Genomic DNA, 563,270 nt, shown 5'->3' with positions numbered 1-563,270 from the left:
GCTGAAGGTTTTTCCCCTCCCTGCCACCCCCCCCCCCCGCCCGTCGTCCGCCCTTTCCTTCCTCGTTCCCCTTTCGGAGGCGTTCCCATTGGCTCCAGCCATGCGGAAGGATACGGTGTGGTCATTAAAGCACGGCCCTCTAGGTTGGAAGCCCCATTACCTCAGAGGCCTGGAATGCTCGGCAGGGGGAATGTCAGCAGTGGGACAGCTGCCGCCGCTGCCCTGGCTGGAAGGAGCGCGGAGGGGGAGGCGGGGGCGGGGGAGCTGGCAGGCAGGCAGGCAGGCAGGGCCGAGCGGGAGACGCCGAAGGCACACGTCGGTCCTTAACTTGCCGTTCCTCTTGGTCGTCTGCGCCCGCTTGCAGCGAGAACAAAGCCTTTTGGCCCGGGAAAACTCGTGCCCCAAGAATTCTCCCCTTTTTTTTACTGGACTCTTTACCATCCCTCTATCGCAGGGGTCTTCAAACTTGGCCCTTTTATGACTTGTGGACTTCAACTCCCAGAATTCCTCAGCCAGCAAAGCTGGCTGAGGAATTCTGGGAGTTGAAGTCCACAAGTCATAAAAGGGCCAAGTTTGAAGACCCCTGCTCTATCGTCAGAGGGTCGTTACGCGAGTTTAAAAAAAAGGACACTGGACGGATGAATAACAAACTACAGGCGTGATTGCAACCGCGTAACGTTTGGTTCTTTACTAGCTTATATTCAGGCAACCGACGATTTCATTGACAAGCGTTCCTGGTTGAAGGAAGCACATCATCCAGCCATGCCTGATCAGGACCCGTCTGATTTTCCAAACGATGATGCTCCAGAGGGCAAGTGCCATGACAGAATAGATTCTCCTGAGACCCACTAGTTGATACTTCTCTGCATATGGGATTTTTACTGCTAAGCTTGTAAGCCGCCCTGAGTCTTCGGAGAAGGGCGGGATATGAATGGAATTAAAATAAAAAATAAAATAAATTTGGTGTATGCCCTTTCTGCTTGACCAGATAGGATGGGTAAAGTACAGAGTGTCAGTCGGTCCCTGCCCCTCATTGCTATATTTCACACTACGTGCTTCTTTTCTTAGGGCTTTGTGGAGATGTGCATAGGAGTATAATAGCTCTGCTTATCATTTTAGACCAGCATTTGGCTAACTAGATGCTCGGAAGCCCTTGCAAGCAGGAGCTAGAAACCTATCCCTTATCCACCATTGTTCCCTTGAAAGTTGGCATTTGGAAGCATGCTGCTCCTAATTGAGACCTATCCTTCAATTCTCTTTTAAAGCCATGTCGCTACATTTTGTGGCAATGAATTCAAGTTAATTCTGCATTACGTGAGGAAGTGTTTTAATTATTCTACATCACCTTCCAATCAGCTTCACTCCATGGCCCTTAATCATAGCCTTTTAAGAAAAAGGAAAACTTTTTTTGTGGACATCCATTGTCACGCTAATTGTCAAAAGACTTCTAGCTGTGTCAGTCTGCACATGGGAGGATGCTGACAACTGTATGTTGGCTTGAAAAGCACTGTCTAAATTAGGGATTCTAGCATACAGGGTCAGCATGTATGAGGAAACAATAGACTTGGTTGTTCTTGTGATATACTCAAGATATAGCCAAACCAACTGGCATTATCCTAACAATTATCAGAGTAGACCAGATCTATAAATGGTATTCTGGATGTGACATACCATTAATTGATACAAGGACATTGAAAAATTGGTAATTATCAATTTTTTTGTGATCCCTAGCATAGAAATTGTCATTTTTATACATCTCCTATACTCTGAGTTGACATCTTCAGGGATTTCTCTTATAAGTCGTCTTGCTATGAGAGGAAAGGGGCAAAAGTACCAAGGTGACTGAAAGAGGAGAGGCTAACTGGAAGTCAAGAGACAAGAAAAGGAGGGAGGGAAGTTTTCATCAATAGGAACATTTTGATTATCTGCTTTCAAATCAATGTTGGCTCTTAATAATCACATAGACTTTGTCCAGATGACCTGTCCCTAACTGGATTTTCCAATACTTCATCCATCACTACTGTAACCAAGTCTATGCACTTTGCTGCTGGTGATTATCTTCCTTTTTTTTCCTGGCATCTTTCATAGTGTTAGAAACTTCTCCAGAGAACTAGGTCTTTGCATAATGTATCTGAAGCATGATAATTTCAGCTAGGTTATTTGTGCCTTGACTTAAGAATTCTGGACTGATTTGTTCAATGATCCATTTGTTGGTTTTCTGGTATTCTGACATCTTCTCCAATGCCAAATTTCAAAAATGCCAATACTCTTTCTAGCCTATTTCTCTAAAGTCCAATATTTGTTTCCATGGAGTATTACAGGGAATACTATTGCCTGCATTAATCTGATCTTTTTAAGTATAGCTATATCATGGCATCTGAATATATTTTCCAAGGACTTCATGTCTATTTGTGCTAGACTAGTGTTTTTCTTCACTGCCTATTCCTTTACTGTTGATAGTTGAGCCTAAAAGGCAAAAATTATCTACTATTTAGAATTCACAATATCTTTATTCTGAATTCTAAGACTACCTGTTGTCATTAAGTTTCCTTTCTTTATATTTAACAGAATATTTAATGTAGTCCCATTTTGTTCACAATTGTCCTTAACTTTTATTTTTACAGCTTGCACATCCTTTGATTTTTTTGCCTATCAAAATAGTGTCATCAGTATAGAACAGATTGTTGACGTTTCTTCCTCTAATTTTAAAACCACACTCATCTCATTCCAATCCAGTTTACCTTAATATATATCCAGCACATATGTTGAATAAATAAGGGAAGAATATTAAGCTTTATAACACTCCTTTGCCAGCTGGAGCCAGTCTGTTACACCATGTTCTGTACATATTGTGGCTTCCTGACCTGTATATAGGTATCACATGAAGACAATGAGATATACTGGTATTCCTGTTTTTCTGCAGTATTCACATTCCACAGCTTGATGTGATCAACACAATCAAAGGCCTTTCTATAATCGGTGAAACATACACTGACTTGTTTTTGGTATTCTTTGGTGCCTTTCATTCAATCCACAAATTCCAGAATCTGATTTTCAACTGCAGGCATCATAACTTAACAGCATTGGCCTAATTAATTCAGTAGGATTTTATCACTTCCTAGTGCCTGAGAAACGGGAAAGATGGCAAAGAACATATTTTGCATTTTTCATTGTCTCCAAGTTTCCTGATGTTTTAAAATCAGTAGCAAAGATAAGTTGCTCCAAAGGAGCAATACTATGGGAAGCAAATCTTGTTTCCCTTTTGGAAGAGGAAAATAAGAAGGAGATGAAGCCACTGTTAAATTGGAATAATGTATGCTTTTGATAGGGAAAATGTAATTATATTTAATGTGTATATAAGTGTGCAGATAGTGCGAAGTAATGTTCTTTCCATTTGTCTGTGATGAAATATAGGACTTCTCTGCGCAGTTTCCTCTCTACTACAACTCAACCATAGACTTTACTTTACTTTACTTTTATTAAATTTGTATACCGCCCTTCTCCCGAAGGACTCAGGGCGGTGAACAGGGCATATATAAATAGCAAATACAAAAATTAAAAAGGAATTAAACAAGTGCCCAGTTAAAAAATACAATAACAATAAAAAACCCATTAAAAAAACCCTAACGTCCCCCATCAGGCCAGACCAGCTAGTTCAAACAAGTGGGTCTTCAGACCGCGCCGGAAGGAGCGAAGGTCCGATGCCATCCGGAGCTCAACCGGCAGTTGGTTCCATAGAGCCGGAGCGCCCACAGAGAAGGCCCTCCCCCTGGGGGCCACCAGTCGGCATTCCCTGACCGGAGGCACCCTGAGGAGGCCCTCTCTGTGGGAACGCACAGGGCGGAGGGAAGTTGATGCCGGCAGCAGGTGGTCCTCGAGGTACCCCGGACCCATGCCATGTAAGGACTTGAAGATCATAACATATATCTATCCAACCAATTCAAATGTGAGAACCAATGTAAACACCATCATTAACTTAGAAAATAGTCAATCTTTCTTTTGTAATATTTTCAGTCCTGTGTTGCCTAACAGTCCAATCATTTCTCTGGCTTTTTCACTGTTTCTATTAATCTAAGATTTTTTAAAATATAAAAATGTAGTTTTTTTCCCCTCAGGCCATCACTCTGGTGAACACCTAATTCTTAGAGTACTATCTAATGCCTATGTGTATATATGGTTGTAGCATTATTATTTATCCTTATTATCCTTCTTACTCCCCGCACTTATTAGTATTATGATGATTATCATTATTCTGTTGCTTTGCATGTACACTTAAAGCTTCTGCACCAGAGACAAATTCCTTGTGTGTCTAATCACACTTGGTCAAATAAAGTATTCCATTCAATAATACTTCAATGCCAATTTATACTTGTTTGCTAATTTTTGTGCTACTTCTTGTTCTTCTTGCTTGGATAAGCTTTCTACATGTTATAATAAATATTTTTAGTTTTTAGTCTTTCTTGGCTGTCATGTAAATATCTCATTAAGCAAGCTACTATAACTGTTAATCTGTGGTACATGCTGTAGCCAAGCTTTTCTTTTTATTGTTTTAAATAATACCTCAGCATTTTAAAATAATTTAAACCCCAGTATTTCTTTCAGGGGCTACAACAGCATATTTATATTCTGTTATATGCAATTAAGTTAGAGATGATATCAAATATGAAAAACATTTACTGTGATCTGATACATTTCAACCTATTTTTCCTTCCATGATTATAAACAAAGTCTAAAGATTGGAGGAACCAGCACAGTGAACAAGTGTCTGACAAAAATGATCATACACACTGAACTTGTATATATTTACTCAGGACTAAGTCCAATTAGAACCAGTTTGGTGTAGTGATTATGGTCTCTTGATTTGTAGCCCAGCATCTTTAACTGATTCACCACCTGTTCTAACTGTACTTAGTCCAATGAGACCCATACATAAATCTAGTCCCAGTGTAGGCACAAAGCCAGCTGATTGGGATTGGGCCAGTTACACTCTTTCTTGGCCCTAGAAAGGAGGCAATGGCAAACTACTTCCAAAAATCTTGCCAAGAAAACTGCAGGGACTTGTCTAGGCAGTCACTGGGGATTTGAAGTAACAAAAAAGAAAATAAAAAGTCAATTCATTCAATAAGATTTACTTCCCAAAATGCTGGCAAATAGACAAATGGCTAAGTAAGTGATAGAATCTTATATTAACTGTATGAACCAGAGCAAAGAATTGATTAAAACAGATCCCTGTTCAGTTTCTAAAGCTCTGGTTTCATCTCCTTGTCCTTTACCATCTGTAACAGGAAAGACCTCAAATTTCTTCTTCCTGGCAATGGTGAATTAATTCAGTATTGTTGGAGTCAAGCTGCTATCACAAGAGTGAATAGGGTCAATAGTTCATAAAATAAGAGAGCCTTACTCTTTGTTTTTCTCTAAGTTAATATCTGATGGGAGCGCTAGACACTTGTGGCCAATTAAAAGCAAGAAACTGAAGAATGAAAAAGGACATATCCTTTTATCTTTATTCTTCATTCATCCCATTCACCTTCTGGAAGCATTTTTTTTTCCTCAAACAGGTTAACGAAGTAAACATTTATCTATAGAATCTACTTTGGTTCTCAGTCATTTGTGCTAAGTGAATAGTGAGACATATCATGGACTATTATGCAAACACAATGGCTTGGACCCAGAGTTACAAAATTGAATTTTCTGTCCTAGTGAAATGTAGTAATTAAAAAATAATTTTGAAAGGTACTTTATGTAAACTGAAGTGGCAGACATCATTTTCACTCATCACAGAGAAGACTATGCATTACCTTAGAAAGTTGAAACGTTTAGCAGCAAGAATGTCAGCAATGGAGCAGCTGCTGCTTCGGCTAAAAGGCCATTGCAGAAATATATATGGAGTTTACAATAAATAGCAGCTGATCAGTTTTTCATTATGCTAAGCTTTTTTGATTAAAGTCAAACTTTCCAAAGGCCTTGGTCTTATTTTTAACAGTTCCCAGAAATATTTTAATCTTCCCTTAAATTAGGTTTACTCTCAATATATTCTAAATGGATCAATTTTAAAATGTAATCTGAAGCAAAAATAATCGTAATTTGTCAGCTGATAACAGTGTAAAGACATCTAGCTGCCCTCTTGCAGATACTTGCAGAGAAAGAAATATGAAGAAAAAACACAAATGCAGTCACCTTAGGAAAAAAACATGTTTTTTATACAATAAGTACATGCAGAGTATGTAAACTTCTTGAAAGCACTGACTGGGACAGGTCATAAAGAAAGTCAACATTTCTTTATGATCTGTATCATTGCTACAAGATTATTATACTCAGAATGGATCTTTTGCTCTTTTTGCATTGTTCCTTCCTTAGAATAGTCTTAAGTATTTGAATGCTTTGTAACTTTTTAAGTCTCTGAAAATATATTTTAGTTTAAACTTCAACCCATTGTTTGCATAACAGAATCTAAGTAGAATAATAATTCCTGATGAAAATATGAATCATTACTCCACTACATAAATCTTCTGTGTGACTCCTCTTTTCACTGATAATTTACCATTTGGCCTTAATAGGCATAACATAAAACAATATATTTATAAACTACCCTTGTTTTGATTTCCCCCACCCCCATGAAGTGTATTACTTGGTCTGTCCCTTCATCTCCACTGCATCCTTTTCAGTGAGATAACCTAAGGAAGCAATTAGAAAGAAATACCACCTTAGATCACAATAAGATTAATCAAAAAAGTAAATTATTTGTAACTGTTTTCCATTCATTATAACCAGTGGTGGGATTCAGCCAGTTCGCACAACTTCGGCAGAACCAGTAGCTAATTTTTTGTTACCCAGGCCCAGAATGGACTTCCAGAAGCGGCATCCACACAGAGAACCGGTTGTTCACATATTTGAATCCCACCACTGCTTATAACCAGTCCTCATACTTACAACCATCGGAACATTCTCGCAGTCATATCAAAATTGGGCACTTGGCACCTGGCATGTATTTATGCTGAGGTCATGTGACCACCATTTGCGACCTTTCTAGTTGGCGTCTGATAAGCAAAGTCAATGGAGGGAGCTGTATTCAGTTAACAACCAAATGATTCACTTAAGAACTGCAGTGATTCACTCAACAACTGTGGCAAAAAGATTGTTAAACCGAACGTGACTTACCTTGCTGGTCCCAATTGGGATCGTTAAGTCAAGGACCTCCAATACATTTTTAAATACTCCATAATAAACTGTTAGGATTTTTAAGTTGCCTTGGGACTTTTTGCTTGTTTTAAAATTAGTATTAAATACACTAAAAACATAATAAAAGTGTATAAATATCGAGTTAAAAAGACTCAAACTGAGTTAAACTTTCTTTCAAACGCTCCTACAGAACCTTATGGAGTGACATGTACAATAAATGTAAGAACAAGGCAATATAGTTCTCAAAACTGGATAAATTGCATGTTATTAAAAAAGTGTATTCATAATGCCTTTCAGTGTAAAATATCAGAGGAGTCTCCTCTTTTCCTTTAGCAAATGGGCTTCGATGTACCTTCACTGACACACCCTTTGGTGGCGAAGGTTGCCATAACAACCCACCAAAGGTGAATAGCTGCTCGGCTGACAATTATGTTTTTAAGTCACCAGGAGACTTGAACAGGTTGCACAGTCAACCCACAAGACGACTGCCGCGCCAGAAAAAAGCACCAGCTCAGAGAAGCTTCTTGTGGTGAGCGCGCTAGTACCAGAATCGCCGCCGCCGCCGCCGCCGCCTTCCTCAAGTGGACGCTCCGCTTCGGCTAGAGCAGGGGTAGGCAACCTCGGCTCTTTTATGACTCATGGACTTCAACTCCCAGAATTCCTGAGCCAGCTTGGCTGGCTCAGGAATTCTGGGAGTTGAAGTCCATGAGTCATAAAAGAGCCGAGGTTGCCTACCCCTGGGCTAGAGTCCAGTAAGGCCCGCAAGGAGGAGCTTTCTTTCCTGACTACTTGCCACTACCGCCTCACTACCAAAAGGAGGCGCTGCCAGCGGAGGCCTGTTTGGGTTTCGTCCCGTCTTTTTTTTTTTTCCTGCCTCTCTTTCTCATTCTCTCTCTCTCTCTCTGTCTGCGTCTTCCAGCCTTTTAACCGGATTGGATTCGGGCCTAGCTGGCTTCGGGAAGAGTGGGGACTGAAGCCTTCGGCCAAGTCGGTGGGCATGGAAATCGGCACCGAGATCAGCCGGAAGATTCGGGTGAGAGACGCGAACCTCGGTGGGGTGGCGTATGGGGAGGGCTGCAGGAGACACCCCCTCCCCTCTCCAGAAGGAAAAGGCGGGCGAGGAAAATTTGGAGCGAGATGAAGCGTTTACCCCTCCCCCCTCCCCACATTCCTTTTTCGCGGGGACCCCGACTGGCTCCCCTTCGTTCTCCCCGCAACCAATGGCAGGGCCGAACGTTGCTTTGTCCAAAACGGTTGCCGCGCGTGGGCCTCTTTTCCGGGGTTGCTCCGAGGTTTTAAGTGTCACCTTCCCTCCTCCTCCTCCTCGCTTCATCCCTAGAAACTAATGGGCGCCGCAAGCTGCGTGTCGCTAAAGGACAATCCAAATGCAATTTTGTATCCAAAAGTAAAAATCTAGGAGGAGGAAGCCGTAGTTATTCGTGTTGATGCACGTTCATTAGATTTAAATCCTATAATCTCCTTTTCCTTTGTGGCTAGTTAGTGTCTTTCTCAATAAACGTATCTAGTGGAGCCTTGGTGGAGCCTTGGTGGAGCAGTGGGCTAATGCCTCCTCAAGTAACACCAGCTGCCTGCAATTAGTGCAGGTTCGAGTCCCACCAGGCTCAAGGTTGACTCAGCCTTCCATCCTTCCGAGGTAGGTAAAATGAGGACCCAGATTGTTGGGGGCAATTAAGCTGACTTTGTAATAATGCCGCTTGGGGGGAGGTGAAAGCCCTAATAAGCAGGCATATACATAGAATGAAGGCTACTGCTAAGCTTGTAAGCCGCCCTGAGTCTTCGGAGAAGGGCGGGATATAAATGGAATTAAAATAAAATAAAAAATAAAAAAATATTCTCTCTCCCAGCCCAAATCCCCGGTTGCTTCTGTGCCTAACTTGGGGCCAATCACTCTTTCTTAGTTTAACACATCTCATGGAGTGGTGGTGAGGAGAAAACACTGTATCGTTTCATTCTCCTGAATGAAAAGTGGTATACAATCTAATAAATCTAAGGAGACACCATTTTTGACTTGTCACTTCACTCAAAGGGAAGCAACTAAAGTAAGTAATCATAAAGTCTTAAAATCTGTTGGCTCAAATCTTGTTATAATGGGCACAGTTTTGATCCAAACTGCATGTCCTCAAATTGGGGAAAAAAACACCCTGCAGAAGAGGTGCTCCAGGTAATGAAAAGTATGGAACAACTGCACTATAAAGAAAATATTTGAGATCATTTAAAGAAATATTTTTAAAGATAAGATATACTAGTCTTTTTTTCCAGCAAAGGCATAAAAAGATTTCTGAGCAATATCATCACATTTCTGGAATTGTACTGGTTACAAAACTTCAGGACAGTTCCTCCTTTTTGTTGATATGCTTAATAATTTTGTGGTTGTATGGATACTGTCCAGTTTTATTTTTGTGTACTAAATTATATTTTATTGTTTTTTATAATATTTACTAAAAAAGAGATACACAGAATTATTTATGGTGCAAGGAGAGTAATCAAGGACAGTTTTCTCATAGTAGCCTATAGTATTATTCACAGCCTTAAATAATAAACAATTCTTTAGTAAATATTATGAAAAACAATGCATGAAAGTATTGCTTCACTTACCCTGTAATGGAAATACAAAGATAATCACCACAAGAAGCAGTGTTATCTATGAATTTGGAGAGTTTTGAAAGAGAATACTAAGGTCAAATTCATGGAGGGGAGATAAAGATAATCAGTGCCCATTAGTCATGATTGTGGTTATGTACTTTTAATATCAGGCTGAGGATTAATTTATTTTAATTGGGGTTTTATTTGTACAGGGATAAATTTAATCTTTTTTAAACTGGTTTTAACTTTTGTATTTTTGGTTTTTAATTCCCTGTAAACCGCCCTGAGTCCTCCGGGAAAGGGCGGTATATAAATGTAATAAAATAAATAAATAAATAAATAAATAAATAAATAAATAAATAAATAAATAAATAAATAAAATGTCAGAAGCAATACACCTAACTATCATTGGCTGGGGAGCACAAACAGGTGGGTGTTGTCTTGCTTGCTGGCTTTTTCAAGGCATATGATTGGCGATTTATTGTAAGAATAGAATGTTTGACTTGTGGTCTGATTCAGGACAGTTCTTAAATACATTAAATCTTTTGTTGCTCAATGATTTTGACTTCAGCTTAGGAAAGTGTTCCTTGCCATCAGCAGTCTTAATTAAGAATCTTCCATTTCTTCCTAAATAATTTGGAGCTTTCTTCATATATGATTCCACTGAACTCTGGTGTAAAAATGAAGGCCATCTGACAAATTCTTTCAAATATATAGACACATGGGATTAGGGTGCGTGTATTTGTTCTTTCCACTGCACAAGCTTTGCCTTTTTACTTTTAAACTTCCATGGATTGTGCAAGGAAGTCTGAAGAGGAGTTGTACTCATATTTACTTGAATGTGAATCTGGTTCTTCATTCTGTATACTGAGATGGCTGTGTGTTCAAGCACATGAAAGTGCAGATCTTCAGCTCTTGTGCTCGACAGGAAGTTAGAAAATGAAAAAGCAGGGAGAATGTAGGGTCTTGGTGCACTGCACAATCAACTGTGCTTACATGCTAGTGATTCTTGGTGCTTGGAAAAGTTTGTGAAGAGGCTTAAATGTTTATAGGACTAGCAGTTCCAGATAAAAGAGCAAATTATAAGTTATTAAATTATTTTGATTTTTTAATTATGGATTGAAATAGTCATTATTCATAAAAAATTTGAATGGATAACCAGTGTCTATAAAAGTAAATGTATAAAATCTGCTTTTTATTTAAAAATGTTTTGTAAATTGGAAATCCCCACATATTCAGTACTGATTTGGAAAATGCTTCTGTTGATACAAATGTAGCTATGTAGAAAAATAGTGAAGGGATACATTTCTAGTCAAAATAAAGCTTTTGATTTTGTCACAGGCCAGAATTTCTGTTATAATGCTGTTGTGACAAGAAAAGCTCTATTTCATTTTCTCAAATTACCTAGCATAATTTTCTCTTCTATGCAATTCCTAGAGGTACAGAAATCATCTCAGCATGGTTACTATAGTAACGTGGAGAGCAGAGATCTTTGGTTTTGATTAGCTTTATTGTTAAAGAACAAAGTAGTCCATTTAGTGAAACTAGGTTTACTTGGTAAGAAATGGCAAAGTTTTTCAATTTTTATTTCACGGTGAAATAAATGTGCCTTAACATCTTTTTCCTTTTGTTCAATTGAATTCCTACAAAGTTATTTTTTTCTCTTACTATTTTTCTCTAGGTAGTATGCAAGAATGGGCATTTAATTCTGTCTCATTTGCTCAGCAAATTTGTTGAGTATGAACAATCAAAAACTTATCTAACAAAAACTTTTCATGAACAGATAATTTAGGATATTTGGCTCAATCAAGAAAGTGATTAGTTAACTCTTTACTTGGTTCTGCAGAAGTAACAATAGCCCACCATTTCATCATGGTCCACAACCCCAAAAATGTGTACTTCAGTTCAGTCATACAGATCCTTCTAGTCAGCTTATAAAACATTATGAAAGCTGTTTGCTTGAAATTAACTTCATATCAAATAGCTAACTAAGTATTAGGATTGTGCAGTGCTTTGGACTTGATCTTCAAAAAGTGCTTCAGAGAATGTAGAAGCACAGCTGCAGCATCATTCTTTAGTACTGGGGTCTTCAAACTTGGCCCTTTTATGACTTGTGGACTTCAACTCCCAGATTGGAGTGATTGGAAATGACTAGCACACATGTGCGGGGGAATCTTTACCTTAACTTTATTGTTAATATAGTGAATAGCATACAAGTCAGAACACAGGTAGTCCTTGACTTACTTCTACAATTGAGCCCAAAATTTCTGTAGCTAAACAAGATAATTGTTAAGTGATTGGCACCCAATTTTATGACCTTTATTGGCACAGTTAAACGAATCATGTGGTTGTTAAATGGGCCTGGCTTCCTTCATTGATTTGCTTCTTGGAAGCCAGTTGGGAAGATTGCAAATGGTGATCACACCATCCTGGGACAGCACAACTGCCATAAATACATGCCAGTTGCCAAGTACCTGAAATTTGATCATGTGACCATGGGGATGCTACAATGGTCATGTGTGAAAACCACTTGTCACTTTTCTCAGTGCTCTTGTAACTTTAAAGAGTCACAAAATGAATGATTGGAAGTCAAGTACTGTACTGTATTGTATTGTAGTATCTGAAAAAGTAACCTTGGGTAATTTCTCAAGCATTTAATTTAAGTAGGTGTGTCGAATATCCTGTTTTAGGGGTGGAAATTTTTGTCAGGAAAAATATGTAACAGTGAGATTCCTTGCATGATTTATTTATTCAATTTCATAGCCACCCATCTCAATCCAATTGACACTGATTACTTGAAAGAAAGCCTACATGCAGTCAGTTGAGATTTACTTTTATGTAAGGTTTGCAAGGAGCACAACCCACTTCTCATTTTTTAAATCATATAATCCTATGCTGGAGTTGTGTTTTCAGAACAGTTTAAAATATATAATTAAATGGATGTTTTATTTCTCCTTGGAATATGACCTAAATATGTGGATTATATAATAATAATAATAATAATAATAATAATAATAATAATAATAATAATAATAATAATAATAATAATAATTTTATTTATATACTGCCCTTCTCCCGAAGGACTCAGGGCGGTGAACAGGGCAGAGATATAAAAAATAGATTATATGCTTTTAGTATTGCAGATTTATGTCTACATAAAGCAAATTTGCAGTTATCTTCTACATGACCAAAGATCCTAGGCAAGACCTACAGAATGGGTAATAATAATAAGCATTTGCGTGCACATTTACTTGCTGGTTAATCCTATTGGACGAAGACTGCTGTGTAAATATTCAGAATTTCTAGAAGGGCATATAATATTGCCCTTATTAACCTTGATTTTAGTAGTTGCTTTTGGCTCTGTATTAGAAGACGAGGAAATAACTATAGGTTAGCACCCTTTCTATTTACCATCATGACCCCAGCTGGGGCTTCAGTGATGGATGGTGTAAAGAAAGTAAATGAAAAGCAAACATACGTGCAGTTGTCATTAAGATGCTCTATCTTAGTTTAAACTATGGTCTGAGTTTGAAAACATAATGCTAAATCTAATTATGCTGTGTCTCAGTACAATAATAAGCAATTTCCCCTGCTTATTCCCCTGGGTTGAAAGTCATAACTCAATTTTCTAACCTGCTGACAGGCCACAAAAGGCTTTCTGAAGATATGATGATATCACTTGAAGGAGTAGAGCTGGAAAGTTATGCTTTTTTATGTGTGTGGTCAATTTTAGATTTAGGGATGGGTCTGAGAATCGTCTGCCTTGTAAAAAGCCTTGCATTTCCATTACTATTTCCCTCCCACAGAAATTCAGCATGTGAACTCAACATATTTTAAGGGTTGCAAATGCAATTCTAGGGAGTGGTAGTTGGGGATGCCTGCATTCTATGACCCACTGTGGGTAAGTTGTACACAGTTTCTGTGTATGTTGCATATAGAGTTGTTAGGCACCAAGTTAAGGCAGAAATATATTTAATCAAACTGAACAATCCTACACTGCAGAATCTGTGAGAGATATTGAGCAATTCAAGGATGAGATCTACACTTATTTATTATTTATTTATTTATTTATTTATTTATTTATTTATTTATTTATTTATTCGGTTTATATACTGCCCTACTCCCAAAGGACTCAGGGCGGTTTACAAGGCAAAATTTAAAAACAATACAATATAAAATAAAATTAAATTAAGTCTAGCCGCAAAAATTAAAATCACAATTTAAAAACATTAAACCCCTCAGCCCAGACCAGATAGCTCAAAGAGGCAGTTAGTCATCTGAGTTTTATTTAGGATATTATTATTTATTTATTTATTTATTTATGTTCCTTGTTGATTATTATATATAATCACTGATCAAGTAGGGTCTCACTCAGCCGGTGGAGTTCTTCAAAACTCAGACGTTTTGCAGTCTCTCTTGGTATTGGTCTGTTTACTCTGGGACTTGTCCATCAGCTGCTTATAACATAAGACATAAGCTTTATCTCACTTGCAAAACCTTTAGCTTGTAAATAACAATTGATTGTGTTATCTCTTTTGGTAGCTGAGAATCAATTCTGTTTTTAATTTTTCCTTCTTACCCCATTTCTATGTATTTCTTATAGTTCATGTTTTAAAGCCTAATTATGTAATTTGGCTATTTTATAATTGATTTTTCCTAACTTTAAGGATACTCAGATGAAATATACTATATCTCCAAAGTATTATATCTGGTTATCATATGCAATATAGCAGTCTATGAACCTACGACTCCGTTAAAGCTGTTTATCATTTAACTTTCTCTGCTTTTATAATTTATTATAGTTTAGATCATTATTTTCAGGGCATGTACAGTCCTATCACATGTAGTAATATACTTCATTACGTTTTTAAAAATGTTTATTCGTGTGTAATTCCTTGGAAAAAAAATTTAACATTTCATTTTTGAGATGTTTGAAACAACTTCAGAATATTTATGATTTGTAAGTAAGCATTCTTTGTTTCCCCCCCTTTTTGTCCTGTTCATATAGAGTGCTATAAAGGGAAAGTTACAGGAACTAGGAGCTTATGTTGGTAAGTTTGATAGAAATTTTACCTGTAAAAATAGAAAATATACAAAATATTGTATTGATATGTAGGCTGTTTAATTATTTGCCCAATTTGTATCATTTTCCTCTTCCATAAATGTGGCTTCTAGGACAGCTAGCAAATAATTATAAAAATAGAAAATAAAATCATATAAACTACGTTAACAGAATGCTAGACACTGAGATGCTAGCATTAGCAGTTTTAAAAAGTGTAGGAAAATAAAAAATGAAAAGCATTTCATAGTTGGAAAAACTCATTAAAAAGGAGTGACACTTGAGAAAGGCTTCAGATAATGATCTTGTTTGAGAGACAGATTGATGTGGAAAAAAATGGTCCAACTGTTATTTGAAGAGCAATTTTTTAAATAATAATTTTGTTGAAGTTTACAATACAATGGTAAAATACTAATAAAAACTAATAACAATATAAGAAATGAGAAAAGTACAGATAAGAAAAAGAAAATAAAAAGATATATAAAAACTGACTCCCCTCTCCCTCCAGATAAGTTTAAACAGCTCTTAATAGCTCCTCTACTATTTCAATAAAAAAGATAATCTCTTCCATCTCTTCCATCTCACCAATAATCAAATTATAAAAAAACCTCATTGCTCAGTCCTAATCAGCCACAGTCTATTAAGAGCTACCAAAATTAATGACACATATGTTTTGATCTTGATCAAATAAATCCATTTTGTTATTTGTGCTTATCACTTTCTCTAAGAAATTAAGCAAAAGAATTACCTTCCCCTTTATAAACAGATCTTTAATATCTCGTCATTTAGTCCTAATAAAAAAGCAATTCCATTAATAGCTAGCAGGAACCACAGCGTATTCATTTTAACTTTGGTCAGATAAATTCATTTTATATTCCCACAGTTTACGTTTATAAAGCTTGCTCTTTAATCCCATCAAATGTTTCACATTAATTTCTTATCATTTTCTTTTTGGCTGCTTTCAGGAACAACTTCAGTAGTTTAACGCATCTATTTTGTAAATCCAAAATAAGAAACTTTTCAAATTATTCTTCCGATTTATTATTTATATGTCTCCTTTAGTTATTAAGACATCAACTGTTCTCAAATCCTTTTCCATATCACTCTTGTAGTCTAACATTTTCAAATCCACATTCAAATCTATATTGGTCTCTGTTTTATTCAGTAAAATTTGTTCTTGTATATTCTCTCACATGCAATTCAGTTCAATTTTATTGCAGAATAGACCAATACAGATGCTAAACAAAATAAAGTTTAAGACAGAATTAAAATTCATTTGTAAAACAACCTAATTAACTTCTACTGTATAAGTGAGATTTAGGATACAGCCTAAATTAAATTATAATGTAAACATGAAAATTATATTAAATATGACAGCATCTAAAATTACATCAAAGTAATATCTAAAGCTGCTAGTATAAACCAAGTAATAATATATAAAATGTAAATGAATTATATTTACAAAGAATGCATTGTGAGAGATCAGTATCTCATGGATTTTCCATACTGCTGCACAATACTTAGCTGCCTCCTATATCTATTTTCATAGTATCAGACAAACTTCTAGGTATTTCTACATTGTTCCCAAGCAGCCTTAATTTCTGTAGTCAAATAATATCGTTCCGTTGTATTAATGGCTCTCCTTCATTGTAAACTTTAATTCTTTTTGGATCCCTCTAATCAACTTTCAAGATCCCCTCTTATTGTATATCTATTTTCCAATCAGCAAAACTTTCCCACTGGATGATTTCTTACAACTTATTTTACAATTTCACATATTCTTTTATAAAATTTTAAATATCCCATAAGAATATTCCTAGAAGTCCATATAGCCCCTTTCCAAAAATCAACATTCTAGTCCTCCTTTTGCTGTTTTCCAAAAGCTAAGGTTTTTGTTTTTAAACCTTAAACTTAACATAAAACATTTTTATCCAGTAAAATTCCAGGTAGAAGGAAATTCTCCCGGTGTAATGAAACTTGCCCTTCAGAAGGTTCTTACAAGCAGAAAATTGTTAATAAGCAACCTTTTAAAGTAGTAATGAGAGGAAGCTGGCGAATCCACTGTCCATTTGAAAGTGACAAACTGTGGCTTAGGCAGGGTGATTTTATCCAGAGACTCCGAGCTATAAAAACTGGAGACAGCCTGTGGGTAATCCTAGCTCTTTTGATCAGGACAGACTTCCAAGAAACTGATCCATTCATCAGCTCTTTGGCCATCAGCTCTGCTGTTACAGAGTCGTCTTCAATTCACCATTGTTTCCTGAAAGTTGAAGACCAAGTTTTTCTTCCTGATCTCTGTGCATCACATTCATAGACTAAGAATGAAGGCAGGAAAATAGTTTGATTAACCTATTGGGAGACTAAGCGTTGTAAAGTAGATAAACCTATAGTTGCTGCTTTAACATTTAATTTTTAGATTTATTCTTTATTCTTTAAATCAGATGAGGAACTGCCGGATTATATTATGGTCATGGTGGCCAATAAGAAGAGCCAGGAGCAGATGACAGAGGATCTTTCCCTTTTTCTAGGAAACAACACTGTGAGATTTACTGTATGGTATGTATCTTCCATCTGTTCCAGTATATGTCTTTATTATAAGGCACGCACATAATACAGCACTACAGCATTGTAAAAATAATCCTTAAAAATGAAAAGCCTTCTGGAGAAGGGAGGGAGACATTTTTCCTATTTTTTTTCCTCTGTAGGTCATTTTTTCCTATTCTGCTGTAAATTTTGGAAACATGTTGATTATAAAATGTTTTCTTCTAGAAAGAGAAAATCTTTAGGTTAAGAATTCTTACATTGAAATATTTTATTCTTCTCAGATTATCTTTGAAAAATGTGCACCATTTTTTTTCTGAATGGGGATGTTATAATTTGCATGCTCAAGAAAAAAATGATACTTGCAAAAACAAGATAAACATCTCCCCCAGGGGCCATACAATTTTCAGTAGAGAAGATACAGGTTTCTACTTTTTTAATATTTATAAATATTAAATAATAATATTTATTCCTGTGCAGTTATAAATATTTTCTATTTCCCACACCAGTCTGAAAAGGATGCAGTGCAGTGGACAGCAATCTACTTATTTTCATGGGTTAGAAAAATAAATGTTATCAAGGTAGGCAGAGGAAGTATAATGATTTTGGAGTTTAAAAATCAAAGCTTAAACAAACTTTCTTCCTGTAAATCTGTTTTAAGATGTACAGAACAACACAAGATTATTGAAAGGAAGTATTGGATACTAATTTAAACTTAAATTATCTTTAGAAAGCCCTTTTACACTGCCTTTCAAAACTTTAATTAAAACAAGAAGTGTGCATGTTTTGAGCAGCTGGGAACCATATTTCATCTTTGTGTGATATACTTGGATCCATATTCCAGAAAGTAGACAGGATTAGGATTAAAAAAGTAAGGTCTGAATAAATTTAGTTTTGATTTCATATCAATTTATAATACCTTCTTATGTAATTACAAATAATATGATGACCCATTTTCCCACTTTATGATAAAAAATACAGTTTGGTGACAGCTCGTCTGGGCTGCATTCAGGGCCTTCAGCAACTACATGTAACTCTGGGGTCTTGAATTGATTTGTTGTAATTTAAAATTTACTAAAATATTTTCTTATTTTTCAGGCTTCATGGTGTCTTAGATAAACTTCGGTCTGTAACTACAGGTAAGTAAGAGCTACATGACACCTTTGAGATAACTCTTGAGAAAAGAATCTGCGTGTACATACTTTCATATAAATTTTTGGCATTCCTTAAAAATATTCAATTATTTAGACAAGGTTATAATGGTCTAGACAAGAAGAACAATAAAAAGTGTTATATAAAGTTGAAAAATTGTTTCTTGTACAGTATGAATAAGAGGAGGTTTATTTTTACTGAATCCATAGTGGAAGGCAATTTGCGATTCTGTATAAATACCACCCTTAATTTTGAGATGAAACAAATTTTATTTCTTTTCCCAGAGCCCACAAACCTAAAATCTTCTGACTCTAACATTTTTGAGAGCAGTCTCCCTTCTGGCAAAAGTGCATCAGGTGGGGATGAGGAGAGGACTGGAGAAGAAATCCTACAGCCTCTTACAGTCTCGAGCTCTCGACCTGAAAGGATTGACTTCCGAGTTTCTACAAGTTCTCAGGAACAGAGAGCTGCTGCTCTTCGGTAAGATTCTCACTGAATTATTAGGAGCTAGTGATACATTGCTGAAGAACAGTATTGTACATCACACATTTGTGGTTGAGATCTCGGCTACATGATAAAATTACTGAATAGTCTTAAGGATAGCTGCTGTTGCCTGATTCCCTCAAGTATAATGTCCCAGGATAACTAAAGCTTTGTGCTGATGTTTTCTCTTCTCCTCTTGTGTATTTTTCTGTCTGTTCTTATTTAGTGATAAACATTATTTTTCATTGCGACCAATCCAGAAAACAAATGATTCATGTGTACAATCACTTGTATATGTTTCAGGACTGCAAACATGTTTTTAAATTCAATTTACAATCTTGAAAGCAGACAGATGGCTTTCTTTGAAATTGGAAATAAAAGGGAATCAAAAGACCTGAGATGCAAGAGAAGGAACATGGGACATAATAGCATATGAATAATCCATAAATCATTGTTGGGTGTTTAGCTTAAAATGAGGTGCACATCTGCATTATGGGGATATTAGTCTATGGTAAAGTACTGATGGAAGGATAACTGAAATAATGTAAGGTGCTGCAATTCAATGTAAACTTGTCTTTAAGGCTGAATTTCTTAAAAGGAGCAGTTGCCACATTTGACAGTTTGAGAATTCAAAAGGCTTGAGTGACAATTTGGGCACTCAAAAAAAAAAAAGGGAGATTCATTCTGATTGATGAAATTGCCCTTGAGCATCATCTCTGCTTTTTTAGATAGTAGTTCATTTTTATTCCCCAGCTTACCTGTATCTCTTTCTGGCTAAATGATAGCTCTTGGGGTTTCATTTGTTTTTTTACTATTGTTTAACTGTATTCTTACCTGCTCTGTACACCGCCCTGAGTCCCTCGGGTGAAGGGCGGTATATAAAAACAAACAAATAAATAAATAAAAACAAAAACAAATAAATAAATAAATTTATGAACAAAGCACTGCATTAAAGCCTCTCATGGCTTTTTTTAAAAGAAAGCCAATAAAATCCATTTGTGTGTGTGTGTGTGTGTGTGTGAGAGAGAGAGAGAGAGAGAGAGAGAGAGAGAGAGAGAGAAATTGTGTGTTGTATTTATGAATGTTTTCCCCTCCCCAAATAATTACCTGTATAGGAGTGTTAAATTCACTGAAAATAATGGAAGATACAAGGTAAATGGATAAAAATGCAGAAGGATAAATAAAAGCCTTTGAAAATAAGCTTGAAGATTACCTGTTATTTGGTAATGGATGTTATTGTAATGGGATGACATTTTTATTTAACACATTTCTTTTAATATTTTTAATTTCTTTCCTGTTCAATTAACTCTATTCCTCAACTTTATTAAGTTTTGTTCTCCCCCTTCTCTTTCCAGTTCAGCTATTACGTATTAAATGATTTGTTTTATTGGGAATTAATATTAACTAGTTGTTAGTCATTTAATATGATTTTTTTTCCTTTGGCCCCGTTCATAGGTATATATACACAAATGTACATTTTGGCATATACATATGTAAATACTTCACATAAACCTTCATTTGGGAATGGATTTCAGCTGAAAACCGTCATGTAACAAAGCAAAGAGCCTGATCATTACAATCCTGTAGTGACTGCCTCGGACAGTGACTGTTCACACTTACGACAATGATAAAAAATAGCTTTGTGACCTGCATACAGGATGGTTGCAGCATGGCTCTCAGTCATGTGTTTGCTATTACAGTCAGTATTCTGTGTAAATTTATAAGCACAGTCGTGGTCACATGATTTTTATGCTCCACTTAATCAAGTTGTCAATTGTCGTCACTAAACAATGAGTACCAGTATTTATTTCTATGCAGTCTTCCTTTTGGGTCAAGTGAAATTACCTTAAATTCGGGATCATCTGTCTTTCACTTTACACTAAATATAAAGCTAGGAAATCTAATGAACATTATATAGCTACTTAAAGCACAGAAGGTTATCTTGAAAGCCCTAAAAATCTGGTGGGATTTGATTCTTTTGACTGTGTGGGAATTTCTTTAAATTTCTTTTACCAGGTTATCAAAAATTCACTACAAAGATAATCCATATGTAGCAGTCTATTCTGCTAAAATTGTACCATATAGTAGAATTTCTAGATTATGCTGATGTGATTATAAAGAATTGGTATCGATTGCCTAAACTTTATGCTTAAGGCTATGCTTAATAGAAAATGTTGTAAGAAATTGAGAAAATCACTCAGTAATTTTTCATAATGAATTCTGTTACTGATTTATTATCCATATGTTCTAAGGCATATAAATTGATACAACATAAAATATCGATTTGCCAGATAATAGATGTGTTTCATTGGATCTGTCTGAAAGTTCAATCAAATGTTTTGAAAATCCTACAGTGAAGATTAAATATGCTTAACCCTGTTCAGCATTTATTAAGGATGCTATGAATGGTTCTCCTCGAAATTTATTTTCATGTTTACAAAAGTTTTTATGGATAGAAGATACAGTAGGACAGCTATCTTTCCTGTATTTCTCTTTAAAATTACATAAATATTCATATGTATGTATGTATACTCGAGTGTGAAATTTGTGTTTTGTTTGCCTAGTTTTTCTCCTCACCTACTTACCCCAGTTTATTTTCCTTTTTAACTCTGCTACTTGTTTAATTTTTGCTTTTACATTTTTTTTCAATTAAAAGAGACATAAAAAATATGTTTGGCCTGGCAAGTTCCAGGGAAGCACCAGAAAATATTATGTTAGTCATTGCATCTTTAGAATAAATTAAGCTCAGTAGAACCTGCCTCTGTAAATATCATAGTTGTGAGAGCAGTTGGAATTAATTGAAAAATGGAGAATCCCCCTAATGTCAAGTCAAATAAATGCCATTTGCAGATGAGATTGTTGCCCTTTTACTTCTTATCAATAGCTAAGATGAACAAATGATGTACAGAATTTGTAAATTATATTTGTGCATATTTTACTATTGGCTTTCTCATTATTCTTATTGCAAAGCTGTTTCTTAAAAGATGGGAGACAAAGTTAATCTCCCTCTTTCTCCACAGGCAAGCCAGTCATGATGGGTCACCATCCCTGTTAATGTCAACTGTAAAACCTTTACGGGAGCTATCCTCCTTGGAAGCTGTGATTGACATTAAGCCTGAGCCAGATGATCTCATTGATGAAGATCTGAATTTTATACAGGAGAATCGGTTACCTCGGAAGAAGCCTCTGGTTACAGTAACATATGGCTCTTCACGCCCAACGGCTGAAATCTACCGTCCACCCGCTAGTCGAAATACCGAAGGGAGTGTTCACTTGCAGAGGTTGCCGCAGTCAAGCAACCTGCAGACTGGCAAGCAGCTTAATATACAGGGTGATAGGTCACAGGAAACCATCCAGCTCTGTGATCCAGATGCACTTGACAGCTTGGCCGAGAGTTACCAGCCCCCTTCAAAAGGGAATGCTGATAAAATTAGCAGTGAGGTAAGTATGTGAGTCCAAGCTATGCCAGTATTTAACATGCACTCAACAAACAGAGATCTCCATGGATACCTGAGGTCTCCTGTTCTAAACATAGTGATGTTGGTCAAAAATATCTCATGACTGGCATGTAAACTTTGTGGCATTCAGGCTCTAGATGCTTTATGGATTAGAGGTGAAAAGTGTCTGTGGATACGTGTTTTGGGTCTAAAAGGGCAAATAGATGTCGTAATTTTATTCTTCTGGTCATTGGCTTGATTGGACCAATGCGTTTACAACTCCAGCATGACAAACTCCACTGATTGATTGACTAGGACTAAATCAAATAGTTTCATATATTCTGCCATTGGGAAATGCTTTCCATGAACTCTCCTATAAAATCTTGGAATACAGATAGTCAAGAGTGGACAATTCTTAGTCAGTGTGAGATATATAATTAGAGTTTTAGACACTTTTTTGGACATCTGAATTTAGTTCTCTCTCTCTCTCTCTCTCTCTCTCTCTCTCTCTCTCTCTCTCTCTCTCTCTCTCTCTCTTTTTGTGCACTGCTGCATTCCACTACTCCTATCAGTGGTTCAGTTGTCTACATAGCCAGGAAGCCTTATGAATCACACTTTCTCAGCCTACCTCACAGGGTTGTTGTGAGGACAAAATGGAATCATGCACATCATATTGATGCTTTAGATGGGAAGTATAATACATATAAAGATAGGCATAGCTGCCACTCCTACTTGAATGGAAATGTGCTACTGAACATAGCCAGCTAGGTATGTGAAAAATAGTCCAGAGAACTCAGGAAACCATTATTTCTTCAAGCCATGTTCATCTGACAGTTCCAGAAGTATCCCAGCAATTTTCTAAAGAGTTCTGATCCTAAATCAGATAGTTTGGGAGGGACAAAAGAAAAGGGGATGCTAGCTTAATTTCAGATGACAAGGGTTCAAAGCTTGAGGATGCCACCAAGAAGGCTTTTCTTTATAATCTCAGAAGATGCGTGGTAATAGTGGTAGGTAGATTTTCTCCTGATGGTTTTAATAATAACAAATGGCTAATAATAAATGGCTTTATCATAGCCTCAGAAACAGACTAAAAGTGAGCAAAACTGTAATTTAACTCCTATGACCAGTCCCAACATTCTGGGCTAGTTGAAGTGTCAAAACTATTACAGTAACACAAATTGGGATATAACTAAAGCATGCATCACCACCTCAAGAAAAGGTGTAGTTGGTATTCTAGTGTTGGCAGTCCACAAATTTCATTGCTTATTGATCTATTCCAGCTTAGGTTCAAGGCCTTAGCCTCTAAGTAGCATGGTCCTGACTTCTCTTAGAGGCTATTCCTCTACGTCAAAACTGAATTTGTCGATATATTTATTTATATTGTATATATATTTGTTTATATGTGCAATTGCTATTTAATTTCTAAGGTGCAATTGTTAAACTGGAATTAATACGAGGAAGGTGCATCGGCTTTGGTTTTGCTTCATTTCATGAGTATTTTTAGTTAGGATCTCCTAGTTGATACTTGTGTTTGCTACTGTCTACTGTGTATTTTCTGGTTGCTAATTGTTGTCGTTTACAGTCTGTACTTTGCCTTATTTTCCTGTCATATGTTTTCATCTTTGTACATCAGTTTGAAACACTGAGAAACAAATCTGATCATTAATAAACAATATTCATCTCTTGACCCCCTTGCCTCTCCCTTTCTAATGTTTCTTGCTCTATCAAATTTAGATTGTAAGCCTTTTGGGCCTTTTATAAAATTCATCCAGCACATAGTGTCATGTTCTCAAATGTTCCCATTTGGTTAGTCCGTGGTGGGATTGTAAGGAAATAGTACAAGTCCCCTCCCCACAAAATTTAAGTGACTAAATCATGTGAGAGTGATTCTTTTTATTTTTCTCATTTAAAATCCTGTCAGGTTTTGCCAATCTTTTAAAGTACTTTTAAGTGTGTGGGGTCTTTCAGAGGTTGTATGAAGGAAGGTCGTGGCCTACAGTATCCCCAAACACTGCATTGCTAACACCTGTCTTATATGGAGATCTTCAAAACATTTGATGACACTGTAGTCTTCACATAAAGGAAAAAATTGGTACTACTGATTTGTTTGGAAAGGAACTGCTTGTGAGTCTACTATGTGATCTGTCAGATTGTCAGGTTTCATCTGTTATAGATGGGGTAATATGTTTTTTAGGAATCAAATTTCATTGTTGGTGGAATGGAATTCTAGCACAAAATTCAGACAGCAGCACTTTGTTCATAAAATATATGATTCCTGTATTTTTTCAAAACAAATTCGCTTAACAGCTATTTACCAAAGGAAATTAACCTCAGATTGTTTCGTCTGTCAGGATGGTAATTGTTGCTGCCTTTCCTTTATTAAGAATATACTGTTATTGAAGACTTCTGTACCTGCTTGATGTATAACCAGATGTCATGTTCTCAAGTTTTTCATGGGGCATTGATAATGGACAAATAATTGGGATATCAATAGAGCTTTTTACGATAACACATTTCACATTTCTAATCCTTTGGTTATATATATATATATATATATATATATATATATATATATATATATATGAATGGAATATGCTCAAGGAAGATTTTCTGTATATTATATTTAGATTCTGATTTAAAAGCTTGCTAGCTAAGCTGCATTTTGTAATTTATACACAAAAATTTATACAAATACAATCTTTTGCTGGCTCTTGTCTTTCCTAATTTTTATCTTTCCTCCTCTCCATTATAACCTGTTCAGACAGATAATAAATCATCCACAAAGATTTCTGGGAAATCTATTCAATGTTATCTTATTGCCATTGTAGATATTTTGAGTATTTGCATTTTTAAAGATTTGCTGTGAGTTATTTTTACAATGGAATTTACTCTGTTATAAACAAAACAAAACTTTTGTGATTTGTGTTTCAGACTGCATACATGTATGTTACATCCTTCCCAGCATTGTGCACACATAATACAGTGCTTGAATTTAAAGTATACTGATTGTGATTAGTTTGATTGAGGAAGACTCATTCAAATTCTTGTTCAAATTCTGTTCTACAAAATATAGTGAGCAATCTTATCTTGGACATTATCTCACTCCTCAGTATACTGCATTGCTCTGCCTTGGAGATCAAATGCGACATTTATATATATGAATACATTAAAGAAAAAAGGAGCTACAAATGTACTGAATTTTGAAAGTCCAGCAAAGTAATGTTGTATGCCAAAAGATAACCTTGTCATTTTTTACTGTGAGCACATTGGCACACATTAAAAGTGAAATTCTATTGCCTGCTCTCAAAAGAAAGCATACCCAAACCCATACATAACACACATATACACAAGTTACATACATACATACAAATACCTACACCCGTACGCCCGTACACACACACACACACACACACACACACATAATTGTCCCTTATTACAGTGAAATCTAGTTATTACCTTAACATCTGGAAAGATAAAACAGAAAAGAAAGAGCAATGGAAATATAATTTGTCTTCTTGCCAATTATTTGGCATTGTTTTAAATATAAGCTGTGATATAAAGTATGGGGTAGAGAATTGAACTAATTGATCTGGGAATTATCCAGCTCGGAGATTCTAAATGTTTGAAACAAATATGCTGCCTTCCAGATGCATCAGATTAAAATATCCATAATTGCTGAATGTGTGCTCAGAATATAGTTGGAAAAGGCTACTTAATAAGTTGAATCCCAAAAATGCTTTTTTCAAAAGGCAACTGGACTTTCTTGGTTTTTCTTTGAAGATGTTTCGCTTCTGATCCAAGAAGCTTCTTCAGTTCTGATAGATCAGAACTGAACTAAAGAAGCTTCTTGGATGAGAAAGGAAATGTGTTCAAGGAAAAACAAAGAAAGTCCAGTTGCCTTTTGAAAAAGCATTTTTGGGACAATCATGACCTGGATGCCATAGATAAAGTTGAATCAAAAATATTTATGGAAAAATACCAGTAGCACTAGAATATTGAGGAATGCTTCTGTGAATCTGTTTATGTTCCTTCATTGTGATATTTTGTATGGAAACAGGAAGGGGTGCGGGTATAAAATAAATATGCAGAATCTGTCCTCCAAATGTGAACTGATATTCTCCTGAATAAGAAATTTTCATTCTATATGCTGCCTTGGGATAAAATACATGCCAGATGGGATAGAAATATTTAATTATCTAAACAAAATCAATAAACATTCCCCCCCCCGCCGCCGCCCAAAGTATAATCTAGTTTGTCATTTTTACTCTACTGTTACTGTATTGTTTATTATGCAAAACAGCTAGAATGTTTTTTCCTCTTCAAAAAGAAATGTAGCTTTGGACAAAGTTTTACTCTATCCAAATTTGATTTTATTGTTATTTTTATAATTGGATTAAAAATCTCCTCCTTCACATGTTTATAATTTAAAGTCCTGTCCTGACTTTTGTTACTTGATCAGGGCCAGCAACAGCCTTCAACAACAACAACAATAATAATGATGATGATGATGTTGGAAGGGGACCTTGGAGGTCTTCTAGTCCAATCCCCTGCTCAGGCAGGAAACCCTATACCATTTCAGACAAATGGCTGTCCAATCTCTTCTTAAAAACTTCCAGTGTTGGAGCATTCACACCTTCTGGAGGCAGGTTGTTCCACTGGTTAATTGTTCTAACTGTCAGGAAGTTTCTCCTTAGTTCTAGGTTGCTTCTCTCTTTGGTTAGTTTCCATCCATTGCTTCTTGTCCTGCCTTCTTGATGGCGATTACCACTGTTTCTTTAAAGGGAGCAAAAACTAAGCCAAGACTACATATAGCTCATTAGCATCCCTACCCTCACCCCAGAAAATCCTCACAATGAGGTGAGTGGAGTAAAAAAAATCAGCCATTTTTGTATTTTGGACTTCTCAAGGGGCAAAAACATTTTCAGGCTTGCAGATGTTAAAGGCAGATGTTTAAGATTCTTTAAAACTTCTGAAATCATTTTATGAAGAGCAGCTGTCAACATGCTAAACACAGTCTTATGGGGGAACCAATATCCCATTCCCATGCTGCATTTTTTGTTGTTTTAAGCCACTTTATTCTCTTGTCTCTCTCTCTCTCCCCCACCTCTTCCTCTCCCTCCACACACACATACCCACATGTGCACACATTAAAACATCCTAAATAGACAATGTTCTCTACTATGTATCTCCCCTAAAACCTGGTCTAGGAAAACAGGGCATCTAAATCAAATGGCACAAATCAATTCATATTAGCATCATCTAGTTTTAAAAAAGGATTCAACAGAGGAGTTTTAAACTTTTCTTGTTTTCAATATGCATGGGACGGCTCTCAGAACATATTGTTGTGTGATATTCTTTTATTTTGTCCTGCTGTGTGATCCCTTAGTAATTTGCAGGAAGGGAATACAAAAGGAAAGAAATAAAAAGTGCTGGTACTCCTGAAAAATCAGGAAATCTTTTACATAAATCTTCAAAGTAAAATGGACATGGAAGTTACCCTGGCCTGGAAATACATTGACTGGCAGATCAGATTTATCAAATAAAATATTATCCTATTATCTGCAGGAGGAAACTTTGAGGAAGAGAAAACTCCCAGTTGTAAGTTCAGTAGTCAAAGTGAAACGGTTCAGTAATGATGGAGAGGAAGAAGAAGAGGAAGATGACTATGGTCTGCGACTGGGAGGCATCTCCAGCAGTGTCTCTGTGCCTGCAAAACCTGAAAGAAGGTAGTGATCTCTCTCTTATTTTTTTAAGTATTTTCTAATTATACTACCATTTATAACCAGTAGCTTTATGTTAGACAGCAATAAGTCTAGATAGGCCTCTGGTATGATCCTGTAGGGCCCATTTAGATTCATATATTCTGGTTCAGGCAGGTTCTATACTTGATTTTGCTGATAATAGTTTTGAGGCCCAGTTTATAAAGTGGCTGTGAAATGTAGCATACTTTGCAAGGTTGAATGCAGAGATGAATAGAAGTATCTCCATGAGAAAGAGAAAAAGTGACCATTTAGCCACCATTGAGTTGAGTGACTGTTAATGTATCTCTATGGATTTCAATCCTTTTTTTGAAAATGATATGTGGCAAAAAAATAAATATGTAATTAAAAAGGGAGGTTATTAATTAAACATCCTTATATCTGTTTTATTTCAATCATTTAGGCCTTCACTGCCACCTTCCAAACAAGCTAATAAGAATTTAATATTGAAAGCTATATCTGAAGCTCAGGAATCGGTTACAAAGACAACTAATTATGCTACAGGTAGATCAATTTGTGAATGATTTCTATGGAAGTGTGAATGTAGAATGATACTGTACACATCTGGGGAAAAGAACTTAGAGCAAAATGAGTTAGTTTTGATTTAGAGTGATACAAGCTTTTTGCTGCAACACATTAATATGATCCTCCTTTTGAATTTTTTTAGCCCATATCCCTCATCCATAATAGCCCTTTTACAAGCAAAAATTTGCTTGTAAATTGGCACTTGTTAATTTTTTTATTTTTTTCTTTCCTATTACCTTTCTACCTTTTTTCACTAGCTGTGAGCCTGCTGAGGTGGTGGTGAATACTAAGGGGTCATTAAGGACCCTCTTTCCGTCTTACCAACTGACCTTGATAAGAAGTTCCCAAAACCAGACTTAAGTCTGTTTGGAACTTATCTAATCTCTCAGTAAACCAGATTATTTGTACAAAGCTTATCTCCTCTAACCATGAACTAAATAAGTATGCTGTGTGAACAGTGACATTTCCTAGTAATCCCTGCCTATTTAACCAATGTGGAATGCTGGAAGTCAAAATTGCAAATTACCTGAATAATCCCATAGCACAATGTGTATGTGCACATTGGATAGCCCAATGTTTTATAATGAAAATTCAAAATACCTTGAAATTAGTAGTTTTCCTAGTTAGGAACTGAATTGTTTGGGTTAAATTTAACAGAATTTTTAAAAGATCACAATTTGGGATAAAATACCTGTTATTCTTTGCTTCTTTGTATAACATATTGTTTTGGTTTATGGAAAGTCCCACCAAAGCAGACAGTTCCTGTGGCTCCCAGAACTCGAACTTCTCATGAAGAAGCCCTCCTTGAAGTGATTCATGGCCAGAATCAACCAAGCCGAGTAAACTCTCAGATACAGGAAGAAGAACCAAGAGAACAGACATTAGGAAGAATTCCAGGTAGTGCTGAATATTCCATCATAGTCTCAAGTGAACAGAAAGCTCAATTACACCTGACTGATAATGAGATATTGTAGTGGAGCCTTGTCAGATGCACTCTTTGAAGAATGATATTTCAACCTTTTTCTCATATCCGGAATAATTCACACATACTTAGATGAGCACAGAAACACAGAAGGTGCCAAATGAGTTTTATATGTATATTGGAGAATATAAAAGAAGCTTCTTTAGATCGCACGTTGTTTCTCATTGCGAGCATCACTGTTCTGAGATAGTTCAACACAATTTTAAGACAATCCCCTTCCCTTCTCCTAATAATATTTCTGAGCGAGGAAATGCGATGGGGAGGAAATGAATTTTTACCGTATTTCAGCAGTCCCCAACCTTTTTGGCTTTGAATTCTGGCAGTGTGGCAGGGGTAGGGGATGGTTTCATGGATGTAACCCTATCCTGTGAATATGCAAATAAAGCTTTGTGTACTTTCCTACTGCTTGTGTGGCTCGTTTTCAAATAGATGTGATGACTCCCCCAGACGATTCCACAGATACCTCCCTAGATGTCAGCTCAGGGGAGGATGAACCAGTTCTTGGCACATCAGGAACTGAATTAATTGATGGCTTCAAGCAGCTGTCTGGAAGGGATTTGGCTGATGCTCCAGCTGAGGAAAACATGCAGTTGCAGATTATCAGTGAGGAGGAGGAGGAGGAACTGCCTTCTGCACTTGATCCAAAAACATGCAGAGCAGAGAAAAGGCAGAAGCAGAGAAGGTCAGCCAGACTACTCGAGAGGAGAAAGCCTTGTCCTTCTTGATGGGCTGCCCTGGAAGCTAGCTACTTAGCACAGCAGACAGAGGGAGGAGTTGCTAGGAACAATGTGTTTGTTTCCTAGCTGTGTGTTTTCTGCCTTGATTTGAATTGTGTATTGGAAACTGGACTTTTCTTGACTCGTGAGCTCTCTTGTGTTATAGATTTAAATTTGCCTGGAGAATTTATTTTGTTTGAGAAACTTTCAGGTGCTTTGTGGACTCTTTGGCCATTGCTCTCTGGACTAACATTGGTCTGCTTGTGGCTGGACTTAATTGGGACAATTCTGGTTTTTTTGGTGAAGGGAACTGCTGGGAAATATTAATAAACTCACTAAACCACAGTTACATGTGTGTGTGAGTGAGCAGGGCAGCACAACAAGTCGCCAATTGGTCCTGGTCCTTGGCCTGGCAGTTGGGGAGCCTTGCCGTATGTTTAAAGGAACCAACCTGCTTCATAGGAATTGAGAGATGCAATTATTTCCATTTTGAATATTTCTCCGTTTCTGAAGTACAATTCTTGTCTTGAAAAATAAATGCAAAATATGTTTATTAGGGAATAGTGCCTGTGAAAATAAATATTTTTGTCAGATTTATTTAAAATTATAGCTTAATATATAAGATAGATAGAATTGTGTAAAGCTAATGTGGTCCAGAAATACACTGATTTGTGTGCTTTTACTGTAAATTTGAATGATTAGCTTCCTCCATGAATTTATCTAGTTTTTTTTAAAAACTTAATACAGTGTAATGTCCTGAATTTTGTGAGATGCAGTTATGAAAATAGAGATAGGGTGCAAGCCTAGTGGCTACATTCAGCTTCCTACCAAATAGAATTTGGGGGAGATTTCATTTGAACAGTCTCATAGAGATAGATGCAGAAAATGTTGAATTAAATAATTTGTCAAAAATGGGGCAAGTTATTACAGTGTTGTTCCCTAAGTTGAATTGACGAAGAAGGAAACTTCATCTGCATTCTTAATTTATTTTAGGAACCCAACAGAGGCAACTCTTTTCCCGTCTCCAGATTGAGCCAGGCACTGAAGACATATTACAAAAAACTGAAGGTTAGTTGTGGCTGGTATTTTTAAGCATTATCTTATATTTTTATACTCTTAGAAAAAAACTGCATTTCTTTTCTGAATTTTTTTAGTAGATAAAATTCCTGCTGCAGCAGGAATTATCAGTCCAACTTCTTATGAAACTTTTATTTATTTTATTTACTTATTTTACTTATAGCTTTGCAGAAAGAACACCATATTGTTACTGTTGGGCTTTGCTGTGTTATAACACTTATTATTTCTTTAGGGCTCCTGTGTTAAGAAGCTGCAGAATCCTTGGTTGTTTGAATAGCTTTGTCTGTTAAGCAGAGAGTAGTTTGCCACTTTTTTGATGATCGGTAGTCATGATTTATCTTTATTGAGTAGCTTTTTGCTTACTCTCCATTTACAGTATGTTGTTGATTTCAAGGCTCTATGAGACATCTGCCATTTTCTCTGATTTAGATTATTATGACTTGGAATCAGTGATCCACACAGATACAAGATCATTTATTTTGAAGAAGCCAAAGCTGTCTGAGGAGGTCACCATACCCAGAAATCTGGAAGTTGGGAACAAAACTACAGATGCCTTACAGGCACTTTCAGGACGGCTCATTCAGACACGGTAAAAAAAAAATCACTCCTTTTAGTTCAATAGAGAAATAAACTTGGAAACTGGGCAAATTCATACTGCATATCTAAATAGTGAATTTGGTCATTGCTTGCCTTAACTGTGAAGGTAGCACACTTTATAGAGAGACAAAGAGATTGTGGTAGACTTATTTCATATGTTTCCTTAAGTCCCTGATTAATCTATCTATGCCAGTAATTCACGTACTATAGTGTGTTGCACAAAATGAATATTAGGTTCCAGAACTAAGGACTGGTGGTTGTGGTTTTTGCTCTGTATGCAGTGAAATATTTTCAGTCTCTTCTAATTCTGTAGCTCAGAAGAATTTTCTGCCCTCAGAGATAGGTGGTTGGATGGATGATTCTACTAGTCATAACTTTTCTAGTCAAGAAGCATGCTCAGAACAGAATTATGAAGAGTGGATAGACTTCCTTCTTTGCCCAAACTGAGGATATGAGACGCAAGTGTCATTTCCCTTTTAAGGATGTTGTACATTTTGGAGGGAAGTAGTTTAATCCATGAAATCTTTTAGGGCCTTAAAAAGTATTTTATAAATAATTATGTTGTATTGATTGCACGAATTATGTTTGATTGATTATATGTCATCAAGTCATTTTCAACTTGAATTGTTGGTATCAATTACCATTCCTTTGATCTTGTTTCAGTAACTTAAACAATTCTTTATTGTTTTGTTATAGAGAGCAGCTTATGCTGTCAGAGAAGCCTGCTAGTCCCAAGTTCATAGTCACTTTGGATGGAGTCCCCAGCCCTCCTGGGTACTTATCCGATCAAGAGGAGGAAGAACTGAATCTTATGGAGGGAGTTAGGCCTATTCCATCCAAAACAACAGGCAGCAAGGGATTAAGAAACCTTCGCACACAACAGATGCACATTATATCCAGACAGCTGGACAGCACAGATGGTAACACTCTCATCCTCATTGATAAGGTCTTTATGGTAACTTGATTGCAAAATATCTTGGGGCAAGTGAAAATTAAACTACAGGCAGGAATGCAAAGACTAATATCTTAAGCCAAATTTCTTAGGATATATTATTTTTTTACACAACGTTTTAAGTTTAAAAGAACATAGATTTCATTTATCTCTTCTGCCTGATTGTAATTAGAACTCCACACACTATGGCACATGGGAAAAGAGACGATGACCTTCCCTTGCTGAAGGGAGATTGAAAGCCTAAGGCCAGACTCTGCTTCTATACTCCTTATCTCAAGAATTAAGTAGCAGGATCTTGTTATTGCCTAGGTTTTGGCTGTTTTTTGAGATCTAATACGTCTCTTCTCATCCTCAACCTCATTATGGATGAACACAAACCTGCTTGTATTAATGAGACCTTCGCCAGCAAGGAGGTTGATATATTCATCTTAGGGTTTTGCCCAGCCAGATTTCAGTGGTTGCATCAGCCATGAATCTATGTTAGAGGAGGAGAAATGGATTGTCATCAGGATTACTCTGCAGATGACAAGATACATTGTCCTGCAGATAACTGGATATGAGGTGCTTTTAGTGAGTTAAGCTTTCGCTGCTATGCATCTTCCCTATCTAAGTTGCTTAACTGCATCATCAGGATAATAACAGTGACTCCCTAGACTTCTGGCCTTGGGATATTTTAAATTGAGTTTATTAAGAAGCAGTGATGCAGTTCATGAGTTTCATGGCCACCATGACAATTATGGACTTGTTCTTGGAATTATGGGCCCAACATCCATATGTGTTAGATCTGATTTTTGTCTGAACAAATGAACCTGATCTGATGTGGGGGAATTCTCTGTCAATTCTTTTCATGGTCAGCTTACTTGAGGAAGACCATGAAGGAATTTGTTGGTGCTGTGGATCTGCAGGGAGGAGGGATGTATTTGATAAGGTTATTCCAGAAGCCTAATGGTCCCTATTGATTTCCAAAGGGCACTTAGGAAGTTTTCCAAAGTGCTGGTGGACAGTTCTACTGAGTGCCTTGCTGAGCTCTGGAATAAAGGGTTAATTGTGGTACCTGACAGGATTCTTCCTAAGTGGCCTCTCTATGACCATTGATCCAAGGAATTTCCTTGGTTTACTGAGGAACTCCAGGCAAGGGGTATGGGACATCATTGGTGGTTCTGGTTGATGTTCCTCGGTGGGAACAAGGGAGAGAGGAATATGAGTCTAGTGATCCTGCTTGATCCCTCAATAGTTTTTAGATCCTGCTTGATCTCTCTCAATAGTTTTTCATGTAATAGGCTATGGTATCCTCACAATCTATTCAAGAGATTGTGAGGGGCACTACTTTGCGGTGGTTTTTTTTCCTAAGCAGTTATTATCCTGCTTCAGGTTTCAATCATAAACAGACGTTTGCCCGAAGAGTTTGCTTTTAATAGGAACATGCAGAAGAATAGTCCAAATCCGAATCAGAGTTCCAAGAGTCAGGTCAATGTTGTCAGCCATCTAGAGGTCAGAGGTTCAAGGTTTCGTAAACAGGATTCATAGGAATCTTATAAAAGAGATCAGACATTGTTTCCAGCAAAGGGAGGGTAAATCAGAGCTGCTTCTTTAATCAGGTTGGAACCAGCTGTCACTAATCAAGAGATTTATTCCCTTGCTTGGCAAGCATCCTCATAGAAATCTCTGCTCTGCTTTGTTCTCCTCTCTACTAACTGGATATGGGGGCTATGAGGTATTACATCATCCTCATCTGACTGCTCCAGTTGTCCTGGTGGTGCATATATTTGATCAGACTCATGTGATTCCTTGGCTTGGTGTCTCCTGAGACATTTCAGAGGTTGAGCTAGAGCAGCTTCTTCAGATTCAGACTGGGTCATGACAGATAGTTTCACTCAGTCAGTGGTAAAGGGCAGAGAGAAGTCAAGTCTGCTGGAGTAGGTTAGCCATCAGCCTGAGATGAAATATTATCAGTGTACAGATGGTACCCAGTAATATATCTCTACCCGTCTGAGCAGGAAATGTGCCAGAACCCCTGGCCCTATGCCTAGAACTTGTAAGGAGGTAGATAAAATGAATCCTAGCAAGATACAATGTCTCTGTGGATTCTTAAAAGTCAGCTTTTTCCAGACATAGTCCATCAATGCCTCTTGATATAATTTTATTCCCACACACCAAGCTTGCTCACAATCTGGACATTCTCCTGAACTCATGGTCCCTGCTTGAACAGCTAGTTCAAGAGGTTATAGGTGTGGGGACGCAGAATTACATCTTGTATATGAGTAGCAGCCATTTCTGGAACACAAAGTTTTGTTTTTGATCACTTACTCCCTTGTTACCTCATGGCTAGGTTAGTGTAATTTGCATGGGGCTACTCCTGAAAATCATTCAGAAACTTTAGCTGTTTCAGCATGCAGCAACCTGAGTAATAATGTGAGTACATATCTAGCCTGTACCACAAAGCTATGCTGGTTAGTCAGCATCTGCATATAATTCAAGATACTGGTTATCTTTAAAGCCCTATGTAGCTCAGAGCTTAAATATCTCCAAGACTACCTTTTCTGAGGGGTCATTGATGCTCTCTGAGTTGGTTGTTTTCTTGCAGATGTTTCACTAGCCAAACTTTGCAAATATTTCATTACCCAATCAATGCTGATGTGCAGTGATGATGTTACCTGGTTTGGGTAATTAAATATCTGCAAGAAAACAACCAAGCTCAGAAAGCATCAAGGAACCCTCATTTCAAAGAGCCCTGGTGGCAGTGTTAGAATGTAGTATTGTAAACTAACCTCACACAGCCTGGAGTTTGATATTGATGGGCTCAAGGTTGACTCAGCCTTCCATCCTTCCGAGGTTAATAAAATGGAGGCAATATGCTGACATTGTAAACAGCTCAGAGAGTGCTGTAAAACACTATGGAGAGGTATATAAGTCTAAGTGCTAATACTATTGCTAATTCAACCCTGAGCTATATTTTCCTTTATTGGTACTACCTTATCTGAACTGAATCTGTTCATTTAATAAGATCTAAAAGGAGCCTAAACTTGAGTGAATGCCATCTATGGGGACCTTGGCCTCTGGAAGCCTTAGATATTCAAATCACCATCTCCTTATTGCATTTTTGAAGACTTCTGAAAACATAGTTGCTTGGAGAGACATTTGGGGTTTGTTGGCCTCCTGAGGCAAAGCAGATAGGAATCATAACTAGATGAGCTAATTCTACTTTATTCTGGAGCTACAATTTTGCCCAGTTTAGCAAGGGCAAACTTTCCCACATACAGTTACAAGGACACTTGAAGATACTGCTCCTCAAATCAGGGCCATGTCGTTTATTTTGTTATGTTACCAGTAGTCCTTGCTTAATGACCCCAACTGGTACCAGAATTTCCATTGCTAAGAGAGCTAGATGCTAGGCAAAACATCACTTGACAAAATTGCTTAACAACAGAAGCTTTGGTAGTCCAGGTTGCAGTCATTAGGCCAGGACCTCATGCTTCTCCTGCCTCTCTCTACCTCAATTCGCCCACATATCCCCCCCATCTCTGCCCTTTTGGCCATTCTATGTTCCACTGCCCTGCTGCCATCTTTGTTGCCCTGTGCCCTACTGCCTCTGCTACCCTGGTTTCCACTGCCCCTTTCATCTCTTGTTACCCTGCGCTCCACCATTCCCAACTGACTCTTGTCTTCTTCCTCCACTGCTAAAGAGGTGTGTCTGGTGTGGTCTGGTCTGGCAAAGCAGCTGCTAGTCATGTGAGGCTTTCTTTCAAAGGCATCAGAAGGCTTCATGGGGCCTTAGGAAGGCTTCATGGGGCTTTGGGAAGAAGGTCTTATGGGTGCAGCAGCTGCCTTATGAAGGGCTAGGCCAGACATGCCTGCTCAAGAAATGGAGGAAGAAGATGGAGAAGGTCTGCTGGGGATGATGGAGCTCCAGGCGGCAAGGGCTGCAGGAATGGTGGAAGGTAGGTCAGCAGGGGTGACAGACTGCAGGGCTGCCTAAAAGGACAGAAATGGGGAGGGGAAAGATAACTGGGGAGAAGTTGAAGCAGACCTGGCAGTTGTAAATTAAAGCTGACTATCAAAGCCCCCAAATTTTTGTCATGTAACTGCGGAGATGCTGCAACAGTCACATCTTCAAGGACTGGGGTGTAAGTACCATTTGTTCAGGGCCATCATAACTTTGAACAGGTCCTGAACAGATGGTTGTTCAGTGAGACTACTTTAAAAGTTTTAATATTATGTTGCTGCTACTTAGCTGCTCAAGGTCTTTGGAACTGAAAGATAAAGATTCTATTTGATGTGGCTTTCAGACAGTTCTAGAGAATGAAATTTATGAAATATTTGAGTATAACAGTAATAATTAAGGTTTAAACAATTACTGACATTCTTTATCCTCCATTCTACTGTTTCTACCACCAGTGCTATGAGAAAATGTAGGTAATAAAGAAACAACATTCCATTGTCTTTCATACTTATATTTTCATCATGAATTTCTGAAAAACAGACTAACATGTAATTGGCCATTTTGATGAAGTAGCATTTATCATATTCTGAATATAAAAGAATCTACAGCAACAAATATGAATCACAATATTGGCTCTGCACATAAAGCACACTTCATTAGTCATTCTTAGTAGTAGTTTAGGGATTCTGTAAAAAGGATGGGAAGGACCAGTTAATGAACAAACATGAAGATTTTATTTTGAAATTCTGTTTTAGTTGTTGAAATATCTTTCAGCCAGTTCTGAAATAAAATTTGATTGCTGTTTGGTGGTGAAGTAAGGATTTGTTGTGAAAATATGTCTGAATCCTGTGTAACCCTAGAATGACTGACTGATTGACTGACTGACTGACTGACTGAATTTACAGCATATATATAGCTGCCCATCTTTCAACCAATTGTGGATGTTCTTGGTTCAATTAATTTGGGAGTTATACAAATTGCTTAGTGGCAAACGTATTCTGTCTTTGTGGATATTTTCACTTTTATGAATTTCCTTCTAAATTCTGTATATCTATATAGTTGTTTTGATCAAAGCTCTCTTCTACAATCCAGATGTCTAACTTTGCTTCTTTGGCTATTCTTCACAGTAGAGATGGACGAAATAGGCATCTTACAGAAGATGGAGAAAGTACCCGAGCGCTGCAAATACTGGCCTGCCTGCAAAAATGGAGATGAATGTGCCTTCCATCATCCTACACTTCCATGCAAGTAAGTGGCACTGAATTTCTCAATGGAGTTTCACCAAACTTGCCTTCCTAGCTTTCAGGCACACGGATTCGTGCAAAAAAAGTTTTGTTGCATCACTAGCACCAATGAGGAGGAGATGTTTGTGTTAAAACTGAATTTCATTGCCATGGATCATGGCTGCAGCCAGTAGCTAAAAGGATAAACAGGGATTGGAGGATAATTGGTCATTATCTATATGTATCTTCCAAAGTTTTATCAAGATGTTACCGAATATTTCTCATTACTAGGCATAAACAATTTGACTTGAATTGACAGGTAGTCACTACTATGCTTGCTACATAAGGGAAAACAAACTGACAGGGGGATTTGCACTGTGTTAGTTCCCCAGCATTACATCAACGGACATCTTAAACAAGGCCAAAACAAGATTGGAAATTCTGAACCTAGAGTGTTAAATTCTTTTCCAGGAAAAGATGGATGTTTATCTATTTATGTTAGGCACGTTTTGTGGAAAGTTGTGGAAAGGAGCCTAGAGCTGTGCCAGGTTCTTGAAATTTAAAAGTGATAAAGATTTTCCACTGTGACTCTCCTGCATTGTGGGAAGAGTTCAGATGGAAGAGAGACCTGAGCACTATTTTGGCAATCAATGCTGAGTGACCCTAACCCATTTGATGGAACTCTGGATGTAAGGATAATTACCACATTTGATGATGATGGTGATGATGGTGATAATAATAATAATAATAATAATAATAATAATAATAATAATAATAATAATAATAATAATATAATTTGGAAGGAACCTTGGAGGCCATCGAAACTGTGCAATTATGGATGAAACATGTAATAGTGATACCCATTGTCATCGGGGCACTGGGAACTATGTCCAAAAACTTTGTAAAATACATCAAGAAATTGCAGCTTCCTACAACAACTCCAGCAAAGCTACAAAAAAAGGGCTACTCGGAACATCTTACATTTTAAGGAGATACCTGGTTGATACTTAGGATGCTGGCAGCAACCCGTGTCAACCATTAGTGCCAGTCAATTTGAGTGTTCAGTTGACTGAGTTTCATGTTTTGTGAGTAAACGTTTTATAATAATTATGAAGTTGGAAGGGACCTTGGAGGTCTTCTAGTCCAACCCCCTACTCAGGCAGGAAACCTTATACCATTTCAGACAAATGGCTGTCCAGTCTCTTCTTAAAAACTTCCAGTATAGGAGCATTCACCGCTTCTGGAGGACAGGTTGTTCCATCGATTAATTGTTCTAAATTTTTCCTTAGTTCTAGGTTGCTTTGTGGCAACTGCTGTCATGTCACTCCCTAGTCCTATTTTATGGAGCTTAGTGCTAATATAAGGAATAAAAGAAAGCTAATGCCCTAAGAGCTTATGGTCTAAATTTCAACAAAGGTTTATCAGAGAGAAGTGTGAGCAGCAAGATACCAGGTTGTGTGAGGGGAAAAGACTTGGCATGATTTTTATTTGAGTAAAAGATAGGAGTTCAGACAGATTTTTATTTTGTTAAAGCATTTATCTTTAAGTAATTTGAACAATCAGCGATCAATCATTAATTTCTCTCTATTTCTGTGTTGGAAGGATGGGGTGAAAATGCAGTTAATGCTGTCATTGTGTATGTGTATGTTTTTACCTGTGAACCTCGTTCTAGGGAATTGCTGAATATCCAAAGGCAGTGCAGCCTCTTTTTTACCATTCTTACACTGAAACTTTTGGAAATGTTTACAGTCTTCATTTTCTTTCATTTTTCATGGCTGTGCCTGATATGTTTCAGATTAGTGATAGGTTGCCTGCTCTCCATTGTTTAATCTGGGAAATCAAATTCATTTATCATAAATGTGAAGATTCTTTTCTTTTTTCCACACATTGGTGAGGGACTTTATGATATAATTGGGTACTTATTTATTTATCAAATATCGAAACTGCCCATCTTCCTCACAGAGGGACTCTGGGTGGTACACAAATAACTTCAACAAAATCCAAAGCCCTTGAGAACCCTTTGGGCCTTTGGTGGGGGTTTTTGGGTCATTTGGGACTTGGAGATTTTCTTTATGCATGCACACATAGAACAATCAAACTATACATTTTGGGTTAACCTCTATATATGGGAACGTTTTCTGCTGCTTTGATTTTTTTCTCTGACTTCTATCCAATTTTAATCAAAATATTTGGAGCTTGAGGCTTTTTTTTTAAATCCCCACTGATATCTTTTGTGGCTTGACTTGAACCTGAAAATCCTATTTTCATGTTTTCTCATGTAAAACTGTACATCAGTAAACATAAGCAATTTTGAAAGGGTGAATCTTGTCAAGCTCGTTCCGAAGGAATAATAAGTATTTTAATTCATATTTCAGAGTCTTTCCAAGCTGTAAGTTTGCTGACAAATGTTTATTCATCCATCCAAACTGTAAATATGATGCCAAATGTACCAAATCAGATTGTCCTTATACTCATGCCAGTCGACGGGCACCGCTACCACCTCCTAAACAAGGCAAGATTTTCTTAATATTTTTTAAAAAATGACCTTGCTTAGAATATGCCAGTGACAGCAAACTCAAATCCAAAGGTTCATTGATCTTTATAATAGCTAGTTGTATTGTTAAAATAATCTGCTGCCTAAGAACAGCCACTCAATTCCAGTTGGTTGTGAGCTGTCTGGTCATATCTAGTATGGCCAAAAGGAGCGATGGATGAGTCCAGTTTCAATGCCTTGCTCATCAAATACTGACCCTAACTTGGAATAGGGCATAATGGAAACCCCACTTTCTTCATTTGCTGCAGTGTGATGGGGCCAGCTTCAGTCCTCAGCAAGAATTGCTCTGTATGCATGGAATGCTAGGATTCCTCCCTTTCTAAAGCAATTTCGGGCACAGCATTATTCATGCTACCCTTTCTCATGACTTACTCATAAAACTGGCAGAAATTATTATTATTTACTTTGGGGATATCACAGCAGTTCTTACTGAATGCCATAATTACCTCCTACTCTGCCAGTGGCTAGGTCAAAATTCAGTACCTTCAGCTATATGATTTTCCCATAAGTATACATTGGGAATTGTAAGAGCCACCAATTAAAATTACACACATATATGACAATATTCACGATTCTTTAATTAAATATTTAACTAAATGTAAAGCTTTGGAATACCTTAGGAATAACTGTTTCTTTCTCATTAATAGTTTCAGCTCCAGCCCCACCACCAACTACTTCTACCAGCCAGCTTTGCCGCTTTTTCCCTGCATGTAAGAAAATGGAATGTCCTTTCTACCATCCCAAAGTAAGTGTCATAGATTGAGAGGTGTGTGTGTGTTTGTGTGTGTGTGTGTGTATGCTGCTCAAAAAAATTAAGGGAACACAATATAAGACATCCTACTATTAAATACAGTACATTGTGTTGTTTAAGTGGTCCCTTTATTTTTTTGAGCAGCATATATATATATATAAAGGTAAAGGTTCCCCCGCAAATGTGTGCTAGTCGTTTCCAACTCTAGGGGCTGGTGCTCATCTCCGTTTCAAAGCTGAAGAGCCAGCGCTTGTCCGAGGACGTCTCCGTGGTCATGTGGCCGGCAAGACTAGATGCCAAAGGCGCATGGAACGCTGTTCCCACCGTAGTAGTCCCTATTTTTCTACTTGCATTTTTACGTGCTTTCGAACTGCTAGGTTGGCAGAAGCTGGGACGAGTAACAGGCGCTCACTCTGTTACGCGGCACTTGGGATTCAACCCGCCAAACTGCTGACCTTCTGATCGACAAGCTCAGCGTCCTAACCCACTGAGCCACCACATCCATATGTGTGTGTGTGTGTGTGTGTGTGTGTGTTTGTGTGTGTGTGTGTGTGTGTGTGGAGAGAGAGAGAGACAGAGACAGAGAGAGACAGAGAGGGGGGGGGAGAGAATTGGAGATGTAGGCTAAAATATCTGCTGTTTTCTCTTAGAAATTTCATTTTGAACCCAGGGCATTTTATATAAAATAGCATATTTACTGAGTATATATACATGTTTGCATGTTTCTCTTGTCTGCACACTGAAAATCTGTAAGAAATAGATAGGACAGTAAAGGAAAATGGGCGATGAAACCCTGGAAGAATGATCCAAACAGAATACAAATGGACAATATGCACATAAGACATGAAATACACAAGACAGAGCAATCTGTGGGGAGAGGAAAGTTTTGCTGGTGGTGATGAAAGATATATTAAGTATGGGAAAGAGAAGAGATACATGAAACATTAGTCTGTGTATTAATACCTGAGTTTACAGTTTATATATAACATGCAGGATTTTGGTAACGAAGACTGGAATCTGGACCAGGAAACCAAGGTGGTATTCTGTGTTTAGAAAAACTGGCAAACATAATAAGCAATAGCAATTTATGTTAGCTTGTAACAACCTAGGCAAAATTCTATTGTTTGGTATTCTGTTATACAGAATTTTTCCTTTAGGACAACATATTTCCCATAAAATTTACATTTTTCAAATTCAGCATTCAAGTACTTCAAGTAATACAGTTTTATGTTAAACTGTAGGATTTGCATATTAGCATTTGTAGCTTCAGTGATGACTTTCGCATATGAATGCACAATCAGTGATACCACAAATAGAAGTTTGCATCAAACTTATTTGATCTGACCTAGGAGTTAACTTTAAAAAAAAAATCACAAAAATTTTCCAACTTTGGTTCAGTTGACTCAGTTTAGATACTACCACTACTACTACTACTACTACTACTACTACTACTACTAATAATAATAATAATAATAATAATAATAATAATAATAATAATAATAGAAGAGTTGGAAGGGACCTTGGAGGTCTTCTAGTCCAACTCCCTGCTCAGGTAGGAAACCAAATGGTTGTCCAGTCTCTTCTTAAAAACCTCCAGTGTTGGAGCATTCACAACTTCTGGAGGCAGGTTGTTCCACTGACTAATTGTTGTAACTGACAGGAAATTTCTCCTTAGTTCTAGGGTGCTTCTCTCTTTGGTTAGTTTCCATTCATTGCTTCTTGTCCTGCCTTCAGGTGGTTTGGAGAATAGCTTGCCTCCCTCTTCTTTATGGCAACCCTGAGATATTGAAACATTGCTATCATGTCACCCCTCGTTCTTCTCTTCATTAAACTAGACATACCCAATTCTAGCAACCATTTTTCATATGTTTTAGCCCTCAGTCCCCTAATCATTTTTGTTGCTCTTCTCTGTATTCTTTCTAGAGTCTGAACATTAACCATTGATTACTTGAATTACGTGAATGATCCCATTGGACAATTACATATTTTTAAAAGAAAAAGCATATACTAATAAATTAAAATGAGCCAAATTTAATTCTTGCAAGTTTTTAAGCCTTTCATTTATCTTGTTAGCACTGCAGGTTTAACACACATTGTACCAGAGTGGACTGCCCATTCTACCACCCTGCTGTTTCTGTACCACCACGTCATGCCTTGAAATGGACCCGAACACAAACTAGGTAACTGCTTCTTTTTACTAACTGTAATTACATCTCTTAATAGAACATGAAAATGTACAGTCAGGGATAAAACCTATGTAACTTCAGTTCTTTAATGTTTGCTGAACAATGTATACTTGAAACTTTCAATTTTGACACATTTGAAAGATGATTTTTAAGAATACCATTGAAATGAGAGAATGCTTGCTAATTTTCTCTATTTGTCTTTCAGTGAATAATCAGAGATCGTCATTCAATTTTCCTTATTGTACTATGATGGTGGCAGTATGCTGGCTGATGGTAAAAGAGGCTGTAAAAGTTTACCACCTACTCCAGACTTTGAATATGTTTTGTTTCATAAAATGAAATTGATTACACACTTGAAATATGTAATTTTCAACTGTTGTATATTTAATAACTGGTTTTACATATTTTTACTGTAAAATTGACTGTAGGAAAGAGGAAATTTGCTTTAATCCTTAATTAAAATACCAAGACAAGCTTTTTGTTCTACATATGTTGGCCTATTGTCGTTTTTACTACTGAAAAAGTAATTTTTTTCCCTTGAAAAATAGGTCGTAAGCTATATAGAATAGCTCATAGGTGCTCTTAGGAGAATGTCTTTTTTGGAAAGTTCTCTTTTCATAGGAAATGACAGGCAGCATTCTCTTCCCACAGACTCTTCTCTTGACTTTTCATTTCTTAACTTAGTGACTATATTCCGAACAGAAATCAGTATGAAGGCTAAAAGCAATCCTTTCTCATGGAACTGTATTTCAAATCATGAGTTAAAACTGGATAATTAAGACTGCAGTCCTTTGGGTCCTGGGCAGGTATTCCAGGGACTGTATGATGCATAGATTGTCACTGACTAATGGTATAGAAAAGGCTCCAACCTTGGAAATAGCGATTAGTATAACTCATTGCCTTTACTTGTTCCCCCAAAAAAGCTCTGTCCAGTATCCTAAAGGGTCCCCAAGTCCCAAACTGATGTTTTGTAACCTTTGATATGGTACAAATATATTCCCAATTAGCTATAGTCGTTAACAGAAGGAAATCCCTACACTTCGCCTTTTTGATTTATTGCCAGTAAGTTCTCACTGCTTCTTCAGTTAAAGCAGCTATGTGTAGTACTGATATTTTTCAGACCTAAGGTACAAATAGGTGATTTGTTCCAGAGGCTGTGGGAGTGCACAGTCCTCCAGGCTATTGTATTCCCTTAGTTGCAGTTTATCAAAAGCTCCATGTTGCATCCATACTCAGTTTTAGATATGGGTAAAATGAATGGTAATTCCCATGAGAGATGCAACATGAGGCCACTAAAAATGTATACATTCTATCAGGCTTATTATACAGCATTAGAAAGTACACCTATTGGAGGTTTTTGAAATCTCACTGACCAAAATTCTGTTGGGCTCTTTGATTATAGCATTAAAAAATTAAACAGTAACATTAATGCATTTTAAATTACGTTCATTGTAGTTTTTACTGGGCCAGGGCATTGTGTGACATTGGGTTGTGTACCTTGTATTCAACTGTTACTACCTAGGTGTGAGACAGGTTTTTTTTTAATTTGTTTCTATAAATAATTTGGGTTTTTAATGATTCTAAGCTGTCCAGTCAATTAGCTGATAATTAAATGAGTTTGAAGAGCTCTGCCCTATAAAAAGCATGTGTTGGTTACTACTATTGAGTACCATCACAAGTTTGTAGATGTAAATCATATCCCAATGAAGAGAGCTATCCATACACCTCAGAAAAAAGGTTGTCAACACTTGTGAGGCTGGAAAGGGTCACAAATTCATTGTCATGTATTTTGGCTCCATCAGGCCACTGTTAGGCAGATAATATATAAATGGAGAAAATGCTATGCCACTGTTACTCATTCCACTAGCTGTCCAATACAATCCACCCCAAGAGAAGGATGATACAATATTCTGGGAAAGTTGTAGAGTAATCCAGATCAGTGAGAGAAATTTGCAGGACACCATAAAAACAAACCCCCCAAAAGAATAATGTGTTTTGGAGGATACCAAGGAGGAAACTACCGCTTTTCACTGCTACTTGTTTTAAGACCACGTTGCTAATTGTGCAGGATCGTAGAACAATGGATGGCTTACTCAAATGTAGAATGTTTTGGCATCAATGAGGAATTTATGTTTGTAAAAAAATAAAAAACCCTACATTTTAACAAAAGAACCTCACCTGGCTCATGAAGCGTAGTGATGGCAATATCATGATTTGGGGCTTCTTTGCAGCTTCAGGAGCTGGACAGCTCATAATTGATGAGCAAATAATTTTGGGACCATAATGTATCAATAAAATGTACAGGTGAAGCATAAGCAAATGTGTATCGTGCAGCAGAACTATAGTCCCCCACACACAAATCTTTGAATGAACAGCTGAAGCTGAAGACATTCTCTTCGTTGGAATGGTTGTCAAAGCCCTGGCCTTAATCCAACTGCATTGTTATGGTAGTAGTGCTCAAAAATATCAACAACTTCTGCCAATGTGCAGAAGTTATTAAGAGATTCAAAAAAATGTTTGGTTGACCCACTCCTGCTAAAATATATGCCACCAATTGCTATAAAAAATTCCAGCAAAGGGAATAAATGTTAGTTGACTGTTCAATGAAACCATGCCAGAGTACTCTGGTTTGGGAGTGTGTGTGTGTTAATTTAACTAGAATCTTTTTTGCTATTAATGTCATTTGATGAAGTTCAAATGACATGGTAGATCACACTTCTACAGACCTATGGATAATTTTAAAGGGCTTCTTTCTCCATTATACATTGCCACATTATCACATTTATCTTGCTTCCTCTGGGAAAAAAAATCCAATTTCACATAAAAGTATTGCTCAACTTTGAACTGCATTTCCCACCGTTTCATATCTTGATCCAAAATACCAGTAAATGAATGTAAGGCTGCTCACCCTATTGCCTTTGTACAAGTTACTTTAAAGTTTTAAAGCAGAGCCACAAGTACTTGCTAGGAGCAGCAGATTAGAAAGAAAGCATCTCGCTTCATACCCTCAACAGCTAAGATTTTTCAAAAATACAAAGTAAGCATATTTTGTACCAGTTTAGTTATCAGCCATGTTTCATCTTGCCAGTTGTTTAACAATGTTTTCTTCTTTTTTGCAGTGTTTTGCATTGCTTGACGGTTTTATTTGGCTTACCCACTTTTACACCAATAGGGTGGGCAGCCATACATTCAGCCTTAAAACAGATGAGCAACTGTTAACTCTTGATTATCAAGGATTGTGCAAGATTGCTTGCTGTGTAGTTAATATTTATCAGGCTTATATCCTGCTGCAGTTGTAGAATTCTGCAGTTCACAAAATAAGAATGTACAACAAAGTATAAAACAAACATACATCAAATAAAATTGCAACAATGTTGAATTTTCTTCATTTTTCCATGAAAGCTAAATTAGTAATTTTGGACAAGTAGAAAATGCTATCAAATAATTTAGTGTAAGAAAACATTCAGTAAGTGATAGGTTTTACAACAGTGCCCCTCACAATCTATTAATTCCATACAGAGAACAATGGGTCAATTCAACCTTAAGTACCCATTAAACATATCTCCTTTGAGATATAATTCCAAGTTGAGATTCTGTATGGAAGATAGAAGCAGTAAGTAAATCAACTTTGCACTGAATCCACTGATAGTTCTGTTTAGATCACTACAATTGTTCCAGGACTCAGGGTGACAGCACAATGGAATATTTGCGGTAAAATGAAAACAATCTTGTAAGTATGGAGAGCGTTGATAGCATCAATGTACATGATTCCATGCAAATGGAGATTTAATTTTTAAAAACGGGTCACAAAATTCTTAGCATATTGAATAATATTCATGGCCAGTTTGAGTCCAGTTTGAAATTTTGGAACTAAAATGATGGTTCTCAAGAAAGCTAAATGCTGCATTTGATGCATTTCAATATTACAAAAAGCCATTTTGAAACATATATATTCGGTATAATACATATATTGGACTTTATACTGCTTTTGAGCAATTTTAATGAGAATTACGTATTTTTAAAACTTAAAAGGATGAGTTATTACTACTATATAAATTTTTAAAGACTGGTCTCCCTATTGCAACAGCTTTTCATTAGTATCAAAAATATATTATTTTCTTTGTGATTATAGAAGTTACAAATCTGTTAGAATGGGTAGGAAACCTTGGCTCTTTTATTATTTTATTTATTTATTTATGACTCATGGACTTCAGCTCCCAGAATTCCTGAGCCAGCATAGCATAGCTGGCTCAGGAATTCTGGGAGTTGAAGTCCACGAGTCATAAAAGAGCCAAGGTTGCCTACCCCTGTGTTAAAAGTAGAACACATTGTAGGGTTGGAAGGTGGTGTGTAGGCCCACCAAGTCCAACTTCCTTATTGAAGGCTTGAATCCAAACCGAAGCATCACTAACAGACGGCTAATAGTGATGTGAACTGGTAATTGTTTCTAGTTCAGATTGGCCTCATACTTAGGAAGTTTGTTTTAACATTCCATTGGAATTTGCCTGCCTGTAATTTGATTTTTTTTTAATTTCATCTCCGTTTTGGAATAATAAATAATAAGTCTTGGTATATTGTAAACAAGGTTTTTCAAGTGTCTGAAGACTGTTATATATTCTGCTTCAGTTTTGTTTTTTCAAAGCTAAACATTCCTGTAATCATTTCCTATTCCAATATATACTGCTCAAAAAAATAAAGGGAACACTTAAACAACACAATGTACTGTATTTAATAGTAGGATGTCTTATTTTGTGTTCCCTTTATTTTTTTGAGCAGTATATTTTCACAAGTACTGTTGCCAAACCAGGAATCCCCCAATCTAGTATACATTTTATTTTTATTTTATCTCTATTTGATTGTTATTTTCAGCTATCTAAATGATCAAGATCATGTTGAATTCTATTTCTCTAGATTTGTGTCATCAGTAAATTTGGTGAACATTCTTTCCATCTTTTCCTGCAAAGTATTTGTAAACACAGGATCATGGACTGAAATTTGTGACATCCCTCTTGAAATTTTACTCCAGTTTGATGAGGAAACATTGATCAACAGTCTGAGAGGAACTTCCAATCCACTTAGGTATACACCCAATTGTTATGTATCCATCTTACAGTAGCTTGTTAGTCAATATCTCATGGGGCACTTTGTCAAAAGGTTTAATGAGATAAAAACACATTACATCTGCAGTGTGCCAATGACATTTGAAGGAACTTACCCAGTCAAAAAAAATGGGACTTAAGTCTGGAAATAATTGCTAATGACAAAATCATGCTGATTATAAATCAGCCACATTAATGTCTGGCTGATTTTTAGTAACCTGCATCCCCGCCCCCAATACACCAGTTTTTGAAGAAAGGGATAAAAACTGGTCTCCAGTTGTCTGATACTCCTGTTCTCCAGGATACTGATTATTCTCCAAAATAATATGTAACATCAACAAGCTCCTTCAGTACCATGGGATCTAATTTATCTGGCTTAGAGCTTTATGTTCATTCACAATATATTCCCTGTACATATTTCTATCAGTTTCAAAGCTTCAGTTCTTCTCATTGTGCCCTTCATAATTGCCTGGTGAAACACATATCCTCTTGTTGGAGAAGACTGAACTTAGGTAGATTACCTTTCATCATCTCCATGAGCAGCTGGTACATTGATTGTTCTCCCTTAAACATAACTGAAGAAGACATTATTCTTGGCATATTTCACTAACCTAAGCTCAGATTAGGTTGAAACTCAAATACTTTGGCCACCTAATGAGAAGGAAGGACTCGCTGGAGAAGAGCCTAATGCTTTGAAAAGTTGAGGGCAAGAGAAGAAGGGGACGACAGAGAATGAGGTGGCTGGATGGTGTCACTAAAGCAGTAGGCATGAGCCTAAATGGACTCCAGAAGGTGGTAGCGGACAGGAAGGCCTGGAGGAAAGTTGTCCATGGGGTCGCGATGGGTCGGACACGACTTCGCAACTAACAACAAAAGCTCAGATACTGAGTAAAGTCCACATAATTGAAACTCTCCATCTTTACAACTTCAACTTCAACAATCTGAGGACCCAGATTGTTGGGGGCAATAAGCTGACTTTGTAATAATGCCGCTTGGTGTGTGTGTGAAAGCCCTAACAAGCAGGCATATACATAGAATGAAGGCTACTGCTAAGCTTGTAAGCCACCCTGAGTCTTCGGAGAAGGGCGGGATATAAATGTAATAAAAATAAAATAAATAAATAAAACTTGCAATTTGAAAGATGTGCCATTCTTTTTTTGAAAACATCTACCTCCTGGTTGGGTAGGCAGTAATAGATATCACCAATTCTTCCATTTAGCTTCAACCCTGATAATCTCTACAGAAATGCCAAATTCATTTACAGTACTAGGATTTGGGGGCATTTATAATATATTTCTTCTGCTTTAGAATATATTCCATCTTAATTATAAAGTTTATATACTTATAAAATCAGTATCCCCAAAAGGTACACAAATTGTCGCTAGGGAATTCATAAACTTTGGGCAGGGAGTTGGCCTCAAGGGATAAGTTGCTTATCTGCAAAACAAAAGGCTGTGATGAAATCAAACCTTTACTTTTTTCAAGATTGGAAATCTCTTTCTAGTAAAAGTTGTTTCAGTTGTTTTCCTGTGGCTTCTTCATTCCCTTTTTCCTCCATTCTTTAGACACATCTCTTCCTACAAGGATTTTTACTCCTGTTAAGAAAAACTTGAGGCTGCATCTTGAGTAGATAACTATGGGTCAGTGAACAGTTTAGTTACCACTACAAATGGGAGACTCTTAAGTTTTATTTTGGGGATGTTTGCATGGTATAAAATATAAAGGTTAAATGAAAATGAATATTATACTTATCTGGCAGTAAAATTTTATGATCTAGTCATTCATTTTATCAATAAAGGAGAATATTAATAGTTCAGGGTTGAAATGAGAGGTCCTGGGCACTCTCTGAGCTTGGTTTTTATTTCATTTTATATCAGTATAACATTTTTACCCATAATTATAGTCTGTAATTTGCTTAGCTTATACAGTGCTGACCATAGCCATAGCAATTGTCTCCACATTATGCAGTTTTTGTTAGCAAAAAGTAGTAGTCAACATTTACTATATTCAGGGTATACAGATACATCTGTAACGACTTGGATAGGAATTTTCAACTTGCTTTTTATATGCCATAGACCAGTGTAAGCATCAAAAAGTTTATTATAATCATTAAGAACTTTTCTCACTAGCAACAGATTTTCAACAATATAGGGAAATACCTCTCTTACTGTTTAAAAGAAAGGGTTTAAATAAACTGATAAAATCTTTCCATCTCACATCATATTAAATGCAACCACAATTGAATGTAAGTTTATTTAAAGCTGTTTATATGGGAACCCAGGATAAGAAATGTAGTTTCACAGTCAAGAAATATAGCTTAAAATAATCCATTGGCATAGTTTAACATATTAAATGGGACTATAATTTTTTACCTCTGGAATACTGTAACAGTCCTCTACGGCTCATATGAAGCTGGTTTTAAAACCAATTCATTTGTACTATGGCATAAGCCTAATGCCCCACCCGATCTCACCTAAAACATACACATCATTATCATCATCAGATCATCATTATATAGATTCCTTAGTGTTAAAACTATGCAATAATATATGCAGAAATTTGAAAAGTACATAATAAACATCACATTGCATTCTTCCTAAATGCAATATTCTCCTTTTACAACAGAGTAGTAACCACTTCCTCTTAGAGAAGAAGGAAATATTTAACTTATAGCACCTATTAAACATTTCAGGAAAACACTGGGAAGGTTATATAAGCATTAGCCAAGAAAACATGCAAATTAGTCCTAACTGAACCATTAAAGCATGCTTCTTGGTTTATCCTCTAGTATCTTTTATTATTAAAAATATACATTTCAAAACCAAGGTTTACATCTAGGACTCAAAAAAATAAGAACACTTAGATTTGGTTTGCTCATTTCACAGTGACTGGATAAACCAAGATAGGAGGAAGCAAAGCCTAGAATAAAAAACATTTATACAATGAATCCGCTATCATTTTCAGGATTATACATATAGGCTGAAGTTCATAGGTTCAGGTATTCATTACACTTTTTTAACTATTGCAGAACATTTTCAGGTCAAAATTTGCAAGCAAAAGAATCACTAGAAATTGAATTTCTTGCAATGATCCCACTGTTAAGATTGGAAGTCATATTTAGGCTTTTTATGGCTTCAGTGTACCTTATGTCATTAAAATTGCATGACTATGTTTGGGAAAGGTAAACCTTGTACGTGATTATACAATAATCAAAATAAAAATTGAAAAGATATTGTTGTAGGTACCTATGGCCGACGCTCTTCTCAATATTATTATATATGCTTTCAAGTATTCAAAGAGGGGAAGAGAATTCTTACTTAAGTAATCAGGTTAATTTAGATGCTACGTTATCTGGGATACTCTGTACTGAACACTCAACATAAAGGAAACTCTTTAGAATCCCAGATTAGCTAAATGTCTAAATATCCTGACATGTGTTAGGCATCTTTTCCTTTTTATGATGGCATTCCTAACTCACCTAATGTTTGTCTTTTCAATTGCCTGAAGGTGTATTTTGGTTCAGAATTCTTGGTAATATAATTTTCATTTATTTCTAAATGCCTTTGGGATGTTTAAAATGAGATATGGTATGCGGGTCTTTTTTATTTTAAAAAAATTAGAATTCTGAAGAGGGTATGTAGAAACTTTGTTTCCTGTTTTTTATATAAAACACTAACTGACCCAGGTATGTTTCCAGTTTTACTTCCTAAAATGAATGGTATTGTTTTTAAAGACACACAATAGTCTACTTTACAATGGCATCCATTTTTACAAAGGAGACTTCCCTGGTAGCAAGGAATTATAGTTACAGAAATATTTTGGTTCTCATTTGCCAATGTTTTCATTGATTATGCTGAAGTTACATTTTGATTCCAGAACAGAAGTTTTAAAAATCCCCTAGTTAACTAACCTGTAACTTTTCTATCCATAGGCACATTTTTATTCCAAAACAAATAATCACGAATGTTTTCTGAGGTTAAAAATGATGGGGACATGCATGTATGAACTGATTCTGACTTGAAGAACATGAAATTTAACTATTCTTATTTCTTCTGTTTAAAAAACACTATAAAATACAATTGAATTGCTGATTTCACTTTGAATTTAGAAAGTTTTCATCCAGAAATGCAAGGAATATGGAATAAATAATTCCTATTGCTATTGATTTTATTTTTGCAATTGTTGACAGTCTATTCCTTCTATATACCTGAACACTAAAATGAACTCAATCCTCTTTTCTTCAGCATTGTTTTACAAACAAGCACTTGCTCATTTACTGATAACACATTTATTCACAAGGCAAAAACCGAAGTTAGATCTTCTAGGTTTTGGGCAAGGCACTCAAAATGTGAGCAAATGTGATTCTGCTCACAGAATTTATTTAATGCTCAAATGATACAAAAACAGTAAGTCTGCCTTGAAGAATGGGCTCCTACAGGTCTACCCACAGTCACCCAACAGGATTACAATTCAGGCTTCAAAATCAATACAATTATGCAGGTCCTGGAAGCAAACAATTCTTAAGGGGGATGGGTTGATTAGTTAAAAGTTGGGTAAACTAAGCAAATCTTTTCGAGGTCCATTTTTTAAAAATTTTATTTTCACTTAAAAAAAAAGTTTTAAGACCAGCACAGTAGTTTGCTTTTCAGTAATAAAATAAGAATTCTTCTGTTGATTATAGAGTACCCAGTATTTAAACATCCATGATGAAAGTAAATGCATCAATATACCTTACAGATTTAGATCAGAAATAATATATCTTGAATATAAGCCACAATTTTATTGGGGCACTGTAGACTGAGCCCAAACTCCTTCTTTATCAAAGTATTTCAATATCTGGCAGTGAGTGGGAAAGAGATATAGGCTATCAGATATGCTAGAAATAGGATTAATTTCAAAATATTTGCAGTAGTTCATGCTTCTGATAGATTCTAGTCAGACAGACAGATCACTACCTGTCTTTATCAGCACCATTTCTTGAAGCATGAAGGGCACTGGAGAACACTCTTTGCAGCCGTAGTGTGCTTGTCACTTCATGTCCCATCTATCAGAGAAGGTCTCCATGTCTCTTAATGAGGCATGTGGACACATTTCCAGACAAATATACTGCATTTTTAAAAGAAGGGAAGGAAAAAGAATAAAACATGTTAAGGATTAATGGATTTTAAAAGAGAAAATATATATATATATATAGTATGTATGTATGTATGTGTGTGTGTGTATATACGGTATATATATATATATATATATATATATATATATATATATATATATATATATATATATATATATATATGGTAAAGGTTCCCCCGCACATGCGTGCTAGTCGTTTCCGACTCTAGGGGCCGGTGCTCATCTCCGTTTCAAAGCCGAAGAGCCAGCGCTTGTCCGAGGACGTCTCCGTGGTCATGTGGCCGGCATGACTAGACACCAAAGGCGCACGGAACGCTGTTACCTTCCCACTGGAGCGGTCCCTATTTTTCTACTTGCATTTTTACGTGCTTTCGAACTGCTAGGTTAGCAGAAGCTGGGACGAGTAACAGGCGCTCACTCTGTTACGCTATATATATATATATATATATATATATATATATATATATATATATATATATATATATATATATATATACACAATATGTATATATATATATATATACACACACAGTATGTATATCTTTAGTCATTCAGGTTTTTCCCCACGTAGAATTGGAGGTATCAGGGCAACCCACGGTATCTGTAGACCAGCAATTATTACATAAATTTCTGCTAATTCTATTAATTACTTGAGTGCAGTTTTACAAAGAGCTGAAGATGTGTTGGTGCAATTTTGTCTCTTTTTCACATTCAAATGAAGATTAACATACCTGCTATCATCTCCACCAGCACTGACAACATATCTGTCACCACTTGTAAAGCGAATATTAGTCACATGAGCTGAGTGACCTAAAAATCGTTTATGTTTTGCCTTCAAAAAACAGAAAATTTCCTGTTAGTTTAACACTTTTTAAAAATCACCTTGACTTTATTGAAATAATCATTAATCAGGGCTCATTACTGAATTCCTTCTCTTTATATTGCTCCCTCACTGCAAAACTATCCATAGTACGACTAAATATAGCATCTCCTTATGGAGGATACTTTTATGTCTAAAAAGATAATTTCAACACAGTTCTATAGCAGGTATACATGCATTTTTCCTTTGTCCTGTTTGACTGTTTTCTTGGGATGATTTGGCAGAAAGGGAAAGCAAAACTGGATTGTTGCTCAATTCTTTATGAAGGGACAATAACAACTAAATTTGCATTTATACCTTTTTGGGATCTCCACATGGTATAATATGATATACCCATAATGGTATAGTTAAAAAAGAGTTGGTAGCCATGACAGAACAATCAAATCTCTGTCTGCGACAGACATTTAAAAACAGGCAAAGTTCAAATTGCACCACTGTGCCCATCATCTTGATATTTCTGTGGATACTCTGGTAGCTTTCAAATTCAGCTATCAAAAGACCTGGTGACTGAATGAAAGAAAAGGGTCTTACAAACTTCTCTGGACAAGGGAAGTCAAACAACTTGACCATGCCAAAATCATCGCCTGTTACAAGGCTAATTCCCGAGTGAGAAACACAGGCACAATTTACATCCGCTTTCTCAGCATGCCTGGACCAGATTCCAACAACTTCATCTCCTAGAATGCTGAAATAGAGGGAAAAGAAAGGAACCAAGAGGATATGTTCTGATGTAGTGGAGGAAATACAGAACAAGGTATACTATATTGTCAGAACTGAATCATTATAACATTTAACTATTATCATTGTTTTATAACCTTATACTATTTACTGTAGTAAATACATATATTTACTGTATTTTGTCCATAAATTTCGTCCTCTCAGATAGAAGATTATGCCAAAGAGTAGGGTCACCTAAATAGAAGGCACCTCTCTGAAGTCATAATCATAATCATAATAGTAAAGTTGGAAGGGACCTTGGAGGTCATCTAATCCAACCCCCCGCTCAGGCAGGAAACCCTATACCAGGGGTGTCAAACTCAATTTCATTGAGGGCCACATCAGCATTGCGGTTGCCCTCAAGGGGCCGTGTGGATATGGCCTGGGTGGGCGTGGCCTACTGGGTGGGTGTGGCTAGAGTGCATATGGCCTACTGGGTGGGCATGGCCAGCTCTACATCGTTCACATCAAGGGTGCCTATGGGGGCCCGGGCAGGAGTGGGACAGATCTGAGGGTCTCTGGCAGAAGGAGGGTCTCTGGGCCAGGGCCAAGGCAGTGGGGGCCGTTCCCTCACTCTTTCCAGGATGGCTTCGCGGGCCGCATGAAACCACTTTGTGGGCCGCATCCGGCCCCCGGGCCTTGTGTTTGACATGTCTGCCCTATACCATTTCAGACAAATGGCTGTCCAGTCTCTTCTTAGAAACTTCCAGTGTGGGAGCATTCAAAGCTTCTGGAGGAAGGTTGTTACACTGGTTAATTGTTCTAACTGTCAGGAAGTTTCTCCTTAGTTCTAGGTTGCTTCTCTCCTTGATTAGTTTCCATCCTTTGCTTCTTGTCCTGCCTTCGGGAGCTTTGGAGAATAGCTTGCCTCCCTCTTCTTTGTGGCAGCCCCTGATATATTGGAACACTGCTATCATGTCACCCCTAGTCCTTCTCTTCATTAAACTAGACATACCCAATTCCAGCAGCCGTTCCTTATATGTTTTAGCCTCCAGTCCCCTAATCATCTTTGTTGCTCTTCTCTGGACTCTTTCCAGAGTCTCAACATCTTTTTTACATCGTGGTGACCAAAACTGGATGCAGTATTCCAGGTGTGGCCTTACCAAGGCATTGTAAAGTGGTATTAGTACTTCACGTGATCTTGATTCTATCCCTCTGTTAATGCAGCCTAGCACTGTGTTGGCTTTTTTGGCAGCTGCAGCACACTGCTGGCTTATATTTAAGTGATTGTCCACTAAGACTCTGAGATCCCTCTCACAATTACTACTATTGAGCGAGGTAGCCTCTATACTATACCTGTACATTTGTTTTTTCTTGCCTAAATGTAGAACCTTACTTTTTTCACCATTGAATTTCATTTTGTTAGATAGTGCCCAGTGTTCGAGTCTCTCCAGATCCTCCTGTGTCTTAAGCCTATCTTCTGGAGTGTTGGCTATTCCTGCCAGCTTGGTGTCGTCTGCAAATTTGATGAGTTCCCCATCTATCCCCTCATCCAAATCGTTGATGAAGATGTTGAAGAGCACATGGGGTGTAATCCATCTGGTCGTGATGATTTGAACTCATCTAGGCTGCACAGGTGCTCACTTACCATTTTCTTGCCTATCTTAACTTGTGTTTCTATTCTGTTTTTTATGGTACTATTTTTGATAGGTTGATCTGGTTTTTTCCCTTTGTATACAGATGCAAAAAATGAGTTAAATAGTTCTGCTTTCTCCCTGTTGCTTGTCACCTTCTTGCCACTTTCACCCACTAATGGACCAATCATTTCCTTCACTATTTCTTTGTTTTTTACATGTTGAAAGAAGCTTGTTATTTTTTACTTTGGTCGCAAGTCGTAGTTTATTTTGAGCCTTAGCTTTCCTCACTTCGTCTTTGCAGGCTTGGGCTATTTGCTGATATTCTGACTTAGTTATGATTAGTTGCAGCTTCCAAAGGTAATCTGCTAAGAGGTATGTTTTTATTGCCCTTATTTTATTTGGGGAAATTCAGTAAGACATAAAGCTGAACTGCAGAATTCCAAATTTTTCTAAACTTCCCCAGCCAGAATGACTAATGGTGCTGGGTGCTGTGGTTGTGCAACATGTGTACTCCTGTTGGAATATACCGAACCAGGTAAAGGTCTCAATTAGTGCAGTTAATGAATTCCAAAACAGTCACATTACAGTAATGGAATATTTCTTTGGAAAATAAAGTAATTGGTTCCAGCTTGACAGAAGTAAGCAATTAAAATTTCTAAATGTAATTATATGTTTCTTAATGAAATGCTTGATGATAGTAAATGAGGACAAACCCATATGCAAAGAGTGCCTGCTGTCTCCTGTTATCTCAAAATGAGCCTCTATTTTTTTCAGCTTTCCTTGAATATCACACTATTTGAACTTGCACTAATTGCAACCTACCTGTATGCAGAAGTATATAGGTTTATGTTCTTTTCAGTGGGAAATGATGTGTCATATTTTAAACAATAAAATATTGATCTACCTGGTCCAAGTGGCCCATGTTATTCTATCAATCACTGTTTGATCCAGAAGTTGTTTTCCTGAAGGCACTTCATAAACTTGCCTTTTGTAAGACCCAGTAGACACCTTTAAGAACACATAGAGGTAAATATAAACTTTATAAGTATCCTAATAAATTTGTGCAGTCTATAAGAAAGATTTTGCATTCTTAAGTTGCATTACCAACATGTTACAAAAACTGAAGGTCCAGAACTATATCCAGAGAAGGCTTATATAAACTACTACAGGCAGTCATCAGGTTACAACAGAAATTGGAACCAGGCTTGTCATCACTAAGTGATGAAGTTGTAAAGCGCGATGGCACATGACTGCAACATTTAGCAATGGCAGTCCCAGTTCTTCTTGTAACCTCAAGATACATAAGTTGTTAAGCGAGAAGTGACATGCGTTCCAGATAAGGAGCATAGCAATAGCAGTTTACAGAGTCAGCATATTGCCCCCAACAATCTGGGTCATCATTTTACTGACCTCAGAAGGATGGAAGGCTAAGTCAACCTTGAGCCAGTCAGGATCGAACTCCAGGCAGTGGGCAGAGTAGTCTGTGATACTGCACTTTAACCACTACACCAGGAGGTCTAGCTCAGGCAGTGGATGAATTGGGAAGGGGCAGCTAAGGTGCAGTGTGAGCACATGGGAGGCCAGGGAAGTAGACCACAGTCCAAGCACAAGGATGCTGCAGCTCAGGACAAACACAGGGAGGCCAGGTGAGGATATATCAGAGCAACCTGCAACTTTCCCTGAGGCTTCCCAACTGAATGCTCGTTCAGCATTTTCTAACAACTTGGAAAGGTCTCTGAACAAGAAGTCAGTAAGTGAGATGCTCTGAAATGCTACCGTCAAAAATATACAATAGCTGTGTAATGAAGTATTGTTATTACTGCTATCACTACCCCTCCTCTTAACCCACATAAGAAAGTTGATGGATAAACCCCAAAGAATTCTAAAATAAGAATTTTTTTTAAGGAGTAGCATTTATTAGTTTTGTATGACTTTGAAATCTCCAAATCTCCTAACTTTAACTTTTACAAATGTATTTAAGTTCTGCTATACTTCCTGCTTAGGCTGTTGACACTCTGTTTGAATACAACAGGAAATAGCCTGTCTCAAGACCAAACTCTTATAAATTCATACTGTCGTCAAAGATTACAAGATTTAACCTTAAAAAAATGTTCATGATGTAAATGAAAAAAAACGCATAACAAAAAATCCATATTATTTCATTACCTGAAGATAACAGCTATCTGCAGAAAAGTCCATTTGAATAACAAAGCTCGGGATGTCTTTGCAGTAGCTGGCTCGGTTAAGAGGAGGCCCCAGTGTCAGGTCATAAAAGTCAACTGCATTTTCACTTGAACCCACTGCTAAGTAATGGGAATCTGGGCTGAACCTATGTAGAAAAAAAGTTTTAAATTCATTCTAATTTACCAAATAACTCATTTAAAAAGCTCAAGATGTTAAACTGCTGTTTGAATCTTTTCTGCTGCATGCTGAAAATTATTCTATTTCCCCCTATCCAAGGCATTTTCATACTTCAAATTCTTTTATTTCCTTCTGCTTGCACATACAGCTTTATTACTGTTGCTGACTGTGACTCAAAGGGGATTCAGTTCAGTTTCTTCTCCTTGAAAATGGTGAATGGTGAATGGTGGTGCTAGAACATTCCATCTGCTAAACCATTAATAGATGAACGAAATGCAATAGCACCATATCTGGATAAGCATCATATTCAGTAATAAAACCCAAGTGCAGATGTCACATTTGTTCCTTGGAGCAAGTGAGCGATACTGTATATGATTTCTCACCTGATGTCTTGGATGGCAGATCGTCTGTCTCTTTTCTTCCCCCATATCTTCAGAGAGTTCACTAATAGGATAATAAATTCTCCATTTTTCATGCCAATTGCTACCATGTCACCTTCTGGGCTGTATGATACAGTACATGCCGCATGGCCCAAATTGACTTTGTTCACCATTTTCTGCAATAGTTCCAAAAAACGAAAATAAAAATTAGAATAGCATGTTATATGACACAATGCTTTCTTTTCCTATAAATATTAGCTTATCTCCTGGTAATACTTTACAAAATGGGTTGAAAAATTAATTACCAAGCCACCTAGAATCCCTTCGTCAAGATGAGTGGCACAGATGTTCAATAAATAAATAACTTACTGTAACTTCTTAAATGCCATTTTTACACCTACTTTGTCAGCAATATCCCAAAGTCTGACTGTTCCATCTTCTGCTGCAGAAAGGTGGGTTGCCAATCCCCAGATAGGTCCATCCATGTGCCCATTAATCAGAATGTTACAGGCAGCATTTTTCTCCCCAACTTCTATGATTTCAGCATTTCGTGTCCCAACAAGAATTTTTCCCTAGAACAATAGTGAATTAATAGTCATTGTATAATTTAATAATTTATAATTATACATATAATAATTATACATATAATAAAGAGAGAGCAAACTTAGAGTAACAGTTAAGGCATCAAGCTAGAAACTGAGCAATTGTAAGTTTGAATCCCACCTTCAATTAGAAATAGAGACAAGGAAGACACCTCCAATGGGATCAGTAATGGATGCCATCATGGCACATAGAAGCTAAAAAAAGTAAGAATAACAGAGAACTTCCAGTTTTGTGCCATAGCGCATGACCGAGGGATTGCGAAGCTCTGCATCCCACGGCTAGTTTCACCCTGCCAGGGGACCCTAACTGGGTCTAAAGTCGCCCTGGAGAGGCAACAAAGAAAGAGGGGCGCCCCGATGATTGTGAAATGATGGCAGTCATCCAGCTCGATCTGGGGAAGCCCTCTAACCTGACAGGAGAAAACCTGGCCACACCTCGGTGACCAGCCTAAGCTACTTGCAGCTGAAGTCCAAAGGCACTAACGGTGAACAGTGTGCTTGAAACTGGGTGAGGAATTCAATCTTCTCTCTCCTATTTTGTATCTGATTTCCTGGAAAAGATTCCTAAGAAGCAAAAATCTTCCCAAAGTGAGAAGGGAGGGTCTACACCCCCACCCTCCCATAGACGGAAGCGGCGAATTAAACTCTTAGATTAGAAGATTAGAATTAGATTTAAGAGATGTGATTCATCTTAGCAGATGGAATACTATATGACTAAACACCTGCTTGAATAGGGTTAAAAATACAACATTTGCATATAAAGAGGCCCGATAGTAAGATTGCTAGATGGTGTACTATATGATTAAATACTTGTTTGAACATGGTTAAAAGAATAGACAAAGCTTGGACATAAAGGGGCCTTATAGTAAGAAGGATAAGATATATAAGTAGTATAATACTTTTACAATATATGAAATGTAAAAATATTGAGATGGTGTATTTGAATGAAAAGTTTGGATATTCAAAGGTAATGAATTTTGAGAAAATTATGACTGATAAGAGTGGTTTCAATACTAAGGGGAAATTAAGCTTAAATAAGAATCTTGAAAACAGGACATATAATGACAAGAAGATGGCTTTTATAAATACAATTGAAACATAAGTTGATTAGAAAAGATCTTATATGTTGATGTTATTGTTATATGTTTATACCAACTCTGTATGTAATGAAAGTATTAAGAATTATATTTGTTTAATGTAGATAAAAGGAGATTACTGGAAGAAGTGAGGATCAAGGAAATATATTATCAACTAACATATTGATCAGTTATAGAAATTAATTATTATTGATTGTTTTTAAACATATGAACCCAGACAACACATTGTTCACTAAGCACTAAAGATTGTTATTGTAAAAAATTAATAAAAATATATATAAAAAAATAAAAAAGCATAACAATATCCTCAGCTACTGGTTCTCGTAACTACGTATATAGTCAAACTGGTGGACCATAGTCTGGATTCCCAGGAAGAAAGGGCTGCTTTCTGGGAGGCAAAGAGGCAGCGAAGCTTGGAAAATTTAACCCTCAGAAAGAGGTTTAAAACAGGTCTCCTTAGCTATTCCCAGATTATGTCTGTAGTTGTGAAAATAGTTGCTTTAATCTGGCAAGATTCTGTTTATAGATAAAGGAAACCACTCTTAAGGAACTCTACGTCATTCTTGGTACTTGGGACCTGGCACAAACTATAGATTTACACAACTATTTAAAAATAAAATCTATTACATAGTATTACCTTATCTTTAATACCATTCTTAGTAATTATTTTTGTTCTTTATGTGGTCAGCAGCAATATATCAAAGCAGGGGATACATATAACCATGGTAAAAAAACAAAATTTAAAATGGTGGCCACAACAACCTGATTGAAATTCTGACTGTTTTTCATGTGCAATGCATGATACTATGGCGGCTTCGATTGCACTGTTGTGGTCACCATTTTGACTTTACCATCTATCAAAGTTTAGGATTACAATAATAAGAATGTATTTATTTGATTTCTATAGCTGCCCACAACAACAAATGACTCTTATTACTATTGCTAGGCTCTTGGTATGGTTTAATCCTTACTCAAAAGTTTCTCCAAGATATTTTCTGATACTATAAGACAAAGAGAAACTCATTTAATCATTGAGAATATGTGACAGGGTTTATCCTAAGACTACTCTGTTTGGGTTGCAAACATGTGGATGCCTACTAGACAGCAAATACTGAAAACTCCAATTCTGTGCTGTCATCTTGTGGTTGTCATGAATGCTGCAGCCAGAGTATGGTATCTTAGGTGTATCCAAAAGTAGCTAGGACAAAAATAAAATATATTTGTGTTTTTTTAAGTTAAATTTAAATTTAATTTAAATAGATATGACAGAATAAATGCATTCAATTACATAACAATTTTCTACTTTTGACACATTAAAAATTAAAGCTGAATGGCATTTTCTGGAAGATTGTGCTACCACTGGGCAACAAATAGAGAAATCCAACAGGTGCAATTTCCCTCCAATGTTAAAAAAATAAGGAAAGAAAAAACTTCTATAAGGTTATAAATAAATTTCCTAGATTTGCAAAGATCTACTTGAAATTCACATTCACAGGAACACACGGACACACACACAAACACACACAATGCATAAAAATCCCCAATTGCCCCCTTATGTGACCAAATGGACATTGGCCCACCAAATCAGTTTGGAAAAAATGATGACCTAAACACTGTCTGTTCCTGGATTTAGAATCTTATTTTCCAATATGGCATACATAAGCACCATGTGCCCTCCAAATCTCCCACACCACCTGCCAGATTCCCTCCCCATATAATTATTTTTTTCATTAGAAAATAAATAAATGGGTAGTTGGAGGTCATCAAGTAAGCCACTTACCTTAACTCTAATTTGTATTTCTAACAATATACCCAACTCCTTCAAATACTCATTTATTTCTTAATAAATAAAATAATAGACGGCTACAGTCAATACCTTATTTGACAATGTAGTTGCTTCCTGTGAAAGGAAAGGTAAACTGAATTGGTAGAGAACATCCTTGGAAGCTAGGGAGATGGGAAGCTTTGGGGTGATTGCCATATGTTGTGGCTGCCTTGGAAACTGCAGCTGGTCCAGAACAGAGTGATATAGGCAGTGTTGGGTGTGCCTCATTATACCACTGTCTGCAAATTGCATTAATTGCTAGTAGGCTTCCAGGTGCAATTCAGGGTGCTGTTTATTATCTGTAATGCCCTTCATGGCATGGGGCTATATTATTTGAGGAATCACCTGTGTCCCATGGTTTTTGCTAATCTGGTAAGATGGGGCAGAACTGGTGTGCTTTGGATCCTCTTGATCAAACAATGCCCTCTGTCAGGATCCAGGAAGTGTCCCTTCTCTGTTGCAGTGGAATCATGCTCCCCCAGAGATCTGTGTGGTTGCCATCCTGATGACCTTCCAGAAGTTCCTTAAAAACCTGGCTGTTCTCCCAGGTCTTGGGATACAGTGGTTGCAGAGCCCTGTTGGTTGTGTTTCATGATATATAGATTGTGGTTTGTCTAGATGCATATAATCATTCTTTTTGTTTTCTATCTTTGCTTTCTATCTTTTTAAGTATAAGATGCCCAAAGTCATTTTAGAGGCAAGTGGCTCTAAATTTAATAAACAATCAAAGAAGGGTTTTTATTTTGTTAGCCACACCCACTCTGACCATCTGTTGCCATGACGCCCTATCAAAACATAGATACATATTTTATGACTGGAAACACAATGGCAGTCATTTGAGGGCAGTGCTTATAACATGGTTTCAAAATTCTGTGCCTACCATCCCAAACTGTTACGAAAGAACAGGAATTAATATAATTTGTTACTATTTTTTAAATGTATGTTTTAATTACTGTAACTTTTACTGATAAAACATGGAAACAAGACACAATACCAGTTATTTATATATCTACTTTTGGTCTGGGCCATATTGCATTATTGACTTACTTTGCCTCTGCACACTGAACGGACACAGTCAATTACTTGTCCTGTCTCTAATCTAAAGGCGCGACATCTTCTAAGTTCCTGATCCCATAGCTTAATTGCACCTCCTTCTTTTGATCTAGCCAAAATAAGACAGAGTCTTTTCAGAGAAAACATATGAAAGCCCCTAAAACCAAGTATTATTTATTAACTACTAAACAATTCAACAGAAATTCAGTATTTAAAAAATGATAATGCCTCAGTTTGTGCTCTTCAAAAGTCATTATGGTATTTAAACCAATTTTGTAATACCAAAAATGATTTTTCCATGGCTGATAAGTGATATCTGATTATGTATGTAGGAGTTTGCATTTAATGATCTCAGGATATCAGAATTAAGATTATTGTATGAGTCGCTGAGAATAAGATAATTTCCTTCACATGGTATAAAGACTCCCTAAAGTTTTCATGTAATCTAGAACAGTGTTTGTCAACCTTGGCACCTTGAAGATATGTAGACTCCAACTCTCAGAATTTTGGAAATTGAAGTCCACACATTTTCAAGCTGCCAAGATTGAAATACAGTGGTCTTGAATCATTAAACATACAATTAATTATTTCCTTTGCAAGAGAAAATTATTTACTATAGTCTATGTAAAACACTTAATTCCACTAAACACATAGGAAAATAGGAAAAGGGATGCAAGATAATTAAGTCACATGGCAATTACTACTTTTTCTACAAGTAGATATTTGTTTTACTTGACTAGAAGATTACAACTAGTCATGCAAAACCACTGAGGAGATGTAATCAGCAGCTCCAAATGCATCATCTTGGGTGGAAAAGAAAAACTGAAATCCTTCTCTTTGATTTACTCATAAGCATCATTTTCCCCCTGAAAGTAACTAGATAGAAACAGCCACGACTGACATCACTACTGATTAGCCGTATCTGTCAATGTAGACAAGATAGATGCATTATACATTGTAAATACTTTACAAATACAATTACAATAAAATTTATTATTACATTTGTGTATCCATTAATTATTTTGTAAAATTACTAAATTTGTAAAAATTACTACTAGAGCTTATAAAATTACTAACATAGCTGTCCTATGGTAAGATGGGCGGCCAACAAATAAAAGAAACAAAGAAACAAAAAATATTCACATAAGAAAGCAAGACTCACGGCCTCTCTTTGCCTCCAGTTACAATTAAGCCATCACGTAATGTTGTATACATTGCAAATATAGGACCATTATGAGCTTTGCCCACAATTCGATTCAATATGTGGTCCTTCCAAACACACACATCTCCACTGATGGTACCTGTAAATGTCAAATTATTCTGAAAAGGAGGAAAAATATGTCTATCATCTGATTTCAAAAAGGAATGAATGCCAGCATTTACTATAAAAGGACAATTTATGCAGAATATTGTGCCCAAATCCACAATCCCAATCTGACTTTAGTTCTGAGTTTGGGAGGGAAAAAAAACTTTAGTCATTTTGCAACCAATGATGAGGGCAAGATTCTAGTGTTGTCTACTTCTTATTGGCCTTTAATAGCACTGATCACAATTATTCTTCAGTAACTGATCTGAGACTTTACCTACATTTTTGCTTATAGGGATTCCTAAGCACTATGATCACTTCTTAATAAGTACTTTCTAGTACTTTCTTTTTTATTTTATATCCACAGAATTGTTTAAAAGAATCTTTGGGAGTTATGTGAGAAACCTAGCAATACTCTGCTTTTTGGAAGGGCACCTGTGTACTACACAGTAGCTAAAACTATAAGCTTTTCCCCATAAATGACGCACACTGTATTCATAGCATCATGCAGTCATCGCTCAAGCAATATACAGTACAGCCTCCCCTAGTCCTTTCTGGATTGGATGACTGTGAGTCATGAGTGAGAAAATATACTAAGCAGCAATTACAAAGAGTGCTTTTAAAGTTGATTAATATTTTAAAATATTCTTTTAAATTACGTACAGCTCCAAATGCCAAAGAGAGCATGGTTTGCATTCGTGCATCTTCTATTGAACTTGTTTGTCCTTTTTTACTAAGAAGGGCTTTTCCAGCAAGGGTCCAAAATCTCACATGTTTTACTCCTACTGAAACAAACTGAGTGTCGGAATCAGGCCTGAATTCTGCTACAAAAATACGCTGGTTATGACCGGCTCTACTGGCAATTTTGGCACCTAGTGGGAAGAGTTAATTATATTTTACATTCAGATATACATAATTGTATCAAGAAATAGTGAAAAAAAAATAGTGTCTTAAACAATATTCTTTCAGGTATAGTTGTTTTCTATCATTAAAGCCCTGTCTTCCTAAAACCAAGCCCAGGAAATAAAAGAAAAATAAATTACATATTTGGTCATTTTCTTTATTGATACGGATAATAACATTATTGCTAATAATAACATTTTTATCTTTGTTAATGAAAATTGTTATTCACTTATGAAATTTTAGTGGTTAAAACTTTAAAAACAATCCGGAAATTACATACAATTCTAAATTTCTTATATCTCACCTTGCTATTAATCCCTGTATTATTTCCCATTCCATAATTAGTATCATATTTTTTTAGTAACTGTATCAGTTTGAAGAGGGATCTGTGATAATGTATTATCCACACATTATGTTGCTCATGTAAGTAGTCTAATTAAATAAGTATTCCTATTTACGTGCAAGTCAATATGAGAAATATTGGCACTCACTAGTGATTAACTGGTGCTAATAAGTATAATCCAGGACCTAAAGCTTCATTCTGTACAAGAAAGCAATAGCACTTAGACTTATATATCGCTTCACAGTGCTTTACAGCCCTCTCTAAGCAGTTTACAAAGTCACCATATTGCCCCCAGTAATCTGGATCCTCATTTTACTGACCTTGGAAGGATGAAGGTTGAGTCAACCTTGAGCTGGTGAGACTCGAACTGCCAAACTGCCAAACTGCTGGCAGTCAGCAGAAGTAGCCTGCAGTACTGTATTCTAATCACTGCACCATCAAGGCTCTACAACAGGGGTGTCAAACTGGTGGCCCACGGTCCGGATGCGTCATGGCAAAACCGTGCCCACCCCATTGCCAGCAATGGAAAAAAAGTCATGATACGTCACATGTCATGTGCCGTTACGAGTTTGACACCCCTGCTCTACAAAGTATGGTTGAAACTATGTATGACATCATATTTAATAGCCATTGTACAGGCAGAAGATATCAGATGATATCTTTGCAAAGGCTTTTTAGGATAGTAAATTATTTCATATGCCTTAGCTTTCTGCTTCTAGAACAGAGCACTAGGCCTATGAGACCTAAGAGATAGTTATTTAATAGTCAAGTTGCCCTCTGTTAATTCATAACATGAGTTCTCAATAGCAATTTCTATCCAGAAGGTTCTGAACAAATTAAAGCTGGGTGTAGCTGATGTAAAAAAGACAAATGCAAAGTTCTTCTCTTAAGTAATAAAAGTCAAATGGTCCAGTTAAAGATTTATTTTTTTATTTATTTTTTTTAAAATTCCATTTATATCCCGCCCTTCTCCGAAGACTCAGGGCGGCTTACAAGCTTAGCAGTAGCCTTCATTCTATGTATATGCCTGCTTATTAGGGCTTTCACACACAGACCCCAAGCGGCATTATTACAAAGTCAGCTTATTGTCCCCAACAATCTGGGTCCTCATTTTACCTACCTCGGAAGGATGGAAGGCTGAGTCAACCTTGAGCCTGGTGGGATGCGAACCTGCACTAATTGCAGGCAGCTGGTGTTACTTAAGGAGGCATTAGCCCAGTGCTCCACCAAGGATCAATTGATAAAGATACTTGTGTAAATGATCTTGCAATAGTAGTTGATTGCAAACTGAGTATGAGCCAGCAGTGTGATAATGTGGCAAAAAAGGCAAAAGTAATAATTTGGGCTGTATCAAGAGAACTTCCAAACCAGGGAAACATTTGTGATAATGTGTTGACAAAATGTTGCAATTTCTCAATATTTTGCTGAATCTGTGATTATACCATAGGTTTGGATCACTATAGTATAATATTCATTTGTTTGACTTGAACTAAGCTGAGATAATTCTATCATTTTTTTCAGTGGTTATTCATGAACACTTTGGCACCATTAATAACAAAGGCTATTCCATTTCTTTTATTATCTTTCCATTCCTCAGTAAATTTGATGCTCCTTTGATGTAAAAGTGACCCATTCCAATGCATTTCAGCTCACTGATTTTCAGAATGTCAATATTCAGTCTTGATTTTTTTGCTCTGGCAACATCAAATTGGCCTCAGTTCATGGTTCTAATGTTCAACAGTATACATGTACTGTATATTCAGTACTGAACTTTTGCCTCTGGGCACATCAACACGGGATGTCCAGCTTTAATTCAGCCACATTAGAAACACTAGTGCTTCTTGTCCCTCTGCTCTTCCCAAGTAGTTCACTGGCTGCCTTCTGGCATGACTTGGAGGTGGGCAGGGGGAGAGATGTCATCTTCCAGAATCACACTGATGCCCTTACAGCACAGTACTTGAGCAAAATGGTTCGGATAAGATTGGCATATGTGGGACTCATTGGGGTAGATTGTAGGGGTGATACCAAAATATAATTTTATCTTATTTTACTTGTTTATGTATTAAATTATTGTATTTTACCCCAACTTCATTTTAAATTGATTTTATGGGATTTTATTAATATTATATGTTTGGAACTCTGTATTTTGATATGACCTATAGGCTAATCAATCAACTAATCTAACTTACACTGATGCCCTGGTTGATATTGCCATTGGATTTCCTTGTCAGAATACTGAAGTGATTTATCACTTCTTTCTCCAAAGATTCTGTTTAATATATCTATAATCTATCTACTTGTCATGGATGACCTTTCTATATATTCAGAAAGATATAAAATCATGGAGACATGCAAGTTCCTTCACTGTTACCAGGTAATGATCTATGAAGGAGAAACCTTTATCACTTGATGTCAAATACAGAGTTGGCTTCCTTAAAATAATTTATCAGTAAGAACTTTGTCCGGGGTGCCGTGTCTCACATCTTTTTAAGAAAGATGGGTGTCCGACTGCAATCTTTGATTACCAGAACCTGATAAATGAACCATTAGAGATCACCAACCTTTCCTGCTTATTGACTTCTGAAAAAAACTTCAAAAGGCATACAAGTTGGTTTTCAGAGAAACTTACCATTTGATTTGCAAGAAAGGCATACAAGTACTTTACAATTAACTGTCTGTAAATTTTGGTAGGGGAATTTTAAAAATATGATAATTCAGTTCAGACTGACAAGCAATCTCTCTTGGTTTTCATGCAACTTATAAATCATATTTCTCGTGAATTTTTAATGACTTTTTAAGAGTTGGATAATCTGCTTATTTATTCTTAGGATTGTTTTTCTCCACAGTGAAAAAGGTGCAGGTAGTTTTTTCAATGCCTTTGTAAATATTGCCTCTGCCTAAGCTAGACAATGTACATGATCTTCTTCAAAAGGATAATGCCTCCTTTCGCATTATCAAGTGACATTCAGCATTTTGGGCAGTTTGCCAATTTTTATTGTAGGTTATTCCTAATTTTGCTACACTAAGAACATCCCTGGTTTATCTTATTAAGAAAATAATTCCTTTCAACTAGTATTTTAATAGATGTTTTTTCTGCTTAAACAGACATTTACTTCTCTATGTATCCTTTCATCCTCCAAACTCCACCACCTCCTTTATTGTACCATACAGGCTGATACTCCCAATTTTATTTTGAGTGCAAATTGTGGTTTTACACCCTATTCCAGATATTAAAAGTGGCCTTCATTGGCTCTCTGCCCATCATGCATAATCAGGTGGAGAAACAGAAAAAAACACTTCATTCAGTCAAAAGGTTCATTGCTGTGTAAATTATGAGTGAGATTTCAGCAAGATTTCTTTAATCCTAGTTTGAAGTAAATACAGACTCTTGAAAACTCTCATAGAAATTTCCTAGTGTCAGACAGAGTGAATATTTGCCTACCTTCTTGCCATTTCCAAATGGTAATGGTATGTTCAGGATCCAAACCAACAGACAGAAGAAGCTTGCCAGTGGCACTAAATCCAACTGAACAAACTCCTTTTGAATGGTAACATCGCAGTACAGACAATGTCTGTTTGTTCATTGCATCCCACACATGAATACAAGGAGCTGTTGCTGAACAAATACAAGAACAGCAATAATTAATTTTGTTAAAGAAAGCATGTAGGGCATTTAATATTAAAAACATTCAAATTTGTTTTAAAACATCTTTCATTTTTTTAACATTTACATTTGTTCTTTTAAAAAGTTACATTTAGTAAGTATAACCTCATTCCTGCTAAGATTTCTCTTGCAGTCCTAAACTCTTTTTAGATCTGAAAAAAAGAATGCCTTAAAGCACGTATAGGAGCAAGTGTTTTAACCAATAATAAAGTAAAGGTAAAGGTTCCCCCGCACATGCATGCTAGTCGTTTCCAACTCTAGGGGCCGATGCTCATCTCTGTTTCAAAGCCGAAGAGCCAGTGCTTATCCGAGGACGTCTCCGTGGTCATGTGGCATGACTAGAAGCCAAAGGCGCACGGAACGCTGTTACCTTCCCACCGTAGTGGTCCCTATTTTTCTACTTGCATTTTTATGTGCTTTCGAACTGCTAGGTTGGCAGAAGCTGGGACGAGTAACAGGCACTCACTCTGTTACACAGCACTCGGGATTCGACCCGCCAAACTGCAGGCCTTCTGATTGACAAGCTCAGCGTCCTAACCCACTGAGCCACTGCATCCCTTTTAACCAATAATGCTTTATGCCAATTCATGAGTTTAAATTTAGTTTTCTAGAAATGTTTCACTGGATTTTAGTTGTGGGCCATAATGCCCTTAAATGAAGACAACATGGCCCTGGATAGGAAGGTAAAGAAACTGGAAAAACCAAACTGCATTTTCAACCACTTGCCAGCTGACTGTCACTGCATAGGAGAAAACAGGATCCTGGAAAGAAACTACTGCCTTTGCAGATGCTGCTGCTAAGAAGGGTTTGCATTTCTCGGTCATGGACTGCTCAACCCACATAAAGGAATCTTGGCAAGAGATGGATTGCATCGCCCACACACTGGGAAAGATGTGCTTGGCAGGTGCCTTGTGAATCTCCTATTAATCATGTAGTCAGTCCAAGACAACCCTCACCTACAGTTTTCTCCTCCTTTACAAAAGAGGCAAACATTTATGAACGAGAAGCAAATCCTTCTGCCCTGATTTGCCTAGACACAGATTTTTCATTGAAAGTAGAGTGCTGCCAGAAATGTTATGTTACTTTTATGTCTCTTAATAAATATTATTAATCAGAACTCAAAGACTTGTTCTGGTCTAACCCAGGTTGCTTGCAGAAGCCTGACAAGGACAAATATGTTGTCACAGGTGCCACTAAAACCTAACAGGATAACATACATATTTGGAACATAGACTTGAAAAATTACAGTTTATTGAAAAGGAATAGGCTCAACAGAAATGTAGTTCAGAAATTGTTTATTACTAACAATAACATCATCATTACAAAGAATGAATATTTTTATTTCAATTAAGGGAAATTTTGAACATTTAAAAATGGTTAAATTTTATGTTTTGAATTAAAAAACCAGTAATATGTTTTAATACCATGTAATCAGTTATTTACAACACACTAAATAACAGAAAATGCTTAGTTATAATTGAAGATATTAAAATTTAGCTTTTTTCTTACTTGACATGTCTGCTGAGTCTCCTGTAATGGAAAACCAGTAGAAAAATCATTACAAACAAAAAAGATGATTATATATGTGTGGTATAATTTTAATTTCTAATCAAAAATAAATCTAAACTTAAGCTATCTCTATGTAGTTAGATGCTGTTCCCAAGCACAAGATAAATTGATCAGAGCAAAAACAGACTTTTTTACATCAATCTTGTAAGATTATATATCTAAATTATATGAAGTTTTCCATTTGCAGAGAAATTTTATTTGGCTAAAGACAGATCACGTCATTGTGTTCTTTTTTAAGCAATCCACAGAAGTGCAGAACATTTATTATCTTAGCTACTACTTTTAGACAGTTTACAGGTTATCCAAACAATGAAACAGTATTATGTGAATGAAAAACTCCCCTTATACTAAAATTTCTCTTTTTCTAATTCATGCAATATCACAGGTGTAGTTTCCTCAAAATTAGGACTATGCATAATGTTTTTATTCTACCTGACTGAAGATGGGTTATAACTATGGGGGATAGGATTATTTATAGTAATTGCTTTTCAATTATTTCATCTTTTTAATGTTTTATGGGGTAAATTCTTTCTCTTCCTAACATAGACTAGGAGGAGACAGCTCCCTTTAATTATCTTCAGAGAATCATATTAGAATGAAAGAATAAATAGTACAATGATTTTTTTAAAAAACTAATTAGGAGAGGGCGCCTGTTATTCTCCAAAGTTCAGTAAACCGAAGAAACTTCCACTGCAGCAATACAAGTTATGCCATTTGAGCCGTTTAGGTTATGATGTCATATAATGCATTATGTAAATTAATATAAATGACAGAATATTTTGCATAACACATTATATCATTTGTATTATTGTGATTGTGATGTGTCACAACAATGACTATTTCGTATCAATTGTATCTTGACATCATTCACAAATGACATAAATCATAGCAGAATCTTGTGCAAAATCCGTTTACTGAAATTTGAGATCTAATTGTACTATTGTTTTTCAACCTTCACAAGATAGAGCATGTGGTTATATGTAATTTGTTTATCTACAAGCTATAGAAATCTTATCTTCAGCCAGTATTCTTTGAAATCTTTTCTTCATTTCATAGCCACGGCTATTTTATTATTTAAAATACTATAGTTGGCATATAGCAGGCTTCATAGTGTTATATAGAATAAAAAATGCTTAAGTGGGGCTCACCAAATTTAATAATCATTTTGATGAATGCTGGGATGAAAATATAATTGGCATTGTAAAAACAGGAATAGATTTGTGAATAATTTTTAATGATATAAGAATAAATTTAACTGACTCCAGTAACTGACCAATCAGAAGCAGTATAACTACTTTCTTCTCTTCATGAACTCATCTCAAGGTTGACTCAGCCTTCCATCCTTCCGAGGTAGGTAAAATGAGGACCCAGATTGTTGGGGGCAATTAAGCTGACTTTGTAATAATGCCGCTGGGGTGTGTGTGAAAGCCCTAATAAGCAGGCATATACATAGAATGAAGGCTACTGCTAAGCTTGTAAGCCGCCCTGAGTCTTCGGAGAAGGGTGGGATATAAATGCAATTAAAATAAAAAATAAATAAAATCTGAATATCTGCTCATAGTTATGGTATATATTGTTTTTTTCTTAAAAAATTGAAACATACCTACTTGGCCAGATGCCACAAGGTTGACAAATTTGGGATGCTGATTTATTGTGAGGCACAAAATGTCATCATTATGTTCCTGATAAAAAGATTGAGAACCTAAAGAGAAAAATGTATATGTATTATTTCAAGCTCAGTATTACATTTGGAGGGGGAAATATTATCATTACAGAAGGGAACATGAATAATGTTTCACACTACTTACTTTTAGATACGTAGTTTTCTTACCTGTTGCCACATTGTACAGAATCCCAACTGATGCTGTATGATAAATTATGTCAGCACCATCATTCAAATAGTGCACATTGTTTCTGCCATCTCTACCGCGGTATCCAAACACCAGTTCAAGCACTAAATCCTAAGAAAACATATTTAGAATCATCGGATTCTTATATGAAAAAGGCTTTAAACAGGTGTACTAAACAACTTTTAAGTTCCCCAAACATTGAGAAAAACTTAGATTACCGCATATAATTGACAAAAAACAAGAGACATGTCTTCTAAACCTCCTACTTCTGTTCTTCAATTTTAACCCTGAAGTACTAGTTGATTTCATTATTGGAAGATTTAAATAGAAACAGAATAAAATATCACAGTGTGGGTTACAATTTATTCCTTCTAATTGGCCAAATAGAGCTTCTACATTTCTTTAATATTTTTAACGAGATAGTTCCCTATAGTTCTTGAAATTATAGCTTAAATACTATGTTTTAAAAACTAGCAGTTTTTCTTACCTCTATAGGTCTCTTCTTTTTCCCAACATTATTTGTCTGGAGTTTTTCAGGCTGAGGCAGTGCCCTACTAACTGGTGGTCTGAAACAAAGAACTGAGAATAAGAAAAATTGTCTGTCACCTATTCAGTACAGAACAGTACCTTTTGAACTGTCACCTGGACAATGAAAAATGTTAGCCTACCTGGCTTATATATTAGGAATCAGTTTTATATAAAAATTTCTTATTTAATTGTGCACACATTATTAATTTTAATTGCCTTCCATATGTTTAAAAATTGTTTAAATGAATGAAATAAAAATTAAGTATATTTTATCATCACATGGACAGTATTAATTCATTCTTGAGATAAAGGAACTAAGTTAACCTAGATCTCTTTTCTTTGATTGTTAGTGTGTATATTGGTCATAACAAAATCAACTTTCTTGGCAGAATTTGCCTTCTCTCTTTCCAGATCTTATATTTATCCATTACCTAAACTTGTTTTTATCCTGCTCATATTTAGGTAATGTATTATAAATTCTTATTTGAATGAATAGAGCTGAATTAGCATAGTATTCTAGGGGTAGCAAAAATTATTATAGTATTTTGTAACATACCACACTCATACAAATCAAGAACCATCTAATTTAAAAATATCTCAAGACATTCCTATTAGTATACAAAGTAACATACATTGGCAAATACAGTAGGTAGTGCATCTGAGATAAAGAGCAAAGTTCCTCTGTCTTTACTATTCTGAGAATAATGGCAAGAATGAAATAGGATTGGCTGCTCACTATCAGATGACAAAGGAATAGACAATGAGTAAAAAAAATGAGGTCCTAAATGCTATCACCAGATGTACAGTGATGGAACAAATATCTCGCAGACTTCTCTGATCCCTCCGTACATTATTTTACAATGACATCACATAGCTTCAAAAGGATAAGTGGAGAGGAAGAAAGCATGATAACTAGGTAAGAATATAGCAGGTCAGAATCTGAATTTGTTAAAGATACTTAGTTAAAATATACAACAAATTAGTCAACTGGATGAATCTAGAGCACATATGAGCAAGCTAGTAAGCAGGTTTACAACTGGTCATTCTATCATGCCCTTATACTTTATGCCCTTATACTTCAACTTTTGGCTGAAAATTACACAATTAAAACAAACTTAGTATTACATGTTGCATGTATTGATTTTAGACCTGCATTCTATCTAGTTCTCAAAGCAGAGTGATGGACTAAGATTATAAACCACTTTATAGATAGACATCTACTGTACAATGTCTTTAAAAACTGCAGAATCAAAGTCTTTGCAAAGCCACCACATGAATGAGATTCCAACGTGCTATTTAATCTGTACATAAATCCATTTGTGGCCAAAATAAATAAATCAGAATCTCATTCCTCAAAAACTAGCCCAACAGGCACACTGCAACCTTGTAGTAAACTTATAGAAGGAGCTTTAACTGCATTTAAATGAGCTTTGAATGTCCTAATGTCTGCTTTGAGGAAGCACTCAAGATCAGCTACATCAAAACTAAGATTTTGATTTTTGCAAACACTGTAGATCTAAACTTCATGCCTAAATGTTAGATGGCCAAAATATTGAACAAGTAAAATCCTTTAAATATCTGGGCATGGTTTTCCATAGTTAAATCAAAATCAAAATGCTCAAAAAGCAGCAACTGTAATTCAATCCTTTTGTAGTGTATGCTCTTAAAGCATACACGGAATGTCAGCACAGCAGGGGGCTGGACAGCTCCAGGCTATAACCGCTTTTGGCAGGAAAGCCTGAATAGAGCAAGTCGTTGACAGCCCCAGGGCATGGTCAGCTCTGGCGGGAAGCCAGGGTTTAAATCCATTGACCACCTGCACTGGCGGGAAGCCCAGGTTTGAATCTATTGGTCGTGATTCACCTGGGCAGGTATAAAGAGACGCCAGGTAACCCCTTTGCCCCAGCTTCATTCCTGACCCAATAAAGAAGTACTACCCAGCTCAAGTGTCCGTCTCTCTGTGCAACCACGCGACATTGCACTGGCGACGAGGGTGGGATCCTGCACCGGACAACGCTAGCCGTGGACAGAATCCTATCGGTAGCCCCGGATCAAGACGCAGGACGACCGAGACGGCAGAATGGCACAACTGGGTCAGTATCCCTTTTTCAATAGCAACCGCCCAGAGGAGTGGGAAGCCTTCGTGGGGCAGCTCGAGTGCTACCCAAGGGCGAACGAGGTGAAAGATGACCGGCAGAGAGCGGCGGCGCTACTCTGCAGCTGCGGCACGGAAACGTACCAGCTGGCGGTCAGTCTCTGCTCACCCGACGACATCCACACCGTCAGGTACAATGAGCTGCTAGCAAAGTTGACTGAGCATTTCAAGCCCGAGATGTCCGAGATCACGTGGCGGTATCGCTTTGAGAAACGGGACCAGCGGCCGGGTGAGTCTGCCAAGCCAATACATGGCTGCCCTGAGGCAAACAGCTCGCCTCTGTAATTTAAAAAACTTAGAGATCCAGCTGCGGGATCGGATCGTCTGTGGGTTGAGGGATAGGAAGCTGCACCAGAAAATCTTCGCAAAGCAGAAGTTGACCCTGAGGGATGTCCAAGAGGAATTCCTAGCCTGGGACGCGGCCGAGGAGTCCGACGCGAGAGAGGGCCACCAGTTGAGCAGTTGCGGCGACGCGGAAGGGCCCGAATCCGAAGTGGATGCCATACACTGGCAGCAGCGACCCGCCACCTCCAACCGTGACCACGTGAGGGAGCCAAGACCAGCCGCAGCAGACCCGAGGTGCCAGGAGTGCAGGTGCGGAGCAAACGGTCCCCGGTCTACCCAGTCTCCCGGCTACAGCACAAATCGGTCCCGGTCTACCTAGCATTGCAGTTGCGGCCCCCGGTCTACCCAGCACGGCGGCTGCGGACAACCCCGGTCTACCCAGTGCTCTGGCTGCGGCACGAACAACTCCCAGTCTTCCCGTTGCGCCAGCTGCGGAGGTCAGCATCCCCGGTCCACCTGCCGTTTCAAGTCGGCCAACTGTCGGGCATGCGGGAAAACCGGGCACATCGCAGCGGTCTGCAGGAGCAAGCAGCGGGATAGCCTGCACGACGTGGAGGCAGAGTTCCAGTCCGCTACAGGTACCGGGGAGTGGTTGCTGAGTCTGACGGTCAGCCACACGGAGGGACGGCCGGACGTTTGTTTAACAGGGGCCCCTACGGCGCTAACCCCGAAAATAAAATTGAGGTTGAAGCTGCAAGGGGTCCCCTGCACGATGGAACTGGACTCAGGGTCAGCTGTGTCAATCATCTCTGCCGGAACGTTTAAAGACATTTGCAAGCGGAGCGGCCAACGGGTTCCCTTGAGGCCATCCAGGCTGACCCTCTCTGACTTCCAAAACTCACCCATTAACGTTCGGGGGCAGGCGTCGTTGTGGGTTCAGTACAAGGGGTTTGTGGGGAAATTAAACGTGCTGGTCATTGAAGGGCAGCGAACCAGCCTCGTGGGGCTAGGGTGGTTCAAGGCGCTGGGCATTGGAATCACAGGGATTCACCAGACGCGGAGTTGCCTTTCACTGGAAGGTATCTGCAAGGACTTTGCAGACGTGTTTGATGAGCAGCTACGGAGATACACCGGTTCCCCAATTTCATTTAAATTAGACCCCCAGGTTCAGCCCATCAGAATGAAGGCTAGGAGAGTCCCGTTTGCGCTAAAACACAAGATAGAGCGGGAATTGGATAAGCTGGTAGACCAGGGGGTGCTAACGCCAGTCGAGGGAGCAGAATGGGAAACCCCCATCGTGACGCTGCTCAAGGCGAACGGTGAAATTAGAATTTGCGCCGACTATAAGGGGACCATCAACCGAGCGTTGAGCGCCCATTCCTACCCGGTCCCCGCGGTAAGCAGCATCCTGGCGTCCCTGCAAGGCGGGGCAGTGTTCGCAAAACTGTATTTTGCCCAAGCTTACCAGCAGCTGCCGGTTGACCCGGAAGCTGCTAAAGCACAAACAATAATTACACACAAAGGGGCGTTCCGGGTAGACCGGTTGCAGTTCGGGGTTAGCGTAGCTCCTGGAATTTTCCAGGAGGTGATGGAAAGGACCCTCAAGGGAATACCAGGGGTCTGCCCCTATTTTGACGACGTCCTGATCGCAGCCAGCTCCGAGGACGTTTTGGCAACCCGATTGAAGGCAGTGCTAGAGAGGTTCAGGGATGCAGGGTTGAAACTCAAAAGGGAGAAATGCAAGATTGGGGTAACTGAGACAGAGTTCCTGGGGTTCAGGATTGATGCTCAAGGCATCCACCCATCTGCATCCAAAGTCAGGGCAATCAAAGAAGCCCCAACTCCCAAAAACAAGTCTGAGTTGCAGGCATTTCTGGGCCTCCTCAATTTTTATCACGCATTCCTGCCACACAAAGCAACAATTGCAGAACCCCTACACAGGTTGCTTGACAAGCAAGCATCCTGGGACTGGACTGACAAACACACTAACGCATTCAAAACACTGAAGAACCTGTTAGCAGGCAATGCTACAGTCACGCACTTCAGGGAAGACCAGCCAATCTGCCTGGCATGTGATGCATCCCCTTATGGGATTGGGGCAGTTCTCAGCCATTTAAGGGAGGATGGAACTCAGGCCCCCATCGCCTACTACTCCCGAACCCTGTCAGCTGCAGAGAGAAATTATGCGCAGATAGACAAGGAGGCACTGGCAGTGGTTGCAGGAGTAAAGAAATTTCATGACTACCTTTATGGTAGGGAATTTCTAATATATACTGACCATAAGCCATTGTTAGGGTTATTTACAACAGAGAAGCAGACACCACAAATCCTGTCACCCCGGATGTTACGCTGGTCCATTTTCCTGTCAGCATATTCATGCAAGCTGGTACACAGGCCAGGCAAAGAGATGGGGCACACAGATGACCTCAGCAGGAACCATCCAAGCATTGAGGGGGATGTTTGCAACGCATGGTCTGCCAGAAGTGATCATGTCGGATAATGGAACACAATTTACCTCCTCGGATTTCCAGGTGTTCCTGAGGACCTTGGGGATTAGGCACGCCACCTCGGCTCCTTTCCACCCAGCCAGTAATGGGTTGGCAGAGCGATTCGTGCGGACAACCAAGGATGCCCTCAAGCGCATAGTGCAGGGGAATTGGAAGCAAAGACTGGCCACCTTCCTCCTACACCAACATGCAACACCCTGCACCGCCACAGGCAAAAGCCCAGCGGAACTCAGATGAGGCAGACGCCTCATAACAACTCTGGACAGGCTGCACCCAGACAGAGTAGCAGCAGACACCGGGACCCCTAACATCAAAACAATTTTCAACACAGGGGACCCCATCTGGGCTAGGAACTATAGCACGTCACCCATGGGTGCCAGGGGAGATATTAGAGCAAACAGGACCCCTTTTCTACAAAGTAAAGGTAGAAGGCGGACTCCTTTGGAAGAGGCACCTGGACCAGCTGAGGAAAAGGGCTCCTGAAAGGGTTGTTGAGGACACACTGGGGGCTGAGGAGGAAGAGCCAACACAAACGCCAACACAAACACAAACACCCAGGAGGGTTACCAAAGGGGCACAGTGGCAACCCCACCTGAGACATGAGACGGACAGAGTAGCCAGGCAATCACCGGAACCCAGCAGAACACAAAAACCAGGCACCGCAACACACACAAACACACACCACAATCCACCACAACATTCACAGCAAGGGGGAGAGTTTAGAAACAGCACCACACCACCAGGAGAACCAGTCCCAAGAAGATCAAGCCGGCCGCACAAGGCTCCAAGCTACCTCGCGGACTATGTGCGGTCTTAGGGGGGTGGAGAAGCAACCAAGGGATAACCAATGTAAATTTTGTGTATAGTGTAAATAAGTGTACATAGTTATGGGAGACAGAATGACAGAGGGTAATTCCTCACTATGGGGGAAGGGGTGTAGTGTATGCTCTTAAAGCATACATGGAATGTCAGCACAGCAGGGGGCTGGACAGCTCCAGGCTATAACCGCTTTTGGCAGGAAAGCCTGAATAGAGCAAGTCATTGACAGCCTCAGGGCATGGTCAGCTCTGGCGGGAAGCCAGGGTTTAAATCCATTGGCCACCTGCACTGATGGGAAGCCCAGGTTTGAATCTATTGGTCGCAATTCACCTGGGCAGGTATAAAGAGATGCCAGGTAACCCCTTTGCCCCAGCTTCATTCCTGACCCAATAAAGAAGTACTACCCAGCTCAAGTGTCCGTCTCTCTGTGCGACCACACGACATTGCACCTTTCATTTTACCAGAGAAGTGCAGAATATCCCAGCACTGAAGTATATTCAGATAGGTGCAATTACTGTTCAATGCCCTGCTGGGCTTTTACACATCCTTTCTCCTCTTGGAAGGGTCTAATCTAAATTCCTAAAGGTAATTTCTAGTTAGCTCTTTATCTTCCAGTTAAGGAAAGAGATTGTTGTTGTTGTTGTTAGTTGCAAAGTCATGTCCAACCCATCGCGACCCCATGGACAATGTTCCTCCAGGCTTTCCTGTCCTCTACCATCTTCTGGAGTCCATTTAGGCTCACGCCTACTGCTTCAGTGACTCCATCCAGCCACCTCATTCTCTGTCGTCCCTTTCTTCTCTTGCCCTCAACCTTTCCCAGCATTAGGCTCTTCTCCAGTGAGTCCTTCCTTCTCATTAGGTGGCCAATGTATTTGAGTTTCAACTTCAGGATCTGGCCGTCTAAAGAGCAGTCAGGGTTGATCTCCTCTAGGACTGACCGGTTTGATCGCCTTGCAGTCCAAGGGACTCGCAGGAGTCTTCTCCAGCACCATAGTTCAAAGACTTCAATTCTTTGGCATTCAGCCTTTCTTATGGTCCAGCTTTCACTACCATACATTGCAACTGGGAAGACCATAGCCTTGACTATACGCACTTTTGTTGACAGGGTGATGTCTCTGCTTTTTAGTGTGCTGTCTAGATTTGCCATGGCTTTCCTCCCGAGGAGCAAGCGTCTCTTAATTTCTGGGCTACAGTCCCCATCTGCAGTGATCTTGGAGCCCAGGAAAATAAAATCTGTCACTACTTCCATTTCTTCCCCATCTATTTGCCAGGAATTGAGAGGGCCAGATGCCATGATCTTGGTTTTCTTAATGTTTAGTTTCAACCCAATTTTTGCACTCTCCTTCTTCACTCATAACAAGAGGCTCTTTAGTTCCTCTTCACTTTCTGCCATTAGAGTAGTATCATCTGCATATCTTAGGTTGTTGATATTTCCCCCGGCAATCTTAATTCCAACTTTTGATTCATCTAGCCCTGCCTTTCTCATGATGTGCTCTGAATATAAGTTAAACAGGCAGGGTGACAGTATACAGCCTTGCTGGACTCCTTTCCCAATTTTGAACCAATCAGTGGTTCCGTGTCCAGTTCTCACTGTTGCTTCTTGACCCGCATATAGGTTTCTCAAGAGACAAATAAGATGGTCTGGTACTCCCATCTCTTTAAGAACTTGCCACAGTTTGTTGTGATCCACACAATCAAAGGCTTTAGCACAGTCAATGAAGCAGAAGTAGATGTTTTTCTGGAACTCCCTAGCTTTCTCCATGGTCCAGCGTATATTGGCAATTTGATCTCTAGTTCCTCTGCCTCTTCAAAATCCTGCCTGTACTTCTGGTAGTTCTCAATCCACATACTGCTAGAGTCTAGCTTGTAGGATTTTAAGCATAACTTTACTAGCATGTTAAATGAGTGCAATGGTGCAATAGTTTGAACATTCTTTGGCACTGCCTTTCTTTGGAATTGGAATGTAAACTAATCTTGGCCACTGTTGAGTTTTCCAAATTTGCTGGCAGATTGAGTGTAGCACTTTTACTGCATCGTCTTTTAAGATTTTGAATAGGTCAGCTGGAATACTGTCACCTCCACTAGGTTTGTTTTTGCTCAGCTTTCCTAAGGCCCATTTCACTTCACATTCTAGGATGTCTGGCTCGAGGTCAGTGACCACCTCATCATGTTTATCAGGGACGTTAAGCTCATTCTTGTATAGTTCTGTGTAATTTCGCCACCTCTTCCTAATCTTTTCTGCCTCTGTTAGTGGCAGAATGGTCCTTTATCATGCCCATTTTTGCATAAAACGTTTCCTTCATCTCTCCAATTTTCTTAAAGAGATCTCTAGTCCTCCCTATTCTATTATTTTCTTCTATTTCTTTGCACTGTTCATTTAAGAAGGCATTTTTATCTCTTCTAGCTGTTCTCTGGAATTCTGCTTTCAGTTGGGTGTATCTTTCTTTTTCTCCCTTGCCTTTCGCTTCCCTCCTGTCCTCAGCTATTTGCTTCCTCAGACAGCCATTTTGCTTTCTTGCATTTCTTTTTCTTTGGGATGGTTTTAGTTGCTACCTCTTGTACAATGTTGTGAACCTCCGTCCATAGTTCTTCAGGCACTCTGTCTATCAGATCTAATTCCTTAAATCTATTTGTCATCTCTACTGTATATTCAACAGGGATATGATTTAGTTCATACCTTGAGTGGCCTAGTGCTTTTCCCTACTTTCTTCAGTTTAAGCCTAAACTTTGCAATGAGAAGCTCATGGTCTGAGCCACAGTCAGCTCCTAGTCTTGTTTTTACTGACTGTATAGAGTTTCTCCATCTTTGGCTGCACAGCACAGTCAATCTGACTTCTGTGTTAACCATCTGGTGATGTCCATGTGTAGAGCCGTCTCTTGGGTTGTTGGAAAAGAATGTTTGCTATGACCATTGTATTCTCTTGACAGAATTCTATCAGCCTGTGCCCTGCTTCATTTTTTACTCCAAGGCCAAACTTGCCTGTTATTCCGGTTATCTTTTGGCTTCCTACTTTAGCATTCCAATCCCCTATGATGATAAGGACATCATTTTTTGGTGTTAGTTCTATAAGGTGCTGTAGGGCTTCACAGAACTGGTCAATTTCATCCTCTTCAGCACCGGTGGTTGGTGCATAGACTTGGACTACTGTGATATTGAATGGTTTGCCTTGGATTCAAACTGAGATCATTCTGTCATTTTGGGGATTGTATCCCAGTATTTCTTTTCCTACTCTTTTATTGACTATGAAGGCTACTCCATTTCTTTTGAGTGATTCTTGCCCTCAATAGTATACCTGATGGTCATCTGAATTAAATTCATCCATTCCTGTCCATTTTAGTTCGCTGATTCCTAAGATGTCGATGTTTAGTCTTGTCATCTCTTGTTTGACCACGTCCAGCTTTCCTTGATTCATGGATCTTACATTCCAGGTTCCTATGGAGAAAAAATCTTTAGCATCGGACTTTCCTTTCACCACCAGACACATCCACAGCTGAGCGTCCTTTCGGCTTTGCCCCAGTCGCTTCATTCTTTCTGGCGCTACTAGTACTAGCCCTCTGCTCTTCCCCAGTAGCATATTGGACACCTTCCAACCTGAGGGGCTCATCTTCCAGCGTCATATCGTTTTGCCTTTTGGTACTGTCCATGGGGTTTTCATAGCAAAGATACTGGAGTGGGTTGCCATTTCCTTCTCCAGTGGATCACATTTTGTCAGAACTCTCTGCTATGACCTGTCTGTCTTGGGTGGCCCTGCACAGCATAGCTCATAGCTTCATTGAATTATGCAAGCCCCTTCGCCACGACAAGGCAGAAGGGGAAGGAAAGAGATAGGGCTGACTAAAGTGAAACAGGTGCCTAGACTTGCATTATACCACACTGGCTTGAAAATACTATTTCCCCCCCCCCCCACAGGTTTGCATTCTTTACTTATTGAGAACAGCTATGTATCAGTATGGACCAGGAGAATTTCCCAAAAATTCTAACATCTTAGCATTTCCAGAAGATTGTTCTTAATGATAGGTTATGTGTGTGAATCTGTGCATTTAAGCAATGTGTTATTTATATATTTTACCTTTATACAGTTGTTATCTTTTATGATTGTAAGCCACCCAGAGTGATTCTGGGTAAGATGGGTGGCCAATAAATTTTACAAATAAAATAAATGAAGATCTAGAAGCTCAGAAGCAATAGTCTGCTCAATACAAAATGTTTTTCTGAGCAGTTAAGACCCCTATTTCAAATTAACAAGATATATACATCATTTAATTTGTTCCAAAATTTTGAAGAGGACTAATGCAACATTCTCCTTATAGGAGTATTGGAGGGCCAGTGTAAAAAAGTTCCTTATGAGCTAACACTGAACCCTATAGATAGGAGCTATTAGGATTATATCTCATATCTTGCTATACTGTATCCTTTATAAGGATCCTAGTACCTCCCTTATAATATGTTATATGGTAAAACACATAGGAAATCCTGATCATTTTTATATACAACTGTTGTTATCAGATCAGTATTATTTGGTTTGCTTGAATGTAGCTAAAGTCTGTTAATATTGCCTGTAAAATTAGCCATACTATGACTGCCTAGCGGTGCACAAATCTTATCTTATTCTTATCCTATTTTGTTTTGTTTTATTTTTAATGTGTTTTATTTGCAGTTTGTTATAGTTCTATGTCAATAATACAATTCTATCCATCTATGAGGTAGAGACAATCTGCAAAATTGGCAGCATAAGAATCAGAGTGAAAGAATACACCGTCTTATATTTATAAAAACAATAATTGTAAAATGTTCTTTATCAGAGAAATAAATACTATTAAATAATTCTTTAACAAGTCTACAGAGAAGCAGTTTCTTGTATATTTTTTGATTTAGCTATTACCTTTTTTATCCCCAGGCAGAAGTTTCACTCACCTCTTGGAAATAAATGTGAAATAGGGACCTAAATTAACTAGTACCATATGGAACATTTCCAGTAAAACCTATGTCAACTTGTCTTCGACAACTGACGGAATTTCACACCTTAGTTTTATTTTATGTTTGTTTATATAATAGCAGTTACTTTACAAATATTTACTTATGTATGCAAATAACATAGCATGATAAATGTTGGCAAGTGCAGGTATAAATAAATAATGACACTACAGTGGCAGATAGCTTTGTAGGGCAATGAAAGATGATACAGAAATATGGAGTAGGTGGGTGAAAGAGAAAGTATTACCTGGAACCTCTTTTCAGCAGCAGATAGGAAAAAGAAGATGATTACTTATTCTAATCTGGCTTGAAACTGATACATTAAAATAGATGCTTTTGGAAAAATTTCAATATTTTTTCCTCATAATAGGTAAGATTTTACATAGAATTCTCTTAATTTTCTCTTCAGCACAATGCCTGAGTCTAAGATATTTTTTTGAGGATGTATTACTACCAAATGGTAAAAGGCTGAAGGAAAAATTTCAAACATTTTTCAAGGATCCACTTTTACATTGCCTAGAGTTGCTGAGAGTAGGTCTGCATATAAATTTAATATATTCTTATTCATATGATTTATTCAGATCCCCAATGATGAACAGACAAGTTCAAGCAACTCTGAGTAACGCTTGTTCCTTTATTGCCACTGGACACATCAAGAAAAGTATGGGGAGTGTGATATGTGGAGTTTCATGTCTCTTATCATCACTTAACAATATTCAGAACCTCTGAATTGAACTGCATTGTCAGTAAAACAGAGCCTTTATGCGGTCACCCTGCCTCATATACAGAATTTCATGAAGGATAGCCAGCTTCCACTGGTAAATTCCCCATGTTTTCCTCATCACTTCTTTAATGTTTTTCTTTGCACAAGAAAAATGGTATGAAAGAAAGTAAGAACAGCTACATAATCTCATTTGATAAACAGTACTAGCAGCAATTGTTTTGGAAGGAACTCTACAGATGAAGATTTTGATGCGCCTATTTACAATACGCTAACTTTTCCCACAATACTATCTAATGTTTATATCATCCAAATTATAATACACGACCTAGACTGTATAAACTTTGGATCGGTTCCACCTACTACTCAATCTCCTCATAGGAATACTTCTGATCAGTATCATTTTCATTTCATTTGTTAAGTGCTTTACTAAAATTCTCCTGCCAGCATAGGGACTAGTACAACAATAAATTGTATCAGGGGAGGGTAATTTGAAGGCAGGACTATACTTTCTGGATTCTAAAACTTGCATAATTTTATAAGATTGCTTGATATAGATTTTTAGTTATAGTAACAAAGATATACTAACTTTGTGATCTGATATAGTTTTGCTTCATTGAAACAGTCATTTGAAAATGAAAGATCTGCATCAGTAAGAGCACTAGAGCAAAGAATGAATCTGGCCAAACCCAAATAAGCCTATGATGGCAAATTGTTATTTCTCTACTCTTATTATTATATCCACCAATATCTTTATAATGGACCTGTTTACTGTGTCTTCTTCCTTCCTGGTGGAGTTCAGGGTTCATAGAGTTGCTTTGAAGACTATTTTAGCTACTTGATGGATAAAATCTTTCAAATGTACTCAAAGTTTCAAGTCCAACTAAGGTATTTGATGTCTTTTACCTGGGCTGTTTTTAAGTCTGTCACTCATGATGTAGACAGGTCAGCTCAGCCACCTGTTCAGGTTGTTCTAGGGCAGGGGCGTTAAACTCTCAACATAAAATGATGTGTCACGACGTAGCATGACTTTTTTTCCATTGCCGGCAATAGGGTGGGCATGGTTTTGCCATGATGCATCCAGCCTGTGGCTGGCAGTTTGACACCCCCGTTCCAGGGTTATTAAAGCAGCCAGGGAGATGACATATAGTTGCACCCATGCAATTACAGCTTGCTTTATGGAAAGGCTGATTCCTCCATCTTTAAATAAAGTAGTGATGTAACTCTTCCTCAAGAAACCAGCCCTAGATCCAACAATTCTGAATAATTTTCATCCAGTCTCTAAGACACGTGCCATCTGGAACATTATCAGCTCAGGTATTATATGGCTCCTAGCCTGATGATGTTCATGGCTTCCATGACGGCCATGGACCTGACGCAAGTAATTTCGGGACCGACTCATGAGGGAGGCCACACCCTTGACCTAGTTTTTTTATCTGGACGGTGGTTAGATGATCTTGGTGGGGGCTCTCCAATTATTATGCCCCTGTCATGGACCGATCATCATCTCCTGCAGCTGGTCTTCCGTTTTGCCACCCCCCGCCGTGGGTGTTTGGAACCAATTAAATGGTACCGCCCCAGACGCTTAATGGATCCCCAGAGGTTCCAGGCAGCGCTGGGGTCCCCACCTGCCTCCCTTGCTCACAGCTCGGCAGATGCCTTAGTGGAAGCCTGGGAAAGGACGGCCACTGAGGCTCTTGACCGAGTTGTACCCCTGCGGCCCCTGACCCGGTGCAGATCCCGTCGAGCTCCATGGTTCTCTGCGGAGCTTCGGGAGATGAAGCGTCGGAGACGGGGCCTAGAGAGCGGTTGGAGGTCCAGCCGATCCGAATCCGACCGATTGCGACTAAGAGCCTACATTAGGTCTTATCTCGCTGCGATAAGGGAGGCGAGGTCTAACCACTTCGCCACCCTTATCGCGTCCGCAGATAATCGCCCGGCCGCCCTGTTTAGGGTGACTCGCTCCCTCCTAAATCAGGAGGTGAGGGAGGATCCCTTGCAGGGTCGTGCCGAGGAGTTTAACCAACATCTGTCGGACAAAATCGCTCGGATTCGGACCGGTCTGGACTCTGACTGGGCAGAGTCTGACGATCAGGACACTGGCGGTCTTGTCGATATCATCTGGGAGGGGTTTGATTCTGTGACTCCGGAGGAAGTGGACAGGATCATGGGGAGGCTGAGCACCACCACGTGTTTATTGGACCCGTGCCCTTCCTGGCTGGTCTATGCAGCCCGGGAGAGGACACGCAGCTGGTTCCAGGCAGTTATATCGGCTTCTCTGAGTGAGGGTTGCTTCCCCGCCGTCTTGAAAGAGGCGGTGGTGAGGCCTCTCCTCAAGAAGCCTGCCTTGGACCCAGCTGTATTAAACAACTTTCGTCCTGTCTCCAACCTTCGCTTTCTTGCGAAGGTTGTTGAGAGTGTGGTGGCGCATCAGCTCCCTCTGGTCCTGGATGAAGCGGATTATCTAGACCCGTACCAATCGGGTTTCAGGCCCGGGCACAGCACGGAGACGGCATTGGTCGCGCTGGTGAATGATCTCTGGAGGGCTCGGGACAGGGGATATTCCTCTGTTCTAGTCCTATTAGACCTCTCGGCGGCTTTCGATACCATCGACCATGGTATCTTGCTGCGGCGTCTCAGGGGATTGGGAGTGGGAGGCACAGTTTTACAGTGGTTCTCCTCCTATCTCCGGGGACGTTCGCAGTCGGTGTTGGCAGGAGGACAGAGGTCGACCGCGAGGTCTCTCATTTGTGGAGTTCCTCAGGGGTCGGTCCTCTCGCCTCTCCTGTTCAACATCTATATGAAACCGCTGGGTGAGATCATTCGTGGCTTTGGAGTTGGGTATCATCAGTACGCTGATGATACCCAACTTTTCCTTTCGACCCCAAACCACCCCAGTGATGCCCTCAACGTGATGTCCCGGTGCCTGGAGGCGGTTCGGGTCTGGATGGGGAGGAACAGACTCCAACTCAACCCCGACAAGACTGAGTGGCTTTGCATACCTTCATCCCGGGTTTATTCGGATGTTCCACCTTTGGCTATGGGGGGTGAACTATTACCCCCCGTAGATAGGGCTCGCAACTTGGGAGTCCTCCTAGATTCACGGCTCACCCTGGAAGACCATATAGGAGCTGTGACTAGGGGGGCCTTCGCCCAGGTTCGCCTGGTGCGCCAGTTGCGGCCCTATCTTAGCCGGGATGATTTGTGCACGGTCACTCATGCGCTCGTGTCCTCTCGTCTAGACTACTGCAACGCTCTCTACATGGGGCTGCCCTTGAGGACCACCCAGAAGCTCCAACTGGTACAGAATGCAGCCGCGAGAGTTGTGTTGGGAGTCTCCCGATACTCCCACGTTACACCGCTGCTCCGTGAGCTGCATTGGTTGCCAGTTGTCTTCCGGGTGAGATTCAAGGTACTGGTAACAGTGTTTAAAGCCCTTCATGGCATGGGGCCGGAGTACCTTAGGGAACATCTGCTGCCGGCATCAAGCTCCCTGCGCCCTGTGCGTTCCCACAGAGAGGGCCTCCTCAGGGTGCCACCGATCAGAGAATGTCGATTGGTGGTCCCCAGGGGGAGATCCTTCTCTGTGGGCGCTCCGGAGCTGTGGAATCAGCTACCGGTAGAGCTCCGGATGGCGCCCGATCTTCGCTCCTTTCGTCGCGATCTCAAGACGTTTCTGTTTGTTCAAGCCGGCCTAGCCTGATGGGGATTGGTGGGGTTTTTATTTTTGTGTTTTAATTTTAATTTGGTGTTTTAGAACTTGATTCCAACTGTTTTAATATGGGCAATTATTTAATCTTGTTTTAACGTTTGTATTTAGTATTTTATTCTGCCCTGTGAACCGCCCTGAGTCCTCAGGGAGAAGGGCGGTATATAAATATTATTAAATTAAATTAAATTAAAAACATCACTGAAAAATTGGCTATTCCCCCTGTAAAATTTTATCTGATAAAGTGTTGGTTTCTCCAGACGCTTACATTTGTATTGTTTTTCTGCTTTTAATTCTGTATATTGCCCAGTGTTGGGAAGCCTCAGAATTGTATGTATGTATGTATGTATGTATGTATGTATGTATGTATGAATAAATAAATAAATAGTTTTTTATTTAAAAATGCTCTGTGTGGAAACTATTAGGAGAAGCTGGTTGATCACAGCAGCTTTCTTACCCTTTGTAATAATGTAATCAATATTCATAACCAAAGAAGAACATAATTAAAACACCGCTTTCTTGTACTTTCCTCACAGACAATTGTACTCAGGTGTGTTTTTTAACAAGTTTAAGAAGTAAAGATGTGCAAGGCAGTGATTTATTCAACATAACATCTGGTAGTTTTTCTCCTAAAACAAGCTTCTTTCCCAACTCTCCCTTGTAATATTCCACAACCAATTCAATTGACAACCTGAGGAGTGTGAGGAACAACTCTTGAGTTATAGAACAGCTGAATTATAACAAAACACAAACACACAGATTGTGCAAACTATTTTCCCAATCCATTCCTAAAAATAAAAAGAACCTCAGTGCTGCTCAAAGCATTGGGGCAACATATCCTCTTTAAAAAGCTTGGTCTACTTTCTCACACTATAGATGGATGGATAGAAGACAATAAAGATTTAAGTAAAGCAAAGTTGCCCGACCCTTATAACATATATGATAGATAGGTATGTGTCGGTATGTGTAACAGATCCAGTAATAATCCAGTAATAATCCAGCCTCAGTAATATGCCTTTTGAATTTTCTAAGATAGTGATTTCCTGATTGCAGAAACAACTATCCTATCCTATTTCCTGATTGCAGAAACAACTATCCTATTTTTGTATAAAATTTCTCCTAAGAATATCATACTCCCACTCTCATAGGGAAGAAATTCATTTATATCCAATAGCCTCCGCAATACATGATGGATATTGCCCCAGCAATCATAGGATTACTCTGCTGGAGATTAAAATATGGTAATTTCACATTCAAATAATTCTGTAAACACAGCTAAAAGAAATCATACCTTTCCAACACAGTGTTTCTTAGAATCCCACTTGACAAATAATATCATTTCTCTAAGTTCAAACCCATTCTTTTTCTAATGAGATTTGACCTGATAACATGATTTATAGTGATTTTATAAAGAGTAGCTCACCTTACAACTCCTTGCCTTCATAGCAAGCATAAAAAATAAACAAGAAAATTAAATTACAAACAATGCACAGTGTACAGTAAATGTACTGAAAAGAGAACTGAAATTACTTAAGGGGATTATTACTGTTTGATTCACTAATATTTAAAATGAATAATAATCTGTAGAGGATATATTTTATGACATATTAAAATGATTTTCATACTTTGCAATTAGTAAGCCTGTGTCTAGACTGATTCCCAAGGTAAATTTTGAACAAAGATACTGATACTAAATACAAATTGTACACGTAAAGCATAATGGACAAGATGTACAATATATTGTGAGTCTCTGTAAACTTAGAAATAAATACTTTTACCAGTGTTACGAGAAAGTGTTTAAATATATTAGATTTTTTCATCCATGCACTGTTCAAGGACATTGTGGTCTCTGAGTAAATCTATCTCTGCGGTGATCTTTCTTTACTAGAGTTAATTGTGTTCTCTTTCAGCCTTCCTATAAGAATCTCCTACAAATCTTAAATGTTTTGCTTCCAGCTGTGCTAGAACTGACACTTTCAAATGTCTGTCTGAATAATGCATGAAAAAAAGAATATATTATTAGGCTTGGTAGGAAAACTATTATCGCAACGTTCCCATCTTAAGGTTAGAGTTACTGTGGAGTTTCTCCTGGGCACTAGTCATCCTATCTAATGATGCCATGCAGGACTTTAAAACTAAGGTTCATGGCTAAAATCCAGAGTTGCATTCAGATGAATTCACAGGAGAACTGCAAATATGAAATATTCAGTTAAAGAATTTGAAGTATGTAATATAAATTATTTCTGAAGAAATGGGGATCTACTAGGCCCTTAACTAAACCACTGATCCTAAGTTCAAGCATCTTATTACTAATTAATTAATAATATGCATGTTAGTTACCCAGAGTTGCTGTAGCAAGATAGTGGTCATATAGTGTTTTTTCCCCCGCAAACTTAGAAGTACCTTTCATCAGCTGAAGGCTCTTTTTGCTGTAGATGAGGCTTGATTCCAAACATAGGTCTTATGTTGGTTGATAAGGCTTTAATGGTGTAATTAATTTCATTTTCTCTTGTGACATCACTATCATATCCTAATAAAATAATCACAATTGTAATAGTTATTGGAGTTAAGAAATAGGCTAGATATATTACATTATTTTTTATTTATTTATATAAGGGTCCTTTTTCCAGACTATCAAAAACAAATCAGTAGTCTGGTTCTAATATAGTCTTTCAAACAACAGGAAGAACCTTTCTTTTCCTAAAAGAGCCATTTCACTCTAAATAACACTCTGCAATAAAATGACAAGTTACACTTTATCCTATTTAAGCAAGCATTAGCAATACAAAGCAAGTAAATAGTCTAGGTACAAACAACAAATGAAGGAATTTCCCTAAAACATTTAATGTACATAAATCACATAATCATGTTAAAAGTTTATGAACTTGTGAGGCTGCATTACTATCTATCCAGGGCCGCATGCAGCTTGTAGGCAGCGGGTTGGACACACCTCATTTAGAGCATACTCCCCTCCTCAGGCATAAAAAGGGCAAAGGTTTCCCTATCAGTCATGTTCCACTCTAGGGCGCGGTGGTCCTTTCTATTTCTTGGCCGAGGGAACCAGCATTGTCCGAAGACAATTTCCATGATCATGTAGCCAGCATGACTATATGCCAAAGATGCACGGAACATTGTTATCTTCCCCTGGTAATGGTACCTTTTAATCTACTTGCATTTGCATGCTTTCGAACTGCTAGGTATATGATCTTATGATCTTATGGTTGGACTATACGTCCCCAGGTATAGTTGCTATTTCATACTGAAGATTTTATAAAAAGAAATCATTTTATTCTTTAAAATTTGAATAGTTACTTACCCCCATCTTCCTCAGAATCCAGATCAGATTCTTCGCTATCACACTGCCTACTTTCTCGATGACCCTCTATCTCATGGGTCCACAGCATTAGAGACATATCTCCTCCTCCAATACTGACTAATAGACTGTCATCGTGAGTCCAGCGAACATTTGTCACATGTGTACTATGAGCCACATACCGCTTAAATTTGCTGTACTTTCCCTAAATGTGAAATATATAAATGTTTAATTCACAATTAAATAAAAAGAATAATCTAAAAAACACATTAAAATGTCAGTGCTTTTGTTTCTTTCTGCTTTAACTGCAGACTCATCCATTTATGCAGTTAAAACCAGTGTTAGGATTCTTACTAGAACAGATATAAAGGAGAGGAGATATTAGATTAAAACCCAAATTTGCAGAACTCCAGCAAAATAATTTTGAAATAAGCACATACTTTAGGCTTTGAACATTCTATCATGAAATGCATAAGTGTATATTTATGCTCACATTTAACATAAGAACTCTTCCTAATCATTAACACAGCTATGAACTTTGATTGGTATCTTTATGAATATTTCAGAATTTGCATGGACTTTCATTTAAAATTATTATAGGGAAAAAAGAAAAAAATCACACACAAAAAGCATAATACAAACAACGGGTATGATTCAGCCTAATTTTTAAATAATTCATTAAATTGCTACCACAGAAAATAATTAATAATATGTTTCAACTGTGTTGACAGAAAGCCAGTTCATAAATGCAAAAGGAACATGTATTTACAATCCACAATTTTAACACTGGTATAATTTTATCTTTCCAATGGAGCTGCTCCTTCTTCATACACAATAAATCCACATCTTCATAGGATGAATTCACTTTTGTTATAAACCAGGAGTCTTTTAGTACCTTTTCAAACTAAAAAAAATTATTTAAACATTTTTTGAACTAAGGTTTGTATATTCTACTTTATAATTTGGCAAATGCAATTGATAAAATGAACATTTGCATTATGAAAGGGTCACTGGTTTGACAAAAAAAGTAAAATGAAAGTTATGAAAACTAGGAGTTTATCCATATATTTATATTAATATCATATATACTGGAGATAGAGAGGCAGACAGACAGACAGATAGATATAGAGATCTTGCACTCAAGAATAACATAAATACAGTAAATTCCTCCTAATTAGTGTGTTGCTAAATATAAAAAACTACAGGATTGCCTTATTTTATTATGTAACCATTAATTTTACTTACTTTGGCAGGGAAGTGGAAAAGTTTTACAAATCCAAAATCATCTCCTGTTGCCAAGACTGTACTGTCACTGCTGAGGCACGAAGCAGTTACATCTGTGACTTCTCCAATTATTGGCCATATTCCTTCACAGCTTGTACCTAAAACACTTGTCCAGGATGCCCAAGAAATCTTTTCTGCCTACAAAGATAGTAACCTGATCACAAAGATTACTCTGATTTAGAAGCATTCTTGTCATTCACTAACATTAAATATTCTTCCTTCTTTCTCCTGTTATCATATATGAAAAACACTTGTCTCTTTTATGGGCTACAGTTTCTATAATCCTTTTCTTTATGGTGCCCATGTTTCCAGAGAAATAGGTAAAACTGGCATTTCCTTAAGGCTCAACCAGAAACGTGGTTTAGGTCTTTTAATTCCACTTTGAGGAACATCTATTCTGAATTAATCCACTTTTTCCAGGGATTGGGATTTGGTCAAATCTGATGCATGTACCTAATTATTAGCCAATATACTAGTTTAAACTGAATTTTAGTTTAAAATGCAAAACTATTACAAATGAGATCGTACCTTTACATGCCTGACAATTATTTTGATCATTAATACTATTTTAATTTTAGCCAAAAAATATTTGAACGGATATTTCAGCTGTAATACTTAATAGAGGACTAATGCTTTATTTTAACTACTAGTTTTAACTATTTTTCTGACTGACTGAAGACTTATAGCTAACATGTAAACATAATGGTTTCAGAAATTGCTATTATAAGCTGTGCATTAAACTCCATTGCCACTGTGTCCCGCAATGGAAACTTGCTGCTTACATGATTCTCTTGAATGACATATGGTAAATTGCAGAGGAAATAAATCTGCAGTAGTTACAGCACAATCCAGGGAATGTTTTCTTGGAAATAAGCCCTACTTGGTTAACCAGAGCTTACTTTTATATAATGCACATATGATTGGAGCCGCCGTGATTTTTATGTTCTTGTTATTCATTTGTAAGAAAGTTTTGGGAAGGCCCTTTTTTATATGGAAATCATAAAGATTCCCTGGACATACCTTGACTTCCTGTGTCTTGCTGGTGATTAGTGTAAATCATACTTGTAGCATTTGAACTGAATTCATAGAGATGAGTTTCTTAGTCTCCCTGAAAGGGCAACACAGCAATACTCACTATGCTATTCTAGGCTGTTCTATTAAATTTCTTTAATTGCTTATTTGTAGCTTCTAATGGTTTGTTTCCATTGACTATTTCAATGATGTAAACCATAATATTAAGTAGGGCTGCTAGCTTTGTGGGAGAAAATAGTACTAATGCTTTTTACAATCAAAAGTTGTTAAATAAGCATGGAAAGAACAGTTATTTAATTGTAGAAAAACATTTCAGGATTTATAAAGAAAAAATAATCACACAGTAGATATGAATCAGTATTCTAGAAAATAGACGGACTTTTGGGGGAGGTTATGAGACTATAGTTTGGATATGCTCAAGAAATGGCTGCCAAGGAGAGAAAATACATTCTTAATTATGGCTGCCACTAAAGGGTAAGGCCATTCAAAACCACCCTTTTATTATATCTATAACTACACCCCACCTCCTTTCGTAGAGTCCCAGTAGCCTATAAGCTCAGATAACTTTTTCTTTTACAAGCGACTGAAGAGTATATTTCCAAACAAAAGACTGGGCTATATTCAGTCACCATTTTATTTCTTAAGAATTAAAAGGGAGTCACATAAAATCAGAGACATTCCTACAAATATAGTAGAAATGTATGTTTAGCTTTTCATTAACAAAAAATAAGCATATTTTTAAAGATAGGAAATCTGGAGGATATAAAGGAACTTTTCCAGGAGCACCACTGCTCCACATAGCCACTATTTTGCCAGTGTACCTCTTATAAACTCAGTGGCATGTAAGAGAGCTTTAATGTAGCACATTATCCAAAAGAAATTGAAGATCCAGTGAAACTTAACTAATAGGTTACATAAGCAATTTAAATTTTGTACAACTACCGGTATATATTTTTAGCATCTAAAAATATTACTCAAAAATATATTACTGGAAAAATATATTACTCAAAACTCCTCAATTTTGTTTTATACAATCCTTGCAGTGAGTTGCTTTCTTTATCATTTAGCATTATTTATATGAAGACATGACCTAATGGATTTTATTTTTATAAAAAGATATAACCTGATTCCATTTAAGGTGTGGCCTTTATACAAATTAAGAAAAGCAAGCAAGCATCATGTTCTACTTCATTTTAATACTGAGAGGTGCCATTCAAATAATAAAAGTTTGTGTTATCCCAAACGTTTGTGTTTAAAATCCCATTTTCTGCTATATTATAATTAAAAAGTCATTTTTGTTCTTTTTATTAGAAATTTAATGGTAGAAAAAAAAATCCCAAATAAATGATCAAATGTAAATGACCAAATAAAACATAATTAAACCAAATGATGGGTATCTTTTTACCTGTGCAGTAGAAATTATCTGCCTTTTCCCCCGTGGAGCTTCAAAAAATAAATGTTCTTTAGCACCAGTGTTGACTTGTAGAAGCTTGCCTGAAAAAAAATAAAAATAAAAATGCACAGTTCACTGATAATCTTACCAAATGCTTGATTGATCATAGAATATTAAATTATGACACTTATTCAGGACATTTGGGAGATATCTATCACTATTATTTGGAAATTACCTATTTAGGAATCCTTCAGAATTATCAGAAACTTACCCTGTACAGCTTTACATTTTCTAAAACTGTAGAACTGTAATCAGGGACAATTGCTTGGAATCAGGGTGAGTGGCAGAGATTTATTTCAACAGCTGTGACACCTGCAATTTTCCAGGCCATAGCAGTATCCAGCAGCATCGAGCAGACTGTACGAACACTGCTGCTGTTTTGTATCTGTCACACATTCGCCAAGCAAATTGGCTGCAGTGAGATCCGACGTCCATTTCACACACTTGACTCCCAAAGCCAAGAAGGAGGAAAGCAGATCCTTGACAAATCACAAAGGGTGCCCACAGAGTAATCAGCATCTGGGCAAACCACCCAGGTCACCAGGATTCTATGTACTTTGTGGACTAAGGAGCACAGAAGAGAATTGTTTCAACTTCCCAGGGAATGCTGATTTTGCTCCAAACACAGATTGCTTCCAATATCTTTCCTATCTATTTATTTGGCTAAATTCTCCAGCTAAAATTGGCTCCCCAAGAGATATAAAACCCCAGTGACAAAAGTCTCCATCCTAAGGCTGTCCCATCACACTGGAAAAATAATGGGAAGATAGGCTTTATCGGGAAGCCTCATTACAAAATATGTTTAGTGTAATTTATTGTACTTAAGTGTTAGCATTTTTAAAGAGAAGAAGATAGACTATTGTATTTAAATGGCTCCATCAATTGCATCACTTGGCTTTGCCATTTACCCCACCATCAGCCACTAAGAATAATCATTTTACAGTGATTATATTTCCTTACCTCTTATATCCCAATCCATATGGGTTATATAACTGGAAGCTCCCTTGCAGATTCCAACCCTTTTACTGCTCATTACATTGTAGATATCTACAAAACTATCGTATGATCCTACAGCTAAGTATTTTCCAGCACCTGTAATGCAATTATAAGGGGGTAAGTATTTTCATATCATTTTCAGTATTCTACTGGTAGTGCCCTCAGCATATACCAACATTTGGACCACCTTACCTAGAATCATTTCTGTTTTAACAATAGCAACATAACAGAGTTGTTGGAAAAGATGTTGGAGGTCTTGTAACTTAACCCACTGTTCAAGCAGGAGACCCTATAACATTTCAGACAAATGTCTGTCCAATCTCTTCTTAAAAACGTCCAGTGATAGAGCACCCATAACTTCTGGGGGCAAGCTGTTCCACTGATTAATTGTTCTCACTGTCAAGAAATTTCTCCTTAGTTCTAGGTTGCTTCTCTCTTTGATAAGTTTCCAACCATTACTTCTTGTCTGGCCCTCAGGTGCTTTGGAGAATAGATTGACCCTCTTCTTTCTGTGTCAGCCCTTCAAATATTAGAAGACTGCTAACAAGTCACATCAAAACAGAAAACTTCTGTTTTCCTTAATTTATTTCTATTACTTCCAAAATATCACAACTACTTCAAGTAAGAAAGATGTCTGTATAGATGATTTCCATTTCACAATCATTTCAGAAGCTAAAAATAGTGAGAATGTTACATTCAGTCTTGGGTAACTGATCAAAGGAAAAAATTAAAATTAATTAAAATGTCATCTCAATCATATTATGGGTAGAAAATTAATATGCCTGTTTTTTCAGTACAACTCTTCACATACTACATAAAAGTCAATGTAATTCTAGGTTGAGAAAAAAGAGCTCTTCATAACTGGTACAGACACAATACTCAGTTAAATAGACTTGTGATCTGTTTTAGCATGCTCCAGTGGGTATGCAACACTAACAGTATGGGCTCACCTCAGATGTTTCCTCCTAAAGGTTTGAACCTTGAGATTTCTAAGGTTTTTTACTAGGTTTTACGGTATGTACATCTTCATCCTTACAGAATGCAGTCTGCTACTGTAGTGAAACGCAGTCTTATAAACGTTCATTTCAATTCTTCTGAACAGAAAGCACTATTATTATCAGGTGTCATCTGATCTGAAACCAATGACTTACCAGGAGAAAACCGTATTTCTGAAATAGCATCTTTCCTGTGATGAAAAGAAACGAGATCTTCCAGAGTATCTGAATTTACCATTAAGAAACTGCCATCATTAAGACCTACTGCCAATGCCTTTCCATCAGGTGAGAAAGAGCAACATCTTCCCCCTGTGAAAAGAAAAAGACATGCTGCATACCTGCCGATTCTGATCTCCAGCCCCACACCATCCTGAATGGTGGTAACACTTTGACTTCTATCTCTGCTGTTATTCAGTCTTCATCCTCTTATCTTTTCCCAGCATCGCCTCACTTCAAATTCCATTCCCCCATTATTCCATTCCTGTAATAATTACACTCACCTAATCCTTCCCATCATCTGTCCCACAACCCTCCTCCATTCACCTCCAATATCGCTCCCCTCATTCATTTTTTCCCACTCACCATCAGAACTTTTACATGCTTCCATCTCCTTATGCTGCAAGGCCTCCAGCCCACTTTCTGACCATTATACCTCAAGAACTCAGCAAACTCAGATCTCCTCTCCTTTTCCCAGGGTATAGCAGTGATACAGATCTCCCTTACAAAACACATCAAAACTTTCCTCACTCCCTAGACCGAAGGATCAACATGTCATTCAAATGTCTTCCTGTCTAATTGTGTCTCTAATACCTAATACTCTAATACATGTTATCTTATCTAGTCGCTGTATGAGAAGTTTATCAATAAAAACATCCCACCAGTTATTCTGGAATTTGATTGCTTAATTTATTTCATTGTATTGCAAAAACATAGAAATATTTCTTCCAAAAATCTAAACATTGCAAGGGGAAAAATACCTAAAATTGACCTCTTCACAAATGGATTTTCATGCAACATTGAATGAAGCTCTCATTTGGTGACTCCTTCATTTAGCAAACATTCACTTATGATGATGCAAAAGTAAACTTCGTGAGAAGTCCTTGCATTCATGACCTTTTCATAATGTAAGTATGATCTAAAATAAGATCTAAAGTAAGATCATAAGCTCAGTCATATTTTCACTTAGCAATTGTTTCACTTAATGACCAAATTGCTGGTCCTAAATGTGGTTACCTGTATCCCAGCAAATCCCATCCTTATCTCTATGCCCAATATTTCTTACCCACAAAGACTCTAGGAGGACATAGTGTATAGTAAAATGAGTTAACATATTCCACAAGCAGTTAGTGAGTAAATTTGCTTTGTAAGTTACCCTGATAGCTCTAGTAAAATTATCAACATATCTTGGTGGTTCATTCACTCTAGCAATCTGATTCCATTTTTAAAATTCAAATTAATTTTTGTTTTTTAATACTTAACAAATTGTTATATTGTCACTTAATTGGAATCTTGGTAAAATTCAAAGATGTGGGTAAGACTGGAAAAGGAAACCACAGTAATCTTACCCTTCTTCAGTTTTCGAACAGCTAGCATGCAGTGGCTTGGTGAAAGATCCCATATTCTTAAGGTTTTGTCTTCGCTTACAGTGGCACAAATAGGTAAATGAGGATGAGAGGCTAAACCCCAAACATCTCCTTCCATATGACCCTGTAAAAACAAATTTTCCTCTGCAAGTTAACAGCTGATAGTGATGCACTTCAGCGGTGGGATTCAAATATGTGAACAACCGGTTCTCTTGTGTGGATGCCGCTTCCGGAAGTCTATTCTGGGCTTGGGCAACAAAAAATTAGCTAACGGTTCTGCCGAAGTGGTGCAAACTGGCTGAATCCACCACTGATACACTTATAACATGGACCTTTGGAAAAGGTCATTGAACATCTTGGGAATATTTCAGCATGTTATAGACATTCTGATAAAATAGCTACCCTAGTCAGTTTGGCCAATCACAAAACATCCACTTAGTAAAAGGAAAACTAATAAGATTCCTCCTTCTTATTCTCGCTATTTCCCAAATGTTTTTTAATTTTTTTTTGGGTAGAATTGCATTTGTCAAACAAGGCACTGGGCTGCAAGTATCTCTAATTTTATTTTCTAAGTACACCATTGGGATATTTCTTGGAGTGAGAAGTAGTTGAGATTGGAGCCTAGCTATGTAACACACCTATTTATTTTTTATTACATCAACATGAAAAAAAATCAAATGAAGCAAGTAGTTTGGCATCTGTGATCAGAAACATTGTGCCCAAATACCATATCTGGGGTAAAGGATCTTAAGACATCACAAACCCACTTCTTTCCCATCCTCAATATATAATTTTCTTTCTTTTGCTAAGATAATGCATGAAGGGAAAAGCAAGACATGGTTGATCCTGCCAATCCAATTTTCAATGGGACTCTTTAGTATTCAGTAGCTGATGTTATATGGATTTGGGTACCATTAGATTCTTATTGTATTACCTGGGGGTTCTTTGGGTGGGGTGTTTGTTTGACCTTATGCCTGCTGACCAGAGCCACAAATGGCAAAATGGATGGATGTATAAATTGATTAAAAACAGCATTTAACTGGAGACATAATAAGATAATGCTTATTTAGAAGACATGTTTTTACAATGTCCTGTATTTACCAAGTTTTGATAGTAATGGATTATATAAATAAGATTATGCAACAAAGGCTAAAATTTTCAAAGGATAATATTCTCTTACAGTACATGGAATTGGACAACTGGACAACATAAATGAATTTTCCATGTCCCCTTAATATTGCCAAAAGACTCATATTGTAGAATTAAAAAGATAAATTTATGTCCATTTTCACTCAATGGACTGACTGCCATCTATAGATTTGTCTATAAATGTAGATTTTATATGGACACATATAATGAAATATGAGACTCATTTATACAGAACACAGATAATACAGATTTAAAAAATTTATACAGATTTTAAAAAGAGCTCTGTAAATGTATCAGAAATATATTCAACTTGAGTAATATTTGCAGTAGACAACTACAGTATATATGGAATTATAACTGTTTATTGTTATAATGACATATGGGATTCTTTTTTGTCACAGCACTTTTTATGTGTTTTTATGTCTTTGACAATGTATGTATCACTATCACTATTATTTTTAAAAAATAATAGTAATAATAGTGAATTGCAGTGAATTATTTCTAATTCACTGCAATTTTACTTCACTATTTTAACATTCCAAAACTTACACTATTAAATAAGAGATGTTTTTAATATTTACCTGAACTAGTAAAGTTATTGGTCCACTTTTATCAACTTCCAATATTTCACCATTCTTTGTTCCAACTAAAATATGACCATGTCCTAATGATATGGCACGGATAGAAGGATTATCTTCTAAAAGAAGACCTAAATGGGTAAAAGAAAATAAAGAATTCTATTTGAACAATCATTATATAAATAAAACCAATTTATTATTGGAACATTGTATTATGTTTCCTAAAGTTTAACATAATCTTTGCTTAAAAATACATTTTTCTTATTTATCTTTGATAATCCAATGCTTATTTATTGTGAATTGATCTAATTGAACTCACTGGGACATATTTATGCAGACATGCATAGCACAATTGCATGATTGTTTCTACGTACCACAACAGATTTAACAAGAAGGACATGCTCTTGAGTCTCTTCCATCATCAAACAATGCCATCTTATTAGAGCTGGGAGTCATGGCTTCTCTGTGGCTGTGCCTAGCCTGAGCAACATCAATCCACCAGAGAGAGCTGAATGCTGACCTTATTATCCTTTCGTAAAGTTGTGAACTGAGCTTTTTTGTTTTAAGCCACAACTCAAAACTTGTACTGATTGTGTTGTAAGATTGTGTTTCCTCAGGCATTTGGATCAGGAAGTTAGGTGAGCTATGCTGGTGATGTTGCTTTTTGTTTGGGGGTGTTACTGTTTTAACCAGGGCATCATATGCTGGTCCATAATCCACAAAAGAAATATATCTATCTAGCCCACAAAGAACAGGAAGAAAGCAACCTTCTGTTTGGCTGCTTTTATGAGTGCTTGCCATCTCTTCGGGTAGCCATTTTGCCAATGAGTTCACCAGCCACCTTGGCATTGGTAGAGAAAGAAGTCCCCCCTCTGGTGCAGCTGAGTGCAAGCTGAGGTAAAGAAGGTGGAAGAAATGACAATGACAGCATGGCTTCTGCCCCCTATGTGGGAGAAGACTACTGTAGAGATAACTTATACAAGATATTCAGAGATAATTTTGAAGAACAAATGCAAGAACTGTTATTAAAAAGTAAATGATAATTTGATCCTGAGAATGAAGTGGGCTTGAGAAAGAGAATCAAAATAAACTCATCTTGCTTCTCCTTGGTATAAAAGTGGACTGAGGGATACTCCGGCAGGCTTTCAAGATTCTCTTATTAGGACTTTTGGTTTTGCATGGTAGCGACCACTCGTGGGCTTGCAGATTCTCCGCACCCCCACGGCTAATTTCACCCTGCCAGGGGACCCTAAATGGGTCTAGGTCATCCTGGAGAGGCAGTGAAGAAAGAAGGGTGTCCCAGCGACTCTGGAACGACAGCAGCCATTCCATTCGACAGGAGAAAGGCTGACGGTACTTTATCGACCAGCCCAAGCTACTTGCAACTGAAGTCCAAAAGTACTAATCAGCACAACTGTGAACAGCGTGTTTGAAACTGGGTGAGAAATTTGATCTTCTCTTTTCTATTCTATATTTAATTTCCTGGAAAAGATCCCCAAGAAGCAAAATATCTCCAAAACGGAAGGAGGGGGATTTCCACCCCACCCTTATACTAACGGAAGCGGGGAATTAATCTTTTTATGGAGGATCAAAATATATTAAAGTGAAATAAATATATAATCTGAAATTTAAAACTTAAATCTGGATAAATTTAATATTGTTGAATGATTAAGACTCATTCTAAAGAGAACTATTCATTTGGGAAATTGAAAAACAAATAGATGCTGACACCTAGTGGTGGATGAAGACTATGACAGCTATGACTTTCATATAAAAAGGTAAAGGTAAAGGTTCCCCTGCCCATGTGTGCTAGTTGTTTCCAACTCTAGCGGCCGGTGCTCATCTCCGTTTCAAAGCTGAAGAGCCAGCGTTTGTCCGAGGACGTCTCCGTGGTCATGTGGCCGGCAAGACTAGATGCCAAAGGCGCATGGAACACTGTTACCTTCCCACCATAGTGGTTCCTATTTTTCTACTTGCATTTTTACATGCTTTCGAACTGCTAGGTTGGCAGAAACTGGGACAAGTAACAGGCACTCACTCTGCTTCGTGGCACTCAGGATTCGACCCGCCAAACTGCCAATCTTCTGATCGACAAGCTCAGTGTCCTAACCCACTGAGCCACCACGTCCCTTGGCAAAACCTGGGAAAAGCTAACTGGTGTTTGTGACCTTCAAAGCTTTAACAACAAAGAACAGCTGTGACAAAAAAGGATAATAATCTGGGCTGTAGACAAAGAGAGAATTATAAATTTCAAAAAAAATCTTTTTTAAACTATTTGGAGTACAAATATCTTTTTAACCAGGACTCTAAAGCTATTTGCAGAGAAAAGGAAAGAAGAGAAAAATTCAAATTCTTGGCCATTATGGATCAGAGATATGTAGAAAGAACATATCAAGAAAACATAAATACTCCAAAGGAGCAGATATATAGTATACTGCAACTAATGCAAACAACAATGATTTTAAACCACAAAGAAATTCTAAATAATATAAATAATATAAATCAATCTATTCCCAAGTTAATTCTACAAAAAAAAAATTCCCAGGAAACAACAGAGAAGGAGCAGATAAAACAGATAAGTGGATACAAAATTGAGAATAGAGACTTAAAGATGGAACTTAACAAAACAAGGAAACATGATTTAATATTAGTGGGGAAAAAATCACAAGAATTGGAAAAAACAACTTATCCCTTAAGACTACAAAATAAATCTAAGGACAAGGAAACAGATTGGATAAAATGGACTGTAGAGATGTCAGGAACATTGGAGAGAAAGGAAATGATAAGACAAGCAGAAAGAAAGAAAAAGAAAAAGATTTTCAACAAACATGGAAAGGCAGAAGCCCCATACAAAGACATTTCACCTGGTTTACTTTTTATATCTATGGTAAAAATTCTGAACATATGGAAAGACCTTTCGACTCAGCAAAACACATTGATCAAGAAAGATACTGGGTAAAGGCAAAAGTCTAAAGTGGAAATCAAGAAAATAGATGATGGGACCTACTAGAGAGAATAATCAAAAAAGAAACATTTGTTTGAATATGGTTAAAGAAATAGAAAAGATTTGGAATATATATATATATATATATATATATATATATGTGTGTGTGTGTGTGTGTGTGTGTGTGTGTGTGTGTGTGTGTGTGTGTGTGTGTGTAGATCTTTGGTCATTCGGTTTTTTCCCCACGTAGAATTGAAGGTATAAGAGCAACATTTCGACGAAATCTCATCCGTCATCCTCAGGCTGGTGGCTTCAGCTTCGTTCTTCTGGGAGAAGTGTGTGGTAGTGGCTGTTTGTTCCTCTTTTTTAAACTGCCAGAGGGGGTGTGTTCTGTGGGTGGAGGTGTGCTCTGATTGGGTGGGGGGTTAGCTGTGTTCTGATTGGGTGGGGGTGTGTTTTGAATGGGGGCTGTGTTCTGATTGGGTGGGGGTGTGTTTTGAATGGGGGCTGTGTTCTGATTGGGTGGGGGTGTGTTTTGAGTGGATGGGCTGGTCTCAGCTGCCAGCCTTAGACCTGAACTGGTGAGTTGTGCTGCTTTTGTTCGGCTCTGTGTTTGTGGTGGTGCCATGTTTTTATAGTGGGTGTCAGTTTGTGTGGTTTGGAGGGATTTAAAGTGGCTGATGTTGCAGCTGTAGTTAGGTTTCTGTTTTGTGCTTGTGTGTCATTATCGTTGTGGGTTCGGATTAGCTTTTTGAATGCTTGTGTGGTGGTGATGTCATGTGATGTTATCATGAGTTTGGGTCTGGTATCATTCTTGGTGGTTGGGACTCGTCTGTCAATCAAGGCGGGTTTCCAAATGGCTGGTAGGCAAGAGGTATCATCTCGTTTGTTCATGCTGTGGGGGCGTTTTTCTATCTCAATGGCTTCTCTGATTATTCTGTTGTTAAAATTTATTTATTTTTATTTATTTTTATTACATTTATATCCCGCCCTTCTCCGAAGACTCAGGGCGGCTTACAAGCTTAGCAGTAGCCTTCATTCTATGTATATGCCTGCTTGTTAGGGCTTTCACACACACCCCAAGCGGCATTATTACAAAGTCAGCTTATTGCCCCCAACAATCTGGGTCCTCATTTTACCTACCTCGGAAGGATGGAAGGCTGAGTCAACCTTGAGCCTGGTGGGATGCGAACCTGCACTAATTGCAGGCAGCTGGTGTTACTTAAGGAGGCATCAGCCCACTGCTCCACCAAGGCTCCAAAATGTTCAATTTTGGCGATAGTTTTGGTCTTTTTAAAATCAATTTCATGTCCCATGGCTTTAAAGTGTTGGAACAGGGATGAAATTTGTTCTCCCTTTCTGAGGAACAAACAGCCACTACCACACACTTCTCCCAGAAGAACGAAGCTGAAGCCACCAGCCTGAGGATGACGGATGAGATTTCGTCGAAACGTTGCTCTTATACCTTCAATTCTACGTGGGAAAAAAACTGAATGACCAAAGATATACATACAAACACCCGCGAAAACCTCAGAAAACATATATATATATATATACACATATATCATTCTAAGAGGGACAAACCCCTTAAATAATATAGTATGCTTTCCCCCCTCTTTTTTATTCTATTTCTTGATATGAGTAATATAAAAAAGTTGAAATGGCTTAAAGGAAATGTTTTAGATATTTAAATGTGATTGAATTTTAAAAAATTATAATGGATTAAAATGTTTTGAATAAGAGTTAAAGGACTAGAGGACTAGATGTATTATATGGAATATTTAAAGATTAAACAAATTTTTAATTATGGTTAACAAGAATAAGAAATCTTGGAAACAAATATATATTAGCTTAGGAGATATATATATTTCAAGTAGTATGTTATTTTTTATGTTTCTTCACTCTTGCTCTCTTTTCTTTTTTTACTGTTTTATATATTCCTTAAGAAATGTAAAAGTGCTGAGATGATTCATATGGAAAAAATAAATTTTTGAGAAAATCTTAACCAGTAAGAATACTTTGAATCTTGTGGGAGAAACAAATTTAAATAACGACTGTCACAGGATCTATGATAAGGCAACCAGAATGATTGGATAGAAAAGAAATATTATATTGATGAGATTATTATTTTAGGAATATTAGGGAAAATATATATTTAATTGTTATCTATCAAAACAATAAGAATTGTATTAACTCAATGTTTGCAAAAGAGGACATTTTAGGGAAAAGTGGAAATCATCTAAAACCATCATGTGGATTACGGATTACAGAAATCAATTGTTAGTGATTATTTAACAAATGTAAACCCAGACAACACACTGTTCACCAATTATTAAGTGATTTATGTTTAAAAAATCAATAAAATATATTACAAAAAAATTCTCTTATTATACTCTATAACAATAGACTTCTGCTAATCTCTGAATTGTTTTATTCAGGACTTGCCTACCTAAAGTTACATAGTAAAATTCAGTTCTGATACAAACCCTTTTACTGCATGAAAGCAGATATAGCACATCATGGGAATTATATGAAAAACTCTCAACTACTCAGAAATCCCACCTGCTCCTCTTCTGTGCTTTCACAGTCTTCAAAAATTTTCAGCTAATCAGTTCACAAAAAGACCATTGTTTTAAAATAGTAGGAAATAAGTTTGCATTATAGTAATCTAAGGAAACATCAAATTACCTTTGGATCCTGGGGCTAATGCAGTTCGTTTGATGGCATATGTTTTCAGACACCGTTCAAAACTGTCATCCCAAAGAGCAACAATTCCATCTTTTGCTCCAGTTACAAATCCCTAAAGACCAAGAGAAATAGAATATAAAACATATTCCATATGTCTTGATTGTAAACCACATTGAGAAGTTATTTATATGTTATACTCATTCATATTTTATTTCACTGCCACAACCTTGAGTAATATTTCTAGAGCTGTTTATTAATGCTATATTCAAGTTCCTATATTTATGGCATCTATATTCACAAATTTGTGTTTCTATGGCACAGATTGCAAACTTTATCATATTAACATTTTGTTGCTTCGTGCTACATTAACCTTGAATGATGGTGACACAGTTTCACAGTGAGCATCATCTAAGCAGGATGGTTTGTGACCTTTGTTGCGTTTGTGTGTGCGAGGCTACTTGTGCTTAAAATATTATTGTGCTTATAGTGAATTCCCTTGCGTTCAAAGAAAAGTGCATCTAGTGATGGAGAAGACTAAAAGTACTAAGAAAGGGATGACTTTGAATGAGAAAGGGTGGATTCTAAAGAGATTGCTTGGTTTCTTTTCTCCCCCACCCACAGCATACAAATTATTTAAATGAGGGGGAGAAAAAAATGAAAAAAGGAGTCTCTTTATGCAATCTCTCCATTTTCCACCATCCCCCCCTCGCCGAGTGGAGAGATTGGAGAAAAAGAGATTACAAGAGACTAAGACTAAGGAAAAATACAACGAAGAATACCCTGGCTGCTTGTGTAGTGTAATATGTGCGCTGTTGGTTAGATTCATAACCATACTTTTTGAGATAAGGAGGAAAAAGATGAAAAATAGTGGGTTCGCCAAATCCTTTAGGCATATCTAATCCAACTTCTGGGTTTGAATGCAATAAAATCAATTTATATTCAATGATAAGTTACTCACTTTTTCTAATGCATGCATACTGAACAATGGGCCATCATGTGCTTTTACTGTTTTGACGAGGAAAATATCTCTCCATATACACACATCTCCAGTTGCAGTTCCAGAGAATGTCATTTCTTCTGTCCAGCCATAAACTGCACACATCATTGTATCAATTTTTCCCACTGGACCCACAAAACCTTTTTTCCCAATTAGTCCACCTCCTTAAATTCAAATAAAACCAAATTATATTTGACCTTGATCATGTGTTTCTAAACGAACACAGAAAGTTTTAAAGCTAAAACACAATGACTTCCATTTTTTTTTATTAATTACAATGAATAATTTGTACTTTCAATTACGAAACCTTAGACTACATACAGAATTTAATATTAAACCATAAAAAGCATACAATACAACATCAAAACAAGTTTGACTGTGTATATGTGTGTATGTATGTGTGTATATATATAAAATCTTCCAGTGAAACCGGTCTAATAGAACACCTTGGTCTACTGCTATAATATATCTATCTATCTATCTATCTATCTATCTATCTATCTATCTATCTATCTATCTATGAAACAAAACAAAAACAAAACAAAAATAGAGGGATGTATTGATACAATTATTTAAAAATGTTGTATCAGTATCTGTTTCAAGAGAGAAATGGGAGATTATATATTTCAGTTCTATAATTATCATCATTGAGTCAAGTGTCATGTTACCCTCACTTTCTCAAAAGCAAATTATATTAAAAAGCTAAACTTACAATTTATTATGCAGTTTAGCTTCATTTATTCTCACACCCCAGTAAACTAGTGTCATATAAAAGAGGAAAATAAAATATGATTGAAGTAACTTGATAATTATTCAAAGTAATTTTAAAAAATTTGCCTTACCCACTCTTCGCCAGAATTTTATATGTTTAATTCCAGCTGTAATTAGTTTATCAGGCATAAAGGGGTTAATTTTAACAACAAAGATCTTGTCTTTACTCCCCCTAAAAGAAATTTAAAAATATTTTCACTTTCATGTGGGACAATATTTTCTCTATACAATAAAGCTTTGACAAAACTATATCTTCAACAATTACTTATATTCAAATAGCAATTTTGTATTAAGATTAATAGATGACTTGTCTATTTATCTTTTAAAGTTAGAATTTGACAATTCTCATTCTGGAAAGACAAAATAAAAATATAGTTTTTTGCATAATTATCTCCAATATAAATTTTTTCTTGCTATGGTATAATATCTTCATATACCTTTTTTCACATCTCTTTATTATTTTGGTCCCTAATTCTTCAGGATATTTCCTAATATACTGTTAAAAAGATGAAGGTAATTATCTCATTTTGAAGTTTTGATCAGAATTCTGCAAGAGCCAAAATACGTTGTTGGTCTCTGTGACTTTATGTATGGACAAGGGACAGAAATGTCACTGGTTGTGCTTTTGGATGATCTTTGGCAAGGGCAGAAAGGGGGTTGGGCATCCCTCCTTTCCTGCTTGACCTCTTGGCAGCTCCCGATACCATCAGCTCACTCCAACAATACTCAATTAAATATTTGTCTAAGACTATGCCATCTTTGGTACTTGATGGATTGGCACCGCCCAAGAAAGATCCACTGTGCAATCTGGGGGCCTAACAGTTTGCAGGTCTGACAGGGCCCTTCTAAGAGCAGGTGACAGTCACAGCTAGGAGGACCTTTGCAAACCTTTGAGTTGTGCACCAGTTGTGCCTATTTCTAGATCGGGAGACTCTGCTCACAGTCACTCATGCCCTGATCATCTCCAGATTGGACTATTGAAATGCACTCTATATGGGGCTGCGTATATACAGTATCTGGAATTTTAAACTGGTGCAGAATGCTGAGGTGTGGGCAGTTTTGTATATTCCCAGAATAACACATATCACACCTCTGCTCTGCAAGCTGCAATGCCTGCAACTTTCCTTCTGTACTCAATTCAAGATGCTGATTTTATCTTTTAAAGTCCTCCCTGGCATAAGACTAGGTTATCTGAGGGATCATTTCTCTCCGACGGCATTATCTATCTCATGAGATCTGCCATTTGCAAGAGTCTTACATTTCATGGGTCCCAGGAAGGAGGCCTTCTTATAGAACATTCTCCCTACCACCACCACCCAAAATCACTTCCATATTAATTTGATAAATAAATAAAAATGATATAACCAACCCTAATTACTCAACTGTTCTCTCAAAAATAGCTTGCTTCCCCCTCCCCTTTTCCCCCTTCTCTTTCAGTATTTGAAGGATGGATATATATAATAAGACAGGAGTTCTTCCAAGCTTATTGAGAAAGTAAAAGAGTAGTTCCCTCCTCGTTAAAGAGCTATTAAAATATTAAACTTGACTACTTCTCTCAGTGTTGTCCCCATGTCTTTTAAATACAATTGATGAGATGCATGCATTCAATATATATGGAATTAAAAACACAGACCACAAATTTAATTAAGAAGCCGTTTTATCTGCAGGAGGCAGATTCTGAATCCAGACCTTAAAATTCATTGTTCACATTCTAGGCTTTGTTCACATCAACATGCATAACATATTTTTTAAAAGACTGAAAACATCTTCCATCTTTTTAAAATAATCCTAACTGCAGTAAACTGTGACTTATGCACCTTAATCAGCAAATTAAAATTACAGATCTTCAAAATCTCTGATCAACATACTAATGATTAATCATAATGGGCTGTATTACCTTCCTTTTATCTTATTGAATTTTTACAAGTGGATGTAATGTACATGTAACGCCTGGGAATATAAACACAATAAAGAAGATTGGAGCCTTGGTGGAGCAGTGGGCTAATGCCTCCTTAAGTAACACCAGCTGCCTGCAATTAGTGCAGGTTCGCATCCCACCAGGCTCAAGGTTGACTCAGCCTTCCATCCTTCCAAGGTAGGAAAAGTGAGGACCCAGATTGTTGGGGGCAATAAGCTGACTTTGTAATAATGCCGCTGGGGGGGGGGCGAAAGCCCTAATAAGCAGGCATATACATAGAATGAAGGCTACTGCTAAGCACATTGGTTTGTGCTTAAATTGTAAGCCGCCCTGAGTCTTCGGAGAAGGGCAGGATATAAATGGGATTAAAATAAAATAAATAAAATAAAATATACTTTGTACAATTCACCCACATCCATAGTAAGAGATTTACCAGTCCACTGCGCATTAGGTATCAATAAAAACAACACCAGAAATGTCCTGCTTTTTACTAAGATTTCAATATAACCATAACAAATGATTATAGTAAAACAGTTGGATGACTTTTTTACCTTACTGCTGAAAGCTTATCTCCTTTTCTCCAATCCCAAAGAATAACAGTGTGATTGTCGTCTATTCCAACTGAAGCTAAACGTTTGCCATCAGCTATAAAACAAAGCATAAATCATTGTTTTATAAACAGCAATACTTACAAATTATGGCAATAAATACGGGGGGGGGGCATTCTGAATAGCTAAACTCTATCACATATTTGTATATCAGCAGTAACTGTTTCCATTGCTATTCACTCCAAATATGCACTTTTATTTTGAAGAATGCATCACATAATAACTGATGAAATTTAAATGCAGGCACTTTGATGCCAAAATTTAGAAGCAATATCTGTGATTCTTACTTTAAAGAGACAGTTTAGAAATGTAATGATTTCTCTAATTCAGTCATATGCCCGTTTTCAAAAGATATACTTTTTCAAACTAATTAATTTTTAAAATGTTTTTTTTCAATAGTAGTAAAGTATATGATAGAAATGATGCTTTTGTTGCATTTCAATGTTTTTTCATAAATTTTGGGTCATTATCATTCTAAGCTATTATGCTAATTAGCTTATTTTCAAAATTTAATCAACTTAAGACCAATGCTATTATCTGCTCCAATTACTTTCTATGCAGGCAGCTGTCTCCACTTGATGGTCAGAGATTCCCCTCCTTTGGCCATCAAACATCCACATTTTAGGAAGAGATGGGCCTCATACGGATAGGCAATGAGAAACTGAATTAATTTAATTATATCATTGCTGAACAGAATCCAATCCCAATGACTACAGAGATTCAAAAGACAGCTTCCTAATAATATACCGTACCTCCTTCATCACCATCAAATACACATCTGCCCATAGTATTAACAAAATAAATCACATTTATGTAATCTACAGTTTCACAAAAATATGATAACCATACATACCTGAAAAGTCAACAGCACAAACACCATACTGGTGATAGCCCTTTAATACCGACAGTGGTTTGATTGTTTCTGTATCCCAAATATGGGTTGAGCAATCCCGGCCAACCTTATATAAGAGATTGAACGCATATACATACACATGCAATTATACAGTCAACTTTAAAAGCCCAAAGTATATAATAGAAACTGTACTAACTTCCTAGTTTTTCTATTATACCCAGTTCCTAACCATGCCATCCATTCATATTATAGTATTTTACTCCTATTTTCATGTCCTTCAGGAAACTTGCAAAACTTGGCTGCACAAAAAGGCCTTTTGAATCTGATTAATATGGAGCCATAACTCTGGCATTAATGTTTGCATTCTATATTCTTATGATTATTTTTACTTTATAATGTGTTTAATTTGTCAATACCTCTACATTCTCTAGAGTCCATTTGGAATAAGGAAATAGATAAATTCTGCAAATAAGTAAGTAAATGATAACTTAGCAAAAGCAGCATTGCTTTTTCTTGGGATGATTCTGTCTGTTATTGTAATGACTGTTGGAGAATTTAGAAAATAAACTTTGTAAGGTATATTACGTTACTTAAAACAACCACTAAATTAACAATTTCTAACAATTGTTTTAGAAAACAGAAATTACTTCATAGGCATCCAGACCAAGATATTATTAAAATTATGACACTTTCAGGATGTAATGATGCAAATGGCATTGTTATATAAGAACATCACAACATATGATGCCACAACATAAACTGCATCATTTACATCAGGATCAAGATGTACTGTAGATGTCATCTTTTACATCCTTTGATCCAGCCACTGCCATCTATGCAATGGATTCAACCCATTGGTTCTAATCAAACATGGGTGCATCAATGTATTTTATGAAGTTCTGTGTATCCGGCTGCTTTAGTATTTTTCATGCAATGGAGATGCTCCCACACATACACAGAACATTTCCCTTTGCAGGAAAAATATGTTTCTGATTTCCAGACACTCCTATTCTTATATAGCCCAAGAATCATCCAAGAAAGTCATATATATTATTTTTTCCTTATGTAGCATAACAAGCCCAAACACATTTTCTATAGTAGAAGAATATTGACAGGAATATTAAATATCTTTTATAGACTGACTAAACTGAAATAACAACTCTAGATCTCTAGTTCCTCTATACATCTTACCTGGCCTGTGGCCACATAGTCCTTTAGAGGGTGAATAGCAAGGCATAGGATATCATCATCATGACCCAAATAAAAGCGCTGTGTGTTTTGCTGCCGATTGTATACTATACCCACTGCTGCAACATGGTACACAATTTCTCCAGTCTGAGTGTAAAATAAATTACTCCGACAGTCATAACCTCTGTAACTAATAAAACAACATTAAATTAAAGTAACATGTATCTTAATACATTATAGACATGCATCATGCTATTCCTCTTCAACATCAGCCACATTGTATAAAATGCAGAAAAAAAACAATCTGAAGCAGGAGAGAAAAGAGAAAAAAAGGAAGTCTAACTAAATTTAGTTTGTGCCAATATTATTCCTTCTAATGAGAAGGAAGGATTCACTGTGAGGGCAAGTGAAAAAGGGGACAACAGAGAATGAGGTGGCTGGATGGAGTCACTGAAGCGGTAGGCGTGAGCCTAAATGGACTCCGGAGGATGGTGGAGGACAGGAAGGCCTGGAGGAACATTGTCCATAGGGTCGCGATGGGTCAGACACGACTTCGCAACTAACAACAACAAAATATTATTCATCATACCTTTCTATCCCTATTTTTGCTTTCACTAGGTTCATACCTTGTCTTTTTGTTCTCTAAGCTGTTCCCCTCTCTCTTTTTGAAGATCTCATCAAGTTCATCCAAAGAGTTTCCCAGTCTTCCTCTTCCCTTCAAACTGTCCTTTCTCTTTTTTAATAACACTCCATTTTTTGTATGCAGTCCATATTCATTTATCTTTCAAGTATCTACCATTCATTCTTGACCACATTTCTTTCTGTTTTACAATACATTTCTCCTGACTTATCCAATTCTCCATATAATAAACTGGGTGAAAGGACACTCCTATAAAAAAAAAGCTAAAGGTTTCCCTGTCAATTGTGTCTGACTCTAAGTTACGTTGCTAATCTCTGTTTCTTTGGAATGTTGTTCAAAGACAATTTCTATGGTCATGTAGCTTGTGTGGCTATATGACAAAGGTGCATGGAACACTATTACCTCCCCACCAAAGTGGTACCTATTAATCTACTCATATTTGAATGCTGTCGAAATGCTAGGTGTGCAGAACTGGGGCAAGTAAAGTGAGCTTACTCTTTTGTGCAGGTCTCTGGTCTCAAACTCGGGCTTGTCAGCTCTCCAGCTGACAATCTCAGCATCTTTAACTGCTGAATCATTATGCCCCTGCTCCTACATATCAAATTAGGTATGTCTCATAGAATAACAAATCAAACTAAGTTATATCAGTAATTTCCCTTTGAATTGTTTGCCCTGTTTAATAATAATAATAATAATAATAATAATAATAATAATAATAATAATAATAATAATAATAATAATAATTAATAATAATAATACATCAAGAAATTGCACCTTCCTGCAATAACTCCAGCAAAGCTACAAAAAACTGTGCTACTCGGAGCATCTTACATTTTAAGGAGATACCTGGTTGATACCTAGGATGGTGGCAGCAACCCGTGTCAACCATTAGAGCCACTCAATTTGAGTGTTCAGTTGACTGAGTTTCATGTTTTATGAATAAGTTTTATAATAATAAAAAAATTGAAGGGACCTTGGAGGTCATCTAGTCCAACCCCCTGCTCAGGCAGGAAATCCTAGACCATTTCAGACAAATGGCTGTCCAGTCTCTTCTTAAAAACTTCCAGTGTGGGAGCATTCACAGCTTAATCACTGATTAATTGTTCTAACTGTCAGGAAGTTTCTCCTTAGTTCTAGGATGCATCTCTCTTTGGTTAGTTTCCATCCATTGCTTCTTGTCCTGCCTTCAGGTACTTTGGAGAATAGCTTGACTCCCTCTTCTTTGTGGCAGCCCCTGAGATATTGGAACTCTGCTATCATGTCCCCACTAGTCCTTCTCTTCATTAAACTAGACATACCCAATTCCAGCAACCGTTCCTTATATGCTTTAGCCTCCAGTCCCCTAATTATCTTTGTGGCTCTTCTCTGTACTCTTTCTAGAGTCTCAATATCTTTTTTACATCGTGGTGACCAAAACTGCATGTGGTATTCCAAGTGTGGCCTTACCAAGGCATTGTAAAGTGGTTATTAACACTTCATGTGATATTGATTCTATCCCTCTATTAATGTAGCCTAGCACTGTGTTGGCTTTTTTGGCAGCTGCAGCACACTGCTGGCTCATTTTTAAGTGATTGTCCACTAGGACTTCAAGATCCCTCTCACACTTACTACTATTGAGCAAGGTACCTCCTACACTATACCTGTGCATTTGTTTTTTCTTGCCTAAATGTAGAACCTTACTTTTTTCACCATTGAATTTCATTTTGTTAGATAGTGCCCAATGTTCAAGTCTGTCCAGATCGTCCTGTATCTTAAGCCTGTCTTCTGGAGTGTTGGCTATTCCTGCCAGCTTGGTGTCGTCTGCAAATATGATGCATTCCCCATCTATTCCCTTATGCAAATCATTGATGAAGATGTTGAAGAGAACTGGGCCCAGAACAGAGCCCTGGGGCACCCCACTACTCACTTCACTCCATGTAGAAAAAAAAGATTAAGATAGTTACTGCTTTCAACTTAGGCCTACTTCCCATTAACTACTGGGACAATATTCACTATCTTGACCTGTTTTTAACAATAACTCATAAATTTAACACAGTAAAAGTATTGTTTTATAGAAGAAATATGCAAACATGGGTATGTATAGGAAGAAACTTAGAGATGAAATCTGAGAAATTATACTCAGGAAAAATAATATTTTTTCCAGTAGTATAATTCCATTTGAAATAAACCCACGAGGCTGCTTTTAATTAAAAACAAAATAGAACAGCCAGTTGTAGAATTCATCCTCGAGTGTCCAAATCTGGATAAATACATAATAAGTATTATTTGCTTTTAGGAAAGAAAGGAAATGAAAGGGGAAAAAATACAAAAGGGAAAAGGAAAACGAAAACATTTACATACCCGTGAACAAAATGCAATCTTATACTATTAAGTGGAGCCCTCTCTCTTCTTTTTGAGGCTGCAGTTTTTCGTTTTTCTTTGCATTGCTCTTTAAGCTGAGGTAGATCTTCTTTGTAAACCTTAGCAGAGAATATAAAGATTTTCTGTCATTGTGCATATTTGAAAAACCAATCACTATAAGGAATAGTTTTATTACCATCTATATGAGCATCATATATTGGACATGGTTACAACACTATTAAAAAGCTATTCCAATAAAATAAATTATTAGAATAAAGAATTATAAGTATTTACTGTGAAAGCTGAAAATGCAAATGGCTTGCAAGCCCTAGTAATGAAAGTCAATAACATAAAAACACTGAGACTAAGATTAAATATAATAGGAGGGTCAAACCACAACAATCTGTTCAAGAATTGAAAATGAAGATACTGAACTAGTGGAAAGTTTCTGCATATAAAGTTGACTACCAAAAACGAAGAAACCAGCAGTCAAGAAGTATGCCTCTGACTAATTCTTGGTGGATTACCAATGAAGATCTTGGAAAAGATATTTAGAAGCCATAACATGTCTGTATCTACAATATAAAAATTATGCAAACAATGGCTTTTCCTGTAACACTCTCTGGAAAAAAAAGTTGAATTTGAAGAAGCACGATAGAAACAATATTAACCATTATTAACTTTGGCATTGGAGAAGACTGATGAAAATACCACAAACAAATGAATTATAAAACAAATGAACCCAGAATTCTTACCTGAGCCACAATTAACATGTCTCAAGTTATCATACTTCTAACACATTGTGCAAAGATGCAACTCTCTAAAGAAAACTATTAATGCTGAGAAAGGAAAAGGGGGAAAAAAAGAAAACAACCAACAGCAAATTGCATAGACTTGATTACAAAGGTGATGAATACACTGTTGGGAAATCTTAATGGCCACATTGGGGATAGGTGGTCCTGGAAATAGTGTATCTATGTGGTAGCTAAGTTGACACTGACTTGATAGTACATAGTCAGTGAATCAGTAGTTTGAATAACATTTCCTCCTAATTTCAAATGTTTCCACTAAAGAGTTAAAATCCACTGATTTTACATAGTTAAGGAGCTGTACATCAATTCCCATTACTACTTGCAGCTTATTATACTTTTTTAAATAACTCAGTAATCACTTGATTCAGTATGGAGTCGTGGTGACTGAATGGAGCTGAGCGTTTACTGGTTGGCTGCCCTTCCTGACACTTATGTGGAGTTCATAGCAAATATTTTCTATTTCCACTCTGATAGAGAAACATCTGTCTCTGCCTAGGATTTAACTCTCAGCTTTTAGAGTTCTGGTTCCATCTTAGGCATGAAAACTGACCAGAATGACCTAGCTGTATGTAGCAAATGCATTTCTCCATTTTTAAAAATCCACTTGTGATGATAGCAAAAGGTTTATCCAGTGATACACTATTTCAGGGGACATAATTTCAGGGGTCTACCTTTAATTATCTTGAATTTGGAAGAAGCTCCATAGAAATTCAGTATGACATGGCTAGGTGAGAAATTTTATTGAACAAAACCACTTAAAGCAGTTGATTAACCTCTGCCAACATGACAACACTACCCCTTCTTATACTTTCTATAGTTTAAATTGGGCACTTCTTCCTTTTTCATGGCTTAGGAGAATCTTGCTTTGTATGTCTTATGCTGGTCATTAACATATGGTAGTAGGAAAGTCTAGTACCCAACATCTCCAAAATCAACTGTTTCCACATTCCATCCTTTCCCTCCTTTTGATTCTGAGCAACAGACTATACAGAATTAACAGGCAGACATTTGATTCTATGGCGGAAAAGCAACTCAAGCATAATTGCAGTATTAATATTTTAGATGCATCCAGGATTATTAGGACAAGCGGAAACAATCTAGGGGTTTTCTAGCCCACCGTCTAATGTATAGGATAATACCTGTCGTCGATAAGTGATCTGAGTCTCTTGCTCAATTTCAGAGTCCAGCTCTGGAACATCAGATTGATCAGAATCTGATTCTTCACTATTGGAGTCAACCATGCTTTCTGTAATACAAATAAAATGTAGAGAAAATAATGAAAAAGAAAAATCAAATTCAAGTCAAGAAATATACATATCCCCACTGAAGCAAATTCTATGGAGAATGGAATGGAGTGGAGTGGAGTGGAACAGAACGGAACAGAATAAAAAAATTAATTGTCACTTTAAAAGTACACTAAACAGCATACATTAAAGTGAAATTTCATTGCATTCAGCTCTCAAAAAATACCATATACACACATACACACACATATTATGACACAAAGAAACATCACAGTCTAGTTCGAATGTATACATATACATGGCAAAAAAAAGAATCCTACGAATTTACAAGATGGATGGCATAAAGAACAAAACTGTTATAGAATCAAGCAGTTCTGCTATAAAAACTTCAAAACCTCCTCCCAGATCATGAAGTGGGTGTGTGGGGTCTCTAACAATGCTTTATGCTCTAAGCACATAGCTCTTATAAGCAGTATCCAGAATAATGGGAAGCAAGCTTCCTATAAACTTCTCAGCTGTCCTTACCACTCTTTGTATGGACCTTCTATCTGAGGCACTGCTACCACCAAACCAAACAGTGATGCAGTTTGTTAAAATGCTCTCAATCATGCCTCTGTAAAAAGTGGCTAGGGCAGAAGGAGAAAGATGTGCTCTTCTCATCCAAGGCAAGAAATGCAAATGCTGGTTTGCATGCTTCACTAAAGATAACATATAAAGAGACCAAGTCATTGTTAGTTATCTGCACCCCCATGTTCTGTACCAGCCTGCTACCGGCCCTGCAGAAAAGGCAGGGACAACCCCTTTTACAAGTAGGCAAGAGGCTGGAATTACGCCTGCCAAATTTATTACCACAAAAACAAACGGAACAAGACAAACCAAGAAACAGGAGCTTTAAGAAACATGAACTATCCAAGCGGTTGCCTTCAGTAAACCAGCCCTCCCACACATTCCCCTTATATAGAGTTCAGGGCGTGGCTTCTCTGTGCCTCCTTCCGAGGAGCCCCATTGCCTTCCTCTGTTTACTCCTACTTGCGTCCTTGAACAGGGCCAGCTGTGGGTCATCTTCATCCACACTGTCAGGCTCACACAGCTGGGTCTCCGTGGTGACCAAGTAGGAGGGGCCTGGCTGAGGGCTCTCATCAACAAGATCTTCAACCCCCTCAGCAAGGTCTTCAACACCCCCCTCCTCCTCTGAGTCATCTGACCCAACTGCCGAACCCACAGGCTGACCCTGAATCACAACACCCCAAGTACTTAATACTACTGACCACCTCCACAGCTGCAGCCTTGATACAAAGTGGAGTATGACTATGCCATCTCTTTCTAAACTCAGCAATGATCTCCTTTGTTTTATTAACATTCAGAACCAGGTTACCTTTACTGAGGGCCTTCTAGCTATGAATGTAATGTTCCCACATGAGATAAAAGGTAAGATAACAGAAACCTGGAAGGTTGGGAAACAAGCAGCTACAAAGTACATGGGCTGTTAACTCAAAAATATAGAAGAAGATGGCTGGGATTCTGGGATACTGTTCTCTAGGGTGGAGAATTTCTTCAAAGGATAACACATACACCCTCTTATTTTACTGTAGTAAATTTATGTCTGCTTGAGAACATACAAGAGGGAGGAAGTTTAAATGTTATAAATGATACATAGCCCTCCAATCTAAGTTTCCTTTTCACTAGTACTCTCATCGCAGAAGGAGAGCCCATTCTTGACAGTGATCAATATCCATACATGCCTGGCAATAGTGCTGACCGTGGTTAAATCACCAATGTTTTCCATCAGTATCAGAACTAAGTTGTCACCCAGCTGCAACAATTACAAAAATCCTCAAGGTACAATAAGCAATTGGGGTCAGAATTTCCATCAGTAAATGATGAGATTGCAAAACTCAACATCACATGGTTGAATTGGTTAATGATGGCAATCCCGGCACTTCTTATTGTAGTTAACTAAATCCCTCTAATCATTAGATTCCCATTAGATCATTATTACTTTTCCTCATTTTAGACTATTAATCTGATGAGAATATTGCATTTTTTTGTGCTAAATAGATGGAAATGGACTGTTCCTGTGTTTTATAAAGTTAAGGTAAAGGTTCCCCCGCACATGCGTGCTAGTCGTTTCCAACTCTAGGGGCCAGTGCTCATCTCCGTTTCAAAGCCGAAGAGCCAGCACTTGTCCGAGGACATCTCCGTGGTCATGTGGCCAGCATGACTAGACGCCAAAGGTGCACGGAACGCTGTTACCTTCCCACCGTAGTGGTCCCTATTTTTCTACTTGCATTTTTACGTGCTTTCGAACTGCTAGGTTGGCAGAAGCTGGGACAAAAGGATAACATTTAAAACGTATTTCATTGTAATGGTGCCACTATGTAGCCAATCTTTTCCAGATAAGCTATATTTCCTAAAAGACAGGAATAAGAATCATCTAATCTGGTGGAAAATCAAAAGTAAGAGCAAATTACAGTCCAGAACACTTGCAGAAGATTTTAATTAATCTTAATCAAATCAAATTCCCTGGACTTAAAAAATAGAAGTCTGTATCTAGCATTGATGAGATATATTTTCAATCATTGTTCCATACTGTTCTGCAATATTTAATATTATACTCATTTTTGTAATCTATTCCTGGCATTTAGCATGACTTATTTATGTTATTAAACAGCTATAGAAGGGGGAGAAATGTCTACATAAATAAATACCAATGTTACATAAAAATAGAAAATAGCAAAGAAAAAAACTTAGGGGCAAAATCTGAAAAAATATTAATAACATCTCAAAACAAATTCATGTCAAAATCATTACTAGCAATATTATGTTATTGCTGAAATCATATTAATTTGTATATACTCACTCACCTTGCGGCGCTATGTGAACAGCATCTTTCAACTTTCTTTCAGGAATAAATTTCCACTGGAAAACAGAGTGGTCTGCTCCACCAATAGAAATAACCCATTGATAATCATGTGACCACCTGACATTTGTCACGTGTGCTGAATGACCAAGGTATTTCTTAAACTTTGCCCCTATTAAAAACATAGGTTATTACATTCTGAAGTATAGTTTACACAATTTATCTGATGCAGTATTTCTCAAATGGGGCTCTTAAGACCCTTGGAACCCCAGGCCTGGGCACATCACCAGGTTTTCATGGCCTTACGAAAGGCCAGCAGGATCCAGTTCATCCTGATCTCTGAAGGGAGATTGTAATATGTTTTTGAATTGTGAGCCACCCAGAGTCATTTGCTGAGACGGGCAGCTATAGAAATCAATCAATCAAACAAATAAATGGAGAATGTTCCATGTCTCCTAGTTTCCACCATTCCTGGAGTGATGGGACCTGCCCACCTGCTAGCTTGTATTAGATGTGTAGACACAACTGGGAAAAGATGTTGTCTCAGGTAACTTTGTACCAAGCCATGAAGGGCTTTAAAGGTGATAACCAGCACCGTGAATTGCACCTGGAAATACACTGGCAAGCAATGCAACACATGCAGTAATAGTGTTACATGTGTCAAATCTCCAACACCATTTAGTACCTGTGCAGCTACATTTTGCACCTGTTGAAGCTTGTGAATACTTTTCAAGGACATCTCCATGTACAGTGCATTGCAATAATCCAGATATTTATGACCACAAAACACAGTAAGGGTAGTGTTTACTTAACAACCACAGCTGAGTCTAGCAAATGAAACTCTGAAAGCTCATCACTGTGTAACAAGAGTTGTTTGTCTCTGCATCAGGGACATATTTTTCCCTCTTCATAAAGTTTTATTAATGTTACATAGCTATAACTGAATTAATTTTTTTGGATTGGCTTTTAATCTCTTTAAATGTGACTAAAAACTATCTTACAATCAGTCTCTTTTTCTTTCATGTACAGTATTTTAAGCATGCATAGTGTTAATATAGTCCACTGGACTATTAACCTGTTTGAATAAATACTATAAAATCCCAAGAAATACTGAAGTCTAAAATGATACAACCTATTATCAGAGAGATTTGCATATGTCCAATCAACCTATGGCTACTTTAATAATTAAATTCCATAATTATATTATATATTATATTATATTAATTTAATTTCTATACCGCCCTTCTCCTGAAGGACTCAGGGCGGTGAACAGGGCAATACATAAAAACAAGATACAAAAATTAAAAATTATTAAAAAGTAATTAAACAGTGCCCATAATAAATTAATACAGATTAACAGTTAAAATCCATTTATAAAATCCAACCCCATCCCATCAGGCCAGGCCAGCTTGTTCAAAGAGATGGGTTTTAAGATCGCGCCGGAAGGAGCGGAGATCGGGCGCCATCCGGAGCTCGACCGGAAGATGGTTCCAAAGATCCGGTGCCCCCACAGAGAACGCCCTCCCCCTGGGGGCCACCAGTCGGCATTCTTTGACCGGTGGCACCCTGAGGAGGCCCTCTCTGTGGGAGCGTACTGGGCGGAGGGAAGTTGACGCCGGCCGCAGGTGCTCCCCAAGGTATTCCGGACCCATGCCATGTAGGGCTTTGTAGGTCATTACTAACACCTTGAATCTCACCCGGAAGACAACTGGTAGCCAATGCAGCTCGCGGAGCAGAGGTGTGACATGGGAGCCACTAAGGTTACATTAGGTTGATTGAGTCTGTGTTGCATCCAAACCTTTCTGAGCCATGTAAGGGGATTTATTTTAAGCTCCAATTGGGTCCTGTGTGTTTGAAAATTGTTTAGGAGTATCGTCCTCATCTAACATGTTGTGAAACCTGTATCTTTTATAGATGTGTGTGTTTCAGCCGGCAGAAGTGACAATGCCTTATCCTACCTCCTTCCCACCAGCACATATTTCTTTTAATTAGAACTGATCTTTTGAAAAGACATTACTTTGGTTTACTACCTTATAAAACATATTTTCATTAAACGTACTTTACAAAAATTCTTACCTTTTCTGATACATGGATACCGAAAGAGTTTTACTGTTCCATAATCATCAGCTGTAACAAGAACCTGACCAACAAAATTTGCATCAACAGAATTTGTATCATTGCTCTCTGAATATTTAGGCCATATCCCGTTAACTTCAAGGCCTGAAACTGAAGTCCATGAAGCCCACTGGATACCCTTTAACTCTTCTCTATTTATCACCTCTTTTCCACCTAAAACAGAAAAAGATATCTACTTAATTATAAAAATTACTTTAACAATTAATTACTTTTAGTAAATTCTGAATTTCAGAATTGGCTTATTTCACATGAAGAGCCTTAATGAGGTTTCAACCAAGCTGAGAGAAGCTCTTCTTTCTCTTTATAAGAGAAAACTGAAAGGAACAACAGTAAATAGCACATTTATTAAAGATAATGAAAACATTGTTAAACAGGAAGAAAGAATAACTAAAACTAAGTTTAATATTACTTTAATTGGAAGTAGATGACAATACAGCTTACTCCCAAGAAATACTGATGCAATATTGTAGCCTAAGGTATTCCAAAGTTTATGCTACCTCTAGCTTATATAGGTTTTAGTTCAAGCACAGAAATTTTGTTAACACATTTAAAGTTTAGCATACATTTTGAATACAGCTATTCTGTTATGAATCATAAAGTTAGCCAACAAAGTGAGTGATTTATTATTATTATTATTATTATTATTATTATTTATTTGATTTATATACCGCCCTTCTCCTTGGTAGGACTCAGGGCGGTTCACAGGGCACATATAAAAAACAAAAACACTATACAAAAATTAAAAAGAATTAAACCCTTGCCCAATAAAACAGTAATACAGATTAAAAACAATTAAAAAACCCATAATCCCCATCAGGCCAGACCAGCTAATTCGAACAGATGGGTCTTCAGGCCCCGACGGAAAGTTCGAAGGTCTGGTGCCATCCGGAGCTCCACCGGCAACTGATTCCATAAAGCCGGGGCCCCCACAGAGAAGGCCCTCCCCCTGGGGGCCACCAGTCGACATTCCCTGACTGGCGGCACCCTGAGGAGGCCCTCTCTGTGGGAACGCACAGGGCGGAGGGGAGTCGATGCCGGCAGCAGGTGGTCCCTGAGGTAACCCGGACCCATGCCATGTAGGGCCTTAAAGATCGTAACCAACACCTTGAACCTCACCCGAAAGACAACTGGTAACCAATGCAGCTCGCGGAGCAAAGGTGTAACATGGGAGTACCGGGAAACTCCCAAGACAACTCTCGCGGCCGCATTCTGTACCAGTTGGAGCCTCCGGGTGGTCTTCAAGGGAAGCCCCATGTAGAGAGCATTACAGTAGTCAAGGCGAGAGGTCACGAGCGCATGAGTGACTGTACACAGGGCATCCCGGTTTAGATAGGGCCGCAACTGGCGCACCAGGCGAACCTGGGCGAAAGCCCCCCTAGTCACGGCCACTATATGCTCTTCCAAAGTAAGCCGCGAATCTAGAAGGACTCCCAAGTTGCGAGCCCTATCCACGGGGGGTAAGAGCTCACCCCCCATAGAAAGAGATGGAACATTTGGAATGTCCCGGGATGCCGGAATGCACAGCCACTCAGTCTTGTCAGGGTTGAGCTGAAGTCTGTTCCTCCCCATTTATGCTTTTATACTTGTTATTCTCAAATAGGGTTAAGCTTGATGAGAGTTGTTAGAGGACTAATCATTACAGTTCCTATGAACATTCCACTAAGAATATATTAGGCAGCCCAACACACAATTCACTTCTTTTTCTCTTGGGTTATATAACAGTAGTAAAATATCTCACCAGGCATCCTATAAAAAAGACGTTTTCCACTACCATCATTGGTTTGCAAATATTTACTGTCTAAAGACCAGTCCATATGGGTTATAAAACTTGAGGATCCAACACATTCTCCAACCTTTTTATATCGTTGAATAACACCATAAATGTCAACAGAGCTGTCATTGGAGCCAACTGCAAGGAAATTTCCATCTGGTGAATATTTTAATTCATGAATAGCTTCCTTCCTATCTTTAATGTGAACAACTTCTGTCATATCTCTGTAACACAGAAAATAGATAATATTAAATGATTAATGCTACATTTAAAAAGATTAATCTCTGTTGAAGCTAAACTCTTTGTTATTTTGTGGATATATCTATGTACTACAATCATATGGAAGTAGCTTGCCATTGCCTTCTGAGATATTTTTATAGCTTTTTGTTATTTCCTAAATTATAGGCAGGATGCCTTAAGTACTAGTTTTCATAAAGTGACAATGAAATTTAATCCACTTGTGAGCGTTCTTGCACTTCTAGTTGGCCTTTGTATAACATAGAAAGTTGGATTAAAAAGTTGTACATGATCCAGTAGAGCAGTTTTTATATTCCTTATTCTCTATATATACTCCCATTAAGTCTTCCACCCAAGCAGACAAATATTATTACTCCTAAAAGCCTGCCATGAAATTCTAACCAACTACACTTATTGATTGTTGAGATGCCCTCCCCAGAAAAGTTTGACTGGTGACAGGTGAAGACCTTTTTATTTTTCCAGGCATTTAATAGTACTTTCATCATATACTAATGGTGTATTAATTCATATTGACCAAAGATATTAATTACTTGCTCCTGCCTAGTTTGTACAGTCTCTTTGTTTTGTATTTTATTTGATTTTATTGCATATCTTTTGTTAAACTGGATTTATTTTATATTTTGATTTTATTGTATATCTTTTCAACTGGATTACTCTTTAAGAATGTGTGCATGTGTGTACACACATTTACTGTAAACGTAATAGTTTTGACTACTGGATAATTTAAAAATAAAATAAATGAAACAGATTAAAGCGTAAAAGTGATGATCTTGCACAAAAATAAGATTTTTTTTCTTACTAATCAAGGCAACAAAAAACAGCTTTCTGCAAAAAAAATACATTCTACATTCCACAGTGGCACATATAGGCATTTTAAGCAATTGCATTAAAAATGAGTACAAATGGAAAAAATGGATTTAGTATTTATGTCATACAGCTAGTCAACAGGGGGTAAAGAAAATTACTATTCATTGAGGAAAGCAAAGTTTATTTTATGTTAAAAGCTCCAAATGTATAACCTACCTAACACGAAGTACTGTAAAAGAACCATCTTTCATCCCAAGAGCAAGATGAATTCCATCAGTGCTAACAGCTGCACAACGAATGGGTTCTTCCATGTTACACCGTGCAATTAGTGCATGATCTATAAGGCTCCATATTCTATAAGAAATGTATTTCATACAAACAATATATTATTGCCTATGCAGCAGAAAATAGAACTGATTTGCCCTTTATAAGCAGATAATTTTTTCTTCTTTCTCTTCTAAATCAGACTGACATTAAAAGTTTATTCCCATCATCTCAAAAAATATTTCAGTACTGAAGTGCAGAAGTCCCAACCTTTGCAGCTTGGCAGACCAGCTTAGGGGGCAGCGGCAGCAAAGTGGAAGGGGTGAGACGGGATGGTTTTGCATGTGCACCGCTTTCACAAATGTAGCTTTGTGTATGTGTGTGTGTGTGCACTAGCCCACCACTTCTGCAGCCTGGTTTCAAATGGGCTGCAGCCTAGACTGGGGGGTTTGGGGACCCCTACTATAGCCCATAGTTCTCTGGCTGTATGGTTAAGTTATTATCCAATTGCTTTGTCTGATTGCAGATCAATTTCTACTCACTTCAAATTAGCTATATTATTAAAGTAAAGGTAAAGGTTCCCCCGCACATGCGTGCTAGTCATTTCCAACTCTAGGGGCCAGTGCTTATCTCCGTTTCAAAGCCGAAGAGCCAGCGCTTGTCCGAGAACATCTCTGTGGTCATGTGGCCGGCATGACTAGATGCCAAAGGCACACGGAATGCTGTTACTTTCCCACCGTAGTGGTCCCTATTTTTCTACTTGCATTTTTACATGCTTTCGAACTGCTAGGTTAGCAGAAGCTGGGACGAGCAACAGGCGCTCACTTTGTTACGCGGCACTTGGGATTCGAACTGCCAAACTGCCGACCTTCAGATCGACAAGCTCAGCGTCCTAACCCACTGAGCCACCGCGTCCTTCAGCTATATTATTATTACCACTCTAATAACATTAGTGCTTGCAATTGTTTACTGTTATACTCTATATTATTTTCTGTTGTGGTGGTTTTTTTGCTTATACTTGTTATATATATTTTTGATAGCTTATGTATCAATGTTTTGTTTTGTTTTTTCCATTTTCTATTATTTAAAAGCAATAAAAATTATATTAAAAGGTATGTGATTATTACCATATATTGAAAATCTATCTGCCATGTCACGTAGCAATTAGATAATTATTCCACTTACTAGTCAGCCAGCTGCATAATACATTTACAATAATGCAAAACTAGGTACAATTCATGTAAAGAATTAATCTAATAAGGAATGAATGTGAGTGAGGCATTGGAAAGAAAAGGAAGAAATAGGGCCCACATCTTTATCTGATTTAGTCTGTTAAACATGTACAACATAGGAACCTTTACATAAATTTCACATAATTTTATGAGCATTCTGTTCCAAAGGATTTAATTGTAATAGCCACGTTGTGGCATCAAAAGCTGATTTTATAATAAGGCAATAATTTTACTGGGCAGTAATGTGTATAATAACCGTATAACGTATAATGATTTATATAATTAGTTTGTATTTTAGAATTCAAATAACACTTTATAGAATCTTGTATCTTTTTATAAGTCCACGGAGCTAACCTAACTGATCGATCATCACTTCCAGTTACGGCTAATGGTTTTGTAGGATGAACTGCCAGGGCCCAAAGCTCTCCTTCACAGTGTCCTTGCATAATAAGGAAAGGCTTATTGCGTTCATGTACCACAATTTCAAAAATTTCACTGTCCTGTGTTCCAACTAGGATGTGATCTCCTCGCCAGCAAACACTCCTAACTGACAGACCTAGGAAGAAGTAGAACAATTGTTCAAGCATAGGTTTCATACTCAATTACTATTAGACCTCAAAATTGCTATTCCAGATAGCAGGAAACTAATTAAATTACACATAGTGATTAACCCCAAAGAGAGGTTTTATCTATAACAAATATAGCATACACAAATGTATTACAACTGTGCATGTGTCTCAAAACTTGCTTTTCATCCAAGTAGTTTGCCTTTTATCAGTCTGCCATACACCTGAAGAAAATATGGTGCTGCTTTAAAGAATGTACTCAGTAAGGTTAATGCAACTTTTTAAACCATGGCACTTTTTCCCCAAATTCAACCAAAGCCTTTAATGAAGAGCCAAAAGGATTCCTGTGCTGGTGCACACACACACACACACACACACACACACACACACACACACACACACAAATTAGAGGTCAGTCAACTCCTACGAAGTTCAACAGAAATAATTCCTAAGAATAGTACATATGTGAAGTCTTGTTTTAGCTAAACTGCTACATTTTTGGAAAAGAAATTTATTCATTTAACAATATGTCCAAAGTATTCCAGGTATTCCCATTTCCAAGGCTCTAATTTAGACACTAAAACCTGTCTGCAAAATCTTCCAATAGTTAACAGAAGAAAACTGAGAGAGGAAATTAAATATACAACAAAATATAGCAGGATCAATAGGTACAAAGAAGGAAATCTAAGTTGAGCTAAAGAATGTATACTGGCAGCCAGCTTGGGTTACTAAATGGCTTACTCTGCAGGAGAATATTTTTTTTTACTTGTGAGAAATGCTCAACATGATTGAGCAAAGTTACATTAATTTGTTTTTACCCCAAGTAGCTTTTTAAATGACAAAAGGATGCGTATTTGATATCTGTTTAAATCCCAATTTCATTACAATTGTGTACATTATCACAGCCTTCTGACAAAAGGCTAAACTTAGTAGAAATATTTTGGCAGACTTTTAATGAGAATCCTGTTGAGCATTTGCCTTATGTAATTAGCTTAATTGGACCAGTCATAATCCATCAAATAGAATGTTCCCTTCGTGACTTTCTTCATATTCCAATTATCATACCTCCACAGTTTCTCGGTGATTAAAAGCATTAGTAAGCATGTTTTGTTATGACTCAGTAACAGCAGTATTGCAGTATAATAATTTTAAAGAACATGAGAGGGGAGGATAAGAGGAGCAGATTGAAAATATAAGCAAAACTATAACTACATTGATTTAAACCCAAGTGGCAAAACCATTTCATGCATGAAATTTATCACAGTCTCATTACTACTCCAGATGCATTCCCAGCTTGGCAAAACAAAACTTAAATCTAAATTATATATGGGATCTCATTATTATATGTTCATACTCCATGCTTACTATAATAAGGCCTGGGAACCATTCTTCTATCACCAAGAAGATGGAGTCAAGCTATTCTCCAAAGCACCTGAAGGCAGGACAAGAAGCAATGGATGGAAACTAATCAAGGAGAGAAGCAACCTAGAAGACCTTCCAACTCTGTTATTCTATTCTATTCTATTCTATTCTATTCTATTCTATTCTATTCTATTCTATTCTATTCTATTCTATTCTATTCTATTCTAAACCAATAGAGTACAAAGAACAACCAGCAGAATTACTCATTGATGAAAAAGGGCCACTACTCTACTGCCCAACTCCAGCTCTGAACGTTACTCATTTGGAACACGATCTGCATTACTAGGTAGGAACATGTTTTTTGTTTGTTTTCTACATCATACTTTAGAAAAATTATCTCTTAGATAAACTGATTAAAGTAATCCATTTCTTTTTTACCTTTATACCCCTGGTCGGTTTCCCTGAGATCAATTGCAGTAATGGGTTTAAAATTTAAATCCCAAAGACGAATACAACCATCCCTGCCACCAGTGGCAAAGCCTTCTTCACATGCATTCATGCTGAAAATTCCTGCCTAGCAGAGAAAAAAAGAACATATTTAATTAGGGATTGCTTCTAAAACCTAGAGTCACTTTCATATCAAGGAACATGATTATTCAAATAAGATAAAATATTTTATTTATAATGTTTCATAATAACTACACTAATAAGAGATATTGTATTCTAAAATAGAAAATAACAATTATATGCATATCTGTATTTCTAGAGAACCCTTCCTTGAATGCAATTGCATTATATAATTGTAAAACATTTATAGCTTTCTGTAATTCTTGAGTAATCTGCTGAAATAAAAATACACAAATCTGTCTTTCTAATAGTAATTTCTATTATCATATCTATATCATTTAAATCAATATTAAGTCAATTGTTTTAGTGTCATATACAGTGGCTCAAATATTTTTGTAATTACAATATCTAGACAGAGAAAATAATCACAGATCAAGTAATTACAACTACATGAGTTCTTTACATGTGGATAATAGATTTTTTGTACTAGCAACGTGGGTAATCCTAAGTGAAAACTATTATAATCAAATTATTTCTCACACAGTATGTACAAATATTGATAGGACAGTCCTTTTCTGTACTATATCTAACACTACAACTTCAACAATACACTTCTTGAGAAGAGCTGTTCCTCTGGGCCAACTGCAAAATCCATTTAGAAGCAACGAAAAATGTCCTTATTGAAAACAGCATATCAAGGCTAATTTGATAATTAAGGAACTGTTCCAACATGTTCTATCTTATGCAAAAACAGCAATGCTGAGGGGAAAACAAACTGCAGATAATACGACTGTATCACATCCACAAGAAATTTAAAATGATTTCAAATCTAAACAATCTACATTTTAAGTAATGACAACCCATACATCCACAAAGGAACGTAAGGAGCATAATATACTAGCAAACTATCTCAGAGTACTAAAGCATATTAAATTATTAATTTAACCATTAATTAACTGATCAATTATTAGTTAAAAAGATGAATGTGACTGTTTGAAAGTTTATATCTTATTGAAAGGTTTTTGTTCTTGTATCACATTTAACATTCCAGCTTACAAAATTATAATACCTTAAATATATTTGCATATATTCTCAGTTTCCTTTGACAAACATAAATAGGGTTATATTTTGAACTGTCAAATCAGATCAAATAAAAGTCCATTTTTATAATGGTCATACCCCAGCATAAGGAAGATGGGTACAGTCATTAGGAAAAGCATGAAGGGTACCTTAAGGATCAAAATAAAAACATCTAAAACAAAATATGAAAAGCTGTTAGAAATAAAAGATATTAATTAAAAATTAACAATATATATATAAAGAGCAAGAATCTAAAGGAAGGGGTAGGAACATTATATGGATAGAGAAGAATAGAAAAAAAATAGTTGGTGGAAGATTATATCTATCAAGTTACAAAACACTCTAATATGACAAACTAGATGATCATTAAGTCTGGTTTATAACACAGAACATCATCCAACGTTAAGCACTGCTGCACAGAACCTGTGCAATGTGAGGACGTCTGTAAACATGACAGTAGGATAACATCAAGTTGTTGCTCTCCCTTCTCTGCCATCTGCTTGGCTATCAAGACCCTCTTTTCTCCAGGAAGGCTTGTAGTTCTGGCAAGAATCGGTGAAGAATCAATGCAGCATGGGCGGCAAAGCAGATATACTACTTCTTTAGCAAGGAGACATCCTTTGGCTTGCCCAATGAAATAAAAGGGGATAGCAGCTATTTCTCCTGTAAGTCAGGTAATGAACTTTGTCTGTAGTCATATTTCCCCTTTCCATGGATCATGTACTGTATTTTGTATGTATTTTCTTTGTATTTATTTATTTAATTCAATTTATATACCGCCCTTTTCCCGAAGGACTCAGGGCGGTTTACGGGGCAAAATTAAAACAATACAATATAAAAATTAAAATAAAATTAAATCAGTAGCCCCAAAATTAAAATTAGAATTTAAAAACCTTAAAACCCCTCAGTCCAGGCCAGCTAACTCAAAAAGCCAGGTTTTTAGGTCCCGGCGAAACGAACGAAGGTCGGGGGCGATCCAGAGTTTCACCGGCAATTGATTCCATAGGGCAGGCGTGCCCACAGAGAACGCCCTCCCCCTGGGGATTGCCCGCCGGCATTCCCTGACCGGCGGGACCCTGAGGAGGCCCTCCCTGTGGGAGTGCACAGGACAATGGGAAGTTGATGCTGGCAGCAGGTGCTCACTGAGATAATCTGGACCCATGCCATTTAGGGCTTTATAAGTCATCACCAGCATCTTGATTCTCACACAGAGGGCAACTGGAAGCCAATGCAGCTGGCGGAGAAGAGGTGTTACACGAGAGTATCGGGAGACTCCCATCACAACTCGCGCAGCTGCATTCTGCACCAGCTGAAGCCTCCGTGTGGTCCTCAAGGGCAGCCCCATGTAGACAGCATTGCAGTAGTCTATCCAGGAGGTCACGAGCACATGAGTGACTGTGCGTAGGGCATCTCGGTCCAGATAGGGCCGTAACTGGTGCACCAGGCGAACCTGGGCAAAAGCCCCCCTGGCCACGGCTCCTATATGATCTGTATTGTATGTTAAGTTTGCAGATGAATATTCATCAAGCTTTATTACAACTATGTGTGCAAGAGAGTTTACATAAGCAGTTAACAGAAGCAAAAATGCTGTTATTTAATTCTAAATTATTAAAAAAATCTAAATCATAAAATGCTTCAAGTCTATTTATATATGGCCACCCCCTTGCCAAGCAACTCTGGTTGTTAACAATTAAAAGCCAGTTTAGTCTAGTGGTTAAGGCAGGGGTCTCCAATACCCGGTCCGTGGTCCAGTACTCGGCCGCGGCATGATAGCGACCGGTCCACACAAACAAACAAAGCCCCATCCGTGGGTTGCAGGCAGCACACAAAACCACACATCCTCCGGTCCGCGGAAAAACCTCTCTCCATGGAACCGGTCCCTGGTGCCCAAAAGGTTGGGGACCTCTGGGTTAAGGTACCAGGCTAGACCAGGAAACTCGGAGTTCTAGTCCCACCTTAGGTATGAAAGCCAGTTGGGAGATTTTGGGGCCAGTCACTCTTTTTCAACCCAACTCACCTCACAGGGTTTTATAATGGGGAAGATAGGAGGAAGGAGTATTAGGTATGTTTACTGCCATGAGTTAGTTATGAAAACAATAAAGGCAGGATAAAACATCTTTTTAAAGTATTCAAAATACATATTCTACAAATCAGTGTTTGTCCTACCTGTTTTTTAAACTTATAAAAAAAAAAGATTGCCATATCAAAATTATACTTACGGCATGTGCTCCTTGTATGGTCCGTATAAGGTTGATTCCTTTCCATACATAAATATCTCCATTAAGTGCACCAGAATATGTTATTTCATCTCTTGCACAGGCGAGGCACAAAATAGTTTGGAGATCACCAGTCTTACCAAATACACCACGCTTTGGTGTCAAGGAATTTCCACACAGACTCCAGAACTGTAATATACAAATTATTTGCTTTAGTAACATTATTCATGGAGTATTTTAAGCCAGTAAAACACAAATGTTTGAGATGGATGGCTGCCAAGGCAAAGCTCCAAATTTTGACTTTTTTCTTTCACTGTCATATATTTAAGTAAACACAAGCTCACAATATGATGCCAATGCACTTCAATGTCATTTTTGTTCTATATAGACAGACAGGAAATATGGAATATGGAAGTATGCTGCGGAGAGATGAAATCAAGAAATATAGTTGTATCATTATAACTGTACATTTCTAGTAAAACAGCATTCACATTTTGTTTTCCTCCAACCACATAAAAGGCTATGCAGAACCTAATGTTATGCCTATTTCTCTGAGAGAGAATACTGCTGAATTCACTATTTTTTATTCTTAAGTCTACATAGTAAATCCAGACTTACACATACTTCAGGATGAGCCACTTAAATCAATGGGATTAGAAGTTCTACTGCTATCAGTGAATCTAATGAAATCCAAACTGATCTTGCAAGAAACATACCACGTATATCTGTGAACAATACAGAACAAATCCTCCTGACAGACAAAATATTTAGGCTTTAAGAACAAGCAATGCAAAATTAATATTAAAAAGTGGTGTCTGACTCTAGGAGGCAGTACTCATCTCCATTTCATAACTGAGGGAGTCAGTGTTTTCTGAACACCCTTCTGTGGTCATGTAGCCAGCATGACTATATGCCGAGGGCATACAGAATGCTGTTACCTTCCCATTGAAGTGGTACCTATTTACCTACTTGCATTTACATGCTTTCAAACTGCTAGATTGGAAGAGCTGGGGCAAGAATGGGAGCTCACCCCATCACATGTCACTTGGGTCTCAAACTGTCAACTTTCTGGTCAAAAAGCCAGTGTCTTAACTACTAGGCCACCACATCCTCTTCTATCTTAATAAATTAATATAAATAACATTAATAGATGCTTTACATATTCTCTAACTGCAGAGCTGCTTTGTTCCTTAAGAGGTAAGGTTGAGTAATTCTACATACTATAGGCATGTCTTCTCTCAAAAACAAACAGGGGGCTTGGCCAACATAAGCCTATGTTCAGTTCATATTTGGGAATTTGAAGTTTTCATAGACCATGACAAATAAAGGACTGGTGCTCTTCATGTAAGGGTTTTTTTTAAGCATTAACAACTAGCAACTGGATCACAAGTAAGCTCCAAGCCACTCTGAATTAATAAACCCTCAAATCTAAATGGCCCATACAGAAAATAATATTTCATGAACTTCTGCTTGAGCTATATTTTTTACTTAACCTAGTTTACTAATAACCCAGTCCTTGACTCAGTCTCTTTTTAACTCTGAAGCTGCTTGATGTCTCATCTCCTTGAACTACATATATGAATATTGTCCTGATTTTTTATTCAAATGTGAGTTACTAGCTTTTTCATTTAGAGTATTTGATTTATGTACAGTATTTGCACGCTGCTGCTGCTTTGATTGACAGCCTGCTTGCTCAACAGCTTGCCACGCAATATGTGAACAGTTAACACCAGCTATAAAATATCTGATTCATACAAAAATAGCCAAAGGACAGAGTAGAAATAGTTATAAGCATACACAAAACCACAACATCAAAAAGCCCAATGGGTCACAGAATGCCAGAACAACTGAAGAAAATGTTTTCCAATGAAAATGTTAAACATCTCCAAACCACATTAGAAGCAAGGTTGAAATACTTCATTTTTTTAAAAAGGACATCAATATAATGGAAACTTGATAAAATGAAGATAATTAATTAAATCTGGTGCTTTCTGGACATACATTTTATCCAAGGACAGAAAAGGATATAGTGTTGCTCTATATATCAAAGCCCCAGGGGTTTCAAACTGGAGGCTGTCAATATGCATCCTGGTCTATTTTTTTCTGTCATCAAAATTCAATGACCAGTTACAGGCTGCATGAAAGCCAATAAACTGATAATTCAGAGGTAATGTGGATTGGCATCTTATGGATTCAGAAATTGAGGGTATCTATGTGGATGGAATTGAATCTTTGAAGGAGCCGATGTGTAGTCTTGATATATTCTTTGGTTTAGCTTGGTGACTTGAGTCTTAGGTGTATTGAAGAGTTTCCATACAATCCTTTCTTTTCTCTCTTTCTTGTCTCATGATCTTCATCTGGAAAGGGAAAAGTTTAGTACAGATAGTCCTCGACTTACAACCATTTGTTTAGTGACCCTTCGAAGTTACAACAACACTGATAAAAGTGACTTATGATCATTTTTCACACTTGCGACTATTGCATCATCCCTATGGTCATGTGATCAAAAATTTATTGTTAGTATTGAATGTATGCTTTTGTTTTGCTTCATTTTGTTTGTTTTACTGTTTTGTAATTTATTTTCTATGATAAAACAATAAATGATATTTTTTTAAAAAAGTGGATGCTTGGCAACTGTAATATTTATGAGGGTTTCAGTGTCATGTCATTTGTGACTTTCTGACAAAGTCAATGGGTAAGCCAGATTTATTTAACATCCATGTTATTAACATAACATCTGAGTGGTTCATTTAACTGTGGCAAGAAAGGTCATAACTATGGAGCAAAACTCAGTTAACAACTATCCCATTTAGCAACAGAAATTTTCGTCTCAACTGTGGTTGTAAATGGAGGACTAACTGCACCAGCTGCTGGCTGGCTGGCTGTTAGCATTTCTGTAGGTCCTCAGGTTTTAGCAGCCAATGCATCTGAATTACATGCTCCCACTTTTCCCATATCACCAATTACCTGCACCAAACAACTTTGTCCTGATGCTTAATATAAGAGCATTTTGCAACATAAATACTGCCAAGAAAAGTAGAGATGTGCACAAGCAAAGACTAAACAACTCTCTCTCAGGAAGATTTTAATTTCTGCAGTGCGACAGTGGCCTTAACAGCCAATTTCAATCTTATGATTGGGTGCTGCCGTCTGTAATATACAGAGACATTTTTTAATAAATAACTTGAGATACTGTTTGGATCTGAGGAAGGCAGGCATCAATTTACAGCAACAGAAGATCAGGCATTTTAAGAATCAGGAAGGAGTCTAGGGAAGTAAGTATTTAGAAATAACCAGTGCTTTTTTTGTAAGCCGGAACTCACACATGTCATACAACCCGCCTTGCCTACCTACAAGGTTCCATCCAAAAAAGGTGCCGGAACTCCGTTCTGAGCATTCTATGAGAAAAAACACCCTGGAAATAACACTCCCATTGTAATCTAGGGTTTGCATTCAAAGTTGAACTGACAAATAATACATTTTGCAAGAGAAGAAAGGATTAACTCAGAAATTAATTCTGTGAAATTATGCAGGCCATGATGAAAGATTAATGGAGGATGGAATCCTGAGACTCAATGGAAGATTTTTGACTCAGATTGTCCATCTGCAGTACTATGCATTCCCAATAAAACTTAACCAGCACCTTGACCAACTTTGTTGAGGTATGATACCTAAGAGCAAAATAAATGATTGAATGGGAATTAAAGCAGAAAGCAAGGATGCTCAGACTTGAGAATTTATTAAGAGAATATTTTTTATGAAATAAAAATAAATAAAACCTAAAAGTATTGCCTATAATTAATACATTTTATAAAATGGATAGGCTTCGATAGAATTCTAACACAGAAATAGTATTTTATATTATATAAATGAGAGAGCAATAGCAACTAAACTAATTGTATACAATTAAACAAAATTATATGTTTACTATCTACATATTTAAATAATAAAATCAGATAGAAAACATGTATTTAGCCTTCTCAGTGTTGTGAGACACACCAAATTGTCCTGTTTTTTATTCTACTTTCAGAAACTCATTACAGCTAAAAAAGTTAAAAAAATTATTTAAAAATTGGTCATTCCTACAATAAAGTTTATCATAGACAAAGCGTTCTATAAAAGTTTGTTAGCAGAAAATTTGTATTGGAAGATTGACTCTGCAATTTTAGGCAAGAACAGTGAACCCACTGAAGCTAGTTAATATGCATTTAATGGGAAGAGAACAGCAGATTAAAGTGTAAGTACCTGTCTTAATAAAGAGGATTGAATCTGGCCTTTAAAATATTATATAGGTGTATTATGGAATGCGCTTTGGACTAAGCAAAGGTTGAGTGCTCCATTCACTTCTATGATCTGAAGGGATTAAAATTATTTTTTTTAAAAAAAACTGATATTAAGAAAGATTTAAAATTTAAAAAATCAGGCCTATTTAAAAATTGAGATACAAATTCCTATTTAAATTATTTAAATAAATTCTGCAATATGTTCTAAAATAAGTTAAAGTAAAACATAAAATACTACTTTTATATAATAGTGTCAATAATAATTAGATAATTCCAGTGGAGGCTGCTGAAAAGCTACTTGTTGCACCTTTGCCTATAGAAAGGAAAATTAATAGATATAAAATAAGTAGAAAAATAGTCTGTATAAGTATTGTCTGACAGTCAGCTCCCTGTCCTTTTTTTAATGATCTTCATGGAAATGGAGTAGCAGATCTCCAAGAAGGAGAAAAATATAATTAATATTCTCTCTGAAAGCTGTTTAAGATCTGACATGACAAATTCTTCCGTTTCTTCCCATACACAAGGAGATTTACCAAACAATGCAGTGGTCTGTTTCAGGAACAGAAAGGACCACAGCTTGTTTTTGGTATACAAGAATAGCTAAGACTACATTCTTATTAACTCTAGTCTGCAACATTAACCACACACTACTACTTGGTATCTTGATTCCCACCATTAGCAAGAACCAAAGAGAGTTAATGGTTGGAAATAACTAGCTAAGTGGAAAATATTTGTGGCTGACTACAATTCAGACCTAGTCAATGATCCTTTCAAACTTCAATTATAGTTTTAGTGCTCAGTTTTCAAGACAAATTATATAACTGAACTGTTGATTTTCTGTTTCTAGATAATTTGCTCACCTAACATGCTATGTTTGATGACACAGTCTGAAAAGAATTTTTGTCCATATCTGAAATATTCCAATATCTATAAACATAGCCCTTACATTTCTAGTAAGGTGAAGCATTTGAAAAAAATTTCAGGCCACCAGATAAAAATTCATTGCTTCTTCTTGATTAAATTCCTGCCTTTGCAACATTTTATTAGCTTTCATAGTACAAATGAAACCTGGAAAATATTTATGCAATACACATAGTCCTCCACTTACAATTGTAATGGAACCCCAAAATTCCACTGATGAGTCATGATGGCTGTAAGTCAAGGCACCCACATGACTGGGCCCATTTTTTTAAGTTGATAGACTATAAACAAATATGTAGCAGCAATTTGAAATAAAGCTCAAGTTAATAAATTACTATTATTTTATATATTATATGCTGTGATACTCTTGAATCAAGCATTCACCTTACTCTGAATGGAGTATAATGTATTTACAGTTTGGAAATATTTCTAGATACAGATTTGATAATAGCAATAACAGATTTTATTAATTCTTTCTGTCTGGTAACTGAATCCTTTCCTAAAGAATTCAAACCTTGTCTGAAAGTTCAAGCACTTATAATTTCCTTGTTAGATATTCTTTCTTTTCTTACAAGAATTATTCCTTGGTTCCCTCTCTCCAGATGGCATGCTGAGTGGCAGGCAATCTCTTTTCTTTTGTCACACAGTTGATTATACAGGATAATTCTGTTTTTTTTACAAGTTGTGGTATCCAAAATTTGAAATGGCTTCATAGGGAGCATTAATATTAGCAATAGCAATTAGACTTATATACTGTCCCATAGAGCTTTACAGCACTCTCTGGAAGGTTTATAGAGTCGGCATAATGCATCCTCATTTTACCGACCTCAGAAGGATGGAAGGCTGAATTAACCTTGAGCCCTGCCAGGATCGAACTCCAGGTTGTGGCCAGAGTTTGCTTGCAGTACTGCATTCTAACCACTGTACCACCTGGGCTCCTTAGAAACAATCATTGCCTGATTTTGGATGGACAGCAAACATGACTTCATTCAGAAAAGCTTTGATTCTGTTGTGATTTCTGCTCTATCAAGCTCTGTGTTGAAGCATTTTCTATATAATCTTATAGTTATGTATTTATATATTCAATCAGTAATCACTGTAATCTAGTAGCACTCCAGCTCGTTAACCCAAAATGTTCATAACAAAAAACATCCAGAATAAATATTAATAGTGTACCCATAAATTAATAATGATCATTCAATGAAAACCAAAGACCAACAACAATACAAAAAACCCTGATGACAGCTGCTCAGTTCATAAAAGCTCTTTGGAACAGCTCCATCTTCAGCATTTCCTGAAATGAACACACAGAGAGAACCTTTCTGGTCTTGGCTGGAAGGCTGTTCCAAACTGCAGGAATTGCCACAAAAAAGCATTACCTCCGTGCCCCTCTCACTTCTAGAAATGTGAAACTACCAACAGCTTGTTCTAGGACAATCCAGTTAGTTGAGTTGATTCCGACTTTTGGCAGTTGTGTCACTCAATTAAAGGACAGTTGCAAATAACTTAGCTTTTAAAATTTATTTTATTTTGTTTTGACAAGAGTGGAACTGCTTATGCTGACTAATACGATTTTGGTTTAAATAATTTTCTGCCAAATACTGTAGCCAAGGAGATGGAGTATCCAGTGACAGGGAAAGGACATTTCCACAACAGGGCCAACTGGAATTAAACTTATTATTGCATCACTGCATGATTAAAAACCATCCAGACTTACCTTGAGGTAAGATTGGTGGTGTATAAATTTTATAAATAAATGGCAGTTTATAAATTGTATAAATAAATAACAATAGCATTTAGATTTATATACTGCTTCATACTACTTTACAGTCCTCTCTAAGTGGTTTACAGAATCAGTATATTGCCCCCAACAATTTGGGTCATTATTTTACTGACCTTGGAAGGATAAAAGGCTGAGTCAACCATGAACCAGTAAAGATCGAACTGCTGGCAGTCAGCAGAATTAGCCTGCAATACTGCATTCTAACCACTGCACCATGGCTCTAAATAAAATCACTCAACTCCTAGAAGAGTAAGGGCTTACAGAACACCTCAAAATACCAAACAATTAAAAATAAAATACATTCACAAGGGTAGAAAAGGTCTGTTGTTATAAAATAGAAGCAGAACTGAAATATGTTTTCTTACCTTAATATGTTTTACACCACAGCTAACAAGTTTGTTTGGTTGGTACAAATCCCAAGAAATGTCAAATATCTGAACAGAGGACAGAGGAAAAATGTTGGTCTTGAAAATCATTAATTACAGAGAAAAGCAAACATATTTACAGAACTACATCCACATCCCCTAATCTGATCATTAATAAGATTTTCCTGGAGATATATTGTCCAATAGGTTTTCTTAAACTTCTTAAATATTTGTAGATTTATAATACAAGCAGATAAGCTTGTTAATTTAAATGAAAGCCAATCAAAGCTCTTTGCAAGAAATATAATACATAAAAATAATACTAATTATATTTAATTCATCATAATTTCCTCTTAAGCAAATATGTGTAAAAGCCTTATATAGAATCAGAAGTATAAACTATGCATTTTCACGTATTTGTGGTGCTCTAGAAATGGTTGCCAGACACAGAAAAAGGTTTTTACAATATACACAGAAATTAAATAAATTTATACCTACTCTATCAGTGTGACCAGGAGCCATGGACAACATTTTTCCTTTTCTCCAATCCCAGACACAGACTGTATTTTTTGAATCCAAACCAACTGAAAGCAAACGCTAACAATTCCCAAAATATTAAAGGAGAATAAAAGAAAACATTAATATTCAAATGATAATACGTTCTGAATGATTCAGTTGGGGGGGAGAATATTACGAATACAGTATTTTAAAAAGAAAATAATGTATCACAGAGTTCTGTAAAGACAGGGTAAAATCCAAAGAACTACATGGAGAAGCTTCAGTAGTGTTATATTGCTTCTGTCCCCTTCAGAAATCATTTCTCATGTTTTTAATGGGGAGATTGATGAATTATATTCAGCACCTTACAAAGAGGGGGAAAGGAAGTTCTATTATAAGGTTCAATGCAGTTATAAGGAAAAACTTACTAATAATGGTTAGTGATAAATCAGATTCTCTCTTCTGCAGTTTAGGAAAACATCATTTTACAAAGTTTTCAACTAGATGTATGCTTTGGATTTTTGACTAAATACTGACCCACATCTAGTTGATTTAAAATAGATTCAAGAGGTACCATTCAGCAGGTACCCAAATCATTCTTCTGAAATCCAATCTGATTTCAATCTTATAAAAGAGAGAGAGAGAGAGAGAGAGAGAGAGAGAGAGAGAGAGAGAGAGAGAGAGAGAGAGAGAGAGAGAGAGAGAGATTGAAAGATTTCCAGGAAGAAAATTAATCTGCAAAATTTGACATATTTTGCCTTAAAACTTTATCACATATAAAAAATATGCCAGGTTGAGAAAGCTGCAGTTTTGTATTGAGCCTTCCAGTTTGAATGGTTTAAACCCCAAATCTGCTACCACAAAGTTCAATGAGAGGGATACTGATGTAGGATTTTTCTAGAAGTCAGTGCCCTTTATTTCTTCTTTAGAAAGAAAAATATTAAAAGAGTTGTGTTAGATTATTTTGGGGGAAATAAAGGGTTGCAATATAGTATGCCAACTTGGAAAATGCAGAATCTTCAACTTTTGCTTCTCTGCTGTACATTCATCTTCATTATATATTCTATTAAATTGTATGACTTTGCTACCAATTTAGCATCTCATGGGAGACTCTTAAATATTTTTATTAATTATGCCTCCCAATAAATTTAATTATGAAATGAAATTATTTGGAGATATAATTAACTATAATTACATGTCTATGATGTATGTAATTTGAAGCAAATTACCATCTTCAAAATAAACAAACAACTATGAGAGAAGGAAGAAGTGAATCATTCACATTCTACTCATAAAGTTGAAGACTTTATATTTCTACTGGATTAACACTATTACTGTCTTAATGAACGTTCAGATATGTATTCACAAAGGGGATCTTTGTATGTCATTTTCATAAATGCTGCTGTCAAAATAAGCAAAACAGAAAGAAATGCCCTTTACTGGAAGCAAAGTCATGGGGGTGGGGTGGGGATTAAAAAGGCGTGACATAAATTTTTTAAAAAGAGAAAATTTGATAATGCGGGCACAATCACCACCTTGCCTTTTGAACTCCCAGCTTGTAATCAACCCTCAGAAGTTAAGTAATATTTTAGATTCTTGCACATTTCTCCTTTCAGCCTATTTGTAATTAACTGTGCCAAACTGAATCCTACAAGGAAAGATAATCTATATAACAGTTGTATAATTTCACCACGAAATAAAAATGCTAACTTTTTATATTAAATAGCAAAATTAATCAATATAGATACCTAGAACAAAAACTACTGCTTCCATAGGTTTAAAATTTGTCAGACTTCCTTCCCTAATTTTATTCATATTGGTATCATTCAATTTGTGTTGGACTGAAAAAAGGTGGAAGACTTTGAATGATTGCTACTAGTGATCAATGATAAATATACTTTCAAAATAAGTTTCTCTTCTGGGTTTACAGTCATATTAGGGACCTCTGACTCAGTTTAAGACCTTGACACTGAGGACTACCTTTAACTGTCTTTCTTCTAAAGCCTCAGGATAACTTTAGGAGCTTAGTTTTTCTACAGAATTATGAAGCTGATTGTGAAATTCAGAATTTCACTCTTATACAAAAGCTAAGCTGGGTGGTATGGTGGCTCAGCAATTAAGACGCTGGGCTTGTCAGCTGGAAAACCAGCAACCAAAGATCAAGACCTGAGCATCACGTGACAACGTGAGCACCCATCCTCACCCTAGCTTCTGCCAACCTAGCAGTTTGAAAGCATGCAAATGCAAGTAGATAAATAATCACCACTCCAGTGGGAAGATAACAGTGCTTCATGATGTCATGCTGGACACATGACCATAGAAATGGACAGCTCTGGCTCAATAGCCTTGAAATGGAGATGAGCACCACCCCTATAGTTGGCAATGATTAGCCAAGTAAAATCCGCAGGGACTCTTTTTAGCTGAATTTAGACAGTATTGTGCTATATTACTGAGCCGTAGTGACGCAGTGGTTAGAACTGCAGGCTACTTCTACTGACTTTCAACTGCTAGCAGTTTGGCAGTTCAAGTCTCACTGGCTCAAGGTTGACTCAGCCTTCTATCCTTCTGAGGTTGGTAAAATGAGGACCCAGAGGGCAATATGCTGACTCTGTAAACCACTTAGAGAGGGCTGCAAAGCACTGTGAAGCGGTATATAAGTCTAAGTGGTATTGCTATTGCTATATAATGCAATTTAATTATTAGAATGATAGACCATTTTTAATTATGTACATAAGCCTTAATTTTCTTTGCATGTTTACGAATGCTTCTATATATTTATTTTAAAAACTAAATATCGCAATGTATCATCCGAAGTTAGTCTATACAGTAGAATGTGCAGCAAATTATGCAGAAATTAAACAGAATATTTAATAAATATACATACCTGACCCTCTACATCAAATGCCAAGCAAGCTATACCATGTGTATGAACATCTTTCATTACTGATACAGTCTGTACAGTGTAGGTGTCCCAAACACAGATATATGGTTCTTTCCCAACTTGACCTGTTGCTACTAATACTCGATCAGGATGTAAAGCAAGGCTTGGAATAAAAGAAGAATAAACAAAAGTTAATAACTTTTGAAACAGGTCATCTGTAGTCTGAATTTCACTGCGTGTCTTAAACGTACCTGAAATTATTATTCTGAACTTCAGCATAACAAGCTCTATGAACTTTTCTGCAAGCAACTTTCTAGTTGAACAGAACTGCAGCACCTCAAAGGAATTGCTTTTATGAATACTTTTCAAATGGTAAATTGGCAAAGAACAGAAGCATGGAAAAAAGAAAACCATTACTTGTAAACTACATCCTGCCAATATATTTCATAATCCATATAATCCAAGGATAACAAATAAGTCACTTATGAATGCAAGGATTTATTCACACTTGAGCTTCTGGATATGTCACATGATGTGCTATTACTTATTCTTCTTCATCATCCAGAGACACAGTATATAGAAACAAATGTGGATTTACAATTTTATTATTTACTTTCAGAGCTAAAAATTTCACTCATTCACCATGGGAATAGGCACATTTGATTGATGGCATAAGTGTTCTAAATATGTTTTTTCACTCTAAAGTACTACATAGTATTTATGTGTGAGAACCAATTATATATGTTCAGTTCATAGTAACATAACAACCATAACAATATGGTTGCAAATCTACCAGATATCTAGAAGACCCATCCAAATAATCACGATAGATGCTAAAAGGCTGACATGTCACTGCTGACTCCTGGCAAAAGAAGAACGTTCTCAAGAATTCTCTGTTTCCTAGAATGGACTTTATACTTTCAAAGTTTACTGAACAGTCTTAAATGCAAAATGTGGCATGGCCTTCCTAGTTCCCATTCCACAATAATATGGGACTGCCCTTGAAGACCATCCTGAAGAAAGCTGGAAATAATCCACTTGCCTGATACAGAGAGGAACAGTCTTCTTTAAAAAAATGATTCCTTTCTTTAGAGAAAGGAAGCTACTCAAAGGCTTCCCCACTATATCCAAATCAGGCAAGCCATAACCTGCTCTCACATAGTAAAGGGGACTCTAGATGCTACACAATTACATTTTAAGCTAGTTATCTCAAAAGTTCATATATTCTTTAATTCATTTTCACATGCTACTAACAAAGATTTCAAGAGAGCTAGATATTACAGGACATGTTTCTACTAGAAACTAGCATCTTTCAACCACATTCCAGATTTAAATGACTATAAATCCATACATCATTACTCTTTTAATGCCCTTAATACTGTAAAAACAAAATATAGTGGCTAAAGATATTAATCTTTGGTTTTTTTCAAATCTAATATCTGAAAAGTTACATTTTCTAAGTACACAAAAATAATGTATAGCAATGTAATATTGTGATATTAGGGTAATGTAGAGGTAAGCTGATACTGTAATAATACAAAATAATTTAGTGGTCTACTGCTTTCTGTGTTCAGAATTTTTCTACTACAATATTGATATATTACTGATCTAAGATATTTCTTAGATTTTCATTCTAAACATCCTTTCTTACTGAATATAAACTGCCTTCTTTAAGCTTCTCTACATATTTAAGAGTTTTGGATAGCTATGCATGCTCTGCTGCTGTTTGCTGAAGAACCCTTTGCCATGGAACTCTCCGAATCCAGCAATATGTTAAAACTGTTGTACTTCTTCTCACATACCTCTCCACCCAATATCTAAAACGAAAGCTGGACAGCTCCCATTTTGACAAGAATCTTGGCTTGTTTTCCTTCTATATTGGATGGTATCCCTTTGTGCTGGACAGCTCCCCTGCTGTTCATGGAATTTGCTTCTGTTTCTGCAGTAAGATTGGTGACTGCCACGGCCATACAGCTGCAACAAGACTGAAATCTCAACTGCTGAACAGAATGCTTTGTTCAGTTTTCTTACGAAAAGGCTCAGATCCCACCACTGAACATCCTACTGAGTCCTTCACTGACTCGTGAGGTTTCCCTAGATAGATTGCTTTATCAAATTTATCTTTGTAGTTTTATGAGTTATAATGGTGTGTTTATTTTAAAATAAATTTGACATTTCCTAGCTGCTGGATTCTTTTCTTACTCTAGAGAAAATCACACAGACCCCCCCACAATCTCACTTACTAATTTCTGCACATGGTAGCAATATTGCATTTAAGAAACAGGGTAGAAATTCAAGTTAATACATATTAATGTTGGAACACATAAGAAACTAATTCCTCATGACATGCACAGTATAGAAAACAATAGTACAATTATGCTAATAGCAATAATTGTATAGTATACAATATACTATAAAGAGCAACTTTTTATTGAAAATACATCTATAATATCTATTTGACACTGATGCTTCAATTATTTATTTATTTATTTATTTATTTATTTGTTTTTATAAACCGCCCTTCTCCCGAGGGACTCAGGGCGGTGTACAGAATAAGATAGGCATACAGAATGAACCGTAGTGAAAACAAACAATAGTAAAATACAAACTGGGACCCCAATAAGAGCTATCAGGCCAGGCCGGACTGCTGGAACAGGTAAGTTTTTAATTCGCGCCGGAAGGTGCGGAGGTCGGGGGCCATCCGGATTTTGGTTGGCAAGCTGTTCCAGAGGGCTGGCGCACCCACTGAGAATGCCCTCCCCCTGGGGGCCACCAGCCGACATTCCTTGAGCGGTGGCACCCTGAGGAGGCCCTCTCTGTGGGAGCGCACAGGACGGTGGGGCGCTGACATTGGCAGAAGGTGCTCCCGCAGGTAGTCCGGACCCATGCCATGTAGGGCTTTGTATGTCATTGTCAGCACCTTGAACTTCACACGGAAGGCAACTGGAAGCCAGTGCAGCGCACGGAGGAGAGGTGTGATATGGGAGTATCGGGAGGCTCCCAAGAGTGTCCGCGCCGCTGCACTTTGCACCAGTTGAAGCTTCCGAGTGGATCTCAAGGGCAGCCCCAAGTAGAGAGCGTTACAGTAGTCTAGGCGAGAGGTCACAAGAGCATGGGTGACTGTACGTAAGGCATCCAGGTCCAGATAAGGCCGTAATTGGCGAACTAGTCGAACCCGGGAGAAGGCCCCCTTGGTCACAGCTCCTATGTGATCTTCCAGGGAGAGCTGCGAGTCAAGGAGGACACCCAGGTTGCGGGCCCTATCAACAGGGGGTAGTAACTCGTCCCCGATGTTAAGGGATGGGATGTTCTGAGTATCCTGGCTAGCCGGTACGTACAGCCATTCAGTCTTGTCCGGGTTCAGTTGAAGCCTGTTCCTCCCCATCCATTCCCGGACCGCTTTCAGGCAGCGGGACATCACGTCGAGGGCATCACTGATGTTGTTTGGAGTTGAGATGAAAAGCTGGGTGTCATCAGCATACTGATGGTACCCTACTCCAAAGCTGCGAATGATCTCGCCCAGCGGTTTCATGTAGATGTTGAACAGGAGAGGCGAGAGGACCGACCCCTGAGGTACTCCGCAAGCGAGAGGCCTCGGGGTTGACCTCTGTCCTCCTGCCAACACCGACTGCGAGCGACCCTGGAGAAAGGAGGAGAACCAGCGCAGAACCGTGCCTCCCACTCCCAGTCCCCTGAGGCGTCGCAGCAAGATACCATGGTCGATGGTATCGAAAGCCGCCGAGAGGTCTAATAAGACTAGGACAGAGGAATGGCCCCTGTCCCGGGCTCTCCAGAGATCATTTATCAGAGCGACCAATGCCGTCTCCGTGCTGTATCCCGGCCTGAAGCCCGATTGGTACGGGTCTAGATAAACCGCTTTAATGGTATACTCTAGTGAAAATATAGTTTTATTTATATGTAATTATGAACTAAAATATGAGTGATACAATAAAAATATTTGAAATCATATCTCAAAATTAACACCCTTAAAATATTCTCTATTTTTACTGATAGTTCTTAGAAAGTTAATGAAACATTTAAAAACATTTATTTTGAGCTTGGAAGATTAATGTTTAAGGGAAAATGTAAGACCATCAGAAATTCAGAATTCAGTTTAGTATTGTTTGATTTCTACTTGGGAAGTTGTATATATATATATATATATATATATATATATATATATATTCAAATGCAATACACAATTATTAAAACCTAAGTGAAAACCAATTCCAAAGCAATGTTTTTAATATTGTTTTCTAAGATTTTGCCAATGTTATACTACGATTGCCAACATTAGTTATATAAAAGTGTGATTCTATTTATTCATATAATACAGCACAACTAGCCCAAGACAATATTGAAAAGCTTGAAAAAAATGGGTCATGATTATATAACACATCAACAGTAAACTTCTGCAAGTTTACTGATTTGAATTAATGGGAGCAATCATGAAAATCCATTGCCCAGGATAGAGAAAAAATAGTTTTCTCTGGTGTAAATGTGTCAAATTTGTTTATTAATCAACGAAAGAGAATAATAGATAGATATTAAATGAAACAATAGATATTGTTTTAACTAAAAAAGCATACTTGGTAGTAATGGAAAAATACACTTGTTCCAAGTTAGCTACTCATAAAGATTACAATGATTTAAAACGTGCACTGCTCAAACTGCTCAACTGTAGACAATTTCATACGGCAGTGAAAGAAAAAGAAGCAGCACTATAAGAATATCTTTCCAGCTGCCTTTAACCATATTGAAAAACAGCACGTTGGAATATTAGACGTGCACCCTCAATTGATCTTAACAAGCATACATAAAGATCACTGATGACAGGTGATGTTTTTTTAAAGAGAGAAATTGAAGACCTTTCCTTATTTATACCTAGCTGCAAGACAATACTCTCTGATGTCTAGAAGTTGAATCATGGCAATTGGATTTCTCCTCTTTTTTGGGATTGAAATGTTTCATTGCTTATCCAAGTAGCTTCTTCACTCTTCCAATACTACTTGGATAAGCAGTGAAACACTTCAAACCAACAATAAAAGAAGTCCAATTGCCATGACTCCACTTTTGTGCAACTCTACCTGTATGACTGAGAATTTTCATTGACAATACACCCTATTAACTTTTTTTGTGCCATGTCCACATGACATAACCCTCATCTTATCCCACGTCAAGTTAGATGGCTTTAAGTCCATACCCATATCAAAGTAGTTCTTATTCCTATACCAACTGAGGCCAGATTCATGGTGTGTAAAATCTATTAGGCTTATGACCCTGTGCCTTAGAGGAAAGTTGATTATTGTTACTGACAGGGAACAGTGGCAATAGAAGCAGGCTAGCAATTGGCAAAGAAGACTGTGTAGTTCATGTAAGGATACTATAGTTGTCTCTTAATCAAAGACAGACGGACAGCAGTTCAACTCGACTATGGGAAAAGGCTAAAAAGGGGTGGAATACGAATCAAAATCAGAGCTACAGTATTCAGTATGTGAATTCCGCTTCTATACATTAGCCAAAAATAAAATGGATTCAAACCTCTACCTCATTCTCCAAGAAAAAGAGGTCACATTTGCTAAAAGTTTCGTTATAAACTCAGGGGCCGCCACAAAGAAGAGGGAGCCAAGCTATTCTCCAAAGCACCTGAAAGCAGGACAAGAAGCAATGGATGGAAACTAGTCAAGGAGAGAAGCAACCTAGAACTAAGGAGAAACTTCCTGACAGTTAGAACAACTAACCAGTGGAACAACCTGCCTCCAGAAGTGGTGAATGCTCCAACACTGGAAGTTTTTAAGAAGAGACTGGACAGCCATTTGCCTGAAATGGTCTAGGGTTTCCTGCCTGAGCAGGGGGTTGGACTAGATGACCTCCAAGGTCCCTTCCAACTCATTATTATTATTATTATTATTATTATTATTATTATTATTATTATTATTATTATTATTATTATTATTTATAACTGAAGGTTTTTGCCTGAGATTATTTCAGTCAATCTTGGAGAAAGAGAGGAACTGCAATGAACAGAAACCAAACCTTAACGTTTGGCACAAAACAGATAAGCAGAAGTCTCATAAAAGAAGGCGAAAGAGAGCTTGGAAGAATCCCAGCTACTGACAACGCTTCTAGGAAACCAAACCAAGCGGGGACTCGGTGCCCTACGGAGGGCGCCCGCTGGTTCTCCTATGATAATTCCTGCAAGGACGGGCTGCAAGGAAAGCTGGAAAGGCAACCAGGGAGGAGGGCTGGGGAGAAGAAGGCGGCATCCTACCTGATGATGTCGTCCTGGTGGCCCAGGTAAAATTTCTGCCGGTGGTCCCGGGGACTATAGACCACTCCAACCCCCGCCACGAAATAAACGATCTCTTTGGCGGCCGTGTAGTAAAGGTTGTTGCGGCACTGGTGACCTCTGTAGCCATAAACCCACTCCAGCCTCAAGTGGCACTTCGGGGCGCTTCGGTCAGCCATGCCTCTCCGTTCCCCGCTGGAGAACGGATCCTTCCACCCGGAGCCCCGAGGAACGGAGGGAGAGCGGAAGAATTCAGCCGGCTCTCTGCGCCCGGACCGGGGTCTTCTTCCTCCTTCGCTTAATCCCGAGCCGCCAACATGGAATCGTCTCATGCAGCCGCCGCCGCCGCCGCCGCCAATCCGCCCGCCTCACAGAAAGCGCCGCGCACCGCGCTGAGCTGCGCTCCTCCGGCCGGCGCTTCTGCCGCTAGCGCCGCTAGACATGGCTGCGCGGCGGCAGGGCGGCCCCCATGGTTCGACCTGCTGGGTTATCCACCTGCTGGGCCCGACAGCCGGCCCGGCGCCACGGAGGCCGAAACTGCAAAGAAGGCTAGGCGAAAAAAAAAAAACAACCGCCCGTCGTCGTCGTCGCCGCCGCGGTAGTACGCGCGGCTACTTCGCTGCGTCGTCGTCCTCCCGAAACCCGCGGGCGCTTCTCCCGCAATGTCAATCCTCCCCCGCCCCCCCGTCTCTCCACTGCGGCTGCGCGGTGCCTTCATCTTGGCGGCGGCCGGCGCTCCCCTTGTGGTTTCCCCCCCCCCCCCCCGAAGGCTGCTTGGACGTCTTGGTGATGGGTTTCGTCCCTTTCCTTGAGAGGACTTCGGTGAAGGGCTGCCCGGTCTTCATTTCTTTTAAAATGTTGAGCTGGAGCCCTTCAGGGCCACGTTTTCCCAGGGCAGTGCTATCCAGTCCTCGCGTCTCCTTCGAGCCACATGAAGAGGGGGAAAAGGCGAAGAGAGAGGCGAAGCTGCCCGCGAGAGTAAGCTGCTTTGCAAATGAGGAGGAGGAGGAACGCGGTTCTAGAGAAAAGATTTCCCGAAGTATATAAATTAAAAACAACAAGAAAACACCCTTCCAAGTAAAGAGCCAGATTGTTATTCCAAACCTGGCATAATTCCCCCCCCCCATAGTACAATTCCCCCCCCCATAGTACAATGTCCATAAGCACAGATGTCATTGTCCTGAGATGGCATTTGATTTTGAAAAGCTTCGCAAAGTTTCATCCTAAGTGTGGATAAACATTTAAACTGCAAAACTGAATGGCCTGTAGCTATATGTTATCTTAAAGTTGTCTACCTAAGTGCATTTTAAAACATAGCACTTAAGTGCAGCCCAAGCCTTTGTTCCTGAACCACCTAAAGGCAAACATGTCACAACCCTGCAGAAATTTGCTGAGAAAGGTACCTTTGTTGTTTTCCCTCCTTTCAGCCATCTAGAAACACTTTCCATTAATCATTCACTCTCAAAGTGCAGTATGGTGCAATATTTTATGCTCGCCTTGATACTTCTCAATTCATTTACAAATTGTTTTTAACCTGATAAAGAGCCAATTATGTTAAAATGCCAGAAAGATACCGTATGTGATTCAGTGAATAAACTCCAGATGCTAGACTTCAACATGCACACAAATGCACATTATTATTTATATCAAGACTTTAAGGATACACATCCTAGTCTATTTTTTTAAAAAATGGGATAAGTAATATTTTTAAAAAAGAAAGCTAAATTCCGGATTTCTCTTACAGGGTATTTAATAATGATGGTACAAATGTAAACCTAACTAGGTTAAAGTTCTAGATGGTCTTTGCCTGAGTCTGCACTCAGTTGTCAAGATCTTATATTATTTGTTCACTTACTTCATTTGATAACATTTGCAGTAGAAAAGGATGATACACAACATGTGAGAAATGTTTCTTTTTGACATGACCATCTATTTTTGGGATAATGTTAGAAAGCAAAAATAAAGAATAAATAAACATTACAACAACAAAATCTGATCAAGGCACTGATAAATAATTGGTAGAGAAAATTTCCATTGTTGAATGTCTTGGTACATATATATTTTTCGAGCCTTTCCTACAGGGATGCATTACTTTGGATCTAATACTTACCAACTGGAAGGGAAGCTTGAAGAAGTGAAGGTGACTGAAACCTTGAGAGAAAGTATTCATGATATCATGGCAGCATGAATGAGAGTCAGGGATATATACTGGAAGAAAAGTGGATGATGATTAACTCCAAAAGAAGCTAGATACAATCCAATGACCTGAAATCCTGAAAGAGGACAGTGTCTAGTAAAGAAGAAAAATCCTAGGAACTGAATATGCTGAACATGCAATTGTAAAGAATACTTACTAGTGGGGAAAAATGGGAGACCTGTTTACAGATCTGTGTCTTCACACACAACTTTCCAAAAAGAAAAACTATAGAAAGTGGGGAGGGACAATGGAGAAAGGTGCATACAACCAAAGACTGATACTGCCATTGCAAGAAACTACGGTAAGCATTGTGTCAGAAAGGATAAGGGTCAAGAGGAACTGAGGCTTGCAATAAATAGCCCAAATAAGAAGACAATATTTTCAGAAATAAGTGATATTTTTTTTAAAGCCAAAGTATAGAAATCTATTGCAAGAAAAAAAGGAATAATGATGAGAAAGCAGAATTTTAAAATAGTATTTTCTGCTAATCTTCACTCAGAATACAAAGCTCTAGCTGGCTATGGAATAAAGAGAAGAGAAGAGAAGAGAAGAGAAGAGAAGAGAAGAGAAGCAAAAACTAGCAAAGGTGAACACAAAACAATTAAATAATATCTGAGTATTCAGGTCCGCTTGTAAATGTAAATGTTCCTTTCTTCAAAAAAGGGAACAAGAATAATCTGGAAGATACAGACCTGAGCAAAATCCTGAAGCAGATTATTAAACAGCATGTTTATGAGCACTTGCAAAGCAACAGTGAACAAAAGCCAATTAATTTGACCTGCTTTTCTAATAGAGTTACTAACCTAACAAATCAAGGGAATGCTGTGGACATATTGTATTTGACTTCAGCAAAGCATTCAAGAAAGTCTCATGATATCCAAATTAATAAAATAATAAAATACAGAGTAGATGCCACGCTATTAGATGGATTCAGAACTGACTGAATGATGACATCCAGGAAATACTTTTAAATAGTTCCACATGAGCTTAAGAGAACAGCATGAAGTGGAGTTCAAGTTCCCATCTTGAACAAATATCAGTTGTTTGATATTTTTCTTGCTAATGAATAAAGGGATTAAGGTTTGATTATATTTGCAGATGACTCAAAGTAACAGTGACTATTATTTTAGAAAAGAAGAAAAAAAAATACAAGGTAAGAACAAGTTTGAACGACAGGCTAGAAAGAATGGGATGAATAGTTATTCATCCAGATGAGGCTCAGAGTCTCCTCGAACCATAATGGGTGTCATATAAATTAAATAAATGGAGAAAATATAAAAGCCACAAATATAAGATAGAATAGATCGGGCTTGGCCGTACTGTGTGGGGAATGGTTCTAGATGATATAGCATATCATAAATTGAATATGATGCAGCCGCTAAAAAGGCAAATGCAATTTTGAAATGTAGACTCCAGATCATGATAAAAAATTGTCCCCTCTATTTTCCCTTGTCCAGACTTTAGTTAGAAGTCTGTATCAAATTCCATGGGCTGCAGTTTAACATCAACAAATCAGAATTCTGGGGAGAACTACCAATATAGCGAGGGGCCAGGGAATCAAGTCCTGCAAGAAGTGATGAAAGGAACTGGGTACATGTTGTTTGATGGGGCATTGCCATACAGATACCAAATAAGAGTAGACACCAACCTACTAGTTAACTGTATAAATGGTTGCACTGAACCGTAGAATAGCAAACTAAAGTGGACCATCAGAATAATCATTTCCAGTGTTTCTGGCAACACTTTTTCCCAGTTTACAGAAAAACTGAAGTAGAGAGAATAGCTAGAGTACAGATAGAGTTAGTTTGCATTAAAATTAGCTGATTGAGATACATTGTACACCATGGAACTGCTCTAGGTGGTTAATGGTGCAATAGACCCAGGCTATCATCATATAAAATCTATCTTGCATTTTGCCTGACAGAATTAATTCACCATCTGCTTTGCAACTAAGAATCATGAAAAAGATTAACAAGCTTGTTACATATGCATACTTAGCATATGAATATATTAAGCTTCTATGTGAAAAGTCAGATCCTTGGACTATATAGCCAACTTATATTTTATTTACCAATAGCTGGCAAAATTCCTGACTTATTTATTTACTTGTATATTATATATTTCCAAAGAAGCGATCATCTAGCTACAGTATTTCTGATATAACTGCTTTCCATATTTTACATTATGTGTTATATTAATTATTAGTCTATCTGCTATTAGTTGAATAGCCATCTACAGAATGGTACTATCCCATCAAGTCCCCCCAGGCCAAGCAGAAGAATTATAATTTTTTAACAGTTATAATTTTATAGCATGCCATTCTGATATTTCATCTTTTTTAAGGTCATTGTGTAAAAAAATCCACATTCTATGGATGTGCTAATTATTATTACTTATGTTCCTTTGTTAATTTTGTTTTAACATGAATATACAAAGATGAGAATCAGGGTCAGTTTTAACTGAAACTGAAACAGTTTTTTATATTTATAAAATATAAACATAGGTAAATAGATATTTCAGGACTAACTTAGAAGGCCTGTAATTCCATTGGAACGTGGGGGATGGAGAACACTACCGTAGTAAGAGTTCTATATCTTATAACTATCAACCTAATTTGCTTGACAAGTAGATAAACAGGGAAGGACCTCCTATGTTGATCTCAGAAGTGTAGCTTTTGACTGTTGAGTAGGATACCTTACATCAGGGGTGTCAAACTTGCAATGTCATGTTGCAACATATCATGACTTTTTTTCCATTGCCGGCAATGGACTGGGCACGGTTTCAGCATGACGCATCCAGCCCGCGAGCCGGAGGTTTGACACCCCTGCCTTACATAGAGAGAGAGGAGGTCAGGTTGTCTCATTATGCTAAGCCATAATGTTATTTATAAACCATGACTAATATCTTAGTGTTCAGTTGAATCCAGCAATTACTGTTTATTCAACCATAATGAAAACAAATTATAGCTTAGCATAGTATGCAAAGTCAGATCCTATGGATATTTTTCCTTTAACTGGCTTGACATTTTTTAATACCACCTAATATTTGAGTGGACTGCTAGAACGACCTCAAGATTTCGGAGATGGGGTGAGAGGGGAAATGTATGCCTATGCTATCTGGCCTGTAAAAATCTGGAAATAATTATTCCACCAAATGGTCATCTGAAATTCTGCAGCTCAGGTAAGTGGACTGGTTAAAAGAGGAAGCATGGCTAAGTATTATGGTATGAAGTGGCCATTTAAATGCTGCGTATTCTCATACATTTGAAATAATTTTAAAATCTTTATTTTTACTTAAAATATTAAGGAACTTCAAAAATAGGATATATCCTTCCTTAACAATCTGCAATTAAGTAAAAATCAAGTGGTAATTATAAGAAGTAACACTGAACACAACACATACAGAAAAGAAAAATATAACAAATTAACACTTGGACATCACATTACAAATCTGCATAATTTAGTAAAGAATTTAGCAGCTGATAGAATCATTTTCTGTTGATATCAGCTGATGGGAATACAGTAAATTAGATACCTATCCAGAGTTCTTCCAGTGAATTAATTCAATTTCACTTAATTGTTCAAACCAAATTCAGTCTATAATTAATACAATAACTATTATTCAGTAGAACCAGTGATCATTAAAAATAACAGCTAGATACAAATATCACACTTTTTATTCACCCCAAAGAAAAATGGACTTGAATTTAAGAATCTTTCAATTCTAAAAGGGGTTGATATACTAAAGTATTATAAATATTAATAAAGTATTATAAATATTGATTCTCTGTGGGCGCGCCTGCCCTCTGGAATCAGCTTCCAGTTGAGCTTCGGATGGCTCCTGACCTTCGCTCGTTTCGCCGCGACCTGAAGACTTGGTTGTTTGAATAGGCCGGCCTGGACTGAGGGATTGGATTTTAGAGTTAAATTTTTTAAAAATTTAAATTTTAGAATGTATTTATTACTTAGGGCTATTTATTTAATCTTATTTTAATTTTTATATCTTGTGTGTTGTTAGTGTTTTTTGCCCTGTACACCGCCCCGAGTCCTTGGAGAGGGGCGGTATATAAATCTAATAAAATAAATAAATAAATAAATAAATATTGTCAATCTGAAACTGCAAACATCAGCTGAAAGAAATCCTGGATACTTTCTCCTTTTCAAAAAATACTTGTACATGCGCCTGTGTGTTTATTTATACATATGTCTATATATACCTGATGAAAGAAAGTGTAAGATTCCCCATTTATAACATCAATTGATCCCAATTATCTCACATATGGAAATATACACACCCATATGTATATTACCTTCAGAAAGAGATAAAAGCCCCGTTTTATCCATAATAATAACCGTGCGTAATAAGCAGCGAAAAATTGACCCAGATTCTCCAAAATTAACTCAATTTTCAGAATTTTGCATAACACACTGAACCACAGATGAACCACACAGTACATTTTCTAATCATACACCAAGCAGGAAATTAAGTTTCTCAAGTTTTGACTTATCATGCAATCGTGGAATACATTTATCTTCCTGCCACTAGACAAAGACAATTATTAACGGCTAAAATTATGTTAACTCTATTGCTCCAAGTAATTTCCTCTCCAATGTTTATGAAGTTCAAATCACGAACCATCAACACATGAAATTTCTTGGTTCTGCCCGCTACAAAAAAAATGCTACTTTAAGCATTTTTCATGCCACATAACGAGAGGAAACAAGTCAGAAACCCCTAATGTTCCCGAAAAAAAGAGGTGAATCAAGGACGAAGGCATGGAAATCAGACATAGCCCGCCACCTCTAAAAGTTTCAGCAGTCATTGCCGGCACTGAAATGTTTCAAGCTTCCTTGCCGGACCGTCTTTTCCGAGACAGAAAGGAAAAACCCTCTGGCCCTTCAGGCAGTTGCTTAGTCGCCTTTGCTTCGTCAAGGACCCCAGGTAGCGTTGCTGGGCAAAACGAAGCTGAGACGCTGGGCCTAAGTAGGACCGGGGGTGGGGTGGGGATGTTAGCGTGACTTTATTAGTGGTTTGCCTGGCTTATGGCGCTGGAAATGGACCCGTTGCTCCACGCCTTGAGTTATTTCAGGCGAAGGAAATTCCAACTCTGTTCGGATCTCTGTTCCCAGTTGCTGGAAAAGGAGCCTGGCGATCAGGTAATGAGAGACAGGGCAGGAGCTGGAAGCGTGGATGTGATGTTTCCGAGTTCAGGGAAAATGTAAAACCGGGCCTTGGGTGGATGCCTTGATTTAGTAATTACTCTTTTTTTATATCTGCAGATATTTGCTTTTCGGCACAAGCGTTTTGTAAAATCTGCGACGGTGCCTTTCCTGCATTTCATATTCTGGGTAGCGAATTAGCTGGAACAAGATAATCCAGAGGGTTTTAACTCCAGCAGTGCTCATAACTGGAAACGCTACCCACAAAATGTCAATAATGCAAGAAAAATTATAGTTTAATGAAAAAATATAGCTTATTATTTAGATAATTTTGAGACAGGTTACAATCCAATTAATAGCTGACATGATTTCAAATGCAGTTGGTTCTCTTTTAACAACCACTCATTCAGCCATCATTCTAACTTGTGATGGCGCTAAACAATTGGTACTTAATGTCAGCCCTTAAAATTCCAGCTGTTGTAACATCTTGAGGTCACATAATTGCCATTTGCATCTTCTTTTCCGGCTTTCTACAAGCAATCAGCCAGCAGCAGGAGATTGCAAATGATGATCATTTGATGTCCTCACTTAACAATGATGCAGGATTTGTTTAACGATGGCAACTGGAAATGCCAGATGTGCTATCACTAAGTAGCATGGTCTTGTGATGTGCTTTATGACTTGCTTAGTGACAGCAATGTCTGTTCCAAGTACCATCATTAACTGATGGTTAACAGAATTAATGGAATGTGCAGATGACTGGGGGACAAGGGAAAGAAATGCAGCCTATCTGATAAGAGCCTGCAGTCAATTAATGGTCAGACGAAGAAACTTAGGGGAAAAACCCCTAATTGATCAGACTCTTAAAAGTGACAGCAGGAAGTTTGTGCCTTTAGACTGCAAAACTGATATTGGCCATTCCAGGTAAAACATACAGGACACACAACTGGATGAGCGAAATTTACTTTATTATGAGACTAATTTAGCTGAACCTTGTACCTCTGTAGTTACAAACACCATTAAGGTGCTGGCCTAGAAACCAAGAGACCATGAGTTCTAGTCCTGCCTTAGGCATGAAAGCCAGCCAGGTAGCTTTGGGTCACTCTCAGCCCAACCCACCTCACAAGGTTGTTGTGGAGAAAATAGGACGGAATAGTATTAGTAGGTTTGCCACCTTTCGTTATTTATAAAGTAATAAAGGTAGGATGAAAATCTAATAAATAAGGATAGCATATAAGGCAGGTGCAGTTTTGCCCCACCTATTGTATCATAAGAAGTTTGTTTGGTCCAGAGGCCTTTATTAGGACTGTCAGATCTAGGCTGCAAAAATCCAGATGGTCATAGATAGGAACAGAACATTACAGGAAACTCTTACTTGGCCTCTATGCAATGATACTGACTGTGGTTTATTTAACCATAGTTTTAATAACTATACTAGTCTGATAAAAACAATGTTTTTAAAAACATACAAATTGCAGTTGCTTTATATCAGCCATGTCAAACTTGCGATGTTACGTGACGTCGCACAACGTATCGGAGCTTTTTCGCCATTGCCGGCAGTGGGGTGGGTGTGGTTTCCTGATGACGCTTCTGGCCCACAGGCCAGCAGTTTGACACACCTTGCTTTATATTATCTTACTCTGTGTCAAAACCAAACCAACCACATTGTACCTGAGCTTGATGTGTAAACTCTGCAAATATGTAACTATCTCTCATGATGTAATTAAAACTAAAATGTTATCTAGGATAAAAGCTTCAACTATTTGCACATCTACAACAAACATTGAAACTAATGAAGCCAAAATAACATCATGTTTATGATTATGTTGTCATTTTCCACCTAGGGATGCTCATAAGTTTACTTAACTGAAATTCAGAACCATATTAAGAAGATTTATAGAACCCCTAGCAGCATAACCAGGTCTTGATGGCCTTTCAAAAAAATTAAAAGAGATGTGGCCAATCTAATTTCAGGAGTAAGGATGTTCTGTAAGATGAGTGCAATAACTGAGAAGGTACTTCTCTGGGACTCACTAATGTAGGTCTCTAGCTGATGGGACCTGCAGGATACCTTCTCCGTGAGTATGAGGTAGGCACAACCGTCCCGACATGTTGCACGATGTCATGTGACGTTGCAAGTTTGACATGTCTGAGGTAGGGTGTTACAACCAGGGAGAGGCCGTTCCTCAGAACTCGATTTAAAAGTATTCTGCTGAAAAGACTAAAAGCTGTTTGCTGCAGAAACCAGCTCTGCACTATAATTCTTTTAGATATATAAGTGACTTATCCATACTACAGAATTGGAACGTATCTTACAAGATCTTCAGAACATTAAGGGTTGAAATATAAACATAAGCACAAGATATGTTTCTTACTATTGTTTATGGATGGGTAGTGCTTAGTGCCAAGCAATGTATTATGAATTTGGAAAGAAAGTGAGATCAAGCTTTCCTTCCTAGAGTAATCTTCCTTTTTTAAGCCAGCAAGCTATTCAAATCAAAGCTGTCCTCGCATATACAAAAACTCTGCCTTTAACATGCCTTAGTGTAGTTTCAGTGGCTATTCCTGTCCTATACACAATAAGATTTTGCACTTTTGATAAAGCAATATTAAATCTATGGTTCTCATTGTGTTATATCACCCTTTATATGTGCATAGACTGCATAGTTATGTTTCATCACTTCCTTTTTAGGAAATTGTTAAAAAAAAGGGCATCCTGATTTTTCTAAATGTATCATTTTAATGTAGAGTTGCCTTTGTCTTTCTAGTACAATTTTGTTTTTTGTTTGTATTTAGTATACATTCTGATTTTACATGTCTCTTGTTTTCAGTGAAAAGTCCATAAGGTGATTTCCAATCACTGATAAATATAGTTGTTGATCTTTTTCTAATTAATTTTGCCATCTCTGCTAAGTCCTCCCACTTTTACCAATCATTTCTGTTTTGTGGCTATTTAAGAATCTTTCCATTTTTCTCCACATATAATACTCTATTAGGCTTTTGGGGTTTCTTTCTTCATTCTTTTTCTTTATACCCTTAATCCATTTTGTCTTTCCATAACTTTAATAACATAGGCATATTACATTTATTTTGTAAATTCCATCCATTTTTCCCTTTGATATCAGATAATCAATGCAGGCCTGGTTTGTTTATTTTATTCCACATTTATTCCTAGTCAAAATTTTAATAAAGCTTTTTGCTGTTGTTGTTTTTTTAAAAAAAATTAAAGGTGTTACTTTCCTCTCTATTTTACGTTTTGTAAATTCAGAAAGAAGGCTGACTCACCAAGTAGTTATATGAATCCATTCTTAACCATGATAATGGTGAAATGTGCATTGTGACATCAATTAAATGTACTTCTGATACTTATTAGAGAGCAGGATTCAAGAAATTTAGTAGGATTTCCTTTTAAGTAAACATACGTACTTTATTTAAAATTAATTTTTGTGAAAGAATCTAAATCAGCTATTACTGCCAGAAATAAGCTTTCATGAACCTTATTAAACTCATTGTAGCTTCTTTGTTTATATCTATAGCATGACCTAAAAGGAACATGTTTCTGTCCTACTATCTTGGTTGATCATCCTGATTGCTTGCCTAATCTGATTACTGTTCTTTATGTTCCATATGTCAGTTTAAAGACCAGGAAACAGTACTGATTTATAGTACTGAAGTACACACAAAAAAGTAGATGAATATCTTATGTTGAATTGCATAATTTTATGGTTTTATTTGCAAATATACATAATATTTTGATTTCAGATTTTGATTTTAAAGAAATGAAAATTTCTTAACTCATCCTAATATTGTATTTCACTCCTGATTTTCCTTTCATGCCCTTTGAAGACATAATGAATACAATGAAAAGATGGAGAGACATCATCTTAAAATATTGTTAGAAATATTGTTAGAAAATATATGTGTAAATTCATACTAATTGATAAAAAAAATCTTCATTCTATCACTATGTATTCATTAAGTGACCTTGGGCAGGGTCTCTGCTGTCATATCCCTTTCTGATGCCAGGAAAGCATCTTTGAGCTTAACTTTACATACCCAAGTTTATTTTTGTTATATCAACTGCTATATAGTTTGAGAGCCACTTTGGTATGGTAGTTTAGACATCAGACTAGAAACTGGGAAATTGTGACTTCTAGTCCTTTGGCATGAAGCTAGCTGAGTGACTTTCGGCCAGTCACTTTCTCTCAATCCTAGGAAGGAGGCAGTGGTAAACCAAGAAGAAAACTACAGCAATGTGTTCAGACACTCTCTAAGAATCGGACATGATTGAACAGAAGAAAAAGGTTTACTGTAAACTTTACTGTAGTTTATTTTTTCTTTTTAACGTCAGCAGTTAAGTAGTTTCAAATCTTTGTATTTAAAACTAAGCATGTTGCATTGTGCCCTACAAGTTTGACTGAAAAGTTGATTGCAGTGTTCTTAGGGGGAAAATACCAATTCAAAATGAAACAATGCTGTTCTATCTCTTTCCCCAACGGTGTAAATATTGCCATAGCCTAAAAGACAGTGTTAAATGCTTTACAGGGTAAATGGTTAAATATTCATATTTTTCCAACTTTTATTCCCTTATCAAAACTGATAAAAATTCTTTAGATTACTGCAATGCTCTGTTGCATGGGTCTGCCCTTAAATTGCACCCAGAAACTTCAATTAGTCCAGAACATGGCAGCAGTTCTGGGTGTCCCTGGGTTTGCCCATGTAACACCTCTGATGTCTGAGCTGTATGGGCTTTTAGTTTCTTTTCAGGCGCAATTTAAGGTGTCAGTTATCATCTTTAAATATCACATATGGCCAGGTTATCTGCAGGACCACCTTTCCCTTAGGATATCTCTACCCATCGTACTAGGTCAGATAGGTGGGCATGCTTCTAGTCCCTTTCCTTAAATATTGCCCTCTTGTGGGAGCTAGGAAGTGAGCCTTTTCTATGGCTGCCCCTGCCCTGTGGAACACGTCCATCTGAAATTTGGCAGGCCTCCACCTTTCCAGCCTTCCGTAAAGCATTGAAGACCTGGCTTTTCCCACAAGCACTAGAATAACATGAGGTAACTGTATATTGGAAGCTTGGCTTTGGCACCACTTTTGTTTTTTTAACATGTTTGGTTTTTATAATTTTATATGGTTTTTACATTGTTTTAATTTTTGATTTGGAGCCCCATAGATGGACAGCTATATAAGTGTTTTAAATAATTAAATATATAAGCCAGTGAGAGATTTGAAGTGGAGATCACCATAGGTTACAGAGCACTTCACGCAAATGGAAAGATTCATTTTATACTTCCTCCTCACAAACTAGTATTTTAAGAGAAGCTACATACTAATTTATATGACATATATTCATTTTCTAATAAATTCTGGAAAAAATATACGAGATTAAGCACTTCGTTTACTGTATTTTATTGATTTAATCTAAATAGGTTTAAAAGTGTTTACTACTTTCAAAATATATGTATTTCAATCTGCATTACATCCGAGTTTATATTTTGTCAAAACATAAACTCAAGTGGTTTGTTTCATTTTTCATTACATGAATACAGCTTTTGTGGTCTGTAAGCTATGATTTATGACTTAGTATGTTGTGTTTTATTCAGTAAATCATTTTCTAGGAAACCTGGATTAATATGTACGAGCCCCGACTATATATAGAATTTCTAAATCAGTCATTGTTAGTTAGTGACTGAATTTATATATAAAACTAAATTAGGATATATGGTTGAACAAAAATTAGTGGCCAAGTTTGCGCATAATCAATAAATCACATTATGGCTTAGGACAGAGAAATAACAGTTATATCATCAAGCTGTCTCTTCGCCAAGAGAAAGGGAGGCCTCTTCATGTTTTTGTTTATATTAAGTATACTTTTGTTTTAAAAAGAAGCAAGATTCACTAGGATTCTATATGATTCCCATTTCACTATTTTAGTATTAGATTTGTTCGCTGCCTTGAGTTATTTATAAAAATAAAGGTGGGATAAAAATATAAAAAACATTATGTGGAAACAGGTTTTTCAGCTATCATTAATGTTATAATATTTATTGGGACTGTCTATTAAAATCCTCTCAACCTTTTTGACATATTTAAATGACTTCATACAGTTAGAATTGTGTTACAAAATAAATATCGTATAGGCTCTAATTCCAAAATTGTATTTTTTAAAAAAAGGAAAATGAATCAGAATAAAGCAGGCCTGTAACAAATGCTCTTCTCCAACCAAGTACTTTATTAAATTTGTTATTTGTGCTTAAAGCAAATAAACCTCCACCCTGCCATCAGGATAAATTAATGCACGAGATCAGCGTATTATTCCTAGATTGATGTGTTTCTGAAGATGTCTGGAAAGAATGAGGGAAGAGGCAATTTGGGATTTTAGTTGCCTTTATTGCTTCAGGATCTGGCTGCTGAGAGCGATCACATGATACAGCATGAGGCAGCAGCATGCAACGTAGAGTCAAATTAATTTGTATGGAGCTCTAAAACGCACAAATTTATTTATTTATTCAATTTCTATGTCCACCCATCTCAATGATTCCTGGCGGCTTATAATTAATATATATTACAGTTAGAAATCCCCTTCATGGATTACTGCCTTGTCGTGGCGAAGGGGCTTGCGTAATTCAATGAAGCTATGAGCTATGCCGTGCAGGGCCACCCAAGACGGACAGGTCATAGCAGAGAGTTCTGACAAAACGTGATCCACTGGAGAAGGAAATGGCAACCCACTCCAGTATCTTTGCCATGAAAACCCTATGGACAGTACCAAAAGGCAAAACGATATGACGCTGGAAGATGAGCCCCTCAGGTCGGAAGGCGTCCAATATGCTACTGGGGAAGAGCAGAGGGCTAGTACTAGTAGCGCCAGAAAGAATGAAGCGACTGGGCCAAAGCCGAAAGGACGCTCAGCTGTGGATGTGTCTGGTGGTGAAAGGAAAGTCCGATGCTGTAAAGATTTTTTCTCCATAGGAACCTGGAATGTAAGATCCATGAATCAAGGAAAACTGGACGTGGTCAAACAAGAGATGACAAGACTGAACATTGACATCTTAGGTATCAGCGAACTAAAATGGACAGGAATGGGTGAATTTAATTCAGATGACCATCAGGTATACTACTGTGGGCAAGAATCCTTCAGAAGAAATGGAGTAGCCTTCATAGTCAATAAAAGAGTAGGAAAAGCAATACTGGGATACAATCCTCAAAATGACAGAATGATCTCAGTTCGAATCCAAGGCAAACCATTCAATATCACAGTAGTCCAAGTCTATGCCCCAACCACCAGTGCTGAAGAGGATGAAATTGACCAGTTCTATGAAGCACTACAGCACCTTATAGAACTAACACCAAAAAATGATGTTCTTATCATCATGGGGGATTGGAATGCTAAAGTAGGAAGTCAAAAGATAACTGGAATAACAGGCAAGTTTGGCCTTGGAGTGCAAAATGAAGCAGGGCACAGGCTGATAGAATTCTGTCAAGAGAATACGATGGTCATAGCAAACACTCTTTTCCAACAACCCAAGAGACGGCTCTACACATGGACATCACCAGATGGTCAACACAGAAATCAGATTGACTATATGCTCTGCAGCCAAAGATGGAGAAGCTCTATACAGTCAGTAAAAACAAGACCAGGAGCTGACTGTGGCTCAGACCATGAGCTTCTCCTTGCAAAGTTTAGGCTTAAACTGAAGAAAGTAGGGAAAAGCACTAGGCCAGTCAGGTATGAATTAAATCATATCCCTGTTGAATATACAGTAGAGGTGACAAATAGATTTAAGGAATTAGATCTGATAGACAGAGTGCCTGAAGAACTATGGACAGAGGTTCGTGACATTGTACAACAGGTAGCAACCAAAACCATCCCAAAGAAAAAGAAATGCAAGAAAGCAAAATGGCTGTCTGAGGAAGCTTTGCAAATAGCTGAGGAAAGGAGGGAAGCGAAAGGCAAGGGAGAAAAAGAAAGATACACCCAATTGAATGCAGAATTCCAGAGAATAGCTAGAAGAGATAAGAATGCCTTCTTAAATGAACAGTGCAAAGAAATAGAAGAAAACAATAGAATAGGGAGGACCAGAGATCCTTTCAAGAAAATTGGAGAAATGAAGGGAACGTTTAATGCAAAAATGGGCATGATAAAGGACCAAAATGGCAGGGACCTAACAGAGGCAGAAGAGATTAAGAAGAGGTGGCAAAATTACACAGAAGAACTATACAAGAATGAGCTTAACGTCCCTGATAATCACAATGAGGTGGTCACTGACCTCGAGCCAGACATCCTAGAATGTGAAGTGAAGTGGGCCTTAGAAAAGCTGAGCAACAACAAAGCTAGTGGAGGTGACAGTATTCCAGCTGAGCTATTCAAAATCTTAAAAGACAATGCAGTAAAAGTGCTACACTCAATTTGCCAGCAAATTTGGAAAACTCAACAGTGGCCACAGGATTGGAAAAGATCAGTTTACATTCCAATTCCTAAGAAAGGCAGTGCCAAAGAATGTTCAAACTATCGCACCATTGCACTCATTTCTCATGCTAGTAAAGTCATGCTTAAAATCCTACAAGCTAGACTTCAGCAGTATGTGGATCGAGAACTACCAGAAGTGCAGGCAGGATTTCGAAGAGGCAGAGGAACTAGAGATCAAATTGCCAACATACGCTGGATCATGGAGAAAGCTAGGGAGTTCCAGAAAAACATCTACCTCTGCTTCATTGACTATGCTAAAGCCTTTGATTGTGTGGATCATAACAAACTGTGGCAAGTTCTTAAAGAGATGGGAGTACCAGACCATCTTATTTGTCTCTTGAGAAACCTATATGCGGGTCAAGAAGCAACAGTGAGAACTGGACACGGAACCACTGATTGGTTCAAAATTGGGAAAGGAGTCCGGCAAGGCTGTATACTGTCGCCCTGCCTATTTAACTTATATGCAGAGCACATCATGAGAAAGGCAGGGCTAGATGAATCAAAAGTTGGAATTAAGATTGCCGGAAGAAATATCAACAACCTAAGATACGCAGATGATACCACTCTAATGGCAGAAAGTGAAGAAGAACTAAAGAGCCTCTTGTTGCAGGTGAAGAAGGAGAGTGCAAAACTTGGGTTGAAACTTAACATTAAGAAAACCAAGATCATGGCATCTGGCCCTCTCAATTCCTGGCAAATAGATGGGGAAGAAATGGAGGTAGTGACAGATTTTATTTTCCTGGGCTCCAAGATCACTGCAGATGGGGACTGTAGCCAAGAAATTAAAAGACGCTTGCTCCTAGGGAGGAAAGCCATGGCAAATCTAGACAGCACACTAAAAAGCAGAGACATCACCCTGTCAACAAAAGTGCGTATAGTCAAGGCTATGGTCTTTCCAGTTGCAATGTATGGTAGTGAAAGTTGGACCATAAGAAAGGCTGAGCGCCAAAGAATTGAGGCCTTTGAACTGTGGTGCTGGAGAAGACTCCTGCGAGTCCCTTGGACTGCAAGGCGATCAAACCGGTCAGTCCTAGAGGAGATCAATCCTGACTGCTCTTTAGAAGGCCAGATCCTGAAGCTAAAACTCAAGTACTTTGGCCACCTAATGAGAAGGAAGGACTCCCTGGAGAAGAGCCTAATGCTGGGGAAGATCGAGGGCAATAGAAGAAGGGGACGACAGAGAATGAGGTGGCTGGATGGAGTCACTGAAGCAGTAGGCGTGAGCTTAAATGGACTCCAGAAGATGGTAGAGGACAGGAAGGCCTGGAGGAATGTTGTCCATAGGGTCGCGATGGGTCGGACACGACTTCGCAGCTAACAACAACAACAACACAGTTAGAAATATTAAAAACATTTTAAAACAATAAAACAGTAAGACCAATAACAACTCTAAAACAACTCTATACATACATACAGACAGACAGACAGACAGACATACAGACATACATGCGCAAGATATTTAGCCAGGAAATGGGGCATTCAGCACCCCAGGCTTGGGAATATAGCCAGGTTTTTAGGGCCTTACGAAAGGCCAACAGAGTTGGGCTGTACTGATCTCTGAAGGAGAATGTTCCATAGAATCAATAGGTGCTACTGCAGAAAAAGCTCACCACCTGATCCTCATCAGCCAACATTTTTGGCTAACAGGATCTGCAGCATGCCCATTCTGCTCAACTTGGTTGGATGGCTAGAGACTCTTGAAAAAAGGTGATCTCTCAGGTACCCTGGTGCTAAGCCATGGTGGGCTTTAAAGGTAACCACTGGGACCTAGAATTGCACCTGGAGACACACCGGTAAGCAATGCAGCCCACACAGGAATGGTGTTACCTGTGCCTTGTGCCTAGCATCCTTTACTATCTGCTCAGCTGCACAAATCCTTTTATTTCCCTATCAAAATGTAATTAAATATTCAATAGCATCACCTACAGATTCTGCCTAATTTGAAATGGAACACATTCTATTGCTTATGGGTGAGGGAGGCAGTAGACTACATGATAAAAACATCTCTCCCTTCTAATGTAATATTGGGAGTGACTGAGCATTTGTGAACATCTGTCAACTGGATGAATGTGTTCTCTGCATTCTTCTTGAGGTCTTCCTCACGTATTTCTCTAGTTCTTCTGACATGTTTTCTATGTTTAATGCTTGCATTGAAGACAGTAATGCAGCCAAGATCTCTGTATCCCAACGACCATTTTATTTTTTCCTTTCCCACAAGCGTCAGATAATCTACAGCTGGCCTATTGTGTTCTATTTGATTTTTAAAACATTGAATGTATTTTGTAGACATTTTAGTTTACTGGGCTTTGTTTCCTCTCCGTCTCTATTTTAGGCTGCTTGGTGTTTAAAAATGCGAGCATTAACTGAAATGGTTTATGTGGATGAAATTGAAGTGGATCAGGAAGGCATAGCTGAAATGATGCTGGATGAAAATGCAATTGCACAAGTTGCACGTAAGCTGCATTTATATGTGCTCCAAAATACATTGGAAGAAGCAGCTCATGATTCCCTCCCTAGGACACTAACATTCCTTTTCATTGGTTAATTTCTTTTCCCCCCCAAAGCTGCTCTATGGAATGAGTGACTGCTACTACTTAAACTATTATCTTGTATTTTATTTTCTTTAAAATTATTATCTTCAGTTTTGATAACATAGTACATTTTATGTCAATTAATATTACAGTTTAGAATTCAACCATGCATTTCCTATAAATAATAAGTTGTCTTTAGTAAGTAAATAATCTCCATGTACACTTTGTATTCGATCAATACCGCAACAAGCTTAGAAATTGATTTTCAAGCAAAATCCTCAGTACACTAATTAAAATCTCCAGTTTTAATTACTTTATTATGAATGTAATTCCAGTGCTTCACAGTTAGCATTTTGTTTGCATAAGGGAATTATCTTCTCTTTACAGTTTTGACTGATTCTGAGTCCACTTAACCATGCTGTGATTAAATGAAGCAGTGCATTTTTAAACAAATAATAGTGTTAAATTTTATTTGTGGCACTTCACTCCTCATCTGTGCTTTGAATCTTCTCTCTCTGGATTTTATTTTAAAAAACCTGGGAGATGGACCAAAAGATAAATGGTAAAAGAAACATGTATAGGAAAGTATCTATAAAATGTAAACATCATGATTTTATTTTGTTTTGTTTTGTTTTGTTTGTTTGATTGATAGGACCTGGTACTTCACTTAAAACACCTGGAACTGGTCATGGTGCTGGGCCTAGCAAGGCAATCAGGTATTATTGTACTAAGTTTCTTAGTGGAGCTAACTAATTTGTTATTTTTTCTTTGTATTTAAGTGATAATCATCACATAGAATTATAACAGAAATAAATAAATGTATTTTATTTCCTATGTTTTGAGACTAGCTGATTTGAGCTTTTTTTAATTGTCATCCAGGTGGCAGCTACTATGTACTTGAATTCTTTTCATTCGAACTGGTCAAGATAAGCTTTTAGAGCTGATGGGTTTTTTTTCTTTTTCCCTCCTCAGCCCTTTTCATTTTGCCCTATATTTTGTATATTGTAAGCCTGAGAACTAACAGGAGTTATCTGATTATTTATATTTTTAAGTTATTCTAGAAGTCTTCTTGCCAAAGAATGAAATTTTTTAAAAAATTGAGTCGCTGTAAATATATTTTATAGGAATCATAGCAGTTCTTCACAGCTCCTTTGTGGATCAGAAATGCCTGTTCTTAAGTTATAGTCATGGACTGAACTTTGGGTCAAGAAATTACTCAGCTGTGTTTTCTTAAATAGACATATAAAATACATTGTTAATTTTTTACCCCTCCCCCCAAAAAATTACCAGTGTGATATCTAGTTGAAATCAGTTTTCCAGACTACATTCTATGAAATACCAGCATTCCTCAGAGACTTAATAAAGTTCTGTGAAAAAAAAGTCATTGCTTGCTTTTTAAAATTATAAATAGACTAGCTGAAGGAGAGCTTCAGTCTATTTGTTAATTTTTCTTCTTTAATGTGTTTTGCTCTAAAGGATGCAAAGTTAAAATGATTTTTATTTCTCTATAGTTGGACAGAAAGTGCTGGGATATTTTTCTGTCAAATTGTGGATGACAAATCCACAATTTTCTTATACTCCTTAATGAGATAAGAAGCTAGTCAAGGACTAGTAGGTATGCATTTTGTCAATACATTCAAAGCCCAAAATGTTCTATAGACAAATAAATTTGGGAAACCATTACAAGCATTAAAAGTGTGAACAAAAATAGCAATACAAAAAGAGGTATCACATTGTAAAAGATAACATAGATGATCTTCCTCAAAATAATAAGAATTATGTAAGTGCCGTTTAATGGGGTAGTGAGTAAATCCTATAGGAGTGTGTACTTAATAATGATAAATGTAATTGAATAATAATGATAAATGTAATTGAGTTAATGTACATGTATCTATACTAAATAGTTCCATATGGCAATCTGTACACGTTTTGATTTTGCAAATAGCAATAAATGCTTCTGTTTATCATTTTATGATTCTCTTCCATCTTTGGATCATTTCAGGCCAGTGACACAAACAGGGCGACCCCTGACAGGTTTTGTACGTCCTGGCACACAGGCTGGGAGACCAGGTAGCATTGAACAAGCCTTAAAGACTCCAAGAACTGCTCACACTGCCCGTCCCATGACTAGTGCTTCTGGGAGATATGTCAGGCTTGGAACAGTAAGGATCCTATGTTTGTACTCTTGGAAATTGGAGCTACATGTATACAGGATAGGAGGACTATTGCTTCCCCCCCCCTTACTCTTTTTTCTCCCTGCTATCTTACTAACTTATTAAAACTAACAGCATTTTTATGTCTGTTTACATGATTGCACTTTTGAAAAATATGTTGTAATCTGTATAATACTAATAGACTTTGCTCATTATTGCTTAAACCGATGAAGATCAAATGTTCCGTGAAATACACAAACATCCATTTATGCATGGTAATGAGTTAAAAATACAGTTTGGTATTAAAGTCCTGTAAGCCCTACTGAATTTAACAATGCTTTATATCGTATACATTTGATTAATAAATGAATAAATATTATGCATTCACGGTTGCCTTGTGTGGAATTTTCAAGCAAGTAATAGTCTTTTTTACAGTTTCGTATCTGCCCTGCATGTTACAGATAACAAATGATATGTTCCATATTTTCCTTTATTATTTCCATTTTATTGTCCTCATTATTATGTTGATTACTAGTGTTCTTAATATTTGTAATAACTATTAAAAAAATTAGTAACGTTTCATTCCACCCAAGGACCTTTGTTATTGAGTAGTTTAGACATGTTAACAGTAGAAGAAAAATGTGAAGCGAATAAATATTTTTTTCAAAAAGGGAGATTCCTATTGATTACACTTTACTGGGGGCTGTCTGAGTTATATGACTCTGGACGGGCACTGGAGAATGAGTTTCCTGAAGCTCTATTGCCATTGTTGTTGCTGAGGAGTGGATGAGAGTCTAGTTGACTCAACTCTAGGAGCAATGACAAGAGCTGGGAATTGTGCAAGTGTCACAAATTATCCTCATGTATTATTTTTTATAGGCAGCATATTGATTTTTCAGAATTGTATATTGTATTGGCAATTATATTTCAAACGTGGTATGTCATTTAATTTGATGCTTTTTCCTACTGCAGGCCTCGATGCTCACTAATCCTGAGGGTCCTTTCGTAAATGTATCTAAACTGAACTTAAATAATTATGCCCAAAAACCAAAGTTGGCAAAGGTATGTGCTTGTTTAATATACCATTCTTGATTTGTTTATTTTAAATCCTTATCTGTTAATTAAAACATGTTAATAGCTTTTGTGTTTTTACTATTTTGTTTCAAGAGAGACACACAAATTCAGTATAGTGCAATTTCTCAGCCACAATAAAGCAATTTTCAGCCCCTGAGTAGAAAGACTCATGCAACCTGCACCAAGGCTCTCAGAGCCTCCCCTATATGCCTGAGACACCCTGTACTTCTTACCTTACCTTGCTGCCTCTCCACTCAGGAATGAAAATCCTCCCTGCCAAAATCCAAGCAATATTTTCAGCCCCTAAGTGAGGAAAGATATTGGCATACGGCCTGTACCAGGCCTCTCAGGGCCTCCCCTACACCCCTGAGACACCCTGTACTTCTTACTTTACTGCTTCTCCATTCAGGACTGAAAATCCTACTTTGATTTCAATTCCCTTTCATTTCCAGAGGCTGGGTGAAAGAGCTCCCCACTGAAGGATTTCAGCTCCATGCCTACTTAAAGGATTTCAGCTCTGTGCAAACAGGCATGAAAGATTTCAGTTCCATGAAAGCAAGCATGGAGCCAAAATCCTCCTTCAATCAGCTTTTTCAGGCAGTGTTGTGACTCAGGGCCAGCCTGTGGGTCCGACAGCCGGCTCCGACGTATCGGAGGACTCAGATGAGGGGGAGGAGGGAGACGAACCGGCTGATGATGGTTTGGAGGCTTTGCAGAGTCCTCAGCCGGGGACCTCTTCTCAGCTGCGTGAGCCCGAGAGTGCGGAGGATGATGACCCACAGCTGGCCCTGTTCAAGGACGCCCGACGCAGGAGGCAGTCGAGCAGGAACAAACAAAGAAAGGCTATGGGACTCCTCGGGAGGAGGCACAGGGAGACCACGCCCTGAGCTCTCTATAAAAGGAGTGTTTGGGGAGGGGCTGGTTGCTGAAAGCAACTTTTCCGCTTGAGAAGACAAGCTCTAGTGTTTTTGTTAACTGCGTAATTAAATCTTGGCAGAAGCCTTTTAGCCTTGGACGCTCTCCAGTCTCTTCTTTCTGATAAGGGGTTTGTTAGAAGAGGGCTGGTTCAGAACAGTTTGCTTTCAGCCTCCCACCCCTTACAACTACGATGGAGCAGCTTCTTGCCGAGAATGCTCAGCTCACCCAGCAACTCACTTTGCTGGCAGCTCAAGTGGGGCAACTACAAGCCCAGGTACATGCTGCACCCCCACCCAGGAGGAAATGTCAGATAGCTATGCCGGATAAATTTGCTGGCAATCCAGAACTGTTTCCTGCCTTCCTGGGACAATGCCAGCTTTTTATCAGCGTGAGAGCAGCTGATTTCCCCACTGACCGAGATAAGGTGGGTTTCGTGTTGAGCCTTCTGTCGGGAGATGCAGCTCGTTGGGGCACGCCTCTGTTGGCACAGCCTAGCCCTTTGTTGGATAACTTTGGGGGGTTTTGTGACCATATGCGCCTCATGTATGAGGACCCAATTAAGGCGCAGACGGCCACCCGACGCCTGAAAGCTTTGAAGCAGGGTCAGCGCCCCCTACAGGCCTACATCAGCGATTTCCGGCTGCTTAGCCAGGATTCCGCCTGGAATGAGGCTGCGCTCGTGGATGCCTTCCAGGATGGCTTGTCGGAGGAGATGTTGGATGAGCTGGCCCGCGTGGACATTCCCTCAGACCTGAATGGGCTGATCCATCTTTGTCTGCGGATCGATGCCCGGCTGCAGCAGCGAAAGAGTCGCCGTGCCACCCCACAGACCCCTGCCGCTCCTGTTGTGCGTGAGCCTCCAGTCCAGAGGGAGGAGCCAATGGAGCTGGGTGCCGCCAGGTCCCGTCTATCGGAGACGGAAATGGACAGACGACGATCGGGGGGGTTGTGTTTTTACTGTGGGGACCCTGGACATTTGGCTGCTTCTTGCCCGAAGAAGCGTCAGCGGGCGTCAGTGATCAAGCCTGCCCCGAGAAAGTCCCCTGCTTTGCTGTCGGGAAACGGCCCGAGCCCGATCTAGATGGTGTGAAAGATCGGGCGACCCACAACGACCACGCCGAGCGACGCCGTTCCGATGGTGCCTGTGAACCTCCACGGCATTTGATTCTGGAGGCACGTCTGATCCTTCCTGGCAAGCCAGAGGGGATTCCGGTCCATGCCTTAATTGACTCTGGGGCTACCACTAACTTTATGGATTCGGCCTTTGTGGCCAAATGGGCTGTTCCCCAGTGTCCAGTGGATCCGCCCATGCTTGTGGAGACCATCGATGGTCGAGTGCTCCTGTCCGGGCCTATTACGGCCGCCACGCAACCCGTGTGTATGGCCATCAGTACCCATGTGGAGGCCATTCAGTTCTACGTCACTTCGGATCTGCACTTCCCCGTGGTCTTGGGACTGGCGTGGCTCCGGGCGCATGATCCACAGATCTATTGGTCTCAGAACTTGGTCACCTTCCCAAGTTTGCAGTGCATGGACCACACCCGCCATATCTGTGCCGGCCAGGTGGAGGGTTCCCCAGGGGTTTCCTTGCCTCCCGAACTGTCCGACTTTGCTGACGTGTTCAGCGAGTCAGAGGCGGACCAATTACCCCCGCACAGGCCCTACGACTGCTCCATTGACCTAGTCCCTGATGCGCCTCTCCCAGTGGGGCGTTTGTACTCCATGTCGGAGCCCGAGTTGGCTGCATTGCGGGACTTCCTGACAAAGAATTTGGCTCGTGGTTTCATCCGGCCCTCGTCCTCGCCAGTGTCTGCGCCCGTGCTCTTCGTCAAAAAGAAGTCGGGCGAGTTACGGCTTTGCTGTGACTACCGGAAACTCAACGCCATCACGGTGCGTAACCGCTACCCGCTGCCCCTCATCCCCGAGCTCTTGGACCGACTCCGGGAGGCTAAGATCTTCACGAAACTGGACCTGCGTGGAGCTTACAACCTCGTCAGGGTTCGGCCGGGTGATGAGTGGAAGACGGCGTTTGGTACTCGCTATGGACATTTCGAGTACACGGTGATGCCGTTTGGCTTGACCAACGCCCCCGCTGTGTTTCAGCATTTTATGAACGATATCTTTCGGGATCTGTTGGACCAGTTTGTCGTGATTTACCTGGACGACATCCTGATTTACTCCCCGTCGCGTGAAGCGCATCATCAGCATCTCCGTCAGGTTCTGCAGCGCCTCCGGGAACATCGGCTGTTTGCCAAGTTGGAGAAGTGCCAGTTCTACCAGGTGACCATCGATTTCCTGGGTCACCGCATTTCTCCTGAGGGCATCGCCATGGAGCCGAGTAAAGTCGAGTCGTTGCAGAGTTGGCAACCCCCGCGTCGCGTGAAGGACGTTCAGCGACTCCTTGGATTTGCCAACTACTATCGGACATTCATCCCTGGCTTTGCTGCCTTGACAGCCCCCCTCACCCGGCTCCTGCAGAAGAAGACTCGGTTCCAGTGGAACGCCCCCGAACAACAGGCGTTCCAGGCTTTCAAGGACGCCTTCATGAAGGAGCCCATCTTGAAACATCCCGACCCGCAATGGCCGTTTGTCGTGGAGGCGGACGCCTCCGACATTGCCATTGGGGCCGTGTTACTCCAGGCGACGACGCCCAGCGGTACCCTTTTCCTTTGCGCGTATCACTCTTGGAAATTGAACCCCTCGGAGCGCAACTATACCATCTGGGAGAAGGAGCTGCTGGCCATCAAGGCGGCGTTCGAGGCTTGGAGGCATCATCTGGAGGGGGCGCGGCATCAGATCGAGGTCCGGACGGACCACAAGAATCTGGAAAGCCTGCAGACCGCTCGGAATTTGAATCAACGCCAGATCCGGTGGTCCCTCTTCTTTGCGAGGTTTGACTTCCGGGTGCGGTACATACCAAGCGGGCACAACCAGAGAGCGGATGCTCTGTCCAGAAAGCCCGAATACACCCGAGCGGAAGACAAGCTTCCGCCCAGGACAGTGATCCCCGTCGAGTCTTTTGCTGCGGTGCGGGAGCCGGTGGATATACGGGCTCGGATCCGGGAGGCGCAGCAGCAGGAGGCGTGGGTGGCTCAGCGGAAGGAAGAGGTGGGGCCAGATTCGCCTTGGTCGGTCACGGATGGACTCCTGTATTATCGTGACCAGCTCTATGTTCCAGGAGGGCCACTCAGGGGACTCGTCCTCAGCCAGTGTCATGATAACCCGGCTGCGGTCTTGGTCTCCCGTACTTGGTCTCCCGTACTTTCTGGTGGCCCCGAGTCCGACACGATGTCCAGTCTTATGTCACCTCCTGCATTCCTTGCAGGCAGGCCAAGTCAGCGACAGGGGCCCCGCCTGGTTTACTGCAGCCCTTGCCAACACCCAAGAGACCCTGGGGGGCTGTGTCCATGGACTTTCTGACGGATCTACCCCCATCCTCCGGCTTCACGACAGTGTTTGTGCTGGTGGACATGCTGACCAAGATGGCGCACTTCATCCCTTGTCGCGGCTTACCGTCAGCTCGCGCCACTAGTCGCATGTTCATCCAACAGGTGTTCCGGCTGCACGGCCTTCCCGATAGAGTCGTCTCCGATAGGGGGGCCCAGTTTACAGCCCGCTTCTGGCAGGAGTTGATGCGGGCGTTGGACATTAAGGTTTGCCTCTCGTCCGCGCATCATCCACAAACCGACGGGGGTACCGAGAAGGTCATCGGCATCTTAGAGCAGTATCTGCGCTGCTACGTTAACCTGCAGCAGGACAATTGGGTGGACTATTTGGCCATAGCCGAGTTTGCCTTTAACAACTCGCAGCACACCTCCACGCAGATGACACCGTTCTTGGCCAACGTGGGTTATCACCCCCGGTTTTTCCCCCTTTCTCCCGTGGACTCATCGGAGCCGGCAGCGAACGAATTTATGACGGAGTTACAGGCGATCCATCGGTTGGTGCGACGGCAGCTGGAGAAGGCCAAGGCCGACTACAAGAGGTTCGCCGATCGGACGAGAAGGGATACGCCTCCACTATCGGTGGGGGATCGGGTCTGGCTGTCCACCAGGAACCTACCATCCACTCGGCCGGCGAGGAAGCTGGACCACCGTTACCTTGGACCGTTCCCAGTCGAGGCCGTCATCAATCCGGTCGCCTATCGTTTAACTCTGCCACGTTCCCTGCGCGTGCACCCCGTCTTCCATCGGTCCTTGTTGGTCCCCGAACAACCGGCCTGTCCACTTCGCCAAGCGGAACCTGCCCCATCAGGAACTCGTGATGTAGGCAGCACCCCCGAGTACGAGGTCGCCAGCATCAGGGATTCCCGCTGGCTGAAAGGTCACTTCCAGTACCTGATCGAGTGGAAAGGGTACGGGCCGGAGGACTTCACATGGGAAGACGCGACCGCCGTTCATGCCCCTGCGTTGGTGACTGCTTTTCACGAACAGTTCCCATCCCGACCGCATCCGGATCGGCAGACCCGGGGGAAGGGCCCTGCGGTGCGGGATAGTGTTGTGACTCAGGGCCAGCCTGTGGGTCCGACAGCCGGCTCCGACGTATCGGAGGACTCAGATGAGGGGGAGGAGGGAGACGAACCGGCTGATGATGGTTTGGAGGCTTTGCAGAGTCCTCAGCCGGGGACCTCTTCTCAGCTGCGTGAGCCCGAGAGTGCGGAGGATGATGACCCACAGCTGGCCCTGTTCAAGGACGCCCGACGCAGGAGGCAGTCGAGCAGGAACAAACAAAGAAAGGCTATGGGACTCCTCGGGAGGAGGCACAGGGAGACCACGCCCTGAGCTCTCTATAAAAGGAGTGTTTGGGGAGGGGCTGGTTGCTGAAAGCAACTTTTCCGCTTGAGAAGACAAGCTCTAGTGTTTTTGTTAACTGCGTAATTAAATCTTGGCAGAAGCCTTTTAGCCTTGGACGCTCTCCAGTCTCTTCTTTCTGATAAGGGGTTTGTTAGAAGAGGGCTGGTTCAGAACAGGCAGCCTCCAAAGATGAGAGCGTATACTCTTGGCAGGTGGCAGCAGCTTGCAACCTTCTCTACCTGTTTCCCCATTGATTTTCTGGAAAAGCTGGCAGAGAAGATTGCGAATGATGATCAAATGATTATGGGCACTTGGCAAGTTATTATAAGTGCAACCGGGTTGCCAAGCACCAAGATTACATTCATGTGACTGCAAGATATGTTGTGAACTTTGACAATGACTGGATGTGTTTTACAGGGTGTAAAACAACCTTTCTTAGGCTGTTGTTAATTTGACCCATTGTACGTTGATGATTATCTGTATTTACAATGTGATCAGTTGTTCAAAGCAAAGGTTGATCCTCCAAGATAACTTTCAAAGCATCCAACTTTTCAGCAATGAAAAGTACAGTAACTGCAACACATAAAAGATACCCCGTTTCCCTGGCTTTCTCACGGACTTTAGAATAAAATGATGTGTCAGCCTCCGTCAACTAATTGGTTGCTTGGTTTTAGGTTTGTAAACTGTATTTTCCTTTGGGTTGCTTATATTTTAGTTTTTGTATTTGAATTTTTCTCCTTTTAATTGTAAACTGCCTCAAGTCATTGAGAATCACATGTTCTATAAATTGTAATTAATTACTTTCAAGTATAAGATTAAGAATTCTTGCCTAACAAGGCAGTAACATTACATAGATTTTTGAAATGTGAATTCTTTATTGCATTCAATATTTTTACTAAATCTGCTTTTACTTTTAAATGAGCTAATAAAATACTTATTTCTAATTAATTGTAAGTAGATCTTATTTGCCTCCAATTTGATGACATATTTTAAATTTGTTTTTAATAGGCTTTGTTTGAATACATTTTTCATCATGAGAGTGATGTTAAGAATGTAAGTACATTTATTTTTAAAAGGTTAATATTCTTTCCATTTTTATTTTGAGCGTGAGATAAATATTTAACAGTTGAAGGAAACTACCAGTAATTCCATCTAGGGCAGGCTTATTTCTTTCATCCAGGATAATGGTGTTGCATTTTCTTACTTCAGAAAAATAGACATTTTTTTGCTTTTGGTTGAATTCAGTTATTTCATGTTAAATAATTTAAACTTAATAATTTATTTTTCAAATAATTTTGGTTTCCCCCAAAAAACATAGTGGTCAGTTGAAATCAGCAGATAGTTTCTGAAATCAAATGTTTTCTGAAAATACTTGCCATTTCTTAAAGAAATACTGATTGATTGATTGATTGATTGCCATCAGATCAGTGTCAGTTCTTAACAAACATGTGGATAGATTTTCTCCATGATAATATGTATTTAATTTTCAGCTTCAAGAAATATATTGATGTTTAAAAGACGTTTTAAGGAAAACCATCTCTGTAAAGTATTAAAATAAAAGCAGGAATACCAGATGATTATTATTTCCAAACAGCAGGGCTTTTTTTTCTCATAGAATGCTCAGAACAACGTTCTGGCAACTTTTTTTTTTTTTTAAAAAAAAGCTCCCTCTATTGGCTTTAGGAGTAGGCAATCTTGGCCCTTTTTTATGACTTGTGGACTTCAACTCCCAGAAATCCTGAGCCAGCCACACTGAGGGGAAAGAGATAGGTTTCCAAGCTGAGCCATGCTGGCTCAGGAATTCTGGGAGTTGAAGTCCTTGAGTCATAAAAAAGTCAAGGTTGCCTACCCTGCACTAGAGGTGGACATTAAAATTATTTACAAGGTTACTTCTTTAGGAACTAAACTTTTAGAATCTAAAGCAGCTAATTCAAAAAGCCAACAGAAAAGAACCTCACATTTTTCATCTGCTTCTGTCTTTTGGAAGGTAAAATTAGATAACAAAATAAACTATTTCCTATGTTAACATCTCTGCAATGAAATCAATAAAGGTAACAGGAAAGAAATGAGAAACATTTTTCTCAATGTAATATGTCTAATTTAGCTGATGCTTGAAAAAAATAGTATCTTTTGTACACTCTTGAAAACTATTTTGAATCTATAACCATCAATTACAACTAAACCACTTTAAATTAAACAATTCTTAAGAATGAAATATTCTTAATTTGGACTTTACTTTTACTGTTTGGACTGTTGTATGTTTTGAAAAATAGATTATTTAGAATCTAGTTATGTTGCACTTCAGTCTTTAAATAATTAACCTAGTATATACATAACAATGTATGATGTTTTCCATGGTGAGCTAAACATCAATAACAACATTTATTAAAAAGGCTAAATAATTTCTGGTGGTATTATCTGTACATTAAAATTTTGTTTAGTCACAATCTTTCACTTTTCACATTCTGGACAAGCAGTGGTCATGTATCCTAACAAAAGACGTTACATATGCGCATAAGTGTAGTCAGTAGCATATGCCTTTTTAAAAACATCAAACATGCAAAGAAACAAAAATAAGTCCAAAATATCTGTATTACATCCAGAAATGCCAACTTTGCAACCAGTATTTCTCATCCATAACTATGGCACCCTAAGGATACCTGCATACATGCAAATGCTTCTCTGGGATCAGTAACGCAGCAGGGATGGCTTTTTCCTTCCAGTAACAGATTGCTGGGAAATACCAAGCATGGCCTTGAGAATTCCAATGTTTGTTACAAATTTTTCTGGATGTGGTTGGAAAGAGGCTGTTTGGTGCCAGAGACCACTGCCACAAGGAACACAGCTCTGGGTCGGGGTTCGGAGCAGCTCCGGGTGGGGGCTCAGCACGGGCCACGGCATGGCAACTGCGGGGAGGGGAATCCCCATGGCGGCTGTGGGGAGGGGAATCCCTGCGCAGGGGTGGGGGTGCAAAGGATGGGCAGTGACACCATAGCAAGACACCGGCATCGCTCCTAGTGACAGCACCTCTGAATTCTGGCACCTTTTTTTTTTTTAGAAAAAAAGCACTGCCAAACTGAAAAAATATACTGTATAAACATGTAGCTCACTGCATATAGAAATATATACTTTTGTTTTCCTAAGGAAGGCATGGTATGGAGAAATTTACATTGAAAAAAAATATAGAGGATGATAGAAGCTATATGAATGAACAAGGCTCTGAGATGAGATTTTAATGTTCAACATGGAAGTTTTCACATTTTTTTTTGAAGTACCAAAATAGGATACTTTGGGCTCCTCCAATAGATTTTGCAATTAAGTAGTTCAGTTATGTAAGCAAACTATTCTGAAGAAATACCAGCCTACCATTCTTGTTTTTTCTTCCTACTGTAGATTTATGGAAGGTTGGGTCGCAGATTTATGCAACAATGCAATGTTGATACAGCACATACAATACTGTAAATATTCCCTCTCCCGTCATTGCAGTCTATTGGAGTTCTAAAATAGAAATGGGAAGCCATTTGTATCTTGAAAAGCTCTGGAATTTACTGGGTTCAAGGTTAAATTAAACTGTCTTGGCCTATAAATATGGTGAGAGACTTCTCCAAATAAATATATCTGAACTTTAAACAGTTGTAATCAGTATTATAACTGAATGATGACTTGAAATGTTGATCATAAAGAAGAATTAGAATTATTACACCTTTGTCCTATATGAAGGAGTCAGTAGTGTTGCTTCATTGCTGTGCTGAAGGTGTCTTTTTTTTCTTGACATTTGCCAAGAAATACAAGTGGCTTTTATCTGCAGTTGAGAAAAGGCCTTAACGTAAATGTTTTTCTATATCTGCAGTTTGGGACTTGTTTTTTGTTGCTTTATGGATATGCAAAACAGTGATTAATAGTTTATTCAGGCAGAAAATAAGGGTTACCGGTAGATTGTCTGCACATTATAGCTTTATGTGTTTATATCATCTGCATATAAGCTCCTGCTCCTTCTTTGTTTCTTTTTGTTGAAAATTAATTCTTCACTACTAACTTTTAATTTCTATGTAATTGCTATTAGGAATAATACTGAAAACTAGCATTAATTCTTTCCATTCTGATTCTTAACTGTCTAGAAATAATCTAATTGCTAAAATATCCAAATATGACATTGAATAGCATATTGATACCTGATGTGATCAAATGCTAGTTAAGTCATTAAAAGTGACCTCACAACCTTATAAGTATGTTAGTCTCTCCCTTGTTCCCCAATTGCCATCTAGGATTTTAATTCATGGCATCATTCAGATTTCTTGATGCTTTTCTCAAAACAATTTATTGTATTAAAAAAGTAGCTCATTTGTCTAAACTGTTGTGAGTTTGCTTTTCATTAAGGATATGTCTTATTTGTATAAATAGAAGAAGCTATAGTGAATTACGGATGTGATGTGCTCCTTTATGAAGAATTGGAGCATATGAGGGATTAAGGAAGTATTTATGTCTTTGCACAGAGTGCTGAACTTGCAGTTAGCTGCACAAAATTTGTGTACACCATTTCAGTATTCAAATATGTATGTACCAAATGATTGGAATGATCCAATTTAAGAAGAATCCAACCCTAACACAAGAATGAATACTAAAAATGGAGAAGATAATTCATTGTTTGAGTTAAATTATATAAGTGGTAGAGGGTTTTGAGCAATTTTTTAAATGCTTTTATCAAGAAAACTGCCAGGTTTGAATAGGTTAAAATTATGCCATCAAGAATTCTTTTGCCATTTCAACTCATGAGGCAAAATACAAAAGGGGAAAGTCTAGTATATTTATCTGATTTAATCTTATAATTTTTTTGCAACCTGCTAAACATAAATTGTATATGTTTTTTTCTCAAAATTGAAGGTGACCTTTGTAAATTTGCTTCCCTTTCAAGGCTTTAGATTTGGCAGCATATGCGACACAGCATTCCCAATTCAAGGACTGGTGGTGGAAAGTGCAAATTGGGAAGTGTTATTACAGGTAAACTGTCCATTTTGAAACCTGCAACTTCAAGCTTGCTTCTTTGGTGGTACCTTCATATTATGTCAGTTTGAGAAGGAATTTTAGGCAGACCTTCAAAACATACATTTAATTGGGAAATTAGCTCAATAGTACTAGAGACAGTCTTCAAAACCTACAAAAAAGGAAGTAAATCAATACTTGCTTCAATTAAAAGACAGCGTTTCATTTAACAATCTTTCCTGTGATAAAATTAAAGACAGTGAAATTTTTATCCCACCCAGAACCACTACTTTTACGGCTTTTGAAGTTTGAAATACCAAACTCATAACATTTAAATCTTGTATTGAACATGGTGTATATTATAGCAGAGGACTTAAGAAAGCAGTTGCTAATTTAAAAATGTACCAAAGGGGAAACGTACTACCAATTGAACTTGAATAAAGTTCAATTGTAGTACATGGATGCTTTCAAAGAAAACACATTTTAAAATGGCAAACTACTTGCAAATCCATTGACATAAAATAAACCAAATTCTTCTTTAAATGTTAAATTTTATCCTTTATGATTACAGCAGATAGTTTACGGCAGATTATGGTAGTACGAAGCTGTTCTCAAAAAAATTAAACAAGGTCAGATATGATTAATATTTGGATGGTAGAGTACCAGAATTCCTGGGATTAGAAACATTTTTTAAACATTTTTTTAAATAAAAAAAATTGGAAGACAAGGGGAAACCCCTTTGTGTAGGTACTAGGAACTGAATTTGTCTTATCTTTGTATCCCATCCAAATTTTACGTCATATGTGAATTTGATAAATGTTCCTTCCACCGTTCATCTAAATAATTAATAAAAGTATTGAAGAACACAGAATCCAAGATTGAACCATATGGTATTCACTTTATATTTCTTAATAGTTGGATGAACAAACATTAATGAGCGCTATTTGAAAGGGATTTTTCAAGCAAATTATCTTCTATCCAGCCCATACTTTGCTAACTTGCTAATTAGACTGCCTTGGGGTACTTAAGGGTACCTAAAGTGATTTGCTGAAGTGTGGCTATTCTGTAGTTTGCTAAATTCCCTCCTTTAAAACAAAAAGTTGGGGACAGTGTTTGCCACCTCAGTTGTCTAGCACTTCACCTATTTCACAGGATTTCTTTCTATAGAAAGACCATCAGCAAGTTTTTCAATATCGTATGATGCAATTTGTTTGACCCTGGAATTTTAACTCATTCATATATTGTAATTTTGTATGTATGTATGTATGTATGTATGTATGTATGTATGTATGTGTAGTCTTCAATTTACAACAGTTCATTTAGTGACCGTTCAAAGTTACAGTGGCACTGAAAAAAGTGACTTATGACCGTTTTTCAGAGTTATGACCTTTGCAGCATTCCCATGATCATGTGATCAAAATTCAGATGCTTGGCAACTGGTTCATATTTATGACCGTTGCAGTGTCCCAGGATCATGTGATCACTTTTTGTGAAATTATTAAATTTAATACACACAGACACACAAAAACACATAAAAACAAATATATATTTCAATCAATTGCAAGTTTTATACTGCCATTTCATTTTACTCTTCATAATTGTTATTATGTAACATGTTTCCTTTTTAGAAAAAAAACAGCTAAAAACAGGAATTATATCATTCTGCATTTTCTTCATTGAATAGCTTGTTGTTAGCTGCGAAGTCGTGTCCGATCCATCGCGACCCTATGGACAACGTTCCTCCAGGCCTTCCTGTCCTCTACCATCTTCTGGAGTCCATTTAAGTTCATGCCTACTGCTTCAGTGACTCCATCCAGCCACCTCATTCTCTGTCGTCCCCTTCTTCTATTGCCCTCGATCTTTCCCAGCATTAGGCTCTTCTCCGGTGAGTCCTTCCTTCTCATTAGGTGGCCAAAGTATTTGAGTTTTAGCTTCAGGATCTGGCCTTCTAAAGAGCAGTCCAAGGAGACTTGCAGGAGTCTTCTCCAACACCATAGTTCAAAGGCCTCAATTCTTTGCCGCTCAGCCTTTCTTATGGTCCAACTTTCACTGCCATACATTGCAACTGGGAAGACCATAGCCTTGACTATACGCACTTTTGTTGACAGGGTGATGTCTCTACTTTTTAGTGTGCTGTCTAGATTTGCCATGGCTTTCCTCCCCAGGAGCAAGCGTCTTTTAATTTCTTGGCTACAGTCCCCATCTGCAGTGATCTTGGAGCCCAGGAAAATAAAATCTGTCACTACCTCCATTTCTTCCCCATCTATTTGCCAGGAATTGAGAGGGCCAGATGCCATGATCTTGGTTTTCTTAATGTTAAGTTTCAACCCAACTTTTGCTATCTCCTTCACCCGCAACAAGAGGCTCTTTAGTTCTTCTTCACTTTCTGCCATTAGAGTGGTATCATCTGCATATCTTAGGTTGTTGATATTTCTTCCGGCAATCTTAATTCCAGCTTTGGATTCATCTAGCCCTGCCTTTCTCGTGATGTGCTCTGCATATAAGTTAAATAGGCAGGGCGACAGTATACAGCCTTGCCGGACTCCTTTCCCAATTTTTAACCAATCAATGGTTCCGTGTCCAGTTCTCACTGTTGCTTCTTGGTCCACATATAGGTTTCTCAAGAGACAAATAAGATGGTCTGGTACGCCCATCGCTTTAAGAACTTGCCACAGTTTGTTATGATCCACACAATCAAAGGCTTTAGCATAGTCAATGAAGCAGAAGTAGATGTTTTTCTGGAACTCTCTAGCTTTCTCCATGATCCAGCGTATGTTGGCAATTTGATCTCTAGTTCCTCTGCCTTTTCAAAATCCTGCCTGTACTTTTGGTAGTTCTTGTTCCACATACTGCTGGAGTCTAGCTTGTAGGATTTTAAGCATAACTTTGCTAGCATGAGAAATGAGTGCAATGGTGCAATAGTTTGAACATTCTTTGGCACTGCCTTTCTTTGGAATTGGAATGTAAACTGATCTTTTCCAATCCTGTGGTCACTGTTGAGTTTTCCAAATTTGCTGGCAAATTGAGTGTAGCACTTTAACTGCATCGTCTTTTAAGATTTTGAATAGCTCAGCTGGAATACTGTCACCTCCACTAGCTTTGTTGTTGCTCAGCTTTTCTAAGGCCCACTTCACTTCAGATTCTAGGATATCTGGCTTGAGGTCAGTGACCACCTCATTGTAATTATCAGGGACGTGTTTCTTTTTCTCCCTTGCCTTTCGCTCCCCTCCTTTCCTCAGCTATTTGCAAAGCTTCCTCAGACAGCCATTTTGCTTTCTTGCATTTCTTTTTCTTTGGGATGGTTTTAGTTGCTACCTCTTGTACAGTGTTGCGAACCTCTGTCCATAGTTCTTCAGGCACTCTTGTCTATCAGATCTAATTCCTTAAATCTATTTGTCACCTCTCCTGTATATTCAACAGGGATATGATTTAATTCATAGCTGAGTGGCCTAGTGCTTTTCCCTACTTTCTTCAGTTTAAGCCTAAACTTTGCAATGAGAAGCTCATGGTCTGAGCCACAGTCAGCTCCTAGTCTTGTTTTTACTGACTGTATAGAGCTTCTCCATCTTTGGCTGCAGAGCACAGTCAATCTGATTTCTGTGTTGACCGTCTGGTGATGTCCATGTGTAGAGCCGTCTCTTGGGTTGTTGGAAAAGAACGTTTCCTATGACCATCATATTCTCTTGACAAAATTCTATCAGCCTGTGCCCTGCTTCATTTTTTACTCCAAGGCCAAACTTGCCTGTTATTCTGGTTATCTTTTGGCTTCCTACTTTAGCATTCCAATCCCCCATGATGATAAGGACATCATTTTTTGGTGTTAGTTCTATAAGGTGCTGTAGGGCTTCATAAAGGTAAAGGTAAAGGTTCCCCCGCACGTGCGTGCTAGTCGTTTCCGACTCTAGGGGCCGGTGCTCATCTCCGTTTCAAAGCCGAAGAGCCAGCGCTTGTCCGAGGACGTCTCCGTGGTCATGTGGCCGGCATGACTAGACGCCAAAGGCGCACGGAACGCTGTTACCTTCCCACCGTAGTGGTCCCTATTTTTCTACTTGCATTTTTACGTGCTTTCGAACTGCTAGGTTGGCAGAAGCTGGGATGAGTAACAGGCGCTCACTCTGTTACGCGGCACTCGGGATTCGACCCGCCAAACTGCCGACCTTCTGATCGACAAGCTCAGTGTCCTAACCCACTGAGCCACCGCGTCCCTTAGGGCTTCATAGAACTGGTCAATTTCATCCTCTTCAGCACCGGTGGTTGGGGCATAGACTTGGACTACTGTGATATTGAATGGTTTGCCTTGGATTCGAACTGAGATCATTCTGTCATTTTGGGGATTGTATCCCAGTATTGCTTTTTCTACTCTTTTATTGACTATGAAGGCTACTCCATTTCTTCTGAGGGATTCTTGCCCGCAGTAGTATACCTGATGGTCATCTGAATTAAATTCACCCATTCCTGTCCATTTTAGTTTGCTGATACCTAAGATGTCGATGTTCAGTCTTGTCATCTCTTGTTTGAACACGTCCAGCTTTCCTTGATTCATGGATCTTACATTCCAGGTTCCTATGGAGAAAAAGTCTTTACAGCATCGGACTTTCCTTTCACCACCAGACACATCCACAGCTGAGCATCCTTTCGGCTTTGGCTCAGTTGTTTCATTCTTTCTGGTGCTACTAGTACTAGCCCTCTGCTCTTCCCCAGTAGCATATTGGACGCCTTCCGACCTGAGGGGCTCATCTTCCAGCGTCATATCATTTTGCCTTTTGGTACTGTCCATAGGGTTTTCATGGCAAAGATACTGGAGTGGGTTGCCATTTCCTTCTCCAGTGGATCACGTTTTGTCAGAACTCTCTGCTATGACCTTTCCATCTTGGGTGGCCCTGCACGGCATAGCTCATAGCTTCATTGAATTACGCAAGCCCCTTCACCACAACAAGGCAGTAATCCATGAAGGGATTGAGTAGCTACTTTCATTTTATTTGGAGCATAATAAAAGAGATTTATCTCATTTTGATATTTATCCTTTCTAATTTTGTTTTTACAAGTCAAGTAAATTGTAGAATATATCTTCTCATTTTTAGTGGTCTGCAGTATAATTATTGTAAAATATAACCCATTTCCTATTAGTTTGTTGGTTTTAACTTACTTTTCATTATAAATTTGTCTAGACTAGGATTATACCGTGAAGCAGAAGCACAGTTTAAGTCAGCTCTCAGACAACAAGATATGGTAGATACAGTATTGTACTTGGCAAAAGTAAGTTGGCATTTGTAATTTAAAAAATCATTATTTTAGACAAATGATCTGGAACTCTTGGATTATAATTTAAGTTTTTGCAAGCTAGGTAAAATAGAATTTCAGTTGCTAATTCTTTTTTAATATCTATACGAAATGGTAATTTTGAAGCTTTTTCTACAACTGTTTGCAACACCTGGGTAAATCTAGTTTTAGAATGTTATTGCATTGCCTGTCCAGCAGTGATACTGGCTGCAGTAGAAATGTTTCTGTATTGTTTCCCCACCCACCCACTCCCTGTATATACAATGACCAATATGCTAGGTATCTAAGATCAGTCTCCTGAAGAAATTGGTTTTAATACAAACCTTTCCAGCTGATAGACTACCTTGTAATCTCTCTTTACAAATGACTATAGAATACAGCTAAAAGTCTATATATATATATATTGGGGGTTAGTACCTATCCTTATATTTAGTAGCCAGCATTTTCCAACTGGCATCAGCAGGTGCCTTTGACAAGACTACACTGTTGTCCTGTCACTCTTAAAAGTTCATCGCTTGCCGTGTCCTGCTGAAGGCCTAACAGAGAAGCCCACTATCCTAGAAAAAAAATGTAACATGATTTCATGAGCTAGAATGAATGAACTAGTTGTGCAAAGGGATACAAAACACTATTTTAGAAAAGTAAAAACAGTATTTTAGAGGAGTAAAAAGAATGGTGGTATTTTGAAAACCATGATGTTGTGGCATTATCTGAATTTTGTCCTGGAACATATGTAGAGGCAGTGCCAAAATGTGGAGAGTAGTTTTCTAGACTTAAATGTGGCTGTATGCATAGAATTAATACATGATTCAGTTGGCAGCTAATTTTCATGGCTATAGTTATTGTAAAAATCTTTAACATTGATGGAGCTACACCCATGTATTTGCCCAGGTCTATTCCCGCTTGGATCAGCCTTTGACAGCTTTAAATGTTTTCAAACGAGGTTTAGAACAATTTCCTGGAGAAGTTTCCCTCCTTTGTGGCATGGCCAGGATTCATGAGGTATGCAAATCAAGTTTTTCTCCTACATCAGGGGTGTCAAACTGCCGGCCTGCGGGCTGGACACATCATCCCAAAACCATGCCAACCCCATTGCCAGCAATGGAGAAAAAGCTTTGATATGTTGCGCGACTTCATGTGATGTCGCGAGTTCGACATGACTGTCCTACATCAAGAGGATAATTGATGAGTATGCCCTCAAACAGTTTTTTGTTTAAATTCCAGTACCTAGATGTGCAAATAATTTTCTAAGGAGGCAGAATGGGGAAACAACTTTAAGACTAGGCTTGTGGCTTCTTTGTCCTAAAATATAAGAATAGGAGAGCTGACCTATTCTCCAGCTTTTCTCCATCTAGTATTTCTAAAACTTGTAATAGCTGTAGGTTTAGAATCTAAATATCAAGGTCTGAAATCACTCAGTTTATCACTGAGTTATAGCTCTTCTAGCTTCCACTGAAGTAGCTGCTTATAGTTCAGTTTCAGACAAACATCCATGCTTAGACAAAGAAATCATTACCAGATCTTTTCTAGTATTCATTGTTTCAAACAATAAAGACATGAAGAACTTAATGAAAAAGTTGATTTTTTTGCAACTTGCTAAAGATTTCATGGGTATTGGGAGAATGGATGGCTGCATGTACATTAGGATTGTATCTTTAGAGCTTAGAGGCCTAGGAAATAAATCTTTTAAAAATCTTTTGATAACAACTGACAGAAAATTATATAAACAAGCAGAAAACGCTGTTTCTTTGCTGAAGAAAAATGATACTGTTATGTAGTACTGTTTTACCCAACAAGTATATTGAAAGTATACTTGTATAGGTAAAAGGTAAAGGTTCCCCCGCACATGCGTGCTAGTCGTTTCCGACTCTAGGGGCTGGTGCTCATCTCTGTTTCAAAGCCGAAGAGCCAGCGCTTGTCCGAGGATGTCTCCGTGGTCATGTGGCTGGCATGACTACACGCCAAAGGCGCACGGAACGCTGCTACCTTCCCACCGTAGTGGTCCCTATTTTTCTACTTGCATTTTTACGTGCTTTCGAACTGCTAGGTTGGCAGAAGCTGGGACCAGTAACAGGCGCTCACTCTGTTACGTGGCACTTGGGATTCGACACACCAAACTGCCGACCTTCTGATTGACAAGCTCAGCGTCCTAACCCACTGATTCAAGTAAATTAGTAGAGATGTTTTTTTTCTCACCCTTATTATTTTTGAAGGGTGTTTTCAAAACCAGAGATGTTAAATTCCAAAGATAATTTCAAGTTTTCATTCTCAGTTACATTGCAATTCATTCAGTACAGTTCCAAAATTTCACCCAGATATGCTTGATACAGCAGATATTTGAGTATTGTAATAAAAGCTGCAGTTTTGTAGTCCAACGTTTTTCTAGAATGCTGTTTGATGGGTAAGCAATATGTTAATATATTCAGTCTAAACAAAACAAGGAAGTTAAAACCTTATCTTGCATAATCTTAGAACATTATTCATGTAATTACTATAATATTCCTTAATATTTAAGGAATCAGAACACTTTTTGTTTTTATTAATCATCTGTAACTTAAAATACTTTTGTCTTTTCATCTGTTTATAGGAAATGAACAACATTTCTACAGCTGCAGAATGCTATAAAGATGTTTTAAAGCAAGATAATACCCATGTGGAAGCCATTGCATGCATTGCAAGTAATCATTTTTACTCTGACCAGCCAGAGATAGCTCTACGTTTTTATAGGTAAGAAGATACTATATATATATATATATAGGGGGGGACTTATATGCCGTCCTATCTCCCGAAGGACTCAGGGCGGCTAACAACAATAAAAACAACAATACAAAAGTTAAAAGAAATTAAATAAACAGCCCCAATAAATAAATTAAACTAAACAATTAAAATTAAAAACATTTTAAAAAACCCTGTCGTCAGTCCAGGTCAGCCTGATGAAAAAGGAAATTTTAAGGCCACAGCGAAAGGACCGGAGATCCGGGGCCATCCGGAGCTCAAGGGGGAGTTGGTTCCACAGGGCTGGCGCTCCCACAGAGAAGGCCCACCCCCTGGGGGTCACCAGCCGACATTGTCTAGCCGACAGCACCCTGAGGAGGCCCTCTCTGTGTGAGCGCACTGGGCGATGGGAAGTCGTTCCCGGCAGCAGACGGTCCTGCAAATATCCCGGGCCTATAATTTGTGAAATAATAGTGAAGAAGAGTAAAAATAAAAGGCCAAAATAGATGGATAAGTGAAAAATATATTAAATCATACACTAACTCAGCGGGTTGTCTGTCCAACTTAAGAATTATAGCCCTGATAGGAATCTAGAAAGAAACTACAGCCAAATTTTTGTACTAAGACATCCATAACAGGTGTTTGTAAAAAATATTTAAAATACAGAAGGGAATCTTGAGTTGCTTCTCCATATCTACTAGTTCTGTTCCACAGTCTCAAGGTAGCCTAAACCATCTGTATCATTTCCACTAGCCTTGAAAACCCTGGGAACACATGAACTGATTTGTGATTTGTCCTCAGCTAATTAATCAGACAACATAAAAATAGTATTCAAAAATTCACCCATCCACCTGTATTTTTACTTTGGCTTATTTGCCAAGAGATTTTTGCCATCAAATTTGTTGGAAGTACTACAAAGCTATTAGAGGACTATTCTTCTCTTGCTTTTGAATACTACTGTAATAGTAGTATACTACTAACGTGGGAAAGGGGGAAAGACACACACACACACACACACACACAAAATATAGTTTTAATACAATGCTTCATGTATTTCTGATAATATCTCCTGGGAATGTGGCAAACATATTTTCTGTTAATTTTTTACAGAAGTATATTTTCTTGTCCAGAGTATATATTTGCTCTCTAAATAATGTATTTTATTTACATCTAGATGGAGAGCTGCTCTGTATTCATTTCTCAGTTACAGACATTAGCTATTTGTACTAATGTCCCTGACTTTATAGAACAAGAATTACTCAGACTAGCTTGACTGCACAGCCTGAGAAGAAAATGAAAAAGAAAAGTGTTTTATTATATCTGTCAGGCAGTCAAAGGCTATGAAAATGTAAGAATATAATAATGGATTAGTCTTTAAGGTACTACATAGTGTTTTGAACAGCTATTTCCTTTATAGTAGGAGTACTTTTTTAGAGGGCTAAATTTGATAGTTATAGTCCAGGGGTCCCCAACCCCTGGGCCACAGCCCAGTACTGAGCCTTGAGCCTTTTGGAACTGGGCTATGAAGGAGTGTGTATGCATTCGCCTGCCACTTGCACAGAACCATCCCCTTTCTCTACCCCCCCCCCGCCACTGGTCCGCAAAGCAAGAAAGATTGGGGAACTCTGTTCTAGTCAACAAGGCTGGATTCTTGGGGGAAGGAGAGAAAATGCTGAAAATGAGGATATAAGAACTATTGCACCCTGATTTCTTCTTATATTCAGTGAGAAATACAGAGATCATGCCTCCTGAAATGTTTTTTTCCCCCTAGTCCAGGAGAGGTAAAATGACACACTGTATAGATTGTAATTTGTGATATTAAATGAGATGGCGAAGGAGTTGGGCTGCTGCAACAACTGCCATGCCATGAAACATACTATACAGAACTCCCTATTTTAGGTTACCTGAAAGGTGGCAGCCTTCTTGAGGTAGGATGCTAAGAATGGTCAGATCTTGGGATTACTTTAGTGAGAGACTTCAAGGAATGCTTAGGTTGTAGTCTGCTTTGAAGGGAGACCAGTCTAAGCAATGAATGCCATATAGATCAAGTAACAGCTATAGTGACAAAAAGAAATGCAAGTCTGAATGTGTTTACCCCCTCCCTCACTTTATATTAGTGTGAACTAAAGACTGGCCTGACACATTTACTCAAACTAGTTTCTTGGAATGGGCTCAAGCCATGCTTGTTATCATGGCCTTGGTAGCAGCTCTTCCTCCTGTCTTTCAAGGCCATTCTCTATTCCCACTACAGTAGGCTGGACTGGAAAATCAAAGCTATCCTTGAATAGGTAGGACTGTACCATTCCCAAGAAAACTTTATGGATATCTCAATGAAGTCAGCAAGAATCAAGCTACTGAATGAGGAGAACTGATGTCTGTCTGTCTGTCTCTCTCTCTCTTCTCTCTCTCTCTCTCTGTGTGTGTGTGTTTGTATATAGAATTTTACATGAGGACAAGGAAATTTCAAGAAGCATGCTCCAAAAATACAAATTGACTTATTTACTTTTTCTGTTGAACTAGGCGGCTCCTGCAGATGGGCATTTATAACAGCCAACTCTTTAACAATCTAGGCCTCTGCTGCTTCTATGCCCAGCAATATGACATGATTCTCACTTCATTTGAACGTGCACTATCTCTAGCAGAAAGTGAGGAACAAGCTGCAGATGTGTGGTACAACTTGGGACACGTAGCTGTGGTAAGAGTAATGTTTGTTAAGAATACTTTGATGAAATATTTATGCAGAAATGATTAAACTGTAGCCCAGAAAGTGTTAGTGGCCTATAACCTACTTATCAACTATCAAAAAGATGTAAGAAAAAAAATGTTTTTGCATGCTGCATATCACGGTACATTTATTTCCATAGAAAAAGTCAGTGGAGGGTTCTTACACAGTATGTTGCTGAAAGACTTGCCTGAAAATTTTCCAAACAAAACTTTCATACCATGTACATCTCAAGGGCAAGACCTCTCACGGAGAAGCAGCCTTTGAGAGAAAGTCTTGTTTCTGTTTAATCTGACTTCTGAAAATTTCCTTATATTTTATTTCTGTGTATTGATAATTGAAGTGTTAATCATCAGATTGAAAAATGCAAGTAGGCTAACATCAGGATTTTAATACTGATCCAATAAAGTTCCCATTATAATTTGCTGATTTATAAAAAAAATTGCTAATTAAAAAATTAGTAAAGATTTGAGGATATGTCTCAGTAATGGGTAACCTGCAGTTTTAGTGACTCTTTTTATTGCAGCCCCCAAAACTCACCAAGAGGGCAAAAAACGTTGGCCTTGCTCATTCAAAGACACTCTAGTATCCCTTGCAACCCTCCAAGAGGCATGATGACAGTACCACAAAAGGGAAGGAAATATGATAATCTGTATGTAAATAAACAAAATGCAGCCCAAACCAAAGGAAATATGTCCATTCAAGACTTACAGGAATTAGAATAGGATATTTCTCTGCATGACTAGTTCTAGTGGTCTCATTTCCAAGTTAAATGCATATTCACATCCTATAGCTATAAATGAATTCTGGCAGAAAGTGGTTGATCATTTGATAATTTTGTCAAATACCTTTCATTTAAACTAAAATAATGCATGATATTGTCTCCTTTCTTATGCTTTCAAGAAATTTAACACAAGTTCTATTGAATCCAGTAAAAATTCCAGATAGTACAATACTGTTTTCTACAATGATAAAATTAGGAGTCACGTTTTTTTGTAAAATGGGCAGCTAAATACATTTGAAAAATAACTAAAAATGGAAGAATTATTTCCCTTTTTTACAGAAAAGGTTTGAATGGAAGCCCTAGCTCTAAAAGTTGTTTTAAAACTCATATTGTCACAAACCTTGCCAAAATTACACTCTTATTGTATGGAACATCTTTACACTCTCTTTTCATACTCCCAATTTAATCCAGGAAGGTCAGGATTAGAGGAAGCAAGAGTGGCACGTATAAACATATCTCCTTTCCAAACTTACAATATCTGAATAGGAGAAATTACCTGGCATATAGAAACTATGACATATTCTGTGTTTTGACTTCTCAGGGAATAGGCGATATAAACTTGGCTCATCAATGTTTCAAATTGACTTTGGCTAACAATAATGACCATGCAGAAGCCTATAATAACTTGGCTGTGTTGGAAATGCAAAAAGGTCATATTGAGCAGGTTAGTATCAAATTTAAAGGAAGGTGGGACCTTAAGTTTCTATAGCTAATGTATTTTAGGAATAATGTTCTTTGAGGCAAATGAGAACCATAGTAATGAAGTCTCAGCCTGAAGGGTAGGCTGCATCAATGGTAGGAAAAACGACGGTGCAAATGCCTTTAACCAATCCACGATGGAGTAGGAGAAGGTTTGTTTCAACTTGATATGTACAAAACTTAGTGTTGCAGCAGCAGAACATTCCACAGAGTTACAAAACGTTCCAATTCTGTCTATAGGCTGTACCAATACAGCTCTAATGGGTGTTTTCAGATCTTTATCCTCTGAATCAGAAATATTTTCTGATATTCTGGCCTAGAACTGTTTTGTCTGAAACACCACAAACATTTTGCAATTTGGAGAATTAAATTCTGGAAATCCATAATGGCTAGTTCAACATAATATGGAGGAGAAAGAAATTTAAGCTGTCCTTATTGAGTCAATTATGTTGTAGAGACACTGTAACTAGGTAAAAAATATGGCAGGTATAAAGCCCCACTGAATCAATCCTCCAAGGAAAAGAGTTGCATATGAGTGCATTGTAAAGTAAGTCCACTGGGAGACTCCTGGAGGTCATGAAACTTGTATCTGTAGCATTGGCTGCCATGCCCAAGCCAAAATCACTGTTGAAAAATAAAATCTACATACTGGTTTTTTTATATAAATTTCTCTATGGTTTTAAACTATGTAGAGTTTCAGATTTGCTCTTTGGATGACTATGAACAAATTAATTGCAGTGCTCTTCAACTTGGCAACTTTAAAATGTGTGGATATAAATTCCAAAAATTCCCAGCTAGCATGCTTTAGTTTAGCAAATGAACCATAGCATAACTTAAGTTTCAAAAACATATTTTAATTAAAACTTTATTCATAATTATCAAAGTTCTTTCAGGCTTACTGCTTCAGTATTCTAGCAGTTACCATGGAAATTATCAAATATACATCTGCACAATCCTTTGCTCTAATAAATAAAGATCATACACTGATGTCTAGCTGGCAGTGTAGTATATATATGCATAGCATCTTTTCTTTTAAATATTTTCCTTCAGTTTGTTTCCAGTTTCTTTTGCAGTAACTGTAAGGCTTGTAGATTGTCATTTACAGCTTAGTTTAATTACCACTTTTCCCACCCATCCCATACCTACTCACCCGCTATGCATTTGAGCACACATGTACTGTTCTGGCATTGAATATTGCATATCTAAATTCATGGTGGGCATGCATTTCAAATCTTCATATAATAATTCATAACCATGCAGTTGGACCAGGTGCACAGACCATCTTTCACTTTGGGGATTAGAGGAAATTTCCAATGTTTTATCCAAACCACTGTTTGTATTTGGTAATTTTATACAGAGTAGTTAGTGTTGAGGTAATTGGTAACAAACTGTATCTTCCAGAATAACTTATTTGATTTTAGTCATAACACTGAATCAGAGCTAGACAAATGGTCATCTGCAAGCAACATATAGCACAGAGGGGGCGTAGTTTTGTGTCCTGCCTGCATCCTGAGGATGGGAATTTCCTTGTTTGTGCGGACCGGTACTTGTTTGCCACAGACCGGTACTGGTCCACGGCCTGGGGATTGGGCACCCCTGCCTTAGTGCATGTAGTGCCCCTTGTTCGGGAGCTCAGCCAGGTCTTTAAAGTTTTACAGAGGGCTAACAAAATCTAATCTCCAAATGGAAGATGTTCCACAGAGGTCCTTCCTCAGAAAAACTTGTCTTCTAGTTCCCATCAGCCGACATTCTTAGGCTGATGGAATCTGCACCATGCCCATCCTGTTCAATGTAATTGGGCGGGTAGATACTCTTGGAAAAAGGTGATCCCTCAGATACCCTGGTCCCAGCCATGTAGGGCTTTATGGGTAATCACCAGCACCTTGAATTGCATAAAGCACTTGTCAGAAGAATAGAGCTATGGGGTAGACACCCACAAGAATGGCTTTGTAATAGGTATGGTTCTGTTTGCACCTTTCCCAACCCAGGATTTTGCTAAAAACAGTTTCCTGGTTTCAGAGTATGTTCTTTTGCTTAAGTGTGAATATATATAATATATATAATTTTGCATAGTTGTATGTTGTTAACTACAATATAGAAAGAGTCAAGTAATATATACATTTAAATAATAATAATACCACAGACTTAACTTTTGTTAATAAGAAAGACAAAGAAATAAATACCACTTGCCTGCAAGTAAGAACTGATGAGGCTGCAAAATAGACAAAGTAATAAAAAATGAAGAAGCCAGTGCCTGGAACTTTAGAATCCAAACAGTCATGCATCTGCTATATAGCTCCCCAAATTTAACAAGTGTTAATATGAAAGACCAAAAAAAATGTATACATTGCAATACTTGGAGACAGCAGAACAGAAGAACTCGAGAAAATCACAATCCAGTATATAAAGATCTGCAAATGGAATCAGAACTGTGGCAAAAGAAAGCAAAGATAGTATCAATAATGATTGGTGCCTTGGGTGCAATCCCCATACATCTGGAACATACTTGAACACCACTGGCATTGACAAAATCACCATCAGTCAATTGCAAAGGCAGCTTTGTTTGGAACAGCTTACATCATGTGAGGATATCTTTTGATGCTATTAAAACACAACATCTGCCTATGCCACGATTTTGTCGATAGGTGGATTTGCATTTTTGTCCACCTAAATATCTGGCTGGCTGTGCAATTAATATTACATTACATAATGTGTAGGATATATTAAAAGTTAATTAAAATATGTTTCTGTTTGAGGAAGTGATCTTGGCTTAGATAATAAACTTCAGTTTGACTTGCAAAGAGGCCCTTATTCACAAGGTACCTTGTCTTCTCTGTGTAGGAAAAATGAGTCTGAGGGGAGGACAGAAAGTTCAGTTCAATAAAATCAATAAAAACAGATAATATGAGTGCTTCTTATGTATTTAAATTATTCTGTAGTGCGTTATATATAAAGTTAAATAGACCAGTGATCCAACTTGGTCTGAGAAAAGTTACTATATTAAAATAACATGGGACAACCCAAGATGGAAAGAGGGGTAGCAATATTGAGTATCTTGACCTGTACAAATATGAACACTGTTTCTATGCTTTAGGCAAGAGTGTTTCTGCAGACGGCTTCATCAATAGCACCTCATATGTATGAGCCACATTTCAATTTTGCTGTCTTGTCTGAAAAGGTAATGTCATCACTATTTTTCCTGTCATATGTATTTTTTTTATTGAAAAGTTTTACAATAGATTTTTAAATACAAAAAAAAACCTCCTCCCTCTCCCCAACCCCTCCCTCCCCTCCCCTCCCCCCTCCCCGGCTTCCCAGAGCTGAATACAGGGTATAAAAATACAAACAAACATAATTTAAATATGCTAACAAAAATAAAACATTAAATTCTATCGCACTTTAACTCTCCATCGTCAAAATATTAATAAAATAACTACTAACTAGTTATACATCATATAGATCCACTACTTATTCAAATGCTAAATAAAACTTTTTAGTCCCATATTTATTCTGAATATATTCAATCCATCTCCTCCATTCCACAATGTATCTCTGTCATATGTATTTGTTTATTAGTTTGTATATCTTAAGTATTTTTGACCCAAAATTTGCCTAAAAAGTCTGTAGATCAGTTTTGTACCTAGATTTGACAAAAAGGAAAATAGGTTGGAAAAGAGAAAGAAAAGCAATAAATTCATGAAATAAACTTTTACTGCAGAATTCTTATATAATTTGCCCATCTGATACATTTGTTCCAGTCTCATAGTAGCAGTCCATGCATCTGTACTGTGTTCAAAGACAGCCCCCATGTAGAGTGCCTTAGAGTTCAAAATGTTGTGCCTTATTATATATGTTAGAATATAAATATTTTTAAAGTGAATCATTGGATGAAATCTTAACGTAAAAGGCTGTTGGTAGCATTTTTATATCATTTGGTCTATTTGCTTTTCTGCAGGTTGGAGATCTCCAAAGAAGCTATATAGAAGCTCAGAAGTCCAAAGAAATTTTTCCAGAGCATGTAGACTCTCAGCAACTTATTAATCAGTTAAAACAACATTTTGCCAGACTTTGATGTACCTCCCATCAAAGAAAATATACTGCTCAAAAAAATAAAGGGAACACTTAAACAACACAGTGTACTGTATTTAATAGTAGGATGTCTTATTTTCTGTTCCCTTTATTTTTTTTGAGCAGTATATTTATTTTTCTTCAAAACTGCAGACGTATGCAAAATTACAAAGAATTATCAGAATATTTTTACATTTATATGCTGAGAATTTTATTCAAACTGGGAGCAAACTGAGGATTTTTACTCTCTCAGATGCTTAAAAGCTGCTTTAGTAGAATCTTATCTTTTATAAAAAAGAATCCCTGACTAGTAGCAGCCTTCATTTTAGGTATATTAAGTGAAGCGAGGCAAATTTTAGTTTACCTCATAATGAGTAATGGGAATATTTCCATACAGGAACTGCTTTAAAATGTACCCTTATTGTTTCATTCTTTTTTCAAGGAAGCATTTTTTTCTTTATTTATTGCCTACATTGGTGGTTTTATCTTGTTACAGTAAGCAAAATTGTTCACCTTTTTTTTTGCACCAGAACAGTTTTAGACTGTAATTTTTATTTAGGAAGATCACGGGTTATTATGTGAAAAGCACAAGTGTTAGTGTTGATGAACTAAGGAATGTACATGTATCCCTGTATTGCTAACCTGGTATATATACTGTGTCCAGGTTTAAATTCATGGCATTCTTTGCTCATGATTTTGGGGTCAATGAAGGCTGTATACCAAAAGGAACGATTGGTATTTGCAAAGAAAAGCTTGTTTTCTCTTTCTTTCGCTGTCTGAATGGGTATTAATGAGGCAGCAGAAACAGAAAAAGAGGTACAGTTGGATCTGAGGCTTCAAAGCAGTGAAACCTAAGAGTGTGTACAAATCTGAATGCCTGACCCCAACAGGGTAAGTCACCTTTAGAAGGAAAGGCAAAAGCAGTGACTATGAAAATATTTGCCCTCCTTAGTTTTCCTTCATTTCTGAATCCAAATTGAATTCTGGACATCTGCAGTGGTTTAACTTTATTTCACATTATTTCCCAGGTCTTTTTATTGCTGCAAATTATAAATGCCATTTACCTTTGCATCATATGTAAACCCATAAAAGGTTATTCAAGTTTGTTAAAATTAAACGGCCTCTTTTTCCTATATAACCTTTTCCCCATATAACCTTCTTTTTCCTATGTAACCTTTTTCCTATATAACCTTCCTATATAAGAAACTATCATATAATCCTACCACCTATAGAAATTTCCAGCATATTTGCCTGAAGTTAAAAAACTATTATTTTTCAATTTAAAAATACTGTTTTAAAAAAGCAACAGAACATAGCCAACTGTAGACCACTATCCATATCAATTTCCAGCTGCAATTTCTCCTATAGATAATTGTGCAGTTGGTGCAATATAGATAATATTAGCAGTTTGCCAAAAGCAAACTCCATTTCTTTGAAAGGAGACATTCCTGCCACTTAGTTTTCATTTAGTTCCTTACTCAAGCCCATTTATTCATTCACCTGCTTCATTTGCTAAAGCAGACAAAACTTTAATATTTCTGGCTCAAATCAGATGAAAAGAAATGCGATCAAAAATTAGAGGTTTTTCTAAATTTAACCTCATTCCTATCAGGTTAATTTGCATGGAAATGGATCATTCATTCATTCATATCTATCAAGATCCATTTCCATGCACACACGCACACACACACACAAATCACTGTACTCAGGATTGATTTAAATTATTGAAGAAATCTAATTCTACAGACCTAAATGTTCATATGTAATTATGTATATTTTAACTTAAAATAAATTCTTTTAACAGATCACAAATTCTTAAAATTCTGGAAACCATTATCATGCATGCTGAATTTATTTAATACTTGGTCTTTTCATCTCTCTGTAATCAAGGGTGTTTGAATATTTGCAAATAGCTACTTGAATATGTAATATATTACTATGGTCTTGTTATAAGAGATTAACAAGAACATCAGAACAATAAGACTTTTAGTCTTCTGTCTTTCTATAGTTTGTGTAAGCATCAATGAGCAAGCAAATCAGCTAGGCCTGAAGTAATCCTCCTTTAGTTCATCTAGTATGACAAAGCATGATATGATGAAATGTTTCAGAAAGTAGCCTTCTCTATGGGAAATTTCTAATAGGACAAGTGAACCACTTCATATAGTGGCAGTCTTCCTGAAACATAGTAGCATGTGTATGACTTGGGGCCAGTGTTCTTTACTGATAGTATCTGATTATCTTTGTAGTGGGCAAAATGTTATACTGCTGCAACTATCTAGTACATCAAAAGAATTGTTTTGAAGCTACCTATATTTCTACACTTCTACATGTAAGCAACTGTTTTACATTAGGTAACGTTAATAATGTAGAAAAATAATCTACAGAAGCCTGTATATTGTTTCCTTATTAAGTTTAATTTCCACTGGTCTGCAGGATAGAGTGCAATTTGTGATATACTCATTTCAAAATAATTGATTTAATTGCCAGTTCCAAAAGTAAAAACATAAAAACATAACCACAAATATCTATAACTTTCAAAGGCTGTCTTACATCAAAGAAGCTTGCAAAGCTATTGAAGAAGCAGAAAATCCAGTTAAAGATAGGACAATATTGGATGTTGCTGATTTCAAATCATTGTAATCTACCTTCATGTTTGAGATGCAGCAAACAGTTATGGGCTTCTTGCAGGATTCCTATTAGCAGATGGTGCAATAATAATAATAATTAATAATAATAATAATAATAATAATAATAATAATAATAATAATAATAATAATAAGTTGGAAGGGACCTTGGAGGTCATCTAGTCCAACCCCCTGCTCAGGCAAGAAACCCTACACCATTTCAGGCAAATGGCTGTCCAGTCTCCTCTTAAAAACTTCCAGTGTTGGAGCATTCACCACTTCTGGAGGCAGGTTGTTCCACTGGTTAGTTGTTCTAACTGTCAGGAAGTTTCTCCTTAGTTCTAGGTTGCTTCTCTCCTTGACTAGTTTCCATCCGTTGCTTCTTGTCCTGCCTTCAGGTGCTTTGGAGAATAGCTTGACTCCCTCTTCTTTGTGGCAGCCCCTGAGATATTGGAACACTGCTATCATGTCACCCCTCACCCTTCTCTTCATTAAACTACACATACCCAATTCCAGCAACCGTTCTCTATATGTTTTAGCCTCCATCCCCCAATCATGCTGATGGACTACTGCTGAAATCACCATGATCGTTAGCTAATGAAATGCTGTAAGGGTCTTTGCCATCTGTTATTTGTACTGATTAACAAGTTGGGGAAATCATCTGGAGGCTTGGGTTGAAATACCATATCTGTGCACAATGCCCTATCTCAGGGGTAGGCAACCTTGGCTCTTTTATGACTTGTGGACTTCAACTCCCAGAATTCCTGAGCAAGCATGGCTGGCTCAGGAATTCTGGGAGTTGAAGTCCATAAGTCAAAAGAGCCAAGGTTGCCTACCCCTGCCCTATCTGATACCATAGCTCTGCAAATGACATTTGCCACGTCCTGTATGTCCAGTTTCAGAACAGTTTACAGTAAAGAGGCTGCAGTTAAATGCATATCGAACAGTAACAGACTGCTTTACCAGCCATTGTCTCAATATTGCATTTCTGCCAAAGGACCAAATATGCAGTGCAGTGACTTTAATGTATTAGGGCTAACCAAAGAAACACTTGCAAGAATCAAAACATTTTATGCTACTTTAGGCTATTACGGTAATCTATGCCCTAGTCACATCAAGGCTTATCGTAACTGTATATTTGCCTGAATTTTTTTTTGATAATTCCAAAATGCACTACATAATTTACTGGTCAATAGGAGATGGATCAGATCTTGTGAATGTATTTGCCACTTTTGTACTTCTATAACTGTTTGGTTTGCTACAGCGACCAAACAGGATAGGTACAGACTCCAACAGATAGTTAAGACTGCAGAAAGAACAATTGCAATCAGTCTGCCTTCCATGGAAGACCTGTATATCGCACGAGAAAGAGGGCTGAGAAGATATGTGCAGACCCCTAATATCCTGGACATAAAACTCTTTCAGCTCCTTCCCTTAGAGTGCTGCTATAGGGCATTGCATGCCAAAACAACTAGGCACAGGGATAGTTTCTTCCCTTGTGCCATCACTCTGCTGAACACCTAATTCTCACAGTACTGTCTAATGTTTATGTATATTTTACCCATGTTGTATGGTTGTAGCATTATTATCCTTATCTTCCTTACTACCCCTTTTATTGGTGCTATTATTATTATTATTACTCTTGCTTTGCATGTACACTGAGAGCTTCTGTGCCGCAGATAAATTCCTTGTGTGTCAAATCATACTTGGCCAAATAAAGTTCAATTAATTCAGTTCAATTCTTTTTCAAGTGATCTCAGACGCTTGGAAGAAGAATCTGGAAGAAGCAAAACCATAGACGGGAGGGAGGAGAGAAAGAAGCCATAATAACAATTTGAAAAAAATGAAGTAATTAAAGTCTAGGAACTAAGCCATAAAGCAATCAAAGAGTAAAGAAACTGTTAACAGAGATAAATAGGCAGGAAGGATTGAAAGAGGGAGGGGAGAATTTAATGTTTGGGTGGAGAAAGGAAGCTTTAAGGTTTAAACTATATAGGACATAAAAATAAAAACAGAAATGAACAGTATCTAGAAATGTATAGGAAGAAGGTTTAATAGAGTCATGAATAAAAATTCTTGGTATATTTTTAATAATTGTATAATAAAGCACATTTTGTAATAAAAAACCTGTTCTATGTGATTACTGGCATCTCTCAATGACGGATTATAAGAGTATTACAGTCAGAGCTCAGCTACACAGCCATTTACAATATTAAAGGAGGAACATACAAATAAAACACCCGGAAAGGAAAAGAATGATAATAAAAGAGAAATGAAAAATCAGCTAGAAAATAAATGTACACTAATGAAGAAGAAATTTGCCTTATTTGCTCCAAGATTTACAAATTTTATATTTTATTTTCTTGCTAATTCTGTGGGAAATTTATTATTTCTGTCAACTCAGCCTTAATACAGTAATATTAAAACACAGATTTAAAATTAGCTAAGATTGCGTGTACCATGCATAAGAATGTGTCCCAGCTTTTATAAAATGTTGAAAACAAAAAAATGAATTGATGATTTATGGGTATGCTGATTAAAAAATGGTTGAAAATGGAACATTTAATATAATTTTAAAGAGGAGAGATACTAAATGTAACTGCTGTAAAAATCCAAAGTCACTTCTTTTTAAATCCTTTTTTTACTACTTCCTGCACTTTTCCCCCTTCCTTCATTTTTCTTTATATATTTTCATGTTTACCTTTCACTTTAGAGTTGTAAATTGAGGAATCACTGTGATCAGACCCAATTTTACAACATTTTTCGCAGTGATTTTAAGTGAACACCACAGTTGTTAAGCAAACCCATTGAACCCAATAGGCATGTTTTGCTGAATACTGGAATTAAAATCTGGAAACTGGCAAAGTACTGAAAAAAACCTGGTTACATAACCACGGGATGCTGCAAATAGCCGTAAAGGTGAGTCAGTTGCCAAGTGCCCAAAATACAATCACATGACCACAGAGTTTGTGTGTGGCCATCATTATTTTGAAAAGGGTTCATAAATAGCTTTTGGGAGGTCTGTTATAGGACGAGGAGTATCTGTACTAGCATTATATAAAAACTGCTTTTCTACCCCACCTCTCAACTATAATCCATATCCTTGTTTCACATTGCACTATTGTTTGATTTTTATGCTATATAAAATCAGCATGCCCTCTGATTTCTCTCTTACAAATAATGAAACATGCCACCAACAAGCTCCACAGAAATGCATAATTTATAAATTTTTTCTTTGTGGTGATGGCAGGTACACATTGTGCCAGAGCTGACCTAGAAATGCCATTCTCACAGGTTGCCAGTGTATTGGAGCCGTTTTCAAACTAATATAGAATTCTTGCATGACAGTGTCATGAATTCAGTTGAAGGTTGTTATATTTATTCAGTGGTAACCTTGCATAGAATTCTCATAGTGCTATACATAAAGACCCAAATCAAATGTTCCTTTAATGGAAAATTAATTTCTGTTCAGTAAAAATTATAGTGAGTTAAATTCTCAGACAAATAGGACTAGGATTGCGATTTAAGGTGCAGCAACAGAGTCTTCTGCTAGAGGAAAAGGCAAAATGAATAAGATTTCTGAAAAGATGAATTCAGCAAGCCAAAAATGGATTGTTTAAGAACAGTATTCCATATCTCTTAAGAAATGGTAGCAGTGTATCAACATGATAGTGTCTATGCAAATAGCCAATCATCAAATTGAAATCACAGGTTTTCAATTTAGGCAGCGTTGAAACTATCTGCTTTTTCCAAAAGGTTCTGTCTGACTTGATATAAAAGAGCATAGCTAAATCTGCTTACTTACACAGACTTCTGCTGTTCTTGGACAGTGGAAGACCATGAACTCTCTTCTAATCTGGTGCTGTCTTCAGCTTCACTTTATATTTAATTTTAATCCCATTTTTTCCACTGTGTTCTTTGACTTTTAGTACTAAGACTTGCAGATCCGTTGCATTTTCAGCTATCAGGACAATGCCATCAGCATAGTGCAGGTTATTGATGTTTCTTCCTCCAATTTTAAAACTATACTAATCTACAGTACTTCAAATCCAGCTTTCCTTAATATATATTCTGCATATAGAATGAATAAATAAGAATATCTTGTCACACTCTTTTGCAAGTCTTTATTTTGCACTTTTTTGTACTCTGTTAAATATTCTTTACATTGGTTGGATTTTTCTTATGGATCAGATATTTTTTTCTTACAAATCATGGTATTTTTCTTTGCCCCTCAATGTCAACTTAGTTTTGTTTTGTTTTACTCAAAACAGAAGAGAATATATGTACTACAGGGCTGAACTGTAGAGTCCTTAGTGCTCTCTGAACTTGGTTGTTTATTTGCAGACATTTTATTAGGTAACATCAGAGAATAAAAATGTTGGGTGCCATTTACTTATCAGTTTTAACATATTTCAAGGCAAATTGGGACTTCTTTGGGGGGGCGAAATGAGGTACCAATGTTTTTTTGCTGTTTCTACAGTTATTCTCCCCCGTCTATAACACTTTCTTATTGAAAGCCCAAAAGGTTCCAGATAACCCTTATCAGAGTAGGTTTCTCAGAGAATATGTGCAAGCCATATGCCATTATGCAGAAAAAAAAGAGGAAAAAAAGGAAAGCAAAACAGACCATTTTTCAGATACTATATTAAATTACAGACAGAAGATGTTTGTGTATCTCTTTGCTCTGACCTGCATTTTTTTCCACTATTTTTTCTACTATTCTTAATCAACATTTTATTTTATTTTATTTTATTTTATTATATTTATATACCGCCCTTTCCCTGAGGACTCAGGGCGGTTTACAGGGAATTAAAAATCAAAACGTACAAAAGTTAAAACCAGATTAAAAAATATTAAATTCACCCTGTACACTTAAAAACCCCAGTTAAAATTTTAAGATAAGATGAACAATCACAAATCTATGAGAAAGAAATATGGAAGGAAAAAAAGAAAAGACTTGGAAGATAGGAGAATTGGAGAAAGAAATTCGTTCAGCTAGAATATAGAATACAGATTGTAGAATCATAGTGAGCGAAAGAACAAAACATGCTTCTGAAAGTTTTTCTTCAATGTAGAAAATTCTCAAGTAGCAACTGCAGTGTGGACCCAGTAACTTTACAAAGGATAGAACTGCAGGCAAAGAGATCCCAAAGCATTAATGCCATGTGATAATGGGGAAATATTAAATTTGCTTTGCAGTATCTGTGGGTAGTTTTGTGACATCTGGTTTGAAATTTATCTGCTTTGACATTTTGGGGGGAAATAACTTGGACTGCTGCATTCTTTGTTTTTACTACTGTTTTATAGCTTAGATCAGGGGTGTCAAACTGCCAGCCCATGGGCCAGATGCGTCATGTGAAAGCCGCGCCCACCCCATTGCCGGCAATGGCAAAACCGTCCCGATACGTTGCGCAACGTCGCAAGTTTGACATGTCTGGCTTAGATGTTATTGTGGATATATTTTAATGAATATTGTTGTTTAATATATTTATATATTGCAGCCATCATTTTGCTAATTAAAAAGTAAAAAATAAAGCTCTCCAAGCAAAAACCTATCAACTTCAATGAGCAATGAGTTACCTCTGCTTTGCCAGATTCTGATTTTATCAGTTAATTGTCTTTTATAAAATAGAGGCGCTTTTAAGGTTTATTGGCCAGAATTTCAACAGCATTTTAATTAGAATATAGAAGTTTGTTTCCAAAGTTTGCAGAAACAAATGAAGCTGAGCTTGTTTATATCAATGGAATTCCTACCTACATCCACCCGCCCCTTTGTTTTCATGAAGATATTGAAGCTGTAGATGTAGCGCAGACCCTTTCCGCTCATGATAGTTAGGATAGCAAATTCAAGTGAATCTATTAGCTTACCTATAGTATAACTTACTGTGCAAAAATATCAACCAATTTTTTTTAAAAAAAACTAATCTCTCAAAATGTCAGTTCAACAAGATGTGGAATTTAGAAGAACACCAAGAAAGTTGCCGAGTGCAATATTTTTGAAATTCAAGTACAATTAGTTTCATTTCCAGGATAAAACTATAGAGGAAAATTCCTCAGTACTTAAAGAAACCAAGCAAAATCAAGCCATGGAGTCTTCTACTGCACCATGAAACTGCTGGCTAGAAAAGATTGAAGCTAACAAGAAGGGATACTGGCTAGAAGTAATTGAGATCAAGTTGAGGAATTAAGTAAATAGTAGAGAGAGTGCCAAAGAATACAGTATGAAATTCATACTTCAGTCTCTATTACTGAACATTTGATTTATTTTGTGTGTTTTTAATCCACCTTGTAAATTCAAAGGAAGTTATTAAGGTCTGCAACAAAAATGTGGATTTAAAAAACATGAACATAAATGAGAACTACTGAAGCCTGTGGCTGCAGTGCTATTGGTGTCCATAAACACATGGCCATCTCCTGTTTTTCCCACAGTTATGCTCCCATTATAAACATAGTGGTTATGAAGCTGTATTTTTGGGGTCTGTGTCTACAAGCACACTGTGTTCTAAAAAAACCTCCATCCACCATAAACTCTCATTCAAGGAAGAAGCTCTTTCTGCATCTTATACTACTGAATTTACTGCATTTGAACATTTCTTAGGATATGCTCAATAAATAACAAGGTAAGGCAAACCCAAAGTATTGTACATCCCTGGCCAAAAGAAATGATGTTACCAATAAAGGAGAATATTTGTAGCTCAGGAGTGAAATGAGGAGTCCTTGCTGCCCTCTGAGCTTAGTTGTTTTCTTGCAGACATATCATTATCCAAACTAGGTTAACTTAACTGATGATGATACCTAGTCTGGGTAATGAAACATCTATAAAGCACCAAGGACATCCCCTCAAAATGATGTTACTACATCTGAAACTAAATTGTAGTCACAAGCTATTAAGCCAGGAGAAGCCAAAAGACAATCTAGGATGAAAGATTAAGGATATAATCAGGATGACATATAACCCTACCATAATTTAGGATGACATTGTTGATCAAGCAAAATTTAATAGAAGGAAGAGTTGTCTTATTTTTTCCTGGGTAATGGTTACTAGACTGCTTGGTACTTCCTGGCTCATCAGATGCATCAGCCCCATTTAGATCCAGGGGTTTTTTGCTTTGAGTCATTGACAATTGCTTTCAATAATAACCAAAAAGCCTTGCTATCTAATCACAATACTGAGAAATTTCCTTTTTTCCCCAGAAAAACGATTTAAAAATAATCTTTTCTGCAATCAGACAGTCAATGTATAATCCCTTTAAGTAACTACACATAAACTAATATCAATTCTAACTCTAAAGAAATATTAACAATATGGTTTTGTTGAAGGAAAAGTCTTCATCATGGTTCAGTCCAAGCCAGGAATAAACAACATGGCAACTGCTTTAGAAAGAAAGTTGCAGTTTACTGAAGAGGAGAGCCAGACAGAAAGATGGCTCTGGAAGAAAATAGAGAGCACATGTAAGGAGTGGCTTTTTATATCCTCTGGAGCTCTTGAGGTTGTTTCCTGTTCCTGTTTGAGGCTTTGTATTTCCTGTGTCATATATTTTGACCTGTATCCCTTTGGCATCTGTAAATTAATCCTATATATCCTGTCTTAGAGTTTGGGTTGGGTACATAGATTTTAGGTGTCTGTCTTCTTAATCTTCTAGCTGGGGACCTCCAACCTTCCTGGATTTACATCTGCATTTCTATAGAGCTGGTTTCTGCTTGGGGGAGGAAGACTTGGGGCTATTAAGAAAATTGGGCATGCTTTTCTGCCTCTTTAAGATCCTTTGAGGAAATATATTTTTCTACCCTTTTTAATATTTCCTTCTCTGGGGGTCTGACTTCCCACAGTTTGCAAAAGCTACATTTTCAATTTGCAATTTTCCATCATTCCTTTTTATTATTCTCTTTCATGTATAAGATTGCTATACTAAGAACAAAATCTTGACGTTTCATATTTTACTTCAGGGCAAGATGCCAAGATCTCTTAAATCACTGTGCTATATCTTTGTTAAACAGAAAACTGGAAGTGAATGTTGTATCTTAAGTGCATCCTCAGCATACGTTGACTATACCTACAAGAATTTTCTAAATAGAAAAATCCATTATAGGCACTCTTGAAAAAAATGTATCAGTATTAAGGACTATGCAAAGCTATAAAAGTATTTCAATGTACAGGAGTCCTCGACTTACAACAGTTCATTTACTGACCGTGAAAAATGTGATTTATGACCATTTTTCACAGTTATGACCTTTGAGGCATTCCCATGATCATTTGATCAAAATTCAGATGCTTGGCAGCTCGTTCAAACTTATGACCGTTGCTGTGTCCCAAGGTCATGTGATCACCTTTTGTGACCTTCTCACAAACAAAGTCAATGAGGGAAGCCAGGTTCATTTAACAACCGGGTTATTAATTTATCATCTGCAATGATTCACTTATTTGTGGCAAGAAAGGTCGCAAAATGGGGAAAATTCACTTAACAAATTACTCTCTTAACAACAGAAATTTTGGGCTCAATTGTGGTCATAAGTTGAGGACTACCTGTAATCTATTGGTATTTTGAGTCTCTATCTTGTCATAAAAAATCCAGAAGCAACGGCAAATCTTTTCTCTAAATAAAACAATTTCATTTTAATACTATATTTACAAAGCTTTTTCACTTGTATCCTATTCTCAGTTCTCCAAGACTCTGATGATCCACATTCCATTTCAGCCAGACTTTTGTACTAAAAAAATCCAGCTTAAAATCAGACCTTTTGCTTAAAGTGATCAGTTGATTGCTTCTATTTAAAATATCAAAGCAAAATAAGCTGGGAGATCCATCTCAGAAGGCACATAACACACCTCTGCTTCAAAGAATAAAAAATGAATGTCTAAAGCATTCCTATGTTACTAGCACAAGTCAGGGATGAACAATTTTAATTCTCCAGGAACTGTTCAACATCAGTTTTATCCAGCAGGGACAATGTTGTGGATGTAAACTGCTGGGAGTTATAGTTCAGCAATAGCTGGAGAGTTACTGACTGTCTATACTTATTAGAAATTAGGTAGTTATGAAGCCTCTTTTGGGCTGATTATATATTAAATATAGAAAGAAAAAGCTGACTATTAATGGATAAAAAGTATGTTGCGATCGCAGACTGATACCCAATATACATATGAGGATCAATGCTTCTGGATTTGATCCTCTCACAAACTCAGGAAATTATTTAAATTTAGAGCTGGTGAAGAGAAAAACAGATTTTTCATCTAGAAATGTGTGAGGCATACTGCTTTACGGCTCATTCTCTTGTTTACATAGCACTCTGGATGCCTTATAATTATCTTACACTCCAGCACATTATTTACTTAATTTCACTGATTGTAAAGGTAATTAGGTACTAAACTGCTATACTTTCCTGTGTGTGTCTCTAGATATCTAGCAGTATGATAATTTTTTGTTTGCAAAACAAGTGTTAGTTTTCAGCTACTAAGCTTATGCAAAACATTCAGGATGAAGAACCAAATCTTCAAAAAATCAGAACAAAAGTTTATAGAACTCAGTACTGAATTACAGATGCCTTAAATATTCAAACCTCAAACTCTAGCCCTATACCAATCTGGCTCAAATTTCTATTTATTTTGGAGAGCAACATCCAGAACTACCTCACCTGGTCAAGATTTTAACACATCTGGATCAGAGAGCAGAGCACCACACAATATTGAAGGAGGCTGGTCTAATTTGGTGGAAACAGGTGCCCAAGATTTTATGCAGAAGCCTTTCCATCTGGAAATTGAATGCTGAATGTCAGAGTACAAAGCATGTTCTCTAGCATTAAGTGAAGTCCCGTCCCCCAAATATGCAAAACATGTTATGGACATCAGAATATAACTTAAATGTATGCAAGGTGAAGCATATCCAAACACAATATAGTTTATTGAAGACTAGGAACCTTACAAATATATAGTTAGTATTTTCCTCCTTTACATCTGATTCTGCTGGCAATCTTTCTGAACTATATTAATTTAACACAAGCTATATACTTAAGGTAGCATTAACAACAACTTCAATCAACTTTTGCACAGGGAGAAACAGAAAACAGACTGACAATCCAACAATTATTTTTATTCAAGGCAGAAGAAAAGACTATTTTGCTGATTCTTCTTCCCCCTCATAGCATTGCCTTTTATTCCTGACACAGTTCACAGTTCTGAGGAATCATTCAATCCACTCTAGATGTATAAACATGAAACACGTTGTTGGAAGAAAAGTCTTCATCGTGGTTCAGTCCAAGCTGGGAACAAACATGGTGACTGCTTTAGGAAGAAGGTTGTAGTCTATTGAAAAGGAGAACCAGACAGGAAGATGGCTGGCAGAAAAGAGAGTGAACACATGTAGGGAGTGGGTTTTTATACCCTCTGGAGCCTTTTGTTTGGAGTTGTTCCTGTGGCATGAACTTTTGACTTGAGTCTGTGTGTGCCTTTCTGGTATTCTGAGGGTGATGGGTTAAATCCTATTATGTCCAAAGGTCATATCCTGATTCCATGGGGCTGGGGTATTTTAGGTCTTTGTCTTCTTAATCTCCTAGCTCCCTGGATTTACACCTGCATCTCTATAGAGCTGGTCCTTGCTTGGGGGAGGGAGACCTGGGGCTATTAAGAAAAACTGGGCATGCTTTTTCTGCCTCTTCAAGATCCTTTGAGGAAATATATTTTCTTGCCCTTTTCTGGGGAGCTGACTTCCCACAACGTTTTATGGTGCAGAGATTGGAAATAACTGGTATATAAAAATATAACAAAAAAGGGAGATGCAGTAGACTCCATTACACAAATTCCTCACGCTAACAAACTTTTGCTTAAAATCATACAAAAAGACAAAAGAGCCATACTGTACATGGAGAACAAAGTACAGGGCAATTTAACTGGATTATGTTTTTAGTATTGCAAAGGGAGTGAAACATTAACATTTAGAGTCTGTGTTTCCTAAACTATTTTCTTTCTATTTTACTTTCTATAGTTCCACCAGCAACTATAGCTGAATGCCTGAACTTGCAGGAGACAAAGCTAAAAGTCTTCTCCTCTCCCATCAGCCCTGTACACTCTGACCTCACTTCCTGTGTTGAACAAGCAAATAGACAGTTTCAGCTGCTACCACCTATCTTCATGAATCCTTCACTTAGTAACATCCACCTAATCCTGACATCCACCTAATCCTTTCTGTTTATACATAGATTTGGACAAGGATGCCTTACTGGATAATCAAATCAAATTTATTACAGCCCTATGGCCAGAGAGAAACAAAATATCAAATGAAAGAATATGTATGTATGTATGTATGTACCGGTATGTATTCTTTTATTTGATATTTTGTTTCTCTGGCCTTAGGGCTGTAATGATTTGATTATCCAGTAAAGCATTTTTTCCCAAATCAATCTCTTGGCCTGTCAGTTATACTTCCACTTTCAGTACTTTCTCTGTCTTGTCAGATAACATTTGTTCCACATCTGTCATTCCTTCATTAATGTCTTTTGGACATAGAAGCAGAGATCATTACTGACAGTGTTGATTTTGTAGTTACTAATTTCTGATTACTGTATTTTCCGGTGTATAAGACGACCCGGCGTATAAGACGACCCCCTACTTTTAAGAAGTTTTTCAAGGTTTTTTGTCTTATACGCCGGAAAATACTTACATGCCCTGCCCTCCCTGTCCATCGCAGAGGAGGCGAAGGCCCGACTGGCCCCGCCGGCCCTCCCGCTGCTCCCGCGCTTCTGCCGGCCCCCAAGGCGCAGCGTTTCCTGGGCGGCAGGCAGCGCCGGAGGGCAGCCGCCACCCCGCCATGGCCGGCGCCCCTCCTGCTTCCCCCCCAGGCCTTGAACTTCTCCCATTCGGCGCAGGGCGGGGCAGCTCCGCCCGCAGCCTCTTTTTCATGTGCCGCTTCCCTCTCACCGTCGGCCGAGGCGCGCTCGGCCCAGGCTCCCGGTCCCTCTTCCCGGCCGGCTTCCCGCCCTGCTGGACTGGGCGTGCAGCCTCTCGGTGTGGCTGCTTTTCCTGGGCAGCCTGGCGGTGCGGCTCCTGCGCTTGGACCTGTTGCTTAGCCGGCGGCTGCTGCTGCGCGTGGGGCTGCTGGCCGTCCTGCCGCTGCCCCTCAGTGCCGCGCTCATGGTGGCTGCCTGCTGGCTCGTCTCGGCCAGCACCGCCCGGCGGAAGCGCAGCATCGGACGGGAGCAGGACTTCCCTGCCGGCTCCCGTCCAACGCTCTTCCCTCTGAGGCAGCTGCTGCCTCAAGAGGGAAGAGCGTCGGACGGGAGCCTGCTCTTCCCTCTTGAGGCAGCAGCTGCCTCAAGAGGGAAGAGCGTCGGACGGGAGCCGGCAGGGAAGTCCTGCGTGCGCGCGCGTGTGCAGGACTTCCCTGCCGGCTCCCGTCTGACGCTCTTCCCTCTTGAGGCAGCTGCTGCCTCAAGAGGGAACAGCGTTGGACGGGAGCCAGCTCTTCCCTCTTGAGGCAGCAGCTGCCTCAAGAGGGAAGAACATCGGACTGGAGCCAGCAGGGAAGTCCTGTGTGTGCACGTGTGTGCAGGACTTCCCTGCCGGCTCCCGTCCGACACTCTTCCCTCTTGAGGCAGCTGCTGCCTCAAGAGGGAACAGGGTCGGACGGGAGCCGGCTCTTCCCTCTTGAGGCAGCAGCTGCCTCAAGAGGGAAGAGCGTCGGACGGGAGCCGGCAGGGAAGTCCTGTGTGCGCGCGTGTGTGCAGGACTTCCCTGCCGGCTCCCGTCCGACGCTCTTCCCTCTTGAGGCAGCTGCTGCCTCAAGAGGGAACAGGGTCGGACAGGAGCCGGCTCTTCCCTCTTGAGGCAGCTGCTGCCTCAAGAGGGAACCGCGTCGGGCGGGAGCCGGCAGGGCAGTCCTGCACACGCGCGCACTCCCCAGCTGCTAAGGAGTAGCCAGGGAGTGCGCGCATGCACAGGACTGCCCTGCCGGCTCCCGCCAGACGCCACCCACTGATTTTCCGGCGTATAAGACGACTGGGCGTATAAGACGACCCCCCAACTTTTGAGGTGATTTTCATGGGTTAAAAAGTCGTCTTATACGCCGGAAAATACGGTACTAATTTCTGGCCCAATTCTTCAAAGATTAACTGAAATTAGGCTTAAATTCATTAGTCCCCTCTAGTGTCCAGTTTCTGAAAGCATCACTTGTCTTTTGTTATGACTTGCAGTAACTAAGATAGTCAAAATTAAATCTTTCCCTTGAGAAGCTGTTTATTTTTTATAGTTAATTTCAAAATCTTATAGTAAAAGTTGTCAATGCTGCTAACATTGGATATTCCCACTCTGACAACTGTTGAAAATGCAGCCATTTTCTCTTCTCCTTTACTAAGCTTTTTCTTGCTTTTAGAAATCAGGTACAGTGGGCGGGGGGATGTTGGGATGAAAGCTCAGCTAGCCATAATAATAACACTACTGCAAGAAATGAAGGACAAGCTGATAACGTTTTGGCGGGCTGAGGAGCTGGGGAGAAAGCCCACGCTTTTAGCTAATTGTGAAATGTGATTTATGATAGCTTATTGGGGATGGGAATTGCACTTTGTTACTTTGTATCCTGGGGGAAGGGAATTTAGTTTTTGGGTTCAACTATGTAGTGCCAATACTTTGTTTCGTAAATAAAATGTTCTTTAAGGAAGAATTTTGCCTGGAAGTTCTTTTGATGGGTTTCATCTGTTGGAATCATGACATTAGTATTCCATTCTGGACATATAATCTGCTTATAACTTTCTTGGATCAAAATCTTATTTAGCTTTAGAAGATAAAATTTACTAAATTGGTGTCCTTTAAAAGGTTTCACTCTGGTTTTGAGGAAAATGAGCTTTCCAGAGCGCATGTGGGCGAACTCCCAACCTCTCTTTATTCGGAGGGCTTCCAAGGAACCAGTTCACCATACCTCCCCTGGAAGTCAGATATGCCATGTTCCTTAAAAGTGCTTGTATTTGATAGCAATTTATTCTATTTTGAACCCATCTCCAAATAAATGATCATACAGAGCACTTTTGTTAGCATCAACCTGAGTCATCTTTTGGCTCATATAATTGGAACATAAAACAATTCTGTCAAAGGAGAAAGCTGGAAAATGCAGCAGTGAACACAGAAGTACAATAGAGCAGGATCCAATTTCAACCTTTCAAATTCTTCTTAATGAATTAGAGAGGTGCCTTTCAGTCATCATATTTAAGTCTTTGCTTCGATCCAAACTGTTTTGCTTCAGTAAAAACAGTCACCCTGGTCAAATTGCTACTGAACTTGTCTGATATAATAATATTAAAGAAAGTGCAAAGTAAATGGAACATGCACATTAATTAAACTGCATTAAGCAATAAAAATCAGTGACAAAATATTTTGTCTAATTGTCCACTTACATCATTTATTCAGTCCTTAAGAGGATGAATTTATTTCTCAACCGAAGAGAAATTGTCCAAAGTTTTAAAATGATATAAAGTAGAATTTTATGCACCACAAAAAGTAAAATGAAAAAAAAAGTTGATCCCTTATCCCAAGGTTAAGAACTACTTCCCTTTTTTGACCTCTGGACTTCAACTCCCATAATTCTTGAGCGAGCATCGCTGCCTCAGGAATTCTGGAAATTAAAGTCCCAAAGGGCTGTAGTTCACCACCTCTGCCTTAGCCCCAAAGTACTATTGTGCTGAAAAATAACTATTGTTTTAATATTTATATACTGATGTTGTTCATGGCAAGCATCAAGCTCTGACATTCACAAACACCCAGTTCACATATAAGACAGTCAAAGGTATTGACTGCACATCCATCAGTGAGATATGATTCTTGGTTTCATACCGAGTTGGATTCACCCAGCCGCTTCCTCTGCTGGAAGTAGAAAATGGTTGATCTTTTTAAAAATCAAGGAAAAAAGCTGGTGAGCTATGGAGGTGCAGTGGTTAGAATGCACTATTGCAGGTTGACTCTGCTCACTACCAGGAGTTTGATCCTGACTGGCTCAAGGTTGACTCAGCCTTCCATCCTTCCAAGGTCGGTAAAACAAGGATCCAGTTTGTTGGGGGCAATATTCTGACTCTGTAAAAAGCTTAGAAAGGGTTGTAAAGCACTATGAAGTGGTATATACCGGTAAGTCTAAATGCTATTGCTAAGGAAACCTCGGAGCATCTCCTCAGAGCCTCAGATTAAAATGCAGTATTTTCCAATAATAATTTTATTAAAGATTATAATATACAATTTTATATTTATAAAAATTGACATAAACTAAAAAGAAGAAAAGAAAAAGTAGAAGATGCATAAAAGAAAGATAAAAAGGGGAAACAGAAATAAAAAACAAAAAATATAGTAAAAGAAAATTATATTCTTCCACAACTAATCAGCGCCATACCTGACCACAACAACCAGAGCATAAAGCCGACAGCAGCACAGAATGGCCATGCACGACGGGACAGCCACAGCCACTGAAGAACGAGAGGGTATTGAGATCACAGTGAGATTTAGGACATCAGAGCGCAAGAGAGCAAGGGACATCCTGTCTAATTACACGTCCCATGAAGATGTGGACAGCTGACAGGAATAAGAACGAGGTTCCTACAGGGACACCGAGTGACCATGCACAGCGAGACGGGCATACACAGCAGCTAGACGGCGAAAGGACATTGAGACCTCAGCGAAGACTAGCTCGTGCGGCGCAGCTGGCTCTACAGCAACCGGGCAAGGGAGGGCAGTCTATAACGAGGAAATCAGGCAAGCATAACTATACATTTATGATTTTTATGTATTGTTTGACCTACGCATCTGCTTCTTGAGGCTATCCTTAATCATATAAACCAGCAGTCCCCAACCTTTTGGAGACTAAGGGCTGTTGTCGTGGAAGCTAACTTTTCCACTGACCGAGAGGGAGGGGGATAAATTCGGTTTCATTCACTCAGCTGCCACTCACATCCAGGTGTTCACCCCATTTCCTAACAGGGGGACCTAATCTAAATCATCAGAAAAATCCTACCAGATCAGGGGTCCATCTGGTCAGAATCTAGTGGCCAAACAAGAAGGTAATAGCTTGTTATAACCACATGAGATTGTCAGAGCAACACTATCTTCAAAAATTCTCCTTTGCAGATTTCTTAATAATGAATACTTACATTTAATATAATTAATTGGTGTCTTCTGTTGCACTCATTTGTAAATGAATGTAATTTTGTTTTAATCCTCTCGATTTCAACATTAATGGTTTGGGAAGAAGATTGTATCCTTTTAGCTCCGTTCCTTTTGGGATATGCCAGAAACAGCTACATCAGCCATTTGATTTTGCCTTAATGTTTTTGTGTCCTAGAATCCAGATAAACAACTACTGTGCATATAGTGTACAATGCATTGGATATTATATAATACCTTGCATAATTCTCTAGATAAGATATTGTTATTGAGTTACAAAAAACCCACAACCCTGGAAAAGTAGTGTGCACCTCTATAATCCATCCTGGCATAAATAAGAACTCCACAGTGAACACTGACAAATGGTTTAAGAAGCTCTTCTAAGCCTCCTTAATCCTGAATTACAGAATATTAAAGCTCTGCAGAAAGTATGATAGATAATGGATGGAATCTTCAAGAAAACAGACCCATATGGATAAAAGTATCCTATATATATAACCACCCAGTGACTAGCTTCTACTGAAGATATGCAACATCAAGTCAGTGGTGGGATTCAAATATGTGAACAACTGGTTCTCTGTGTGGATGCCGTTTCTGCAAGTCCATTCTGGGCTTGGGCAACAAAAACTTAGCTACTGGTTCTACCGAATTGGTACGAACTGGCTGAATTCCACCACTGCATCCAGTGTATCCAGAAATATGAAAATTGGGAGAGAATGTGGATAACTATTTTTATTGCCAATTACAAGTTATATAGAATGGGATAGAAGATTTTGCTTTTGAAAGACAGGCCAGATGTTCTTTAAACTTCTCCCTAAATGTAGCAGATCACTGGGCGAGCTTAATTAAACTTTTATTCCTGAGGTGATAGATTTTTAAAGGTAAAGAATTTGGGCAACAGAATATGTATAAATATAAAATAGCCTTGAGGATTTTTGAGAGGCCATTGTGTCTGCTTCATATGTCAGGTTCATCCATTCTGGAAGCAAAAGGAATGTTACAGGGAGGACAAGCACAATTTTGTTAACAACAATATCTCATGTAGCCTTATAGATATGACACGACATCTTTAACATAGCTGACCTGAAAAAATAATATCCAGTACATTATGGAAACACCTAACTTTCTGGAGAAAGCTGGAATGCTGGGAAAGATTGAAGGTAAGAAAAGAGAATGAATCACCAGTATAGTGGATAGGGCAAATTACACGGCAATGGGAGTTCTTTTGGAAGACCTGAAGGCCAAGCTAGGGACAGATCATCCTGAAGAAAATGTATGTGGTTAAGAGTTTATTTCTTTATTCATTTATGGTTCATATTTCTTAACTGTCTATCTCCCTCGGAGAGGGGCTCTGGGTGGTGTACAATAAAATCAATAATTAAAAAAAAGACTTCTGGTTTGACATTCCAGCATAACGGATGCAGAAAAATGGTGCTCTGTCTTCCGCATTCGATTTCGCCCCGCTGGGGACCCTAAAAAGGATTAAAAGTTGCCCGGGGAGGCGACAAAGAAGGAGGGGACCCTCGTTGATCGCGGAGGGTAGCAGCCCTTCCATTTGATTTGAGGAAGCCCTCCAAACTGGCAGACAAAAGACTGGCTACATGTAGCCAGTCAGAAGCTGCTGACAACAGAAAGAAATAAGCACTAAGAAGCAACTTTTGAGCAACGTGGATGAAACTGGGTGAGACTCTATCCTCTCTTTATAACTTTAAGATTTTTCCTGGAAAAAAATGCCCAAAGCAAAGAATCCTCCCCTAGGAGAGAGGGAAAGGGAATTTCCACCCCATTTCCTTTTTTTCCCTAGGGAAAAAAAAAAGCGATGAACTAAATTCTTGGGGGAAAACGGAGAAAATTATAAGATTAATTTGGAATCAATATAGATATATAGCCTTGAAATTTTGGGACTAAAAGTGCTTTTGAGATTTTTTTTTAGAAAAGAGACTTGAAAAGCTTGCAATATTAATTTGAAGCTGGAAGAAGGCATTAATGACATCTAGTGGCAAACCACGGCACTACAATTTATTATGCTTAAAGGAAATTTGGCCTGAAGCCCAGACTCAGATAAGACTTTGGGTGTAACTTGGAAACTTTCACTTTTGAGGACTGCAGCTGGAGAAGGGGAAAAAACTCTTGGGCTGCTTATCTGCATGGCAGAGACAATAAACTATTTTGAAATTGGCCTGCTTGGATTATGAATATAAATACTGACTTTTAGAGCTGTGTCGTGGAACTATTCCCCTGTAAAAGAAATAGGCATGACTGATTGAGATGATGGAACACTTTGGATTATAAACTTTTGATTGATGAATAACTTTTAATTGCTTCTTTTCTCACTGGACAGAAAAGATATGTTTTTCATTGGACAGAAAAACCTGGACTTTGCTTTTATTTGTTTAGGGGAGACCTAAGGATGGACTGACAGGCTGGCTGGATAATTTGGATTTTAAATGACAATTGACTGAAACTTTTTAAATCTCAAAATAGATTGGACTATAAAGAGCACATACAAAAACAAAATGGATGTTCCACACTTAGTCTTAAATGGTAAAAAATCATCTCTCCAAAACCCCCAGCTTCACATACCAACAAGAAAATGTTGATGAATCTCAGAAAGAAATTCTGTATTGAAATCAATACAAGAGACAATTGTCTTAGCTCAAGATGAAACTAAAAATAACACAAAGGAGATAAAACAACAACTTTCTAATCTAAACTTACAAATTCAGAAAATGACTACAAAGAAGGAACCAGTAACCCAGAAAATAGAAGGAAAATTAGAGAAAGCAGATCCAAAGGTGGAGGACCTAAAGGAAGGAATTAACAGACAAACTCAGACAAATGAAGAATTAGAAGATGCAGCGATAATACCGGAAATGGAAAAGATATCTTACTTGTCAAGCTCTCAGAACACATTTGAGGATAAGGAAGAAGAGCTGATTGAATGGAAGATAAAGCTGTCAGAATTGTGGAAAATTGGAGAAGGAGGGAGGCTGTTTAATGAATATAAATGGGCTGAGTGTTCTTCCAAAAATAATTTAATCAAATTGTCTTTCTTACTTCAAACAATATACACAAAAATAGGGGAAGAACTACAAGGACTCAAATACATTGACTTGGAAAGTTAATTGGCAAAGGAAGAAAGTCAGAGTAAGACTGAAGAAAATAGAGGGTTTGACCCATTAGATGGGACATTACATTATTAAATAGATGTTTGAACGTGGCTAAGAGAATAGACAATTGTTAGAAATAAAAGTATTACTATAACTAGAAAGACAGGATATGAAACTAGAATACTATATTTTGGTATGAGAAGGGAAATATGAAAATGCCAAGAGGGTCTGAATAAGGGAAATTTTTGATTACCCAAATATAATATACTATGAGAAAACTATAAGCGATAGAGACGGAGTATTATATTATTAAACAGATGCTTGAATATGGTTACGAAAATAGATTAACTGTTAGAAATAAAAGTATTATCATAAGTAGAAGGATAGGATTTCTAACTATTTTGTTATGAGATAGGAAATATGAAAATTCTAAAAGGGTTTAATATTAAAAAAGCAGAAAAAACAGGATACTGATGAAAAAAATGGATTTTAAGTACAAATGCAATTGAGATATGTTTTGGCTAGAAAAGATATTATAAAGTGACATTATTGATATTATGTATAATACCAGAAAGATGCAATGAAGATGTCTATATTTAATTGTATATCTATTAACAGTAACAAGAACTGTATTTGCCCAGTGTAGAAAAATGCATACCACCGGAAGAAGAGAGGATCAAAGAAGCACTAGATGGTGTAGTACTGGAACTAGACTGAGAAAGTTAATATGTACCACTGAGTTACCAATGGACCCAGACAACACATTGTTTATTAAGTATTTATGATTGCAAAATTAGAAAATAAAATGTTTACAAAAAATAAGAAACATTAGAATCAGAATAATTTAAGATTAAAAGCTTTAAAATTATAAAAATAACATAAAATTTCTAAAGGTGAAAACTTTCAAGATGAGGGTTAACAGTTGTTAATACAGGCAGGGGAGAGTCTCCTGGGGCCAGCCAGTCCCATGGTTGTGTGGGCCTTTGTGTCCCCCTTACAAGGCTGCACAGCCAAGTGTTGACCCCTTTGCGGAAGGTCAAAAGATTGGGAACTTTCCTCACCTCTTGAGAGCAGGATGTTCCACAATGAAGGGCATCAGCAGAGAAGGCCCTCTTCCCAGAGTTGACACTGACAGCATATAATCAATCAATCAATCAATCAATCAATCAATCTACTGATATATGGAGCTCTTAAAGCAGTTTATAAGTCACTTCTGTCCTCCAACATCTACAGTATATGTGCTCTTCCTATGTGTTTAGGAAGACTGGAGATTTTGGGGTAACAAAGTTGTGACTTGATCTTTTAGCAGCTGAAGTAACCAATAAAACATTCTTTTAAAAAAATTATATATAAGCTTTTTGTCCCCATGTTCACAAATGTCAAGGGGAAAAGGAGCACCTGAGCCTTGGATTAGCTTTTAGTCAGGTCTTTTCTGACCTGCTTGGATCCAGGATTGAAAGATAACATTGTAAAAAATAATTATCAGAAAACTATCCACTGCTTTTTCTATCACTCATTTCAAAAATATTTATTTATTTACTTATTTGTTGAAAAGATTTGTATAGTCACACATCTTAAAGCACAACTCTGGGCAGCTCACAACAACATTAAAAGTACAAAATCATAAAATTCATGAAAACATAAAATTAAGACAACAAGTATTATCTGTCCTAATTAGTAGAAATTCCTGTGACAAGACTACACTACAAGATACAGATTTACAGAAGCAAGATTGGTATTACTTCCTTCCACTAAGAAAGTCAGGCTAATCTATGCTATTTACCTGTTTCAGCAAATTTATTCTCTGAACAATTCCAGCACACCTTGGAAACAACACATTTAGCTTTTGACATTCCTCAAACCCTTTTCTTTTCATGAATAAGAGTACAATATATTTTGATACTGTGGATTTGTTCCACTTAACCCTTCAAGCTCATTTTTCAATAAAAAATACCAAAAATTTGTATCACTTCCAGAAAATGTAGTCTGTGCACACTTGAATTATTCTTTAAAGCAGGGATCTCCAACACCCGTCCGTGGACCAGTCAGGGCTGCAGCATGCCAGCAATCAGTCCGCACAAACAAGCAAAGCCCCATCCATGGGATGCAGGCAGCACACAAAACCATGCCCCCTCTGGTCCACGGGAAAACCTCTCCATGGAACCAGCCCCTGGTGCCCAAAAGGTTGAGGACCTCTGCTTTAAAGCATTCATATATGTTCTTAGTGCCATATCAGATTCCTTAACCACATGCTTAGGAGCAGTGTACCATATCAAAAGCAGCAGTATTCTTATTTGACCTATAAAGCCACCAAAAGTACGGTAATACAATACATGCTATGTATTTTTATCCCATTTACTATTTCTACCCTACAGTCTTTTTTCTTACAATGTAATTACTATATTCACTTATTTCTGCTGTGTGTTACAAATACAGAGAAGAATCAAATTAAATGCATCATATAACCACTGGTAGAATGATTTTCATATTCATATTTCATATTCTATCCTTGAAGGATCAGATTATTTCCCACATTTGATCTCTCTCTCTCTCTCTCTCTCTCTCTCTCTCTCTCTCTCTCTCTCTCTCTCTCTCTCTCTCTCACACACACACACACACACACACACACACACACACACACACACACATCCAGTGGTTCAAAACAATGAATTAACACAGGGGTCCCCAACCCCCAGTCCATGGACTTGCCCTGGTCTGCAGCATGCCAGAAACTGTGCTGCACAAACAAGTGAAGCCCCATCCGCGTGATGCAGATGGCATGTGAAACCACGCCCCATTCTGTCCATGGAAAAACCTCTCTCCACAGAACTGGTTTCTGGTGCCCAAAAGGTTGGGGACCACTAAATTAACAGTTTAGCACTAATTGAAAAGGGACTCTTTAGAAGAGAAATCCTTTCCGATGCATGTTTATACAGAAGTAAAATCTGCAGATCCAACTTTGTCTATAAATTTGTCTATAAATCCTGATATAATGCCATCTTTGTGCAGCTCTTTTGGATAGTCTAGTTTTTAATAAAATGGCTAGTCCCAAATGCTGGGATCTAGTTGTAAGGGAAACTCCCAGCTATTGGGTCCCTGTTAATTTCTTACCTCCTTCCTTCCCAAAATCTTTCAACCCAGCCTGCTCCTAGGTCTCCAATCGGCAAACAGTTCTAAATGCCCCTCCCTATAATTCAATAAAACTCAACATCTAGTTTTACTTCTGAACAAACAGCTTTACTTTTGTTACTTGCACGAAACCAAAATTAAAGAAAAGTTATGTAGGTGGACCCTAAAAAAGGCAATCTTAAATCAAAAAGAATTTAAGTATAAGATGGAAGAACAAATGCGGATATTCTTCCAGATGAATAACAAAGAGGAGACTAACACCCAAAACCTATGGGATATGGCCAAGGCAGTCATGAGAGGAACCGCAATTGCATATATGGCCAACGAAAATAAAAAGAAAAGGCAATATCAAAAAAGTCTACAGGAAGAACACAAAAAACTGGAAACAGAACTACAAAAAAAACCACAAAGTAGGGACCTAAAACGACAACTAGATTTAAATAAGCATAAACTGAACATTATAGAAAAGGAAGAAATGGCACAAAGAATAAAAAGCATTTGACAAAAAAAATTTGAACATGGAAACAAACCCGGGAGATGGTTGGCTTACAGATTGAAAAAACAAAAAGATAAAAGATGGATTAGTAAACTATGCAATGAAGTAGGGGAGATGTTTATCAAAATGAAGAAAAAAGCATACGAATTATATAAAAACTTCTATAAATATTATGAAAAGGTCAGTGAGGGAAGAATATTACAATGCCTCATGAGCGCAGACTTGCTGAAGGTGCTGGAAGAATTTCAAAATATATTAAACAAGGACATAACACCCCAGGAAATTATAGAAGCAATTAAAAAATAAAAAAGTAATAAAACACCTGGTCCCGATGGACTACCATCTGAAATATACAAGAACCTTCAAGAACCTTTGGGCCCAACTTTATTGGATACATTTAATGAAGTATTAAAAATAGCAAAGATCCCAAATTTATGGAAAGAAGCAACCATCTCACTAATTCCTAAATAAAACTCCAATTTGACTTGCATTAAAAACTATAAGCCTATTTCTTTACTGAATACGGATTATAAGATCTTTATGACAATAATGGCAGAAAGACTAAAAAGATACTTGGTTGAATTTATCCATATCAACCAAAACGGTTTGTTGCCCAAAAGGCAAATAAGACACAATGTTAGGATTATATTAGACACCCTAGAATATTATGAATCACACAATGAAAAACAAATGGCACTCATTTCTGTTGATGCCCAGAAAGCATTTGACAATGTGAAATGGAATTTTATGTTGACCCAACTCAAACATATGGAATTTGGAGAAAGATTCATAAACACGTTCAAAGCAATCTACTCTAAACAAGAAGCAAAAGTAATTATAAATGGAGAATTAACGGGCAGCGGCGCCGCTCTTTGAGAAAGCTGCCGTGGCGCCGCTCTTTGAGAAAGCTGCCGCGGCACGTTTTCAGGCTGCCGAAAGCGGCAGCTTTGCAGACGGGCCGTCGCACAACCGGTTCCATCACACATAAAAAAATGGCAACCGCGCGCATCCACACATGCGCAAGAAAAAACCATTTTGCGCATGCGCAAAACATTTTTTGCGCATGCGCGTGCATGGACACACACACACACACACACACACGGCTCCCACTTTTTTATGTGTGATGGAACCGGTTCCCAGTGGCTCTTTTCCTTTTTCAGGTTGCCGACCCCTGACCTAGACAATTGGCAATTATTATGGGAGAGGAACAGGAAGCTAACGTTAGCCACCACCTATAAAGAAAATTTATACAAGATGTTTTATAGGTGGCACCTTCCCCCCCACAAGGCTAGCAAAAATGGATAAAAAACCCTCACTGACATGCTGGAAATGTAGAAAGTCACCAGGGACCTATTATCACATGTGGTGGGAATGTCTAAAAGCTCAAAATTTTTGGCACCTCATAAAGAATTGGCTTGAAGAGATATCATCACAAAAAAACTGAACTAAAACTGGAAACCTTTCTATTAGGCATTATCAACGATAAATTCAGCAAAGGATCTTTATATTTAGTACTGCACATTTTAACTGCAGCAAGATTAGCTTACGCTCAAAAATGGAAAAGAAAAAAAACCCCTACTGAAGAAGAAGTAATAAGCGAAATGGATAGGTTAACATCAGAGATCAAAAATAAAACCGAAATGGACTACTATGAAATTTGGAACAATGTGTACAAATGGCTAGAGTTAAGGAGGAACGCTGGGATGAATACTGACTGATTAGTTGATAGTTTAGAAACCTTTTACTAGCACTTATTACAGGATGGAATTAGAAGATACTTAATCACAATGTAGACAAATGAAAGAATGTTCACCAGAAAACTCATATGTGTTATATATGCACATTTTGTTACAATGTAGAAAAAAAATCACTTCTTTTTTTTCTTCTTTCTTTCTTTATATAAGGTAATACTAATAGCAGTGTTGAAGCCAGGGAAGTTGTAACATGTCCACTTTTGTTTTTAATTGTATATTCAATAAAATTTGTAAAAAAAATGTTATGCTTTACTAGCATTAAAACAATAATCATATTACAGCCAAGTAACATTCTTTTCACTTTAAAGCTTTGCTTACTTTCAAATATTGTAAACTTTCAATTTCATTTTCAACCTGTCTCCTTTCAATGTCTTCCTCTTAGATTGCCTCACTAAGCTAAATGACAATAAAGGTTATCTTATCTCCTTTTCTTTTTCACAGTCTAGCATTTCTCAACCTTGGAAATTTTAAGGTGTGGACTTCAGCTCCCAGACATGCTGGTTGGGGAATTCTAGGAGTTGATCCACACTTCTTAAAAGTTACTAAAAAGTTGCTATCCTAGGGCTTCCGGTTTGCGCACGCGGCGCTTCCGGATACACAGGAAGAGTCCGCTCCCTGCCGTCGGGTTTTCTTTTTTGGAGGACCCTGAAAAGGGTCGAAAATCACCCTGGAGGGGTGACTACTACGAGGAGGCCTTCCCTGTGATTGCAGAAGGTCGGCAGCCCTCTGCTTGAATCCAGGACAGCTCCTTTGGCCCGAAGAAGAGACCGGCCATAAAGATGGCCGATCATTAAGCCGCTCCCTGCCAAAAGCCAAAAGCACTACCTCGCACTAAGAAGCAATCTGGAGGACCTGGGTGAGACTTTACCTTTCTTATTCCCTTAACCATTTTCCTGTGGGACTTTCCTGAAAATTTCCTTCCCCATTTTTTGAAAAAACGGCAAATATTTACTCGGGGAACAAATCCTAAAGCCTTAAAGCCTTCAAAGAAAATCAAGTAATTCAGCAAAGAAATTAAGCAATTTTACTAAAAAGCTCCCATTTTTTGGTGGAGATCTACTACCCTATTTTCTCTCTAAGCTGTGAATTAAGGAAAAAAATTAGACTAATGCTACAAAAGTTTTATATTAATTTGGAAAAAAGGAAAATTTTTACATTGCATTCTATATGTTATTGGTGACATCTTGTGGCGAAACTTGGTACAAGCAAGTAATTTTTTTTTCCTGTTGTGAGAGCTGACTGAATAACAGAGTTGTCCTTGACATTACTCCTAAAGATAAGTGTGGGAACACCTGGCACTGAAAACAACTCTTTTGGAGGTGGATAATCTTTGACTTTTATTAAAATAGTCTCCATGGAAGATTTAGCTGCAAACAACAACAAAATGGATGAATGTATCCCGCCATTTGATTATAAACTGATACTGGACACGATTTTGGCAATGACAGAGCAAATTAAAGCCAAACTGCAAGAAAAATCTGACAAATTAAAGCCACCAAATCAAATTCTGACCTTAAGTGAGGAAATGATAATCCAAAAGCAAATAGAAGAAGTGGAAACTAACACTAAAATAGGAGATTTCAAAGAACAACAAATGCAACCTACAGAGAACCTTAAAGTCCAAATTTCAATGTCAACTACAAAACTTACAACTCAAAAAGCAATAGCACCTGAAGAAAACAATATTAAGAATGAAGACACTAAAGGCCTTCAAATACACTATATTGAGAATTCAACTAATCAAATGACAACCATAACACCAGCTACTACTTTCTACCTAATCCAGATGGAATTGGAAGAAGAAAAAGTCTTGACTGATCTAATGACAACTATATTACATCAATCACTAAAAACTGAATCATTAAAGCAAAACTTCAATGGTTACAAAGGGGACACTTTCTTTGTAAAACTTACATTTATATACTCTACCTGGATTCAAATTAAGGGGTATAGGAAGAAAGGGAGGTACATTTGAAAATTTAAAGAAGCTAAAAGGGAAGCCTGATTGGCACAAAAGGAAGGCAAGAGTTAGATTTAAAAAACTGAACTTGTTTCTTTTTGGGGATTCCTAAAGATAGAGTATAAAAATACCTTTTAATGGATTAAGGGGAATCTCTAAAAAATATAACTAATTTTACATTTAGGTTTTAGATCTGTAAGGGAAAACAAAATTAAGCTTTTAGAATATAATTCTGAACTGTATTATAGAATTTGGAACGATATATCAAGATAGTATTTTAACAATTGATGTATGGTTAAGACGACTTATAGAATATATTAGTTGTAATGATATAGATAGAAACTCATCTTGTATTTAATTTTTAAAAGAAACTTATTAGAATCGATATATATCATAGAATTTAGAAAGATATAATATAAGATATTTTGATATAAGTGGTGAATTGTTAAGATAATAAATAGATGATATTGGTAGAAATAAGAATGTTTTTAAATGAATAATGTAAGTTTTGTAAACAGGATAAGAGGGAAATGTAGGTCACCCCAAAGTAAGCTTTCTTTCATTTAGTATAGGCTACTTTAGATTACTTTATTGCAATTAGGTAAAACCTAAAAATAGAATATTGATATGTATTAGTGAAAATATATTGAATTTTTTTTAATTGACTAGGTCACAATTAGAAACATATTAATTTGATTAATTTGACTATGTTATAACTAAGGGAAGTGGAGAGGGAATTTTTGTTGATGTAACCTGAGCTATTGGGACGTGGTGGTTCAGTGGGTTAGGACACTGAGCTTGTCGATCAGAAGGTCAGCAGTTTGGCCAGTCGAATCCCGAGTGCCGCGTAACAGAGTGAGCACCTGTTACTTGTCCCAGCTTCTGCCAACCTAGCAGTTCAAAAGCACGTAAAAATGCAAGTAGAAAAATAGGGACCACTATGGTGGGAAGGTAACAGCGTTCCGTGTGCCTTTGGCGTCTAGTCATGCCAGCCACATGACCACGGAGATGTCCTCAGACAAGCGCTGGCTCTTCGGCTTTGAAACGGAGATGAGCACCGGCCCCTAGAGTCGGAAACGACTAGCACGCATGTGCGGGGGAACCTTTACCTTTACCTAACCTGAGCTATGTACAAATAACCTGTTATTTGATATTGTTTACTTTTGATTAACCAACCACTGTATTTCCTTCACAAATATTTGAATGTAAGTAGCATAAAATTAATAAAACGTATAATAATAAAAAAGAAAGAAACACTATCCTAGCCATCTCTCTCAGCCATGGTCAAGCCTGAATGAATCAACCTTGTCCTTTTCGTAAGAGAACATCAACCTCCTGAGAGATTTCACATGAGATTTTAAGTGCTCCTGCATCAGATTTCTCAGAAATTGTCTTATGGTGTTTGCTAAACTCATGAATGTTGTCCATTTTAATATTCAAAAATTAAATTTGTACTTTTTAAGATACATTCTATGAACTGAAAAACTGAAGATGATAAAGAATATCTTATGACTATACAAAATTCATAACTTGACAAGCCTAGATGCCAGTGGTCCAACTAGATCCAAATATTTGGCTCAGACAATCTAAAGCTTAGATATTTTTCACCAGTTTGATACAGTGAACAACAAAATATTAATAGATGCATCCTCCTTTGTGGGTTTAGATAAAGACCCAAACATCTTTAACTATCATTTATATTTTTAAAAAAATTAAGTAAACTTAATAAGCAACTTCAACATAAACACGAGATGATGTCTAATTTGAGCAATACACCCAAAAAGCAAATACATGAAAGTATCTCATATTTTATTTTTTTAAAAAATTATTGCAAATTTTATTATTTAAAACTTTGGACAAGGTGTTAACGTTCTGACATTCCTTCTTGTCTTACATTATTTTTGTGTTTTATATACATATATACACTTTATGTACATATCATTTATATACAGTTATACAATATTCAATATTATCAAACACCTTATTCTAGTAATATGTGAAATCAGCATATATATTTGTATATGTATATTTCTATTAAGACCTTCCTTTCTGTTCCCACCATAGGTAAAACTTATTCTAAATTTTGTAGTAATCTGACTGATCTTTATTTTTAATTTCCAAAGTTAAATTGTCCATTTCTGCGCACGCCCAAATTTTATTTATCACTTCACTCTCATCCGGTATTTCACTATTTTTCCATTTCTGGGCGAACGTCATTCATGCTGCTGTGATGATGTGTATCATTATATATAACTCTTCTTTGGTATGCTTCTCTGTTGTTATGCCTAGTAGGAAAAATTCTGGTCTATAATCTACTCTCCATCCTGATATTTCTTCTAATCATATCCGTATCCTTTGCCAATACTTTTGCATCTTATTACAGGACCACCAAACATGAAAATAAGTACCTAATTCTTTGGAACATTTCCAACAGCTAGGGGATATTGTCTTGTACATTTTGGCTAATCGTGCTGGGGGTAGATGCCATTGGTAAAACATTTTATATAAATTTTCTTTATAAGCTGAGGCCAGCATTATCTTTTTATTTCTATCCCAAAGAGTTTGCCATATATCAAGTTCAATGCCATGTCCCAAATTTTTAGCCCATATCAGCATTGGTTCTTTAACTTGTTCCTCAATCATTTTATACCCCAATAGCAAACTATACAATTTCCTTATTTGTTTCTCATCTGGCCCCAATAAAATTTTATCCAATGCAGTTTCTTGAATATTTATCCCCCACTCTTTCTTATCTTTCCCATATCGTGTTTGTATCTGTAGGTAAGCCCACCATTCCAATTTTATCCCTTGTTGTTCTAGTTCCTGTCTAGATTTCAATTCTCCCACTTCATTCGTAATATCTTTGTATATAGTGCTGTTTTCCAAATTAAACAAATTTGGGTAAATTATCGCTTCAAGGGTGGACAACCAGACTGGTACTTTAATGTAATTTTGTTTTCTAATTTCATTCCAAATTTTAAGTAGCACTTGTTTAATCCAATGGTTTTGAAAATGTTATATAGCCCTTGTTTCTCATTCTCAAAGTATCTCATATTCTAGTCCTATTAGACCTCTCGGCGGCTTTCGATACCATCGACCATGGTATCTTGCTGCGGCGTCTCAGGGGACTGGGAGTGGGAGGCACAGTCTTACAGTGGTTCTCCTCCTATCTCCAGGGACGTTCGTAGTCGGTGTTGGCAGGAGGGCAGAGGTCGACCGCGAGGTCTCTCGTTTGTGGAGTTCCTCAGGGGTCGGTCCTCTCGCCTCTCCTGTTCAACATCTACATGAAACCGCTGGGTGAGATCATTCGTGGTTTTGGAGTTGGGTATCATCAGTACGCTGATGATACCCAACTTTTCCTTTCGACCCCAAACCACCCCAGTGATGCCCTCAACGTGATGTCCCGTTGCCTGGAGGCGGTTCGGGTCTGGATGGGGAGGAACAGACTTCAACTCAACCCCGACAAGACTGAGTGGCTTTGCATATCTTCATCCCGGGTTTATTCGGACATTCCACCTCTTGCTATGGGGGGTGAACTATTACCCCCCCGTAGATAGGGCTCGCAACTTGGGAGTCCTCCTAGATTCACAGCTCACCTTGGAAGACCATATAGGAGCTGTGACTAGGGGGGCTTTCGCCCAGGTTCGCCTGGTGCGCCAGTTGCGGCCCTATCTTAGCCGGGATGATTTATGCACGGTCACTCATGCGCTTGTGGCCTCTCGTCTGGACTACTGCAACGCTCTCTACATGGGGCTGCCCTTGAGGACCACCCGGAAGCTCCAACTGGTACAGAATGCAGCCGCGAGAGTTGTGTTGGGAGTCTCCCGATACTCCCACGTTACACCTTTGCTCCGTGAGCTGCATTGGTTGCCAGTTGCCTTCCGGGTGAGATTCAAGGTACTGGTAATGGTGTTCAAAGCCCTCCATGGCATGGGGCCGGAGTACCTCAGGGAACATCTGCTGCCGGCATCAAGCTCCCTGCGCCCTGTGCGTTCCCACAGAGAGGGCCTCCTCAGGGTGCCACCAATCAGAGAATGTCGATTGGTGGCCCCCAGGGGGAGATCCTTCTCTGTGGGCACTCCGGAGCTGTGGAATCAGTTACCGGTAGAGCTCCGGATGGCGCCCGATCTTCGCTCCTTTCGTCGCGATCTCAAGACGTTTTTGTTTGTACAAGCCGGCCTAGCCTGATGGGGATTGGTGGGGTTTTTTATTTTTTGTATTCTTAATTTTATCTTTGGGGTTTTATAATTGTATATCAATTGTTTTAACTTGGGCAATCATTTAATCTCTTTTTAATGTTTGTATTTTGTATTTCACTTTTGCCCTGTGAACCGCCCTGAGTCCTCAGGGAGAAGGGCGGTATAGAAATATTATTAAATTAAATTAAATTAAATTAAATATTTTGTTGACTTTTTTGCACATCCCATTTTCAAAGTGCAGCATGGAAGATGCAGCAACAAAAGACCTAAATATTGATTCATAAAACATATCAGGCCAAAGTGTAGATTATTTTTTACTTTGTATGATGAATGCACCCAAAGAATTCTGGTTTCAACTAACAGATCATAATTTAGCATCTTTGGCTGTGTGTGATTTGAGCACCTAACCAATGTCTATGGACTTTACTTGCTGTGAATGCATACATGCATGTATTGTAAATACTTAAAGAAATTCTGTGCATAAAGAAATGTTGCTACAACTGCTTAGAGAATTTGCAGCAGAGTCTTATTTGTATGATTACATTGCACATTGTTTAATCTGATTTATTTCTAGGTAAGGATGCAAAGACTTGTGCTGTAAGAAAATTGAAAGAAGGCTTTAAAACATTTAGGCACTTTTTTTTCCTTCCTAAGAGGATTTATGACTCTCACGGACCTTGAGCCCTATTGAAATTATTACAAAATTTAATATTAAAGAGTAGTACGGAAACAATACTAGGAGGAAACAAAAAGTGTCTCTACAGATCAGGACACTAAAAGGGAAGGATATAACTTGAAGAGTCTGCCTTGGCTTCTCCAATCTAGTTTTTCAGCCATGGTGGTGCAGTGGTTAGAGTATTGCAGGCTAATTTTGCTGACTGCCAGCAGTCTGATCCTGACCGGCTCAAGGTTGACTCAGCCTTCCATCCATCCAACGTCAGTAAAATGAGGTCCCAGATGCTTGGGGAAATATGCTGACTCCATAAACCGCTTAGAAAGGGCTGTAAAGCACTATGAAGTGGTATATAAGTCTAAGTGCTATTACTGTTTTGCTCTTCCTTTCACATCTCAGGAGGGATCTTCCTAATGAAAAGTGTTGTGATTCCATGCCAGCCTGTGATCCCGGCAGCTGAGTCCGGGGAATCTGAGGAGGAGGAAGGGCCTGGGGAGCCATCGGAGTCGGAGGAAGGTTCTTTTTTTTTTTTTTTATTGAAAAGTTTTATAAAATACAATTTTCCTTTAAAAAACCCCCCTTCCCCCTCCCTCCTCCCCTCCCTACCTCCCCCCTACCTCCCCCCCTCCCCCTCTCCCTCCTCCCTCCCCTACCTCCCCCCCTCTACTTCCCCTCCTCCCCCCCTCCCCCCCCCGACTTCCCAGAGCAAAATACAAGGTATATATCTGAAAGGCAATCATAAACAATCATATACTAACAATTATAAACTCTAAAATCCATCACTCTCTAGCTTATATAGGGTAAACCAATCCTTAATAATACTAAATATATATAAAAAACTAAAATAAAAGAAAACTAACATCATTCCCATCTATGTTCTTCCACAATTCACTATTACCTAGACATACTCTCATTTACACATCACAAACACCTATCCCTGTTAACCTCTCTATCCAAAATAGGCTATAATAGATAGCTCTTACACAAAACCCGCATTAACCCACAAAACTTTCTTCCTCTTCCTCTGTAGTAAGTTATCCATTAATTCCAAATTTAAAAAAAAAATCTGTTACCACACATAATATCCCAAAACCTTTAAAAACACAACTACCACTTAACTATAAATGTATTGTGGAAGTTCCATAGATTTCTACTGGTCTTATTTTTTAGTCTTTTTTGAGCGTTTTAAGGCAGCACGCGTCACCCTCTGTTCTCTAAGATCATCCAAAAGAGTTGCAGCTTGATCTCCTCCTGTACCCTTCTCGTCCATCTGTCCATCTTCATCCTCTTGACATTCTCCTTCTCCAGATCCCTCTGCAGCTTCCAAAAGTGTTGATGGGGTTACTTTCAAAACATTGTTGTAAAAATCATGCGCTTGCTTCACATTACTCAAACAGTACCTTTTGCCATCATACATGAAGCTTAACCCAGCTGGGATCTCCCATCTGAACCTTATATCTCTTTGCTTAAGCTCTTGCACCAGAAATATAAAATCCTTCCTTCTCTTTAAAATCTTTGGAGGAATTTCTTTTAGAACCAAAACTTGTTGACCAGCAATCATAACTTTGGTATCATAGGCAGCTTGTATAACTTCATCTCTAATTTCCCTTTTTACAAAATAAACCACCACATCTCTAGGCAGCTTTCTCTGTTTAGCAATCCACGAATTCACACGAAACACTTTGTCCATACCTTGTTTTAACTCAGATGCTGGATGGTTCAATACCCCCTCAAAAGCCTCAGAAACCAGCTGCTTTAAATCTTCCTTAATATTCTCTTTTAGGCCTCTAATTCTCACAGCAAACTGCATCTGGTAAAATTGGGCCAGACTCTGATCACTGTCCATTTTATCTTTTAAATCTTCCAATTCCAATACTTTTGCTTCTAATAAAACATTCTTTTGAGTTAAGTCTTGCACTTGATCATCCAGCACCTCCACACATTTAGCAACTTTTTGCACTGAGGACAAAATGTCTACCTTCATCTCTCTAAGTTTCTGCTCCATCCTTTCTTCCATTCTCTGCTCCAATTTCTCCAATTTCTCCTCCATCTGTAGAAATTTAACACCCATTGACTCCAAAATTAACTGGGTATGTTTTTCCAAATCCTTCGATGTCAGTACATCAGGAGAATGCAACGCCTGCAATAATGATTGTTGTTGCACCGGAGAATTTCCAGCACTCCGAAAAGCTCTAGGGGGAGGTTTAGCCGGAGTCGGAGGAAGGTTCTGATGAGCTCCAAGACTGACAATCCAGTGAAGAGCCTGGCCCTTCCACTTGTGCGCAGGATGAGACCCAGCTGTGTGGGGAGGCTGGGTTTGACTCAGAGGACGCACAGCTGGAGGACATGAGAGATGCCCGCAAACGAAGACAGGTCAGAAGACTAGGCCAGAGGGAGGCAATGGGGCGACTCTGGGGGAGGGGGAGAAGGCATTGAGAAGCCACGCCTTCAGGACTGAATTACAAAAAGGGAATGTGTGGGCAGTGCTGGTTGCTGAATGCAACCGTTGCAAAGTACTTCATGGGATCATGTTCTGTTGGTATTGCCGGTGAATAATTCTGTTTTGCATTGTGTTTCGTGTGGACATTTTTCTCCATTTGGATTGTGTTTTGTTGCCTTTGTTTTTGGACCATTTGGCAGGTTTGTTACCAATATTAAAAGGGGTTTGTTTTCTTCTGAGTCTCCAGCCTACTTGTCAAAAGGGGTTTTGTCCTTGTGCCTTTAACAAGAACATGCATAGGCTGGGACAGAACAAAAATAATGTGAACTAGAGAAACATATGGAAGGACCCCAGAGATGAAGTAAGCAGAACTGGACTTGATTCTGCAACTAGTAGGTCCTGGAGAGAGAGAGAGTGAAAGAGTGGTGAAACTGAGTAAAACTACTGGGCAACTTCTCTTTTACTTATGGGTCGGGTTGAAATGGAGACAGGGAATTTTTTTAAATAGTACACATAGGCAACAAAAGCTCACTTGAGCACCATCTTTGCAAGACATTGAGAAAAGTGAGGGCACCGCATCTAAATTTAAATATCTTAAAATGAAAATAATGCAAACATTATTTCCCAAATAGAATAATAAAGGCACAAACATTTATGTAGTGGACACAAGGAAGGGAGAGCCTCTACCAGAGCACGTGAACCCAGGCCAAGAAAATAACTTGAGAAAAGTGAGGGTGGGGAGAAGCACATTTAGACAGGCAATAAAAGTATGCCTGACTGACTGGCGTTGATTTCATAGTCTGGTCTAACTTATTTTTGAATATTCTTGAAGTGTAACAGTGTTCACAAAGGATGTCTCTCCTCTACCTTGTTGGTAGCCTAGAGGAAAGTCGTTGTTAAAAATAGGGAGTGTTGTGTGACAAGATACAAAAAGGATACAAACAGCTACTAGGATAACAATAGGAGAGAAATGGCTGCCGTGGAGGTTTGCTAACACCCATAATTACAACAAACTTGCCAACTCCGCCCCAAAATTGCACAACACAGCTCCAATCACACATCTATAATGGGACCCCTGGCTTCACCTCTAATTTAATAGGTTACAAGGCAGAACATGTTTTGCACATCTTGAAGCTGTGGCAGACAGTGCTAACTTTAAGAGGGAAATTCCTATTTTAAATTCAAATGCTATGCTTAATATCCACTAAGGTTTTTTTCACTCTATCGCTAACGTCAAAACAGAGACAACATCATTAGGCCATAGAAGAAGTTTGGTATTGCCACAGTATAATTTTACCATGATAAACTATAATAGAGGCAGGTCTTGCTCGTAAAATCAAGCCAGTCTGTTGCACCATTCAGCATAATATATAGCAGCAGCCTTGATGTGTTGGCTGTCTGTTCACTTAGAAGCTGCAGCCAATCCTGCCTTTCCGATTATTGCTCACCAAAGAACCTCTTGTTCTGACTTCAAGCGATGCTAAAACACCCACCTCCAAACCGAGAAAAAAATCTTCACGAGTATAGCCAAATTTGTGGTGGAAATTAAATCTTGAATGAGTGATGAATTCTGGAGAGAGATAAGAGAAAGAGAAGATTCCCCCAAATTTTCCCATAATGAAGGTATCAGAATGTTTAGCTGGGAGAGAGAAATGTAATCTTCCATTGTTTTTCTGAATATATTTAGCATATCATTAATTTAAAATATTTTGCAGAATATTTAATATACTGTATTACTTTTCTTTTGGCTGTTCTTTTTTACTTTTCTTTTAAGTCTCAACCTGCATTCTGTTGAATATCTTTTTTAAAAACTAACTTGTTGCACCACCTACAGTCTCAATCTAACATTGGCAAAGATTAGAATATCCAAAATCTGTGTTAGTTTAACTCAGCATTACTGTACAAAATAAGGCAGGAGAGGTAGAAATACAGCTGCTCTTGAGGCTATGGGTTAGAGACACAAACGTTTATGTTTGTAATTACTTACACTTTACATATCAGAATAAATAGATACAAACTAAAGCCATAAACTGAAAGATTAATTAGTAGGTTGAAAATATTTGTGGACATATTTTAAGGAACAGGATGCAAGCAGGTGAGGAACCAGGAAAAATAACTGCATTTGGTAAGAAGAATGGAAGAAGAAAAAGAGAGAAAGAATGAAGACAGCTGATTGTCAAGTTCATAGATATTTCTACAATATCCTGGGGAAAGCTGCCAGTTAATAGCAAGGAAAAATCAAGGCAATAAGCATGTCTTAATATACATTCACCAGGAGTTTTAGAGTTGGAAGACCTGAAGGACTAAGCTAGGGCAAATCTGAATAGAGAAAACCTGTTTATGTGGTAGATAACAGTCAACAATTACTTGGTGGCACATCATTTATCAATCAACTGGAGTCAAAGTCAGTGAACCTAAGCAACATTATACCCAATTATTATATATTATTCTTGTTGGCTTGGCAGTTTCTACTCATAAACAGTATTTCTCGGTGCTTCCGGTGGCGACGCGACGTCGAAAGACAGCCGTTTTCGGGCTGCCCGCTCCGCAGCTGTGTTTTTCCATCGTAAACAGCGTCTATCAGCTGTTTAGATGGATTTGAAGCCCCCTCCTCGGGAGAAGAGGAGGGGTGAGGCCCCAGGTAGGGGTTGAGCTCTCTGGGGCCGCCTGAGCTGAGAGCTTGGGCGGCTGAAGGATGAGCCCCCCCGAAGCCTGGGTTGCTCCGAGCTGCGCAGCGCCTCTGCTCTGGGATTCTTGGAGCAGAGCCAGGCGTTAGCAACCACCCCTGCCAAAAGGAAATACTTTTGATTATCAAGATGCAGGCAGAGCGGTACAGGAGGTCAAGGTGAAGTGGACTCTTTATTTTTACTCTCTAGCTCAATGGATTTTATAGCTTTAAAGTGAAAGTGCATAATAAGTGAAAGTGGGGGAAGATGGCGGCTAAAACTTCTAAAGCTCTTCGGAATGTGGGATCTTCCCTGGTGCAAGAGACCTCACTGCAAGCTTTGCTTCCTCCTGCATCTCCTCCGGTATTGACGCTTAAGGATTTACAAGACGCTCTTGGAAAGCACGCACAACTGATGTCTGATATGATGGATGAAAAGTTGAAAAAGCTGGAGGAGAAATTGGAGGAGAAAATGGAGGAGAAAATGGAGAAATTGGAGAAGAAGATGGAAGAGAAGCTGAGAGCAATGAGGGTGGACATCTTGTCTAAGGTTGTATCCGTAGCTGAATGTGTGCAACAGCTGGATGTAAAAGTGGAGGATCTCAGTCAAAAGAACTCTATATTAGAAGCAAAGGTATTAGAAAATGAAAATATAAGGGATAAAATGGATGAAGAATTGAGCCGTGCTCAGTATAATCGGATGCAGAATGCTATTAGAATTAGGGGTTTAAAGGAGAATGGTAAAGAAGATTTAAAGCAGCTGATTTCTGAGGCTCTGGAAGGGGTACTGGGCCAGTCAGCATCTGAAATTGAGGGAAATATGGACAAAGTTTTTCGTGTAAATTCATGGATTGCAAGACAGAGGAAGTTACCCAGAGATGTGGTGGTCTATTTTACAAAGAGAGTAATTAGAGATGAAGTCATTCAAGCTGCTTATGATACTAATTTGGTAGTGGCTGAGCAAGAAGTTTTGGTTTTAAAAGAGATTCCTCCGAAGATCCTAAGGAGAAGGAAAGATTTCGCATTTCTAGTACAGGAACTTAAGAAACGTGATATTAAGTTCAGATGGGAGATCCCAGTTGGGTTGGTGACAACGCACGAAGGTAAAAGACATAGTTTGGTTACTGTGGCTCAGGCACGTGATTTTTATAGTAATGTGTTAAAAGCAACCCCCCTATCATTTTTGGAAGCTGCAAAAGGATACGGTGTGGGAAAGTTTCAAGATGTTGCAGACAGACAGACAGAGGACAATGGTGGTGGAGGGGATCAAGCTACAGTCTCATCGGTTGCTGCAGGAGGCCAGAAGATGACGCGTGCCGCCCTAAGAAGAGCGAGACGAGAGCAAGAGCAAGACCAGCGGAAAGTTATGGAATCTTCAAAGTGTGCTTACAATGAAGATGTAGGAGGAGAGTGGTCTAAAGAAGTTTTGGGGGTCATGACAGAGGTGCTCCAAAAGTTTTGGGGCGTTAAGATTGTTGATTAAATTTTTAGATTAGAATGTCAATGGAGTAAAATTATTATAGAGGAGAAAGAAAGTTTTTTTTTCTTTTTTTTAATATTTTATATAATTTAAGATTGATGTTATTTGCTTGCTAGAAAAGTATATTAGGGTTACAGACTTAAAGTATGTGTTGAACTAAGAGTGGGTATGTAAGCACCTAATTAATAACAAGTTGTCCTAGAGATTGCTTAAAAAAATTTTTTTTTATATATACTCTTTTTATTTGAACTTTTATTTGAACTTAAGGATGATTTGGAACTGTGAGACATTTGGCGTGATACACGCAAGAACTATTTTAGATTATAGTTTAGTTTGGTTGGAGATTATTAAGATTAACAGAGATAAGCGCTTTTGGTGCGTAATTGAGAATTTGTTTGGAAATTAGAGAAAGGTGGGAGAATGCAAATAGCAGGTGAAAGTTTTTTTTTTCTTTCCCCCCCCCTTTTTTTTTTTTGAAATTAATATGAATAAGGACTGGGATTAAGAAAATTTATTTTGAGTAAAGATCTTTTTTTGTTTTCCTCTTTTTCTTCTCTACTTTATTTGTAATATTAATATTGTTTGTATTCATTTTATATGAGCTAGAGAGATATAGAATTTATACTTTATTGTTGATAATATAGGGGTGTTTATGTTTGTTTTTTTGATTTTATGCCCTGTATTTAACTCTGGGAAGTCGGGGGGGGGACGAGGGAGTGGGGGAGAGGGATAGGGGTGGGGGAGGGGGGGATTAAAGTCAAAATGCATTGTAAAACTTTTTAAATAAAAAAAATAAACAGTATTTCTCAATCTGAGCAAGTTTATGTTTCACTTCAACTATGGGAAACATTGTCATAAACACACAGTAAAAGTGAGCCATATTTAATTCTGCATCCCTCCCTGCAGAAATGCCCACAATAAGATGTGAGGGTCGTAAGTCCTCTTCTCCTATATGGTAGCTGCTATTATTGCCATTATTACTATTATTATTCCAAAATTCCATCACGAAAGAGATTTTGTCTAATTTTACGCCTCTCTTAACACGTGAATCTATCCCTTTTTACACTATCCTTGTCATGTAAGTGGGAGTCCCCCTTCAGTATCTGGTCTTGCAAAGGTGGCTATCAAGTCCCAAGGGGAATTCTGGGAGTTGAAGTTCACAAGTCTTAAAGTTGCCAAGATTGGACACCCCTGCTGTAGAGCCATGTGGAAGCCACTGCGGACCTTTCCTTGTTTCCTTTTTTTAATCATTGGAACCAGTGCTTTTTTTGTAAAAGAAAAAGGTGCCGGAACTCACACATGTCATGCAACCCGCCTTGCCTACCCTACAAGGTTCCATCCAAAAAAGGTGCTGGAACTCCATTCTGAGCGTTCTATGAGAAAAAAAGGCCTGATTGGAACAAACCAGCAGCCAGCGGAGACCTGACTTACCACGCCTGTGCTCTAACCATTGACCTAGGACAGGGGTAGGCAACCTTGGCTCTTTTATGACTCATGGACTTCAACTCCCAGAATTCCTCAGTCAGCATAGCTGACTGAGGAATTCTGGGAGTTGAAGTCCATGAGTCATAAAAGAGCCAAGGTTGCCTACCCCTGACCTAGGGAGCCATCATCCTGGTCCCTTCTCGGACTTTCTCAAGCCTTTTTGCCCTATAAACCCAATCTTTCCATCTTTCCCCCCACTTCTTTCATCTTTCTTTTTGGCCAGTCAATTCCCAGAGGGATTTGCTCGCCGCAATGAAAAAAGCCCTTCTAGCGACCTGCACAGGGGGAAAAAGATAAACTCAACTCGCAGGCCGCTTCCGGAAGAGGTACTACTCTATCCACTCATCCGTTCTGGGATGTCCCCCCACCCACCACCACCCACCCACCCCGCTTACCGCAGAGGCGGCCTTAGGGTGGCTTTTTGAACCGAGTTATTTAGGGACGTTCGCGAGGAGACCCCGGGCTTTCCTATTCGGGAAAGGCGGCACGGTTCAACCAACCACGCTTGACCACTAGAGGGCGCCGCGGCACTACTTCAAAGGCGCGAGATAAGCAGCAGTTGGAACGTCTGGAATTCTGCCGTCAATCTTGCGGGAAAGTCGGTGGCTCTAGCTTCAAAAGTCGTCAGGAATCAGGCCGGGATTTCAGGAAATCAGCCCAAAGGGTTGGCCAGGCAAAGACGGCTGCCGCCTTGCAGCGTTGCGGGGAGTTAAGAGAAAGCGAAACACCTCCTCAGGTCAAGCCAGGAGAAGGCGCGCCTAAATTCATGAGATCCAGGCGCTGAAATGATGCTTTTTAGTTCTTAGCAGGAGAACTGACCTATTCAGGCTTAAATGTATTTTAACTAAATTTCAACCGTTACGGAGGGGTAGGTGTGCAAGTGTTGCCTTGAGTCTTAATGGCACTGTAATCTACTTTAGGGTTACATTGCACTAGAGTTTGTATTGATTTCTCACCTTCAGTCGTAGGAAATGATGCTCTGGGTAACGAGCAAAGGGGATACCGGGGACCATAAAATGCGGCGATTTTATTGCCCTGCAGTTTATGGTTTCCACAGAGAGACTACTGTCCATATAAAAGATGGACTTTTGTTCCTTTTTTGCCGTTCGAAAAGGGTTTGCCCACTAGTGAGCTTCATGCACCAATCCTTAGGTGCTTTTGGCTGTCTCATCCTTTCCCCCCCCCACCAGGATTAGAATTATAGCTAGATGGTTGACGGTTACTTCAGCCAATGTATGTACTTATACTGTAATCATATGGATACTGCACCAATCGATTTAAGTTTGCACCAGGCAAAAACGTTTGTTGACATGAGATTTCAATCATTATATCAAGCAAAAAATAATAATAAAATAAAATCAACAAGAGCCAAAACATGAAATCTGTCCTTAAGGATGGAGGTGGGTAAATGGATGGGGGAAACCTCATTTTGAGAGAGTCCTCAAGCCCTTGTGTCACTAGCTCAGAGCCTAAAAGATCACCAAGAACCCAGAATCCCTTAGCAAAATAAAATAAATTAAAATTAAACTCTTGGCTTTTTTAGTTCTATATCTTATTACCGGATTAACAAAAAGCAGGTCTCTCAAACATATTTTAATTCCTTTTGTGTGTGGGGGGGGGCAGTGAAATATCTCTGAAATGCACTGCATTTATCTTTACCTGTTCAAGATGGTCTTAGATGTAAGAACTTAAAGGATAATTTCCCTCCTCTATTTTATGGGATGAATCTCCAAAATATTAATGGTTTAGTTATTAATATCCCAGCTGGCTGGAAGAATAATGTACCTCTGTGCACAGTGCTGAGCAACAAATGTTATAAAGTAGCTTGACAGATCAGTAGTGAAGCTAAAACTATGGCATCTCTTTTGCAACTGATGATTTATCCTGTCATGTTGACCTCTCATGCTGCTGTGTTAAGATGGAAGATGTGCAGATTGCTCAAATATTTAGGCCACAGTTATCAAACCATCTGCCTCAGAGCTGATGTCAGTATTTGCACATGTGCAAAATGTTAAGAAGTTCACTCAGCTCATTCTCTGTGGCCGTTCAGTTTTTTCATTGTCCGTGTCTGTATCCTACGAAATGTAATGCCCCAAAGTAGCAGGAACAGCTGTGGAATTGGGTATGTGTAGTTTAATGAAGAGAAGGACGAGGGGTGACATGATAGCAGTGTTCCAATATCTCAGGGGCTGCCACAAAGAAGAGGGAGACAAGCTATTCTCCAAAGCGCCCAAAGGCAGGACAAGAAGCAACGGATGGAAACTGATCAGGGAGAGATGCAACCTAGAACTAAGGAGAAACTTCCTGACAGTTAGAACAATTAACCAGTGGAACAACCTGCCTCCAGAAGCTGTGAATGCTCCAACACTGGAAGCTTTTAAGAAGAGACTGGACAGCTATTTGTCCGAAATGGTATAGGGTTTCCTGCCTGAGCAGGGGGTTGGACTAGATGACCTCCAAGGTCCCTTCCAACTTTATTATTATTATCCTGTGATGAATAGCTAAGTCCAAGGAAGCTACACATAAGCTACACTTGCTAACTCTCCCGGATAATAAAGTCTTTGGCTGGAACTTTGCTGAGGAAAGTTCAGACATCATCTTTGAGTTATAATCATCCTGCTTTTTCATTGCTTCCCTTCTTTTTTCTTTCCACAAAAAAAAACAAACCCTGGTGAGAAAGTTAATTGACAGCCTAGAAAGGAATACCTTAACCTAGAACAACATTCTATTGTATTGCAAACGATGGGTATTTACATCTGGTAACTGTTGGGATATATGGCATTTCTTTGCCAGTTGGGGATTTCCAATGTACCTGATTTCAGAGGCTTAGTGTATGGTATTGTGAAAGTGTACTTTATTTTTACCTGCAGTGGGAAGCTCAGAAGAGTCAAAATGGCAGCTGTGACCATGTTAATGCAGGCCGACACTTTTTGACACGCATTGCAAGTGTGATGCAGGTAAAAAGAGAGGAGGGACTTCAACTGCATGGTCATAGCTACCACCCTCACTCTTTTTACCTTCCCCTACAGACACCTCTGTCCCACCACCCCAGTCCATCTTGGAGAAGAATCCTAAATGTTGCCCATATCTGAGGGGCTAAATTAAAAGCTGCCTTTCATAGGTTGGGATTAATTGCCTCTCAAATTTGATCTACCTGGACCTTTAAAAATATCTGGTTCCTACTATTATATAGTATTGTATGCTACAGAGAACACCACCTATGTTCTTCTTGTGGTAGACATTTTTTCCCCAAAGAAAAATAACATTTGCCTGCTTTGGAAAGACATTTCCTCACCGGTACATGCTTTCTCTATGGAAGGTTTATACTTTAATCAGGGAATAATAAATAGGGTCTGGCCTACTTATTCACTTGCTTTGCTTGAATAACAAAATAACAGAGTTGGAAGGGACCTTGGAGGTGGGGTTTTTTATTTTTGGTTTCTTAATTTTTATCTTGGGGTTTTAGAATTGTATTCCAATTGTTTTAACTTGGGCAATCATTTAATCTCTTTTTAATGTTTGTATTTGGTATTTTATTCTGCCCTGTGAACCGCCCTGAGTCCTCAGGGAGAAGGGCGGTATAGAAATATTATTAAATTAAATTAAATTAAATTAAAATTCTAGTCCAACCCCCTGCTCAAGCAGGAGAACCTATACCATTCCAGACAAGTAGTTGTCCAGTCTCTTCTTAAAAACCTCCAGTAATGGAGCACCCACAACTTCTGAAGGCAAGCCATCATACTGGTTAATAGTTCTCATTGTTAAGAAATTTCTCCTTAGTTCTGGAGTTTTCTCCTTGATTTCCATCCTTTTTTTTTCTTGTCTTGCTGTCTGTTGCTTTGGAAAATAGTTTGACCCCTTTTTTCTGTGATAGCCCCTCAAATAATATCATCTTGAATGAAAATGACAGAACCAATTGTTGTTTATGAGTAGGAAGTAAGTCTGATAGGAAATGAGTCTCTGGCGGGACAGCTTTGTTTAAATAAGATTTTCCACATCATTTTTTATTCCACCAGGTAAGAATGGGAATCGTGCTTCAGTCAAGGGGTCAACAGGTAGTTTTCTTTGCCATAGAGCACCTCAGCAACATGTGTCAAAGGTAAGTACTCACATTGATTTGCCAGCTCTTCTTTGCTGTGGCGCTTATCTTTTCAGGAAAGTTTGTAATCCACCAGAATTGTCTCTGGACAAGATGGGTGGCACATAAGCTTGTTGAATAATAAATAAAGCCAATAGGCAACTACACCAGTAAAACACTTCTACATTAAATTCTTTTTTTTTTTTTTACGTTTATCCATTCTACCTTTCCTTCAGGGAATGTGAGGGCAGATTGTCATCTTCATTTGAATATATAACAGATTTCCAAAATGGGAAGGATGGTTATGCCACCTTACAGATTTCATAGCTAAGCAAGGATCTTTTGCTTTCTCATCTCCAAATTAATAGCCTAAGTCATGGATAGACAACCTAGAACTAATGTGCCCTCTGATACCTTCCTTGGTGATTGCCAATTTCTCTACTCATACACTCTTTTTTTGTTGTTTAAATTACTCACTGCCACAGCTGTCCTGTGATGGTACTCATAATTTACTCTCAAAATCCTGAACATGGCTCCAAGGCGAAAAAAAGGACTGTACATTATTTTATTTAGTTACCAGTGTACTACATCTACCATTACACTTTACTTCTGGAAAACTCATTTTCACATTACACTGTTTCTGTATTTTCTGCACTACTGTCAATGTTCTCAGTTCTTATTTTGCTTTTTTTCATTAGGTCAAATAAACACTTCTTTCTGTGGGAGAATAAAAGCACCATCAACATAAGTGCTGATGGGCATAAGTCTAATAACAATAAAGTAAGCTGAAATGAACACAAGCAGAAAAGTAAAGATATGGCTGAGATTAAAATGCCAGCAAAAATGCAAGATCTTGAAATCTGGCAACGTAGGGTAGATCTACACACTGTTTATCAAAGGCAATAAATACAGGGGTGTCAAACTCAATTACATTGAGGGCCGCATCAGCATTGCGGTTGCCCTCAGGGGGCCGGGTGGGTATGGCCTGGGTGGGCATGGCCTACTGGGTGGGCGTGGCTATAGTGCGTATGGCCTACTGGGTGGGCATGGCCAACTCTACATCGTTCGCATCAAGGGTGTCTATGGGGGCCTGGGCAGGGGTGGGACAGATCTGAGGGTCTCTGGCAGAAGGAGGGTCTCTGGGCCAGGGCCAAGGCAGTGGGGGCTGTTCCCTCACTGTTTCCAGGATGGCTTCGCGGGCCACATGAAACCACTTCGCGGGCCGGATCTGGCCCCCGGGCCTTGTGTTTGACATGTCTGCAATAAAACAAAGAAGAACCAAGCTGAAGCTCACAGAATCTGCTCTGACTTTTACTAGAACACCAAGGAATGATGCTGAACAACATATTTTAGACAGTTAAGTAGGTGCTATTAAATCAAGTCTGACTTCTGGCAGTGTGTAGAGAAATGTCCACCATCTCAACCTGTCCCTGGCAATAATCTTTCAAGGACATTCAAGTGTCAGTGAAGCAAAGATAAACTTGGTAAACTTATATTCTTTTGCTCTCACATTATTTACTGTCTGTTATGTATTTGAAGTTGAGTCCCTCTACCTTTTCAGAAACCTGCCTGTTCAGTTTTGATATGTCTTTCTTCAAGCATGGCTAATGTTCTCTATAAACATGCCTTTGCTAGTGTGAGTTATTAGTTAAATGATTTGAAAAATTGCACAACAACTTGCACCTCTCTCTTCCCGTGAATAAATATATACACACAAACCAATCCTTTCCAGTCTCCAGGTTGTACATTCTAGTTCTTCATTTTTGACGTAGAGCTATTAGCACTTTGCACCTTCTGCAGATTAAATATATCAGTGGGTATTTCATCTGAGCCTGATGCTTTGCTATTTAGAGATGGTCTGTTGCATCTCATTCTTCACTTTTTAGCAGAGCGAGTTCTTCAGAATACTAGTTCTTTCTGTCATGCTGTGATCCTATTAACATAGGACTTCTCTACAGCTTTCCTTATTTTTGGAAATGCTTTTGCTTGTGTTAGAGCTTTTCCATGGTTATTCCTGAGGGAACTTAGCTGTAAATTTTCCCATAATTTAAACATTTTCCTTTCTTTTTTTTTGTATTTTTTTCTCTTTTTATTGACATTCTTGACAGAAGCATCTTTTCCTGTCTTTTCTTGATGTTGAATGCCTATTTTCAGTCATCATGTAATTTTCTCATTGCCCAAATCTTGCATTATCCATCTTTCTTTCACTATCATCATAGCTTGTTCTAAAAGCTTATTGGATTTTTTTCCTCTTTAAAATCTTGGAAATGTTTTCCCAGTTTGGTTCTCATAGTATCTCTTATTCTTCCAATAGTTCATCACTTTCCATTTTGGTTAAGTACATTGAATCTGTCGCTTACCCTGATCCTGATTGTGTGTCCTCTAGGTCACTCCTGTTCTCTTCAAACTTCCAAGCTAACTGATGACTTGTCAGTAATAATTCATGACTTGTTCCATATTCTGCGCCTAGAAATATCCTGGCTGACTGTACTGTAGTTTCCTGTTTTCCATTCCCCATTGTGTAATCAATATGATTCCAGTGTTGCCCACCCAGTGATGTCAGGGAGTTGGGTTCACATTTATGTCACTTGAACTAGGTATTAGCAATGGACAAAGAATTTCCTTCATAGAATTTAGTTAACTTTTGTCATACATTATTATATTTATGCAATTTACCTCTTTTCTGATTCCAGGTTCCTATTTTCTTCCAATGTTTGCATCCCAAATATCAAACGTATTAGTAATTGCTCATTAGTAAAGTAACTCCAAAAGTATTAATAATACAATGCATTTTTAGATGTTGTATTTAATATCTCTTGAAACTTACAATGCTATTTTAACTTTTTTTCTACTACTGAATCATTCACATTCGCTGGCTTAATTCTAATATGATCCTCTTATTTATTGGGTTATGTAAGTATGGCATATATGTAGTGATTGGCATAATTGTCACTCTGTTCCTTTATAAGGATTCATAAGCTGACAGCCTATCATGTAGTCAACTGACTTCAAGGGCCCCAATAAGCTGATTCTAAGCTTATTAATAGAGTATGATGTCTTTCCACTGACATTTTCAAGGTTGGCTCATGTTTTCCACATCTGTCCTGGCCTACTCACTCACACATATACATAACTGTGGTTTAGTGAGTTTATTAATAAGGTAAAGGTAAAGGTTCCCCCGCACATGCGTGCTAGTCGTTTCTGACTCTAGGGGCCGGTGCTCATCTCCGTTTCAAAGCCGAAGAGCCAGCGCTTGTCCGAGGACGTCTCCATGGTCATGTGGCCGGCATGACTAGATGCCAAAGGCGCACAGAACGCTGTTACCTTCCCACCGTAGTGGTCCCTATTTTTCTACTTGCATTTTTACGTGCTTTCGAACTGCTAGGTTGGCAGAAGCTGGGATGAGTAACAGGCGCTCACTCTGTTACGCAGCACTCGGAATTCGACCCGCCAAACTGCCGACCTTCTGATCGACAAGCTCAGTGTCCTAATCACTGAGCCACTGCGTAGAGTTTATTAATATTCCCCAGCAATTCCCTTCACCAAAACCCCAGAACTGTCCCAATTAAATCCAGCCACAAGCAGGCCAAGATCAGTCCACAGTTCAACTAGTCCACAAAGCAATTGAAAGTTGCTCAAACACAACAACTCCCCCAGGCAAAACTTAAATCCACATACAAGAGAGCTCACGTGGCAAGAAAAGTTCAGAGTCTCCAAGGCACAATTCCAAACATGGTGTCAATCCAGAGTGAAGCAGGAATCACAATGATCAAACAAACAGCTAGAAAACCAACACGTTCCCACAACACCTCCATCTGTTTGCTGTGATAAATAGCCAGCTTTCCAGTGCAGCTCATGAAGCTGGGCGGGGTCTCCTCTCAAGTAGTCTGGCTGACCTCCACTGCTGCTGCCTTTTCTCTGCCCTATATGTTCTCAGATCAGATGCAGAAGGCAATTCCTCCTCCTCTTTGCTGGCCGTCTGCCACCGCAAACTTTTCCCAGGTGAAGCCTCCTCTAAATCTCTTTTGGATGGACATTCAGAGCCATCAATCAATCCAGTTCCTGACATGCCAGGAATGGGTTCAACTTTCCCTGAGCTGACATCTGAGGAGGAATCTGGGGAGTCACCTAAGGGAGACATCACGCATCTCATGTTCCATTTGGATGCATCCTTTTATAATGCAGAAATCCTCTTTCAAGATTGGTACTATCAATGATCAAAATGACTGATGTAAATTGGAAGAAGGAAGAACTGCCGACTATAGAAGAATGGACTGTAAAAGTCTCCAAACTGGCGGAAATGGCAAAGATCTCAGCGTACTTGAAAGACTATTTGCAACAGAGATATATTGTGGAGTAAATATGGGACTAAAAAATTTCATCTAGCATTTGAATAATTATTGATGTGATATTTATACTGCTTGTAGTTATTTTATAAGAGTTAAAGTGCGATAGATTTAATAGTTTATGGTTGTTTGCATAAGGTAGATTATGATTGTTTGTATTTTTATACCCTGTATAAAATATATAAATTTATATATATATATTTATACCCTGTATATACTCTGGGAAGTCGGGGAGGGGGGAGGGGGAAGGGAGGGAGGGGAGGGGGGGCTGGGGAGTGGGAAGGGGGTTGGGAGGGGTTGTGTTTTGTTAAATATAAAATGTATTGTAAAACTTTTCAATAAAAAAAAAAGTTGTTCCTAAAAATCAAAAACTCAAGGCTTGAGGTGCCCCATGGAAAGCTTTGTTGCCCAGAACATATCTCGTCATTCAGCTTCTCCCAGTAAGTATGAAGAATAAAGATCCTTTAACAAATAATTATGACTTGCCATGCATAGTGGATAAGCTTGGCCTTATGCAGCTTTCTGCATCAATCATATCATGCTTCTCTCTGCTATCAGGTCATCATCTTTCCTGAATCATTAATCATGTTGCCTAAAAAAATCTTGGGCAATTATTTAAACAACTGTGTTATCAGCAGCCCCTTCTGCATCCTGCCACCTTGGCATAGGTGCTCGTGCCCCTTTGATCTCACAGCTGATCAACAAAACAGAGGCTGGGAAGGAGGGGGAAATGGGGTGTGGAAGAAGAGGAGAAAGAGAAAGTTACATCTGGCTTCAAAGGCATTACTTTCAGTTTGAGATTGCCCATACAACTTTGGAACTAAACATTTATTTCTTTTCCCAAAAAGGAGTTGCTGGTAAAGGACTCAGCCGACTGCAAAGATGCAGTGTTGTGTGTGTATGTCATGTGTTTGCAATGAAAGGAATGCAGGCAGAGGGAGACGAAAAATAACAGCTGGGGAAAGAGAGGGAGCCAGCTTCACTTAATTCATAGCTGCCAAGTTGCAGTGATTATGTGGGGTGTTTTATGTAAATGATATAATTAGCTAATTTGCATGTTTGAAAATTATTTGCATATGCAGTAAAAACACACTGTGTTTTTAGAATTTGATAATATCGCTCTGGCAGACAATATTTTTTGGGAGGGTGGGGATTTCTGTTTCAAAGCAGCAACAGATGATTTTGGTAATGGCTCTTGTTTCCCAAACAATGTGGGTGTACAAACATCCCAGAATCATGTTATTCTTTGGAGCCATTTTTGGTACCATGCTTTAATTATATATTTACTAATAGAGGTGTAAATTGGAGGTAGCTATTGGATTAGGAGGGACGCGGTGGCTCAGTGGGTTAGGACACTGAGCTTGTCGATCAGAAGGTCGGCAGTTTGGCGGGTCGAATCCCGAGTGCCGCGTAACAGAGTAAGCGCCTGTTACTCGTCCCAGCTTCTGCCAACCTAGCAGTTCGAAAGCACGTAAAAATGCAAGTAGAAAAATAGGAACCACTAGGGTGGGAAGGTAACAGCGTTCCGTGCGCCTTTGGCGTCTAGTCATGCCGGCCACATGACCACGGAGACGTCCTCGGACAAGCGCTGGCTCTTCGGCTTTGAAATGGAGATGAGTCCGAAACGACTAGCACGCATGTGCGGGGGAACCTTTACCTTTTTTTATTGGATTAGGAAAATCCTACCTCTTCCCATGTGGTTTGCGTTCCCCTTCTCCCCATCTTTTAACAGTATTTATTACTGTGGTTATTTTTTTGGTTTATTATTTTAATGTGCAGTAGTTTGAAAGTTTGTAATCCACCCAGAATTGTCTCTGGACAAGATGGGTGGCACATAAGCCTGTTAAATAAATAAATAAAGCCAATAGGCAACTACACCAGTAAAACACTTCTACATTAATTTTTTTTTTACTTTTATCCATTCTACCTTTTCTTCAGGGAATGTGAGGGCAGATTGTCATCTTCATTTGAATATATAACAGATTTCCAAAATGGGAAGGATGGTTATGCCACCTTACAGATTTCGTAGCTAAGCAAGGAACTTTTGCTTTCTCATCACCAAATTAATAGCCTAAGTCATGGATAGACAACCTAGAACTAATGTGCCCTCTGATACCTTCCTTGGTGATTGCCAGTTTCTCTAGTCATACATTTTTGTTGTTGTTTAAATTACTCACTGCCACAGCTGTCCTGTGATGGTACTCATAATTTACTCTCAAAATCCTGAACATGCTCCAAGGCAAAAAAATTAGCGTACAATATTTTATTTATTTACTGGACTGATATCGGAGTAATACAATCCACATTCATACTGCAGTAATTCCCAGACTCCCGTAATGCCAAATATTAAATTTGGAACTGTTTTTTTCTTAAACCTACCAGATCTGGGCTGCAACAGTCTGAATGACTACTAGACTTAAACTCTGTATTACCTCCAACTTCTTTTTATCATTCTTATTCTTTAAATCTCAGTTATTTTTTCAGACGTGCTGGAAAAGATGAAAGAAAAGAGAAGAAGAGGACAACTAACAGTAAGGTGGGAATGGACACGGTTATAGAAATAACAATAGCATTTAGACTTATATAGCAGTCCTGTCTAAGCGGTTTACAGAATCAGCATATTGCCTCCAACAATCTGGGTACTCATTTTACTGACCTCGGAAGGATGGGAGGCTGAGTCAACCATGAGTTGGTGAGAATCGAACTGCTGTGTAAGGTGTTTTTCAACTGTTGAATTCTTACCAAATTATATTTTAATATATTAATATTTTGTGGTATGTTAATTTTAGCAATTTTAAATACTCTTGGGCTTTTCTTTTCTTTTCTTTTTTAGAAAAATAGAGTTTTAATTGCACATTGGGAATTTTCTTTATTTCTTTCTCTTGGACATCCTTTGTGCCCCTTAATTTGTCCCTGAATGTTCTCAGAATTCTTCTTCCATATCTCCTGAATCCTCCAGAGCAGATTTCGGGTGCAATGTCAAGAGAGTCAGAAGCCAGTCAATATGAGACAGGCAGAAGTGCTCTATCAGCAGACAGGCATGTGTTTATATGGTTTGCTGCCAAGGGTAGGGTCTGACAAGAGATAAAATTATACACATTATAAAATTAAACACATTTTTGTGGTTGTTTATGAATATGTTTATTCGTCAGGGGGTCAGGAAAGTAATGCAGAGCACCCGTTCTCGAAACTTGATGAGTTACCTTGTTAAATCAGAGTTCAAAAGTATAGAATACCTGGTTGAATAAATCCATGGGACTCTAAAGGAACATCACACAGGAAATCAAACTAACCTCGATGCTAATTCACTAGCACATGGCTTGAGATAGCCTGTCACCACTTAATGAGTCAAACACAAAGCAACTTGGATTTTGTCCAAGAATAAAGCAATGTGTTATTGAAAATGCCTTTCCAAAGGTAACTGATAAATGGGCACTGTAATTATTAATTTCTCAGTTACTCTGAAATACCTTTCAGCACCTCAAGTTTCCTTCTTTCTGAAGGAAGCTTAAATGCCTAAAGCTTAATACTTGATTTGACAAATGCAGTTTTGCTTAAAACAGTTTTTCTTTGTCAAGTTAAGTAATAGAAGGTGCCAATATTAGAAAATAAAACTAACATGTTCCTGAGTAGTCTTGATTTTCTGAAGAAAAAAAACAGTAAACATTTAAGCTGATTTAAAGCTTCTTTACTACTGCATCTTCCTTAAAATTGTAAAGAAAGAATTGCATATTTTACACCATTATATATATATATATATATATATATATTTTATTGAAAAGTTTTAAAAATACAGTTTTCCTTTAAAAAACCCCCTTCGCCCTCCCTCCTCCCCTCCCTCCCTCCCCCCTTCCCCCCACCTCCCCCAACCCCCCTCCCCCCCCCCGGACTTCCCAGAGCTAAATACAAGGTATATATATATAAAAAAGCAATCATAAACAACCATATACTAACAACTATAAATTCTAAAATCCATCACTCTCTAACTTACATAGGATCAAACAAAACTTAGCATTATTAAATATATATAGAAGACAAAATAAAAAAAGAAAAAAGAAAACGAAAGAAGACTTATTCAAATGCTAGATAAAACTTCTTGACCCTATACTTATTCTGGATAAACTCAATCCATTTTCTCCATTCCATAATATAATGTTCTTGCGAGTAATCTTTCAAATAGGCCGAAATCTTCGCCATCTCTGCCAAGTCGGAAACCTTTAAAATCCACTCTTGTATAGTCGGCAGTTCCTCTTTCTTCCAATATTGACCTATCAAAAGTCTTCCTGCCGTAACTAAATTCAACATCAACTTAGAGTCCACAACTGTAGCGTCAACAATTATTCCCAACAAAAAAAATTGCGGACAAAACTTTATCCTCCGTTTAAAAATCTTCTGCATATTCCACCAGACTTTTATCCAAAAAGCCTTGACCTTTTTACATGTCCACCATATGTGAAAATATGTTGCCTCTTCATCACCACACCTCCAACATTTAGGCTGATAATTCGGATACATACTTGCAAGCTTTTTAGGATCTAGATGCCATCTATAAAACATTTTGTAAAAGTTCTCTCTTAGACTTTGAGCTTGAGTGAATTTTACATTCCTCACCCAGATCTTTTCCCACGTGTCCATTGTAATAACTTCCTGAATGTTTTGGGCCCATTTTATCATACAATCCTTAACAAGCTCTGTTTCTGAATCGATCTCTATCAATGCAAGATATATCCGTTTAATATGTGCTGGTCCTTGATTTCTAATTTGCTTTATCAAATTTTCATCAGTCGTTGCAAATCCATTTTTTTGGTCTTCTTTCCACCTGGCCTGTAACTGAATATATTGAAACCAAGTCTGAACAACCTTCTCTTCTCGCAAGAAACTATATGATTTCAAGCACCAAATGTTCCTTTCCAAACTTAAAATTTCCTTGTAAGTAGTCTCATCATGTTTGAAACCAGCATGTATATTTTCTATTGCGTGTTTTGGGATTGCCCACAATGGTATCTTGCTGCTTAACTTATGTCTATACTTCTTCCAAACTCTCAGCAATGCCTGTCTTAAAATATGCATCCTAAACACAGTATCTACCTTCTTATCATACAACAAATATGCATGCCAGCCAAACAACAGATCATGGCCCTCAAGATTTAATAACCTCGATTGTGTCAAATTAATCCAATCACTTATTCCTACTAGTGCAGCAGCTTCATAATATAATTTAAAATTAGGCATTTTAAGGCCACCTCTCTCACGAGTATCCTGCATAATCTTAAGTTTAACTCGTGGCTTTTTCCCTGCCCACACAAATTTATTGATACCACGCTGCCATTCCTCCAAGTTAGAGTCTTTCTTAAGAATCGGTATCATTTGAAATAAGAATAAAAATTTGGGCAGGACATTCATTTTCACTGCTGCAATCCGTCCCAACAAAGACAATTGCAATTTTTCCCAACTCTCCAGTTCTTTTTGAATTTTCCCCCATAACTTTTCATAATTATTTTTATATAGCTTTGTATTAGAGGGCGACAAAATCACCCCCAAATATTTAACCCTTTTAACAATCTCAAATCCAGTTAATCCTTCTAGGAGAGCCTTCTGCGAAACTGTCATATTTCTAGCCAAAATTTTAGTTTTCTGTATATTTACTTTAAATCCAGAAACCTTCCCATATTGTGTTATTATCTCCATCAGGTCCACAACAGAGTTCTCTGGCTGGGTCACTGTAACAACCAGATCATCTGCAAATGCTCTCAATCTGTAATCCTGATCTCCAACTTGTATCCCCTTAATTTTTTCCGAATTCCGAATCTTAACCAATAATATCTCTAATGTTAATATAAATAACAAGGGCGATAGCGGACACCCTTGCCTTGTGCCCTTCTCAATATTACATACTGTTGTCAAACTATTGTTAACTATAATTCGGGCAGTTTGTTTTTGGTATAATGCCCTAATCGGTTGTAAAAATTTTTCCCCAAAATCCATTTTGTCTAAAACTTTCAACAAAAATTGCCAGTTCAATTGATCAAAAGCCTTTTCAGCATCTAAAAAGATTAGCGCAGCAGAGATCTGGTTGTGCCTTTCCAAAAACTCTAACACATCAACTATATGTCTCACATTAGTTTTCATTTGTCTTCCACTAATAAACCCCGTTTGGTCCCCATGAATCACCTGTTGCAGAACCCTCATCAGTCTATTAGCCAAAACCTTAGCAAATATCTTATAATCTGTATTTAAAAGCGATATCGGTCTGTAATTTTTAACTAAAGTAGCATCCTGGTCTTCCTTCGGAATCAAAGAGATAAAAGCTGTTCTCCAAGACGGGGGCACCTTCCCCCCCCTCTGGATTGTCTGGAACAGTTCCTTTAACGGTTTTATCATCTCTAATTGTAAGTTTTTATAATAGGCCGCAGTCAAGCCATCAGTGCCTGGTGCTTTATCCACCTTCAGTTCCTTAATAGCTGTAAAAATTTCTTCTTCTGTAATCAGCTGGTTAATCCCCTCTTTTTGTACTTGCGTAAGAGCCGGGATGCTAGCCTTCTCCAAATACGTATCAATATCTTTTGCATTAATGTCCTCTTTAGTATATAATTTCGAATAAAAATCCACAAAGGCATCCTTAATAAGATTCTGTTGATACACAACCCTTCCTTTATACTCAATCTTATCTATATTAGATGCCCTTTGTTTTTTCCTCAGTCTATAAGCCAACCGTCTGCCTGGCTTATTAGCATTGCAAAAAGTATTATGCCTAGCAAACCGCAGATTGGTCGCCACTTGATCAGCCATTAATTTATCAAATTGTCCTCGTAACAGTCTAATAGCCTCCTTGATCTTCACCTCCTCTGGGTTCAAAATCAAAGCCTTTTCTTTTTCCTTTATTTCATTCTCCAGTTCTTTCCTTCTAGTTTCCACTGCACGTCTATGTCTATTATTCATATATATCAACACCCCTCTCATATAGGCCTTGCTAGCATCCCAAACCATATCCATAGAGGTACCCTTATTCATATTCATCTCAAAAAAATCCTTCATCCGCTGTTTGCATTCTTCCACATTTCTCTGATTTCTAAACAAATTCTCATTTACGCGCCATGAGCGTCTATCTCCTCTTTCCTTATCAATCTCCAACCACACTGGACTGTGATCAGAGATAATTCTTGCGCAGATTTTCACCTTTTTAGTTCTCAAAAGAAGATCATTAGTCAACAAAATAAAATCAATCCTCGAAAAAGATTGGTGTCTATCAGAATAAAATGTATAATCCTTCTCCCGCAAATGTCTCTCACGCCAAATATCTCGCAATTCCAGGTCATCCTTCATTTCAAAAAAAGATTTAGGCAATCTAGCGTGACTTGGAATGCGTTTAAAGGCTCCAGCCTTATCCAACTGTACATCCATAACTCCATTCCAGTCCCCCATAAAAATAAAGGATTTATAATCCAACTGGGTAAGCTTTGTATGAAGTAAACTAAAAAAGTCAGCTTGTTGTTGATTTGGAGCATATAATCCAACTAAAAGCGTCTTTTTACCTTCAAACAACAGCTCGATCATAACATATCTTCCATGCTTATCTGCTTCAATTAGGTCCGCTGTTAAGGCACTTTTAACATAAACAACCACTCCATTTTTCTTATTCTCTGCAGAAGCAACAAATTGCGTACCCAGCCTCGAGTTCAATAAATACTTTTGATCCAAAACTCTAATATGCGTTTCTTGCAGGCATATAACATCTATCTTAAATTGTTTTAAATATTGAAAAACTTTCTTCCTCTTCTGCGGTGAGTTTAGTCCATTAACATTCCAGGTTAAAAATTTAGTTGCCATGTATATCCCCGAAAAGCTCTTGGACCACAGCTTTGATAGGACTGGTTACTTTAGGCCGTGCTCCTCCCACAGCTTGGCTATGAATGCGTTGTGAAGAATCTGAAGACTTTTGCTGATCATGTTCTTTTATTTTCTTTGCTCGTTTTAAAGCAGCACGCGTCACTCTTTGCTCTCTAGGATCATCCAAAGAGATTGTAGCTTGATCTCCTCCAGCACCATTTTCCTCTGTTTCCTCCTCTTGTTGTTCTTCTTCTCCAGATCCCTTTCCAGCTTCCAGGAGCGTTAATGGGGTTGCTTTTAAGACATTATTGTAGAAATCACGTGCTTGTTTCACAGTAATCAGCCTATACCTTTTACCTTCATACATCACCATCAGCCCCTCTGGAATCTCCCATCTAAACCTTATATCTCTTTGCTTGAGCTCTTGCACAAGAAATGTATAGTCCTTTCTTCCCCTTAAAATCCTTGGAGGAATTTCTTTTAAAACCAAGACTTCTTGTTCAGCAATCACAACCTTAGCATCATAGGCATCTTGTATAACTTGATCTCTAATTTCTCTTTTTGCAAAATAAACCACCACATCTCTAGGCAACTTTCTCTGTCTGGCAATCCATGAATTCACCCGAAACACTTTATCCATAGCTGCTCTTATTTCAGATGCTGGCTGGTTCAATACCCCTTCGAGAGCCTCAGAGATCAGCTGCTTTAAATCTTCTTTAACATTCTCTTTTAAGCCTCTAATTCTGACAGCAAACTGCATCTGGTAATATTGGGCATGGCTTAACTCCCTTTCCAACTTGCCTCTTTCAATTTCATTCTCCCGTGCTTTTACTTCTAGTATAGCATTCCTTTGAGCCAAATCATCCACTTTTTCATCTAAATCTTCCACACATTCCGCCACTTTATGCACTGAAGTCAAAATGTCTACCTTCATCACGCTGTACTTCTGTTCCATCCTCTCTTCCATTCTTTCCTCAAATTTCTCCAATTTCTCCTCCATCTGTGCAAATTTATCAGCAATTGATTGATTAATTGATTTCAAAAGTACCTGGGCATGTTTATCCAAGGCATCTCGCAAATCCTTCGATGTCAGCACTTCAGGAGGGTGCAATGCCTGTAGTGATGATTGTTGCACCGGCGAGGATCCTCCACTCCGAAGAGTTTTAGAGGGAGGTTTAGCCGCCATCTTTTAATCCTCAATTATGACGCACTTTCAATTAAAGTTTAAAAAGTCCAACAAGTTAGAGAGTACAGTAAAATAGTCCTCTTCACCTTTTCCTCTTGTACCGCTCTGCCTGCTCCTTTAAATCATAGTCCTTTCTTCAGGCAGGGATGGTTCGCAGACGCCTGGCTCTGCTCCAGGAAGTTCGGAGCAGAGACGACGGCCAGCTGGGAGCAACCCAGGCTTCGGGGGAGTTCGATCCTTCAGCCGCCCAAGCTCGAAGCTCAGGCGGCCTCGGAGAACTCTACCCCTACCTGGGGCCTCACCCCCTCCTCTTCTCCCGAGGAGGGGGCTTCAATTTCGCCCGAACAGCTGATCGGCGCTGTTTCGGGCGAAAAAACAAACAGCTGAGCCGCGGGCAGCCAGGGGAGGCTGTCTTCGGCGCCGCGCCGCCAGCGGAAGTCCCATTATATATTTTATTTTATTTACTTAAAACATTTATATCTGCCCAACCATTAACCGACTCTGGGAGTCTCCTAATCAAATTATAGTTAATACGCTATATAGCTGCAGACTTATTCATATTTTATCATGATTTTACTACGAAGAAATCATTTTTGTATTATGATTTGGCTTTCCATCCAAAGCGATAAGAAGGAAACCCTAAGAAAATTAGTAAAGGGATGTGTTTGCAAGTTACCTCAGTTTGCCTGTTGGTGAAATCATGAATTTCTTAAGATACTGAAACACTAAATTACATCACTATCTTGAGCATTCCTAAAGATCAGCAAAAACCTTAAACGAACGAAGGCGAACATACATGTCCCAGGATAATGTGCTGTTCTGTGAGTGGTGTTTACAGTGCTTGTTGTATGTGGCTTTTTAAATGTTGATTGGGACATGTCGATGGTTGAGCAGAACCACACAGAACAGCACTTGCTCTGCTAGACAGAAGTCCCCTGAAGATGGGCTCCAGCACGAGTCGGAAAGCTCGGTAGACAAAACCTCTGAGTCCCAGTGATCAATCCAGATCAGATCCTGCAAAATCCTTAAAACACAATTATCTTTTGCACAAGAGAATTTCTAAACACTGGAATTCTCTGCCTATGAATGTTACCCATCAGAATAGGCTTCCATAGTCTGCCGCTATAGGCATAGTTGCGAATTGGTCAGCACAGTAAATGAGCTTAATTTCACAAGGCATGGATAACTTTCTCCAAAGTAAGTGCGCAGAATTTTAATGGGCGGAATTGGTTTTATTACCAATAAAAAACTTTATCCAGAGCATAAAACAACACTCAATTCTGGGGGCCACATGCAATCCTGAGTGTTTATTGTAGCAGAAGGCTGCAACTTTGTCCACCTGAACGCTTTGACTTCAACACAGTCAGCTGCAACCAATAGGGTCAATATTAAGAAACTGTGAAAATGATAAATTCAAACATTAAAAAGGCAAAAATATTTATTTCTGCTCAACTGAGAAATACAGGAAATCCTTGTCAATCTGAAAGCTTTTAATTTGTCCAATACAATAAAAAAGAAATCCCTAAAAGTGATTAAGAAATAAGGGCCAGTCAAGCTTGATGTCCATAAAAGGCTGCATTGTTGGGGTGAGATTGGTGGAATCCTGACTCCCAGCAACTCAACTCATAAGCCAACCACAAAATGGCAGTTTCTGTGTTCTACCTACGAAGAGTTGCTGTCCAGTGTCCTATGGTTGATCACAACAATCCTCTGGAGAGGTTTTATCGACTCAGAACCTGCATCTAGCTGCAATTTTTCTTGCAAATGTGACACTGATCAGCAGGATGTCAGCCATAATGTTCACAAGAAGTTGCTAATATATCATGAATGACGAGGCAAGAGAGTTTTTAAACAATGGTTGTTGTTTTTAATTGACTATAGAATGGCTTTTGACTATGTATACTATAACAATTTGTGGAAAGGCAATAAAAACCAGCCACTTTAAGAATTTGTATTATGACAAGGAAACAACTGGACAGAATAGGAAGCGCCTAAATAGTTCAAACTGGAGAGGAGTCACCAAGGTTGCTTTATCGTTGTCCCCTTATTTATTTTACTTTTATATACACAGATGCACACACACACACACACACACACACACACACACACACACACACTATAATGAAGAATGCTGGACAAAAACAATAGAAATAAGAATTAAAATCCTGGGAAAAAGATCAATATAATCAAATATACCAATTATATTACTCAAATGGGTGAAATTTAAGGGATTTCTTGTTCAAGGTGAAAAAATTAGCTGCTGCTAATCACTATCAGGAGGAGGAGGAGGAAGAGGAGGAAGAGGAAGACAGTGTCAATCCAATTCAAATAGGCAGACTGTATCTTCTTAAGTCCAATCACAGAGATGCGACTATGGCCATGGAATAGATAAATGTCTCATATTAGACAAAATGTTGAACTGCAGAAATATCACACTGGTATCATCTCTGTTATTAAGGCTTGGTTTTGCCTATTGTAATAAATGGCTATGAAAGTTGGATCATCAGAAAGGCTGAATTAAGAAATGCTCACCTATGAATTGTGGTGCTGGAAAAAAATGGCTGCAGATCATGAACAGCTAATAAATACTAACTAATGTAAAAGATTTCTCATTGAGAGCACTATTAACAAAGTGAAGGCTTAAATATTTTGGACACATGAAGACAAGATTCATTGGAGAAGACTGAATTTGAAACAAAGGCAGAGACAAGAGGCTGATATAAGACGAATTGGTTAAATAATGTCACATAGGATACAAAGATGACAATCAGAACTTGAAAAAAATAGTTAATTGAGACAATTGTGATAAAATCCTTACTGACCCACAAAAAGTTGTAAGCAATTAAATGACTGAGTAACAACTAAAACACTTGTATTTTTCACTGAGTTTGGAAGTCTGTTGCAAATGCTAAGTGGCAAATTTTCCTAACCCTAACATGATGGAAGAAAAATAGATTAAGGAAGGAGAAGTAATGCATTTGCTTAAGTTTAATTTTAGCATATATACAATGAAATCCCATTTTTAGTTTAATTTTTATTCTTAACCATTTTGTTCCTCAAAGTTCATCTATTTTTTGGTGTGTTGACCCCATCTTCCCAGGCATGAGAAACGTAGCCTGTTCTAAATATTATCTTCTTATTTTATGATGCTATAAAACATACAATCTCTCCACTAGGGCTTTTCAAGAGCAACTTGTCATAAAATTATTTTTAATAGTAATGGATGATCAAAATATATTTATGATCTGGTAAATATCTTCACTATTTATGCTGTCTTTTAAAATAAAGCCTTCATATTCTATTTTATCATAAAATAGAAGTACAATCCAAACCATTAATACTTGAACTGTCCCTGTAATACATTATACAGCAGGTATTATTGAATAGACAAAAGGTGAAAAAGACCCCAAAGCTTATGGTGAAATGTTATGCACTACATCCACCAAAAAATATACAGTAGATTGTTTGTATTTCCAAAGAAAACAAATCGTCCTTGTTTGTTGAAAATGAAGCCGAGCGTAGAGGATAAAAACATCGGTCTAAATGATTATCTATAAGTAAGCAAAGAGAAGATATTAATAACTACCTAAAGGAAAATATTTTAAATGTGACAGAATCAAATGTAACATACAAAATTGAACCGTTATAACAGCATATGAAACATTGGAAAGATAAGCCAATATTTCATGGTCAACATGGGAAACACACTGAACACAAAGTGAACAGTAACAAAACTTGGCAATGAATTCAGGTTGAATTCACTTTTAGCACATGACCATATTTGAGTACCACCAGTGCTTAGCAAGATGTCAAAAACTTGATGACTAAAAAAAAAGGGGGGGGGATTTTGGGTTTTACTGATTAGATTCATTTGTTGTTATAGAAATGGCTAGTTTATAATATTATGGAAAAGTAAAAAGTTGAGGTTCAATGTTAATGCTTCCTTCTACTGCAACAGAGGAAGTATGTTCTTTTTCTCTTCTCCCCCTAATTTTTTCCCCTTTTTCCTACCCACTGTGTCCTACTATTTGCTTTTTTATTTTTGTATTTTATTCTATAATCTAATAAAATATTAAAAAACTGTAGGAAAAAAGTAAAAAAGTACCAGTTTTAATTTCTTTGATGGCTGTTCCTTTGCTAAATCACTTTCCCTTTGCACTGACAAATGTATGATGAATTTATCAATGTTTATTAATATGCACCACTACCAGCTAGCTCAGGGGTCTTCAAACTTGGCACTTTTAAGACTTGTGGACTTCAGCTCCCATAATTCCTCAGCCATCATGGCTGGATGAGGAATTCTGGGAGTTGAAGTCCACAGGTCTTAAAGTTGCTAAGTTTGTAGACCCCTGAGCTAGCTGGTCAGTCCTTCTTAGCTCTCCTTCCACAGTGTAGTAAGAATGCACACACACCCATCCCTTCCCTGTACCCTTACAGGAATCAAGTGCAAAGCAAGAAAAGCTTACAAAATAAACACATAAACTCCGTTTTTTTCCCCTTTAAGCTGCCTCAGGCATGTCACGTGTAACAATGTTGCAATCCAAGACTGAAAGGCTCCAGCAATTGCGAAAAGCTTTAGCTTTAAAATTAAACCCGTTTACCTTCAAATAAAACTTTCTAAAAGCCATAGACGGACTCAAGATAAGGGGGTAAAGCTAATTACATTTGTTTAAAGGGATTAAACCTACAGAAGTTAATGCTTTGGACTCATTGCTAGCCTAAAATACAGACTAAAATATTCCAATAACCAAAGCACACATAGGAGCCTCTGAATTACAAAACGCTGTAAAAAATATACAAAAATCCTTATGGTAACCCAATCAAGCTGCCAGCTGATCCAGAACTAAATAAACCCACCTCGTTTCCGACATGCAGGCTTTTCATTTCATCAGCACTGTTTGCATTATCCTGGCTAGAGAAAATGAACCAGGGGACCTTTTCTTCCAGCAACAGCTGCTGCTTCCTCTCTGTCCCTGTTTCCTCCCTGCTGGCTGACCTCTCCTTCTCTTTGCCTGTTGTGTTTTTTCCCCTTTCCTGCCTCTTTATAGCCTCTCCTCTCCTCCCCCCACCTTTTTCTTCAGTTCACCTCTGCGCTGCTTCCAGAAGCACCAATCAGCTGGAGCCAATCAGCTGGTGCTCTGCCGGCTCCTGGGCTTCTGCTGAGCCCAGACAGTCCTGCAGCTGCAGTTGCCTCTCCCTCAGGCTTTGGTTGCTTCGGCTCATTCCTCTCCCCTGCTATTCTTGGCTAGCAGTCATGTACCACCTGCCACGTGGCAAAGTACCACAGGTGGTACGCATACCACCAGTTGAAAAGCCCTGAATTAAAGCGCTGTAAGAATAGAATTGTGAATATGAGTGAAAAAATCATTTGATATGACAACATATTGTTTACAAAAACACCTCTGCCTGGTACCAGATACATATTATGGTATTATTTGTATAGTTCTTTGTTATAAAGGTTGAACTCTAATTTATAATTGTGTGCTCAGCATTCTTCAGAAGAGAATAAATGCAATAATAGATATATTAGCCATAAGATATGTATTGGCTGCTTATATACAATATATAGTTACATAAATATTCTAAACTGAAACTTAATCCTTGTAATTTGTTTATATAGCATCCAAGAGCAGCTTTACAATCTAAACGTCTACTTAAATATTTTTCAAAATACATTTTGAATGTTTTGCAAATCTGGCACATTACGAAGAAAAAAATATTCAAAAAGAAAACGACCAAAGAAAAAGACTTGAGTGATGAATAATTTGGAAATTCTGTGAAAAAAACAGCTCACGTCTTGATTTGTTGTTTGCGTTTTAATAAGCATGAGCAAGATCTGTTTTCCTGACACTAGCACTTTCATTTTTAGAATGTTAAGCCTGCTTTCATTTCTTCAAAGCTCTGATTTCAGAGAGAGTGCTAATTTTCACATTTCATTGGATGCGTTTGGCATCCCATTGAGTTGTGACTTTTCAGATTTCAATCAAGTCACAAAAATTTCCTTAGGCCCTTTTGACAGAATGCACCCTCTGGGTCACTTTTCTATCAAGACTCTGGTAATGCTGAATTGTGAGTACTGTATTTGGGGACCTGAGAAGTGACCTCCACCCACCCCAAATTTGAAATTCGGTAGCAATCATTTCTCTTGTAAAACTTATCTTCAGAAATTTGCAGAGTAATGAAACATCAAGAAAAAAGCAAAGAAACATTTCTCACAGTCTGAAACATGGCGTTAATTTTGTTTCCCAACAGTCCCAGGCTCTGTTGTCTGGAAATAAGGTAGATGTTTTAAGGTCACATTCCTCTCACCCAGAGGGAGGGCACCCTCTACAAAGCAGAGCAAAGCAGTTAACATCCCCCCTCCCATGCAAGCACCCCTCCCCACAACAGAATGGCAGGTCCTGAAAATGAATACATAAGCATAAGCAGGAAAGGAATAAATGAAATACATTTGAAGGGCCTGACAGTTTTCTCCTGTCTGGGCAAAGCAAGCAAATTCTTGTCTTTTCATCTTCAGGTGAGAACTATTTTTTTGGGGGGAAAAACAATACAATCGATTGAAATACCCAGTAGCATAGTATTCAACTGACCAGTAGAGGATCAGCCTGCTGCACTAATAGCTTAAAATAGCCAGAGGCAAAATTAAAGAATGAACCATAAATGCAACAAAACCCAGATGTTTCTGCCTATCTATAACCAGAAATTGCAGAATAGTCATTTGCATGGAAAAATGCCCAGGTATGCTGAGTGGTATAGCCAGTGTTGAGAGTGCTTTCTCCACTTAGCTTCATAAAAAAACTAAACAGACTAAAATAGACTTTTTTCAGAAAGAATCATAACACTTAGATCTTGTATGATACAGTATTGTATGAATGATTTTCCGATGTTTTCACTATGTGTGTTTCTGTATGACATTCTCTGATAAAAGCTGTACAATAAAATGAGGCACGTGTACATTATCAATACAGTTGTTCCATATGTTGACTACCTCCATATGTTGACCACTTTAGTTCAGTCCCTCAGGTGGTCAACTTTCAGAGGTTTTACTGTATGAGGTTCCTCCCATACTTCCCATCTTAACAGTCCTATGTTAATACCCACCTCTTCTCAAGGACGTTACAGTTCTTGCCACATAAGAATTGATGCCCAGTAGATGAACATTGATATTAGCATAGAACAGCTTTCTTCAACTTAATGTTCCCTCCCCCCTCCCCAAAACTTCGATGTATTACACCAGGGGTCTTCAAACTTGGCCCTTTTATGACCTGTGGACTTCAACTCCCAGAATTCCTCAGCTCGCGTGCCTGGCTGAGGAATTCTGGGAGCTGAAGTCCACAGGTCATAAAAGGGCCAAGTTTGAAGACCCCCTGTATTACACTGATGACCATGCTGGCTGGAGATGAAAATTATAGTTCAAAATAAAGTGCTATGGTAATAAGAAGCATTTCCCATCCAAGAAAAGAATGGTGTCCCCTCAAAAGAACCCCCCCACCAAGCTGGAAGAACATCTGGAGGATATCACGTAGGAGAAAATTAATATTTAAGTTATTTTGCTATTCACAATTTCTAGCCTGCTTGGTGCAGTCAATCTAGAAAATAAAATTGGGGATAAAAGCTTCTTTATTATTAACACTTTCAATATTATGAGCAATAGACCAGATCAACTACTGTAGATTTGCATAAGTTACTGTCTACATTCCTAAATGTTGGATGTATATAAGAGTGAGCATGTAGATAGATAAATAAATAAAGAAGAGACTAATGAAAGCCTATTTGGCAATTCCTTAGAATATATGGGCTGGCAAGTTTCCTAGTGACACTTGTTCTGCAAGCCAGAGATTAACCGCCAGATGACTGAGTAAACAATTTGTTATCCACAATGCTCCTGGGACAGTGGTGACAGGATGGAATGTGATCCACATTCTCCTGCATAGAGATTGAGAACTGGCTAGAACAGAACATTCTGTCCTCAGATGGAAAATAGAAAGAACTGAAGGCAGTTCATCTTGGCCTGTATGGTTTTGAGAACAATCAGTATGTGATGTATTGAGAGATGACCTAGTCATGTAGTGATTAGGTATGTGAGATAGAAGATGGAAGCTGCATTTGGCAGTTCTGACTATAACAATAAATTCATCTGGTCACTTTAAGAAAGTTTCCTTTCTTCTAACTAGAATAATGCTGTAGCTGTGCACATGGCAAGACTATCATCTCTCATCTGCAAAAATCCAGATGGCAACAAGGAGTTAATTTTCATTTTATCTTTACTGCCATTTAATGGTGTTCGGGAGCTTTGCAATCCCAGCATGTAGGCTACATACTATACATCCCACAGACTTCTAATTGGAGATACATATTAATTGAAGTGTTCTCCTGATCCTATACAACCCAAGCTCATACCCTTCTGGTGATGCAGTAGTTAGAATTCAGTACTGCAGGCTAACTCTGCCCTCTGCCAGGAGTTCGAGACTGACTGGCTCAAGGTTGACTCAACCGCCCATCCTTCCAAGGTCTGTAAAATAAGGGCTCAAATTGTTGGGGGCAATATGCTGACTCTATAAATAATCTAGAGAGTGCTGTTAAATAATATGAAGCTGTATATAAGAGCTTACCTTAAGACTTAGCAGGTGACCATACTGGAAGGTACTGGGGAGAGCACTGTGCTGGTTGTTCTCCTGGATCTTAAAATAACTTTGATGTCAGCAGCAATGGTATCCCTTGGATCACCTATTAGGGCTGGGGGTTTTTGAATTGACTTCAGCTGATATTGCTAGGAGATCAGAGGTCAAGTCTTGCTATACTTCAGTGTTGGCATGCTATATGCTTATGTTGTCAAGATATCCATTCTCTATCAGATATGCAAGCTCTGAATAATTCAACTGTCTCTATAAGTGAACACCTTTTTATATATTTCCTATTTCTTAACCGCCCATCTCCCTCAGATTCCTTTTTGGAGGAATATACTGTATAGAAATATGAAGTCCATAGCCTTGCTTAGTTTTTCTTCCCATTTTGAATAAATGGACTTAATTGCCAAGAATCTAATTGTACAACATATGGAGGGAAAGTTTTTTCTTTAGTATTTTTGATTTGATGAGGTCTCTCTCTCTTTTTTTAGCATAAAATCCTTTTAAAATTATGTCTCAAGCAAGAATATGGAATCACAGCATTCTAAGCTCAGTATGTTGTTGGGGCAACCTACAGGCTTGATGAATCTTGAACACCTTTTCTGTTGGAGACCCACCTGACTTCACAGTCCAGACCGATTGGGTGACTTTGGGTCAGTGATTCTTGTGAGGAACATGGGAGGCAGAAGTATTTGTATGTTGGCTGCCTTGACTTGTATTTAAAAAGGCTGGATAAAAATTGAATAATGATTTGTAATTCATGTAACAAGCCAAATTTAATATGGGATTGCTAAACTCTGCCTTTTGTTAGCCATTTAACTGATTCTGTTAAAAGAAACCATTGTTTTATTGATGAAGTAATTGTGTATATTCCAGAATCAATGCTAAAAAGTGATTACAGTATTAACATACTTACATACTTACCTAATATCACAGGCAATTTGATGGCTTCACCAGTATTATTATTTATTTAGCATATAGCATATCATTCATGGATTAGCAATATATATTAACATTTCACTTACATTAGAAAAACTTTAAAAAAATAAATGCTAAAAAGATCTATGTTCAAATACCAATGTCTAAGGCTACCTAATCACTGAAGTGCAGCATTGTTTATATTTAAAAAATCAGATACTGGACCAGTATATGCCCTCAGATTATAGCGTTCATGATATGACTATAGCATTAACTGGGAACAATCATAGAGTATATTTGGATGTCTCCTAAGCCTTTCCAATAGCAGAGAGGTATCAAGTATTGCACAGGTTCATACCTACCAACAATGACTTCAATTACTTATTAGACTCAGCATAAATAAGTAAGCTGGATTGCAAATATGCTGAATTTAAGAAAGAAGGTAGATCAGGGGTATAGCACGCTTTAATTAAAAGGTTAATGTGATAAGAGCCACTGCCCATCAGAGTAAAGAATGGTGCTCCCACCCCCCAAAAAACTGGAGGAAGTCTTACCTGAAAGAAGACAGCTTTTCAAGAAAGTGCAATTTTACAATTGGTGTTTTTTCACATGCAGGCTATGTATACTGAATACAGATAAAATTATTTTAGAACATGGCTTTATCTTTGCATGGAGAAGATCTAAATTTGTATTCCTGACATAAAAAGTTTAGTTTAGGAAAACCTTAGAATATTCTAAGCAGGAATAGGAAATATTCACTGGTTAGAGGTCATATTTAACTTTTCAAATAGCCAGCAGATAGCAAGAAATATTTATCATAATTTGGGAGATGCACTATTTACTTTACTGATTTTTACATTATAAATATGAAAATCATACTGCAGGAATATGGCTATTTGGATACCCAACATAAGCAGTGTCCTCTTAAGGGTGCTTTGTTCTCATAGAATGAGTGTTCGTTTCCCACCCTTGATATAGACAATACCGAGTTAAACCAATGTTTATATTTTTCAGTATTTGGAGATTTTAAATAGGAGAAAAATGCCCAACTTACTTTCTTCCACTCCTTTCAAGGCTATTGAGAAAAGAAAATAGGATTCTCTGAAGTCCTTGGGGAAAAAGAAGAAGAAATCTGGATCTGTTCTTTCTGTTCAAATCATCCATGTATGAGTTAGTTATTTAAAGCTGACTGGGGTAATTTTAATTAAGTAGGATACTTGCACTAGAAGAGAATATCTGTAGGTCATGGTTCAACTCCGCTCATAGAATCCTTGGTGCTGAGTTTGCCTATTTGCTTGTAGATATTTCCATTACCTGGTTCAATAATATTATCAATGCTATGGAGGAGAAAACCCCAGCCTCATCAACCCACCAGCAAGCAAATCTCACATTCACTAGCACTGATAACGTTACCAGGTCCAGTAATGAAACATCTACAAGTAAACAGCCCAGCTCAGAGAGTATTACAGTAAAATACTTGCTTTGGTAGTATTGCATTGTACAGCTTTAAATAAATAACAGCCAACACCGATAACTGCAGTTATTCAACTGATGCAACTCGGTAATTTTTATTGCAACTGGAAGACAATACATCACAGAAACTTTATGGAAGGTTTTGGGAGAGTGTTATTTACAATAATAACTGATGAAAGAGTTTGTCTTTGGCAATATGATTACACATCAAGAAACATAAAATGCAAGTATGCCTCTAGATCAACATTTTTCCATATTTCTGGCTGATTGCACTTGCCTTTTGACTGCTCATTTAGGTAAACACACATACAACTTAACATTACTGTTTATGTCCCCCATCACAGTACTCATTTATATTAAAGAAACTGGCAGTTTCATTCAACTAGTACAGCATTTTCGGGGAAAAGAGGAATAAAATCAGAAAACAAAAAGAACATAATTGGCTTATTGCTGTACTAAATTAACCTATTGGCAAATGAAGGTCTCATGACCTCCCCCCCCAAAGCATTGATATTGTATATATTGGTCTTTTGATTGCTTCATCACTTTTTTTTCTGCAGAACAAAAATATTTCAAAAATATTACAGAAGAGTATAAAAATGTACAAATCCATAATGCTTTTTCATACACACAGAAATAATTTCCTACCCCATCTCTTCCAACATTTGACCCCAAGGCAGACTTAAGTAGTGAGTGTGTATAATACAAAAGTGAAACCAGGGTAAATCAATTTGATTTTGAAATTCATTAATGAAATTATTAAAACAGAACTCCAAGCACCAGCATTTTCATCTTAATAGTAGTACTGAAGGGAAAAACCTAATCAGGTTCAAGCCAAGTCAGAAGAAATCCAAATCTGTAAAGTACATTCAGTCATCAGATCTTTTCTTCATAAACAGACATTACGACAGAGCAAGTCAAAACTCCCTTTTCAGCTTCTGCACACAAATCTATTGGGAAAATATGTGTGCAAACCCACAACTGCTACTTCCTAATTTAATCTCTATCAATTGTCTTTTGGGTGAGAGGCTGGATTTAGCTGCTCTTCCATAATCAAAAGATGGTTTGGTAGATATGACTTTACTTCTGTTTTTTTTTAAGCTAAAACCTGGATATTTGGTGTATACTTTGTTGATGCTGGGTATCAGGTGATTCTCATTTAGAACTGAAAAAAACAGAGCCATTCCTCTATTATCATTGGCAAATAGATTCAAAAAAAGTAGATTTTGTTTTAGGTAAGTATAGTTTCAAATACTAGCATTGAAAAAATAGCAAAAGACGCTCTATGAAAAAATGGTTTCAAAACATTTATTTCTAAATTTCGAATAAAGGTAAAGGTAGTTTCCCCCGCACATGCGTGCTAGTCGTTTCCAACTCTAGGGGCCAGTGCTCATCTCCGTTTCAAAGCCGAAGAGCCAGCGCTTGTCCGAGGACGTCTCCGTGGTCATGTGGCCGGCATGACTAGACGCCAAAGGCGCACGGAACGCTGTTACCTTCCCACCGTAGTGGTCCCTATTTTTCTACTTGCATTTTTACGTGCTTTCGAACTGCTAGGTTGGCAGAAGCTGGGACGAGTAACAGGCGCTCACTCTGTTACGTGGCACTCGGGATTTGACCCACCAAACTGCCGACCTTCTGATCGACAAGCTCAGCGTCCTAACCCACTGAGCCACCGCGTCCCTTAATATTGATTAGCAAAATGCAGCACCAGAGATTGAACTCAAAAGGTAGTTTTTGGTTAGTGAAGCAGGGCTGTCACGCTGAGTTGTGGAAGAATTGCACAGACACAGTTGACTTCATAAAACTTTCACATCTACAATTTTGCATTTTGATTCAAGGAAGAGTTTGGAGAAAATGATCCCTGGCTTACCAAAGTCTCTCCACCCAATTTTCCAGTTAGAACTACAATCAGAAGAGACGTTTGTATAAAGAAACGTGAAAAAGAGTATGAGAATGTTCATATATATGATAGCATAGAATATTTAGTAAATACCTATAAAATTCAACTTAAAAAAAATCTTACACCAAGATTATAGATTCATAGGAAAACTAAAATACATGTGGTTAACTATGTTTTTAAATTCCTGATAGTAGAAAAACAGACGGCCAGAGGTTGTGCATGGTTCTTTTCATACTGAAGTATTAACATATATTACACATTAAATAATAATAAAGTTATTTAAATTAGATCACAGTGCTGCATTTATGTGCATAACAGTGTTTATATATTGCAGGCAGTGTCATGAAATTCACTCACAAATTTAACTACAACACAACCAAAAGAATGAATGACTCTGGTCAGTGAATGGAACATGTAACAAGCCTGAAAATAATTTAGTAGCCAGGACACTGAATTCCACTATGGCAATTTTCTTACTGAAACCAACTCCAACTCTATATAGGAAAACCAGTCTGTTTTGCCTTTTTGAAGATTACAGAGAGTAGCAAGAACCTGATTGTATATAGAAATAGCACACTATTTCTCTTGAAGAAGTACTTCCATTTGTCATAGAAAAATGGCTTTCAAATCACTTCTGTTCTCCAGTCAAAGACAGATTATCTGAACTGAGTGGCAACAACTGCTGACAAGTTTATACAGTTTATATATTCTGTGACATAATACACTAATAATCACCCATGAAAGTTTTCAAGTTGCCATCTATCTAATGCTATACAGAAAAATACTAGGAGCAATTTCCAAGAAAGATTTGCAGCTGGCATATTCTGAACAGCTGATCTAAACTTCAGAAGATTTGTTCCAGTAGATTACTAACCCCATTTTATTTCTGCATCTTTTGGATGTGTCTACTTTTTTTCAGGGAAAGACATATGGATACCCTCACATCAAGTCTCAAATTAAGTTTCATTGTGGATACAGACCTCCATTCCAGCAGAACTATGTTCAACCTCTTTTATGTTGAAAATTACAACACAGGTACACAGAAGACATTTTTAGTCACCAAAGAACTGAATGGAACTCAAAGTATGACCATTGCATACTTTGGAGTGTTCAGAATTAAAGCATTGCTTGTAAAAGTTCATCATTAAAATGATTTAATGGCAAACCTAGATTGCTGATAAGCAATTCTGCAATGATCTGTTATGAAAAAATATTACTGAGAATTAAATCATAATCCAAGCTGACGCTGGCTTGAATCCAAATTTCACTTCTGCCAATGGGAATATTCAGGACATGTTCCCAATAGCATGTTTGAGAAACAGAAATGAATTTCTTCCACACCAGAGCTGCAGCCCCTGAAAGTTGGAGGACTTTTTATTATAATGTGGGAAATGATATTTGGAGCTACAAAGGGACTGGATAATTGACAACAGTTGTTTCTTCCCTTCTGTTAAAAACCATCTATTAGAACAAAAGCTTTTGGTGACAGAGAAAGCCCTTTCATTTATGGAAGGAGAAATATGGAGTAAACATTTCACTATTTTATAGGGAAAAAAATCTTACACATTATTTTGACAGTCCACAGTTCCTACAAAAATTATTTGCAGAAAAGTTGCCTCAATTACCCAAACACATTAAGAATGATATAACAAGGTAGATGCATGTGTTATCCAAGTACATGTACACATTCTCCTTGTCATTGTGCCACAATGCGTACAGTACAGGACTTCCTGCATTCTGCTCAAGGCCTTCTGAGATACTGTCTCAGATTGTGCTATCTTAAAGACCTTCATACAAGAAGAATGTAACTGTGAGATCTACAACTCCTAAGGTGAAAGCTAATAGCTTGAAGAAGTATGCCTGAATGTCATTGGGAATCAACTTACTGGCTTATTTTTAGTACTCTGTGTGGGAGTAGAGAAAGACCAAACAGATATTTTATTTATTATTGCTTACATCTTCCAGTTATGAACATTCCCCTCTTGTTATTTTAAAATGGCTGAAGTGTTGGAATAAGGATGGGCTCAAAATATAGAGGATGGATTTCACCTGAATTGAAGTAGTATCTGATGTTTTTAACTTGGGTCCATCTGCTTTATTTTCAGTTTGGCACTAAAGATCAGTTGGTTCAATAGAATAGTGTTGTGGAGTTTGTTTAGATAAAACTATTGGCTGTATGACAGACAAGGCAAACTCTTAGCAAATCTTCCATAATTTCTAGTAAAATCCAGGTACTTAATTTGCAACTTGTATACTGCTTACCCTCAAATGAATTTTGCCTTATTTTGTAAAAATATCAGTTGTGATCGCTTTTTGTATGGCAATAGCTAAAATTATTTGCAGCACATGTTACAACATTGATGTTCAGTTAGTGGGATACAGTCTGGTGGGAAGCATGTTGTATATTTCTGTGGACTTTAGTGGACAAAGTACTGAGACAAATTGCTTTACTTTGGATGGAATTATGTAGGATAATATAATATATGCCCTCAGTTCTCTTTTTACATTGTGGTATTTTCTAAATGTCAGAACACTGGCCTAAGCAATAAAACTTTGAGTTCAGAATCCTTCCAGTTTACAACTTAAACAGCTTCACTTTGAAATAATTATTCCATTGCAATAAATAGCAACAAAATATTTTATATTTCATCAGGACCCCATGGCAATCACAAGATGTATACGGCACTCTTCTATGAAGAGAAAACTCTAATTCACTAATGTGGTTTCTTTTCATTAACTCTTTAAGATTACTGATGTTTTTTTAGGCAAATATCAATTCTTTCAGAAGGTGGAGGCAGAAATAGGGATTCTGATTTTTGAATATACAAAAAAGTGTCTTATAGACAATACAGAGGTTGAACTTGCTTTCAAACCTTTGTTAGCTCAAGCCCGATTTGGCACACATTATTTTAAAAATATTTGTATCAGTTTTCAGTGGATGCCACATATACTTCCTAAAATATAATTCAATGATAGCTTATTTCCAATTCTGTTTCAGTTTATTGCTACTGTCTGTTCTCAATTCATCTTAATCTCTAAATCTTAAAACATCATCAATAACATCACTACTTCCATTATTATAAAGCTATATTTATTTAAAATGAAGCCGCTAAGATCAAAAGAGCTGCCTTCCTAATACTATTCTTAGGAGGACGTCCTAGTATTTTTGTCTGACTGTAGCTCCCACATTTTTAAGGGAAATTTTATAAGCTGCAGAATCTGGATTCTTGACAAGATCATGCAAGTGTGGTTTGGAACCCAATCTACAAGTCTTAAAATAATCTCAAGATTATGGCTGTCTATTCTGGTATTTTTTGGGGGTGGGGGTGGTATGGGATATTGGCCTTATTATAAACCCTACTACCATGCAGTGGTAGTCCATTTACAGGACTACCACTGCAAACACAAGTATGGCCATAACAAAGTTGCTTCTCTATCGTTTACTCAAGTCAAGTTATGAACACAAATGAAAGCCCTTTCAAAACTTATCCCTTCTGGCCTATCTGTGTATCTCATTGGTTACAATCTCTCTGAAACCGAATTGCCCATTGTTTCCTCTCTCTCTCAGCTATACAGTAAATTCAGAGTCTTTTCCTGGAGTCTTAATCATACACACTCACTACTTGCTTTGCCCTCAAAATTATTGCGTAATGTTAATACATGTAAAGACAAAGAAAGGACAAACATGTTCAATAAACAGAGAAGTAGGGGAAGGGGGCTGAATGTGCAGACAAGGCAATATAATTCAACCATCCAAGCCCTACCCGAGCATGAAGTTTTATTTTTTAATATTGCAGAATAAGTTCCCCAACAGTCAGTATTTGTCCCTGAAAAAGGTTAAACCTTAAAACACCTGCTTCCCAAACAAAATAAAAAATAAACAAACCAAAAAACCAAAAACCAAAACTAAGCCTATTGGCTTAAAAATTAGAGGCATAGCCTTTTCTCTATTTTTCTCTATTTATATGAAAATAATTCATGCTTCATGCTAAATACATTATTTACCTTACAAGAACTTTTGTTATCTTTGAATTAAAAAGGGGGGTTTTATTTTGTACTCCTGAGCCCCTCCCAGAAATGTATCCATGCAATTTGAATAAGGATCAGTGAATCTGGCTACAGTGGTTATAACTGGAAATATATTGTTATTTTTGCACAAATGAATCCTGGCTATTTAACAGGTACAGTGTTTTGAGGAGCACCGTACAGTGTTTTAGTTAAGATTAGGATTTCTTGTCCAACCAAATACATTTGTTTTTTTAAAATGTAATATAATACTAATGACAGGTTTTGTAGCATATGTATTTTGCTCTTCTCATGAGATCAATATTTTTATCCTATCAAAAAGTTTTCCTCATTTCGATCCTCTTTAAATATCTACTCATATTTTTATTTTAGATTTGATTGCTTTTCACTCAGGCAGTTAAGAACTCATAGCTTGTTTTCCCATAATATTTTTGCAGGCAGTGCCAATCTTCAGGCTTATGGCTTTTTTAAAAAAACATTCTTTTAATTTAAATATAGAAGACAATTAATTGATTAAAGAATATCACTAATCCCCCCAACCCCCTCCACCCTTTTCTCCTTATATTATTGAAACTCATTGCATACACAGTTCAGTTTCCATAATTTAAAAAGTATTAAGTCTTCACATTATGAGCCATATACAGTACATGAAGCTTAAGTGATTCATTACTGTATGAGCAGCTGTTTTTAGTGGATATTCCAAGATTTCTATGGCACAAATGCCAGCAAATGCCACTATCTTATTCTTGATTCTGAAGATGGGCCTCTAACTTCGCTCAAATTTATGGAATATACATACATGCACGCATACATACATACATACATTCATACATACATTCTCTCTCATTTAATTATAAGGCTTTTAAATTATTTTTCTAAGAGCCTGGCCTGGATCTACCATATTATTCAATTTCTCATTATATATTTTCAAGTGCCAATTTTTATTCCTCTCGCATTAACTGGTGGTATCACAGCGTATTCAACCATGCATTTCTGACAGAACTGGAGAAAGCAATGGCAATTTTGGCTTTCACTTATTTTTTGTCTTCATGTAATGAAAAGCTTTTGTAAAATTAGATGAGTATCAGTATGAGTTCTATGGCTTCAATCTCCTTTAAAAAAATACAACACAAATATTTTGGGTTCAAAAAAAGGAGGGGAAAGAAAAAAAAAAAGAAAAAAATGGGGAAAGAAAAAAAAACTGAAGAAAATATTTTCTGATATTGCCACAAATCATTAGAATTCACCTGACGTGCTGAAACAAAATCGTTTTATAAGTTCAGTCAATGGATTTGTTCTCATTTTTCGTCATGTCCTTTTGCTCTTTCTGCCCCTTTGCCGTCCGATTGGTGATGTTGTTCAAACAAGATCGAATTCCCGCCAAATGCAGGAGTGATCCAGCAGCTTCTTTCATCTCCTCATCATCACTCTCTGGTGGTTTCTCTGTGCGTCTCTTTTTAAGAGGCAGTGTGTCACTCGGTACTTTTTTCGCCTTCAATAAATGCTGACGTTTCTTGTGCTGAGAGGGGACCCCGCTATCAGCTACAGAATCCTTGGTCTCTTTTCGGTTTTGCCGTTTGCTCTCATCCTCTGCCTCACTATGGCTCTCGTGGCTATGGAAATTGACCTCGCTGCCCTCACTACTGTCCCGGTTGCCTTTTGAGATAAATTCATAATGATCATCAGCAGAAGAAGAGGAAACAGAATCACTAGTGGGTGATGTGCTCCTATGGTTGGAAGATTTGGCACTGCTATAGTTATGATCCTCCTTTGGGTCACCACTCACCAAGGGAGAACCACACGACTGCTCGCTATCTGTCCTCATTCGGCAATTTGCTATTCCATTCCTGGAAAAGAAGGAGAAAAAAAGAAAAGAAAAGCATAGTCAAACTCCTTTGAAAAGCTGTATTTTTTGTGACAACAAGCAAATACGCAAATAAGTCAGACATCAAAATGTTGGAAGAAGATGGGTAAACTAGGCGCTTTCCTTAATGTTTGCTGGGAATCTTAAAACTTGGAGAGTCATTAACTCTGCCAGCAGCAGTGAGCTAGTCATTCTGGATGGCCTGCTGAGGGCAAAATAGTTAATTATTATCATTAGGAGCATAAAATTTAATCTGCTTTTCAAAAAAATCAGATCATTTGAAGGTTTATAGGGTTAACTGAGCAGACTAAAGTAGAACAAAGTCTTATTTAAATTCATCTTGATTCTTATGTATAATGAAATAATGAATGGAGATAAAGAATAATCTTATGGACCTGTTTGGCTGTTAGGATCTAAAGGAGAAGTTCATTTTTTAAATTTATTTATTCAGCTACCTATCTTAGATACATGATTCCAGGCATCTAATGATACTTAAAAACAAGATAAAAACCATATAATAAAATTATAAATAACATATATAGCAGTTGAGAAAATTCAACCAACAACAATTAAACATATCAATACTCCTACTCCTACTACTACTCCTACTACTACTCCTACTAATAATAATTAAATCAAAGTACAGAAAAATTGCTGCAGGCTGTGAAAACAGAGAGCATTATAAAAATAACAGAAACAAAGGCAGAATATAAGGACAAACAGCTATCATGTCACCCCTCGTACTTCTCTTCATTAGACTAGACATACCCAATTCCAGCAACCGTTCCTTATATGTTTTAGCCTCCAGTCCCCTAATCATCTTTGTTGCTCTTCTCTGCACTCTTTCGAGAACGTAAATAAAATAAATTAACAACTTTATCTTTTAATCACAATAATTTTGGGGCTATTGGTTATTGTCTTTCAAATTTTCACACTTAACTGTCTTGAAAAAACTCACTACAATGAAGAAGTTTTGATAATGTGCAAATTTACTTCCACTGGGTTGAAAAAGGGAATAGCAATGATTTCTGGGAAGGTTCAGATTGGTAACTTACCTGTTCAAATAACTCAAAATCCTTACAAACATCTTTAAAATAATCTTCCTTTTAAAACTGCTAATTAAGGAAATTCTTATTAGCAATCTTGTGTTAATTCTCCACCACTATTCCTTAATTAACTTACAGCTATGTACAAAGGTCTCACTCTTCCTTATAACAGTATTTTGAGGCATGTTAGGCAAAGAATATCTGCTGAAATTCTGATATTTTAAACACATTTATTTTATTATTTAGATTTATTTGCTTGTCTAAGCAAAATTCATTTTGAATGTGGGCTGAGGTCAAAAAACCACACATTAGCCCTGTGCAATTTAAGTGCACAGAAAGTTCACTCACAACCAAAACCAATTACATGCAATCATGTACACTGTGTTAACTAAAAAAGTCTGAATTTATTTAAGAAAATTTATATGGCCCACAACTCACTCTCAATGACTCCAGTTGGCTAACAAAGATAAAAACCCAATATAAAAACAGTTAACAGGCAATAACCTTCTATTCCCTTGGCAACAACAATCAATCAATCAATCATATAAGCCACCTGATGGGCTCCATGCGATTCTGGGGTCTCCAGGCCCATTGGCAAAACCAGTTCTTCAGGGCAGTGCAAGAGTATCAAAGCAGGAGCCAATCTTATCTCCATCATGATACAGAAAGTGAGCCACCATAAAGAAGACCTTTCTTCTTGGTCCTGCTAGATCAGGGGTGTCAAACTCAATTTCATTGAGGGCCGCATCAGCATTGCGGTTGCCCTCAGGGGGCTGGGTGGGTGTGGCCTGGGTGGGTGTGGCCTACTGGGTGGGCGTGGCTAAAGTGTGTATGGCCTACTGGATCAAGGGTGCCTATGGGGGCCTGGGCAGGAGTGGGACAGATCTGAGGGTCTCTGGCAGAAGGAGGATCTCTGGGCCAGGGCCAAGGCAGTGGGGGCCGTTCCCTCACTGTTTCCAGGATGGCTTCGCGGGCCACATGAAACCACTTCATGGGCCGCATCCGGCCCCCAGGCCTTGTGTTTGACATGTCTGTGCTAGATGAATCTCTTTAGGAGAGGGAACCCGTAGTATTCCCTGCCTCCCCACTCCAGTGGGTCAGGCGGATGTGACTGAAAAGATGGCCCTTCAAATAATCTGGTCCCATGCCATGTAGGGCTTTAAAGGTGACAATCAGTGCCTTTAATTGGACCTGGAAGCAAATCAGCAGCCAATGCAGCTCCCACAGAAGAGATGACACATGGGCACATGTAGGCCTGCACAAAACCATGCGGGCCACTGTATTTTGAACCAATTGAACCTTCTGGATACTTTTCAAGGGCAGCCCCATGCAGAGCACATTGAATAATCGCAATGGACTTGTTTTGTATGTCAGAGAAAGACAAGTAAGATTAAAGTAATATAAATTTTCTAAGTGTTAATATCTCATGCTGTGCCTAGATATTTAATCAGAGTTTGAGTTCATTAGATTTAACAATTAATTCTATTTATTTTTAAAATCTATTTTAAAAATAAAAATTCATTTTAGAAACTGAGAAGGTAACTTTTACAAAATGCTGAAGACAAGTGTGAGGTATATTTGCATCAAGGGAACAATGGATGGTGGTTAATTATATGTGTTGTCTGGTTCCTCAGATGAGCCAACCAATATATGTATCATCTATTTTACTATAGATATTTACTAACATCAGAACTGTTTTTCTTTTAAAGATTAAAATGGATCCTCTTTGATCTGTGCCATATTTGCAAGATTTCATCTATGACATAATTTCACATGAATCTGCCATTAAAAATATTTAAATGTATATACTTCTATTAAATATATGTATTCTTCTCTTATCTTCCAGTCTATCTCAATAATGCCAAAAACTTTATTGTTAACTCACATTCCTACAAATCTGGGTTTTTTTATATTTTATTTTATTTTATTTATTTATTTTATTAGTTTTCTGCACATTTCATCATGAAATGACTTTAGGTCAGAGATCCCCAACCTTTGGGGCACCAGGGACCGGTTCCGTGGAGAGAGGTTTTTCCGCGGATCGGAGGGTGCATGGTTTTGTGTGCTGCCTGCATCCTGCAGATGGAGCTTTGCTTGTTTGTGCAGACCGGTTGCTGGCATGCCGTGGCCCAGTACCGGTCCACGGACCAGAGGTTGGGGACCCTTGCTGTAGGTGACTTACAATGTTAAAAAAATCAAACAATACAAAAATATGTACAGAATAAGAATAAAGCACTATAAAAATATAAATTACCAGGTGTAACTAAAAGATGGAAAGGGAGGGAGTAGGATGAGCAGGACGGGAGGTGGGTTCTGTTATTACTTTATCAGCCTCATCCAGCATGACTCTCTCTCATTGGAGCCCCAGCCCGAATGGCAGAGACGGGTTTTCAAGTTCTTGTGGAAGGTCAGAGGATGGGATCTGAGTCACACCTGGGGGCAAGATCTTCCAAAGGGCAGGAGAGAGTTTTGCCTAATACTTTAAACCTATATGAAAAGCTGGCAATTCTATGCAAAATTTGTTAAAGCACAACTCCTCAACTTTCATTATTGATGGATACAGATATTAATGATAATAGCATCTCTAGATAAAATTATTTTTCCACCACTGAATACATTATTGTACAAAATAATAAAAAATGCAGAATAATTCATTTTGAGAATTTCATTTTAATTCAGAAGAAAGTTACTATAACACATGGCAGAAAATAATATTCTTGTGATGTCATTTTAATAACATGATGCCTGTGATTTACAGTACAGGTGTCCTTAGGTCTGCCACACTTGATTCTCAGTGCTGAGTAGATTATATACTGTAGTAATCACCAAAGGGCTAAAAATACAAGGTATTTCAATGATACTTTACTGAAGAGGAGTTACTTTAAGCTTTATTATTATGGTGATTGTTACTTAATGCTGCAGTTGGGTAATTCACAGCTACATCTATCCTATATCAGCTATTGGTATATGCTTTAGGGCAAGGCTGGATAAACATTAGACTAGCTATTTCAACCCTGTTATTTTCTATCATTCAAAACCTAGTACAGTTGTACACATAGAATTAACAATCTAGAAAACCAAGCATTTGTTCCAATATAGTTGTATTAAGCCCAAGGACCAGGATTGTATATAGTTTTGCAACCCTTTAGACAGAGCCTTCAGAGGTCACCCAAATGTTGCAAGGAACTTCTGATTTTTAATATGACAGAAATCAAAATTATTAGATGTGTATTTAATTTCAATTACTAAATTCTTTACCAGTTAATTTCACTTAAATCCTATACTATTCAATCTTTGAGTCAAGCCTCTGGCATACCACTCAAAGGCCAAATAACTTTGTAGCCAGAAAATATGGAATAGGAGTGTTCAAAGTGCTTAAGAACAATACTGTATTCTCCAGACAGAACCCTCTCTGTATCTCCCACCTTAGTGGTTTAATGTTGTTGTAGAACAATTCTTAGCTTCCCACGTCAATGGGGAAGCAAGCAGAAAATTAGAAGCCACAGGTCATTAGGCAAGTAAGTGGGGGAGCAAGGGAAATGGTGTGCAGGTGAGAGAGGGTGCACAAGAGGCACCATATGGAGTGTGAGGGATGCCATATTGACTGTGGATGGTGCATAAGAGGGACTACATGCCTGATGCAAGGAAGTGCATAACATGGACGTGCAGGTTGTGGAGGGTGAATAAGGTGTAGGGTGCATAAGAGACACCATGTGGATTGGAAAGAATGTGACAGGCATCCCGCAGACTGGGAAGGATGCAAGGCAGGGAGCACAATATGGGTCAGGGAGATTGTGCACAAGCATGGCACAGCAAAGGTTGGGACAATATATGGAGTTTTGCAGGTGTTAGGTATCTCTGAAACAAAGACCCTGTTAACAAATAATGGATTGTCTAGTATTATAATAATTGGCCATTGGGGAAAAAACACTGCTTCTTTGAATACTGTTCTATTTAGAGTCCTAGTGCAATCTGAGAAAAATCTCCTGCTCAATTACGAACGGCTAAACTCTAAAATCTTATGAAAAGTTTCTCTAAACCTCCTGATTTAAAGGAAACTTAGCATCTATGGATAATAAATTATGCAGATCTCAGCGTGTGAAAAAAGACAAAGGCAAATCTCCTTCAGTTAATAATATCTAAATGCAATGTCATTCATGATTATGCAGGAAGTCAGCTGCATTGACTATGAGGTTGTGTCACCAGTGCAAGAACTAAGATTAAATGATGCCAAACGCTTAAGGGAAATCATCCATGTATACATTCAAAGCAATATAGTACAGTGGAGAATTTTATTTGCACTTCTCCAAAACCATTTAGTGAGGTTCCAAAGAGAAATTAAAGATTTTTTTTTAATTTTTAAGATAAAACATTGATGTTTTGAGAAAAATAGTAACAGATTACATCAGTTTATGGGAAAAATGCCTCTTTTTCATTAGTTTTACATAAAGATGGGATGTGTGGTTCAATCAAAAGCCTGTATGTTGTAGTAGCGTTATGGAAGCCAATTGTTAGTTTGAGGAGTTTAGTGACATATTTTGATATCTCATTCATATTAAGAAAAGTCTAAAAGGTTAAACCTCACTTTGAGCTAACCTGCTTGATTTTCATTTTGCTTGCTGAATAAAGAAGGAGGGAGAATCTTCACATAGTTGCAAATTTGTGAGAATCTCAGACTTTCCCATCCCAGAGTCATTTGCCAAGTCAGGATCAGATCTTGCATGAAGTCATGGCGCCAATTTTTAATAAAAAATATTGGTGTTGTTTGTTGTGAACTTCTGTACAGAACCTAGCACTGGGTGGAAACTAGCCAGTCTTAGGGTATTATCTGCTGTTATTATTAAGGAGCTCTTGGCAACTTACAAGAGATTTGGGTATCACCATCATTGCTTGTTGGTAAAAACTTCATATAATGCTTTTTAAATCTGTTTGCTTAAGTTAATAATACAGCTTAAAATGTCTTTATCCATTTGTATGCTCAATATCTCAGGATCCAAAAGATCCAATTGCCTGGGAATCTGACGCTTGGGAAAACAGATGTACCTGAGCCTTTGCATACTATGGTTTTGCTCCAAAAGGCAAAAACTAAAGAGGCAGGGGACAAGGGGTGAGAAATTATACAGCACGCCAAATACTTTTATTTTAACAAATCTATTTAAATGAATATGCTTAAAAGGTAAATGTAAAGGTTCCCCCGCACATGCGAGCTAGTTGTTTCCAACTCTAGGGGCTGGTGCTCATCTCTGTTTCAAAGCCGAAGAGCCAGTGTTTGTCCAAGGACGTCTCTGTGGTCATGTGGCTGTTACCTTCCCACCGTAGTGGTCCCTATTTTCCTACTTGCATTTATTTTTACGTGCTTTCGAACTGCTAGGTTGGCAGAAGCTGGGACGAGTAACAGTCGCTCACTCTGTTACGCGGCACTCGGGATTCGACCCGCCAAACTGCCGACCTTCTGATCGACAAGCTCAGCGTCCTAACCCACTGAGCCACCGCGTCCCTATGCTTAAAATACCTCAAATGCAAATTGTTGCCTGTTTTTGAACAGGTGATCAAGAATCCAGTATTTTAATAGAAAAAAATAACACCAGCACATTGAGGAAGACAAACCTTTATGCAAGGATCTGGAAGAATAAATAATAGATCCTGAATTAGAAGCAAAATAGATTTGAAGCACACAAAGGGACACACATACCATCTGTTGGGAATACCTTAAAGTAGCTCTGAGCAGCTGCCACTGCATGACCTTGGAAAAAGATACATAGAGGTTAAGATCTTCCCAAATAGATGCTATATATGCATCCATGCAGGTGCTGAATATCATTTTGTCTTTTGAATCCAGATCTTTGCACAGCCATGAAAATCAGCAACTAGAGTGTCCTTGCCTTTTTGTGAGTGCATAGAAGCCTCTCCCACCCCCACTGTGTTTAACAGATGAAATGCACTTATAGGAAAAGCTGTCTAAAAGCCTAAAAGCTTTCCCAAATGAGGCCAGTCTGAATTGCAAATGCTGTGCTTGTGGGAACTGATGTGCTCAACAGACACTTTCACTAGCATTTCCCAGGCTTCCTACCGCATAAGTATAGTTTAGAAAAATTATTTAACAAAAAACAGTTTGTTATTTAAAAAATGCCTTTAAATCCAGTGGTCCCCTTAAACTTTGTAAAAAAAATGGTGGGCTGTTACATCCCAGAGCTATGTTTAGAAAATTGCCCACTTTCCTTCAACAAGGAGAAAAGTAAACTGGTAATGAAAAAGTATTCCAAGAGAACTTGGAGATACACATTCAAGTGTATCTAACTACTCATACTCCTCCATGGCAGCCATTTTGCAATGGCACCTTCAATATTTATTTATTACATATATTTCTGCATCACATAACTCCCCAAACCATTAGTAGAATAGAACAGAATAGAGCTGGAAGGGATCTTGGAGGTCTTCTAGTCCAGCTCCCTACTCAAGCAGGAGAACCTATACCATCTCAGACAAGTGACTGTCCAGTCTTTTCTTAAAATCCTCCAGTGATGGAGCGTCCACAATTTCTGAAGGCAAACTGTTCCACTAGTTAATTGTCCTCACTGTCAGGAAGTTTCTCCTTAATTCCAGGTTGCTTCTCTCTTTGATCAGTTTCCAACCATTGTTTCTTGTCCTGCCCTCTGGTGCTTTGGAGAACAGTTTGACACCCTCTTCTTTGGGACAGCCCCTCAAATACTGGAATACTGCTATCATGTCGCCCTTGTTTTGTCTTTTCTTTAGACTAGCCAAACCCAAGTCCTGCAGCCTTTCTTCATATGTTTTAGTCTCCAGGCCCCTGATCATCTTAGTTGCTTTTCTCTGCACTTTTTCCAAAGTCTCAACATCTTTTTTGTAGTATGGTGGCCAAAATTGGTTGCAGTATTCCAGGTGTGGTCTCACTAGGGTTTTATAAAGCAGTACTAATACTTCACGTGATCTTGACTCTATGCCTCTGTTTATACAACCCGGGATTGTATTAGCTTTTTTGGCTGCTGCTGCACATTGCTGGCTTATAGTCAAGTGATCATCCACTAGGACTCCAAGGTCCCTCTCACAGTTACTGTTTTTGAGCCAGGTCTCCCATCTGGCCCATCACAAGACCCTCACTTGACACTCCCACACCTGAAACCCTTATATAAGTAGAACACCGATGCAGACATCCCCTAAACACCACTGACGATGTTACCTAGCCTGGTAACGAAGTTCAGAAACCAACCTTCAAGCTTGGAGAATGAACCTTCACCCTCAGAGCTCTTTTAATTACCCAGAATGATTATTTCAATTGATCAAAGTTATGATGGGTGTCAGGAATCAACATCAATGTCGCCATTTGAGTGATAACCACCACATATGAAAGCCTGTAATAAACTATGTTAATAATGACATGAAATAATAAATAAATTTATGAAACTGAGAAAAAAAGGATGTAATAGTTCTGGATGACGGTGATCTGATCATCTGCACTGGAGTTGATGAATATACTCAAACTAAAAGGTATTAGTTTAATTATAATCAAAAGAGCTAAAATGAACATCAGAAACTATTAATTAGTATAATTTAGATTGCTGTATGTCTGGAAGTAGAAATAAATTGATCAATGCATGTGAATAGTGATCATGGAAGAATCAGAGATCAATGGGGGCAAAGGAAACATGAAACGTTTTGATAGAATGTGATTCAAGAGAAAAGATATTTCACTAGATGATAGTAGGAATGGGTAGGAACAAAATGAGACAACACAAAAAACTGATTAGGTCATTCAGATCCAAGAATAAGAACAGTCACTGGATATGTGGTTTAAATATAAATCCAGTAATATATGTACATGGCAAAATAAAAAAATGTAAATTCACAGGCATAACTTTATTAGCAGAAGATGCACTGAATGTTCAGTATTGGCGTTATTTGGAGATATCGCAATAGCTCTTGGAAAGAGATGGACGCATAAGCACAGGAAGTGTATAAGAAAAAAATATATGTGTTAGAAAAATGAATATACAAAAATGAAAAGCAAAAGATATATAATCTGCATATAATGAAGAGGATATAAGTAAGAGGAAAGAATATAGAGAGGAAAGAACAGATAATGTTAAAAGATGCAGAGAAAAAGCAAAGTGACTTTGAGGAAATGAAAAAAAAAATTAAAGCTGTGCAAAGAGAGCTAGAACAAGGGACCCCCCAACAGTGAATGGATTTAAAAATAAAAGTGACAAAAAATTGGGAAGAAACTGGCAAGAGAAGTTTAGAGATAAATTTATTTATCACATTTGTAGGGCTGTCCAATTTCATAGGTAGGGTCTCATCAAATGGCACTGTTTAATCTATAGGACCCAATGCATGCCAACCCTGTCAGATCAAATACAGATGTTATAGAAAACATATAGTCCTTCAAATAAGCAGGTCCTGTACCATGAAGTATATTATCTATGATGATGTGCAGCATCTTAAAAAGCACTCAGAAGCCTGTTGGTAGCCAGTGTAGCTCATAGAACAGAAGTGTTACATGGGAATATCATAGCATGGCTGTGATGGTTTACGTTCCTGTATTCTGCAGCTTCCTTGTGATCTTCAAAAACAGGGCCACATAGAACACACTGCATACTCCCCTCATAAGCTGAAAAAAAGTATGAATAACTGTCCAGATGCTCCCAGTCCACAAATCAGTGCAATTGGTGCACAAGATGAATATATGTGAAGGTCTTCCTATTCCTCTAGCAGGAATTGTGAGTCCAGGAAAATCCTTGAATTGTACAATTGTACTGAGTATAAGGGACGCGGTGGCTCAGTGGGTTAGGACACTGAGCTTGTCGATCAGAAGGTCGGCAGTTTGGCGGGTCGAATCCCGAGTGCCGCGTAACAGAGTGAGCGCCTGTTACTCGTCCCAGCTTCTGCCAACCTAGCAGTTCGAAAGCACGTAAAAATGCAAGTAGAAAAATAGGGACCACTACGGTGAGAAGGTAACAGCGCTCCGTGCGCCTTTGGCATCTAGTCATGCCGGCCACATGACCACGGAGACGTCCTCGGACAAGCGCTGGCTCTTCGGCTTTGAAACGGAGATGAGCACCGGCCCCTAGAGTTGGAAACGACTAGCACGCACGTGCGGGGGAACCTTTACCTTTACCTTACTGAGTATAACTTAACATTAAGAAAACCAAGATCATGGCATCCGGCTCTCTCACTTCCTGGCAAATAGATGGGGAAGAAATGGAGGTAGTGACAGATTTTATTTTCCTGGGCTCCAAGATCACTGCAGATGGGGACTGTAGCCAAGAAATTAAAAGACGCTTGCTCCTCGGGAGGAAAGCCATGGCAAATCTAGACAGCACACTAAAAAGCAGAGACATCACCCTGTCAACAAAAGTGCGTATAGTCAAGGCTATGGTCTTCCCAGTTGCAATGTATGGCAGTGAAAGTTGGACCATAAGAAAGGCTGAGCGCCAAAGAATTGAGGCCTTTGAACTATGGTGCTGGAGAAGACTCCTGCGAGTCCCTTGGACTGCAAGGCGATCAAACCGGTCAGTCCTAGAGGAAATCAACCCTGACTGCTCTTTAGGAGGCCAGATCCTGAAGCTAAAACTCAAATACTTTGGCCACCTAATGAGAAGGAAGGACTCACTGGAGAAGAGCCGAATGCTGGGAAAGATTGAGGGCAATAGAAGAAGGGGACAACAGAGAATGAGGTGGCTGGATGGAGTCACTGAAGCAGTAGGCGTGAGCTTAAATGGACTCCAGAAGATGGTAGAGGATAGGAAGGCCTGGAGGAACGTTGTCCATAGGGTCACGATGGGTCGGACACGACTTCGCAGCTAACAACAACTAAATATAAAAGTGTAACTTCATTCAATACCAGATATAAAAAGGCTCAATTTCCAGTAGGTGAAACATCCACTTGCTTTGGTTGAACCTGAGTTTGTCCTCCCCATCTAGAACACTTCCAAGCACTGGTACAAGAACTTAGCATAACTTGGCTAAATTGAGAAATATGTACAACTGGGTATCATCAGCATATAGTGATATTCAACCTGATGGGAATTCCTCATCTATACTACTGTATAGATAGTAAACAGCAAAGGAGAGAGCATCACAGACAACAGAAACGCTGGGTTCAATCTCTCTTTTCTACCAATACTGACTAGAACTGGCCACAGAAAGAACCACCAGAATATAGGGTCTCCATTCTTAATTCTATAGGCAGTCCAGAAAGATACCATGATTGATGGTATTTTTAAAGTATTTATTTGTACCTTTCCTTTATTATTTTTGCAAATAACTCAATGCGGTGAATGTATCCAACCTATTTCCTATTTTCCCCACAACAACAACTCTGTGAGTTGGGCTGTGAGAGAGTGACTGGCCCAAGGTCACCCAACTGGTTTTCATGGCTAAGGCAGGATCTGAACTCATGGTCTCTTGTTTTCTAGCCTGGTGTCTTAACCACTAAATCTTGTCTCTAATGATATCAAAAAGAGCTGAGAGAGTTATAGCACCTCTGCCCATGTTCTATCGGAGACCATCCACAAGTGCAACAAATGCTATCTCCATACTGTGACCCAGTGTGAATCTCGACTGAACTGAGTCCAGATAACTTTTCTCCAGGACTCACTGAAGTGTAATCTGACCATCTTCTTAATAAATTTTACTAAAAATGGAAGTTTGGAGAATGAATAAAAATTATTTAGATGTGCTGAATTTACTGATGGCTGCTTAAGGAAGAGATATACTACTGTCTCCTTCAAGATTGGTGGAACTAACCTCTACCTTAAATAAACCAACACTACTACATGGAGTACTACATCCCAGGAGGCCTTCACAAACTAAGAAAGGTTCCTCAAACAAAGTATAGGATTAATGTACTGTGAGAGGCTGAAAAGCAATATTTTGATTCAAGGCCACTCCAGGCAGCAACTAAGGCCTCATATCTTTTTCATGATTCACATAGGAGCTGCAGAAAAAAAAGGGAACTGAATTTTTTTAAAACATTAGGACTACAGATACTTGAAACCTTTAAATATATTAAGGATGTGATTAAGGTTCTAGAGGGCAGTATTATCAATATTAAACATAAATCAAGAACACGGGGTCATAACCTCAAGCTGAGAGGAGGTAAGTTAAAAAGTAATGTTAGAAAGTATTACTTCACAGAAAAAGCAGAAGCTTGAAACCAATTTCCGGGAGAGATAGTGAGTTAATCATCAGTAACTGAGTTTAAACATGTTTTGAACACTTGTTCATCACCCAATGAAAATTAAACATAAAATAAAAATAAATAAAATAATAATTAAATATAACACAAAATTTAAAAGAAAACAAAAAGCAAATAAACTCGAAAGGCACACTTGAAGGACCACTAGGACGTTTTCTGCCATCAATTTTCTATATTTCTATGTTTTAAAGCTATGATAAGATTTCTTTGTGGTATTAAATGCCTTAAACAAATACATTAGTTGCTATACTTAGCTCTTTTCTTATGAGAAAGTCTTCATAGGATGAAAATTATCATATAGTTTTTCTGCATGTATGCATTTTTATTATGCTGTTATAATTGATGTAATTTTTGAGCTTTATATACAGTTCAGGAAACCATGTTATGGGCAAAAAACATGGTGAAACAGATTGGCTTCATGTTGGCAAAGCAATGGACAAGGCTATATACTGTCGTCTTATTTGTTCAACCTATATGCTGAATAAATTGTATATCAAAGGAAGAAAAAGAATGTGGTTTTAAAACGAAGAAGGAACATCAAAATCTCTGCTATGCTTAGGATACTACTTTGATAGACAAAAATGCAAAGGATCTGCATGTTCTAGTAATAAAAATTAAGCAGCAATGGGAAAAAAATAGTACTGAAATTAAATATAAAGCAGACAAACTAATAACAATAGGTAAAACAACCAACCTTAGAATTGACAATGAATATACTGAAGTGATATATTGTTTCTGTATTTTAGGATCAACCATCAACAGTAAAGAAAGAACAGGTAAGACTAGCACTTGACAGAGCAGCCATAGAGACCTTGAAAAGATATTCAAATGCTGTGATGCACCTATTCCTACAATGATCAGAACTGTACAAGCCATATTTATGGAAGTGAAAGTTAGATGCTGAGGATAGGAAGAGTTGGAGAACACTGTTGAATTTTGGAGTTGGAGAAAATTCCTGAGAATATTATGGATGGTCAAGAAAAGAAACCAACTCAAGAGTTCTCCTTCAAGATCCAAATGACCAGGCTCAATTATCCTACATTGGACACATTATGCGAAGATCTAGTTCTCTGGAACAGGCTCTAATATTGGGAAAGGTGGAAGGAACGAGAAGAAGACAAGGAGCAGTAAGATGGATTGAGTCAGTTACAGTGGCGATGAGTACATTGTTAGAAAATCTGAAAGACCAGGTTACAGATAGATAATTGAGGAGAACCCCTTCATGGATTACTGCCTTGTTGTGGTGAAGGGGCTTGCGTAATTCAATGAAGCTATGAGCTATGCCGTGCAGGGCCACCCAAAACGGACAGGTCATAGCCGAGAGTTCTGACAAAACGTGATCCACTGGAGAAGGAAATGGCAACCCACTCCAGTATCTCTGCCATGAAAACCCTATGGACAGTACCAAAAGGCAAAACGATATGACGCTGGAAGATGAGCCCCTCAGGTTGAAAGGCGTCCAATATGCTACTGAGGAAGAGCAGAGGGCTAGTACTAGTAGCGCCAGAAAGAATGAAGCGACTGGGCCAAAGCCGAAAGGACGCTCAGCTGTGGATGTGTCTGGTGGTGAAAGGAAAGTCCGATGCTGTAAAGATTTTTTTCTCCATAGGAACCTGGAATGTAAGATCCATGAATCAAGGAAAGCTGGACGTGGTCAAACAAGAGATGACAAGACTGAACATCGACATCTTAGGTATCAGCGAACTAAAATGGACAGGAATGGGTGACCATCAGGTATACTACTGCGGGCAAGAATCCCTCAGAAGAAATGGAGTAGCCTTCATAGTCAATAAAAGAGTAGGAAAAGCAATACTGGGATTCAATCCTCAAAATGACAGAATGATCTCAGTTCGAATCCAAGGCAAACCATTCAATATCACAGTAGTCCAAGTCTATGCCCCAACCACCAGTGCTGAAGAGGATGAAATTGACCGGTTCTACGAAGCCCTACAGCACCTTATAGAACTAACACCAAAAAACGATGTCCTTATCATCATGGGGGATTGGAATGCTAAAGTAGGAAGCCAAAAGATAACTGGAATAACAGGCAAGTTTGGCCTTGGAGTACAAAATGAAGCAGGGCACAGGCTGATAGAATTTTGTCAAGAGAATACGATGGTCATAGCAAACACTCTTTTCCAACAACCCAAGAGACGGCTCTACACATGGACATCACCAGACGGTCAACACAGAAATCAGACTGACTATATGCTCTGCAGCCAAAGATGGAGAAGCTCTATACAGTCAGTAAAAACAAGACCAGGAGCTGACTGTGGCTCAGACCATGAGCTTCTTGTTGCAAAGTTTAGGCTTAAATTAAAGAAAGTAGGGAAAAGCGCTAGGCCAGTCAGGTATGAATTAAATCATATCCCTGTTGAATATACAGTAGAGGTGACAAATAGATTTAAGGAATTAGATCTGATAGACAGAGTGCCTGAAGAACTATGGACAGAGGTTCGTGACATTGTACAACAGGTAGCAACCAAAACCATCCCAAAGAAAAAGAAATGCAAGAAAGCAAAATGGCTGTCTGAGGAAGCTTTGCAAATAGCTGAGGAAAGGAGGGAAGCGAAAGGCAAGGGAGAAAAACATAGATATGCCCAATTGAATGCAGAATTCCAGAGAATAGCTAGAAGAGATAAGAATGCCTTCTTAAATGAATAGTGCAAAGAAATAGAAGAAAACAATAGAATAGGGAGGACCAGAGATCTTTTCAAGAAAATTGGAGAGATGAAGGGAACGTTTAATGCAAAAATGGGCATGATAAAGGACCAAAATGGCAGGGACCTAACAGAGGCAGAAGAGATTAAGAAGAGGTGGCAAAATTACACAGAAGAACTATACAAGAATGAGCTTAACGTCCCTGATAATCACAATGAGGTGGTCACTGACCTCGAGCCAGACATCCTAGAATGTGAAGTGAAGTGGGCCTTAGAAAAGCTGAGCAACAACAAAGCTAGTGGAGGTGACAGTATTCCAGCTGAGCTATTCAAAATCTTAAAAGACAGTGCAGTAAAAGTGCTACACTCAATTTGCCAGCAAATTTGGAAAACTCAACAGTGGCCACAGGATTGGAAAAGATCAGTTTACATTCCAATTCCAAAGAAAGGCAGTGCCAAAGAATGTTCAAACTATCGCACCATTGCACTCATTTCTCATGCTAGTAAAGTCATGCTTAAAATCCTACAAGCTAGACTTCAGCAGTATGTGGATCGAGAACTACCAGAAGTACAGACAGGATTTCGAAGAGGCAGAGGAACTAGAGATCAAATTGCCAACATACGCTGGATCATGGAGAAAGCTAGGGAGTTCCAGAAAAACATCTACTTCTGCTTCATTGACTATGCTAAAGCCTTTGACTGTGTGGATCATAACAAACTGTGGCAAGTTCTTAAAGAGATGGGAGTACCAGACCATCTTATTTGTCTCTTGAGAAACCTATATGCGGGTCAAGAAGCAACAGTGAAAACTGGACACGGAACCACTGATTGGTTCAAAATTGGGAAAGGAGTCCGGCAAGGCTGTATACTGTCGCCCTGCCTATTTAACTTATATGCAGAGCACATCATGAGAAAGGCAGGGCTAGATGAATCAAATGTTGGAATTAAGATTGCCGGAAGAAATATCAACAACCTAAGATACGCAGATGATACCACTCTAATGGCAGAAAGTGAAGAAGAACTAAAGAGCCTCTTGTTGCAGGTGAAGAAGGAGAGTGCAAAACCTGGGTTGAAACTTAACATTAAGAAAACCAAGATCATGGCATCTGGCCCTCTCAATTCCTGGCAAATAGATGGGGAAGAAATGGAAGTAGTGACAGATTTTATTTTCCTGGGCTCCAAGATCACTGCAGATGGGGACTGTAGCCAAGAAATTAAAAGACGCTTGCTCCTGGGGAGGAAAGCCATGGCAAATCTAGACAGCACACTAAAAAGCAGAGACATCACCCTGTCAACAAAAGTGCGTATAGTCAAGGCTATGGTCTTCCCTGTTGCAATGTATGGCAGTGAAAGTTGGACCATAAGAAAGGCTGAGCGCCAAAGAATTGAGGCCTTTGAACTATGGTGCTGGAGAAGACTCCTGCGAGTCCCTTGGACTGCAAGGCGATCAAACCGGTCAGTCCTAGAGGAGATCAATCCTGACTGCTCTTTAGAAGGCCAGATCCTGAAGCTAAAACTCAAATACTTTGGCCACCTAATGAGAAGGAAGGACTCACTGGAGAAGAGCCTAATGCTGGGAAAGATCGAGGGCAATAGAAGAAGGGGACGACAGAGAATGAGGTGGCTGGATGGAGTCACTGAAGCAGTAGGCGTGAGCTTAAATGGACTCCAGAAGATGGTAGAGGACAGGAAGGCCTGGAGGAATGTTGTCCATAGGGTCGCGATGGGTCGGACACGACTTCGCAGCTAACAACAACAACAACAATTGAGGAGAAAATCAATGTGGTCACTAGAAGTTGAAACAAGTTGATGGCACTTAATCAATCAAGAATGATTACATGGTCCTACCTAGTAAAGCACATACAGGGAAATATTCCTATTGGAAAACTGACAAGAGGCTGAATATCAGCAGTATTTTTTCTTTGTCAATTTGCCAGGTTCTGGGCAATAGAAAGATAATTTATAAAAGTTTATCTCATTTATTCTACTTTCTATCCATTCAGTTTTGCTCCTTTATTTGCACTCCTTCCTTTTCAGCTTCTAACCTATGAACTCCAATAGGCATGAGAAGAGTAAGCCTGATGTTCTTTTCAGGCATAAAGACAGTATATACATGAAAACATAAATATTGACAGAAGTATGGTTTCCAATTAACATGAAATTTTATTTTATTCTACTTTGGACAGGCTCTATTTCAGGCACTATGTTCAGTTCTGTTCTCATACTTTGAGAAGAAGTTAGACAAATGGGAAAGGTTCTGAAAATTGCAACATGGATGATTAGGGGACTAGAAACTGTCCTTTGAAAAAGAATTTGAAGAAGCATGTTTGGCAGGGGGGAAAGAGAAGTGTTAGACTTGAGGAGGAAGAGTGAGGGGCGATAAAATTTCAGCACTTTTCAGATAACTGAAGAAAGTCACACAGAAGATGAGCAAGATTTGCTCTCTCTTGTTCTGTAGTACAGAACACAAATTAATGGATTTAAGTTATAGGAAGGGAAATTCTAGCCAATCTCTCCCCATCCCCCTATCAAATCCTAACAATAAGAGATCTTTGATAGGATACCCAATTGTCCATACAGCTGATCTCAGCGTTCTGAAGTAGGTCAGTTAAGACATCAACACTGCACGGATTCCAGGAATGCGGCTTTTTGTTGTTGTAGCTTATAGTAACAGCAAATATTAACTGGATTCTTCCAATCCAGTAATCCTGAAAGCATGTCTGTTTTTTTCCCCCTCCAATTTTATAATAAACAAAATCAAGGTGAGATTATTTTGAGTTTCTTTCTTCAGTCTCTGGACTGTGTCATCTATTCTGTAAGTCACTCTTTTATCTGTTATTCCACCTTCTTGAAAGTCATCTCCAATTTCATTTTCTGCACTGGTGATGTTACCTAGTTTGGGTAATGAAATGTCTGCAAGAAAACAAGCAAGCTCAGAGAACCCCAAGGACCCCCCATGTCGAACCTGAGCTACAAAAATTCTCCTTTATTAATTTTATTTTCAGATGGTAGACTCCTCTTTAACTGGATACACCATGTTCAAACCCAGGCTACACAACCATCTTTCAAGAATGCTTTGGTAACTCCTATAAGCAGGGAATTTGACTCAATAAACTGAATTACTCCTTCCAACTTTATGATTCTACATAGCATGAGGGCTCCACATGACTCTTCAGTTGCAGGTTGCCACACTTTAAAGCAGGAGTGGACAACTCTTTGGTCATGATGGATGACTATATTTACATTTTGGAGGGTGCACTGGTTGCTTCAGAATGAGAGTGGAAATGTTATATATGTGATCACATCAGGATTGGGAGGAGTTGGAGAGGGGTTTGCAATAAACCCCAGTCCATGGACCAGCACCGGGCCGCAGCATGCCAGCAACCGGTCCGCACAAACAAGCAAAGCCCCATCCACGGGATGCAGGCAGCACACAAAACCACGTCTCCTCTGGTCCGCAGAAAAATCTTTTTCCACAGAACCGGTCCCTAGTGCGCAAAAGGTCGGGGGCCTCAATATAGTCCAATAACTATAAGGAATTATAATCCAATACAGCTTTTAAAAATTTAAAATGCAGACTTCCCTTAATATTTTGCCAAAGTTGCAATTGCTGATGGAAGGGTTGCATCTTATATATTGTATGACAAATATGGACAGGTTGAAATTATTCATTTGTAGGTGAATATTGTTTATGAATCTGAACACTGATTCTTATGTTAGGAGTTTAAAGTCACAGAGAAATGTCTTCTCATGGTCTACCTGAAGAGTCTAAGTCATGTTTACATGTCTCCAAATGTACTAAATCAATTAAAAATATATTAAAGCCCTTTTAGGTTTTAATATTCTTGGTTTTCTTGGCTTTCACAGAGAGTATAATCTTGGGGACATGATACATATTACATTGGAGATCCAACTGAGTCCATTGTACAACTAAGTGTAGTGCTACTGATATTGCACTTGAGAATTCTTACCTTACTGCTGCAGCCATATTTCCAATAGGGTTTATTGGCAGTGGTCTAACTCCTGGGAAAATTCCTCTACTCAGAATGCGAGCTCCATTTTGTATCACTCCAGGTGGCACTGAAGACAAATAAAAAGAAAATTGGCTATCAATTTTACATTAAAGTCGCCAGTTTTCCAATCACATACAGGGGAAGATCTTATTAGTTTTATCATGGTCAAAGTATAGTCACAAATACTGTGAAAGGTTGCTGAAAAATGCTTACTAAGAGCACCAGTTGAAATGTTCTTGGTCCAAACTTCATTTCAGCAACATACTTACCAAGTGGTTAAGGTAAGATGTTTTCGTACAAGCCATGATATAGTGGAATAGAAAACACATACTCCAAAGTTGAAGATTGACATATAATCTATTTCAAAAAGTAATCTTTGCAGAAAGGGAAAGACCCCTGCCTAGCATTTCAAAAACGAAATCACGACCAGAACTGATACTACTAAACTAATTAGAAAAAAACAGTAATCTGGCTGAGAAGCTCAATTCTGCAAATTCATTCAACTCAAGTATATACTGTACATTTCCTTGGCAGCAGTATTCTTTCCTCAAATGGGGACTAAAAGTAATGGTCTACCTTATAGGCATGTTTTGAAGGCGACTGAAATAGGAAAGGATTCAGACTTATTCTCCCATGACGGGAAAAATATTAAAAGAGTTGTAAAATTTCGCAATTGCAGTCAATTCTGCAATCTCTACAGAAACTTTTTCAAAGGCCACGAAAGGGAGAAATCAGTATACACAATCTATAGGGAATGTGCAATTTCTTGAATTTTAAAATGCCAATTGTGCTAATATTTTTCAAAAATTTTAATCTTTTAAATATATAATGCATTACTGTAATTTGTTTTTTACTCCAGTTAATACAGTAAAATGTATGTAAAGTATATAAGTAATTTGATCTAATTAAAGTAAAAGCCCATTTAAATACAATGTTACAAAAATAGAATTACTTTTTTCCATTGTTACATTATTTAAAAACATCCTAATTTTGACATAAAACGTGGGAAGCCCATAGATCCATATCAGGTTGTTCAGCAAGACATATACTTCTAATTAGTAGTGGTTGATGTGCAACTGGTAGAATAGTCCTACTACCTTCATGCCTTGCTTACAGGCTTCTGATAAGCATGTGAATGGCCACTGGGAAAATATACTGTGAAATGATAGATCTTGGACCTAATGCAGCAGAATTATTACTGTATTTTGTAAGAGTCTACATATTTAACTACTGTACGAAGGATATTGCTAGGAGGAAGAGCTAGCAGATATCTCCTACCTCACAATGGCAATTGGTAATAGTCTATTTTCAGTTTATGGAAGTTTAGCCTGTATCTAATAAAGGCATTGCACTAACAAAAGTACATTTGCATGCTCAAATGCCATACCCAACAAATGCTGATCTCTGTTTTGGAGGATCTGACAACTTTAGGAAACATCTCTCTTTCAATTTATATGCGCACATGAATAATAGATGGATTGACAAAAATCTTGCATGTTGGTGGTTAGAAATGCTTCATGCTACAGTAGTTTTTGATCCAACATCACCAATTAAGAAAAAAGTGCTAAAGATTTTACAAACTCACTCACTCATGCACAGCAACTGAGGACCCAAATCTAATTAATCATTTAAATTTTATACTAAGTTTCATGCCTTTGCTAACTACACATACTCTTGTTTGTAACCTTAGTGTCCATGAACCCAGATTTTTTTCTTGGCCTTTTAGTTTTCTTTATTTACAAGGAGAACAGTTAAGCCTGCCTCCCCTCTTGTTACACAGTCATATTAATTTTATTTTATAATGCCTAGGAATTTAAAACAAAAGACAATTATGATGTATTAGAAAAGATGCATGTCTAGGGAATTTCCCAGTATGAACAGCTTTAGAAAGTTTACCGACAATGAAGAGACAATCACACAACACTACATCTTAAATATGAAATGTATATATTAGCAGTGGGCAATTAATTTTCCCAAGGGGCCACAGGGACTGTTGTGGAGGACCGCTCACTCCACCCCACTCCACCCTACCCACTGCTGTACCTGATGAGACCCCCGCCAACTGTGTGAGCCAGATAGGGACAGCCTCCATGCTGGATGTGGCCCACAGGCCATAAAATACCCAGGTTTGTATTTATTATATCAATAGCAATTACAAATCTATGGAGATTTTTAGAATGAGGTTTCCCCCTTTCCAAATGGCATTAACTCCCAACTCTCATTTAATACATAAAAGCAAGCTCTTTATCAGAGACAGAGGCTCAATTATTACTTCTCTGTGCAGTACTTTACTTCCTTTCTAAATAGCTGATAAGTAGTGGATTTGGTCAAGCGTAGCAAATAGCAATTGTTGGGCTCCCTGTTTGGACTCAGAGTTCCCTTATCATGACTCCTAAAATGGTGGATATTGTTTTTCTATATTTTGAAATAAGAAAGGCAGAAAACTATAGAGCAGAACCCCTAAAATATTTACATTACAGTTAAAAGACTACCTCAAAAAATGTTTGTTTGTGTATTTCATACAAGTGTGCTAGGCAGTATGAATTTGCATTTTTGACTTCTGCGCATTTTACAGGGTACGATTCAAAATTAGACTAAACTATTCATACAATTAGTAGAATAAATAACAATAAAATCTTACAACAGATACAATATAAAAAACCCAGGCTCGTTACCAACATATTCACCAAAAGGCACATTTGAAATAATGCTTAATATGAAGAATAATGTAAATTGTTACAGGATATTTGAAAGAAAAAGTGCTCTTCTGTTTTCATAGATGCCAAGGTTTTCATCAAAATCTAACCCAGGTGTGCTCAACCCATGGTCCACAGCTGCATGTGGCCCTCAACAGCTCATAATGTGGCCCCACAAGATAAATAAAAATATTAAAAAGTAAAGGTTGTTATTTATATATATTTACTGTATTATTTATTTTATATGTGACCCAAGACAATTCCTCCTCACTCAATTTGGCCCAAGGAAGTAAAAAAAGATTGGACAACTATGGTCTAATTTCTTCAGTAAAGGCACAACAACAATATATAATGTCCATTAATAAATTCTAATCTCAGCCAAATGGAGGACACACATACCCTACCAATTTGTATCGGCCTCAATCCCTGCCTTTTTCCAATATTTTGTAACAAAAATAGATAGATACAAACATCCACATTATTAAGGCTTTTTGGATGGAAGAAGGCTCTATAGGAGCCCCACATCCCCTGCAAACTTAAACCATGGCTTTTCCAGATTTTTTAAAATTGGGAAATGTTTAGGCAAAGGAATATTAGAAAATGATAATTTCCACAGGAAACATTTGAGCCTCGACTATACATTTTCCAATGCAAATACTCTAACTTGGTTGGAAAATATTGGCTATAATATCTAATTAGCTATCATAATAATCTTCCCATTACTATTGTGATTTTATTAGAATGTATATTATTGTGATAATATAGAATGTATACATCAAAAAGTTGCAAAAATACTTCAATGATACAAATATACCTAGGGTCAGGGCTTTTATTTGCAGGGGACAGAAAAAAAAAGATAGAAGGAAAGCTTGATCAATCTATTATTCATTTTTTGTTCCATAATGAAAAATAAACTTCTTTTTCACTAATTTTGTTCATCAAACTGATACAGACAACAGAATGGCAGCTAAATTGGATGGAGTAAAACTGGATTTTTTTCTACAAACATAGCTTCCCATTTCCATGGTTTATGGCCCTTGCTCTGTGAAATAGAAACCCATTATTGCCTACTCTCAATTTCTTAATAATATTTGACTCGACTTAAGAAGATTAAATTAATGAGAACATTATATCTTTTTTAGCTAAAGATTTGTATGCCAATGAAATATGGAATAAAACTTAATAGTTAAATTTATGTCCCAGATCTGAACTATCTGAAGTTAGAATTTTCTTTTTAAGACTTAATTATCCCTAATTACAGAGTGACTCCCATACCATTTTTGTTTTGTTTTGTTATTAAGTCTCTTCACAAATATACTTCTTCCTCAAATATTTTGTTTTTAACTTGAAATGTGGTCTGCAACCCCAAGAAACATTGCATCAGTAGCATGTCTGGATATTTATACCATCTATCTATATTTTGTATTTGTTTGCAAATGAGGTTATCGGATCTGAATTTTAAATGCTTTTAATAGTTTCTTGCCTTAATTTTTCCACAAATAAGGTTAACATTAAAATAAACAAAAATGTGCTTTGTATTTTAGCAGAGTTTTGCATATCATACTTGGCATGTCTCAAACATGAGACAGTAGCTCCCCACAGTGGATTAAAAAGCAAGTAGCATAAACATACTGTTTCTATGGAAACAATAATTTCACTGAAAATTACTGCCACCATCCACAATTAGAAAGCTAGTGAACTGTCTAGCAAACACTTTTAGCACTCCCAATAGTAGCAGTTCTCTTACACATTTAAGTTACTTTATTCATTTCATGACAGTTGCTTAAAAGATAAAGCCCGAAACATATGTAAAAGCTTACAAATATTGGGAATAGACTAGATGACTCAGTTTAACATAACCATTTCTTCAAATGAGCTAGTAGAAGTCTATTTTGTAATTACACTGAAGCAAATTCTAAACTAGGGCTAGCCCAGGGGTAGGCAACCTTGGCTCTTTTATGACTCGTGGCCTTCAACTCCCAGAATTCCTGAGCCAGCTGTACTGGCTCAGGAATTCTGGCAGTTGAAGTCCACGAGTCATAAAAGAGCTAAGGTTGCCTACCCCTGGGCTGGACAATGTCATGTCTCCTCGCAACTTCCACAGTGCACTTCTATTTGATAAACTGGTTAAAGTGAATGGAAACTGAAACCCAAATCATCTGAAAATCTCCAGGTTGATTAACCTTACTTTAAAAAGAACTTGATTTTGTCTCATTTGCAGTCATTATATTTCCCTGAGAATGGTTACTTTTCATAGGACAAGAAATGAAAGAGAATCTAACCTCAACTGGCATACCACAAAATCAAGTAAAAGGGGAGTTGTAGAGCAAAATATCTGGAATATCTGTGCTAGCTTCATAGCACAATATTTTTCAAAAAAAATGAAATTCGGGTCTTGCCTATAAATACACTATGCTTTTTTTAGATAGAAAGAATCCCTTAGGTAAGGAAACACAAAACAATGTGTTCAAATATTGACAGCTGGGAGGTGCACGAAGAAATATGCCAGAAAACTTCCTAAATCAATCTAAGGATAAGGCAGGAACTGCATCTAATTTGCATTTGCTTAATTTCTTTTTATTCCTTGGCAGTCAGTTCTAGCTGTGCTATCTCTTATTATTTTTCTCATCAACTCTTATCATTGTGGGTCTACTGGACCAGGATCCTATCTCAGTTGTTTGCATTATTCTGCATGTGACAAGTCTGTCTTGTCTGTCCTTCCTTCCTTCCTTCCTTCCTTCCTTCCTTCCTTCCTTCCTTCCTTCCTTCCTTCCTATCTATCTATCTATCTATCTATCTATCTATCTATCTATCTATCTATCTATCTATCTATCTATCTATCTATACTATCAATGAAACTCTCATTCCTGTAATCTTTAACTGAATGAAACATTGCACCATAGGGCAAAACCTTTTGAACCAAGGTACCTCAAATGGACTAACATACAGAATGTATCCAAAATCCAAGTTTATAATGTAATACAAAATGTCTTTTTCTGTGCTGATATCTGACTGTCTGACACAATCAATCTTAGCTGTTTTCAAGGCACATACATCTCTGAATGTATCCTAGTTTTTCAAGTGAAAGCACTACATTAGAAACTATTGTTGAATGCATTCTGGTAAGGAAATATCTCTGAAATGATGATCCACCAAGGCACAGGTTGTCTAGTCAGACCTAAGAACACAATATATAATATAAAGATATGCACATTATAACTTTTCTCTAATAACAGAGCTTTATGAATTATAACTTAACAGATTTACTGCAACCAACCTTGGGTTAATGCTTTAAATATGGCCATACATATGGGAAGGATGAATAGGCTATAAAAGGTATAGCTTTGCTTTGCAAACTTAAATATTCCACACTTTGATTTTGCATTATTCAAATCACTAGGAATCCTACTAAGAATCCCACTGCAGAATTAACCATGATGGTTGAAAAAGGTTCTTTTACCTTTAGCTTCTGAATCCATTTTTTTCATAAAAGGGACAGAGATGTAATCTGTACTAAGCAATAATTTAAACTTTACTTTAAAAATAGGACAGAAATCCATTAAAACTTTTATCTGAATATTATGGCACAACTTTAGAACATATTTTATTGGACATATATGCATGCTCATATCTCTCCTTGCAAACTTTATTAATGGACAAACCAAAAGTCCAATAGAGAATATACTTTATATGTTTCCTTTAAAGAATATCAAAGTGAAAACACTGATATATCCTTTCCCTTATTATCACTGATTTTAGGGACAAAAATGCCAGTGATCTGGTATCTGTCCAAATGTTAAGATTTCCATCAGAAGCTTTTGTCTTGATGCCCTTCATTAGATACAATGAAGAGCTCATTAAGTAAAATTAAGGCCTTTTTAATGATGTCACACTTCATTTTTAGTTTTTGGTTAACTGTTAACCATTATATTAATAATAGAGAATTGAATAATTCAATATTCATATTGAATAATTCCAGAAGCTAATGTTAAAAAGTGTGGTAAAAGTACACAGATTTCCCATTTTTAATATGTCCCTATTTTGCAGATTTACTAGTCCTACTCTCAAATTAAACAAAAAAAAAAAGGAAGTGGGCAACTTCAGTTGAATTCTTTTTTTTTTTATTTAAAAAGTTTTACAATACATTTTGACTTTAATCCCCCCTCCCCCACCCCTATCTAACCCTCCCTATCCCTCTCCCCCTTCCCTCCTCCCCCCCCCGACTTCCCAGAGCTAAATACAGGGTATAAAATCGAAAAACAAACGTAAGCACCCCTATGTTATCAACAATAAACTATTAATTCTATCTCCCTCTAGCTCATATAAAATGAATACAAACAATATTAATATTACAAATAAAGTAAAAAAGAAAAAGAGGAAAACAAAAAAAGAGCTTTACTCAGAATAGATTTTCTTAATCCCAGTCTTTGGAGCACGTCTGTCATGACCCCCATAACTTCTTTAGACCGCTCCCCTCCCAGATCTTCACTGTAAGCACGCTTTGGAGATTCCATAACTTTCTGCTGGTCCCGCTCTTGCTCTCGTCTCACTCTTCCCAGGGCGGCACGCGTCATCTTCCGGCCTCCTGCAACCACCGATGAGACTGTGACTTGATCCCCTCCAACACCATTGTCTTCTGTCTGTCTATCTGTAACGTCTTGAAGCTTTCCCTCAGCGTATCCCTTTACAGCTTCCAAAAATGATAGGGGGGTTGCTTTTAACACATTGCTATAAAAATCACGTGCCTGAGCCACAGTAACCAAACAATGTCTTTTACCTTCAAGCGTCACCACCAGTCCAACTGGAATCTCCCATCTAAACTTAATATCACGTTTCTTAAGTTCCTGTACTAGAAATGCAAAATCTTTCCTTCTCCTTAGGATCTTCGGAGGAATCTCTTTTAAGACCAAGACTTCTTGCTCAGCCACTACCAATTTGGTATCATAAGCAGCTTGAATGACTTCATCTCTAATTACTCTCTTTGTAAAATAGACCACCACATCTCTGGGTAACTTCCTCTGTTTTGCAATCCATGAATTTACACGAAAAACTTTGTCCATATTTCCCTCAATTTCAGATGCTGGCTGGCCCAGTACCCCTTCCAAAGCCTCAGAAATCAGCTGCTTTAAATCTTCTTTACCATTCTCCTTTAAACCCCTGATTCTAATAGCATACTGCATCTGATGATACTGAACAAGGCTCAATTCTCCGTCCATTTTATCCCTTATATTTTCATTTTCTAATACCTTTACTTCTAATATAGAGTTCTTTTGACTGAGATCCTCCACTTTTACATCCAGCTGTTGCACACATTCAGCTACGGATTCAATCATAGACAACATGTCCACCCTCATTGCTCTAAACTTCTCTTCCATCTTCTTCTCCAATTTCTCCATTTTCTCCTACAGCTTTTTCAACTTTTCATCCATCATATCAGACATCAATTGTAAATGCTTTCCAAGGGCATCTTGTAAATCCTTTAGCGTCAATACCGGAGGAGATGCATGAGGAAGCAAAGCTTGCAATGAGGTCTGTTGCACCAGGGAAGACCCCGCATTCCGAAGAGCTTTAGAAGTTTTAGCCGCCATCTTCCCCCACTTTCACTTATTGCACACTTTCACTTTAAAGCTATAAAATCCATTGAGCTAGAGAGTAAAGATAAGAGTCCACATCACCTTGACCTCCTGTACTGCTCTGCCTGCATCTTGATAATCAAAAGTATTTCCTTTTGGCAGGGGTGGTTGCTAACGCCTGGCTCTGCTCCAAAAATCCCGGAGCAGAGGCGCTGCGCAGCTCGGAGCAACCCAGGCTTTGGGGGGGCTCATCCTTCAGCCGCCCAAACTCTCAGCTCAGGCGGCCCCAGAGAGCTCAACCCCTACCTGGGGCCTCACCCCCTCCTCTTCTCCCGAGGAGGGGGCTTCAAATCCATCTAAACAGCTGGTCGGCGCTGTTTACGATGAAAATACACAGCTGCGGAGCGGGCAGCCCAAAAACGGCTGTCTTCGGCGTCGCGTCGCCACCGGAAGTCCCAACTTCAGTTGAATTCTTGTGTTGGACTGGTGCTCGGACTATCTCACAATAAAGTTTGGCTCAATAAAAATGACAGAACAGTGATCTGATTTTAGGCCACAGAAATTTAACTCACCCAGAATTTCATTTGGATACAAACATTATTAAATGCAGTGACTTCATATGAACATCAGCCAATGTAAGTAAAAAAAGAAACATAAATTGGGTATGTGCCTACCGAAAATGTGGTCTAACTCACATCTTATATCTGTATCTCCAGAAATCCCTCTATGATACTGTCTCAACAGCTGATTTAGATGCAGAATATTCTTAAACATGGAAACATCAATAGGTAATATATGAGAAAATATAAGGAAGTGAAAATGTTTCTCCATAGAAACCAATAAGTCAATCACAATCATACAGAGATCGGAAAAGCCAAATGCAAACTTTGGAAGATAAGCCTTATAATACTTAGCTTGTCCAAACCCCAAATGTCTGTTCCCAAATTGCTCCAACTCAAAGAACATAGAATACCTTATCATATGTATTAAAGGCAACAATTAAATAGCAACATGGAATCCTGATCCCCCAGTAAATTAATCCATTCTACTGTTTGATTATCTTTCATATGCAGACCTTGCAGTTCTACAAACTGAGAGAAAAGATAAGTTTCATGAAGATAATATCTTTTATACTAGTCACTACCAAGAAACTTTAATAAACAACTGGTGATTGTTTACCGATTTGTATGGAATACCATACCGTGTTTCTGTTTAAAATGTTGAAAAAATATAAATATATCATCAAACTCAAATAGAGCATTCCAGTGAAATTTAAATCCCTGTTCAAGCAGCTAATGCATACCTGTTGTATGAGGTTCTGTATAAGTTGGATAATTACTTGTTGAGGTATATAGAAAAATATTCTAAATGAACCAATTACCCATATTGTTAGTTTTGGTTCTGCAATGAAAAACTTTCTGACATTGCAGAAATTTGGTTCATTCTTGATTTATTTTGGATGGCCACACATATATAGTGATTATATTCTCTGACACCTTCAAACATAAAAATAGTAAACCTATTTATTATATGCAGAACAATCTCCCATTTAATAATTTATCAATAGTATTTTATGCTATGGAACATTTTATGGCATTGAAATTATTCAGTTGCTTCTGCCATCATACTTTTTTTCTTTATGACATTTTAAAAGGCAGATATATTATGGAATATTTTTTATTATTAACACTTTTATTCTCTGATATGGTCCTTTGTATATTGATAAAGACAATATTCAACTTAATTTCTGTTCTATTAATTATCATTGTTTACCATTCTAAAAATCTGTTTATAGATTTAAGACAAAATCAGTGAGAGACAGTCATGATGGACTAGGAGAAAGAAATACAGCTCATAGGATGACCTTGGACCAGGCATTATTCTTTGCCCAACCAATTTCACAGAATTATACCATTTTAGATAAGTGGCCTCTTCTTAAAAACCTTGAGTGATACAGCACCCACAACTTCTGAAGGCAAACCATTCCACTAATTGCTCTCACTGTCAGGAAATTTCTCCTTATTTCTAGGTTGTTTCTCTCCTTGATTAGTTTCCATCCATTTGCTTCTTCTGCTGCCTTCTAATGTTTTAGAAAAGGGAGAATCGTGCATACCAGTCCACTTGTTATAGAACATACATTATGATAGTTCTTGATAGTTAATAACTATTATTTTAGTGGTTCCAGTAAAGTTAATGAAAGACTCAAATTACATCTGCCGGTTTGGAAGGATTCTGGCTCTAGTGGGAGAGCTACTGCTCTCCCACAATCCAGCGAGGGCCCCTCCTTGCTGGTCACATCTACAGGGTGACTTTCGACCCTTTTCAGGGTCCTCCAGCGATGCGAAACTGGACGGGGAAGACAGCTTCTTCCAGGCGTCCATGGCAGCTGTGCGGCAAAATGGCGGACGAAAGACCAGCCATAGAAATATGGCTCGTCACTAGGCTGCAGACAGCCAAAGTCACACTTACCATCAGGCAACTTCAAAGCAGCATGGAAGAGACTGGGTGAGATCTATCTCTCTTAAATCCTAATTACTTTCTGTACCTGCATAAGCTGCTAAAGTATTTTCTCCCCTGTGGAGAGGGAAGGAGATTTTAGGCCTCCCTCTAGAAACAGTGGTGACTGACTACCCAGAGGAGTTTAAAGCATTGAAAAAAATAACTGGATCCTAATTGGAATTTGATTTCTTAAAATTTATGGACTAAAAGACTCTCTATTCTCTGTTTTTTACTCTCTATTTTTACTGAAGATCTGGGTTTTTCCTTTTAAAATAGAAGAAAAAACTGAAAAGATTAAAATAACTTTGGGGTGACATCTTGTGGCCAAACGTGATACTTCAACCTGTTATGGTCTAAAAGGGACTTGGCTGACAGCCCAGAAAATAGATAAGATACATGCAACCCTGAAACATCAGCTGCGAGAAGCTCAGCTGTGCTCCTTACTGTAAAGCTTTCAGTTTAATATGCTACTATGGAAGAAGATCAGGAGCAGATTTTCCCTACAGACGAAGATCAGGAACAAACCCTTTGTATGTGGAAAGCAATTCTTCAAACTCTCCTTACAGCTGGTGATGAAATAAGAAGCAGAAAAAAACAAGAAGGCAGCCGGATATGCAAACTCAAACTGTGACTATAACTAAAGAATCATCTATACAGAATACTACAGAAAAAGTGGAACAATTAAATACTATGACAGAAGATTTAACTGCTCAACAAATACAGACAATGGAAAATCCAGGAAAGAAATTGACAATAGGGAAAAAGGAAAAGACTTCCTATATAAATCAGAAGGAACCTGAGGATTTTTTTAAAAAAAAGCTGGAAGAGAAGACAAATAGTTCAGGACAACTACGTCGAGATGGAAAAACAAGTAGATGACTTGCTAGTCCTGAAAAAAATGGCGCCTGGATGGTTTTTTCTTTTTTTTTTTTTTTTATTTTAATTAAATTTATTATTTAAAAACATTGGACACAGTACCAGCGAGCTGACAAACCTTTTTGTCTACAATGTTTAAATATATATATATATACATGTATATATGTACATCAAAAATACACTTAAATACACTTAGATTACAAATTGGTGAAATACCACAATATTTAAAACAGTGAGCTAGTCTGTAAAACCTAATAGAGACCTTTCTTTTTATCCATCCAAAGATACAATTTGTTCCAAATTCTATAATAGTCTGATTGATCTTTATTCTTTAATTCCAAAGTTAATCTGTCCATTTCAGCGCAATCCCAAATTTTCCTAATAACCTCTTTTTGTCCTGGGATCTCATTCTTTTTCCATTTTTGCGCAAATGATATTCTAGCTGCTGTGATAATATGGATCGTTAAGTATAGCACATCTTTAGGATATTTCTCTTTCGTGATTCCCAACAAGAAAAGTTCTGGACTAAACTCCAGATCTTGTTTCAATATTTCTTTCAGCCAAATCCAAATCATTCTCCAAAATTTTTGTGTTTTACTGCAAGACCACCACGTGTGGAAGTATGTGCCTATCTCTTCAGAACACTTCCAACATTTGGGAGATACTGTTGTGTACATTTTTGCTAAGCGGGCTGGGGGAAGATGCCATCGGTAAAACATTTTAAATAAATTTTCTTTATACGATGAGGCCAGTGTTATCCTTTTATTCCTATCCCAAATTGTTTGCCAAGTATCTAGGTCGATGTTATGTCCTAAATTGTTAGCCCAGATCAACATGGGGTCTTTCACTTGCTCTTCAAACAGCTTATATCCCAAAAGTAATTTATAAAAATTCCTTATTTGTTTTGAGTCCGGTCCCAATAATATTTTGTCCAATGCTGTTTCAGAGGTATATATCCCCCATTCATTTTTATCCTTCCTAAATCTCGATTGGATTTGTAAGTAGGCCCACCAATCGAGTTTTATACCTTGTAATTCTAGTTCATTCCTAAGTTTCAATTCCCCCTCCTCATTCAGAATATCCTTGTATGAGATTATGTTACCCAAATCAAACAGATTTGGGTAAACTATCGCTTCAAGGGTGGATAGCCAGACCGGTATTTTGGTGTAATTGTGAGATCTAATTTTTTTCCAAGTATTGAGTAGCGCTTGCCTGATCCGGTGTCTTTGAAAATGCGAGAAAAGACCTTGTTTCTCCGTCCATAGGAAAGCATGCCAGCCATATTGCAAATCGTGACCCTCTAAAGTTAATAGTCTTCTATTTCTCAAGATTACCCAATCTCTAATCCAGCTCAGGGCCGCGGCGTGGTAATATAATTCCCAGTCTGGCAATCCAAAACCCCCATTTTCCTTCGTGTCTTGTAAATATTTCAATTTAATTCTTGGTTTTTTCCCCTGCCAAATAAAATTTAGTGATAATTTATCCAAATTTCGAAAAAATTTAGAGTCGAGTTGAATTGGGATATTCTGAAACAGAAACAGGATTTTAGGCAGAATATTCATCTTAATGACAGCGATTCTTCCCAATAATGAGAGTTTTAGGTTTCCCCATCTTTCCAGGTCACCTTTTATTTGATTCACTACACTATCATAATTATCCTTTTTGAGTGAAGTGCATCTAGCCGTAATGTTAATCCCTAAATATTTTATTTTCTTGACTATTTCTATATCCGTGATTTCGGCCAGATTACCTTTTTGTTTATTGGTCATATTTTTAACAATCATCTTGGTCTTATTTCTATTTATTCGCAGTCCGGCAACCTCACCATATTTAGATAATTCTTCCAATAGCTTTGGTCCCGTCTGACATGGATCCTCCATAATAAAAACTAGATCGTCCGCGAAAGCTTGCAATTTAAAGGTTTCCTTTTTAATGGTTAATCCTTTTATCTTTGGGTCGTTTCTTATAGTTCTCGTTAATACTTCAAGAGTCAATATAAACAGCAACGGTGATAAGGGGCAGCCTTGCCGTGTTCCCTTTTGAATTTGAAACTTGCTAGATGCTTCCCCATTAATAATTATTTTTGCTTCCTGATTGTCATAAATTGCCCTAATTATATTTATAAATTTTTCACCCATATTCATAAAGCTAAGCTGTTGGCACAAAAAAGACCATTTAACATTGTCAAATGCCTTTTGGGCGTCTAAGAAAAGTAATGCCATCTGTTGTTCGCTATGTAATTCATAGTACTCCAATGTATCTAATATTATTCTAATGTTGTGCTTAGTGTGTCTCTTAGCGAGAAAACCATTTTGATCTGCGTGTATGAAATCATTCAGAAATCGTTTCAATCGTTCCGCTATAATTGATGTAAATATCTTGTAGTCCGAGTTAAGAAGTGATATGGGTCTGTAATTTTGGATTAATGTATGGTCTGTGTTATCTTTCGGAATAAGGGTTATGTTTGCCTCTAGCCAAGATTTAGGCGTCCTTGCGCCTTCTAATACTGCGTTAAATACCTCCACTAGGGGTTGAGCTAGGATATTTTGTAATTCTTTATAAATCTCTGATGGAAGACCGTCGGGTCCCGATGCTTTATTATTCTTTTGTGCATTAATAGCTTTTATCACCTCAGATAGTCGAATTTCCTCGTTTAACATATTTCTGGTATCTTCTGTGACCTTAGGTAGTTTGGCTCTTTGAAAATATTCCTCCATTTTCTCCACACTTGCCTGGCTATCTTCTTTATATAAACGTTCATAAAATTCCTGGGCTATAATTTTTTTTTTTTTCCTCCTGGTGAAATATTCTCCCTTCCTCATCTCGTAGTTCGTGAATCCAGTTTTTCCCCTTTTGTTTTCCCAATTTGTATGCGAGCCACCGGCCCGGTTTATTTGCATTTTCAAAAAAATTTTGTTTCGTGTTTCTCAATTGTTGTGCCAATTTCTCTTTGTCTAGAATGTTAAGTTTGTGTTTAATCAGATCCATAGATTGCTTGATATTCTCTTTTTGTGGATCTTGTTGGAGTGTAACTTCTAAGCTCTTATATTCCTCTTCTAATCTTTCCCGTTGTTGTCTTTTCCCCTTATTTTTATATACCATATATGCCCTCGCTACCCCTCTCATCACAGCCTTAGCTGTATCCCAATTGTTTTGTACTGAGGTGTCTATAGCTTTATTTTCCTTAAAGAAAAAACTTAGTTCTCTCTCCATCTTAGATTTGAATTCGTCTTCTTTTAAAATTGCTCTTTGAAGCGTCCATCTGGATATTTTTTTGGAACCTTTCCAGATAAGTTTAATAGGATTGTGATCTGCCCAAGTACCTGTCGCTATATGTACCTCATCTATTTCTGAACTAATTTCTTTCGTCATCCACACCATGTCTATTCTAGACCATGAGTTATGTCGGTTGGAGTAATATGTATATTGTCTAGCCTTACGATTTCTTTCCCTCCAGACATCTTGGATATTTAGTTCCTCAGCCAAGTTAAGAAAAGATCTCGGTAGAGTTCTTCTCTTCTTTTTCCTAAGCGTCTTTCCCATATAATCCAAATTTATATCTAGGATAGCATTAAAATCTCCTATTAAACAAATCTCCTCATAATCAATGCTACATATCTTATTGTGAAGTGTTTTGAAAAATTGTTCTTGGTTATGGTTTGGGGCATATATCTCTACCATCATGACCTTCCTGTGATTTATTATAACCTCGACTATCAGTATTCTACCCTCTTTATCGTTATAAATTAGTTTTGCAGTCAATTTTGGGTTTACATATAGTGCCACTCCTCTCTTTTTCTTGTGTCGGTCTAAGGAAACGAATAGGTTCCCTATTCTTGGTTGTACTAACAAATATTTTTGTTGTTCCTTTATATGGACTTCTTGTATTGCCACGATATCCAATTGTTGGTGAATAAGCCTATTAAAAAATTTCCGCCTTTTCACTGGCGAATTCAATCCATTAATATTCACAGACATAATACTACACTCACCTCCCTTCATCTTACTTATTTCTGGTTTTTGTGGATCTCGTGATTCGGGGCTCTCTCTCTTCCTTGTCTCTAGTTCCATGTTTCTCTGTTAACTCACCGGATTTGTTCCTTCTATCCTCTGTAGCTAAGATCTTCCCATCCATTGCCACACGTATTGTATCTCTTTCTCTTACCTCCCTTCCATCTTGATCTTCTAAATCTACTTCCTCTTGGCTATGGAAGTGGCGTTTGTAAAAATCTTCTGCCTTCTCTATCGTGTCCAGTCTATGCCTTCTATCCTGCCACGTAACAAGAATACCCTCTGGAGTTAGCCATCTAAAGTTTACATTTTCTCTTATTAGTTTGGATGTTAAGAATTGATAGCCGCGTCTCAGATCCCTCATCCTTTTAGGTATCTGTTTAAGGATGGTGATTGGTTGGCCCCGAAATTCTAATGGTTCCTCTCTAGATCTATGCAGAAGCTCATCCCGAATTGATTTTTTAACTAACCTTACATGTACTTCTTTTGGGAGGTTGTGCCTTCTCGCATAATTAGTTTGGACCCTGTATGTTTCATCAATTTCCGCCAGCATTTCCTCCTTCCCTACACCGAGTGCCTTTGCCATCAGTTCTGCCATCATGACCAACAGATCTTCCCCTCTTTTTTCTTGAACGTTCTGGAAGCGTAGATAATGAGCAGCCTTTTCTGCTTCCAGAAAAATGACTGTTGTTTCTAATTCCTTATTAGCCTGAAGGAGTGTTTCATTTAAATCATCTACTCTCTTTTCCTCTTTTTCCATTCTAGCTTCCATATCTTGAAGTCTTTGTTCATTTTTGACTAATTGCTGTTGAATCCCTTCAAATTTATCATCTATCGCTTGGATTTTCCCCTTTAATTCACCAGTGTCGTTTCTTATTTGGCCTATTTCTCTCTTCATCTCCTCGTGGTTTTTGGCCATTGCCTCGTGTAGGTTTTGCAAAAGGGCATGTAAATCTTTAAAGGAATTCGAGTTAGATCTTTCCCTTTGCAGCATATCCTCTATAGATTTCTGATTGGAGGGACTTGAAGCCATCCCCTGTCCCTGTGCTGCTGCCTTTTTGCCAGCGCTAGGCTTAGTTGCTCCCGAGATACTTGTCATGTTTCCCCAATTTTAACAGCGTTTTATCAATGTATAATACCCTGAGTCTTATATAAACCTTTTAACTCTATGACAAAAGATATATAAAACAGTTACCACCAGATACTTATTACCAACTAAGCAATTTATATAATAAAATTCTATAGTATGAATATAATCAAAGTCACGTTCTTCTTCTTTTCCCCCCCCCCCCGTTTCCGGCGCAGAAATTGGCACCTTTTCCGTCTTCCTCTGCTGTCAAAGACCAGTAGGTGTCCCACTAAACAAACCTCCAGTTACTAAATTGCTATATCAAATGGCCGCCCGTGACAAGTAGAGTAGAATTTCAAAAGTTTCAAAAGTTCACAAATTCAAAATTTACCAGGATAGACCAGACTAGACCAAGCTGATCGCTTTCCACGCCCGACAATCCAGAGTTCAGTCTCTAAGGCTCCAAAGCTCAGACTTTGACTTGTTGTAGCTTTTCTCCAGCTAGAATACAGTCATATAGTCTTCGGCTTTCTTTCCCTTGCTGTTTTTGCCAAATGCCTCCCTCAAGACTTCTATCGCCGCTTATTCCCTCTCCGTGAGGCTCCCACTTCGAACCAGTACCTCTTTCACAAGCGCTTCCTATTTAATATTCGGATACACTCTCCGTCAGCTCCGCTCTCCCGTTGTCCCGCTGCTTACGTGCTAGCTCCGTCCCTCTGTCAGATCTTCATGTCGGCCATTACTGGCCTCCTTCTCCCCGGTTCGCTCGCATCAGACTTTCTCCGGATCTTCAACACGAACTGCCGCTCATGAAGGTTCTCCGGGCTGCCTGCAACTTCGGATGTCCCTACAGGACCTCCTGAAGCTCCGAAAAGCCCCCGCGAACACTGGGTGAGAGGTTGTGCGAGGAGAGAGCTCCGTTCACACAGCCGCCTGCTCTGACAGTTGGCTCCGTCCCCCTGGATGGTTTTTTCAACACCAAATAATAGATATAACAATACAAGATTTGCTTGATGACCCAAAAGCAAGGACATGGAAGAGGATTTGGCAAAGAAAGAAAGCTAGAATAAGACTGAAAAAGAATGGGGTTTTGATCTACTTATGAGAATTAAAATAGAATATACTTAAATAGATAAGATGTGTATTTTGAATATAAGATATTGTAATGAACTGAGATAAAGAAAATTTTGGTCATGTAAAATTTAGAAGTATAAATACTAACAGTTAAATTTGAATATTGATTTGTGCATAAAGGTCACGTAAAGTTGATTAAAATATATATAAGCTAAAAACCTTATTGATGAATGTAATAAATATGTCTTTATGTAGCAGTAAGAAAAAATTATTAGTTTAAATATGAGATAGTAGATACAAAGAGGAAGAGAGAGGAAGTATTAAACGTTGAAGTAAAAGAAATTTTGGTTATTAAATTTAAGATTTGAAAATTATTAGAAAATAAGAATATGATATTGTATTATTAATTTGTTGATGTAGATTATGAGAACTGATATACATGTGTATCCTGAACACCAGACTCTGTGAGGAATTGTGATAAAAGAATTGGGGTCATTTAAAAATCTGAAAATTATAAATATTAAACGTTAAATTTAAATATTAATGGAAAATTAAAATTGGAAAAAAATTACCAGGTCATTGATTGTCTAAAAGATCAAATGTTAAAACAATTAAAGTAAAATATAAAGTACATATAAAGTAAAAACTATTGATAAATGTCAGAAAGTTATTTTTATTTGATTGATAGAATAAGAATTGTATTAATTTAAATATGAGACAGTATATATTAAGGGGGAAAGAGAGAGAATATTTATTGTATTAGTTTGAGATTTGTACGAATGATATCTGTATGTAATTGAATTATTGTAACTCAACTGCCACGCTGCTTTTCAAATATGTAAAAGAAATTCTAAAAAATCAATAAAAATTAAAAAAACCCCTCAAATTACAGTTTACAAAGTGAAGAATATTGTTGGTGGAAATTTCAGTTGGCCACCTATTATATAATGCCTTGCTTCCATGTCAATGGATGTACCCTCCAATTTAATACTGTGAGAGGAACTCATGATGGGCAATTAGTAGTATACCTTTAAAGTGTGCTGGTAACAACTTCATAATTGCCCACAAAATGACTATGAAGCACTGTGGATAATGAACCACAAAATTATATACATAGATACACACAGTCTTTCTCTCTCTCTCTCTCTTTCTCCCCCTCCCTCCCTCTCTCTCCACACCCCATAGGCCACTTTTTCCTACATATATTTTTTAGATTGTCAAGGAATCATTCTTGAGTCTAGTTGGTATATTATTTTTTCACATAGATTCAGAAAAAGTTGGATCTGATGATATGTAAAAAAATGTATTTTCAGGTTTTGTTTTTTGTATGTTTTGTTTTTTAGTTTCAAGTTAGACTTGATTTCTGGCAACTACAGGGATACATCCATTAGGTTTTCTAAAGAGCATTTTTGAACGTGGTTTGCCATTGCCTTCTTCCAAGGCCCTGAGGAAAGGACTGGCCAAGTCACCTAGCTGGTTCTGTTTACCGTAATCCTTCACCAAACTGGCTCTGTATTGTAAGAATAGGTACCAATTATTAAAAATGGGTAAAAATGAAGTTCTAATCTGATAAGAAACATTTTCTATGTAAAATACATTCCAATATGAGAGTAAATAACTGGATTATGAAACTACAGCTTCTCTTGTTTTTTTAAAAACTCTGTTTAGCTCTCCTTATGATAAATCCACCTTTCTATTTTTTAAAAACTGATTTAATTCAAATGTAACTCCGGTAGACTACATATGTTTTTACTTCTTTCTGCTTCACTTTTTGATCTCTAAAAACACCTGATGCTTGTACATACATCCCCGCAAATAAATTCAAACAAAAATAAAATCTGTTGGCTCTAAAACTTTTATCTGCCCTAAAGAAAAAAAATGCTTATCATGCTATTATTATATGAATTACAGTTGCATATATAGATCATTTTTTCTGTGAATGAGATATATACAATTGTGACTAGGCAATATTCACAGAAGCCTATCCATCTGAACATCTACCCAGATAATACTATGTAAAAGAGTTAGTAAGGGTCTAGCTAAAAATCTGATTTCTTAATCTAGTTTTATTTTTAAACCTAATAGGCTATGTACTAATGAAAGAGAGTTAGGCTTACATATCTATGGAGCTATAGGCTATAGAAATATCTACTCACAACCTGCTTGTATCTCAGGGGGAGTATTCAAAAGCATCATGGCAGTGGCAGCATCAATGTCAGGATCTGGAAAAATCAACCAATAAATACATTACTTTACAAATGGGCCAATTCCCATCCCCATGACTTGACAGAATGAAGTGAATCTCTCTAGCAAAATCAACAACAGCAGCAAAAACGGTGAAAAGTCCTAATACCAACATAGAAAATAAACGGGCATATTGTCAACAATTCTGCTTATCAATGTATCTATGCTGTAGTTTCTTTTAATTTTTGCAGAGATATATCTGTCAGGTTTTACTGCTTTCACATTCATACAGTTTCTTAGGGTACCTCTAAGCTGATTCTTTTAAGACTTTAAATTGCCAGGAGACTGTCTGCAATGTGTCTTAATCCTCTCAAATATGTAGGTAAGTTTTTTTTTTAACAATTGAGATCTAGTCAGCTTCCTCTCTCCTATAAGACTGGTTTGCTTCATACATTGTGCTAGGTCATAAAATGATTCCCTCTGGTATTTTGTGTGTATGTGTGTGTATGTATATGTATATATGTATATTTGTTTTCGTAGGTCCTACATATATGTATGTATGTAGTATGTATGTATGTATATGGGGGGACGCGGTGGCTCAGTGGGTTAGGACGCTGAGCTTGTCGATCAGAAGGTCGGCAGTTTGGCAGGTTGAATCCCGAGTGCTGTGTAACAGAGTGAGCGCCTGTTATTTGTCCCAGCTTCTGCCAACCTAGCAGTTCGAAAGCATGACCACGGAGACGTCCTCAGACAAGCGCTGGCTCTTCGGCTTTGAAACGGAGATGAGCACCGGCCTCTAGAGTTGGAAACGACTAGCACGCATATGCGGGGGAACCTTTACCTTTATATATGTATATGTGCATGCATATATGTGTGTGTGTGTGTGTGTGTGTGTGTGTGTGTGTGTGTTTGTGAGCTATGATATATCTTATATTAATTGGCTGTGTCAGAAATGATGCATCTATATGCATCATTAATACCTCCAACCACCTAGCTTTTGTCTCAATGCAAGTTAAAAGAGCTGCACTATGCAGTACTGCAATTCATTAGTGCACAATGGCTAAATTGATTGCTGCCTTACGAAGCCATATTTATCAGAGATGGGTGATAAAGGTGGAGTATGAGCCAAATAATTTAAATAATTATATATGTGCTACTACTGTTAAAAACTGCACTAATGTGTTTCTGAATACACCAGAGGTTGATCTTCACTTGAGACTTTACCTCTTTGCATATAAATTCTGGGACTCCACCCCTCCCCCATCAGCAAGGGTTAATAAAGGAAAAATCTGCATCAGTATAGAACTCAAAAATATGTATATAAAAAAACAGAGGTCCCCTGAAGGCAACAAAGACATTTGCATAAGGCCCAGTTTTACTTCTAATAAATTATCACTGAGGGTTTGCCATTATCCTTAATCAGTTTTTGGATCCATCACATGCAGTTAGTTGACAGATGGTAAGTAAGAGACACAGAGCAAAATATGATTCTTTTATAACTATATTCCTTAGTCTCTGAGAGGAGGCCACATGGCTGCTATGGAAATAGACGTTGTCATGACAACAGTAAACAACCAAGAACAGCCAGTGAATAAGCTGAAAAGAACATCTGCCCCAGCAAAGCGTCCCAGCTGCCCTGGGGCGAAACTCGCTAATAGTGTAGTGTTGCTGGATGACAGAGAAAGCCGCCTATGCCATGTTCAAATAAATGAAGTGTGCAATTGAAGCAGACACAGAATGCACACCCTTGCTGACTGCTGCCTCTGTGCTGTTAAACTGAATGACTAATGGATTTCTTTCTTTCTTGGGGTGGGGGGGGAGAGAGAAAGAGAAAAATACTTGTCACTACTTAAACTAAATTACATACCACAAAAATTCAATTTGCAGTTAATAGCTTCTCGGCACTTTATTTTGGATAGTATGTTGGAAAATTACACTTTAGTGTTAAAAATACATATTTTACATGTTATAAATGCAGTTCAATTTCAAGGGCAATAATGTAATAAAGTATAAAACCCTGCAATCTGCTCAGAGGTACAATGTAAGAGGCTGTAATGGTTACTTTCCTTCCTCTCGTTCTCAGAGAGAGAACCCCCCTCCACACACGTTACCTTTTATGGTTGTATTTCTCTGAGGATCATGGTATTCGCATTTATAGATTATGCCTTTTTAAACAGTAAACTCATGCCCTATGCTAACAGAGATTGAGTCAAAGCAAGGCTACTGAGGAACAAGGAGGAAGGTATTCATATGCTTGGGAAATTCCGAGGGTAGCAGAACTTCAAATTAAATTGTTCTAGATGGAAATATATCACAGAAAAGTTAGAGGGAGGAAAGGAGGAATAATTTATTTCCTCAAGGCATTTCAGAATAAGGCATGTTTGGTCTGTTGGCTGCAGCCCTGAATAACAACATAATTAAGTGAAGTTATTTACTTATTATCTATTATCGAGCTATGTATGTGTACCAGCGTGCATCTCTGTCTGTCTGTCTCTCTCTCTCTGTATATATATCTTTACCTATACAGCTCTGATTGCAATGCCAAATGCTTCTGAATATATTTATTGATGTAAAAGAACAATTTCCAAGTGATGCCAATCAAAATGTGACTGCTCATTGAAAGATATAATTCCAACAAACCTGAAGCGAACCCATCTGGAGCAGGTTGGTATGGAATTGTTCAAGATCTCCCCAGGAGTTGCAGAACTTTCTGCACGGTGATAGTAGAAGATCTTTTATTTGTTTCCAAGACGGAATTGAAATTCAAACTATTTTTACTGAATCACTGACTGAAATTAGGAAATTCGATAAATACAGGCCATACAAAAGATGTCATACTGTATGTGTAATATTTTTCAAACTTGATACTAGGTATTTTTTTCCAAATAATTTAATAAAAGTATATATTTAATTATATGCAGAATTATTAATGGATATTGTTGCAAAATCAATCCTTTAAAGATGAAAAATCTTAAAATGTACAAGACATCAGTAAACAAGATACCCACTGTCATATAAGGTAGTATTCTTTTTAGTTGTTGCTTCCAAGAACAAAAAAAAAGTTCTATGACCTGGAGTACAATACCAACTTGATGATATTTATGAGAAGTACAGTATATAAAACAAGTTACCTTGCTGGGTACATGCCAAATTTATAAGCTATTAATCTTTTTTTGAAAAAAAAAACAACCCTCTCAGGTTCAAATGAGATAGTATTAATGCTTCTAGAATGGCTTTCCTCATCAACAATAGATAGGTTTGGATGATTTTCTCCAGGTCCCAGAGCTCTCAATCAAACTGAAGATCACTATTTTTTAAACTTTTATTTATATTTAGAAACCACCCCTCTCCCTCATAGAGGCAACTCTGGGCTCTATTTAATGATCTCTTCATGGGGAGACTTTATATGGAGCAAACATGTGAGTGATCCTAGTTCTCTCCTTGATTCGGAGATACGTTCTGAGGAGTTGGCCCACTCAGTGGCTCCTCTTATTACCAAGGTCCACCCCAGTTCACTATCGCTTCCTCAGAGCACCTTTGGAAGTCAGCAGTTTTCCAAAGGCTGTGCTATCTTCAGAAAGCTATGCTGTTTTTGGAACAAAGCATTCCAAAGACAGTGCAGCTTTTCAAAGACAGCAATAACTTTGGAAATAATGGAAAAAGGCAGGAAAGTGGGAAACATTCACTAGAGAAGATGGGTCCAAAAAGGCAAAAGGTTGGTGCATGAAACTGGGGGAGAAGGCAGCTGGGCAAACAAATGCTTGCTTGCTGACTGGCTTGCTGGGCTGGACTGGAGAGTCATGTGGGGCTGGAGAGAGAAGACTGCCGGGTGAATGCTTGTTGGTGTTCCTGGGCTGAGCTGGGCTGGGGAAAAGGCAACCGAATGAGAGAATGCTTGCTGGAGGGAACAGGAAGGTAGTGGGCACTTAAATCAATCCCTTATCATACTTAGCCATGGAGCTGGGAGGGGCCAAGCCTGGAACGGTTTGGATTAGGGTGGGCACTTGTTTAACAATCTGCAATTTTCACTTAATGACTGCTAAGAGAAGACCTGAGATTGCCATTATAAGTTGGTGCAGTCATATGACATCTCAACTCAACATAACTCCCTACTAATGAATGGATAGCTACAACTTGAAGTGGCTGCTTGGATTTTGAAGTTAAAAAACATTAACTGAATACAGGGCAGAATCCTCCAAAATACTTATCTTTTTGAAAAATTCATTTAAGAAAACAAGAAGTGTTCAAACTCAATTGCCATGCATGACTACAGCAAACATATTCAGAACATCTAGGATATAATTAAAAGTTTCCTGGAAATGATTGAATTAAGAACACTCACCAAGTATTTTAAAATCAATAATATAATTGCTCAGGGACTGAGCAGGAAGTCCCTTGTACAAATCTTATCTTTACATAAATTCACTCAAGGGTATTAATTAAGTCACCTTGCTCTGTAATCCAGAAGGAATAATTAGGATAGTTATAAAGGTTATAATAAGAATGTGAGTGTAGTTTTTATCATATTAAAAGTGTCACAATTTTATTTTTATTTAATCTGGTTGCAAAAGATGATGAGTATGATATATTAAATTTATATGGTGCCTATCTCCCAGGAACTTGAGAGTTCATAGTTCCCTTAACCTTTGAAATCAAATCTAACCCAAGTAACATGCACACATAATGCTAATGCTAATATTCATACACAAAATGTTTTGGTCCCAGCCTGTAACATCACTTCAGTGCCATGACTCTGTGGCTTTCAAAGGTAATGGTGGTGGTGAACTTTTCTTAAGTTTTAGGCAATATTTTAGACAATAAAATTGTTGCTACATTAAGTTTATCCAGGTAGTCCTAGTTTAACGATGCTAATCAGGACTAAAACTCTGTTGATAAGTGACACAATCACTTAAGTCAAATGGCAATTCAGGCAGTCCCAGTTGCCATCATTAAACAATGATCACCTGTTCTGATTTCCTACCAGCTTTCCTATTGATTTTGCCTGTTGGAAACCAGCAGGGAAGATTGCAAATTGCAAGTACAGGATTCTATAATGGCCTTTAAGTATGAGAACCAGTCATAACGATCAATCATTCAGTACTGTCATATGTTCGAACAGTCACTAAACAGGTGATCATTAAATGGGGACCACTTGTATAACATTGCATCAAATGCATAAAGGAAGCTTCTCTATTTGATCATTCTCTTCTCTAACAATGAGTATCAAATAAACGTAAAAGTAAAGGTTTCTCCTCTCCAGTCATGTATGCCTCTTGGGGGTGGTGCTCATCTCCGTTTCTTAGCTAAGGGAGCCACTGTTGTCAGAAGTCACTTCTGTGGTCATGTGGCCAGCATGACTATAGGCCAAGGAACATGGAACTCTGTTATCTTCCCACCAAAGTAGTACCTATTTATTTACTTGCATTTGCATGATTTCAAACTGTCTGATGGGCAGGAGATGGAGCAAGTAACAGGAGCTCACCAAGTTTTGAACCTGGGTTGCCAGTTTTCCACCTGACAAACTCAGCATCTTTTAAGTACATCGTGCCCCCATGACTATCAAATGCTGCTGAACAATTAAAGTTTACAATATTGTACTCTTAAAAAGTCCTTCTTGAGATTGAGTTGGAAAGCACCAAACTTTTACAAGTTTTATTAATATTTTTTTTTAAAAAAAGCTACAACATTTCCCAATAGCTTTTGGTACTATTAGGCAGGCCAATGAGTTATTAATCCTGTGAAAGATAAGCTTCTTAATATATAACAATAGAGTGAAATACAGAGTCTTATAGATACAGATGGAAATTAAAGCTCATTTATAAATGGAGCACTTCAAATACTTTTTTTATATGGTTGTTTAGTTACTGAAGCCTGAGGATAATAGGTATAGACTTATGTATATGCATATTTTTAGAAGTTTGAGTATTCTCCACAAAACAATGTTATTGTGTTGGAATAATTGTTGTTTTAATCCACTGAAGCAGATTAGAAAACAATCATCTCATAAAATTAATGAAGAGACTCCTGCATCTGTAAGATGAAGGTTGATGTAGACTTTTTCCAATATTTCCTTCCTACACTTACTTTGTTTGCTCCAAAAATTATTTGAACCAGGAAAAAATTGTCCTGAAACATTAATAGTTATCAATCCAATTCAAACCATCTATATACAAGAAGGGATTTTAAAAAATTACATGGAAACTTATTTAGACAGTGGTAATCCAATACATCTTAGATATACTATAAATTTGTTTCTAAGTTGCTCAAACATTTGTTTCAGTTCTAGAAGTAGATTGTTCACCAGAGCTAGTAATTTTTTCATAAAGATTTTTATAAAGTCAGATGAGAATGCTTTCTTCTGCAATTTTCTAGTGCAACTCTTAATTTCCCACATGTCCATCTCCAGAATTTACAGTGATGTCAGTAATTTCTCTGTAAATTTAAGGTAAGATCTTCTAGAACAGAAGTATATGCAAATACACATTGCATGGACATACACATTAATTAAAACAATAAAAAATTCTAAATCTGATAAATAACCTTTTTAGGCAAGAAATCACTAAATTAAAATGCAATTTACATTTTTCTTCATATATGATTTAGGTGATATAAGCAACAAAAAGAAACTTATGAAATCATACTTGTTTATTACCAAATCCTTTTAATAAAATTTACTTAAAGCAACATAAAACACAATGTTGATTTTACTCTCTAATTTTCTCTATGAATGCTAATATTTAACAATCATTATCTGGCGGCAAATAAAATGCATTAAGAAAACCTCAGTGCAAAGAAATATTCCACTATTCTTGTGACTCTTTTAAGGCTCTAAAAAATTACAAACACTTAAATTACTTTATCTAACAGAAGAAGACAACTGCTATTCTAGAAAATACAATCCTCCTGCTTTTCTATATGTCCAGTAGAGGGTAGAAAACTCTAGTATAAAAAATAACTCTGAAATATTTATTTCAAACAACTTTAATTTTGAATGTGATACTTTAGGTTTTTTTTTCTCCTTTCAAACAACAGCATCCTAAGCTGTTAGCTGATACTTTAGATCAGAAAGAAGAGATCAGATCATCAGGAACATTTCCCAGGCATTCTAACATAGATGCTTCTTTAGGTAATTTTATGTTAAATAGTTTTATGTTAAATTATTTCCAGGATTTGGGATAGTTATACCCAAGAAATTTATCAAGTAATTTTTCATGAAGGCAATAATTAAACACCATGTATGGCCTTAATACTTTTGTAGACTGCCGTTTTCCCTCTGACTGCATAATCAAATTTCAATAGATGGCAAGCATGTGGAAAATATAACATAACGGTTAAGATCAAAAGATGAAGAAAATAAGAAAAGTTTAGTCAGGCTAACCCAAAAAATGATAAATGTAACCAGAAAATTGTCCATCCCAGTAACACAGGAAAGCTCAAAAGTCCAGACAAAATGCCCCCCCCATCCTCATTCCCCCTCAAATCTTTCTGCCTGACAAATCTGATGTTAGAAATTAAATTGGGGGAAAAACCCAATGAAGCAGAAAATGCTGGATTATTTAATAAGGACAGAAGTCTTTCTTGTAGACTTCGCTTCCTAATGCCGACAGAATGCCCACAGGTTCAATCTGGTCTTACCAATTGTGTTTAGTGTAACCAGGTAAAATGTTATGTTTTATAAAACAAGCTTAGATAAAACAAATACTGTTGCTATGTGATTCAAATATAAGGCATGGCAACACATAGTTGGGCATGGAAGATAATAGAATCTGTAAGCCCTAATTTCACCAACAGGTTGAACAGGATACAGAACATTAAAGATGCACTTAAAACATTGTACTTGCTTTAGATGTCATCTCATCTTTTAAAAATCTCATTAATGCTTGTGGCTTGGCTTTTTTGGGGAGTGGGTATGTGGGTACGTTTTAATAAAATAACAATTCTTATTTTAGTACTTGTTATCCTGAAAAGAGAGTCCTCCCTCTCACATACATGCTTGTTGAGAGGCAATTAATAAAACATATTAGGTTATCTGAAATAAATTTGAAGAATGATTCTCCAATCAGTCATTAAACATTTATTAGCTCATTTAAAGCATTTAGGAGACATGGTGACACAGTGGTTAGTATGCAGTATTGCAGGCTAACTCTGCCCATAGCCAGGAGCTTGATCCTGACTGGCTCAAGGTTGACTCAGCCTTCCATCCTTCCAACATCGGTAAAATGAGGACCCAGATTGCTGGGTGCAAGAGGCTGACATTTGTAAATCGCTTAGTGAGAGCTCTAAAGCCCTATGGAATGGCATATAAGTCTAAGTGTATTGCTATTGCTATTATATCCTGCCTTCCCATCTGAAAGGCTTTCAAAGTAGTTTAAACAATAGTAAAAATGGATTAAATCAACTATCAATAGTAAAGGAACAAGCAGTCCAGAAATATGCTGCAGACTAGCACTTGGTAAATTAGCCATAAAAGCTTAATTAATGCATAAGGATGAATTGTAAATAAATAAAGGAAGAATGAATGGCTCGAGAGGAAGGGAAACATAGAAAGTCAGGGTGGATGGGGTTGGGATTCCCAAAAATAGAAAGGTAATAAGGAACAGCAATAGCACTTAGACTTATATAACGCTTCACAGTGCATTACAGTCCTCTCTAAGCAGTTTACAGAATCAGCATATTGCCCCCAACAATCTGGGTCCTTTACTGACCTTGGAGGGATGGAAGTTAACCTTGAGCTGGTCAGAATCGAACTCCTGGAGTGAGCAGTGAGTTAGCCTGCAGTACTGCATTCTAACCACTGTGCCACCATGGTTACAAAAAGCAATGTATAAAGCAGTATATAGATGTGATGAAAGCAAGGTTAATTTGCAGAGACATAAAGATATAGAGAGATGAGTCTATGACAATTCACCACGGCCAACTCGCTGCGGCCAACTCGCCACAGGGCAACTTGTTGTGGGGCAAAAGTTACACTAATATTAAAGAAATGGTAGAATAGAATCCTTAAAGAAAGGATGCAAAGAGGAGCAAAATGAAATGTGAATGGCAAATATATATCTACATACATTGAGGTTTTCGTGGGTGTTTGTATGTAGATCTTTGGTCATTTGGGTTTTTTCCCACGTAAAATTGGAGGTATCAGGGCCCTGATACTTCTAATTTTACGTGGGGAAAAACCCGAATGACCAAAGATCTACACACACACACACACACACACACACACACACACACACACAAACACATATTCACTGCAGGACAACTTGCCATGGTCAACTCACCATAGGACAACTAACAATTCTATAAAAAACCCGAATGACCAAAGATCTACACGCACGCGCGCACACACACACACACACACACACACACACACACATATGACAAATGCTTGTTAACTATTTTTTAGATTACCTTGCTAGGCCCCAAACATGGGACAAATCTTTATTTCCTGTGTCAGCCTATCCTGAAGGCCATCGACAGGCAGTAGTCACACCGGTGACAGCTCATATTTGTGTAAATTTTAAATTGCTTCTTGCTTCTCTGCTAACAAAGCGAGAGAGATCCTGTGGCTTAGAGGTGAAAACAACTGCCTAATGTGTAATCAGCCCAGGTTCGAATCTCGGAAGGGTATGGCTGACTGATGAAAACTAATAAGTTTGAAATGCATATCAGTCTCCCTTAATTCTTTTTTAGCAATTTAAAATTTACACACACACACACACACACACACACACACACACATATAGAATTGTTAGTTTTCCTATGGTGAGTTGACCACGGCAAGTTGTCCTGCAGTGAATTGGCCATGGTGAGTTGGCTGCAGCGAGTTGGCTGTGGCAAGTTGTCCCATTCCCCATAGAGATACAGTGAGTGGTGTTAACTAAATTGGCAACTACATGTTTATTCCCCTCACTCCATTTAAATTATTTGGTATACTGCTTTTTATTTTTTTACCCTGTGCTCTGCATGAAATATGTGTGATGAATGTCCCAAATGGAAAATAGCCTTCATTTCAAAAAACTTTTTCTTAAATTCTTAAATGGGGGTTTCCCGATACTCCCATGTAACACCTCTACTCCGCGAGCTGCATTGGCTTCCGGTTGCCCTCCGGGTGAAATTCAAGGTGCTGGTTATCACCTATAAAGCCCTACATGGCCTGGGTCCGGGATATTTGAGGGAACACTTGCTGCCGGCATCAAACGCCCTTCGCCCAGTGCGCTCCCACAGGGAGGGTCTGCTCAGGGTTCCGCCGGTGAGAGATTGCCGGCGGGTGACACCCAGGGATAGGGCCTTCTCAGTGGGAGCGCCTGCCCTCTGGAACCAGCTGCCGGTGGAGCTGAGGACTGCCCCCGACCTCCGATCATTCCGCCGGGGCCTGAAGACCTGGCTTTTTCAGCTCTCGGGCCCAGACTGAGGAAGAATTTTTAATTTGGGGTTTTTTAACTGACTACAGGGTTAATTTAATACTTTTTAATTTGTTCTTAATTTTTGTATTTTGGATTTTTAATTCCCTGTAAACCGCCCTGAGTCCTCAGGGAATAGGGCGGTATATAAATATAACTAACTAAATAAATAAATAAATAAATTCAACATTTCCAAATCTGGACTGATTCTAGCATTAAAATCTTCATAGCTACTTAAATCTATAGCACAATTGCGAGCTAATGTAACATATCAACTAAAGATTGTTCCAGCTTAGTCCAATTTACCTGTTGTCTGAGAGGCACATAAATGTTATCACCCATTAACATTCTCTCTTTAGATTTTAGTTTTTTAATTTCATGACAGTTAGAACAACTAACCAGTGGAACAACCTGCCTCCAGAAGTGGCGAATGCTCCAACACTGGAAGTTTTTAAGAAGAGACTGGACAGCCATTTGTCTGAAATGGTATAGGGTTTCCTGCCTTAGCAGGGGGTTGGACTAGAAGACCTCCAAGGTCCCTTCCAACTCTTCTTCTTCTTCTTCTTCTTCTTCTTCTTCTTCTTCTTCTTCTTATTATTATTATTATTATTATTATTATTATTATTATTATTATTATCATCATCATCATCATCATCATCATCATCATCATCACAATTTTCTAGATTAATTTCTTCTATTCTCACATCAAGATGTTCTGCGATTAGGTTCATTCAGGCCCCACATAACATGCCCCATTTTTTTATCCTTCTTGACCCATTTACAAAAACACCTATAGTCAAGTGATTTTATCACATTGCTTCCCATCAACCAAGTTCTTGTAATCTTGTAGAAAATGAAAAAAATCCCCATCTATGCATTTACCTGTCCAACCGGCAATGTTCCAGAACATGCATTTAATTGTAGTTGTTTCATGTTAGATTTTTGACAACTCTGTTGATTAACCAGTTTGGATTTGTTCTGATGACTACTTTGTGTATTTTTCTTGCAAAATTGTTGAAGTATGACATATCTTCTGGCCATTCCTTCTTCCTTTGAAGCATCTGAATCACCCTCTGGCTATTTCACATATTCTATTAAATTTAAAATTCCTTGAATATCTTCACAAACACAACTGTTTTTAACCCAGGGATATTTGGTGTAAACCTGTAGGTTGCATCCTGGATTTTCCTGAAGGGTCTTGAGTTTGATTCTAATTCTTGTTACTTTATTCCATGCACTTCTACAGTAGTCTTACAAATTCCTGCATTATTTATATTTATTGTCTCATCCATCTCAGTTGGTAATCAATTTTTGTTATTCTGCAAATTATTCTGGCAGTTCTGGATTATGTCCATTTGTATAACTCCCTTCATTATTATTAACAGTGTTTACTGTATATTGGCTTTGCCTTTTAGTAACAAATGTGTTATTTGGGAGGTTTACTTTTGCATTGATTAGGCTTTTCTCCAGCCTCATTCTTTCACTATCCCTAGCTGGCTTACTATGTTCAATTTTCTCTGCTTAGGCTATATGTATGGAACTCCAGTTCTTTGTATTTCTGGTATCAATTGATTCAGATTGTTTTCATAATCTTCACATATGTAATTTTGGAAGGATCTTGTAACCCCTAATAAACTCCTTTTATTTAATTACCAAAGTAACTATAGATTCAAAAGTCAAGATTGCTCTAGCATCTAGATCACATTTCTGTGCTCTACATAATATTGTTTATTCCAGAAGTAAATAGTATTATGGTTATCTATATTACATTATCAATAAGGAGAAATTAAGCACAGCTAGGAGGTACAAAATGATGTCTCATGGCCCCCTCCAGCAAAATTCTCAACTGTACCCAGAGCCCAAATACCCCAGTTCTCAACCCAGAGCCCTTTTGAAAACTTTTATCAAATTAAATTTTGGAAAAAATATTAAACATACGCCAATTCTGAAATTAATTAAAATCAAGTTTTTGTAATAGTCCATCAATGTCTTTATTCTGCCTTTTCTAGAATCTAACACTGCCATTTATATGAAAGGAAAGTGGTTCAGGACTTCTGGGGGAGGTATGGAGAACTGCAAATGGCTAGGTGAAAATAGCACCGGTGACTGCAGCAAAGACCCAGGAACTGATGAGTGAATTATGAGTCACATTAGTTGCCAGTGTGTTGTGAATGAAATTCAGGGTGCTGGTTATCACTTTTAAAACTCTTGGGTTGGGACTGTGTTATCTGAGGGACCATCTTCTCCTAGTTGTTTCTACCCACTCAGAATGGTCCAGCAGTTTGGAAATACCACAGGTCCCTTCAGCGAAGGAATGTCAGTTGGTGGGAATTAGGAGGTATGCCTTCTCTGTCATAGCCCATGCCTCTGGAACATGGGCACTGGGCCAGGATATCAATGGAATCCCTTAGGTAATTGGGTGTAGAGATATAAAGCTGGATATCATAGCAGAGCTGCAGCCTGTTCAACATTGGGCCGTGTGAGCAAACGGCAAGTACGGTTGCAAACTCCAGTTGTGTGAGCGATGAGCCCTTGTGCTCGCGTGCGAAGCTCCACCTGCGCAGGCAGAGGGTACCTGAGTGGAAGGAGCCTGTGCTCACATGCAAAGCAGAGCTGTGCACCCAAGCACAAGGGCCCTCTGCTGGCGCAAGAAGCTCCAAGAAGTGGAGGGCGCGTGCACTCGTACCAATGGAGTTTAGCATGAGCACGTGCTCCTGCCACTCACACATTCCCCCGTGCCGGGCCACTAAGGTGGAAAGGTTAGGGACCACTAGCATGGCATATTGATGATATCTCATTCCAAACCATCATCTCATTTCAGAGTAAATAAACAAATAATAAAGCATAAATAAATAAATCTTTTTAAAGTTACTTATAAAATGCCACAATGGAGCCCATGGCATTTCCACTTGAGATGTCTTCAGCAAGGCTGAGAAGAACCTCTTAAACTGAATTATTCCTAGGCAGGGATACCTATATTTGGCATAATATATGCAAGTTCTTTCTCCCTATCAGCACTGTTAGACATATATGGACAATCTATTCAGGAGGCAGAGAAAACTACTTTAAGAAATTATTTGGGAAACTGACCATTCCCACAACATGTTATCGCATTAGGTAAAATGTAACAGACTTGCACAGCTGTACACTAGTTTCAGCTCATGAACTTCAAATTAACAAACACCAGGCAATTTGGGTTTGTTGTTTTACTATGTTGGGAGTTTATTTTGATTAGAACATTCAGAGCTTCACTGAAAAATTTCAACAAATATGGAAACATGGATAAATATTAAATCCCTTAAGAGGTGCTGAAAATTACAGCTTAGGTTTAAAAATAATGACTCAAACACACATTTGAAGGCTGAGAATGATTCTATTTTGGGTAACTGTATTCATTTTTTTTAATTGCTACAGGAGTGCATTGCATATCTAAATATAGCACAACAGAGAGAAGATGCTACCTCCAGACCATTTCATTTCCACCCAACTGTTAAAATCACCGCAGTATGTTATCTGCTGTGCTATGTGTCATCCAGAATGCAATAACCAATGGCACAGAGTATTGGGCAGAGTGACTGATTTTTCTATTACTGGGTCCTTAAAAGCCCTTAACTTTGAAATTTAAACAAACCCTTGAATAAAATAATTCAAAATTCGAAACATTACGAATAAAAGCCTTAGCAATGGTGGTCAACTCTTTCAAGGGATTTGGAAATATTTCAATACTAAGGGCAGTTTGCCAATTTTAGCACAGGGCATAGGGCAGAAGACTGGAAGTTTGGTATTCACTAAGCATGACAGGCAATCCTGATAAACAATCCTCTTCTCCTTCAGAGGGCAAACTTTCACATTCCTTTGTAAGGTAGCTGCTATCAACTGGAATATAGATCTTTAGGAAAATGTGTGAACTTTGTCAGCCTGATGTCAGGTGAATAAATTAGGTTGAGGATTCTGCTTGCACTTTTTTGCACTTAGTTTAGCAAAATTATGTAATTCCATCCAGACTACAATCTAATTTAATCCAGGCACTCAGCAGCTCACCTGAGGTATGTTGGACTAAACAATATGACATGCTCAAAGTCATCTAATTGGCTTCTATATATAGGACTTCAACCGATGGCCTTCCTGCTTCTGGTCCAGTATGTTAAGCGCTTCATCAAAGTGACAGATCAACTAGAATTTTGGCAACAGTGTGAGAGATTGTTGAATCAGTTCCAGTTTGTTGCCCTTGGAGATATGAACAGGATTCATGGATGAATTTGGACCACAATGTTTTCTGCTCCCTTTTGGTTGGTACTGGCTGGGAGGGATCAGATGAGGGAGAGGTTGCATTTAATATTAATAACTTCCTTAGCAGGGGAAAGGTTTATAAAAGAGGCATTTGCATATACTTCTTCCCGAAGAAGCTCACTTTTTAATATTTTCAGGCTATTTTTGAATATTCAATTCATGACCAAAATGACTGAGAATGTTCTGATGGAACAATTTAAAGTGTTCCTGGATGCTGTAGGCCGACATTGATTTCAACCAGGGAACATGGCATGCATATAGTTTCTCTCCTGTTCTATTCTACTGCACTTTATGCTCCATGATGGTGCAGAATTGTAGGCCTAGCTGTCATCTTTTTGAAAAGTCCACTTAGGTCCAACTTTTCCAATTTCATCAGGTGGGGTGAGATCCTGAGTGTTTGCATTAGATTAGATTGTAGTCTGGATGGAATTACATACCGTAATTTTGCTAAAATAAGTGCAAAAAAGCGCAAGCAAAATTATATGTTTATGCATACAAATAAATCCCCTATGAACTTTCTGGCTTACAAAGATGAGTAATGACAGATACAGCTGAAATACTGGGCATAAAATCATGAATGGTATATAAGAGGTGAACAAAGGAAAGTTTTGCTCCTTTTTGGATATTAAAAACAATATCATCCACTAAAACATAATATGGGTTCAAGAGGGACAAAACGAATTATTCTTCTGTATAACTGATGGCTATTATATGATTTTAAAAGGAACTGGACAGATTCAGTGAGAACGGAGATACAGTATTAAGAGCTTCTAGTCTCAATCACTAATGTAATCAATGGTTATCTGCAAAAACAAAGGCAGCATTCTTAACTAATCAACTGCTAGAGAGAAACATCCTTGTGTCCATGCCTGTGTATTATTTCCTGAGTGCATCTGACTGATTACTAAGTGGCACAGAAAGCTGGATTAGATAGGACTTTGGTCTTTTGTTTGGCTAAATTCTTTACAGCCTTTGGTCTTGCTTCCACAACAACTAAGCGGCAAATAAATGACTAGAGTTCATTTAAAAGACTCCAAATAGACAGGCTGCCTGCTCCTTTTTCTGGGAAGGAGCAAATAGCTTCTTTGATGGGGAAAGGTTTCTGGCATGCACAAGCCATGTCATGTCTTAGAAAAATAGACTTTTCAACATTGTTTTTGCATTCTAGCTTGTCAAAAGTCAATTTTTACTTTGTTTAAAAAGACATTGTTCCCCTGTTTGCTTCACTGCACATAATGTGAACATTGTGAATGGTAAACTCCCTTAATGTCCTGATCCTGTAAGACTCTTCCTATGTTTTTAGAGCATTTAGAGTCAATTGGGCATGCCTCTCCCCAAAATTAAGTATGTAAATAGGACCATACTTCCTAATCATGGCCTGGCCTATACATCATATAGTCTGATACTAATGACTCCATATTCAGCATATCATGACAGAGTTACACTGGAGTAGGGTAAGCTGGGATCCTTCAGATGAGTTGGGCTACAATACCATAAGATTCCACTAACAAGGCCACTGATCAGGAATCAGGGATCTATAATCTAAAAGTATTAGAGCAGGGGTCTTCAAACTTGGTCCTTTTATGACTTGTGGACTTCAACTCCCAAAATTCCTCAGCCCAGGCATGCTAGCTGAGGAATTCTGGGAGTTGAAGTCCACAAGTCATAAAAGGACCAAATTTGAAGACTCCTGTATTAAGAGCATACCACCAGATGGTTTTCAAACATTGACAGGGATATACTTCAGAATATCAGAGAATCTGCCTGCCATGACCAATTCCTTTTCCTTTTCCATAGCTTTGATATACTATATGGAGCTAAACATCTAAAATACTTTTATTGTGTGACATTTAGCTACATTATTACTGTAGATACTACCATGTTTCCCCCAAAATAAGCCCGGGTCTTACATTTATTTTTGGTCCAAAAGACCCATTAGGGCAGACATGTCAAACACAAGGCCCGGCGGCCGGATCCGGCCCACGAAGTGGTTTCATGTGGCCCGCGAAGCCATCCTGGAAACAGTGAGGGAATGGCCCCCACTGCCTTGGCCCAGAGACCCTCCTCCTGCCAGAGACCCTCAGATCTGTTCCACTCCTGCCCAGGCCCCCATAGGCACCCTTGATGTGAACGATGTAGAGCTGGCCACGCCCACCCAGTAGGCCATATGCACTCTAGCCACACCCACCCAGTAGGCCACGCCCACCCAGGCCACACCCACCCGGCCCCCTGAGGGCAACTGCAATGCTGATGCGGCCCTCCATGAAATTGAGTCTGACACCCCTGCATTAGGGCTTATTTTCAGAGGTACCTTATTTTGCAGGTGGAGGCAGAGGCATGGAGGGGAGGAGGTGGGGCCATCACGGGCGGGGCAGCAGGTGGCAGGCCTGTTGGAGGACCAGGTTAGAAGGTGGAGCCAAGCACAGAAACTACAGAGTTTTGCGTGGTACAAATGAGGTAAAAGGTACTGTTACTGCACCAAAGCCATTTAGTTCGAGGTGAGCAGTGAATGCAGTTCCAGCTTTTACACTGTCCCTTGACTAGAAAGGGTCTAATTCAGGGATCGCTCCCCTTTTCCTTCAGCACAGCCCAAGCTCCCCACACTTTTTTCCAATTCTGCCTCAAAGCCTCAGCAATTCAGTTCTCTCCCGGCCCTCCCAGAATGCAAGCCTAAACCCACCCTCTTCCTTACTACCACCTCCTCATTTACCTATTTCCACCAACGAGGGGCAGGCTTTCTTTCTCATTGCATGTTTTTCTCTGGGACTGTTTTCTTGCATGGCTTTGAGGCATCAGCTGGGTGATTTTCAATTGCTAGGCCTGGCATTTGCTGCATTGCAAAAGTTTGGATCATATCTCTCTCTCACAGACATGCACACACACAGAGGTTGGATCGAATCTCCTTCTCTCACAGGCACACACACAGAAGTTGGATCAGATCTCTCTCTCTCTCTCTCTCTCTCTCTCTCTCTCTCTCTCTCTCTCTCTCTCTCTCACACACACACACACACACACACAGAGAGAGAGAGAGGGGGGGGTCCCTGAGCTCTTGGCCTGCTAAACCTCACTTGGACAGAACTTCAGCACCTAGCATACACCAGGCTGAAGAGGAGCCCTCCCGTAAGCCAATCAGCAAACTGGATGGAGCCCTCCAATAAGCCAAAACAAATGGGGCGGTACTCCCCTCTCCTTATGAAGTGGGGCATGTTCCGCTGCTGAGAAAGTAAACGAGCAAAGCTTTTGCAAGAAAACAGTCCCAGAGAAGAACATGTGATGAGAAAGCCTGCCCCTCATGGGTGTTGTTGTTAGCTGCGAAGTCGTGTCCGACCCATCACGACCCTATGGACAACATTACTCCAGGCCTTCCTGTCCTCTACCATCTTCTGGAGTCCATTTAAGCTCACGCCTACTGCTTCAGTGACTCCATCCAGCCACCTCATTCTCTGTCGTCCCCTTCTTCTCTTGCCCTCAACCTTTCCCAGCATTAGGCTCTTCTCCAGTGAGTCCTTCCTTCCCATTAGGTGGCCAAAGTATTTGAGTTTTAGCTTCAGGATCTGGCCTTCTAAAGAGCAGTCAGGGTTGATCTCCTCTAGGACTGACCGGTTTGATTGCCTTGCAGTCCAAGGGACTCGCAGGAGTCTTCTCCAGCACCACAGTTCAAAGGTCTCAATTCTTTGGTGCTCAGCCTTTTTTATGGTCCAACTTTCACTGCCATACATTGCAACTGGGAAGACCATAGCCTTGACTATACGCACTTTTGTTGACAGGTTGATATCTCTGCTTTTTAGTGTGCTGTCTAGATTTGCCATGGCTTTCCTCCCCAGGAGCAAGCGTCTTTTAATTTCTTGGCTACAGTCCCCATCTGCAGTGATCTTGAAGCCCAGGAAAATAAAATCTGTCTCTACCTCCATTTCTTCCTCATCTATTTGCCAGGAATTGAGAGGGCCGGACGCCATGATCTTGGTTTTCTTAATGTTAAATTTCAACCCAAGGTTTGCACTCTCCTTCTTCACCCGCAACAAGAGGCTCCTTAGTTCTTCTTCACTTTCTGCCATTAGAGTGGTATCATCTGCGTATCTTAGGTTGTTGATATTTCTTCCGGCAATCTTAATTCCAACTTTTGATTCATCTAGCCCTGCCTTTCTCATGATGTGCTCTGCATATAAGTTAAATAGGCAGGGTGACAGTATACAGCCTTGCTGGACTCCTTTCCCAATTTTGGGTGGAAACAGGTAAATGAGGAGGTGGTAGTGGAAGGAAGGGGGTGGGGTTAGACATGCATGCTGGGTAGGCTGGGAGAGAACTGAATCGCTGAGGCTTTGAGGCAGAATTGGAAAGAAATGCGGGGAGCTTGGGCCATGCTGAAGGAAAAGGGGAGTGATCCCTGAATTAGACCCTTTCTAGTCAAGAGACAGTGTAAAAGCTGAAACCGCATTCACCGCTCACCTCAGACTAAATGGCTTTGGTGTGATAACAGTATCCTTTACCTCATTTGTACCATGCAAAAGTCTATAGTTCCTGTCCCTCCTCTCCAGCCCTCACATCCCACGCAAGAGATGTCAAACTGGCCACGCCCACTCTTTATGCCCTGGGCAACCACAATGCTAGGGCTTACTTTTGGGGTAGGGCTTATATTAGGCCTGCCCCCCAAAATCAACCTACGGCTTATTTCTGTTGTTGGTTTTATTTTCGGGGAAACATGGTACTAACTAATTTATTAGTTTTCTCTCCTAGTCTTTCTAATCCACAAAATCACCAGGGAAAAAAATCTGCTTTGCCAACCAATAATGAGTGCTCTTTGGAAATTATACTTTTCACATAACTGCCAGAGGCTTTTTTTGTCCTTACTTTATGCAGGAGACCAAACCAATACTACCGTTAGCATCTTCATTCTACTGCCTTTCGTGGTGCTACTCTTACTTCATTCATAATATTATTCAGCTCACATATAAATCTGCTACATACTGGTGTTATAAGAATTCATAGGTAACCAGGGAAAATTATCTTCAAAATTCAAATAATAAGTACAAAGTAAAAATAAGATTCAGTTATCTGAATCCAACCACGATTATGTCAATAATAAAGTACATAAACTCAATATAAAACTAGATATTATATTCAATCAAGGGATACCTTTATATTCCTATGGCTTAAAAGCTACTCAAATTTGTGGCTGGGTTCATGCTTACATTAAGCATAGTATGACTTGATTCTGATTTAATGTGAACATGGCGGAGTAAATAAGCTGTGGTCAGTTTTAGAGCAGCTAGCCACTATTTGAAACAGTAACTAATTGTTTAACATGAGATTCAACTGGGAATATAAGCTTTGATTGTATTCAATCTAACCAATCCACAATAGTTCAAGAAACAGCAATGAACTATGGGTAAGACAAAGAACACTTTAGTATGATGTATAGACACTGTATGGCCTATTATCCTGAGCAGAGTCAGAATTGGTTAATACTTGAATGAAAGCCCAGGGATGTGAAATGTCAGAGCTATAGGTTAGATTGGGAATTTAAAAAAAAAAAACATTCTTGGAAAAGCTAATAGAAAACCACTTCTATATTGTTGCCAAGAAAACTACAAAGGGAATCATCATGGAAGTTGAACTTAATTCATGGCAAATAAACTATTCTTTTTTATTGTCATTTAAGTTGAAATAGCTGAAGTAGCAATGAAAGGGTCCTTATTTCTACAAGAATTATAAGAAAGAATAGCCATCCAAAAGCACACATGCATACCCCTGCCATTATTTGACAATCTCAAGTGCTATTTTTAAATGAAATAACTGGCATAGGATTTTGGTCTTTCAATCTGGGTAATTTTGTTTTCACATACTTTGCTTTCACTGCCCACAACAACTAAGTAGCAAATAAGCGACTAGAGTTCATTTAATAGACTTTAAATTGTGAAGTCATTTTTCCTTTTGCAAGAAAGCAATGGAGGACAAAAAAAGAGGAGCAAACTGTTTTTTGGATAGAGAAGTTTCTGAGATAAGGAGGCCAAGTCTTGGCTGAGAAAAGACACATTTCTATTTAATTTTTGTAATCAAATTTGTCTCACATAAATTGCTATATTTAACAAAGGACTGGTTTCTTCTCTTCCCCTTTTTAATCTGCTGTATGGCACATAATAGTCTACGTTTTGATGATGATGATGATGATAATAATAATAATAATAATGATAATGATGATAATGATGGAAGGGACCTTGGAGGTCTTCTAGTCCACTCAGGCAGGAAACCCTATACCAGTGACGACGAGCTTTTTAGAGACTGAGTGCCCAAACTGCAACCCCAAACCCACTTATGTATCATCAGGTGCCGGGTGGGTGTGGCCAATTGGGTGGGCGTGACCCATTAGATGGGTGTGGCTGCAGTGGTAATGGCAGACTGGGTGGGACTAAAAAGTTCATTCAATCAATTCCAACTTTGCGAGATCTTTTTTTTCCCTGTGAGAAGTTGACACTGATTGATTGAACCTTTTTTTTTTGCACATGGCAGCAGAGGCATAAAGCAAAAATGTTTTATAAAACCCAGCTAAAGGCCTAGGACTGGGGCGATGGTGCGCATGCCCACAGAGAGGGCTCTGTGTGCCACCTGTGGCACACATGCCATAGGTTCACCACCACAGCCCTATACCATTTCAGACAAATGGTTGTCCAGTCTTTTCTTAAAAACTTCCAGTGTTGGAGCATTCACAATTTCTGGAGGCAGGTTGTTCCACTGATTAGTTATTCTAACTGTCAGGAAATTTCTCCTTAGTTTTAGGTTGCTCCTCTCCTTGATTAGTTTCCATCCATTGCTTCTTGTCCTGCCTTCAGGTGCTTTGGGGAATAGCTTGACTCCCTCTTCTTTGTAGCAACCCCTGAGATATTGCATGTAAATAATATGGCCATTTTAAGGATCTATTCTAGCTTGAAAGATGACTTAAACATTGTACATTAATAATTATAAGGAAGCAGTTGTGAGATGGTATCATCTCATGGCTGCATCAATAAGAAACAATTCAGAGACTTCCGGTTTGCCTTGCGGCAGAACGGGACACAGGAAGGCAAGGCTCTGCATTCCATGCCTGATTTCGCCCTGCTGGGGGCCCTGAAAAGGGCCTAAAATTGCTCCAAAAAGGCGAGAAGAGGAGAAGTGTCTTGTTGATCACAAAATGGGAGGTCTTTCCATTCAATCCAAGAAAAGCCGTTCAAACCGGCAGGGGAAAGACCGGCTACATTCCTGTGGCCGGCCATTAGCTGCTAACAATCAAAAGAGAAAAAAAGCACTGCTTAAGACATTGTAAATAGCAAGTTTGGAACTGGGTGAGAATATTGATCCTTTCTTTAGTATTTTACAACTGAATTTCCTGGGAAAGGCTCTGAAGAAGCTAAAAACCCTGAATGTAAACAGAAGCGGTGTTTTAATTTTGAAGTGGACATAATATAAAGCTATAGTTTCAATAATCTGAAAACTGAGATAACAATTAAGATTTTTTCTTTGGAAAAAAAACATTGAGGCGAAATATAAGAAATCAATCCTTTGTTTTAAAAGTGGAAAATGACATCTAGTGGTGGATTTGTGTATAGCACCATAATTTGCTTTGCTTGGTGATTCCTACCTTGGGAGAACAGCTGGCAATAAAGGAAAATATTTTGGCATACTTATCATCCTGACCTTGGATTATAAATACTAACTAACCTTGGCTTTTTAACTTCAAGAGCTAGTGGGAGAGAAAGAAACATTTGACGGATTACGCTGTTTTTTTTAACATTTTTAACATTATGGATTACAACCTTGCCTGATTGACAATTTTGGGGATACTTGATTCAAGGGATTACTATAAAATATTGCTTTCAAAACTGAACCTATACTTTGGAATCTACTGGATTATAAAATTTACATTTAAACACCAGAAAACTAATCTCCAGAAGTGATGCTTCAAGAAAAAACAAACAACTTTCAGAAAGAAATACCGTATATACTTGAGTATAAGCCGACTCGAGTATAAGCCGAGACCCCCAATTTCACCCCAAAAAACTGGGAAAAGTTGTTGACTTGAGTATAAGCCGATCCGCCGTTCTGCAAGCCTCCGCCACCGGCAGAGGCTCGATCCGCCATTTTGCAAGCCTGAATACACAGGAATACCCTGTGTGGCCGCGGCTCTCGGGGAAGCCCTGGCTGTCCGCTTCCTCGCTCCACGCTGCCATTTGGGGCCCGCGCGTTCCCCGGGCAAATCGCGGCGCCCAGCAGGCTAGGAAACACGCCCGCTCCAGTCTCCCCCCCTTCCCTCAGGAGACGCGAAGCAAGTGACCGCCCGGAGCTTACCAAGGACTTGCGCGCGGCCGAGGCTTCGGTGCTTCCAGGGTCGCGCGCACCTCTCCCAAGCCGTCGCCGTCCGGAGACCTGCCGAAGTTTGGGGAGGTGCGCGCGCACCTCCCCAAACCTCCCCAAATGTCGGCAGGTCTCCGGACCTCCGCACCCTGCCTGCCTGCTTCTTTCCGCTGCGGAAAGAAGCAGGCAGGCTGCTTCGTTCCGCAGCGGAAAGAAGCAGGCAGGCTGCTTCGTTCCGCAGCGGAAAGAAGCAGGCAGGCTGCTTCGTTCCGCAGCGGAAAGAAGCAGGCAGGCTGCTTCGTTCCGCAGCGGAAAGAAGCAGGCAGGCTGCTTCTTTCCGCAGCGGAACGAAGCAGCCTGCCTGCTTCTTTCCGCTGCGGAACGAAGCCGGCAGGCTGCTTCGTTCTGCAGCGGAAAGAAGCAGGCAGGCTGCTTCTTTCCGCTGCGGAAAGAAGCAGGCAGGCAGGGTGCGGAGGTCCGGAGACCTGCCGACGTTTGGGGAGGTTTGCGCGCACACCTCCCCAAACTTCGTCAGGTCTCCGGACGGCGGGGGCTTGGGAGAGGTGCGCGCGATCCCGGAAGCACCAAAGCCTCGGCCGCGCACAAGTCCTCGGTAAGTTTTTTTTGTTGACTGGAGTATAAGCCGAAGTGGAATTTTTCAGCCCAAAAAGTGGGCTGAAAAATTCGGCTTATACTCAAGTATATACGGTATATTCTATGCTACAACTAATTCACCAAACAATTGTTGAATGCAAAGAGGACATAAAAAGAAATCATAATGAGATTAAAAACAATGTAGACAATATAAGTGAGCAAATCTCCAAATTAAATCTACAACTAGAAAGCTCCCAGATAATGAATATGAACAAACAATCCAGAAATTAGAAGTCGAAACAGAGGAAATGGTTTTAGAGATGGAAGAGATAAAAGGGAAATACAAATGACTATATACAAACAAAATACTGCAAGACTTAGCTATAAAAACGAAAATGCAAAAGACCTTTTACCCCTCATGTCTGCAAAATATATCTGATGGCAAGGAAAAAGATTTTTAAAAAGGGAATATAAAGCTGTTAAGGAAAATGTCACAATTTGGGAGACAGGGGTTGAACAGAGAAATGGAGGGAGAAAGGAACTGGGAGTTGTATAAGGAATATAAATGGGTGGAATTCCCCTCCCCAAATTCCCCTACCTAAATTGACTTCCTCATGGCAAGCAATTTTTACAAAAACAGAAAGAAAATTCTTGGGCAATCTAATTGCCATGGCTTGGACAGTGACTTGGCAAAGAAAGAAAGCTAGAGTCAGATTTAAAAAACAGAAGATTTGACCTGTAGAGGGGGCATTATATGTTTAAATACTTCTTTGAATAAGATTAAAAGAACAGAAGACCCTTAGATATAATTAGACCTTTATAATAAAACATATGATTTAGAATTAAGATAGCATCTCTCTCTCTCTCTCTCTCTCAATTTGATATGGGAAATATGAAGAAAAGAGGATTGATTTGAATAAAACTTTCAGCTATATAAATGTAATTAATATTGAGAAAATCATAACTGATAAAGACATTTCAAATACTGATGGAAAATTAAACTTTTAACAAGAACATGAAAAACAGGATATTGATTAATGGATTGACATTATTGATTTATGAATTGATATTATTGTTATTTGTATGATATTAGTAAAATATGATCAAGATGCTTATATCTAATGCTGTATACATTAACAGGACCAAAAACTATAATGGTTCAATGAAGGGAAAATGGAAAAAATATGGAGAAGAAACGAGGATCTGTTCAATACTACACTGGATTGTGTAGTATTGAACAGACAGTGGCTGAGGAATTCTGGGAGTTGAAGTCCACAAGTCATAAAAGGGCCAAATTTGAAGACTCCTGCACTAAAGACTGTAGCTTTTCAAAATTAGTAAGACTTTTATAAAAAAAATAAACATTTCACTTCTGTGAACATGCACCCTGTAAATCTCCCTTCCTAAGTGCAGAATTAGCCAAATGTGTTATACTTCAAGAATCTCAGGTTAGAGAAGATTATCATCAATGAAATCATTCAAAATAAAGTTCTAACATTTTAGAATTGAATGATAAAGATGCATAAAAACACACAAAGAGAGGAACATACACTTACCCCCTCCTTTTTATAATATTTAGTGTTTGTCTTAACAGGCTATATAAAGTTATTGCACTCTTTGTTAAAGCATCTGTCTGGCTGTCTCTCTAATTAATATAGAATTCCTGCGTCATGTTTCCACATCTCATAACAGAAGCTGCTACTGAAAAAAACATACATTAGTAATTCATTCGATTCATCTTTATTTTAACTTATTGTTTTAATGGTATTGGGCACTTTGTTTAATTTTTTCTTAATTTTTGTATTCTTGTACTAGTATTTATTTCCCTGTTCACCGCCCTGAGTCCTTCGGGAGAAGGGCAGTATACAAATAAAATAATAATAATAATAATAATAATAATAATAATAATAATAATAATAATAATAATAATAATAATAATAATTATTATTATTATTATTATTATTATTATTATTATTATTATTATTATTATTATTTCCCTGTGCCTGAGAAAGAATGATCTGTTTATATACAGATGTTTAAATGGTTAATCATTCATAAATTCCAATAAATATTAATCCATATTTTGTCTTGTCTTGGGTATGTGTGACACATACATGAAAGTGTCATAAACACATATTTGTTGAAAGAAAAAAAATCACCAGCATTAGTTTCAGTGGGAGATGGCAACCTAAGCTGATGACAGGGAAACTGAGAAGAATCCAGGATTTGTCTGTTTGCAACCTTCATTCTGCCTAGCCTTCCTTGAGAGAGGATTGGTTTAAATTCAAGGTAAATACCAGTATTTCCATGCTTAGTACATCTTGATCATATTTGATGGCACTGGGAACATTGAATCAATTCAGATGTATAACTTTTAAATTGGCTATTTAATAAATGACCGGCTGTTTTGTTTTGTATGAAACATTTATTTTACAAGGCTTGCATTAATGAAGCTAATCTTCATATTTACATAGGGTCATAACCAGCATTGTCATGTGGAGGCATTAAATTTATTTCAGGCATTATACACCTAGATGTTCATTCAACCCTTTGCATACAAAAACCATCTGTCTAGTCGCCAATGCCTCTGCATTAAGCTCTTGAAACCGAAGTTGTCTATTAACCCTTTTTTAAGGAAAAAGAAAATCCTAAAAGCATGCTGCCCCATAATTCAACAAATTAATTAGCAAAAGCCTTCATAATATTACATGTAGCACCACCTATCCTTTAAAACTGGCTGGTATTGGTGGAACTTTCACCATTCTATTAATAAAATACTAAAAAAAAACAATTGTATACATTATAACCAGAATCTGTTTTTCTTTTGAAAGGAAGGAAAAACCTTGCAAACCTATATCTTGTTTAGCTAGGTAAAGAAATTGGTCCCAAATGATACCCTGAAAAAAAGCTATTTAAATATCATTTTAATTTAAAAGATGCTTGGCTAGAAGAAACTGTTCCCTGACTGTATTTTTTCTAGAAAGAAATTGATACAGACAATAATTTCTAAAAGAAAAGCATTTTTTAAGTTGAAGTGTAATATGTGCAGAGCAACTCTTCAGACTGATCTATTATGACACTTGAATTATTAGTTTGGTTGATTGCAGTCAGCCAGATGTTTACACTGAATTTGGCATTTTTGTCCACCTATTAAGTTCTTTTTAAGGACCTGGGACAGACAGATGTTAATTAATAATATCAAAGCTATCTGTCAAAAGCTGTTCCAAGTAAAGCTGTCTTTTGTAATTGACTAATAGTGTTCAAGAGGTGCTCCAGATATTTTGGAATTGCACCCAAGATGCCTATTACTAATGATATTATTTTACTTTCTTTTACCACAATCATTCCACTTCTATTTACAGGTCCTTGTATTTTGTGATTTTATCCAGTTGTTTCTTTTCTATTCTCCTATGTCTGGGTATTGCAATTTTTACTTTCCAGATTTTTTTGTCATTCTTATTGTTATGTCTGGATGTTATGTGGCAAATGCTTGTCTGCTTGAATTCTAAAGTCCCAGAGGACTTTAGCTTCTTCATTTTCTATTACCGTACTTTGTCTATTTTATGGCCTCACAACTTCTTGCTTGCAGGCAAGTTGTATTTTTTGCATTCCAATGCAACCTTGTTGCTACTTTATCATGCTATGTTTGTAGTCAGTCTGTGCAATCTTCTTGCAGCAGTTAATTAGTTGGTCCACTGTATCTTTAGGTTCTTTGCAGAGGCAGCATTTACTCTCTGTTGTTGTCTTCATTATTATTATGGTATTGGTCCCATAGTCAGTCAGCTGTCTAGATTGGATTCAGCATTTTTATCACCCATTGAGTTCTTCGCAAGGACCTGGGATAGGCAGATGTTGCTTATTATTATCTGTTCCTAACAATGTGAAGTGTTAGCTGTGTCTCCTAGTTTTTAAGTCGGCACCTAAAACACTACACTAAACTTGTTCTAATAATAGAGTATATGATCTAAAGGAAAGATTTTTAACAGCTGCACAGGTATCCACTGAAAAATGTATTAAAAAGGTATGTCATCACTTCTTGAAATGCAGGTTAAATATTTTATACAAATCTTTAAGCTTGGACTTTGATATAGAGATCTTACAAATGTTTTCTGTGGAATTAAAAACGTTTTTGAAATAGCCAGTAAAATAAAAGCAGAAACAATGCAAGATATTGTTACCTAGTTGGATAATGAAATGTCTGCAAACAACCAAGTTCAGAGAGCACCAAGGACCTCACACTTTAATAGTAGTAGTAGTAGTAGTAGTAAGTAGTAGTAACAACAACAACAATAGTTGGAAAGGACCTTGGAGTCATCTAGTCCAACCCCCTGCTCAGGCAGGAAACCCTATACCATTTCAGACAAATGGCTGTCCAGTCTCTTCTTAAAAATTTCCAGTGTTGGAGCATTCACTGCTTCTGGAGACAGTTGTTCCACTGATTAATTGTTCTAACTGTCAGGAAATTTCTTAGTTCTAGGTTGCTTCTGTCTTTGGTTAGTTTCCATCTGTTGCTTCTTGTCCTGCCTTCAGGTGCTTTGGAGATTAGCTTGACTCCCTCTTCTTTGTGGCAGCCCCTGAGATATTGGGACACTGCTTTCATGTCACCCCTCATTCTTCTCTTCATTAAACTAGACATACCCAATTCCAGCAACAGTTCCTTATATGATTTAGCCTCCAGTCTCCTGATCATCTTTGTCGCTCTTCTCTATACTTCAACCCTGAGGTACCTATATTCTCTTTTACTGAACAATGTCAGATTTTGGTAATCCTCTGTATTTTGAATGCATTTGCTACCTTTATATATCATTACTGCATTTCTCATTCTGTATCACCCATAATGTGCCTAAGCATTTCATTTTTCCAGTACAAATGTTTTTAAAATTCTATTAGATGATTGTGATTTCATCTTGTACAATCTCTTCCCTAAGGTCTTTATGTGAAGCAGTTGGACACAAGGAATGTAACATCTGTATTTACTGCAAATCAGCAATCATCTTTATATTTCTAGGGATTTTTCTGCTTAGAATGCTAGAGGCATTTTATGCTTTTCTTGTTATTCCATAATTAACAACATTCATGAGCTATTGACATTACTGCCATATTTCACATTATCTTTATTTTAACAAAATACGCATTAACGTAAAATCAAACCTACCCTTCATAGGCAAACAGAAACACACACATATTGACAAACTAATTAAAATGTGCTCCTGTAATATAATCCTCTCCAATGGATTTCAAGAGAGAATAATTTCACAAGCCAATCTTTCCTTTGTATTTCTTGTCCAGAAAAGCCAGCAGGGCTTTACAAGTGCTCAATAATCTGTCAATCTCTTCGAAGTTAAGCTTGTTCTATGTCACAGATGTGATAGTAGCATTTTCCATATAAAGAAATGTATTTTACTTGATTTGAAAAGCAGCCTTGGAGATTTTGAGCATAGACCACAGATGCTCCCAAAGTATGCCTCAACAATTTATAGATTATACAAATACTTGATGTAATGGGTTTCATTTTAATTCATTTCTCAATAATTCTGTTTCATTTAAAAATACCACTATAAAGAAATCTTTCTGTAGAGGAGGAGGAGGAGAAAGAAGAAAAAGAACAAGAAAATAGCTTGACTGAGTCATCATTATCTTCATTGGTTCCTTTCATGAGAAGCACATAGGGCTACAAACTTCTTCCAATGAATCCTATCCATGGCGGTGTCTTTGGCATCTTCACATTTGATGTTCACTGTCCATAAGTCATCTTTTTCATGGTCTACCCAGCCTTCACTTTCTCTCTGACAGTTTCCATCAGACAACATTTTTTGGGTATCAAATGTTTTGGCAAGGTATTGATTTATCAGTGTTCTGGCAAGGTATCAATGTTCTGAGTGAATAGCATTGGCCAATTGATCAAATATACTTAACAATTTAGTTCTCTTGTGAGGGTGCAGGTATTTGTGATTTGTTTGACTTCTCCCTCAGCTCAGCCTGGTCATCTGCTACAAGTTCTGATTTTCTAATGGTGAATTTAATATGTATTTTTAATATTTGAAGGGAAAAAACAAAATCATTATTCATGCTTATTATCACTATCTAAACAAAAATATGTTGATGATACCTTCCCAAAACAAACTGCAGACTTTTCAAGTAACAATGAATTTAATCAGCCAAACAATTGTTGAAAGACAAACTTTACCACATGAAGTTCTTCCAAGAAATGCATGATTTGTTTGGCTGATAACATTCTTAATCAGAAGGCAGAAAAAAAAAAGAATCAGCTATCCTTGACTTGATTCTAACCAATAAATAATCCTTAGGGTCATCCTTTGTCAATATTTACTTACCTAAAGAGATAAACAGAATGACCACAGGCAAGCAAAAAAAAAAGGTTGAGCAGGAGTGATTTTAGACTTCCTGCTGGCTACCCCATTCCTTTTGCTTATGTAAACTAGCAGGGAGCATTGGAAATCATGATCATGTGACCACAACTGATGTGTTACACTGCAAAGGCCATATGCTTATGAGTACAACTAGTCTTAAGAACTTTAAAATTTCAATTCCATAGAAATGACTCTTGGGTTTTGTATGCATTCTTCAAATTAATGCATTTGAGATACCTTGATTCAGAAATTGTTGTTCTATAATGTTCAACTTCAGCTAACTGAAGATTACAGACAGGAGAGTTTAGTAACATGTAGATGAATATTGGGGGAAAGTGACCTGAATTTCTTGTATGCTGATGAAGGTAGAGAAGAACCTGGCTGATGGCCTGGTTGACCACTTGTCTTTAAGAAATTCCAAAGAATTGATAAAGTGTCAGATTATTTCAGCCAATAATTAAATGACAATTAAATGGATACACAGTTTACTCAAAAATTGTACTCATCAACAGTTGCAAAAATTGTGCTTATCAATCATTCCTTATCATACTTGAAAAAGATATTAAGTTGGGTGTTATAAAATATAATATCCAAATCATGGAAAGTAATCATTCCTTTTTTTCTGCTCTGGTCAAATTCCATCACTATTACTGTGTGGAGTTCTAGAGAGCACATTTTAAGACAGATCCTGAGAAACTGCAACAGGAATTAGACAAATGAAACTAAGTCCTCTGAAGGAGGTAAAGATATTTTTAATTGTGAGAAAAGATAATTGAAGGAGGATAAAATAAAACTCTTCTAATAAATTTTAAAAAGTAATATATAAGAAAGACAAGTATTGTTCTTTCTCTGTGGCAGGACACAGAGCAATGGATTTAATCCACAGGTGTCCAAACTTCTGGCTTGCCTAGGGCGCACTGATTGAAGAGGAATTGTCTTGGCCCACATATAAAATACATAATATAGCTAATGTATGTTAATATCACTACAATCACATAATGTTAAAAGTTTACGATCTTGTGGTGCCACATATATCATAAAAGGCAGATTCCAATTGAATATTCCTAGGTGAAATTTCATCATGACACAATTACCACAATTGCCTAATTTGGATTTATTCAAACAGAAGCTAAACAGTCATTTGCATGAAGTATTTTAAATTAGATGCTTGCTCTAACTGGCAGGGTATGGGGGTGGGGGTGGCGTAAATGGTCCCTGCCCATTATATCACTGTAGGTCTGTAGCTCTCAGTCAAAGTGATGAATCTCATCAACTACAGAGTCAAAATATTTTAACATATATACAAGTAATTACAATTAAAATAATTTCCCATAAAATTTAATTTAATTTAATTTAATAATTTAATATTTGCATTTGTATACCGCCCTTTCCCTGAGGACTCAGGGCGGTTTACAGGGAATTAAAATCGAAACATACAAAAGTTAAAACCAATTAAAAAAGCATTAAATTCACCCTGTAGATTAAAACCCCAGTTAAAATTTTCTCCTCAGCCTGGGCCCGAGAGCTCAAACAGCCAGGTCTTCAGGCCCCGGCGGAATGATCGGAGGTCGGGAGCAGTCCTCAGCTCTACCGGCAGCTGGTTCCAGAGGGCAGGCGCTCCCACCGAGAAGGCCCTATCCCTGGGTGTCACCCGCCGGCAATCTCTCACCGGCGGAACCCTGAGCAGACCCTCCCTGTGGGAGCGCACTGGGCGAAGGGCGTTTGATGCCGGCAGCAGGTGTTCCCTCAAATAACCCGGACCCAGGCCATGTAGGGCTTTATAGGTGATAACCAGCACCTTGAATTTCACCCGGAGGGCAACCGGAAGCCAATGCAGCTCGCGGAGTAGAGGTGTTACATGGGAGTATCGGGAAACCCCCATTACAACTCGCGCGGCCGCATTCTGCACCAGTTGAAGCCTCCGAGTGGTCTTCAAGGGCAGCCCCATGTAATATTTTTTTAAAAAACAAAAGACTCATAGGTAACATTCAAAAGGAAAGCCCTTATGAAGAGTTAGATCTTAACTGGGCACAAAGCGCCACCAAAAAGGGGAGGGGAAGAGAAAGTGAAGAGGAAAAAGCAAAGCAAAACAAAAAAGATTAGTTTTCAGCAAGATCTGTTCAAAATAAAAGATAAAAGAAAATTGTATGCTCTTTTTAAGGAGATTATCGATTTTAATCTTGGAAGCAAATTTCTGGAAATTAAATATGGGAAAAATTACTAGTCTTTTGCATCCACATAGACTGATTTTGCAATATTTTTTTGTATCTGAATAATAACACAGCTACATTGTCTACTGAAAATTGAATTTCATCCCAGTAAAAATGGAGAACTGTAATCTTTAAACTGCATAGTTTTTCAAAACCTAAAAATAGATCAGTACTGTAGTAGTTGCCAGTCTTACACATGAAAATGTGCTCAGTATATGTGCTTCAAAGGACTTTCCACAACCCAGAAATACAATGCCTTGCCATTTCCCAGTTCAAGATTTTCTGACATATCATTTCCTTCCTCAGTTTAGGTCAGCTATCTATTGCCATGGCAACGAGTAACATTTCACATACCACAAGCACTATATCATATAAAAGCCAAGCTGAACAGGAAATGCCACAATATACTTTAGAAAGCCACCTTAATTTAAAGGAGAGAAAAAAGAAGAAAATACCCATATGCATTAGGCAATTAGAGTAAAATACTATTGTTTATGTACAATTTGCTTGCTAATTTATTATCTGCAAAAACCAAAATGTGTTTTAATCTATCCAATGCATGTGCTTCGCAAAATCAAAACTAAAGAGTTATTTTGCCTTATTTCCCACATAGGAGTTGTCTCATAAAGTCTTATTTATAAAATGTTTACTTGCATTTCCTAATTACAACTAATCGTGGGACAGTAAAAGGGAGAAAACTCATTTTTCTCTGTTTGCAAAAACTGCCTAGAGAAAGATTGAAATTCTTCATCCAAACTCCAAACATAATAGATTCTTCACATCAGATCACCACCCGATATCAACCCTGTGAGTTAGAGTAGATCAGTAAAATGATTCCATAGAAAGACAAGTGCTATATTTTATTGAAACGGACTGTTAACAGAATCTTGCAAGCCTGATGTTGATTTTCTTCCCAAGCTTTTTCTCACAACTTAAGGAATGTTTCAGTCTTTGCTTCTTGCCCATTTCCCTCAAGATCATCTGCATGATTCTCTACACCAGGAGTTCTCAAACTTTTTAAAGAGGGGGACAGTTCATTGTCCCTCAGACTGTTGGGGGGTTGGACTATAGTTTGAAAAAAATATTGAATATAAAACAATGTAAAATCAAGTATAAAATGAAAAAATGAAACAAGAAAAATGAATTGGTTAATTATTTGAATGAGTTTTTAAGTGAAGAAAATATACAACATTTCCAGTAAATACACACATGTTTTGTTTGGGAATGCATGCTGGTTTTTCTGCAAATAGTTTTTGAGTTGTGGGAAGATGGCAGAAGTTTTCCTCCCTCACTTGTTTAATGAGTATGTCCAATTTTACTTCAAATGTTTTCACATGTGAATATATATCACAGATGAGCTTCCCCTTTCCTTGAAGTTCCACACTGAAACTGCTGAGTAGCTCTATTAATCTGTCAGAAAGGCAAGGTGCCATTTCCATTCAGCATTTCTTGCAGACGTTTCATGACCCAAACTAGGTAACATGAGCAGTGCCAGAAGAGAGCGGGCTTTGTGGAGTGGAGAAGAGGAGAAGGAAGGGGGCTGTGGAGTCCTTGGTGCTCTCTGAGCTTGGTGGCTTTCTCGCAGACGTCTCATGACCCAAACTAGGCAACATGAGCAGTGCCAGAAGAGAGCGGGCTTTGTGGAGTGGAGGAGAAAAAGAGAAGAGGAGGGCAGTTGTGGGTTCCTTGGTCCTCTCTGAGCTTCGTGGCTTTCTTTTAGAGGTCTCATGACCCAAACTAGGTAACATCAGTTCACTTATTATCTCACTTTGGGTCCTGAAACGTCTGCAAGAAAACCACCATTCTTAGAGACCCCCCCCCAAGGACCCTTCATTTTAACCCTGAGCCAGAAATATTCTCCTTGATTGGCATTTTGGACCTTTTATCGCCTCAGCTCCACACAACCCTTTGCAACCCTGAAATAACCTTCCAGGAGCAAATTCTCCTTTTTTCTTGCTCACCCCGCCACCCCCTCACAAATACCTCACCCTTTGCCCCTCAGACCTATAACTGGGGCTCCACTGCAGGAGCCCCAGAGAGAGTGATTGGCCCAAAATTAGCCAGCCAGCTTTCATGGAAAGATGGAACTGGAACTTAGAACTAATGGTCCCCTAGCTTGTAGGCCAGCACTTTAACCACTACACCAAACTGGCTCTCTTATTATATTATTATATTGAAGGGTTCTGTAACTGGAACAAAAAGAAATTGTTTAGCCTAACTATTGCTATCTTGCTTCTGTAATCAGCGTTTGCATCAGGGACAAATTTCATGCAAGTGTGGGAAACATGTACATGGATGGGATGTACTGAAGGAGGGAATAAGGAATGATTGATGTCTTCCTTTTAATGTAATGACTCTGTTGTCTGATTTTCATTGGCTAACAAACTTTATAAAGCAATGCTACTAAGGTGTGGCACTTCTGAACGCAATGCTGCCAGTGTTCAGATTGTGTTCCTACCCAGGACTTATTTCGATTGAAAATAAAGTGGTGTATCTTTAAGAAGCCTCTGCTTAAGTTTTCATAACTGGATTTTTCTATGATTTCTCAAGTTTTGCCAAGGGCCAGTGACCTTACAATACATTTAATTACACACACACACACACACACACACACACACACACACTCACTCACTCACTCACACGGATGAAGGAGGAACTAGAGCAGACATGGAAAGTAAACCCAAAGTGGTCCCAGTGATGGTAGGAGTACTCAGGTCTTTGGACTCCTAAGCTGGGAGAATGGTTCCAACTTCATCAGGAACATCATCAAAACTCCAGAACACTGCAATGCCAGGAACAACTAAGATACTGCACAGAAGCTTCCAGACCTCTGGTGGAGGACCCAATACTGAAGAAAACACATACCACTCACAAGTGTGAGAAGGGATTTCTTTTTTAAAAAAAATATTCTATATATTAATTTATTATACCAGAAAGTGTCACCTTGTTTTACAAAGTGCATATACTATTTAGTGTGTAATAAATAAACATTACAGTAGTCAGTAAACAAATTATATCTATTTATCCAATTTATTGGCCGCCTGTCTTACCACAGGTTAACTCTTTACAGTCCTACAAACGAATAGTTTTTGTTAACCTTTTTGTGATTGCACTTAATCTTATTTGTCCAAAAAATGTGAACTGACATGGTTTTAAACATGAAAAGTTAGGCAAAGGAATTTAGTTTAAATAGGGGAGGGATGTCTTTGTGTTTTTCAGCTTATTAATGGTCCACCTTTACAAGATTAAGAAAGACTAGTCTAACGCTAACCACCCATTTCAAAGATAAATTATTTTGAGAAAAACTGCCTCCTCCCACAAATAAATACAGTAAGAATTTCATACTTTACAATTTTCACAAAATATCGAGACTTTTCATTGAGGCTTAATGACATGAAATTTCAGAGACCACTGATTCAATATGACACCAAAACATATTAGCAAATAACATCAATAGAAATGGGAAAAACAGAAGCCTGTCAAATACAAAAAATGAAAGATAACAAGAAACAAAAATAATGGAATGAGTATAGAAAGAAGCATGCATAGGAGGAACATATACGGTATCTTATATAAGATTATATTCATGATCCCCTTGGTGAAAGTTACAGCAGAAATAATAAATTGATTTTTTTCTGAAATAATAGTAAACAAACAGTCAATAAGATCTGAACTAGCTGCTACAGAGTGATTTCACTAGAGATATGCAGATTATATATACAAGATAATAAATAGTAATATATGATTTCTACAACTACGGTATATTGGGAAGAGATGTTTATAGAGATCTTTAATAGATGTCCTTACATGCATGCCCATCATGCCATTTTTTCTCTCTGTTAAACAATAAAAGAAACATCATCAAAAACAAACAAAACGTATCTAGGGCTTATCTTTGTGAAATATCACTGTATTTGATACAATAAGTTTATAAAAGTGCATTATCAACTGTAGCCAAGTCAAAAAAGCAGAATGCTGATGACTTGTGACAGGAGGTATTAGTAACTAAGATCTTTTTTAAAAAAAAATACAATATGTCTTTGTGTGAGAAGAAGCTGAAAAGTAATAAAACAGCCCCTTTCTCTTCTGAATGTGCTGCCAAGCAAAATGATCTAGGAACATACTTTCTATTCTTTTATTGAAGGAAACTGCATTAAGAAAAATCAAGCACAAAAGATGTTTGGGCAGCAACCGGACTTCTCTATATTATGTTGCGCACACCCAGAGATATATATTGATTGTTCCACAAATTCACTTCTTCATATGCTTCATTTTTATGCAATTAAAAAAATACAGTCTGCATTACCTAGATAGGACTCTAAAAGTTTTATCATACATACTGTATCTGCAGACATGCACAATTTATTGCAAGAACCACCATAAGAAATATCCAGCTTGTAATGAAGTAGATTCCTAGCTTAAAATATTATTAGGTGGGACAGTAGACTAGGCAACACTTTTGTCTGCCATTTGGAAGAAAAATTGGGATTAGATCAGGGTTATGGTCTTCTAGATGTTGCTGAAGCACAATTTTTTAAACCTCCAGCCAGTGAAGGGTTTTGAAGGGTTGCAATTTAAGATGAAGTGGAGTGTTATATTGCCCATTTCTAGGCTATAGGAACAAGGGGTCTGACTCAGTACAAAACAGTTACAAATATTCATGTGATTGATGAATGGTCTAAAGCAATTTAGATCAAATTCAGAAGGGTGGCATGGAATATATTATATCATGGGCATGGAAATAATTATTTGGTATTTTTCTCGACAAAAGACTAAATTCATTATGGTCACTTTAGAAATAAGTGAAAATTCATCACAATTACTATTGAGACGGCAAGGGGAAACATTTATCACGAAAAGTAATGGTTATAGTCATGTGACACATATGCATCATGCTACAATATCTGTAAATGTTACAGACTGACAGAACTTTCTTTAAACCAAGATTATTTTCAGGAAGACTGCTATCTCAGTCATCTTTCACATGGAAAAAAGAAACTCACGCTTCATGAAAATATGTATTTTCTGGAATAGGTGAAATGCAATCTTTTCATTTCCCCTTTATATATGAGAGCATTCAGATAACCATCACAGACCTGAAAGTTTATCTTGGGACAACTTCACCATGTTTGGGTATATTGGATAAAATGTTCTAAGATGGATTCCCAAATTAGTTCAGTAACCTGCAACTTCACCTCTCAAGTTTGTTTTTCATACTTCTGTTGGCCATAAAAAGCTTGTTAGCAAATGGGACAGTTATGTAACACAACAGTAATCCACGGTAAGTATGTGCAGAAAAGAGCTCACTTTGTATTTTGTGCGATTCCATCATTGCCCTGAAGAGAAAAAAAAATGGATGTCTATGTAATTTCTGTTAATTTGGATTGTTGTTGCAATGTGTAACAAGCATTGCAGTTTTCATTACAAACTTTAGAAGACTGCTAAATAAGTCAACCATGAAAGACTCCAGTGACTTATTTTTTAAAGCAAGCTAGTTTATTTTAAACCACAAAGTCCCTGGTTTACTTTTAACAATCAGCAGGATTTGGGTCAAGTGAAATTCTCAATACTGTCCTGCTTTCATCTTGGAATGTTCCAAGAGAGGATTATGTACAGGTATACAACTCATTATTAGCAAAAACTTTCACTTTTCCTATAATCTTGGCAGAACTTAAAAAAGATGTGCAATTTTCATTACTGTCAATGACAATTAGGAAAAGCTTCCATTTGTAAATAAGCAATCTAATATCCTGCAATCAACAGCCTAGAACAGACATGTCAAACACAAGGCCCGGGGGCCAGATCCGGCCCGCGAAGCCATCCTGGAAACAGTGAGGGAATGGCCCCCGCTGCCTTGGCCCTGGCCCGGAGACCCTCCTTCTGCTAGAGACCCTCAGATCTGTCCCACTCCTGCCCAGGCCCCCATAGGCACCCTTGATGCGAACGATGTAGAACTGGCCACGCCCACCCAGTAGGCCATACGCACTCTAGCCACGCCCACCCAGTAGGCCAGGCCCACCCAGGCCACACCCACCCGGCCCCCTGAGGGCAACCGCAATGCTGATGCGGCCCTCAATGAAATTGAGTTTGACACCCCTGGCCTAGAATAATGCCCTATTAAATGGATGTTTTGCTAACGAAGATGATGAATCTTGGGATTTCAATTTAGTATCTAGCCATTCAATGACCTGAAATGTTAAGAAGAAGTTCCTATGCATGAAAAGTGAATTGTAACACTTGGAAAATACAGTACATAGAATATTAGTGTCATCTCTCAAGATTGCCTCCTCACTGGGTATGGCAGTCTGCTGGGCCTATGCAATACTTTCAAATGCTGCCTTTCTGAGATCCGTCACTATGCTTAAATCACAAAATTTGCCATCCCAGCCCGCTTTGTGTACTTCTGCAGAGTTTCTTGGAATGATATACTGAAGGGGTAACTACAGTTTTTGCCTTCGTAGCCAGGTACTGTGACCCCCTCCCAAAGTATCACCCTAGTACTATATTTAAAATGATATTTATATGGAAAACCAGAGGACTCCCTCTCTTTTAATTGGCAAGTATTCTTGTGCCATCCTGTACCTTCCAAACAAGCACACCTAGGTCATTATGTAGTAACATTTAAGTATTTATTCAGTTAACCAATAGCAGATACAAATGTAGGAAAGGAATGCTATGCTTTACAGCTAAGTGCAAGGTAAAAGCTACACAAATTCCAAGAAATGATGCAGAGCCGTGAATTTTTCCTCAGCCAGCATATGATCACTGTTTGCTTCGTTGGATAAAAGTTATCACAGTATTTACTGTCAGAGATACTTTGTACCATTGTGGACAAGGTCATTACTATCCACACTGTTCTTATTGCGTATGCTTGGCAATTTCTGTAGTTAAAACACAGCTGGAAGGCACCAATGGGGAAAGTTGATCCACAAAGACTGGAATCAGAACACTGTCCTTCCGTCTTGGCATTCAGGGTTGATTATTTTCTAGCAACTGGCTGGTGATTTTATTCTAATTGTTATTTTCTCTTTTCCCTCGGTAGATATGATGCTATGTATGCTTTTCTATTATGTTTTAATATTCCCACATTTAAGATCACAGCGTACACAGAAAAGCAAAAAGGGACATTACATAAATATGTTTTATATAGTTTTTATATCACTCGTATCTTAAAAAGGTAATTTAACTGACAATTCTTTATAGATTTCCTTTCTATTGGCTTTCCTAAAAATCCTCCTTAGATTAAAACTTCACAATTTAGAGAATATATTTTTAACTTGTATTTTGCAGCAAAGAAATATCAGAAGGTAATTCCACATGAACACCAAATCTGTTTTTAGCCTTGCGGTAACTTCTCTGCCATTCACTACAAACATATGCACATAATCATACTATCATATTATAGCATTGCTCTCCTTTCAGCAGAGAGCAACCCAAGCCCCAAGTATTTTAGTAATGCTAAATAAATGTAATGGTCTATTTCATTTCCCACTGTTTTAAAAGTAAGTCACTTTGACCTAGACAGGTCAATAATGCAGCCAAGTCACTAAAATTTAATTTGGAAAGATGGGTAGAGGGAAAAGAAACAAAAAGTATTTGGGGCGGGGGGGGGGGGGTGGGAGACAACATTCACTCACTCTAATTAGTAAGTGAAGCCAAGCTCAGGGGTAAATACAAACAGGCACATCAGACATTACTAGAATGGGGTTGACTTTTGTGACAGATGTTGCAATTAAATTTAAAAGGTTTCAAAGCTACTCATGTCCAGCTCAAACATTAATTGTTAGGCTGTATTTAATTATTAGATAAGCATCCAGCCTTCAATGCCATAATAATCCTAACGTACTCATCATTACTTAAAATGTACAGCATAATCTATCAATTTGCTCTTATTTGAAAGAACTCAGCAAATCTAGTAAGTGCAATTCTGCTGCTTTTCTAATAGAAGGGAAACCCTTTACAGATTGCTGGTATGTAAAAAAAGGATTGATATTCCAAACCTAGCCAGGGTTCCAGGTCCAGGTCCACATCTATATCTACATTGATTCTATTCCTGTACAATTTCATTTTCTGGCAGAATACACCCGATAGATGCAAGACAATTGTGAATCATTCATAAATATAAAATATACACAGTTCAATTTTAGCGGCCTCTGAGCTGTTAATTTTAAAGTGCAGGAATCAGAAATCCTGCAGTAATCTCTTCCTTCGAACAACTCTCCTAATTTAAAAATTAAATTTACACAGTTAATACAAATAAATAGTATTATTCTTTCATGTGATCATTAGTACCTGGATTATTTTAAAAAGTCCTGTAAATAATTTGAAATCAAAGTTTTCAAATAAGCCAAGTGCAAAAAAATCAAAAACTAGAAACACTTGGCTTCACTTTCATAGTTACAGCAGTAATCTAAATGACTGCAACAAATAATTATGGGCAATAAATTGTTACATTTACAGACTTATTTTGTAAGCTACATCTCTTAAATTGGCTCCTACTACAGACTTACAATATATTTGACTTAATTTATATTTCCATAAAATTCTGTGAGGTATTCCTGCAAATTATTTGATTTATTTAATGTTAAGGTAAAACAACTAAGAAAGCATGCATAAACAAAACCCACACTCTCATCTGAGAACACACAGAATGAAAGTCTAAACATCTTCCCTGGCTGGGGTTTATTGCTTCTGAATTTGTGATCAATTTGTTTTGTCTAGAACAGGGGTAGGCAGCCTCGGCTCTTTTATGACTCATGGACTTCAACTCCCAGAATTCCTGAGTCAGCAGCTGACTCAGGAATTCTGGGAGTTGAAGTCCATGAGTCATAAAAGAGCCGAGGTTGCCTACCCCTGGGACTCTAGAAGATTGTCCAGCTGACTTGTTTTTGCTGTGAGATGATCTGGGATTGCCTCACAGGTTAGACATGAGGCAAGGGAGGTGGGCCATCCTGAAGTGAAAATACAGGCAAGGAGGATGCACCCCTATTGCCTGGGGGCCTAGTGGAAGACGATTTTAGGGAAGGGAGCAACTGCAGAGTAACTTAATGAAATGATGGATATAGAAGTGTTTAGGGGTATGATGTGGTTGACTGGGACTGAAATAATGAAATAACAATCAGGTCCTTTTAGATCTCAAGCAGCATTTGATACAAGCAACCACAGTTTCTTATTGGCTGCCTACAGGAATGTGGCTTAGATGCATTGTTCTGCAGTAGTTCTATCTTTTCCTAAATTGGCAGTGTCAGCTTCTGTACCTTTGAGAGAAGTGACAACAAACTGATAGTTGCTCCAATATGGGGATCCTCAGGGCTCATTCCTCTCTCCTATGCTAATTAATATGAGCATGAAACTGCTGGTAGAGGTCAACTATCTGTATGAATGGAACCTCTGCTATTTCCCCAACTACATTCATTTTTAAAGGGGAAGGTAGAAAACAATAAGCAATGATAGACAGATAGATTAGATAGACAGACAGACAGATTTGCATACCAGCACAAGAAAAAATGCTGTCAAGAAGACTGGTACTCTGGCATGCAAAGTGATTGTTTTTGTAATGTTTACACAGATTTCTAGCTCACTCTTATATTTTATAAAACAGCAAGCTTCAACATGTTTATACACATCACATGACTTTTAAGTCACAGGGCCTGGAAAAGGGGTCGTAGAAACGAATTATTAAATCAGAGGATCAAAGGCTTAATAGAGCACTGACCTTAAGACAACAAACGAACAAAATCTACCCCTAAAGTTTAAATTAAGAATTTCATCACATTGCACCCTTTTACTTTATGACAGCAAATTCGGCATTTGGATACTGCCAGTCCATAGCTTGATTCTTTCTACGAAGATAACTAATTATCTACCCATATTAGATCAAGCTTAATTCGTAAGATGAAGAGCACAGGGAACAAGCTACTGAGAGGCAAAAATAGCTTATTTTCTAACAGAGCAAGCGCTAAAGCATTCATTAGCAAACTTCTCTCTGTGGGATTTTAGCCATTTCAGTTTCGTTACCAATGTATACCAAGTTACTTCTTCCCCTCAGCATTCCTTGGGCACTTGTAATTTTGAGAGATGATTGTACATCTGTTATATAATTCTTGGCATTCTTATTAGAACTTAATTCCAGGATTTTGGGGAAGAAGCCAGAAAAATTAAAGCTAATATAAACACAAATTTAGAATTGTAGTAAAGGTTATGTTTGCTTCATAGGGTCTATGTTTCATTTAAAACATCAATTCCAATCACTGACTCTATTTTCATCTCACTGTACTGTCTAAATGTTCACATGGCAGTGTGTAGCCATGAGACCAACTTTATATAGGACAGTCTTCACCCACCTTTCAGGAGTTGCTGCAGGGCAACTCTCTATTTGAAGGTGACTTCTATATGAACACGGGACGTGGTGGCTCAGTGGGTTGGGACACTGAGCTTGTCGATCAGAAGGTCGGCACTTTGGCGGGTCAAATCCCGAGTGCCGCGTAGCAGAGTGAGCGCCTGTTACTAGTCCCAGCTTCTGCCAACCTAACAGTTAGAAAGCACATAAAAATGCAAGTAGAAAACTAGGGACCACTACGGTGGGAAGGTAACAGCATTCTGTGCACCTTTGGCGTCTAGTCATGCTGGCCACATGACCACGGAGACGTCCTCGGACAAGCGCTGGCTCTTCGGCTTTGAAATGGAGATGAGCACTGGCCCCTAGAGTTGGAAACGACTAGCACGCATGTGCGGGGGAACCTTTACCTTTACCTCTATATGAAAGATAGTCAAAGTTAATAATAATAAAGTTGGAAGGGGCCTTGGAGGTCATCTAGTCCAACCCCCTGCTCAGGCAGGAAACCCTACCATTTCAGACAAATGGCTGTCCAGTTTCTTCTTAAAAATTTCCAGTGTTGCAACATTCACAGCTTCTGGAGGCAGGTTGTTCCACTGATTAAATGTTCTAATTGCTAGGAAATTTCTCCTTAGTTCTAGGTTGCTTCTCTCCTTGATGAGTTTCGATCCCTTGCTTCTTGTCCTGCCTTTGGGCACTTTGGAGAATAGTTTGACTTCCTCTTCCTTGTGGCAACCCCTAGGATACTGGAACACTGCTATTATGTCACCCCTTGTCCTTCTCTCCATTAGACTGGACATACCCAATTCCAGCAACTGTTCCTTATATGTTTTAGCCTCCAGTCCCCTGATCATCTTTCTTGCTCTTCTCTGCACTCTCAACATCTCAACATCATTTTTACATTGTGGTGACCGAAACTGGATGCAGTATTCCAAGTGTGACCTTACCAAGGCATTGTAAAGTGGTATTAACACATCACGTGATCTATCCGTCTGTTAATGCAGTCTAGCATTGTGTTGGTGTTTTTGGCAGCTGCAGCACATTGCTGGCACATATTTAAGCGATTGTCCACTAGGATTCCTAGATCTCTCTCACAGTTACTACTATTGAGCAAGGTACCACCTATATTATACCTGTGTATTTGTTTTTTCTTGCCTAAATATAAAACCTTACTTTTTTCACCACTGAATTTCATTTTGTCAGATAGTGCCCAATGTGCAAGTCTGTCAAGATCCTTCTGTATCTTAAGCCTTTCTTCTGGAGTGTTGGCTATTCCTGCCAGCTTAGTGTCATCTGCAAATTTGATGAGTTCCACATCTATCCCCTCATCCAAATAATTGATGAAGATGTTGAAGAGCACTGGGCCCAGAACAGAGACTTGGGGCACTCCACTACACACTTCCCTCCATGTAGATGCAGTTCCATTGAGGAACTGCTGAGTTTGGCCAGTCAATCAGCTATGAATCCATCTGGTGGTGATGCTGTCTAACCCACATTTTTCTATCTTATCAAGTAGTAGGTAATGGTTTACTTTATCAAAAAGTCCAAATAAATTATATCCAGAGCATTCCTCTGGTCCACTAATTTTGTCACTTGGTCAAAGAATGCAATAGGTTTTGTCTGGCATGATCTGTTTTGACAAACCCATGTTGGCTTTTGGTAATGACTTTGTTTGCCTTCTAGATGTTCATTGATTTGTTGCTTATCTTTTCCAGAATCTTCCCAAGTATTGAGGTCAGGCTGATAGGTCTGTAGTTTCCTGGATCCATTTTTTTCCTGTTTTGAAGATTGGAACTACATCAGCTCTTTTCCAGTCCTCTGGTAGTTCCCCAGTGCTCCAGGATCTTTGAAAGATATAGTTCAATGGTTCTGAGATTACATCTGCCAGTGACATGAGAACCTTGGAGTGTAATCCATCTGTTCCCGGTGATTTGAACTCGTCTAGGGTGGTCAGGTGCCCACTTACCATTTTCTTGCCTACCTTAACTTGTGTTTCTAATCTGTTTTTTACAGTACTGTTTTTGATAGGTTGGACTTTTTTCTCTTTGTGTAGATATGGATGCAAAAAACGAGTTAAATAGTTCTGCTTTCTCCCTGTTGCTTGTCTCCTTCTTGCCACTTTCTCCCACTAATGGGCCAATCCTTTCCTTAACTGTTTTCTTGTTTTTTACATGTTGACAGTGTCACTGCGTGTTTTTTTAGTTTTGCCAGCTTCGCTTATTTCTAATTGTACATCTCTTTCTGCTCTGCACCTTATCTTATCTTGTAGCCATAGTGACTCCAGCTATGTCCAGCCAATGTTTTGGTTTTAAACTGTTTTGTGCGCAGGCCTAAAAAGTTCAGTTTCTGTTTTACTTTCTTCTTCTGCCTGATGGAAGAGAATGTGGTCAGTCTAGGTCTTTTGTTTTCTCATTAAAAGTTTTACTATTTTTTCTTTGGTTTTCTTTTCTTTGATATTGACCATGCAAATGAACCACGGTCCATCCACCTCTGGTTGGACTGTTAATTGTTCCGCGACATTTGGTAGCAGAGGATGGTTTATTTTTATTTTCAAGATTTATTGATAGGCAATTAGCTAGGCAGTTAGTCCAGCACTGAGGAGGCTGTGATTCATTGCTGACAAATATGCCAAGTAAAAGCAGAAAGAAGAAAACCGGTTATCCCTCTGCTGAGGAGGAGGCAGCCGTTCCACAGAGAGATCTTTCTTCAAGTTTACAGACTCCGTTGGCATCGGCTACACGTCTTGGAGAAGCAGCCTCTGAGCCAAGGTCAGTTTCACCATTTTCTGTTTTTACAGACTCTCAAGCTGATGCCCCAGTTGTAACCTCTGCTCATGGGGATCAGGCTGATTATGAGAGGTTTGGTGCTAGACCTAAGGCTTCACTAGGGAAGGAAGTGAGCTATTATTCTCCAAGCCCTGAGCAAACTGTGCATGAGAAGGCTTTGCAAAGTTATTATGAACAAATTGAAGTTTTAGAGAAGGAGCTGCTAAACGCAAAGTTGTGTGCAGCATGGTATGAAAAGCATGGGAGAGCCTCTGCTGGCATTCAGTTTTCAGAATCGGCCATTTTGCCTCCCTCTTCACAAGCAAAGCCACACCCACAAGGGATCGCCATTTTGCCTTCTTCCTCAAAGACAGAGGCATGCCCACAGTGGGATCTTGTGTCAGACGAATGGGAGCCTGACTGCCTTCTGTGTCAAATGACACATGAGGATACAATGGTGCCTGAATCCAATGTTATAGCACCATCTGATTGTGAATCTGTTTTACAAGGTGCATTTCAAAGAATGCAAAATGCAGTTTCACAGATGTCCCTTCAGCAGGCATCGCTCCAAGCTGCCACACCTCCTCATTCATTGAGAGCTTCAGCTAGAATGTCTATTAATACTGCTACTATTAAAGTTCCTGTCTCAGATGGAGCACAGCAGCCTTCACCCCAAGTGCAGCCTCCACTGGTTCCTCAAATACAAAGGCCAGTGCTAACTGCAGGCCAACTTAATGTAGCAGCTCAAGCACCAGCACCTTCTGCTGGCCAGGGTGGCATTGCAGCTCAGGTACAGCCACCCCCAGCACCAGTACCTGTAGCAGCTTCAATGCAACTGCCGCAGGCTCTGGCTCAGGCACCACTGGTGCCCCCTGCTGGTTATGTCCGGATGGCACAGCCTACACAGCGCCTCCTGCAGGCCAAGTCCCAATTGTACAACCTGCACAGCCAGTACCCCAATTGCATGTTCCTCAACAGGCATCCTCTATTGTACCACTGGCTGGTGATTCAAAACTAAAGCGGTCAGGACAAAATTACAGGGCATGGGTCAGTCAAGTTGGACTTTTGCTTCGTAGAGAAGGTACCCATGTGATGGTGTTTAATCCTCCTGCCCAGCCATGGCCTCCTGACATATGGGACTTGAATAATAGAGCATGCACAACATTATTGATGTCTATGGACACTGAATTGCAGCTCACTTTTTCACAAGATGCAACTGCCCAACAAATTTGGGCTCAATTAGAGGCATGTTACCGGCCTACGTCCATTGAGTCTACATGTTTGCTTTTGTCTGAGTTCCATGGTTCTAGATTAAAACCTGGTGAACATATTGGAGAACACTTAACTAAAATGAAAGGAATAAGAAAAGAACTGGGTGAAAGAGGCTATCCTATTGATGACTTTCAAATGATCAGCATTATCATTAACTCTTTGAATTATGAATGGAAAGATGCTATTTCTAAGATTAATCAAGTGCCTATTGCTCAACGCACAGTGGACCATGTATGCAGAATTTTAACTGAAGAAGAGGCACTTATGCAAGCCGCGCCACATTTAAGGGAACCACCTGCATCAAAGGCTTCAGTGAGGCGTTCCTTCCGTGGAAGGGCCTACGTTCCAAGGATGCCAAGATGCTACATCTGCAATCGTGTGGGACATGCCACCCGGGATTGTTCCCAACGGTTTCCAGCGCCCGCCATGTACCAGCCCAGAGGAACAGATTCCAGAGGAGGCAGAGGTAGAGGCGGACGACAAGGTCGTGGTCGTGGTCCCAGGCGTGATCCTCAAGCTCCACTTGCCACATTAGTTGTAACCAACGATCCACAGCCTCAACCAGAGTATGACAGACGCCTACTTTGGACTTTGGACAGCGGAGCAGCATTACATGTTACCTACAGAAAAGAGCTGTACACAGAGATGCACGAGCCTGAACCTGAACTTCGTGAACTGTACTCTTTTTCAAATCATCCTGTTCAGGTCATGGGAAAAGGAACTGTCTACATTGAAGAGCTTGGTGCATTCATTCCCGATGTTTACTATGTTCCGTCTGCCAGTAGTAATTTGCTTAGTCAGAGTCACTTGTCTAGGGTGTCAAAATTCCAGGTACACCATCTCGAAAAAGCAAGTTATGTAGTTAAAGATGGAGATATTGTTGCTGAAACCATGTTGATTGGTGGTGTTTATTACTTAAAACCAAAGTCTAAACCGCAAGAGCAGGCAAGTATACAAGCTCCAAAAAGGGAGAGCACAGGCCCAGTGAGAGATGTCCCAGAGAGAGATCCTGCTGCTACTTCAAAGGCTCCTAAAGCCAATAAAAGGACAAATAAGACACAGGTTGCTCACAGCAAGCCTGAGGTTCCTAATAAAAATGCTAATGTTGAGAATTCATTAACAGGTAAACCTTTGCATTCCAGGTGTATCCATAAGTGGCATAGAAGATTGGGCCATGCCAGTTTCCATGTTCTGAAGAAGATGCCAGAGTTCGCAAAAGGTTTGGATCTTAAGGGGTGTAAGGTGTTCTTGGACTGTGCTGTCTGCAAGAAAGCTAAATCTAAAGCAGCAGCAATTCCAAAACGCGCTACACGCCTGTCATCACGCATTTTTGATTTGGTACACACTGACATAGTGGGTCCTTTTGCACCAACAATTGGTGGTAAAAGATATTTCTTGACAATTGTTGATAATTATTCTAGATATGGATATGTATTTCCTATGAGAGAAAAATCTGAGACCTTTCAGATCTTTAAAGACTTTGCCAATCTTGTCTATACCCAATTCGAAGTCAGCATTGCCAGAATTCAGAGTGATCGTGGTGCTGAATTCATGTCTCAGCGTTTCCAGGACTGGATGCGTAAGAATGGGATACTACACCAGACCTCAGCTCCTTACACTCCAGCTCAGAATGGAGTGGCAGAACGCAGAAATGGAGTTCTGCAAACCATGATGCGTTGCCTTCTTGAAGATGCTAACCTCAGTCTTCCATACTGGGGTGAAGTTATCAAATATGCTAACCATATCATCAACTGCACTTGGAGTAGTGTGATAAATCAGACCCCTTATTACATGTTAAATGGACACAAGCCTGACCTCTCACGTCTCCATATTTTTGGTTCCTATGCTATGGTCAATATTCCTTTAGCCCAAAGGAAGAAAGGGGGTCCTGCAGCAAAAAGGATGAGATTTATGGGCATTGATGATAATTCAAAATGGAGCAAATACATTGACTCTCATCATGTCGTAGTGATTTCACAATCTGCTGTTTTTGAGGAAGATGCTGACTGGTCCAGGATTCATTCTAACGATCCTGGAGTTTATTTTCCTAGAGATGATGCTGCTGATGCCACGCAGCCTGATGGTCAAGATGCACAGGCGAATGTTCCTTCCACGAGTTCTACTCAACCCATTGTTCCGTCTTCGCAAGCCACCGATGCTGCCGCTGGCGACGATGATGAAGACGAGGACGAAACGGAAGAAGAATGGACAGTTGTTCCGAGACGTTCCAAGAGGACCACAAAGGGAATTCCTCCAAAGCGATATTCGTGGCAAGTAACGAAAGCACCTTTACCTTTGATTTGTAATGTTACACTTCCTCCTGAGACGTTCACACAAATCAAACATCTTCCTGAAGCAGAGCAAGATAAATGGTTTGAGGCAATGCAGGCTGAAATGGACAGTCTAAAGAAACTTCAGGTGTTTACGCCTGCAAGCCCTCCAGCAAACAAGAAAGTTATTGGCACTCGGTGGGTCTACAGAATTAAAAAGAAGCCGAATGGTGAGTCGTTGTACAAGGCCAGACTTGTAGCCCAGGGTTTTGCTCAACGTTATCCTGAGGACTATACAAATACTTATTCACCCACAGTGCGGACGGAGAGTGTGAAAATCGCCTTAGCCACTGCAACTATCCTTGGCCTAGAAGTTTTCCAGTTTGATGTTGAAACAGCTTATCTACACGCTGATCTTGATGAAGAAATTTATGTCAAAGGTCCTCCAGGTTTCCGACAGCAAGAAGGGGATACTTGGTTTCTACACAAAAGTCTTTATGGTCTGAAACAGTCTGGTTTAATGTGGTACTTATGTCTTTCTGACAAACTAAATTCAATGGGCTTTATTAAGTCCGAAACAGATGAATGCGTGTTTACAAAAAGATCTGATAATAGGTATGAGATAATTCTTGTTTATGTTGATGATATTGTTTATATTGGTTCAAATAAGCAGATGAGTGAATGTTTTGCTAACGCTTTACAACAGTTTTTCACATTGAGGTCTTTAGGACATATTAACACTTATTTAGGTGTTCAAGTTACAAAAACTCAGAAGGGGTTCAGTCTTACACAGGAAGATAAGATTGAACAACTATTGCATCACTGCAACATGAAGGATGCTAAACCTGTGAGTATACCCATGCAAACTGATTTTCACAACTTGACACATGAACCGAGTCCTGAGTTCGAGGATCAAACACTTTATCGCTCAGTCATTGGGTCGCTGCTATATATTAGTAGTTGGACTAGACCTGACATTGCACTTAGTGTTAATCTCCTATCACGACATGTAGGCAAGGCAAAGCAGTTTCATTGGACATGTGTTAAGAAATTATTGAGATATCTAAAACACACCAAAGACATGAAGTTGTTGTTAGAACCCACACATACTGACTATGCAGAGTTATGTTGTTATGCAGATTCAGATTGGGCAAGTGATAAGAAATCACGTAAAAGCACTTCAGGTTATATGATGTTTTTGAATGGATGTCCTGTTTACTGGCATGTGCGTAAACAGAATTTTGTTTCTTGTTCTTCTACAGAAGCTGAGTATGCTTGTGTTTCAGATGCATGTAATTCTCTAACGTGGTTTGATGCTTTAGTCACAGATATCTGGACACCTCCGATTCAACCAATCACTGTGATGGAGGACAACGAATCTGTGGTTTATATATCTGAGAATCGCTTTACAGGTTCCAGGTCTAGACACATTGACATCCGTTACCAAAATATAAGACAAGCAGTTAAACAAGGTTTTGTCAAATTGCAGTATGTGTCTACACATGACCAAATTGCTGATATGCTGAACAAACCACAGCCCAACACGAGTATCTGCGCAAGAAGATGTGCTTTATCTGATTTTCTGCTTCGCTGACAAAAGAAGGGGATGTCACTGCGTGTTTTTTAGTTTTGCCAGCTTCGCTTATTTCTAATTGTACATCTCTTTCTGCTCTGCACCTTATCTTATCTTGTAGCCATAGTGACTCCAGCTATGTCCAGCCAATGTTTTGGTTTTAAACTGTTTTGTGCGCAGGCCTAAAAAGTTCAGTTTCTGTTTTACTTTCTTCTTCTGCCTGATGGAAGAGAATGTGGTCAGTCTAGGTCTTTTGTTTTCTCATTAAAAGTTTTACTATTTTTTCTTTGGTTTTCTTTTCTTTGATATTGACCATGCAAATGAACCACGGTCCATCCACCTCTGGTTGGACTGTTAATTGTTCCGCGACAGACAGAAGGTTTTTTGTTGTTGTTATTTTTGATTTTTGTTGCAAGCCTTAGTTCATTTTGAGTCTTAACTTTCCTCACTTCATCTTTGCAGGCTCCAGCTTTTTGCTGATATTCTGCTTTAGTTATGTGCCCCTCTTTCCATTTTTTATACTTGTCCTTTTTGTCTTTCAATCTATTAGAGAGTTTTTTATGTAGTGAAGTTGGTTTAGTTTAAATTAGTTTAAAGAATGTTAAGAAAAGAGAGCAAAAGCTTTGTGAATATTCATATAGAAGTCCAAGAAGGCAAACAATACACTTGGCCATAATCTTCTCCATTGTGATGAGATATATAGCATTTCTGATTAAATAACAGTGATTAATTCTGTATGTATATGAAAATAATATGCAAACCCACCCTCTTTTTGAATGATTTTTTTCTCTGTTTGAGATGATGCATAAATAGCGAAAGTTTATGTAATGTGTCAATGTTGATTAAAGGAATGTAATTTATTATTTAGTATATCTAAATCAGGGGTTCCTAACCCCCGGTCCATGGACCAGTACCGGTCCATGGCATGCCAGCAACCAGTCCACACAAACAAGGAAAGGCCCCATCCGCAGGATGCAGGCAGCACACAAAACCAGGCCCCCTCCAGTCCACAGAAAAACCTCTCCACATAAGCAGTCCCTGGTGCCCAAAAGGTTGTGGACCTCTGATCTAAATTCTATATTTCTCTCATCACAGAATTCAAAGTGTTGCATGTTTGCCAGGTGGTCTCCCATTTAAACACCAATCAGTAATATATTTGTTAATATTCATCAAGCCAGATGCACTTTTGTCCCTTGAGTCAAGCACTGGAAGAGTCAGGGGGATGAGTCAAACAAGGAATAGGTTTAGAGTCTCTGTGCAGTCACAAAATGACAAATTGCCCTTGAATGCTGTTGAAACTCATCTGGCTTTATCCAGGTACAAACCATTAATTAAGAAGATTCCTCTGCATATGCTTGAGCAATAAATCAGTAAATTTGTGTTTGGACCTGGTTCTTTGCTCTTGACAGTAGAGGATTTAACATCAACATGTAATAATATCTGCCCTCCACCTAAATCTCATAAACTTGGATATCATCTTTCTAACAAAGGGAAAATAATGAGATATATCCCATTAAAAAATTGGGTATTACCACTGTAAAAGAAATCCTTTTTATTTTATCCAATTTGCTATAAAGTCACGTCTGGAAGTTGAGTCATGCCAACAAGTTTGTTTGTTTGAAATGTTTCGTAGCTTTTTCAGTCTACTTGGATAAGCAGTGAAACATTTTAAACCAAAAAAGAAAAGAAGCCCAGTTACCATGCGTCAACATCCAGAGATGTCTACCTGGAAGATTGAGAATCTTCATCAATCTATGACAACTGCATTTCTCCAGTACAGGTAGTCCTCACTTAACAACCCAAATTGTGACTGGCAACTCCATCACTAAATAAGAAACTTTAGTCCCTTCTAGTGCCAAATTTCTGAAATCACAATATCTCAAATCTCTATTATGACTTAGGATATGCAAAATGATTTAATTCCCATGAAAGGTTATTTATATAATTAGTTCCAAAATCTGCTTAGAATTCTTTTACTAAGAAATTGTTATTTTAAATTATATGAATGCAAAATAATACTTCCTTTAACGAAAAACTATCGCAAGTTCAATTTATACTAATTGGTTTGATAGTTCTACTGTGGGAGCAAACAAATGAGAAGACAGAGAAGAATGCTTACCCAGGAGGAAACGCTCTGGGGCTTTTTTGGGGGTGGGGGTTCAGGGCCTCACTAAAAATATTTAACAAATCTGATTCATTATAAAAGAAACAAGACATGGTTAAATTTCCAATAAATTATCCATCTTACTTAATTGATAGAGGACCTCAATATCTTACATTCGTGTCCAAGGTTTCAAATACAGGTATAGCATATATGAACTTCTATTTTTAAAAATTTAAATATACGTTTCCTTAAATGTAATACAAATACAAATGTAATACACATGTATTACAAATTCTATGTAGAATATTCTAATACTGTAATTTATATCAAATATATCAAATCCTATTATTATCTGATTTTTTGTGTCATGTACATGTTTAGGATGAAGAATACCAGATTTTTCAACTTGCAACTTGATGTATGAAGGGAAGCCTAAATAACCCCAGACCAGTGATTTTATAGGTCTAATTTGTCTGGCTCTCCATGTACAATGGCAAGATTTGCAAGCAATGCTAAACCACAATTAAACATTATGCACATAAATGTTCAATTCTTGAACTTTCCTGTCCCTCCTTTTTTGGAACAGCAACAAAGAATAACCTACAAATAATTTCAACTAACTGCATTTTGATTTTTCAAAAGTGGAAGCTACCGCTAATGTTAACAATTTACCAAAACAAGAGAAAGTTAACTCAAAAAGCATAGTGAAGTTAATATCAAAATCAAATTCAATCTGAATTTTGTCTGAAAAATTCACTCAAAGCGGCTTAGAAAAAGGTGACAGAGTAGCCTCTTTGGTTCTCAGCTTCTTAATGGGTACAACTGCCTAGAGCTAGTTTGATCTAGCGGTTAAGGTGCCAGGCTAGAAATTGGGAGACAGTGAGTTCTAGTCCTACCTTAGGCATGAAAGCTATTTGGATGACTTTGGCTAATCATTCTCAGCTCAACCAACGAATGGCAGAAGACAGTACAATCCAAAATGATATGGAAAACTATAGTTACAACACTACACCTGGAATGTACCCACTCCACGGGAAACCGTGAGACAACACATGAAAATAAAGAGGCTCCTCTGATTAGGAACCTGTGTCTTCTGGACTGCTGCCAGCAACAGGCTTTTATGGTTTTTAATGTTCTCCGTTTGTTAATTTTAGTTGACTGAATTAGTTATATACCGTTAGTAGTTTAGTAGTTGGGCCAGTTTATTCTCTTTATGGTAAATTCTGAGCATTCTACAGTTCCCTTAAACTTAAAGCTGATTAGCTTTGGTGTATTTTTGTATATTTTAATTCATCTGATATTCTTTTATTTCCATTCTACATTTAGTTTCTAAGTGTATCAATAATAACACTCCCATTTTAAAAAGAATTGTTTTGATAAATTAGCAGCTTAACAAAGCATGCACCATTGTGAGAGTATGGGCTGGGTAAAAATACCACATTCAGTTTCTACAAAATATACCTCTTCTTTTCCCTGATCTAAACATATCATTTTTGTTAGCTGTTTCATGTCTCCTTTAGATTACTACATCCTAGAGGATGGGCATAAGGAGGACGAGGGAACACTGTCATCAGCAAAACGTATTTTTGAAGGTACACTTCAGGAAAACAAGAGGCTTTTTTTCCTGAACATTACATAGAAACTCAGTTTACTACAGCCCAAACACACCCAGCCTAACATTCATAATGCACTCTGACCTACGCTGAGGTACTGTAATCACTCCCGTCAGTTGTCAAGGCTAAGTAAACAAAGGGTAAACTTTGCCCTGAGGAATTTTAACAGGGAATAAGCCATTCATTTGATACACAAATAAAACTAGCTAAATTTCTGAAACACAGTAAAAATATTTCTCCCATATTTAAAGTAACTGTGTAGTAATTTGATAAGTGGCAACTAATTCTCAAATGCTGAAAATTCAATAAATGCCAGCATTACAAGCTGCCGTAATATGTTGTATTTTCCTGGTCTGCAGCATGAAAATAGAGTCTACATTTTTATGGCAGCCTACTCTTTTGTCTTACCTTTCCAGGGAGCTGAAAATGCTACTGCTATAAACCACCCTGTCTCATAACACTCGGTTTTCACCTTTGCTCTGAAGGGTTAATGTGGATTGAAAAGAGACACTTATAGCACTGCTGGAGGAAGACAAAAAATGAAGTTAACCGAGCTATAGACTAGAATCTATATTAGGACTTACCTTGTGGCAATAAGGGTGTAAAAGTGTACCTATTTTTCTGCCCTTATTGCATTTGCAATAGGACTTGTTCCACTTGGTGAAAATGCTGGGCCTAAAACTCAGGAAACTGTTCTAGCTCTCTCTCAGCAATGAAACCCACTTTGGCTCGGATTTGGATTCTGACTCGGCAGACTTTTAGAAGTGACTGAGACACATGTGAGCCTTGTTATCTGGAAAGTTTGAGCCAACTGATCCTGAGGAAATGAGTTTGGCCTCTGTTTCTAGACCATGCTGCTCTTGGTTGTTTAAGGTCTCCCAAGAGGGGGCCAGTGGTTAGGTTAATGAGGGAGGAGATGGTATTGCCTGTCTTGAAGGAGGCAGTGATATGTCCTCTTCCTAAGAGGCCATCTTTGGGCCTAAAATATTAGACGACTTTTGTCTAGTCTACAACCTCCCCTTTTTGGAGGTTATTGAGAGAGTGGTTGGTGTTCAGCTTCAGAGGAGCCTGGATGAATTGGATTATCTAGACCCTTTTCACTCTGGGTTCAGGTGAGAGTACTGTTCTGAGATGGCATTGGTTGCACTTGTGGATCACCTCCGTAGGGCTCAGGACAGGTGTGATGCAACTATCCTGGCTCTCCCAGATCTCTCAGTGGCTTCTGATGCCATCAACCATGACATCCTTCTGGGCCATCTATGGAGATTGGGAGTAACAGGCATTGTTTTGCAGCTCATTTCCTTTCTCTGGATATGGTTCCAATTGGTGTGTGTTGGGGGGGAGAGCTCTAGTATCCTACAGTGTGGGGTGCCTCAGGGCTTAGTCTCTCCCTTTGATATCTACATGAAACTGATGCAGTCATTCGACCCCATGGATTTGTATACTAATGAAACGCAGCTATAAATCTCCATACTCTGCTGGGTAGATGATGCTGTTGTTGTGTTGATTGAGTGTCTGGAGACTGTAAGGGTTTTGATGGAGAAGAACTGATTTCAGTTCAACCCTGGCAAGATGGAGTAGCTTTGACTTTTTAGCCCCTCAGAGTCTGGGTATCTTTGACGCTGAATGGGGTTGTATTTCCATGGACTAAGCTGGTGCACAATTTGCGTTTGTTAGACTCACAGCTCATGTTTGGTGAGCAAGGAGGTGGCAGGTGTGCGTAGGGAGCCTTTGTATAGATTCATCTCGTGAGCCAAATGTGCTTCTTCCTGACCAGGAAATCTGGCTCACAGTCACTCATCTCTTAGTCACTTCCCATTTGGATTTACTGCTTTACATGGGGCTAACCTTGAAAACCATTCAGAAACAACAACCTGGTCAGAATGAAGCAGTGCAGAATGTTGACCGCTTTTAGGTTTACCCAAGTAATGAGTCTGTTGCATGAGATGCATACACAGTCTCCCTTCTGGGTGTAATTCAAGGTACTGGTTATCACCTTTAAAGCCTTACACTGCATGGGAGCAGGTTATCTATGTGAATACCTCTCTCTGAGAGTATCTACCTATCCCATCAGATCAGATAGGGAAGGCATGCTCCAGGTCCCTTTCCTAAACTGTTGGGATCTCAGAAGTGTGCATTTTCTGTGGTTGTCCCTACCTTATGGAACACCATTTCCCCCTCCCCCCAATGATCAGGCAGGCCCCCACCCTTTCAGTCTTTTACAAGGCTATCAGGAAGTTCAATTTTATCCAAATGCTGGAGTAAAGTGAGGATATTTTGGGCCAGTTGTTGGAGCATCCCTAGGAGATGATCGAGCTGGTGGGGATTGGTGGTGTTTTTATGATATTTTATAGTTTGGGGTTTTATTGTCACTGAGAGCTGCCCAGAATTATGTTTTAAGATGGGCAGCCATGTATATCATAATTCAAACAATTTAAAAACTAGGGGAAGAGGAAAGCTGTGAAAGGAGTTATGTATGCTAAAGGCCACTGCCATAAATTTACATGACCCAATGGACATAATTTAACTAGAACTGCCTGCAGTAATTGCTTCTTTGTATTTTCAAGCTCAAGCTCATGCTTCTGTTATCAAGGATAGTACCTAGCTACCTTGTTCTCTGTCAGCTTCTTTTTTTAATTTTCTTTGATTTTTCCAGCCATCAGAGTCTTTTTCATTGCGTCTTGCCTTTGCATTATCTGTCCAAAATATTAAAGCTTTATTATTAGGATCTGCAATGAGCAGTCTTGTTTCACCTCGTTTTGAGTGATTTGGTATATAGGCAAAGGAATTCTCAGTTATCTCCAGCACCACAATTTAGGGGCATCAATTTCACTTTTCATTCAGTTTTTCTGAATATTTAGTTTTCACTGTGATAAATTAGAACTGGGGAGAAAAATAATGATGGCATTACTAGCTGATGTTTCTCCTAACAATTTCAATTTCATTTTCTATTTTTTATAGTTCAGCATTTCTCCTGAAGTAATCTGCATATAAGTCTTACAGTAAAAAAAAAACTTTATGGACTTGTTGCCAGCTGTTCAGACTAACACACAGGCAGACACACTCCTCCTCCCAATTACCTTGGCACACTCTTTTTCCAATTTTCAACTACCGTGTTTCCTGAAAGTAAGACCTACCCCAAAAATAAGTCCTAGCTTGGCTTTTGGGAGTGGGGCTAATATAAGTCCTACCCGCAAAATAAGCCCTAGTTTGGGGGCAAGGCACACACCTAAAAATCAAGCTAAGGCGGAGGTGGAGGAGTGCAGCTGCCCCACACCTACTTACCTTGTAGACAGGCCTCTCCTTGCCGGTCCACTTCTTCTGTGGTGTCCACAGGCCTGCATTTTGCAGTCAGAGGCCTTTCTGGAAGGCCTCTGCAGCCGAGAACCAAACTATGGATTGAACCATAGCTCGATTCTCAGCTGCAGTGGTCTTTTGGAAAGGTCTTTGACTGTGAAATGCAGGCCAGAGCTCCATTCTCAATGCTGAATGAAGCTGCTCCTTTGGCCACAGAAGTGGCCCGGATGAGCAGGGCTGTTGGTCCCAGAGTGGAAAACACACACACACACAAATAAGACTTGGTGTTTCTTGGCAAACAACAACAACAACAACCAGGTCTTATTTTCGGGGAAACACAGTAGTTAATTGCTCCAAATTCTATTCTGTTGCATTCTCAACTCCATATAAATTCAGAATATCCAGTATGCCTGGATATTCTGAAAGAGCCTTGGTGGAGCAGTGGGCTAATGCCTCCTAAAGTAACACCAGCTGCCTGCAATTAGTGCAGGTTCGCATCCCATCAGGCTCAAGGTTGACTCAGCCTTCCATCCTTCCGAGGTAGGTAAAATGAGGACCCAGATTGTTGGGGGCAATTATGCTGACTTTGTAATAATGCCACTTGGGGTTTGTGTGAAAGCCCTAATAAGCAGGCATATACATAGAATGAAGGCTATTGCTAAGCTTGTAAGCCGCCCTAAGTCTTCGGAGAAGGGTGGGATATAAATGGAATTTTTAAAAAAAATTCAGGCAATCCATTGTACCTATGTTTTTAAGGATGGTTTATTGTTTCCTACACAGTTAAAAGCCTTAGTATATTTAATAAAGCAAAAATAGATATCTTTTTTGAACTCCTTGGTGTTTTCTACAAACTATCAGATTTTAGCAATTTGATTTTGGGTTCCTTTGTCTCTTCTGAATCTTATTTTTATAACAGGAAATTGTCATTGCTTGTATTGTTGAAGACACAATTTCAGAATCTTGAGCATTTAGTTAATGTACCATGTTTTGATTTAAAAAAAACCACTCTGTATTCAATTTAGCAAATGACATTCTGACAATACTAAAATATTACAATCCATAAATTAAAAATGTCCAGCTACACAGAAAAGTTAGTATTATTTGGATTGGAACAATCAAAATAGTGAAGCTATAGATTATTTGGAGTAGTCAAAACCAATTTAAGAAGGAACCAGTCGAATAAACATATAGTCAGTTGACGCTTATGCTGACAATGTTATATATTATGTGTTACAACCTGTTTGCTAATTAAAATCCTCATATCTGATGGCAGCTATGTAATCAATGTGGAAACTTCATTACATTTCTATTCTAAAAACAATATTGAGATTCTGAATATTCTAGCACATTATCCCTCTAGCTATAATCAACCTGGGTAAAACATAATGAAATAAATGCATGTAGTCAATTGTGGTAAACTGATCTAGCTATGTGTACAATGGGTCAATTGTTTTTATGTTTTGTTCATTTTTTGCATTGACATAATTTTTCATGATACAAAAATATAGCTTTAAATTTGCATCTAAATATATTCAGTTGCTCAAATAAAAACTGTATTAACAGTAATTTGTAAAAGTGTCTGAGTTACTGCAAAGTAATTGCATTGTTTCTTATTTGTACAGCTATTGACATATGAACCAATGGTCAGACAACTAATAACACTTTACTATTAAAATGAAGGTACATAAGGAAGAAATGTATCAAAGGTACTTCTATTAATGTTTACTAATAGGAATAACTCCATTGCTGAATTTAAAATTCTAGCTTATTAAAATGCCATGTCCTAAAAGATTTAATTAATTAAACTTTTTTATTAAATTATTTAATTAAAATCTATCTATCTATCTATCTATCTATCTATCTATCTATCTATCTATCTATCTATCTATCTATCTATGCTTTTTCTCTTGTTTTCACCTATGAGTTCTTTCCATGCTGTTCGATATTCACAGAAGTCTATGTCCTACAAAAGAATCAAAAATAGGCAGAACCAATAATACTATTTTATTTACTTTTCTATTTTGCTCTTCTATGACATTCTTTCCTTTTTTCCTTGAGCTATTTTCTATATATTCAGATCATAAATATATTTGATAAGGAGTACATCATTAATAGTTTATACCTCTTTAAAATGGAAATTCTAGATGAAAAACATTAATGAAAGAACACATGAACAATATACACACATAAATCATAATCATATCCAGACTTCTGGATAAAATTAATATATTTCCTAATAAACATGTAGAGGATTGCAGTTCTAGTAAATTTGAAAAGTTTCAAGTATAAGATGTCTTTCTCTGCCACAACCTAAAGGGTAGAAGAATTCTTGTTCATTATATATTAATAACAGTAATAATAAAATACTTGGTGTCTTTTATTCCTCTTCTGAGCACTTTATAGGTAAGTGGTAATTAGATACCAATTTTTAGTTTGGTATCCATTCAGTCATCTATTATGGTTATTATGATGTATTTTGCGATCTAAAGATACAAGCCTTTAAAAATGACACAGTGACACAAGTTTTAACCAACATGATTAAAGCAGAAATTAAAAATATATTTAAGGTTGTAGAAAATTAGCTTTACTCTATGTTCTGAACATGAATGAAGCAGTAGCAGCTGGATATTCTGGATACCTACTATCTCCCCAAGAGTTATCAAAAGATCATTAAAGTTCCTTTTCAATAAAGCATTCAAATTACACAGAATATCAATTTCCATCACTGACAATTAAATTCAAATAAGATTATTTCAACCATATAACCCTCAAAGATTCAAATCTGGCATGCAACAATAAAAAAATTAAAACTCTTTCATATTCTATCCGATCTAATTTCCAAGTTCAGCTCCATAATAACTAGTCAATATCATTCAAAAGGAAAAATGAAAACCAACAAATATAGAGAACAACAATACCTTGCAAGCATTCCTTCACTATGAACAACTATTCTTGCCTCCAGTACTGAACTGGAGAAATATACTCATAATTATACAGATAGTCCTCAACATATGACAATTGAGCCCAAAATTTATCTTAAAGTGAGAATTAAGTGAGTTTTGCCCTATTTTATGCCTTTTCTCACCACATTTGTTAAGTGAATCGCTGCAGTTCTTAAATTAGTAACATGGCTGTTAAGTGAATCTGGTTGACTTAGTTGGTCAGAAAGTCGCAAAAAGGGGATCACATGACTCTGGGACAATGCAACCGTCATAAATGTGAGTCAGTTATCAAGCATCCAAAATGTAAATCGCATGACTATGGGGATGCTACAATGGTCATAAGTGTGAAAAATGGTTACAAATCACTTTTTTCAGTGCCGCTGTTACTTCCGTCACTAAATGAACTGTTGTAAGTCGAGGACTACCTGTAATAAAAAATGACTATGTCTTACATATCAACGACTGTACATCACCTTCTGAGACACAGCTATCACACGACTACGGCTGGAAGTATTTTTCCACTGATACATGCAGAAGCAAAACTATACTATTCATCAACACAAGTTGAAAGGTATCATGCTGTGTGAACCATGGATGGAGGAAAAGAGATCCATTCATAGCATACTAAAGTATTTCAGGTTAAAACAAACTGAGCTCATTGAGTATACTACATATGAATGTAGATACTGGAAAAGGATAAAAACACTAATATAAGCTTTTCTCCTGAAACAATGTGAAAGTTATGACAATTATTGTAACAAAGAATCTTTGACCTACCTTGCAGAAGAGCTCCATTTCTTTTGATAAAGGTGCTTCCTGGCCAAATGGGAGGACTGGATGTGCTAAAGTTTAAAAAGGGGAAATGGTGTAAGGAAACGTTTATATTTGGTGATTTGCAAATTGTCTAATCATACATTTTATACATTTTTGTAAATTTGGATAGCAGTTTTAAGAAAATAACATTTATCTTCTGAATAGCAGAATTATCTCTTTATAACAAATATTTATCAATCACATTCAATTTGCAAAAGAAAAAAGAAGCTACACACATTTAAGAAAGGGAAACTAGAAACAAAATGTTTAACCTACGTTATTATTTCTTTAAAAAACATTAATAGTAAAGCATGCATTAAATTTAATTTTAAAACACCATTTTACATTCTCATATGCTTTGAGATAATTTTAAAAAAAATTATATAAGCTTGGATCTAGCCCTGAACTAGATACTATTTTATTTTAGTCTAGGACAACTTCTACTCTTTAAAACAGCAGATAAACTGTTCTAACCTTCATGAAATTTAAACAGATGTAGAATATTAATACACTATTAAATGCAAGCATCCAGTACAAGTAAACGATAAATAAGCTAATCATTTCTGTGTGTATTCTCTCTCTCTCTCTCTCTCTCTCTCTCTCTCTCTCTCTCTCTCTATATATATATATATATATATATATATATATATATATATATACATATATATATATATATAGAGAGAGTGTGTGTGTGTGTGTGTGTGTAGATCTAGAGTCTCGGGTTTCTTCCTGCGTTCCTTTCATCTTCAGAAAGTTGTGGCGACGTTTCGATGAAACGTCGCCACAACTTTCTGAAGATGAAAGGAACGCGGGAAGAAACCCGAGACTCTAGATCTACACATACAGACACCCGCGAGAATCTACGAAAACATATATATATATATATATATATATATATATATATATATATATATATATATATATATATATATGTGTGTGTGTGTGTGTGTGTGTGTGTGTGTGTGTGTGTGTGTGTGTGTGTGTGTGTGTAAATTTTTTGGCTTGCTAACAAAGAATAAAGGGAGACAGATACAATCATTTCAAACTTATTTGTTCTCATCAGTCAGCCATACCCTTCTGAGATTCGAACCTGGGCCGACTGTGTCTTAAGCAGTTGTTTTAACCCCTAGGCCACAGGCTCTCTCTCTCTCTCTTTGTTAGCTGAGAAGCAAGGGAGATATGTGTTAAACGTTTGTTACAGTAAGTATTTAAAATGCACTTGCTTAAGTCCCAAACACGGGACAAATCTTATTTCCTGTTTCAGCCTAACCCAAGGCCATCTACAGGCAGTAGCCACAGCAGTGGCAGCTCATATTTGTGTAAATATTTGGCTTGCTAACAAAGAATAAAGGGAGACAGATATGATCATTTCACACTTATTTGTTCTCATCAGTCAGCCATACCCTTCTGAGATTCGAACCTGGGCCAACTGCGTCTTAAGCAGTTGTTTTAACTGAAACACAAACATTTAACACACACACACACACACACACGCATACGTACACACACATATATATAAAGACTTATGGGTAGCAGAACAAGAAATGTCTTTGATAGATACATGATATCAGAAACCAGAATAAGAACATTTGGGGAAAGAAGTTTATTTTTACCATAAATTTAGATTTTGGAACATTCTTGGTCTGAAAATTGTAGATAGATAGAATAAAGCCACAATAAAAAATAAATAAAATTGCATAGGTGTTAAACACGTATAACTTAGGAACTTGCCTACTTCCACAGTAAAATCTGCATTAGGGCCTCCAAATCAAATTAAGGCAACAATTTGCTCACATTCTGATTTGGAATGAGCACAAAGAGCACTCAGGGGGAAAAATAATAGGCTTTTAAACTGTATTAGAGGTCCCATCTATGTGGCACCCTACAGTTATTTTATCACACAATGCTGCTGTATTTGCAAAAACGCAGTAGCCAGGAAACAACTACTTACACCAAAGTTTTGCAACTGAGTTTCAGATTTTCAAAAGACTATATGTATGAAATCAAACAATGATTTCATAGTTTGACTGATTTGAAGCTATTTAAGCTTTAAACAAAGAGGATGTACCACATTTTTGCTCTGCTCTACTAGAATGAATTAACAGAAGCTATCATACAAGCATCATTGTCTTATGGGAAAACTGATTTGCCAACTTCACTAGCTGGCAACTTTAGACTAGTAATGAACAATATTACTAGTACAGTACAAAGCAGTATTTCCTAAAAATGATCTATGCAAGATTGGCCCAGTATTATTAATCCTGATTAGCTGGGTCTCAGACAGATATGTATCAGACCTCATAAAGAACAGTACCCCAAACATGTTTTGAAATTACAGACAGATAGAAACAAGCTCTCAATTACTTCAACTATGTTCAAATAGTTGAATCCTAATATTTATATTTAAAGTACAAAGCAAAAAAATATGGCAAGTCTCCTTCTAGTTCCACAAATATTTATCCCAACATATAAGTAACACTTATTAAATTATCTGAAATTTTGTTTTTTAACATTTTTTAATTTCTTCAAATGATAAGTTTTGAGGAAACAATATCTGAGTTCAAAATATATATACAAGAATAATTTAGTATACATATCATGTGAAAATATATTTAATGTTAACATGTGGGCACTATCCATTCTCATGTACTACTTCCCAACATTACATTCACTAAAATTTATACAAAAATAGGTATTAACTCTACAGATCTCTTCTCACCAATATTCCTTATACAGGGAGACATCAACTTATGATTGTAATTGAGTCCAAAATTACAGTTATAAGTCATGGACATTGTGAGCATTTTTTGCCAGAAAACGGAAGTAAATGACAGTTGATTTGTCAATAATAGTTTTACGATAGTGCTGTCATACTATCCAACAGCTTTTTCGGCCAAAGACCCAAAGAGTAAAAAACATCTTAAGAGTGTTTATTACTATCCTTTGTTTCCCTGTTTTATTCCTTGAAAATCTGTCATAGAAACTGGAAGATCTTCTCAAATGACATCAAGTGACAGAAAAATCAGAAAGAAAAACTGCCATATCCTGTTTGTAAAAGTCCTTCCTGTGTATTTACATGGCTGTTATTATTTCTGGGAAGAGCATTTACCATATCAAAACCACTCAAATATGGGTGGAACTGACTGTTCATTATCAAGCTGGCAGTTGGCAATCAGAAACTACATAACTACATGTGATATATGCTATTATTCCAGTATTTTATATATATGTATGCATGATTAATCATTATGCATACCAAAAGATAGTCCTCAACACAATGTAATAAAAGTTGCTAATATTTAAGCCAAGAGAAAGCTCTTTAGCAGAATTTTTTAAAAAGTCTAATAGCAAGCCAAACTATATTGCAGCATTATAATTGTTAAATTAAAATGGAATATTTATGTATGGCAATCACCTCAGTAATTTTTATTAACAAGATAAAAGAATTTACTATTCCTTCTGACAACCGTTGGCAGTTAATATCACAATTAGGTGTTTCCTAGCAACAGCTAGTAGTATTCTTTACAAGTCAAGGCATAAAAGAAATAGAAAAGTACGGTAACTAGACTAATTAAAATTGTATTTTAATATTTTACTGTACTTATAGCATGACATTTAGGGAAGGAACAAAATCTATATTTTCAGTAGGATAGATTAAAGGACATGCTTGATGTCAAAAACATTTAAAAGGCTTAAGCAAATTTAATTTAGAATGTGTTGCTACTATTTTAATAAATCATAAAAGAAAAACCAGTGTAATTGACAATTTCTTGGTAATCTACAGATACCTCGCACCCTTTTTTTTTTTTGGAGTGGGGTGGGGGGGAAGAGGCATAAAGGCATAGAACACAAGGATGCCAGGCCTTGGAAAGTGCTCCTAACATCAAGTTAAATTGATGTACCTTTTATTTTACTTTTAGTTTTTTTTCTTAAAACAACTTATCAAAAAAGTTGGCAAATAAGTTACAAATCATGGTTACTTTTGAGTTGCTAAAACATCTATAGTTGTTTTCCTAGAAATCCAAGTACATAAATTTTTGAAATCACACGTATTGCTGCATTCACTCATCAGGGTAACCCTTATTTATTAGGATATTAATGAACTGTAGAAAATATTATGTTTATATGCTTCTCCCATTCATTCTTCTCTCACAGCTCAGAAACTTTAGTACTGGTTTTAGTTTACTGTAGTTATATGTACCTGGAAAACTGACTACTCAGGTTGATTTTAAAAAGACTGTTTATTTCAGGAGAAATGATGGCACGCACGGCATTCCAATTTTTCTCACAAAAATGTTGTGAGATACCTTAGAGCAGACATGTCAAACTTACGACATCACCTGACGTTGCACAATGTATCGGGGCAGTTTTGCCATTGCTGGCAATGGGGTGGGCGTGGCTTCCGCGTGACATGTCTGGCCCACGAGCTGGCAGTTTGACATCCCTGCCTTAGAGGGTCACATGCAATTTCAGAAACAAATTACATGCTCATGCATTACTGGATAGAAGCTCTTTGTTAGCTATGTACACATCCAATGTATCTGGAAGACTAGCCAACTATTCTTAAAAAACAGCTGTAATTTCAAAATGCTCTTCAAAAACCAAGCCCATACAGAGCATTTTAATCTAACCTGAATGTCCTAAGGCATGAATGACCAAATCATTCCTTTTCAGCAAGGGATGCAGTTAGCAAACTTTTCTAAATTGATGTGAGCTGGCTTATGTGTTATCACAGTCCTACTTCAGCTTACTACCTATGAATCAAGCAGCAATTCTATATAAACACTGTGTGTAGACAGGCATCAGATATATTAACTGAAGAGAGAGGAGAAGCATGTACTATTTATTTATTTAATGGAAAATTTGCAGAACTATGTGAATAGTCTTGTGTGCTTTTCACAGAAAAGAATTCTCTTCAAATACTATCAGTATTTTTGCAGCAATATTTTAACATACAGGTAGTGCCTGATTTCTTATCATTCATTCAGCAACCTTTCAAAATTAACAATGGCACTAAATGAAGGGATTTGTGACTGGTGCTTGATGCAGCCCCCCCCCCCCAATGGTCATGTTATTGTAATCTGGATGCTTGGCAACCCACTTGCACTTATGATGGGTTGCCAAGGGCCCTGAGATCATGATTTGTAATCCTCCCTGATGATTACTCAGAAAGTCGATGAGGGTAGGAAAGGTCACAAACAGTGCCGAGAGGACTTCTTCTCATCTCTTGCCCTCCACTCTAGGGCTGAAAATCCTGACAGCAGCAGGAAAGCAATGACAAGTGGAGTGTTTTATTTGTGCTAGTGGACTGGTTGGCAGTGAGGCTTCCGTGATGGATACAGCTTTGTGGCTATACTGCAGCACATTCCTGTGCCGAGCCTCCCAGAGCTTCCCTCACTCTCAAGCACTCTGCCCTCCTTACTTGAGATTTTGTCCGCTTAACAACCTGCAAGATCATTTAACCCAAACCAGGAGTGCCGGGACTACAGTCATTGAGTGAAGCAGTCACATGACATCTAATTTAATGATTGCTTTGCTCAATGATCAAGGCTCCAACTCCCAACTATGGTCGTAAGTTGAGAAGTAGCTGTACGTGGGATATATTCACTAAAGTTCCTGTTTAATTTTAATGTTTCTCACTTTATTCAATAAATTTACAGATTGTACTATAATGACTGGGTGAGTTACTAAAGCAAACCTATCTCTTGCCAGTTGAAAAACCTTCTTACCTAGGGATTAAAAACGGTTAGATGTGAATATAATTATTGTCTTCCTTTTTGCTTTACATGTTAGAAAACTGGCATATATACCTTATTTTTGAAAGCACATGTATAATTTCACATGATATTATTGTAGCCAATTCACATCTTCCATTATCAGGTGAATGAAAGACCTACTGAATGTGAAATATGCTGAAAATGAAACTGAAATTAAGAACAGAAAATCTGAGTGATAAACTTATTGGAATCCCCTAAGCTGTATATTTAGCACTGTTAATTGGAAATATTTTCTGCTTAAGCAGAAGTTACATACCATTATTATTTACTATTAATTTTATCCAACTTCTATTTTTTTAAAAAATTAGAAATACAGCACATAAACTTTACAAATATATAAATAAGCACCAGTTTCTATCCAAAACCAAAGTGGTTTCATACTCATATTTTTTCTTAGTGTAGATCTACTGATCTGTTGTAAATCTGTTTTACAGGTAGTCCTCATCTTATAAGTAAATTTAAAATTTCCATTCCTAAGCAAGTCAGTTGTTATATGAGTTTTGCCCTATTTTATGACTTTTTTTGCCAGAACTGTTAAGTGAATCACTCCAGTTGTTTAGTGAATTATGCAGTCATTAAGCAAACCTGGCTTTTCCTGTTGACTTTGCTTGTCAGAAGCCAGCTGGGAAAGTTACAAATGGTGATCGCATGACCCTGGGACAATGCAACTATCATAAATGCATGCCAGTTGCCAAGTGCCCAAATTTTGATGACATGACCATGAAGACGCTGTAGCAGACTTAAGTGTGAAAAACAGTCATAAGTCGCTAAACGAACTGTTGTAAGTTGAGGACTCCATGTATAAAATCTGGGCTCCTTTCCCAAAAATGAAAAATTCTGTGCTAAGATGAAAATGAATGCTTACACATACAGAAACCATTTCTGATGTAGAGCTGGAAATGAAATGAGAAGACTATTTTCCATACTAGTAATTTTTTAAAATCACTATTTGACTTCCAGGTTCTAGAGTCCAACTTCCAGAATTCCTAGGCAAGTATCTGCAATTTGAAATTCTGCAGGCTTTAGAGATAAAGGCCAAATGAAATATAACATGTATCTATCTCACTAGAAGGGAAGAATGTCCAGTCTTCATCTACTAAGAGATTTAGATTTATTTATTCTAAAACTCAGTCCTGCTGTCAGCCTGCTGAGAATGTTAAAAGTCTATTTCCTTACTAAATTCAAGGCAAGGCACTGTATTAGTTTTTTCCAAGACAAACGACACTAATTACAAAGGTAATGCAGTAATTCATTAAGCAGCAGTGACCTTTCCATAATGAATGCAAAAGAGGTCAACTTTCTCTCTGTTCCTTGAAATTCTTCAGATGACTAGTAAAATACCAAAAAGAAAAAGGGGGTCGCATTGCACATCATGCAAGCGTCTTGACTAATCTACTTCTCCCTTCCCCCAACTACTAGTATGCTTTGCCTAAACAAACTGCTGAAAATTTCTTCCACATCTATGACACATATTACTTTTCCACTACCACGACTAGATTCCAGTACCCTCAATTTAATTTTTACCATTTTTTTTATTTGTGAATTTTCCCTTTGCTATCATTGTAAAAACAAGGTGCGAAGATATCAGCCAGATCGAAGAACAAGAGAACATCAGTGTTGCATATACGCTCCAGTCCCATTTTGCATGACACTAGGACAATCATAAACAATTATTTCCATTTCATTTATAAATAAAATTTCTACCATTGTAAGTTCTGAATGTTTATAATATAAAGGTAGTGCACAATTTTAATAATAAAGATAGTCTTTATAAAGTAGCAGTGTCTTCAATAACCAGACAACTAAAATAAATTTTCAATGGGAAAATAGAACTAATTATATTAAAAACTGCTAAGCCAGTACTGTTTGAATACTGTTAGAAATCTGAATTATTTACATATAATTATGTCCAAAGGACAAGCGCATCAAAACTCAGATTGAGCTATATCCTCAGGAAAATTTTCTTTATTCATTATATTTACAAACTCTGCAATTCTAAATCAATTTATTTACATGACTATAAATAATTCACTGAGAATGTAACTTTCATTTGCCATATTTCAGTTTTCTTTGAAAATACTCTTTTTCAATCCTCATCCCAATTTCAACCATTCCAGGGAAAAGTGTAACCCCCTGATAAGATGAATATAAATTCTCCTTTCACAATCTGAACAGATAATTGGTTTTTGCTCCCTCATTTATTAAAGCTAATTGTGTTGAAAACTTTACTCTAAATGTTAACTGTCACATATGAAATTGGAAAGAAAGAAGTAAACAAATTACTCTTTTTGCAAAACGTAGACATGGAATATGCATTGGTCATATGGAAAGGTATCACATTTTCACCTAAATCTATAAATAAGGTGTAAACTTTATAAAGCAAAATTTCTATAAACCTCTATGTGCATAAATTATTATGCATGGAGCCTTCTGGCACCTTGACTATTTGCAATATTCCAGATTGGAAAGAATTTTTTGTACAATCAGCCATACATACAAAAATTCTGCCCCCTTCACTTATTTGTGATAAGTCAGCCTTTCTCAGTGGATGACTTCCAGAAAGTTTTAAAGATAGTAGGGAGAGGCAACTAGATTTGGCTGAAAGTACTGGTTTCATTTTGTTATTCAACCTGATGGATCAGATGTTGTCAAACAGTAGGACTTGAAGGGTATCATGTGACAAGTTAAGCGCTACTCCATAATGTCATTCATTCCTTCTCAGATGTCTCCCATTGCTCCTTATATTGTCAAGCACTGAGATAAGGGTAATGTCTGATGGGCATCTTCTCTCAGTGATAATAATGTGTACTAGATGAAGCAGGAACATGTACATAAGCTCTTAAAGCTTGTTATTTTTACCCATGCTCCACTATTCTAAGACAAGAAGGAATGATGTGACAGGATGAAGAGACCCAATCCTTCTTGTAGTCCTTCAGGTGTGCTGACTAGATCGCAGGTGTCAAACTTGCCGTGTCACATGATGTGTCACGATGTATCTCGACTTTTTTTGCATTGCCAGAGCTGGGGTGGGCGCGGCCTCCATATGATGCACCCAGTCCGCGGGCCAGCAGTTTGACACTCTAGACTAGATGAACTCCCAGCTAGTTTTATCTCTGTCCCATTGTTTGCCCACATTGGGAAAGGCAGAGGCGAAGATGACCTGATTCTGTCAGCACTCCTCTGCTTTATCCATGCTGTAGTCTCAAATAAAAGGGACAACATATAGAGCAATTATGGAAGATGGGCCTTGGGCAGTGGTTCCTCACTAAAAGTATTACAGACCAGATGGGCAAGTCTTGTACCCAGGAATTGTAGCTTTCATTCATCATCCCTGAATACTGCTTTAAAAGACTATGACATCTAGTGGGCAACAATATGAGAGAAACTGTCACGCACAAGAGCTGACACACAGAGAGAGAGACATACAGATCTGGGAGTCATCATAGTGCCACCCAAGCTGTATATCAAGACTATTTCATAGAAGTATATTTAGCATTTATAAGGATCAGCTGCTTCTCCAAATTCACAGAACAATGAACTCACAAGATTTCCAAACTGGATTGGTTCATTAGTTTGAACAAAACTGTTGAATTTTTCTTAACAAAAGAAAGGCTCTTTATAAGATTCATAGCCACTTTTCATGACCTTCTGCTCCACTCCCTACTCTTTTTTGGCTTTCAAATTTCAATCCACTTTAAGAAATCTCAAGACTAATTGGGGCCAGGACTACTTTGCTTTGCCATTTTTATTCTTTTCCTTTTCAATGTTGTTGAATGCCCAGATCTACAACACCTCTCTTCTCTGTGGGTGTAATTTAATAATCAGCAGAAAAGTATTTTGTTTTAACTGACTGAGCACCAAGATTTTACAGAGATATGTTTCACTGTCAGATAAGGACTTGAAAAGGGGAAGAATGTTTATTTGCATTTTCAGCATAGAGGACAATGGAAAAGGACTTCCTTGCTGCTATGCACAACTCAATTTTATTAATCGGTCAAATATCTGCTTTTTAACCTCTGCCGCTTTTTCATAGGCAAAACAATAACTGTGTTTATAAAGTGGTCTTGGGTCTAAGTGAAATGTAGAGGTAGATGTATGGGGCTAGCACAAAGTAGACATCTCACTGGTGAGAAGAAAGAATAGTGAAGTAATGTTTTACTTGGCAAGATTAGAGAACTAGAAAGTAAAAAAGAAACTTTAAACATTTGCATATCTTTTTTGGCTTTTAACTTTTTACTATATTTATAGCAGAATGCGACTTCAAAAAGTCATCCCTCTCCATTTCTATTCTCGTAACAATCTCAAAAACAGATTAGCTACAAAAATGAAACCGGCCCCATACTATTCAGTGAGCTTCATGGCTAAATGGGGATCTTAATCTGGTTAATGTAAAACCCTAAATAGCTAAATTAACAAAATCTACAAGGAATGAGAGAACCAAAATAGATCACAAAATCTGGTTAAGTGTAGGATAAAATACCCTGTTGGAAGAAGTTATGAACGCTTCATTGAAAGAGAGATTAAATTCTATGGAAAAAAAATCATCTCCACTTAACAGTTGCTGTTCATTTGGGAGACCCTGAAATTGAATCCGTGATATGGAGTTCTATGTCTTTGGGCTATAATTCCATGAGAGAAAAATCATACATGTTGCCCTGAGCTGCACAGATTTAAATGTAATGAACTGCTTACCAACAGATTGGAGTAACATTTGTCATTATGTAACCTGCCCTGTTTTATTCTGCCATGGTGATACAGCTAGTAGCATCAGATTTTTCAATAAAATGAATGACCTTACTATTCTAGGCCAGGACCTGGAAAGAATTACACTTTAGTTGCCCTAGTGGAGTGGTTTTCAATGGTTGTACTGTGGCACATTGTACACCACAAAAGATCCACATGCATACGCATCAGCCAGAACTACAGTTCCATGACATCACTAGGGGTGAACTGCCTCCATTTTTCCTCCCAAGCTCCACTAAACTGTGATTCATTAGATTTCTGCTTTTGAGACCCAGAAGTCTCACCTATGGGATTTGTGCCATGAGATGAAAAAGGTTGAAAATCTTTGCCCTAGTGCAAAAATAGGCAACCTGCAGGCCTGCAGATGGTTTGGATTACAATTCCCCTAATTCCTGATTAGCTACGTGAACCAGTTGCCTATATTTGGTTTATGATGGGAATTAGATATATTTTAGTGATTTAATTCCTACATTTTTAGTGAAATGATTGCTTTGAATTCTACTACTAGACTTCATCCGACTTAATCTGGTCTCTAATTTTGGTGGCGCAGTGATTAGAATACAGTATTGCAGGCTAATTCTGCCCACAGCCTGGAGTTCGATCCTGATGAGGCTCAAGATTGATTCAGCCTTCTACCCTTATGAGGTTGGTAAAATGAGGAGCCAGATTGTTGGGAGCAATATGCTGAATCTGTAAACCATTCAGAGAGTGATATAAAGCACTATAGAGTGGTATATAAGTCTATTGCTATTGTTATTTTCATAAAGTTCACAGAGAATTTATTTCACAATTTGTGGTGAGAGGCAATCAGTAGGCAGACATCCAATCTGTATATAAATTTTCTATTCAATTCTTTGAATAAACAAAATTTCTTAAGTATCCAAGGGCAGTGGTCAACAAACACATTACATTAGTTTGCTTAATGATAATGAAAAACAAGAAATATAAGGATCTAAATTAATATCAGCCAGCCAGATTTTTCTACAATCCTTCAAACAAGGTACCTAGGCCTAACTGGTTTTGCTGAAAGTGTGCAACATATAAAAAATAAGTGTACAAGTGATCTTCAACTTATGACTGGTTTCTTAGTGGCCATTCAAAATTATGACAAACCCCCCATAAGCCAGACTCAAAGATCTGATGGCCAGTGACACCCCACCCCCCAATAGTCATTTTGGGTGCTCAGTAACTGGCCTGCATTTATGGCGGTTTGCAATGTCCCACAGTCATGTGACCGCAATTTATTTTTTTGTTTTTTTCCAGTGTTTATTTCTGGTTTCTGGAAGCCATTCATAAAAAAAATTGAGTTGCCCAATGTCCACATTCCCAGGTGAGATCCAGTATTTGCTAATTCAGTGTTTACTGCAACTTTATAGACTACAACTATTTATCACAAATAATGATAATTGACTGTATTTGTATCTATGACTATTGAGAATTTACTAGAAATTACCTTATCCCTTCCAATCTATAAATAATGAAGTCTGCTCAAATGTTATCTTCTATGTAATTGTCATTACAAGTAATCCTTGACTTATGATCACAACTGACCCTTGAATTTTTGTTATAAGTTGTTGCAGCCATAGGTTGGATCACCATGACAGGATTTGATTTTTATGACCATTTTAGAATGGTTATTAAGTGAGTCACCATGGTCATTAAATGCATCACATAGTAGTTAAGTGAATATAGTCATAAGTCTGAATCCACCTTATCCGATGGATCACAAAAATGATCATACGATCACAGGACACTTTAATTGATCATAAATGTGAGCTGGTTGTCAATCACTCAAAAATGTGATCATGCAACCCACAGGGTGATAGTGATGGTGGCAGTCCTAACTTTGAGGATGCACTGTAAGTAACCTTTTTTTGAATCTGTTGTAACTTCTAATGGTAATTAAGTGATCGGTCATAAGTCAACAACTACCTGTTTTATTAATAAATGTTCAAAAGCACATAGGAAAATATTTTAGGTGAAGTGATCTTGATACAAAGCAATGTAGTTAAGAAAAACTTGGAAAAAGTTTTGAAAACACATACTCTGATATACAAGGATATATAAAAATATATCTACATGAAAAAATAGAGTCCTTATAGATCAGTTTAGCTTTCTGGATAAACTATGGGAAGCTCACCATTACAATGTGGAAGCAATTCCCTTCTCTTTTAGATGTGTACTATTTGTGACTCAAACATATTTATGCTTTCAAAATTAAAAGCACCAAAATGTTGGTCTTCCATATATTTACCTAGTACTTCTTGAAAACTATAAAAAAGAATAGTCATATTTTGTGGCAGGAAATTTCATTAGTTTATTAGACGTGATATAAAGAGTTACTTTCTTGGTCTTATTCCAACAATTTCATAGAAAATCTAGCTTTCTCCTGATATTAAAAACTGCTAACTTGGCATGAAAATGAAATACACCCTCCTCACTCTTTGTCTCTTGGTTTGCAACTTTATGTCTATACTACTAAAAATCTTGTGTCCAGTAGGAAAAAAATATAAATATGATTAAATATAAAATAGTTATAAAATTTATAAAATTATTATAAATTTTAAATTATGATTAACATTATAATGTATAGGGCACATCTGAGTGAAGAAATAATACCAAAATTAGTTCTCATTTCATTTATTTCATAAGTAAAGCTATCCAGCATGTTATATTGCAGTGAGAAAAAATATTAATTGTTCTGTTCCTTCAATCAGATCAACTAAATTTATAGGTTACCATAAATTGAACTAGCTGTAGAAGTGGCTGTTTGAGAACTTCAGTAAATCATGAAGGCTGAACTGGGCCACCCCTACTTTTTATCAGTTTCACAAATTTCGGTTCCCTCTATCACAAACACACATTCTAGATCTATGTAATTCTGTATTCAAAAGAAATTCCCGAAAATCTCAGTAAAAAATAATAATGAATGCTCTTTAGTCTGGAAAAGGTTAGAAAACTATTTATAAAGTTTTGAAGCTCCACCAATCCAGTCTCATACCAAGTATTTTATATTTTAAATGACCAAGTGTTTCTTGACTGTAGTGCAGACATGTCAAACACAAGGCCCGGGGGCCGGATGTGGCCCACGAAGTGGTTTCATGTGGCCCGCGAACCCATACTGGAAACAGTGAGGGAACAGCACCCGCTGCCTTGTCCCTGGCCCAGGCCAGCCGGGAGCCAATGTACAATTTCATGGTGGCCATTTATACTGAAACACATTCAGTCTTAGCTCCACAAGGCCGTCTGGAAACAGCGAGGGACCAGCCATTGCCGCATCGGCCCCGCCCACTGGGCGCGCACTGGGGCGGTATCACCCTTTGTGAGGAATGAAGAAATGCACCATTGCCTGGAAGTGGCCAGCACACGGCCCTGCCTACTTTGGGCAGGCTAGGGGCTGGGCAGAGTTGTGCTTCTCTTCAGATTCATGCCACCCGGCTCATCCTCTCAGCACTGTGAGGAGAGCGCCCCGCTGCCTTCCAAAACTGGGCAGGCTCCAGGGTGGACAGCATTGCATGGTGAACATCGACTCTCATGCTGCTCATGGCATCCCTTCCCCCAGAGCCCACCAAGCCAGATATGTGAAGTAGGTGAGGGCCATGTGCTGGCCACTTCCAGGCGATGGTGCATTTCTTCATTCCACACAAAGGATGACACTTCCCCAGCTGCGTTTCTTGCCTGTTTTTCTCCCTCCCTCATCTCAAATATTTTCCCACCACTCGAAGGAAGGAAGGAAGGAAGGAAGGAAGGAAGGAAGGAAGGAAGGAAGGAAGGAAGGAGAGGGAGGGTCTGAGGGAAGTCCTGCCTTAGTCCTTCCCTGCTGCCCTTTCACCATCCCCTTGCCCCCTCCTTCTGGCCTATCCTGGGGGGTCTCCCATCCTATTGCTAAGGAAGCTTTGGATACAAAGCCAGGTTTCCTCACATGGAGAGGGAGTAGGCCTTCCTCTTGACTTTGCCCTCATACCTATCATGAGCAACCTAGCTAAGGAGAGCAAGCACAGCAGCAGCAGCCTTGAGGAGGTAAGTGCAGCTGGGTGCCCCCTTGGGGAAGTGGGGCTGGGCTTAGTGCCTTCGGTGCTTGAGGGCTGGGCTGGGCATTTGACCTCTGTGCCACCGTCCAGCCCCCCCCCACATGGCCTGAGAGGAACAGTGAGGATCCTCCAGTGGACCATGCACTGGCCCCGGTCCCATCTCCTTCTGCCAGAGACCCTCAGATCTGTCCCACTCCTGCCCAGGCCCCCATAAGTACCCTTGACACGAACAATGTAGAGCTGACCATGCCCACCCACTAGGTCACACGCACTCCAGCCATGCCCACCCAGTAGGCCACGCCCACCCTGGCCACACCCACCCGGCCCCCTGAGGGCAACCTCAATGAAATTGAGTTTGACACCCCTGCTGTAGTGAGTAGAAAATCAACAAATAAATTGTCTGAAATGAGAACAACTTGGGACCATAGTACATCTTTTCAAGAGTGGCAGTCATAATAAACTCACTATAAAAGTACAGGATTAAATCGTCCAGTCATTCACAAAAAATTCAAGTACAACATCTAAATACCTACAAGTTTTTCTTTTTTTAGCTAAAGCCATGAAGAAATGTACAGACCTTGTTTAACAGAATAACAGAGTTGGAAGGTGTTCTGTACCAGCCTGCTACCGGCCCTGCAGAAAAGGCAGGGACAACCCCTTTTTCAAGAAGGCAAGAGGCTGGAATTACGCCTGCCAAATTTATTACCACAAAAACAAACGGAACAAGACAAACCAAGAAACAGGAGCTTTAAGAAACAGGAACTATCCAAGCGGTTGCCTTCAGCAAACCAGCCCTCCCACACATTCCCCTTATATAGAGTTCAGGGCGTGGCTTCTCTCTGCCTCCTTCCGAGGAGCCCCATTGCCTTCCTCTGTTTATTCCTAATTGACTGCCTCCTGCGTCGGGCGTCCTTGAACAGGGCCAGCCGTGGGTCATCTTCATCCACACTGTCAGGCTCACACAGCTGGGTCTCCGTGGTGACCAAGTGGGAGGGGCCTGGCTGAGGGCTCTCATCAGCAAGATCTTCAACCCCCTCAGCAAGGTCTTCAACACCCCCCTCCACCTCTGAGTCGTCCGACCCAACTGCCGAACCCACAGGCTGACCCTGAATCACAACAGGAAGGGACCCTGGAGGTCTTCTAGTCCAACATCCTGCTGAAGCAGAAGACCCTATATCAGGGGTAGGGAACCTTGGATCTTTTATGACTTGTGGACTTCTATATCCAGAATTCCTGAAATCAGCTATGCTGACTCAGGAATTCTGGCAGGGGGAGGCAGGATCTGGCATGCACCCACCCTTTGCTGCTGCTGCCCCACATCATCCCACGTGTGTCTCTGGGATGTGTGTGTGGGATGATGTGGAGTGCCAGCGGGGAGGGGTGGGTATACACCACAGCTCACATTCCCCCGCCACTGCCTCCACCAGCGCGAGGATGGAGGGAACATCTTTGCTTCCAGATCTGCTGCCAGCCGGGCTTGGTAATGCAGGGATCACTGCCGCTGCCTCCTGCTTCCCTGTGTGGTTCACTGGTCAAGGGGCTCGGAGCAGTAGCAGGAGGAGCAGCCACTGTGTAGACAAGGCCCGCACCAGGTGAGGGCTCTTTTATGGCCGTCCCAGGGCCATCTCTGCCCACACTGATGGGGTTGCACTCTGCCCACGCTGATGGGGCTGCCATGATGCAAGATAGCCAGCACTGTCGGCCCCCATGCGCTTGCTGGTCTCTGTGTGTGGGAGCTGATGGTGTCAGGCAGCAGCTCCTCCGGCCCGTCTCGCTTGCCTTGCCCTGCGGCAATTGGCACACCCACCCTGTCTCACCTTGCCTCACTCCACAGGACGAGCCTCTGGCCCACCACCCCACACATCAGAGACTCCTTGGATCTCCCGCAACCCTGCCTGCCCCCCACAGGTGTCCCTCCTGACGAGAATCATCAAGGTGCCCACACCCACTGTGGCCATGCCCACCCAGTCTACCGTGACCACTGCAACCACACCCACCCAGTCGGCCACGCCCACCCGGCGATAAATAAATGGGTTTTGGGTTGCAGTTCGGGCACTTCGTCTCTAAAAGGTTCACCATCACTGACCTAGTGGAACCCCCGGATTTCTGGAGGAATATTTTATGGAAAGCTAAGTGTAAAATGGAAAATTTCAGGCTAAGTGAATATTGTTATATCTGGCAAAAGAGAAACAATGAATGTCATGATTTGGGGATGTTTTGCTGTCCCTTTACTGTAATGATTTACCATCAGTGAAGGAAGCATGAATTCTATGTTTTATAAGAGAATTCTACAGAAGAATATCAGGCTATTTGTTCATCACCTGTAGCTGAAGCATAGATGGGTCAAGCTGCAAGATAATAATCCAGAACATACAAGCATGTTACAAGAGAATGGATGAAGAACAAATTTAATGTTTTGATATAGCTAAGTCAAACTCGACCAAAATCTCATAGAAATATTCTGGCAGTTCATTTTAGGAATCCCACAAATGTTGAAACAGTTTGCTACAGACAAATTGGCCAGTATTCCTACAAAAATATGAGAGATTGATAAATAATTACAGAAAATATTTTGTTGCATTTATTACTACTAAAGATGGTACAATCAATGACTGAATCTACAGGGAAGCTTATTTTTTTGTCACTAGCATACTACATATGTATTATTCTGTTTAGTCAACAAATGAAACAACCACTAAACATTGGCAATGTCAATCAGAATAGAGCTGGGACCTTAGAGGTCTTCTAGTCCAACCTCCTGCTCAAGCAGGAGACCCTATACCATTTCAGATAGGTGGTTGTCCAGTCTTTTCTTAAAAGCCTCCACTGATGAAGCACCCACAACTTCTGAAGGCAAGCTATTCCATTGGTTAATTGTCTGTTAGGAAGTTTCTCCTTAATTGCAAGTTGCTTCTCGCCTTGAATGGTTTCCATCCATTTTTTCTTGTCTTGCCTTCTGGTGCTTTGCAAAATAAGTTGACTCCCTCTTCTTTGTTGCAACCCTTTGTAAAGTCTGCAATACTGCTATCGTGTCACCCCTAATCCTTATTTTCTCTAGACTGGTCATACCCAATTCCTGCAACCATTCTTCATATGTTTTTGTCTCCAGCCCTTAATCATCCTAGTTGCTCTTCTCTGCACTTTTTCCAAAGTCTCAACATCTTTTATGTAATGTGGTGACTAAATCTGGACGCAGTATTCCACTGATTTGTTTGTTTCTAAGATTCTGGTCAGATATCAGCAGGATCCAATTCTCTTTAGGTATCAATGTACCCACATGAAGCTCTGATAAAATTAAGTGCCAAAATTTGTGGTTCTATGTTTCGAGTCACAGTTGACTCCTTGAAACTGCTTGGGCAAGTCCCTGCAATTTTCTTGACAGTTTGCCATTGTCTTCTTCCTAGGGCTGAGAAAGAATGACTGGCCCATATCACCCAGGTAGCTTCATGCCTAAAGAACTAGACTAGAACTCCTGACGATTTCATGTTCAGATCCATGCTGTTATCTTGGCAACAATATGAAGCTGATATACTATTGTTTTCTTTCAGGATTTTTTAAACTTCCCAATCTATCTCAAAGATTTAGTATTTCCCATCAAATATTAACCAGTCCTACCCTGCTTTATATTTTTGAAGAATAACACAGTATTCTTCTTAAGGAAAAAGAAGAAAAGGAAATCCTACAGATATCTTCTGATTGTCTATTTTTTATTGATTTTGTATATGAAAGGCACATATTCTGATAAAGAAAGTTGATGTTGAATCAGCAAAATAACTGGCCAAAAAAAGCTGGCCAAAGTTGGCATGTCTTGGTAGCACTGGAAACTTATATTAAATACTGGCAGCTACTGCAATCAATGCATAAGCAGCACTGCATTCACATTACAACATACATTAAACCAGATGAAGTTTGCAATATTTGGGTTGTACACTCAGATCCCAGATAATTGAAAAAGAATATGTGCACCACAGCAACAGCACTGAGTAGAATAAGCTTTAAAACACTGTGTGTCAAAATCAGGCAAATGCATCTCTTTCCAAGATTTGAAAGACATGAACAGTGGGTCACTTTCTCTCTGTGGTTTCCTGCCAGACAAGCTGTATAAATCTTCTAATTCCTTCTCTTAATCCAACCCCCTAGAGGCTTTTTATTACTGGAAGAGTTAAAGCCATTCTGCCTGTAGTCTGAACTATGTAGCAAGATCCAGCATTTGGGGGGATGCAATGGAATGCTGACATTTGATTTCTCCTTGAAGATAGCATCTGTTCATGTAACATCACAGTCGTAGTATTACAAAATGCTGACTTGCAAGAAAGAATCTGCTTCTCTTTTGGGGATTTCAGTCACTTCTGGAAACTAGTTCTGCAGGTTTCTACCAACAGAGAATCTGAACAGAATGAATGCTTCAGGTACATACATATATGCAAAACCATTATTTAAGAAATGGCAGGTAGCATTTCATGAAATGCTTTCAACTTGTAACAGTGCCTTGTAATGACCTCCCAACAGAAGTTTATTATAATAGGAACAGTTTCACCAATGTGTATTTTGTATTTATGAGCTAATCCAATACTTCAAATACCTTATTGGTATTTTAAATAAGCTTCATAAGTGAGAAAAGAAAAAAAAAACACTTTAATTTTTAAAACTTTTTTCCCCAATTTATCTTCTGCAAAATACTTCCAACAGTTGAATGCAGAAATATTACAATATTAACCAGGAGGGATTAAGCCTTCTGTGTTCACAGAGCTGGAAAGATCAGACATTTTTTCCCTCTAACTGCTACTTGTCATCCAAAATTCCCAATCTTCTCGAGACAGTGGATACATTCGGAACATTTATGGTTATTTTTTTCACAAATGACTTAACACCACAGGCACAGCCAATCACATTGCACCCATTTACCAGAAGGAAAACACATAAGGATGCCTTCCACCAGCAATTTTAGCTCCTGCTGTAACTCCTCTGCTAAGCTTTGTGTTTTGTTATTGGGAATTTGGCATATTTCCAAACAAAACACAGTTCCATAGTCTTATGACAACTAAATGAATAGTTAGAAATATAGATTTGCATTACTACCATCATTATTACTATCTAAAAATAATAAAAATAAAACCAGACAGGACAAGTAACCTGGTGTGGTGCCAAGAATTTTTTCTTATGTATATACTAGCACCCTGGTTATAATCCAGCAGTAACAAAATTTACCACTGACTAATACATCTCAAATTGAAATCTCCAACTTGAGGCATACTTTAGATTACACAATTTATTTAATTTGTAGATTTTTCTTGTTCTTCCCCATCTCTTGCATTTTGAAATATCTTGTCCAGTGAGGAAGACAGTTGTGTCATTCTGATTAGTTCTCAGAAAGCTATTGCCCTGCTGTGAGTGTTGAGTTTTTCCTTATAGACCAACATGATTGTTGTTGTTTTTAATAAAGAAAAAAAGCCTACTGTACAGTCCCAAATAGGAGCTACACAAAGGTACAGAAACTTAAATTATTGCTTTTAATATATTGCATAGGAAGAATCAGTTGCAATAGCTGATTCTTGTCAGCTTCAGAGAATACCTATGTTTTCAACTTTAGGGCCAAGTTGACAGCCCTAAAGGCAGATTTGTTTTTTGATTTTTTTGGACAACTTTATCATACAAGTCAAAGGTGCTGTAGTATTATAAGAAACAAATGAAAATAATTTCCAAGCAGTTAAAAAATTACATCTCCATATTTATTCTCATTTTTCTTATAGAAAAATATCACCAGTTATTTAATAAACTATTATTGCAGCTGTTTAAAGGCTATGTTTTTCTATAAATTTAATGGAATGTCATCTCTATTAGTTCAATATATGTCCAGTGCAACAAGTATCAGCTAGAAGTTACATAATATTTTCTACATCAGGGCTTTTCAACCAGTGGTACAGGTACTACCTGTGGTACACTGGCACCTGGTACGCGACCATCCGAGAAAAGTGGTAGCGGGGGAGAGGAATGAGCTGAACCGGTGGCAGCACCGCACAAGCCTGAGTGAGAGACGACTGGAGCTGCAGGGCTGTCAGGGCTCAGCAGAAGCGCCAGGATCAGCGCCAGGCTCCAGCTGGAGCTTGGCACTGATCCTGGCGCTTCTGAGCCCAGAAGAAGCGCCGATCAGCTGGAATGTTGCAGCATCTCCAGCTTCTTGTGATTTACATTCAAATGCTTGGCAACTGATTCATATTTATGACGGTCACAGTGTCCCAGGGTCATGTGAAGTGACCAAAACCTGCTGCAACCACCCAGTAGATGGGGGGAATAAAAACCAACCCCCCCGCTGCCAATCCTCAACAGAAATGCTCACAATGAAAACCTCGGACAGGAGGAAGAGCACTGTCGGGCAGGCAGGCAGGCAGGCAGGTGTCTTGCTCGGCTGTGGCTTTGGGGGCACTTTTTTCAGTGCCATTGTAACTTCAAACAGTCACTAAGTGAACTGTTGTAAGTCGAGGACTACCTGTACTTCATCACTTTTTTTGGGTCATCAAGTTTTTGACATCTTGCTAGGCGACTGGTGGTACTCAGATGTTGCCATATCCTAAAAGTGGTACAATGGGTGAAAAGGTTGAAAAGCCCTTTTACATAAGTAGGACTCCAAATGTTACTACGGTCATAAAAGTAAAGTGATTACTGAGACATGGACAATACAAAATTACTATCATTTATATCAACCTCAAACTTTCAAATACTGTTTCTTAAATATCCAAAATGACACAATTCAAGATGGACTCAACTAATTTGGAGGAGCCCCAGGCTTTGCAGAGGTGAGAGAAAGTCTTTAATGGGGTACCTAAAACCACCAAATCTATTTAATTGTGAAGTACTGGGAAGCTACGAAACAGTCATGAAATAAAGTATCCTGATAGAGGGCAAGTTCCAGCCTGGAGTATGACTAGAATGGAGAGCAACTTCCTCTCTACATTTTGGGGTGAAAGTTGTCACAGGTGTTTGGCTCTTAAGAAATCTTTGTGGATCATACTAGCATCTGCAGTGATACAAACTCTTCTTATATTTTCAAGCGTGATGCATCCAGCCCGTGGGCGGGCAGTTTGATACCCCTGCCTTAACTGAACTGATTTTAACCACATTGTTTTCTTCTCTAAGAATGTAAATACACTGATAAGCAAGTTTGTTTGTACCACAGGAAAAGTTTTAAATAAAGCTATATTTGCTTTGATGTAAAATGCATTATGTCAATTGTCTGAATGACAATAATTCTGAAACACACTAAAATGCTGTTTTGAAACATATTGTCAAACCTAGACAAATAAACATAGAAAACCTCTGTATGTAGTCATGGAAACTGTTTGACTTTTCTTCTTTTCCCATACTAAAAGGTGGAATGAAATGACAACTTTCAGAACTAGTAGGAGGGGGAGGGGGGAATACACTGTTTCTAAACCATTACTGCTCCACTACTACATCCAAGAACTGTGATAACACCAAGTATGGTATTTACAGTACACTGGCAAAGACAAAATGGCCCTTCATTGTGGACTATCTGAAGCTTTCCCACAGGTCTAATTGTATTCTGCCCTTAATGGAAAAAAAATCAAAATAAATATTTGAATGGCATATATAGTAAGAGCTTTGCAGAAGACGGTTATTGTTACTGAAGCATATAATGTCACCCAGAATGCCTGCAAGCCAAGTTACAAAATATTTAGCTAGCTCAGCCTTCCTCCAATCTGGTTCCCTTCAAATGCAGCAGCTCATAATTCCCAAAATTTCAAGCCAGCGGATCTCTGGATTTAGTTGAATTACTGAGTTGTATTCCAGCATATTTGGAGAACAAATATGTTTCCTAATTCAGACATGAATACAGAATGAAGCAAAGTTTTTTTATATATAGAATTCATTGAGTGGGAAGACAATGTAGATTATAATTTTTAATGTTTAAGTTATTATCAATTCTTAAGCTACTACAGTTACTGAAAACTTTCAATTGCTGTTCTTTATTCTCTTCATTTTTTTTACAACAAAACATTTTGTAACTTCAAATGACCATGTATAAAGAGTTCTTAACAATTAAATTAAAAATAAGGAAAAGAAGATGAAATCCCTCCCTCCCCTCCCTTTTTTTAATCAGGATGATAAAATGTTCAAACCCATTGTAGTTTCTATGTAAGGTTATCTGTTACCAAGGCAACAGTGCATGTCTTAGTACTAATGGCCTGTCCTTTTGCCAAGCAACAAACAGCCTTGTGATGTAACTGCACCTGTCTCAGCTATGCGTTGCTATGGAGGCCTTCTAGTTACTATGGTTACCATCACGCTAATCGCCTAGCAAGGGCAGACATACAGCCGTTCCCTGCAAAAGCCCAGCTGTTCTTCCCAATCTCTGCCTGAAGATTGATTGTTTAGGCCATGTGATGGAACGCAGGGCTCAGCAGAGATGCTCGGGCACTTTATTAGAGTTACCAGAATGAAATTATATTGCAAGTTGCCACTTCTTAAAGGAGTATTATAACTGAAGAGTGCAAATGCACTCCCAAATCTCAATATTAATAGGCATTTTACAAAATGCTATCAGACAATCGTTTGTGTAACCAATGTTTGTACTTAGGGAAAAATGAAGGCATGGCTCTATTTTATACAGATTTCACAAAACATTTATTATTTATAGTTATCTAACATCAGGCTAAGTGCTGCAGCAATTATGGATTCCAAACTTCCTGTAACAAATCACTATATTTTCAAGCAGATTTGAAATGTGGCAGGTTTTATATCTGCCATAACTTTTTTCCACTGCAGTAGGACAAAAAGACAAACTCACCCATTAAGGGTTTTTTTCCCTGCCGTTTTAAAGTTACCAGACCTGACTGGCCCTTTTGCCAAACAGAAAAGCACTATGGCAACTAGCATAATTGCTCTCACTTACTTTGCAGATCAGGTAACCACAACAGCAGCAGTTTAAAAAAAACAAAACACATACTTTCATCACCTGGAAGCCAAAGTTTATATGAGGCAATCTTCCAAACATAGCATTAGAGAAAAGATTCGGCAGCAATCTATCCACTCATGAAAGCGTAACATGAAAAGCTGGAATCTTTTCTTATACTTCACAGCTTCTAACCCAAGTACAGAGGACAAATTTTTTTAGTAATAATTACAGAAGCAGTGCAACGCAAAAGTAATAATTGAAGCGGACGTATAACTTTCATCAAAACTGGTAAGAAATCTATAGTTCAAACTAGGGCTGTAAGAATGCCTATGGTCTGGCAACAGGTGGGGACCTACCTTTTTTATATAATTAATGTAACCATTCATGACTGGGATTGGCAAGCTCTAGTTTTTTGCTGATTATCACATAGTTTTGAGAGGATCACTCGATGTAATCAGGCAGTTGGATACACTCAAAGAAAAATGTTGAGTAAGCCTTATTCTGAACAGCAATTGGTGGGAACAACCTTGGTAAAACTGTGACCCCAACATTTTTTTAAATTTGTGTCTCGGAGGTTGTCATAAGCAGGGCAATATATCTATGGAGATTCTCAGTCATCCAGGTCATGGTTGTCGCAAAAGTGCTTTTTTCAAAAGGTACATGGACTTTGTTTTTCCTTGCTGACGTTCCGCTCGTCTAAAAGTCTTCAAGGAAAAACAAAGTCCAGTTGACTTTTGAAAAAGCACCTTTGGAAAGCAGGACAGTACTTTCCTAGTTTTTTGCCCTACTTTTTGTATGTAGGTATCTCAGAATTGTGGGACCACTAGCTATTTTATTCTTTTAAATACATTCTAAAGCTTATATTGTAAGGCAACCCTTAAATGTAAAAAAAATGGATCTGGTTGTTGATTTAGTAGACACTAAAGAAGGAAATAAATTATCAGTCTTATCATTACCTGCCGTTCATTGGATGCAGGTTGCTCACTCCTACTTAGGCCACTTATCACATACTAGTTATATTTCACTTACCGTATTTAAAACATGCATGCATACATTCCTTCTAGATTTAACATATTTGAACAGATAAATTCACTTGCAAATCTGAAGTCAGTACATAGCTAATTTACATACTTTGCCATGTTCATATAAAGTATGTTCAAGTTTCCTTACCTTTGATATGCCTGAGGAGATGCTGGAGGTGTGCTGAACACATGGGAATATGGGTGATAGGGTGTCTTTTTCAAAGCCTGGATAAGATTTTGTCTATATTCTGGGTCTATACACCACAAAGATCCCTTCCCAATACTCTGCAGAGGATGATAAAAAAAGCATAATTTTAAAATAATATATTTTTCACATTTTAGAACAATGAGAATATTTCTTCCTTCTCGTAAAAGAAAGCAGATCTCATTCTTTGACATAAATTTCAGGGAAAATTCTGATGCACTTCATTGCTAATGTTTAGAAGATACCAAGGCTATTTAATATTTTTTAAAAATGGTAAAAATAGCTATTGTTGTTTAGATTTTTATCTTGTCTTTTTTAAAAAAATATACAACTCAAAGTGGCAAACATACCAATACTCCTTCCTCCTCCTATTTTTCCCGCAACAACCACCACATGAGACTGGCAAAAAGTCACCCAGGCGTTAGCATGCCTGAAATGGGACTAGAACTCACAATCTCGTTTCTAGGCTAGCACCTTAATCGCTACACCAAACTGGTTCCCTAATATTTAGGAAAATTCTCTTTTCCCACAAATTGATGTTTAGTTAAAAAAAAGCACAGTCCAAATAGATGATGAATAAGCTTCTCAGATTAAACTTCTGTCATGGATATTGTAAAAGAAAATTGGAGACAGTGGTTTTGAACACTCAACTATCAATGAAATAAAGTAGTTCTGATTGTAGAGCCAGAAGGCATTAATGCCATTCTTTACCATAAACCTTATCAACTTTCTGCAATTTCTGATTAGTATCATAGCTCCAAAAAGTAACAGTCTAAACAAACTTAGATAGATTAACATATCAGTCTGGATGGCCTGCAATATTAATGTTTTTGAAAGACTAATTATTTTCCAGTTCAGAGACTTTTAGCTAGATTGTATTGGTATACTGGGGGATCCAGACATCTATATTTCAGGACCAGATCTAGGGGTGGGCAGCAAATACCAACAGCCCTAATTCTGGCTTTCGCAAAATATGAATAGAGTTGGAAAATACCTGATTAGTCGCTAAAATTGACAAAAGCAATTACAGCAAATCCTAAGAAAAAAGCATATTCCTTAGTATTCTTTTTTCTTCTTGTAAACTGTTCTGTGAGGTTTAGTATGTTATTCCTCCATTAGCAAGGTAATGCAGTCTTTTGAATGCAAGTGTACATATGGTTTATCCTAAATCTTTTACCCATTGATATGAGGATGGGACAATATTGCATCAATGTAACCAAATATGTTATTTATTGATGATCTTTTAACGTGACAAATATTTCACTTCCCCTCATTATGTCAACTGCTTTTAAAACATCAGTATGCTGGATTCCATCTCGACTAGAGCTTACATCACCACAACGTACAAAAAGCACTGTTTACAATATTATATTAGTTCAGGAAAAAGTATGTAGAGCAGTGGTTCTCAACCTTTTCTTCACCACGGACCCTCTTTAAATACTCTTTGTAGCCATGGACCACCAAGACTTATCTCCGCGATCTACAGGTTGAGAACCACTGAAGTAAAGCATACATTTTCACATTAAGCTTGTCTAATTGGCTGCATTTAGAGTTAATGCTAATCCGGGATTTTAATAACCATGATTTGTTGAACAAACCATTTGTGTAGACATGTTAAAAGTAAACAAACCACAAATATCAGAGGAGCAAATAGCTCAATTGTACATTTATTTTTAAATTATTGATACTGCTCTTCTAATCTAGATAGACTCATGGCAGCTTACACCACACAAACACTAAAAACATAAAAATAAAAATTAAGATTTATTAAAATGAATAATAAAATACATTATATATAATCAGATCAATAAAAGCATCAGCTAGAGTATTTGTAATGTTTCTATCTATTTAAAAATTAGTACATTATTATATTAAGTAATGATTCTTATTTTGAAATTGATTGATTTTGGATATATTTCTTTGCATACCCCAAAGAGATATTAATTTTGTAATTTATTTATTTAATTTATATGTTGAACCAGCAACTCAGGGTGGATAACTATAAGGCTTGCATCTGGGTAGTAATTTTTGGTACCTAAGCACAAAACAGTACTAAAACCATGAGTCTAAATATAATCTTAGGATATGAATATGAAAATATAGAATGTGCATTCCATCAGGCACCGGGGTTTCTGTCCATGATGGCCACTGCTGTTTAATATTTGTACTTTGAACTGGGACTGCAAACAAAGACCAAGTGAGATTTTGAATAAAGCAAATATAAAATGATCATAATGAGATTCAATTTGGTGTAGTGGTCAAGGCATCAGGCTAGAAACTGGGAGATTGAGAGTTCTAGTCCAACTTTAGGCATAAAGCCACCTGAATGATCTTGGACCAGTCACTCTCTCTCCGTCATAGGAAGGAGGCAATCAAAAACCAGTTCCAGAACACCTTGCTAAGGAAAATGCAAGGACTTCTTCAGGTGGTCACTAGGAGGCAAAAACTGATTCAAAGGCATACATATTCATACCAAAGTTCCTAATAACTAAACCATGATTTGGCAATTGTGAATATACTCTCTAAATTTTTTTTATTGAAAAGTTTTACAATACATTTTTGAATACAAAAAACCCCCCTCCTCCCCCTCCCCTCTCCCCAACCCCTCCCTATCCTCCCCTCCCCCCTCCCCGACTTCCCAGAGCTGAATACAGGGTATAAAAATACAAACAAGCATAATCTAAAATATGCTAACAACAATAAAACATTAAATTCTGTCGCACTTTAACTCTCCATCGTCAAAATATTAATAAAATAACTACTAACTAGTTATACATCATATAGATCCACTACTTATTCAAATGCTAAATGAAACTTTTAGTCCCATATTTATTCTGAATATATTCAATCCATCTCCTCCATTCCACAATGTATCTCTGTTGCGATTGGTCTTTCAAATACGCTGAAATCTCTCTAATTTTATATTGCCTCCCTGGCGTACATATTCTATTTTCTGGTTTGGAACAAAATCAAAGTAGTTTTTTTCTGTATCACAGAATTAGAAAGCATAGCTTGGAGGAAAAATGATAACAAAGTAATTTCCAACTATTGTTTTCAATTCGGAAAGCCAGGTAAGGTCTCCTCAAATTCAAAATGAAAGTGGAATTTAGAAATAGAGATGAGAAGAACTGGCTTCTTTATCTTTGAGAAAAAGATAAATTAAATTGCATAAGTTCTAACTATCTGAACTGCACAGAGATAACATCATATAAATGGGCTAAAAGATGTATGTAATATGCATAAACAAATATCTTCCTATGTCATTACTATTCAGTTCCTATATTATGGAAAAATATTATTACTGAACACCTGCTAGGTAAAAAGGTGGGATATAACTTTCTTGTAAATAAAAAACAAATAAAAAGAGCATGGATATAATGTTTATAGCCTAATATTTTGTAGCACATCCTTTTGAGGCAATAACTACAATCAAATGCTTTCTGCAGTTCTGAAGGAGACTTCACTTCTCAACTGGCAATTTGACCCATTCTTGAGCAAATTATCCCTCTTTTCTTAGATTCAGTGCATTCCTTCTCCCAACAGTGAGTTTCAGCTCTTTTCATAGTTGGGCTATTGTATCCAGAACAGAATTCATAACAGGCCACATTACAACAATCCAATGTTTGGTTTTCAACCATTTTTGGCTTCTTTTAGATGTATGTTTGGGGTCATTATCTTGCTGGAAGGCCCATAATCTGAAACTGAGACAGAGCTTTCTAACACTAGGTAGTATATTTCGCTCCAGAATACTTTGATAATTTTCTGATTTCATTGTGTCTAGCACAGATTCAAGTGCCAGAGGCAATAAAGCAACCCATAACATTATGGAGCTTTTATATGTTTCACATTAAGGATGGCATTCTTTTCTTTAAAAGCATTGTTTTTTTCTTCTTTGAACATAACTGCTGTGGCTTACTAAAAAGTTTTAATTTTATTTTGTCTGTCCAAAAATCAATCTCCCAGCAAGACTGTGGCTTGTCAACATGCCTTTTAGGAATATCCAATGTGGCTCTTTTGTGCCTATCAAAAGTGGGGTCTTCCACCATGGCAGCCACTTTAAGCCAGATGACAATGTATAGTGTAACTTGATATTGTTGTATCTTGATCTTGGAGATTAGTCAGGATTTTTTTGATCTTTTTTTCTTGCTCAATAATTCAAACTATTCTTCTATTCAATCTGGGGTCAATTTTTCTCTTGAAGCTATGTCCAGGAGGGAAAAGCAAAGTCTCTGCTCTATGGACTATGGAATGGTGGATGATATTTACCTGTATTAATTCAGAGCAAATTGGGATTCTTTGGAAATAAGTCAGAATCCCAATACTTTTGGCCACATCAGTATAATTCTCAAAAAATCATTTATCATTTTAAAATGCTATAGCTACACAAATTTTAGTCAACTCTCTTATTGAAATTAAGATATTTTAGATAATTTACCTATCCAAAAAGTCTATATTTCATGAGCATTATTAATGTTTAACTCCCTCCTGGCTCTGCTTAACCAATATCCTATGGGATAACCTGGAAAACTACAGCTCTAAATCCATTGGAAACACTCAAATTTAGCCCTAATAGTGGCAGGTGACTTTAGTGATGTGGCAACCTTCTCCCACTTTGGTCAGGATTTCTTATGGTAATACCACTTTATAGTACCTTAGTAAGACCACACTTGGAATATTGCATCCAGTTTTAGTCACCACAATATAAAACAGCAACAAAGATGATTAGAGAACTGGAAGCTGCAGGAATTGGGTATGACTAGTTCAGGGGTAGGCAACCTCGGCTCTTTTATGACTCATGGACTTCAACTCCCAGAATTCCTGAGTCAGCTATGCTGACTCAGTTGAAGTCCATGAGTCATAAAAGAGCCGAGGTTGCCTACCCCTGGTCTAGTTTAATGAAAAGAAGGACTAGGGGTAACATGATAGCAGTGTTCCAATATCTAAGGGGCTTCCCCACAGAAGAGGGAATCAACCTATTCTCCAAAGCATCTGAAGGCAGAACAAGAAGCAATGGATGAAAGCTAATCAAAGACCCAGCCTAGAAATAAGGAAAATTTCCTGACAGTTAGAACACTTAATCAGTGTAACAGCTTGCCTTGAGAAGTTGTGGGTACTCCATCCCTGGAAGTTTTTAGGAAGAGATTCATCTGAAATGGTATGTGGGTGCTCCATCACTGGAAGTTTTTAGGAAGAGATTTGTCTGAAATAGTATAGAGTTGGACTAGAAGACCTCCATTGTCTTCTAACTTTCGTTATACCATTGTTCTCTTATTCTTCTTCTCTGAGGGATATATGGGTAAAAACAAGCCATAATAATGTTTCCAGGGACTTGGAAACCAATATAGTAGGCTGGCACTTAGGGGTCTTCAGCTCTGCCTATTAAATGGTGTCGTGAATGATGCTACAGAGGTAAAATTCACATATGCATCATCAACTCTATGCTGACATCACAGTATTTAATTAACAAGATACTTACATTAAAATCTGGCCGTAAGCCAGACTGAACACCTTCATTTATTGCTCCACCTGGACCGTAACTATCATAATCAGCTAATATTGGGAGCCAAGAGGGTATCCACGGTGTTCAAATCAGCCACAGGATTAAATGGACCCCTATGAATTCTCCAAATTCTGGCAGCATCTGCTATCAACCATAGAGCCAACAGAGGCTCTAGTTGAATATCACGATCAATCATTCCTAAAATCTCCCCCTTGAGCTAGGATAAGATCCACTGATATTCCTTGATGCTATGACCAAGAATGCATTTCTGCCGGGGAAGAATTACAAAAATAGCCCTTAAGGCTGATACATTAAGCAACTTTTCACAATCAACATCCAATTGATTGACCAGAAAAGCATTATAAAAAAATTAATTTAAATGAAAAAACAGGCCTTTGCCCAGGCAAATTGGGACAACTTTTCCAAGCTGCAAGGAACAAGAACACCCCACATTCCTGGAAGCTAATTGTCTATTCATCAGGAAGGGGAACAAACAAATGGAGGCTAGATTCCAGCTACCAAATAGGAATTTATAGCACATTTTATAGCTTGTTTCCTTTTCTCCTAGCCTCTTGAATGAGACTAGGTATAGCAACCTTCCATGGCCCCATCTCTCAGTGAGAGATCTTGAAACTACTAAACCAATTGAAGTATGTGGAAGTCCCTAGCAGTGGACCAAACACTACCCTATATTAAAAATGTTGACTGGTGGACTTCTGCCCTGATCTCTCTTTTTATCCATTTCAAAAATACATTCCAAATGCCAAGTCACTGGAATCAGTCTATTCCATCTCCAAAGTAGATAATGGTACACATCCCTTACATTACCATCTGAGTAACGAGTATACTCAATTAGCTATATGGTTGCTTTGTTGGTGGACTGGCTGAACCTGGAAAAATTCCTGGCAGATGACCAAGCATGATTTATAGAGGATAGATCTATAGTGAATCAATGCACCACTGATCTTGCAATTTTTAACAGAAAAAATATATTCAGGGACAGCAATGCTCCTCATTCACTGCTTTTAATAATCCAAAATCACTTTCAATTCCATCTCAAGATTCTGGTACATCTATTGACCAACAGGTACTTTTAGTAATCAGGATGCTCCATGAAAACATATAAGGTACAATAAAGCTATATTTTTTTACTGCAGGTATTATAATCTGCCAAGGAGTGAAACATTTATGCTCCCTTACTGCTCCATCAACAATAAACGCATTCACTTTAGGATATGTTATTTTTTCAGGCAGCCTTTCCGTCTGGTTCCCTCCAGATGTATAGCTACTCTGATTCTCCAAGGAAATAAATGGCATATTAATAAAGAGTATACCCCAGAAAGTTTAACCCATATACAATCAACTTTGGCATGTATTTTTTAAATAATGGTTTTATATAAAAGTGTGTCCATGGGAAAGATTTATAACATGATTCTTAGTGATACTAAAGAAAGTGTCCACCTTTGCAGGCTGACCAGCCTCAAGTTGCAGCTCATTTTCTCTGGCTGTTTTTCACAGGATTATCAAGTTCTTCTATTAAGACACTATTCTACACCACCTCTTTGCTACTTGAAATTTAAAATTGGCAAATGTAATGATCTGGCATCTGATTTAAATTTCACTTGCCAGTTTACATATGCTTGCAGAAATATTACAAATGTGAAATGCCCAGATGGTGCTTCTGAAAGAAAAAAAAAATCTGTTTTACATCAATAATGCATCTCCTTTACTACATTCCTCTTCACTGCACTACTTCCAAGCTTTAAAAAATGTTATGCCATTAGGTAGCTGAAATCACTTTCATGACCTAAAAAGCTGTTTCGCATACAAGTTGTTAAAAATGAATGCAAACTGTAGAGCTGTGTGCTGTGTATACTGCAGCACAGTACCATTCAACAGGAAGCTAGCACCCAGTTGTGTCTCCCTATGCCAAGCTCCTAAATAGAGAATGCGAGAGAGAGACAGGAAGCTGTTCCAGGACATCCTTTATCTGTTTCAGGCTGCATTATGCATCTAATCCCTATCTTCAACACGAGACCCACTTCATTGTTATTAATATACATACCTACATTCATACGTATAAAGCAATGAAGTGGATCTCACGAGTCATAGTGGCACAATGTTTAGAAGGCAGTACTGCAAGCTACTTCTGCTGACTGCATCTTCAGCAGTTCAATTCTCACCAGCTCAAGGTTGACTCAGCCTTCCATCCTTCCGAAGTCGGAAAAATGGGGACTCAGATTGTTGGGGGCAATATGTTGACTCTGTAAACCGCTTAGAGAAGGCTGTAAACTAAAGCACTGTGAAGCAGTAGGTAAGTCTAAGTGCTATTGCTACTGAAGACTGTCATGTATTATAGTCCAAAATTCAGCAGTGTAAAACATGTGTTATTAAAAAGATCAGGGAGAAAATCAGAAAATGAAAGAATATAAACATAAATTCCCAAACAAAATTAATTGAAACAAAAGGAAAACAATTCTCAAATGTCTCCCTAAATGGAGCCCCCTTAAGAAATCAACCCCCAAAACAACTAAGTCAAAACCAACGCAAAACAAAGCAAGAGTAGTAATCTCATCAGTGAAGAATCTGCAGCAGTAATCTGCTTTTACCCATCTTTAGTTCATTTATTTGTAGTCTATATTTGTTCTCTTTTCCCATCTGTCTCTTTTCTTCAAGGCCAAAAAATAAGGGAGGGGGAGGGTTAGTATTCTGGTGATCCCTGACCCAGATTGAGATTTCAGCACACAGCCTATGGAAGATCAAAGATTAAAACTGAGCTCAATGTTTCATCATTACTGCCTGTAGAGAATAGGGTCCTCTGCCTCACCAACCTGCACAGCAATAGTGTTTTTCCTATGACTGATCACACGTAAGATTTAACTGCTACTAGATTTCTACCCATACCAAAATTTAACACCATTTTCACTCTGAAATAGTGTACTGGTGAACTGTCAGACTGTCCTGTTAACTACTGTAATCTAAACCAATTCCTAATCCAAACTTTCTGGAGAGAGAGAGCTTTGGGGAAAAAATCAACAAAAACTTGCAGAGACCCAATCAAGACTGGCTCCATAATGCATGGGATATGAAAAGGCTAATCAAATTCATATGTACCCAAAATGGTAAAGAAAAAAAAACCCCATAGCAAATAATAAAGAAATTGGGCTTCTGCATTCCAGATACTTTCTGCATACCCGTATCAACTTTCTGGAGGATAACTGGCAGCTTAAACTAATAAAAAACACGTTATGATTATTGGTTGTTGTTAAGGCATTTCTTATGACCCCTGAAATAATACATCTGGATGTAAATCAAATAACAATACAATTTAGCATACTGAAAACTAGAAATCTAACTTTATACAACCCCCCCATCCATATTAGCATGAAAGAAATTATGCTGATTTCAATTCATACAATGTGTTAATGTTGTAATGAATACATTACAAAGGCTGAAAGCACAAACTGAACTAAGGCATAAACCATGGTTTATAAACCACAGTAATTGGATTAATACAGTAGGGTAAACCAAGCACATTACAACATATATAATGTGTTTACAAAACCCAGTTTTAGTTAAAGTATTACACAAATTAGTACTCAAAACAAATCAAGCAGAATATTTTATCAGCAAATCTCTTCCCCATTTCTAATGTCCAATTTCAATTACTTGTATCAGAAATTACAGAATTATAGAAATTACAGAAATTATTATTGAAATCACCTGTAAAGCCGCGGTGGCGCAGTGGTTAGAAAGCAACACTGCAGGCTAATTCTGCCGACTGCCGATTGCCAGCAGTTTGGCAATTCGATTCTCACCTGATCAAGGTTGACTCAGCCTTCCATCCTGCCAAGGTCAGTAAAATGAGGACCCAGATTGCTGGGGGCAATATGCTGACACTGTAAACCACTTAGAGAAGGCTGTAAAGCACTGTGAAGCGGCATATAAATCTAACTGCTATTGCTATATAATGCAGAAATAATCCCACAGGCCACTGTGATAAGCAAAACCACAGTATGCTTTCTGATTGACATTCTGGAAATTGAACATGCAAAATGTTCATGTTGGATGTCTCCAAAACTGAAATACATATTTAATCATCAAAGCAGATGAGCCAGATGGATTTATTCAGAGATAGTAACCACTTCAACTTTCCCTTGAAACAAAAATTCAGCTGTGAAAATGTTGGCCAAGTTTATGGTGATAGGAAGAGATTAAAGACAGAACTTGAATCAATCAGCAAAGCTCATTTTCCCTTCTGGAATTAAAAGTCTTACATTTTTTGTGCTTGTGTTTCCATATTGTCTTGACTGCAGCTATAGAAAGAATACACATACACCAAACTTGTTGATAGATAAAGTCCCCAAAGTCAAACAGATAGGGGATGGGACTTCTTAAGAGGGCAGAAGCCAGCATTAAATTATGGCTGTGTGATCACTGCAACACTTACTCTTCCATCTAATATTGTTCATTTGAATTACAGCTGGACATCTCCATTGAACCTGTTATCTTCACAATCAGTAAAGGCTTTGCCAATAACAAGTTCACAGAAAAGCCCTCCCCCCCCCGTTTCACTTCCACATTTATAAAAAAATGTACAAAAAAATACAATTTTTTTTGTATTACTCTTCCCTGATAATATAACTTGAAAGAGACTCTTCAACATCTAAAGAAATGTTGCGCTGAGCTTTTCATTGCAGCTTCAGCATGCAATAATCTCTTAGAAATGCACTTTGTGGAAAGAACTTTGGCTTAAAAGTTTGGATTTCTTTTAACCAAACCAAATGATATGAAAAAAATGAATATAATACATTTACCAATAGCATGAATTTAAGCTTCTTCCATAAACATGATTTTCAATTGGTTGACGTATCAGTACTTGCTAAAATAAATACTGCCATTAAGAAAGAATTCAAAACATAAATAAATAAACGTATAAGACCATTGCTGAATCAATAACCTGGTTCCAGTGGCCCAGAAGTTTCAGAGAGCATAGCCATCTATAACAAACCACAATGACATCAAATTGACTAATAATAATAATAATAATAATAATAATAATAATAATAATAGTAATAGTAATAATAATAGTAGTAATAGTAATAGTAATGGTAAGCTGCTGCAAAAAGATCACACAGACTGCCTACAAGCAGTGGCATGACAAAGTAGCAACAATGGTGCATTGGAAGATCTGCAAGAAGCAAGAACTGGTGGGATCATAAAATACAGAAAGTCATAGAAAATGATAAAGTTAAACTGCTCTGGGACTTCAGAATTCAAACAGACAAGGACCTGCAACATAACACCCCGGACTTAACAATTGTCGATAAGAAAGACAAAAAAGTCTGGATAGTGGACGTGACAGTGCCTGGAGACAGCAGAATAGACGAGAAAGAACTAGAGAAGATAACAAATACAAAGACGTACAAATAGAAATAGAAAGACTGTGGCAAAGGCAAGCAAGGGTAGTACCAATAGTAATAGGCGCCTTGGGTGCAATCCCAAAACAACTGGAGCACCACTTGAACACCATTGGCATTGACAAATTTGCCATTAGTCAATTGCAAAAGGCAGCCTTACTAGGAACTGCTTCCATCCTGCGACGATATCTGTAATACCATCAAACATCCACATCTGCCTATCCCAGATCCTTGGTAAGGACGCGATAGGTAGACAAAAATGCCAAATCCAGTCTGAACATCTGGCTGACTGTGAGAATAATAATAATAATAATAATAATAATAATAATAATAATAATAATAAGAAGAAGAAGAAGAAGAAGAAGAAGAAGAAGAAGAAGAAGAAGAAGAAGAAGAAGAAGAAGAAGAAGAAGAAGAAGAAGAAGAAGAAGAAGAAGAAGAAGAAGCTGGAAGAGACCTTGGAGGTCATCTAGTCCAACTCCCTGCTCAGGCAGGAAACCCTATACCATTTTCCAGTCTCTTCTTAAAAACTTCCAGTGTTGGAGCATTCACCGCTTCTGGAGGCAGGTTGTTCCACTGATTAATTGTTCTAACTGTCAGGAAATTTCTTCTTAGTTCTAGGTTGCTTCTCTCTTTGATTAGTTTCCTTCCGTTGCTTCTTGTCCTGACTTCAGGTGCTTTGGAGAATAGCTTGACTCCCTCTTCTCTGTGGCAACCTCTGAGATATTGGAACACTGCTATCATGTCATCCCTAGTTCTTCTCTTCATTAAACTAGACATACCCAATTCCAGCAACTGTTCCTTACGAATCATGACACAGCATGGATCATGACATATCATTTGTGGCACTTGCATGATGATACTATGATACATATAGCTTAATTTGCTCTTCCTGTAGATACTTGAGAAAAAGACTGCAATATGCAATCAGGATCTTATACAGTAATGAAATTCTCGAATGCTAGTTCTACCCTGAAAGAGACAGAGAAAACTAGCTACTTATTTTGATTCCAGCTATCTCTACCTTACTTCAGTCCCATTAGCTCTACAATACTTTACAGCTTCTGAAGAGGAGTTAGGAGACAAACTAACAAACCTTCCATAAAGGATGCAATTATTTGTTCCTAGATATCAGTATACATCACTGGTTATTCACAATCACTACACAAGAATTGGAAAAAAAATTAAAACCTGATGTTCTAGTCACTTGCAACCAATATGAGGACATTTCTAAGAAGGCATTAGAGCATTGTAACAATTCTTTAATTTAATATGTTGATTTTTTAAAATTCAAAGTATTGCTAAGATCAGTTTCTAATTGGCACACTTAGCAGCAGATAATATGAAAGAGTTTGGCACCTCACTCTTCCGAAGGCAGTAAATCTGCCGCCTTTATAATACTTAACTCTAAGTAGTCCCTCTATCCATGTAACACTGTGGCTTGACAACTCTATTTTACCTCCAATTGCAATTTTGAGAACATTAGAACTAAGGCATAAAAAATTATTTAAATCTATTTCCCAAGCAACTAAATTTAGTTCTGCGTATTGTATAAATAATGATTACAGAACAACTGCTATAGTATTTCTTTGATAAAAATAGGTATTCATTTGAACTCAGAAATTAAGTACCCTGACAATTTTCTAATGCTGAATAAATTCAACTGCTGAGGAAACCGTAAAGAAAAACAGATGTTATTGACATACTACTTCAAGCACTATGCCCTAAAATTCAGAGGAATATAAACAATTTATACCCAGTAAAATTTCTGCAGACCTTCAAACTATTCTTAATAGACAAAAATGTCCCACATATTTTAAGAAATGATTAAATGACTTTTCAGAAAATCTAGATAATTTTTATAATTTAAATCCCACAAAGTTCTTTTAGTGGGCCTGGTACATACTGTAACTCAGCATTTCTGAACTTCAGCCTCTCCCCAGCTAAAGCATGTTGAAATCCACACATCTTAAAGCGACAGAGGTTATAAAATGCTTTTGTAACTTAAGAAAAACACTGGAGGGTTTTCTTCCAACACTAACCAACGTAATTGCCTCTACCCATGTGATAGCACCCTACATGTTAGCTGTACTCATTAGCCAACCCCCCAACCATCTGACAAGAATCAAGCAATAAAATTTCTAACATAGGTATAGGAATCCTGTTACACAGCTTCCTCTCCTCGTGGAGAAACCCTACAAACTATAATAAGAGTTGCATTTAGAGCAGCGGCCCTCAACTTTTGGGGCACCAGGGAGCTAGGTTTTTCTACGGACCAGAGGGGGTGTGGTTTTGCGTGCTTCACTTGTTTGTGCAGGCTGGTTTCTGGCATGCGGTTCACTGGTGCCAGTCCATGAGCCGGGGGTTGGGACCCCTGCTTTAGAGATGGGCAATATAGAGAAGAGCAACTGAAGACTTGAACACATAAACATTAACTTACACAAGTTGTAGCTCATAAGAATCAGGATGGTTCATAAGAACCTTGAAAAATGAGATAGGCAAAGATAAAACAAACAGATCTCAAAGACAGAAATAAATCCAAGATTAAGCATACCAGCTTGTTCACGGTCTTAGTCTGCAGAGACAAATTACAATTACAGAAGAGAAGACTGTTCAAGCTAGGAAAGGGTTAGGACACTGAGCTTGTCGATCAGAAGGTGGGTTTGGCGGGTCGAATCCCGAGTGCCGCGTAGCAGAGTGAGCGCCTGTTACTCGTCCCAGCTTCTGCCAACCTAGCAGTTCGAAAGCACGTAAAAATGCAAGTAGAAAAATAGGGACCACTACGGTGGGAAGGTAACAGCGTTCCATGCGCCTTTGGCGTCTAGTCATGCCGGCCGCATGACCACGGAGACGTCCTCAGAGCAGCGCTGGCTCTTCGGCTTTGAAACAGAGATGAGCACTGGCCCCTAGAGTTGGAAACGACTAGCACACATGTGCAGGGGAACCTTTACCATATATATATATATGGTTGCACTAACTGGAATAGTTAGATTTTTATGGTGTCAAAAAAATCTTTCAAAAATATTATGCTCATGGCTTCTGTTGCGGGAGTCTGGAATTTCCTCTATTTCAGAGTTGAGACATTTCTAAAATACAACACTGAATATCTTTGACAATATTTGTAACTGTGTGGCTGTAGCTAAAAGCAGACTTTAACTTCATGGATGGCTTTGGACTACAGTTATATAAAGTAATACTTCCATTCAACAAATCTTCAGTTCAATCATACTATCAAATCAGATTTGCAAACCAAAGCAGGAATCTACAAAGTAGTAAATCAAAACAGGTAGCTTCAAGTAACATTTCAATGCACTTCCCTGATCTAATGGATTGGGGGTTGGGTTGCTTGCTGCACTTTTCTGGTTGTAACACAGAATATCACTGCAACATACCTTTTATATAAAAATAATGAGAAAGATTGAGTGATGTGACAGGATCTACAATACTGATGTGAATAACTAGAAAATGAGTTATAACACCTTTTTTTAGGGTGGCAAGGCAAACACTGGTTTGGGATGTATTCCCTTTTACAGCTTCAGTCTCTTTAATGTGGCCTCCAACAAGCTTTAATGTTTGTGCTGGTCCTATCCACACTAGAGTGATGAGAGCCGACCTGAATTTTAGTTTAACTCATTCCTCAGCACTGTTAATATGCACTTAAGTTTGAACAGTCTCGTATGTATTCTTCAGTCAAACTTTACTTTCAAATTCAGCATGATAGATTTAAATACCCATCAATGATGAATGGGTGCCAAGTCTCACAAATGTTGGACTACATAAGTCTAATAAACTAAACTAAACTACATATTTACTACTTTTAACAGAAGTGGCAAGATTATAAATGTGACTTGTTCTCTTCCTCCATCTACAGTTGCAAGAAAAAGTATGTAAACCCTTTGGGATTACGTGGAGTTTTGCATGAATTGGCCATAAAATGCGCTCTAAACGTCATGTAAGTCACAACAATAGAAAAACACAGTCTGCTTAAAATAATACTACACAAACATTAGCTGTTGTCATGTTTTAATTGAACATAAAATGGAAACATTCACAGTGCAGGGTGGAAAAAGTATGTGAACCCCTAGCCTAATGACTTCTCCAAGAGCTAATTGGAGCCAGGAGTGAGCCAACCGTGACTCCAACCAGTGTGATGATATTGGATGTGTTGCTGACAGCTGTCCTGCCCTTTAAAAACACACACCTGTTTTGGGTTTACTGGTCTCAAGAAGCACTGTCTGATTTGAACCATGCCTCGCAGAAAAGAGCTCTCAGAAGACCTACGATCAAGAATTGTTGACTTGCATGAAGCTGGAAAGGGTTACAAAAGTATCTCCAAAAGCCTTGATGTTCATGTGTCCACGGTAAGACAGACTGTCTACAAATGGAGAAAGTTTAGCACTGTTGCTACTCTCCCTAGGCGTGGTCGTCCTGTAAAAATGACTGCAAGAGCACAGCGCATAATGCTTAATGAGGTAAAGAAGAATCCTAGAGTGTCAGCTAAATACCTACAGAAATCTCTGGCACATGCTAACATTTTTGTTGACACATATACAATAAGGAAAACATTAAACAAGAATGGAGTACATGGGAGGACACCACGGAGGAAGCCATTGCTGTCCAAAAAAAATATTGCAGCACGTTTGAAGTTTGCAAAAGAGCACCAGGATGTTCCACAGCACTACTGGCAAAATATACTGTGGACAGATGAAACCAAAATTGAGTTGTTTGGGAAAAACACACAACACTATGTGTGGAGAAAAAAAAGGCACAGCACACCAACATCAAAACCTCATCCCCACTGTAAAACATGGCGGAGGGAGCACCATGGTTTGGGGCTGCTTTGCCGCCTCAGGGCCTGGACGGATTGTTGTCATTGATGGGAAAATGAATTCCAGAGTTTATCAGGACATTTTGCAGGAAAACGTACGACCATCTGTCCGCCAACTGAAGCTCCGCAGAGGATGGGTGATGCAACGGGACAATGACCCAAAGCATACAAGTAATTCAACTAAACAATGGCTTCAACAGAACAGAATACACCTTCTGGAGTGGCCCAGTCAGAGTCCTGACCTCAACCTGATTGAAATGCTGTGGCATGACCTTAAGAGAGCGATTCACACCAGACATCCCAAGAATATTGCTACACTGAAACAGTTTTGTGAAGAGGAGTGGTCCAAAATTGCTCCAGATCGTTGTGCAGGTCTGATCTGCAACTACAGGAAACGTTTGGTTGAGGTTATTGCTGCCAAAGGAGGGTCAACCAGTTATTAAGTCCAAAGGTTCACATACTTTTTCCACCCTGCACTGTGAATATTTCCATCTTATGTTCAATTAAAACATGACAACAGCTAATGTTTGTGTAGTATTATTTTAAGCAGACTGTGTTTTTCTATTGTTGTGACTTACATGACGTTTAGAGTGCATTTTATGGCCAATTCATGCAAAACTCCACGTAATCCCAAAGGGTTCACATACTTTTTCTTGCAACTGTATATGACATTGCATCTCAATATGCCAGCCCTCTTCTGTTGATTAATTACCACAAATTAATACCAGCAAGTCAAGTCACAACTTTGAAATTACAAGTAATGCCATTGATGAGGGGAGCCTTCGCATGAAAAGACAAACTTCTCAACTAGTTATGCCAATCTTTTTGTTACCAAGACCAAAAGCTGCATTACCCTATTTAGTCAAAACAAGTCATTCTTCCGAGTTCTGCCCAAATTAGTTCAAGCTTAACCCATAAGTCTAGACTAACCTGGCACCCACCAAAACCAGTGAGATCCTTCCCAGGAGAAGTTAAACATGCCACTTTTCTCACATCACAGAATAATTATCCTGTTGCCTGAAGCAGCAAGGGCAACTTGGAAGGTTGCTGTGGTGTCTTTTCCTGAAGCTTATTATCTCTGCTTAAAAGAGGTAAAGGGGAGATATTTCAAATATATATTATGTAAAAACCTGGAAAATTTAGCAAAATTAGACAGTGTTTCCATATAAAATGTCTTCCAACCCTACCATTTCCATCCCATTCTGCCAAAAAATAATATTGCTGCAAGTGTTTTGAAGCCTTCCAACTTCTAACCTAAGTAATGTTGAAAAGGAATTATGTAAAGGGCCAGATGTCTCTCCATCTTCAGCAGAATAATTCTTTGAAAACAGAACATAGCAAGACTGAATTTTGATGAGATCAAAAAAGCCAGCAAAATAAAACTGAAGTTTCAGAATGGGCCAAATCAGATGAGGGGCTCTGGATTCAAAGAGTCTCAGAAATATTCCAAATGCATTCTTGGAGGAGAAGCAGTTGGGAAGTGGCTCAAGATATTGAAGGCTGCTCTACTCTAAACCTCCTCCCTTACCATCAGGTACTTGGCACTAAATGGAATGTAATCCTTACATACATACACCAGCATGTAGTCATTGCTGGTAAAAGTATTGGAAAAATTCCAGAAGCCATGTCCTACAAGCTTTCCCTACCTTGTTTCCAATCAGACCTTTTACAGTTTATAATTTTGTCATTTTTATGCATAGGTATTTGTTGATTGATTCAGAATACAATAGCAATCAAAATTTATACATACAAACTCTTTCAAATTCACAGGAGGATACAGGTAGTCTTCGATTTACAACAGTTCATTTAGTGATCATTCAAACCTACAACAGCACTAAAAAAAAGGACTTATGACCATTTTTCACAGTTACAATCTTTGCAGCATCCCCATGGCCATGTGATCAAAATTCAGACACTTGGCAACGGGTTCATATTTATGACAGTTGCAGTGTCCCAGGGTCATGAGATCCCCCTTTAAAACATTCTTACTAGCAAAGTCAATGGGGAAATCAGAGTCCCTTAACAACCGGGTTAATAACAACTGCAGTGATTCACTTAGCAACTGTGACAAGAAATGGGGCGAAACTATGAAAAAATGGGGCAAAACTCACTTAACAAATGTCTCACTTAACAACAGAATATTGGAGTTCAATTGTGGATGTAAGTCAAGGACTACCTGTTCAATAAGATAATGAATTAGAAATAAGTATAAACCTATCAAGACAAATCTGGAGTTTATTAACCTAAACTACATTGCGTACACATTGAGATTTCTGTTCTGCACATTTGGCAAATATATATATATATATATATATATATATATATATATATATATATATATATATATATATATATATGTATATGTATATGTATATGTATATGTATATGTATATGTATATGTATATGTATATGTATATGTATATGTATATATATATATATATATATATATATATATATATATATATATATATATATATATATATATATATATATATATATATTCTGTATAAATAATGGCTCTTATGCCATTTTGGTCCTTTATCATGCCCATTTTCGCATGAAACATTCCCTTCATCTCTACGAAGAGATCTCTAGTCCTCCCTATTCTATTGTTTTCTTATATTTCTTTGCACTGTTCATTTAAGAAGGCTCTTCTAGCTATTCTTCGGAATTCTGCATTCAATTTGGTGTATCTTTCTTTTTCTCCTTTGCCTTTCGCTTCCCTCCTTTCCTCAGCTATTTGCAAAGCTTCCTCAGACAGCCATTTTGCTTTCTTGCATTTCTTTTTCTTTGGGATGGTCAGGGCTTTTTTTCTCATAGAACGCTCAGAACGGAGTTCTGGCACCTTTTTTGGATGGAACCTTGTGGGGTAGGCAAGGTGGGTTGTATGACATGTGTGAGTTCCGGCACCTTTTTCTTTTACAAAAAAAGCACTGGGGATGGTTTTAGTTGCTATTTCTTGTACAAGGTTGCGAACCTCCGTCCATAGTTCTTCAGGCACTCTATCAGATCTAATTCCTTAAATCTATTTGTCATCTCTACTGTATATTCAATAGGGATATGATTTAATTCATACCTGAGTGGCCTAATGCTTTTCCCTACTTTCTTCAGTTTAAACCTAAACTTTGCAATGAGAAGCTCATGGTCTGAGCCACAGTCAGCTCCTGGTCTTGTTTTTACTGACTGTATAGAGCTTCTCCATCTTTGGCTGCAGAGCACATAGTCAATCTGATTTCTGTGCTGACCGTCTGGTGATGTCCATGTGTAGAGCTGTCTCTTGGGTTGTTGGAAAAGAGTGTTTGCTATGACCATCGTATTCTCTTGACAAAATTCTATCAGCCTGTGACCTGCTTCATTTTGTACTCCAAGGCCAAACTTGCCTGTTATTCCGGTTATCTTTTGGCTTCCTACTTTAGCATTCCAATCCCCCATGATGATAAGGACATCATTTTTGGGTGTTAGTTCTATAAGGTGCTGTAGGGCTTCATAGAACTGGTCAATTTCATCCTCTTCAGCACCGGTGGTTGGGGCATAGACTTGGACTACTGTGATATTGAATGGTTTTTGCCTTGGATTCGAACTGAGATCATTCTGTCATTTTGGGGATTATATCCCAGTATTGCTTTTCCTACTCTTTTATTGACTATGAAGGCTACTCCATTTCTTCTGAGGGATTCTTGCCCGCAGTAGTATACCTGATGGTCATCTGAATTAAATTCGCCCATTCCTGTCCATTTTAGTTTGCTGATTCCTAAGATGTCGATGTTCAGTCTTGTAATCTCTTGTTTGACCACGTCCAGCTTGCTTTGATTCATGGATCTTACATTCCAGGTTCCTATGGAGAAAAAATCTTTACAGCATCGGACTTTCCTTTCACTACCAGATACATCCACAACTGAGCGTCCTTTCAGCTTTGGCCCAGTCGCTTCATTCTTTCTGGCGCTACTAGTACTAGCCCTCTGCTTTTCTCCAGTAGCATATTGGACGCCTTCCGACATGAGGGGCTCATCTTCCAGTGTCATATCTTTTTGCCTTTTGGTACTGTCCATAGGGTTTTCATGGCAAAGATACGGGAGTGGGTTGCCATTTCCTTCTCCAGTGGATCACATTTTGTCAGAACTCTCTGCTATGACCTATCTGTCTTGGGTGGCCCTGCACGGCATAGCTCATAGCTTCATTGAATTACGCAAGCCCCTTCGCCACGACAAGGCAGTAATCCATGAAGGGGATATATTCAGAATTTCAGCTATCCTATCATTAATCAAGAGTAACCTTTTGACAGTACTCTTTCACTACATGTAAGTCTTCAACTTATGACCACTCGGTTTGAAGTTTCAACATACTTTCCCAGGGCTACTTATTCAAAGCTCCAACAGCTCTTCTTCCCAGCCCCATCACGTGACTGCATTTTGGGTGCTCAGCAACCAGTCATGTGACCATGATTTATAAAAAAAATTGCCAGAAACCAGTATTTACTTTCAGTTTCTGGCAAAAAAAACACTCATTGTGGACAATGGATTCAGTTAACAACTGCCATGTTTGCTTTACAACTGCTGTGTTTGCTTAAATTGTCTGCTGCAAAAACAATCACAAAATCAGGAGTGGTCACATGGTGGGTAGATTCTGGAATTTCCAGTTCTTACACAAAACCAGAAGTAGAGAAATACCTCATCTGAATATGTTTTGTACAGGAGGCACATGTTTCTATTTAGTGGCAAAGCACATATTTTGCATGAAACAATCTTATTATCTTTATGACCCAACATCTTTTGGTTAAGACTGAGAAAGATCCTTATCTAAAACCTTGGAGATCTATTATCAGTAAGCAAATACTGTAGACAATATTTAGGTAGAAGAGCTCAACAGTCTCACTCCGTACAAAAGCACCTTCTTATGTTTCCAATTTCCTCAAAGAAATGTACTCATTTTTCATCCCATTATTTTAAAAAGAAATATAGAAACAAGCAGATATACCTAGACATTTTCTCTGCAAAAATCTGAAGTTACTTAAAATTACTACTGTGATCATTTTAGACCATATCATTTGACTCAGAAGTACCGCTAATTACAACAGTGTGGTCTGAAGTACCTATAATCCTATGCCTATTTATTCAAAAGTCAAATTCCACTGAGTTCAATGAGACTTACTTACCAAATAGTCATTTATTTTATTATTGCTCAAGTGGAGAATTTTAGTGGATAACAATACACTTTGTGAACATGGAGAGATGTAGATCCTGCCTATCTGCCGATATGTCAGTTTTTACCAGAAACATGTACTGACAATTACTTATTTTGGCCAATGATAAATCCAAGGTGGCGGCTTCATTTTGGCAATCTAAAGTTTGATCTGGACATAGAAGAAATGTCAAACACTGGGGAAATCAGAAGATTAAGGCAGTTCAAATGAGTACAAATATTTTATTGCAGGCTTAAGCTCTCTACAAGAATCTGACCAACTAGCGGTCATGGAAAATGAGCAGGAGATAAGAAAGGAATTCAAGGTGGGCTGGATCTCTTGTGGGCGCACAGAGACTTGTGACTTATGATGTCTTTGACTCCTCCTTCAGGCTCTGCCTGGTCATCTCCTATAAGAAGATCATTCAATGGTACTCAAAAGTTTCTGAACCCTTTTGAATTTTCAATTCACTTTTCAATTTCTGCATAAATAAACCCAAAAATGTGATGTATTCTTTTTGTAAAACCTAAGCCCAAATAAAGAGAGGCCAATTAAATAATTTAATTTAATTTAATTTAATTTAATAATATTTCTATACCGCCCTTCTCCCTGAGGACTCAGGGCGGTTCACAGGGCAAAAGTAGAATACAAAATACAAATATTAAAAAGAAATTAAATGATTGCCCAAGTTTAAAACAATTGATATAAAATTATAAAACCCCAAAGATAAAATTAAGAATACAAAAAATAAAAAAAAATAAAAAAAATTGAGTCAGAAACATTTGTTGGAAGGAGCCATTTTATCCTCCCTTCATCCAGACTTAATATTTTTGTTTTTGTGCTATTTATTATTGTGGTTTTTGAGATTTTATTGGTTTTATATTGGTTGTTTTATTTATATAGTGCGCCACCCGGAGTCCCCTTTGGGGGAGATGGGAGGCTATATCTATTTGATAAATAAATAAATTATACATTCATTTATTTATTGAGAATGATCCAAAGCTGCATATGTATTTGTGAGACAAAAGTACATACTATTGCTTTCACTGAGCGTCCCACATCTTTGATAGCAATAACTGTAATTAAATCTTTCTGATAGCTGTGAATCGGTCTGGCACATCACTTGGAGGAAATTGACCCATTCTTCCTTACAACACAGCTTCAACTCAGGGATGTTGATGGGCTTCTTCATATGAACTACCTGCTTCAGATCCTTCCATAATATTTCTATAAGGTTAAGGTCAGGACCATTGCAACACATGAAGTTTATTCTGCTTTAACCTTTCTTTAATCATCAAATTGTGTGTTTTGGGTCACTGCCCTGTTGCATGACCCACTTTCTCTTGAGCTTCAGTTCACAGACAGATATCTTGACATTTTCCTGTAGAATTTGTTGATACAGTTTAGAATACTTAGTTCTATCAATAATGGCAAACCATCCTGCTCCAGAGGCAGCAAAGCCGCCCAAACCAAGATACAGCCAACACCACATCCTGAATGCAGTGTCTCCCTTTCGTCAAATGCAATGCTTTTTATTCAGGTCAAAAGTTCTATTTTGGTCTGATCTCTCTACAAAATATTCTTTCAGTAGCTTTTTGGCTTATCCACTTGATTTGTTGCAAAAAAAACAACAACTATACATGTATGTGAAATGTACACCAAAATGCATAAAAAATAGAATTGTGTTTCTAAAAAATACTGTTTGAGAAAGCAAAACTGATATATTCAGAAATTGAAAAATTCAGAAAAAACAAACTTGACATATTTACAAAAATTAGTAACTGAGAACAACTAGAGTTGACAAATTTGCTTATCTATATCAGAAAGTATGGGTTTCTTTGCTGTCTAATGAAGTACAGATCAGAATTTGGATAAATATAAGTTGATAAGATAGAAAACATCACAAATAGCATTAGAAAGGAAGCCACAATTGCAAGCACCTTTGTTATTCAAAGCATAATATAGATTGTATATACGGTAGATCACAATTAATACCTTCAGTCATTTTGTAACAGTAATTTCCATTAACTAGTAAAATACAAGCAGAGCTGCAAGGCATCATCTTATACAAAATATGATTGATTAGCCTCATACTGTCTTCTCCTACTCTTTTTCAGAAGAACTCACAACTTAAGATTAAAAAAAAAGAAAATCACACTAAGAGGTCATCTAAAGATTAGTAAGTAAACTTTTAAATTAAATGAAGATTCACTTTCAATTCTTTCTTAACAGATTCCAGTACTATAACATGTATACCCAAACAACACTTCTGGTAAGACCACAAGTAAAGCAACTTGTCTATGTATGCATATGTATAAGGCACGTGCATAAGCAAACAACTAAGGATAGACATCAAAGTAGTCATGCAAGATTACTACTGCTTTACATTTTGAAGAGAGATACTTTAATTTGTGAAACACTTCTTTCAAATGCTGTTAACTATAATATGCTAATACTAAAGTAACACTCAACTTATTAGTGGATTCATAAGCAATGCAGTTAAAAACCTTTACCCCAACAGTGCTATCTGTGCCACTGTATGGAAACAGAAATGAGACTTACCCATATGGGCCCAGTTGCAACTACTATTAACATGCTACCCACATCCCTTCTGATGAGGACTAGAAAAATCTGCCAACAATGTAGAATATTGCACACCAGCAAGAAACCCACTGCTCCCCTCCCAAATTCTGCCCTTTATAAGTTAGTCCTACGTTATGAGATCCTGCAGTACAATTTCATTCTTTGCTATTGTGCAATATTAAAGTCCCTAGACTTATAAACAAGGAACCCAACTCTAGTGCAAATTCCAACACCAGTATCAATCTTCTCAGAAAGTGAATCAGGATTTTCCAGGCAATATAGCTTTTCTCACACTGCATCAGGTACAGCCTTATTCCAAAATTCCAACAGGGAGGCCAAAATGTATGCAAACTACGTGGATAGGTTCGCTGAAAAGTGGCCCTCAGATGTTACTGAAGTCCACCTCTCATTTCATCCAGCCAATATGGTGAACACTGAGGGTTAGTGGAACTATAATCCAACAATATCCAAACGCATATGCACAGATCATTCTTATTCTATGTTATCAAGAAAACTATATTAAAACGGTTCCATATTAAGCTGATGGGGACTGCAGCCAAGAAATTAAAAGACGCTTGCTCCTGGGGAGGAAAGCCATGGCAAATCTAGACAGCACACTAAAAAGCAGAGACATCAACCTGCCAACAAAAGTGCGCATAATCAAGGCTATGGTCTTCCTAGTTGCAATGTAGGGAGCGCCAGCCCTGTGGAACCAGCTCCCCCCTGAGCTTCGGATGGCCCAAGATCTCCAGTCCTTTCGCCGCGACCTCAAAACACTCCTTTTCCACCTGGCTGACCTAGACTGACAGGGATTTTAATTATATTTACAATTCTAACTTTATTCTTTAATTTATTTTAATTTATTTCAAATTTTATTTTTTAATTTACTGTACAGAGACCTTTAAGTTTTGATGTTGTTAGCCGCCCTGAGTCCCTCGGGAGACAGGGCGGGATATAAATCCCATTAATAAATAAATAAATAAATAAAAAATGTATGGCAGTGAAAGTTGGACCATAAAAAAGGCTGAGCGCCAAAGAATTGAAGCCTTTGAACTATGGTGCTGGAGAAGACTCAGGTGAATCCCTTGGACTGCAAGGCGATCAAACCGGTCAGTCCTAGAGGAGATCAACCCTGACTGCTCTTTAGAAGGCCAGATCCTGAAGCTGAAACTCAAATACTTTGGCCACCTAATGAGAAGGAAGGACTCACTGGAGAAGAGACTAATGCTGGGAAAGGTTGAGGGCAAGAGAAGAAGGGGATGACAGAGAATGAGGTGGCTGGATGGAGTCACTGAAGCAGTAGGCGTGAGCTTAAATGGACTCCAGAAGTTGGTAGAGGACAGGAAGGCCTGGAGGAAAGTTGTCCATGGGGTCGCGATGGGTCAGACACGACTTCGCAACTAACAACAACAACAACATATTAAGCTGAAACATGGCCATTTCCAATACACTAATGGTTTTTCAGAGATGGTGCTCCAAAGATAATTTGTAGTTTATAGTTTTGGAGTTCAACCTGCCTTCTCTGGGAACAAAATCTGAGGTAACTCAGGAATTCATGATCATTACAACAGCCATGGACTCAATCTAGATCACTGAAGACTTAACACACAATAGTATCCAGCACACTAGATTTAGGGTTTTTTTTGTCAGGATAGCTGCAACATGACCTGAATTTTACTATCACCTATATATCATGTTCAGATCACTTTATGATTGCCTTGGAATGCTCTGGTGCTATTCCGTCACAGGAAAGCAGGACCTATTTGATTGGTCCATCACAGGCAACTAATTGATGGACCCTACTGGGTTTCAGAGAGCACTGAAGGTTTAGTGCATGCTCCAGCTGAAACTTTAGGCATCACCTGGAATAGAGAATGTACCTATACACTCTTATCTCTCCTCATGATTGCCAGGGTTTCCTTGTTTTTTAAGAAACTGAGAGAGGTGAAATGAGAGAAGAATTGAGAACAAAAAGGGATCAACCTGACTAAGCAAGAGCTACTCAGGAGCTATTAAAAGTGGTACCTCAGATTGGTAATGGGCAATGGGTAAATGTCAATCTTTCTCTACTCTTATTGCTTATAGAGAAAGCTATCCAGGAGCCCTGTTTAGAGTGATATGGTCCCTATAGGAAATGCTGAGCTGGAGATTTAGCTGCAAGCCACTTTGAGGTATATGCTAGACATCTGCTGGATAAAATCACTCAGATTCACTACAAATTGGACTCTGGTCATGAGGCAGGTCCCATAGAGATGAATGAGGCCCACATACAGTTGATTATCTGGGATGTCTTATCTGTATTATATAATACAAATATTTCAAATAATTTTTAAGAGACCAGGCTATGAAATCAACATATTACTTTTTTTTCTCTACTTGATGCCATCTATTTAAGATTAACAGAACATTTTTAAAAAATTGACTATCAGGACCCAGCAAGTACTGTAAAAACATTCAGAAATGAGAAACATTCAAATGACTATGACTTAGTTCATACATATTTGGGGACCTAGGCCAGGAATTAACATTCAAAATTCTTGCATACTTTTATTCCCGTAGGCTGCCACATGGCACAGGAAGTCCTAACTGATTTAAAAACAATTAATTTAAAATAGATACTGTCTTACAGAGTTCTTTTAAGAAGAGCCAATGAGCTGCTGTGATTACAATTTAACTAAGGTAAGCTGCGCTAAGTTAGCTCAGGTTTAAATTCCCACTCAACCAGAGAGCTTACTTGGGTGACCCTTGTGCCAGCCAAACTCTAGAACTACTAAGCAGAAGTGACAGAGAGTTTATATAGCTAGCTTTGATCTCCTTGCAGGAAAAAAATGGGAAATAAGTATCTGATGTTAAAAAATACACTTTGGGATTTCTTATGCCCAGACTGCAACTGGTTCTCCTTATAAATAAAACCTAAAATTAAGTGCTCAACTATAGCTTGAAGACAAACATACCGCTTAAATATCAGTAGCTGGAGGCAAAATTTTCTCGGTAGCCAGGAGCAAGGTTTCTAAACTGACAAGCAATAGGAGACCTGTTTTACTGATGTACAAAAAATGCAGTTTTACCACTTAGTTTTAGATGACTGATTGAAAACTAGCATTTAGTGCTAGCGATACACTACTGAACACTAATTGGCAGCAATACCCAGGTCCTCTATACTATAAGCCTAAGGAGAGAGGGTTGAAACTAAAATTATTGGAGCACAATCAAATCCTACAGTGCCAGCTTTCTGCATCTAACCTCAGAAGAAAAAGATGCAAAGAATAGGAGTGACAACTAGACTATTGGGGAAAGCTCACACACCTTACTGAGTGATAGACTATCCAACTGTTCTTCCATGTCCTCTAAATGTCATTTCCTAGTCAGGGATAATACAGTGACAACCAGTTAGAGAAAAAAAGGGAAAGATTTTACAAATCCACTTCTATGCTTGGCAAACAAATAGCCAGGAAGCATAGATCAACAACCATTGCTAAGTGGCACAGAATGTGTTTTACAAGTAAAGGGCTTCAGGTTCAATCCCTGGCACATGGTGCCTCCATTTCAAAAGATTAAAAACCAAAAATAGAGTGTGGGCACAATCTGACAAAAAAAGAGAGGAGAGATTGTCTTCAAAGGGCCTTGATAAAATCAATTTCAGTTGCTTTTTTGTATTCCGGATACATAATCCTTTTTAAAGAACAGAGGGTTTTAGAGTTACGAACTGCCTTCTAAAACGAGGGGAAAGCTTATGTTCTTGAAAAAAGAATAAAAAGGTTGCTACAGGGGAAAAGCTTCCACTGAAACATATTATGAGCTTTCACTGTTCTCAATCACCACAGATAGTACTGTCTAGACCAGGGGTAGGCAACCTCGGCTCTTTTATGACTCATGGACTTCAACTCCCAGAATTCCTGAGCCAGCTTGGCTGGCTCAGGAATTCTGGGAGTTGAAGTCCATGAGTCATAAAAGAGCCGAGGTTGCCTACCCCTGGTCTAGACAAATATAGAAGTCCTCCCCATATGACCACAATTGGGCCCAGAACCTTGGTCACTGAGTGAAGGAGTGGTTAAGTAAGAAGCCATGTAACCACTCTGCTCAACAACTGCAAACCCAGCTCTCGCAGGTGTGGTTGTTAATCACGCAGGTTGTTAAGAGGACCACTGGAGAGAGGGCCAGGCCTCCCAGGCATGGCAGGGTGGGGACTGGTCACAAGAATGCTGGTGTTTGGTAATATTTTTGCTAAACTGAATGTACACAATTTATGTCAACTTTTCCAACAGATAAAACACTTATTAATAAAAATAAATTGGTGTATAATTGCGGATCAGCATGCATATCTGCATCACAAGCAGCAACACGTTACAAACATAGGCAGGGGACCCATCTAGCATCAATTGCCTTTGCACTAATTTTAATTTGAAAAAGAATTACATGAGATAAAAGATTGTGAAGCTAACATAGGGATAAAATTCTAACAGAGCTAACATTGCACACAATATCTCAACCACTAATTAATGGGGAAAAATTAAATGCTCCCTTATGAAACTCTTTAAAAAGTATTGCAGATTATAATAGCTCCTCTCTTTTAGAGTAGATTGTCCCCTGATGCAAGGCTGGCCTCCACCCTTATGGCCTTCCAGATCCAGGTAAATCTAGCTCTTCTCAAACACCTTCAGAGATTATTATAAGGAGTATCACCGTGCCAAACAAATTTCAACTCATTAATTGTAGGGGAAATAAATTTTGGATTTTATTTTTAAAATTAATTATAATATTTATTTTTACACAGTATTCTATTTTGCGAGTTCTATAAGCCAGTGGGAGTCCCCTAGGATTCAGGCAATGAATAAAGTTCACAAATAAATAAATTAATATATTCAAAACCTAATACGTAGTTTAGTTCCATAGTACTTTATTTTAAATTAGAAAGAAAATTCATTGTTGCAACAACTTTCTAAGGAAAATAATTCAACAATGTTGAAATGTGGGAAGTGATATATACAAAGAATTATGTTCCCCTCTCTAAGAATGTCAGATTGAGATTACAGCCACCTCTAGACGGCTCAGCAGCCCCACGTGTGATGCAAAGCCCAAGACACTCCCATCATTGGAGCGCACAGCCTCGGCACCCCAGGAAGACCCAGCTGAGTCCCAGTCATAGTCATTCTCACCATCCTGCACTCCTAGCGTGAAAAACATCTTCTTGCTCTCATTGCTAACGAGGTTTGCCCGTCCTGGCCGTTCGTGAGGCAGCTGCTGGCCATGCGGGCTCATTTTTTTCAGGTTCCGCAAAGAAGCCCCGTGCAGCCAGCAACTGCCTGTGAAGGGTGAGGTGGGCATGCTGGTCAGCAGTGGGAGCATGAAGACAGTGAAGGACAGCTAGGATGGCAGGGGCTGTGGAACACAGGAGGTCAAAAGGCATAGATGGAGAGAAGGTAGGAGACTGGGGGAGCCGAAGCGCCGCTGCAATCGTAAGCTCAGGGAAGCTGTCATCACCCAAATTTGATCACAGGGTCATTGCAGTGGTCATATTTCTGGGACTAGTTGTAAGTCCCTTCATTCACGGTCATAAGGCAAGGACTACCTGTAATTCTTTTGTGTCAGCTGTCATTTTTCCTGTTTACTAGTTGAACAAGTAAACAATAATGCAATAATCAGAACTATTAAATCTACACACAACTGCTTCCCAAATGAATTATCCAAAAATAAGTTTAAAACCAAATTTAAGAAACATACTTGCTCAGCACTAGAAGTATCAACTTTTTAAACTGCACAACATAAAATTTCACATCCAACTTTTGACTTGGATATATTTAAAGATTCACACTTGCTATTTGTAGTTGGAAATAGCATTTATTTTAGTGAGTGCACACACACACACACACACACACACACACACACACACACAGACAAACAAACACACACCTGAGAAAGGGATAAAAATAGCAAAAATGAGTATGGTGTGTAAAAAATATTGCCTGGAGTAGAAAGCCAAAATTAGTCAGAACAAGACTGCTGAGTTTCTACTTCTTTTGTTTTCATTACAGACACTAAAGCTTCATCCTGCTTTAAGACTGAGACATATAACATTACAAGTATTGTTCCACTTCATAAAATGCTTAGTTTTAATTGAAGTTTAAGTGTGCTTTCCTTCTCACCACATACAAAGGAAGTAACAGACAATAAGAGGGATATTATACACTCCTGTGAAGTTTAATTCTCTTATGTACCTCAAATGACCTTTCTGAAGATTAAAAGCCTCAGTTTTGCACACATCTTAGGACTTATTTAATAAGCTCAGACAAGTTTTGAATAAATTCATCTAGATTGCTTAGCATCTTTCGAAAGCTGTTTATTTGGTTAGATCAATTTAGGAATATTTCATGAAAAATAGCAACCTAAAGGAACCAGAATATATCAAGTATTGATTATCTTAGCTCTACAGTCATCACTGAGATCATACATTACCTTCTACGCCAGAGGTTTTCAAACTTGGCCCTTTTATGACTTGTGGACTTCAACTCCCAGATTTCCTCAGCCAGCGTGCCTGGCTGAGGAATTCTGGGAGTTGAAGTCCACAAGTCATAAAAGGGCCAAGTTTGAAGACCCCTGTTCTATGCCATGGGAAAGAAAATCTAATTTAAATTGCATAGTGCAATGTAATATTTACTATTTAGTAGATTTTAGAAAGCTATACATGTTCTGGGTACTTGAAAACAGTCACAGAATAATGAATACTGTTTTTTATAGGTATCCTTCAGTTTTTTAGCTAGCTGTCCAAAATAAATAAATGACATCCTTATCCTTTCCTGTTTTGTTTCTATGACATTTAAAATATATTCTTTCTACTGAAAGTTTTATTCATTAATTATAGAGTTTCCATCAGACTTGGACCTAGAACTGGGAAAAGGAAGAGAAAAATTATTGGAATATGAGCTAAACAAGCTGTGTTTTCCTATATAATTAAGACTAAGACCTACCACCAGGGCTTTTTTTTGTCATAGAACGCTCAGAACAGAGTTCCAGCACCTTTTTTGGATGGAACCTTGTAGGGTAGGCAAGGAGGGTTATATGACGTGTGTGAGTTCCGACACCTTTTTCTTTTACAAAAAAAGCACTGCCTACCACAGTATATGTAAGTCTACCTGATCTGATGTTCTTCAAACTTAATGGAGCTGTAATTCCCATACATTGGAGGACATCAAAGTGGAGAAATCTAACATCTTTCAACTAATAATAATGCACGCAACCTGCTAGAGCTGCATCAAGTCATACACAGTCCTTAGCAAATTTTATCAGAAAATTGTTTCTGTTACTGTTGAACACAGTAGTCATTTTTCATAAACCAGCTCATTCAGTGCATAGACAGCTCCTAACTATGCCACTATTATCTGTAGTTTTATCTCTGTATCATTACCAAGGACAACGCAGATCAGTGTGATGAACCTGAATTATAAAAAAACATTATAGCAATATAGAGTGACCAGTATAGGTTTTCTAATATTACATCTTCTTGTCAGCTTTGGGACATGTCTGCACTACAAAGTACAAATAGTTCTTGACTTACAACCATTCATTTAGTGACCATTCAAAGAACGGCACTGAAAAAAGTGACTTATGACCATTTTTCACACTTAATCAACACTGCAGCATCCCCATGGTCAAGTGTTCAAAATTCGGGCATTTGGCAACTGGTCTGTATTTATGACAGTTACACTTTCCCAGGCTCACATGTAACCTTTCTAGCCAGCTTCTGACAAGCAAAATCAATGGGAGAAGCCAGATTCACAGCCACATGATTCATTTAACAACTGCAACGATTTGCTTAACAACTGTGGCAAAAGTCACAAAATGGGGCAAAACTCACTTAACAAGTGCCTTGCTTAGCAATGGATATTTTTGGTTCAATTGTGCTCATAAGTCGAGGTCTACCTGTAATATTACCAATCTTAAAAGTCATGTTGCAGTGAATTTGGAATTATTTATTTGCAATATTTATTCGCTGCCCATTTTGCTACATGTTAACTCTGGGCAACTTACAATATTGAAAGATAAAACTGTATAAATTATAATAATATAGATACAATACTACAAAAATAAATGTAGCTAAAGAGAGAAGGGGGAGGGAATATGTTGAGAGGGGGAGAGGATAGATCTAGTATTAATCAATCTAACACCCTCCAACATGAAGCCTCTCCATTGGTATCACAAGCCAACTGGCAGAAACAGGTCTTTAAGCTCTTGTGGAAGGTCAAGAGGGTTGGAACTGAGCATCATAGCAAGTTCAGCAAGGAAAAAACCTTCTGCAAAATGCTGGTGTTTGCTTTCCTTCATCTTGCCTCTAATTGCCATTGTTCTGAGATTGCTTTTAAAAAACCTATTTTAAAGACATTTTTTATTCAATTTATATTACAATTTTAATAGATGTTCTCCTTTGCAATGCCACTGACATAGCAACTGTAATCAGATGGGGCTATAGAGTCCACAAAAATACCATTGGGGCCCATCTGGAACTGCACATGTTAAAACTATACTTCAATAAATAAAATCTATGTAGTATAATAAGAAGCAGCCCTTTTTAGAACATTTAAAATTTAATAGTGAGGCAATGGACTTGACTATTTTTTAAAAAAAATACATTAAAACTGTATTAAACTGTACCTTGTCCCTATCAACAAAATAAGAACAGAATTAGTTCTCAAAATGAGCTTATGGAATTGTTTCTATTATATGTCCTTCTTTTCAGATCCTGTGATCGAGGATGCAATATGCAAATTCCCCAACATACTCAATTATAAGCAATTGTCTCTGCTAAAGCAAAAAAATAAAACAATTAAGGAGAAAGAACTCAGATTAATCTGAGAGCAAAACAGTTAACAGGTTCGTCAGATTTTGTTAAAAGGTGCTTTTGTCAAAACCTATCCTTGCAAAAAAAAAGCAATCTCAATAATGTTTCCGCTTTTAAAATGTAATGGTTTTAACTATGACAGGGGTGTCAAAATCAATTTCATTGAGGGCCGCATCAGCATTGCGGTTGCCCTCAGGGGGCCGGGTGGGTATGGCCAGGGTGGGCGTGGCCTACTGGGTGGACATGGCTAGAGTGCATATGGCCTACTGGGTGGGCATGGCCAGCTCTACATCATTGGCATCAAGGGTGCCTATGGGGGCCTGGGCAGGAGTGGGACAGATCTGAGCGTCTCTGGCAGAAGGAGGGTCTCTGGGCCAGGGCCAAGGCAGTGGGGGCCGTTCCCTCACTGTTTCCAGGATGGCTTTGCGGGCCACATGAAACCACTTCGCGGGCCGGATCCAGCCCCCGGGCATTGTGTTTGACATGTCTGAACTATGAGCTTTAATGTCCCCTTGAGCTAGAATTGCGTAGTATTCAGCAAGGAATTCCCCCACTTCTCAGTAGTTTACACACACCCCAAGATACCAGAGAAGAGTAGAGTAGAGAATGCCATTTGAGAGGCAAAGACTCTTCAAAACTCAGAGAAGCTATAGGGAGAATAGTTGGGAGGAAGATGGACACAATTAGAAATGGCACTGTAAAATATATAACCGGCGGCCTCTGCATTAACGGACTCAGAAAGGCTCCCATCTATAAAGCCATGGGCTGAGAAGAAACATTCTTGGTATGAACTTGGTATGAATTTTATAAAATTCACCATGGCATAAGGTTGGCAGACAAATTCTTCCTATATGAACCTAGCTAGGAAAAAAACATTTCAGCTGCTGCAACCAAGATGCTTGCAGACGTCTTACCTGCAACAGCGCTAGTGGTCACAACCATATTATAGCAGACCCCCATAATACATTTGAACTAAACAAGATCTTTTGCCTGCAAGCAGAAGAACTGCCACATCAGTAACTCTGTTGCTAAGGCAACTGCTTACTTTCCATATCAACCGCATGCTCATTGTTACAGAGTCACATATACAAGAAAAATTCCTCTCTATAGCCAAGGACCAGATGGCAATAAAGCTAGGAAAGGCACTAAATGGGTGACATACTACTGGATTCAAATGATGGAAACCAAGCAAATAAATGGATACGGAATTCTACTAGTAAGAAAAGAAAGAAAAGGGGGGGAACCTCCCATGTCACAGTTACAATGCCATCATTAAGACTTCAGGCTTGTACATACAAGCTGATTTTACTGACAAAGACCTTTGCAATGACACTAATGTTTTTCAGCAGCCATTCCATCCATGCCCCACTTCTATCTAAAACGACTTTAATATTAATCTTGTTAATATACAGCTGTCAATAGCATACTTCATCACATGAAGAAAACTTTGAAGACATTTTACAATAAAAAATCCAGTGCGTGTAGCATAAATCTAACATTATTTAACAACATTAAGGAGAGTTGCTCAGCCATCCAGAGAAATCCCAGTATTTAACAATCTTTTTTTATAGTGAGTACTGGCTCCTAATCTATTCTATAAAAGAGAAGAAAATATTAGTAGGCAATATCGTTCTTAGGATCAAATGTGATTTTCCTAGAAGCTCCTTTATAAACAGTGGGATTTAGGAAAGTAAAGGACAAACTATATCACATTTCTTGACTCTTTCACATATCAGGCGAAACCCTCCGTTTGTTTCCTTGTTTATTTTCTATTAGATCTATAGAAATAGCTGTCTCAATTATTATTTGAGGATATTTTATGATTAGAAATTTGTTAAGGATGTGTTTTATTTAATATATGACTCTGAGAGTTGTTTCACACTTACTTTACGGGGCAAAGGCAAGATAGAAATCCCTATAAAAATTAATGATACATTTACATCCTTATTAAATAGAAATAGCTACTGTTTATGTCGAGTGGCACTTATCTATTAGATTCAGATCTAGACTGTATTATTACACACATTTAAAACAGATCACTATAAAATCTGTAAATAAAGAGTAAATATAAATATACGTTGAACCGAAAATGGTCCTTTGAGTACAATCAAAGGTGTATTATATGCAGTGAAGGATTGCTAGCATTCTGAAGTTGTGTTATTCCAATCATTTTCAAAGCATAAAATGAATATATGCTAGTTCAAGAGCTAGAATACTTAATTCCCTCCCAATGGAGATAAAGAATAGAGCACGCATCAACCTCAATAAACCAGTAAGGCTTAGAAATTAAGAAATACATATTTCTCCCCACAAGAATGGCAGGACTGTTCTGTTAGCCAAAAAACCCTTCTTAATCTAACATCTCCTGTACTTGGGAGTGCAAGAAAGATCTCACATTGTGATATATTCACTCACAGAAAAAATAAATGCTTGCAAGACTCAAGTTACAGAACTAAATCATTCATTCAAATTTTAGGCACACAAAAGTCATTTCTGTAACTTGACATAGCTTTGTAAGAAGTTTGATTTTGTTTTTAGTATTTTATTAGTTTATCATAATATAAAATGTAGAAGTACAAAGAAAAATGAAAATAACACGAATATAAGGGAGAGAGAAGGATAAAGGGAAAATCATTCACTTCCGATCCTTTTAGTGCAGTAGAATAAGGTAGTAGTAACATAAAACTCCGTTTTTTAATTTTTATATGATAATATATACTAGCCATTTCTATAACAGCAAACTTATCTAATCAGCAAAACCCAAATCAAAGTTTCATTTTTTTCCATCTCAAGGACAAAGTCCAAAAGCAGTTTCCAAATAAAAACAAAATTATTTATGTTCTTTTCTTTAATCAAAGCAGAGAGATGGCTAAATCGACTGCCTTGAAGTTACATTCTTATCAGCAAGATTTGGCAATTCAATGACCAACTAAACATTCTTGAACAAACACAAAAAATGCTGCCTCCTATTATCTTTTTTGCCATCTGCATTTGTTAACATATCAAGCATTCTTCTCTCACCACCATCAAAGCCGAAGACCTGGGGCTGCAAAAATGACACACATAAGAAAACATCCAATATATCAATTACATTATCAATTACAATTACATTATCTTCACATTTTGAGAAAGTGGGAGGGAAAAAAGCTGACAATTAATTTATAGGAAGAAAAAAAAAAGAACTGGCAACAAATGTTTATGTAGCCCTTTTATACCGTTCCAACCAAACATGTTTCTTCAGGATTCTCAAATTCACTTCCTTAATTTTGATTTTCTTTTTCATAGTGCCTATCACGAAAGTTTAAGAGTTTTCAATATGGGAACAGTAAAATGTTAACCTAATCTAAAAGCATATACAGCTAGTCTTAATTTAATATCCACTTGTTCAGCAACTATCCAAAGTTACAATAGCACTTAACAAAGTTACTTAGGATGGGCCTTCTTAGTTCTGGCTGTCATAGTGTATTCCACAGACAGGAAATAGTGATTTGGACACTTGGTGACCAGATTGCAATTATGTTGAGGCATCCTACAGTCTATGATTGCCATTCACAACTTTCTCTGCCAGTTTCCAATGAGCAAAAGTCAATGGAGTAGCTGGCTGGACGTTGCAGATGATGATCGCATGACTGTGGAATACTGCAAATGCACAGGATTTGCCTAACATTGTGAACTAGGACTTTCAGATCTTTTAAACAAAGTCAATGCATTCATATTATATGCCTAATAAGTGCATCACTTAGCAACAGTGTTCCTGGTCCAATTATAATTGGTAACAAAGAACTACCTATATGGATATATTAAAATGGGACATTTAGCTATAAGTCATTAGACTAACGAAATAGAAATACTATATATGGAAATATGGTCCACCCCCCTTTCCCAAGCTGATGCCCTCTTAAGATATTGCAAATTTCAACTCCAATAGTTTGCAACCAGGATGAACCATGCTGCTTGGAAATTTTGGGAGCTGTAGTCCTAATACAGCAATGAAACAGAAGAAGCATGATTTTGAACTTAATAACACAAAACTATTCAAAATCTGTGCTAAATATGAAGAATACTGAAGGAGGCACAATATATTTAGGCCAACTGATACTGTAAAATCACTCCCTCATATCCAGTTTACCAAGCTTTTATTCTTAAGGTTAAAAAGTAATTGGGCCTACACATTTGTTCAAATTATTATATGAATGATAGCACTCACACCTTGGCAGTTTTAAGTTAGGATTCTTCAAGAAAATGCTTAATAGCATCTTAGCTTATTTCTTGTATTTCAGCACCTATTTATTCTATTACTTGTATCTTTGCCATAATTGTTATCCTTCACAGGAACACAGCACCCAACACATTAGGTGCTCAAGGAACTTTTGGGATTCTTATCTTTGATCTCAGATATGTTGTTAAAAACCATCTCACATTTCTGTATCCATATCTACAGTTTACAAGTCAGTGAGTATTCCCCATAGCCTTGTATTTAAGTACTAGACTGGTAGCTACAGGCAACCAGAAATTGCATCCAAGCATACAGCAGGCTAACCAAGCAAGAGGAATATCAGATCCCTTTTCCTCAGGTAGATTGGATGGTCTTCACCATGCTTAGCACAAAAAAAAACCATTTTTGTTTTTCTTTGTTAAACCTAGGAAGCTGGTCAATTTTTGCAAGTTAGTAATATATGTAATGCCATAATAGAGTTTTCATACCTTGAAAAACAGTTATTCCCTGCACTATTTTAAGGAAAATGATTCTACCCGACAGCAAAAAAAAACAAGTTAAAGAGGAGGCTGAGCAATTCCACTGGTAATTAAAGAGAACTTGGCCACCAAGAACTGTTACCTAATGGCAGCCTTTCATAATGCTGAATTGTCTCTGTTCCAGCTCACATACTCATATTATGTGGGAAGAGACTGCTGGAGTGCATAAGCCTTTGATCTCATCTGGATGGGCCATACTTATGTTTTAATATTAGGAATTACCGCTTGAGCTTCAATTTTCTTCATTTTGCTATCCACTTCCAATCTTACTTTCAAACTGTGTTTAAGTTTATTTTTCAGGACCAGTACTATTATGGTCTTCCCAGTTGCAATGTATGGCAGTGAAAGCTGGACCATAAGAAAGGCCGAGCGCCAAAGAATTGAGGCCTTTGAACTGTGGTGCTGGAGAAGACTCCTGTGAGTCCCTTGGACTGCAAGGCGATCAAACCGGTCAGTACTAGAGGAGATCAACCCTGACTGCTCTTTAGAAGGCCAGATCCTGAAGTTGAAACTCAAATACTTTGGCCACCTAATGAGAAGGAAGGACTCACTGGAGAAGAGCCTAATGCTGGAAAAGATTGAGGGCAAGAGAAGAAGGGGACGACAGAGAATGAGGTGGCTGGATGGAGTCACTGAAGCAGTAGGCGTGAGCTTAAATGGACTCCAGCAGATGGTAGAGGACAGGAAGGCCTGGAGGAATGTTGTCCATAGGGTCGTGATGGGTCAGACACAACTTCGCAGCTAACAACATCAACAACTATTATGTTACTGCTTTTTTGTAATTCATGTATTTTTTAAACGGAAGAGTAAAAATGATTTAAATAAATACCATGTTTTAAAAACGTTTAAATACAAGGGTTCCTTTAAAATCTTATAGCTTAAACCTTTCCAAACCATGCAGTCCAAATAAATAATTCTGAAACTCTCATTACAGTGGAAACATTAGTCTTCAAAACACAGTTGCAGCTCAGAAAAAAAAGTCTTCCAACAAGTGAATGTAGTTTCTAAACTGAGTGAAACGTTTTGCATGAGATTTGTTCATATAATAGACCAAGTCATAATACAGTATAAGTTTTCACTTAGCATATTGTGTAACCCTATGGCTTATGACTTAATAGAGTGTAAACCTCTAACCAGTGTTGCTATATTCAACAAATATTTAAAAATTGTGCCCTAGTGTGGGAACTCAGCTCCCCAGAGAAGGAAATATTAAAAGGGCAGGAAAATATATTTCCTTAAAGGATCTTGAAGAGGCAAGAAAGCATGCCCAGTTTTCTTAATAGCCCCAGGTCTCCCTTCCCCAAGCAGAAACCAGTTCTGTACAAATGCAGATGTAAATCCAGGAAGGTTGCAGGCTCCCAGCTGGGAGATTAAGAAGACAAAGATCTAAAATCTACATACCCCACCCAAACTCTAAGACAGGGCATAATAGGATTAACCCACCACCATCAGAATACCAGAAAGGCACACTCAGACTCAGGTCAAAAGTTCATGACACAGGAAATAACCTCAAACAGGAACTGGAAGCAGCTCCAAAGAATAGGCTCCAGAGGGTATAAAAACCAACTCCCTACATGTGTTCAGCCCTTCTTTTCTGCCAGCCATCTTCCTGTCTGTTTCTCCTCTTCAATAAACTACAAACTTCTTCCTAAAGCAGTCGCCAGGTTTATTCCCAGCTTGGATGGAACCTTGATGAAGACTTTTCTTCCAACACTACCACTGAATTTATAAATGAATTTATATTTTATAAAATTTATAAAATAACAAAGCATTCCAAACCCCAAGAAGCATTTCTTTTACATATTATTACAAAAGACGCAGTGGCTCAGTGGGTTAGGACGCTGAGCTTGTCGATCAGAAGGTCGGCAGTTTGGCGGGTCGAATCCCGAGTGCCGCGTAACAGAGTGAGCGCCTGTTACTCGTCCCAGCTTCTGCCCACCTAGCAGTTCGAAAGCACGTAAAAAATGCAAGTAGAAAAATAGGGACCACTACGGTGGGAAGGTAACAGCGTTCCGTGCGCCTTTGGCGTCTAGTCATGCCGGCCACATGACCACGGAGACGTCCTCGGACAAACGCTGGCTCTTCGGCTATGAAACGGAGATGAGCACCGGCCCCTAGAGTCGGAAACGACTAGCACGCATGTGCGGGGGAACCTTTACCTTTACCTTTACAAAAGTGAAAATAATATTCATAACTGGAAAAAAAGCAGTAAGAATCAACATCAGTTTATAAATGCTCACAAATTCCCAGAACTAAAAGGATTTTAAAATGCAAGCTTATATTTATGTTTTAACTCCACTGGAGAGGAGTAAGCAACTCTCCAAGCAGTGATAGCAACTTTCTTTTCTTTAAAGGTAGCTATCAGAAAGGCATGAGGCTGAAGTAAAAAAGCCCTTATCTGGCTTAATTCACAGTTGACCAAAGTTATTCATATGCTTATCCATTTACTTTACTTTTGTAACTTTTGCTATTCGCAATTCAATCTATTTTTCCCTTCCAGGTAAGTTCTGTAAGATTTTTTTCTTGCTGTCTTAAGAATATATAGACTGAATCTATATCCAGTTTAACAACTCTCATAGCTTGCTCACTTTTAACAATGTTCTGCCTATCCCTGTATAGCAGGGGTGTCAAACTGCCAGCCCATGGGCCAGATGCGTCATGGCGAAACTGCACCCACCCCATTGCCGGCAATGGAAAAAAAGTGGTGATACATCGTGACACATCAGGTGACATTGCGAGTTTGACACCCCTGCTGTATAGCTTAAACCTTATGTTTAATATAACATGTTGCGCTCAAATATACCAAAAGGGCAAACCAATATTCTTAAAGAGTTCTTTAAAACATTTGGATCAAAATCAGGATTGACAAAGGATAAATAAACGATGCTTGAACAAGGGAAGGGGGGTGTTCTTGATTTCTAGGAATTTTTCCTTTCTGCTGTAGCTTGCCTCCCACCTCTGTTCTATTGGAAATATCCCTAAACTCATGGGAATAAATCTAACAGGAAAATGGCAAGCATAATTATCCTATTCTCTGAAAATCAAGGTTAATGCAAACCATTTTCTAGAGTTTGCTTTAAAAAAAAGAAACTCCTCAAACCAGCTCTTGCAGCATCCCAAATGTTTTATAGCCCCAAAGCACATACTATACATATACTGATACTCAGGATAATAAGACAATTTTATAAAGGGAAGTCTAAAATAAATGATCATTTATTTCCCATTTAATTGTTATGTACCTCAATTTGCTCTCTTTCTGAAACAGAAAATGGTGCCAAGTGCATGACAAAGTTCTAATGAATTTCAACAGAACATTAAATCACTAAAAAGTTTCAGGTGAACAAAACTGAGTCTGAACTGCCAAAAGAATAAAAACCTTAAGAAAGAAAAGAGAAAAACATTAATTCAAATGCTAAAGAGATTTGGGATGTTATGTACAACTTAGTCCTGGCTAAGTTTTGCTTTTTTATTATTTTGGGAAAGTTTTGAGCTGCATGTTAAAAAAAAATCTTCAGACATGCTGAAACCAAATTATAAGGTTCTATTTTGGGAATTACATAACTCAAATTCTGAATAAAGATAAACCACTTTTTAAATTACAATTACACTTTGCAACAACAATAAAACAAAGCAGTTAGGGATATAACAACTTTGGATAAAAAGATTTTTAATCATTTTACCGCTTCAAAGATTATAAAAGTTAGGAAGTATATAAAGAAGTAAAGGAAAATCCAATGTAAAAATACAGTGGCATCTGTTGCTTTTACAGGATGTAAACTTTACTCATAAGGAAGGCAAAGATTTCATAAAATTGTTATTTATATTTTTTCCTCAGTCACCTTATTTCACAGAATAACTAACAGAAAAATATTCAAAGAGCAACACAAATGCATAAGGTTGTATAACACCTTACATCCATCATAACATCATGGAAATTAGAGCTCACAATGGAATTATTCAAATGGTATAGTCCTTGACTTAAAATTACAACTGAGCCCAAAATTAAAGTTGCTAAGCAAGACATTTGTGAAATGAGTTTTGCCCCATCTTTCTCGAAAGATTTGTTAAGTGAATCACTGCAGTTGTCAAGTTGATAACATGGTTGTTATAGAATTGCTTATCAAAAGGTTGCACAAGATGATCACATAATCCCGGGACACTGCAACCATCATAAATATGAACCAATTGCCATGCATCCAAATCATATAACCATGGAGATGCTGCAATGGTCTTGAGTGAAAAAAAAGGTCATAAGTCATTTTTTCCAGTGCCACTGTAACTTCAAATGTTCACTAAACAAACTGTTGTAATTCAAGGGCTACCGTATGGCATTCCATATTACATATTTTTCAAAATCTATTTACAATATTTCCATTCTGTCTACCATCTGAAGAGTTAAACAAACAGGTTCTGGACAAATAAAGTAAAGTAATGCCTAATCATCTCTTCAAATGGAGTCCATGAACCAAACTTCAATAGTATTTTGATATTTTACAATAAACTGCAGTAAAAACTATCAGATCTATAAACTTACATGTTAAGTACAAGAAATATCCAAAATGCTTTTCTTCCAAGTATAGGAAAGTATTTTTGAGACTTAATCAAAAAGAGAAATACATTGGCAATGCATCAAGTTTCAAGTTTGATCCCCAAAGTATCAATGCATATGTCACTGAGGCCATACATACTTATTTAATGAGTGCTAATTAGCTGAGCTCTGCAATTTGTTCAGTCTTCAAGTTATAAACTGGCATTACTAGCACCTTAGCGCTGTTGTAACTAATAGCATAAAAAAAAGAAAATCTAGATCAGTGCTTTTCAACCCGGGGCACACTTACCACTGGTGGTACTTCAGCACCTGGCAGATGGTGTGTGTACCACGGGTTGAAAAGCACTGTAAAAAACAAGTGTAAAAAAAAGTGTAAAAGTGTAGTGGGGGAATGAGCTAAAGTGGCAGCACCGCCGCACAGGCCTGTGGGAGAGTCAGCTGGAGCTGCGGTGTTGCAGGGGCTCTGCTGAGCACCCAAGATTGGCGTGGGGCTCCAGATGATTGGCATTTCTGGGAGCAGCACGCAGCCTGGGGGAGAGGAGTCAGCTGGAGTCACACCAAAGAGAAAAGGAGGAGAGGAGAGGGTATAAAAGAGGTAGTTTGAGCAGGAGAGTGAGAAAGAAAAAAAGTTGATGGGGAAAGAGGACAGAAAAAGAGATGGAGCAGCTTGCAGCCTGGAGGAGAGGAGTCAGCTGGAGTTGCACAGAAGAGAGGAGGAGGAGGAGGAGGAGGAGGAGGAGGAGGAGGAGGAGGAGGAGGGAGAGAGGAGAGGATATAAAAGGAGGAGGTTTGGTGGGAGAGGGGGGAGAAAAAAAGACCATGGGGAAAGAGAAGGGGATGGGGAAAGAGGGACAAAGAAGAGGAGAGGCTTCTTTGAGACAAGCAGAGGGAGAGAAGGGGATAGAACAGTGCAAAGATTAATGTCAGAGAAATAGGCACAAGTTTCCCATTAAAAGTGTGGTGTGAGTATACAGATAGTCTTCAAGCTATGACCACAACTGAGCCCAAAATTTATGTTGCTAGGTGAGAAATTTGTTAAATGAGTTTTGTCCCATTTTATGACTTTTCTTGCCTCATTTGATAAATGAATCGCTGTAGTTGTTAAATTAGTAACACTAATTGCTAAGTGAATCTGGTTTCCCCATTGACTTTGCTTGTCAGAAAGTTGCAAAAGGGGATCACATGACCCTCAAACATTGTGACCACCATAAACATGAATCAGTTGCCAAGCATCTGAATGTACATCACGTGACCCTGGGGAATGCTGCAATGGTCATAAGTTTGAAAAATGGTCATAAGTCACTTTTTTCAGTGCTGTTGTAATAGTCACTAAGCGAATTGTTGTAAGTCAAAGACTAGCTGTACTTTATCGCTTTTTTTCTATTTTGGGTCATCAAGTTTTTGACACCTTGTTAAGCGACTGATGGTACTTGAATATTGCCATATCCTAAAAGTGGTACAATCTGTGAAAAGGTTGAAAAATACTGATCTAGATGCCTGGCCTAAAAATGAATACATTCTTTGTGTAAGATAATATTCTCAAGCCAGTACTTTATATTTGAGTTTAACTCGAAATCCTCAAACTCATATCCCATCTAACATAGACAATGCTGCTGAGAAGCATAGAATTTATAGTCCAATCGTCCCCATCCCCTGGAGAAACAGAACTGTTTCATGCCCTAGATTACAGCGTATCTATGTGGAATGTGTTGTAAAGGTAATCCTTGACATAATAATTTCATCATGACCATTCAAAGTTAGGATGGACTTCAAAAAAGCTACCTATTGCCTATCCTTGAAGTTATGACCACCACACACACACCAGTCACATGATTGCATTTTGGGCGCTTAGCAACCGGCTCATGTTTACAACTGACTGCAGCATCACAGTCATGTGACACAATTTGAGACGTTTTGCCACTTTCCAGCAGAAAATGGCAAAAAGCACCCAGTGGATATGCTGGATTCACCTAGTGATGTGATTCACTTAACAACAGTGAATTTCTCCATGAACATCATAAAAACAGTCATAAAATTCAGTTCAGTCACATGGTGTCTCAACTTACTATTGTGACCACTTACAACTATAAGGAGCCCTGATTTTGGTTATAAGTCACAGACTACCTATATGCTTTAACATAGACGATACATTTGTGCAATATATTTTTATACTGGTTAACCTAACCATAGTTTACTCAATTCAGTTTTCAAAAACTTGATAACACATGAATTTATCCTGTTTCTGGATATTAGGCTAAAATACGTTGATTAGTTTTTGGTTCAGTGTACTTCAGTGTAACATGTGAACATATTAAGAGTATGCGTTTTTATTTAGATGTAAAAAAAAATCAAAACAGAGCTAGCAACTGCAATGCATCTTTTAAAAGAAATATTGAAAGTGCAAACTAGAAACTTGATTTAAAGGTGTTCTTTATTTTTCCCTAACAATTCATGACTAAATCATCTTGATTTTTAAGTTAATACATCCACTCCACTTATAACTTAATATCACATTTTAAAAACCTTCATCAGTCTCTCAGTAGGAGATTACAAACAGCTGGAAGAGATGTTAACACAACAGAAATAAGAGTATCTGGCTGCTTGATCCCAAAGGAAAGTGGGACATGAGTACAGAAAGGTAATAGCAGAATAGTTGAAAGAAAAACATCTGAAAAAATGTTATGCTTGCATTATTCCTTACTTCTGATATTTACACATACACACAGGCACGACCAAAAGAATCCAACACCAAAGAATGCTCAAAATAATCTGCAACATTTGCTTCAGCCTGTTGAATATCAAATATCTTTTCCTCAAACAGGGGTTACCAAATACCTCAGTAGGTTATTTACATTTACTAGCATTTTGGAGAAAGAAAATGTTGCACAAATATACATATTTTTTAAAATCAAAAACTGCTTTTAATTCAAATGGTATTGATCTTAGTACCATGCACTTTTAAGACTTTTGACTGCTGTGCCTCACAGAAAGTCTAAAATGCATTAGATTTGATAGAGATAAGACATAAATCATAGTAACACCATGTTGCACAGATATCATTCATGTGTTGCTTCTAACACAGCTGTGCAAGATATAATAAACATTCCTGAAATCACTCTTAATCTCAGCTTTCACATTTTACCAACAAGAGTTACCATCTAATAGAAATACTGTTTTGTCTCAGAAGCAGCTCCAAGAAGATTTATATCATAACAGATTCAATAAAAGGCTGGATGATATAATTCAACAACTAACAATGGCAAGAGATCATTCTCCAAACACAGAGAACAAGGTTGGTATAAAGATGGTCCTACATTCAATTCTTGCTTCTTTAATGCAAACAATTAGGCAGCCGTTGCTTAAATCTGCAGATCTGCTGCCTGTGATAAAATACAGACCAGAGAGACTAAGTACATCTTCTGTAAAGATGCAATCCTGAATGGAATATCTGTATATAAGCTATTTATCTCAACTCACAGTGCTTTTCTTTTTTGCAAAACTTAAAGACTTTCACTTCTCCTTAGTTCAAATACTTTATCCGAAGTTACACAAACAGAAACCAAAAATAAATTTTTTGATACTAGATTTTTTCCCCATCTGTGAATTTTACTGAACTTAAGATATAGATCTCACCAGTTCCTTGCATGGAAGCAACCCAAAATAAACCAAAGTTACAGCAGATGTTTATAAATGAAATATTAATATAAAAATATTAATATTAATATAAAAATGGTAAAATTGTTTAGTAATAAAGAGAAAACTGCAAGATTGCAAATGTCTGTGCATGCAACACTATACGTAAGAAATCAATTTCTTTACATTCAATTAAAATGGAAGAGAAGCAAAAACTGCACAGACGTATATAAAGCCAAGCATAGTATTCAACTCATTCTATGTGATTACAGGCACCTGGTATGTCTCAAAATCATCAGTAAAACAAAATACCCTATATTGGTATTGTAGAGAGAGAGATAAAATGGAATTTAAAAATGCATACTACATATTTATACAAACAATATCTTACAGCTGTCTAGACAAAAAAAATTCAATGTTTTATAAATGAACCACTTGAGAGTAAATACTATTTCTTCAAATGCATGAAGTAATACTGGGAGAGAGGAAAGAGGAGACACAGGACTGCTTGATCCATTTTAACTAGAACAAAAAAAACACAAAAAAAGCCCAAACCCAAAGTAGTAATAAAGATTAGAAGACTAAATGGATTTTACAGACATTATTCCAGCCTCACCTGACTTCTGTCTTTGTCCACTTTCTTAAAACATTTATTTAATGACAGATTATGCCTCACAGAATTTTTCCATCCAGTAGGAGCATTTGCAAAATAAGGGAAGTGTTCCAAAATCCAGTTGTATATATCCTTCACAGGAAGCCGTTTGTTTGGAGAGTCCTCAATGGCCATAAATATGAGGCAGCTAAATGAATATGGTGGTTTACAGTTAGGGTTCTGCTTGGCATCATAGGGCATGTCAGCATGAGCAGGAGATGGAGGGGTATCATCATCCAGGTCTTGAACTGGGCTAACACTTCTTAAGACAGAGTCCCCAAAACTTTTCAGCAAGTTCTTACTCTCATGTAACCAGTTCAAATTGGTAAGTTCTTCATCTTCTATAGGACCTTTTTCCAATCGAAGAGTAGGCAAAGAAAAATCTAAGTCTTCCTCATCTTGTAGAGTTTTTGATAGGTCACCATCTGTGTAACACTGGCTCAGTCCACTGGAAATGGTAATTCCTGAGCCCTCTGGCTTCTTACTAGGAGGCATAACTGGACCCATTTAGTCTGAGGCTCCTAATAAAATAAAACCAAATTTTACAAGAAAAAAAGTTAGATAGATAAAAAGAAAATAACATTCAAACATTTTCCTAGTCTGCACTGGGGCTTTTTATGAAGTCTAGTAACTATGCACCCTTCCCACCCACGCATATCCAGACTGATATAAGCAACATTCAAAGAATAAGACAATGATGGAATTTTAATTTTTGCAATAAATATTATTGCATTTTTGAAATACATTAATTTTTCTGCCTATAAACAACAAAAATAGGTTATGCCCTTTTAAACTAAGACTGTCATGCTTTATCCATTCACTTGAAAAATAAACTAAAGCTATCAATTGTACTTTCTCCCAAACAAGCATATTAGTATGGACTCCACTATCACTGGTCATAATAATTGTTACTGTTTGTAATAACCATGCAAAATTGAGAGCTTAAGACCAGTTGCTTCATGTTAATTTCAGCTGTTTCACTTCCAGTGTGAACACAGCCATATTATAATTATAGCCTCTCTAACTTTGGCAAAACACACAAACAGGCAAAACTCCATGTTTATACACACACACACACACACACACACACACACAAACCAAGCATTCACTTAGCTTCCCAAAGAAACTGCAACAGAATTTGTGGTATGCATTCAGAATTAAGTTTCAGTGATCTAAATACAACTTAGAGAAGCAGAGAAAAGATGCATATACAGAAAAAGAATTCACCCCCACAACAACAAATTTAGCTGAAATTACAGTAAACACTAAATGTGATAAGCATGACTTAGAAAAAAGCATGAACAGTGATGTCATACACTGATCAGTAGATACTGTTGTTGCTATACTGGGCTCAGAGAATAGTATGCAAAAATAGATCAGGCTAACCAAAGCTAGAAAATGTGTACAAACAAATAGCCTAACTATCTGATATTTGTTAGGGAAGTATTTGAGAAAGCATTACAAACTTATTAAACCTGAATTCCATTATCAAGATTAAGCAATCAAAGCCACATCTTAAGCTTTTTACTCTTTATCTGAAACAAGTTGATTAACAATTCAATATTTTATCTATCTTCAATAGTATTCCATATATTATTGTCATCCTCAAGATACTGACCATCACTCCACATCATGGCTTTGGTCAATCAAGGCTTTTATGACAGAGAAAGTATAGGCTAAGTTGCTCATGTTAGTTGTATTTCTGCCAGATGCAAAATTCCATGCTAACTATAAAGATAATACTGGTTGCTTTGGGCACAGTTTGAACAAGCATACCACAAATATAATCAAAGTTCAAACATGTTCACACATCACTATAAAACTAGGATCTCTAAATTAAAATAAATGTATTTCTTTTATCATTCTTTACAGTATTTCTTTTTCTATATTTGTTTAATAAGCCTTTTTAGCCGTTTGATGGAAATAAATTAAACAGTATGTATCCTAATTAGTACTTGGATAGGAAACCAAGTAGACAACCCAAAGCTGCATGTTGAAAAGGTGAATGTAAAAAAAAAAATCGCAATAATTTAATAAGATATGAAATATCAAAAATCTATGTAAAAGACTTGATGCTGATGTTTCAAAACAATGAAATAAATTACAATTACATAAGAGGTCAGTAAGGTAAGTTGAAGAAAAAACACAAGAAGAAAAAGAGCAAGATTCTTGGATAAAAGAGTTGAATAAAAATGAAACTGAACAAAAATATAAAAATAGGTGAAAAAGTTAAATGAATCTATTTCATACCACACTGCTACTAATGAGAAAATGTACTGGTAACTCTTAAAACAAAGTTCAACCATTAAAAACAAAAATGTGATTAAGATGTTCTTTAAAGTTACATATGGAAACTACATCTCTCTCCATTGGAAGAAGGGGAAGAGGTAGTGGAAGTACCCGGAAACATTGCTCAAGGAGGGTTTTCAATGCTGTTTTTCTTCACAATGCTGTTTCAGTGTCAAGAAATGCTGCCTAGTGAAGACATTCTTAGTACATTGAAACATGGAAGCACTGGGGAAGTAAGGGAGATTACTGCAACGTGTATCCCTAAAACATTAATCTCCCCGCCTTTAGTTGAAAGCAATGTAGCCAAATGCATTCAGTACAGAGAACTTATATCCCATGAGCAAGCTTTTAAATAGGAAAATTATATCATGGCTGACAACATAATTTAATTGCTCTGTTGCTATGACAACATGCTGCTCTCTTTCAGTTTAATTTGCTTACTTGCCAGCATTCTCCCAAAGGACTGTATAATACCATCAATTTTCACACAAAAACTAGTGACTTCTAAGAGCTTATGATAAACTAGCAACTCTTTCCAATTCTATAGATTCAGGGTCAACTGCATGGTTTTCCACATGATCTGAGTTAATTAAAATTACAATCCACTAAACATGTCTGGTTTAACCGCCACAACCACTTTACTACATGTTTTAAGCATGTGATTTTATTTATAGTTATATAGAGTAAAAGCCACTGAATACTACAAGGGCAGACTTTGGATCATGCTGTAAATGTCTCATGGATTCTAATAATCATTGGAAAACTTAAATAACTTAATGAGAAATGTTGCACATGACTGAAGGACAGATTTTATTGAAATGTGCATTATATGATGTACATTTCAACATCCACAGCTTGGAAACTATAAGAAGTGCCTCTTTTGTGCGCACAAGGATAAGAGTTTTCAGAAGCGATGCAAAAAATAGCACGTTTTCGTCCATTCTAGAAACGGGACCTAACTGTACAGTTTCAAGAACAAAGTTTGCAGCATTTCAGTTGAAAGAACAGCAGACAATTTCATAACCTAAGCTGAATTACGGAAAAGAGAAATTCTAGTTTAGATTTACATGAAGGAAAAAAGTATACAGCAAAATAAATTTTAGAAACGTAGCTGAGTTTTCCTCAACTGGATTCTAACTGTAAAGGAATACTTTCCTGCCATTTCTAATTAACGAAATGGGGGGGGGGGGGCTGAAGAATTCTAACCAAACAATTACACACTAACCAGCAACGAATACTTTGTAAAGAGGTAGCTGTCAGATGTCCCCAGAATTTGACATCACTGTGTGTAAAATGAACATTACTGTTGCTTGAGAGAGCCAGTTTTTAATATTTAGAATTGTAAAAACTGAAACAATGTACAAAAAGGAATTACTGTTATTGCTGTTTCTCAAAATAATGCATATCTATGCAGCGAAATATATTTGAAGACTACATTTGAATACACACACACACACATACATTTTATATATATATATATATATATATATATATATATATATATATATATATATATATATATATATATATATATATATATATATATATATATATATATATATATATATATATATAAACAGCAGGTCAATACTTTTAAGTGAAGAACAGAGCAGAGACTGCACTTTGCCTACACTCCCTTCTGTACTTGTCAAAAACATTTGAAGGGGAGAAGGACGCCGCTGATTGGCTGGGATTCAAATCAATCAATAGCGTTGCTAGGCGACTGGAAAACTGCACTTATGTCTATACAGTGCCATTTGCAGCGAACATACCTTCAATGCTGGTCAGATATCTTAAACCTTGCATTGGCCTATCTTCTACATCACGCCTTCATATACGCCTCCCCCAAGAGCTTACGAATCTATTTCTCTAAAAATCATTTCAAAAATTTGCCGTCTTAATCCTAAAACTCATACTACTACTTAAAAAAAAAACCCACAACGACGGGATTTTAAAACTTAAAAGGAAAAAAAATGCTCCCCCAAACTACAGGAAGCGATTGGAAGCAATCCCTGTCGCAAAAAAAACAAAACACCAAACATATTATTTGAGATGTTGTAAAGGTCGAGTTCGTCCTCAAACTCCCATCCTCCCCAACTTTAAAACACCACACCAACTCTTCGTCAAGGGTCTCTTATCAGTTAGAACTAGAGCAGCAATGACAAACTTACACATTCGGGTCGTGCCTGCAAACTCTCGGCTCGACCCGATTCACCTGACAATACCAAGAGAATTTACATCCCTTTATTTTCAAGACGAACAGGAAGTTGGTTTGAGACATTTCCAAACTGATTTTACTGCGTCTTGCGCCCATTCACCTTTTCTTGTCTCTCTCTCGGCTTGCCCCTTCTTTCTATTCCAATGCAGAGAGAATCTTACGCAATCTTTCCAGCGAAGGAATTATATAGTTGAAAGAAACGGGAATCTACACAGAAAGACAAAAACGCCCCACCGCACACTCAACGCACGCACGCACACGTATGTTTTGTTTTTGGTTTTTTTTTTTTTTTAAAAAAAATCAAATCTAAACTTACCTGTCCTGGGTGAGTTCTAGATTTTCCCCGCCGCCTTTCCCGTGATCATTATGCAAACTTTTCATCCGATTGAACAAGGCATTGCTTCCTCCCCCAGCCTGAAGCCAACAATGTGGCCGAAGGGAAAAAGCGAGGGGAGCCCAGAGCCGAAAAGGAAATCCGAGGCGAGCATGGGACCCTGCTGCAGTTTCACACACACACACACACACACACACTCCCACCTCGCCGCCTTTGCTTTGCCTCACGCTCCAGCCGTCTCCCCCTTCCTTTGCTCTCTCTCTCTCTCGCTCTCTCTCTCTCTCCCCCCCCCCGCCCACCCCGTCTCAGCGAGTAGCGGTTTGGGTCGGAGGTGCTAGAAGGAGGCGAAATTGTTTCCACTGCAAACAACAAAAAAAAAGGCAACACATGACCGCGGGAGGGAGGGAAGGAGGGAAACGTGGGCAGGGCCAGCGGAGACTAGCCGCCACAGAAGGCAGGGCTAGCGGAGGGGGTGGGTGGGAGGGGGTTTAGAAGAAAAAAAGAGGGTGGGGGGAGCTTTATTGCTCCGCGACCCTAATTGCGAGGTAAGCGCGGAGTTGGCTCGGCGTTTCCACCCGCGCGCGCCTTCTCCGCCGGCGGCGGCGGCGGCGGCGCCTCGCTTCTCTTCTCTCCGCCGCCCAGCCCGAGAGGCCTGTGAGCCCTCAGAAATTCTCAGGCTGCCGCCTCCTTCGGCCTCTCTTTCCACCACTTGGAGAGTCCCAAACGCTGCACATGCCCTCCTCCTCCGGTTGTTCTGACTGGCTTCTCCCTCTTTCTTTCCCCTCCCCGCCAGCCTACGTGGTATCTGGGTGAGCCTGAAAGTCACTTCAGGATGTGTGTGTGTGTGTGTGTGAGAGAGAGAGAGAGAGAGAGCGCCACCCTTCCGCGTTCAAAAAAAATAAAATTAAAAAAAAAATGACAGTTTTGCCTTTCCAAAACTGCAACTACGAGATAGCACCTGCTCGTCTCTGGCTTCACGAAAAGACGCAAGCAGGGAGAGAGTTGGGGTGGGCATCTTTAAAGACAACACTTCCTGAAGGGTCAATTCAAAATCTGAAGTAAGTCCCGGTGAATTCACTAGATCTCGCTCCTAATTAAATGCAACTAATAGGATGCAGGCAATAATTCTGGGAATTGAACTGGAACAAGCTGTACCTGAACGTAATTGCGCTGCCCAGCTAACAGTCTTACCTGTGGTGACTATAAAAATGCTAACTCAAATGGAGTTTTCTGAGCTTGCTTGATAAAAGAGAATCATAAGGTTTGCACGGTCAGATTAAAATGTGGCTGGCTAGTTGGTGGTGTTCCACGTGCCCTGCAAACCAAGCCAGTGAGACACTTCACTGCTTTTCTTCATTAGGTGTATACAGTGCTTTTTTTGTAAAAGAAAAAAGGTGCCGGAACTCACACATGTCATACAACCTGCCTTGCCTACCCTACAAGGTTCCATCCAAAAAAGGTGCCGGAACTCCGTTCTGAGCATTCTATGACAAAAAAAGCCCTGGGTGTATAAAATGGCCAGGTGGAAGATCAAAAAGTCAGAGACAAGAGTCACAATCTCTCCAAACTGTAGTATGGTTTGTTTGGTTTGGGTTCAACACAAATGTATGAACTCAGATGTTGTGATAAACCTGGAATGGTCACATGGTTCAAGTTGTTTTAGTCTCTAATTTTCAGAATCCCTGATCACTGAAATGAAAGTGACACAGTGAAGGAGGCCCCCAAGTTGGCTTCATGTAAATGCAAGGGCAAATAGAGATCTTGTGACAGGTCTCAGCTAAGGTCATTGAAAAATTTTTTTCCGGGTGAATGCTATCCAGAGGTCCATTCTAAACTATATGAGCAAAATACAACTTTCTTATTTCGGCTCTCACACACTTGATGTGATTCTCAAGAGACAATTTCACTCCCTCCCCCAAACTAAGAATGTATTTTCATATTGGAAAAAGAATATTTTTATAGGTTATGAAAAACAGTTCAAGAAGCTGATATTGACTGAGATTTGCCAACCAGAGAGAAAATAAGAAACACAACATAATTATATTGAAATTTAACAAAATGAGTAAGTCTGCAGTCTTGTTGTAGAAATACTTATTCCAATATGTCTACTTGATTCAAAAGTTCATAATCTGAATTAAGCACAAACAATGTTGTGTCTGTGTTCAAACACTGCTGCAAACTATGCATACTTCATCAGATCATGTTTTATTCACTAAATTACAACTAGGTTGTTCACATTACATGTTTTATAAACCATAATAATCTGAGTTCACCCAATACATTAAGACAAAAGGCACACAATATAATGCCTTATCAACTTATCTATGTTTCTGGGATGACATCTGAAAAAGCATTCAAAACTCATCTAGTGGAGCAAAGATGGCTTATATACAATGCTTTTTTTGTAAAAGAAAAAGGTGCCAGAACTCACACACATCATGCAACCCGCCTTGCCTACCCTACAAGGTTCCATCCAAAAAAGGTGCCGGAACTCCGTTCTGAGCGTTCTATGAGAAAAAAAGCCCTGCTTATATATCACTATTTTTTTTCTTTGACAAAATAAAAAAATGTGGAAAATGGACACGGAAAAAAATAAAATAATGGCAAAAGCAATAACAACTGAAAGAAAAAAAGGACATATAAACTATACATAGATGCATACGTATATGCATCTATGCACACATATAATCTATACATAGATGCATACGTATAGGTCCAAGTTCCATTTATTTGTGTATCTTTTGTTTTTGAACATAATTTTAAGTGTTGAATATTACTCAGGAATATAATCTGATGCTTGAATGACACAATTCAAAATGGTATCTGTTATGTAATAAAAGTACAATAGATACCATTGATACTTGCTGCATTTGTCAAAGAGTGCCTAAAATTTGTTATCAGTTTCATTCCACACACTGAACCTCAAACAACAAGCTATTCAATCACTGTTCAGCAATATTTTGGGACAAAATCACCCTAATTTTTCTTCCTAAGCCAAAAATACCCCCACATACAGGTAGTCCTCAACTATAACCATAGTTGGAGGTTGGAATTTCAGTCATTAAGAAATGTAGTCATTAAACAAGTTATTACATGACATGACCACCCAATTTTATAATCATTTACCATAGTCATCAAATGAATTTTGTTGCTGGGAAGGTCCAAATCATAATCATGTGGCACCAGGACGTTGGAGCTGGTCACATTGCAAGCTGGTTGCCAAGTGCCCAAATCACAATCATGTGCTCATGGGAGTGGCATGACAGTTGTAACGGGTCGTAACTCACTCTGAACCCTTGTTAAACAAATGGTTGTATATTAAGGACTATCTATGTATACAAGTACAAGTTGGAATTCTTATTCACATACATTCATAATTTGCTGACAAGCAATTTGTTCTGTAAGTCCCTGCTCAATGAAGCTGTAGGTGTAACCCTTTTGATTTCAAGATAAAAAAGTATTTTGGAGTACATGGGATACTCACAGGGCACCTGTCCTCAATTCCTCAATCCAGCTGGTATGTATGAATGCTCTTTGCAGCTATAGCATGATCCAAAACAAAAATTATGGAGTTGCAACCAGATGCTATCTGCAATACTGTACGAGCATCTCTTTGCCTTTGAATCTGCAGCACTGTATAATCTTAATACTCATCTGAGAGTAAAAAGCACCAGATGCAGTGGGACTAATTCCCAAGTAAATGTTATGTTCCTAACATGAATTATGTCATGTATGTAATCAAAGGAAAAAAAGAAAGACAAACTCAACTTAGTTGGCTCAAAAAATATCAGAGAAATTTATAAATGTTAAGGTTATCATTAGCTACTAGTCTAGAAGTCTGTGTTTTGTCCTTCAGTATTGGAGCAGTGGCAAGGTTGAACAGCACTAAACCATAGTTTGTATCAAACAAACTATATATGAAAATGAGTGTCACAAGACTGTCATAAATTACAGTGGCTTAATTCTGATAACACATTGCCAGAATTAAACAAGGCACAGTTTAGCTGATGTGGTGTAGGAATCAGATGAGTTTATGGATATGATTTGTTTGGTAAACAAAGCAGGAAAATGCTATTCTTCAGTTCCTATATGGGGCTTCAAAAAGCATCTGATTGCCCCTATGCAACAGATAGTTGCATTAGCTAGGCTTTCAGCTGGATCCATGCATTTTTGTTTCTTCACAGAAACATATGAAACTTTCATACAAACATGCTTCTGCAAATCATTATTTTCCAGAGGCTTTTGTATAAATGGATGTAAGTAATAGATTTCATTGTTAAACGAATCACCACATTTAAAATCTTTGCAGGATTTAAATTCCTAATTTACCTAAATAAACAGTAACATATGATAACAATCACCGTAATCCAGAAAGAGTGTCTTCCTTTTGGGACCCTTTTTAGACGAGGCTGAATAGGTATGTGTGTTTTAAGTATCATTTGCTTTCCTTTTCAGTTGTATGACTAATAGCATACACCCCATGGTACACCCTATGAATCACAAGGTGTATATGTCCAGCACAGTGGCTGACTTGAATTATTGATAGTTATAAGAACTACTCAAAGCCAACCCAATATATCTAGCCAATCCTTGTAGCCTACTTGTGAAAGGATTGAGTACCGTAATTAAAACTATGGCCCTTATAAAGCAAAATGCCATTGTTCCTTTATCCTTGCTGCCCTGCAAACAAGCCTGTTTATCTAAAACTAAAGCAGACCTTGAATTATTAAGTCAAACAACGCTTATCTCATGGCCATTTTGCTGTTTTTAAAATATAACCCAAGTTACCAAATGCTAACCCAACCCACAGAAACACACATAGTATTCAAAGCATTCTGAGAGGTCTTTCAGAATGAGATAAGTAAGTAAATCAACAAGAGCAGGCATTCTCTCTCTGTTTGCGACTGATGTCAAAAGTCAAGTGTCTAAAACACACACACACACACGTACACACACATGTAGTTGAATGTAACAACCACACAATAAACAGGAACTCTTCAGGGATGTTTGGATGTGTTTCTTGAAAAATGTTTAGCTAGAGAAGTTAAAAGTGGCATGTTCCTGTGGTAAATAAGGTTTTATGCCATTTGATGTTCAAGGCAAAATTGGTATTTAATTTTAATGAGATGAGGGGAAAAGTTCTAAAGCTAAATAAAAAACAACAGAAAGAGCTACATGAGTTATGAGTCAGACTAATCTATGGATGATTACTTGGAAGTTATGTCACAGTAAATGATTTTGCATATCATGCAAAGCCCTATTGTGGTTTGTTTGATTTTCTTTCAACTACCGGTAGTTGATAACCCAGTCAATTCTGGATTATTCAGTAAATGATTAAACATAACATAGTTTAGAATTATGTGTGAACTAGATTCAATGAGGCTAATGTGGTAAATTATGATTGAGAATGACATCCTCAGAATTCCAATTGCTGACATTAGCCCCATGATAATAATTGATTATCTAAGCAATTGTCTTCAGATATCATACCTGATTTTATCCTGTCCTTTCAGCCTATGTCAAGCATTCTTCATGCATATGAATAGAGATGTTTTCTGGAAGACATAATATGTATTTTTACACAACATAATACATTAAAGCATTCACTTAAATTGTGTTTAACTTAAGTTTGCCAAGTAATACTTTCTATCAAAATGCTTAGATGTATATTTATGCCTTTTCATGCCATTTTATGCCATTTATACCACTTGTTGATACAGGATAGAACCTGAAGGATAATTTGATTGCAATATTGTATATTCTTAGCTAAAATATACAATTGCATTACTGTAAGATTGAAGTTACATCAATACTCTGATCATTAACAAACTGAAAGGCTATAGGAATTTATGGAATACTCACTGAAAAATGGCAAGCAATGAAAGAAGAAACAGGAAAGATTTTAACCAAGCTATGCCAGCAAATCTCATTGCCCGCATGAGAAACTTATTATACAGGTCAGAAAGTCATAGTATAGACATAACAAAACAAACTGGCTCCAGGTTGGCAAAGGAGTGCAACAAGACTGCATATACTTCCCTTATTTATTCAACTCATATTCTGAATATATATTAAGGGAAGTGGATTAGAAAAAAATGAGCACAGTTTTAAAACTGGAGGAAGAAACATTAATAATCTGTAAAGTACTGACCACGCTACCCTGATAGCTGAGAATGCAGAAGATGTGTAAGCCCTAGTACTAAAAATCGAAGAGCACAGTGAAAAAACTGGGACTAAAATTAAATATAAAGACTAAATTTATGATAACAGGTAGAACAAACCAACCTTAGAATTGACAGTCAAGATAGCAAAATGGTGGATAGTTTCTCCCTTTTAGAATCAACCACACCATAAAAGGAACAGGTGGTCAAAAAATATGCTCAAGACTAGCACTTGGTAGAGAAGCTACAAAGTCATTGGAAAAGATATTCAAGTCTTGTGATATATCTATATTTGCAAAAATCAGAATTAGGCAAGGTATGATTAGTGACAACCTATGGAAGTTAAAGTTGAGCTTTGAAGACGCAGGATGGGAAGACTATTGACACTTCTGAAGGTTGGTGTTGGAGAAGCCTCTTGAGAGTACTGTGAACAGGCAAGAAAACAAACAAATGGATCATTGAACAAATCAATCCAGAGTTCTAGCTCAAGGGACAAATGACCAAGCTCCAATTCATCCTACTTCAGAGACATTGTGCAAAGATCTAGCTATCTGGAAAAACCTCTAATACTGGGAAAAGCGGAAAGAAAGAGAAGAAAAGGAAGATCAGTGGCAAGGTGGATGGAGTCACTTATAGTGCACCATTGGAAAACCTGAAAGACGAGTTCAGGGACAGATTATCCTGGGGGGGGGAAAGTCTATGTGATTGCTGAGATTTGACAATTACTTGATGGCACATTATCAATCAATCCTGTATCCACACAGGTCTTCCTTTTTTCTTTCTAGTAAGAATTATTTGCAATTACACCTTTGGTATCTGATGTATAGCATATAACCAAAATTATTCAATCACCTTAATGTTTTCTTTGAAGGTTCATTTGATTTATCTTTTACACAAGATAATGCAAGCAAAATTTACAAAGACTTAAATTTATGGAAAAAAATAGCAGATCCTTAGCTAGCACACACAATGTTAGCAAACTATCATAAAAAATAAATTATATGTCTGCAGTTTGTACGTTATGAAATGATTTTCATGCAGTAAAGGAAGCTGTGAAGTGTTTTCTATAATGGTCTCCTACAACCTACTTAGATGAATATTGCTATTCTAGTTACATGTCTTCCCACTTAGAATGAAAAGCTGTACACTTTGCCCTAAAATTACATACTTGTGGCAGACTGTCAGTAAACATTACAGACCTAATCAAGAATATATTGACTCATGAATGATGGGGAAAATACACACAAATAGTAGCAAAGTGGAAAAGGCAAAACAGCAACAACAATAACAGCCAAATCACACAGATTTATGACACAACATTTGCCTACATGGAGATTTTGCCAAGAACTCAATTATGAATAACTTCTCGCTTTGTCATTTCCTCTGAAACATATGGGATACCAGCCACCTGATTCAGGTACACTGGTAAACAAACTAAATTGAATTTTGATAAATTATTTTATATGGAGAAATGTCTCTTCTTAATGCAAACAGGTAGACATATTATTGCACTGTGGCAAACATACACACACACACACATACACAAAACCCCTTGCCTCTTAAAGATAAACAGGACAAACTTATCAGTGAAATCATAGCTTAATATATTGTTCTGGAATCCACTGTCTTTGCAAGAGTCTTGGTAAAGTGTACTCTGACCTTTTTCTGGATAGATGGGCACATTTTCAAGATATTAGTTTGTTGATTAGTGTAATAGTCATATCAAATAAAAAGAAAAATAATAGTGTATTGAAATATTAAAAATATTCAATGAAATAATCAGGTAAAATCATTCCCTTGGCAGTTGATCCCAACCTGATCTAGATAAGAAGCTCTCAGTTGTATGGAAACTTGGCAGTTTTTCTTACTGTCCATATGTAGCTTATTGATGTGGGTCACATTTTCAAATGTAGGTGTTGGGCTAAAGCTGTTCATCACTTTCATGGTCTATCAAAACCTATGGACTATAATTAATATCCTGAGGTGTTCTTGGAAGTAAAGATGATGGCAGTGGAGGCCATTCCTTTGTTTTATAGAATATCAGCTTTCTTTCTTTCTTTTTGTTATGTAGTTTTATTAAACTATAAAAACACAAATAGGCAAGGAACCAGCTGAATATTAAAAAGACATCCAGGAGCATATCAGCATTCTTTTGAGCACTATATTGGTGAATCTAGCGCTAGAGTGTAAATTAACTACTCATGTAAAGGATCTCTCCCCTGCAGCCATCTAGCATTGCTTTGGGAAATGTGAATCGTACAGAGGAGAGAGGTAGCCTGTTCTCCCATTCACTAATGAATGAACACAATTGGATGCAACCTTGAATATTTTAAGGCTCCACAATGAGAATTCATATTGTTCGATTGGAACAAAGGCACATATATAGGAATGTGCAGTCAGAAACTAGTCTCTTTCCTAAGCTCACTTAGGAAATATTTTGTTTGTTTTTCATTAACAAAAATTAGAATTTAATCTTTTGTTTACAGAGCTATGAAGCAAAAGTACTGTGACTAGCACTTAAACACTGTATATTTTGTTCCAAACCTGGAATATGTCTTACAACAAAAATATACAGATCTACAGTAGGATAGATGTACACATTTTACACAGTACTGTGGTATCTATTTCTGGAATCGTATGATACACATTCTAATCTGTCATTTCATTCTGGTGATATTTTCCATTAGCTGTATATTTTTATGACAATTATTTGAGATAATCAAGACTTTAGTACACTGCTGGTAAAACCTGCTCTATTTAAATTTCCTGATAAGACTGGTTTCTGTCACATAATGGGGAAGAGGCACCTTCACAGAAGGCAGCATTGAAACAAAAGAAAACAAAAAAAATCCAAAAAGATACTCAGTGTGAACTAGGATAAGAAGGAGTTCATTGCTTAGCTCTTTAGAAGGGAAGAGATTAACAGGCAGGAAATGCTCATCTTCTAATATACTTACTCTGTCACATGACAATTACTTTCCTCAAATCATTGATGTATAGTCTCAGACAAATATTGGATTAAAAATAAAGAGACAATGCTATGGCAACAGGAACATGAAATGGCAATGCTGTAAACCTTTTTAGTACCTCCTACTTTTTCAGAATTATAATACTTCATATGCTTTTTGTTTCAGTATTAAATATTGCAGTGGTGGGATTCAAATATGCGAACAACCGGTTCTCTGTATGGATGCTGCTTCCGGAAGTCCAGTCTGGGCCTGGGCAACAAAAAATTAGCTACCGGTTCTACTTAACTGGTGCGAACTGGCTGAATCCCACCACTGGAATACTGCATACGGTAATATTTTAGTGTATCTGAATAAGAACTGCAATATCACCAGAAAATGTAAAATGCAATAATGAAATGGGAGTGATCCAGTACGACCATAAATGAAACTAATTAGTCAGATTTGCAATTCCTCCAGCTGCGTTACAGGTACATTCATTCGAAGACCGAACAACCTTTTTTCTGTTTAGCATTAGGTTCCCTCAGGGATAATCTATTTGAGTTGCAATATGGATAAGGCTAATGCAAGTGAGGCCAAAGATTATCTTGAAGATCCTTTCCAGACAGGATTTAGTCCCAATCTGAACATACACTATTTAGTCACTCCAAAGGATAATCTGTATCGGGGAGAGAGAGAGGGAGGGAGAGGGGGAGGGCGAGAAGGAGAGGGAGAGCGAGCCTTGTTCACATCCCTGAATCGCATCAACTTTTGTTACAGATAATTATAATATTTTTGGAAACATTTGAGAGAGCCACAGGAGGACTACAGAAAAAAAACATGATACTGGAGGCCTTCCCTCTCTTAATACTTTAGGAGTTTAGGCAGATTTTGCTTTTGCTGTACTTAAATATTTGCAAACCATCTAGAGATACATATGGGTATTGTTTGCATCATGCCAAAGTTGGTAGGACACCCCCCCCCTTTCTCCTCCCCATCTCTCTCTCTTTGGTGTGGTCTCAAATATAATGGAATGCATAGGTGACCTTGGGGAAAGGAGAGAAGAGATGCAGACTAGAAAACAATCAGACAGGAGGGGCAGAAGTTTGTCGTTGCTTAACACTGAGAGAAAGAAACTAAGGAAGGACCCATCTTAAAAGACCAAGTTGTTCAAAGTGAAAGATAAGGAATTTGTAGTTTCAGACTTGTAAGATTCTGTTAATGTAGCTTTACAATAAAGTAAATTTAGCTCATCTGGTTGGGTTTTCTCACTGGTTTACCAAGGAATGATGACATCGCCCTGTAGTAGAATTTTTAAAAATTGTTTCTGGAAGAATAACTCAAAGGCCTAATTTGACTTCTCAGAGAATAATGGCCACTTTCTTCGGGCCTCAGCTCCCTAATTTCATAATAGTCAGAGAGAAGTAATTTTTCCTCAGATAAGTCATAATTCTAGCTGAAGCATATAGTCCTGAAGGTACCTCAGTATCAAAGCATATAGGAATTTAAGGTTAAAAACAGATTTAAAGTACATCTGGAAATTTATTAGCAGCCATAGTTGCTAATAGAGTAAAGTTCTCGTGGGCTTATAGTACATACTGCAAGTAACTTGTAGGCCACTGCATTTTGAAATACCTCATTTCCAAATGGTCTTTAAAGACAGCCCCATATAGAATATATTGCTATACAGAAAAGAGAGAATGACCTTGTGGGACAGGAAGAAGAAACTCTACCAAAATAATGATCAGATAAGACTGAATCCATGGCAGGAATGTATAGCTGAGGAAACGTCTCCAAGAAGCCCCTCCTGAATTCTCACAAAGATAGAAGAAGAAAGAACAGAATCACAAGATTCTGTTACTATAACTTTACAATAAAAGTACTTCTAAGCTACATGACACTGGATCCCAGTCTGATATACCTTGAATGTCTGACATTTGCAATAGTTTAACCAGTTGATGAATATATGAGTTACTCTTATAATGTCTGCTCACTCCAGGCGGTATACCAGCCTGATGGTATACCACTTGAGGGGAACCAGCCTGATGGCAAGGCTGTCATGGCCACAGCTTCCATCTGCTAAACTAATCTGGGATGACTTCTTAGAGAAGTTCAATTCCTTGAAGAGAGAACGGCAGAGAATCTCTCCAAAAATGGAACAATTCCATCTTGCTTGGCTTTAGCTGTTTATTCTCATCTATACCCCAAGTCTCTAGACATGGGAACTTCAACTGCATTGCTAACCCATAGAAGTTATATACAACTATTTTGTTTTGTTTACAAAAGAGGCTTGTTAAAGCATTGAAGAAACCTATTCAGTAGGATAAAGAAGAATTGAAGAGAAATCAAATATTCTGACAATATTTGAATGAACTAAAGATTAAGATTTTCAGAGGTAAAAGGAAGGAATATAACATTGGTTTATTTGAACAGGGTTAAAATACAATATTTGTTCACCATTAAGTGAACATAATCTATACAGTGGCTTCCTCCTGATTGCTACAGTGCAATTAGTCCAGGAAAAAAAAGTCCCTTCAGACTCCCTCTTTAATGCCATATACAGAATTCTTCTATGGAGAAGTATCATTTTGTATTGCTGCCTCCTTCTCTGAAACAGCTTTGTGATCTGGCTTAGATGCAGGAGAAATAGGGTTGGCTTCCAGCCTGGTTAGTTTCAAAAAAAGGTTGGACCGAATTATACAAGTCATGAGGGCTGTGGGGATTAATGACTTGATATCAGTGTTAAACAAGCTAGAGAGTTTCAGAAAAACATCTACTTCTGCTTCATTGACTATGCTAAAGCGTATAGTCAAGGCTATGGTCTTCCCAGTTGCAATGTATGGTAGTGAAAGTTGGACCATAAGAAAGGCTGAGCGCCAAAAAATTGAGGCCTTTGAACTATGGTGCTGGAGAAGACTCTTGCAAGTCCCTTGGACTGCAAGGCGATCAAACCGGTCAGTCCTAGAGATGATCAATCCTGACTGCTCTTTAAAAGGCCAGATCCTGAAGCTAAAACTCAAATACTTTGGCCACCTAATGAGAAGGAAGGACTCACTGGAGAAGAGCCTAATGCTGGGAAAGATTGAGGGCAATAGAAGAAGGGGACGACAGAGAATGAGGTGGCTGGATGGAGTCACTGAAGCAGTAGGCGTGAGCTTAAATGGACTCCAGAAGATGGTAGAGGACAGGAAGGCCTGGAGGAACATTGTCCATAGAGTCGCGATGGGTCGGACACGACTTCGCAACTAACAACAACAATCAGTGTGCCTGCCTCTGAAGGCCATCTGCTGGGAGACTAGTGGGATTTTTTGTGCAGTTGTTGGGCACTGTGAGAACTGATTCTAAACTAGATGTCCTTGGGTCTAATCCAGCAGGGCATTTCTTAAGTTTTTATTCCCTTGGAGTATTCAATTTTATTTATTTGTTTGTCATATTTAAGAACAACCTATCTCCCTCACAGAGGGGCTTGCCTCAATTTTACTGAAATTTGGGGAAGCAACTAAAAATTAATTCAGCAAGGCTTTGAAAAAGCAATGACTTAAGAGGCATTCCTCCTATATAGGATATGCAACTATATAAGCATGATTTCTTGGCACAGGAATGTTCTAGTATGTAATTGTTTATTGTTGGATATTTTGGTTACCATATCTAATCTTGTTTCCATATGGCAAGACTGTAAACCTCTAAGGATTGATTGACGATTGGAATGGCATATAAGCCTAGTTAAATAAATAAATGCATACATGTGTTTCTTTAGTTATTCTCTCCACTGAAGTTGTTTATGTTAATTCTTATTAACTAGGAGTACAATTACTAGCAAAAAAATCTGTCTTCAGTATAGTTGAAACTTGAGGAAGATAGAGAAAAAAGTGAACTGAATGTAAATCTTAAAAAGGACTTTAGTCCAAATCAAAAATGTTTGTAACATCTTTTCTTAATCAGCTTATACTTAATGTATACTCAATCCTAATGGAAGCCTTTGTTCAGTTATGCATTGCACGCGTGTGTGTGTATGCCTGTGTGTTTCTGTCTGTGTGTATGTATTCATCCATAATAAAAGCAAGATATCATTTTCTTATGTTTTCTACAGTTTCAATTTTTAAGTTGTAACCCTTTGAGATAGATGTCCACCGGAGCAGGATAAGACATGCAATGAGAATATCACAACAGAACTACAGAAAGGCAGAACTTTCATCCTGATGTCCCATTTCATCATTTTGGCATCACTGTGGTTAGGAACAGAGTTTGAGCAATGGAATGTTGATTTCATGCACAAAACACAACAATGGCTATAAGATGTTAAGTACACATTCTGGCTCTGATTCAGTGGGGTCATACTGCTGAATAAAAACTTTTCAACTTTTAATATCTTCCATGCACTCTCAGTATTTGTAGAACGGTTGCACCCATAGCAATCAAGAAAAGCCATTGTACAGATTATGTTCACTTAATGGTGGGCATAAGCTAATATTCTCTTGTTCTATAATGGTCTGTCTTCCATGGTCTGTTGTAAAGTAGATGATAATTTTTATTGTATCCCATCTAGTTGATACCAACTTTTAGCTACCACATAGTACACCTTCTTGAGAATTATTAAAGATTCATAGAATATAATGGTTGGAAGTTGCCTTGTTCAGGATCCTGATCAGCAAACACTATATTTTTGTATGAGATTTTACCCATTCTCTCAGATGTTTTGAACCCATTTAAAAGTTAACCCATTTTCCATGCTCCAAAAATATTTTAATCTCCAGTACAATAGACTATATTGGGAAGAATTAAGGTCAGCCACATGAAGATTTTTTTCTAAAGTGTTTCTAGACTAATATAATGTGCTTTATATGGGGCTGCTCTTAAAGAGTATCCAGAAGTTTCAGCTGACGCAGAATACAGCAGCGCAGGCATTAGGTGTGCTCCTAGAAGCACACATATTACACCTCTGCTGGGTGAGCTGCATTGACTGTCAGTTTGTTTTCTGGTCCAGTTCAAGCTGATGGTTTTAACCTTTAAAGAACTTCACCCCAATTATATCTGCCTATTCCATTAGATCTGGCAGAAAAGACATGTTGCAGTTCCCATCTGCCAGGCACCAACATTTGGTGGGTTCCCAGAGGTGGGCCTTCTTTGCTATGGCCCCTACCTATGAAACACTCTTCCTATCGCTCCCAAATCAGGTTAGCTCCATCCATACTATCATTTTGGAAGTCCCTGAAAACCTGGTTGTGTCACCAGGCCTGGGGGTTTCAGGAAACTGGAGATATTTTATATGGCTCCTTCATAGTTGATCCTACCCTCTGTGTAATTTGTATATTTTAATTTTTTATAGTTTTTTTCATTTTTTATATTTATATTTAAATATTTTTACTTGCTATTTTATTGATAGTTGCACACCACCCAGACTCATTTTTGTGTGAAAAGGGAAGCTATATAAATGTGACTAATAAATACTTTTATATTTTTTGCAGACGTTTCAGTGGTTCTGAGCTTTCTGATGCCTCCATTTTGTGCAAGAATAATGTTTTTTTACCTATATTAAGAAACATCAGGAGTTTGCTTTTCCTATATTCCTTGGTTCCTTTTCTTGCTAAATAAATGAAAATGGCAGATAATGTAGAAAGAGAATAGAAGAGTCTCATGGTGGAAAAGAGGTCTCAGGATCCCTATAATGTCAGCAATAGCTATCAACTCTTTGCCTAAAAAACTCATGAGAAGTTACTGGATCAGCATTGGATGAGACAAACGGGAGGGAGAGGGGGCTGAAAGCAAAGGCAGCTCTAAAATGAGACAGTCTACTCTACTACAAACAAGCTAACTGCCAAACTGTCATTTTGCCATGTGGCTGAACAGAAGGCCCATGTAATGACAAGCACCAAACTCATTTAAACTCTGAAAAGGTGACTAATGAGCTCATTCATCCTGCCTATAAATTATTCACTACAATGCTGACCCCACTGAAGACAAACCGCAAAGTAAACTTTAAACTCAGAAATCGGGGTAGCGTAGGGGGCTCCGAGGAACTGAACTTAGGCTTCCAAAACCATTTTCAATAAAACAGATTCTAGGCCACTTCTGCTCTTTTATCTGGACTCATTCTTATGTGTACCCTTTCTTTAGTGCCTTTAATTAAGTTAAACTAGGCCCAGCTGTTGCACATTTATTCCTCTGTTAAAGAAAAGTGGATCTTCTCCCTCCTTTTCCTATTTGGTATTATAGGCAACCATAAAACTGTATAAAATGCATTATGTTCTCCAGAATGGAATGGGTGATCTTAAAATGAAACCCTGCTCTACATACAAAAGCATCATATATGCACACCTGATTAATGAGAAGCACCACAACTAGGAGAGAAAGACTAAAGTGACATTTGCTTTCAATTATTTTAACTGTTAATTACCCCATTTTACATTTGCTTCAGCACAGCTCAAAATATCTGCTGAAGAGAAAAAGTTACACATAAATGCTATTGTAGCACAGTAATTTACACCAGTGGCCCCCAACCTTTTGGGCACCAGGGACCACTTCCATGGAGAGAGGTTTTTCCACGGGCCGGAATGGGCATGGTTTCATGTGTTGCCTGCATCCGGCGGATGTTTGTGCATCCTGGTTTCCGCCATGCCACGATCCGGTGCCAGTCCATGGACTGGGGGTTGGGGACCCCTGGTTTACACAAATGAAAAAAGAAAACTATTAAAAATAAATGAGAATATCCCCACATTCAGCTTTATTATCAAAGCTAAAAAACTGGAGCAACAGTTTTTGGTCCAGAACCAGTATTTCCAACTTTCTTATTACAAACAGGTATCGTATATTCATCCCTTTGTTAATCTCAAAGGAGGTATCTATATGCTTAACATCATCAACTGTAGTAAATGATATCAAAGCATTTATTGTAACATAGCCGTTTGACTGGTAACTCCACATTACATCAGTTCCCAATTCTTTTTGCTAATTTATACTAACAACGTATGTGCCTTTAGAAATTACCATTCAAACCTTGTGTTAGTTAATGTTGAACAGAATGTAAAATTGAATAATGAACCAGTAGGCCTCAAATGCCTCATTTTCCATTCCATAAAGCTACAGCACTTGACATGCTCTCAGCATCATGTGACATTTAAAAAATAAGAAATAACTGGTATACGAGAAGACGTAAGCAGTTTAATACAGTTGCATACGGTTTAATACTGTAACATTGCAATTTTGCTGTTATAAAAGCAACCATCCTGTAGTGCTCCTCTGAGCAGAAATATATCACATAAATGAAGTACACTTGAAATTTAAAGACATGGTCACTAAACAGGACCTGAGCTTGCAACATAATTTCATTCATTCAGTTTTTGAATGGCAGAATTACAGGATTTTGAAATTGCTGTCCTTGCAATTGGTAAAAAGGGAAAAAGGCTGGGATGAAGGAGGGATGAAGATAATAGCAGCCAATTATTGTGCAACCTGTGGACATATCCACAAGTCTTAACACATCAAAAGCTTTCCAACTGATGAATCATGTATCTGGCGTTGGGGTGTTGTCATAACTGCTCTGAAACGGTATCACATGTTTTCTCTCAATAACCTGTTTGACTAGCAGAGTTCACCTCTCAGTTCACTGATGAGGAACAGAAGAACACCCCTTCTTTCCACAGCTGCTTCTTCATTTACCTAATGGCAAATTATATCACTTCTGCCTTAGGTCATGAGATAGATAAAAATATGTACAAAATAATGGATAAAGCAGAGGGAGTAGGATGCCCAAAGAAAACAAAACTTTTGTTGTAATATGGGAAGGGAAATTATACTATACTGTAGAGAAGTAGAAGGTAAATAAGAAATGGCCCTATGTCATAGCCCCAGGGCCTTCCAGAAACTTAGGATTTGGGTTCCTGTCAGCCCCAGCCAGCCTGCCAATGCTAACAGACTATGGGAGTTGTCTATCCAATATAGACCCCAAGTTGTCTACCCTATATAGCAGTGGTCCCTGGCCTTTCTAGCTCTGCAGATTGGCAGCAGCTGTGGGGGGAGGGAGGAAAGAGAGGATGGTTTCAAGCATGTGCCCACCACTTGTGCACATGGAGCTTCCACATTTGTCTGCCATTTGTGTAGCCTGGTTCCCAACAAGCCCTGGCCCTGGCCATGGGCTGGGGGTTGGAGACCCCTGCTATATAGCAGTGGTCCCTGGCCTTTCTAGCTCTGCAGATCAGCAGCAGCTGTGGGGGGAGGGAGGAAAAAGAGGATGGTTTCAAGCATGTGCCCACCACTTGTGCACATGGAGCTTCCACATTTGTCTGCCATTTGTGTAGCCTGGTTCCCAACAAGCCCTGGCCCTGGCCATGGGCTGGGGGTTGGAGACCCCTGCTATATAGCAGTGGTCCCTGGCCTTTCTAGCTCTGCAGATCGGCAGCAGCTGTGGGGGGAGGGAGGAAAGAGAGGATGGTTTCAAGCATGTGCCCACCACTTGTGCACATGGAGCTTCCACATTTGTCTGCCATTTGTGTAGCCTGGTTCCCAACAAGCCCTGGCCCTGGCCACGGGCTGGGGGTTGGAGACCCCTGCTATATAGCCATAACATAATAATTAAAGACAAAAATGAAATTAAATCTAGGTTTATTCTAAGGCGGCAATCCTACGCACACTTACCTGTGAGTAAACACCATATAACATAGTGGGACTTACTTCTGAGCAGACATGCATAAGATTGTATTGCATACCTTTAAAAGAAAAGAAAAGAAGATTCACTACAAGAAAACATTACTTCTCCTTTTTATTACTGTGCTGTTAATTTGTACTGATTCTGGTCCTTGCTTCTAACAGCAGTCTATTTCACTGAAGAAATTGTAATATTTTACATTGGATGTGTTTTGCCCAACATAGCATAAATTAGCCAACCATATTTTAAACCTAGTGTTGTGCATGACCAATCTTGTCTGCCTAATTGATGGTTCAGTATGTTGAGTAAATCCAGAAAATTTGGTTAATTAAGCATACTCAGTTGATGATGAATATGGATATCATGTAAACATAGCCATTTAATTAAAGGTAGTTTGAGGAGGCATCACTGTTTATGTATATAAATTCTCCCACCTTTGCCAAATAGGTTTTGTGGATTTTACACCAATGTAAAAACAATTAATCCTGAACCTCTGCCACCAATGTTGTTTATTTATGATTATAAACGACCAGAAGATATAACAATATACAAATGGAATAAATATTTAAAACTTAATGGTATAAAAGAAGGGCATAAGAAAGGTCCTTCAGTAAAACTTTCAATGGGAAAGATGGAAATCAGACTTCAGTTCTACATCTAGAAAAGATTTTTTTTCTGTATCTGATTTCCATATCTTATCTCCTCATTCATTTTTTTTATACTCTACTACAATTCTCACTTTTTCAAAATGTCAGCTTTATGAGTCTACCATCCACAGAACATTTTACCACCAAGAAGCATAACCAAATACTGTCATAAAGCAAATAAAAACATTAAATTGAAAATTACTGCCATTAGATGTAGTAATAGCCACCCATTTAAACAATTTCATGAGTAGCCAGGCTACCAGTGGCTATTCTTCGTAATGACTGTATACTACTTCATGTGTCATAGACAGTGTTCTGTAATCAGATACTGAGGAATGACAATATAAGAAGGCTGCAACTTTCTGTCTCTACTGGCTGGCCTACTCTAAATGACTTCTGTGTTTATATTCTGACATGGAGCTTTAATAAGTTCTCTATCTAGGTTTGCCATTTTTGTTCCAATCAGTATTTTTAAGACAAGCATGGGTTGTGGAAGTTATGGAGAAAATCTCTGCTCCTGGATTTATGTCTGTTGGGGCAACTATTGAAGTGAAAATATAAAAATGGCAACATTATATATATATATATATATATATATATATATATATATATATATATATATATATATATATATATATATATATATATATATATATATATTAATCTGTATTACAGTACAGATTAATCAAGATTGATAACATCATTAAGGGGCTGGTGGCTTCTCATTGCAGGTGATACGGAAGAAGTGGATTATCTTGAAAACATTCAAACTGGATTCAGAGCAGGCTAGGAACATCACAGACTCTCAATATACTCTAATCCCCATGCCCATGTTCAAATCATGTCTTAAATCCCATGCAAAATACTGGACAGGTTGGGGCCAATCTAATCTCAGGGGAAACACTTCCATAAGGCAGTAGCATCAACTGAGAAGGCTCACTTCCTGGGTTTTGCAAAATGACATTATTTAATGGAGGGGACCTGCATCATGCATAATGAGATAGGTTAAAAATGACTAGGAAGAAGCAGTCCAGCAAATAATCTGCCCCTGTACTGTTGTTGTTAGTTGCAAAGTCGTGTCCGACCCATTGCGACCCCATGGACAACGTTCCTCCAGACCTTCCTGTCCTCTACCATCTTCTGGAGTCACCCCTGTACTACAAAAGGTCTTATAGATGACAACCAGCACCTTGAGTTGCACCCAGAAGCACACTCTCAATCAATGCAGTTCTTAGAGCACAGAAATATCTGTACACTGTGATATATTCATAACTACCTCTGGTTCTACATTCTTCACCAGCTGTTGCTTCTGGATACTCTTCAAAGGCTGTCCAATGTACAGCACATTGCAGTAATCCCGCTCAAGTGGTGACTAAAACATAAGCAACCATGAGCAGAGCCTCTAGGTCCAAGAAGGGCACAATTGGTACACAAGGAGAAGTTGTTTGAAAGCCCTGTTGGCCATGACTGTCAATTGTTTCTTGTATAGGAGTTGTAAGTCTGGAACAACCCAACCCCCAGGTTGTTTATCTGATCCAGAACAAGAAATGGCAAATCCTTGGATCCAGAGAGCCCCTAAGAGCCATTGAGGTCTGTTCCTGACTCCCATAGCCTCTAGACACTGAGGCAGAACCTTCACATGATCAGCCAGAGACAGAGATGTAAAGCTGATTCTTCATCCCATGCCTGCACATGACCTCATCCTAAGGCTTCATGTAGATGATAAACTGGAATGGGGAAACACTGAGGTCTGAAGCAAAGCATGGACCATACATTAGATCTGTTCCCCTTATTAACATTCACTAGAACTGATCCTGGAGGAAATTAGATATCAAAAAGAGTTCATAGGAATACGAATGTAATCTCTCTGCAATTCCTTAAACCAACCCAGTATTTTTTTAATAAAGAGTTCTGAACACTTCCCTCTTAACATATTTTAATGTTTACCTATTTGAATTCATTTTAGCCTTTTTGAGTTTATTTCTTAATTTATAGGCAATTTAGAAGCTTGGTACTCCATAATACGAGGGCAATTCAGAAATAAACCTCTCGTTATCAATGACAGACACTCGCAGATACAGAAGTTTTATTATACACATTAGAAAACTACAACATTACATTACTTTTCTACATAATCACCATTCAAACTGTCATAACGTCTTACAAGGTTTGAAATTCCTTAGTAGTAGATGCTCGGCGTCAAATCTGGGCTATGGGAGTGGGTGTGTGTGATCAAAAACCAATACCACACCAGAAGTTGTGCCATAGAAAATCCCGCCAAATGTGAAGATGCCAAAGGAGAACTGCTAGTGAAGTTCATGGAGCATGGTTCGACCATCAGTTCAGAAGTCTACTGTGAAAACTCAGACAAGCCATCCACAACAAGCGTGAGGACATGCTGACTTGGTTCATGTTAATGCTTGCCCGCACACTGCTAGACACACCCAGGAACTTTTGAAGCAGGTATGTTGGGATGTTTTTGATCACCACCACCCCCATAGCCCAGATTTGGCGCCGAGTGACTACTACTAAGGAATTTCAAACCTTGTAAGACGTTATGACAAGTGCCTCAATATGAATGGCAATTATGTAGAAAAGTAATATAATGTTGTAGTTTTCTAATGTGTACAATAAAAGTTCTGTATCTATGAGTGTCTCATTGATAACCAAATGGAGGTTTATTTCCGAATTGCCCTCGTATATAAAGTCAAATATTAATTAATAATAATACTGTTATTAATAAGTAATTTAAATTAAAATTGCCCTCGTATATAAAGTCAAATATTAATTAATAATAATACTGTTATTAATAAGTAATTTAAATTAAAAGTCAAATAAATGCATACTAAAAGCATATATAAAAGCACTAATATAATCCCAATGCATTTATAATATCAAACTGATTCATGCGGCTGATTTAGCATAGAAAGTACCTTTTCTAAAATCTATCTTAGTTGGATAATTGGCTTGTCATTATTATTTTCTATATTCCCCAAAGAATCTGGGAAAGACTAGCTCATAAGATGACCATCAATCCCTGCCTCTAAATTTAGGATTAAAACCTGTGTAACTGTTGCCAGAGTAAGCAATGCAAAGCTAAATGCACCAGCAGCCTAACTGAAAATTAGATCACTTTTGCTGTTTTTATGTTGATATTTTTCCCTTTACTTCAAGCTCTTCTTTTCTATGTTTCAATTGTCTAATTTGGTCTCTCCTGACTACTCTGCTCTGCATTACTCAAATCATTCACTGCTGTTGTTACTGTCTCTATCATATGAAAGCCTTCTTTAAAATGTTTATACTGACTTTCTGCCTATTTCTGGAGCAGTATAAGCTCAAACGTGATACACTTGTACTCTCACTAGGCAGTCAGTATGATGGATAGAGCATTGGCAATGAAAGGGAGAAATCTAAGTGCAATCTTTCAATCTCACAGTTAAATAACCACTACTCCCTTTTCCACATTTCAGTTGCATTTCAGTTACCTGCCCATCAGTGTTTCTGGTATCACACAATCCAAATAAGGGAGCAAAAAGACCCAACGTTATGAATACATAATCTTGCCCACTTTCTCCAGCAAATTCCTGTTGCCCCTATCATAAGCACAAGAAGAGTGCTGGCATGGCTTCATTACTTTACTAAGCCTATCATTGTTTGTGAGATTTGTTCAGTGCTGCAAAGAATATTGTAATGGAGGAACTTGCTTTTTTCAGTATTTCTTTCTTTCTAGTTGATTTCCCTGGAGGGTAAAGAAATTGACAGGATTTTAGTATTTTAACAATATCGCTGATTAGATTGAGTAGGTTTTATCATATGCAGACCTTATGGGTTTGTTTGGCTGAATCTAATCAACTTCTCCTGCACCGACCCTAGCATGCTTTAAAAACAGAATCATTATCTACCACTCTGATTCAGTCTTCCCCAACTTGATATCTTTGAGATATGTTGTATTACCCTTCTTATCAATATCAGACATCAGGACTGCGTTGTAATTCTCAAGTTGGCATAGCACCATGAGAATGACTGATTAAGCACAGAGTGATGCATGTCTTTGTTTGGTTAAACAGGAATTATAGTTATAATATACTTATTGTACTTGTTTAGACAAATTAAGAGGAACAAGCCGGGTTAATTAGCTACCATTTGGAGGCATCTTGTTTCTCTGTCCAAAACTTGGTTAATAACAATCACATTTCATCCACATTTGGACACAGTGTGAAATCCTGTCAGGGAAATAATAGAAATGTCTATACTCATCATTCTGGCCAGAAGAAGAAGGGAAGACCATATTAGCTCAAATTTCTATATGTAATCAAATAATTGAAAACCTTGGATCTCTAACAGTTGGACCATAATATAGCCTAATTTATCCCTCACCACTATCCTAACCCTAAACTTGCTGATTGAGAATTATGGAAGTTGCTATCTAAAAGATCTGGACATCTAAGAGTAAGTCATACTGCCACACAATATATCATAGTTTAGAATTATATGAAAATATAAGAGTTACAAGGAAGTCTTATATTGATAAAAATAGGAAGTAGTTCCTTAAAAGAAGAATGAACCATATTCTCTTTGGAAATGGAAGTTGTACCATTTTATAGCATAGTCCCTGAGTGCCCTTTTCTATGAATACAGTGACATTATTTCTGGAGTATTAACCAAGAAATAAGTTTTGCATTTTCAATTTTAAAACATTATATAAAACAAACACCAATTCAAGTCCTAATTGATTTATCTGATATTCAGTCTTTTGTGAATTGTGTATATTATGCAAAAATACAAATTCAATTTATTTCTATAGGGTTATTTACTAATTTATGGGCTTTTTATTTCAACCTAAAACAAAACCTGACCATCAAACAGTCAATGATATTACATATTCAGTGTGGTGCATGTTTAGAGACAAAGACATAAAAAATAAGAACACATCCATCAAATTACTTAAATTCATTTGTTTCCAGAAGGTATTATTTGAAGCAGCTTATTATAATGCAAACCAAATCAGCATTATTTGTAAGATACAAAGAATATAAGAAGATATTATTTGCTTCTCTCTCCACATTTTTAATACCCGGAGGAAAAGCACATAACCTGAAGAATATAAGGAAGTGAAATATCACTATTATAGTCAAATGAACATAAAATGCTATAGCACCTCAGGAAAGTATGTCAGATATTTAAGTTTTAAGAGGCTGGTGGAATAGGAAGGACCAAGGCAAATGTTCCATGTATAATATCAGAAATAAATGAAATGAACAGTCATGGGTAACACAATGGAGAAGAAACATGCATACTATCCTAAATCTTATAGTAGGGAAGAGCAATCCATAACTCCAAGGATGCGTTTAGTCACACCTTTCTGGCAGGGTCCATGATGCCTCTCTAATTGAACCCTGAGGCAGCAAAACACAGGAAAGTTGAAATGTAAATTTAAAACAAGCTTAATACAGTTGAATTTGATGCCTGTTGAAATATAGTAACTTTTCATTATTTTCAATTTAATATGGGATTAAATTCATTCAGAAGAATTGCTTGATAGTGAGATGGGCAGTATATAAATTTAATAAATAAATAAATCTACTCCAGGTCTTGCCACTAATAGCTAAACACTATTTAATACACTTAATATTTTTGCTTGCGTGATCACCTGCCAGATACATGGTGCAGAAACATCTGACTGGTCATTCTGAGAAGAAATATGGACTTCTAGGTAGATCAACAGCCTGCTTTAAAAATTAATAACCTACTAAGTAGATGCTAAAATTATACAATCATTCAATGATAGTTGAGAAAGGATCTTTATAAGCTATTTCAAACTTTTTTACTTTGAAATATCAGTTTAGAACCAATCCTTCCAACATTACACATCTCTATGTATTTCTGGCAGACAACAAAAAGTCTCCTTCATTTTCCATATATTGCTCCTCTAAAGTAGATATGGGGTCATGCAGGGGATACAGTGAGGAGAATGAGTCTATTCCAATGCTTGATCCATTTTATAAAAATGTAGATACAATTGGAGTGAAGTGTACCTTCAGCCTGTATGGTTAGTTTATGGTTCACTAGGTTGTACTAACCAAGAAAATTGGATCAAGCAAATCATGCATAGTTTAACCATGAATAATCATATTATGCAAAATAGCCTGTATATTATGTATCCCATGACCAAATATAACAAAAAAATAGTGCCAAATGCATATTTGCATTCAATATTTTAATATTATATCAGGACTATTTTTATAGTACGGATAAATGTGTGTTTATGTGTGTGCATGTCTGTATATATGGATTGTATTCTTACAAATTTACGGTCAACAAAGTGAGGAAAAAAAGAAACTGATAAGAGGTAGAATCCTTCAATTTTGCTGATGAAGATAACTCAACTTTCTGTGCAAAAGCTAAAAGGCAAGTATAAGAATGAAGCACCTGAGATAGATGAGCCATTGTAGAATCACTGACTCTGAATTCATTTATTTACATCAAATATTTTTTCCTGAAAAGCCAGAGGATGAAATAAAATGAGAGAAGTGAAATGTGATACGACTTTCTTTCAGATAAAAGTAATAAAATCAAATTTGTAGACTAATGCGTGATAAGCACTCTTGGAAAGGAAATACATGATTGTCTGTTACACAAAACAAGCAGTATTTTCTGATGAAGGGAGGGAAGAAGGGAGGGAGGGAAGGAGGAAGAGAGAGAGAGAGAATCAGTGCCTGTCCTCAAGCTACTGCAAAATTCCTGGAGTAAAAAAAAAATCTCCCACTCCAACAGAAAGAGAAAAAAGAAAATATCCAGGCAGCCCGAAGCTTTGCAAGTGACTTGAATCTATTAAACAGAAGAGGAAAACTCACAGAATTTTTGTTTTACTTTGTTTACTTCATCTGGATCATTGATGGGGAAATACAGATTTCTCAAGCTAGCATTCACCTTAACAAAACTTACTAGGGCAATTAAAGTCCAAAAGTTGCGTTAAGGAATGAAGTAATCAGGAACTAGCTTCTGCTTATGCTCTACCAACTTCCAAAGTTTCTGTATGAAAACGAACTCCATAGCTCAGCCGAGCTGGAAGTAAATTCACCCAACTGCCAAGATAGACCATTATATGAGAGTGCAAGACTACATAGCCAATCTCTGACTTATGAAAGTATTCTTATTCTTGGTAAGTAGATGTAAGGATTGCACTTTCTGAAAAGAATATATTATATGCTGTTACTAGTTTGAAGGGTGATCATTTTTATTTTGAGCATTTATCAGATAAGATAAACTAGGCTAGGCTAGGCTAGGCTAAGCTAAAGAACACACACAAGGTTTGGTGCATTTATTTTTATCTGAATACATATCATTTTTGAATGGGACAAGTATTTTAAAGGCTTTCTTTAAATGCCAGATATCACTTACTGAAAATGAATTAATAAACTTTAGGGCTGTAGGGAAAGTCTATGTCAAGATAAGCTGAAGTCCTGGTGACTTCACAACTAAGCACCCACATACATTCTATTCAATGTGAAAGTAACTTAATTTTGACTTCTTTGCTTCCTAGGTTGGTCTAAACCTCTGGGATTCCCTGATATTCTCTCATCAAAATCCTAGCTAGGCCTAACACTGCTTAGCTTTTCAAGATCCGTAATGGTCAATTAGGTGCTGCCACCTGGTATAGATTTTAGGGCTATAAACATCTAAAATAATCTGTCCAAAACAATACACACCTTCAATAAAGAAAACAGATATTCTCTCTCTCTCTCTCTCTCTCTCTCTCTCTCTCTCTCTCTCTCTCTCTCTCTGTCTCTCTCTCTCTCTCTCTCTCTCTCTCTCTCTCTCTCTCTCTCTCTCTCCCTCTCTCCATCCATCCACCATACACATTCCTTTGGCATCGTGATGTTCTCCTCCCATTTTGAAGGCCATCCCTAATCCAACAGGCTTTCTAGATGCATTGAGATAATGCTCCAGAATAACTATAAGGCTGGGAATTCTGCAGGTAGTAACCATAGTACCACTGTAGACCCAAGTCATGTATAACTGAATGATGATATTAAAAGAAAACATAATGACTAGTGAAAGGGTTTGCACTTTTACTGATATCAATTATAAATGTCAAGACTCTAGAAAGGGTACAGACAAGAGCAACAAAGATGATTGGGGGACTGGAGGCTAAAACATATAGGGAATGGTTGCTGGAATTGGGTATGTGTAGTTTAACGAAGAGAAGGGTGAGGGGTGACATGATAGCAGTGTTCCAATATCTCAAGGGCTGCCACAAAGAAGAGGGAGTCAAGCTATTCTCCAAAGTACCTGAAAGCAAGACAAGAAGCAGTGGATGGAAACTAGTCAAAGAGAGAAGCAACCTAGAACTAAGGAGAAACTTCCTGACAGTTAGAACAATTAATCAGTGGAACAACCTGCCTCCAGAAGTGGTGAATGTTCCAACATTGGAAATTTTTAAGAAGAGACTGGACAGCCATTTGCCTGCAATGGTATAGGGTTTCCTGCCTGAGCAGGGGGTTGGACTAGATGACCTCCAAGGTCCCTTCCAACAACTACTACTTCTTCTTCTTCTTCTTCTTCTTCTTCTTCTTATTATTATTATTATTATTATTATTATTATTATTATTATTATTATTATTATTATTAATGTTTAATGGATTTCAATAGTCAATTGCCATAAATAACAATATCTTCTCTCCAGATTTATTGATGTAAATGAGGGTTGAGAGAGTTAAACTGAATGGTACATTTTTGATGTCTAACGACCTCAATCTTTTGGAACTAATTGCTCTCTGAATTGCTATATGACAGAAGCATAAAACCTTCTCAAGTTCAGGAACCCATAGTTCTACACAGGGGCCACTTTCCAAAAAGTAATGTATAGGTTCAAGATAAAAATTAAATTTGGTTTGATTTCATTTACATCTAATATAAATTTAATTAGTTAATTATAGTAGTAAGATTAAAATTCATATCCTGACAGCAGCTAATCTCTGTAGTCTAATCTAGAGATCCTAGTTTGCATACAATACTATAAACAGGCTTGGAGTAAACCTTGTTTTTTAATGAACTTAATGCACACTACCGAAATTGCACCTTGTTCTTTCACTTAGCTATGAATGCTGCATAGAGTGTGAGCAACCTGGCCACACCATCTTTATTTTACCAAAAAGTGTAACAAGAAAGCCTGATTTGACCAAAACCATGACAGATAGCAAAATCTATTTCCTGATGACCATAGCATATGGTGGATTGTAATCTGGATTATTGGTGGCATAATCTATAAAGAATATAAATTAGTAAAATAATTAATGAAAGAAAATGTGATATGTTGTGTTTATATGAAAATGGAGGAAAGTTTATAGAAGTTAAATAAGTGGATCTGATCTTCTGGAGTGGGGTGATGAACACATGCTGTTAAATGAAGATATATAGTTCACAATAATTATGAATCAAAAGGCAAACCTATGTTAGAAAATATTGTTTGGCATCATCTAGGCTGTGTATTTGTATAAAATTAAGAATCATAGGCTGATCATAGTTGTATTTTATATTCCAGTGAACAGTAATAATGGAACAACCAGAGATGAGTTTTGTGGGAATAATACAATATTCTAAATGAATGCAATTCAGAGGGGAAAATTTCTCTGCCAGATGACATGAATGGCTGATGGGAATGAGATGATAGAGTACAGAAACAGCTATTGGTTCATTCAGAAACCCAAGAATGAATAAGAATGGTGAATGTTGAGTGTCTGTTTAGCAAAAGCTCTAGTTGGTTAAGGCACAAATATATTCATATGCTCCTATGGCAAAGGAATGAATATGGATGTAATATAAATTATAAAAGATTGACAGAATTAGTAAAGAATAAAATAATGTTGACAGATTTTGAATGTGGGGCAAACCATTTGTTGGTAAAATCGAGAGTAAATCTTGGGGAAAACAGATATGGAAGAAAAGCAAATTGAAATGAGAATGAGAATGCAACAATTGTAGGAAGGAAAAGAACAAATCTTATATGGAAAAGCATGATAAAATAGATTAATCTTCCAAAAGAATGAACAAAATGTGGACAAAAGAAAATGTAGAAGCTGATTGGAACAGAATGAAAAGAATTATGTTACAATGTGACATAGAAGTACATGGAATTACACTAAAGGGAATTATGAAAAAGAATACAAGCAAGAGTTTAGAAAATGAATGAAGAAATTTTAAATTGGACAGGTGCTAATAGAAATATAGTGCATACATGTGGACTGGGAACTGGAAACTGAACATTTGTTAAAGACATTCTGCCCATTTTACAGTGTTATGTGGCAGTAGATTTGGATATATGGGAGCAACATAAAATGCACCAGCAATGGAGCATTTACTGTAACTGTGTGGTCAAACAAAAACAGTAAATTAATGTGAAGTGAATATGAAAGAGTTATGAAAGAACAACAGTGAGGTAGTTTGGTCATATAGAGAATGAATGAATGAATGAATGAATGAATGAATGAATGAAAATTGAATTGTAAAATATGTAAAGGAAGAGTTAAGGGTTAAAAAAACACAATTGCATGGAATTGATGAGATTTTGAGAATAAAGAAAGGTGAGAAGTTTAAAGAAAAAATGCAATGTATTAAACAGTATATGGGTATAATAAAGCAAGGACAGTTTGCAAGGACTGAAATTTGTAGAGAAGTATAGTGAATGGTGTCAGTTTAAATTATATTTAGATTTGTTTTCTTTTTTCTCTTTAATCACCTTTCATTTCAGTGGCTGCCTTTTCCACTTTTCTTCATGCAGCACAGCATTATTTACCCTGAATAGAAATAGCATGGTGAATGTATATGCATAATGATTACACTGCAGTCATTTATTCTGCCAAATTAAAAATTGCACTCGGTGGCAGCTTTTGAGTCTGGCTTTCTGGGACCAGAGCTAATCCCAGAATCTTAGACTTGTTGGGTTGTACACCTGGGTTATAAACAGAGACATCCTTTTTTGAAATATTATTTGTCAGGGTGTGGTTATAAGAGAGGTAGTAAGGTGCCAGTACATGTTTATTCCAAGTATTTAATACTGTTTCCAATTATAAAAAAAATCCTAAAGTGGTTTACAACAGCTATGACAACATTAACAATACAGTACGAAGAACTAAAACCAAAACCAAAATTAAGTGTTAGAAATATTATTAAAGAGAGAAGGCCAACACAGCTGAATTTTTAAAAAATGACTAAAACATGTCAGCCCTGGGGATTGTTGTTCCCCAGAAAGGAGATCATTCATCAACATAGATGCCATTCCACAGACGTTCACCTATGCGTCATCACCATGAAATCTATAAATAATGTATTTCACTTTGGAATTTCAAGTAACATGTCTTGAATGAAAGTGTTTTCTCGGGAGTCATTGCTTTATGTATACAGGAAGTCTTCATTCAGAGATCACTCATTCGGCAACAGTTCAAAGTTACAATGGTGCTGAATTGGAAGACTTAGGACCTCATAGTTGTGGCCATTGCAGTGTCTCCACAGTCATGTGATCGCCATTCGGATGCTTGGCAACTACCTCACAATTCTACTTGCAGCATCCCATGATCATGTGATCATCATTTGCAACTTCTACTGCCTGCTTATGGCAAGCAAAGTGAATGGGGAAGCCCTCCAGAGATCAAAAAATGGCAATGATACGACATCTAATGACTGTGCGAGATTCACCTAACAGCGACTGCAACTGCCATTGTAAGACAGCACACTCATATGTGGCAAATCTATGTGATCTATGGAAGGGTGAGGAAACAATTGAAGATGGAAGATTACTTAAGTCTTCTCTAAATGGAACTTAACTTTGTCTCCTGTTTTATAATTTCTATACAGATAGTCCACGACTTACAACCACAATTGAACCCAAAATTTCTGTTGCTAAACGAAACATTTGTTAAGTGAATTTTGCCCCATTTTTACGACTTTTTTTACCACAGTTGTAAGAGAATCACTGCAGCTGTTAAGTTAGCAACATGGTTGTTAAAAGAATCTGGCTTCCTCATTGACTTTGCTTGTCAGAGGGTCACAAAAGGGGATCACATGACCCCCAGGACACTGCAACCATCATAAATATGAGTCAGCTGCCAAATTTTTGAATTTTGATCACATGACCATGGGAATACTGCAATGGTGGTAAGTATGAAAAACAGTTTTGAGTTACTTTTTTCAGTGCCTCTGTAATTTCAAATGGTCACTAAATGAACAGTTCTAAGTCGAGGACTACTTGTTTTTCACATATACATCCACTGACTGACCCAACTCCTCTCCTCTCCCTTAGGATTTTTCACTTCTCTTCTGAAGAAAAATGTTCTGCCTGGGCACTTTCTATTAAAATGTTGCTTAATATTCAATATTAAATATATCATGCTTAATCAGTCAAATTTCAGAACAAGATAAGCAACCAGGATTCTAGGATTGCCTATCTATTTTCCTAAATGCAGTTTACGTACTTTTTGCATTTAAAGTGCCAAGAGATGTCTATGTATAAATATAAATATGTATTACATCAGTCATCTAGACCATGATCAAATCATTGAGTACATTTGTTAATATAGGTAATCCTGGACTTAACAACCAAATGTAGGGCCAGAACTTCCCTCACTAAGCAATGCCATTTAGTCAGTCATCCCTGATTTTATGACTTTTTGCCACTGTCATTAAGAGAATCATATAGTTACTAAGCAAATTTGGCTTTCCCCCTTGACTTTCCTTGAACACTCCCTTGGAAGGTTGTAAGCGGGGACCACATGACTTCATTGTAAATACATGCTGGTTGCCAAGAGCCCAAAGTTTGATCACATGACTGTGAGGATGCTGCAGAGGTCCTAAGGACAGATTGTAAGTCACTTTTTTAGCACTGTTGTATGATCGTAAGTTGAAGACTGCCTGTTTGTCTAAGTTTCTGCATTTCATCTAGAGCCCTGTTCAATGCAACACTCTTCATAGGAAGTTTATTCAGATTATGCTAATTAGGTCAGAGATTGCAACCTCATGTAGCTACATTTTTCTCTAGAACAGTGGTACTTAAACTGTTTGATTCCATTACTCTCTCACACACAAAAAACAGACTGTTGTTCTATACAATGTCTTGGTAGCAAAGTCACAAACTAGATCCTTGCAATTCCAAGGAGTTTAAAATTGCTTCATATGCCCAAATTATTGCCATTTTAAGAACCACCACCAATATGAGCTGAAGACCAGCAGCAGCCACATCCCATTGTTTAGAATAGAGAAGATGGAGGTTGGCTGAAGGTAAGGAAGGACATACCACAATCATCTGTGTACAATCTACTATAATGGTAAACTTAAGAAGGTAATTCAGATAAGGGACTTAGTAGCTTGCTCACTGATTTTTGCCATTCTGCTGCAGCACTAAGATTGTTGTCATTACCAGAAATATATTTTGCTGCAAAAATATATTGATGATGGTTAAAAAGGTAAAGGTAAAGGTTCCCCCGCACATGCGTGCTAGTCGATTCCAACTCTAGGGGCCGGTGCTCATCTCCGTTACAAAGCCGAAGAGCCAGCGCTTGTCCAAGGACATCTCCGTGGTCATGTGGCCGGCATGACTAGACGCCAAAGGCGCACGGAACGCTGTTACCTTCCCACCGTAGTGGTCCCTATTTTTCTACTTGCATTTTTATGTGCTTTCGAACTGCTAGGTTGGTAGAAGCTGGGACGAGTAACAGGCGCTCACTCTGTTACGCGGCACTCGGGATTCGACCCGCCAAACTGCCAACTTTCTGATCAACAAACTCAGCATCCTAACCCACTGAGCCACCGCGTCCCTGGTGATGATGGTTAAGGACTATTATAAAAACATGGAAGTTCATGTTTGAACCAGTCAGTCTCTCTCTCAGCCAACTTCCTTTCCTTTGCTGGAGGAAAAAACGGGAGAAGAATGTGCTATACAGAGCCTAAACACAAACACACTCACACACACACACAAATAAAGACTGCAGACGTACTTCACAAAGGGAGACCTAAGTGCACAACTTAATAGCATGAGTAATGTATCTCTTGATGCACTTGGCTAGTTTATTTAACAAGTGCAAATTAACTTCAATTATTCTTGATGCTCCTTAGTGCCAACCATCTTTTGGTTTAACATATCCTGCAAAAGTGATATGTTTTATTTCTGCAAGTAATATGATTAATCATTATTTTTTCTCAGTTAGCACATTTGTCTTATTGTCTTTACAATAACAATGCTCTTATTTTGGATTACAACCCTAGTATTTTCTATTTCAGTATGTAAACCCCTTCCTAGGGTGCATAGCATTCCATCTCTTAACTGAATACAAACAAATCATGGGTTTACTGTAATATTAATGTATAAAAGTGTTAATTAGTATACCAGTGCAAAAGGTGGTTTATATAAATTGCAGCTTTAGAAGTATTTCACATAAATTTACTTACCGTATATATTTTTCTACTATAGCTTTAACTTGAGTTAAATCTCCTCCCTGAGTTTAACCCAAAATTACTCAGTAAATTTCTGAGATTGCCCACAATGATCAGCTGTGGCCTTTTCAGGGGCCCAAGAGATGCCATTCTGTTCCATAAATATACCATGTGTTGAATCTGTAATCCTCCTTTATCATGCTTCTATAATTCCCAGCAATCTAGCTAGCCAGGCCCATTGTGAGAAATACTGAAGAGCCGTGTATCTATACATCTATGAAATAGCACACAGTGTAGTTCCAACAGAGGACAAAGCTGCAGCTGTTGCTGCCGCTTTGATGGTGGTCAAATTATATTTTTAAAAGAGACCTAGAATTGAAGACACATACTTCAGATTAATACAACAGTCTCTGAGTGCTTGGGAAGAATCTGTCTCATCATTCTAATAAGCAAAGTGTTTTTCCCACCATCGCTTTAACATGGGATCAGAAGATTAAAAAAAATTCACAAGTATGATAAATGCTGGGGGACAATTGCTGAATTCTGTGAAAGGAAAGGTTGTTATGCTGACCAAAGAAATAAAAAGATAGCAACAAAAATTGTGCATCACTTTTATAGATCAACTCAACTAATGCGCAGGTGTGAAATTCCTCCACAATTCTTTATCAGGCACAATGAAGGTAAATACAGCCAAAGAAAGGTGCTGTAAGTGGTGGCTGACATTTAAGCCTATATTTAGTTACCGCTGTAATTAACCATAGATATTAAATTTAGGCTGAATTAGGCGCTGAACTATTTTGTGTTGTATCTAGAACTCTGCCAAGCGATCCTGGGATGACCCACCTTTCAAAAAATAATATAAATTCCAACTGCTAATGCAGTATTCTCTTTGCATAAATGAAGATGCTTTTTTTAAAAAAATCCTAAACTCTGACTAATGGTACTGGCAGAGAAGCAATTTTTTTCCTCTCTCTGGTGAGTTTTATCAACTGTGTTTTCATTTAGTCATGCAACCCTTTTCCAGAGATTTCTGATCAATAAGCAAGTAGTACATCCAAAGAAAATGAAATCTCACTTGGAATTCTTGGGAAGTGTAAAGGTAGAGAAAAGCTTGTTTAACCTCACATGGCAGCTTCATGTAAACATGGCAATGTGTGCTGATGTCAACCATATCACAGAATAACTTGTTTGGGGAACAAAAAATTATGTTTACCACTTATCTTAAATTTATTTTAGTAACTTTAGAAACACACACACACACACACACACACACACATTATATGTATAGGTAAGCTTGCAGACACACATACACAGATATATATAAATACATAGGTGGTCCTCCCTTTAATGAAAGTAAGGAATAACCCTCACTCCTGCTTTGGCTTTTCTACATTTCAAATTTAGATACCACCGTCCATGTTTAATTATGTCATTCCTAGAAAAGGTCAAAACAAAAAAAAAGGCAAGCTTCAAAGCTGTCCTTGATCCAAAGTGCTCAAAGTCAGGTGCAGTTCTACCAACAACAGATCTGGCCTAAAATGTTTACAAAAAGGGGAATGAGTATTAATTATATCAACTTTACTTTTTCGGTTCACCTGTCCTGGAATGCTCTGCATGTCTGAAGTTAATCAACGTGAAAGGTATGTATGACCAGAAAGCTGTAGTTTTCTGCTTCTTTTGAAACAGCAACATTTACTAACAGAAAACGTTTCCAGAGTTTGTATCACCCTCTGAATAATATCAAATGTGGACAAGACATAATTAAATATCTACAGATAAATTGGCTGAACTTTCAAATAATAAACAAGGTGTCTTTCTCATAGTTCAAGAAAGTACTGTTTTTGCCCACTTGCGTGACAGAATCTTGCTGATTTTGCACCATTGTACCACTCAATTTGCAGTTCTCCAAAACATTTTAAATACAACTCTCAGCCCAAAATGTTTACTCACCCTTCATCTACAGCAGAGTAGGTGCAGGGAAATAGCAGCTTTCCTTAATCAGTTTTTATTAAACCTAATACCATTCATTTGGTTTTTAATTTTATTTCCCATTATCTCTCAGTATTTGGAATATTTGATTTTTTTTAACCATCTTGTTGATTGCGTTGTATTTCAAGTGAATGGAGAAATAATGAAGGAATGCAGCCCTGGACTTAAAGAAAATATCAGATTTTTTTTTTTAAAAAAGAAATCTGCCAGGGTCCAAACCAGTAACATTTTTATTCAGAAGGTAAAAGCCACAGCTGCTATTCTATTTTAACATTGCTGCTAAAAGGAAAGTCTGGAAGATATTAGAGATCAGACCAATTATTTATTCAATTAAGAGATGTTCCTTCTTCTGTGAAATAGCCAATGAATTGCTGGAGTTAGCCTGTAAGGAAATAAAGTGTTCCAACCAAAATCGACAGGAAATACTCAATAAATGGAAATGGTGCTTTATAAACACAATAGAAAAGCACAACTAGAGGTCACTTCCCTGGTAATTAGAGGGTGAATGCAAGGTGACTATTATTTTTTTTCTGTTTTGACATTATTATTTTTCTGTTTACAGATAATGATTGCTGGCCTACTTTGGCAATGGTGCAACAGGGCAGTGTGTATAAGCTTCAGGTCACTAACTCCATTTTCTGTAATGAGTTATTTATTCATCAAATTTATATGGCTACCCATCTTACAAAAAAGTGACTCTGGGTGATATACAACAAAACTATAAAAGTTTTTTTTTTAAAAAAAATCCATTAAAAATTAAACATTGTGATTAAAAGCTAGGAGATGGTAGCAAATTTCAACAACCATGGAGTAACCTCAGTACATTGGTCTCCTGGGGCTTGATAACATAACCAGGTTTTGAGGGACTTCTGGTAAACCAACAGGAATTGAGTCAGTCTCACTTTGTGGGTGGGGCGGGAGAGGATGTTCCATAAGACGAGCAGAAAAAGCCTACATCCTAGGTCTTATTAAGTGTACCTCCCTACCAAATTATTTATTTAACAAAACTTAGATGCTGCCCATCTCACAGATGGCATAGCATTCCTCTTCTGCTGGATCTGATGGGATGGGCTGATGCTTCTTACATCACCCATGAGTTAAATGGCAACCATTTGCAGCACAGAATTTGCTCAATATGTGTATCTCTACAATTTACTACCCTGATTTTCCACCTATTTATATGTATAAAACAATCTTCCTACTGCATAGATACCAAAATTTTGGGTGGGGCAGTCAGGATGTGGTACACTTGTCTCCAGTTTCTTAATATAATTCTAATTAATAAAGGAAGTTAAAGACCTAATAATACCCATAATAGCCCAAGTTAGTGTAGAACTAGCTTTTGTGCCTGTATCTGCCTTTTCAGTTTTTCTAGTGTTTAAATTGAAATGACTAGATACAAGAAAAAGAATCGCTGCACAACAAGCTCAAGTCACACTATCTCTATGTTGATCTTACTTCCTGGAAATTAGATAAACCAAGATCTTTCCTCTCACATTACAGAGGTGGAATCCTCAACTTGAGGGCCTAATACCATTTGTTATTAAATCTGTTGTTTTTTTAAAGCCCTTGACTCTACAAGAAAGACGGAGTGCAAATCTAATGGAACAAGCTAATCTCAAGGAAGGTCTATTAAATTCAAATTTGTCAGGTTTCATTACTTCCAGTACTTATCCTCAATGATAGTAATTTCTAAGATCATTTTATTATTCACTATATTACAATGCTGCACTGCTGATGACCCTGTTTCTTCAACAACAAAGATCACATTTTGCTGAACTCATAATTGCCTTGAAATCCTAACAACTGTCACTCCTCCAGTCTAGTTCCAAATGGAGAAATTAGCACTGCAAACTAATGCAGGTTTAGAAATCTGAAATAGGAACTCAGCCTCCATCTTTTCTGTGCCATTTTGCTCATGGAAGAGTAATTGCTGAGTTAGTTGGTAGAATTAAACATGATGATCATAAGTCTTGCCAAAAATCAAAAGAAGAGCATCAACCCATTCATAAAAGGACACAGATTTGTACAATATCGGAGTGCATTCATTTGCCAATAAGGGCAGCCACGGGGAAGAAGGTGTGAACTTATTATCCAAAGTACCCTAATGTAAGACAAAACCAATGGAGGAAAGTACATTTTACAATGAGAGAGCCAAACTTAAAATAAGAAGGAATTTTGTTGTTGTTGTTGTTGTTAGTTGCAAAGTCATGTCCGACCCATCACAACCCCATGGACAACTTTCCTCCAGGCCTTCCTGTCCTCTACCATCTGCTGGAGTCCATTTAAGCTCACGCCTACTGTTTCAGTGACTCCATCCAGCCACCTCATTCTCTGTTGTCCCCTTCTTCTCTTGCCCTCAATCTTTCCCAGCATGAGGCTCTTCTCCAGTGAGTCGTTCCTTCTCATTAGGTGGCCAAAGTATTTGAGTTTTAGCTTCAGGATCTGGCCTTCTAAAGAGCAGTCAGGGTTGATCTCCTCTAGGACTGACCGGTTTGATCGCCTTGCAATCCAAGGGACTCGCAGGAGTCTTCTCCAGCACCATAGTTCAAAGGCCTCAATTCTCTGGCGCTCAGCCTTTCTTATGGTCCAGCTTTCACTGCCATACATTGCAACTGGGAAGACCATAGCCTTGACTATACGCACTTTTGTTGACAGGGTGATGTCTCTGCTTTTTAGTGTGCTGTCTAGATTTGCCATGGCTTTCCTCCCCAGGAGTAAGCGTCTTTTAATTTCTTGGCTACAGTCCCCGTCTGCAGTGAACTTGGAGCCCAGGAAAATAAAATCTGTCACTACCTCCATTTCTTCCCCATCTATTTGCCAGGAATTGAGAGGGCCGGATGCTATGATCTTGGTTTTCTTAATGTTAAGTTTCAACCCAAGTTTTGCACTCTCCTTCTTCACACGTAACACAAGGCTCTTTAGTTCTTCTTCACTTTCTGCCATTAGAGTGGTATTATCTGCATATCTTAGGTTGTTGATATTTCTTCCGGCAATCTTAATTCCAACTTTTGATTCATCTAGCCCTGTCTTTCTCATGATGTGCTCTGCATATAAGTTAAATAGGCAGGGTGACAGTATACAGCCTTGCCGGACTCCTTTATCCAAAGTACCCTAAAGTAAGGCAAAACCAATGGAGGAAAGTACGTTTTACAATGAGAGAGCCAAACTTAAAATAAGAAGGAATTTTGTTGTTGTTGTTGTTAGTTGCAAAGTCATGACCCCTTGGACAACTTTCCTCCAGGCCTTCCTGTCCTCTACCATCTGCTGGAGTCCATTTAAGCTCACGCCTACTGCTTCAGTGACTCCATCCAGCCACCTCATTCTCTGTCATCCCCTTCTTCTCTTGCCCTCAACCTTTCCCAGCATTAGGCTCTTCTCCAGTGAGTCCTTCCTTCTCATTAGGTGGCCAAAGTATCTGAGTTTCAACTTCAGGATCTGGCCTTCTAAAGAGCAGCCAGTGCTTGATCTCCTCTAGGACTGACCAGTTTGATCGCCTTGCAGTCCAAAGGTCTCAATTCTTTGGCACTCAGCCTTTCTTATCGGTCCTCTCGCCTCTCCTGTTCAACATCTACATGAAACCGCTGGGTGAGAGGGTATCATCAATATGCTGATGATACCCAACTTTTTATTTCGACCCCAAACCACCCCAGTGATGCCCTCGATGTGATGTCCCGTTGCCTGGAGGCAGTTCGGGCCTGGATGGGGAGGAACAGACTTCAACTCAACCCTGACAAGACTGAGTGGCTGTGCATTCCGGCATCCCGGGACATTCAAAATATTCCATCTCTTCTTATGGGGGGTGAGTCTTTACCCCCCGTGGATAGGGCTCGCAACTTGGGAGTCCTCCTAGATTCACGACTTACTCTGGAAGATCATATAGTGGCCGTGACTAGGGGGGCTTTTGCCCAGGTTCGCCTGGTGCGCCAGTTGCGCCCCTATCTGGACCGGGATGCCCTGTGTACGGTCACTCATGCGCTCGTGACCTCTCGCCTGGACTACTGCAAAGCTCTCTACATGGGGCTTCCCTTGAAGACCACTCGGAGTCTCCAACTGGTACAGAATGCAGCCGCGAGAGTTGTCTTGGGAGTTTCCCGGTACTCCCATGTTACACCTTTGCTCCGCGAGCTGCATTGGTTACCAGTTGTCTTCCGGGTGAGGTTCAAGGTTTTGGTTATGATCTTTAAGTCCTTACATGGCATGGGTCCGGGATACCTCGAGGACCACCTGCTGCGGGCATCAACTCCCCTCCGCCCTGTGCGTGCCCACAGAGAGGGCCTCCTCAGGGTGCCTCCGGTCAGGGAATGTCGACTGGTGGCCCCCAGGGGGAGGGGCTTCTCTGTGGGTGCTCCGGCATTATGGAACCAACTGCCAGTTGAGCTCCGGATGGCATCGGACCTTCGCACCTTCCGCCGCGGGCTGAAGACCCACTTATTTGAACTAGCTGGTCTGGCCTGATGGGGGAATATGGGTTTTTTAATGGGTTTTTTACTATTTTATTTTTTTTTTTATTGAAAAGTTTTACAATACAATTTTCCATTAAAAACCCCCATCCCCCTCCACCCTCCCCTCCCTACCTCCCCCCTACCTCTTCCCTCCCCCCTTACCTCCCCCCTTCCCCCCTCCCTCTTCCCTCCCCTACCTCCCCCCCACCCCCCTCCCCCCCCGGACTTCCCAGAGCTAAATACAAGGTATATATATATAAAAGCAATCATAAGCAACCATATACTAACAACCATAAATTCTAAAATCCATCACTCTCTAACTTATATAAGAACAAACAAAACTTAACATTATTAAATATATATAAAAAAAATAGGAAAAGAAAAGAAAAAACACGAAGGAAGACTTATTCGAATGCTAGATAAAACTTCTTAACCCTATACTTATTCTGGATAAACTCAATCCACTTTCTCCATTCCATAATATAACGTTCTTGCGAGTGATCTTTCAAATAAGCCGATATCTTCGCCATCTCTGCCAGGTCGGAAACCTTTAAAGTCCATTCTTCTATGGTCGGCAGCTCCTCTTTCTTCCAATATTGTCCTATCAAAAGTCTTGCTGCCGTGACTAAATTCAGCATCAACTTAGAGTCCACCACTGTAGCATCAACAATTATTCCCAACAAAAAAAATTGCGGACAAAACTTTATCCTCCTTTTAAAGATCTTCTGTATATTCCACCAGATTTTAATCCAAAAGGCCTTAACCTTTTTACATGTCCACCATATGTGAAAATATGTTGCATCTTCAACCCCGCACCTCCAACACTTAGGCTGATAATTCGGGTACATACTTGCAAGCTTTTTAGGATCTAAATGCCATCTATAAAACATCTTATAAAAATTCTCTCTTAAATTTTGAGCTTGAGTAAATTTCACATTCCTCACCCAGATCTTCTCCCACATGTCCATTGTAATAACTTCCTGAATATTTTGGGCCCATTTTATCATACAGTCCTTAACAAGCTCTGTTTCTGAATCAATCTCTATCAATGCAAGATATATCCGTTTAATGTGTGCAGGTCCCTGATTTCTAATTTGCTTTATCAGATTTTCATCAATCGTTGCAAATCCAATTTTCTGGTCTTCTTTCCACCTGGCCCGTAACTGAGTATATTGAAACCATGTTTGAACAACCTTCTCTTCTTGCAAGAAGCTATATGATTTCAAGCACCAAACATTCCTTTCCAAACTTAAAATTTCCTTGTAGGTAGTCTCATCGTGTTTGAAACCAGCATGTATATTTTCTATTGCGTGTTTTGGAATTGCCCACAATGGTATCTTACAACTTAGCTTATGTCTATACTTCTTCCAAACTCTCAGCAATGCCTGTCTTAAAATATGCGTCCTAAACACAGTACCTACCTTCTTATCATACAACAAATATGCATGCCAGCCAAACAACAAATCATGGCCCTCAAGATTTAATAACCTCGATTGCGTCAAATTGATCCAATCACTTATTCCTACTAATGCAGCAGCTTCATAATATAATTTAAAATTAGGCAATTTAAGGCCACCTCTCTCACGAATATCCTGCATAATCTTAAGTTTAACTCGTGGCTTTTTCCCTGCCCACACAAATTTATTGATACCACGCTGCCATTCCTCCAAATTAGAATCTTTCTTAAGAATCGGTATCATTTGGAATAAAAATAAAAATTTGGGCAGGACATTCATTTTCACTGCTGCAATCCGTCCCAACAAAGTCAATTGCAATTTTTGCCAACTCTCCAATTCTTTTTGAATTTTCCCCCACAATTTTTCATAATTATTTTTATATAGCTTTGTATTCGAGGGCGACAAAATTACCCCCAAATATTTAACCCTTTTAACAATCTCAAATCCAGTTAATCCTTCCAAGAAGGCCTTCTGTGAAACTGTCATGTTTCTAGCCAAAATTTTAGTTTTCTGTATGTTTACTTTAAATCCAGAAACCTTCCCATATTGTGTTATTATCTCTATCAGGTCCACAACAGAGTTCTCTGGCTGGGTCACTGTAACAACCAGATCATCTGCAAATGCTCTCAATCTATAGTCCTGATCTCCAACTTGTATCCCCTTAATTTTTTCCGAATTCCGAATCTTGTTCAATAATATCTCTAAAGTTAATACAAATAACAAGGGCGATAACGGACATCCTTGCCTTGTACCCTTCTCAATATTACATACTGCCGTCAGACTATTGTTAACTATGATTCGGGCAGTTTGCTTTTGATATAATGCCCTAATCGGCTGTAAGAAATTTTCCCCAAAATCCATTTTATCTAACATTCTCAACAGAAATTGCCAATTCAATTGATCAAAAGCCTTTTCAGCATCTAAAAAAATTAGCGCTGCAGAGATCTGGTTGTGCCTTTCCAAATACTCTAACACATCAACTATATGTCTAACATTATTTTTCATTTGCCTACCACTAATAAACCCCGTTTGATCCCCATGAATCACCTGTTGCAGAACCCTCATCAGTCTATTAGCCAAAACCTTAGCAAATATCTTATAATCTGTATTTAAAAGCGAAATCGGTCTGTAGTTTTTAACTTGAGTAGCATCCTGATCTTCCTTCGGAATCAATGAGATAAAAGCTGTTCTCCAAGACGGTGGCACCTTTCCCCCCCTCTGGATTGTCTGGAACAGTTCCTTTAACGGTTTTATCATCTCAAATTGTAAATTTTTATAAAAAGCCGCAGACAAGCCATCTGTACCGGGCGCCTTATCAACCTTCAAATCCTTAATTGCTGAAAGGATTTCTTCTTCTGTGATCAGTTGGTTAATCCCCTCTCTTTGTGCTTGCGTAAGGACCGGAATATTAGCATTCTCCAAATATTTATCAATGTCTTTTACCTCAATTTCCTCTTTGGTATATAATTTCGAATAAAAATCCACAAAAGCATCCTTAATAAGATTCTGTTGAAACACGACCCTTCCTTTATATTCAATCTTGTCTATATTAGAGGCCCTTTGTTTCTTCCTCAGTCTATAGGCTAACCATCTGCCTGGTTTATTAGCGTTGCAAAAAGTATTATGCCTAGCAAACCGCAGATTGGTTGCCACTTGGTCTGCCATTAATTTATCAAATTGTCCTCTTAACAGCCTAATAGCCTCTTTAATCTTCACGTCCCCTGGATTCAAAATCAAAGCCCTTTCTTTTTCCTTTATTTCATTCTCCAGTTCTTTCCTTCTGGTTTCCACTACACGTCTACGTCTATTATTCATATATATCAACACACCTCTCATATAGGCCTTACTAGCATCCCAAACCATATCCATAGAGGTACCCTTATTCATATTAATCTCAAAAAAATCCTTCATCCGCTGTTTACATTCTTCCACATTTCTCTGATCTCTAAACAAGTTCTCATTTACGCGCCACGAGCGCCTGTCTCTTTTCTCCTTATCAATCTCCAACCAAACTGGACTGTGGTCTGAAATAGTTCTTGCACATATCTTCACTTTTTTAGTTCTCAAAAAGAAATCATTAGTCAACAAAATAAAATCAATCCTTGAGAAAGATTGGTGTCTGTCAGAGTAAAAAGTATAATCCTTCTCCTGCAGGTGCCTCTCCCGCCAGATATCTCGCAATTCGAGATCATCCTTCAATTCAAAAAAAGTTTTAGGCAGTCTGGCGTGGCTTGGAATACGCTTAAAAGCTCCAGCTTTATCCAAGTGTACATCCAGAACACCATTCCAATCTCCCATAAAAATAAAAGATTTATAATCCAACTGGGTAAGCTTTGTATGAAGTAAGCTAAAAAAATCAGCTTGTTGTTGGTTAGGTGCATATAGTCCAACTAGAAGCATCTTTTTACCTTCTAACAGCAGCTCAATCATAACATATCTTCCATGCTTATCTGCTTCAATTAAATCTGCTGTTAAGGCACTTTTAACATAAACAACTACTCCATTTTTCTTATTCTCTGCAGAGGCAACAAAATGCGTACCCAGTCTCGAGTTCAGTAAATACTTTTGATCCAAAACTCTAATATGCGTTTCTTGCAAACATATAACATCTATCTTAAATTGCTTTAAATATTGAAAAACTTTCTTCCTCTTCTGCGGTGAATTTAGTCCATTAACATTCCAAGTTAAAAATTTAGTTGCCATGCATATCATCCAGAAGCCCTTGGACCACAGCCTTGATAGGACTAACTTCTTTAGGCCGTGCCCCTCCCACAGCTTGACTGTATGTACGTTGCGAAGAAACTGAAGACTTTTGCTGATCTTGTTCTATTATTTTCTTTGCTCGTTTTAAAGCAGCACGCGTCACTCTTTGCTCTCTAGGATCATCCAAAGAAGTTGTAACTTGATCTCCTCCCACACCACTTTCCTCTGTTTCCTCCTCTTGTTGTTCTTCTTCTCCAGATCCTTTTCCAGCTTCCAGGAGCGTTAATGGGGTTGCTTTTAGGACATTATTGTAGAAATCACGCGCTTGCTTCACAGTAATCAACCGGTACCTTTTACCTTCATGCATCACCATCAGCCCCTGAGGAATCTCCCATCTGAACCTTATATCTCTTTGCTTGAGCTCATGCACGAGGAATGTATAATCCTTCCTTCCCCTTAAAATCCTTGGAGGAATTTCTTTTAAAACCAAAACTTCTTGTTCAGCAATCACCACTTTAACATCATAGGCAGCTTGTATAATTTGATCTCTGATCTCTCTTTTTGCAAAATAAACCACCACATCTCTAGGCAACTTCCTCTGTCTAGCAATCCATGAATTCACCCGAAACACTTTATCCATAGCTGCTCTTATTTCAGATGCTGGCAGGTTTAATACTTCTTCAAAAGCCTCAGAGATCAGCTGCTTCAAATCTTCTTTAGTATCCTCTTTTAAGCCTCTGATTCTGACAGCAAACTGCATCTGGTAAAATTGGGCTAAGCTTAAGTCCTTCTCCAGTTTGTCTCTTACATTTTCATTCTCTCTTACTTTAACTTCTAATATAGCATTCCTTTGAGCCAAATCATCCATCTTTTCATCTAATTCTTCCACACATTCCGCCACTTTATGCACTGAAGACAAAATGTCTACCTTCATCACGCTGAGCTTCTGTTCCATCCTCTCTTCCATTCTCTCCTCCAGTTTCTCCAATTTCTCCTCCATCTGCGCAAATTTATCAGCCATTGATTGATTAATTGAGTCCAAAAGTTTATCCACAGCATCTCGAAACTCCTTCGCTGTCAGCGCTTCAGAAGGGTGCAACGCCTGTAAAGATTATTGTTGCACTGGCGAGGATCCACCACTCCGAAGAGTTTTAGGGGGAGGTTTCGCCGCCATCTTTTAACCCTCAAATATGACGCACTTTCACTTAGAGTTTAAAAAGTTCAAGTAGTTAGAGAGTATAATAAAATAAGCCTCTTCACCTTTATCTCTTGTATCGCTCTGCCTGCTCCTTTAAATCATAGTCCTTTCTTCAGGCAGGGATGGTTCGCAGACGCCTGGCTCTGCTCCAAAAAGTTCAGAGCAGACACGCCGGCCAGCTGGGAGCAACCCAGGCTTCGGGGGAGTTCAATCCTTCAGCCGCCCAAGCTCCAAGCTCAGGCGGCCTCGGAGAACTCAACCCCTACCTGGGGCCTCACCCCCTCCTCTTCTCCCAAGGAGGGGGCTTCAATTTCGCCCGAACAGCTGTTCGGCGCTGTTACGGGCGAAAAAACAAACAGCTGAGCCGCGGGCAGCCCGGGAAGGCTGTCTTCGGCGCCGCGACGCCACCGGAAGCGGTTTTTTACTATTTTATTGTTGTTATATTTTAATTGGGCATTGGTTTAATTTCCTTTTAACTTTTGTACTGCTATTTATATATGCCCTGAGTCCCTCGGGAGAAGGGCGGTATAGAAATCAAATAAACTTAAACTTAAACTTAAACTTATGGTCCAACTTTCACTGCCATAGCCTTGACTATACGCACTTTTGTTGGCAGGGTGATGTCTCTGCTTTTTAGTGTGCTGTCTAGATTTGCCATGGCTTTCCTCCCCAGGAGCAAGCGTCTTTTATTTTCTTGGCTGCAGTCCCCATCTGCAGTGATCTTGGAGCCCAGGAAAATAAAATCTGTCACTACCTCCATTTCTTCCCCATCTATTTGCCAGGAATTGAGAGGGCCAGATGCCATGATCTTGGTTTTCTTAATGTTAAGTTTCAAGCCAACTTTTGCACTCTCTTTCTTTACCAGCAACAAGAGGCTCTTTAGTTCCTCTTCACTTTCTGTCATTAGAGTGGTATCATCTGCATATCTTAGGTTGTTGATATTTCTCCCAGCAATCTTAATTCCAACTTTTGATTCATCTAGCCCTGCCTTTCTCATGATGTGCTCTGCATATAAGTTAAACAGGCAGGGTGACAGTATACAGCCTTGCCTGACTCCTTTCCCAATTTTGAACCAAGCAGTGGTTCTGTGTCCAGTTCTCACTGTTGCTTCTTGACCCACATATAGGTTTCTAAAGAGACAAATAAGGTGGTCTGGTACTCCCATCTCTTTAAGAACTTGCCACAATTTGTTGTGATCCACACAATCAAATGCATAGTCAATGAAGCAGAAGTAGATTTTTTTCTGGAACTCCCTAGCTTTCTCCATGATCCAGCATATGTTGGCAATTTGATCTCTAGTTCCTCTGCCTCTTCAAAATCCTGCCTGTACTTCTTGTAGTTCTTGATCCACATACTGCCGGAGTCTAGCTTGTAGGATTTTAAGCATAACTTTATTAGCATGTGAAATGAGTGCAATGGTGTGATAGTTTGAAAATTCTTTGGCACTGCCTTTCTTTGGAATTGGAATGTAAACTGATCTTTTCCAATCCTGTGGCCACTGTTGAGTTTTCCAAATTTGCTGGCAAATTGAGTGTAGCACTTTTACTGCATCATCTTTTAAGATTTTGAATAGCTCAGCTGGAATACTGTCACCTCCACTAGCTTTGTGGTTGCTCAGCTTTCCTAAGGCCCACTTCACTTCACATTCTAAGAAGGAATAGTGAGAGCTATTAATCAACGGAACTGCTTGCCTTCTGAAGTCATGGAGGCCTCATCACTGAAAGTTTTCAAGAAAATGTTGGACAGCCATTTATCTGGGATGCTATGAAGATTCCTGTATTGAGCAGGGAGTTGGGCAAGAAGACTTCCAATGTCCTTTCCAATGAACAGTTCTTTGATTCTTGGAGAAGGCTACGATTAGACAATCTGCTCAATTTGTGCCTGCTCAGCCTGGGTCCAGAGGGTATGATAACTAAATGAGCTACCTTGAGACTCTTTGCTCTCCCTTCCAATGATTCTTTATCTAGCTGACTTGGATTATACAGCCCTTAAAGACAGTATCCATTTCAATCAGCATGGCCAAATCACTGGGAACAATAGTCTTTATAATCCAAACACAAGAGTGAAGGAAAGTTTAAATTGAGAATGCTTTTCAGCACACAGAGGGCTGTTTCCCCCCCCCACTCCCCAAAAAAGTAGGACACACAGTCTCCTGCATATTTACTTATATTAATTGCAGATGCAGGGTTTCCCTTTTAAAGGGGATTAAACTCTTTTCTCTTGCATATTGTACTTTTGCTTAGGCTGGCTTCAATTCTGCAGCAATTTAGTAAACAAAAAAAGGGCCCACCATGTTCTTAATGTACAGCCTGACATTCTCAGTGATTTGTAGCTTTGAGTTTTGGCAACAGCAAGGTTTAAAATGATCCCTGACACTTGTGTTCACCACATTAACATTTGGAAATGACTGAAATTTCTGCTTCACACAAAATAATATTTGCACACTGGTTTCTTTGCTCAGGAACTAAATAAAGCACACACACAAACATATAGTCTGGGTTGTAAAATCAACCTTCACTGTCTTTCTTTAGCTGTCTGTGAGAAATTCTTTCAGTCATTCATTGGTGATGCAAAATCTAAGAATATGAGAGTGTTAGACAAAGGAGGAATACCAGAATATGTACTGTATTCATACATGTTCAGTTGTTTTTTGTTATACCACTGACTTAGACCTAGTACAGTAATGTGAGGATATATATGTTGTCTCAGAAAAATACATTAATAACAGATGAAAATAATAGACCAAGCAGGATATTTTTTAATATTATTACATTTTTGGAATTAGAATTGGGTGTTCTCATATTTGCAATGGCATTACTTATCTATAGAAAATCTTGCAACTTGCAGGTGACAACCTTAGCAAAGTGCTAGTACCCAGAGATCTTAATACAGGTAAGGTTCAAGAATGTACTGTGATGTCATTATCATGGGTTTCCAAAATAGTTTGAATTATAGAATTTCCACCAAATAAACTGGCAGGTCTTAATATGGTAGGGTGGTGGAACCAGAATATACAGCTAGTCCTTGTCTTACATCCATTAGTTTAGTGACCGTTTGAAGTTACAGCAGCATTGAAAAAAGTGACTTATGATCACTTTTCACACTTACGACCGTTGCTACAGCATCCTTAAGGTCACATGAACAAAATTTGGCACTGATTCAAATTTATGACAGTTGCACTATCCTGAGGTCATGTGATCACTTTTTGCAACCTTCTGACAAGCAAAGTCAATGGGGATTCACTTAACAACAATGGCAAGAAATTTTGCAAAGTGAGGCAAAACTCATTTAACAACTGTCTTACTTAACAACAGAAATTTGAGGCTCAATTGTGGTCATAAGTCGAGAACTCCCTGAGACAAACTAAAAATTGATCCTTTGTGTGATCAAAAAATATAAATACACATTTTTTCAGGGGAAATGTTTCTAGAATGACTTCTATATAGCTACCTATGTATATACACCTGCTAACTCATACTATCACCCTTCCCAGGAAACACAATTAGATAAACTAATTCTACTTTATTGTAAAGCTGCCTAAATACAAATCTGGCAAGTCTAATATTACCGTATATATCTCGAGACATCTCTTTTGAAGCCTGACAAGTTTTGTCGCCTGAGTTTCTTTCTCTGCCCCTTACATAGCTGCAGGCTATACCCTCTTTTAACTGACCATTTCCTAAGCAGCATCTCTTTGCTTCCCCAACCCCCACATCTCCCAAGGCCATTCCCATCCATATACCATTATACATATTCATAATATACCTTGGATGTTTGGTTTATTTTGATACTTGACATCCCTACCTTGTATAGAGGCAGTGCTAAAGTGACACCTAGTGACAGAAAAGAAGCATTACTATAGCAGCTCCAACCACCCACAACGAGGAAGGAGGGAACCGGCAAGTTTGATTCTCAAGAGGCTGACCCACACTAATTGGAAGTAGCAACCCTGCTTCATTTGAGTGAACACAATGTCAACCTGCTCTACTAGTCATATGAATTATCCCTCAGAAAGTATTTTATTTTGCTTCTCTTTGAATTAACTCTTGTATATCACCTTGAGAGGGACGCGGTGGCTCAGTGGGTTAGGACGCTGAGCTTGTCGATCAGATGGTCGGCAGTTTGGTGGGTCGAATCCCGAGTGCCGCATAACAGAGTGAGCGCCTGTTACTCGTCCCAGCTTCTGACAACCTAGCGGTTCAAAAGCACGCAAAAATGCAAGTAGAAAAATAGGGACCACTACGGTGGGAAGGTAACAGTGTTCCGTGTGCCTTTGGTGTCTAGTCATGCCGGCCACATGACCATGGAGACGTCCTTGGACAGGCGCTGGCTCTTTGGCTTTGAAACAGAGATGAGCACCGTCCCCTAGAGTTGGAAACGACTAGTACGCATGTGCGGGGGAACCTTTACCTTTACCTATATCACCTTAGGTTGTCTCTGCACAGAAATGGAGCCATCAAAATGGCTTTCATGTGGCCTTCATAGAATCATAGGGTTGGAAAGGACCTGGAAGGTCTTTAAACAGATTGTACAAGTAACCACAGTAAACCAATTTAAGAGACTAAATCAAAATAAAACACGCTATAAATGTTTTGAAAAGAACCCAGAATTGAGGCTCATTTGTTATCAGATGCTGAGCAATCTGTTAAATTGGCTTTCACACTCACTATACATAGCACTGAAGTTCATTTTTTACTCTGGAAATGAAGCAAGCTTAGGCTGTCTAAGCAACTCTCAAAAATACAAATTATAAATACCTTTTGCATAGTCCAACTTTCTAAAGAAAACTGCAGAAGCACCATAATTCGCTATATATAAACATTCATAGCTTGTTATAATATGGTCACTGGGAAAGTTTATTTTCCTCCCAGATTATAACTTCAATAAATACTTGGATGCTGGATCGTGAAACAGTTGTTCTTGATCAGTTTATTGGATGGGACTGGACATTTCCAATAAAAATGGAAATTCTTTTATCTGCCCTATGGTTCCTTTGGGAAAACCCACATGTGGTTTTCATCAATCTAGCTTTTCACTTAAGGCAGGAGAAACAATCAAGTACTATGCACGAGGTTACCATTCAATGGACACAAATTTATTTAATTGGCATTGTCTTAACAAAAGCTTAGCAGCTTGTTGATGGTCTAAATGTGTAATCCTATGGACATCCATTCAGAAGTAAGTTACTCTGATGTAAATGGCCATATATTGCAGCCTGAAAGAAAACTTCCAAATAAAACTACTGTACAGAGACAAATTTCTCTTTCTCTTCCTTTCTCTCTCTTTCCCTCTCCCTCCCCCTCCGCCTCTCTCTCACTACACACACACACACACACACCCCAATGCTGAAGGAGTCTTTTTCCTCCCTAAATAAACAGTAAAAGTTAATTCTAGTTCTGCTGCATACAAAAATAAGAATATGCATATTTTATTTGTAGGTGCAGTTGATTAATTTTTGTAACTGGACTTCTGACCATACAAAGAAGTATATTTTCTGCCCCATTCCGCCCAGCCCTCCCCCCAAAATCAGTTGTAAACTGGGGAAGTTTATGATGATGGTCAAAGCTGCTAATTATGATTTCAGCAAATGAGATATATTTCTTCAGAGATAACCACAGGTTTTAAATTTTAAGTGCTAGCCCTGGTAAATGGAGTTTTATTGACAGGTAGTGATGTAGTCAAACAATGACACTGGTATGCTTCAGTGGGTGTTTCCCAGTTTGACAAACACCTTTATCAGTGAAAACCTTAATATACCACTGAAAGGTGACTGTATAGTCAGAATTGTAAGTAGCTTCTGAAGTGTGAGAATAGATACTTAAAATCTCCTTTCATTTTATCCACACAACAGCAACTCCATGATTTGTCTCATAGCAATCAGTCTAAGGTTATCCATCTCAACCAACTACATTAGACTGTATCACCAGCTAACTCAAATAACATTGGTGAAAAAAGAGATTCTAAAGACTTAGATGTACGTGCACAATCAGCTAACTTAGGAAATAGACTCTGTTTTTTTAAAAAAACAGACTTATTTTTAATCAAGCTTTCCATGAGCATATAACTCTATGCATAAAGGCTTTTCACAGGTTATGATTAATGTATGTAAGTGAGGGGATGAGGTAAGAGAGAGATCCATTGATGTGAATCCCATATGCTTGCTCTGTATATAAACTAATATAATGCATGTGTATAGCTGGATAATTACGTAACCATATGGTGACTATACAGTTAGAACACACAATAAGCATTTGCTCTTAACTGCACACTGGTAAATATATAAACATGTAACATTTTATTTCTCAGAAATCAATAATGATTTACTATAGAATAAAGTAATAGCTTCTGCTGTCATTGAGAAATAGCTTGTCTCCAACTTCTAGAATTTTCAGCTACCAAACTTATCATTTTGTCCTTCTACCTCCCTTAAAGCCTTACCATTCTGAGCAGTCTGTCTTACTGTCTTCTATGATGCTTTCTGTATTCTAGGTCAAGGAATTGCTCCTTGACTGGATGCCGGATACATTGGTTGGGAAGACATCTGGAGCCCATTAAGTCATGGAAAGCTGAATGTCTGACTGACTTGACTCACAACAAGCTTTCATCAAGCATCATGTTGAAATGTAAGGCAGAAAATGGAAGCCAAGTTTTGTTAGTTTGTCATCAGGATTTGGACAGTATTATGGCCAGTCTTAACCTTAGTCCTGTAGAGAAAAAGATGATCTACTGAACACAGGAAAGAGCTCACTTCTTCGACTCTTTATTGGTTTAGTAGCCTGCTTTGCTTGGAATTTGCTTGTGAGTCTTCAACTATTTGAATACAATCTGAATATTTCTGGTATGCTTGTCTGCAGTTGGAGAAGGGACTTGTATCTCTGCTTAATGTCAGCTCTTGAGTAAAATTAATAGTATATTAACACTTCTCTACAAGGAATTATTTCCAGTTCCATAGAAATAAAATGGCAGGGCAAAAAATTAAATTCCCACTCCTTCCTCCCAGATTTGAAAATCAAAGCATATTTTTAATTGAGTAGCAACTACGAAATCTATTCCAAGATGACATTAGATCAGTTTTGAAGAAGCTTCTTGCATAAGAAGTGAAATATTTTCAAAGGAAAAACTAAGAAGTCCAGTTGCCTTTTGGAAAAAGCACCTTTGGATTAGATCTTGAAAGGCCAACACTACCTCTCTTCCCAATGTGCGTGCAATGAGCACAAAACCTGAATGCCTGTTTCAATACAATTGCATTGGTACACGGCTGCATGCACACAATATAGATATAATCACAATGAAGAGGCTTTTCAAGCAATTTGCTGAAATTTTCTTTGAGTTTTGTCTGTGTTTATGTATTTCTGTGTAGCATCGAATAATCTTGACTGATTTTTACAAGGTTCAGGAAATTGACTTGATTAGAGACCTCCAGGAAATTGTAGGATTGAATATAGAGTACAACTTAAAAAAAAACACGAAGAAAGCCAAGTCAACCAAGCCATTTATGAATGGTTGCTGAGAAAAATAAATGTATTTATTTTTATGTGTTTATTAAATGTTTATGCCATCTCCCCAATAAGGTGACTCTGGGTGGCATAAAATAGACATATTCCTGAGATTTTTCATGATACTTTTCTGGGTGATAGTTTTTCTTTGATTAAACATATGTTCATGTTATATTTTCAGTCATAATCTTTCTATTTAATATTTGCTATTTTTTTAAAAAAATAGTTTAACTAAACTGAAAAAGCCTATACAGCCTATCTTAGAATCTGCTTATACTACTTCAAATGTTACCTTATTTCCAGAACCATAATGATTTGCTATTATCAATCTTTGCAATGAGAACAGAGAAAGCATTGAAGCTTCAGTAATATAGCCATGGAAGAGGGCAATAATTTATCATCGCTATAGTACTTCAGTCCCAGATGAACCATTTGCTAATTTATTTCCATATGTAGCTAGCAGACAGGTTAATCAAGCATTCTGCTCTAAAACCTGTATTGTAGTTTACCCTTTTATCAGACAACAGGAGCATAAGGCTATACAGCAAAACAACAATACCAGTTGAAAGGTATTCTGTCAAGTTTAATGTTTGCTTAAAATAAATGATTTTAGAAAAAAAGCGTGGAGCAAAACCAAACCTCAAAATAAATATTTTAACTATAATTGCAGAAGACAAAATCATTTTTTAGAGGATGAGCCATTGTTTACCTATTCCTAATTTTAGTGCCCCAGTCTACTTTTTTGTTGTCCAGTATAGCAGCTAGATTAATTACAGAAATGTCATCATTTGATTACTGGCAATATTATTGTGAATATCCTCTTATTGTTTCTGTTAGCGGGTTTTCAAGTTATAGTTGTATGGCCATTGATGATTTTAATTCAGAAGCAGCATCACTGATACAGGTAATAGAGTCACTCATAATTAAACATATTTAGTCAATGTGAATTACTCAAAATATCATATTTTCCAGTGAAAAAATATCAGACTGCTTGGAGAAGGAAATATGATTTTAGCACCAATAGCGATACTAGAATTGGAAGTGATATGGAAGTGTGAAGCATTAGAGAGGGCAGACCATGTCCCAGAGATAACTTTTATTTTTATTTTGTTCTTATTTTATTTGTTTGTATTCCACTTTTATTGTTTTCACAAATAACTCAAGATGAAGAATGTATATTATTATTTATGGTATATTGTTTTATACTGTACAAAGACTAAGGATTATTAGATGTTTTATGATAAAGCAGACCAGACTGGTCTATCCAGCCAGAATTGTCTATGCAAGCTGGAAGATATTATTTCCCAGTATCTATGCAAGCTGGAAGATACTGTTTCTCAATATTCATCTGTTCAACTAATGAAACTGGGAAGAGAACTAGGAACATTCTGCACGCAACACATGTGCTTATTAAATAAACAGTAATAACAGTGATAACATAATAATGGTGCAAATAAAAATTCAAAAAATAAATTGTTCAACTGGTATTATAAATGGATCTCTAATGTTAATTGATAATCTGAATTATATAGGCTGCAACTAATTGCATCACTCTATAGTGAGCTGTAGTCCTTTAAGCAAAAGATGAAAATCAAATGTGGTTCAACAGCTGAAAAGTAATGTATTGATTCAGTTGGAGTAAAGAAAAAAAGCTGCTCAGCTGATGGCCAATGGTCTGGGCCAGTTAATATTTTGCATCCATAAATGGCTGCTAGAATGTCCTGTGTATTTGCAAATTTCTTGCTGGCTATAGTATTCCATGCAGTTTTTCCATAGGTGATTCTGTGGATAGATGGTACACAAGAAGTAAACCTCAGATCATAGGATAATTGCCATGTATTATACAAGTAAATCATTCTACTCTCATCTCTTTGAAGGGAAAAAGTACTTTTAGACAACTTATATATGGTCCTTCAGCATTACACTTCTCAGGAATCCCAGCCAGCATAGTCAGTGGTCACACAGGTTGAATATCTGAAATTCTGAATTCTCCCCTCCCCCCAAAGTGTTCTGTTAGTTGATGTAGAGGAATAGTTAATGAGAACATGTAAACATGGGTCAAAAATACAGACAATAAGAAGGCCTGAATTCAGAAACAACCCAAGAAAAAAGCCTCACTAGTTTCCTGAGAGAACATCCTGGTCCTTAATAATTCATGAAAGACAAAGACTTGGGCCATCCAACTCTCCAGGGAAATGATGTTTCATAGGAAAGGTGCTATAACAGATTCATTAAACAGTCGTCACTGTGCCCTGCAAGTATTCTTCTGCCCCTTCTAATGCAGGATGGCTTGGGTCAATTTAAATAGCTCTCCACAGACACAATAGGGACAGAAAAATAACTGTATTTTGCCAGTCTTATTGCCACAAGACAACACCTAAGAAAAGTTCTTACATGTGCTTGGTCTTCTTGTTCTTTGTTTTCTTTTTGTAGTATGCTAGGCATCTCTTATATTGTTTTATCACCTAGAATTCATCTGAAAACTAGGGAGCTCTCCCTGATTCACATGCATAGAGACTCCACACAAATGCAGTCTGATCCAAAACTTCCATTGCTCTCGCTATCAAAATGGCAACTAAGCCCTTGATCAAACTATATACCATAGTCTCAAAAAAACAACTTATCTACCGATAGAGAACTACTAATACAACCCCAGAAGTAAATTTTATTTATTTGATATTCTACTATAGATATGATTCTGAAACAGAATAATGCAGCAATGATGTGGCAGATGTTCAATTTTTTTTTGACAGATGATGTGGATAGTGTACCTAGAAGGTCAAAAGTTCAAAACTGATTTAGCAGAATTTAAAGGGTCAGTGAGAGAACAATTCAGAAAGTAAAGAAGATAACCTTGGTAGACGTAGGCCACATCTGTTACCAAAGTAACAAGGAGAAAAACATAGTTTAAATCCAGAAGGCAGAATGCATGCAGAAATGGCTTAGGTAGACACCTCCTTAATTCACAGGGTATAACAAGGGAAAGAGGTTCAACATAATCCAACTCGTAAAATTCCATCATTATAGTCGCTCTCAATAAAAGTAGTTTTAGCTTTCCTTTGGAAGTGATTCCTGATCTGGTGTAGCTGGTGGGGCTGAAATCAATTAAATTTTAAGCCAGGATAGTGAATTTGTTACTGTTCGTTTACTAGTAAAATTTGCTAAGACCACTAGAAGTTGTTTCCCATTTTTTGCAGTGTAATGTCTCTACATGACAAAATATATTTTAAGCTTTCCATCTGCAATGGTTAGGGAGTAATTAAGTCTTTTAAAAGAGGAATGGTCCTTTTTTTAAATAAAAAGCTTTTAAAGGATCCTTCAAATGCAGTCCAAAATCAGATGTGGGATACATTGACAATCTTAGAACCCCCAAATTGATGCAAAATCACTGGAGAAGTAGATAAGAATGTCCTGTTTCTCACAGGGAATGTTTCATATAAAGAAGAGAAAGTTATAAGCAGTACTTATAATCAGTGCTTTTTTTGTAAAAGAAAAAGGTGCTGGAACTCACACATGTCATACAACCAGCCTTGCCTACCCTACAAGGTTCCATCCAAAAAAGGTGCCGGAACTCCATTCTGAGCATTCTATGACAAAAAAGCCCTGCTTATAATAAGCAATAAGTATGAAACTAAGTAAATAAGACAATTAGCAATAGCTGATTCAATGAAGTAGTTGGAATACTGCATACTGGATTACAAGAATACACTTGGAATACTGCTTTGGTTGCCACGATGTAAACAAGATGTTGAGACTCTAGAAAAAATGCAGAGAATAGCAACAAAGAAGATTAGGGGACTGGAGGCTAAAACATATAAAGAGCGGTTGCTGGAATTGGGTTTGTCTAGTCTAATGAGGAGAAGGACAAGGGGTGACATGATAGCAGTGTTCCAATATGTCAGGGGTTGCCACAAGGAAGAGGGAGTCAAGCTATTCTCCAAAGCACCTGAAGGTAGAACAAGAAGCAATGGATGGAAACTAATCAAGGAGAGAAGCAACCTAGAACTAAGGAGAAATTTCTTGTCAATTAGAACAATTAATCAGTGGAATGACTTGCTACCAGAAGTTGTGAATGCTCTAATGCTGGAAGTTTTTAAGAAGAGATTGAACAACCATTTGTCTGAAACAGTATAGGTTTCCTGCTTGAGACTAGAAGATCTTCAAGGTCCCTTCCAATTCAGTTATTCTGTTATTCAGTTGAACACATCCTCCACTGTGTCTTAAAAGAGAAAAGGTGCTTGAAGGTAAAAAAAAATGTTTTATTTATTGGAAACTTTTCTTAACAATGCTGAGTGTAGCATTCATCTTGCACTCCAAAGTACAGAGACAGAATATGTTTAAAGCTAGTTCTAAGTTGTACTGTATATAAATAAAGTACATGCATGCACAGAAATGAATGAACTGGAGCATAAAAATCCTGTTGAAAGTATTTTGTTCAAAAACAAAAATGATATTGTTGTGGGAATATAATATAGATCACTTAGACAGGCAACAAATATTCTGCCTTTCTGAGTCAAATGATCAAACTTTCAGTACTGGAATAACAATCTTTGCAAAAGTCAAAGATCTTACGAATTGCTATCTTTTCTTGATAACATTTAGAAAAAGTAATAAAACCTTTTACCAAAAGGAAGGAATTGGTTGTAAAAGTGAAGGTGATTGGAAACATGGGAGAAAATGACCATGTTATCCTTGAGTTCAAGGGGAGAAAGAATACAGAAGAGTCAGGCTACCAATGGGATTTCAGGAGAGTAGTTCTTGACAAACTCAGTACAAGAAGAAAGGTATCCACAAAAATTGAGAAATTCTGCAAAATGAGCTACCAAATGTGTAATTGCAAATAATATTTCCTAGAAGAAAAAAATGGGAGACTTGTTTAAATATTTGTTTGATTGATTGATCTAAGATGGCGGCGCCTGGAATGGCTGCGGCTGCATTGGTTCTTGAAGGCAAATAGTTTTGGGAGGGATAGTAAGGGCTATAGGCCACATGATCAGGAAGATTTTAATGTGTTTGAGCAACATGGTGGAACTAAGGTAACATACGACATACGACCGACAATCTTTGCTGGCCTGGCGAGTTTCTAGTTGTTTTGAAACTGTTGGTGAGACTGTTAAAAGTCGTTGGCGCTGTTTGAATTTGTTCTACCAGCAGCAAGATCTGACTGCTGGCCCAGTGATGGATTCTACTGCAAATCAGGGCTGTTTCCAGAGGAGGCAGAGGAGGAGAGGACCTGGAGCTTATGGAGCGAAGGAACTGGATGAGGCTGTCGGCAGGCCCAGAGGAAGAGAGAGAGGCTTTAGGAGGAGTTGGTGGAGGTGGCAGCGTGCTCCAGGGGAGAAAAGAAGCAAGGCCTCTTTAAGGAAAGGGTGGAAGAGTCAGGATCAGAAAAAGGAAAGAAGGCGAGGTTGTCAGAATACAAGCGAATTTGAGGGCTAATCCACATGGAGCCCCATTTCCATCTGTCCTGTGTGCCATCATTCACTCCCTAGAGACTAAAATGGACAATGTGAAATTTGAGCGGGCCACGAACAAGAAGTATATATCGTAGGTGGTGACCCTTTGAGAGCTGTATGCAACAAAATTTCATTTTGATGTATGCCGATTGGTGTACATTCAAAGTGACAATAAAGTTATCATCATTGATTGATTGATTGATTGCATGCCATCAATTCACTGTCAATTCTTAGCAACCACAGGGATTTTTTTCCCCTATGACAATCTATCCCTAATGGTGCATTTATTGTCACTGTGAGTCCACCCACCTTGCTACCTTTTCTCTTTCCTTCCATTTTCCCCAGCATTAGAGCCTTTTCCAGAGAGTTAGATCTTTGCACAATGTATCTGAAGTAGGATAAATCGGAGCCTTGTCGTTTGTGCCTTGAGTGAAAACTTTGGGTTGATTTCTTCAATGATCCATATGTTTTTGTTGTTTTTTTGTTGCTCCACAGTACTTTCAGGAATCTTCTCCAACACTACTATTCAAAAGGTTCAATACTCTTATCAATCTGCTTCTTCAGAATCCAACTTTCACTTCCATATACCATCACAGGGAATGCCATGGCTTGCATGATTCTAATCTTTGCAAGTATAGACACATCACAGCAGTTGAATATTTTTTTTCCCAAGGCCTTAGTGTCTGCAGCATATTTTTTGAATGCTCTCTGCCATCTCAGGGAACAGGACCAGAACGAATGGGTTGAAATTACAGTGAAGTATGTCTCTCTTTACTGATATGTTCAATAGTTTTTACCTTGCTATATGTCTGAAATGTTTTAGTAAATCTTAAACTGAGTGGAGAGTTGGACTGGATAATTTCTGATATCACTTCTAAATCCATTATTCTACGTCAAACATTATTCGATTTATTATGATTCAGGTTTTCTACTAGCTCTTCATGATGATCTTCCAGATATGTTAGACTTTGTTCCTATTATCCTCTTAAATCTATCATGCTTTCTGGGAATTATAAATATTAGTTCTACTAGTACAGGTGTCTGCAACCTTGACAACTTTAAGACTTGTAGACTTCAGCTCCCAGAATTCCTCAGCCAGCTATGTCAAGGTTGCAGACCCCTGTACTAGTATATCTGTTCTTCTCATTAGCAGAAATGTTGCACTGTTAGTCCTCATAGATAGGTCAACTTAGGCACAAAGAGCATTACAGAATTTTTGACCAATGTAGCAAATACTTAATATAGCAACACAGTTCTCACTGTACTGTTACAGAATCCTCCAGCATGGAAAATTAACCGAAATAAGATATGCTATTAATTAGGCAGAGTTAAGAAAGTGACTGTAATGTTCATCTCAATAAAAGTGCTACCTAATTATGAGTAGCTTAGAATTTAATTCTGGCAGAGAGAGAAATATTCAGGGTATTATAAATCTGGACAGTTTTCTCTCAGTTCTTAGAAAAATGAACAGAAATATTATCTTTCATCATTCCAGTAAAAAAAACACAAAATCTACACATATAAATTAATTCTGCAACCTTCATTCATCATGTGTGTGCGTGTTCTTCTCTATTTAAAAAATTTATACCCTCTCACATTTTTTCTTACATACAAATGTTCAGTGTTGATGGCAATGTCGCATTCTCATCCTCATCTTCAGTGTAAGGCAATTTTTAAAGGTAGTTTTCTTTATTTAGTCTAATATTTCCCAGTTTAGTGGAAATAAATGTTCTGAGAAATCAACACTCCCAAAATTCCCAGCCAGCATGAAAGGAAGGCTATTTTAGACCCTCTTCAGCCAATGATGATGAACTAATGTTTAACTCCATGAATATAGGAGGTGATCATTGAGTTTATTACCCAAATGCCAGTGAAAAAGCATGGAGGGAGAATTAGGATCATACCAGCTTGAAGACTAGATAGTGGGGCTCTTCAAACATCTATGCAACCTTGACAGTTGCTAACTTTTCCAGGTTCTGGTACTAACCACAAATGCAGACAATTCACACTTTGGTAAATTAATGCAATTGTATTATTACCTAGAGTTGATGCTGATAGTAAATTATGTAGTTTGTTAGATGCAGATTAGAATTTTAGGGGGGAAAAGTTACAGATTTATTTAAAGTCTTAGAAAGTCAAGCGCGTCACTTTTTCATGCAACAGGCAAATCAGAGAGAGATTATCCAAATTATTTTTAACACTGATTATTGTTAACAGGGATAAGAAATCATAATGAATATCCATAAGTTGGTGAATGTTGGCATCCATATTTGATTGCTTGCAATTACATATTATTTTGAAAACAGACCTTTCTAATTTTTCAAGTGTAAGCATGTATGCTGACAATTAGGTGATTGACACCATCAGTGTATGTCCATGTTGCTGAAGACTCACAACATTGGGATATGTGTATAAGCAACATTCACATGCTAACTCAAAGCACAATCTGTTTTCTGCTCTGAGTGAACCAATAAAAGGGAATTCCCCTTTGTGGAGAAGCATGTACATGGAATAGGTAAAGAGGGAAGCAAAGGCAGATATCAAATTGTACCTTCTGGAATAACGTCTTCTTAATTAGCAACATTAAAAGCCTCTTTTGCTTTTACAACTGTGAAATCACAAAACAATGAAAACAGGCTGAAGGAAATCAGCGCAAATGATACACCAACAATACTGCTAAAATCTATGGAGCTAAAACTTACTCTAATGTTCATTTAGCTCTGTGCATGATCCAGAAACAATTGGAAGATAAGTACAATACCTACTTAGAGCATGTATATGTAAATATAATTGTCAGAACATCAGGATATTCTTATTTTTTTATAATAACAGTGTGGATAAAAAGAAGAGGAGAAGTGGGAGGGGGAAAGCAAAGAAATAGGTTTTTTTTAAAAAAATAAAAAAGTAGCAGCAGTACAATGTCAAAGACAAATCAGGGTCACTACATGTTATGCTTTGACATAGCTCTGCTATTTACAACAACCCTAAAGAGGGCCATAGGAGACTGAAATCTTCCCAAATTAAGTAACTCAATCATTTTCATTTGGAATCAGCTTTACAATTCAAGAAATCCCAACATAGCAACTGTCAAGTCTAAAATCTTCCCATTCACACTCAGTTCAATTGCACTAAGATAAATCTGCAAGATTTGTCTGCATGAGAATTAAGGAGAGAAAAGAAAAGAAAAGAAAAGAAAAGAAAAGAAAAGAAAAGAAAAGAAAAGAAAAGAAAAGAAAAGAAAAGAAAAGAAAAGAAAAGAAAAGAACATCCTTCATCTTCCCACAACTATTTACTCCTCAAAATTTCATTCAAAATTTACTGCCCACATTTTAAACCAGCTGCATTCACTCACATTTGATTGTTTTGCCCAAATCAACGCGGACTGCTTGAACAGCTTCTCACAACTTTCGACCATGGCATCCTGGTGGCATATAAGGTCCAGCCCTCTTCCTTTAAGCTAACTCATGTCAGAAGCATCTTAAATTATCTGAATCCAGAGGCTTAGACTGGTAAAATTCTTCTACACTTACTTAAGACAGTGTATGTGCTGCTAGCCCACTGATGCGATATCAGAAACCTGCAAGCTACTATTTCTGCAACTGTGTCACTGTAGATACTATGAAACATGTACGTAGCTGTTGCCATGGAAACAAACACAGCTAGGTTAGAGTGCCAAGCTGTGTTAATTCCTTCAACCATGAACCCCAGGGGAAAACTAGCATTCATCTTCTGTCTCCTTTTGTCTCTGACTGCTTTCATTTCCCCCCCCCCTGTGTTATCAAATGTACTCCACAGATGGAGATGGACGTGTTCTTAGCAATACCTGAAAATATACCCACTGATTGAAAAACGTAAACCCCATGTTTTTAACCGACAACAGAAGTCCTATTTTCCTATACCTCGTCAACCGTTAACTTGGGAGAGCATGAAGAAAAAACTTTACCTTCAAGGGTAAAGAAGGCATCATTTTTTTTTAAAAAAAAGAAAATTACACAAGAGCTATTTCCTGCAAAACAGAAGACACGTATGACGTATGGAAGAACGGAAAGAGACCAACAGCAAGGGTGAACTATATTTTTCACATCCTGAATATCTCAGGTTTGGTTCCTGGTACTCCTGCCTAAATCTCCTTGTAACATACATGTATACCTACATGTATACCTACATGCATAATCTTTTCAACATGGGATACATGATTTTTCATTTGAGATGATGATAAGAGATGATAAAGGTGGAGATGACAGAGACAGAGACTTCGGGTCAGTTTTGACTCCAGGCAATCCCTAGATGAGTTCCTGCAGTTTTCTTGGCAAGATTTCAGAAACAGATTGCCCTTGTTTCTTCCTAAGGCTGAGAGAGGGTGACTGGTCTAACAATACCCCCTTGGCTTTGTGCCTAAGGTTGGACCAGGAGTCATGGTCTCCAGGTTTCTAGCCTGGTGCCTTACTAATCACTACATCAATCTGGCTCTTTGACTGATATTTATAACAATGTAGTGAGGGAGGTTAATGGGAAGATAGTGACTGCTCCATTAAGGACATTCAGGGCTAAAAACGGTTTTGAACCTGGACTTCCCAATCCCATTGCAACATTCTAACCCTTAAACCATACTGGATCTCTTTGGGGAAAAAATCTGATTAGAGAGACCTTTATCAGGGACTCTGGAGAACTACTGTCCACTAAAATACTGTGTTCTGTGATTTACTGCCAGTGAATTTATATGTTTATTGTAGCATTTTTCTGGAGATGGAAGGTTTCAGAATTATTTCAAGGGAATTTACTCTTTCATTTCCTCTACTTTCCTCATGACTGCAAAATAAAATGAAAGCAAAAGTAAAATGGGGCAATTTCGGGGAAACCTTATAGAGTGACAATTCTATATACTAGTAAAACTTTTGCGTCTGATTGTAACTTTCAGTTGGGTGAAATGATGCATTGTAGGCCAACAATTTTTGAATCAATGTACCTCAAATTGAGTAGCTTACAGAATGAGTTCTAAATCCAGAACCAGTGACCCCGTGGGACTGAAATTTGGTAACGTTGTGACGGCTTCAGCACCACTGCAGTTTCCATCTAACCTCACAGAAACATGTAGGTTGCATGGCACAAAGGAATAAAGGACGGTTATATTTCCATCCTGTTTCTTGCCTCCCTCTAGCACAGGGGTGTCAAACTCAATTTTATTGAGGGCCGAATCAGCATTGCGGTTGCCCTCAGAGGGCTGGGTGGGTATGGCCAGGGTGGGCGTGGCCTACTGGGTGGGCGTGGCTAGAGTGCATATGGCCTACTGGGTGGACGTGGCCAGCTCTACATCGTTCGCATCAAGGGTGCCTCTGGGGGCCTGGGCAGGAGTGGGACAGATCTGAGGGTCTCTGGTAGAAGGAGGGTCTCTGGGCCAGGGCCAAGGCAGTGGGGGCCGTTCCCTCACTGTTTCCAGAATGGCTTTGCGGGCCACATGAAACCACTTCACGGGCCGGATCCGGCCCCCGGGCCTTGTGTTTGACATGTCTGCTCTAGCACTTTCCCCCAATCTGCTGGCGGCAAAGCTCCATGGGCGAGAGGCAATTGGCTGCTTTGGAATCTGCTGAAATCTGAAATCTCTTAAAGGTAGTGGCAGGTAACAGAAGGATGAGGAAGCAATCTGGGTGCCTACTGGTGGGTTAGAACTGCCTGGAGGGTGCCTCTAGTCAGCAGGTTAGCCCTCTTCCTCTCTCGAGGGAGGGGCCCCTCTGAGAAAAGGAGGTGCCGTTTTCCTCACAATCTATGGCTTTCTTTGTTCCTTTCCTTCCAGTAAAGTGGAAGGCAGTTCTGCAAGTTAGCCAAGGAGAAGGAGTGATTTTCGATGCTTCCTGCCAACTTCCCACAAGCAATGTAAAGTTATTTACAAAGCTGGCAGCAAAGTTTCTTGAATGAATGATACTAAAAATTATTTTCATTTTTAGTACTGATGAAATAAAAATATCTTTAAAAATCATTAGATTAAAGATTAGGGCAGAATGAGGGATTTCAAGAAAGCAATAAATTCTATTTCCAGAATGATTTCCAAGTCCCTCTGTAGCAAAATTCTACAGGGTTAGTAGACATCTGCTTGCTTAATACCATAGTGTATTTTATTCTAAATGATCTAAATTGCAATTATTTATTTCTCAAAATTGGAAATCACTCTTCCTGTCTTAGATTACTAAATTGACATAATCTCTGTTACGGTTTGTCATAAGAAACAGCTCATAAACTTCTAAATCTGGTCATAGAACTGAGTGTTTTTGTGGGAATAAAGTTTCAATAGAAGCATCAAAGATTTGAAATTTGCATAAAATACAAAAAAACAACTATAGATGTGCTCACCATAGTTTGGCATGCTCTTGAATTTTCCCTTATTCACTTTAGTTTGTATAAGTTCTCATCATGATTCTAAAACTTTTCCATCCTTAAGACCTAGACTGAAAAAAGACACCTTGGGCAAATTTCAAGATACAGCTATAGAAATCAAGAATCAAAGCTGTGTTCATGAGACAACTGAGAAGTCAAGTGTGGTCAGAAAAATAGGATCATAGCATCAAAAAAATTCATAGTGGTTGAAAATGGGCACCATTGTTATAGATAATAATTATTTTAATTATTACACATTAAGATATTTTGGAGAGTAGGGTAGTGGTTAAACCAGGAGACAGTGAATTCTAGTCCCACCTTAGGCACAAAGTCAGCTACTTGATCAGAGGCCAACTGCTTTCTCTCAGCCCTAGGAAGAAGGAGGCAATGGCAAGCCACTTCCCAAAATCTTGCAGGGAAAAATTCAGGCACTCACCAGGCATCAGTATTGATTCAAAGGCACAAACAAGAGGGAGAAAGGTGGACAGAGAGATCTGTGCCCAATGTCTTATTTTTCATGCAGCCTAAACATATATAATGGTAGGAAACAGGTGATTATTTTGTGACAGAGTACACGATTTCCACACACAAAAGTCTAAAGTTCAATAAAGTGTCTCCAGGTGGGGCTGGCAAAAACTTACCACACATCAAAATACAGATATTGGGTAACCTAAGAACAATGAAACAAAGATCTAATTAAATATAAGGCAGAAATTTATGTTTCTATTACATCTTTTGGAACATCTATTTGAGAAAACATTGGGCTTTAATCCCGATTTCTTTCCTGCAGAATCAAGTATCTGTCTGAATTAATAAATGGGGGGGGCATGACCTACAGTATTCTGAACCAGTACAATTTGGGATAGCACAGCTATTTATTTCTTGCATGTATCTTATCCATAAAAATCGTATTATGCTTTCTTGCCGGCATGCCTGTTGTAAATATATGCATAAAATGCTCATTAAAGTATTTTTTTTCACATACATTCTCCCCAAATACGAATTTCTAAATATATTTTATCCCCAAATTATATCTAAATTTGTCCTGGCACATTTCTCTTTGCTAAGAACATTTGGAAAGTGTGAAAGAATCTAGACCTGAACTCCAACCTGTCCATTTGTTTAGAAGGCACAAATCTTACCAGAATTCACAAGGTTTGTCATTTTGCTAGCATCCCTAACTTTCAACAAGTTTCCCCAAAAGTAGCATTTAACCCTATCAGTACATTTATCCTGGAAGGCTCCTCCAGTCAATCAGATAATGTGGGCTGCAACAACTACATATTTCCCATTTCCCAGCATTTCCAGTTTTATTGCAATAATAATGGTACTTCATTTGATTCTAATTAACTTCCTGGGATGATTACTTTTAAACTCTTGTTGATTATCATCACACATTCACCACAAGCTATCAAGGGACTTATATTGTTGGAAGTTCCATCTAGAGACTTTGCAATATTCTTTCTACATTCCTACGCAGCAAGCGACACAGAGAGAAAACCCTCCCAGGATTTTTTTTTTTACTGCATCAGACAATAAGTCAAAATCTTTCAAAATATTTAGTAACAAGTAAGAAGAAGAAAATCTGCTCTTAATAGTCAACTGGCAGATGAAAATTTGCTACCAACAAAGGAAAGTATCTGATATTAGATAGGATTTTTGTTCAGCTAAATGCAAAGCACTCCCCACTACCAGCTAAATGCAAAGCACTCCCCACTACCTTGCTATTTATAGAGCTTAAAATTTCTACGCCCTCTGAGATTTTGTACATTAAAATAAATAGGAGCATTCCTTTTTTCTTACTCCCCTTCAGTATCATCATAGCAGTGATAAAAATAAAAGAAGCCCTCTTTGAGGGCCCCCACCATTTCCTTCTGCAATTCCTCCGTGACCAGCATTCAGAGCCCTGCTGCCTTTAAACTTGGAGGTAGATGCTTATTGTTCATGGAGGTTTCTAATTCCTTCATTACACCTTTTTAATACAATAAGTTGAAATTCAATCCAGTGAAATCAAAGCTGCTGGTTAAAAGTTATCCAAGTTAACATAGGGTTGGTGTTACATTCAGCGGTACATTTAGAATGACATCTCAGTGTCTTATGTTCCCGGAGGAAACGAGTCTGGTCACAGTGATCCAGACCTTAACCTCTTTTTATTTGGATTTCTGCAATGTATTCCGTATGGAGGAAAATAGGATATTGCAGGTGGTACAAAAGGGTTCAGCCCATATTGCTTCCTGGTTGTATGTTTTACACTTATAAACTATTATTGACATCAGTTGCATAAGCATATCATTGGTTTTTAAGACCAGCTCAAGATTTTGACTAATTCAGCAAGCTAATTTTTATCTATGAAGTTGGGCATGTTTGTAGTTAAGGTATCTGACAGAGTCTCTTCACTTATGAATCTCTTCATAGAGTTTACAATTTCTTTGGTGATCCTAGTATATCTTTCACAACCAAGAAACTTAGGATAGTAAGAACAAGAGATACAGTTTGCCCCACAGAAGTATTCCCTCCCCACGTAAGAAAATTTAGTTCTGTTTTTGCTCAGCTTTATGTACTAGTGAAGAATGAAGATGTTTTTGTTCCATGGAACTTTAATGGCAATTTAATATAGGGTTCACCTGCTTTTTCAGGGTTTATTGTTGTTTTTCTAGTCTTTTCTTCGGCATCTGTTTCCAATTTAATATACCATCTTAGAATAGTGAAGTAAAGCAGGTGGGAAGGAAGGAAGGAAGGAAGGAAGGAAGGAAGGAAGGAAGGAAGGAAGGGAGGGAGGGAGGGAGGGAGGAAGGAAGGAAGGAAGGAAGGAAGTTGTTCTTTGACTATTTACTCAAAACTCTAATGGATAAATAAACAGAAATAAGAGTTATGGCAACTTGTCAGGAACTGTGGCAGCTAAAATGAAAAGAAAATTCAGATTTACAATAGTCGCAGGAGAAGAAATACCAGTATGATAGGCTACAGGAATCCCTTTAACATGCAATATGAATGAGAATAAACTTTAGAAGGAATGAATTTATTAAAAATATATCAATGTATTTTTATAGAATAACTTCTGACACACCAACCCTCTTGTTTAGATTTTATTCTCAAATATACTGGGGTTTCAATGTTTTATCACTAATCTTTAATATTCTGGGAATTATGCTTTTTAGATAAAAAATATTTTGGTCTTACTATTTTGATCTTTTATGTCCTAAGACTAGTAAAATAGACACTCAAGAAAACTATGTATTTTATTATTTTATTATGCATATAAATTAGTATATTAAACAGTAAATAACTTATAAATTAATTAATTAACCAAGTAGTTAAATTAATCAAGTAGCTAAGTAGGTTAAACTGTACTGGACGACACATGCACAAACTGCAAGCAAATTAAAAAGAACAATTGTTCCAGGTAATTCAGTCTAGTTTCCTGACTTTTAGAGACATTTCCTACTAAGCTTTCACCTCCCACTCCTATATACATAAATATCTTGGGTATATTTTAAAAAATGAGCACAGCTTGCAGAGTGAGGCCCTTGAAATTAGTATGTATGGTCTCTCATTGCATTAAATCAAAATCTGAATTCATTTCTGACAAGCTCAAAGGCTCAAAATGTTAATGAATGGGAAAATGATATAATTAAACCTGAGATTTCTGGCTCTGAGACAACACACAATCATTACAGAAAAGCCAGATTGTATGGTAATGGATTCCTAGAGCTCTTGGTGTCTTAAATGCATTTAAAGGATTGCAACTGTTAAAGCCCAATTGCCACTGGGACACAGAGGCAGGTGCAGCCATCCACTAAACAGAGGCTTCAGAGCTGGAAAATAGCAGAGATTCATGCACAAGGAACTCTAAATCCCAGGAATATAAAAAAGCAAGCTTTTTCTTGTAATTCTTTTTAAACATAAGACATAGGTGGAATTTGACAGAGTAGACCAGTGGTGGCGAGACCGAGTGCCCAAACTGCAACCCAAAACCCACTTATGTATCACCAGGTGCTGGGTGGGCATGGCCCACTGGGTGGGCGTGGCTGCGGTGGTCATGGCAGACTGGGTGGATGTGGCCTACCTCGATGTTGCTCTGGGGAGTAACGCTTGTGGGGCCTGGGCAGGGTTGGGGAAAATTCAGGGGGTTTCTGGCAGGTGGGGTGGTGGGCAGGAGGCTTGTCCTATGGGGTGAGAGACAAGGCAAGGTGAGGCAGGGGCTGGGGCTGGGGCAGCTGCTGCCTAACACCATCGGCCCCCGCACACAGAGGATACCGAGCGCATGGGGGACAGTGTCCGTCAGCAGCCACAGTCTGCCAGCCCCTCAACCAGCACACTCTGGGGCTCCATAGCCTGCTGCAAATACCGGGCCAGCCTTCCAGCAACAAGCAGAGTAGGGGAAGGGGGGGCATGATGCAGATCTACTCCGTCCATCTGTTTTTGCTTGCAGTTGGAGAGCAGGTCGCTGCTGGTCATCTCCTTGGCCCCCTCGCACATCTTGCCCTTGGCCCGCACGTGGAGCTTGTTCCCCTCGCACACCCAACACATCTTCGCTCTGCCTCGGGTCGCTGCCAGCAGCTCGTGCAGGTCCATTAGGCTACCGCCACCACCCAGAGTGCCTGGTCCACCCAGCACAAAGGAGGTGAAACAGCCAGCTGGTAAGGACAAATAGAGGTAGTAGAGCACGCCCACGCCCAGCAAGCCAAAGGCCATCCCAAGAGGGGAAAGCTGGATCCCCATTGGTGCCATGGCCCCCAGTACCAGCTAGGATTGCGTGCCTCCCCCCATCTCTGCTGGGCCTGGGTGGCCATGATGCCAATGGGGATCCAGCTTTCCCCGCTTGGGGTGGCCTTTTACCTGCTGGCCCTGAGCATGCTCTACCACCTCTATGTGGGGCTTCCTAGCTGACCGCTTCGCCTCCTTCATGCTGGGCAGGCCTGCAGCTCTGGGCGGCAGCCTAGTGGACCTGTGCGACGTGGCTGTTTGCTGCCAGCCACAGCCATTAGATGCCTTGTGTGTCACACCAAATGCCGCTGCCATGAGGCCACGGAACAAGCCAGGTGGAGGTAAGGAACCAGCTTGTTCTGCAGCTACAGCTTTGGTGGCTCTGTAGACAGAGCTGTGAAGTTCTTCTTCCTGAATCCAGGAATTGACCCATGTAGTTCCCAGACTGTCACTCTTTGCAAATAAATTATGAAAATGGAGATTTATTTGATCAGCTTGTGAGTTGAGTGAGAATGGGGTAAGGAGCTTCATCAAATTCACAGTTGAGATATAGCCAAAACTATGGACATTAGATAGAACTGACCTTCCTTATTTCTAAATCACCTTTTGGATTTAGCCTTTTCTACAGTTAAAGAGAACCAGACTGTTTTTTCGAGGTCTTGAGAACAATTATCTTAATGCAAGTCTAATTCTCTATTAGCGGAATTATCCAAGGCATGTAGTGGATGGAATATATACAACTGCAGTGGAAACTGACTGACCCATTCTTGATCTAATATTTTAAAATTACCTTATTTTCAGCACAAAACTGCTTAATCAAGTTTGCTTACACTGGCATAGAAAGTAACATGGCAATTATCAAAAAGACCTGCTTAATTGCTTTGTTTCTGCATTGCCAATACAACAAGATGCCTGACTCCAGAAAAAACAACAATCATATGGCTTTGGTTATTCCTAATCATGCCTTGCTATCATTAAGGAAAAAATAAGAAACACACTAGGAGATCAAGAGATATTTTTCATGCTTGACTTAAATCACATTCTGAATAAATTCACTTTGTAATTCATATAGAGATCCTGCATGTAATATAAATTCAGTTCCTCTTCTGTATTTTATTCTGAAGCCAATGGATCACATATGACCAAATTGTGGGGAAGGAGGAGGTGAAGAGGTCCAGGAAGTGATTTTTAGCCACTTGGATGACACAGTTTCACTTTATGGTAGCATGAGCTTTTATTGGCAATTCCAAATTGCTTCTGCCTAGTCTTTTCTCCATCTTATTTACATAAAGCAGTTGCATCCCATCAAAGCACAGGAGATTTCCTAAGAATTCCTATTCAGCCATAGGCCATTTCCATCCATCTCAGAAAAGTAGGAAAACACACTGATTTTACTTGAACATGCAGGAATTAATCTCATCTGCAAGAGCCCAGGAAGAAAACCATCTAAGTTTCTTTTTTTTTTTAGCTTATTTGAATGGTAAAGTCCTAAACACCCAACTCTGAAGGATTGAGTGGATGCTCTGTATGGTCTTAAGACCATAAAGGGCATCCTTTGGATTTTTTTGACTGACTGGTTGCCCTACACTTCAAACTTCACGTATTAAATACTATCCCCTTTGAAACAAGTAATAAAATATTGATTACTAAAAGAATGTCTTTAGCTTTCCTTTCATTTGCCCGTTTCTGATTCAAGTCTCAAATTCTTTGCAGATTAGCCAAAGATACTCTACCAGTCTAAATTAATTAGAGAACATATTTCTTTCTTGTAACCACTGAGTTTTCCAAATCTCCTTCAGTAATCTTTAAAGAACTGTTTATGGTTTGATGGAATTCTTTATTGGCCAAGTGTGATTGGACACACAAGGAATTTGTCTTCCGTGCATAAGCTCCCAGTGTACATAAAAGCTATAAGTGATAAATCATGATTCTAATCAAGATCATTATTGATGCCCGAGGTTTATGGAATCTTTGTTAATATAGTTCTAACTTTTATCATTGGTTTATACATTATCATTTTAATTATGCTTTGATGACTTTTCTATTGGTTTATTTTTGTCTACCTTTTTGTTAGTTGTTTGGAGCACTTTTTTTATCTGGAAAGTAGGATATTCACCCAACAAGTACACTTTAAAAATAGTTTATCAGGTTACACTCAGTTATGTCTAGCTACCTAAAAAGGAGTTAATGGGAACTGCTAAAAAATCTCTTCCTTTTCTTAAAGTATGTGATCCGGGTACAAACTCCTCTAAGTTCAATTTAAGAAAAAATAATGTATGTGGTGCAATTTATATATTTTTAATTTATATATTTTAATTGGGCATGTATTTAATTACCTTTTATCTTTTGTAAATCCCTGTGTTTTATTCTTGCCCTGTACACCGCCCTGAGTCCTTCGGGAGAAGGGCGGTATAGAAATATTAATAAATTAAATTAAATTAAATATTGCAACTAAATAATGCATTTTATGAAAGCAGCACCTCTAGCTCAGAATAAAATTAGAACCACAAGTATCTTCATTACAGTTTTAAGAACAAATAACTATAACTCATTAAAAAGAGGGATTAAAAATGAATCAATATCTTAGCAGCTTCTTGCAACAGAGAATATAATAATTAAGGATAGATGAAATACAAAAAATGAGGTACAGTCAGGATCTGCGTCTTCAATCATTTATATTTCCTACACGCTCTTAGCCTGGTGTTGCTTTTGAAAATGTGAAAGGCAGCTAATACAATTAGTACTATTGAGATCACTTTCAACACTCTCATAAGCCTTCTAGAATCCACTAATAAAATCAAGTCCATCAGAGGACGCTTTACCCAGAGTTCCCTCAACTTAGTGTCAGTTAATAATCAATAAAGTGAAAAGTAAAGATAATGATAATTTCATCACTTCTTGATTAGTTCAATTTCAGTTTCAGGGATCGTAAAAAAAAGAAGCAAGTCACACTGTATTCCCCCAAATTAATAGACTATGATTTAATGTAGACATTACTTTTCACATTTCTAGGTAAAAGTAGGATTTCAATCCCAGTTGGGCTATGTGGATAGCGGGGAAATTAAGGTTGAGATTTTTTTGAACAGCATAGGAAAAGCTGCTCCCCAGAAATTTGCCATTCCTATTCTTATTCCACGAGTGCTAATTTTCATATGGTCACCAGCAAACAGCAGATAGTCTATATTACCAAAACATGAGTTAGATGGAAACCATAACTATGCCCAAAGAGATTGGCTTTTAGCCCATTACTATGCAAGCACAGGAAAAATGAATACAATATCAAACATTATGTTAAATAAATCTTGCATTTGGTTCATTGCAATGCTGGATTTTTTTAGTGATGGTTTCTTTAGCTTTCCTGCAGTAAACCAATCAGCTTGTTTGAAGTTTTGTGTCTTTAGAAATCTACTCTTGCAGGTTTTTTGTCTTGCCAGCTGAGAGAACGTGATACCCAATTGAACAAATGAATAATCTGAAAAACATTTAGCCTACCCTATGTAATGAAATTTTTGTCTGAGAAAAAAAAGCGGACATTTGCAAAACACTGCAGAATGAGAACCAATGGATATCTAGTAAATGAATAATCAGCTCCCTCCTAAACCAGTTAGAAAGAAAATCAAAGACATCCAGACTGACTTGCCTTAACATTCTTGCTAATAAAAAGGGCCCAAAATACAGAGATATCCAATTTTCAAAATTCTACAACTTTTTTTCTTGTAATAAATCTAACCATCAAGATTTCTGAAAATCTATTTTTCTTAGTTACTATTATGGAATTTGACACCATATATATATATATATATATATATATATATATATATATATATATATATATATATATATATATATATATATATATATATATATATATATATATATATTGCTCAAAAAATAAACACTTAAACAACACAATGTACTGTATTTAACTGTAGGATGTCTTATTTTCTGTTTATATATATATATATATATTAAATGCTTGTTAACTATTTAGATTACCTTGCTAGGCCCAAAACATGGGACAAATCTTTATTTCCTGTTTTGGCCTAACCGAAGGCCATCGACAGGCAGTAGTCACAACAGTGACAGCTCATATTTGTGTAAATTTTATATATATATGGCTGTTTGCAGCATTTTATATAATTAGGAGGCTGAGTTGTACTCCTAATCCCTCAACTATTGCCCACCCTTGCATAAAGACATGGTTTGTTTAACTATGGCTTAGTCAATAAACTAAAGTTTGTTTGATTCATTCAACACAATAAGCCAAATCCAAAGAGCTCACAGTACAACTGAGCAGTTGTATAAATCCCATACAGATGTTTGAGAAAGTTATGGTTAATTTCATTGTAGTCACCATTTATTTCCAAATATATCTACATAGAAACAGGCAGCGTCAGTTTTTAAGATGTTTCTGCTTATCATTTCAACCTCATTTCACTGAGTCACACCCAATTCTCTTCTGCATGCAAGTACACTTGTCTTCTCAAAAAAAAAAGCAATATTCAAACACTCCATAAATAGCACAGGGAATACTATTACCGTTTAAGGGAGCTCGGCCGTCATTTAAGGGAGCTCTGCTATTTCTTTGATAGAAGTTATCAATTCTGCAGTTGAGATATGTAACAAAACAAAGAGAAACAAATATATGCAGCAGTGAAGGATAAGAAACCTGAATAGCAGCTTTTCAGTCAGGGATGACATGTTGTATGCTTTAGGAAATAACATGTTCAGTAACAAGTTGATATGCAGCTTTCCAGTAAAACACCTGCTTTTTAAAAGGTTGACAAGCTAGCTATTACTTAACTGTTCAATATTCCTGTGAAGAGTCTCATTTTCCTACTAATATGAGTGTAATCTCAAATGATTCAATTATTCCATAGTAATTACTTTTTAAAAATGCCATAACAATCTCAATTATTGTTTGATGAAATAAAATATGATCTCCAATACTTGTCATAATACATGCATTTGTGTTTTAAATGCCATAAAGCTATTTAGGTGGATGTGAGTATTATTAGACTGGTAGGGCTGAATTGTTGTTGTTGTTAGTTGCAAAGTCATGTCCGACCCATCGCAACCCCATGGAAAATGTTCATCCAGGCCTTCCCATATTCTACCATTTTCTGGAGTCCATTTAGGCTCACGCCTACTGCTTCAGTGACTCCAAACAGCCACCTCATTCTCTGTCCTCCCTTTCTTCTCTTGCCCTCAACCTTTCCCAGCATTAGGCTCTTCTCCAGTGAGTCCTTCCTTCTCATTAGGTGGCCAAAGTATTTGAGTTTTAGCTTCAGGATCTGGCCTTCTAAAGAGCAGCTAGTCCTTGATCTCCTCTAGGACTGACTGGTTTGATCGCCTTGCAGTCCAAGGGACTTGCAGGAGTCTTCTCCAGCACCATAGTTCAAAGGTCTCAATTCTTTGGCGTTCAGCCTTTCTTATGGTCCAACTTTCACAGTCATACATTGCAACTGGAAAGACCATAGCCTTGACTATACGCACTTTTGTTGGCAGGGTGATGTCTCTGCTTTTTAGTGTGGTGTCTAGATTTGCCATGGCTTCCTCCCCATGAGCAAGCGTCTTTTATTTTCTTGGCTGCAGTCCCAGTCTGCGGTGATCTTGGAGCCCAGGAAAATAAAATCTGTCACTACCTCCATTTCTTCCCCATCTATTTGCCAGGAATTGAGAGGGCCGGATGCCATGATCTTTTTTCTTAATATTAAGTTTCAACCCAACTTTTGCACTCTCCTTCTTCACCCACAACAAGAGGCTCTTTAGTTCTTCTTCACTTTCTGCCATTAGAGTGGTATCATCTGCATATCTTAGGTTGTTGATATTTCTCCCGGCAATCTTAATTCCATCTAGCCCTGCCTTTCTCATGATGTGCTCTGCATATAAGTTAAATAGGCAGGGTGACAGTATACAGCCTTGCCGGACTCCTTTCCCAATTTTGAACCAATCAGTGGTTCCGTGTCCAGTTCTCACTGTTGCTTCTTGGCCCACATATAGGTTTCTCAAGAGACAAATAAGATGGTCTGGTACTCCCATCTCTTTAAGAACTTGCCACAATTTGTTGTGATCCACACAATCAAATGCATAGTCAATGAAGCAGAAGTAGATGTTTTTCTGGAACTCCCAAGCTTTCTCCATGATCCAGCGTATGTTGGCAATTTGATCTCTAGTTTCTCTGCCTCTTCAAAATCCTGCCTGTACTTCTGGTAGTTCTTGATCCACATACTGCTGGAGTCTAGTTTGAACATTCTTTGGCAGTGCCTTTCTTTGGAATTGGAATGTAAACTGATCTTTTCCAATCCTGTGGCCACTGTTGAGTTTTCCAAATTTGCTGGCAAATTGAGTGTAGCACTTTTACTGCATCATCTTTTAAGATTTTGAATAGCTCAGCTGGAATACTGTCACCTCCACTAGCTTTGTAGTTGCTCAGCTTTTCTAAGGCCCATTTCACTTCACATTCTAGGATGTCTGGCTCGAGGTCAGTGACCACTTCATCGTGGTTATCAGGGACATTAAGCTCATTCTTGTATAGTTCTTCTGTGTAATTTTGCCACCTCTTCTTAATCTCTTCTGCCTCTGTTAGGTCCCTGCCATTTTGGTCCTTTATCATGCCCATTTTTGCATGAAACGTTCCCTTCATCTCTCCAATTTTATTGAAAAGAAAATCATAGCTAGATATCATAGCTATTGAGTAGTGGGCTTCAGTAGGCAAGAAGCAGACCAGCATAGTTACAACAACAACAACAACAACAACAACAACAACAACATAATAATAATAATAATAATAATAATGATAATGATAATAATAATAATAATAATAATAATAATAATAATAATAATAATAATAATGTTGGAAGGGACCTTGGAGGTCATCTAGTCCAACCCCCTGCTCAGGCAGGAAACCCTATACCATTTCAGGCAAATGGCTGTCCAGTCTCCTCTTAAAAACTTCCAGTGTTGGAGCATTCACCACTTCTTTTTTTTTTTTTTTTAAATTTTTATTAAATTTATTATTTAAAAACATTGGACACAGTACCAGCGAGCTGACAAACCTTTTTGTCTACAATGTTTATATATATATATATATACATGTATATATGTACATCAAAAATACACTTAAATACACTTAGATTACAAATCGGTGAAATACCACAATATTTAAAACAGTGAGCTAGTCTGTAAAACCTAATAGAGACCTTTCTTTTTATCCATCCAAAGATACAATTTGTTCCAAATTCTATAATAGTCTGATTGATCTTTATTCTTTAATTCCAAAGTTAATCTGTCCATTTCAGCGCAATCCCAAATTTTCCTAATAACCTCTTTTTGTCCTGGGATCTCATTCTTTTTCCATTTTTGCGCAAATGATATTCTAGCTGCTGTGATAATATGGATCGTTAAGTATAGCACATCTTTAGGATATTTCTCTTTCGTGATTCCCAACAAGAAAAGTTCTGGACTAAACTCCAGATCTTGTTTCAATATTTCTTTCAGCCAAATCCAAATCATTCTCCAAAATTTTTGTGTTTTACTGCAAGACCACCACGTGTGGAAGTATGTGCCTATCTCTTCAGAACACTTCCAACATTTGGGAGATACTGTTGTGTACATTTTTGCTAAGCGGGCTGGGGGAAGATGCCATCGGTAAAACATTTTAAATAAATTTTCTTTATACGATGAGGCCAGTGTTATCCTTTTATTCCTATCCCAAATTGTTTGCCAAGTATCTAGGTCGATGTTATGTCCTAAATTGTTAGCCCAGATCAACATGGGGTCTTTCACTTGCTCTTCAAACAGCTTATATCCCAAAAGTAATTTATAAAAATTCCTTATTTGTTTAGAGTCCGGTCCCAATAATATTTTGTCCAATGCTGTTTCAGAGGTATATATCCCCCATTCATTTTTATCCTTCCTAAATCTCGATTGGATTTGTAAGTAGGCCCACCAATCGAGTTTTATACCTTGTAATTCTAGTTCATTCCTAAGTTTCAATTCCCCCTCCTCATTCAGAATATCCTTGTATGAGATTATGTTACCCAAATCAAACAGATTTGGGTAAACTATCGCTTCAAGGGTGGATAGCCAGACCGGTATTTTGGTGTAATTGTGAGATCTAATTTTTTTCCAAGTATTGAGTAGCGCTTGCCTGATCCGGTGTCTTTGAAAATGCGAGAAAAGACCTTGTTTCTCCGTCCATAGGAAAGCATGCCAGCCATATTGCAAATCGTGACCCTCTAAAGTTAATAGTCTTCTATTTCTCAAGATTACCCATTCTCTAATCCAGCTCAGGGCCGCGGCGTGGTAATATAATTCCCAGTCTGGCAATCCAAAACCCCCATTTTCCTTCGTGTCTTGTAAATATTTCAATTTAATTCTTGGTTTTTTCCCCTGCCAAATAAAATTTAGTGATAATTTATCCAAATTTCGAAAAAATTTAGAGTCGAGTTGAATTGGGATATTCTGAAACAGAAACAGGATTTTAGGCAGAATATTCATCTTAATGACAGCGATTCTTCCCAATAATGAGAGTTTTAGGTTTCCCCATCTTTCCAGGTCACCTTTTATTTGATTCACTACACTATCATAATTATCCTTTTTGAGTGAAGTGCATCTAGCCGTAATGTTAATCCCTAAATATTTTATTTTCTTGACTATTTCTATATCCGTGATTTCGGCCAGATTACCTTTTTGTTTATTGGTCATATTTTTAACAATCATCTTGGTCTTATTTCTATTTATTCGCAGTCCGGCAACCTCACCATATTTAGATAATTCTTCCAATAGCTTTGGTCCCGTCTGACATGGATCCTCCATAATAAAAACTAGATCGTCCGCGAAAGCTTGCAATTTAAAGGTTTCCTTTTTAATGGTTAATCCTTTTATCTTTGGGTCGTTTCTTATAGTTCTCGTTAATACTTCAAGAGTCAATATAAACAGCAACGGTGATAAGGGGCAGCCTTGCCGTGTTCCCTTTTGAATTTGAAACTTGCTAGATGCTTCCCCATTAATAATTATTTTTGCTTCCTGATTGTCATAAATTGCCCTAATTATATTTATAAATTTTTCACCCATATTCATAAAGCTAAGCTGTTGGCACAAAAAAGACCATTTAACATTGTCAAATGCCTTTTGGGCGTCTAAGAAAAGTAATGCCATCTGTTGTTCGCTATGTAATTCATAGTACTCCAATGTATCTAATATTATTCTAATGTTGTGCTTAGTGTGTCTCTTAGCGAGAAAACCATTTTGATCTGCGTGTATGAAATCATTCAGAAATCGTTTCAATCGTTCCGCTATAATTGATGTAAATATCTTGTAGTCCGAGTTAAGAAGTGATATGGGTCTGTAATTTTGGATTAATGTATGGTCTGTGTTATCTTTCGGAATAAGGGTTATGTTTGCCTCTAGCCAAGATTTAGGCGTCCTTGCGCCTTCTAATACTGCGTTAAATACCTCCACTAGGGGTTGAGCTAGGATATTTTGTAATTCTTTATAAATCTCTGATGGAAGACCGTCGGGTCCCGATGCTTTATTATTCTTTTGTGCATTAATAGCTTTTATCACCTCAGATAGTCGAATTTCCTCGTTTAACATATTTCTGGTATCTTCTGTGACCTTAGGTAGTTTGGCTCTTTGAAAATATTCCTCCATTTTCTCCACACTTGCCTGGCTATCTTCTTTATATAAACGTTCATAAAATTCCTGGGCTATAATTTTTTTTTTTTCCTCCTGGTGGAATATTCTCCCTTCCTCATCTCGTAGTTCGTGAATCCAGTTTTTCCCCTTTTGTTTTCCCAATTTGTATGCGAGCCACCGGCCCGGTTTATTTGCATTTTCAAAAAAATTTTGTTTCGTGTTTCTCAATTGTTGTGCCAATTTCTCTTTGTCTAGAATGTTAAGTTTGTGTTTAATCAGATCCATAGATTGCTTGATATTCTCTTTTTGTGGATCTTGTTGGAGTGTAACTTCTAAGCTCTTATATTCCTCTTCTAATCTTTCCCGTTGTTGTCTTTTCCCCTTATTTTTATATACCATATATGCCCTCGCTACCCCTCTCATCACAGCCTTAGCTGTATCCCAATTGTTTTGTACTGAGGTGTCTATAGCTTTATTTTCCTTAAAGAAAAAACTTAGTTCTCTCTCCATCTTAGATTTGAATTCGTCTTCTTTTAAAATTGCTCTTTGAAGCGTCCATCTGGATATTTTTTTGGAACCTTTCCAGATAAGTTTAATAGGATTGTGATCTGCCCAAGTACCTGTCGCTATATGTACCTCATCTATTTCTGAACTAATTTCTTTCGTCATCCACACCATGTGTATTCTAGACCATGAGTTATGTCGGTTGGAGTAATATGTATATTGTCTAGCCTTACGATTTCTTTCCCTCCAGACATCTTGGATATTTAGTTCCTCAGCCAAGTTAAGAAAAGATCTCGGTAGAGTTCTTCTCTTCTTTTTCCTAAGCGTCTTTCCCATATAATCCAAATTTATATCTAGGATAGCATTAAAATCTCCTATTAAACAAATCTCCTCATAATCAATGCTACATATCTTATTGTGAAGTGTTTTGAAAAATTGTTCTTGGTTATGGTTTGGGGCATATATCTCTACCATCATGACCTTCCTGTGATTTATTATAACCTCGACTATCAGTATTCTACCCTCTTTATCGTTATAAATTAGTTTTGCAGTCAATTTTGGGTTTACATATAGTGCCACTCCTCTCTTTTTCTTGTGTCGGTCTAAGGAAACGAATAGGTTCCCTATTCTTGGTTGTACTAACAAATATTTTTGTTGTTCCTTTATATGGACTTCTTGTATTGCCACGATATCCAATTGTTGGTGAATAAGCCTATTAAAAAATTTCCGCCTTTTCACTGGCGAATTCAATCCATTAATATTCACAGACATAATACTACACTCACCTCCCTTCATCTTACTTATTTCTGGTTTTTGTGGATCTCGTGATTCGGGGCTCTCTCTCTTCCTTGTCTCTAGTTCCATGTTTCTCTGTTAACTCACCGGATTTGTTCCTTCTATCCTCTGTAGCTAAGATCTTCCCATCCATTGCCACACGTATTGTATCTCTTTCTCTTACCTCCCTTCCATCTTGATCTTCTAAATCTACTTCCTCTTGGCTATGGAAGTGGCGTTTGTAAAAATCTTCTGCCTTCTCTATCGTGTCCAGTCTATGCCTTCTATCCTGCCACGTAACAAGAATACCCTCTGGAGTTAGCCATCTAAAGTTTACATTTTCTCTTATTAGTTTGGATGTTAAGAATTGATAGCCGCGTCTCAGATCCCTCATCCTTTTAGGTATCTGTTTAAGGATGGTGATTGGTTGGCCCCGAAATTCTAATGGTTCCTCTCTAGATCTATGCAGAAGCTCATCCCGAATTGATTTTTTAACTAACCTTACATGTACTTCTTTTGGGAGGTTGTGCCTTCTCGCATAATTAGTTTGGACCCTGTATGTTTCATCAATTTCCGCCAGCATTTCCTCCTTCCCTACACCGAGTGCCTTTGCCATCAGTTCTGCCATCATGACCAACAGATCTTCCCCTCTTTTTTCTTGAACGTTCTGGAAGCGTAGATAATGAGCAGCCTTTTCTGCTTCCAGAAAAATGACTGTTGTTTCTAATTCCTTATTAGCCTGAAGGAGTGTTTCATTTAAATCATCTACTCTCTTTTCCTCTTTTTCCATTCTAGCTTCCATATCTTGAAGTCTTTGTTCATTTTTGACTAATTGCTGTTGAATCCCTTCAAATTTATCATCTATCGCTTGGATTTTCCCCTTTAATTCACCAGTGTCGTTTCTTATTTGGCCTATTTCTCTCTTCATCTCCTCGTGGTTTTTGGCCATTGCCTCGTGTAGGTTTTGCAAAAGGGCATGTAAATCTTTAAAGGAATTCGAGTTAGATCTTTCCCTTTGCAGCATATCCTCTATAGATTTCTGATTGGAGGGACTTGAGGACATCCCCTGTCCCTGTGCTGCTGCCTTTTTGCCAGCGCTAGGCTTAGTTGCTCCCGAGATACTTGTCATGTTTCCCCAATTTTAACAGCGTTTTATCAATGTATAATACCCTGAGTCTTATATAAACCTTTTAACTCTATGACAAAAGATATATAAAACAGTTACCACCAGATACTTATTACCAACTAAGCAATTTATATAATAAAATTCTATAGTATGAATATAATCAAAGTCACGTTCTTCTTCTTTTCCCCCCCCCCCCGTTTCCGGCGCAGAAATTGGCACCTTTTCCGTCTTCCTCTGCTGTCAAAGACCAGTAGGTGTCCCACTAAACAAACCTCCAGTTACTAAATTGCTATATCAAATGGCCGCCCGTGACAAGTAGAGTAGAATTTCAAAAGTTTCAAAAGTTCACAAATTCAAAATTTACCAGGATAGACCAGACTAGACCAAGCTGATCGCTTTCCACGCCCGACAATCCAGAGTTCAGTCTCTAAGGCTCCAAAGCTCAGACTTTGACTTGTTGTAGCTTTTCTCCAGCTAGAATACAGTCATATAGTCTTCGGCTTTCTTTCCCTTGCTGTTTTTGCCAAACGCCTCCCTCAAGACTTCTATCGCCGCTTATTCCCTCTCCGTGAGGCTCCCACTTCGAACCAGTACCTCTTTCACAAGCGCTTCCTATTTAATATTCGGATACACTCTCCGTCAGCTCCGCTCTACCGTTGTCCCGCTGCTTACGTGCTAGCTCCGTCCCTCTGTCAGATCTTCATGTCGGCCATTACTGGCCTCCTTCTCCCCGGTTCGCTCGCATCAGACTTTCTCCGGATCTTCAACACGAACTGCCGCTCATGAAGGTTCTCCGGGCTGCCTGCAACTTCGGATGTCCCTACAGGACCTCCTGAAGCTCCGAAAAGCCCCCGCGAACACTGGGTGAGAGGTTGTGCGAGGAGAGAGCTCCGTTCACACAGCCGCCCGCTCTGACAGTTGGCTCCGCCCCCCGAGCATTCACCACTTCTGAAGAGATCTCTAATCCTCCCTATTCTATTGTTTTTTTCTATTTCTTTGCATTGTTCATTTAAGAAGGCATTCTTATCTCTTCTAGCTATTCTCTGGAATTCTGCATTCAGTTGGGTGCATCTTTCTTTTTCTCCTTTGCCTTTCGCTTCCCTCCTGTCCTCAGCTATTTGCAAAGCTTCCTCGGACAGCCATTTTGCTTTCTTGCATTTCTTTTTCTTTTGGATGGTTTTAGTTGCTACCTCTTGTACAATGTTGCAAACCTCCGCCAATAGTTCTTCAGGCACTCTGTCTATCAGATCTAATTCCTTAAATCTATTTCTCACCTCTACTGTATATTTGTCAGGGATATGATTAGTTCATACCCCACAGTCAGCTCCTGGTCTTGTTTTTACTGACTCTGTAGAGCTTCTCCATCTTTGGCTGCAGATCACATAGTCAATCTGATTTCTGTGCTGACCGTCTGGTGATGTCCATGTGTAGAGCCGTCTCTTGGGTTGTTGGAAAAGAGTGTTTCCTATGACCATCGTATTCTCTTGACAAAATTCTATCAGCCTGTGCCCTGCTTCATTTTGTACTCCAAGGTCAAATTTGCCTGTTATTCTGGTTCTCTTTTGGCTTCCTACTTTAGCATTCCAATCCCCCCTGATGATAAGGACATCATTTTTTGGTGTTAGTTCTATAAGATGCTGTAGTGCTTCATAGAACCGGTCAATTTCATCCTCTTCAGCACCGGTGGTTGGGGCATTGACTTGGACTACTGTGATATTGAATGGTTTGCCTTGGATTCGAACTGAGATCATTCTGTCATTTTGGGGATTGTATCCCAGTATTGCTTTTCCTACTCTTTTATTGACTATGAAGGCTACTCCATTTCTTCTGAGGGATTCTTGCCTGCAGTAGTATACCTGATAGTTATCTGAATTAAATTCACCCATTCCTGTCCATTTTAGCTCGCTGATTCCTAAGATGTCAATGTTCAGTCTTGTCATCTCTTGTTTTACCACGTCCAGCTTGCCTTGATTCATGGATCTTACATTCCAGGTTCCTATGGAGAAAAAAATCTTTATAGCATTGGACTTTCCTTTCACCACCAGATACATCCACAGCTGAGCATCCTTTCAGCTTTGGCCCAGTCGCTTCATTCTTTCTGGCGCTACTAGTACTAGCCTGTTCTGTTCCAGCCTACTACCGGCCCTGCAGAAAAGGCAGGGACAACCCCTTTACAAAAGGCAAAAGGCTGGAAGTAAGCCCGCCAAATTTATTGACAGAAAACAGATCCAAAACAGAGCAAACTGAGCAAAATAAAACATGAACCACTAAAACAGGAGCTATTCAAACGGTTGCCTTCAGCAAACCAGCCCTCCCACACATTCCCCTTTTAAACAGTTCAAGGTGTGGTTTCTCTCTGCCTCCTTCCGAGGTGCCCCATTGCCTTCCTCTGTTTACTCCTGATTGACTGCCTCCTGCGTCGGGCGTCCTTGAACAGGGCCAGCTGTGGGTCATCTTCATCCACGCTGTCAGGCTCATACAGCTGGGTCTGCGTAGTAACCAGATGGGAGGGGCCTGGCTGAGAGCTCTGCGAAGCCTCAGAACTGTCCTTTGCAGGCTCTCCAAACCCCTCCTCCTCCTCCTCCTCCTCCTCCTCTGAATCATCCGACCCAACTGCCAAACCCACAGGCTGACCCTGAATTACAACATAGCCCTCTGCTCTTCCCCAGGAGCATATAGGACACCTTCCGACCTGAGGGGCTGATCTTCCAGCGTCATATCTTTTTTTCCTTTTGGTACTGTCCATGGGGTTTTCATGGCAAAGATATTGGAGTGGGTTGCCATTTCCTTCTCCAGTGGATCACATTTTGTCAGAACTCTCTGCTATGACCTGTCCGTCTTGGGTGGCCCTGCACGGCATAGCTCATAGCTTCATTGAATTACGCAAGCCCCTTCACCACGACAAGGCAGTAATCCATGAAGGGGAGGGCTGAATATATACTATTTATTTTCACTGGCAAATGGAGAACATTCGTCAGACAAGTCCAAGAATGGGTGAGATGCAGCATCAGGAAAAGAAAAAGGGGATTTGGGAACCACTCCTCTGGCCTCTGACAAAATTGAAAGTTATTTCATCTGCTGTTCACATCCTCTAGTCTAAATTAACACTCCACCATAGTGTTTTGGTGGCAAGCATACTGCTGCATGTAGATCTCTGACTGTTGTATCTAGTTGAGAGTGAAATGCAGCTGAAGCTCTAACAGGGAAAAGAGGAAGAAGTATGTGAAATATAGGGCAAAACTACACTACAGAATGTGGATTATATGTCATAATTTGTGTATATACATTTGTGTAAACACTTAAATAAATAATAAGTCAAAGCCAAATGACCCATTTAATGTGATATACATCACATTCCCAAAATATTTTGATATTTAAAGACATAATCGTGAATGGACTGTAGCCACTCACCAGAGATATAATCTATTAAAGGTTGTGATGTAATAATCTGGTTAGTCATATTACAGGAATACAGGGATGCAGGCAAATAAAAAAAACTGTTTAGTCAAATAGATAGGTTTGTGTTATACTTGAAACAACTTTTTGTGAATCTAAGTCAACAAACTAGGCTGAAGCAGGACACGGCAGGAGTAGCTAGTTAATATGACAGCAAATATAACACAAGGTTACTAGTTTCTACAACACCTGAATACTAGTTAATGCAAATGTAGAGGATTATTTTTATGCCTGTTCATTCATTCCTGTAAATATCCTTCATCCATTAAAAATAGAAGTAAGCAATATCTATCAAGTAAAATCAAATTCTACTCCAAGAAATATATCCATTGATGTCATCATGGGCAGAATAGCATCTGCCAGCTGAACAAGTGTTCCTTTTCATTAAATCTGCTGTTGAGATTTGGGCGTTACAAGAGATGGAGAAGAGACATCCCACTGCAGTAACCAGCTCACTCTATGTTATGTTGGATATAGACATCAGGAAAACTTAATTAAACTGCAGGGAGGGTAAGTTTGTAAATATCAACATCATCCAAGAGAGGAAGATGCCAAATGATATCCAAGCTCATCTGCATCTCCAGAATCACTGCTTGAGAACCACCACTGTGTGACACATTAATCAGAACAGCTACCCAGACAAAGCAAAGCAGCATCTTCCTTGGACTCCAACACAGAAAGGCTTAGCTGAAGTTAAGTTAAAGGAAAAGGAAGAAAAACTAAGAACACAATCCTACACATGTCTTGTCAAAACCAATTTCCATTAACCTTAATGACCCTCATTCTGAAGTGTATGGATATAGAAAACACATGATTGTAAGTAATTTCCAATAAAATAAGGAAACTTCTTTTTGAATTCCTAGCTAGAAAATCTTTTGCGGAAATAATGATGTTCCTGCTTTCTTAGGCTTGCTAACTCATACATTCCAGTCTTACTTATATGTGTGTGTGTGTGGGGGGGGGGTTGTGAGCAACCAGAAAAAATGAATCCCAGAAGGAGATTCTGCAAACTTTCTGTGTCCTACATATGCACTGAGAAAACATTAAATGTATTCATTTCCAACATTTCCAATGTATGACAATGTTTCCATGAATATAAATTTCAATTTATTACCAGTCATGCTGATAATACCACTCTGAACTTATTTCTGGAGACACGCTATGTATTTATGTATGCATGTTCACACACATGTATATACACACATAAAAGTGAAGGGCAGTTAAATTCTCCATTTCTGGAAGGAGAGCAGACTGTGCATAAATGAAATGAATAGGGTTCGCACTATTGTTATGAACCTCAAATTATGAAGTCAAGTAAATTAACAGGGAAGAATTAAAAAGGAACATTTCACCTAATCCTGAAACTGGAGGCAGCTATTGAAGAACACAAATAGTCTCTGAAAGCTAAGCTCAGTTGCCTTTCCCTTTGTCTGCAGCAGAACATTATCACTAATATATTCTGTCTCAGCTAAAAAAGGAACCAATGGCAGGACATCTATCTTCCTGGAAGAAGGTTGCCAAGCAACCAGCAAACTTTCAGCTCAGAGCTGATGTATCTGGGCACAACAGTCAGATTCCCCCCATCAGTTGCAACTAACTTGATTTTGATGGATTAAAAGAAGATGAAAATCTACTCAGCTCCTCCCTTTGAAGTGCAGGGATCATTAAGATAACAAACAAATAGCCATAAAATACAAGCTTGAGTCATTCCAAAGGCAGTTGGTAGAAAGACATAGCCATTAATGAAAGAAACTATTGTTCTACCATTCAGAACAGCAGTTACTAAAATCTCATTGTAGGTTTAAAAAAATAGACATCATGCCTCCATTGTCAATCAGACAATTTAACTTTTCGTTGCTATTAAGCAATAGTTAGGCTGATATTCCTAAGGGATGTCCTATCTTTCTAAACCCCTAAAAAATAAAAAATGTATCGCTTTTATTATTAGAAGAGGTACATTATGTTGAAGTGTACCAGTTGATCAAAACTATTTTTCTTGTCATAAAAGTGGTAATTGAGGACATCTATTCTGCTAATAACACACATCAGGATATTGTCACCACTGTGCTGGGAGCTAGACAAAAATTAGTCATTACATTTTACCATTTCAGGTGCATTATTATTTGTTATCCCGCCTTTTACAAATAATTCAAGGTGTCAAATCTACCTCCTTCCTTCTATTCTCATAACAACAATCCTGTGATGTGAGTTGTGTGAGAGCTGGGTTATGTATATTATCAGACTGGACATGAGACAATGGCACATGAGATCTGGAAATCCTGCCAATTCTTCCTTCTTCTTCTTCTTTTTTTTTTAACATATGGTCTGATGTTCGGAAAGTCAATTTCTTTAAAAAGGACTTGTTGGCAGCCTAAAGTGGTCTAAAGGATGGGCCAGAATTGCCAGAATTGCTTTGCAAATAGCAATACATTGAACTAATACATATATTCACAAGGTAAATAGTAATTTGGGGAGCTTGTACTAAATTATGAAGTAAATAAGTATATCAATCTGACACATGAGTTTAAAATCTTATAGAGTGAGGTAGAAGAAAGAAAAGCAGCACAGGGAAACAATTCTTTCTCTGTACCATCTTCTCTTCATCAAATCTTTCTACCACCAACATCAATATCCTTTTTTTAATAACAAAAGAAGAAAAATGAAACTGTAGTTCTAATGTATGTACTAAACGACTATACAGGTAGTCCTCGATTTACAACTACAAGGGAGCCCAAAATTTCTGTTGCTAAGCCAGACAGTTATTAAGTGAATTTTGCTCCCATTTTATGACCTTTCCTGCCATAGTTGTTAAGTGAATCACTGCAGTTGTTAAATTAATAACAGTGTTGTTAAGTGAATCTGGCTTTCCCATTGACTTTTCTTGTCAAAAAAATCTCAAATGACCCCAGTACGCTGCAACCATCATAAATACGAATCGGTTGCGACTTCCGGTGGCTCCGCGGCACCGGAGACAGCCTTCCCGGGCTGCCCGCAGCTCAGCTGTGTGATTTTTCGCCCGAAACAGCGCCGATCAGCTGTTCGGGCGAATTTGAAGCCCCCTCCTCGGGAGAAGAGGAGGGGGCGAGCCCCCAGGTAGGGGTCGAGTTCTCCGGGGCCGCCTGAGCTTGGAGCTTGGGCGGCTGAAGGATTGAACTCCCCCGTAGCCTGGGCTGCTCCCAGCTGGCTAGCGTCTCTGCTCCGGACTTCATGGAGCAGAGCCAGGCGTCTGCAACCATCCCTGCTTGAAGGAGAGACTATGAAAGGAAAAGAGCAGGCAGAGCAGTACAAGAGGGAAAGATGAAGAGATGAAGAGGATTATTTTATTTTACTCTCGAGCTTGATGGACTTTGCTTAAAACTTAAAGTGAAAGTGCGTCACAATTGTAAGTAAAAGATGGCGGCTAAACCTCCCCCTAGAACTTTTCGGAGTGCTGGAAATTCTCCGGTGCAACAACAATCATTACTGCAGGCGTTGCATTCTCCCGATGTATTGACATCGAAGTACCTTGAAAAACATACCCAGTTAATTTTGGAGTCAATGGGTGTTAAATTTGTACAGATGGAGGAGAAATTGGAGAAATTGGAGCAGAGAATGGAAGAAAGGATGGAACAGAAATTCAGAGAGATGAAGGTAGACATTTTGTCCTCAGTGCATAAAGTAGCTAAATGTGTGGAGGTGCTGGATGACAAAGTGGAAGATCTGACTCAAAAGAATGCTATATTAGAAGCAAAAGTATTGGAAATTGAAGATTTAAAAGACAAAATGGACAGCGAACTGAGTCTGGCTCAATTTTACCAGATGCAGTTTGCTGTTAGAATTAGAGGCCTAAAAGAGAATATTAAGGAAGATTTAAAGCAGCTGGTTTCTGAGGCTTTTGAGGTGGTATTGAACCATCCAGCATCTGAAATAAAACAAGGCATGGACAAAGTGTTTCGTGTGAACTCGTGGATTGCTAAACAGAGAAAGTTGCCTAGAGATGTGGTGGTTTATTTTGTAAAAAGGGAAATTAGAGATGAAGTTATACAAGCTGCCTATGATACTAAAGTTGTGATTGCTGGTCAAGAAGTTTTGGTTCTAAAAGAAATTCCTCCAAAGATTTTAAAGAGAAGGAAGGACTTTATATTTCTTGTGCAAGAGCTCAAGCAAAGAGATATAAGGTTCAGATGGGAGATCCCAGCTGGGTTGAGCTTCATGTATGAAGGCAAAAGGTACTGTTTGGGTACTGTGAAGCAAGCGCATGATTTTTACAACAATGTCTTAAAAGCAACCCCATCAACACTTTTGGAAGCTGCAGAGGGATCTGGAGAAGGAGAACATCAAGAGGATGAAGATGGACAGATAGACGAGAATGGTACAGGAGGAGATCAAGCTGCAACTCTTTTGGATGATCCTAGAGAACAGAGGGTGACGCGTGCTGCTCAAAAAACGCTCAAAAAAGATAAAAAAATAAGACCAGTAGAAATCTATGGAACTTCCACAACATACTTACAGTCAAGTGGTAGTTGTGTTTTTAAGAGTTTTGGGATGATATGTATGGTAACAGAATCTTCAATTTGGAATTAATGGACAATTTACTACAGAGGAAGAGGAAGAAAGTTTTGTGGGTTAATGTGGGTTAATTTGTGTAAGAACTATCTATTATAGCCTATTTTGGCTAGAGAGGTTAATAGGGATAGGTGCTTGTGATGTGTAAATGAGAATTTGTTTAGGAAATAGTGAATTGTGGAAGAACATAGATGGGAATGACGCTAGTTTTCTTTTATTTTAGTTCTTTATACATATTTAGTATTATTAAGGATTGGTTTACTCTATATAAGCTAGAGAGTGATGGATTTTAGAGTTTATAATTGTTAGTATATGATTGTTTATGATTGCTTTTTAGATATATACCTTGTATTTTGCTCTGGGAAGTCGGGGGGGGAGGGGGGAGGAGGGGAAGTAGGGGGGGAGGCAGGGGAGGGAGGAGGGAGAGGGGGAGGGGGGGAGATAGGGGGGAGGTAGGGAGGGGAGGAGGGAGGGCGAAGGGGGGTTTTTTAAAGGAAAACTGTATTTTAAAACTTTTCAATAAAAAAATAAATAAATAAATAAATACGAATCGGTTGCCAGGCGTCTGAATTTTGATCATGTGACCATGGGGATGCTGCAGTGGTTGTAAGTGTGAAAAACTATCATAAATCGGTTTTTTAGGTGCTGTTGTAACTTTGAATGGTAATTAAATGAACTGTTGTAAGTTGAGGACTACCTGAACTCATGCTATACTCATACTATTAAATAATACTATTACATCTGTCTTTTCACAGTTCCATAGTCAATTATCTCAAGAAATGGACAATGCATACACCAGCCTTTTATCAGGCGCATTCTTCTGTCAATTCTCTTGGCAATATGATAGTTGGGGTATGGAAGTTGAAGACCACTCTATTTTCAAGGCATCAAGCTGGTAAACATTCAAGTATGTTTTGAGTTGCATAAATATAGTAGGACTTATTAAAATAACATGAGATTTAGCTATCTGAAAGAAAGGGCTTCTTACGCCTGAATATTTCCAGATCAGGGAACTGGAAATTAAACTTTATGTAGAAGACATTGAGAGAAATCAGTAAATGTAGTCTAGATAATAAGTCTGAGAGGATTACAACTTGTTCTTTAACATCTCATAGTGCAAGATATGAATAATAATCTTAAACTACAAAAAGGCAAAGTTGCTTTCAGAGTGAGATAGGAGACATAGATAGATAGATGGATAGATAGATACAGATAGATAGATAGATAGATAGATAGATAGATAGATAGATAGATAGATAGATAGATAGATAGATAGATGTCAAATTCCAGATCAATGTTAGGAAAAAACATCCCAGGGAAGTTTCCAGTACAACCAATTAGGTTTTGGTAGGGTTTGCTTTGGTAGATACGTTAAATCTAAATATAGACATTTCAAAGGGATACTTTAATTCTAATTACTATGCTGAACAGAGAGCTGATATATAATTGGCCATTTCAAATGATATCAAATTGGTCATCTTTAGCATATTATTTTATTTAACTATGCACTGTTTTTCTGAATCAAATCCAATGAAGATAATAAATATGTACAGTATATAAATATACAGACTAATGTAACAGTGTTTTAGAAATATACCCCAACATTAAAATATAATTTGCCTGGCACAAAATCTCTTTCCAGAGGCACAGCAATAAAACCTAAATAAAATAGCAATATGATTAATATAACAACCAGCTAAAAACATTAAAAAAAATATGTCCCAAAGTGCTTTTTCAAAAAGCAACTGGACTTTGTTTTTTTCCTAGATGTTTCATTTCTCATCCAAGAGCTTCTTCAGCTTTATTAAAAAGATTTTTTTTAAGTCTGTTAAAATGCTGAGTACTTGGAAAGCAGTTCTACAAAGTATAGCCACCCCTGAGAAATCCACCTCCAGTCCCACCCACCTCATAACGAAGTGACATTTTAAAGGAAGACCACTGCTTCAGTACTGCTTTAAAACATAGGTACATTCACACAAACATAATGAACCAAGAAATAACTTGGTGCAACCATGAATGTCAGCTTTCTTGAATCAGGTGACTTCCAAATGCTTTTGCCTTACAACCCCCAGAATTCCCATCCAACACCAGTATTGATCATACTGGTCTAGCTGAGTCTGGGAGCTATAGTTGAGATATCAGATTCACAAAACTAGATGCTCTGAAACCAAGCTCTGTTTTCGATTACTACATTATTATTCCTTCTTATGCTTATATTGTAGTATCTTGCTCCTAGTATTTCCATACATTTTGCAATGCCATGAATATTACTGAAGGAATCTGCTTGTGCTACAACAAAACCATTATTGTACAACTTTAGAATGCTGTTTTGTTTTATTTTTGCTGTAGCAGATGAACCTAGCTCTTCTAGAAAAGATCCCCCTAGTTATTTGTTCATCTTGAATAATATGGTGAGCAGTAGCTGAAATGTAGTCCCAAGAAAGACTGAAAGTATTCTAGTGATCTCCCCATGTCTCGTGTTAAGCCCTCCTCTCATAAGTAATACCATATTTTCAAAGTTCATATTCAGATCCAAATCAAACTTGAGATGTCTGAAAATTCCAGTTTCACTCTTTGAAGACAGCAAAGTTTTGTCTCTAAGGATGAAATCAAAGTCACTTCTACTATGCCAGTTTTTATTTGCTGGTACTCAATTTCGGATCCCCTCTCCTTTCAATTCAAAAGAAATGAACTATTCACAGCTCATTGAATAAAAGCAAGAGCAACTAATAGGAAAAACCCATCCACTAGTGACAATTAGCTGCCAACCTTCCTTCCATTCAGTTAAGCAGGGAAGATGGATGCTGAAACAGTCTGCCACTATTATTTCCTTAAGCCTTAGAAATAGGGTCAGAAACCAACAATTCTGATTAGCTTTATGAGTGAAGTGGATGGGCAGCAGCAGTGCCCTTTTCTTTGCTTCTATGGACAACCAATCTCCACTAAGACTTTGTGAGAACAAAGATAATTTTCCCTTTAAAAAATAATTCTGAATTTTGGATAAAATCCATTTTTGGAACTATGTTCACAAACTCAAAGCTGTGAAAATACTTCACATTCTACAGGAGCATCTAAATAAAAATGAAAATTGGCCCATTCACGATATGTTTATTGATTTAACATGTTAGTCTACCCACTAGGCACTCGAGCAAAGAAACAAAATTCAAATAAAACCATAATAAAAAAAACAAATGCAGTCAAAAAGAAGAAGAAGCTAGAACAGTGGTAGGCAACCTTGGCTCTTTTATGACTCGTGGACTTCAACTACCAGAATTCCTGAGCCAGCCATGCTGGCTCAGGAATTCTGGGAGTTGAAATCTATGAGTCATAAAAGAGCCAAGGTTGCCTACCCCTGAGCTAGAACATTCACTACAGTAATAATCTAAAACTGACATTAAAAATTGCTAAAAGGTTAAAGAAAAGGCAATGTGAACTCTGACACTGAAAGTAAAACAAGGTAACAAAAAGGGGCTAGTCAGCCTTCTTGTCTGAAGTCTCTCCCCCAAGTGGGCAAGATATGGTCCTTCAGATGCTGCTTATCCAGGAAGAGGAACAGAACAGCAATTATTATTATTATGGTTGGTTGCACAGTCAGCCAGATATTTAGACTGGATTTAGCATTTTTAATCCATCTATCAAATACTTCCTAAGCACCAGTATTCAAGCACTTGAGAAGCTGCCACAAAGAGGTGGTGGTGGGGGGTCATCTTATTTTCCAAAGCACCAGAGGGAAGGACGAGAAACAATGGATGGAAACTAATCAAAGAGAGAACCAACCTGGAATTAAAGAGAAACATCCTAACAATGAGGACGATTAATCAGTGGAACAGCTTGCCTTCAGAAGTTGTAGGTGCTTCATCACTGGAGTTTTTTTTTAAAAAAAGACTGGGCAGCCACCTGTTTGAAATGGTGTAGGGTCTCCTGCTTAAGCAGGGGGCTGAACTAAAAGGCCTCCAGGGTCCATTCTAGCTCTATTCTGACTGATTGGTTGATTGATTGACCTGGGATAGGCAGATGTGGATGTTTGACGGTGTTAATGGTATTCTTACAGGATGTAAACCAGGGGTGTCAAACTCGCAACGTCACGTGATGCGTCACAATGTATTGCAACTTTTTTTGCCATTTGCTGACAATGGGGTGGGCGCAGTTTCGCTGTGATGCATCCGGCTCGCGGGCCGGCAGTTTGACACCCCTGATATAAACTGTTCCAAGTAAAGTTGCCTTTTGTAATTGTTTTGTGGTGATTTTGGCAATGCCAATAGGGTTCAAGTGGTGCTCCAATTGCTTTGGAATTGCATCCAGTGTGCTTTTTACTATTGGTACTATCCTTGCTTTCTTTTGCCACTCTCTTCTACTGATAAAAGGGAATACTTGTAACTCAGGGTTGAAATGAGGGGTCCTTGGTCTCTCCGAGCTTGGTTATTTTCTTGCAGATGTTTCATTACTCAAACTAGGTAACATCATTAGCCTTGATGATGTTATCTGGTTTGGATAACGATATGTCTGCAAGAAAACAACCAAGCTCAGAGAGCACCAAGGAGCTCTAGTTCTATTTCTATTTGCAGGTCTTTGTATTTTGTGATGTTCTTTAATTCTTCCTCTTCTATTCTGATATCTCCAGGAACTGCCATGTCCCCTATCCAGACTTTTTTGTCTTACTTATCAACAGTGGTTAAGTCTAGGGTGTTTATGTGATAGATGCTTGTCTGTTTAAATTCTAAAGTCCCATAGCTTTTTAGCTTGTTCATTTTCTATCACTTTGTCTATTTTGTGGTCCTACCAGTTCTTGCTTGAGGCAAATGGTATTTCTTGCATATATTCCAATGCAGCATTGTTGCTGCTTTGTCATGTCATTTTTTGTAGAAGTCTGTGCAATCTTCTTGTAACAGCTAACTATATGGTCTAAGGTTTCTTCAGTTTTTTTGCAGAGATGGCATTTGCTGTCTGTTGTTGTCTATTTAATTTTAGCTTTATAATGCCTTTATTCTAAGGCTTGGTTTTGTGCAACCTTAGTTAGAGCCTCAGTCTCTTTCTTCAACTTTCCTGCTGTTGTGTAGTGAGTTCTTTGGAGGCAGTAAGCGAGACGAGAGGTTGCAAACAGGAACATTGCTTTATTGAGGCAAACAGGAACAGAACTGAAACAGAGGCTTCTGCGCAGCTACTTATATGATTGGCCACTAGGCAGCGGCCAATAGATTTAAAGGAGCCCATTCCCACCCTGAATCAACCAATGATCTTCTTGGAGACAGCAAGTCTTACTTATACAGTAGTGAGAATTGTACATTATTCCTTCCCCAATCTGATGCGTTTCAAAATGTATCGGAGATCAATTCCAGTAATTGATAGGGCAGGGATGGGTAACCTGTGGGTCCTGTGCAGCCTTCCTCAGCACCCCAAAATTGGGCTGCCCAAATCACAAATTTCAGCTGTGCAATGTTTGTTTTAAATGTACCTGTAGAATGAGGATCTGGCCTTTCACTCTCATTTTCTTCCTTTACCCAAATGTAGCTATTTTGTGGTCCACTTTCAGCCTTAATTGTTTTAAGTTGGGGTAGGATAAACCATCCCATCCTTTTAGAACTGTCAGAGATTCTCAACATGACAATTTAGGTTTGTATTTTGGGGAGTAGGATTTGGGTGAAGAAGGAGAGTGCAAAAGTTGGGTTGAAACTAATCATTAAGAAAACCAAGATCATGGCATCTGGCCCTCTCAATTCCTGGCAAATAGATGGAGAAGAAATGGAGGTATTTTCCTGGGCTCCAAGATCACTGCAGATGGGGACTGTAGCCAAGAAATTAAAAGACACTTGCTCCTCGGGAGGAAAGCCATGGCAAATCTAGACAGCACATTAAAAAGCAGAGACATCACCCTATCAACAAAAGTGCGAATAGTCAAGGCTGTAGTCTTCCCAGTTGCAATGTATGGCAGTAAAAGCTGGACCATAAGAAAGGCTGAGCGCCAAAGAATTGAGGCCTTTGAACTATGGTGCTGGAGAAGACTCCTGCGAGTCCCTTGGACTGCAAGGCAATCAAACCGGTCAGTCCTAGAGGAGATCAACCCTGACTGCTCTTTAGAAGGACAGATCCTGAAGCTAAAACTCAAATACTTTGGCCACCTACTGAGAAGGAAGGACTCACTGGAGAAGAGCCTAATGCTGGGAAAGGTTGAGGGCAAGAGAAGAAGGGGACGACAGAGAATGAGGTGGCTGGGTGGAGTCACTGAAGCAGTAGGCGTGAGCTTAAATGGACTCCAGAAGATGGTAGAGGACAGGAAGGCCTGGAGGAACATTGTCCATAGGGTCGCGATGGGTTGGACACGACTTCGCAGCTAACAACAACAACAATGCCTTGCACTTAAAGCCTAAAAATTAAGCCAACATAGTTAAAAATAGCATTATAAACCAGTTATAAGCAAATACAATTTAAATTAAGATATCATATAAGCAGATCCTTCATCTACAAAACCCAATAAATGGAATAATCTTGGAAAAATATCAGCCTAAAATTTACAGAAACTCTCAAAAGTTCCCTAAATTAAGAAAGAAAAAGCTACAGAACTGACAGATATTCAAAGTTAACTAAGCTACAGGAACAATATCTTGATTATTCACACAGAGAGATATCTTCAGCAGGACCATCAGGCTTCATACCCACTTTCTAGTAAATCACAAGCATTGAGACATTTAACCCTTAGTTTGATTCTTGGCTAGACTCAGCAGAAGACTCCCAAACATGATTTGGCTAGATTAAAACCCACAAGATTGGAAAAAGGAGATCCTCAATGCCATAATTGTATGAACTTATCCATCATTTTTGCTGCTATTGTGACTGAACTATCAAGCGAGCAAGTAGGATGAGCCAACAAGCTCATTCATATAGATGGGTGCATCTCAGACTGAGGAGGACAACTAAAGGCAGATCACATAGCCTAAGACAGATATCATGGATATAGATTCCCATTGAGATAATCAGTGTTATGCAAACAAAGATAGAAAGAAATCACAACCCAAGGAAATTAAATATATGAAATAAGAAAAATAAATATAGTTGAATCTGAATCAATATTTTTCATTGTACTTATCCATATCTTTTTATCTTTATGAATTATCCTTGCTTTCCTCACATCTATTCCCTGTTTCATCCACTGCCTTTTCTTCTTTAAATTTCTTTGTACTCTTTTTTTTCATTTCTCCCAACTTCATCAAGCTACAGCTTTCATGATCTTCCCCTTCCCCTTGAACCAGTCCCTGTTCCTTTTTGCTTACTGTACACTTTTATTATGAATCTTATTCATTTTATGTTGTTTATTATTTATTTATTGCACTTATATCACAATCACAAATTGACTCCTAGCAACTCACAACAGGTAGTGAAATAGCATATAATAAGAATCCAAAATACAAGAACCTATAATCTAAAACAGCATCTGCTGCCAAGCCCCACGTTCAGCTGGATTATTATTACAAATACAATGTGAAATCAGTTCTATAGCTGGTGTTGGTCTTCATTCACACAGAGTTCTTCCCAAGAACCTAGAACATTGTAATACTTTGTTGTAGTATTTATTTATTTATTTATTTATTTATTTATTTATTTATTTATTTATTTATTTAATGGGACTTATATGCCGCCCTGTCTCCCAAAGGACTCAGGGCGGCTAACAACAGTAAAATACAAGTAAAAATACAAATATTAAAAATTAAATTATATCTATAGCCCCAACTACAACCAATAAAATCTTAAAACCATATTAAAAACCCCTTATCATCAGTCTAGGTCGGCCTGTTGGAAAAGAAATGTCTTAAGGTTACAACGAAAGGACCAGAGGTCTGGGGTCATCCGGAGCTCCAGGGGAAGCTGATTTCACAGGGCAGGTGCCCCCACAGAGAAGGCCCTCCCCCTGGGGGTCACCAGCTGACATTGTCTGGCCGATGGCACCCTGAGGAGGCCCTCTCTGTGTGAGCGCACAGGGCGATGGGAAGTCGTTCCTGGCAGCAGACGGTCCTGCAGGTATCCCAGGCCTAAGCCATGTAGAGCTTTATAGGTAAGAACCAGCACCTTAAATCTCACCCGGAGGGTAACCGGTAACCAATGCAGTTCATGCAGGAGGGGTGTAATATGGGAGTATCAGGATGCTCCCATCACAACTCGTGCGGCCGGGTTTTTTTGTTATTGACAAACAGAAACTTTTCAATGCACAGGTTTTCTAAGTAGCATCTAGGCCTTTTTGGTATAGTACCCAGTATGTCACTAATATTTATTTGTTTGTTTGTTTGTATTGATACTTTATTTATTTCTGAAGTTCATATTCAGTTTACTTCCTGCAAAGCCTTTTAGGAATATGGGGTGGCCCAGTGGCCTAGAGGTGAAGACATTCGCCTCCCACTCGAAGGTTGAGAATTCAATCCTAGGCAGCAGCAGATGTTTCTCTATTAGAGTGCAAACAGAAAAATATCTGCTGTGAAATTCACAGAGGTGTCAGGAAGGGCATCTGGCCAGTAAATGGTCAGGTCCATTCAGACACCCTGGCCCCACCCCAATAAAGGGATTAAAGGGTCATAAAAAGAAAGAAAAAAGCCTATTAGTAATATAGATAAGACACAGATTTGTCCAGATACAGCATTTCTTGATAATGATAAGAACAGTCTCAGCCAGTTTCAACCCATTTTGGTCAGACTGCCACAAGTATAATCAAAGACCAGTTTTACCTCAGACATGCTCTCTCTATTCCGTACCTACTAGATCCATAGCCTACTTTGCAAATCAGAATATTTTGCTGTATACCACTAGTTTGAAAGTAGAGACAAAATACAGACACACAGTATTTCAGGACATAATAATTGCCTAGGCAATAAGTAGATTCTGGTCTTACCTATGTTACTTTACCTATATATTTGTCTGATTAGTTTAACAGCAGAAAAGCATACTCTTATGTAGTATTGGTAAAAAAAAATAATACAGCATATACACATTGTCCCTTGCCTGTCCATTTGAGAAATAGACGATACAACATTTAGCAACTTTATCCTTCTAGGCTGTTGAAATGGAGGGATGGTAGAGAAAATCCAGATGACCTGGAGATTAAATAGTCAAGACTGTCCTTCAGTAATTACTTTTTTGCGTTGCACAGTGTTCAAGAATGTGTGTTTGTGTTATACAGTTCCCTAAGGAATAGCAACATTTCAAATGCCCTTGGAAAACTGTAATGCAAGTGCTAAAAAAGCCATCAAGCTAGAAATGAAAATCAGATTCAACTAGACTTCAATATAGAAGGAAGAATGGGTCATTCAGAATAGGCATTAATTTTCCAGATTGGAACCTGATTTGTTTTGGTTCTGATTGTGACCTGTTTCTTTTGACCTCTAAAAGGGCAGCAAAAGGAGAGTAAAACACTGTGTTGGGGACAAGGGGAGACAAGATAGCATTGTTCCAATATTTGAGAAGGTCCTACAAAGATAAGGGGGTTAAACTATTTTCCAAAGCACTAAAAAGCAAGACAAGAAACAATGGATGTAAACTAACAAAGGAGAGAACTAACCTAGAATTAAGGAGAAATTTCCTAACAGTCAGAACAATCAATCAATGGATCAACTTGTTTTCAGGAGTTGTGGCTGCTTCCTCAATGGAGGCTTTCAAAAACAGACTGGACAATCATTTGTCTGAAATAGTAAAGGAACAGGAGGTTGGACTAGAAGACCTCCAAGGTCCTTTCCAACTCTATTGTTCTATGTTTTAGTATCTTTGTAGAGAGATTTGGGGAGGAGGGTGAAGAAAGATCATCTGTGTGATTCTGTCTCACTGACAGCATTCAGATATGGGATGGTCTTTTTTGAGCTACATTAGCCAAGTGAATGAATTAATTTACAGAAAAGACCATCATATCAATCCTTTATAATCTTACCTCATCTTCAGTCCTCCTAATTCAAGAAAGGGATATATCTTTCTTTGAAAATGCTCTTATTTACACTCAGGAAAACATCTACTTCTACAGTATGTCTGACATTGTCCATTCAAGAGGCTACCATGAGTGCAGATTTCACTACATACTGCTCTAAATCAATAAAGTTATAAGAACTTCAGAAAAATAAGATTTAAGAAGATACAATTCTATGGCACTGATTTGTGAAATTTGGTTTTTATTTATCTAATTCAATATAGGTGCCACCTGACTTCAACTGACTATTGTGATCTGGGTAGTTCATAAATAAACCAATACACCAATAAAAAACCAATACAACCCCCCCCCCAAATGGGACAACTCACCACAGCCACCTCACCATGACTAACTCTCCATGGCCAACTCACTGTTGGACAATTCAACACGGCCAACTCACCATGGGACAACTCACCACAGGACAATTTAACGATTCAATTTAATTATTTAAAGTAAAAAAAAAAATTAATTTTTGTGATTCACATTTGATTTTGTCCCTCCTGTTGCATCTGTTCTTTAATTATTCTATTCCACCATTTCTTTGATATTAGTGTAACTCTTATCCCGTAGTGAGTTGTCCCGTGGCAAGTTGACCATAGCGAGTTATCTTGTGGCAAGTTAGCTGCAGTAAGTTTGCCATGGCAAGTTGGCTGTGGTGATTTGGCCGTGACAAGTTGGCTATGATGAGTCGGGCATGGCAAATTGTTATAGACCCACCTTTCCCCCAAAATGATGGTATATATGCACAACGTATAAATAAAAATAGCAGACACACTCAAAAGGGGCCCCTGCCTATCTCATCTCAAGACTTGAAAAGATTACCAGGTCTTCAGATCTTTATGTAATACCAAAGGCATGATAGATTTCAGAAAAGGATCCCAAAGAGCAGAGAAAGTGCATTTCCTTCTCCTTCCTTGGGCAATAGATCAATCAAAGAGATCTGAAGCATGTCAACTTGCCCAGCATGTACCAACCATGGGAGACAGGCAGTCCCTCAGATAACATGGTCCTGTATCATGTAAAGCTTTATAAGTAATAATCAGTACCTTAAATCATACCTCAAAACAGACTGGTAACAAATGTAACTCAGGGAACAGAAGTGCTACACTGCTTCTGCTGCTGCATTCTGCCAGCTGATACTTCTGATTGGTTTTCAAGGGCCGCCCCAGGTAGAATGCACTGCAGTAATTGAGCTTTGAGGTGACTTAGGGCATGAATGACAGCTTCTGAACAGCTTCTCAATCCAAGAAAGAGTACAGCTGGCACACCAGATGGAGCTAAGCAAAGCCTCCTTGGCCACAACTGCCACCAGCTGCCACTTGCATGAACTATATACACAAGAGGTATAATTTGATCGAATTGAATCAAATTGTGTGTGTGTGTGTGTGTGTGATTATGCATGTTTACAGTGTGACTGTGTTCGTGTTATTGTTTTTATACTTTTTGACTGTATGCTGTATCCACAGTCACTTTTTGTGAGATGGGTGGCCATATACATTTGATAAATAAATAAATTTTAGTAAATTAACAGTTCTGTTAAAGGACCATGGCAGTCTCTGAATGGTGCCTGCTAGTTTTGGTGCAAAATCAAGTCATATAAACTATAATCAGAAGACCTTTTAGGATACTGATAATCAGTGCTTTTTTTGTAAAAGAAAAAGGTGCCGGAACTCATACATGTCATACAACCCACCTTGCCTACTCTACAAGGTTCCATCCAAAAAAGGTGCCGGAACTCCATTCTGAGAATTCTATGAGAAAAAAAGCCCTGCTGATAATTACAGAATATATAACCATAACCAGAAGACAGATCAGGATATTATATTTTGCTTCACATTTATGCCCATGTCAGTTATGCATTCATTTTAAAACATTAATATTTACTCTTCCTGACTAAAGCCAATTGCTGAAGAGCTATCATTTTATTATTGCTACATATTCTCAAAAGAACAGGTAATCAGAAAAGTCTACCTAGATATTTAATCAGACTTTTATTTTAAAGAACTAATCTTTTGGTTTTATAACTGCTGGCAGCTCATGCTGAGTAGAAATTTAATACTCTCTGCATTTAATTATTATTTTATCAGAGATTTCTTTACCTTCCAACAGTGAAGAAATAGATGGGATTTAAAATGCAGCAGTGCTCATATTTTAAAACCATAACACAGTGTCATTTTCAGTTATCTGTATAAAATTTAGAGGTTTGACAGAAACAGATGTTTATTTCTTATTTTTGTTAATAAAAATTCGGTTCTTACGGATACAGTTTCATTGCTGACAAATAACTCTTTTAAGTTCTCTGATATTAATTTCTAAGAGAATTACTCAGACATTCTGAAATGGTATATCAGAAGTCTTTATATAACTCCAGTCTCTTTCATTTTCCACTCATGACTTTTGGTTGTTGGAAAATATGAAACAGAATGGTATAATCTACACTTCCCAGAATATTTTAAAGCCTCTCATAATTTCCAGCCCTGGCTGTGGGTGCAGACAATCGTACAATCACATTGCTACCGATAGTCTATCTAAGGAGTTCTTACCAATGGTTTTTACTACTATACTGCTTGGATTCCTGCTAGTTGCACAGACTTGATTTGTCAGTAGCATAGAAGACCTTTATAAAATTAAAGAAAATACATTTTAGGCTTCCTGTGAGGACAAAATGTATCTTACAGCCACTTATGTAATAAAATTACATAAAATAGAAACATAGAAAAATTAATCGAAGCATTAGAAATCAACAGAGCCAACCAGAACCCCCTCCCCAAAGATCCAGAAATAAATCTAGTACATAATTACAGCAACCTTCAGAGAATAGCTCCTTAAACACAGTCAAAAAGAGAAAAAGGAAAACAGAAAGGTCTTCACAGCTTTCCTGAAAGCCAGTAATGATGGGAGTTGAAGACTTTGGGTAGCAAGCTCTTCCAAAGAGGTGAGGTCATAAAAAACCCCACTACCAAAAATTAAGAGTTGAGGAATATCTATTAAATCATTTAACACACAAGGAGCCAATTTAGTGTAGTGGTTAAGGCATCAGGTTAGACACTATGAATTTGAGTATTGCCTTAAACATGTACTCAACTGGCTCACCTTGAGCCAGTCATTTTCTTTTAGCTCTGGGAAGCAGGCCATGGTAAACCAGTTTCAAAAGAGCTTGTCAAGAAAATTGTAGAGACTAGTCAAAGCGACTGTCAGGAATCAAAAAGTGACTTAAAAATATGTGTGAGCACACAAACACACCAACACACTCCAACACGGGAAGTTTTTAAGAAGAGACTGGATAGCCATTTGTCTGAAATGGTATAGGGTTTCCTGCCTGAGCAGGGGGTTGGACTAGAGACCTCCAAGGTCCCTTCCAAATTATTATTATTATTATTATTATTATTATTATTATTATTATTATTATTATTATTGTTGTTGTTGTTGTTGTTGTTGTTGTTGTATCACACACACACACACACACACTATTCATTTAGGGCTTCAGGAAGTTAAACTGGGTTGGGAAACCATTTCTTGTATGAAAATCCTTAAACTCAGCATAACTTATTTTAAAAGAAGTTAGCTAGCTATGTGACTGAGTAATAAGCAAAAAAAATGTTAACAAAAAGAATAATAATGAACCAAATTGTGTATGTATATATGTATATGTGTGTGTGTATGTATATGTGTGTGTGTGTGTGTGTTTGTGTGTATGCACACATGCACAGACACACATACACATACACAATTTGGTTGGTGTTGGTTGTTATATCCAGACAACACTATTCCAAAATACTGGGCATAGAATATATTTTAAAACAGTTCAGAAGATTCAGTTAGTGTAGAACCTGGCACGTCCAATGTCATGAGAGGTAACGTGGGCAATGCCCAAGTGTGCATAATATGCCATGCAAAAACTTTGACCTTACAAAATGTTATTTGCTCCCATGACCAATTCTGAGTTGTAAACTTGGCTACAAAGTCTTTGCTCTTGACTTTGGGAGCAGATTTAGTCAAACAAGGGAGCCCAAAACAAGGATTTTTTTTATGATGACCTGTGAGAGTATGTTTGATTTCTTCCTAATTTTCTTTAAATCTTTATAAACTATAACTTTTTTCTTTCAGTCCACCTTTAATTTAAAAAGATAGGGTGAATTTTAAGACATGAAATTGTGATTGTTCTTCATATGAAATTGCTTAAAAACTGTATTTGAGATAGCTAAATTGAATTATTCTACTCTATTTTTAGGCTTATTTTTTTAGTGCCATTATAATGTTGAAATGTTTTTCTTATGTATGCTCTCATGTGAAAATTTTGCTTTGAAAGACGGTATCAACATCTAAGAAATAAAGGTAATCATCAAAATCCTACAAATTTGTTTTATTACAATTGCGTCTAATCTGAATTTGTTTTAGTATTTCATATAGGAACAATTCCCTAATCTCTCAGAAACATCTCTGAAACTCATTTCTTTTCCCTTGAATTCTTTAATATATTTATAGTCTGAATGTCATTTGCCATGGAAATTAAAGCAGCTGACAGTTTTACAGATGATCTCTCATCCAAGGACTGATCAGACCAGACCTGCTTACTAGTTTTATCTCTGTCTTTAGCAATGTGGTGTTAATGATTGATATTTTTCAAATATTCACCCACTAAATAAAGTCCTACAGATGGTGTAGGATTTAGACATAAAATAAACAAGCTATTGCTTAGGGCTTCACAGTCCACAGGGTCTCACAAAATGTCAAAATATCAGCTCTCTGATTTTCCGGATGAATTCATTATTATTTATATTAATAAAAATGATCCCGATTACTTATTTTGTCAGCATTTGTATGTACTGTATATAAAATATTTAAATTATTTTAAACATTATATTTTACTGTTTCGATAAAATCTTTACATTCTAATCTTCAATGTATTCTTTTAATTCCATATATTCTTCAAAGTCTACTCTTTGACAAATAATTATGATTTCCATAAAATATTTAAAATATTTCTTCTAACATTCCCTTACTTCAGTTTCAACCCAGATCATTTCATTACTTTTATTTTTAGTTTCATTCCACTCTGCTAAAGGCTCTTTGTTTAACCCCCTTTGTCTGTATGTCAACCCCACAACAAAGAATACACTATAAAATTAACTTCACAGGAAGACTAAAACTACTTTTATTGAGATAGACCAGGGGTGTCAAACTTGCAATGTCACGTGTCGTGTTGTGATGTATCACAACTTTTTCCCCATTGCTGGCAATGGGGTGGGAGCAGTTTCAGCATGACACATCCGGCCCGCGGGCCAGTAGTTTGACACTCCTGAGATAGGCCATATATCCAACAATATATAAAGAAGGGATTCATCACAGAGTGTCATGTAGGAGTTTTTACCTGATAGGTGTATGGAATGTTTTAAAGACAGATACACATTTAGGATTTAGAAAGAATCTTGTACACATACATAATGGCTTGAATCATGGGAAACTTTTATATTCACACAAAATAATGGTGAAAAGATACAAACTTAGAGGGTGACTATGGTAGCACAGAGGTCCCCAACTCTTTGGACACCAGGGACTGGTTCCGTGGACAGAGGTTCTTCCACGGACTAGAGGGTGCGTGGTTTTTTGTGCTGCCTGCATCTCGCAGATGAGGCTTTGCTTGTTTGTGCGGCCCAGTTGCTGGCATGCCACAGGTCAGTACTGGTCCACAGACTGGGGGTTGGGGACCCCTATTGCAGCATATGAATTTCCTATTTATCTTTTATTAAAAGAAACTGGAAAAACAATATCCAAGGATGAATAACAGTCTGGGAGCATCACGTTGCCAATACCTACCACTGTGTTATGTTCAATTGGTTTTAACTTCTTTTTAAGAAATGGGATTATGATGCTAGAGCAGGGGTGTCAAACTGCCGGCCTGTGGGCCGGACGCATCATCAGGAAACAGAGCCCGCCCCATTGCCGGCAATGGAGAAAAAGCTCTGATAACGTTGCACGATGTCACGTGACGTCGTGAGTTTGACATGTCTGTGCTACAGGTCTTACTGGCTTCAATCAAAAAGTAATAAAAAACCAAAGGTAATCAAAAACTGAGATATTTCTATCTTAAAGGGATCCAGAGAAATCAAAAAATCACCACAAACATTTCTCAATTCTTCATGAGGAGTTTGCAATGCACTGACACAGTGAATTGACTCATACCCCATCGTGTGAGATAATAACTAGAACAACTGGCACAAAGGAAATCTGTTCAAGGCCACGTCAGCCACAAACATTCATTGGTGACTTTAGGTTAGTCACTATTGCTCAGCCCAACCTACCTTATAGGGCTGATGCTATGGGGAAAAACTGGGAGAAAGGATTATAACATAGCAAGCTGAGAGGTATTAAAATAATAAATAATTAAATAAATTCCTTAACAAATATTTTTGCTTGGTTTTTTTAGTTTATTTGATTTGGGCCAAAGTACAGTGAAAATTTAAAAACCTGACTTGGCAGGGACAGCATTCTAGTTTGGATCATTTATTTTATTAAAGAGTAAAACCTATTTTCTTGCTATCTCTGCTCCAAAGGAGCATCTGTCTTGCTTTGGTTCTTCAGTTCTTGCTGGTGAAATGACAGTCTGATACATAACTTTATAACATATATAGAAAATTGTAATATGACATAGGTAAACAGTATTACAAATCACATAAAGAATGGGTAATCTTTTCCCTCTTGGGAAAATGGATTCATCAATGGTATTTCTTATCATAACCTGCAGAGATGATTGCTACGAAGGTGAACTTAGGAGTCAGAAGTGGCAAAATTTCTTCCAAATTTATTTTGAAAATAGATACAGTTTAAAACTTCACTCCAAGGATAAACATAGAATTATTGCCCTGATGTGTTCTATCCTCTTCTTGGTTACATAATTATATTCTCTTTCATACATTTACTCACAGAACCATTACTCAGAGGCATCCTCAGTGAATGGTCAAAAGAGTCAAGATGGCAACTACAACTGGATAATTTAATCTCCACCCTTTTTAAGTCCATTATACATGTAACATATAGAGAAAAGGATTGTACATATGATATATACATATGGTTTCAGTCACTTTCTTGAAACACAGACACTCCTGGACTAGCTGGTTATAAAAAATTAAAACTGCATTTAAAAATAACATTATACGAACAGCTCATACAGAATGTTAAAGTGCTCACCAATGTGCCTTATGGGCGCTTAATCTAAAAGGATTATTTACAAGGACCCCCAGTGTTCTTTTTAAAGGATTCCGGGGCTATATTTCCTTTGTTTTGTTTCTTGCCTTTTCTCTCTTTTCTAATGTGTCAATTCTCTTCCTCATAAGTAAATGTCCTATAAACCCTTTCCTTGTTTCAGTAGATAGTGGCTATTAGGTACACACATTGTTCACACACATAAGGGAACAGAAGAGAGATGTGCACATTAATCTCATCCCCTTGGATTCTGGGGATGGAAGAGAGTGAGAACTGAGCAAGGCATCCCTTACACACTCATCAGCCATGTTTGTCTACAGTGGCAAAAAAGACCACCGTAGTCTGGTAGCACCCTTTCCAACTAACAAATTTTAATTACAAGGTGTAAGATTTCATGTATTGTATTGATTTCATCAGACTTACCACCTGTATCTCTGTAGCTGAACACATGTGCACACCTATTTTTCCTGCATCATTTGTTTGACGAATGTGAGATAGCTTTAGGCAAGCAAAGTACAGCACTTCACTTTATATATAAAGAAACTGCCTTGTTCCTTGAAGAGATTTAAAAGTCACACAGCAAAATCAATGGATCTGGAACTTATTTACTAGCAATGGTATTTTCAACCTGAAAAAAGGACTTTTATCAGCAATAATAAACATTATTGTTCATTAGTGATGTACATTTTCTTTAGCTTGGAACAAAGTTGCCTAAACCTGTGTAAAAGCTGTTCCAAACCCAAATGGCACCTAGGTTCTTAATCACCTTAGCCAGGTGGCTTATAGATTGCTTTGCACTGCTCTGAGACATTGCGTACAAAATTAATTGATTTCTGAGACCCCTACTGCAAAGGAAGGAGCACAATGAGGGAAGGTAAAGCTTCCATTAATAAAATGGGTATCAAAAAGGATACACAGAACAATCCTTCTAGAGGAGAAGAAAAAGAAATAGGCTACAAGGAATGAAGCTGTCACATTAAATTTACCAATATCTACTGTTTGGGCCCCAGGATTTATCTGGGACAGGATGTCACTACAGATAGAAGAGAATATTATAGCTCAGGATTGAACTGTGGGATCTTTGGTACTCTCTAAGCTTGGTTGTTTTCCTGAAGATGTTTATTATCAAACTAGGTAACATCATCAGTGCCCAAACAAACAAGCTCAGAGACCACTAAGGACTCTACTTACCTAGAAAAACACAGCAGTTCTGAAAAACAGATGACCATTGTTGGAAGGAAATCAGTGGAGTTCCCAGAATTGAGGGACCCATGACAGAATTCCCTGGATGTTCTACCCATCGTGGAGGAGGAGTCTCCTTAATTCTTTCTCCATGTGTACCTCCATAAGCAGGGATGCGGTGGCTCAGTGGGCTAGGACGCTGAGCTTGTCGACCAGATGGTCGGCAGTTTGGCAGGTCGAATCTCAAGTGCCGCGTAACAGAGTGAGTGCCTGTTACTCGTCCAAGCTTCTGCCAACCTTGCAGTTCGAAAGCAAATAAAAATGCAAGTAGAAAAATAGGGACCACTACAGTGGGAAGGTAACAGCGTTCCGTGTGCCTTTGGCGTCTAGTCATGCCGGCCACATGACCACGGAGACTTCCTCGGACAAGCGCTGGCTCTTTGGCTTTGAAACCGAGATGAGCACCGGCCCTTAGAGTTGGAAACGAGTAGCACGTATGTGCGGGGGAAACTTTACCTTTACCTTACCTCCATAAGCATTGGGTTGAAGGCAAATAATATCTTGTTCACACACTATGCAGGTAACTGCTATTAAATGGAACAAGTAATAGTTACATCTAGACAGGATTGCATTTCTCATCCAGTTTGCTCTATTGAATTATTTTTGCAGCCAGTTTTCCAAACTTTAGGGAGAATGTAGACACTCAGAGAATAGGGTTCTCTCTGCTACCATTTAAGTGTCATTTAAATGTAGCCTGGATAAGATAGTCTTAGAATTTGATAGGCTCAGCAACCCAAAATTTAACAGTAAAAATGCCACCATTTATACTTTAGCCCGAGCATCAAGCATCAATTCTAACCCTCCTTCTCTATTTCCTTCCTTCCTAGATTTTGGCCCAGCAACTCAAAGCTGAAGAACTCAGCTGGTGACAAGCAACTCATCTGCCACCAATGGAGAGGCATCTGCTGCATTAAAGCAAATTATCTGGAAAGAGAGTGCACAGTTTGTGGCTGGTCCTCTTGTTTTTTTCCCCCCTGTATATATTACCAACATAGCTGACACAGAAGAGATGTACTGCTCTTGAACATATATCTGCCTCTGTACTAAAACATGGCTAATCGTGTTTTAGGTTTTACTGACATTCATTAAATTTGTGAAAGATGGCATATATGAGTACATTTAACAAGACTGACAGATTTCCCTGCAGCTACTTATGCCTTCACCTTTGCAATCAAACCTAAAAATACTGATCCTCACACACTAAGGCCAACCTCTCTCTCTTGGCAACTTAAAAGTAGCCACCACGAGGGAGGGAGGCACTGGCCTCTGTAGTTTGGCAGAATATAAATGACTCTTTCTGAAGAGCTTTTGTGGGTTTATTTAACAGGCAGATCAAGCCAGCCTCTTTTTATTCCTGCATGTAAGTAATTACGTTGGCAAAATGGGGAGAGAGTCAGCAAAAGTACAAGGCAGCCTTTTTTTCCTGACTGGGAATTCTGAGAGTTGAAGTCCACATCCCTTAAAGTTGCTGAGTTTGAAAAACATCGGTGGAGTAGGGGATAGAGCTTTTGTGGGAGGGAAATCACTTGTATTCTGGAACACATTCACATTATTATTACTTTATTTTAATTTTATTTATTTATATCCTGCATTTATTACTTTTATAAATAACTCAAGGCAGCAAAAATACCTACTGTAATACTCCTTCTTCCTCCTCTTCCCCATATAGCAACAACCCTGTGAGGTGAGTTGGGCTGTGAGAATGTGACTGGTCCGAAGTCATCCAGCTGGTTTTCATGCCTAGGTGGGAATGGGAAGTTTCTAACCTGGGTCTAACCTGGGCCTTAACCTGTAGACCAAATATACACAGTGTTAAGCTCTGCTTATCCCTGTGTATATCTCGGATTTCACCGGGGTGGGTCGGTGGGTGGGGAGAGATGCTTTTTCTTCCAAAAGCTGTAAGCAACCCGTCAAAGGTTTTTGGAGTGTTTTCTATTTTGTTGTCAGTTTTTTTCCTTCTGGGTGTTTTAGTTATATTTTAGTTCGATTATCTCTGCTACTATATATTTTGTGAATTTGCTGTCTTTCCTATCTCTTTATATTTTAATGAGTATTAATTTATTTATAAAACATATTACCTATGCTCGCAGGCATGCAAGGGCATAAAATATCCAGGTGCATTTATAAAAGCTGATCCTTAGTAGCTCTTCCACATGATGCTTCACGTTGCCTGGAGTTTGGGGACAAATTAAAATAATGTAGGTAAAATATTTAAAAGTAATGGAAAAGACATTGTGGAAATAGAAAAGAAAGGAATGTACTCCAGATTATTCCAGATGTCTTAAAAGCTTTACATTAAAGTACGGCTTTCATAATCATAGTTTCTTGAATATGTCACAGTTGGCTGAGTCTGTACAACATGTAAAGTCAAGAGTAATTTTTTTTACAAATTAAGGGGTGGTGGGGACAATGACATTG

At 38.0% G+C, this 563,270-nt stretch overlaps 4 protein-coding genes across 13 annotated transcripts; 2 read left to right on the top strand and 2 right to left on the bottom strand.

Annotated features, from left to right (window-relative positions):
• Positions 1–8,072: 8,072 nt before the first annotated feature.
• On the top strand, positions 8,073–44,207 carry ZC3H14 (zinc finger CCCH-type containing 14). 3 transcript variants are annotated; one of them, XM_083348891.1, is made up of 17 exons: positions 8,073–8,212; positions 14,792–14,834; positions 17,284–17,398; positions 18,482–18,522; positions 18,820–19,015; positions 22,039–22,459; positions 28,021–28,181; positions 28,618–28,718; positions 29,481–29,636; positions 31,431–31,505; positions 31,944–32,103; positions 32,808–33,031; positions 38,134–38,251; positions 40,602–40,738; positions 41,428–41,525; positions 43,605–43,711; positions 43,923–44,207. In XM_083348891.1, the coding sequence occupies exons 1-17, from the start codon at positions 8,177–8,179 to the stop codon at positions 43,927–43,929; spliced, it is 2,196 nt and encodes a 731-aa protein (XP_083205017.1). In that variant the 5' UTR covers positions 8,073–8,176; the 3' UTR covers positions 43,930–44,207. The 3 variants fall into 3 exon arrangements, 2 of the variants coding, with proteins under 2 accessions (XP_083205017.1, XP_083205016.1); XM_083348890.1 differs by having other exon boundaries at positions 38,131–38,251; XR_014490761.1 differs by lacking the exons at positions 41,428–41,525; positions 43,605–43,711; positions 43,923–44,207 and having other exon boundaries at positions 32,808–33,066.
• Positions 44,208–53,394: 9,187 nt separating this feature from the next.
• Positions 53,395–151,479, bottom strand: EML5 (EMAP like 5; the record flags this gene model as incomplete). Of its 2 annotated transcripts, none has more annotated exons than XM_083375224.1 (42): positions 53,395–53,922; positions 54,681–54,781; positions 55,361–55,514; positions 58,028–58,131; positions 59,290–59,452; positions 59,868–60,040; positions 60,266–60,436; positions 64,436–64,550; positions 65,604–65,761; positions 66,411–66,619; positions 70,436–70,609; positions 72,167–72,187; positions 73,830–73,928; positions 74,058–74,187; positions 74,564–74,675; positions 92,179–92,305; positions 93,092–93,293; positions 94,334–94,510; positions 96,810–96,898; positions 97,818–97,949; positions 99,005–99,157; positions 100,414–100,555; positions 102,162–102,289; positions 107,791–107,902; positions 108,749–108,951; positions 109,630–109,730; positions 112,028–112,121; positions 112,938–113,043; positions 114,129–114,315; positions 117,106–117,224; positions 119,057–119,163; positions 122,026–122,193; positions 124,098–124,310; positions 125,896–126,152; positions 127,210–127,347; positions 128,844–129,045; positions 130,856–130,991; positions 134,284–134,469; positions 141,633–141,701; positions 142,131–142,229; positions 145,015–145,174; positions 151,283–151,479. In XM_083375224.1, 42 exons carry the CDS (start codon positions 151,477–151,479, stop codon positions 53,886–53,888), a joined length of 5,925 nt encoding a protein of 1,974 aa, XP_083231350.1. In that variant the 3' UTR covers positions 53,395–53,885. The 2 variants fall into 2 exon arrangements, with proteins under 2 accessions (XP_083231350.1, XP_083231351.1); XM_083375225.1 differs by having other exon boundaries at positions 74,564–74,642.
• Positions 151,480–158,539: 7,060 nt separating this feature from the next.
• Positions 158,540–199,863, top strand: TTC8 (tetratricopeptide repeat domain 8; the record flags this gene model as incomplete). 5 transcript variants are annotated; one of them, XM_083349778.1, is made up of 14 exons in its annotated part: positions 158,540–158,653; positions 169,465–169,585; positions 170,316–170,379; positions 171,666–171,825; positions 172,789–172,878; positions 179,610–179,654; positions 183,514–183,599; positions 188,750–188,837; positions 189,753–189,863; positions 191,449–191,588; positions 194,097–194,271; positions 195,624–195,746; positions 198,876–198,959; positions 199,737–199,863. In XM_083349778.1, the coding sequence occupies 14 exons, from the start codon at positions 158,540–158,542 to the stop codon at positions 199,851–199,853; spliced, it is 1,518 nt and encodes a 505-aa protein (XP_083205904.1). The 5 variants fall into 5 exon arrangements, with proteins under 5 accessions (XP_083205904.1, XP_083205903.1, XP_083205906.1 ...); XM_083349777.1 differs by having other exon boundaries at positions 158,540–158,683; XM_083349780.1 differs by lacking the exon at positions 172,789–172,878.
• Positions 199,864–270,507: 70,644 nt separating this feature from the next.
• FOXN3 (forkhead box N3) lies at positions 270,508–514,992 on the bottom strand. Of its 3 annotated transcripts, XM_083375499.1 has the most exons (9): positions 514,703–514,992; positions 482,921–482,978; positions 471,526–471,596; positions 448,912–449,468; positions 402,959–403,095; positions 378,288–378,352; positions 317,124–317,189; positions 297,128–297,236; positions 270,508–278,218 (listed from the first exon to the last, which is right to left on the bottom strand). In XM_083375499.1, the coding sequence occupies exons 4-9, from the start codon at positions 449,452–449,454 to the stop codon at positions 277,651–277,653; spliced, it is 1,488 nt and encodes a 495-aa protein (XP_083231625.1). In that variant the 5' UTR covers positions 449,455–449,468; positions 471,526–471,596; positions 482,921–482,978; positions 514,703–514,992; the 3' UTR covers positions 270,508–277,650. The 3 variants fall into 3 exon arrangements, with proteins under 3 accessions (XP_083231625.1, XP_083231626.1, XP_083231627.1); XM_083375500.1 differs by lacking the exons at positions 471,526–471,596; positions 482,921–482,978; positions 514,703–514,992 and adding an exon at positions 453,771–454,025; XM_083375501.1 differs by lacking the exons at positions 471,526–471,596; positions 482,921–482,978; positions 514,703–514,992 and adding an exon at positions 453,555–453,658.
• Between the last annotated feature and the right edge of the window lie 48,278 nt (positions 514,993–563,270).

This window comes from Vipera ursinii (genome assembly GCF_947247035.1).
Source record: "Vipera ursinii genome assembly, chromosome: 1".
Classification (NCBI taxonomy): Eukaryota; Metazoa; Chordata; class Lepidosauria; order Squamata; family Viperidae; genus Vipera; species Vipera ursinii.
This window is presented reverse-complemented; position numbering and strand designations above follow the sequence as displayed.

Excerpts from the sequence above, each read along its gene's own strand:
- FOXN3 (XM_083375499.1), bottom strand. The coding sequence starts at position 449,454 with ATGGGTCCAGTTATGCCTCCTAGTAAGAAGCCAGAGGGCTCAGGAATT. Across the intron at positions 297,237-317,123 it reads CCCTGAGATACAAGCAGGTT|TGCCACCTGGAGTGATACAA; the intron begins GTGAGTAGATAT and ends ATTTGTCTTCAG. Across the intron at positions 278,219-297,127 it reads AATATGGCTGCAGCAGTAAG|GAATGGAATAGCAAATTGCC; the intron begins GTAAGAATTCTC and ends CTTCTTTTCCAG.
- ZC3H14 (XM_083348890.1), top strand. The coding sequence starts at position 8,177 with ATGGAAATCGGCACCGAGATCAGCCGGAAGATTCGG. Across the intron at positions 29,637-31,430 it reads GACATTAGGAAGAATTCCAG|GAACCCAACAGAGGCAACTC; the intron begins GTAGTGCTGAAT and ends AATTTATTTTAG. Across the intron at positions 33,032-38,130 it reads ACAGCTGGACAGCACAGATG|TAGAGATGGACGAAATAGGC; the intron begins GTAACACTCTCA and ends TATTCTTCACAG.